Source organism: Heterodontus francisci, chromosome 7 (genome assembly GCF_036365525.1).
Source record: "Heterodontus francisci isolate sHetFra1 chromosome 7, sHetFra1.hap1, whole genome shotgun sequence".
Taxonomy (NCBI): Eukaryota; Metazoa; Chordata; class Chondrichthyes; order Heterodontiformes; family Heterodontidae; genus Heterodontus; species Heterodontus francisci.
In genome coordinates, this window is record NC_090377.1 from 52,473,527 (window position 1) to 53,050,242 (window position 576,716).

Consider the following 576,716-nt stretch of genomic DNA (forward strand, 5'->3'; position numbering starts at 1 on the left):
ATGTTCCTCGTGCTGTTGTCTCACTGGTGAATAAATCTCAAATCAGAAGACTTAAGATCTATTCATATTAGCAACTTGAGATGTATGCAAATTAATGGAAACATTGATTTAAACATAAGCAATCCTTAATTGTCCTGGCACTTGCATATTCAGCCCAAGAAACAAAAGCTTAGACATGTCTGCTGTAAGGCATGGCAGCAATGGTAGAAAATAACTCAAAATGCCGTTTATAAGAGAAAATCAAGAAAAAAGTATAGTGATTTCTGAATAATGATGTTGAAATCACACAGAATGCCCAGCCTAATCTAGTAACAAGGATTTTAAAAACTGGTGAAATGGGTCATATTGCAGAATTAGCCAGTGCACACGTGCCATGAAGTACAATGATTTAATGCTGTTCAAGATTAAGTCTTGGAAAGAAACATTTTTTTGCTGTACGAAAGCAAATCATATCTGAATAGGTTTTATGTGCTAAAGTCAAGTAAAAAAGGATTCAGAAATCACCTTTAAATCAGTGCCCATTTTTCACAGAACAAAGGACTAGCTTTGTCAATGGAATGTAGAGGCAAATTTACTGGCCATCAACACTTTGATTCTTCAGTGGCAAGGATGTTGCAATTTCTTGAGTTCGTATCATACCGAGAATGACATAGGACACAGGTTATAGGTGGCTTCCAGGACAGTTTACTCTGAGAACCATAAAATAAACACATAACTGGCAAGCAGACACACAAAGATCCTCTGGAGCAAGAACAGTGCTCCACTAAATACACACACTATTGCAATGTAGGGAACTGCTAACCACATGACATGACTCTTAAAGTAATATCCATATACACAACAACTTTCCCCTACCAAATCTAAAGTTATCTTGACAAGAAGTCTGGCTGTATAATGCATGTTTACTTTAAAAGCTTTAATTTTGTATCGGTTTCAAGTACAGGATGTATAGTTTTCAAATAACATTATATGGTGTTAACTAAAATATCTTTCTGCTTTATGACATAGGTTGCCTTGAAACCAATAATACCCAAAACCTAAAATAAAGCAGAAATAATTCTACCAATTTCCATCAACGGAGTTGAAGTGATACACATAATTATAAAACAAAACTTTATGCATTTCGCACTTAAGTTTACAAAGAAAGTCTATCAGGTTTCCTTCTCCTGTTAGATTTTCTCACCGTCTTAGGAGACCCAGTAACGGGTGAACCCTGTCTCATCTCTAACCTATCCTCTCCCTCTGGATTTCCTAACAACTCTTCCTTGACTGGCTCTTGAGTTGAATTGCTAGTATCAGCATCTAGACTCTTATGAAGAATGGAAGTGTATGTAGGAATAATCAGGCTATCAAACTTCTCACTATTGGTGGGTGTATCATTAATCTGAAACTTTCTGGTTCACTTGTTGGTATGAGCTCTGACATTTCTGACTTTTCAGACATCAAGGGATCTGAATTACAAAGAAAGAGTGGAAAAACTTGGGTTTTTAAGCCTAGAAAACTGCATGTGAGGCAATCTTATAAAGGCATATTGATCACACTATAGAAAATAGAAACCCAGAATATGATGGTAAACTGTGGGAATGTCAGTAGGAAAGACCAGTGCAAACAAGTAAACAGTGATTTTAAGACTGATATCAGAGAATTCTTTTTCAAAAAGTGATCAATATGTGGAATAAACTTCAAGATAAAGTAGTGGAAGCAAAACCCATGGAAGCATTTAAGGAACAATTAGCTGCTGTAATGGGGAAGTGACGTTAGGGTCTCTCTGGGTGGATAAAATGAGATGGACTGAATGGTTGATCATAATTCTGAAGGATGATCTAAATTGTCATTTAGTGAGGCATGGATTAATCCGGGAGAATCAGGATGGATTTGTTAAAGGAAGGTTGTGTCTGACTAATGTTACGACTCATGTCAAAGCCCCCAATCAAAATATACAATTCTGATTGTGGTGGCAGAAACACATCGTTGATTCAGTCCTGTCCCTCCACAGATCGCCTAATCATTTTAAACTTTCCAAATTAAAGAAAGACCCAGCCAAATTAGACCATCTATTAACCCCTGAATGAGGCTAACCAAACCAGGTGTCTTTAGATCAACAAATTAACTGTTTAATTAAAAAAAATAAATTCTTAAAACACTACTAAGATATAAACAACATTTACAATAGAAAAAAATGAGAGTCTTTGCATATTTATGCATCTGCTGAAGTGAAATCTTCCAATGTGGAACAGTCCAAGGTTGCTTGAAGTCTTCACAGCCATCCGATGGGGAAAAAGAAAAGGTTCTTCAACAGAAGAGCAGTCCGTAGTCTAATTTAGTGATTGAATTGATGCTATTCTTTTCCAGCAATGAATTTCAACAATTACAGTTCAGTAGTTAAAGGAATTTGGTTATTTTCTTTGAAGAAATTAATCTGGCTTGACATCAGAATTCTGAGAGTATAATAAATAAGGCTTAAATAAACCAAGAGAGAGCTCTCATTTCCTTCAGTACATGCGGGTCCAGCTGTATGTCTGGTTCTCTGAGAGTTAGAACTGTTTGTTTCCACTATAAACCAGATAAAAATTAAATTGTAACAATGTATCTCTGGTCCTGAATAGCTGTATCGCTTGCAATGAGAATGCACTCTTTGACTCACAGTCTCCGAATGGTTGTATCCTGGGGCAACGAGAATGCATTCTTTGACTCTGTTTTTAGAGCTTGCTGCCTCAAAGCAGTATTGCTCCATTTCTAGCCTGAAAGGCACACCACATTCTTCCTGAAAAAAAAACTACAGGATCATAACACCTCTGCCCCTGGTGGAATGAAAAGCCATTCCTGGAATGTGTTTCATTACAATAGGTAAAAAATACAAATTGAAAAAAATGCTAACTTTTTTTATTGCATTTTCAGGCATACACTTTTCTAAAATGTTAAGTCTACAGCAACAGGTTCCACCAGAACATTTCAGTTTAAATTTTCAAAAGGTTGTCCCAATTAACCCATTTCAAATTTCCAAGCATAGTCTTCTAGTTGTTTCATGTTTTCCTTCCACGTGTCCCTATTGTCCATCACCTTAGCCAGGTGAACTGCACAGCTAGGACCACTGACCACTACTGGATTCGTTATTCTCTGAAAAATTTCTCAAGTACCCCTTAACCTAAGTGGCATCACTTGACACTGGAAAACCCTGTCCAGTGTAACAGAAGCTGATTTTTTCTTACCCTAGGGTGTCAAAGGAATTTGACAGTATCCCTCCAACACATCTGTCTCTTTAAGACACATTGGGTTGCCCACTCTGTCCATACAGTCCTTTAAATAAGAATTTGGCGAGGAGTTGTCCTTCTCTACCACAGTCACTTTTCTAGAGTCTATGCAAGTTTGAGCCAACCCACCAGATTTAGACATCAAGACCATCTGCGAATTCCAGCTGTCCTGACTAGGTTCAACTAAGCTGCCCTTTAGCATACATTGTACCTCTGCTTCCACTTGGGCCAGTCTGTCTAGACCTTAGCAACAAGGATGTCATTTCAAGTAAAAGGTGTCGCGATGGGTACCTGCATGGGTCCTAGTTATGCCTGTCTTTTTGTGGGATATGTCGAGCATTCTTTGTTCCAGTCCTACTCAGGCCCCCTCCCCCAACTCTTTTTCCGGTACATTGATGACTGTATCGGTGCCGTTTCCTGCTCCCGCCCCGAACTCGAAAACTTTATCAACTTTGCTTCCAATTTCCACCCTTCTCTCACCTTTACATGGTCCATCTCTGACACTTCCCTTCCCTTCCTCGACTTCTCTGTCTCCATCTCTGGGGATAGGTTGTCTACTAATATCCATTATAAGCCCACCGACTCCCACAGCTACCTCGACTACACTTCTTCACACCCTACCTCCTGTAAGGACTCCATTCCATTCTCCCAGTTTCTCCGTCTCCGACGCATCTGCTCTGATGATGCTACCTTCCATGACGGTGCTTCTGATATGACCTCCTTTTTCCTCAACCGAGGATTTCCCCCCACTGTGGTTGATAGGGCCCTCAACCGTGTCCAACCCATTCCCCGCACCTCTACCCTCACCCCTTCCCCTCCCTCCCAGAACCGTGACAGGGTTCCCCTTGTCCTCACTTTTCACCCCACCAGCCTCCATATCCAAAGGATCATCCTCCGCCATTTCCGCCACCTCCAGCGTGATGCCACTACCAGTCACATCTTCCCCTCCCTTCCCCTGTCAGCATTCTGAAGGGATCGTTCCCTCCGTGACACCCTGGTCCACTCCTCCATTACCACCACTACCTCGTCCCCATCCCAGGGCACCTTCCCCTGCAATCGCAGGAGGTGTAATACCTGCCCATTTACCTCCTCTCTCCTCACTATCCCAGGCCCCAAACACTCCTTTCAGGTGAAGCAGCGATTTACTTGTACTTCTTTCAATGTAGTATACTGTATTCGCTGCTCACAGTGTGGTCTCCTCTACATTGGGGAGACCAAGCGCAGACTGGGTGACTGCTTTGCGGAACATCTCCGCTCAGTCCGCAAGCAGGACCCTGAGCTTCTGGTTGCTTGCCATTTCAACACTCCCCCCTGCTCTCATGCTCACATCTCTGTCCTGGGATTGCTGCACTGTTTCAGTGAACATCAACGTAAGCTCGTGGAACAGCATCTCATTTACCGATTAGGCACACTACAGCCTGCCGGACTGAACATTGAGTTCAATCATTTCAGAGCATGACAGCCCCCCATTTTACTTTCATTTTTAGTTATTTTTTCTTCCTTTTTTTTACATTCTTTTTTACATTTTTTACAATCCTTTTTTTTGCATTTATTTCATTTCATCTTAGTTTGTTCAGTTTGCTTACCCACTGTTTTTTTTCAGGTTTGCACTTGCTGCTGTTCAATATTCAGTGTATGTACACCTAATCTGTACTAATGCTTTGTCTTTCAACACACCATTAACATATTGTTTGCCTTTGCTCCGTGACCTTTTGGTCAGCTATGTGGCCTGGTCCAATCTAGACCTCCTTTGTTATTTCTTGCCCCACCCCCACCTCACTTGCTTATAACCTGTGACTTTTCTAATATTTGTCAGTTCCGAAGAAGGGTCACTGACCCGAAACGTTAACTCTGCTTCTCTTTCCACAGATGCTGCCAGACCTGCTGAGTGGTTCCAGCATTTCTTGTTTTTATGTCATTTTAAAGGAATGGCTCCCCCGATACCCACATCATGTGTGGCTAAGGTTGTACATCCTGGCTTATCCTTACAAATGTTTTGAAACGTTGTGAAAACCCTGGTTAGAACTTCACGCAGTTTTGCCTATTGTTTAATTTTCCTAGCCATCCTGTCTTCGCTAATCTGACAGATGGAGGTTCAATCTGAGAATTTCCTAAGCCTGCTTCCGCCTTATCCTCACTATCCTTTTCCTTCTCAACAGTCCTGATTACCTGACATACCTGTACTGGCTTGTCCTCCTCCCTGTGGTAATATTGTTTGAACATATTAATGTGACACAAACGGTCTTCTTCCAGCGATCAGGGGTGTCAATCAAGTCATTGACCTTACCCACTCTTTTGATCACTCTATATGGACCACTGAACCATGCTTTTAATGGTTCTCCCTGCAATGGTAACAACACTAATACTTCATCCCCTGGTTTTATGGTAGGTTGTGGTTTTCCCACTATTTGACAGATATGGCATGTCATACAAAATTATCTCACATCCGTTGTAAGACTTGGCCAGTAATAATGTTTGCTTATGTGTGATTTGGTCTACCGAATTCCCCTATGTCTGGCAAAAGGAATGTTGTGTGCTAACCTTAATAATCCTTGGTGATATTTAGGTGGTACCACTATCTGTTCAACAACTCTTCTTTAGGGGATGTGCGAGGCAAGTTCTTTACACAGAGGGTGGTGAGTGCCTGGAACTTGCTGCTGGGAGAGGTGGTGGAAGCAGGTACGATAGCGACGTTTAAGAGGCATCTTGACAAATACATGAATAGGATGGGAATAGAGGGATACTGTCCCCGGAAGTGCAGAAGGTTTTAGTTTAGACAGGCATCAAGATCGGCACAGGCTTGGAGGGCCGAATGGCCTGTTCCTGTGCTGTACTGTACTGTTCTTTGTTCTTTGTCCAGTCTTCGTCGGCAGGCCTATGAGGCGGTCTCCATTTCCTTCTGCTGTGGTGGGATTTGAACACATGTGCCCAGAGCAATACCCTGGGTTTCTAGTCCAGTGACAATACCATTATGCCACTGCCTCCCCCTTATTGGTTGGCTTATTCACAAGCTCAAAATCATCAGCAATCTCTGCTGCTTGTCTTGCTTTCAAAACTTTCAGGTTATCTATATAGGTTCTCACTACCGTAGGAATGGAGTTTTTAAACTCTTCTGAGAGAATCAATTCTTGAAGGTTCTCATCTGTAGTTTCTATCTTTAATGCCTGTATCAAATGGTCAAAAGTAATTTGCTTCACTCTCTCAAACTCTAAATATGTCTGCCCAGCCAATCTCTGTAAGTTCCTAAACTTCTGATGGTAAGCTTCAGGGACTAATTCACATGCAGCGAGAATAGCCTTTTTTGTCATCTCATAATCTGCAGAAGCCTCTTCAGGAAGCATGACATAAGCTTCATGAGCTCTGCCTACCAACCTGCCCTGCATAAGTAGTGTCCAGCTTTCTTTTGCCCATTTCATCTGTTTGGCTATTTTTTCAAAATATATGAAAAATGTCTCTATGCCCCTTTCCTTGAACTTAGAAAGAGCCTATATAAATTTAAACAACTTCTCACTGGGTCCTGAGCTAAATTCAGATTCTTCCTGACCTGAATTTTCCCTAGATTCAAGACTACCTTTTTGTCTTAGTTCTATCTCTTTTAACGTAAATTCCCTCTCTTCTCTTTCACTTTCTCTCTGAAATGCTCTATCTTTTTCCCTTTCCTCTTTTTCCATTTCAAGTTTTCTTAATTCTTTTACCTGTTGAAGCTCCAATATTTTCATTGCTAAGTGAATCCTAGCCAATTCCACTGCATTACTCTTGGACCTACTGCCTTCATGTCCCTCGTATTCCCTTTCTTGTTCTTCATATTCCCCTTCAGCAGCATCATCATCGTCTTCTTCTTCTACTAATTCCAGGTGTTCGGCTATTACGTCAATTATCTCTGCTTTTTTGGGACCTGACTTCAATTCCAACCCCAATTTTGCTGCCAATTCTTTTAATTTGTTCTTAGTTAAAGTCTGATAGAACCTTTCCAGAATCTATCAAATTTTGAAAAATTAACACCAACGCATCTACTACCTCATTAGCCACCTCTTTTAAGACCCTAGGACCCGGGGACTTGTCAGCTCGCAGCTCCATCAGTTTGCTCAGTACTGCTTCCTTGGTGATTGTAATTTCGCCAAGTTCCTCTCTTCCTTTCACCTCCTGATTTACCGCTATTACTAGAATGTTTTTTTGTATCCTCTATCGTGAAGACAGAAGCAAAATATTTGTTCATTTCATCTGCCATTTCCTTATTATCTACTATTAATTCCCCATTCTCACTCTCTAGAGGACCAATACTCACTTTACTTACTCTTTTCCTTTTTAGATACCTGTTGAAACTCTTGCTATCCGTTTTTACATTTCTAGCTAGCTTCCTCTCATATTCTAATTTCTTTCTCCTGATTAACCTTTTAGTCATTCTCTGCCATTCTTGATATCCTGACTAATCATCTGACCTGCCCCTGTCCCTCTACTCTTCTCAGTATCCTATCATTTATCGTCTATTCTCTTGCCTTGCTAGCCTTCCCCAAATGCATTACCTCTCACTTCTCCAGTTGGAACTCCATTTGCCACTGTTGCACCCACCAGACTTGTCCATTGATAGCTTCCTGCAGTCTACAGCTTTCTTCTTCATTATCAACCACATGGCCAATGTTTCTATCATCTGCAAACTTCTCAATCATATCCCTACATTCAGGTCCAAATCATTGATATATACTGCAAAAAGCAAGGAACCTAGTACTGTGCCCTGCAGTACCCGACTGGGAACAGCCTTCTAGTCACAAAAACACCGATTGACCATTACCATTTGCTTCCTAAGAACAGAAATTGCTGGAAATACACAGCAGGTCTGGCAGCATCTGTGGAGCGAGAAACAGCATTAATGTTTCAGATCTGCGACCTTTCATCAAAATGGGCAAAGGTTAGAAATGTAATAGGCTTTGAGCAAGTGAAAGGGGTTGGGGGGTGGTTAGGGGCAGAAGAACAAAAGGGAAGGTCTTTGATAGGCAGAGGAGATTCAATGACAAATATGTCATGGAACAAAAGGCAAAGGGAGTAGTAGTAGCTGTAGTAAAAGACAAAGCATTTGTCCAGAGAGAGTGTTAATGGCAGAATAATGATCTGTCTGAAAGCAAAACATGAAAAACAAGTGGCACATGGTAAAAAGCAATTAAACTGACAGTCATGCTTTGAAGTTGTTGAACTCAATGTTGAGTCCAGAAAGCTGTAGAGTACCTAATCAGAAGATGAAATGCTGTTCCCCGAGCTTGCGTTGAGCTTCACTGGAAAACTGCAGCAGGCTGAGGACAGAAATATGGGCATGAGAACAGGGTGATGAATTAAAATGGCAGGCAGCTGGAAGCTCAGGGTCATGCTTGCAGACTGAGTGGAGGTGTTCTGCAAAGCAGTCACCCAATCTAAGTTTGATCTCCCTCGTGTAGAGGAGACTGCATTGTGAGCAGCGAATACAGTATACTAAATTGAAAGAAATACAAGTAAATCGCTGCTTCACTTGGAAGGAGTGTTTGGGCCTTGGATGGTGAGGACAGAGGAGGTAAAAGGGCAGGTGTTACACCTCCTGCAATTGCATGGGAAGGTGCTGTGGGAAGGGGACGAGGTGTCGGGAGGTGATGGAGGAGTGGACCAGGGTGTTGCAAGTGAACAGTCGATTCGGAATGTTTGGTGGTGGCATCACGCTGGAGGTGGCAGAAATGGTGGAGGATGATCCTTTGGATATGGAGGCTGGTGTGGTGGAAAGTGAGGGCAAGGGGAACCCTGTCCTGGGTCTGGGAGGGAGGGGGAAGGTGTGAGGGCAGAAGTGGAGGAAATGGATCAGACATGGTTGAGGTTCCTGTCAACCACAGTGAGGGAGAATCCTTAGTTGAGGAAAAAGGAAGAAATATCAGAAGTGCTGTTGTGGAAGGTTGCATCATCATAACTGATGTGATGGAGATGGAGAAACTGGGAGAATGCAATGGAGTCCTTACAGGAGGCAGGGTGTGAGGAAGTATAGTCAAGGTGACTGTAGGAGTCGGTGGGCTTATAATGAATATTAGTCAACAGCCTATTCCAAGAAATGGAAACAGAAAAGTCAAGGGAAGGGAAGTGTTGGAGATGACCACATAAAAGTGAGAGAAGGGTGGAAATTGGAAGTGAAGTTGATGAAGTTTTCCATACCTATAGCCAGATAGGATTGGAAAAGGATGGCCAGAGCCTCTGCTATTTCTTCTTTTGTTTCCCTTAACAGGATTTATATCATCCGGGCCTGCATAGGGATTCATTCATTTTCAAAGATGTTAAACCCCTTAATATTTCCTCTCTCACTATGTTAATTTCACCTAATATTTTACACTCTTTCTCCTCCCCGATTGTAATGTCTGTATTGTCCCATTCTTTTGAGAAAACAGATGCAAAGTATTCATTAAGAACCATATCAACATCCTCCGCCTCCACACACAGGTTACCCTTATGATCCCCAATAAGCCCTACTCTTTCCTTCATTATCCTCTCGCTCTTCATGTATTTCAAAAAAATCTTTGGGTTTTCCTTGATTTTATTTGCCAATATTTCTTCATATCCTTTCTTTGCTTTCCTAATTTCCTTCTTAATTTCATCCCTGCACTTTTTATACATCTCGAGGTTTTCTGCAGTACTGAGCCCTCAGTATCTGTCATAAGCTTCCCTTTTTTCTTTATCCTCTCCTTTAAGGAAACATACTCTGAAGCCTCACTATCTCTTCCTTGAATACCTTCCACTGATCTGGCACTGACTTACCTTCAAGTAGCTGTTTCCAGTCCACTTTAGCTAAATCACATCTCAGCTTAGTGAAATTAGCTTTTCCTCAATCGAGAACTTTCATTCTTGGTCTATCTTTGTCCTTTTCCAAAACTACCTTAAATCTAACTGAATTATGATCACTTCCACCAAGGTGCTGCCCAACCACTACTGCTTCCACCTGCAGCTTCATTCCCCAAAACTAAGTCCAGAACAACCCTTCTGTTACGATCAAGTGAGGAGGGGTCGAAGGGCTTCCCTTTTTTTCCTCTTGTTTGACCACAACCGGTTTAATTCTTTCCTAAAGTGGATGTACTGGCCAATTCAGTAGGTGTTTGATTACTTACTTGCTATGATCATAACAGGAACTAATTGGACAGGTTTTCTTGAGTTAAGTAAGAAAGGGGTTAATTTTATTGTACCGAAACTGAACTAATGAAAATAATAACCTACGCACCAACTTTCGCTCTCACACACACACTAGAGGTTTACACACACAAAATAGGTTACGGAGTGAGGAAAGGTAAATTAGTTGAGTTAGAGACCATAGAAAAAAGGGGTATACAGTCTGTGGGGTTTGGTCATTCGGCTGGCTTCTAGCTGAATTCGGTGATCCTGAGGCTTTTAGTTTGAAGAGGTAGATGATTGGTTCGGTAGGTCTTTGGAGACAGTGATGCAGATGATTTCCTCCAATGGTATTACTGATTGTAGCTGGAGTATGCAAAGGTGGTCAATCAACAGGCAGAGTTTGAAGCTTGTAAGCTGAAATGGAGAGACCCCCCACTTGGATCTGCACGTGTCAGAGTCCAGAAGTTTCTCCTCTCTGCTGTAGAAACACAAGCTTAAAACCACAGATGGGGAGGGGCTTGTCACATGACAATCACCCAATAATTAAAACATGGTAGCAGTGTTTCTCTTCTTGCTACAAAGAACAAGTAGTTTTCCTAACCTTCCTGGGTCTTGGCTCTTTCTGGGGAATGAGCAGATAGTTCATCTCCCTCCTCACAGGCTTTGCAATGTAGGATACAGTGTTGCAAATTAGGTGGCCATCCTATGGTGCTAGCATAGTTCTCTTTTTTTTCATCTGTTCTTTTTAAAATGTTGTCAAAAAATATAAATTCAGATCTCCAGTCAGTTGATTAAAGAAAAATATCATTCAACAAAGCAAGTTGGCGTGCCACCTCTCTTCTAGGGCCTGTTGAGGTGCAATCCTTTTACAGATCCTTTTACAGATCCCCCCTCCCCCAGAAGCAGTCCCAAAGGCTTAGGAATGTAAAGTCCTCCCTCCTGCACCATCTCTCCAGCCACACATTCATCAGCTCTATCTTCCTACTTCTGTACCCCCAGCACATGGCACCTGTAGTAATCCAGAGATTACTACCTTTGAAGTCCTGCTTTTCAATCCATCCCAGCTCCCTAAACTTTGCCTTCAGGACCTCATCCCTCTTTCTGCCTATGTCATTGGTGCCACTATGAACCACGACCTCTGGCTGCTCATCTTCCCCCCTCAGAATGTCCTGCAACTGCTCAGTGACATCCTTCACCAGGGGCGCAACATACTATCCTGGCGTCACGTTTGCGGTCGCAGAAGTGCCTGTCTGTTTCCCTCAGTATTAAAATCCCTACCACTATTGCTCTTACGCTCTTCTTCCTCCCACCCTATGCAGCTGAGCTACCCATGGTGTCTTGGACTTGGCTCTGCCATCACTCTCACCAGTATTCAGAACTAAATACCAGTTGGAGAGCGAGATGCACTCATGGGATCTCAGCCCTGCCTGCCAGGTCCTCCTTGTCCTTCTGGTGGTCACCTGTTCCCTCTCTGCCTGCATATTTTTAAGCTGTGGGGTGACCACCATCCAGAAGTGTGCTATCCAGGAAGCTCTCAGTCTCGCAGATGCCCCTTAGCAACTCCAGCTGCTGCTCAAGCTCAGAAAGCCTGGAGCTCGAGCTGCTCTAGCTGGTGACACATCCTGCACATGTGGTTGTCCCGGCCATGAGAAGCATCCAGCATTTCCTACATGAAGGCTAAGGGGAGAATTAATTGAGTGTCATGACCGAGGTGGGAGGAGTGTACTGTTTAGTCTAGTCCCACTTTTTCACAGATCACAACATATATTTAAATTTACCCATTTACCGATACAATCATATACTCTATTTTCCCCCAGAATAAACACACCAACCAGGTTTCTTTAATAAACAAAATTATTAATTTATTATAAACCATGTCTTAACCAATAATGAAGTAAAACATACACAAATTGAAATATTAAAACCCCTTATTTACCTAGCCCTCACACACACATGCATACACACCAGTTAAACAGGAAAAAGTAAAATGAATTTTTGTTTTACAGTCATTACAAAGAAATAGAAGGAATAATTTTAAAAAACACAACCTGAAAAGAAGGTATGGAAAAATGTCCTTTGTTGTGGTTAGGCATCCCAAATGCATATTGACAGCTGTCAATGAGATCTTCCTAGAACAGTTCTTTCCAGGCGATGTTGATGATCAGTTTTGGGTTGCCTTTCCAAGAGATGCAGCTACAGCATCTCCAAATAGGTCTTGCAGCAGGAAGGCTGCAAGAAGGTTTCAGTTCCCACATACTTGAAATGCAAATGTTTCTTCAAGCATGAAGGGTTTCTTCAAATACAGGAGGAAATAGGAATCTGACACACTGGAAATACAGGATTTCTTCAAGAGAGATGAGCTGTCTTCTCTGGCAGACGAGAAGTACCTGGCTTTTTTAACAGTTCAAATTGAAACCAAACTTTCCAGAAGTCAAGTATCCTGATATCTATAAATCTTGGCTTGTCACTTCTTTGTAAATATCTCTCCAAGTCAAAAGCAACCCCTGCTGGGTTATCTGAAAACAGGTACTTCCAGTAACTGTTTACAGTTCAAACTCAGTCCAAACCTTCTGGTGACCTCCCTTAAAAAAACACCCAGCATCCATGGAATCCTTCTCCGTTTTAAAACACATATTCTCAAAATTTAACAAAAAATAGAAACACTCGTAACATAAGATGTATAATATTATGAGGGGACTAGATAGGAAGGACCTATTGACAGAGATGTCAATAACCAGGGCATAGATTTAAAATAATTTGTGGATGGATTAGAGGGAAGTTGAGGAAGTCTATTTTCACTGCTTGAAAAGGTGGTAGAAACAGAAACACTCATCAGATTTAAGAAACACTTGGATATGCACTTGAGGGGCTGTAACCTCCAGGGAAATTGACCAATAACTGGAAGGTGGGATGAGACTGAATAGCTCTTTTTCAGTCAGCAGGGAAACGATTGGTCAAATAACCTCCTTCTGTCTCTGATTATCATGACCATTTTTCTGTTTTGTGGTCCTTCAGCCAATTTTCTAGTCACGCTGTCATATTTCTTTGAATATTGTGTTTTAACTATCAGAAAACTTATTTTGGCACCTTAACAAAAGTCTTTTGAAATCTATATGGACTACAAGGGGATCTCTTTTATCAGTAAATCACATTATTGTCTTCAGCCCTCAGCCCCATGAGAGCTTCCTCCAACTGAATACCCCCACTCCACCAAACACCAAATGCTAACCAGACCCTGCGGAACTGTGCAACTTCATCCTCCCCTGTCCACAGACAATTAGCAGCCTGCCCACTGCCCCACTTCCTGTTTACAGAATTGGAAGCACATTCCTTTCGGTTACACTTTGACCTTTGTCGGAAGTTGACTCTTGATGGCTCTGCTCTGGGTTGAACTACCACAAATTTTTTGTGTTTGTAGAAATGTCGTACAAATCCCAAAGAGATTACTGCTAAAATAAGTAAAAATGATCGAAAATCCACGTTATTTCCTTCTGCTATCGAAAGCTGTACGTGCAGTTTTTTTTTACAAGTGTTATAGGGGTACGCTATGCTCCCCCCACAGCTTTCAGAGACTTGGTTCCTTCCACTTTTGGCGCCGCCGTTGAAATTTGAAAACAGGGAGCGAGCGCGCGGAGGAGCTTCACCGAGAGAGAGAGAGTGAGTGAGTGAGAAGTGAGAGAGAGAGAGAGAGACGGGGGAAGAGCAAGCGAGCGATTGCCTGGGCGGGTAAGCGGGGACCTGTGGTCCTGGATAAATTGGTGTGAGGGGCGTTCAGGAAGGGGAGGTTAGCAGTGCAGTCAGTACCGGTACCAGTGCTGATTGCTTCATTTCGTGTGCTGTCTGTTTAACTCACTGACTGTGTGACTGCTACAACATTTACTACATAGCCCAGGATCTTGCTTTGCAGGAATTGCAACCAGCGCCATGTCTGCCCGCCTGTATTGCAATGTCCACTGTTTCAACAAAAAAAAAACTTGTATTTGTATAGCGCCTTTCACAACCACAGGAAGTCCCAAAGCCCATTACAGCCAATAAAATACTTTTGAAGTGTAGTTGCTGTTGTAATGTAGGAAATGTGGCAGCCAATTTGCACACAGCAAGCTCCCACAAACAGCAATGTGATAATGACCAGATAATATGTTCTTGTGATGTTGATTGAGGAGTAAATATTGGCCGCAATGTTACTTGCCCTTCTGTATGTGTCAGAAACATGGACACTGTACGGCAGACATCTCAAAGCCCTGGAGAGATATCACTAGTGGTGCCTCTGCTAATTCAGTGGCAGGACAGGTGTTTCAATATCAGTGTCCTCTCTCAGGTCAACATCCCCAGTATCGAGACACTGGTCATGGCTAGTCAGTTATGTTGGGCGGGCCACATTGTCCACATGCCTGACACAAGCCTCCCAAAACAAGCTTTCTACTCCAAGCTGCATCACGGCAAGAGCCTACCAGGAGGGCAGAGGAAACACTACAAGGATGTTCTTAAAGGCTCCCTTAAAAAATGTGACATCTCTACTGATTTGTGGGAATCTCTTGCCCAAGACTGCCCAAAATGGAGAAGCATCCGCGAAAGGTGCCAGTCAGTTCGAACAACATCAACTAAGTGCAAACAGTGGAAGGAGTGTTCGGAATTTCGAGCATCCCATTCACTCGCCTCACCAAACACCACCTGTCCCACCTATGGCAGAGTGTGCGTATCCAGAATTGGACTATTCAGTCACCTAAGGACCCACAACCCTGGAGTGGAAGAAAGTCAACCTCGTTTCCGAGGGACTGCCTAAGAAGAAGAAATATTGGCCAGGTCACTCCTCTACTTTTCTTTGAAATAATGTCATGAGATCTTTTATGTCCACCTGAGAGAGCAGATAGGGCATTGTTTTAACATCTCATCCAAAAGATGCCACCTCCAACAGTATTGCATTTCCTCAGTCTTATTAGTCTTATTTTTTATGCTCAATTCCTTAAAAAGGAATTGAACCCAGAACCTTCTAACTCAAGTGAGAGTGCTACCAACTGAGCCATGACTGACTACCAAATACCACAACCAGGAGGATAGGTTTCAAGCCTCTGGCTTGGCACAGTGGTACTGTTGGAAACTGAGGGAACATAATCTACCATCTACAATCTGGAAAAGGAAAGTCTAGAAGAGAATATTCTGTTCAAAGTACTTATTTCAGTTTTGGCTGGGAGGGGGAGTGTTAGGAAGAAATATATATACTTGATACAAAATAAATCTTCCTTATCTCTTCCTCATTTCCATGTGCTCCTAATGACATGTGGGATCAGCTTCCATATGTATGTTGTTGACAGTTTTACATTTCCAGATCGCTGCTTGATTGCATCTGGTACTTTGGGTTGCCTGTTCAATATTTGGCGATTGATAACTCCTAACATTTCTCCAGTTCAACAATGGGGAGAATGGAGCAGTCATCTTTGGACCCCTACAGAGGATCTGCTCTCTTGTCAGAGATTCCACTCCCTAATTGTCTGAACTGGACTGTCCACAACCTTGGCTTCCTGTTCAATTTGCAACCTGAAATTTGAAATTGAGCAGGATTGCTCCTCCATGGCCCACAGAAGTAATCTGGGTTGCTGCTGCCCACTCCACTCTTGGAGATCCTGATCGCAACTTACCTTGCTGTCTAATTTCTGGCATTCAATCTGGTAAGCTGCTTCAAAATCTACCCTCACATCTTCAGATTCCTCCCTGACTCCCTTCGTTCTCCACTTCAAAGTTTTGCCTGCATTGGTCTGGCCATACAATGTATTGTGTTCAATTTCAATTTCTGTCATTGTGCCATTTAAAAAAAAAAGCATGCATTGGAAAGGGGTCAGAGCTCTGCAGTAAGACTGCTGTGCAAAATTAAATGGGTTGCATTATGAGGAAAGATTACTGAAGCTTAAGGGGGAAGGAAAGTACAGCCACACCCCAGGGCCTCTTCTGGATGCTTTCAAATCACCCCCAGGCTGATAAATCAGTGCACCTGGCAATACTACTTGGCTTATCACCTTTGTGCTTCTAAAATATCTGACTGTCAGAGAAATGTCATAGGAAGTTTGCTAATCTTTTTTTTTGAAGGAAGTACTTTGAACAGAACCTTTTTTAAGGAAACCTAGGCAATGGGGCATGGTATGATAAGGTATCTTGGTCAAGAGCAGAAACTCCAATGTTTTGCTTTAGGGAGTTGTAAATGGAACAATATAATTAAATAGAATCCAAATTGATTTGTGTGCATAACGTTGCAGGTATCTGAAGTGGTGGTTGTTATCGGTCTGTTTTCTATTTATGATCCTGTAATAACTCATCTTTTAAACTGCTTTGCTTTACATGTGATTAAAACAGCACATTATATCTGTTTTAAATTTCTTTAAAGCAGATTGTAACACCATGTAACACACCACGATGACAACCCTCTAAATTCTGCTTCAGAGTTTGTCATAAATAGTGGATGGTCCAAGCTTTTAGGAAGGCTATAGTGATTAATGATTAGTCATTTTCCACAGGAACTGTCTGTTACTAATTATTTTTAAAATTGCTAATTTCTTTCTGTAGATGTTTGACAAATCTCAGTTTCTATAGGAGACCCCTGCTGAAATGCCATTTGAAAAACACAAATGCATACAGATTGACATTACTGCCAAGAAAATTTTGTAATATGAGTTGATTCTGATATTATGAGGTTGAAATAAGGATTGTATTGATCCTGGAATAGTTATTTTTGGCCTGCCAAGTGAAAGGTGCACTCTAATCATCATGTGTCCACCAAACATATTGCAGTTCTGAAAGCTTTAAACATCACTGTTGGTCTAACCTGAGGTGAGTGAATGTGCTGGTGATCTGTCTTAATGGCAGTTCTTGGACTGCATTCCAGTTCCTGCGAAAATCACTTGTACAGGATCTACAAATGAGGACCACATAGAAGGAAGTTTTCTGATCACTGAAGCAGGAATGATTCCTCATCTTTTGGTTTGATCATGTACAGTAACCATCATCCAATCATTTCAAATATCTGATTGCCTTAAAGGTAGCTTTTGTCATTTTATACTGAAGAAAGAGGTCCAGCTGTTTGCTGTTGAATCTTTCATACACAGAGTCAGCAAAACTTGGCCATTTTGCAGGTAAGTCTTTTACATAAATGATGCAAAGCAACATATCCCAAAATTCAAGCTTTTTACTGGGCTAATTCACAAAATTACAATGTCTTGCATTACTCCACCTGGACACCTACAGAAAATTATTTCATGAAATGTATAATTTTAAAATAGTGTGTTTCACCTCTTCTCTTCAGTACCATTCATTGCCTTACCCCCAAACCTACAGAATAATCATCATATTCGACATGATTATGCTCCTTTTCTATCATGTTTGACCGAAACAAGTTATACTTTGTATGTTGATGGTTCTTCCCTCATTGAACCTTTTCCACCTTTGATGTATGTTTATCAGTCTTTAAAATGTTCACAGTTATGCATTGTATCCTGTGTACCAGCAGAACTGCTTTCACATTTCAAGATTAGGCCTTTAACTGATTTTTTTAAACCAAATTGATACCAGTGTTATTAATGACACAGTTTATTGTAATATGGCGAGAATGATCTGATAAAGCCTGTATATCTTAATGTATATGGACTCTACCAATTATTTAATTCCCTTTTGTTGTGGAAATGTGCTGTAGATCAATGGATTTCTTCAAAGAAGATGAACAAATTCAGCTGAATGAAAAGCTAAATGAAACCAGGATCAAATTTTCAAGTTTGTGGGAAAACTATAATCCAGGAGGATTTAAACAGAGATACAAAGAATCTTTAAAAATCACAGAAGGTAAAGTTTACAGATTGTAATTGTATCTACTATATATGAAAATTTAACTGAATTACAAATCTTTTAAAATTTAATAACTGAAATGAAGGCGAATAGAAAAGGACAATGTAGTATTTATGCTCCTTACAAATTAGATTTACCAGTTTTTAAAAGAATTTATGGACTCTGCTGTAAGAAAGGTAGAGAATTCCTGACTTCCCCTCAGTCTTTTTCTGATCTGTGTTCCTTAAATTATCAAAACTTACCCAATAATAGCGTTTCATAAACTTGATCTCGATTGAGGTTGAACAGGAGCTGATGTTTGGCTTGAGACTCTGGGTTGGGTGGGGGGCGGTGGGGTTGAGTCGGTGGTGAACGCATGGAGTTTATGCTGGGTGCCGAAATTGACACCTTTGAACTTTCCAATGCTTAGCTGGAGGAACTTATGGTTCATCTAAGATTGGATGTCAAGTAAGTAGTCTGGCAGCACTGGAGCAGTAGAGAGGTGATCGAGATGTCGAACTATAGGTTGTCGATGTACACGTGGAAACTGACCCTATGAGCTTGATTTTTCAAATTGGGGTCAGGAGCCTGACTCCCAGATAATTTTGGGGTCTCAACCGCACACCGCAATCATCTTGAAATGTATATGCCCTAATTGGGCTGACGGTGAGCTTGGCGCCCAATTGGTGGTGCTGAGCATAACCAGCAGGTGGGAGATACCTGCACAGCGCGAGTGACAAAGACAGATGGCAGTCATGATGGGGCCCACGGCTGCCTTGCAGAAGAGAGCAGGCAGCACCTCGGAGGACCAGCAACTTCACTGAGCACAAAAGTGGCCAAACGGTCAAATGGAAGGTAAAATGCAACAATCCCCAGCTCCTGAAATTTTTCAACATCAAAAAATAACCTTTACCTTCTTCCCACTTTAAAAAAAAAAATTATTTCATGGGACGTGAGCGTCGCCGGCAAGGCCAGCATATGTTGCCCATCCTTATTTGCCCTTGATGGTAAGCCACCACCATGAACTGCTGCAGTCCATGTGGTGTAGGTACACCCACAGTAGTATTTGCCTTTTCTGTAGCAGTTTGATACAACTGAGTGGTTTGCTAGGCCATTTCAGAGGACAGTTAAGAGTCAACCACATTGCTGTGGGTCTGAAGTCACATGTAGGCAGACCCGGTAAGGGCAGCAGATTTCCTTCCCTAAAGGACATGAGTGACCTGATGGGTTTTACGACAATCCAGTAGTTTCATGGTCAACACTACTGAGCCTAGCTTTTTATTCCAGATTTATTAATTAATTGAATTTAATTTCCACCACCTGCCATGGTGGGTTTTGAACTCATGTCTCTGGATAATTAGTTGGGGCCTCTGGATTATTAGTCCAGCAACTATGCCACCATTCCCAACTTTGAAAATTGCTGTCTCACCTTCCCTGGCCCAATTATAAGTTTCTCAAGGAGCTTAATGGGCTTTTAATTGGAGGCGAGCAGGTTCCCCATTCTCCCCACCCACCCCCTTCAAAAATGGCGTTTTTGCTTTCTTGAGGCGGCTGCCATCCAGGAACGCAATTTTCAAATCGCACCCGCAACCCTTCCTGACCTCACCGGCAATTAAAAATCTAGCCTATGTCTGTGGAAGATGCCACTGAGTTGCAGCATGATGATAAGGAAGAATTTGGGGCCAAGGATTGGGACTTCTAAGATGATGGTGAGGGAAGAGAAGTCACATTCAAAATTACCTTGTTTGTTTTTTGCTTCTATGTTTGGTGACTCATTACAAGATTTCTTTTTCCATTTTAAAGGAACTTGCTTCACAAAAATAAATATTGTTAGTTCAGGGCTTATCATTTTAGTAACCATCGTTAACCATTTTTGCAACTGGTCATTACACTCACAGAACAGTAATCAGTGTACCAAGCAACCATACAAAAGTGCCTTTTGAAAATGTTGATTATAGAACATTGTGCTAACAACAAAAAATAATGGCAAATTAAGAGCTACAATGGATTTCTGATGGCAGTTGTATTAAATATACACTGTATGTTTTGCTGGTTTTAAAACTTCTTGAGAAATATACTTTTTAGTTGTTCTTGTATCTAGAGTTAAACTCCATTGCCACATGCAAGCATACAAAAATTACGTTGTGGAATTCTGTCAAAAACTTAGATTGGATTTGATTTGCACTATTTAAGGGATATTGTTTGAATGTGTGTTACTGCCACTTTAGTACATTCAGTCATTTTCAAATGACTAATTTCTGAGAGTTAATTTTCTATCATCTTAGAGAGGTATCATAATTGTCAATTCTTTTACAGGCAGATGCTTAGAAATATATGAAGAGGAGAAACAGATGTGTGAAAAGGTCCAATTAATCAAAAAGGGTATTTGCTAATATACTACTTTACTGCAGTTCTGTACTTCAGCTGAAATAACTCGTCACTAATAGGAAATGTCATTTTTTTGCAGTTATTGCTGAGCAGAATGCATTCATAGAAAAAACACATTTAGATCTGCAGAGTGTGAACAAAAATATAGAAAATATTGAAAGACAAAAGCAGGAAGTGTTAGAAAAGATCAAGAAATTGAAGGAAGGACTTTTCAAAAAACAGGAATGTAAGTATCATGTTATTTGTACAAGGGGAAGAAAGGGTAACCTGCCCGCTTTTTAAGTCAAATAATGTTGGTTTGGATGCCAACTGGATAAATTGGTCCCAATTGCATATGCAACAGTATATATAAAATATGAAACTGTTGGTTATCAAAAATTTAGTGAGGTCTGACACTTTATTCTAATGAATCATAAATAATTGAAACTATTCTTTTACTCTTGGAAATTTCTGCTATTTTTTAGCCATGAAAATAATTAGTTCTTCCTCCATAAATAGTAATTTCTACACAAAAACAAGAAAACAAAGCAAAGCTGAAGGAATTAAATACATCTGCAGAAATGTTCAAGAAGCGAATGGGACTAGAAATTCGGAAGGTGCAGGGTAAGAACAAGGAATATCCTTTTATAGAAGAAGACTTGAACTTTGAGTTACAAAGCTGCCAGTCATTTATCCTTAAAATCCATGTACAGATATTTCAAAAGTAAAACATTTTAGCTCAGTGTTTTTGTACAAAAGCTGCGTACAAATACTTATCTTTAAACTTTTGTTTTGATCAACTATTTTCTACTTCACGCATTTAGCTTAGTCTAATTTAGTCTGCGCTAGTTTTCTAACTGTCATCTGACTTCTTAAAATAATTGACTTTGAATATTTCCAATTTAAAAAAATGAAATCATCTAAATTATCCAGGTGAAATTAACCTTGAAAACTAATAATACTGTTACTTGCATCAAGTTAAAATTCAATTGTACTTCGGAAAGCAAGTCACAAGGTAGCAATCCAAGAGCAATTTTTTTTTTGTTTATTAACTGTAACACATGAATCTTTGAACTGAATTTTGAATTATTCTTTGTGAAGATATGTTTATGGAATGCACTATTTGTATTTTCTTTTGGTGTAGAACTAATTTTAATGGTTCTTCTAAAGGGGAGCAACTGCAGTTTATCTTCAAATGCATCAGCCAAAAAAATCCCGAGCAGCCATTTACATTTCTGCTGAAATTCAATGAAGAAGGAAATTATGAAGGTATGGCTTTTTTGAAAACTGAGGTGTATAACTTTCCTCAGAGCATCAGAAAGCATGCAATGAGGGAAGATAATTTGAGCCCAACAAGACTGTTCCTTTCATAAACCATGTACAATCAACTTGTCATGGACTTTAATCCTACTTGTTTAATCTTCTGAGGAAAATTTCAGCATAAAGGCTTCCTGATCTCCATAAGTAACAAGCAATCCTCACATCTCCAGCATCCATTCCTGGCCTGTTGAACTCCAGACAATATTAACCTTGCCCTTTTGCCTCAGCAGTATTAAGAACCATTGTGTTATTGGGATATTTAATATTTTCAGTCCGTGCATTCACTATTAACAATACCATCACAGCTACATATCTACCTAGCACATGGCCCTCAGTAGCTTTTGCTAGAAATTTGTTCCTCATGTCCACCACTTTGAAGGTGTGAACGGGAGGAGATTACTTCCAACCTATAATCTCTAATAATCTGCTCACAATCTGTCAGTCTGCTTGCATCTATGACATCTATAGCTCATGGGTATTTCAAATAATTCAACTGAAGTTGATCAAAAGACATTTCTTGGAGCAATTGAATATATTAAGACTTCTAGCCTTACTATGAGTCATGTGATCACAGTTTGGCTGTTGACTTCATCAGTGAAACATGATCATACAGAAATAGTAGCATGTGGCAGGGGATAGATAACTGGGCCTTGTGAAGATCAGTTTAAAACTTGGCCTGTCAAGTAAATGCAACTTGAAAAATTGTGACTGTTTATTATAGAAATGAAACACAAGTCAAAAAGTTGGGAGATTTGACCTACAATTCACTTTCTCTGAACTAATTTCAATTTAAAATCCAAATATAGTATCAGGCAAAACCCCCACCTGCCAAGGCTGAGGCACACATGATTTCGCCACATGAACATTAAAACCTAAAATTGCAAGCCCCTGACTGGAAAGACATTTGCATAGTAACCGACAGTGTTGGAACAATGGGGACCCAGTCGTTGCGTCCCCAATACACAGAAGAAGTGCTCAGACCAGTTTTAGTCAGATGACTAATTGGCTATTGCAGAGGTTGGAACTGAGAGAGTTTAAATTGGAGATAACCGTGTTTGAAATGAAAAAGTCGTGTGCTCCCAGTTGGAACAGAACCTCCTCTCCCGTCGTGCCTGCCTCCATCTCTTTCCCAAGGAACTGAATCTTGTGAAAACACATGAACCTGGGCGGCACAGTGGCGCAGTGGTTAGCACCGCAGCCTCACAGCTCCAGCGACCCGGGTTCAATTCCGGGTACTGCCTGTGTGGAGTTTGCAAGTTCTCCCTGTGTCTGCGTGGGTTTCCTCCGGGTGCTCCGGTTTCCTCCCACAAGCCAAAGACTTGCAGGTTGGTAGGTAAATTGGCCATTAGCAATTGCCCCTAGTATAGGTAGGTGGTAGGGAAACATAGGGACGGGTGGGGATGTGGCAGGAATATGGAATTAGTGTAGGATTAGTATGGATGGGTGGTTGATGGTCGGCACAGACTCGGTGGGCCGAAGGGCCTGTTTCAGTGCTGTATCTCTAAACTAAACTAAACCTCAGAGAGAGAAAAGTCTCCCACTTGAACAAGGTTTAAGAAGAACACTGGGCTCTGACGAACAGCAAGACTACCTACAATCAAGTGAGCTTGAAGCACAGTAAACAAGAAGCTTTTGATATTGCCTCAAACTCCTCTCTCTTATATTTTCCTCTCCTCATTTCTGTCCCAATCTGCATGTGTGTATCGCATGTGCATGCTAGCGTGGATGTTAACCATATTAGAGTTTAAGTTTGAATAAAATTTCATCTTTCTTCTTTAAACCTCAGAAAACCTGTGTGAATTGGTTTCTTTGCCTTATAATTGGAAAGCGGTGAACAAGGATTCACAAAGGGGGGAGCTCAAAACACAGTGTGTTTAAAATTAAACCGTTACAATAAGACCAGGTGAAGATAGTAACAGACCCCTAGACACCTTTCGCACCTGGTCATAACAGAAATTTGGGTGCTAGCTTTTGGAATTTTACCCACAAACGAGTGAAATTGGAAGTGGGAAGCCAAGTTGTTCCCAATCAAAAAAAATAAAAGCAAGATTTTAATACAGGTTTTCTTGTGGTTATGTGTGATTGAATACTAACATGTCTGCAACTGAAGTGAGTAGCTCTCCAAGCCAGGGTGAAGTAACTTGGGATAAGTTCAAAGCACTGTGTATGGAGGAGTTGAGAAAAATGGCTGAGCAGTGTGGGATCACTGTCTGTGACAAGGCTAGGAAGTTTGAACTCCTAAGACGAGTGGCCGACCATTTTTCCATTGAATCTGAAGAAGCAGAAGCAGTGTTAGAAACAGACCCAGTCAGGGTACTGCTAGCAAAGATACAATTGGAACAAAAGAAACTTGAACTAGAAGACAGAGAGAGGCAGGAGAGGGAAAAAAAGAGAGCCTTCCAAAAGGAACGTGAAGAAACCGAAAGACAGGAGAAAGAAAGACAGAAAGAGAAAGAATATTCCAGAAAGAATCCGAAGAGAGAGAGCTGAAGCGGCTTGAGTTAACTAGGGGTGACAGAGCAACCCGAGTGAAAGCCTGGTCAATATGGAAGAGCACAATTCAGGGCTGGGTACGCGATTGCTAAAACTCGCTCAATTAATTCCAAAATTCAATGAGGAAGATGTGGAAGCGTTTTTCATGTCTTTTGAGAAACTGGCAAGGCAGCTAAAATGGCCATCTGAGACCTGGCCTCTCTTATTACAAAGCAAACTAACTGGAAAAACCCATGTGGTTTCTTCCTTGTTGCTAGATGAGAGTTCATCAAGTTATGAACTGACCAAAAATGCTATCCTCGGGGCATACGAATTAGTACCCGAAGCTTATCGCCAAAAGTTTAGAACCCTCAAAAAGCAAACTTAGCTGGAGTTTGAAAGAAGTAAGTAGCTAGCTTTTGACCAGTGGCTGAGGGCTTTAAAAATACAGCTCAGCTCTGAATCTCTCAGAGAAGTAATCCTGTTAGAGGAATTTAAAAACTCTTTCCCATTCTCAGTAAAGACCCATGTCGAGGAGCTGCAGGTTCAGGGAGCCCGGTAAGCGGCAGTTCTGGCTGATGAGTTTGCTTTAATTTATAAGACAGTTTCCTAGGGGAGAGCCTTTCCTGATCACTCCCACAAATTCGAAAAGGACAAAGGGTGGGAAGGTGATATCCGCCTAGGCAGTCCTGGAAAAGAAAGGAAAGCAGGAGACACAGGGGGCCCTCCTCCAGCCAAAAAGGAAGGTGCTGTGAGCAAGAGAGACCCAGAAATCTGTGTGCTTCCATTATAATAAGGCAGGGCATTTAAAAGCTGACTGCTGGAAACTAAAGGGGAAACCGGTAGGGTTAATCAGGGCACACCCGCTCAGTGACAACAGGGACCTGATGCAAAACACAGAACAAGCTGTGGCTTTAACTGCAGTAAGAGTGCAATCCAGGAAGCTTACTATGGCCAGTGCAGGAAAAGTTAATAGGATTCCTGAAGGTTATCAGGGTTTTGTATTTGAAGGGAAAGTAACCCCATAACCCTCGAGTGGGGCAAGCAAGCCCATAGTGATTCTCAGGGACACAGGGGCCACCTGATCCCTTTTACTGGGGAAAGGCCTGACTTTTCCGCCTGAGAGTGCAGTGAACACCAAAATGGCGGTGCACCTGGAGTGTGATCTAGTTTCGGGACCGGTGACTGTAGGGATTGTTCCTAGTTTGTCTGTGGATGGGGTTGACCTGCTCCTAGGTAATGATCTGGCAGGAGTGAAGGTGGCAACACCCCCCCACCCCCAGTAGCAAAAGAAAGACTACAGGAGGTCAGAGAGACAGGGCCGTGACAGGAGACGGTCTCCTGCAGTTTCCCAATATGTAGTGGATCAGGCCACAAACAAGCTTCCCAGAGCAGACTGCATTGGCACTGCAGGCAAATGACCATGAGGTCTGCCTGTCCGAGATTTTTTTTGGAAAGTTAGGAGACCCAAGGAATGAATTAAATGGGTTTTCCCTAGGTGAGGCTCAGTGATCCGACCCAGTATTGCTAGAGTTAGCACAGGCTGCTCAGTCGGAAAGTGAAGCAGAGGGAGTCCCTGACTGCTACTATTTAAAGAATGAGGTACTGATGAGGAAATCGATTCCTCCTCACAGACTTGAGGGCAAGGAGTGAACAGTAGTTCACCAGTTAGTGGTACCACAGAGGTACCAGGGACAAATATTAAAAAGGGCCTACGAGACCACAGTAGCTGCACATGCCAGTATACGAAAGACCAAAGCCCGCATAAGACAGCAGTTTTACTGGCCAAAACTCCACAAAGATATGGTGGAGTACTGCAGAAGTTGCCACATGTGCCAGGTTGAGGGAAAACTCCAACCTACAGTGAAACCTGCACCCCTACGTTCTGTACCGGTGTTAGGAGGACCCTCCAGCAGAGAGCTGGTGAATTGTAAGGGACCCCCGCTGAGAACAAAAGGGTACAGGCAGGCACACAGCTGGCAAAAGTTTAGAAAAAGGGGAAAAAGTGACCAAGGGCAGGATAAAGGAAGTCCGGGAAGAATCCTGGATGTAAACCCCTACTGTCTGGTCAACCAACCCTGAAAAATGTGAAAAGTTAGACCCCACAATCTCCTATGTAAATGCAGACTCTAGAAGTACCCCACCAGAGTTGCTGACAGCATTTACAGGAACCTGCAGAGACAAAGAGAGACCTCTGGGGGGAACAGAAACTGTGAGGGTGATGCCGCACCTAGCTGAAGTGCCACAGGAGATTGCAGCCAAATCTGCACAAATACCTACAGGTAGGAGTGTCCGAGAGAACAAAGGGGAGAATAACAAAGACTCTTCCCCCACAGTCAGAGGAAAAGGGAACCACCCATCCCCTGAAGTCAAAGGAAAAGGGAACCACCCATCTCCTGAAGTCAAAAGTCTTTGTGAAGCAGCTCTGGCAGAACAGACCATTTACGATCAGCTTTAAGATTGGTGTGAGTGGAAATGAATGAGAGAAATGTATGGTTTTTCTTTCTGTATCCTGTATTTCTCTCAAACTCTGAAATGAAATGCACCGTTTTTCTTCAAATCGCATATCATTCTGCTGGGTGTGGAGGTGTCAGGCGAACCCCCCCCCCCCCCCCCCCCCCGACTGGACATTTGCATAGTAACCGACAGTGTTGGAACAACGGGGATCCATCCGTTGCTTCCTTAATACACAGAAGAAGTGGTCAGACCAGTTTTAGCCAAATGACTAACAGGTTGTTGCAGAGGTTGGAATTGGGAGAGTTTTAAATTGGAGAAAAGAGTGTTTGAAACGAGAAAGCCGTGTGCTCCCGATTGGAACAGAACCTCCTCTCCAGTCCTGCCTGCCTCCATCTCGAATCTTGTGAAAACACGTGAACCTCAAAGAAAGAAAAGTCTTCTGCATGAACTAGGTTTAAGAAGAACACTGGGCTCTGATGAACAGCAAGACTACCTACAATCAAGTGAGATCGAAGCACAGTAAACAAGAAACTCTTCTGATATTGCCTCAAACTCCTCTCTACTATATTTTCCTCTCCTCTCTTCTGTCCTTATTTGTAGAACATAGAACAGTACAGCACAGTACAGGCCCTTCGGCCCACGATGTTGTGCCGAACCTTTAGCCTACTCTAAGATCAAACTAACTACCTACCCTTCATTCTACTATCATCCATGTACCTATCCAAGAGTCGCTTAAATGTCCCTAATGTATCTGCTTCTACTACCACCGCTGGCAGCGCATTCCACGCACCCACCACTCTCTGTGTAAAGAACCTACCTCTGACATCTCCCCGAAACCTTCCTCCGATCACCTTAAAATTATGCCCCCTGGTGATAGCATTTGCATGAGTATATCGCGTGTGTATGCTAGCGCAGTGTTTATCCGTAGGCATTAACCGTATTAGAGTTTAAGTTTTAATAAAATTTCATCATCTTTAAACCTCAGAAAACCTGTGTGAATTGGTTTCTTTGCTTTATATTTGGAAAGCGGTGAACAAGGGTTCACAAAGGGGGAGCTCAAAACAGTGTGTTTAAAATTAAACCCTGTTACAATAAGACCAGGTGAAGATAGTAACCGACCCCTAGTCACCTTTCACACCTAGTCGTAACAATAGGTTATAAAGTAAACTCGTTTTGAATTGCGTTAGGAATCCAGTATTCGTCCTAAATGTAAATCAAATGAAACCTGTGATTTTGCAGATCTGCAAAATTTTCCCACCATGTCAATTTAAAATAAAACATTTGGTCTCTGGATATATATCTATTGCCCAACCCGAATTGCCTTAAGGACATAGTGTGGACTGCAGCCATGTGTTGGCCACACTGGATAGGGGTTGCTACTTTGATTCTCTAAAGAACATTATGAACCAGTTGGGTTTTTACAACAATCCACTACTTCATGGTCATTTGTTTTTTATGGTGCTAGTCCACAGGTTTCTTGAACTAACTTTCACATCTTGCTATGATGGTATTTTGAACTCATGCCCTTTTGGCTCTGGTTCAATGATCCATAGAGAAAAGAGCTCCTACAAGGTTGTTTGTACAACAATATTATGGACTACATGTTATTTGTTGCAAATGTTTCAATTTCCATTAGCTAATATTCTGCTATTTTCCTTTGCCCTTTCAGTCACATCATGTGAACCACCACTGGAATGTATGCCGTTGTTACAGGAAAAACTCAAAGAAACCAACAATTTCTCTGCATTTCTTGCAAATGTCAGGAAAGCTTTTACAGCATTAGTATAACTCCAGGTTGCATTCCTAGCTTTTATATTTAGTTTAGAAAGTGTATTTTTCCTTGCTGTTTAATTTTTTTTTTATCTCTATGAACCCTATCTTGCTGTCTGATGGGTAATATAGTATTTTTCTAATTGTAGCCTTGTTTAAAAGAAAAAACAATCTCCCTTGTTTATATGTGTATCTCTTAGACTGTTGGCTGTATTATGTTGCTTGATAAATTAACGGACACAAGATGCCATCTGTCATAAGTTTACTGTCGTTATGATTAATAAACATTTTCATCAAACCTTTTATGTACAAAGTGTTTAATTTTTTGTTGTTGAAATAAACAGTTGTCATTAGAATATCAGTAAAATAATGGTAGCAATAGTCAGCCCCATGGCGTCATGCTTCACTAATTTTTGAGCTACTGCTTAGCATCCATTTATAGGATGGCCTTTGTGGAGCAGATTAGGATATTTCATTACATTAATGGTGCCACACAAATGCAAGTTGTTGAGTGTGTTGTGGATTGTGGTGTTGCATAAAGTTGCTTCCGAGTAAACAGTATTAATGGAGTAAATGTAACTCTTATTTTGTGTTGGAATTTGGATAAAATAACTGTCAAGAATAAATTGGCATCTTAACAGCTTTGCATGTGTTCAGAAAGATAAAAGAAAAGATGTGCTTTGGATATAAATCACTGCCAGTTAAAAGATTTCTACTAATCCTGCTGCTCTGTATTTAGAGTGTTCATGAATTCAGAGCAGGCATATGTAAGTAATGGGCCAGTATTTACAGTAAAAACAGGCTAACGTTGCTAACTGTTATTCACGTGCAATTCGGACAGCAACTTCAGGCGAGCACAGATGCACAGTTAAACCAGAAAATCTGGAAGCTGCTGTCCAAGATCCACTGCTCCCCAGCTGCTCAAAACAACACCTCGCTGTCTGACTCCCCATTCAAGTGTATTGAACAGTGTGACATTCCTGTACTTCCACCGTAAATACAAACTAAACTTGCCTCAGAAAGTTGGAGCATGTCTGTTTCAGTCTAAGTATCCTTTTTAATAGCATGGTACGTCTTAATTAGTGACAAACTACCTCCGACATTGAAAATAATTTTTTACAGTTGTGGCATCTAATTACTTAAGAATTTAATTGATTTTTGTTTTACTTTTTCTTTGTCTTTCTTTCAATTCAATCTTTTTTCCCTCTCTTTGCTTTCAGTACTTGATTTAACACTGAATTCACTATTCTAACTTACAGTTCCTGGTCCAGACTGCAGACCTCAATTCTTCAATCTGATTAAGATGACATAGTTGCCCTGTTTACACAGGTCCCAGATGTCCTGTAGAGGGTGCCGTTTCCCTCTTCTAGTTACAATAATTTGGAGTGCAAAGAAGTTATAGAAATTAAGTAGGCAAAGCCATTCACTGTCTACAGTAAATTCTGGCCCATTGATGTGTTTGCTTTTAGTACACATGCATAAATTGTCAGCACATTCATAAGATGAAAAGGTCTTTGTCCAAAATGTGAATCAATGTTTTGATTTTGAAACTTGGTGCAAATTCACATTACTGTATTGAAATATTACAATTCTTCAATGTCTAATCAGCATTTTGCCACACCACTTTGTCCTCTTCCAAAAATCAGTGACACTAAGGGTTTGTACTAGTTCATGCTTCTGTTGATCTTCTTCTCACTTGCGGTAATTCCTCTATGTAGGTAGCTGGGAAAATGCCCTTCTTTCCTCGCAAGCTGCCAAACCACCATCCAGTCACATCCTTCTTGTGAATAATAAGTATGTCACCTACAGAGGAAAAAGAAACAAAGTCAGAACTTGTATCTAAGAGTATAGTATTCTCTGGTTATTGATTATTCAGGTAGTAGTTGCTGCTGTCCAGTGCTCTTGCTTCCATTATTGCATCAAGTGTGATTGTTACGACCAGGTGAGAAAAGTGTCTAAGGGTCCCTCTCAGCCTTCACCTGGTCTTACTGTAACAGGGTTTAATTTTAAACAGTGTTTTTAGCTCCCCCTTGGTGATTCCGTGTTCACCGTTTTCCAATTAAAAAGCAAAGAGACTAGCACAAACAGGTTTTCTTAGGTTTAAAGAAGAAATATTGAAACTTATTAAACTTAAACTCTAATTCAGTCGATGCCTACGGATACATGATGCCCACGCTAGCATGCATATGCGATACACACATGCAAAAAGAGACAGAAAAGAGCAGAAGAAATAAAGTGGAAAAGTTTGAGGCAATATCTGAAGAGTTTTGTTACGGGTCTTCGAGTTCACTGTAGAGTCTTTGATTGTAGGTAAATCTTGCTTTTTGTTGGGGCCCAGTATTCTTCTTAAACCTTGTTCTCTGTAGGAAACTTTTGTTTCTTGGGATTCATGTGTTTTCAGTGGACTCAGAAGCTTGTGAGAAAGAGATGGGAGCAGGCAGACAGGAGAGGCTGTGACAAGCCAGCAAGGAGAGATATTCTCAGTCCAGGAGCTTTCTGCCCCAACTGTTTGTACAAATCCAAAAATTCAAGTTGCCCAGCAGGTCAGTCATGTGACTGGTTTGACCATGTTCATTTGTGTATTCGGCCATCTTAGCAGTCAACCTGGAATGTGAGCTCTCCCACCTTCAACGTCAGGTGATCAAAAGTCCATTGTGGGTTGAGTGTGTCAGGGAATGGCTGCTTTGTCCTTCCAAATACTGTCTGTTAATATGCAAATGTCTTTTCCAGCCACGGCTGATCTGTTTAACAAGTCCTTTCCTCACTCCAGTAACAGTTTAAAATCCATGTTCATGACAAAATTAATGTGCCTCATTCTTGGCAGGTGGGGGCTTCGCATGACAGTGATCAACTAACTCTGGAAATGCTGGGATCTTTCTCAATGCTACTATGGGTGGTACTTAACTATTGGAGGCTTCAAGAAATAATCATCTTGCTTAGAGATCCATAGATATTACAAAAACCTGTGAATCCCAGCCATATACCAGTGATGAGAGTCCTTACCTTGCTGCATGTTAAGTTCATCATCTCTGGCAGCCTGATAATCATAAAGAGCTTTACATGTTCCAATCTCTTGAATAGGATCGGTTACTGCAGAATGAAAAAAATATCTTCAATGTTTTTTGAAATACATTTATATGGCATACTGAATAAATATTTCTTTGGTCTACAAAACTACTTGTTTAAATGTTGTCATGTCTTGACCAGGTATCACACAATCAGTGGAAATTTTTGCGATCAAAAAGGTCTCAAATTTAGCATGGGGCTTATGAGAAAATCACAGGTAGTGCACCTGTGATTTTCTGTTAAGTTGTCTCTTTTCAAGGCCCTTTTGATGGTGTTGAGTCTCAGAAAATTCCACCCAGGATGAATCTTTGGGGGTGAAATTGGTCTTTATGAGCACTTTTGTGCTGCTGACAGTGAATTGGCAGCCTGTTTTCAATGGCACTCTAATTTCTTTTTCATTGACTGCAAATTTGCCATAAGTACATTTCATGCGACTGGTGAAGACCAGTTTCACCCCCTTCACCTCTACAAATGAGGCTGATGATAAACAGGAAAACAGCACACATCAGGGCTGTGATGATATCTTAAACTGCAAGCTACTTTGGAACATATTTCTGAGTGTGTGATTCTGCTGATTGTTGCTTTCCTTTTCTTTTACCCTGACAATGGAGTTACGGTAGGCAGGATCCTTTGACTGGACATGTGAATTGAAAAGCTGTGAAATTTACATTTATTTTACTGACCTATACAGAGGAATATCACAGTTACCACATCTAATGAATATGTTCATAAATGAGATGTTGAGGTAAGTGATGAAATTATAAATTACCTCCGGTTACTCTATACATGGAAACATTTTATTTATAACTCACTACCCGTTAACTTATTTCACTACAGCTGATAAAATTTTCTTAATGATGTCATAACATTTTCTTTTATAAGTAAGTTTAACTATTTTCAATCTGCTTCCAAATGTATTGAAATTGCTTTATAAAAATGCAGTACTCTTAGAACATGAGTAGATTTCTATCTGAACTCCAGTTTCCCCACACTTATCACCATATACCTTGATTCCCTTAGTATCTAAAGATCTATTGATCTCTGTTTTGAGTATGCTTAATGACTGAGCATCTATTGCTTTCTGAGGTAGAGCATTCCAAAGATTTATAACCTTTTGAGTGAGGAAATTTCTCCTCATCCTAGTCCTAAATTCTCCAGAGGAAACATCCTGTAGAATAAAACAATGTACAAAGGATTGACATATGGGAATTTGTGACTTCTTTCTTAAGTTCTCACCCATGAGTAGACCATATACCCCACTGGTCCTATTGTGTCTCCTCTATTTAATTACAATCTCAAGTGAGATGCTGTGCCTTCACTAGATGTCCTCTTTTAGGTCAATAAATAGGCTACCTTCAAAAATAATCTTCCTGTCCTGTTCTTTTGAATAAAGGGAAATGTTTTAGAAATTCTTTTGAGTTATCATGCTGTCGCATTGTTGATTTTGCACAGATTTAAGGTGATTGGTAGAAGGATTAGAGGGGACATGAGGAAAAACTTTTTCACCCAGAGAGTGGTGGGTGTCTGGAATTCACTGCCAGGAACAGTGGTGGAGGCAGAAGCCCTCAATTCTTTTAAAAGGTACCTGGGCATGCACCTGAAGTGTTGTAACCTGCAAGGCTATGGACGAGGTGCTGGAAGGTGGGATTAGATTGGGTGGCTAGTTTGTTCAGCCGGCATGGACACAATGGGCTGCCATAATTTTTCTATGGTTTCAAACACAAGGTATATTTGAACAACCATAAGCATATAGTAAAAGCTTCAGAAAGACATGAAAATACAAAACCAATGCCCTGTAACAAAAGCAAAAAAGGACTGTTGAGAACCAAAATTAATTTTAATAGATTTAATCTGCTTAAATTGTATTTCTCCCTGCTTCAGAATTTACTTCTTGTCCAAGGTTTCAGCAACAATCACTTTTCGGATAAAATCCATCGTAAACGTCTCAGAATCTAAATTATGTTGTTCACCTAAATTCCCATAGCCAGCTGAGCTTGCGTCTGCCTCTGATCGCTCCACTCTCACATCTGAATGATTTGAATTAGTTGTATGATTACTGTATATGGGTTCAGGTATCTGCTGGGGGCTGTTTCCATGGTGATCTCTTCTGCTATCTGTAGACACAGAGTTTGTCGAGCTTCTGTGTTGGTGCACATTTTTCATTTTCACAGGGCGTGATACCTGCACCAAACTGTGATGATGTTCCTGTCAAATTGAAAGTTAATTATATATGATTTAAAGTTATTCAAAATCAACTGAGTAGCTTTGTGTGTGAAATGTCACATGCTGTCAGTTATTACACAGTCAAATACTCTTTAGTGGGATTGCTTGTGGATAAAAGCCACCATTCCCTCAAATGCTTTGATTTGATAAAGAAATTATGATGCTTAAAGTTCCCTACTCAAAAGGTACTGTTTTATACTGCAAAGGTGGTCCCCATGACTGGTGTCTGAGCCAGAAGGAATCTTTGCAACTTCAGCAGATCTTGGACATCATTGTCAGGTAACTATAACTTCATGAAAGTAACTGTCTCCCCAGAAATGTAACAACGTTGTGTTGATAAGATTCTGACGTGTCCGTTACCATCCCATCTCTGCAGAAAGTTTTTAAATTATTCTGTTTCTCTTCATTAATAAGTTGCTATAAGCCCTTTTCTGTGATGCTTCAATATCTTTGTTGTATCACATTGAACAGCAATAAAAACATAAGAAATAGGAGCAGGAGTGGACCATATGACTCTTCGAACCTGCTCCACCATTCAGAATAATCGTGGCTGATCTTGGGCTTCAACTCTACTTTCCCACCTGCTCCCCATATCTGTTGATCCTCAGAGACCAAAAATCTACCTATCCCAGCCTTAAATATATTTAACGATGCTGCATCCACTACCCTCTGGGGTAGAGAATTCCAAAGATTCACAACCCTTTGTAGTAATTTCTCCTTATTTCAGTCCTAAAAGATAGTCCCCTTATCCTGAGACTGCTCCGTGTTTTAGATTCTCCAGCCAGCGGACACAACCTCTCAGTGTCTACCCTGTCAAGCCCCTTCAGAATCTTCTAAGTTTCAATGAGATCATCTCTCATTCTTCTAAACACCAGAGAATATAGACCCAATTTAGTCAGCCTCTCAACATGGGGCAACCCTGTCATTCCAGGGACCATCTAATGCATTTTCGCCGTACTGCCTCCAATGCAAATATATCCTTCCTTAAAAATTGAGACCAAAACTGCAACACAGTATTCCAGGTGTGATCTCACCAAAGCCCTGTATAATTCTAGCAAGACTTCTTCATTCTTGTACTCCAATCCCCTTGCAATAAAGGCCAATATGCCATTTGCCTTCCTAATTGCTTGCTGTACCTAAGTGCCAATTTTGTGTTCCTTCTACAAACACAAGTCTCTCTGAACATCAACATTTACAAGTTTCGCAGCTTTTAAAAAATATTCTGCTCTCCTTATGACCAAAGTGAATAACCTCACATTTCCCCACATCTGCCACCTTGTTGCCCACTCACTTAACCTGTCTATATCTCTTTGCAGCCTCTCTGTGTCCTCCTCACAGCTTGCATTGCACCTAGTTTAGATACATTACTCTCTCTCTTCATCTAAGACATTTATATAGATTGTAATTAGCTGAGGCCCCAGTACTGATCCTTGCTGCAATCCGCTATTTACAGCCTGCCAACTTGAAAATGCCCTATTTATACCTACTTTTTGCTTCTTGACGGTTAACCAATCCTCTGTCCATGCCAATATATTATCCCCAACTCCATGAGCCCTTATTTTGCCTATTAACCTTTTGTGTGGCACCTTATCAAATGCCTTTTAGAAATCCAGGTATACTGCATCTACAGGTTCCTTTATCTGCCCTACTAGCTGCATTCTCAAAAAACTCCAATAAATTTGTCAAACATATTTTCCTGTCGTAAAACCATGTTGACTTCGCCTGATCTATGATTTTCTAAGTGCATTGTTAAAACTTCTGTCACACGTACCAGAAGTGCGACGACGAAAAATTATGGACAAAAACTGAAGAGTTATGAAAAATGACTTTGTCTTTTAATAAATTGACCTTTCTTTTAAAAAGTAAACAATGTGCTCCAGAATGGCTGCTGAAGGAAAAGGACTTGGCCTTTGTATATTCAAACTGTCTGACAGGGACAAAAGACTTGCTGAGTGCTGCTCGAATGCGCAGAGTGTGAATAAGGGAGTTTGGCAAGTGAAGGCGTTTTAAGAGTTAATCTCTCTAGTCTAGTTTTTGTTTAAATTTAGCAATTAACTAAAATTACTGTTTAAGTTAGGAGGCAAGTTAAGTTTCTTACAGTTTTAAACAGGGATATACTTCAATAGAGTGGCGGCGGGAAGGAGAGTGGGACGAGTGAGCAGTGTAAAACAGTGGCAGTGGGAAGCGGAGAGAGAGAGAGCGCGAGCGAGACCAGCGAGCAGTGTAAAAGAGCTAGCTAGTCTAGGCCACCAGAGCGTTCTGAGGAGGAAAAAAAAAATCGAAGTGTGACGTCACAGTAGAACAGGTAGTTAATTGGTTGGTGAGTTTATTGTTTATCTTTCAAAGCTCAGGTAATTTTAATAATAAGGTTTTATTTACTAATACTAGTAAAGCATAACAGATTGGCTCTGGTGAATATTTCATATTAATTAATTAAATAAATAGTTACTTGAAATACAATCAGGATGGCAAGGCAGGTTGAGTTGCAGCTGCAGTATGTGGGAGCTGGTGGATGTCAGTGTGATCTAGAGCAAACATGTCTGCAGTAAGCATCTGCAGCTCGAAAAGCTTCAGCTCTGAGCCAGTGAGCTCGAGGCTGGGCTACAGACACTGCGATGCATCAGGGAGGGGGAAACATATTGTTCCAGGAGGTAGCCACACCCCAAAGGATAGGGTCTTCTGATTTGTTCAGTGGTCAGGGACAGGAGGATGTGACGGCAAGTAAAGGGGATTGAGAAGGCAGAAGTGGAGCAGGCTCAGCCCTTGCAGTTGTCCAACAGGTTTGAGGTTCTTTCAGCTTGTATGGATGGGAGCGAGGGCTGCAGGGTGGATGAGCAAACTGAACGTGGTAAAAGAAATCATTCAAGCAGAGGGAGTAAATAGGAATGTAGTGGTAGTAGGGGACAGTATAGTTAGGGGGATAGACACTGTTCCCTGCAGCTAAGAGCGAGAGCCAGAAGGCTGTGATATCTGCCCATGCCAAGGTTGGGGACTTCTGCTCTTGGCTGGACAGGAACTTGGAGTGGGAGGATCTAGTTGTGGTCCATGTGGGTACCAATGACATAGATAGGGCTAGGAAAGAGGTTCTGCATAGGGAGTATGAGGAGCTAGGGGCTAAATTAAAAAGCAAAACCTCTAAGGTAATAATCTCCAGGTGTTTACCTGACCCACGAGCAAACTGGCGTTGGGTAAGTGAGATTACGCAGTTAAACATGTGGTTCAAAGATTGGTATGGGAAAAATGGGTTTCGATTCATGGGGCATTGGCACCAGTACTGGGAAAATGGGGACTGTACTGTTGGGACAGTCCACACATGAACAGTCTGGGAGCAATGTTCTGGTGAGTCGTATAACTCTGGCAGTAGAGAGGGCTTTAAACCAAATAGTTGGGGCGAGGGATCAAGTGAGGGAAGATTTGATAATTTAAGGAGAGAGGCAAAGGCAAGAGAGCAAGATAGCAATAAGGATAATGATAATCAGGGTGTGACAGGAAAGGAAACAGAGCATTAAACAAGAAATTATTGGAGCTTGGAACAAAGGCAATGTAATAATTGTAGGGGATTTAATCTTCATATGAACTGGGACAATGAAATTGGTAGGAGTGGTCTAAAAGATGAGTTCGTAGAATGTTTTCGGGACAGTTACTTGGAGCAATACATTGTGGAGCCAACTAGGGATAAAGTTATCTTATATCTAGAATTGTGTATTGAAGCAGGGTTAATAAGTAATGTCATAGTAAAAGATCCACTGGGAAATCGTGATCATACCACCATTGAATTCCATGTTAAGTTTGAAAGTGACATGCTCCAATCACAAACAAGAATCTTAAACTTAAATAAAGCCAATTATGTAGGCATGAGGGGAGAACTGGCTAAGGTAAATTGGGTAAATAGACTAAAAGGAATGATGGTAAATGAACAGTGGGAAACCTGTAAAGAAACAATTCAAAATATTCAACAAAAATACATTCCTTTGAAAAACAAAAACTCAGCCAGATAGACCCATCCCTGGCTCACTCAGGAAGTTAAGGATAGTACTAGACTAAAAGAAAAGGCTTACAATGTTGCAAGAATAGCAAGTCTGAGGATTGGAAGTGTTTTAGAAACCAGCAAAGGGCCACCAAACAATTGATTAAAAAATGAATAAACAGAATGAGAGTAAACTAGCCAGTAACATAAAAACAGACTGTAAGAGCTTTTATAGGTATATCAAAAGGAAGAGTAACTAAAGTAAACGTTGGTCCCTTGGAAATTATCATGGGGAATGAGGAAATGGCAGAGGCATTGAACAAATATTTTGTGTCTGTCCTCACGGTAGAAGACATAAGTTCCATACTCGAAATAGACAGTAACCTAGGGGCTAAAAAGAGTGAGGAAATTAAGGAAATTCATATCAGCAGATAAAAAGTATTGGAGAAACTTAAGGGACTAAAATCTGACAAATCTCCAGGACCTAATGGCCTACATCCTAGGGTTCTAAAAGAGATAGCTGTAGACCTAGTGGATGCACTAGTTATGATTTTCCAAAATTCCTTAGGATTCATGAACAGTCCCATTAGATTGGACATTGGCAAATGTTACCCCGCTTTTCAAGAAAGGAGGGAGAGAGAAAACACAGAACTACAGACCAGTTAGTCTAACATCAGTTGTTGGAAAATGCTGGAATATACTATGAAGGAAGTCTTAACGATGCATTTAGAAAAGTACAGTATGATTAGAACAAGTCAATATAGTTTTACTAAAGGGAAATCCTATTTGACAAATTTATTAGAATGTTTTGAGGATGTAACTAGTAGGGTAGATAAAAGGGGAACCAGTAGATGTGGTATAGCTGGATTTCCAAAAGGTATTTGATAGGGTGCCACACAAAAGGTTAATTGGCAAGATAAGGGCTCATGGAGTTGGGGTAATATATTAGCATGGATAGATGATTGGTTAACAGACAGGAATCAATGGGTGGCATAAACAGGGCATTTTCAATTTGGCAGGCAGTAAATAGTGGTCTGCCACAAGGATCAGTGCTGGGGCCTCAGCTATTTACTATCTATATTTATGACTTAGATGAAGAGACAGAGAGTAATGTTTCTAAGTTTGCTGATGATACAAATGTAGGTGAAAAGATAAGCTGTGGGGAGGACAGAGAGGGACTGCAAAGAAATATAGACAGGTTAATGTTTTTTTATTCATTCATTCATTGGATGTGGACATCACTGGCTAGGCCTGCATTTATTGCCCATCTTTAATTGTCCTCGAGAAGGTGGTGGTGAGCTACCTTCTTGAACTGCTACAGTCCATGTGGGGTAGGTACACCAACAGTGCTGTTAGGAAGGGAGTTCCAGGATTTTGACCCAATGACAGTGAAGGAACAGCGATATAGTTGCAAGTCAGGATGATGGGTGGCTTGGAGGAGAACCTGCAGGTGGTGGTGTTCCCATGCATCTGCTGCCCTTGTCCTTCTAGGTGGTAGAGGTCGCAGGTTTGGAAGGTGCGATCGAAAGAGCCTCGGTGTGTTGCTGCAGTGCATCTTGTAGATGGTATACACTGCCACTGCAGGACAGTGGTGGAAGGAGTGAATACTGAAGGTGGTAGATGGACTCCTGTGTCCTGGATGGTGTCAAGCTTCTTGAGTGTTGTTGGTGCTGTACCCATCCAGGCAAGTGGAGAGTATTCCATCACACTCCTGACTTGTGCCTTGTAGATGGTGGACAGGTTTTGGGGAGACAGGAGATGAGTTAGTTGCCACAGAATTCCCAGCCTCTGACCTGCTCTTGTAGCCACAGCATTGATGTGGCTGGTCCATTTCAGTTTCTGGTCAATGGTGACCCCCAGGATGTTGATAGTGGGGGATTCAGCGATGGTAGTGCCATTGAATGTCAAGGGGAGATGGTTAAATTCTCTCTTTTTTCAGATGGTCATTGCCTGGCACTTCTGTGGAGCGAATGTTACTTGCCACTTATCAGCCCAAGCCTGGATGTTGTCCAGATCTGGCTGCATATGGACATGGGCAACAAGATGGCAAATGGAGTACAATGTAGGGAAGTGTGAAGTTATACATTTAAAGCAGAATATTTTTTTTTTTAAAAGGTGTGCAACTTGTATGTGTCGATGTTCAAAGAGACTTGGGTGTGCTTGTTCGAGGAACACAAAGTTAACATGAAGGTACAACAGCAATTAGGAAGGCAAATGGCATGTTGGCCTTTATTGCAAGTATTGCAGTACAGCTACAAGGAAGTATTGCTATAATTGTACAGGATTTTGGTGAGACCACAGCTGGAATGCTGTGTGAAGTTTTGTTCTCCACATTTAAGAAAGGATATACTTGCATTGGAGGCAGTGCAGCAAAGGTTCACTAGATTAGTCCCTAGGATGAGGGGGTTGTCCTATGATGAGAGACTAAGTAAATTGGGTCTATATTCTCTGGAGTTTAGAAGAATGAGAGGTGGGCTGGAATTTTTCCCTTGGCGGATGGGAGCCGTCCACGGACTGAAAAGTTGGTGACAAACCCGCCTCCACCTGGCCTGGAGCTCCGGACCGCATTTTGCGGTTCTCAGGCCTTTAATTGGTCTGAGGCGGGACTTCCACCTCATTGAGGCAGGAAGTTCTGCCTAATGGAGCTGCCGACCAATCAGAAGGCCGGCAGCTCTCTGTCCCAGCAGTGCCACTGAGAGCGGTCACTGTAGGGGACTGCAACCCAGCTGAAGATGGAAGGTGGCAGGGAGCCTGGAGAACAGGTATGTTTTTGGGGCCTTGCCGGGGGCAATCCGTCAGGTCTCGGTGAGGTAAGGTTGGTCGATTGGGGGGAGGGGGTTGCGTGTTGAGCGTTGGGGTTTCGGGGGTAGCTCTCCGGGCACAGGGTGCCTGATCAGGAGTGCCCCCTTCCAGGCCATGAGAAAGCCGCCTAGTTTTGTCAGGTGGCTTTTCTCGGGCCTGGGATGCCTGCCAGCCAATGGTAAAATCCCTGTGGCAGCAGGTGGAGGCCCTTAAGTGGCCGTTAACTGGCCATTTTAGAGCCTTGATTGGCCTGGGGCGGGCAAGCCGTTTTTCGCCGATCATTTAGGACTGAGATGAGGAGAAATCTTTGGAATTTTCTAGCCCAGAGGGTTGTAGATACTCCATCGTTGAATACATTTTAGACTGCGATAGACAGATTTTTGGTCTCTCAGGGAATCATGGGGTATGGCGAGCAGGTGGGAAAATGCAGTTGAATCCTAAGATCAGCCATGATCATTTTGAATGGCGGAGCAGGCTTGATGGGCCATATAGTCTACTCCTGCTCCTATTTCTTATGGTCTTGAAAATCTTCAAAGCTAAGAGGTGTCAATTGCAACCATCCTATACCCATTCTAAAATATACCACAGTTGAATGGGTTCTTCAGAAACAAAGAAGGTGTGAAGTGGAAACATCATAACTGGATTATTCTCATTCTGAACCCATCAAGAGACCCTTTCAAATTGAATGGGTTCTTCTGAAACAAAGATGATGTGAAGTAGCCACATCCTTGGCCATTGTGCGATCACCATGGAGGAGGAGACCAAAGCATCTGATACCAGGAGGCGAGATGTAATACACCTTTACCTTAAAAGGGAGCCTAGAGAGAGAGAGAGAGACCCAGAAACCAGCATCCAAGAGCTTGTTTTCCAACAAACCAGAAGGGACATGCCCTGCTGTAGAATTCTACACCTACATTTTATGCAGCAGTGAATTTGAAGTGATCTACTGTCTCCAACTGCACTTTCAATCGAAAGAGAAATCTACAAACACCTCAGGCCTGCAACCAACAAGAACTTGACTTTCAAGAGAATTCAACAGGCTTACCATGATTCCCCCCACCCCCCCCCCCCCACCCCACCCCACCCCAATTATAACCACTTACCCCTTTTATTTCCTCTCTATCTCTCTTTTCCTCTGTGTGTGCACGAATGCGTGAGTGGATGAGGATGCAACAATTTCGAGTTAAGGCGTATTGATCAACAAACAATTGATTTTCTGTTTTAAACCTACAAGAAAACCTGTCGCTGTCTATTTGACAAATAAAACACCAAGGGTTTAAACCGTAATAACAAAACATAGTTGCCGCAGGCAGGTGTGAGTTGAATAGTGGTAACTACTCAAATCTCACTATGTGGCCGTAACACTTCCTTAATAATAGATTCCAGCACTTTCCTGACGACTGACATCAGCTTACTGGCCTGTAGTTCCCTGTTTTCTTTCTCCTTCCTTTCTTAAACAGTGGTGTTATATTTGTTAACCTCAAGTCTGTTGGGACTGTTTCACAATCCAGGCAATTTTGGAAAATCATAGCCAGCACATCCACTATTTCTGCAGCTATCTCTTTCAGAACCCTAGGACGTAGGCCATCAGGTCCTGGAGATTTGTTGGATTTTAGTCCTTTAATTTTCTCCAATACTTTTTTTTGCTGATATTCCTAGTCAGAGGCTAGGAATTCTGCAGTGAGTAACTCACCTCCTGACTCCCCAAAGTGTGTCCACCATCTACAAGGCACAAGTCAGAAGCATGATGGAATACTCTCCACTTGCCTGGATGGGTGTAGCTCCAACAACACTCAAGAATCTGGATACCATCCAAGACAAAGCAGCCCGCTTGATTGTCACCCCATTCACAACATTCACTCCCTCCACCACCGATGCACAGTGGCAGCAATGTGTACCATATACAAGATGCACTGCAGCAATGCACCAAGTCTCCTTAGACAGCACCTTCCAAATCTGTGACCTCTACCACCCAGAAGGACAAGAGCAGCAGATGCATGGGACCACCACCACCTGCAAGTTCTCCTCCAAGCCACACACCATCCTGACTTGGAACTATATCGCCATTCCTTCACTGTTGCTGGGTCAAAATCCTGCAACTCCCTTCCTAACAGCAGTGTGGGTTTACCTACCCCACATGGACTGCAGCGGTTCAAGAAGGCAGCTCACCACCACCTTCTTGAGGGCAATTAGGGATGGGCAAATAATGCTGGCCTAGCCAGTGACTCCCACATTCCAAGAATGAACAATAAACAAAAACATTAATTATCTCACTCTCTGAAGCCCCTAGGTTCCCTCTATTTATGATATGCAATTTTTGACTTCTATTGTGAAGACAGACACAAAATATTTGTTCAATGTCCTCATTCCCCATAATAATTTCTCCTGTCTCTGCTTCTAAGGGACCAACGTTTACTTTGGCTACTCTTTCTTTTTATGTACCTGTAAAAGCTCTTACGATCTGTTTTAATATTCCTAGCTAGTTCGCTCTCGTATTCCATTTTCTTCCCTTTTTTATCAACTTTTTGGTGGCCCTTTGCTGGTTTCTAAAACGTTCCCAATCCTCAGACTTGCTACTATTCTTTGCAACATTATAACCCTCTTCTTTTAATTTAATACTATCCTTAACTTCCAGAGTAAGCCACAGATGGATCTTTCTTGCTCAGTTTTTTTTTTAATGAAATATATTTTTGTTAGCAGTTGGCAGGAAAAAAGACAGAAGCTCAAGGGGAGAGCCAACTGCGAAACAGCCCTGACAACCAATTTTATCTGCAGCAGCTGTGGAAGAGTCTGTCACTCTAGTATTGGCCTTTATAACCACTCCAGGCGCTGCTCCACAAACCACTGACCACCTGCAGGCGCTTACCCATTGTCTCCCGAGACAAGGAGGCCAAAGAAGAAGAAGGTATTTTTGTTGAACATTTTGAATAGTTTCTTTAAATGTTTCCTGATGTTTATTTACTGCCATATCTTTTAGTCTACTTACCCTTCTTGTTTGTGATTGGAGTATAATTGCTTTCAAACTAAACATGGCATTCAATTGTATTATGATCACTATTTCCCAGTGGATCTTTACTATGAGATTACCAACTAACCCTGCCTCAGTACACAATACTAGCTTTATCCCTAGTTGGTTCCACAGTGCATTGCTCAAGGAAACGGTCATGAAAACACTCCACAAATTCATTTTCTAGACCACCCTTGCCAATATGATTGGTCCGGTCTATATGAAGATTAAAGTCACCCACAATTATTACATTGCCTTTGTTACAAGCTCCAATAATTTCTTGCTTAATGCCCTGTCCAACAGTATATCTACTGTTAGGATGCCTTTAAACTACTCCCACCAGCACTTTGACTTTTGCTATTCCTAATCTTCACCCTTACTGATTCTACTTAATGGTCTTCTGAGCCAAGATCCTTTCTCACTCATGCCCTTCTGTCATCCTTAAGTATCAGGGCTCCCCTTCTGCTTTGCCATTTGGTCTGTCTTTTCAAAATATTGTGTACCTTGGAATATTTATTTTCCAACCTTGATCACCATGTAACCATGTCTCTGTAATGGTGATTAGATCTAAACCATTTATTTCTAATTGTGCCACTAGTTCATCGAACTTATTGCAGATGCTTCTTGCATTAAGATGAAGAACCTTTAATTTCATTTTTTTAAACTGCTATTGCCTGCATAGACCTTACTTGTTAATGCACAATTACTGTTAAACTCTGCCACTTCCTGTCTCACTCTGCTTGTCTTTACCTATATCACTAGCCTGTTCTATTGCCTCGACTTTTCTCTTTGGAGTTCTAAATCTCCTTTCACGTGATCCCTCCCCCCACCTTTTAAGTTTAAAGCCTTATCCACACCCTGGTTATACGATTTGCCAGGACACTGGTCCCAGCCCAGTTTAAGTGGAGCCCATCCCAACGGAACATCTCTTTCCTGCATACTGGTGCCACTGCCCCAAGAATCAAAACCCCTCCTTCCCTCACCACTCTTTGAGCCATGCGCTGAATTCTTTAATCTGCTTGACCTTATACCAATTCGCGAGTGGCTCAGTTAACAATTCAGAGATGATTACCTTTGATCTACTGCATTTTAATTTGGACCTTAACTCCTCAAACACTCTCAGTAGACCATCATTCCCAGTTCTCCCTATGTCTCTGGTTCCTACGTAGACCACGACAACTGGATCCTCCCCACTCCCACTTCAAGTTCATCTCCAGCCTCGAGGAGATGTCCTTGGCGCTAGCACCAGACGGGCAACGCAACCTTCGGAACTCCCTGTTATGGCTAAAGAGAACAGTATCTATCCACCTGACTGCACTGTCCCCTATCACTACCAGATTCCTTTGCGCTCCCCCCACTTGAATGGCATCCTGCACCACGGTGCCATGGTCAGTTTGCTCATCCACCCTACAGTCTTCTCATCTGTATAGATAGCAATTACCTCATATCTGTTGGTCAAAGTCAAGGACGGAGGCTCCTCCATCATTACATGCTGGATCCCCATACCTGTCTGACTCGCAGTCACATCCTCCTGTCCCTGACCACTGACCAACTCTAAAGTTCTACTTAACCTAATGGTTGTGACTGCCTCCTGGAACAAAGTGTCCAGGTAACTCTCCGCCTCCCTGATACTCTGCAATGTATGCAACTCAGACTCCAGCTCAGCAATAAACTCCCACATGTTGCAGTCACAGCCCATCACCATCCCTGCCATGTCTGTCTAAACTTATTTATTTAATTAGTCAATTTATTTTGCTATTACTTTAGCTGAGTAAATTCAAGTTAGAGTCCCTAGCATATATTAGCATATACCCTAACACTCACCAGCTACTGGAGGTTGAACAAAAAGGTATAAAAAGTGGCACATCCTTCCCTCTCTGCACTGAATTCCCACCTGCACAAAATACCCAATGTAGCACTCAGTCCTCGAAGCACTCCAGGCATGGCCCTATCAGTGTCTCTCAGATATTCATTATCGCCCTCTTGGATTTATACTGTATCCCTCTAACTATACACCCCAAGATCCAGTTAGCTTTCCTTACCACTGCTGCATACTGCTTTTGACCTGAGTGAGCTTCCACCAGTATTCCCAGATTCCTCTCCTGTGTTGTGCCCTATGGCCTAGAGCCATGAGTTTATATTTTCAGTGTTTTCTAGTCTCATTAAATGGCACATCACATTCACTGACCCACTTATCTAGATGTTACAAACATACCAGCCCCAACAACCCCACTGCCTTGTGGGCGTCTCGGGAGAGACCAAGGCTAAGGGAGTAAACCCTAACAGAAAATCCGGAGCGGAACCCCGTAGGCGGTCATGTGTCACCTTTGGCATGTTTCCGGCAGTTCCTGCAGCCATACTGGTGCCAAACGTCGTGTCCTGCACTCCTTTGGACCCCACCAGAAAGGCCGAGAGGGGGGTTTTGACGACTGGGCAACTCTCAACCTCCATAAATTTGCCCAGGCATGCGCCATGGAGAGGTCACTCCATAGTTGCCTCACAGCGACTAAAACAACACGGAAGGCAGCAGTTACGGGTTATAAGTCCAGATAAATTGGCATAGAAACTGGGCGCCACGGGTTGCCTTTGTCGGTGGGAGAGGTCATTGCACCTCACAGGCTCTGCAGCACCTGTGGAAGAGCCTGTCACTCCAGAATTGGCCTTTATAGCCACTCCAGGCGCTGCTTCACAAACCACTGACCACCTCCAGGCGCGTATCCATTGTCTCTCGAGATAAGGAGGCCCAAAAGAAAAAGAAAAGAACAAACATACAAAATTGACAGGCAGGAAAAGACCAGTTGGTCCATCAAGCCTGCGCCAGACCATGATGGCTGCACCATTATGGATAAAATGTCTTCCCACTGCATCCCCTGCCCTCCTTGTTCAATCCCTAAAGCCATATAATCTTCTGGGAGAGAAGAATAAAACAAAAAATACTTTTGTATCTGGTTTGCTGCTTCCCTATTGTTTGAAATCCCCATTCCCAATTTGATGGCATTTTCAAATCTCTCATCCATTTATATATGCTGTAAATAGCACAGGTCCCAGCACTATTTCATTATACAGTTAGTGTTTTTTTAGACTATTCCTGATAATTCATTTTTTGTGCTTAAAATGTAAGTAACAGCAAAATGGAAATTTAATGCCACAAGAAAATTCAGATCAAATAATTTGATTTAATTTGAATTGAGGAGTGAACTGTATTTGACCAGACCTTCAAAGAAAAGTGTTTGTAGGTTAGTCAATCGTACTGAATAACTAATTATTTTACAAAGTTAAATAAAGCCAAAATTCATCATTTTCAATCTATTTATCCAAAGAACCAAGACCAAGATATAATGTGACATTATAGGCTTGATAAGTCGAGAAATTAAGAGACAAGTACTCTGAATTTCCAAGTACAGTGCAGTAAGCTTAAACTTTGGATGTACCTTATCTTTCCATTTAGTGATGCTGTCACTCAGTGGATGGGAAGGTTTGGGATTTCCTTCTAGTTCTGCCATAGTTGATGAAAGTTTGTAGAAATTTACTTCCAGGAGAATTAGTTTCAGTGTTGCCTGGGAGTAAAAGTTAGATTATTACATTTCTTGAAATGGAACAACCATATACAACAATTATAGCATTTACATGATCTCATTTTCTGATCTCTAACTGATTTCTGATATTCATTTTAATTTAATTACATTCTTATGGAAAAAATGCTACATTCTAAATTCAGCATGCATTCCCATCGTAACTATTGTCAGTATAAACTGGTTTCTCTTCATATCAACCATGCAGTTAGAGTGTAGGTTATACGTTTTTTGGACTGAATGGTGGTATACAGTGCTGATCCCTGATGTTCAGTACTCAGACCACTTCTGTTTTTTATGTACATTAATGACGTGGACTTGGGGCTACAGGGCACAATTTTGAAATTTGCAGATGACACAAAACTTGTAAGTATAGTAAATAGTAAGGAATATAGTATTAGATTTCAAGAGGACATAAAGAAACTAGTGGAATGGGCAGACACATGGCAGGTGAAAGTCAGTGCAGAGAAGTATGAGGTGATACAATTCAGTATGAAGAATGAGGACTGACAATACAAGCTAAATGGTACAATTTTGAAAAGGGTGCAAGAACCTGGGGACGTTTGTGCACAAATCTTTGAAGGTGACAGGGCAGGTTATCAAAGCAGTTAATAAAGCATATGGGATCCTGGGCTTTATAAATAGAGGCATGGCGTACAAAAGTCAAGAAGTTATGCTAAACCTGTATAAAACACTAATTCGGCTTCAGCTGGAGTCTTGTACTTTAGAAAAGGAGGTGAAGGTTTTGGAGATAATCCAGAAAAGATTGACTAGAATGGTTCTAGGTATGAAAAATTACAGTTACATGGATAGATTGGAGAAGCTGGACTTGTTCTCCTTAGAGCAGAGAAGGCTAAGAGGAGATTTGATAGATATGTTCAAAATCCTGAAAGGTTTAGATAGAGTAAATAAAGAGAAAATGTTTAAAATATTTCCAATGGCACAGATTTAAGGTGACTGGCAAAAGAAGCAGAGATATGAGGAAAACGTTTTGCATGGTTAGGATTTGAAATGCAATGTCTGATAGGGATTCAGTAATAGCTTTCAAAAGAAAATTGTATAAATGCTTGAAGGAGAAAAAAGTGCAGTGATATGGGAAAAGAGTCAGGAAGTAGGACTAACTGGATTGCTCTTTGAAAGAGCCAGTGCAGACTCAATGGGCTGAATGACCTCCTTCTGTCCTGAATTATTTTGTGATGCTAAGAAAAGGGCTCAAAGTGACAGTGGAATGAAGCAGACCAAGCGTTCCTGGAGGAGGTTGTCTCACTCTGCTTGCCTTTGGAGTCAGTTTCGGCTTTGACATCTGATCAACACTCTGAATTTAGTGATTTGGGCTTCACATCAACATTAAGGTGTGGAGTGTGAATGGACTGTCAATTTCACAATTCTTAGGGAAATGTAATGTCACATTAGAAATGAGTAAACAGAATCCAAATTGGGGCATTTTGGACTTCTTTGCTAAAAACAGAATTTTCCCTGTATTTACTAGAAGGCCTATATTTGGTTCCTTTACATGTGAGTATCTTTTATCCATTAATTGCATGGTGTTATTCATTCTGTTAAGTCTTACAGTTCCTTAGACTATCATGTCTAAACACCAAAATGATAGTGAGATATATACCTCATCTCGCATTGATACAGTTTTTTCTTCAGTCTGTTGATCTGAAAATGATGGTCTTTTGAAACTTGTTCTAATCATCTTCTCTAACCCTGAAAAAGCATCCAGAATATTTATTCTTACTATAGTTTTAGAGCTAACATATTCATATTAAATCAAGTTCTGTCTTTTTAGAGAAAAGTTAAGGTACAACCCAACCTTCTTTGTCCTTCTTTACTTTGGTTATATCATCTTGAAGTCTTTGTAGTTTCATTGTCAGTGCAGTCTTCCTTCTTTCCCTATCCATTTCATTCTTACTATCTTCTTCCTGTTACAAGAGGAAAGATGTTACATTTATATCTCACCTTTCACCAACTCAGAACATCCCAAAGCAGCTTCCAGTCAATGATGTATAGTCACAATTGTAAGGTAAGAAACACAAAAGCGCTGCACTTAAATTTTGTATTTTCTGATCAAATATTCCTCCAGATTTCTGACAGAATCAGAGAATCGGATTTATTTTCTGATTGTAGATCATTCCTAAATCAAGAGTACAATATGAAAGTGGACACAGGCCCCCAATTAAATTATTAACTTTTCTTTCTGCTGTTAACTAACTTAGTGCATATTTCCAGCACTCTATAACATTCTAACTCCTGTCAACATCATTTTGACTCTTTGTTCACATGAAACTATGGGACAACTTGCAATCTTTTGATATTTTACTTTTGGTACTTTATTAAAATATACAAATGAAGAGTAAAGTATTTGGTAACTTTGACACAGTATTTAAATATCTACTTACATAATAATCTGTGAGCAGAAATTCTATTTTGTTTTCATCTGGTAAAATGGATGTGTTGTCCAGCAATGTCTGGATATCTTTCTCAATGTCAACACTTTGAACAGCTTCGTGAATTTGTCTTTGACGCTAAAGTCAACATAAAATGTAGTTCATTCCATCGCATAAATACAAGATTTTAAAATACTTATGCATTAGCGCTGCTTAACAACAGTCCTTCCTATAATTATAGCAAAGAAGTGTTGTACTGATTGTACCATTCTTACTTCTATGAGTGTGCTTCCAAAACAAGTGATGTGGTGGCTGTATTTATTTAAGATATCACATAGCAGCTTTATTTTCTCTTTTTCCAAATCACATATTACCTGTTAGAAAGCAAAAAATAACCATGAATAATCAATAATCTGGGACACTTTAAATGTAAATCCATCAGATATAGTCATAGAGTCTGAGGGCTTTTCCATACTATCCATCTGATGCAACAACTGAAGCAAATGCATGTTTAAATTGTGGAGCAAAGAAACAGTAACATAACAATTAGCTATACTAGAAGTTTCTAGTTATATATTGCCCGCTATGGTGAGGTTTAATCACAGCTAAGTATACCTTTTGGAGTTATTCATCCCCTTGATCTTAAATAAAAGAAAGCCTCCACTTTAACAAGGCATTTTTAAAAATGTCCTTGCACATTTAAGTCATCCAAACACCACTGTCTGACTTAGAAGACCTGGATATCTGACTTACATATTGATATTTGATTGTTTTTTTTTGCTGCGATCATATGGAAGAATATTTAGAACATACGCAGGTGACATGTTTACAGCCCTCTACTAAAGCCTCTCTATATCTGCTACAAGGAGATGTACAAGAGCATCACATGTTAACAGACATAAATAGGAAGATTTCACCCTCTAACTAGCTGCATCTATTTTCCAAATTCAATTTGCTGAAAAATAAAGAAACTCGCCTGCTTGTGATTAACACTATTATGTTTGTTGTTTCACTTCATTGTCACTGGGTCAAAATCCTGGAGCTCCCTACCTGACAGCATTGCAAGAATGTTTTCACCATAGAGCTGCAGTGGTTCATTAAGAAGGCTTACCACTACCTTCTCAAGGGCAACCAAGGATGGGCAATAAATGTTGGCATTGCCAGTGATGTCTATCTCCCGAGAATGAATTAAAAAAAAAAACTTCCAATTGCTCTATTTTATTTGTGCTGTGTCTGATACTTCTTACTCCACCTAAGCTGTATGTTACTCCTTTTTAGGATTATTTGGCTTTTCAATTAGCATTTTTAGAAGGTAGAAAAATAATTAATGCAAGTCAATAATAAGTCATAATTAGGAAATATTTTGCTAGTGAGTAGATATGCTTCTTGCTAAATTTAAGAGTGAAACTCCACTGAACAAAACAATGGTAAAATGACAGCAAAATACTGCGGATGCTGGAAATCTGAAACAAAAACAAGAAATGCTGGATTCACTCAGCAGGTCTGGCAGCATCTGTGGAAAGAGAAGCAGAGTTAACGTTTCGGGTCAGTGACCCTTCTTCGGAACTGACAAATATTAGAAAAGTCACAGATTATAAACAAGTGAGGTGGGGATTGGGCAAGAGATAACAAAGGAGAAGGTGCAGATTGGACCAGGCCACATAGGTGACCAAAAGGTCACGGAGCAAAGGCAAACAATATGTTAATGGTGTGTTGAAAGACAAAGCATTAGTACAGATTAGGTGTGAATATACTGAATATTGAACATCAGCAAGTGCAAACCTGAAGAAAAACAACCTGAAAAAAACAGTGGGTAAGCAAACTGAATAAACTAAGATGAAATGAAATAAATGCAAAAAAAGATTGTAAAAAATGGTAAAATGACATTTTTCTGTAATTAACTACCTGTTAGCAAAATTAGTTTCTCAAAAATTGTACACCTTAAAGTTAATCCAAAATTGCATTTTTGATAGCAGATTATTAATTAAGAAGAAAAAGTTTGTTAGAGGGAATTTTTGACCCATAATTGTGTAGAACTTTGCATCAGAAAGTTAGCAACATTGGTGCTGGATCAGAAAGAAATGAGCTTCCAATTAAAATTATAAGGAAATGAACAACTGAGCCATAATATTGTTTTTTTAAATTAACCCAAACAAGCTTCTTTTGGTTTCCAAAAATACTATGTATAAATCATGCAACCGTTTAAAATAGTTTCCTACAAACACCTGTTACTTGCCTGATAAGACTGCTCAAACACGGACTCCCACTTCAGTCGGATGTCCTCACCAGCCCTATTTAGTTCATAGTACTGTTGATCAGTTTTTGTCAGCATCTCTGTTGACTTTTTCAGTTTATTCAGCAACTACAGGATCAAACCATCAACGACAAACATTTGATAAAAACATAGCACAATGTATAAAAAAAAACTTCACAATAGTAATTCACATTAAAGCATATATTTGTATAAAGTCCGTAACATTGGGTGAGTGATTACAATACAAAGATAAAATAAATCAGGGTTCTGATGAAAGGTCACAGACCTGAAACACTGGGCAGAAGTTTACTGGGGGCGTTCAGGACAGCTCCCTGGCACACTCCTGCCACCCAGGAAGTTTCCCAGCGGCCGGGTGAGGTGGATCAGCTGCCCACTACAAAGAGGCAGGTAACTGATCTGCATATGTAAAGACCATTTTAAGGGCCATCTTACGCGACTACTGGCATTTTGCTGACGCTGGGGCTGCTCCCCGTCTTTTGGGAGGTTGCCAGCTTCATGGAGGCGGTCTCCCTGTGGCACCCTGTCTGAGCCTGAGACTCCAGGGCCCAAAGAGGGGGCTGTGGGCAGTGAAAGCTGCCACAGTGGCCCCATTGGGCCATCTGGAGGGGTTTCCCCTGCATCCTACGGAGCCTACTGCCCTCAGCCCCATGAACGTTGACTTTTAAAATCTGTCCGGTATTGCCCCCGCAGTCTCCTGTCTATCTCAGCAGCGCCCACCTGTCCTGATGGTAATGCTGAGGCCTCAGAGATGCCGACCCTTTGATTGGGCCAGCAGCATCAGGAGCCCGCTCACTGTCCTTAATTGGACAGCAAGCCTGGAGACGGCCAATTAGGAGGCCGCCTCTGGTAAAACTGCTGAGCCAGTCCCGCTGACGGCAAGTGTGGGCAGGGGACACCCCCCCCCACCCCCGGCCCCCTCCACCTCCATTTGGTCCCGAGGCGGGGTCCCGAAGCCCCTGGTAAAATCAAGCCCATTAACTTTATTTCTCTCTCCACAGATGCTGCCAGATCTGCTGAGTATTTCCAGTATTTTCTGCTTTTATAGCAGATTGCCAGCATCTGCAATATTTTGCTTTTGGATAAATTAAATACCTGCCTATAGGCTTAAAGGATTCAGCACTACAGAGCTGATTCCCTACAGTCAGTTCCTGATCTTAGCTTGTTGATCAGAATTAAAAGTGAGAAAAGTTGAGCTGCTTCTCCTGAAGGAAATTTTGGAAGGACAATTAGAGTAACCCACACCATTCTCATGGGACTGGTGGTAGAGAATTATTAGAAATTCATATACAAATGCTTAAAGCACTCATACTATATTCTTGCATGCACTACTTTTATGCATGCATTAAACTTTTAAAATAACTGGGTTAACACCTGCATAAAACTAGCACACACAAGTTCGCCAGTTGGAGTTTGTACTCTGTAAACTGTCACTGTCACAGGCCTGCGTGCAGGTTGGCTGCTTGCTGTCATATGGAAGGTGGAGATCTAACAGAAAAAAATGTAACAAATAGGGGAAGACAACAAGCAAAAAAAAATAAGTTGTGTCCTAATCTCTTCAACCCTAGCTTTATGAAACAATACAACTGAAAGAAGGGTAATGAAGTCCTGACTAACACTAAAGAATTTTAGGGAAATATGTAGATGTCAAGCTCAGTTTAGTATTAGGGATAGGAATAGGATAAGAATCAGCAATTTTAAAATAAAACAAAAATGAATGAACAGATTATGGTTCCTTTCAGTTATCAATATTATAAGCAGGATGTCTTTCACAAATTCTGCTCTCTATTGTGTGTCTTATTAAGAAAACAATGGGCTGACTTTTACCAGCCCCTCGACGCCATGGGTTGCGGCGCAGGGGCCGGTAAAATGCTGCGGAGTGAGGCCCATCTCGACCTGCGACGTTGAGAAGGGCGCGCCGCATATTACCGGCAGCAGGGGGACCTCAGTGCGGCCCCCCGCCGCCTGGCAGCGGGCCCTTCATCTCCATATGCAGATTGCCACTAAATAGATTCAGAATAACTTACCTGTCATCCCACACCAATTTTACGGCCTCCGTTCGGCCTTCTCGCGTCTTCAGAATTCCGCACGGAGTTCTGAGACGAGAACCTGGTGGGGTGAGAGGAGTAATAACAATTTCAGGGCGGGAGGAGTGGAAGAGTGGGGAAAACAAATTTAATTGGTTGTGCGAATGGTGGGAAAGGGTTAGAGGCCAAATATTAGAAGGTTGCGGGGGAAAGTTCGGGTATTTGAGAAATCAATTGATGATCATTTTAATGACCAGTGGGGGGGTTGGGGAAGGGCCTCCATTACCTACTTTCATTTGAGAAAGATCAATTATGTTTTGCCTTTAAACATTAAAATGAATTGTGAGGGCTTAAAGCCCTTTAAAAATGGCACGGGCATCTGCACGGTGGCACCGGATACTGTTGCTGGGGTCACAGAGGCCGCCCTTACACGTCATTGGGGGCCCCACTCCGCCCCCACTTTTTAAATGAGCCTCCGTGCGAAATATCATGGGTGCTCCTCGGCAGCCACTGAATGCAGGCACCCCGTCAAGTTCAAAGAGCGCCACCACGGAGCGGGCGCTTGTATAAAATTCAGCTTAATAATTCTGCACTAAAACTTTTTACTGAAATTACACTTGATGTTGTACCAATTATTCCAGAGCTAACATTTTGGAGAAAAACAGCCGTAAAAAGATGGTGAAAATTTCTAGACTCACATACTGTTTTTTGATTGGTGCTATTGTTAACAATAGATCACTGAGAATCTGATCTTGCTGGTTGATATTCCTCGTCTTAACTCGACAAGTTTAGTATATATATATCAATATTCCATTGGATGTACTATTAATACAAAGGAGGATTCAACTGAAAAATAAGTATTTCTGATAAAGAGTACGTTACATGTTTGTGTTCATAAATTGTTTAAGTATTATCATATTATCACAGTCTTATACCATGAGTAAGTGAGGGAGGGTGTTATATAAGTATTGTTTACTTGTTTAATCTCATGGGAATTTTAGGGACTATAGATGAAGTGGTGGATGATGTGACAAGACTACAAAGTCAGTCACCATCAACTGGAGTTGGAAAGTTATGAAGGAAAGTAAGACAGTATGGTTACCACCACCCTGCAAAAGAGCTTCATGGAAGAAAGACTGAAAATAGGAGGACAGACCCATCATAAATATAAGATGAAAGAACCTAAGAGAGTGACTATATGAGAGACTGCCTGTGGTGGCTGTGACCTGCAACAATATAAATCAGCGCCTGTGAAATCTGGACTAGCTTCAATAGCCATGGGTATAGCTTGGGGATTTTTCACATTTCCCAGGAGATTACATGGCTCTGGATGGGTAGGAAGTGTTTGTATTGTGATCCACTAGGGATCACAACTATATGGGGCAGGCTAGATGGACCAATGGAACTTTGCCCATCTGTTACTTCCATAGTTTTGTTAATTCCTGTACGTGACTCTGCAGTAAACTTTATTTTTTGTAGTAGCTCTGATGGATATTAAAGGTACCTTGAGTCCATTTTATTACACTTTAATGGTCTTACAAAATTTGACTGCATTACTCATGAATTATCTGGTCCACTCCATTTGTTGAATTCAACAGGACCCTGCCTTTAATGTGACACAAACCGCTATGGTCAATTTAGTAATGAGTAACCAAACTACTGAATAGAAATCAGCACATAGATAAGTAACATAAGGTCTTTAATGGCAGGATTGAGAAAATATACCTGCTTAATGATAATGGGTCTAACATATCATTGACCTATGACCAAATAACAAATTTAAGCAAATAGTTTCAATAAAATATTTCAATTTCGGTGCAGCTCACTTAAGATCATGCTACTGCTAAAGTTAGCTATTTCAAATATTCCAGTCTGAACAACCTTTCTTTTCTCTTTTTCAGATACTATTTGTTTGTTGTTATCCACAAAATGAAAGATTGCTTCATGGTCCTTGGTCGATCCCAGCAATTTTTTTTTACTCTGTAACCAAAAGTATTTCAACAAATTATAATTTGAATTAGAAAGTGTTAAATAGGCAAGTTTTTCCAATGTGATAACATTTGATGAGACAAGAAAACCACAGGAAAATACTTATATTTTCAATGCTTTTGAACCCAAAATCCAGCTAGATAAGAAATACAATTTGTATCTAAAACTATATTACTGATTTGTAAGCAAGCAACTTCAGTAGAATTATTTTTGCACTTTTACAAAATATCCTAAAAAGAGTAAAATTATTTTCAAGTATTGTGCTTTAACATAAACAGTATAGAGTACAATACTAAAAAAGCTAAATTCTACCTTAATTTGTTGACTCCAGTTCTCTACAACACGCTTTGATGACTTTTCAACTGCATTATCCATCTGATGAAGAAATGTAAGATTGGGCAGGAAAGGAAAGATTAATGTAAAAGGATCAACAGAAACAGATTATCTAAAATAAAGAAAAATGTTGCTGTTTTATAGAATGCACAATACATACTGACTTTCTCCTTTTAGTATGCTCATTAAGCATCCGACGGATTGGTTTAATGGCTTCTTGCTGAATGGCACTGGCTAATTTCCTGTTTTAAATAACAAAATGTTTACATTTGTCAGATACAATAATTATTACAACTAAATTTCCCTGAACATTTGAAAAATGTATCAATGCTACAAGATTGGTTTTACTGGATATCAATAAAAAATAGAAAAAAGTGACAAGTTACATTAATAGACTGTTCAAATAAAAAAACAACAGGATCAAAGGATGAAGACAGGATGAGAAGGGAAAGTTTACCTTGGTTACAATCATATAAGATGTCATTTGTGACTTTGATATGTGGCAGATGGAATTTGATATAGAGAAATGTAAAGTGATGCATTTTGGCAAAAGGGATATTGTGCGCAATATATAGAATGCTTTGCAAGAGGTAGACACTGAGCAGAAAGTAGAGGAATTTGTAGGAAACTAAAGGATGACAAAGAGAGGCAGAGGTTTTCAGGATGTTTTGAAGGCAGGAGAGAACACGCCCGAGTGCTTTCAAGAGATTTCTATAGGTGTAGGTAGGAGCAAAGGGATTTAAGTGTCCATTGCACAAATTATTAAAAGCTAGTGTACAAGCACAAAAAATAATCAAAAAAGTTAATTATATGTTTGCTTTTATCTCAAGGGAGTTGAAATACAACAGTGAGGAAGTGAATGTTGGTCAGATCGCACCTGAAATGCTGCATTGAGTTCTGGGCATCCAATCTCAGGAAGGGGGAACAGGGCAGATTCACCAGAGTAATACTGTAGCAGAAAATTAGGCCAGAATTTTGCCAAATCAGAGGTTATCCTGCTACTGGGATGAAAGCAGGTGGACAGATGGTGGGACCCTGGGTGAGCGATTACCAGCAGCGGCCAATTAAGAGGCCGCCGTCAGGTGCACCGTCCAATTGAGGATGGCAGCCTGCCTCTCTGAGCAGCTGGCCCAATCAGAGGGCCAACAGCTCAGCAGCGCCACTGATAGAGGCGACAGTTGCTGAGGCTGCAGGAAGAGAAGGGCACCTCCATATTGAGGTGCCCTTGAAGGCCAGACGAGTTTTAAAAATTTATTCTGCCAAGCAGGCAGGCTCCAGAAATTGGAGGAATGAACCCTCCAGCGGTGGCATCAGAGCCACGGTGGCGGTCATTGTCACCAGGGGGGTCCCTCTGTGGGCCATGGAGCAACCATAAAAGAAGGCCCCCCCTCCCCACCCCGCAACCCAGGAATCCCCTGGGAGGCCACCACAGTTTACCTGGCAGTCTCCCACATAGCGGGGGCCCGCCCAATGGCGATAAATGCTGGCAGGGGCAGGAAGTGGCCGTTAATTGGCCAATTCTTTTTATCCATTCTTGGGATGTGAGCAACACTGGCAAAGCCAGCACTTATTGCCCATCCCCAATTACCCTGGAACAGGTGGTGGTGAGTCACTTACATCCGAGTGGCTTGCTAGGCCATTTCAGAGGGCAGTTAAGAGTCAACCACACTGGTGTAGGTCTGATTAACAAGTAGGCCAGCCTGTCTCCAGAGGGCTGGTAAAACCTAGCCCTTGGTTTGTAGTCCTTGGAGCTCAGAAGGGTTGTCAAATGGAGGTGTTTAAAACAATAAAAAGATTCAATAGGATAAATACGGAGAAACAATTTCCTCTGTTGGATGAATCTAGAACAAGGGGAAACAATTTGAAAATTGAAGCCAGGCCAGTTAGGAGTGAAATCAAGAAGGAATTCTTACACAAAGCAAAGTGAAAATCTGAACTCTCTTCTCCAAAAGGCCGTGAATGCTGGATTGATTGGAATTTTCAAGACTGGGATTGATAAATATTTGTTAGGTAAAGCTATCAAGGATACGGAGCAAAGGTGGGTGAATAGAGCTGAGGTACAGATCAGCCTTTTTAAAAAAATTCTTTCATGGGATGTGAGTGTCACTGGCAAGCATTTATTGCCGATCCCTAACTGCCCTTGACAATTGAATGGCTTGCTAGGCCATTTCAGAGGGCAGTTAAGAGTCAGCCACGCTGCTGTGGGTCTGGAGTCAATGTAGGCCAGACCAGGTAAGGACAACAGATTTCCTTCCCTAAAAGGACATTAGTGAAACAGATTTTTTTTTTTTACAGCAATCAATGATAGTTTCATGGCACTATTACTGAGACTAGCTTTACATTCCAGATTTTAAAAAAAATTAATTGAACTTATTAATTAATGGAATTTAAGTTTTACCAGCTGCCAGGGTGGGATTTGAACCCATGTCCTCAGGGCATTGGCCTGGGGCCTCTGGATTACTAGTTTAGTGACAGTTACCACGACACCACATTGCCTCACCATATAACAGATTAGCAGAATAGGCTCAAGGGGATGAATGGCCTACTCCTGTTTCTATCATAGCTGCAATCAACCTCTGATAGTGGTGTTGTGGAGAAAATAACTTGTCTCAAGTCCATGGGATTAAAGTAAATAAAGTCTTATTCAAACACCAGTGTAAGGGAGAAGTGTCTGGTGAAACAACCAGAGGCTTCTCAATAAAACAGAGTCTGCAGTACAAATTTATAGAATACTATAACCATTATTCATTTGTCCACACTATCCCCCGCCGACACATTCCAAAGCTACCACTTGATCAATAAACTGAAGTGTATTGTCCCACTAACCATCCCCCCTTTTGTCTCCTCCCCATTCTTGAGGCTTGGTGTTTCAGTCTATAATATCCTGTGCCCCCTGCAATCATAGTCAAGGACACCATGTTTACACAGATGTAAAGCTATTAGACTTCTGAGTTAAAATAAAAACAAGAAATGCTGGAACCACTCAGCAGGTCTGGCAGCATCTGTGAAAAGAGAAGCAGAGTTAACGTTTCGGGTCAGTGACCCTTCTTCAGAACTGACAAATATTAGAAAAGTCACAGGTTATAAGCAAGTGAGGTGGGGGTGGGGCAAGAGATAACAAAGGAGGTGTAGATTGGACCAGGCCACATAGCTGACCAAAAGGTCATGAAGCAAAGGCAAACAATATGTTAATGGTGTGTTGAAAGACAAAGCATTAGTACAGAAAAGGTGTTAACGGACTGAATATTGAACAGCAGCAAGTGCAAATATGAAAAAAAAGCAGTGGGTAAGCAAACTGAACAAACTAAGATGAAATGAAATAATTGCAAAAAAAGGTTGTAAAAAATGTAAAAAAGAAAAAACAACTAAAAATGAAAGTAAAATGGGGGGGGGGCGGTCATGCTCTGAAATTATTGAACTCAATGTTCAGTCCGGCAGGCTGTAGTGTGCCTAATCGGTAGATGAGATGCTGTTCCTTGAGCTTGCGTTGATGTTCACTGGAACACTGCAGCGATCCCAGGACAGAGATGTGAGAATGAGAGCAGGGGGGAGTGTTGAAATGGCAAGCAACCGGAAGCTCAGGGTCCTGCTTGCGGACTGAGCGGAGATGTTCCGCAAAGCGGTCACCCAGTCTGCGCTTGGTCTCCCCAATGTAGAGGAGACCACACTGTGAGCAGCGAATACAGTTTACTACATTGAAAGAAGTACAAGTAAATCGCTGCTTCACCTGAAAGGAGTGTTTGGGGCCTGGGATAGTGAGGAGAGAGGAGGTAAATGGGCAGGTATTACACCTCCTGCGATTGCAGGGGAAGGTGCCATGGGACGGGGACGAGGTGGTGGGGGTAATAGAGGAGTGGACCAGGGTGTCGCGGAGGGAACGATCCCTTCAGAATGCTGACAGGGGAAGGGAGGGGAAGATGCGACTGGTAGTGGCATCACGCTGGAGGTGGCGGAAATGGCGGAGGATGATCCTTTGGAATGTAATCATTGCCATGCATCCCATCATGCCCTGGTTTTCCGCAACTACAGTGCTTCCATCTTCCTTCTAAGACTTTTAACGTATCCTAATGCTAATTAATATATTAATATTGTCCTGCTGGTCCCACTTCAGTGGAATAGGAGTGATATAGCATACAGTAATCTGGAGTTGGAGGAAAGGAGTACACTGCTAGTATGACTGAAGAAAATTTCCCCGGTAGGGTGGGGTTAGGCCATGGAGTCATACTATAGAGTTAGTGGTGTTGGCAGAGAGGTAGAGTAGGGTGGCATACATGTAGAAGCTGACTTCATGGTTGTCAATATTGTCATTAAGGGCTAGGTGATAAGAGGGGACCACCTTTGGAACCTTGGGCACATCACGAGTGAACATAAAGGACACGGGAAGAGAAGATATTTGAGGAGACAAAGTGGCTACATTGGAACCAGAATAGGAATGCCAATGCGGAGTGATACCATATAGCTGCATCACAGAAAAGACGCAGCAGAATGAAATGAAATGATTATCAGTTTCCACGGCAGCAAAGAGATTCAGTGTGAGGAATGGGGACATGAAACTGCAGTCTTAATCTCACAGAATATCATCAGTATCTTTGGTCAAACTGGTTGTACAGGTTAAACTGCAATCCCTTTTATAATGAAAACATGTTAGCTACAAAAGGTATCTTAGTACAGCAGGAGCGAGCTGATTCAGCATTACTCTGTAAAAGCTTGATAAAACAGTAAATATATTGCACAACTTGGCATCTCCACATTCTTAGCATTCATTTAAGCATTCTCAAATCCCCCAAAAAATCTCCATTCCCATGTTTCATGCTGTTGGCTTGAACCTGATTCTGTGTTGTTTACTTTGCTGAAGAGGACTGTGAGCCTGGTTTTGTTTTTAGTAAGGTAACTGCAATGAACATGTATAAAACGCAACGAAGAGACTGCAGGCAGTACAAAGACAGAGATCAATCACAGGATCATCCAGGCAGCAGTAAAGTGATGTGGATAGATTTATCAGTTTTGAGAAAAAGAATCCACTGGGCAAATCTATATTGTAACAAACAGCACAATAAGACAAAATGCTGTGGAGGGAAGATAAAGTATCCAATCAGATCTAACTGGAAATCAGTTGCTGAAAATGAGCCATTTCAACTGCACAGGGGAAAAAAAAAAAGAGTTGACAATGGCAGCCACACGATACTAATCTAAGCTCTCAATTGTTGTGCTCAAAATCGTCATCAGAGATTATGACATTAAAAAAAATTTCTAGACACAAAAAGCCACCCACCTACAACTGGTAATTGTCAAAGGGGTAGATGTTATAGCTAACAAGATTGCTAAATTTAGAAAAAATATCCAAAAACTGCAGGAATTATATCAATGATTCATGACAAATGACCAGTCAAAAAGTAGTTTACATAAAAGGATTTTTTAGGCAGATCAGAGGGAGCAGAAAATGGCATAGACCCTGATTTTAGCCCAGATCTGGCACCTTGTGGATCAAGGACTGTCTCATCACTCAAGTCTTCTGATTCTGGGAAGGTTTTCAGTAGTTTTTGAATTTTCTTCTATTACTCTCCAGTAAATGGAAACTAGAATTATGATCTCTAAATACTGGGTTGATATCCAGCAGGGTACTTATATCCAGATACAGTAGTACTCCCATCTGAGTCAAAAGGAATCAACTCCTAACAGCCCTGGAGCCCTGGCTCTGAATGTTGGATTGAAGTCTTCCGAGGATACATGTATCTGATCGGTTTGTGTGTCCCACCCCATCATAAAGCACAGTTGGGGCTCTTTAATCTTGGTTGTATAGCCCACTTAGGAGAAAATAACAACCATGAGGAAGGCAACAGGAAAGCTGTTCCTCTCTAGTAAGAGGCTCAAGAATCTTATGTTGAGTAATGACCTGCCCCAGTGCAGAATATAAAAAATGGACAGATCTCTAATACTTCGACTATTACAGTCTCAGCTATTAATATTATATAATACACAGTGGAATTAAATACAATAAAAATCCTTTGATGCTCAAGGTCAAATAATAGTGAAGTAGACTTGGTTCCAAACTTTTGCTGTGACATACTGGCTCTGATTCATCCCAGCCCATTCAAGGTCACCTTTATACCCACCCGTGCAAATCCGCTGTAAACGTCATTTCTTGAGAGACACAGTTCCACCCATCAAAAATGGAGCTGCAAAGACAAAAGTTTGTTGAATGATTAATAACATGAAGTCATCAATAATTATGTTGAGAATAAACTTTTTTTTTGAAAAAAAACCAAAAAATTTTGAATTGTCCAAAATACTCTGATAAAATATAGTTGAGGGATGAAAATAATTTTTAAAATATCACTTCACTGAGGTGCTGGAAAAGTATAGTTACTACAGACATTCCAATAATTGAAAATTGCAAGAATATGTGGAAGCAAAGATATAGGTTTCCAGGGAAACTGTAACACAATCAGTTCTTTATTTTTGTTGCCAATTTTCTCCCTTCACTGTCTCTTATAATGTCATTGACTCCCAGCTGAGATACAATTCCTTGAATGTCAGTTACCATCTGGCCATTATTCATGTTTGAACCCTGATAGTGAGTGCTAACAGGCGATTCAACCACACAACCACTGTCACTAGGCGATGGGACCTGACTTTGAATATGTAAATTAAGAAACTGATAACATTTAAATAAAATTGCCAGCGATCGATCCTGCTGCCCGGGATCTTCCAAACAGCAGCGGCCAGCAGTCACGCACCTTCACTTTCCCATCCGGGAAAAGTTGGCTCCACCGAGGTGGAGAAGGGGGAGTGTAGTACTTAGGTTTTTTCAGTGTAGTGGGTGGAGTAGGAGGTCAAATGTGCATTAATAGTGTAGGGGAGGGGGCGAAGGGGTGACCTCCGCCCTTTGAACAGTTTGGGGGAGGGGTTGGGGGGGGGGGTGGGGAGAAGGTCAAGTCTTGCATGTAAGTCTTTTGGTGAGGTGTGGGAGGGCGAGGACAACTATTATCTGTAAGTGTTATGGGGGAGGGGCGATTTTTTTATTACAGAGCTGGGGGTGGGGTACGGTTTTAAATATTAAAATTTAGCGACAGGTCTGGCTGTCTTTTAAAAGTGGCGCCTGCGCACAAACAGCTGATGCTGTTGCAGCGTCGTAGAGCCCGCCCCCACCATGTGATGGGGGGGGGGGCACAGTCTGACTGGTGTATTATCTGGCGTGCCATGCAGTAGATTGCGGCGGCATGGCGGCGCGCCGCCCGTACCTTTTCGCCCACCGCCAAGGATAAAGTTCAGCCCCATATGTTCAGCAAAGGCTTCTACATAGGTGATCAATAATAAACCTGGTTCTTTTCCTCTTCCTACTAAGAGGTGCTGTATGATTCAGCAACTGTAGATAACCTCAGACTTGTTTCTTGTAGAAATCTATTTAGAAATTTTTTATTCTTCATGTGTTGTGGAGGGCCACTGGCAAGACCAGTTTTTGTCATCCATTCCTAATAGCCCTCGAGAAGGTGGTGGTGAGCTGCCTTCTTAAGCCGCTACAATCTGATTAGTGTAGATACTCCCACATTGCTGTTAGGGAACAATTTCCAGGATTTTGGCCCAGTGATGATGAAGGAATGGTGATATAGTTCTGAGTCAGGATGGTGTGTGACTTGGAGGGGAACTTGCAGATGGCAGTGTTTCCATATGTCTCCTGCCCTTGTCCTTCTAGGTGGTAGAGCTCACGGGTTTGGAAGGTGCTGTTGAAGGAGCATTGGCAAGTTGCTGCAGTCCATCCTTGTATATGGCACACTCAGGGAGTGAATGTTTAAGGTGGTTAATGGGGTAGCAGTCCAACAGGCTGCTTTGTCCTGGATGATGTTGAGCGTCGTGAGTGTTATTTAAGCAGCACCCATCCAGGCAAGTGGCAATTATTCCATCATGCTCCAGACTTGTGCCTTATAAATGGTGGAAAGGCTTTGGGGAGTCAGGAGGTGAGTTACTTGATGCAGAATTCCCAGCCTCTGACCTTCTCTTGTAGCCACAGTATTTATGTGGCTGGGCCAGTTAAGTTTCTGGTAAATGCTGACCTCCAGGATGTTGATGGTGGGGCATTGAGTGATGGTAATGCTGTTGAATGTCAAGGGGTAGTGATTAGACTCTCTCTTGTTAGAGATGGTCATTGCCTGGCATTTGTGCGGCACAAATGTTACTTGCCACTTGACAACTCAAGCCTAAATGTTGTCCAGATCTTTTAGAATGCTTCATTATTTGCTGAGAAAATAATGGTACGTGAATGATGAATACAATTATTAAAGTGCAAATTGGCCAGTAACCTGTGACAAGGAAGAGATACCTTGTCCCAGATGCTTGTTGCCCTCACTGCCTTCTTATCAGCTTGCACTTCGAACAAAACATGTAGGTTTGAACAAGTCTAACTAATAACGATAAAAGAATGCTGCAGATGCAGTGGATATAGATTTTTAGAAGGCATTCATAAAAAGGTCAATTAGAAAAGGAAAATAGACATTTGTTATGAGGAAATGTAGACAGAAAGTTGGCTGATGGTTGGGAAACTTGCTTGAATTTTTTGAGAAGGTAACAAGGGGGTCAATGAAGGTAATGCATTTGATACCGTCTACATGGATCTTAGCAAGGCTTTAGACAAGGTTCCACAAGGCAGATTAGTTATAAAATATTACAAAGTGATTGCTGACAACGCTGCGGCCCGCTGATGTCACCAGAGTGTACCAAGCTGCGGATATGCGCAGTTACATCTTGCCAGGACTACATGGCGCATGTGCGGGATTACATCATTGCATATCCACACCTGGTCCATCTTCGCACATGCACGATAAAGCGTCATCGGGTATCCAGCTCCCCACTCGGCTGGAAGAAGCGGCTGAATGGAAGACTTTGAGGCTGGAGCTCAATCCCCATCACTCACTCCCGCCCCAATGGCCGCGCTCCCCCCTTGGCAACTCACTCCAGGCCTGGACACTTCCTCCTTTCAGCTGCTTGCTCCAGACCTCACTGCACCCTCCCATTCCCCTGGCCAATTTTCCTTGCTTTGCGCCACCCCGCTCTCCGACCGCTCGCTCCCTGCAGCCCCACCCACTAGCACTAGGCCACGCTGCTTTCCTCCTCTCGGCCACTCGCTCAAATGTCACCCTTTGCAGACCGCCTTGCTTCTTCGGGCGGCGCGTGGAGACTGATCATACAAGGGAGCGAGTGGCAGAGAGGAGGGAAGCGGCGCAGCCTATAACTCGTGGCTTGGGAGGCAGGGTACGGGGAGCGAGTGGCCGGAGAGTGGGGTGGTGCAAAGCGAGGAACAATCAGCCAGGGAAGTGGGAGGGAGCAGCAAGCAGCTGTGGGGGGGGCGGGGTGGAAGCGGACAGTAGGGAGGAGGGGGAGAAAGCGAGTTGCCGGGTGAGAGGGGGGGGGGGGGGGGTGGAGAGCAGCCAGTGGGGCAGGAGCTAGTAGCTGCATTCAGTTAAATGAGTCCGGATCAGTCATATAAATGATTCACAGTAACGAATTGGCAGCACATTTTATACTGTGCCCAATTTTCCTTTCCATCTATCAGGGTGCCAATTCATGATCTTCCAATGGAAACTCAATTAGAAAATTCATTTTGTATTGAACAGGATTACTGGAATATTAAATGGATCTGAGGATTACAGTTAGTATCCTGTAACCCCATAGTAGCATATTACTGGGCTTCCATCCAAATTAATGTAAGGTTAGTTTGTTAGAACGATCTAGCCATAAGCATTTCCTGCGATTAATTGCCATCTTTAATCCTGGCAGCTGCCTTGAAGTCGCAGACACTGATGTTCCAGTTGAAGAGCCTGCATTTGCGCATGTGTAAGTACTGCGCCACCTAGTGGTTGCATTGTCAGCAAACACAGCCAAAATATTAAGGGCACTGGGATCCAAAGGAAAATTACATGTGGAATCCAAAATTGGCTCAGTACCAGAAAGCAAAGGGTTGACAGTGTTTTTGTGACCAGAAGGCTGTTTCCACTGGGGTTCTGCAGGGCTCAGTATTGGGTTATTTGCTTTTCTTAGTATATCAATGATTTATATCTAAATGTAAGGGCATGCTTAAGAAGTTTGCAAATGATACAAATATTGGCCCCGTCATTGATAGTGAGGAAGAAAGCTGTAGGCAGCAGGAAGATATCAGTAGACTGGTCAGTTGGGCAGAAAAGTAGCAAATGGAATTCAGTCTGGAGAAGTGTGAGGTAATGCATTTGGGGAGAGCAAACATGTCAAGGGAATACACAATATTGGCAGAATAATGAGAAATGTACAAGCACAAACGGACCTTGGAGTACATGTCCACAGTAGTGGGCAGGTAGATAAGGTGTTTAAGGTGGTGTACGGGATACTTTCCTTTATTAGTCTACGCGTGAAATATAAAAACAGGGAGGTTATGCTAGAACTGTGTAAAACACTAGTTAGACCATAGTAGAGTACTACATACAATTCTGGTCACTGCATTACAGAAGAATGTGATCGCACTAGAGAGGATACAGAGGAGTAGAATGAGGATATTGCCAGGAATGGTGAATTTTCGCTATGAGGAATGATTAGATAGGTTGGGGCTATTTACTTTGGAAAAGAGGAGGCTGACAGGAGATCTAATTTAAAATTTTAAAATTATGAGGGGCCTAGTTGGAATGCATAGGAAGGACCTATATCCCTTAGCAAAGAGGTTAATAATCAGAGGGCATAGATTTTAAATTATTTGGCAGAAGGATTAGAAGGCAGTTCAGAAGAAAGTTCTTCACCTAGTGGGTCTTGGGGGTCTAGAATTCACTGCCTTAAAGGGTGGTAGAGGCAGAAATCCTTGTCGCACTTAACTAATACCCAGGTATTCACTTGTAGTGCCATAACCTACTGGAAAACAGACAAAGGGTTGACAGGTGGGATTACACTTGATGACGCTTTTTGGCCAGCACAGACATGATGGGCCAAATGGCCTCCTTCTGTACAGTAAGACTTCTATTTTTCTATGTTAATGGAAAAAGTTATGAACAAGATCTTCGGGCTTTGTACCAGCAACTCTTAAAAAAACACTATATTAATCAGATGAGTACCCTAGACACATCAATAATCACTACATTCAAATCAGCTGTTGCTTTTTATCCTTGTTATTTAAATACAGAAACTTGTATTTTGGATATGTTGCTTACTTTTTTATTATGTTGGTGGATGCTTTGGTAATTTTACTTGCCAGTCTGAGGAGTCCTTTGGCGTACCTCTTTTCTAGGTCAGATCTTAAAACAAACACAATAAACTGTCATGTGACTTACAGTAGATTAATGCAATTGTTAAAACTGCAGTGCCACACAATTACCATTTTTTTAAGAACAGTGCCTGCTTTTTGATGCACACTGTTTAAAACTGCAATACCACACAATTAATTTTTTTTTTGATACAGCAGCCTATACAATGAAAAGTTTTATACCTGTAGTGAACTGTTCAGTCTATCATAACTGTTCTGTCTGACAGGCACACCCATTAAAATTAAAATTTTCTCCCTAATTACATTACAGTAAAATAAAATCTTCCCAAGAAATATGCTCCACCACAAGAATCCAGAATTGTCATCAGTTATTGCATCCTGTATAATTGTATACTGGAGAGAATCCAGCTACAGGAAGTGGAGGAAGTATCTTGGGAAAGGGAGGAGCATCTGAATGGAGATAATGATCAGCAAAAGAATGAGGTTGGCTTAGAAGGTTATCCTGTTGCTGGTCCAAGAAATGCCAGACATGCTGTGATATGAGAAAAACAAATGAAGTCTCAGCAAATTCATAGAGACACCCAACTCCCCATATTTATCATCTTCACCATCTCTTTCGTCATTTCCACTAATACCTGTTCCAATCCCTAGTATCCCTATTAACGAGGAAGGAGCAAAAGCTGAAAATGCGATTTATTACTACATATTATACATATGTTACACATGATTGTGTAGCATATAATATTAACAACAAACTCTTGTACCTCTACATACTCAACCACTAATCTTGAAGCAAAATGTCTAGGTACCACCTGAACCTCCAAAAGCATGGCTTCGCCAGCTGCTGACTGTCATATTAGGCCACGTAGGACTGAGATGATTGTTATATCCAGCAGCCACTGCCCTGAGAAAGATCAATGCAAGGTTGCATCTTCAAATCAGATGCCAGAGCAATCTAGTCCTGTTGCTAAAAAACCTGCATGTTCAAACATCTGGGGGACCCAACACTGGACCTGCAGTTCTGCAAAAATGCTAGATTCTAACAGGCCAATAATGCCCAGTACATTTTCCAAGAGGCAACAGATCAGCTGGAAAAATCAAATGGTCTCAATCGAGGCAGAGAATCCTTTGTGGTTGCTCCTCATCAGCTGGGTGGGACTGCACTCGCCTAGTTCCATTCTTATCTATCTAATGGTAGACAGAGAATCTCTTCCCACTCCTGCACAATTACCTCTGGTGACTTCCCCAAGGATCTATCCTTGGCCCCCCTCCTATTTCTCATCTACTTGTTGCCCCTCAGTGACATCATCCAAAAACACAATGTCAGGTTCCACATGAGAACTGACGACACTCAGCTCTACCTCACCATCACCTCTCCTGAGCCCTCCACTGTCTCTAAATTACCAGACAGCTTGTCCAGCATTCAGTACTGGAGCAGCAGAAATTGCCTCCAATTATATATTGGGAAGACTGAAGCAATTGTCTTCGGTCCCGACAACAAACTCCGCTCCCTAACCAATGAGCCCATGCCTCTTCCTGGCAACTGTCTCAGGCTGAATAGGACTGTTCGCAACCTTGGTGTTAGGGTTTGACCCTGAGATGAGCTTCCAAACACATATCCGCACCATCACTAAGACTGCCTATTCCCACCTCCGCAACGTTGCCCAACTCTACCCCTGCCTCAGCTCATCTGCTTCTGAAACACTCCTCCGTGCCTTTCTTACTTCTGAATTGACTATTCTAACGCAGTCCTGGCCGACCACTCATGTTCTACCCTCCGTAAACTTGAGGCCATTCAAAACTCTGCTGCCCATGTCCCAACTTGCACCAAGTTCCATTCACCCATCACTCCTGCGCTCAATGACCTACACTGGGGACCAGTTAAGCAACGCCTCGATTTGAAATCTCTCATCCTTGTTTTCAAATCCCTCCATGGCCTTGCCTCTCCCTATCTCTATAATCTCCTCAAGCCTCACAGACCTCTAAGATACCTGCGCTTCTCTAATTCTGGCCTCTTGAACATTCCCAATTTTAATCGCTCCACCATTGATGGCCGTGCCTTCAGCTGCCTGGGCCCTAATCTCTGGAAATCCCTCCCTAAACCTCTCCGCCTCTCTATCTCTCTTTCTTATTTTAAGACACTCCTTAATACCTTGTTATTTGACCAAGCTTTTGGTCATCTGCCCTAACTCTCTTTATGTGGCTCAGTGTCATATCTTGTTTTACAATGTCCCTTGTGACATTTTATAACGTTAAAGAGGCTATATAAATACAAGTTGTTGTTTTAGTTCCATTGAAACTGGAACGGACATTACTCCCAAGGACTTGTTTACGGGGATGCCAATCTCTCCATGGACCTCTGAAGAGATAGAAACCCTCTCTGATGGTGGACTCCAGACTAGCCAGACAGCTGCAGCATATTCTGGGAGGCAGTCCCTTACGTCGTGATGAAACATAGGTATAATAGGCTTAATTAGGTAAAATTTAGATATAGTTAAGATATTATATCTTTTAGAATTAAAGATTGAATAAATGGTCAGTTTTCAAGACTCACTGAAATTCCCCTTCAAGAAGGTAGAGTTAGAAATTTCAAGATCTTTCAAGGTCCCTGTTACAATAGAATGTGAAACAAAAACAACTTTTAAGTTGGAAAATCCATTTCAGCGTTTCTGTTGCCAGGGAGTTGGAGGATAAACACACATTGAAACATCCTGTGTGACGTCAGTAAGAGGTAGCAATAAAATTAATTGATAATGTTGATAAAATGTAGACAGATCGACTCAAAAGGTTGTTTCAAGGTACCATAATAAAATAATGAAATGGAATAGTACTCACAGGAACAAGATGTCAAGTAAACACAATTATAAACATTTTGACCTGATAAATGCTCACAACTTCAAGAGCAGGGGAATTCCAGCAAAACATTAAGTGGAGATGTTAGTTAAAGATACTACCAAATATGGATCTCAAAAGCAGGAAAAACACAGAGAAAGGTAACACCTATATGCTAAAAGGTCAGATGATACCGTAGAAACAGCATAAACATGAAGGGTTTCTGAAGCAAAAATTAGAAGTGTTGAATTCCTCATCAATACTTCTCACCCTATGGCTTACTCAGGGAATTTAAGGTAAAAGTTTACTTTAACTTTTGATGGATATTCTAAGATATTTGCTGTAACATTAGCAGGGTTAAACTTTTGGATTCTATTTTAGAAATAAGATTATGTATTACATCTCTTAGTAATATTTGATATTGTGATATACTTATCCACTTAAAAGTGTATTGCATGTGGAATTCTTTAATACATATATAAAAGTTAATAAATTGTCTCATGTAGTATTCTGTATACAACTATAAGAACCCCCTCTCTGTGTCTCTAAGTGGACAGATACATATTGAAGAGAGTTTCTCAGACCCTTATAATATCTGGGATATTTATGACTTAGCCATAATTATTAAAAAATAGGCTATCCAATAGATGGTAATATTCTCTGTTAGTTTTCCTTCTTTGAGGGAAGACTAGTTCAATTCTTTGGACCCAAATAAGTGTCTATAAGAATTTGTCTGGTTTGAACTTAATTACTCATAGGGGATGTATGCCTGATTTGGTTTAATCCCTATCAGGGGTTAAAGTCATAAATCACTTCAACGTGCTTGTACAGGAGTGCGATCCTCTGTTTGCATCCTTTGTTTAAAAGCAAAGCCGATGTGATTTATGTTTATGTTCCAAAGCTCCCCAGGCAAGGCTGAACATATCTGGATCCTCAGATCAGAGATAACACTGTCCTCTTCATCCATCCTCCCTTCTCCTGGCCAATTGTGCATCACCCATTCTGATGTCTGTGAGTGCCTATTTCTGGACTGATGCTTGGGACCGATGGAATGAATGACTGATGGCGTGACAGCTAGAGCAAAATGATTCCTCTTCTTCCACCTTTTGCTACAACATGAATGCAGATGACTAAGTCTAACTTGTTTCGACCATGTGGGAATTGGCAGGGGACTGAGTAACTGCATGAATACTGCATGACTGTAGATGACTCATGACAGGAATAGGATTGATATTTAAAGTTTCAGTAATGAGCATGGGAATAAGGAGGAGTTAGTGATTATGCAATCACTTGCAGAGTGTTGATAGACAGACAATTGTGCATGTGAGAACAAGTGCTTTGCAACGCCCTTTACATGCAAATAGAAGACACATTGGACTAGCAGAACAACATACAAGGTTCAGTAAGGTAAGCATTTTATTTTGCCCATTCTGATCAAGTTATTAAATTTTATCCTGTATTGAATTGTTGATCAGGGGGTTGTGGAAGCAGCATTTATTACTTCATCCTCCCCCCTATACTGCACTCTCACTGTTGCATAAGATGGTCTCCTCCCCTGGGTGCCAAATAATTCTGCCAACCTTTCCTTCATCTGTTCCAATAGTACCTGCATTGCCATGTCTGAGAAGTTGGAAGCCCTGCTTCCTGCAGATCTTCAGGCAACCATGACTTTCAGCTCTGCTCGAATTGCTGACATTTTCCCTTGAAGCAGTTTTAAAACCAATAGGACCATGTTGGCATCCACCCTAATGGGCGAATAAAGTCGCTTACTGACTGGTCTCCAACAGGAGTCTGCTGACAATTAAGCAAATATTACGATCCTGGTAAATTTGTTAATGTTAGCAAAGTGGCGCAGGGATGGGTGGACATGCTACACTTCTGCCAGTGCAACAGAACAGAAGGAACTCTAAGCCTGGATTATCTTACTAGATAGAAAAGTCATTCCCAATCAATCCTGTAAGTTCCTTTCATTATTTTAAACACCTCAATCATCCCTTAACCTTCTCTTTTCCAGTCTTCATCCCTAGCACCTGTAACTGAACCAAATGAGGTCTGATTAGTGCTCTGCATAAATAGTGGAAGTAGTTTCTTGCTTAAATATTTGAAACCTTTTGTGATGATTCCAGAACCCCATTAGCCTGCTTGATTGCATTTTGCACTTCTGACTGAGCTAATTTATGTATCTCATTCTTCAAATCCCTATATTCATTTATTCAGCTAGTGTTTCCCCATTTATCCCTAGAACCATAGAATTGTTACAGGACAGAAAGAAGTCATTCAGCCCATTGTGGCTGTACCAGCTCTCTGGAAGAATAACTCAGCTAGTTCCTCTCCCCCGTCTTTTCCCCGTAGCCCTGAAAAGTTTTTCTCTTCAGGTAATTATCCAAATCCCTTTCGAAAGCCACAATTGTATCTGCCACCACCACACTCTCTGGCAATGCATTCCAGATCCTAACCACTCCTATCTGCTATTCTTACATTCAAAATGTACTACTTCACATTTCATTTTTTAAAATGCATCTGCCCATTATTTTGCCCAATTACTTAATCTGTTTTAGGTCCTAAGTTTTCTGCTCTCCCATTTACTATTCACTATACCATTCTAGCTTAGTGGATATACTCTCCTTTATTCATAAATCAGGTCACATGCTCCCCTGTGCAAAGGGGCTCATAGCAAAATTTTTTTAAAAATCCATCTCTCAGGCTGCTTCCCTGGCCGAAACAACCAGTGGGGCACCATTCTCAAAGCTGGTATGGCTCATTTTCAGCCATCATGCCAGTCTTAAGTGTTAGACTGCATCCCTTATGCAGCTGAGAATGGTATCTCTGCCTGCAGTCCCACCCGTTTGACATGCTTGACCAGCAAAGATCAGGACCCAGCTTGTCTGGCCTTTGTTTGAGCTGTCCCATCAGATTCCATAAGAAATTTGGCCCCCAGTTTCCTATCCATGCCACTACTCTACATGCTTCAATTTTAGTTAACAATGTTATGTACAGTCCCTTTTCAAATATCTTCTGAAAATTCACAGATGCAACATTCATCGATCCTCTTCTATTTCCACCTCAGTGATTCTGTCAGAGTTCTATTGGGTTAATTAAGCATGACCTAGCTTTCATAGTACAATAATAACACTCATTAATGAGCTGCGAAAAATAGCCAGATAAGTCTCATTTCAAGTCTTCTTGTTGCTAAGGCTCAGTCTCCCAAGCTGCTGCTAGCCTTCACATCCTAAGTTCACTACTGTAGATCCAAAGTGGTATGAAATAAAACTCTTGCAAGGGCCCAATTTCAACTCATTCAAAAGCCATTCACTTATACAGAGTTAAAATTGGGCCTTTGGTTTGCAGTGTGTAAATTTATTCCACAACCCCCAGCTCTGGAACATTATAATTTTGTCATTCCCCAGGGTGGAAATCAACAGGTTTTAAAGTCTGGTAGTAAGTTAAAGGGACAGTGTTAAGGTGTCTGGAACTTCAGAGTTGGGCTGTGTGTTCTAATACATGTCAACAGCATCATGGAAAATCTGCTACTGGCATTAAATAATCATATGCTAGCTTTTGTTCTTCGTAGTGTTACAACCAGGTGAGAAAGGTGTCTAGGGGTCCCTCTCAGCCGTCACCTGGTCTTACTGTAACATGGTTTTATTTTTAAACACTGTATTTTTAGCTCCCCCTTGGTGAATCCTTGTTCACCGCTTTTCAATGATAAGGCAAAGAAACCAGCACAAACAGGTTTTCTTAGGTTTAAAGAAGAAAATTTACTAAACTTGAACTTAAACTCTAATTTGGTAAACGCCTATGGATACACGACGCGCCCATGCTAGCATGCATATGCGATACACACATGCAAATAGAGACAGAAAAGAGAAGAAAAATAAAGTGGAAAAGTTTAAGGCAATATCTGAAACGTTTTTGTTACTGTTCTTCAAGCTCACTGTACAGTCCTTGATTGTAGGTAGATCTTGCTTTTCGTTGGGGCCCAGTATTCTTCTTAAACCTTGTTCGCTGTAGGAGACTTTTCCTCCTTGGGCTTCATGTGTCTTCAGTGGATTTAGAGGAATGTGAGAAAAAGATGGGAGCAGACAGGAGAGATCTTCTCAGTCCAGTCTTTCTGAGATCAAACTCCCTGTAGCTAGTTCAAAAAACCCTGGAACAACCAATTAGTCATGTGACTAGCTGGTCTGACCAGTCCTGGCCTCTGTGGATTGCATCACCCCAGCAGGCCCTGGAATGCGCTTCCCCACACCCTCACTGTCCAGTGATCAACATACATTGTGGGTTGAATGTATCAGGGAATGGTCCTTTGCCTACACAAGCACCATCTGTTCGTATGCAAATGTTTTTTCCAGCCACGGCTGATCTGTTCAACAAGTCATTACCTCACTCCAGCAACAGTTCAAAATCGATGTTCCTATGACAAAACCAATGTGCCTCATTCTTTGCAGGTGGGGACCTGCATGACAGTAGATTATCTGTTACGAAGGTGTTCAAGTTATTACATTGGCATCAATTTCAGGATTGTTCTTGACCTCTAAATGTTGTTTCTTGGTTTATGCAGATCACCAACCACTACCTCAGGGATGGAAAATGGAGGTCAGTGGTCTGGCAATTTGTGTGTTCCTGAAATTCACCTCTGATGAGAAAACCATTAAATAACTTGATAATAGATTATGCCTCGTAGAATGTTTTGCTGACAGGAAAAATATTTCAGCAATACAAAGAACAATATAAGGCAAGAACATTTTAGCAATAGACAAGCCTCTCATCAACAGAAAGAATGCTTCAGCAAAGAGGAACATTTCTCCTGATAGAAATATTTCAGTGATTGAAAGAACATGACAATGATAGGAAAATTGTTTCCTTGCAAAGAAAGCAAACAAAACCATTTCTGTGATAGAGAAACATTTCAGGGAAAGAACATTCTTGTCAGAGAAGTGTGTTTCATTGATACAGGAACTTTCTGACAATGGGCAAGTGTTTCAGCCACAGGAGAACATACAAATGACAGGAAGTGCAGCTCACTAACAGAAAGGTACTTCAGTGATAGGAAGAAATTAAGCACATTTTAATAATTTTTGTCTAGCCTTTAACCCTAATTTATAAAAAATCTAGGTGTAAAATCTGGTTCTGAAACAATTTTCCAACTTTATTTACATTAACTTCCTAGCTTTGACATTATGGTTTGAATTTGTTTGGTGTAAACACACCTATAAAATAATTCATTTGAATCAATGTTCAATTTAATAATGCTGTGAGACAGAACAAATGCTATTTCTAGTTAAATATATATTACATCACACTATATGTTTAAACAACATACTGCGAATATGCTATCATGCATTGAACAATATCATTAGAATGAACCAATATTAATGATGTAGCTACTGCTTAAAATTAATCAAGTTAATACTGGTAATTCTTTTATTATGCAATTATTACATTTTTTTTTCTCATCCACCTGAATATCTAAGTAATCCAGGTGGTGCTTCATTTTAATGTTTATTATTTATCCCATTGAAGAATAATAGGATTCACATACACAAGATCATATTTTACACAGCAGTAACATGGATCAGCATTGCCAGACATAAAACTCCCTTTTAATGTTCAGATATATGGCTAATCATTTGTGATTTCTGTACGGATAATCAAGTTAATGTTGTATTCATTGTACCTCTGCTGAAGGACAGCTATGAGTTCTTTGCAGTAATTGTCACCATTTTTGCCAAATTTCTTGATATGTTGATACATTCTATCATACTGAAAATAACCAGATGCCAGTTAATATTCACAGATATTCATTTTTTTAAACTAAAAATTGGAAAAGTATCATTTTATAAGTCAGGTCTAAGATTGTCAGAAAAGAAGAAAGGAAGCATATTAAACCAATTTACATCATTTATTTTTCACATTGAATTTACGGAGTACCTTCTTACTGTATTGTAATTTGGAATATAGGATTAGGAGTAGACCATTCAGTCCCTTGAGCCTGTTCCACCATTCAATTAGATTATAGCTGATCTGTATCTCAACTCTTTACCTGCTTTTGATCCATATTCCTTGATAACTTTACCTAATAAAAAATCAGTTGCTATCAGCCTTGAAGTTTTCAACTGACCCAGCATTCACAATCTCTTTGGGAACAGAATTCCACATTTCTACTGCCCTTTGTGTGAAAAGGTGCATCCTAATATCATTCCTGAATGGCCTAGCTCTAACTTTAAAATTGCGTCCCCTTGTTCTGAATGCCCCCCAGTTATTTATTTATTTTTTATTTAGAGATAATAGCTTCTTTGTATCTACTGCATCAAATCCTTTCATTTAAAGCACTTCAGTTAGATAAACTTTCAACTCTCTAAATTCGAAGGAGTACAAACCAATTTTACACAATCTATCTTCATAATTTAATCCTTCAAGTCTGGCATCATTGACATGAATCTGAGCTGAACCCTCTCCCAGGTCAATATATGCTTCTCATACCGAATGTAATATTGCACATGGGGAATGATCCAGACTCTTTACAACTGAAGCATCACTTCCTCCCCTTTATATTCCAATCCTCGAGATAAAAGTAAACATTCCAATTTGCCTTCTTGATTATTTTGCATACCTGTACACTAGCTTTTTATGATTTGTGTACCTACCCACTCAAATCCCTTTGCTCCTCCACAGTTTCTAGTCCTCTGCCATTAAAATATTTTTCCAATTTGTCTTTCTTGGATCCAAAATGGATTAACTCACACTTCCCCACTTTGAACTTCAGCTATCATAGTTAGCCTACTTAACTCCAGACCCACAGCAATGTGGTTGACTCTTACAAGGCCCTCTGAAATGGCCTAGCAAGCCACTCAGTTGTATCTAACTGCTACAAAGTCAATAAAAAAGGAATGAAACTGGACAGACCACCTGGCATCGACCTAGGCACCGGAAACGACAACGGCAAACCCAGCCCTGTCGACCCTGCAAAGTCCTCCTTACTAACATCTGGGGGCTTGTGCCAAAGTTGGGAGAGCTGTCCCACAGACTAGTCAAGCAACAGCCTGACATAGTCATACTCACGGAATCATACCTGACAGACAATGTCCCAGACACTGCCATCACCATCCCCGGGTATGTCCTGTCCCACCGGCAGGACAGACCCAGCAGAAGTGGCGGCACAGTGGTATACAGTAGGGAGGGAGTTGCTCTGGGAATCCTTAACATCGACTCTGGACCCCATGAAGTCTCATGGCATCAGGTCAAACATGGACAAGGAAACCTCCTGCTGATTACCACCTACCGCCCTCCCTCAGCTGATGAGTCAGTACTCCTCCATGTTGAACAGCACCTGGAGGAAGCACTGAGGGTGGCAAGGGCACAGAGTGTACTCTGGGTGGAGACTTCAATGTCCATCACCAAGAGCGGCTTGGTAGCACCAGTACTGACCGAGCTGGCCGAGTCCTAAAGGACATAGACTGGGTATGCGGAAGGTGGTGAGGGAACCAACAAGAGGGGAAAACATACTTGACCTCATCCTCACCAATCTGGCTGCCGCCGATGCACGAGTCCATGACAGTATTGGTAGGAGTGACCACTGCACAGTCCTTGTGGAGACAAAGTCCCGCCTTCACATTGAGGATACGCTCCTTTGTGTTGTGTGGCACTACCATTATGCGAAATGGAATAGATTTCGAACGGATCTAGCAATGCAAAACTGGGCATCCATGAGGCACTGTGGGCCATCAGCAGCAGATTTGTACTCAACCACAATCTGTAACCTCATGGCCGAGCATATCCCCCACTCTACCATTAACATCAAGCCAGGAGACCAACCCTGGTTCAATGAAGAGTGCAGGAGGGCATGCCAGGAGCAGCACCAGGCATACCTTAAAATGAGGTGTCAACCTGGTGAAGCTACAGCCCAGGACTACCTGCGTGCCAAACTGCATAAGCAGCATGCGATAGACAGAGCTAAGCGATCCCATAACCAACAGATCAGATCAAAGCTCTGCAGTCCTGCCACATCCAACCGTGAATGGAGGTGGACAATTAAACAACTAACTGGAGGAGGTGGCTCCACAAATAGCCCCATCCTCAATGATGGGGGAGCCCAGCAAATCAGTGCAAAAGATAAGGCTGAAGCATTTGCAACAATCTTCAGCCAGAAGTACCAAGTTGATGACCCATCTCGACCTCCTCCTGAAGTCCCCAGCATCACAGATGCCAGACTTCAGCCAATTCGATTCACTCTGTGTGATATCAAGAAACGTCTGAAGGCACTGGATACTGCAAAGGCTATGGGCCCTGACAATATTCCGGCAATAGTACAGAAGACCTGTGCTCCAGAACTTTCCGCGCCCCTAGCTGTTCCAGTACAGCTAAAACACTGGCATCTACTCTGCAATGTGGAAAATTGCCCAGGTATGTCCTGTACACAAAAAGCAGGACAAGTCCAACCCGGCAAATTACCGCCCCATCAGCCTACTCTCAATCATCTGTAAAGTGATGGAAGGTGTCATCAACAGTGCCATCAAGTGGCACTTGCCTCGCAATAACCTGCTCAGTGACGCTCAGTTTGTGTTCTGCCAGGGCCACTCAGCTCCTGAGTTCATTACAGCCTTGGTTCAAACATGGACAAAAGAGCTGAACTCAAGAGGTGAGGTGAGAGTGACTGCCTGAAACATCAAGGCAGCATTTGACTGAGCATGACATCAAGGAGCCCAAGCACAACTGAGGTCAATGGGAATCAGGGGGAAAAACACTCCGCTGGTTGGAGTCATACCTCGTGCAAAGGAAGATAATTGTGGTTGTTGGAGGTCAATTATCTGAGCTCCAGGACATTACAAGGAGTTCCTCAGGGTAGTGTCCTCGGTCCAACCATCTTCAGCTGCTTCATCAATGACCTTCCTTCAATCATAAGGTCAGAAGTGGGGATGTTCACTGATAATTGCACAATGTTCAGCACCATTTGTGACTCCTCAGATACTGAAGCAGTCCGTGTAGAATTGCAGCAAGACTTGGACAATATCCAGGCTTGGGCTGACAAGTGGCAAGTAACATTCGCGCCACACAAGTGCCAGGCAATGACCATCTCCAACAAGAGAGAATCTAACCATCTCCCCTTGACATTCAATGGCATTACCATCGCTGAATCCCCCACAATCAACATCCCAGGGGCTACCATTAACCAGAAGCTGAACTGGAGTAGCCATATAAATACTGTGGCTACAACAGCAGGTCAGAGGCTAGGAATCCTGAGGCGAGTAACTCACCTCCTGACTCCCCAAAGCCTGTCCACCATCTACAAGGCACAAGTCAGAAGTGTGATGGAATACTCTCCACTTGCCTGGATGGGTGCAGCTCCAACAACACTCAAGAAGCTCGACACCATCCAGGACAAAGCAGCGCGCTTGATTGGCACCCCATCTACAAACATTCACTCCCTCCACCACCGACACACAGTGGCAGCAGTGTGTACCATCTACAAGATGCACTGCAGCAATGCACCAAGGCTCCTTAGACAGCACCTTCCAACGACCTCTACCAACTAGAAGGACAAGGGCAGCAAATGCATGGGACTACCACCACCTGCAAGTTCCCCTCCAAGTCACACACCAGCCTGACTTGGAACTATATCGACATTCCTTCACTGTTGCTGGGTCAAAATCCTGGAACTCCCTTCCTAACAGCACTGTGGGTATACCTACCCCACATGGACTGCAGCAGTTCAAGAAGGCAGCGCACCACCACCTTCTCAAGGGCAATTAGGGATGGGCAATAAATGCTGGCCTGGCCAGTGATGCGCACATCCCATGAATGAATTTAAAAAACGAATCTGTCTATGCCCCTTTGTAACCTCCTGCTCCCATCTACACAACTTACAGCTCCTCTTAACTGTCATCTGCAAACCTGGATATACAATTCTCTATTCCTTTATACAAATCATTGATGTATATAATGAAATGCTGATGCCCTAGTACAGATCCCTGGGGAACAACAATAGAGGAATTTTAATTCCCCAAAAAAGCAATGGATTTGGGAAGGCTACCATGTTGAAAATCTGAATCCTGACCCCAATCCTCCTCCAACCCGCTCAATTCTGTTTTTTACGGAGGTGGGATGGGGGCAGACAACCAACTCTCTCCCAGGAGGCAGCTTGGCAACTTAAATATTATAATAAGGCTGGCAGCCTCATCTTGGTCCACATTTTCAAACTTAACTCTGGCCATTCGGATTTCCTGTGCCTTGGAAAACCTGACAGCTAAAGAAAGATGGGACTACTAGATGCAGGTACCAATGCCTTTTTACTTACTTGCTGGGTCAGGCATACCTGCCTGGCCAACCACCCACCCACTTACAACCCTTCTGATCGCTCCCTGGCTTCCCCTCCAAGGCTTTCGACTTTTCTCCAAGGCCTCCAATCTCCCCACCACCCCCTACCCCCAGCCTCCGATCCTTCCCTCCATCCCTTCTCTTCTCTCCCAGCTGCAGCCTGGTGCCAAAGGCCTCTTAATCTGGCTGGCTGAGGCTGGGAAAAGTTCATTCGGTCCTGCTATTCTTCCAAGTTTCCTGACCTCATTCCAGCTCCCCTGCTCCCCCCTTGCCTCTGAGCAAAATCCAGCCCTTCAATTGTCACATTCTGTCAAGATGAATGCATTCTCTTTTATCCCTACTCTCTTTTACCCCTCAACCAAATGTCATCTCGTGCCAAATTTACCTCCAATGCCATGCACTCTCATTTTAGCTAATATTCTCTTGTACTGAACCTTAACAAAATGCCTTCTGGAATTCCAGAGACAACACTCTTGACGCTCCCTTGTCCATCATGTTAGTCATTTCCTCAAAAAAAAAATAACCTCGATTAGACAGACATGCCCTCCTCTTCATAAATCAGCACTGACTCTCTCTTATCAACTTATACTTGCTCAAATGCGCAGTCACTCTGTCTCTGATAGATCCCAGTAACCTCCCCGCAATCGAGGTTGAACTGACAGGTCTGTAGTTGTTGGGTTTCTCCCCCGCTCCTAAGTAATGGGTTCGCTGAATAAATTTTCCAATTTAGCATCAGTTGGCTCTCAAGTTCATTTCATACAGGATCCTTATAGCTAATAGTGAATTCAAAGGATTGTACTAACTCACTTAATCTATTAATGTTTACATTAGACACGAAAGTTCGCATATTGTTTACCCAATTTTATTCTGAATGCAGGTAAAACTTACACAAAGAATCTCACACTAGCAATCGTACTGATATACCATTTGAACAAAAAAATCGTAAATATCAAAATTTTAAAGAAACAATGCGAAAGTAGAGTTACACAAAAATAAAGCTGTTGCCCTGATAAACTCTTTAACCATTTTCCTTCCCAAACTAAGTAAAAGTGTTTTTAACTTTCTATCTTCAAAAAGCTTGAACAAGGAGTAGTGAAAAGAAAGTTTTCTTACTGTGCACCCGCTCACTGGATCTCTCATGTTGCCTTTTTTCTGAGTTCACTCGTACCAGGAAAATGAGCTGCTGTCGAGTTTGCACTTGCACTTTGAGCAGTCATCTGACAATGAAGTTGCAGGCAAACACGTGCCCCTTGGGTCCTAATGCCCATGGGTCTACATTGGAAAGCGCTGCTGAAAATAAATGAACAGAATCTCTTTTGGTCTTCATTCACAGGAGTTGTGCAAAAAGTGGTTTAAAGCCGGGGGCTTATCTGAAGATGCCACAGTAAAAAGTAACTCTCTCATTGTTCCAACTGTTACTTTCATTTCTTTGACTGAAAGGAAAGAGAGGCGGATCAGCAACTTTTCCATTTTATATGATGTAATAGTGGCTGATTTTTGTAACTAATCCAGTCATCAGACAAGTTACTACAAATGATAACACAATCATTCATTGCTTTTTATATATTGAGGATAAGTTACGTTTAAAAAAATCCCAAAACAATGTGTGAAGATCTGGACCCAAGCCAGCCATTTGAAATGTTAATGAGGGAGTGACCTTGGACGATTAAAATGTAAAATAAGTGAAAGGTAAGTTTCACATGGCATTGTATCCCCCTCTGGTTTAAATTACTCATTGGAATGCAATAGTTTGTAAATGGGTGTAGTCCTCTGTTAAATGAAATACAAGAGCAACATTGAATATGAATGCAAATATGTGCTGTACTGAAATGCTGAAGGTTATTGTCATGCCTTTTTTCAGCAAGATATGGGTCAGGCCAAGTATGTAATCATGATTGCTAAATAAAGTAGCACAGTGCTAGTCCAGTAATCTAACTCGGGGTGGCAACTTTAAAAAAAAAAATTTAATATTGGTAATTGCCAAAAGGAATGGCAGTGTGTAAGCCCTCCCATCTCATTTTCCATTTATGCTGCAAGTTATCTTTCCAAATGTAAAAATCATGCTGAAAAAGGTCTGATGGAAGTTGGAATCAAAAGGGAGTGTTGTCATTTGAATCGACAGCGCTGTGGGAGCAGAGCACATTTGAATAAACTGTTGCTGGCAGTTATCATACTATCTTTAAATGGGAATTTTTCCTTATGCTTAAAACGCTATTCCTCTATTAAATTTAAATAGTTGTTCGTCGAACTCATCCATATTCTTTAGCACCTTTAATGTCCCCAAAAGCAATTCTGAGCAACTAATTCTTAGCTTGAACAAATTGCTAGTGTGGACTACCTTCAATTCCAACCTGTTTCAGATCAACAGTGTTCTACTGTCAGCTGAAAATAACCGTTTTGTACAGTGACATGAAACGTTGGATTTGACTGGCAGATTGCATATTTTTTTAGGAATACAGTGAAGAGTATAGAGAAGAGCAACAAGACATCCCAGTAGTTATGGGCTAATAGAAGAGAAATAGAAAAGCGGGAGTGTGAAACTAAATATCTTATCTAAATGAAATAAATTGAAGCAATACCACATGGCAATTACCAGGGTTGTGGAAGGACAGATTAATGTTGCATAATGCAGTCTTGTAGCAGAAGAATAAATGAAGAACTACATCACACAGCTGTAGTAGAATTCATCTACTGTACTCGGCATGCAATATCTATTAATAAGTTGAAGAAGAAATTTTGCACAATATCTGTACACTGTAATTGAGTAGTAAATAATGTTTTCACACTTTTCTAAGTTGTGTGATATATAAAGTTGTATGTTGTATGTTCCTCCTGCAGAATGTGGGAGGTAGGGGTCGCCAAGAGTGTCCCTGCTGACTGCATCTGCGGGAAGTGCACCCAACTCCAGCTCCTCGCAGACCGCGTTAGGGAACTGGAGCTGGAGCTGGATGAACTTCGGATCATTCGGGAGGCGGAGGGGATTATTGACAGGAGTTATAGGGAGGCAGTCACACCTCAGGTAAAAGAAGTAGGTAGATGGGTTACCGTCAGGGGAAGGAAAGGGAACCAGCAGGCAGTGCAGGGATCCCCTGTGGCCGTTTCCCTCAACAACAGGTATACCGTTTTGGATACTGTTGGGGGGGACGACTTACCAGGGGTAAGCAATGGGGTGCAGGTCTCTGGCACAGAGTCTGTCCCTGTTGCTCAGAAGGGAAAAGGGAAGAGGAGCAGAGCATTAGTCATTGGGGACTCCATAGTTAGGGGAACAGATAGGAGGTTCTGTGGGAACGAGAGAGACTCACGGTTGGTGTGTTGCCTCCCAGGTGCCAGGGTACGTGATGTCTCCGATCGTGTTTTTGGGATCCTTAAGGGGGAGGGGGAGCACCCCCAAGTCGTGGTCCACATAGGCACCAACGACATAGGTAGGAAGAGAGATGGGGATTTAAGGCAGAAATTCAGGGAGCTAGGGTGGAAGCTTAGAGCGAGAACAACCAGAGTTGTTATCTCTGGGTTGTTGCCTGTGCCACGTGCTAGCGAAGAGAGGAATAGGGAGAGAGAGGAGTTGAACACGTGGCTGCAGGGATGGTGTAGGAGGGAGGGTTTTGGTTTCCTGGATAATTGGGGCTCTTTCTGGGGTAGGTGGGACCTCTACAAACAGGATGGTCTTCACCTGAACCAGAGGGGTACCAATATCCTGGGGGGGAGATTTGTTAGTGCTCTTCGGGGGGGTTTAAACTAAATCAGCAGGGGAATGGGAACCTAAATTGCAGTGCCAGTGTACAGGCTGTTGAGAGTAGTGAGGTAGGGGATAAGGTTACAGGGACGCAAGAGGGCACTGGCAAGCAAGAACTTGGTTTAAAGTGTGTCTACTTCAACGCCAGGAGCATCCGAAATAAGGTGGGTGAGCTTGCAGCATGGGTTGGTACCTGGGATCCTGATGTTGTGGCCATTTCGGAGACATGGGTAGAGCAGGGGCAGGAATGGATGTTGCAGGTTCCGGGATTTAGATGTTTCAGAAAGAACAGAGAAGAGGGTAAAAGAGGGGGGTGTGTGGCATTGTTAATCAAGGAAAGTATTACAGCGGCAGAAAGGACGTTTGAGGACTCGTCTACTGAGGTAGTATGGGCCGAGGTTAGAAACAGGAGAGGAGAGGTCACCCTGTTGGGAGTTTTCTATAGACCTCCGAATAGTTCCAGAGATGTAGAGGAAAGGATAGCGAAGATGATTCTCGACAGGAGCGAGAGTAACAGGGTAGTGGTTATGGGGGACTTTAACTTTCCAAATATTGACTGGAAATACTATAGTTCGAGTACTTTAGATGGGTCTGTTTTTGTCCAGTGTGTGCAGGAGGGTTTTCTGACACAGTATGTGGACAGGCCAACCAGGGGCGATGCCACATTGGATTTGGTACTGGGTAATGAACCCGGCCAGGTGTTCGATTTAGATGTAGGTGAGCACTTTGGCGATAGTGATCACAATTCGGTTAGGTTTACCTTAGCGATGGGCAGGGACAGGTATATACCGCAGGGCAAGAATTATAGCTGGGGGAAAGGAAATTATGACGCGATTAGGCAAGATTTAGGATGTGTAGGATGGGGAAGGAAACTGCAGGGGATGGGCACAAACGAAATGTGGAGCTTATTCAAGGAGCAGCTAATGCGTGTCCTTGATAAGTATGTACCTGTCAGGCAGGGAGGAAGTTGTCGAGCAAGGGAGCCGTGGTTTACTCAAGAAGTTGAAGCGCTTGTCAAGAGGAAGAGGGCGGCTTATGTTAGGATGAGACGTGAAGGCTCAGTTAGGGCGCTTGAGAGTTACAAGCTAGCCAGGAAGGATCTAAAGGGAGGGCTAAGAAGAGCAAGGAGAGGACACGAGAAGTCATTGGCGGATAGGATCAAAGAAAACCCTAAGGCTTTCTATAGGTATATCAGGAATAAACGAATGATAAGAGTTAGAACAGGGCCAATCAAGGATAGTAGTGGGAAGTTGTGTGCGGAATCAGAGGAGATAGGGGAAGCGTTAAATGAATATTTTTCGTCAGTATTTACAGTAGAGAAAGAAAATGTTGCCGAGGAGATTACTGAGATACAGCCTACTAGGCTAGATGGGATTGAGATTCACAAGGAGGAGGTGTTAGCAATTTTGGAAAGAGTGAAAATAGATAAGTCCCCTGGGCCAGATGGGATTTATCCTAGGATTCTCTGGGAAGCCAGGGAGGAGATTGCAGAGCCGTTGTTGTTGATCTTCAAGTCGTCATTGTCGACAGGAGTAGTGCCGGAGGACTGGAGGATAGCAAATGTTGTCCCCTTGTTCAAGAAGGGGAGTAGAGACAGCCCTGGTAATTATAGACCTGTGAGCCTTACTTCGGTTGTGGGTAAAATGTTGGAAAAGGTTATAAGAGACAGGATTTATAATCATCTTGAAAAGAATAAGTTCATTTGCGATAGTCAGCACGGTTTTGTGAAAGGTAGGTCGTGCCTCACAAACCTTATTGAGTTTTTCGAGAAGGTGACCAAACAGGTGGATGAGGGTAAAGCCGTGGATGTGGTGTATATGGATTTCAGTAAGGCGTTTGATAAGGTTCCCCACGGTAGGCTATTGCAGAAAATACGCAAGTATGGGGTTGAAGGTGATTTAGAGCTTTGGATCAGAAATTGGCTAGCTGAAAGAAGACAGAGGGTGGTGGTTGATGGCAAATGTTCATCCTGGAGTTTAGTTACTAGTGGTGTACCGCAAGGTTCTGTTTTGGGGCCACTGCTGTTTGTCATTTTTATAAACGACCTGGATGAGGGTGTAGAAGGGTGGGTTAGTAAATTTGCGGATGACACGAAGGTCGGTGGAGTTGTGGATAGTGTCGAAGGGTGTTGTAGGGTACAGAGGGACATAGATAGGCTGCAGAGCTGGGCTGAGAGATGGCAAATGGAGTTTAATGCGGAGAAGTGTGAGGTGATTCACTTTGGAAGGAGTAACAGCAATGCAGAGTACTGGGCTAATGGGAAGATTCTTGGTAGTGTAGATGAGCAGAGAGATCTTGGTATCCAGGTACATAAATCCCTGAAAGTTGCTACCCAGGTTAATAGGGCTGTTAAGAAGGCATATGGTGTGTTAGCCTTTATTAGTAGGGGGATCGAGTTTCAGAGCCACGGGGTCATGATGCAGCTGTACAAAACTCTGGTGAGGCCGCACCTGGAGTATTGCGTGCAGTTCTGGTCACCGCATTATAGGAAGGATGTCGAAGCTTTGGAAAGGGTGCAGAGGAGATTTACTAGGATGTTGCCTGGTATGGAAGGAAGGTCTTACAAGGAAAGGCTGAGGGACTTGGGGTTGTTTTCGTTAGAGAGAAGGAGGAGGAGAGGTGACTTAATAGAGACATACAAGATAATCAGAGGGTTAGATAGGGTGGATAGTGAGAGTCTTTTTCCTCGGATGAGGATGGCAAACACGAGGGGACATAGCTTTAAGTTGAGGGGTGAAAGATATAGGACAGCTGTCAGAGGTAGTTTCTTTACGCAGAGAGTAGTAGGGGCGTGGAACGCCCTGCCTGCAACAGTAGTAGACTCGCCAACTTTAAGGGCATTTAAGTGGTCATTGGATAGACATATGGATGTAAATGGAATAGTGTAGGTCAGATGATCGGCGCAACATCGAGGGCCGAAGGGCCTGTACTGCGCTGTAATATTCTAATTCTAATTCTAATTCTAAAGTACTGGGATCTGTTAACTATACAGAAACCCATATGACTATCATCAGCCTGAATTTCAATAATTCACAACTGGCAATATTTAGTTTCTGATAGGAATGTTGAACTTGTTGAGGATATCTCATGTATAGTATGCTCTTACTCATATCTCTATGTCCACATTTGTAAAATACTTTATGTAAGTTTGAAATCTGACAATTGGCTTCTGATAAATCACTCAAAATCTTTTCTGATTTTTTTATTTGTGATTTTAATCTCAGCTGAAAATTCTGTCAAAAAGAAAAGTTTAAACAAGTCAACTTTTTTAAAGTACATATTTCAGAATCTTTCTTCTTTCTTTGGCCTCCTTATCTCAAGAGACAATGGGTAAGCGCCTGGAGGTGGTCAGTGGTGTGTGGAGCAGCGCCTGGAGTGGCTATAAAGGCCAGTTCTAGAGTGACAGGCTCTTCCACAGGTGCTGCAGAAAATTTGTTTGTCGGGGCTGTTACACAATTGGCTCTCCCTTGCGCTTCTGTCTTTTTTCCTGCCAACTGCTAAGTCTCTTCGACTCGCCACACTTTAGCCCTGCCTTTATGGCTGCCCGCCAGTTCTGGCGAACGCTGGCAACTGACTCCCACGACTTGTGATCAATGTCACAGGACTTCATGTCGCATTTGCAGACGTCTTTAAAGCGGAGACATGGACGTCCGGTGGGTCTGATACCAGTGGCGAGCTCGCTGTACAATGTGTCTTTGGGGATCCTGCCATCTTCCATGCGGCTCACATGGCCAAGCCATCTCAAGCGCCGCTGACTCAGTAGTGTGTATAAGCTGGGGATGTTGGCCGCCTCGAGGACTTCTGTGTTGGAGATACGGTCCTGCCACCTGATGCCAAGGATTCTCCGGAGGCAGCGAAGATGGAATGAATTGAGACGTCGCTCTTGGCTGACATACGTTATCCAGGCCTCGCTGCCATAGAGCAAGGTACTGAGGACACAGGCTTGATACACTCGGACCTTTGTGTTCTGTGTCAGTGCGCCATTTTCCCACACTCTCTTGGCCAGTCTGGACATAGCAGTGGAAGCCTTTCCCATGCGCTTGTTGATTTCTACATCTAGAGACAGGTTACTGGTGATGGTTGAGCCTAGGTAGGTGAACTCTTGAACCACTTCCAGAGCATGGTCGCCGATATTGATGGTTGGAGCATTTCTGACGTCCTGTCCCATGATGTTCGTTTTCTTGAGGCTGACGGTTAGGCCAAATTCGTTGCAGGCAGCCGCAAAGCTGTCGATGAGACTCTGCAGACGCTCTTCAGTGTGAGATAACATTATGACATTAATTAAGATAACATTAATAACATTATGAAATACATCAATTTATTAGTCTTTTGATGTTTACATTAATGTTTTTATTTGAGGGTGTTAGCTTCTTCCAAAAACTTAGGCTTTGATTTGACATTATTGTCCAGAGCTGTCATTCGTAAACTGAATTGGCATTATGCAATGCATCCAATTTCCCATGTTGCATTAATGCCAGTCAACTGTATTGGTGGAATGTTTTTCTTCAGTTGCTATCAATTTATGCTCAATAACTCGGCAGCCCATATTACACTGTGGCTGAGTTTCCATTTTGCACTTTCACCAGAGACCCATTTCACACTCACTCACTCAGAATGAAGACACTACTGAGATGGAGAGCATATCACTGGTGAACTAGAGTGCTGGTGAGCAGGATATAGCTAGAGCAAATGATGAACAAACACTTATCTCTCTCAGGAGGGCAGAGAAATTGTTGCTCTTAGCTGAGGAATCCAAGGATTAAGTTCTCAAAGGTCTCGTCTTTAAAAGATCCATGAAGCAGGAGCGTAGATCTGATATAGGCAATGGAAACAGTTTCATCTCTGGTGGGACAGAAAAGTTGAAGGAGTCCACAACTCATATCTATGATATAATGCAGGAATATGACATTACTGAGGAGGGCAATGGTGGCTATGGCAGTCCAGGAGATCAATGTAGGCTGGAGACACCAAGAAAAGTTTTATGCACAAAGGGTTGTTATTGTGATAAGAAGTAACCACAGTAGTGCATTCCACTGAAGGAACAAGATGGTAGTAAACATTTGGTGTGTTTGTGTTTATTTTTTAGGAAGGCTAGCACAGGCATAATGGACTTAATAGCTTCCATGTTTTAAAAATGTATTCTCAATTTCTAAAATGATATTTTAAGAAACTAGAGTTTCACAATCCAGATCACAACAAACTTTTACGTAAAGGGGAGATTTAGCTCTTGTAGAAATAAGTAAACTTCGGATAGCTTTCATAGGCATTGTGGGAAAAAGTGTTTGGCCACAAATATTATTACTTGTGCCTGACTTGTGTAGATGAGTTTAAAGAGCCGATGTGTACCCATCTGCTGTTCAGCTATATCTGGCACCCCATTTCCTTTAAAAAGTAACAAGCACTGAATATGTAAATATGAGAGATTTTCCTTAGCAGACAAGCATTATAATATTCATTTTTTCCTTATAATTGTACATTGAAAACATTTAACTCTACTGTATTTTTAATTTTGTTGCTCCATTCTTGGCAGTGTGAGTGTTATGTACTGCAAAATTATACACCATGGGCTTGCAGGAAACATCACAGTCAGGATATGTTACTGTTTATTATGTAATTGTCACATTTGGAAGACTGTGTTTTTGGATGTTCTCCAATAGAAAAAAAAGTTTTTTTTTTATAAATTTGTGGAAATCAACAATAATGTTGTTCCCTACTTGCTTTCTGTTTTCCTCTGGTCTGGGTTTTTCCACAGAATTGAATGGAAAATATGTAGTTGATAGCTAAGGACTCATTTCCTGAAATCTTCTGAGTTTAAGCCCTTTATGATTAGAACTCCAACTTGTATTTCCTGTTGACAGTTTGTATCGCATTCTCTAAAGCATTCAACAATCATTTTATTTTTATTCTGAAAATATTTTGTTTTCTTCCATTGAATTGAACTTTTGAGTCTAATCATAGTGAGCAAATTATCATCATTATATTCCTCCATCTCTCTGACTGTAATCTGCATATCTGTGCACACCCACAATATTGAAAATAAACTGTGAAGACTTCATTTTTCATACAAAACTGAATAACATCAGAATGTGCATTATTAGCAAAATGAATGCATCCAATTTCAAAGGAGATTGTGTTGAACAGAATTATGAACAACTTTCTTTGATGTTAAGTGACAAACAAAAATTCAAAAACAATGCCAGTTATTCCGGGCCTGGTATTTTAGTTTAGTTTAGAGATACAGCACTGAAACAGGCCCTTCGGCCCACCGAATCTGTGCCGACCATCAACCACCCATTTATACTAATCCTACACTAATTCTATATTCCTACCACATCCCCACCTATCCCTATATTTCCCTACCACCTCCCTATACTAGGGGCAATTTATAATATCTAATTAACCTATCAACCTGCAAGTCTTTGGCATGTGGGAGGAAACCGGAGCACCCGGAGGAAACGCACGCAGACACAGGGAGAACTTGCAAACTCCACACAGGCAGTACCCAGAATTGAACCCGAGTCGCTGGAGCTGTGAGGCTGCGGTGCTAACCACTGCGCCACTGTACCATATTAGTATAAAAAGCTATTGCGTTTGGATGAAATTGGTTTGCCTACCATTTCAATAGGGTCGTTGACTTCCTCCTTTGATTGAGGTGCCACTCCGAGGGAGAACAGACATACCCCACTGACCCTGGTCCACTCTGCTGGCCTTGAATATTAGAGGTTGGCTCCTTGATCTCTACTGGGGCATTGTGCCAAACTGGGGCACAGTTTTGCCAAGGACTTCTGCAGCTGCAAAAACAGGATTTGTTTCAGCTAGTGCAAGGCCGTGCTTTGTGAGTGCTTCTACTGCAAACAAAAAATGGGTATGAATAGAACATTGGACACCTGGCCCGAGCAGGTGTTCCTTGTGTCTACTGTCTAAAGGATGCAAATACTGGAAACTACGTTGGAGGTGTGCTCTCTGTTGCTAAATCCAGGGTCTGTTAAATGGAAGGCCAAGCAAGAGGAGGCAGTGGAATGCATAAATAAACAATATTCTGGCCCTGTCCACCCAGATGAGTTGAAACATTGTTGAAGTCATAGAGTCATTTGCAGCACAGAAGGAGACCATTCAGCCCATCAAGTCCATGCCAGCTCTCTACAGAGCTATTCAGTCAGTCCCACTTGCCCGCTTGATCCTCGTAACCCCGCAAATCTATTTCTTTCAAGCATCCATCCAATTTCCTTTTGAAGTCATTGATTGTCTCCATTTCCACCACCCCTGTGGGCAGCGCGTTCCAGGTCATTACCATCCACTGCATAAAAAGGTTCTTTCTCATATTCCCTCTAAATCAGGAAATCTTGCTTTATTAAAAAATAATGGCTTCATTAAAATTGTAGACAAAGTAATTTAATATCAACTCATTAAGGATCGGATTTTCCCAGGCAAGGAGAGGCAGGTTTGGATGCAAGCAGGGAGTTAAGCGCCCAAGAAGTGATGTCGAGTCGGGATCCCACCATCATCCTGCCCTCTTCTGGCTTTCACCCAGGCAGGGTTGAAAACACATGGGGAACTCCCTGCAGCTGTTGGGTAATTACAGTAATCATATAGCTCATTAAGCACTGTTTTAACCTTAATTCTGGGTTTAACAGACAGGACACTTGTTTCCCAACTTGTCAGCAACTCACCAAGGTCACCAAGGCGACTGCACAGAACTTCTTCAGTGAAACTGACAAGCTGTAAAGGCTTTGATCAGTGAAACTGAAGAGCTCCAGCCATGCTGTTCATAGCACTTCCTCTCAGATTGAGTGCTATCACTGCTTGACAGGTGATTGCCAACTTCTTGGAAGGCACTTCACCTGTCTAGCACTTCACTCACCTTCAGCTACACTTCCCTGCCGCCAGCGTTCAGCACGGCATGGGAGCAGCTTATGTTGCTCCACCTTGCACCCCTGCTGAGAGGCAAGTGCAGAAGCCACACCACCGCCAATAGCACCAGCAGCAGCAGGAGCAACATCAGTAGCAGCACTAGCTGCCTTCGCCTCAGATGCATGCCCCTCCACAGGACAGAGGCGTTGAACAACATGATCCTGCTACAAGGAGGCGCGACACCCAACACAGGATCAACAGGCAGAGGAATCAGCTCTTTCAGCATGTCAGAGCACCAGTGCGTTAAGAGGCTTAGGCTGTCATGGCAGGTCGCTGCTGACATCTGCAGCCTCCTGGAACGGCTGATAGTGTGTCTGTCACTGTAGGGCCACCCCCCCTCCCCCACACCACCCCCACCCCTGGGTCTCTGCCTCTTGCCAGGTAGTGTGCTCTCTTCTCCTGCAAGCAGAGAAAGCAGAGAGTTATGAGTGTTCGTAATGGCTTGTGTGGAGAGGAGAGAAGGCAATATTTATAGAGGGTGACTGTAAGCCACGGGCCTTCCCAGGTCTTCTCTCCATTCCTAGGGTTGCTGCAGTCTCAAAAGTCCACGTGCTAATGAGCCCTTCTAACCTATGCCGAGGTCCCTTTAATTAGGAATCCTTCTTTTAACAGATCCAGCGCTTCATCCTGCCCATCCTCTCTGATTGGTTGGAGAACCTGGAGGCGGGCTGCTAATGCTATGGCTCAGTGACAGAGCTTCGGCAAAGCCTACTCCAGCTGTCAACAGGTTTCCGACCCGCAAATGGTCCCACCATTCAGCCAGGATTAAGTTGGCAAAAATTCCACTCTAATTGTCTGTAAACTAATATCAAGTGCCATTCCTATGTCTAGTTATCAAGATCAGGTCATTGCCAATTGTTAATTCTGGTGAGACATACGAGTCCCACTCATTAGGGACAGGTTGGAAGGCCTGAAAGTTGATCTATTACACTATACGCTTGTGTTGCAGTTGGTCTCAATATGACTGGACATGTCCACATTGAAGAGTAACACTCCCAATTATGGATGACTACCGATTTTCTTTTTAAAAATTATTTTACCCTACATAAAGCATTATAATAATGAAGGAACTATAATGGACACAAATTAACTTATCAAACACGTGACAGATTTTCTCAGTCTAATAATGTGCTGTGCAGAAAGAATTGATGGTGCTACAAAGGCTAGTAGCCATGATAAATTAAGAATTATAAGCAAATATCTAGAGGATTTACAAAAATAGGATATTCTTTTGTAATCATCATGATATTTCACTGTCAATCACAAAAAATATTCATCATTTAAAGATTGGATCAGTGATGTTTTGTATTGGACAGGTATCATCAATCATCTTGCCAGAACAGAAAAAAAAATTGGCAACATCACCACTGCCTCTGTTAGTGGCACTATTGTGAGTTTAGTAGATTAGTCTGACCAGCTTGAATTTGAATACTTATTATTTATCTTTCCAATCTTTTTAAAATTCTTTACATTCTCCTTTACATTCTGTGCTGAGTGCCATGGGCCCTGTATGCACTTCAAGTGCATATCCAAATATTTGTTTAAATGTAATGAGGGTTTCTGCATTTACCACCCTTTCAGGCAGTGAGTTCCAGGCCCCAACCACCCTCTGGGTAAAAATATTTCTCAACTTTCCTCCAATTCTTTTACCAATTACTTTGAATCTAAGCACCCCACCCCCTCCAAGTTATTGACCTCTCTGCTAAGGGGAATAGGTCTTTCCTATTCACTCTGTGTAGGTCCCTCATAATTTTATACCTCTCAATTAAATTTCCCCTCAGCCTCCTCTGTTCCAAAGAAAACAACCCCAGCCTATCTAATTTTTCTTCATGGCTAAAATTCTTAATTCCCGGCAACAACCATGTAAATCTTCTCTTTACCCTAGAGTCATAGAGCCATAGAGTTATACAGCACAGAAACAGGCCCTTCGGCCCATCGTGTCTGTGCCGGACATCAAGCACCTATCTATTCTAATCCCATTTTCCAGCACTTGGCCCATAACCTTGTATGCTATGGCATTTCAGTGCTCATCTAAATACTTCCTAAACGTTGTGAGGGTTCCTGCCTCTACCACCCCTCTCTTCTGCAATCACATCCTTCCTGTAATGTGGTGACAAGAACTGCATGCAGTGCTCTGGCTGTGGAAAACTCATGTTTTATACAGTTCTAACATAACCTCCATAAAAGAAGTAATAGGTATACTAGAATGATTTCAAAGTTTGTAATCTCTGTTCAGAGTAAAGGCAATGGTGAAAAATCATTTAACCCCCTTTGCTTAATGATAATATCGAAACCCCTCCAAATGATTATTTTCTTTTATTTGTTCATGGGATGTGGGCATCACTGGCTAGGACAGCATTTATTGCCCATCCCTAATTGCCCTTGAGAAGGTCATGGTGAGCTGCCTTCTTGAACCACTGCAGTCCATGTGAGGTAGGTATACATACAGTGCTGTTAGGAAGGGAGTTCCAGGATTTTGACCCAGAGACATTAAGGAACAGTGATATCTTTCCAAGTCAGGATGGTGTGTGGCTTGGAGGGGAACTTGCAGGTGGTGGTGTTCCCATGCATCTGTTGCCCTTGTCCTTCTAGGTGGTAGAGGCCACGGGTTTGGAAGGTGCTGTCTAAGGAGCCTTGGTGAGTTGCTGCAGTGTATCTTGTACACACTGCTGCCACTGTGCATCGGTGGTGGTGGGAGTGAATGTTTGTGGATGGGGTGCCAATCAAGTGGCTGCTTTGTCCTGTTGAGCTTCTTGAGTGCTGTTGGAGCTGTACCCATCCAGGCAAGTGGAGAGTATTCCATCACACTCCTGACTTGTGCCTTGTAGATGGTGGACAGGCTTTGGGGAGTCAGGAGGTGAATTACTCACTGCAGGATTTCTAGCCTCTGACCTGCTCTTGTAGCCACAGTATTTATATGGCTACTCCAGTTCAGTTTCTGGTCAATGGTAACCCCCTAGGATGTTGATAGTAGGGGATTCAGTGATTGTAATGCCATTGAATGTCAAGGGGAGATGGTTAGATTCTTTCTTGTTGGAGATGGTCATTGTCTGGCACTTGTGTGGCACAAATGTTACTTGCCACATATCAGCCCAAGCCTGGATATTATCCAGGTCTTGCTGCATTTCTACATGGACTGCTTCAGAATCTGAGGAGTCACGAATGGCGCTGAACGTTGTGCAATCATCAGTGAACATCCCCACTTCTGACCTTATGATTGAAGGAAGGTCATTGATGATGCTGCTGAAGATGGTTGAGCCTAGGACCCTACCCTGAGGAGCTCCTGCAGTGATGTCCTGGAGCTGAGATGATTGACCTCCAACAACCACTACCCTCTTCCTTTATCTTACGTATGACTCCAAACAGCAGATGGTTTTCCCCCAGATTCCTATTGACTTCAGTGTTGCTAGGGCTCCTTGCTGCAACTCCAGCAGCGGCCCTCAGGTAGTTTCGGGGCAGGGGAGATGATCAGAAAGGGATGAAGCAATCAGGATGTTTGGAATGCGATTGGGAGGAGGGGAGGCAATCGGGAGAGCAGAGGAAGTGATCAGGATTTATATGGAGCCAGAAGAAGCATGTCTGGCTCCCCAGGTGTGGTTTTAAAAAAAAACTGACAATAACTCACCTCTCATTGACAGCTGTACAGCCACTGTAGAATCCTCAGCAGTGCAGACTGTAATATCCGGATTACTATACTCCTTGTACCGAATGAAGATAGTAGTCTGTGGGTTAAGGTGATTGGAGTTTATTTACAAAACATCTATCATCTATGGCTGCCACTACAATATTCCTCTCACGAGACTGTGTACAATCCATTAAATCACATCCTGTAATGATAGTGACAGTCTATTTACATATCTACCTCGCAACAACCTACATCACATTATACTACATCTGCCCCCCAAGTCTCTGACATCATTCATCAGGTTAAGTAACGCTGTGGCGTTTTCATGACTCTGCCACAATGCGTTCTCCTGTCAATTAAGATGTTTGGGTTTAGAGTCTCTTAGTTCTTCCTCTTCACTTTCTTGTATTTGAGTGGAACTATTCGATGACTCCAGTTCTCTATCTCGGTTGTTCTCTGGGTTATCTGCTGATTGTCATATCATTGGTTCATCAACTGTCTCTGATGATTAATTCTCTTTATTTCTTCTATTGGTTTCTTCTGTGGCACTGATACCAATGATCTTCTGTTTCTTCTTATCATCCCCTGGTTTGTCTGGACAATGTATTATCTTGAATATGGTGATTTCTCCATCACTTCTCCATATCTATTCTAGTCTTTAACCCAAACCGATTCTCCAGGTTGGACGTTTGACAGATTTCTGATTCTCATAATTCTCAGCTTAGATTGAATGTTCTCTACCCTCTCTCTCGCTCTCTCTCTCTTTCTCTTTTTCAAGTCTTCTGCACTAATTCGTGGCTTTAGCGTACTTGAGAGAATATGAGGTTGTGTCTTCAATCTTCTTCTCATTAATAATTCACATGGGGTTAACCCATTCTGAAGTGGGGTAGATCAATAGCTTAACAGTGCCAGTTTAAAATCTTCATTTTTCTTCAATAACACCTTCAGAGTTTGTACACCTCTCTCTGCTTCTCCATTGGTCTGAAGGTACCTCAGTGAACTGGTGACATGAACAAATTCATATGTTTCAGTAAACTCTTTGAAACTTTTGTTTGCAAATTGTGGCCCATTGTCAGATATCACAATATCTGGAATGCCGTGTGTAGCAAAAATTTCTCTTAAAGATTTGATCACAGCCTCTGAACTCTGTGTAGTAGCTTAACCTCAATCCATCTCGAGTAATAGTCGACGACAGTAAGGAACATCTTCCCTTTATGTTCAAAGAGATCCATTCCTAAATGCTCCCATGGTCTAGAGGGAAACAAAGATGACATAAGTGGCTCTCTTGTCTTTGTCTGGTAGTAGTACATGTTATGCATCTGGGTGTGGGGTGCTAACAAACCTATGGCCGCCCGCCGAGGTGCCTGATAGTCTCACAGTTTACATCCGCAGGCTGGATAAAAACCTTTGGAGAACTGGATTCTGGCCACAGGCCGTATGTTGGACAACCATGAGCTAAGCAGACAGTGGGAAGTTAGAAAATATAACCAACCTGTGGTTCAAGGGGACGGGGAGATTTCGATCTTGAGGACATTAAACTCAGTGGAGTTTGTGATAAAAAGGAACAGAATGGCATCAAAAAGCTCGAAAGGCCAGAAAGACTTCCATAGGCAGCAGCACTGAATTGTAGTAGGTGTGGCCAAGAGAGACATTGGCAATAAAATTGCCCAGCCAGGGAGGCGGAATGTTTCCTATGTAGAAGAAAGTTCACTTCCAGTCGATGTGTCAAAGCAAGAAGCAATTGCTGCAAACCAGCAAAGGGACAAATCATTTAAACAAGAAAATAAACGAAGTACAAGATGAGCAAATGATTGAAACTCCTTTCTTAGAAGAGATACGAGGAGAAAATGAAAATTGCTGGACAGAAGATATCTTGGTAGGAGAAAATACAACTAGCTTTAAGGTAGACATAGGAGCAATAGTTTCTGTTTTATTGGATAAAGGAACCATAGCTAAAGCAGGGAGATTTAGAACAACAAAGAAGAAGCTATATGGACCTGGAGACACAGAGCAGAAAGTTTTAGGAGAACTGAGAACAACTTTAAGATACAAGAATAAAGAGATTCCCGAAATGCTGTATATTATTAAGAATCAGAGTTGTTCATTACTCAGCAGGAAGGCATGTGTGAACCTACAATTGATATGTAGGATGGAAGAAATTAAGGGACAATAGAACCAACCAAGAAATTTTAGGGCTGAATTCCCAAAGCTATTAGAGGGGAAATTGAAATTGAAGACAGAATATCACATAAGTCTGAGAAAAGAGGCTGAGCATGTGTGTTTATTCACATTGAGAAAGGTCCCACACCCACTACTGGAAAGGTTAAAAAGAAATAGAAGCAATGGAGAACCAAGGAGTGATTTCAGTGAAACCTAAACCAACTAGATGGTGCTCTGGTATAGTTCTAGTAAAGAAACTGAGGCTGGAATTTTACCCTTGTTGGACAGGAGCCGTCCACCGACCGAAAAGTCGGTGATGATCCCGCCTCTGCCGGGCCTCGGGATCCAGTTCGGATTTTACGGTCCCCAGGCCTTTAATTAGTCTGAGGAGGGACTTCCACCTCATTGAAGCAGGAATTCCAATCAGCAGGCCAGCAACTCTTGGTCCCAGCAGCGCCACCAAGAGCGGTGACCACTGCTGTGACTGCAACCCAGCTTCACGAGCAAGAGTTAGGACGGCCCCGGGAAAAAGTAAGTTTTTGGGGCCTCGCTGGGGGTGATAGGTCGGGACCCAATGAGGCAAGGATGGTTGATTGTGGGGGTGGGGGGGGCGGTCTTGCCGGGCGTTGAGGGTGGTCGGGGCATTGGGGGCGGCCCTCTGTTTGGCACAGAGTGCCTGATCAGGAGGGCTGCCCCCTCCCACCCCAGGCCGTCAGAAAGCCACCTGCTTTTGTCAGGCGGCTTTTCTCAGGCCTGGGCCGCCTGACTGGCCAAGGGTAAAATCCCCGTGGTGGCGTCATCAATTGGCCATGTAAGGGCCTTGATTGGCCTGGGGCAAGCGGGCTGTTTCCCACCACCGCCGCCCCGCCTAAAATGGTGGCAGAGATGGGAGCAGGACCGGAAGGGCCAACCTGAGCCTCCCACTCCATTTTATGCCCCCCCCCCACCATCATTCCGCTCTTTTGGGGGCATTAAATTCTGGCCCAAGAAGCTTTGTAGACCTCTCTCAACTTAACAAAGTAGTCAAGAGATCCAACCTATGGCTTCAGTGGATGAAAATTTAGCAAAACTAGGAAAAAGCTCCATATTTACAAAATTAGAAGCAAACAGTGGATTCTGGCAGTTACCATTGGACGAAGAGTCTAAATTGTTGACAACATTTATGACACCATTTGGGAGATTCTGTTTCAAAGGTTACCATTTGATATAACATCGGCACTGGAGATCTTTCAGAGAACTATGTAATATCCGGGTTACTATACGTTTTGTACCAAATAAAGATAGTAGTCTGTGGGTTAAGGTAACAGGAGTTTATTTACAAAATGTCTATCATCTATGGCTACCACTACAATACTCCTCGCACGAGGCTCTGTATAATCCATGACATCGCATCCTGTAATGATACTTACAATCTATTTACATATCTACCTCGTAACAACCTACATTACATTATACTACACAGGCTTGACACATGCCCCATTTATTGCTGATGAATTTTAATAGGCCCTAATTTACATATTTCCAGGGCCTAACGCCTGTTTCAGATGTCTGCTCAGGGTGCCTTAAAAATGGGCCACACGAGTTTAACAGTGGGACCAATGCCTGAGCAGATTGGGTGCAGACAGTCTCATGACTAAATAGGTCTGCTTATCGTTCATTTTACGCTCAAAGAACAGGTGCAATACACACCAATTTCTATCCCTATAACTCCAGTGTGGTACCAAGCAGCGTATAAAGGGTGCTCAGGTGATCATTGGATTACTGTGGCAATTTTTAAACTACTTATTAAACTATTTACAACATGTAACTGCTTGCATTTTACACACTGGGAGAGAGGCACTCAGTATGTGCACAGTTTTCCATTGGGCGCAGTTTGGGCTTCACAGTATTAATGGGTACTGCCAAGCTGGAACTAATGCAGCATAAATGCATTATGATATACTTGTAAGCAATGATACCTCTAAATTTTCTTTGTTGTGCATGACCTATTTATTTCAATGCACAGTATCTATAAATATTTTGTATGGCTGCGTATGCACAGTACCTTACATGGAATAACTTGTGAGTGGCCTGCACAGTACTTTCCAGATTGTTGTGCATCTGTGTATGCATGCAGCTTAGAGGGATCATTGCTGGTAAGTGCCTGTTGTGTAATTGACTAAGGCACAAACATATTTGTATTGGTACCATCTCAGGACCAGTTTCATAACTTGCTGCATCTGAGTCCTGATGAAAGGTCACTGACCTGAAATGTTAACTCTGTTTCCCTCTCTGCAGCTGCTGCCAGACCTGCTGAGTATTTCCAGCAGTTCCTTTTTTTAATTTCATAACATGCTGTTTGTGTAAATGTGGTATTATTAATTACATAGACAGCTTGGAAAACTGATGTTTTCCCTTTTCCAAGAGCAGAACTAAATGGTAAAGTGTAGCATTACAACGCTAACTACTTTTTTTTCCAATTCCTAGAACATAGATTACTAGATATTTTAGTATCAGAACCCCTGAAGCTGTGTACCAAGTACAGAAAGGTTTATTTTCTGTGTTTGCATATTATTGACAATATGTCATTATTATACAGTGACGATCTGGGGCTTCTCAGTCAGCCTTTCTTAATGTACACTTTACCATAATTGTCTCAATATAATACACCCCCAAATGTAAGATGCATTCCAATTTTCATGAATGAAGAGTCAAACATGCCTGTTATGTATGCACTAACTCTAACATACGGCTGGATTTTACCAGGCCCTCGGTGTCGTGGGTCGTGGTGGGGAGGCCTGTAAAATGCATGAGGGAGTGGCCCGCCATGACCCACAACGCCGAGATGGCCCCATCGGATATTACCGGTGGCGGCGAGACCTCGGTGCAGCCCCCCCACCCCTGTCACCAAGCGGCGGGGCCTTCATTTAAATATTTAAATGAGAGCAATAAACATGCTAATTAACTTACCTGCTCCTGGCGGCCGTCCCATGCAGATTTTACAGCCGCCAGACGCAACTCGCATGCCTTTGGAACTCCGTAGGGAGTTCCAAGGCGAGACACTGGTGGGGAGGGGGAGAGGAGTCAAATTATCAGGGCGGGGTGGAGCGGGAAAAACCTTTCTCATTGGCTGTGGGGATAAAAGAACAAAGAACAAAGATAATTACAGCACAGGAACAGGCCCTTCGGCCCTCCAAGCCTGCGCCGATCCAGATCCTCTCTCTAAACATGTCGCCTATTTTCTAAGGTTCTGTATCTCTTTTCTTCCTGCCCATTCATGTATCTGTCTAGATACATCTTAAAAGACTCCATCGTGCCCGCATCTACCACCTCCGCTGGCAACGCGTTCCAGGCACCCACCACCCTCTGCGTAAAGAACTTTCCACGCATATCCCCCCTAAACTTTTCCCCTTTCACTTTGAACTCGTGTCCTCTAGTAATTGAATCCCCCACTCTGGGAAAAAGCCTCTTGCTATCCACCCTGTCTATACCTCTCATGATTTTGTACACCTCAATCAGGTCCCCCCTCAACCTCCGTCTTTCTAATGAAAATAATCCTAATCTACTCAACCTCTCTTCATAGCTAGCGCCCTCCATACCAGGATGATGGGAAAGGTTTCAGATCAAAGGGAATAAAGTTCGGGGGGCAAGGTTGCTACTGAGAACTAATTTTTTTTGGGGAGGGGTAGGCCAAAAAAGTAATTGTTTATGCATTGTGGGGGGGAGGAGTGGGGGTGGGAGAGGGGATTACAGTTGTGGACAAATCAATTGTCCTCTAAGGACTTGAAGCCCTTTAAAAATGGCACCGGCGCCTGTGCAGTGACGCCGGACACCGTTGCTGGGGACGCAGCAGCCATCCCCTCTACGTCATTGGGAGCGGCTGCTCCATCCCCTCCATTTAAATGAGTCCCTGCGTGTAATATCTAGGGGGTTCTGCGGTGGAACTTCAGTGTCAGAAGGCTGCCGAATCCTGCGGTGGCGCGCTGATAAAATTCAGCCCATAAAGTCTAACTGTAAGTAGCCATTATTGAACTTTATTTACAGCTCCCCAACAGAGAGGGCAGCAGAGAAGCAGTATACAAAATGCTCAGCCAGTTCAATACACTAGCTCAACCAGTTCAATACACTACACTACCTGCCCACTTAAAAAAAAACTTGTACATTAAATGTAAAATGGTACATGTACATAATTTCCCAGAATACAATAACAATACCTGAATTTAACAGATTGGGTTGCATGCTTGTTACTGTAATTACAACTAAAACATATATGACCAATATTTCCAAAGTAATTTACATGGAAAAAAATGGTTTTCCTTAACACCAGTATGTCTTTAACAAAAATATCATCATTTGACAAGAAGTAATGAAAAAAACAACTTATTTCTTCTTCCAGCCTACATAATTTCAATTAACCTATCTGGTTTCTTTCTCTTTCTGTCTGGGTATCTTCTTCCATTTCCATTAGCTTGATTCTGCTCTCTCAACATCTCAGACTGTGTCAACCCTGAACTTTGACTTTGACTACCAACTCCACTTTTTAAAGGTTGGGACTGTGAACTTTATTGATTAGTCTTAATCAAAGACCCTGACTCACTTTGCTCTGCCAGCGGATTCTGTGATACCGTCAAACTTTCAGTTTCTTTGTGACTTTTTCTCTGACTTTCACTTGGGACTGTTGGAATTTGGACTATAGGAGGTTTCTCCTGCTCTTCCTTTGTCAGATTTCCTCTTTCAAGCAAATGATCTATATGCCAATGACGGAGTCTCTCTCCAATCCTCACTAGATACAGCAACTCCAAATACATACTTGTCCTTATCACCTCGGTGGTTTTTTACAATGACCTTCTGACCAGCACTGAGTTTTTAATTTTCATGCCAAAGAAATCGACATGTACTTGTTCCTACAGTTTTCTTGTGTTTGACCATGGAATGAAAGGAATCTTGGTTGGATCATTTCTCATTCTGAGACACACTTCACAACTTTTCACCAACTCTTCAATCTCTCTATCTACCCTTGGATACCAAAAATAGCCTCTTGCTACTGCTTTCATACTATCCTTGTGTGTTCTTGATGACGATCGTCTAACAATCTCTCCCTAAACCTCGGCAGAATAATGACTCTTAAATCCCATAGGAGACAGCATTGATCTATACTCAGTTCATTTTTACATATGAAATACTCCTGCAATTTCTCATCATCAAGCTCTTTAGACCATAATTGAGTACTTCATTGAGAGACTTTGTTCCCTCCTATTACAACCAATGGCAAGTAATAGGATGCATCACTGTATTCCACCCTAACACTAACTTCACCTAACACTGGAATACTTGCGAGTTTCTTCAGAACTTTCTCTGGCAGACAGTGGCAAGTCATTTGTATATATAAAGTAATTCACCGGTAACTCAGTGTCCAAAAATGAATCAGTCTTCACGGAAATTCTTGAAAGAACGTCCGCATTTTCACGATCTGCTGACTTATGAAGTTTAATACTGATGGGCCATCAAAATCAACACCCATCTCTGAAACCAAGCTGCTGATAGAGATGGTACTCCCTTCCTTGAACCAAACACGATTGTAAGGGATAATAAAAATATAAAGTATTGGAAATACTCATCAGGTCTGGCAGCATCTGTGGAGAGAGACGCAGAGTTAATGTTGCAGGCCTGTGACCTTTGGGGTTTCAGGTCACAAACCTGAAACGTTAACTCTGCTTCTCTCTCCACAGATGCTGCCAGACCTGATGAGTATTTCCAGCACTTTTTGTTTTTATTTCAGATTTAAAGCATCTGCAATATTTTGCTTTTATTATATGATTGTAAGGGCTTGGTGGTCAGTTAACAAAGTGAACTTTCTACTGTACAGGTATTTATAGAACTTTGTAACACCATACATGATTTCCAATGCCTCTTTCTCAACTTGTGAGCAATTTTACTCTGACTTCATTAAAGTACGTGAAGCTTATGCTACAGGCTTCTCCACACTATTTTCCATTATGTGAGATAACATCTCACCTAACCCTGTGGTGAGGCATTGCACACAAAAAACAATTGTTTCTTGGGTCATAGTGGGTCAAAACAGCATCACTAGTCAATACTTTCTTCACTTCTTCAAATGCTTTCTGACACTCCACAGACTACATCCAATCTATTCCATCTTTGAGCAGTTGATACAATGGAGCGAATGTATTCGCTAAGTTGGGGATGAAATTAGAATAATACACAACAATTCCTATGAATGTTCTAAATTCTTCTTTGTTCTCTGCTCTCTCTGCTTTCAAAGTCCCCTCAACCTTCTCTCATGTTGGGTGGATACCTTCACCATCTATTTGGTGACTCAGGTATGTTACACTCAACACCATGAATCAATACTTGTGGTTTTTAGCTTTGATGCCATACTCTTGCTATCAATATAGGATTTCATTCAATCTTACAATGTGCTCTTTCTCTGTCTTATTGCTAAGTAAAATGTCATCCAAGATGCAACAGACTAATTTCATCCCACTTAGTACCTGATCCATGATGCTCTGGAACACTGCAGGAGCAGTAGACGCCCTAAATGGTAACCTTTTGTTCTGGTACAGCCCTTTGTGTGTATGAATGATAAGCAATTCTATGTTCTTGTCAGTTAATTCTAATTGAAAATATGCATTTGACAGATCTATCTTACTGAACACCTTCCCATTTGCTAAATTAGAAAACAAATTATCACTAGTAGGCAGTGGGTAAGTATCATTTTCAAGCACCTTATTTACCGTTTGCTTATAATCTCCACAAATCTAAATGGACCCGTCTGCTGTTTGAACTACCACAATGGGTGTAGGCCATTCCTTGCTCTTCACCTTTTTAATTGCCCCTGTTCATTCTAATCTATCCAGCTCTTTACATACTGCTTCTAACTGTGCATAAGGTACTGGCCTAGCTTTGCAAAATGTCAGCTGTATATTGTGCTTTATCTTGACTTCGGCCTTGTGTTGCCTAATTTTATCATTTGGTCCTCCTTGCTCAAAGACCACTTTGTGCACTCTTAGCACTTCCACCATGTCAGATGGATTCTTACTGATCCCTACTGTAAAAAACTCAGCCCAGTTTAACAGTACTTTCTTAAGTCAATTTCTTTTCTTCAGAGAGACTTTGTTCCCTCCTACTACTACCAATGGCAAATAATAGGATGCATCACCGTATTCCTCCCTAACACTAACTTCACCTAACACTGGAATACTGTTATTGGACTAACTAGTCTGTTTTGCACCAGTTTTTCATAAAGGATGAAACTTAGGGACTTCCTATACTTTCCTTCCAAGATAATAGACACTTCTGCAGCTGTATAAATGATGAAAGTAAGTTGTGAATCCCTGACTTTCATTATTACTGTGGGCGCCGGAATTATACCTTCAACTCGTTTTTTCTCATCTTCCATGTGCTGTTTTTCTTGCTGTCTGACTGAGTATAACGCTCGATCTTCCTGCTTGATATCATCAACATATATTTCCATATCTATCATGTGTACATTCATGGACTTCCAGGCTCCTGAACTAGCTTTAGATCTACCATGACCTCGACCTGGTGCATTGCTGCAACCTGGAGCTTTACCGTGACCTGGAGTATTACAGTTTCCTCTACTCTTGCATGCCTTCAGGAAATGACTGACTTTTCCACAGGCATTGCACTTTGATTGAAAATGACAGTTGATGGTTGGTGGCTACCATGGCAATGGTAGCATCTAAATTTCTGATTCCGAGTCTGTGAACTTGGCTGCTGTGGCCTGGTTCCCATTGACATCTGGTGGATCTTTCCTGCCGGCTCAGGAAAAGAACTTCCTTGCAATGTGCAACAATCTCTTCCTGCCATTTCCATGGCTGTAGCATCATCGCAGGCCTCCTTCCACATCTTATTGCCTTTACTCTAAAGCTTGGCCTGGATTTTATTGTTCTTTAGACCTCCGTGTCTCTAAGGTTGACTTCTACATTTGCAACATACCCATAGTGACGAGAGAGTTTCTTTAATTCAAGAATATAATCTACAATAGACTCACTTGGCAACTATTTCTTTTCATGGAATGCAACTCACAGTACAATTTCATTCATGAGTCCAGAATGTCATTAATTTCAGAATAGTCCAAAGTACTTGTGTCTCACGGGCAACATTGATTAAACACAAGCTCAAAAGCATTTGAAATAAAAGCAAAATACTGCAGATGCTGGAAATATGAAATAAAAACAGAAAGTGCTAGAAGTAAAAAGCAGGTCTGGCAGCATCTGTGGAGAGAAAAACAGAGTTAATATTCCAGGTCTGTGACCTTTCATCAGAACACATCTAACCTGAAATGTTAACTCTGTTTCTCTCTCCATAGATGCTGCCAGACCTGATCAGTATTTCCAGCATTTACTGTTTTTATCTCAAAAGCACCTGGACCCCTCATGGTGAGGAAAACATTCACTTTATCCTCAACCCCTATTTTATTAGCTTGCAGCCAAACGTGTAACCTTCGTTCATAATTACACCAGTCATCTTTGTTAGGTTTGAATTCACCCATTGTCCCAAAATATGTCGTAAGTGTCACATTTTTCAATAATTGACCGTTCTGACTCCACAGAGTTGTACTTGAACATGTGCTGACACATGAAGCAATCTTTCAAATCGCCTAAACTTCCTCAAAATCGACTTTGGAGGTTCCAAAAACAGTGTCACAATGATATTAAGACCATAATGTCTTGAATTAAATGTAAAACAAAATTCAATTCCATTTCGTCATCTTTCTGTTGTGTATTCATTGAGTAAATCTGACATGAGGTCTTAGTGTAAGCAGCCATTATTGAACTTAATTTACACCTCCCCAACAGAGGGCAGCAGAGAAGCAGTATACAAAACACTCTACGAGTTCAATATACTAGCTCAAACCAGTTCAATATACTACAATGCCTTATCGCCTTGTATAATACACACCTAGAATTTTGCAATACTGCAGTCAGAGACACCCTATATTGACAAAGGTAGTGGGCGGCACAGTGGTGCAGTGGTTAGTACCGCAGCCTCACAGCTCCAGGGACCCGGGTTCGATTCTGGGTACTGCCTGTGCGGAGTTTGCAAGTTTTCCCTGTGTCTGCGTAGGTTTTCGCCGGGTGTTCCAGTTTCCTCCCACATCCAAAAGACTTGCAGGTTGATAGGTAAATTGGCCGTTGTAAATTGCCCCTAGTGTAGGGAGGTGATAGGGAATATGGGATTACTGTAGGGTTAGTATAAATGGGTGGTTGTTGGTCGGCACAGACTCGGTGGGCCGAAGGGCCTGTTTCAGTGCTGTATCTCTAAATAAAAATAAAATAAAAATAAATAAAATAAAATAAAAACCCGATTAAGCTAAAGGGTCCATTACCACTCTAGTTTGCACTCTAGTTTGCTGAGCAGCCACCTCCCAATGTGCGATACTAAAAGTAGCCTGAATGAGCCAACAGCGTTTATTGATCAATTGAACGTAGCATGTGACACGCCTCTCGTCCAAGTATGCTTGGAATTGAAACCGATCAGTTTCTTTGCAGGAGCAGAGATCTTGTCATTATTCCTAGGAACATGACAGGTCAGTTGCCGCTGACTCCATCACTTGCATTTAAACAGCAGATGCGTCAAAAGTGGAACTAGTGGCTGCACTCTGGAGCACATGCGTTTACATGTCGAGCAAACAGAAGAAACTGGAAGAATTTAAAAGAAATACCATTGAAATACAACAATTCTAGTGAGTAGGCATTATCATTCACAATGCATCCATAAAAAATGTATTTGACCGGCTACAAAAAAAAATTGATTTGTTACCATGCATAGTACGCACCCTAACTTCTAGATTAATTTTTTGGGAAAAAATGCATATTATATTTGTAAAATTATGGCATTTAGTTTATTATTGCTAATAAATGTAACCTGCAGTAAGTTTGCTTTTGTAATAAGGTGATGGATAGTTTTATATTAACAAAATTGATATACATCTGGCACTTTGTGATATGCTCTGTACAAATCCCATTTATTCTATACTACTTCCTTTTGTTGCTGTTATTGGAAATTGTATTACATTCTGTAGTCTTAGGGGTGATTTTTGACCTCTCCTTCAGGTGCTAAAGCGCCTCCAAGATGGGGTATTGAGCTGAAACTCCAGTTTAGCCCGCGTTTAGTGGAAAGTAAAAGGAATTGAAGCTTTCACTGGAAACTGTGGCCCAAAGGCTCAGTAAGGGGCTGATTGCCGTTTGCCTCATTAGCGTTCATTAACGAGGCAGCATGATATTTTGGCGCATAGCGCTTGACCTAATGTGCCCTCCTAACAAAAACCAGCTGAATGGGAGAAAATGAGTCACTGCTAAAGATTTTGAATGCTACTTAAGGTATAGCACATTTTACTGTTCACTTGCTGTTGGAGGTTTGAAGAGATCAGTTGAAACACATTGGGAGACTTTCTGAGATACTTTCTCAAGATTTCACTAACAGTCTATCAACATTTAATCCAGAATGCTCTGAGGACTTCACATAGAAAGAATGAGTGCTGTGCTACTCTACCTTATCGGACACCTTACAGGAGTCACCAGGAGAAAAGCAGCTCTTGGTCATTGGTATCTTGCTGGAGTGCCCCCCTTGGCCTGCAGGAGAAATGGGAGGAGGACATGAGGCCAAGCTGAGCGCCACCAGCTTTTGCAGGACAGCTGGGCAGGTGGGCTTCTTCCTCTCTGTGAGTACAGGCCATCCCTTCTCTCTGGATCTCCTCCACCAGGACCTTCAGGGGCGCTTCCAAGAACCGATGCGTCCTTTCACTCAATCCCTGAACCATCCTGCTATGTGCTGCCACGTACCAGCCAGATCACTTCACACCTGTAGTGAAAGTAGGTGCATGGAATGAGCCCACATATGCTTCTTTATGAAAATTGCGTCGAATCACAGCTTGAGTGCTAAACTTGCTTGTGTCTGGTTTTAGCATCTGCAGATGCATTTGAATTTTGGCAATCAGCAATTAAGTTCAAAATTGCATGCTAAAACCAGACTTTCAAATCGGCATGTTTTATTAGCACAGCACCCATTCAGTGCCAGTGTTCATCTTTTCACCAAAACAGCCCCATTAATATGTCCTGGTAGTACAGAAATTGTTTTACTTGTTCCTCAGCGTCTATTGTACTCCATATGTTCGAGGAATCTCTTTTGGAACCACGTGTTCTGAATTTCCTAAAACCTATTCTTTATTTTCCGTTGAGTTTGTGAATGATGATTCAAAACAATAAAATGTAAGGCCAGTGCGCAAAAGGATAGATGCTGGCACTTAATATACATGAGCCAAGCAGCTTATTGATTTACAAAGGAAGTTTACTAGTAACCTTGTTTTTTTAATTCCCTCCAGGGAATTCCCTATTGGAAGCCAGTTAAGAGGTCAGGAAGGACAAGGTGCAGGGTGAGCGGAGATTGGTACAGGACAGAAGATTGTTATGCGTGCTTCCATTTTTTTGTTAATTTTTTTGAGTACTTGGGTTTTGAAACTGAAAAGGATTCCATGGATGCTGGATTTTGTGTTTTGGTTAAAAAGGAGGTAATTGGAAGGTCTTCAGGACTTGGTTTGAAAACAAACAATTACTGGAAGAATCAAGGAGTGCGAAAAACAAGCCCTTACTGGAAGTCACCTGCTTTCAGATAATTACCCAGGGGCTTTTTGACTTGGGGAAAGATGTTTACAAAGAAGAGACAGGTCAAGATTTATAGGGGTCAGGAGGCTTGACTCTTGTGACATTGTTTTTGGTTTCGCTTTGGGCAGTGCATTGGGGTGTGGACAGTGTTAAAAAGGCAGTTGGAGAAAACTTGCCAAGGGAAGAAAGCCCGACTTAGCTTGTTCCATCTCTTCAAAAAAGCCTGACAACTTTTGAATCTATTTAAGAAGCCCTGAGAAGCAAGTGTAAGAAACTGCCTGAAACCCCTGTTGCTGCATTTTTCCTGGAAAGCCTGCCCAAACTGATCTTCAACATCACTTGAAAAAGACTGTTATAGGAAGATCCCAGTGAAAGCTGTCCATGTGTATTTGGACACCAAACCAAAACAAAGGACATTTGACATCTTTCCATATCTTTTCTTTTTTCTTCAAGAATTAGCAAGTATTTGGCCAAAGTATTTTTTTTTGCTTTGTAATAGAGTTCAAAAGAGAAAATCTCTTTATTTTTTCGGTTAGCCGGTGTATGTGTATGCGCGCGTGTGTGTGAGAGGCTAAGGTAAAAGGGAGTTTTCGTACTTCACTCCCTGTGTTAATGCTTTGCTTCATTACTTGTTATGTCTTGTTTTATAAGAAACTGAAAAATTTTGTTGTTTATTGAAGAAACCTGGTTGGCGTATTTTATTCTGGGATAAAAATGGAGTCTATGATTGACCATATTGGTAACTGGGAAAAAATTTAAATATATGTTGTGATCTGTGGAGAAGTGTAACTAGAAAAACAGCACATTCCTCCCACCTTGGTCGTAACATATAATTGGGGGCATACGAACATACGCACATACGAATTAGGAGCAGGAGTAGGCCACTCGGCCCCGCGAGCCTGCTTCGCCATTCAGTAAGTTCATGGCTGAACTGATTACTCCACATTTCCACCTACCTCCTGTAACCTTTCACCCCTTGCTTATCAGAAATCTATCTACCTCTGTCTTAAAAATATTCAAAGACTCTGCTTCCACTGCCTTTTGAGGAAGAGAATTCCAAAGACTCATGACCCTTTCAGAGAAAATATTTCTCCTCATCTCTGTCTTAAATGGGTGACCCCTATTTTTAAACAGTGACCCCTAGTTCGAGATTCTCCTACAAGGGGAAACATCCTTTCCACATCCACCCTGTCAAGACCCCTCAGGTTCTTATATGTTTCAATCAAGTCACCTCTTACTCTTCTAAATTCCAGCGGATACAAGCCTAGCCTGTCCAATCTTTCCGCATAGGACAGCCCGTCCATTCCAGATATTAGTTTAGTAGACCTTCTTTGTACTGCCTCCAACGCATTTACATCCTTCCTTAAATAAGGAAACCTGTACTGTACACAGTACTCCAGATGTGGTCTCACCAATGCCCTGTATAGCTGAAGCATAACCTCCCTACCTCTGTATTCAACTCCCCTCACGATAAACGATAACATTCGATTAGCTTTCCTAATTACATGCTGAACCTGCATACTAATCTTTTGCGATTCATGCACTAAGACACCCAGATCCCTCTGCATCTCAGAGCTCCGCATTCTCTCACCATTTAGATAATATGCTTCTTTTTTATTCTTTCTGCCAAAGTGGACAATTTCACACTTTCCCACATTATACTCCATTTGCCACGTCTTTGCCCATTCACTTAACCTATCTATATCCCTTTGTAGCCTCCTTGTGTCCTCTTCACAACTTACTTTCTAACCTATCTTGGTGTCATCAGCAAATTTAGCAACCAGACCTTCGGTCCCTTTATCTAAGTTATTTATATAAATTGTAAAAAGTTGAGGTCCCAGTACAGAGCCCTGTGGCACACCACTCGTTACATCTTGCCAACCAAAAAATGACCCATTTATGCCTACTCTCTGTTTCCTGTTAGCTAGCCAATCTTCCATCCATGCCACTATGTTACCCCTACACCATGAGCTTTTATTTTCTGCAATAACCTTTGATGTGGTACCTTATCAAATGCCTTCTGGAAATCTAAGTACAATACATCCACCGGTTTCCCTTTATCCACAGCACATGTAACTCCCTCAAAGAACTCCAATAAATTGGTTAAACATGATTTCCCTTTCACAAAACCATGTTGACTCTGCCTGATTACCTTGAATTTTTCTAAATACCCTGCTCTAACATCTTTAATAATAGCTTCTAACATTTTCCCTAAGACTGATGTTAAGTTAACTGGCCTGTAGTTTCCTGCTTTCTGTCTCCTTCCTTTTTTGAATAATGGAGTCACATTCACTCTTTTTCAATCTAACGGAAACTTCCCTGAATCTAGGGAATTTTGGAAAATTAAAACTAGCGCATCAACTATCTCACTAGCCACTTCTTTTAACACCCTAGGATGCAGTCCATCAGGGCCTGGGGACCTGTCAGCCCGCAGCTCCAACAATTTGTTCAGTACGACTTCACTGGTGATTGTAATTTTCTTGAGTTCCTCCATTTCTTCCATTTCCTGACTTACAGCTAATACTGGGATGTTACTTGTAACTTCAATAGTGAAGACCGATACAAAATACTTGTTCAATTCATCTGCCATCTCCTTATTATCCATTATTAATTCCCCAGACTCACTTTCTATAGGACTAACGCTCACTTTGTTAACTCTTTTTTAAATATCTATTGGAACTCTTACTATCAGTCTTTATATTTTTAGCTAGCTTTCTCTCGTACTCTAATTTTACCTTACTTATCAATCTTTTAGCCATTCTTTGCTGTTTTTTATATTCTGTCCAATCTTCTGACCTGCCTCCATCTTTGTGCAATTATATGCTGTTTCTTTGAGTTTGATAATATCTTTAACTGTTTTAATCAACCACGGATGGCGGGTCCCACCCTTGGAATTTTTCTTTCTTGTATAAATGTATCTATTCTGTATATTCTGAAATATCCCTTTAAATGACTGCCATTGCATCTCGATTGACCTATCCCTTAACCTAATTTAAACAAGAAATGCTGGAACCACTCAGCAGGTCTGGCAGCATCTGTGAAAAGAGAAGCAGAGTTAACGTTTCGGGTCAGTGACCCAGTTCCGAAGTGTTCCGAAGAAGGGCCACTGACCTGAAACGTTAACTATGCTTCTCTTTTCACAGATGCTGCCAGACCTGCTGAGTGGTTCCAGCATTTCTTGTTTTTATTTCGGATTTCCAGCATCCGCAGTATTTTGCTTTTACCTTACCCTAATTTGCCAGTTCTCTTGAGATAGCTCTGCTCTCATGCCCTCATAATTGCCCTTATTTAAGTTCAAAATACGAGTCTTAGAGTCAGTCTTCTCTCCCTCAAACTGAATGTAAAATTCAATCATATTATGATTGCTGCTACCTAGGGGCTGCTTAACTATGAGGTCATTAATTAACACAATAATAAAAGCAAAATACTGCGGATGTTGGAAATCTGAAACAAAAACAAGAAATGCTGGAATCACTCAGCAGGTCTGGCAGCATCTGTGGAAAGAGAAGCAGAGTTAACGTTTTGGGTCAGTGACACTTCTTCGGAACATTAATTAATCCTATCTCGTTGCACAATGCCAGGTTTAGTATAGCCTGCTCTGTGGTTGGCTCCAGAATGTACTGTTATAAGAAGTTATCCTAAAAACTTTCTATGTACTCCTCACCTAGGCTACCTCTGCCCATCTGATTTTTCCAATGTATATGTGGTTAAAATCCCCCATAATTATCGCTGTACCTTTCTGGCTTTGCGACATAACCCAACGCCGATGACATACAATTGTAAGTGCAATAATAATAATTGAAAAGAGGAAAAAGAAAAAAAAACAGATTGCTTGTGCAGTAGATTAAATTTTACTCTACCGTAATGTCTTTATCAGTTGCTCCGACCTTTCTGGGGAAAGCGGTTGTATCCCTCAGTGATTTGAGAAACTTAACCAAGGTTAAACTAAAGGATTTGGCAGACCAGTTGGTGTTAGAGTTAAAATCAGGAGCTGAAAAAGCAGACATAACTGAAGTAATAGCACATCATTTGAAATTGGAAGAGGAAGAAGGCAAACAAGAGGATATTGCAGCTGAATTGTCTAAAATTCAGATACAGATGAAGCAGCTTGAGCAGGAACAGAAAATGGGAAATGAAAAAGATGTTATAGCAGGGCATTTAGAAAAAATAAAGGTAATCAGGCAGAGTCAACATGGTTTTGTGAAAGGGAAATCATGTTTAACCAATTTATTGGAGTTCTTTGAGGGAGTTACATGTGCTGTGGATAAAGGGGAACCAGTGGATGTATTGTACTTAGATTTCCAGAAGGCATTTGATAAGGTGCCACATCAAAGGTTATTGCAGAAAATAAAAGCTCACGGTGTAGGGGGTAACATAGTGGCATGAATAGAAGATTGGGTAGCTAACAGGAAACAGAAAGTAGGCATAAATGGGTCATTTTTTGGTTGGCAAGATGTAACGAGTGGTGTGCCACAGGGCTCTGTACTGGGACCTCAACTTTTTACAATTTATATAAATGACTTAGATGAAGGGACCGAAGGTCTGGTTGCTAAACTTGCTGATGACACCAAGATAGGTTGGAAAGTAAGTTGTGTAGAGGACACAAGGAGGCTACAAATGGATAGTTTAAGTGAGTGGGCAAAGACGTGGCAAATGGAGTATAATGTGGGAAAGTGTGAAATTGTCCACTTTGGCAGAAAGAATAAAAAAGAAGCATATTATTTAAATGGTGAGAGACTGCAGAGCTCTGAGATGCAGAGGGATCTGGGTGTTCGAATGCATGAATCGCAAAAGGTTAGTGTGCAGGTACAGCACGTAATTATGAAAGCGAATAAAATGTTATCGTTTATCGTGAGGGGAGTTGAATACAAAGGTAGGGAGGTTATGCTTCAGCTATACAGGGCATTGGTGAGACCACATCTGGAGTACTGTGTACAGTACTGGTCTCCTTATTTAAGGAAGGATGTAAATGTGTTGGAGGCGGTACAGAGAAGATTTACTAGACTAATACCTAGAATTGATGGGCTGTCTTATGAGGAAGGATTGGACAGGCTAGGCTTGTATCGCTGGAATTTAGAAGAGTAAGTGGTTACTTGATTGAAACATATAAGATCCTGAGGGATCTTGACAGAGTGGGTGTGGAAAGGATGTTTCCCCTTGTGGGAGAATCTCGAACTAGGGGTCACTGTTTAAAAATAAAGGGTCAGCCATATAAGACAGAGATGAGGAGAAATATTTTCTCTGAAAGGGTCATGAGTCTTTGGAATTCTCTTCCTCAAAAGACAGTGGAAGCAGAGTCTTTGAATATTTTTAAGGCAGAGGTAGAGAGATTCTTGATAAGCAAGGGAATGAAAGGTTGTCGGGGGTAGGTGGAATTGTGGAATCATCAGTTCAGCCATGAACTTATTGAATGATGAAGAAAGCTTGAGGGGTTGAGTGGCCTACTCCTGCTCCTAATTTGTATGTTCGTATGTATGTTCGTAACTTAAGCTTCAACTGGAAATAGCAAAAGCAATATAATTGGAAAAACTAAGGGCATTTGAATTTAAAAAAGATGGAATTAAGACAAAGGGGTGGTCTTGACTCCAGTGAAAATTTGTTGGGGAAAGATTTGACTCCAGCCCATAACCCAGTGGAAAGCTGTTTAAATTTGTGCAAGCCCTCCCTAAGTTTGAGAAAAGCGACGTGGAGGCATTTTTCATTTAGTTTAAAAAGTTAGCCAAATAGATGAAGTGGCTGAAGAAAGCTGGACACTGCTTATACAAACCAACAACCAATGTATCAGATCTAAGCTCTGCAGTCCTGCCACATCCAGTCGTGAATGATGGTGGACAATTAAACAGCTAACAGGAGGACGTGGCTCCATAAATATCCCCATCCTCAATGATGGGTGAGCCCTGCACATCAGTGCAAAAGATAAGGCTGAAGCATTTGCAACAATCTTCAGCCAGAAGTGCCGAGTGGATGATTCATCTCGGCCTCCTCTTGAAGGACCCAGCATCACAGACACCAGTCTTCAGCCAATTCGATTCACTCCACGTGATATCAAGAAACGACTGAAGGCACTGGATACTGCAAAGGCTATGGGCCTTGACAACACTCCGGCCATAGTACTGAAGACCTGTGCTCCAGAACTTGCCGCGCCCCAAGCCAAGTTGTTCCAGTACAGCTACAACACTGGCATCTACCTGGCAATGTGAAAAATTGCCCAGGTATGTCCTGTATACAAAAAGCAGGACAAATACAACCCGGCCAATTACCACCCCATCCATCTACTCTTGATCATCAGTAAAGTGATGGAAGGTGTCATCAACAGTGCTATCAAGCGGCACTTGCTTAGCAACAACCTGCTGAATGACGCTCAGATTGGGTTCTGCCAGGGTCACTCAGCCCTTGATATCATTACAGCCTTGGTTCAAACGTGGACAAAAAAGCTGAACTCAAGTGATGAGGTGAGAGTGATTGTCCTTCACATCAAGGCAGCATTTGACCAAGTGTGGCATCAAGGAGCCCTAGCAAAACTGGAGTCAATGGGAATCAGAAAACACTCCACTGGTTGGAGTCAAACCTAGCGCAAATGGTGGTGGTTGTTGGAGGTCAATCATTTCAGCTACAGGACATCACTGCAGGAGCTCCTCAGGGTAGTGTCCTAGGCCCAACCATCTTCAGCAGTTTCATCAATGACCTTCCTTCAATCATAAGGTCAGAAATGGGGATTTTCGCTGATGATTGCACAATGTTTCGCACCATTCGCAACTCCTCAGATACTGAAGTAGTCCGTGTAGAAATGCAGCAAGACCCGGACAATATCCAGGCTTGGGCTGATAAGTGGCAAGTAACATACATGCCACACAAGTGCCAGGCAATGACCATCTCCAACAAGAGAAAATCTGACCGTCTCCCCTTGACATTCAATAGCATTACGATTGCTGAATCTCCCACTCTCAACATCCTGAGGGTTATCATTGACCAGAAACTGAACTGGAGTAGCCACATAAATACTGTTACGATCAGGTGAGAAAGGGGTCTAGGGTTCACCTGGTCTTACCATAACAGAGTTTAATTTTAAACATACTATTTTTTTTATAGCTCCCCCTTAATGAATCCTTGTTCACTAACTCCCTTATTTAAGACAAATAAACTAGCCAAACAGGTTTTCTTAGGTTTCAAGAAAAAAGGTTGAACTTTATTAAACTTAAAATCTAATTCAGTTAATGCCTACGGATACGCAACGCGTCCATGCTAGCATGCATACGCGATACACACATGCAGATAGAGACAGAAAACAGCAGAAGAAATAAAGTGGAAAGGTTTGAGGCAATATCTGAAGATGATTTTGGTTACTGTTCTTCAAACTCGCTGTAAAGTCCTTGATTGTAGATAGGTCTTGCTTTTCATCGGGGCCCAGTATTCTTCTTAAATCTTGTTCTATGTAGGAGACTTTTCTCTCTTTAAGTTCATGTGTCCTCAGTGGGTCCAGAGGCTTGTGAGAAAGAGATGGCAGCAGACAGGAGAGTTCTTCTCACTCCAGGAGCAAACAGTCTTTCTTTTTTTCCAGTTCAAACTCTTTGTATAATTCAGAAAATACCCAGGTTGTCAAACAGGTTAGTCATGTGACGAGCTGGTCTGACCACATCTGTTTGTGGATTCTCTTGTCTAGGTTGACCCTGGAATGTCTCTTTTTACACACAATACCTGGTGCTCAAAGTCCATTGTGGGTTAAATTGGAGCAGGGACTAGCCCGTTTGTCCGTCCAAGCACTATCTATTCGTATGCAAAATTGTTTTTCCAGCCAAGTGTCTGGTGATTTTTTTAACAAGTCCTTTCTTCACTCCAGTAACAGTTAAAATCCATGTTCATATGACAAAATTAATATGCCTCATTCTTGGCATGTGGGGGCCTGCATGACACTGCCACACCCAGCAAAATGAAATACGATTTGAGAAAAGTGCATTTCATAATAAATTGTCAAAAGAGAAAATATAAGATACAGGAAAAAGCATGTGTGTCTCTCTCTCTCAGTCATTCACATTCATTTATAAATCCTAAGACTTATTACAGACTGTCTTTTCTTGGTAGCAGTGTTGCTTTAAACTGCCCTTTTTTGGTACCTCAACAAACATGTGGTTCTTTGGGGAGGTTTTCCTTCAGTTTGCCCATTTCCATGACTGCCTAGGGTCTTTATTCCTGTTGAGGCGGGGGTGTGGGGGGTGGGGTGCAGGGGGAGTTAGGTTTATTTAGCCCTAAGATGGAATTTTTTTCCTCAGGAAAGTCAGCAGTGGGTGGGTCTATCCTGAACTCTCTTTCAGTGCTTTACTGAGTCATGCAAAGGCTTTTGACCAAGTGGACTGGGAGCAGCGACTTGTAGGAAAGTCTACATCAGACCAGTGGGAGTCATCCAAAAAGGAATTAGTGAGAGTTCAGGGCCAACATGTTCCCATAAAGGTGAAGGGTAGGACAAACAAGTCCAGGGAACCCTGGATGTCAAGGGATATAGAGAATTGGATGTGGGAAAAAAGGAGGCTGTTGGCAGATTCAGAGGGCTGAAAACAGCAGAGGCACTAGAGCAGTATAGAAAGTGCAGGGGGGTAATTAAAGAAGTAATTAGGAGAGCGAAGAGGGGGCATGAAAAAACACTGGCAGGCAAGATAAAGGAAAATCCCAAGGTGTTTTATAAGTATATTAAGGACAAGAGGATAACCAGGGAAAGAGTGGAGCCCATTAAAGACCAAAGTGGCAATCTGTGTGCGGAGCCGGAGGACGTAGGTGAGGTTTTAAATGATTACTTTTCATCTGTGTTCACTATGGAGAAGGACGATGTTGGTGTAGAGATCGGGGGTGGGGGGGGGGGGGATTGTGACATACTTGAACATATTAGCATTGAACGGGAGGAGGTATTAGCTGTTTTAGTGGGCTTAAAAGTGGATAAATCCCCAGGCCCAGATGAGATGTGTCTCAGGCTGTTATGTGAGGCAAGGGAGGAGATTGCAGGGGCTCTGACACAAATTTTCAAATCTTTTCTTGCTACAGGAGAAGTGCCAGGGAATTGGAGGACAGCGAATATGGTACCATTATTTAAGAAGGGTAGCAGGGATAAACCAGGTAATTACAGGCCGGTGAGTCTAACATTAGTGGTTGGGAAACTATTGGAAAAAATTCTGAGGGACAGGTTAAATCTCCACTTGGAGAGGCAGGGGTTAATCAGGGATAGTCAGCATGGCTTTGTCGGCAGGAGATTGTGTCTGACTAACTTGATTGAGGTGGTGATGAAATGTGTAGATGAGGGTAAAGCAGTTGATGTAGTCTATATGGACTTCAGAAAGGCTTTTGATAAAGTCCTGCATGGGAGATTGGTTAAGAAGGTAAGAGCCCATGGGATCCAGGCAATTTGGCAAATTGGATCCAAAATTGGCTTAATGGCAGGAGGCAGAGGGTAATGGTCGAGGGTTGTTTTTGCGAGTGGAAGCTTGTGATCAGTGGTGTACCGCAGGGATCGGTGCTGGGACCCTTGCTGTTTGTGGTGTACATTAATGATTTAGATGTGAGTATAGGAGGTATGATCAGTAAGTTCGCAGATGACACGAAAATTGGTGGTGTCGTAAATAGTGAGGAGGATAGCCTTAGATTACAGCACAATATAGATGGGCAGGTAAGATGGGCGGAGCAGTGGCAAATGTAATTTAATCCTGAGAAGTGTGAGGTGATGCATTTTGGGAGGACCAACAAGGCAAGGGAATATACAATGGATGGTAGGACCCTAGCTAGTACAGAGGGTCAGAGGGACCTTGGTGTACTTGTCCATAGATCACTGAAGGCAGCAGCGCAGGTTGATAAGGTGGTTAGGAAGGCATATGGGATACTTGCCTTTATTAGCTGAGGCATAGAATATAAGAGCAGGGAGGTTATGATGGAGCTGTATAAAACGCTAGTTAGGCCACAGCTGGAGTACTGTGTACAGTTCTGGGGACCACACTATAGAAAGGATGTAATTGCACTGGAGAGGGTGCAGAGGAGATTCACCAGGATGTTGCCTGGGCTGGAGCATTTCAGCTATGAAGAGCGACTGAAAAGGCTAGGGTTGTTTTCCTCAGAGCAGAGAAGGCTGAGGGGAGATATGATTGAGGTATACAAAATTATGAGGGACATTGATAGGGTCGATAGGAAGAAACTTTTTCCCTTAGCGGAGGGGTCAATACCCGGGAGCATAGATTTAAGGTAAGGTGCAGGAAGTTTAGAGTGGATTTGAGGAAAATGTTTTTCACCCAGAGAGTGGTTGGAATATGGAATGCACTGCCTGAAGAGGTGGTCGAGGCAGGAACCCTCACAACATTTAAGAAGTATTTAGATGAGCACTTGAAACGCCATAGCATACAAGGCTACAGGCCAAGTGCTGGAAAATGGGATTAGAATAGTTAGATGCTTGATGGCCGGCACAGACACAATGGGCTGAAGGTCCTGTTTCTGTGCTGTATAACTCTGTGACTCTGACATACAGGCAGAAATTTTGGAACCTCCGGAGATTGTCTGGGCAGTCTTATATAGAATTTGCGAGGGTAAAGCAAATTAATTTTGATCATTGGATGCAGGCACTAAAGATAGAGGGCACATATGAGAATATTCGGGAACTAATTCTTCTGCAAGAATTTAAAAATTCACTCCCTGCATTAGTGAGAATCCATGTAGAGAAACAGTAAGTTCCAACAGCCAGCAGAAATCGCTGATGATTATGAGCTTGTTTATAAGCCGAACCCTTTGTCCATAACCCCCACAAACCCGAGAAGGACTTTTTGGGGTACACAAAGCCAATGCAGAGAAAGGATCCATGACCGAGAGTATGACAGTATGGGTGGTAGAGTTCAGGATGAGCCAAAGTTTACAGAAGGTGGAGAATGGGAGACCAGCCAGGAGAGCATTTCATTAAGTCCGGAGTTGATGAAAGAATTGGTAAGGGTTTCAGTGTGTTACATCAATGTGTTTTGGTGGGAATTATAATTTTCTTTCGTCTACTGACTGGAGATCTGAATTTATATTTTTTTTGAAGAAATTTAAAGAGAACATTTAAAACAGGATGATCAATGGCAGCTTAAGCTGATCAGCTAACTTGCTACATAGTATCCTACATTGGAGAGGACTGTGAAGAGGGAGACAAATGTCTGCTCATGCCCCAGCAAGAACCAAGACCCAGGAAGTTTAAAGGAACTACCCGTTCTTTTCAGCAAGCAGAGAAATACTGCTAACTGCTATGTTGGAACCACTGAGTAACTGTCATGTGACAAGCCCCCCCCCCCCCCCCCCCCCCCCATCTGTGGTTTTTAAGCTTTTTTTTCTCTGCAACAGAGGAGAAGCAACTGAACTCTGACATGTGCAGACCCTAAGTGGGTGTCCCTCTCTCTCTCCATTCCAGCTTGAAATCTTTCAAATCCTGCCTGTTGACTGACCACCTTTTGCATACTCCAGCTACAAGCAGAAACCCCATTGAAGGAAATCATCCGGATCAGTGTCTCCAAGAAAACAACCAAACCAGTCATCTACCTCTTCAAACTAAAAGCCCCAGGACTACCGAGTTCAGCTCGAAGCCAGACGAATCACCAAACCCCACTGACTGTATACCCTTTTTATGGGCTTTAACTCAACCAATCTACCTTTCCCCACTCTGTAACCTATTTGTGTGTGTGTAAACCTTTAGTGTATGTGTAAGAGTGAAAGTTAGTGTGTTGTTTATTAGTTATTAGTTCAGCTTAGGTACAATAAAGTTAACCTCTTTCTTTGTTAACTCAAGAAAACCTGTCCGATTGTTTCTGGTTATGATCATAGCAAGTAATTAATCAAACACTTACTGAATTGGCCAATACATTCACTTTAAGAAAGAATTAAACCTGTTGTGGTCAAAGGAGAGGGAAAGGAGGGAAGCCCTTCGACCCCTCCTCACTTGACTGTAATGTGGCAGAATGGTTGAGGCAGGGACAGAGGTGGGCATTGTTACACAACTGATTTTGGGAGTCCTAGTGCTAGAAACTATATGGGGTTGGAAGCTCAGCTTGGGTTGAATGCCAAGGCTGCTTTAGTCTGAGACAGCGACCAGGAAGGGGAATGGATTCAGTGACAAGGGTATAGAGTTTGTGGTGGAAGCCAAAAATAATGAGCTGGATTTTACCAGGCCCTCTCAGAATGTGCTGGAAGGTGGGGGTGGGAACCCTTAAAATGGTGAGGGAAGGTGGGGAAGGGGAGGATGAACTGCTCGGTCGCTTTCTGCTGCCATAGCATTCTGCAAGCGGCGGGGAGGTAGAGGACGGCTCTCCTGCCCAGAGGCCAATTGAGCCACTTAAGTGGCCAATTAAGGGCCTCTCCCATCAGCTGCTGGCTTTTTACCAGTGGCGAGGGGGGCCTTCCTCTGTATAGGGAGACCGCCTGGTGAACGCTGGCGACCACCCTGTGGGCTCAGGGGTGCCCTCCTAATCTGGCACTCTGTGTCCACAGAGGGCCCCCCAGTGGCAATGGCTGCCCCAAAGCAACACCCCACTCCCCCACCCTCACCAATCAACAACCCCCCCTACTACTTTTCTGGGGCCTGCCTGACTGGCCCGGTGACTTCCGACCCCACTTACTTTGCTGTGATGGCAAGGTCCATTAATGTGCCTGTTTGCTTCTGGTGGCGCTGCTGAGACTGAAGAGCTGCCGGCCCTCAGCTTCCCATGGTGGGCGTGGTGGAGAGGGGGGTGGGTGGTGTTGATTGGACAAAATAGGACTCTAACTGTTACTCATGTTCCAACTAGCAAAAGGACATTGTAGCAGGTCTGGCACTGCAGTCGATGAGAGTCAACAAGAATAATCAAGCATCATGTGAGAGCTGATCACTCTGCTTCCTTGATGTTGATTCCTTGGTTTAAAGGTCATAGGTATTGCTTAATGCTGGCTTTATGCTTGTTTAAATTGTTTTGATGTTGTGTACAATGTTAAATCATTAAAGGTAACTTTGATTAACATAGAGAGTAGTATGGCTTTCTTTGGCTGGCTACTGTTCAGGTCCACGAATCACTGGAATATCTGTACCCCAAAATGTAGGAATAGGAGTAGACAATTCAGCCCCTTGAGCCTATTCTGCCATTTACTCAGATCAGGCTGATCTGTGCCTCAGTTCTATTTAATCACCTGAGCTCCATAATCCTTGCTACCTTTACCTAATAAAAATTTATCAATCTCAGTTTTATTGGCTCCAGAGAAGTGAGAAGCATGTCCAATTCAGTCTACCTTTGACACCAGCGCCTTCGATGCTTCTCCTCCACTTTCAAAGAAAGGAATATTATCCATCCTAGAAAATGGCAGCCTGCTTTGCCCCTACATGGCTGTGCCAATAATCATTACCTGATTAGTGAGAATCAAATAAGTGCACCCTTTCCTTTATGATGCTAGTCTCCATGAGTAACAAAACACAATATAAGTGCATATTTTATTATAACAAAGTACAAACTGAACACGTAGTAGCCTACTCTGCCCTAACACTGCTTTCTCTGGATGGCTACACATACCTTTCTGTCTATTCCAGTGCTTTTCCTTGGGACAATCTGAGGGTCAGTATCAACAGAGGTGGCTGTTTTCACCCTAGCGAAGAAAAAAACTGACATTTTGCAGTGATCTTGCACAGAAAGAAGGTTTTTATTTATCAGTGTCACAAACTCAAAAGTGATTGGATTGTTCCACAGAAACATATTCAAAGCAATCTGGCTATATAGTTCAGCACTTTGCCTCAGGCATTCATTTTTTACTTTCAATGGGGACAAAATGGCCTCTGTATGTATCAGTAATTTTGAAAGGAAATAATTAGAAACACAAAAAAAGCACAGAACATATCACTACCGCTGGCTAAACCACAGTACTCGAGAGCTAGAAGTGGCCTACTGCATGTGACAGGTCACAAATTACAGCAGATTGAGCTGTGCACAACATAATTAATCTAAAATGGCTCTTACTCTTCCCAAAGAATAAGCAGGAGAGTAAAACACTGAGAGGTTTCCTTTTTCCACAAATCTCAAACATATAAAAATAAATAATGTAATATAGAAAGACAATACATATGAAAATACCATTCCCATTGAGTTGGATTACATATACACACATAGCATGCCTACATGTACATAATGTTTATTGTCATTCGTTCTCATACAGAAAATGGCAGTGCACTGTCAGAATGTTTGATATTTCTAACCTTCATCTGATACTGAGATAGATGATAAAAATGCATTCAATAACACATTTTGTGAAATACTTCCAGAATCAAATTTTCAGGTTGTCCACGCCTTACATACAATTAACAGGGTTGCAACAGTATATAGTACTTCCCATTTGAAAAGCTAATGTTCCTCTGAATAAACACCACCACTCAGGTAGCCATTTGTCCCATTGGTGGTGCTGTTATGTCCACTTTTTGCAACAGAAGGTGTTGAATCCTCTTCATCGGAGCTGGTTTCAATGTCACTTCTGTCATCCTTTGATACCTGACATTCAAATTGGGAAAATAAGTCAGCCCTTATGGCAAAGAGGCAATTTTTGTCACTGAAATAACCACAAAGGAGACATGCAAACCAAAAGCACATGATTACATTTAGAAAGCCCAAGTTATCATTGCAGCTGAGATGAATGGGTTGGATCGAAAGTTGTACATAATTGTTTAGCATGAAGATTTGACTTACAGAGAAAAGACATGAGTTAAGAGGCTATAATTTAATGGGAAAAGAAACATAAGAGCTTACAAGGCTGGCATCTCATAAACTCTCGTTTAGAAATTCAGTGTTTAATACAATCGTATCAGATTTCTCTCTCTGCTATTTTAACAGATCACAAGAAAATTATGAATGAGAAAGCCCATTCAGACCATTTTATTTCATCCATCTAGGGGCACCCTACAGTCCTCCCATTACAGTTTCCAATTGTTTCTTAAATGATTCTAGGATTTTCACTGTCACTATTCTATTTGTGAGTCCATTCCATGTACGATCATTGTGTGAAGAGTTTCTGAAATCTTTTGATCGTGACCCTTCTTCTATACTTTGAAATGTAACTTGTCTGTTTCTCACTTCACAGATGCTGAAAGACCTGCTGAACTTTTTTTTAAAGCATTTTCTATTTTTGTTTCTGATTTCCAGCATATGCAGTTTTTTTAATATGTCACCAGTATTTACTTTTACCTTAAGATGATCTTTTTGGCTGGATAAAGCAATGCAGATCTATATAACTGAAAAAATATGAAACTGTAATTCAGCTGCATGTAAAGCATTTTGATAGAATTGGCTGTATAAACTTACAAATTTTGTGATTTGACAGTGCATATTCATGATTATTCGTCATCAATAGAATCTCAAATGTAGTCTGGATCTCAAGTGACAAGTATATAAATGAGATAGAAAAATCATAGGTAAGAAATGATTTTAAATGATAGCAGGAGAAAGCCTAATCCTTTTGAATGGTATCCTTCTATCTGCAGGTATTAATCTATTTAATTACCTCTGTTAAATAACAAACTGAGGAATGTCATGTGGGTCCCTAAAATTTAATTCATTGATAATGCTACTCTCCCTTTGCAGGTTAAATATTTTAGTAAAAAGAAGACAAGGCCAAGAGACATAAGAGAGGGCAAATGCCTCACCTAACAACTCTTACAGGGTAACTTTAACCTAACCCACTTGGTTAGGACTTCGATTGAAGTCAATGGAAAGTAAAATCAAACTGGGTATAATATAGGTGCATCGATTTTCCACCAGGCAGGTTAGATTAAAATTACCCTTTTGTCTTTTCTCCACATCAGACATTGCTATTACTCCTGTCGTCTTGTCTAATTTAAAATTTATGCTTCAGGTTCTGAAAAAGCATTTATAAATATCTAAAGACCTCAGATCTAAATTAAAACAAAATAGGCTGTTCTTCAAATTTTATATGGAAAATAAAAAGAACAAAGTTCCAGCCAGATAATATTGGACCTGTATAACAGATCATTCATCATGTGATAATTTAATGTTTTGGGGGTGATCCTATAAACATTAATCCACCTTACAAGTATTGGCTGACCAATTCTGTATTTTAAGCATTTTCTATTTATTAAATATATTCTGAGATCTGCAGCATTCACTGTTTTCTTTTTATTTCTAATGTACCCAATTCATCACACTGTACCATGCTGAAATATTCTAGCAATTTGCACAAGCTTGCTAAATATATCCTGAGGCTCCCAATATCTTTCCTACAGTGGCACTGTTGGCAATTAAAGATCAATTAAAATCCAAACTGCAGCAAGCAGAGCTTTTAATTGTGACATTGCTGTCAGTGCAGGGTCATCTGTACCTTCATTCGGAAAACAACCCTGTGTCAACTACTTATTCTTGAAATTAATATATTTCGCATGCAAAGAATGAATCACATTTAAAATGAAATGTGGCATCTGTCGGGTCATTAAGAAAGATCACATCAAGAATTATGGAAAAGGAGTGAAAGCGTTATGCTAATGCTTAGGAAATACATTTGCAGAGTTTAACCAGTGAAACTTACATGCAAAGGATTCCACTTCCCAGCCTTTCAGGTTTGCACGAGAAAGAGATTGAATAGGCAGAATAAGAAAAAACACAGTACAAAGTGACATTCTACTATGTTCAATGTTAATGAACTACAGTAACAATACTGAGTACCAATGTACTATACGTTCCCTGTTGGGTGTACTGACCTCTCTTCAGCTCTGCTATATTATGGAAAGGAACAAAGTAACAGGAGTCACTATTCAATTAAATCATGGTTGATTTGTATCTTAATTGCATCGACCTACCTTAGTTCTGCAACCCTCAATACCCTCGAAAGGCTCTTGTGTAAACACCCCCTCCCTTTGCCCCACCATTAGCGGCTGTACTTTTACTCATGTAGGCCCCATACTTCCTAAACTCCTCTGCTGCAACACCTCCCTCTCTTCCCCCACCCCTCCTTAAAACCCAGCTCTCTGACCAAGATTATTTTGACTGATTGCACCTCTGTGAACTGCTTTATTTTTGTTTCTATGTTAAAGACACCAAACAAATGTAGTTGCTTTTCTCTTTGTTGTTGATGATCAGTTGGTCAGAACTGGAGCATTTTCCTAGTCTTTCTAATTTTAGTCAGCAAATAATATGTAGAATGAATACAAATACAAGTTGCTAACAACATAGTTTATTTGTGTGCTGCCAACAATTTTGGAAAGGTGAAGGAGTTACATGTTATAATTAGTGTCATTAAAACTTTAATTACTTGTCTGAGCAATCACTCTATTTTCTTTTGTTAGTCTATTGATGGCTTGATCTTTCTCTAACATTGCCAATACCTGAAATTAACAGCTGGGCTATCTCATTTACAGCATTTAGTACAGCTGTACAGTAAACTAGAGATAATATTTAAAAACACAAGCTAGACCCAGCTGTTAAAAAAAATCAATTATGATGCTGGAAAATCAGAATGGTAAATATTTGAGCAATAGGATTTTAGTTTAGCACTCTTCATAGCACATAGTTCCTTTCAAACAAAAAACATTACTGAAGCAAGAGGGGAGGTAAGAGGATTTGGATAAAAGAGAAACAGATTGCCTTTGGGAAAACATGACCCCCATGTTTATGGGAAGGAAGAGGGGGAATGTGTTTGGGGAGGGGGGGGAGGTGCATGAGGGAGGGGAAGCCTAGGAATTTTGGTACACTGCTGAATTTAACAGCATGACTTCAATATCATTATTTTATCAAGTTTCCTGCTCAGTTGCTGGCCAAATTGACAGACTGGCCAGCTGCAGGGTGGGAAGAATAATTGTAGAAAGTCACAGCTGGGAATGTTGGGGATGCTTAATGGCAATCGGAAAAGTTTGGAGCTTAGTAGGAGGGGCTTGGAGCACTGCAATAAGGAGGGAGGAAGGCAAAGATTGGGTGTTGATCAATCCTGGCAGCAGGGAGAGGCCATAATTGGCAGACAATTTGCTTGTGAGTCCAGAGGGGAGCATTTTTGCTCCTCCTGGCTCACAAGAATGCTATTAAGCAGCTGCTTAATCCATTGCCCCTGTCCGCATTTAGCTGCTGGGATTGCCAAGCCATGTTGCAGTTGCATATTTGAAGATCAGTTGCAATGTAGCTATTTGCAAGGGCTTCAATGCTTTCAGTATGAAGCAGATTTTGTTCTATTATACAGACGTAACTGTCTAAGTTAGTTTTCAGATGACTGGAAGTAACAGCGTTATAGAGGTGGCAATTTTATTGAATACTAGGGAAATTATATATTGCCACACATATTCCGGTCTCCTTAGCAGCTTTAAGAGATTTCCAGCATTTGCAGTACTTTGCTCTTGTGTTAAGAAGAACCTACCTTGCCTTTAGCAATAGCTCTGCAAGTGATCCTTATGATGAGATATGACCAGAAGCTATGCAATAGCTGAAGCAGCAACAAAAGCAAGTTGAAGATCCACCATGATGGATATGGACCAACAATCTCCCAGCTTTCAAACAAGGTAGTATTTAATATCCTAAAATAAAGCATAATTTGTCAGCAGAGAATGCATTTGTAAATCTATTTGCATATCCTGAAACAGAGTATAGCTATTTATATATTTATTTTATAAAAAAATCTAATACAGCATTGTCTTAAAGAACATATTATCAATAAGGTCAGCACTTTGCACAATACAGCTAAAATAAACCATTATGAAAGTTCTGATGACAGGTCACAGATCTGAAATGTTAACTCTGTTTCTCTCTCCACAGATGCTGCAAGAACTGCTGAGTATTCCTGGCACTTTCTGTTCTCATTTCAACCCATATATTTTCCATCACAAAGACCCGTCTACACCCACCTCTGTAACATTGGCCATATTCACCCCTAACTCAGCTCAATTGCTGCTGTCACTCTCATCCATGCCTTTGTCATCTCCAAACTCGCTTGATCAGCCTCCCATCAGCCTCCTATATCACCGTTCCTTCACGGTTGCTGGGTCAAAATCTTGGAACTACCTTCCTAACAGCACTGTGGGTGTACCTACACCCCAAAGACTACAGTGGTTCAAGAAGATAGCTCACCACCATCTTTGCAAGGCCTAGCCAGTGACGCCCACATCCCATGAATTAATAAAAAATCTTCTGTAAACTTCAGCTCATCCAAAACCTGGCTATCTATCCTGCTCCAGGTTCCAATCACCCATCACCCCATACTTTGCTGACCTATACAGCTTCCATTCTTGCAATGTCTCAATTTTACAATTCTCATTGTCACTTTTAAATCCCTTCGTAACCTCGCCACTACCCCCATCCCCCACTTTCTCTCTAACAACCCCCTTGAAATCTCTATTCCCCTTATTCTGGCCTCTTGTTCCTCCAACCACGTGTCTTACCATTGCAATCATGCTTTGAACTGCATAGGCCCCCATGGTTTGGAAGTCCCTCTCTAAACCTGGCCACCTGTTCACTACTCTCTCCTTTCAGACACTCCTTAAAATTCAACTCTTTGAGCAAACATTTAGTTGTGCCACTTAGTATTTCTTTCTTTGTCTCAGCATTCATTTATGTCTGCTTGTGCCACTGTGAAGCACCGTGGGACATTTTTCTATGTTAAATGTGCTCTATAAATGTACTTACTTCTGTATCCATTCCACAGAATTGTTGCAGCTGATTTTTTTTCTGTACATAAAACATAATTACATTCTTCCGTCTTCAAATGCAGATTTTTAAAAACAGATTTTAGTATTCAGTTCTTAAAATCTCTATAATGAATATATTGAACATTCTATTTATGTAATGGGCATTTCAGTAACTAATGTAGGATGCTTATTATAATTAATTCCAGTATATTATATAAGTCTGAATGGTTTCTTCAGCATCTAAAGAACAACAACAACAAATCGTATTTATGGAGTGTCTTTAACATAGTAAAACATCCCAACGTGTTTCACAGGAGCATTGTTAAACAAAATTTTACATCGAACCCTATAAGGAGATGATAGGCCTGATGACCAAAAGAGTCGGTGAACAGCAGAAAAGGAGTCAGTGAGCAGCGGGAAAAAGCGAGACCAGCAGCGAGGATAAAAGCAGCACAGAGGTAGCGAGAACTCAGTCAGTGAGCAGCGGGAAAAAGCAGGGAAAAATCAAAGAGTGACGTCACAATCAACAGAGAGAGCAGGGAAACAGAGAGCCGCTGGGGTGAGTATACAGGTAAGCTTTTAATTTAATTTAAATCAAGCATAGCATCAAACATCACAGGCAAGCAGGCAGGTGATTGGTTTGGGAAGAAGCTACCTGTTTGGTGAGTATCTGGTAAGTGACTAAAGTAAGTCAAGTAAGTAAAGTGGGTTATTAACTAAAGTAAAGAGAAAGGTAAAGTCTACAGTTGTTTTATATAGTAAGTAGTGTTTTTTAGGGAATCAAGATCCCTAAACAATCACTAATTTTTGAGTAATTTAAGGGAGTAAATTAAGGGTAAGTCATGGCAGGGCAGCTCGGCAGCATGGAGTGCTCCTCCTGTGCAATGTGGGAAGTCAGGGCCACATCCAGTATCCAGGGTGAACACGTGTGCAGTAAGTGTCTCCAGTTGCTGCTACTCGAAATCTGCGTTTCGGATCTGGAGCAGTGGCTGGGAACACTGTGGAGCATCCGCAAGGTGGGGATCATCGTGGATAGGGAGGTGGTCACACCACAGGTAAAGACTGCTCAGGTAGAAAGGGAATGGGTGACTGCCAGACAGAGCAGAAGAACTCGGCAGGTAGTGCAGGAGTCTCCTGGGTCCATCTCCCTCTCTAACAGATTTTCCACTTTGCATACTGTTGGGGGAGATAGCTTCTCAGGGGAATGCAGCAAAAGCCAAGTCTGTGGCATCACAGATGGCTCAGCTGCACTGGAGGGGTGGAAAAAAAGTGGGATAGTTTTAGTGATAGAATCCCCTATCATAAGGGGTACAGATAGGCATTTCTATGGCCGCAAATGTGACTCCAGGATGTCACGGAGTGGCTGCAGGACATTCTGAAGAAGGAGGGTGAACACTCAGAGATCGTGGTTCACATTGGTACCAACAACATAGGTAGAAAGAGTGATGAGGTCCTGCAACAAAAATTTAGGGAGCTAGGTAGTAGATTAAAAAGCAGGGCCTCAATGGTTGTAATCTCTGGATTACTCTTAGTGCCACATGCTAGTGAGTATAGGAATAGGAGGATAGAGCAGATGAATGCATGGCTGAAGAGATGGTGCAGGAGGGAGGGCTTTAGTTTTCTGGATCTGGTCTGATCTGGTCTGGTCTGTTTGTGGCAAAGGTGGGACCTGTACAAGTCGGACAAGTTGCACCTGAATCGGAACAGGGGGGGTTTCAACTAATTTGGCAAGGGGATGGGATACAGAGTAGAGGTACAATAGGGGGTGATGCACAGCCAAATATAGAAGCAAAACTAAGTCAGTCTGGAAGGCAGAGCAAATATAGACTAGTTAAGTCAAAGCGAATAATACAAGACTGGATTGCATCTATTTTAATGCAAGGAGTCTTACAAGTAAGGCAAATGAATTGAGGGCACTGATTAACATATGGGAATATGATATTATTGCTATCAAGAGACATGGTTGAGGGAAGGGCAGGACTGGCAGCTCAATATTCCAGGGTATAGAGTCTTCAGGTGTGACAGGGAAAGGTGTAAAAGAGGAGATGGCACTGTACTATTGATCAAGGAGTCCATTACTGCAGTAAGGAGGGATGATATCTTAGAAAGTTCCTCAAATGAGGCCATATGGGGCAATCACTTTGCTGGGAGTGTACTACAAGCCTCCAGTCAGGCAGAGATAGAGGAGCAGATATGAAGGCAAATCTCTGAGAGGTATAAAAATAATAGGGTAATAATAGTCGGGGATTTCAACTTCCCCAATATTGACTGGGATAGTCTTAGTGCAAAAGGCTTAAAGGGGCAGAATTCTTAAAGTGCATCCAGGAGAGCTTTTTGAGCCAGCACGTAGAACATCCTACAAGAGAAGGGACGGTACTGGGCCTAATCTTAGGGAATGAAGCCGGAAAAGTGGTAGAAGTAGCAGTGGAGGAGCATTTCGGGAATAGTGAGCATAACTCTTAGATTTAAGGTACTTATGGAAAAGGACAAAGATGGACCGGAAATAAAGGTACTGAATTGGAGGAGGGCTGATTTCAATATGATAAAACAGGATCTGGCCAAAGTGGACTGGGAGCAGCTTCTTGTAGGAAAGTCTACATGAGACCAGTGGGAGTCATTCAAAAAGGAAATAGTGAGAGTTCAGGGCCAACATGTTCCCATAAAGTTGAAGGATAGGACCAACAAGTCCAGGGATGTCAAGGGATACAGAAGATTGGATAAGGAAAAAAAAGAGGCTTATGGCAGATTCAGAGGGTTGAAAACAGCGGAGGCACTAGAGGAGTATAGAAAGTGCAGGGGGGTAATTAAAGAAATAATTAGGAGAGCGAAGAGGGGGCATGAGAAAACACTGGCGGGCAAGATAAAAGAAAATCCCAAGGCATTTTATAAGTATATTAAGGGCAAGAGGATAACCAGGGAAAGAGTAGGGCCCATTAGGGACCAAAGTGGCAATCTGTGTGCGGAGCTGGAGGACGTTGGTGAGGTTTTAAATGATTACTTTTCATCTGTGTTCACTATGGAGAAGGACGATGTAGGTGTCGATATCAGGGAGGTGGATTGTGATATACTTGAACACATTAGCATGGAAAGGGAGGAAGCATCAGCTGTTTTAGTGGGCTTAAAAGTGGATAAATCCCCAGGCCCAGATGAGATGCATCCCAGACTGTTATGTGAGACAAAGGAGGAGACTGCAGGGGCTCTGACACAAATTTTCAAATTCTCTCTGGCCACAGGAGAGATGCCAGAGGACTGGAGGACACTGAATGTGGCACAATTATTTAAGATAGGTAGCAGGGATAAACCAGGTAATTACAGGCCAGTGAGTCTAACATCAGTGGTTGGGAAACTATTGGAAAACATTCTGAGGGACAGGATTAATCTGCACGGAGAGGCAGGGATTAAGCAAGGATAGTCAGCATGGCTTTGACAGGGGAGATCATGTCTAACAAATTGATTGAATTTTTCGAGGAGCTGACTAGGTGTGTAGATGAGGGTAAGGCAGTTGATGTAGTCTACATGCACTTCAGTAAGGCTTTTGATAAGGTCCCGCATGGGAGATTGGTCAAGAAGGTAAGAGCCCATGGGATCCAGGGCAGTTTGGCAAATTGGATGCAAAATTGGCTTAGTGGCAGGAGGCAGAGGGTAATGGTCGAGGGTTGTTTTTGCGAGTGGAAGCCTGTGATCAGTGGTGTACCACAGGGGTTTGTGCTGGGATCCTTGCTGTTTGTAGTGTACATTAATGACTTAGATGTGAATATGAGGTATGATCAGTAAGTTCGCAGATGACACGAAAATTGGTGGTGTCGAAATAGTGAGGAGGATAGCCTTACATCATAGGACGATATTGATGGGCTGGTAAGATAGGCGGAGCAGTGGCAAATGGAATTTATTCCTGAGAAGTGTGAGGTGATGCATTTTGGGAGGACTAACAAGGCAAGGGAATATACAATGGATGGTAGGACATTAGGAAGTACAGAGGGTCAGAGGGACCTTGGTGTACTTGTCCATAGATCACTGAGGCAGCAGTACAGGTGGATAAGGTGGTTAGCAAGGCATATGGGATACTTGCCTTTATTAGCCGAGGCATAGTATATAAGAGTAGGGTGGTTATGATGGAGCTGTATAAAATGCTAGTTAGGCCACAGCTGGAGTACTGTGTACAGTTCTGGTCACCACACTACAGGAAGGATGTGATTGCACTGGAGAGGATACAGAGGAGATTCACCAGGATGTTGCTTGGGCTGCAGCATTTGAGCTATGAAGAGAGACTGAAAAGGCTAGGGTTGTTTTCCTTAGAGCAGAGAAGGCTGTGGGGGGACCTGATTGAGGTATACAATATTATGAGGGGGAATAGATAGGGTAGGTAGGAAGAAACATTTTCCCTTAACAGAGGTGTCAATAACCAGGGGGCATAGATTTAAGGTAAGGGGCAGGAGGATTTGAGGAAAAGAAATTTCCCCCAGAGGTGGTTGGCATCTGGAACACACTGCCTGAAGGGGTGGCAGCGGCAGGAACCCTCACAACATTTAAGTAGTATTTAGATGAGCACTTGAAACACCAAAGCACACAAGGCTATGGGTCAAGTGCTGGAAAATGGGATTAGAATAGATAGGTGCTTGATGGCCGGCATGGACATAATGGGCCGAAGGATCTGTTTCTGTGCTGTTTGACTTGATGACTCTATGCTTAATGAGGTAGGTTTGAAGGAGGTCTTAAAGGAGGAAAGAGAGAGAGAGTGGAGGAGAGATTTGGGGAGGGAATTCCAGAACAGAGGGCCTGGGGAGTGGAAGGCACAGCTACCAATGATGGAGTAAGTAAATTGGGTGGGCTCAAGAGGCCTGAATTGCAGGAGTGCAGATATCTCGGAGGGTTGTGGAGGAGATTACAGAGGTCGGGAGAGGCGAGGCCATGGAGGGATTTGAAAACAAGGATGAGAATTTTAACATTTAGACATTGCTTAACTGGGAGCTGATGTAGGTCAGCGAGCCCAGGGGTGATAGTTGATCCGAGTTAGGATACAGGAAGCAAAGTTTTGGATGACCTCACGTCTACAGAGGATAGAACGTGGGAGGCCAGCCAGAAGTGCATCAGAATAGTCAAGTCTAGAGGTAACAAAGACATTGTTGAGGGTTTCAGCAGCAGATGAGCTGAAGTGTGGCAGAGCTGGGGAGTGTTAAAGAGGTGGAAACAGGTGGCCATAAAGATGGGGCAGATTTATGGTTGGAAACTCATCTTGGAAGGAAATATGACAGCAAGGATGCAAACAGTTTGGTTCTGCCTCAGACAGTTGCCATGGAGAAGGATGAGTCGCAAGGTCAAGAGGCGGGCCATGAATATGGATTGGAGAATTCGAGGGTAAGATTAAGGGAGGATAGGAAGGCACCAAATTCAGAGGAGAGACAGCATGAGATGGAAATTGAAATCACAGAGGATGAGAAGTGGCCCTGTGCAGAGACTGAAGGAAGAAAGAAGTGATGATATCCCGTTGAGAAAATTTGTATGATACTTGGGTGGGTGGTATAAAATTAGGATTTTAAACAAGAGGCCAGAGAGGTGGAACAAGATGAGATGCTTAAAAGTGGAGAAGGTGCTTGAAGAGTAGGGGGACAGATCAAGGTATGTTTTTGTTATAAGAACCACACTGCCACCGCAACCATCTGGAGCAGGCAAGTGGTGGAAGGTATAGCCAGGCGGGAAGCTTCAGTTAGGGGAAGGTGGCATCACCCCTCAGTCAGGTTTTGGTCAAGACCATGATATCCATGCAATCATCTGCAATGAGCTCATGGATGGCAAGGGCCTTGTTCCCAAGTAAACGGACATTCTGGAGGGAGATGTAGAGGGGGGTTGTGATAGCTAATCTGCTGGCAGAGTCTACAGGCTCAGCACTGGGAAGACTGAGTTGAACTGGAAAGAGATTGGAAAGATTAGCCCCCAGTAGGCATGATGGGTGGGAAGGGTGGTGTGAGAGTGGGATCTGTCAGTTGGGATTTCTGCTCATAAGGAGGCAGCGACAAGTGTACATGGATCCTTCGAAGGATATGAGATAGGCATAGAGGAAAGCTGTTGGCTTATCCAAGAACGGCAGCAGGACAGTAGGAAGGTCAAGGAGTACTGAATGGTTGAGTAGAGATTCAGAGGAGCAGTGTACCCGAGGGGGGAGAAATGAAAGGAAGCATGACAACAAGAGAGAGGGGTCTGGGAAGGAGAAAGAGAAAATAATTAATTTGGGGTAGGAAAAAAGTGGAAGTAGAAATGATCAATGTGGGTCCAGAATGGCAGCCAAACCATGCATGGACACAGAGAAAATCAAGTTACTTAGTCCTGGTAACATAGCAATTATTAGGATACCTATGTCCTAGTAGTAAGCAGGGAATAGAGAGAGGACAATAGCAGGAAGTCCAGAGTTAAAGTCAGAGGTATCGTGGTGGGATAATGCTGGCATACATAGGATGGAGTTATCATGCAGCATCAATAAGCTGTTGTCCAAGCTCGGAGACAGGTGTGGCGGGTGAGTGAAGTCCAGAAGCTACATGAAGGGTAGAGTATCAGAAAATGCACAAATGGAGGTATCTGCGCTCCTCTAATTCTGGCCTCTTGAGCATCCCCAATTTTAATTGCTCCAACATTAGTGGCCACACCTTCAGTTGCATCAGCCCTAAGCTCTGGCACACCCTATTACACCTCTCCACCTTACTTTCCTCCTTTCCGACAGTCCTTAAAACCTACCTCTTTGCAACCTTTCGGTCATCTGACCTAATATCTCCTTATGTGGCTCAGTGTCATATTTTGTTTTATAATACTCCTCTGAAGAACCTTGGGACGTTTTATTCTGTTAAGGGTGCTATATAAATATAAGTTGTTGTTGTTTCTGTGGGAATGAAGATCCGGGAGGTATGCAGAAGGGGTTGCGGGGCAGAAAAAAAAGATTGCAAAGGTGAATGTCACCATAAGATCCAGAAGCGGCTTAGGAATGTGCTTCGGCCAAGGAAAGTGATTCTCTGGCCAGGGACCAAATTGTAGCTGAAGCTGAAAAACCAGTAGACTAGTCACAGGCTCAGCAGCAAACAGCAGCAGTGAGGAATGGGCTCTTAACTGATCAAAATTACTTTAAAATTTAAGCAACAGAGCAGCAGATTAGATACACAGCAGCTGAGTCTTACAGTGTATTCCAGTGTAGAAACATACTCTTGAGTTCCAGAGAAGTCCAGGAATTTGAAAGCCAAATTTGACAAAAAATCCAGTGCTCTGATCGAGGAATGCAGAGAGCAGACACAGTTGGGGGATCGGCAGTGGTGGTTTAAACAGGCAGTTAACTTGTAGTTAGGGCTGAAATACACCCACTATTAGAGCCAAAGGAAGCTGAACACCGGAAGAGAGGAGATTGGGTGAGAAAGGGCAATGGATGGTAGCGGATGGCCAAGGATAGAGGAGCTCTCTAGGGAGCTGACTACCCAGCAGCCATCTTGAAAGATGTCAAGGTATTGTTGACCAGGAGCTCCTTTGAGCTCTCCAAAAATAACAAAGTCACTGTCGCACTGGTTTCAGCTTCCCCTCCCCACTTCCCCTGAGAATGGAATTCCCCTGAACTATCTTCGTCCAGCTGGGCCACCCAATATTATGACAGTCTTGAGCCGGTGGGCTTCCCTTTTTCTACTGGGAATCTGCCGCCCCTATGTCAATGACATTCCGGCCTTCAAAATGGACCAGGCCTCCCACTGGCACTATTGGGCAGCCGGCCTACAGGCTCCGTGCAATAATTAAACACCTACCCCCTTATGCTTTCATGGACTTCCTGCAACATTTTCTATTATAAATTCCTATAAAAGCTTGCATTCATATAGTGCCTTTCATGGCCTCAGGACTTCCCAAAGCAACCAGTTAAGTACATTTGAAGCATAGTCACTGTTGTATTGTAGGAAACGCGGTAGCCAATTTGCACACAGCAAGCTCCCACAGCAGCAATAGGATAATGACCAGATAATCTGTTTTAGTGATGTTGATTGAAGGATAAATACTGGCCTGGGAAAAGCTTCTCTGCTATTGAAAATAGTGCTATAGGATTTTTCACGTCCACCTGAGAGTGTAGAAAGGGCCTCAGTTTAATGTCTCATCCAATAGACAGCACCTCTGACTGTGCAGCACTCCCTCAGTTTTGCACTGGAGGGTCATCCTAGATTTTTGTGTGCAAGTCCCTGGAGTGGGACTTTATTCCACAACCTTCTGTTTCAAAGGCAAGAGTGCCAGCAAATGAGCCACAGTTGACACTTACCCTAGATGTCCATATTCATTATAGATACTGCCACTACCGCCAGTTCGGTTGCCAACTTTGATTGAATGTATTCAATGAGGTTTTATCATATGACTTCCTGCCTCCAACTGTCCACCCCCCAGGCTCCTGTCACTGGTCACCTGACATGCCCATCCTCATGGTGCTCCCCCCCCCCCCTGTATTGAGTTCTTGTGCGTTGTCCGATGCAACATAAACGAGATGGGTGGAGTCCAGTTGGTTGAAGATCTCAAACAGGTTTATTTACAGCTAAGCTATTGTGTACAGTACAGAGCAAACTATTTACAGAACCTTACTCTGGGTGTTACAGTTGCAGAGTGGCTCTGCCTCTGAGTCATATGACTGCATCCTGGTACTTGGCTCCACAGCATACTAAGATCTTAAAGGGACATCACTCTTAAAGGCAATCATACAACACCCCCCAACCCACCACCTTTCCAGGCCAATTAGAAAGCAAAGAGACTCTTTGTTACCTTATTGTAGGATTCTTGACTATCATCTTCAATATTGTTACAACTAATAAAAAAAAGTGTTCAAAGGAAATGAAAAAAACAATTTTTTTAATGACCCTTTCTCAAATGTTACTCACAGTAGTGTCCTAGAGATTAATCTTCAATTCCTGGAGACTCCAGGGTCATCCTGGAGGGATAGCAACCCTAGTCAGGAGGATGTTATTGCATAGGCAGTTTCCATTATAAATGTGAACATGAGTATTTATAAAGGTAATATAAAATTAACCAGAGAATGTATGACTTTAAAATGGGGACTGAAATATTTGTCCAATTATCATCTAGTCTCTGACTGACCCCTCCTTCACCTGAAGACAACACTTGACTTTGACTCCCTACGTGCAACATCATGGATGTGTTTGTTTGTATAATTACTCAAAAAGAAGCAACAAATAATGAGTCTGCTTGGCTTTCTCTTTCAGTGAGATGTTTAGTTTTGTGGTAGTAAATAAGACATATGAGACAGGATTGTTTACCATAACAAAACAGGCTGATGGATAATCCCCTTCCCCAATAACCACCATCATAAAAATGGAATACCTTTGCCCATAGTTTATAGGTCTCTATGAGATACAAAGATTAAAAACAGATTCTCTTAGGAGAGGTGTCACCTTCAAGATGGTTTCCGCCAATGCACGCTGGGAAATTGGCTATTTTTCGCTGGTCTAGCTGAAGCATATCAGAAAGAAGCCAGTTAGCTGTTGATTGCTAATAGACATACCATTTGAGGGAAAAGCATCCGTGCAATTAATTGTCATCAGAGTCTATTCAGGACAATCTTAGCTTAGACTTCATCCACCCTTCCGATGGTCTTCGACAGGGCTTTGTATATATGTTAATATAGCTGACCATCCATTGTACTAGTAAATGTCCTCATTTCACAGAGTGGCTTCTCAATGGAAAAGACTGTAGATCAAAGAGTGCACAAAGTATAGGTTTTGGACATTCCTGTTATTCTGATTAGTCACAGTTTTGTCTTGGTTGAAATGGATTTATGGACGTGATACAAACTTGGTAAGTTTAAGTAATTCCAAATTATGACTACAATTGGTAAGAATTAGGATGCTACTGAAAAAATCTAGAAAGAAAGATGATTCAAAGGAACTAAACCAACTAATTAATTCTTTCATGAAGTGATGCAAAACTACTGTTAATTTGATTTTATTTGAAAACTACCTGTATTTTTGGCTAAGACATTCTACTTGTGGATAAGCCTGTTTGACAACTCAATCTGGGTATGGAAATGTCTGATGTGGCTGATATTAATGGACCCGGAAGTGATGTTGATGCACAATGGAAAGGTAGCATCTAAATCGGAAACAATAAAAGGGTCTATTTAACCAGGACAGCTTCCCAGATTATGGTATGCATTAGGGCACACTTTGGATCATGGAAAACAAGAGCACTTACCTAAAGGAGTTGACTTTTGTATTAGGTGCAAGAAAAGCATCTGGTAAGTGCTTGAATTGTAATTACATCTCCTTAATCAGTTTTTAGAGACAAAAGGGAATATTTAAAATATACATCCTATTTAATGTAATAGGCCGAGGATCGAGGCCCAATCACTTACCTTCCGGGAGCAGAGCAGGGGTGTTGGAGTTTGAAAAAAAAAAGTCAACAGTCAACAGGAAAGCTGCAAGGTGATTGGTTGGTGAGTAACTGCTGTTAGTGCCTGGAAATAGCTTTAAAAATCAGGGAAAGTTCTTTTTTTAAACCTACCGTATAAGTGATAAGATTAGTACTAATAAAGTGTGTTTTTTTAAATTATTGTAATTTATTAAGGACTTCAGATTGTAGTGGGTTGTGTTTGGAGTAGAACAAGGCCCCTAGCATGATTAGTATTTTATAATTAAAGGGAGTAACTAAGTAATCTAAAGTGAAGTCATGGCAGGAGAGCTTGCACCCGTGATATGCTCCTCCTGCGCTATGTGGGAAATCAGGGACACTTCCAGTGTCCCTGATGACCATGTTTGCATGAAGTTTATCCATCTGCAGCTACTGGCTACCTGCATTATGGAGCTGGAGCTGCGGGTGGATTCACTGTGGAGCATCCGTGATGCTGAGGGCATCGTGGATAGCACGTTTAGCAAGGTGGTCACACCGCAGGTAATGGCTGCACAGGCAGAAAAGGGATGGGTGACCACCAGGTGGAGTAGTAGGCGCAGGCAGGTAGTGCAGGAGTCCCCTGTGGCCACCTCCCTCTCAAACAGATATATCACTTTGAATACTGTTGGGGTGGATGGCCTCCCAGGGAAAAGCAGCAACAGCCGGGTTCGTGGCACCACGGATGGCTCTGCTGCACAGCAGGGGAGGAAAAAGACTGGGAAAGCCATAGTGATAGGAGATTCAATTACAAGGGGAACAGACAGGCACTTCTGTTGATGCAAACGAGACTCCAGGATGGTATGTTGCCTTCCTGGTGCTAGGGTCAAGGATGTCTCAGAGCGGATGCAGGACATTCTGAAGGGGGAGGGTGAACAATCAGTGGTCGTGGTACATGTCGGTACCAACGACATAGGTAGAAAAAGGGATGAGGTCCTGCAAGATGAATTTAAGGAGTTAGGAGCTAAATTAAAAAGCAGGACCTCAAAGGTAGTAATCTCAGGATTAGTTCCTGTGCCACGTGTTAGTGAGTATAGGAACAGGAGAACAGACCAGATGAATGCGTGGCTGGAGAAATGGTGCAGGAGGGAGGGATTTAGATTCCTGAGACATCGGGACCGGTTCTGCGGAAGTTGGGACCTGTACAAGTGGGACGGGTTTCACCCAGGCAGGACCGGAACTGATGTCCTGGCAGGGGCATTTTCTAGTGATGTTGGGGAGGATTTAAACTAGAATGGCAGGGGGATGGGAGACTGAGGAGGAGGAAACAAGGATAGAAACGAAAGACAGGAAACAAAAAGGCAAAAGTGGAAGGCACAGAACTCGAGGGCAAGAAACAAATAGGGCCATAGTGCGAAATAATGCTAAGATGACTAAGAATGTTAAAAAGACAAGCTTAAAAGCATTGTGTCTCAATGCGCGGAGTATTCGCAATAAGGTAGATGAATTAACCGCGTAAATAGATGTAAATGGATACGATATAGTTGCGATTATGGAGACATGCCTGCAGGGTGACCAAGGATATGAACTGAACATCCAAAATTTCAATATTTAGGAAGGACAGGCAAAAAGGGAAAGGATGTGGAGGAGCATTGTTAGTAAAAGAAGAAATCAATACAATAGTGAGGAAGGATATTAGCTCAGAGAATCCTGATGTGGAATCTGTATAGGTGGAGCTAAGAAACACCATGGGGCAGAAAATGTTGGTAGGGGTTGTATATTGACCCCCAAACAGCAATGGTGATGTAGAGGATGGCATTAATCAGGAAATTAGAGACATATGCAATAAGGGTGCAACTGTAATTATGGGTGACCTTAGTCTACATATAGATTGGGCAAACCAAATTAGCAATAATACTGTAGAGGAGGAATTCCTGGACTGCGTACATGATGGTTTTTTAGACTAATACGTTGAGGAACCAGCTGGAGAACAGGCATCCTAGACTGAGTATTGTGTAATGAGAAAGGATTAGTTAACAATCTTGTTCTGCGGGGTCCCTTGGGGAAGAGCGACCAGAACATGATAGAATTCTTCATTAAGATGGAGAGTGAGAGAGCTGATTCCGAGACTAGGGTCCTGAATCTAAATAAAGGAAACTATGAAGATATGAGGCTCAAGTTGGCTGTGATAGATTGGGGAACGTTACTTAAAGGGTTGACAGTGGATAGGCAATGGCTAGCATTTAAAGAGTGCATGGAAGAATTACAACAATCGTTCATTCCTGTCTGGTGCAAAAATAAAATAGGAAGGCTGGCTCAACCGTGGCTTACAAACGAAATTAGGGATAGTATTAGATCCAAGGAGGAGAAATATAAAATGGCCAGAACAAGCAGCAAACCTGGGGAATGGGAGCAGTTTAGAATTCAGCAAAGGAGGACAAAGGGATTGATTAAGGGGAAAATGGCATATGAGAGTAAGCTTGCAGAGAACATAAAAACTGACTGTAAAAGCTTCTATAGATATGTGAAGAGAAAAAGGTTAGTGAAGACAAATGTCTTACAGTCAGAAACGGGGGAATTTATAATGGGGAACAAAGAAATGGCAGACCAATTAAATGCATACTTTGGTTCTGTCTTCACAACGGAGGACACAAGTTACCTCCCAGAAATGTTGAGGAACATAGGGTCTAATGAGAAGGAGGAACTGTATGAAATCAGTAACAGTAGGGAAATGGTGTTAGGGAAATTGATGGGATTGAAGACCGATAAATCACCAGAGCCTGATAATCTACATCCCAGAGTAGTTAAGGAAGTGGCCCTAGAAATAGTAGATGCATTGCTGGTCATTTTTCAAAATTCTATAGAATCTGGAACAGTTCCAATGGATTGCAGGGTAGCTAATGTAACCCCACTATTTAAAAAAGGAGGTAGAGAGAAAACAGGGAATTATAGACCGGTTAGCCTGACATCAGTAGTGGGGAAATGTAGTAATAGCAGAGCACTTGGAAAACAATGACAGGATCGGACAAAGTCAATATGGATTTACAAAAGGGAAATCATACTTGACAAATCTACTGGAATTTTTTGAGGATGTAACTAGTAGAATAGCTAAGGGAGAACCAATGGATGTGGTGTATTTGGACTTTCAGAAAGCTTTCAATAAGGTCCCACATAAGAGATTAGTGTGCAAAATTAAAGCACATGGGATTGGGGGTAAGGCACTGACATGGATAGAGAACTGGTTTGCAGACAGGAAACAAAGAATAGGAATAAACGGGTCTTTTTCCGAGTGGCAGGCAGTGATTAGTGGGGTACCGCAGGGATCAGTGCTAGGACCCCAGCTATTCACAATATATATTAATATAGATGAGGGAATTAAATGTAATATATCCAAGTTTGCAGAAGACACAAAGCTGGGTGGAATGTGAGCTGTGAGGAGGATGCAGAGAAGCTCGAGTGTGATTTGGACAGGCTGAGTGAGTGGCCAAATACATGGCAGATGCAGTATAATGCGGATAAATTTGCCACTTTGGTGGCAAAAATAGAAAGACAGATTAATTATCTGAACGGCGATAGATTGGGAAAGGGGGAGGTGCAGCGAGATCTGGGCGTCTTTGTGTACCAGTCGCTGAAAGTAAACATGCAGCTGCAGCACACAGTTAAGAAGGCAAATGGTATGTTGGCCTTTATAGCAAGAGGATTCGAGTACAGGAGCAAGGATCTCTTGCTGCACTTATACAAGGCCTTGGTGGGACCACATCTGGAGTATTGTGTGAAGTTTTGGTCTCCTTATCTGAGGAAGGATGTTCTTGCTATGGAGGGAGTGCGGCGAAGGTTCACTAGACTGATTCCTGGGATGGCAGGACTGACGTATGAAGAGAGATTGGGTCGATTAGACTTGTATTCGCTAGAGTTTAGAAGAATGAGGGGAACTCATAGAAACCTACATAATTCTAACAGGACTGGACAGACTAGATGCAGGAAGGATGTTCTCAATGACGGGGAAGTCCAGGACCAGGGGTCACAGTCTAAGAATAAGGTGTCAGCCATTTAGGACTGAGATGAGGAGAGATTTCAGCACCCAGAGAATGGCGAACCTGTGGAATTCTCTACCACGGAAAGCAGTTGAGACCAAATCATTAAATATATTCAAGAAAGAGTTGATATAGTTCTTGGGGCTAATGGGATCAAAGGATACGGGGAGAAAGTGGGAACAAGTTACTGAATTTGGATGATCAGCCATGATCATATTGAATGGCAGAGGAGGCTCGAAGGGCCGAAGGGCCTACTCCTGCTCTTATTTTTCTATGTTTCTAATGAGTTGATGTTAAGAACACAAATTTCACGGCTATTTAACTATTTAAATTGGAGTCTGTGTACTTGTGCAACAGCATTGTTTGTAAAAAAAAACACCACTTCAACTGACTTTTGTACAATTTTTGAAATGTTACAGAAAGGGAAGATAGAAACTGCCATCCAAGTTATGGGATGTAATATCAGATCAACCTGTCCATTGCAAATGATGTTTAACAGCAATCAAATGTTTGGGCAGAAGTGAACCAGATAGAGTTCAATTGCTCAGACTAGTTACCAACATGATTGCCAAAACTAGGCATTTTACCTCCCTGCTCCCTATCTACACAACTTACACTTTCTAAAGATTCCCCATCGACCTAAAACTTGCTATTAGTCCTAGCATAACTAATACTACGTTAACTGGCACTGTTTTAACTGAAAAATAACACCTGGCCACAGCTATATTACTCCCATGCGGTGTACGAAAATTTCTTTGGTACTAGTCAGCCAGTGCGTCTGATTCACTGCACTGTAGCAAGTAGCTTGAATACAGAGTTTATCAGGTAGACTTGTAAACTGAACTATCTAAAGAATTTTAACCCTTGAACTGCCTGCTAATTAGGAAATTTCCCATCTCTGGTCCAGAATTTACTGTAGCCAGTGAATGAATGTCACTCGCTGCTTGTTCGACTTGCCCATGCCCACTTAATTTTCATGAGAATTTGCATGGCACATTGGTGCAAACAGGAGATAGAAATGGTGCGGTGTCCTCTACAGGGCATCTGTTTGTGAGAACAGGACAAACAAATGTGTATCTCCTTCATCAAACAGATTGAGAAGAGTCTGAAACAGGAAGTGACAGAACAGTAAATTGAATGTCAAATCAGGTACACAAAGCAAAATGAAGGCAGGGAAAGAAAAATTGGATTGAGAGAGAGGGAAAGAGAAAGAAAAAAGTTTTAAAAAATTGATTTCCAACAACAAATAGAAGCTGAAGCATTGAGACTCCACAGTTGCATTAGTTTATTTTCAGTGCCAGAGGGGCAGTTTGACAGTAATTGAGTCTTGTCACGCCATTAAATAGGGTACTTAGACTGAAGTGGATAAGCTCTAACTTTCTCTGGGGAGTTTAGTTTGGATCAACCAATGCAAGTATATGCATAAAAACAGAAAATGCAGGAAATACTCAGCAGGTCTGGCACCATCTGTGGAGCGAGAAGCAGAGTTATCTTTTCAGGTCTGTGACCTTTCATCAGAATTGGGAAAAGTTAGAAATGTAAAAGGTTTTGAGCAAGTGAGCGGGGGGAGGGGGCGTGGGGGGAGGGTAAGAAGAAGAACAAAAGAGTTCTGTAATAGAATGGAAGATAGGAGAGATTAAATGACAAAATGTTTCATGGTGCAAGGCCAAAGGGTGTGATAATGGGACAAGTGAAGAAACAAAAGACATGTTTAGAGGAGGTGTATATGGCGGGATTGCTGCCATCTGAACACAAAGTAAAGGAAATAAGAGAGAAACGAGAAAAACCAAACCAGCAAAGAAACAAAAAACAAAATGGGGGCAACTGTTATAAGTTAAAATGTTTAAACTTAATGTAGAGCCCAAAAGGCTTTAAAGTGCCCAGTTAAAAGATGAGGTGCTGCCCCTCGAGCTTGTATTGAGCTTCATTGGAACAATACATGCTGCAGGAGGCTGAGGACAGAGAGGTCAAAGTGGGAGCAGGGTGGAGAAGTAAACTGGCAGGTGACTGGAAGCTCGGGGTCATGTTTGTGGACTAAACGGAGGTGTTTTTGCAAAGCAGTCACCCAGTCTGCATTTGGTCTCCCCAATGTAGAGGAGACCACATTAAGAGCAGTGAATACAGTATACTAAATTGAAAGAAATACAAGTAAATCGCTGTTTCACTTGGAAGGAGTGTTTGGGCTTGGATGGTGAGCCTCTAATATCATAGTCCCTCAAACCCAAACAGCCTGCTATTATAAGATCCACAAACAGGACTGCCTTGATACCTATTGTTTCAGCCGGTTCCTGCTCAACTGAACTGATTTCTTCCTACCTCGATCCTATTTTCTCTCCCTTTGTCTAGTCTCTTCCCACCTAAATCTGGTGACTATTCCGATACCCTCACCGGTTTAACAGTTTCCTGGCCGTCCAATCCCTCTACATCTCCATCTCCCACAAGGATGGTCTGAGAGCTCTCTGCTTCATTCTTGAATGGAGGCCCAACCAGTCCCCATCCACCACTACCCTCCTCTGCCTGGCTGATCTTGTTCTCCTTCAACTCCACTCACTTCCTCCAGATAAAATGTTTTTCCCCACATGGGTCTGAGCTATGCCTGTCTTTTTGTGGGATATGTGGAACATTTGTTCTTCCAGTCCTACTTAGGTCCTCTCCCTCATGTCTTTTTCCGGTACATTGATGACTGTATCAGTGCCATGACCTGCTCTCGCCCTGAAATGAAAATGTAATTGACTTTGCTTCCAATTTCCACCCTTCTCTCACCTTCACATGGTCCATCTCTGACTCTTCCCTTACCTTCCTTGACTTCTCTGTTTCCATTTTGAGGATAGGTTATCAACCAATATTCACTATAAGCAAACTGACTTCCACAGCTACCTCAACTGCACTTCCTCACACCCCACTTCCTATAAGGATTCTATTCCATCTCATAGTTTCTCCGTCTCTGTCGCATCTGTTCAGATGATGCAACCTTCCATGCTAGCGCTTCCGATATGTTTTCCTTTTTCCTCAACTGAGGATTCCCCCTGCACTGTTGTTGACAGAGCCTTTGAATAGTTGGCAGAGTTGGTGTATCTTCTGGTTTATATGTGTAAAATATGGAACATGTTCACATCTTTCAGGGTTTATGAAGTTATGACATTGCAGTTAAAAAGGAATATAAGAAGTGTTTGCAACCAAGGCCTTGCTGGGAAAAAGAAGAATTCAGCATTCATGTACTACTGCTTTCACCCCTTCCCCACCCTCCCAGAACCACAATAGTGTTGCCCTTGTCCTCACATTCCACCCCACCAGTTTCTGCCACCTCCAGTGTGAGACCACCAACAAACACATACGAATATACGAATTAGGAGCAGGAGTAGGCCACTTGGCCCCTCAAGCATGCTCTGCCATTCAATAAGATCATGGCTGATCAGATTATAACCTCAACTCCACATTCATACAGGGTTGTAATCTCTGGATTACTCCCTGTGCCACGTGCCAGTGAGGCTAGAAATAGGAAGATAGTGGAGCTAAACACGTGGCTGAGCAGCTGGTGTAGAAGGGAGGGTTTCAGATATCTGGACCATTGGGCTCTCTTCAGGGACAGATGGGACCTGTACAAGAAGGACAGGTTGCATCTCAACTGGAGGGGCACTAATATCCTGGCTGCAAGGTTTGCTAGCGTCACTCGGGAGGGTTTAAACTAGTGTAGCAGGGGGGTGGGAACCAGAGCAGTAGGACAGCTAGTGAAATAAATGAGGAGGACATAGTAACTAAGGCCAGTAGGACTATGAGGAAGAGCAGGCAGGGAGATGTTGCTGGGCACAGCGGGACTGGTGGTCTGAAGTGCATTCGTTTCAATGCGAGAAGTATAACAGGTAAGGCAGATGAACTTAGAGCTTGGATTAGTAATTGGAAATATGATGTTGCTATTACAGAGATTTGGTTGAGGGAAGGGCAGGATTGGCAGCTAAATATTCTAGGCTTTAGAAGCTTCAGGCGGGATAGAGGGGAATGTAAAAGGGGTGGGGAAGTTGCATTACTGGTTAAGGAGAATATCACAGCTGGACTGCGGGAGGACACCTCAGAGGGGTCATGCAGCGAGGCAATATGGGGGGAGCTCAGGAATAGGAAGGGTGCAGTCACGATGTTGGGGGTTTACTACAGGCCTCCCAACAGCCAGCGGGAGGTAGAGGAGCAGATATGTAGACAGATTTTGGAAAGATGTAAAGGTAACAGGGTTGTGGTGGTGGGTGATTTTAACTTCCCCTATATTGACTGGGACTCACTCAGTGCTAGGGGCTTGGATGGGGCAGAATTTGTGAGGAGCATCCAGGAGGGCTTCTTGAAACAGTATGTAAGTTGAACAGTAAGGGAGCTTCCTAGGGAGCTTCCAGCCCAGGAGCCATCTTGTAGCAATGAGCAAGTTAGGGAGCCCTAACTAAAAGCTAACAGTTAGTTTAGTGTATGTTTCCTGGGCCCACTGCCCTCCCCCAGCCACACCTGCTCTTTGTTTTCTCAATGAAATTGATCCGGATGAAACTGTCGAGCACAGCTGTCGATACTTTAATCTCTGATCCTGCTGTCTTCACCGCCCAGAGTGTCTGCAGCCACGGCATGCGGTAAGTCCATTGAGATGAAGAAGGAGCAGCGGGACCCTAGAGAAGTCTTGAGAAAAGGTGCCCCGATCACCCAAAAAATCCACGAACGGCCCCCCGGCTGCAACTTCAAAGCGCCCGCGGGAGATGGCTCGGAGAGCTTCTGCAGCGCACTGTCGGCAATGCTGCATGCCTTTATTTAAACCACTGGGAAAAAAAACCCTTAGTGAATGTAATCACCTCTGTAAGTCTGCCAAAAGATGCTTCACCTCCTGAAGGACGCGGATGAGCTTTCCGGACGTCGATGGTGGGCACTAGGGACCTTATTACCTGCACCCGCTTTCTCCCCCCCCCCCCCTCCCCCCCTCCCCCTTTTCCCCCCCTTCCCCTTCCCTGCTCCACCCTCTCAGCTCACCCCCCAACAACCCCGTCCCAGCCCGCCCCCCCCTCGCACCATCTTCCCCCCACACCCCCTTCCCCTGCACCCCCCCCACCCCCTTACAGCCCCCTTCCCTGCTCCACCTCGCACCCCCCCTCCCTCCCCCTCGCATCCCCTCCTCCCACAGGCACCATCCTACACCCGTGTAGGGGCCCTAACAACCCCACTGCCTTGTGGGCGTCTCGGGAGAGACCAAGGCTAAGGGAGTAAACCCTAACAGATAATCCGGAGTGGAACCCCGTAGGCGGTCATGTGTCACCGGCATGTTTCCGGCAGTTCCTGCAGCCATACCGGTGCCAAACGTCGTGCTCTGCACTCCTTTGGACCCCACCAGAAAGGCCGAGAGGGGGACTTTGACGACTGGGCAACTCTCAACCTCCATAAACTTGTCCAGGCATGCGCCATGGAGAGGTCACTCCATAGTTGCCTCACAGCGACTGACACAACATGGAAGGCAGCAGTTACGGGTTATAAGTCCAGATAAATTGGCGTAGAAACTGGGCGCCACGGGTTGCCTTTGTCGGTGGGAGAGGTCATTGCACCTCACTGGACAGCTACCGCCCGCCTCAAACCGGGCAGCCCCCGGTCAATAAGGTTTTGTCCTGCCACAGTCTACCTGCTTCAATGGGTGCTTGGAGCTCAGGGTCATTGCCTGAAAGGTGGACTGATACACCGCACCAAACAACACGAAAAAAGGAAAGAAGGTACCAGCCCTTCGCTTTGCAAGCTGGAACATCAGAACTATGTGTCCTGGCCTGTCAGAAGACCTTACACAAATGAACGATTCTCGGAAGACCGCCATCATTAACAACGAGCTCAGTAGACTCAATGTAGAAATTGCAGCACTTCAGGAGACACGCCTCCCCGCGAGTGGATCTCTAGCAGAGCAAGACTACACCTTCTTCTGGCAGGGTCGGGATCCTGAAGAACCAAGACAGCATGGAGTGGGCTTCGCCATCAGAAACTCCTTGCTCAGCATGATAGAGCCTCCCTCAAATGGCTCTGAATGCAGACTGTCCATCCGACTGCTCACCACCTCTGGTCCAGTACACCTACTCAGCATCTATGCTCCAACACTCTGCTCCCCTCCTGAAGCTAAAGACCAGTTCTATGAGCAACTCCATAACATCATTAGCAGCATCCCCAACACCGAACACCTATTCCTGCTGGGGGACTTTAATGCCAGGGTTGGGGCCGACCATGACTCATGGCCCTCCTGCCTTGGGCGCTATGGCGTTGGAAGGATGAATGAGAACGGGCAGAGACTGCTTGAGTTGTGTACCTATCATAACCTCTGCATCACCAACTCGTTCTTTCACACTAAACCCTGTCACCAGGTTTCATGGAGGCACCCAAGATCGCGTCGTTGGCACCAGCTAGACCTCATTGTCACAAGGCGAGCCACCTTAAACAGTGTTCAAATCACACGCAGCTTCCACAGTGCAGACTGCGACACCGACCACTCCCTGGTGTGCAGCAAGGTTAGACTCAGACCAAAGAAGTTGCATCATTCCAAGCAGAAGGGCCACCCGCGCATCAACACAAGCAGAATTTCTCACCCACAGCTGTTACAAAAATTTCTAAATTCACTTTTAACAGCCCTTCAAAACACTCCCACGGGATGCTGAGACCAAGTGGGCCCACATCAGAGACGCCATCTATGAGTCAGCTTTGACCACCTACGGCAAAAGTGCGAAGAGAAATGCAGACTGGTTTCAATCTCATAATGAAGAGCTGGAACCTGTCATAGCCGCTAAGCGCATTGCACTGTTGAACTACAAGAAAGCCCCCAGCGCTTTAACATCCGCAGCACTTAAAGCAGCCAGAAGCACTGCACAAAGAACAGCCAGGTGCTGCGCAAACGACTACTGGCAACACCTATGCAGTCATATTCAGCTGGCCTCAGACACCGGAAACATCAGAGGAATGTATGATGGCATGAAGAGAGCTCTTGGGCCAACCATCAAGAAGATCGCCCCCCTCAAATCTAAATCAGGGGACATAATCACTGACCAACCCAAACAAATGGACCGCTGGGTTGAGCACTACCTAGAACTGTACTCCAGGGAGAATGCTGTCACTGAGACCGCCCTCAATGCAGCCCAGCCTCTACCAGTCATGGATGAGCTGGACATACAGCCAACCAAATCAGAACTCAGTGATGCCATTGATTCTCTAGCCAGTGGAAAAGCCCCTGGGAAGGACAGCATTACCCCTGAAATAATCAAGACTGCCAAGCCTGCTATACTCTCAGCACTACATGAACTGCTATGCCTGTGCTGGGACGAGGGAGCAGTACCCCAGGACATGCGCAATGCCAATATCATCACCCTCTATAAAAACAAAGGTGACCGAGGTGACTGCAACAACTACCGTGGAATCTCCCTGCTCAACATAGTGGGGAAAGTCTTTGCTCAAGTCGCTCTGAACAGGCTCCAGAAGCTGGCCGAGCGCGTCTACCCTGAGGCACAGTGTGGCTTTCGTGCAGAGAGATCGACCGTTGACATGCTGTTCTCCCTTCGTCAGATACAGGAGAAATGCCGTGAACAACAGATGCCCCTCTACATTGCTTTCATTGATCTCACCAAAGCCTTTGACCTCGTCAGCAGACGTGGTCTCTTCAGACTACTAGAAAAGATTGGATGCCCACCAAAGCTACTAAGTATCATCACCTCATTCCATGACAATATGAAAGGCACAATTCAACATGGTGGCTCCTCCTCAGAGCCCTTTCCTATCCTGAGTGGCGTGAAACAGGGCTGTGTTCTCGCACCCACACTTTTTGGGATTTTCTTCTCCCTGCTGCTTTCACATGCGTTCAAGTCCTCTGAAGAAGGAATTTTCCTCCACACAAGATCAGGGGGCAGGTTGTTCAACCTTGCCCGTCGAAGAGCGAAGTCCAAAGTACGGAAAGTCCTCATCAGGGAACTCCTCTTTGCTGACGATGCTGCTTTAACATCTCACACTGAAGAGTGCCTGCAGAGTCTCATCGACAGGTTTGCGGCTGCCTGAAATGAATTTGGCCTAATCATCAGCCTCAAGAAAGCAAACATCATGGGGCAGGATGTCAGAAATGCTCCATCCATCAATATTGGCGACCACGCTCTGGAAGTGGTTCAAGAGTTCACCTACCTAGGCTCAACTATCACCAGTAACCTGTCTCTAGATGCAGAAATCAACAAGCGCATGGGAAAGGCTTCCACTGCTATGTCCAGATTGGCCAAGAGAGTGTGGGAAAATGGCGCACTGACACGGAACACAAAAGTCCGAGTGTATCAAGCCTGTGTCCTCAGTACCTTTCTCTATGGCAGCGAGGCCTGGACAACGTATGTCAGCCAAGAGCGACGTCTCAATTCATTCCATCTTCGCTGCCTCCGGAGAATACTTGGCATCAGGTGGCAGGACCGTATCTCCAACACAGAAGTCCTCGAGGCGGCCAACATCCCCAGCTTGTACACACTACTGAGTCAGCGGAGCTTGAGATGGCTTGGCCATGTGAGCCGCATGGAAGATGGCAGGATCCCCAAAGACACATTGTACAGCGAGCTCGCCACTGGTATCAGACCCACCGGCCGTCCATGTCTCCGCTATAAAGACGTCTGCAAACGCGACATGAAATCCTGTGACATTGATCACAAGTCGTGGGAGTCAGTTGCCAGCGTTCGCCAGAGCTGGCGGGCAGCCATAAAGACGGGGCTAAAATGTGGCGAGTCGAAGAGACTTAGTAGTTGGCAGGAAAAAAGACAGAGGCGCAAGGGGAGAGCCAACTGTGCAACAGCCCCGACAAACAAATTTCTCTGCAGCACCTGTGGAAAAGCCTGTCACTCTAGAATTGGCCTTTATAGCCACTCCAGGCGCTGCTTCACAAACCACTGACCACCTCCAGGCGCGTATCCATTGTCTCTCGAGATAAGGAGGCCCAAAAGAAAGAATGTAGATAGTCCAACTAGGGATGGGGCCATTCTGGACCTGGTATTGGGGAATGAGCCCGGCCAGGTGGTCGAAGTTTCAGTGGGGGAGCATTTCGGGAGCAGTGACCATAATTCCATAAGTTTTAAGGTACTTGTGGATAAGGATAAGAGTAGTCCTCGGGCGAAGGTGCTAAATTGGGGGAAGGCTAATTATAACAATATTAGGCAGGAACTGAAGAATTTAGATTGGGGGCGGCTGTTTGAGGGTAAATCAACATCTGACATGTGGGAGTCTTTCAAACGTCAGCTGATTAGAATCCAGGACCAGCATGTTCCTGTGAGGAAGAAAGACAAGTTTGGCAAGTTTCGGGAAGCTTGGATAACACGGGATATTGTGAGCCTAGTCAAAAAGAAAAAGGAAGCATTTGGAAGGGCTGGAAGGCTCGGAACAGACGAAGCACTTGAGGAATATAAAGACAGTAGTAAGGAACTTAAGCAAGGAGTTAGGAGGGCTAAAAGTGGTCATGAAAAGTCATTGGCAAACAGGATTAAGGAAAATCCCAAGGCTTTTTATACATATATAAAGAGCAAGAGGGTAACCAGGGAAAGGGTTGGCCCACTCAAGGACAGAGATGGGAATCTATGTGTGGAGCCAGAGGAAATGGGCGAGGTGCTAAATGAGTACTTTGCATCAGTATTCATCAAAGAGAAGGACTTGGTGGATGATAAGCCTAGGGAAGGGAGTGCAGATAGTCTCAGTCATCTCATTATCAAAAAGGAGGTGTTGGGTGTCTTGCAAAGCATTAAGGTAGATAAGTCCCCAGGGCCTGATGGGATCTACCCTCGAATACTGAGGGAGGCAAGGGAAGAAATTGCTGGGGCCTTGACAGAAATTTTTGCATCCTCATTGGCTACAGGTGAGGTCCCAGAGGACTGGAGAATAGCCAATGTTGTTCCTTTGTTTAAGAAGGGTGGCAAGGATAATCCAGGAAATTATAGGCCGGTGAGCCTTACGTCAGTGGTAGGGAAACTATTAGAGAGGATTATTCGGGACAGGATTTACTCCCATTTGGAAACAAACGAACTTATTAGCGAGAGACAGCATGGTTTTGTGAAGGGGAGGTCGTGTCTTACTAATTTGATTGAGTTTTTTGAGGAAGTGACGAAGATGATTGATGAAGGAAGGGCAGTGGGTGTATTCTATTTGGACTTTAGTAAAGCCTTTGACAAGGTCCCGCATGGCAGACTGGTACAAAAGGTGAAGTCACACGGGATCAGAGGTGAGCTGGCAAGATGGATACAGAACTGGCTCGGTCACAGAAGACAGAGGGTAACAGTGGATGGGTGTTTTTCTGAATGGAGGGATGTGACTAGTGGTGGTTCGCAGGGATTAGTGCTGGGACCTTTGCTGTTTGTAGTATATATAAATGATTTGGAGGAAAATGTAGCTGGTTTGATTAGTAAGTTTGCGGACGACACAAAGGTTGGTGGAGTTGCGGATAGTGATGAGGATTGTCAGAGGATACAGCAGGATATAGATCGGTTGGAGACTTGGGCGGAGAAATGGCAGATGGAGTTTATTTTATTTTTATTTATTTTATTTAGAGATACAGCACTGAAACAGGCCCTTCGGCCCACCGGGTCTGTGCCGACCAACAACCACCCATTTATACTAACCCTACAGTAATCCCATATTCCCTATCACCTACCGATACTACGGGCAATTTACAACGGCCAATTTACCTATCACCTGCAAGTCTTTTGGATGTGGGAGGAAACCGGAGCACCCGGCGAAAACCCACGCAGACCACAGGAAGAACTTGCAAACTCCGCATAGGCAGTACTCAGAATCGAACCCGGGTCCCTGGAGCTGTGAGGCTGCGGTGCTAATCACTGCGCCGCCCAATTTTAATCCCCCGTTTAATCCGGACAAATGTGAGGCAATGCATTTTGGAAGGTGTAATGCAGGTGGGAGGTATACAGTAAATGGCAGACCCCTTAGGAGCATTGACAGGCAGAGAGATCTGGGTGTACAGGTCCACAGGTCACTGAAAGTGGCAATGCAGGTGGATAAGGTAGTCAAGAAGGCATACGGCATGCTTGCCTTCATTGGTCGGGGTATAGAGTATAAAAATTGGCAAGTCAAGTTGCAGCTGTACAGAACCTTAGTTAGGCCACACTTAGAATATTGCGTGCAATTCTGGTCGCCACACTACCAGAAGGACGTGGAGGCTTTGGAGAGGGTACAGAGGAGGTTTACCAGGATGTTGCCTGGTCTGGAGGGCATTAGCTATGAGGAGAGGTTGGAAAAACTCGGATTGTTTTCACTGGAACGACGGAGGTGGAGGGGCGACATGATAGAGGTTTACAAAGTTATGAGCGGCATGGACAGAGTGGATAGTCAGAAGCTTTTTCCCAGGGTGTAAGAGTCAGTTACTAGGGGACATAGGTTTAAGGTGCGAGGGGCAAAATTTAGATGGGATGTGCGAGGCAAGTGTTTTTACACAGAGGGTGGTGAGTGCCTGGAACTTGCTGCCAGGGGAGGTGGTGGAAGCAGATACGATAGCGACGTTTAAGAGACATCTTGACAATTACATGAATAGGAAGGGAATAGAGGGATATGGGCCCCGGAAGTGCAGAAGGTGTTAGTTTAGGCAGGCATCAAGATCGGCGCAGGCTTGGAGGGCCGAATGGCCTGTTCCTGTGCTGTACTGTTCTTTGTTCTTTGTTCTTATTCCTGCCTCCCCTCGATAACCTTTCACCCCCTTGCTTATCAAGAATCTATCTACCTCTGCCTTAATAATATTTAAAGACTTTTCTTCCACTGCCTTTTGAGGAAGAGAGTTTCAAAGACACATGACCCTCTGAGAGAAACAATTTCTCTTCATCTCTGTCTTAAATGGGCGACCCCTTATTTTTAAACAGTGACCGAGTTCGAGATTCTCCCACAAGGGGAAACAATCTTTCCACATCCACCCTGTCAAGACCCCTCAGGATCTTATATGTTTCAATCAAGTAACCTCTTACTCTTCTAAACTCCAGCAGATACAAGCCTAGCCTGTCCAACCATTCCTCATAAGACAGCCCACCCATTCCAGGTATTAGTCGAGTAAACCTTCTCTGTACTGCCTCCAACGCATTTGCATCCTTCCTTAAATAAGGAGACCAGTACTGTACCCAATAATCCAGATGTGGTCTCACCAATGCCCTGTATATCTGAAACATAACGTCCTTACTTTTGTATTCAATTCCCCTTGCAATAAACGATAACATTCTATTAGCGTTCCTAATTATTTGCTGAACCTGCATACTAACCTTTTGCAATTCAAGCACTGGGACACCCAGAGCCCCCTGCATCTCAGAGCTCTGCAATCTCTCACCATTTAAATAATATGCTTTTTTATTCTTCATGCCAAAATGGACAATTTCACTTTTTCCCACATCATACTCTATTTGCCAGGTCTTTGCCCACTCACTTAACCTATCTATATCCCTTTGTAGCCTCCTTATGTCCTCTTCACAACTTACTTTCCTACCTGTCTTTGTGTCATCAGCAAATTTAGCAACCATACCTTCAGTCCCTTCATCCAAGTCATTTATATAAATTGTAAGAAGTTGAGGCCCCAGCACAGATCCTTGTGGCACATCACCCGTTACATCTTGCCAACCAGAAAATGACCCATTTATGCCTACTCTCTGTTTTCTGTTAGCTAACCAATCTTCTATCCATGCCACTATGTTACCCCCTACACCATGAGCTTTTTTTTTAGAGATACAGCACTGAAACAGGCCCTTCGGCCCACCGAGTCTGTGCCGACCATCAACCACCCATTTATACTAATCCTACACATCCCCACCTGTCCCTATATTCCTTTACCACCTACCTATACTCGGGGCAATTTATAATGGCCAATTTACCTATCAACCTGCAAGTCTTTGGCTGTGGGAGGAAACCGGAGCACCCGGCGAAAACCCACGCAGACACAGGGAGAACTTGCAAACTCCACACAGGCAGTACCCTGAACTGAACCCGGGTCGCTGGAGCTGTGAGGCAGCGGTGCTAACCACTGCGCCACCCCTTTGATGTGGTGCCTTATCAAATGCCTTCTGGAAATCTAAGTGCAGTACATCTAACAATGCCCCTTTATCCACAGCATATGTTACTTCTTCAAAAAACTCCAATAAATTGCTTAAACATGATTTCCCTTTCACAAAACCATGTTGACTCTGCCTGATTACCTTGATGTTTTCTAAGTGCACTGCTTTAACATCTTTAGTAATTGCTTCTAACATTTTCCTTAAGACAGATGTTAAGCTAACTGGCCTGTAGTTTCCTGTTTTCTGTCTCCCTCCCCTTTGAATAAAGGAGTTATATTGGCTATTTTCCAATGTAATGGAACCTTCCCCGAATCTAGGGAATTTTGGAAATTAAAACCAACATTTTCCATTCAGCATTCTGAAGGGACCATTCCTTCCACAACATCCTGGTCCATTCCTCAGTCAGCCCCAATACGCTTCCCTTACCTACGGCATGTTTCTGTGCAAGTGCAGGAGATGCAACACCTGCCCTTTTACTTCCTCCCCTCTCAATGTCCAAGATCTGAAAATTCCTCCCAAGTGAAACAGCAATTTACTTGTACTTCTTTCAATTTAATATTCACTGCTCACGATGTGGTTGACTATTAACTGCCCTCTAAAATGGCCTGGAAAGCCAGTCAGTTATCAAGTGAAATTAGGGATGGGCAACAAATGCTGGCCTTGCCAGCAACACCCACATCCTATGAAAGAATAAAAGAAAATGTTGGGGAGACCAAATGCAGAATGGGTGACCGCATTACGGAACTCCTCCATTCTATCCGAAAGCGTGACCCAGAGCTTCCAATCACCTGTCATTTTAATTGTCCACCTTGCTCACATTCTGACCTTTATGTCTTTGTCCTGCTACAGTGTTCCATTGAAGCTCAATACAAGCTCGAGGAACAGCAACTCGTCTTTCTTCTGAGCACTTTACAGCCTTGTGGACTCAACATTGAGTTCCACAATTTTACATCATAATCTCTGCTCCATTTTGTTTCATGTTTCTTTGCTAGTTTGTTTACATTTTGTCTCTCTCTTATTTCCTTTACTTTGCATTCGGACTGTAGCTATCCTGCCATTAACTTCCTCTAGACACATCTTTTGTTTCTTTACTTGTCCCCTTTGACGTTGCACTATGAAACCTTTTGTCATTAAATCTCACCCACCCTCCACCCTTTCACAGACCTTCCCTTTTGTCCTTCTTCCCACCCTCCCCCCTTTTACTTGCTCAAAACCTATTACATTTCGAACTTTCCCAGTTCTGATGAAAGGTCACAGACCTTTCTGTCTCCACATATGCTGCCAGACCTGCTGGGTATTCCCAGCATTTTCTGTTTTTATTTCAGATTTCCAACATCCGCAGTATTTTGCTTTTGTAGAGGAACTTTATGCCGTTCAATGCATTTGAATGGGAAGCCAGACAGCGAGGTGCTTTTTAGGAAGCTAATGCAGAGCAGCGCATCTCAGAAAACTACTTACATATTTTTGCATCTAACCTCGCCTGTGGTTGCTGTGCGATTTACATAGATGAGGTCAGCCTCCCATCCAAATCTGGTGGGAAGTGTTATCTGGTCGGAAGGCGGGAGCGAGATTTCAAGCAACCTGAAGGAATGGCCCCCAGCACTCGGGCAACTATTTGGGATGGAAGATCAGGAGAGGGAGGGAAACCCAGGGCAAGGGAGATCCATGGTTTCTTTGTGGGCTCAGGTGTTCAATGAGTTTCACTGTCCTAGTCACAGAATGGATTTATGTGCAGTGTCTTGGTAAAGTAAAGCAGTGTTAAAAAGATCACTGAAATACTGAAGATTTCTGGTCTATAAGAATAAGTTAATGATGATTCAAACTACTATTTCTAAATATTTCTTTGTATGCCAGTGGAAATCCTGGTTAGTCTGTAAAATCATCTCTGCAATCTCCAGAAATTCAGCAATTAGTTCCGGATAATTAGTAACTTAAGTGTGAAGAACATAGTTGAGAAGAATGTCATTGTGCTGGAGGCAGACACCAGGTTCTCTGCAGTGCCTGGTTACAACAGGACTGAGAATGTCAGATTAGTTTAATAAATATTTCAATATGTAAAAATCATACTCTCCTCATTTAAAATGCATAACATCAGCAATAACTTTCCCTCACTTAAACTTGCATATAATGCAGTCCATGAAAACCTCAATAATTAAAGAAGTGGTACTCTTTTGAAAAATGAGGATATATTGTACATAGTCTAACCTCACCTACCCCTAGATCAGATGGAATGACAGGTGTAATAGTGAGCTTATTATGTTGTTTGTTGTATGCTGCATAGTGTAACAACTGAGAGAGGCATGAACCTGGTGGAGCGGCAGCAAGGATCCTCAGAAGAGAAAAAGATTGGTTATGAGACAGTCTCCTGAAGGTACCTCACCTATTGCCACTGCTCACTTGCCCCAGCATCTCTTAAATATAAATGTCTGCAACAACATCATTCACACTAAAGCACCTGTCTCTCACCAACAATAGTTCTGCCTAAATTCTGCTTATACTGATGTGTAAAGGTGCACTCTGAAGAGTTTGTGAAGTATTAATATGCAGCATGCAGTTCCAGATTAGAGAAGGCCTCGGGAATTTTGTGTTGAAGGGCATGAAGCAGGGGAGTGAGCTGGTGATCAGGGCTATGGCGTAAAATTCCTGCAGCAGTCCTTCAAGAATTAACCAACCTCATCCTGCAAATCAAAGACAGCTTTTTCGTGAATAATCTCTCCTGCATCTGACTAGAGTGGAATAGTTTGAGTAAGGAGCATGATACAATCGGATGCAAAGAACATAAAATAAAAAATAGGAACGGGAGTAGGCCATAAGGTGTCTCAGGCCTGTTCTGCGTGATCTTGTTCCAACTATTGTTATGATCACCTAGTTCATGGTTTGTATTAATATTTTACAGGTCACTTTTAGTTGTGGGGATTTAAGTTGGTAGCTGTAAGAATTTCAAAAGGTTGCAGACCACCCAAGATTTAAAGTTCAAAGAGCTCTCCATGAGTGCTTACAGAGACAGAGTTAGAGAGGTGAGAGCCGTAAAACAGAAGGCGAACTTGATCAGTTGGGAGTTGAAGCCAGAAAGTCTAGAGAATTGCTCTATCATTGTTGGCAATATCGATTATTCATGTGGGGATCAGAAACCAAAGAGATGTTTTGGGAGTTGGAGGTATTGGTTTAAATTGCTATCTGGGACGTCCCATATGTACCACTTGCTATGGAGATAGATGTTGCAAGGAGATGCCTTTGGTCAGGTGTTTTTTTTTCTCTGTGCTGACTGAGATAGTTGGCTTTTGGAAAGCAGTTGGCTTTGAAATCTGCCTGACTCAGGAGAAGAGGCCATCAGGAACTAGGGATGTTTTTGCTTTGAGTGAGGCCCAAGTTCAAGCTGGGCAGTCCACATTCGGAAGGTATTGGAAGAGAACTGGAGGATTGCCTAGCTAAAGCTAGAGGAAGAATCCCCATGAAATCCCCAAGGACTGCAACGGTTCAAGAAGGCAGCTCACCACCACGTTCTCAAGGGCAATTAGGAATGGGCAGTAAATGCTGGCCTAGCCAGTGATGCCTCATCCCATGAACAAATAAAAAAAAAAGTCATACCTTGGAAGACAGTTGAGAAATTAAGGAAAAGCGAAGTGAATTCCTAACAGCTATGGTACATTTTGGACTGATCCCAGGAGAAGTGAACCAAACCAGCAAGATCCTGTAAAGTATAGGGGAACTCTTGGGGTGGAAGTAACAGTCAAACAGGAGCCTTTTGTTGAGATTTAGAGTTTAAAGTATATGTTTTCATGTTCTGTTAAGATTTTAAGCTGAAAGTAAAAGAGCTTCCAAATTGTTGTGTTAAGTTAGTAGTGTTTTGCTTTGTTTAACTCTTCTACAGTTCTGTTTTTTGTTTAAATCGTGAAATCTTGTGATGTAATTCTTTCAGTAATAACTGGGAATTCAACTTTCTCCTTTTCAAAGGTAACACTTCCTTATGGGAAATTAACACTATGTACATCCATCTACTCAAAATGAGTCAATCAATTCTACGTACTTTCTTTTGAAAGATGTAACTTAAGTCTTTATATGAACATTACTGTCCAAACTTGCCACTTGTAGTTAGGAGGTTGTGGCTCTACTGATAAAATCTTGACAGCACTGTTTGCAGCAGAAGATAATACAGTCTAACCTACCAAGCACTCTTTGTTAGTTTATTACAACATGAAACTTTTTCTCTTTCCTTTTTATAAATACACTGCTTTATTGAAATATGTATCTTCTTTTGGGCCTCCTTATCTCGAGAGACAATGGATACGCGCCTGGAGGTGGTCAGTGGTTTGTGAAGCAGCGCCTGGAGTGGCTATAAAGGCCAATTCTGGAGTGACAGGCTCTTCCACAGGTGCTGCAGAGAAATTTGTTTGTTGGGGCTGTTGCACAGTTGGCTCTCCCCTTGCGCCTCTGTCTTTTTTCCTGCCAACTACTAAGTCTCTTCGACTCGCCACAATTTAGCCCTGTCTTTATGGCTGCCCGCCAGCTCTGGCGAATGCTGGCAACTGACTCCCACGACTTGTGATCAATGTCACACGATTTCATGTCACGTTTGCAGACGTCTTTATAACGGAGACATGGACGGCCAGTGGGTCTGATACCAGTGGCGAGCTCGCTGTACAATGTGTCTTTGGGGATCCTGCCATCTTCCATGCGGCTCACATGGCCAAGCCATCTCAAGCGCCGCTGACTCAGTAGTGTGTATAAGCTGGGGGTGTTGGCCGCTTCAAGGACTTCTGTGTTGGAGATATAGTCCTGCCACCTGATGCCAAGTATTCTCCGAAGGCAGCGAAGATGGAATGAATTGAGACGTCGCTCTTGGCTGGCATACGTTGTCCAGGCCTCGCTGCCGTAGAGCAAGGTACTGAGGACACAGGCCTGATACACTCGGACTTTTGTGTTCCGTGTCAGTGCGCCATTTTCCCACACTCTCTTGGCCAGTCTGGACATAGCAGTGGAAGCCTTACCCATGCGCTTGTTGATTTCTGCATCTAGAGACAGGTTACTGGTGATAGTTGAGCCTAGGTAGGTGAACTCTTGAACCACTTCCAGAGCGTGGTCGCCAATATTGATGGATGGAGCATTTCTGACATCCTGCCCCATGATGTTCGTTTTCTTGAGGCTGATGGTTAGGCCAAATTCATTGCAGGCAGACGCAAACCTGTCGATGAGACTCTGCAGGCATTCTTCAGTGTGAGATGTTAAAGCAGCATCGTCAGCAAAGAGGAGTTCTCTGATGAGGACTTTTCGTACTTTGGACTTCGCTCTTAGACGGGCAAGGTTGAACAACCTGCCCCCTGATCTTGTGTGGAGGAAAATTCCTTCTTCAGAGGATTTGAACGCATGTGAAAGCAGCAGGGAGAAGAAAATCCCAAAAAGTGTGGGTGCGAGAACACAGCCCTGTTTCACACCACTCAGGATAGGAAAGGGCTCTGATGAGGAGCCACCATGTTGAATTGTGCCTTTCATATTGTCATGGAATGAGGTGATGATACTTAGTAGCTTTGGTGGACATCCGATCTTTTCTAGTAGTCTGAAGAGACCACGTCTGCTGACGAGGTCAAAGGCTTTGGTGAGATCAATGAAAGCAATGTAGAGGGGCATCTGTTTTTCACGGCATTTCTCCTGTATCTGACGAAGGGAGAACAGCATGTCAATAGTCGATCTCTCTGCACGAAAGCCACACTGTGCCTCAGGGTAGACGCGCTCGGCCAGCTTCTGGAGCCTGTTCAGAGCGACTCGAGCAAAGACTTTCCCCACTATGCTGAAATATGTATCTAAGCAGAACTAATTGGCTGGAAGTACTTGAAAAGACTGGCTTGACTCTGCATGCAGTTGTAAGCTCTGGGTGTCACTGTGGAACAAATTTATGGTTTTTCTCTCAACTCCAATATTAACTGGATATTTTCCACCATAACTTTCTCCTTGGATAAGTTCAATTTGAAATTGGACTTAATGTTTATATTTAACTTTTTAACTTAATATGCATTAACAGCTAACCTTTTGAACTTTCTTGTTTTTCTTTCCCTCCTGTTGATTATCAGGAAGTTCAGTAGGGAATTCTAGTCTGCTTTTGCCCTACAGACTGTTCTGCCGACTGTTCTGGCTTCTGCTGGTCTGCCTCTCCTTTCCCTCTTGAAAATCTCTTGGGCCACCTATCAGTGACCTCTGGCCCATTTTATGTCTCTGCAGTTGCCTGTCTTGCCAGTCAGCCTTGTTACTCATGGGCTGGAATTTTTCCACAATGGCTAAAAGTCCAGCTGCTGGGGCTGAAAGTGGGAGGCAATCCCGGGTCCACAGGTGGGACCCGGGGAGGCATATTCTTGATGGTGGCCAATTAAGTGGCTGCTGCTGGGGCCGATGTCTGAACTTAAGATGGTGGCCCGCTCCCAAGAACTGCCAGCCCAATCAGAGAGCCAGCAGCTCAATAGCCTTAGCAGTGTTACTGTTAGCGATGGCCATTGCTGAGGCTGCAGCTGCAAGGAGAGAGTGCCTCAATGGCTGAGGTGCCCTCAAAGATGGTTAAGTGAGGTTGGGGCCAGTCAGGCTAACACTGGCGATCAGTGTGAGGAGGTGCAGTTGTGAGTCACAGGCAGCACCATTGCCATGGGAGTGGCCATAGCTGCCGGGAGGCCCCTCCTCGGGCATGGAGTGGCCAAAAAGGAGGGCCTCCTACCACCTGGAGCCCACCTAGTTTCACTGGGCAGTCTCCCCATGCAGCAGCAGGCCCCCCTCGCCCCCAACCCAGGCAAAATACCGCAGAAGCAGGAAGTGCACCTTAATTGGCCACTTAAGTGGCTCAATTGGGCTCCCAGTGGGCAGCCGATCGTTCACCTTTCCCGCTGCCGGTAAAAGGATGTGGCAGCAGGAAGACATCGGGCAACTCCACCCCCCCCCCCCCCCCCCAGTCCCCCGAAGCCTTCCCGTGCCATTTTACCAGCCTCCTGCCTCCCAGCCCATCGCCAAAGACCTGGTAAAATTCTAGCCATGGCCCTTGGCTGACTTTCTGTCTACCTCCCAACTATGATGCACTGCCTGTTACCCTGTAGTATACAGCCCATTGCCTCCTTACTTGACCTGAAAATTATATTTATTCTTGATTCCCCATGTCTAATGTCACAGAAGGTTCATGAGTAATGTTGTAATATTGCCAAATTAAAAATTCTGCAAGAAACCCCAAATAATCCTTGTTTATTATTGACCTTTGGTCAAAAAGGTAATTAATAATGGGAATTGACATTTACATCTTCTGTGGTAGAAGCCTGTGATTTGCACAAACTGTGTTGAGGAAAATCCTGCTTGTTCTATTCCAGAAAGCCATTTGGTAAAGGACAACACTGGAACTGGCATATCAGAACTTTATCTCAATCTCTACTCAGTCTAACATTTATTTACACCCCTGTTTCAGTAAGTGTCTCTTCATATATACTCAATTGGAACCCGAATTAATGCCCTCCACCTGCATATAATTAAACACAATTCACATACAATTAACATTGCGCTATTCTTACTAGATATTCTTGACCTACTGAAATTTTGATCATGTCTCTGCTCTGGCATCACCTTTCAGCACCTGCTTCCTCCTGTCCCCAGCAGTAACTTTATGTTGGGAACTATTCCCTTAGTCCTATCAGCTGGGGCACAGTTGGTAGCACTCTCACCTCTGACTTGGCCCGGCTGGTGCTCCAGCAGAGTACTGTGAGTGTGCTGCACTGTTGGAGATGCTATCTTTTGAATGAGATGTTAAATCAAGGCCCCGGCTGCCCTCTCAGGTGGACATAAAAGATTCCATGACACTATTTTGAAGAAGAGCAGGGGAGTTATCCCCAGCGACATGACCTTATCCCTTAAACAACATCACAAAAACAGGTTATCTGATCATTATCACATTGTTGCTCATGGGAGCTTGTTGTGCACAAATTGGCTGCCACATGTTTTCCAATCCAAGCCTTCTGAACTACTTGAAGATCATTATCCTCCAGGATGCTTACTTGGCCAGGATGATCCAAAGTGTTCCAATCCACCCTGCTTTTTCAAAAGCCCTCATCTTACAAATAGAAGACCATTATCTACAAAGAAATATTAATGGCCTCTAAATCGTTTAAATCTTTTCAACAGTGCATGCTTTAATCACGTAACTACTGCTGGCTATGTATAGAGTAACAGACTTGATTTGAGATTTGATAGCCTGAAGTCTGACTGTAGCATTGATTTTTCCATCACATCTTTGCTGTTACTAAACAAACTGTTCTTTAAACTGCCAGGACTTTTGTTCTGAATAGTGTTATATTTGAAGGGCTGTTTCAAAATTAGATTAATCTATGGAGCATCACAAATTCTTTCACATAAAAATTTGCAAGAACACAAATATCAATAATTTTGATTACATAATTTTAAGGATATGGATATATATATATGCAATTAATTTACAGTAAGAGTTTAAATTGTTGTACTCATGGCAATTCAAAAATCTGTTGATGCTAAATTTTAAATAAGCCATCATGTTTTGAATTTTAAATTCTAGTCTTTTGCAGGTGCTGGGTTTCAATAGGAACCATTTGCTCCTACAACTTTGCTCAATCAATGTGCTAAAAGCTAATAGTTTGAAACTAAAATCAAACTGAAAAGATGTTGTACCTTTTTAAATTCTTATTGTAAATGACTATAAAGTGTAATACATATGTATATGAAAATAAATGGCTGCCAGTAAGTTACACACAGAAAAATTAATTGAACATTTCTAAAAATGTCATAAATGTCAGCAGAGCCGAATGTTGAATTGCTGTTAGAAACTTTGACAGCTATTTCTTGTTCTTTATGCTGTTTGTCCTCCATTGCACATAACAATCCGTTTTATAGAAAGCTACAAACATTTCTGTTTTATACCAGCACACAATTAAAACGATCTGACTGAGCACACAAATTTTTATAACTTTATATAATAATCACTTTGTTTGATAACTTCATAAAGCCCATTAACCATTAGGAATCTCTGCCTGTCTTTAATTTTTTTTTATTTGTTAGCTGTTTTCTAATAATCTTATCATCTTGGTAGAAATTGGTATGCATTCCACCCATTTTTCAGGCATAAACAGGAGCAACATTTACCAATTTCTGGGCATGAGGTGCTTCACCCAATCTGTACCAGTGGTACAGCCATTACTATATTTGTCCTTACTGCCTGAAATTGGCGTTGTGTATTAAAATTGGGCCGAAGAAGGGTCCTGGATCATTTCAGGACCCATCTACAAAATTTGTGAAAAACTAGCCAAAATATGTGTTATGCGTGCTCTGACTAATATTTCCAGTTCTACAATGCCCTAGTCAACAGTCCTTAAAGGGGATGCCACTGAAGAAATGGCAGGGTAGGTTTTTTTTAAATGCCCCTCCCTTGTAACTGGGAGGAGCTGGAGTGAGATTAAGAATTGGTTCCTGCACTGCCTGAGGAGAGACTGAGCTAGGAAGAAGAGGAGGAAAGGCTTCAAAAAGGCAAATGGGATTATAGGTTTCATATTTAGGGGATCAATGTTGAATGTTGTTGTGGGATGACCTTAAGAGGACCAGTTTAAGAAGCTGTAAGTGAAGGTCATCAGAAGAAGTGATGTTGCATCACACATGACCAGGGAGTTGTGGGTGTAAACCGACAGAGTAAGATGTGTGCTCCTGCAATAGCTACATATGTATATATGTTCCAGTTAACGTATAATAAAACCCACACATTCTTTGGATATTACTTGTAGTCCTGTGAGTTTTACAACAGTTCACAAAACAAAGGAACAAGTAATATTACAATTGGAACATGTTAAAAATTGAAATGCCTCCATGATTGCATTTTATTAAATGTGCTGGTGTTAATTCTGACTTTACACAATAGTGTAAAACAGGCGACATCAATTCACTTAAATCAAGAGAGATGTATAATAGCTGGTTTTATAAAATGGGCAATATCAATACAATCACCCAAAGTCAAAATGATTCCCTCACTGCCTAATGTGCATAAATGATTGTTTGATGGATTCAAATGTTAATTTTCATATGTAAAGAGGGACAGAAGAAGGAATATGACATAGGTTCTGTGTTTTGCACACACACTGTTTATGTTGATTTCTACTTGTTTTACATTGGATTTTGTGTTCTGGTGTTTGCTAATGAGATTCCTGTGATTTGCAGTATCAATTTTGGTATAGTCAGTTATGGAATTGCAAGAAATTTCAGGCCTAAATTGGGACAATTTTAACTTGAAGTATACAATGTTGACTACCCATTGTTACGTTGTGAGGCTCAAACTGGTAAGTGCCAGACACCAAGGGGTGTACACTGCAGCTTATCTTTTGTATGATGGTGCGAAATGGGCTGGTTCCCACGCTGAACTAGCTGACCGTCTGAGTCTGGGGTGGGAAGGGGGGGTTGCAGTGGGGGGAGCGTGGAGGAAAGAAATCTCAGGGCTGGAAGCCTCACAATTGTTGACCAGAACTTTGGCTGACCACCTCAAGGCCTTGCCCAAGATGGCGGCAGCTGCTGAACCTGCATAAACGAGGTGGCAACCGGGGTCATCAAAGTGAATTAAAACTAACGTTAACATATTCATATATATTTCTAAATGATTTTAAAACTAATTTAGGAGTTCCTGATGTGAAGAGAAAAACTACAGTGTTCAAGACTATAACCGATTTCAAGGTAAATTAGTCATTTGTTTGACCAGCATTAAATCAAATATCATTGACGTCACTCACAAATAAAGAGGACATTGCTTTTCTAGTAAAAATGTGTGCAAAGAGACTGTCACACAGAATACAATGTACTTGAATAAAGCAGCTTTATGTTCCTAGGTTATTCAAAAGGTAAATTTTAATGCGGTACACTGGGCTCATTAATTGTAGCTGCCGTTTACTTGGACGCTTCAATGACCTGCACATTATCTAGAACAGATACTTTCTTGACAGCTACTTCACCACTATCTATTGTCAATCTACTCTCAGTAATAGGAGAGAACCAAAAAAAAATGAAAAGAAAATATCAGGAACCAAGAAAAACAGCAAATTGAAATGGGAGAAGAATGCCAACACCTTGTTTTCGATGAAGAAAAATCTTCTAAGATGTTTCATAGAGATGCAATCAGACAAAGATTGATGCCGAAACAAAGAAAAAGATATTGAGATTTGAAAAGAGAAATAAAGGTAAGAAAAGGGACAGCAGTAGGAGAGGGAGGAGTGAGAAGCTTGAATTGAAACATTTCCTGCATGTATACAAGTGAAAATATGCCAAGAACTATGCAAAAGAATGTTAATTGTTTTCAATTTGTATTCCTAAAGTAACAAAAAACAGTGAATGTTTACAGGACATGGGAGCACTGTTGATGACCTGTGTTCCCAGTAATATGAATGTTGCATCCACTTTCTATTTCCTTCTGAATTTATGAAGCAGGGCTGAAACTGATGCTAATTAGAAAGATGCAGTAAGGCAATTATGACATCTGAGTATTGCCCAGTCATCAGTGAGACCCTAACTCTAACAGTAGTCTCAATTAACATTTGATTCAGGCTTCTCTTTGGTGTCATATTTGCTAGTTTTGGACTGGGCCATTTGGGGGTAAGGGAGAATAACCTGGTCAAGAAAACGAACATGTCCTTTTTACAAGTGTTAAGCATTCCTGTTAGTTAGTCAACTCTAGTACAGCATTGAGGTAATAACATACATAGTTATTTTTGGATTTGTGGAGCATCCCCCAATGAGTGTGGAGGAAATCATTTGGAATAATAATATTTAAAGGAAGAACATGTCAGCTATTCAGAGGAAGAGCGATAGCAGGAAAATTGCAGTTTTCAAAATACAAATAGTATTTTAAAATGTTTAATAATCCTCAAAGGATTAGGAATGATTGAGATCAATTAATATTTTATTCCACTTTAGCCTCGGGGTTTCTGTTGAAGAAAATTGTCTAATTACATGTGCCCCTTTTCTTAGTAATTGCATTCTCAGTGTACTTCAAAAAGTGAGAACGGGAAAGTTGCTGTTAAATAAATTGAGATATCTGATTGATAGCTTACTCACCATATTGGGTAAAGGCCAAGCCTCGTACTAATGAAGAGCAAGCCGAACATTACAAACAGGAGGTCACATAGTCTTTGACACTTTGCATAGTTTGCCATTTTAGCCGCCTGTGAATTAAAAAACACTGTGTTTGGATTTTCAATGTCTGACTAGTATTAGCATGTCTTTCATATACTACTATTCAGATGAACTGTGATGTAGGTAGATCAAAAGTGACCCAACAATTCATTAATCTGTGTCTAGTCACAAATAATATTATGTACCGGGAACATTAAATGCGATGGAATAAAAGCCTTGAAGTGAGTACGTTTCTTACTTAATTAGAATATGACATATTGACCTGTGTTTAATTAGTTAAGTTCAGCAAATGGAAATAATGTGAATGAAATAAGCAGAAAAATCAAGAAGCTAGCTTGTACATAAACACTTTAAAAAGAGCAATAAATCATTGATGTGCTCGACAACTGACAGAACGATTAATCGATGACTAATTCCACTCTTTGCATAAAATAAATAACTGACAATGATCTTTAAAAATCTATCATCAAAGGAATCTCTTCTATGGACCCGATTTAAGGCAATTGTCTCAAAACAACAAATCTCATTTAAAAAGATAATCTTCCATATATAAATAAGCTATTAAAATAATTACCATCAATCATGTTGCCTTTGAGATTTAGCATGTCCATTTGTAATGAACTCAAGTGTTTGTAGCGCAAATAGCCTTTAAATGAAGTTACTGGAATTCTGATTTCCAACTGTGCGAAACAGCAGAGTTGAACCAGTTCCCCAACTATATTATTGCTTTTCTTTTTTTAAGAACCTTGTTTTCCTTAAACATAAATAGAATGAAGAAAATTGACCTGTTTAAGCTAATCACATTGCTTTAATTTTTAAAAAAATACTTTGATGAATTTTTATGCTCACCAGGCATTGGATGTCAGTGCTGGGAAATGGAACATTTTTTCCTCTTTTACAGCCAGTATATGTCAAGTCTTTCCAGGTTAGATGGGGCATGAGTCAGAAACAGAGTAAAATTCTCTCCCTAATTGCTTCAGTAATCTGCTTTACCCGGTATCAGAACTGTGCCTCTACTGAACTTTCCATTTCTAATATCCTTTCTATCCTGCCTGATTGAAACTGTTAACTAGTCAAACATTGTGCTGTTGGAGGCTTTATGCTGTGAAACTGTTCAAACTTAGTCTCCTTGTTTGATACCTGAAAGAGTACAAAGTAAACTATCATCTCATTAGTCTGGACTATAATTACAACCAAAACCCTGAGATAAACAGATAGCATTGTAACCTGCTTTTCTAGCACAGTTCTTTTAAGCTTAACTTTTTAAATATTCTGATAGTCTGAACTTCACTTTATCAAAAATATTCAATATGCCACATCATTTCCATTCATTGTAATTATTACGATCAGTTTCTAAAACATGCTCATAAATAACCTTTGATCATTTGGACCCTCGAACACTCATTTTTGGTGTAATTTGGTTACTTCTTAATATACCTTGTAGAATCTCTGCTTTCCCACCTCAACCTAGATGAGAAAATGCACCCTTCAAAAAAAAAAAGGCAGCAAGCAGCTGAGTTATATAGATCAGGAATGCTGTGGGTTTCAGTCCTGGTCTGTATTGACTTAATTGATTCCATCCAGGGTGGCAGCTGAAATGCTACAACTGACCTCCGCACAGCTGAATTACAGAGTAGTCAATTGGTCAGGGTTCCTGCTCCTGATCTTCCTGCTGTAAGTGCATGTGTGCATATGTTGGGATGTGGTCAGGATCAGGACATGGTCGGCAATCGTTGTTTTAAGTGATTGAACAAAGCAAGACTACTCAGGCGATGGCAAATTGTGCCCTTCCAAGAAGTCATGCTTTCAGGAGAAGAGGAAGGGAGAAAATTAGTCTGAAAGAAAACGTTAAACATCAAATTCTACTTACTTTCTATATTCAATATGAAAGTGTCTTATCAGTACAATTAACAAGATTAATTTAGCTGATTTCCTATGTTGGATAATTCACTGGCGTAAATGCCATGGACAGGTCAGATGGTAATCCACCAAGAGGGAGCTCACCAACAGCATAACTAGAGATTTGAAAGGCAGACAATAATGATGTAAAGAGCCTTAAGAGTAGAAACAAAGTAAACAAATTAAGGAGTGGAAATATAAAATGTTTGTGATTTCTCTCTTTTCTGTTTCATGTAGTGTTATTAGTGAGGATCCTGTGACAAAGAGGAAAAATCTTTTCTCTAAATTGATGTGTTATGCTACCCAATTTCACTGTTACAAGGAATCATTAAAGGTGATGAACACTTTCCTTACCTCTAACAGAAAATCAGATGCATCGTGAAGGCACATGACCAGTGTTCCTACACGCACCATATTGTTGACATATGAAAATGTTATAAGTGCTATTGTTGCAAGGTGATGCACAAACATAATGACAAAGTCCTAAAACAAGAAGAAACAGCTAGGTAACAGCTTAGTGCAAAATTCACAACAACTCTCCAACACATTACATGGTGTACAGTTTACAAACTTAGAATGAAACTACTATCTTAAGATCTGACTTTTGAACATTAGTTTTTGTCTGAGCATCTGACAGAAAATAAAGTTTAACACAAGTCGACAGTGATTATAAACTGTCCCACATGTCACACTTCTTTTCGCCCTCAAAAAATTAATTAAGTGAATTCTGAAACTTTTTTGACATGATGTCTTTTAATTAAAGATCAATTGCAACTTTAAGACACTATTTTAAACCATATTGTTTCTATTTGAGGTGCAATAATCAAAATATTTCATAACTTTTAAGACTAATATTCAATGATATGCCATCCCAGTTAAAGCTTGTTTAAGTTGCTGCAATGCTCGGTTGTCAATGGATAGTGGTGCTGTATCACTTTCCAGCAGATGAAATGGCAATACCTTCTTAAAGGGGAGCTATTGGAACAGTTATGGAGGAAAATGAGCAAGAAAAATTGCAATAATTTCCAAGAGGATTTGTCAGAAATAAGCAGTTGGTTTTGAGTCAGTCTGGTTCACAGCAGTGAGCTTGGATGTTTCAATTCTCAAGGTAGCTGACACAAAACAAGCTGCTCTGTTTAAGTCCTTATACTGTTGATAAGGAAACTCTTGTCATTTGGAAGGAAAGCTTCTAGAAGGTGTTACCTGGATGGTGGGTATAAGATCACACACGCACATATTTAAGACTTGATACCAAAGAGCCAAGCAGCTATTGCTGAAGCTTCGAAACTCCACCATTCCACGGGATGTGATGTCAGCTGTGATCAAGAGGATGATGGTAATACAATGATACATTTCATGGTGAGGTGTACTGAGCACTATTTTGCTCATGAATGGTCATTTAATGACTGACAATTGAATACTTTCCTTGGGAAGGGGATGGTAAGTGGACTCTTGCTAGGATTTAAATAGGTTTTTGTCTGCATTGTATTTTTAAATTGTATTCTTTACTGCTGGAAACAGCATGTGAGGGATTAAAAATCCCAGCTACAAAAAGTATTTCTGAAAGGGAAAACCATTGGCTCACAGGCTAGACTGCTGGATGCAGTAGGCTTCACAGGGTGTGAATAAATGAGGAAAACACAACAAGGAGTCTAAAGCTAATTAAATTGCCCTAAATTTCACATTGCATGACAATCAACAGGTGCCATACATATAATATTGGAAAGGGAAATGCAACTTTTGGTTTTAGTATATCTTCAAAGATATTGAAGGATATAACTGGGCTGATCTTATCGCAGTAAACAATCAGTCTCAATAGATGCTTGTTTTCTAGCCACCAGGAAAGTTGTGTGTTTAAATTTGTCCTGGCCAGTTCTAAACTGCAGCATATTTCACTCTGTTAAAAAATGAGTTTCTATATTAAAGTCATTGGCCGAAATTTTACCCTCGGTGGATGGGAGCTGTCCACCGACTGAAAAGTTGATGGCGATCCCGCCTCCGCCTGGCCTGGGGATCCAGACTGCATTTTGCGGTTCCCAAGCCCTTAATTGGTCTGAGACGGGACTTCCACCTCATTGAGGCAGGAAGTCCCGCCTAATGGAACTACCAGCCAATCAGAAACCCAGCTGAAGACAGAAGATGTCGGAGAGCATCGAGAACCGGTAGGTTTTTGGGGCCTCGCCTGGAGGCAATCAGTCGGGCCCTGGCGAAGCCAGGATGGTCGGCTGGGGGGACAAGGGGCATGTTGGGGTTGGTTGTGGCATTGGGGACGGCCCTCCGTTGGGCACAGGGCACCACATCAGGAGGGCCCCCGCCAGGCTGTCAGAAAGCAGCCTACTTTTATCAGGCGGCTTTTCTCGGGCCTGGGCTGCCCGCCAGCCAAGGGTAAAATCCCATGGCGGCGGGCGGAGGTCCCTGAGTGGCCGTTAACTGGCCACTTAAGGGCTTTGATTGGCCTGAGGCGGCCGGGCCATTTTTCGCCGCCGCTGCCCTGTGTAAAATGGCGGCGGAGGCGGGAACGAATCGGGAAGGGCTCCCCCGAGCCTCCTGCTCCATTTTATGTCCCCCCCCCCCCACCACACCCCCACCCCATCCTGCTCTTTGGGGGGGGGGGTGTAAAATTCTGACCATTGTATAATGAGAAAGTGAGCGGTGTCTTTATTACTGTGTGTATTGAGAATAGTGAACTGTAGGATTCACTGCTTTATAGTATATCCTGTATATTTACCTTCTTTCACTGAAATGAAACCATCTCCTGGTTTACAGCCCGGAGGTTCACAGCCTAATTCTCAGTCTTACTCAATGTATACTGAGTTCACCTTCCAAGGAGAAGAGAATCATGTGGAGGTCCATAATATGGTCTAGTAGTCTGTTTACTGAGTATGGATCCTTTGTTGTTTCGTGCTATCATTCCTCAAGATACCAGGCAAAAAAATAAACAGGTGCACTCTAAATTGTAGGAGACACGATGCCTGAGAAAGGGAGTGGTCCACAACATTGAACCTGAGATCATGGGCTGAATTTTGCCGGCCCCTCAATGCCACGGGTCGCGACTCAGGGGCCGGTAAAATATTGTGGGGAGAGGCCCACCTTAACCTGCGACGTGGAGAGGGGCCTGGCGCATATTACCAGCAGTGGTGGGACCTCGGTGCGGCCCCCACTCTGCCGAACGGCAGCGGCACCACAATCAACATATGGTAATGCTTACTTACCTATGCTGATTATGCAGCCCGCCACCTCTCCATCGACACTGCCGGATTTTTTGTTGAATGGGCGGGCGTCACATGCCATCCTGTTCACAATCTGAAAAGCTGGTGGGTCCTCACTCTGCATTACAGAAGGGAGGAGGGAGGGAATGATACACAGAGGTCTAACTCTGCATTCTGCAAGGGAGGGGGTCCGGGATTACTGGAGAGAAAGCTCTGCTGGCATGAAGGGAGGTACCGTATACCATCCCTCCGTTAACAGTGTACGCTCTATGTTTGTGAAGGGGCAATGGCATACTAGGCAACCTGTGTATAGAGAGGGTGCCAGAAAGGGCAGGAGCATTAAGGTTTTATGGATTGTGGGGGCAATTTATTTAGCTCGTAGGATCATGATGTGGTCATGCTGTGCCACTCTGAGTGTTGGCCAAGATGGGCAATGCCATGGCACGCCACATAGTTGATCCAGGAAAGCAGCTGATGTACCCGTCAATACGAATCCATGCCCTATTAGGAACTTTCGAATACATGAAGAGTTCAACTTTATTTATCACATGGAAATGGGTACGGCGCATCCTACATTGTGTGATCCTCTGGACGTGAGGATCCGTATGCGCCAGTGGCAATACCAACAGGCAGGTGTGAGCTACGTAGAGGCCCCCGGTCATGAGCAGCAGCTCCTCAGGGGAGCCCGCCATTACATTTGCCGTACATCTACAGGCCCCACATGACATGCCATCGGAGGTCAGAGCACCAGTGTCAGAGGAGATTAAGCATATAGAGAGGATGGTGACACGTCTCTGTGCCGTGCTCAAGGATGACCTGTAGCCCATGAGCTCCGGTGGACATCCCATGCCTTTGTTCCTCATAATGGCCGTGGTTCTCAAGCCTGACTCCTCTGCAGCCTCTTCTGAAGAGCCAACGGTGCAAAGGGATGTGACATTGGCGCTACATGCTGGCACACATCATTCGCACAGAGAAAAGGACACATATGTTGGTGAGGAACATTTAGTGAAAGACGTATTTACATTGCTGTGACACCCGTGCATTCTCATTTGTGTCAGTGTGTTCTCTGTAATAACTTTTATGGTCTATTTAAGTCTCACGTCCTGGAATGTGCAAATTTAAGATTATTCACCCAGGTGTTGCAAGCTTACAAGAAGGAATGTTGCACTTGAGTGGGAGAAGAGGATCGCAACTTCACAGGGCACTGGGACACAGCAGGGTAAGTATGTGGCACCAAAGTGGAAAGTGCTGGGGTAACTCAGCAGGTCAGTCAGCATTTGTGGAGAGAGAAGCAGAGTTAACCTTCAGGTCTGTGAACTTGGACAAGTAAACTCTGCTTCTCTCTCCACAGATGCTGCCTGACCTCCTGGATTTCTGCAGCACTTTCTGCTTTGCTGCCAGATTGACAGCAGCCCCACTCTTCAGTAGTCAGGTAAGTATTCTTTGACAGCTGTCAGGAAGCAAGTGCTGGGGCGCTTAAAATAGGGCCCCGGCACCTGCTGCACGACTGTCAAAGGATTCCTCAGTGTGCCGAATGTCCCACGTCTCTCCATGTAATATTGGGGAGGACGCTTGGAGTAGTGCTAATGAGCCCCCGCGCATAATATCGAGGGGGCTCTGCGGCGGCCGCTAAATGTGGGCACCACACTGAGTTGAAAGGGTGCTGCTGCACAGCGCGGCGCCTGAATATAATTCAGCCCAGTATCCATCATAAACGTGACAGGAAGATTGAAACAAAGTCAATTCTCTGCGATAGGCTTGGTATTTCCTCAATGCAGTTTGTGCCTTGTGCTTTTACTGAAAGGTGGTCTTGAGCTCCAAATAAGGCCACTTTCCTTTGATGTACCTCTTGCTGCAGGACCTTTTACCTCTGCATCCAACAAATGAGCAATATTTACCAAATGTCTCTACCGTACTCTAATGTGATCCATTTCCCTGCTTTTCTGTTCCACAACATCCCTTTAAAGGATAGCTGTGGCCCAATAAAAGCTGCTCCCCACACTGGATCTTCTACTCACCAGCTCTCTGGGAATTCTTTTCTTGTGACTGCAACATACTCAAATTAGCTCTCCTGGCTGGCCTTTCATCTTCCAGTCTCCATAAACTTGAGCTCGTTCAAAACATTACTATCCATATCCTAACTCGCACCAAGTCCCGTTCACATATCAGCCCTGTGCCCGCTGACCTGCACTGGCTACCACTCTAATGATCCCTCAATTTTAAAATTCTCACTCCAGTTTTCAAATCCTCCATGGCCTCGCCCCTTCCTAACTCTGTAACCTTTTCCAGCCATACAGCCCTCTGTGCTCCTCCAATTCTGGCCTCTTGCGCATGCCCAATTTTAATCGCTCCATCTTTGGCGGCCATGCTTTCAGATGCCTAGGCCCAAAGCTCTGCAACTCCCTCCCTAAATCTCACTACCTCTTGACTTTTCTTTCTTCTCCATTAAGACGCTCCGTAAAACCTACATCTTTGACTAAGCTTTTGGTCACCTGTTCTAATATCGCCTTATGAGGCTTGGTGTCAAATTTTGTTTGATAACATTCCTGTGAATTGCCTTGGGATATTTTACTATGCTAAAGGCAATATGCAAATGCAAGTTGTTGTTGTGTAAGGACTTCCAACGGAAAATGGGCCAGGCCTATCCTCTGTGTTAGAAAATTGCAGCTCATATGTCGCTATAGCATCAAAAATATTTACTCCGAGGGGCAGTGGCAAATTTCTTAGCAACTTGATTCACAGATTCTTAAACATGGTGGGTTTTCGTGCAAGTAGGATGTCCAGCTGACCAAAAAAGGTTCTTGCAGTGGCATTGGGCTGCATTTTATGGAGCTGACAAGGGTCCTAATGCCAGACTTAAAAGGTGAGGGGAACCCCACCTTGGCCCTTTGGAGACCACCCCCCTCCCCCCCGCCACCCAGGCTCTATTTAACGGCACTTGGGCAATTAACTGCCTGATGCCATGGTCCCCAACCCTTTAAGGACGGGGATCCCGCCCTCAGAGCTGCCAGCCAATCAGAGGGCCAGCAGCTCAGTAGTATGAGCAGTGCCAACAGGAGCAGTGGCCACAGTCGGTTCTGCAAGAGGTCCGGGACCACGATCATCACTGGAGCCCCAGACCCCAGGTAAGTGAAATGGGGCCGCCGGGGTCAGTTAGGCAGGCCCCAGTGGTTGGGGGAAGGGTGGTCACGGAGGGATGGCTTTTGCTGTCGGGGGCCCCCCTGTGGATTACAGACTGGCCACAGAGGAGGCCCCTCATGTCCCAAGCTCACAGGGAGGCCGCCTTGCTTTACTGGGCGTCCTCCCCATGTAGCGGAGGCCCCCCACAGCAGTGGTGGGAAGAGGCGCTTAAGTGGCTATTAATTGGCCACTTAAGGGCCTCATTTGGCCTCTGGTCAGGAAGGCTATCTTTGGCTTTTCCTGCCCCGGCAAAGTCGCATGGCAACAGTAAGGCGACGGGCTCTCCACCCGTTGCCTTCTGTCGCTATTTTGTGGACCCCCCGCCTCCCATCCCATCTCCCAGGGCCCCATAAAATTCCGGCCGATCATGTGCAATTGACACATTTTTCTGATGCAATGACAAATGATATGTGGGTAGTAGAATTGAGTCGAGATGGAGTGTTTATGCTTGGTGAGGTGGCCTCTCTAAAAGTACTTCATCACTTAAGTAACCTATTTACCAAATATTTGCAAGTGAATTGTAAAAATCACATGTTGAATAAGATATGCCCAACCAATTACATGGTAATGCTATGAATATATTTGGGATGGCATCTTGCCAAACAAATAACTGGAAGATGCAATTTGTTTGGCCAGATGCCAAAACACATCAAAAATAAATTCTTCAAGCTTTCCTGGACATGGCATTAGCTAAGTAGAGGATTCACTGTGCGCAAATAGTACATAAAAGGAGATCTTTTTCTGCAGCATCTTTCTCAAACTGCGGAAGAAGTTTTCATCTGTGCATTTGGTGTGGCAAATTCATAAGCTTGTTTAGAAAACATGTTTATATTTTCACTACACCTAGTTCATGAAGGAAATATTTCCCCCATGAAGATTTAGAAAAAAATATTGAGAATCTTCATCTTTCATAGAATGCAGTGAGCCATGTGACCCTGCAACATCAATAGATAAAGGTAACAATTTGCCTGAAATAAATTATAAATGGGAGTAAATCCGATATTATGCTAACATTACACATACTATTGAATAACATTTGTACCCAACGTGGCCCTTTGTATTCTCAGTCTGTTGCACAAGCCGTGCCATAAAGTTTAAGGGATAGAAATTGGTTCTTGTTGTACTTGTTTTCCAGGTAGGAAACAGAGGCAAGGAGGACCAACTTCAGGGCACAGTGTCTTGTACCTGATTTGCGTCTGCATTAGAGGCACTGCAATTTTGGTAAAGGCAGTTCTGTAGGTGTCCTGGGACATGGCCAAAAATAGACATTAGTGGCCTAAAAGTGACCTCCATTATGCTGGCAAGTGGCTTAGAGATGTACAGCAGGGGCTGAATTTTATCAGCCCTATAGGGACGGTCAGGGAGGCATGGAGGCCCATAAAATAGCGAGGGAAGACGGGTGGGCGTGGTAGTAGTATTCCTGTTGCCATTGAATTTCGTCAGGAGCGGGGAAGGCTGGGACTGGCCTTCCCACCCAGAGGCCAACTGAGGCCCTTAAGTAGCCAATTAATAACCACTTTTAAGGGCATCTTCCTGTAAAATAGCAGTGGCTGGTAGGAACCCCCCCACATGGGGAGACCGCCTAGTTTTTGTCAGGGATGGGGGCCCTCCTACTTGGGCAATCTGTGGCACATGGAGGGTCCCTGGTAGCAAAGGCTGTCCCTGCGCCAACAACCTCCCTGCCCTCAACAATCACCTCCCATCCCCTCGCTGGAGCCTGCCTGACCGGTCCCGGCGAGCCACCTCACTTACCTGCTGTCCAGGCCTCCAGTGCTGCTCCTGCCACTGCTTGTCAGGCACTGCTGAGACTGCCAAGCTGCCAGCCCTCCTATCGGCCAGAAGCTCTTGGAGGTGGGATCACCATTCTCAATAAACTCCAAAAGGTTTGTCAAACATGATTTCCCTTTCATAAATCCATGTTGGCTCCGCCCAATCCTACAATTATTTGCTAAGTGTCCAGTTATCACAGCCTTTATAATAGATTCTAGCATTTTCCCGATTACCGATGTCAGGCTAACTGGTCTGTAATTCGCTGTTTTCCCTCTTCCGCCTTTCTTAAATAGTGGGATTACATTTGCTACCTTCCGATCTTCAGGAACCATTCCAAAATCGATAGGACTTTGGAAGATGATCACCAATGCCTCCACTATCTCTACAGCCACCTCTTTCAACACTCTGGGATGTCGATCATTAGTTCCAGGGGATTTATCAACTTTCAGTCCCATTAATTTCTCCAGTACTACTTTTTCCTAATACTAATTTCTTTCAGTTCCTCATGCTCACTAGTCCCTTGGTTCTTTAGTATTTCTGGGAGGTTTTCTCGTATCTTCCTTTGTGAAGACAGACACAAAGTATTTGTTTAGTTTCTCTGCCATTTCCTTATTCTCCATTATAAATTCCCCTGTCTTTGTCTGTAATGGGCCCACATTTGTCTTTGCTAATCTTTTCCTTTTCACATACCTATAGCAGCTTCTTGGTTAGCTCAGTTGGCTAGAGTGTAATACAGAAAGATGCCAACGGCGCAGATTCAATCCCCGTACTGGCTGTGGTAGTTCGTGGAGGCCTGCTTCCTTGCCTTTCCCTGTGCTTGTGGAGTGGTGACCTTTGAGCTATACGTCACCAACTGTCTCTCTTTAATGTGGGGAGATGCCTATTGCCCTTTGGGACCATGGCTAAAGCAAAGATTTTACAGTCTGTTTTTATGTTTCTTGTTAGTTTACTTTCATATTCTATTTTCTCTTTCTTTATTAGTTTCTTGGTCCTTCTTTGCTGAATTTTAAAATGCTCCCAATCCTCAGGCTTACTACTTTTTTTTGATCTAATACAATCTTTAAATTCTCTTGTTAGCCATGGTTGGATCACTTTTCCTGCTAGGTTTTTGTGCCTCATAGGAATGTGAGTTTTTTGTAAACCACGTATTAATTCTTTAAATACTAGTCATTGCCTGTCTACCGTCATACTTTCTAATGTAGTTTCCCAATCTACCACAGCCAACTTGCCGTAGTTTCCTTTGTTTAGATTTAAGACCCTAGTTTCAGATTGAACTACTTTCAAACTTAAAAGTAAATTCTATCACATAATGGTAACTTTTTCCTAAAGGATCCTTTGCAACGAAATTATTAATTAGCCCTTTCTAATTGCACAATACCAGATCTAAAATAGCCCGTTCTCGAGTTGGTTCCTCAATACAATGTTCTAGAAAACCATCTTGTATACCGCATGTCCCGCATGGCAGACTGGTACAAAAGGTGAAGTCACACTGGATCAGAGGTGAACTGGCAAGATGGATACAGAACTGGCTCGGTCATAGAAGACAGAGGGTATCAGTGGATGGGTGTTTTTCTGAATGGAGGGATGTGACTAGTGGTGTTCCGCAGGGATCAGTGCTGGGACCTTTGCTGTTTGTAGTATATATAAATGATTTGGAGGAAAATGTAGCTGGTCTGATTAGTAAGTTTGCGGACGACACAAAGGTTGGTGGAGTTGCGGATAATGATGAGGATTGTCAGAGGATACAGCAGGATATAGATCGGTTGGAGATTTGGGCGGAGAAATGGCAGATGTGAGGTAATGCATTTTGGAAGGGCTAATGCAGGTGGGAGGTATACAGTAAATGGCAGAACCCTTAGGAGTATTGACAGGCAGAGAGATCTGGGCGTACAGGTCCACAGGTCACTGAAAGTGGCAACGCAGGTGGATAAGGTAGTCAAGAAGGCATACGGTATGCTTGCCTTCAGCGGTCGGGGCATAGAGTATAAAAATTGGCAAGTCATGTTGCAGCTGTACAGAACCTTAGTTAGGCCACACTTAGAATATTGCGTGCAATTCTGGTCGCCACACTACCAGAAGGACGTGGAGGCTTTGGAGAGGGTACAGAGGAGGTTTACCAGGATGTTGCCTGGTCTGGAGGGCATTAGCTATGAGGAGAGGTTGGAAAAACTCGGATTGTTTTCACTGGAACGACGGAGGTGGAGGGGCGACATGATAGAGGTTTACAAAGTTATGAGCGGCATGGACAGAGTGGATTGTCAGAAGCTTTTTCCCAGGGTGAAAGAGTCAGTTACTAGGGGACATAGGTTTAAGGTGCGAGGGGCAAAGTTCAGAGGGGATGTGCGAGGCAGGTTTTTTATACAGAGGGTGGTGAATGCCTGGAACATGCTGCCAGGGGAGGTGGTGGAAGCAGATACGATAGCGACGTTTAAGAGACATCTTGACAAATACATGAATAGGAAGGGAATAGAGGGATATGTTCCCCGGAAGTGCAGAAGGTGTTAGTTTAGGCAGGCATCAAGATCGGCGCAGGCTTGGAGGGCCGAATGGCCTGTTCCTGTGCTGTACTGTTCTTTGTTCTTTGTATATACTCCAGGAATTCGGCCTCCACAGCAGGAGTGCTATTTCGGTTTACCCAGTCTCTGTGTAGATTGAATTCCCCCATGATTACTGTATTACCCTTGTTACATGCACCTCTAATGTCTGGTTTATACCATGCCCGACATTACCACTACTGTTTGGTGGCCTATAAAAAACTCCTACCAATTTTTGCTGCCCCTTGCTGTTCCTTAGCTCTACCAAAACTGATTCTACATCTTGATCTTTCAATCTAAGATCCTCTCTCACTAATGTACTTAACTCATCCTTTATTAACAGCAGTACCCCACCTCCTTTTCCTTTCTGCCTATCCTTCCTAAATGTTGAATAACCTTGAATATTCAGTTCCCAGCCTTGGGCAACTTGTAGCCATGTCTCCGTAATGGCAATTAGATCATACCCATTTACTTCTATTTATGCTTTCAATTTATCTACCTTGTTGTGAATGCTGTGTGCAGTCAGATAGAGTGCCTTTAATTCTGTCTTTTTATTATTTTCACAACCTCTAGCCTTATCTGCTGGCGCACTCTTAAGTTTGTACATTCTGTCTCTTCCTGCCACATTCTGATCATATTACCCTTATTGCTACCTTGCTCTCTTCCTTCTCCTCTCTCTTTAAATTATCGCATCTTTTTTCACTTGATGCCTTGCCCCCACTATTTCATTTAAAGCCCTCTCTACTGCCCTCGTTATATGACTCACCAGAATACTGGTTCCAGCACAGTTCACGTGAAGACTGTCCCAACGGTACAGCTCCCATTTTTCCCAGTACTGGTGCCAGTGCCCCATGAATCGAAACCCATTTCTCCCACACCAATCTTTTGAGCCACGCATTTAACTTTCTAATCTTATTTACCCTACGCCAATTGGCTCATGGCTCAGGTAATAATCCACCTTTGAGGTCTGCTTTTAATTTAGCCCCTAGCAGCTCATACTCCCTATACAGGACCTCTTTCCTAGTTCTATTTATGTTGTTGATATTGATCTTGCCTTGGGACTACCTGTTCCAGCAAAGGGATCATTCCCCGCACCCAGTCTGTGCTGGCTAAAGGTGCTATCAAAGTTCTATCCCATGATTTCTTTTGTTTGGGCAGAAGAGGTAGCATGCATAAAGAAAACATCAGACATATTGGGGTGCATTTACAGTACAACTGCAGTGAAGATGTGACATGATTTTGCTTCATAGTGATGCCCCAATTACAGCATAAATATAGCACGCCCAGACTGATGTGCAGGGAGACTCTCTCTCGAGAGGATTAGCTTCCGAATCAGTTTGTATCTTAACACCTAATGGACATTACACAATTTTAGTGTTGGTGTGAAGCCAAAACTGTTTGCACAAAGGCTAAATTTGTAAAGTAAATTCCTTCTTAAAATAATGCATCTTAAAAACCAATTAAAAAACATTCACTTTTTCCCCTAAGAGCTCTTTATTTTAAGCAGTGCTCTTGAAATACTCTTTTTTTTTAAATAACACAAATTGTAGTTAATGACAATTTAGGTAATTGAGTTTATTTGGATCATCAAACTTCCTGTACTAACTAGCATTTTTCCTACTGTCACTTTAATGTTAGGCAACTGAAGCATTTGTACTCACTGCAGCAGTGAAGTAATTCCTGAGTGTATTGATATTTAAAAGGTAATTAAAAGTATTTTCCCTGCAATGCATCAAAATATCCCTTTAAATTAACTGTTAGAACTCCATTTGGAATGCGAAGGACTCTAGAGTACAAAAATTAAGTAAGAGAAGGGAACAGAGAGCAAGCAACATACTGTATTTGACTGGTGTGCAGTGATGAAAGTCTCCACAGTGAACAATTTATGGATGGTAGAACTGAAAGGAAAAAAACGCAAACACAATGTGCATACAGTGAGCAGGTACTGTACAAGGAGGTGTACCATGAAATGTGATAAAAATCAAGTACTGTGGGCCTCAGTCTGACTGTATAAACAATTGATCATATTACTTTTAAAGAAAGAACGCATTCCTAGTACATCTCAAAGGTGGCATGATACATAAATAATGGGTTTAGTCCAGAGATTTATTAGAGTGAGGCAGGAGATGGAGCAATGAGTCCTGCCAAGGAAGAACACACTGAGATCACAGAAACATCAGTTCATCTTTCTGACAGCTTTGAAAGTGTTGCTGCTTACATAAGGATCATGTGAGCCACTTTTAAAGGCAAAACATTTTTGGTATATTAAATAACCATACTTTTAACCTTTTATAAAATTATTAATTTAATTGTATTTTTGTCATTCCAATGTAATTTTAAGTTAGGAAATATAGTTCATGATTACATGTAATTTGCAATACGGGACCTCCTTGTTAAATTTAATACTTTGGGTTTCACTGATGGGAGTGAAACATATAAGCCAGTCAAAGAGCACATTACAGAGATTAGCATGTTATGGAGAGCATTCTTATTATGCTCTATTTAACTGAAAGTCAGGAACCGTGAGCTAGGTTTCATACTGCTTGCAGTTTTAATGCATGCTTGATGCTAATACTAAGTGCTGGCACTCAAGCACAAATTGCTATTGTATTTTAGTATCTGCAAATTGGGATTAGCATTTATTTTCATTGCAATGACAACCCATTGCAATGTAGTTTCAAAATTATGTGACCAGGCAACTAGAACAGAAACCATTCCACTTGTACTCTGACGGCATGTTTTGAAGTACGTGTTGGTGGTAGGGAACCTTGCACCCTGCCAACATGGAAAATTTAGGTTCACATCTTTTTAAGACAAATCAACTGCTACATAAAGACTGACTCCTGTCCTGTCAGAGAGAAGAATCCTGTCACAAAATATTATGTTTTAAATGCCATTTAAAACAAAGTCTAAGTTGTACTGCTTTCACAATCTCATCAAAAGGCTTTATTATAGAAATAATATCTTTAACCAGCTACTTATAGATAAATTCAGAACAGTGAAACCTACTGCTCCACAGTACACAACACTTGAATTTCTTTGCCCATCTAAGATAGGATAATAAAACAATCCACAGCACTGCAAAACATAAAATGGGTCTAGACAATAATATGCAGTTACCATTTTTTTAAATAAATATTTTCCCCTCCTTTTCACATTAGTCTTCTCTGTCAATGTTCTTTCTTCCTGCAGATGTTGGCCTAGATTTTCAATGTGGGGTCGTGAACCTGATGCCTGGAACATTTCCGGGTCCTGACCCTGTGTCGTGTCAGCATCAGCGATGCGATGAGATTTTTCAAACGCAAATTGGCCTGATGAGCAGAGCCTGGAGCTGCCTGGAGGCAGGAGTGAGAAACGGAGAGCCCTTTGAAAAGGCAAGGGGCAGCCTTGACAGGGCTCGCCATTCACTGAGAAGATGGTGCAGGTAGGCTCGAAGCGGGGTAGTCTTGGCATGGGCAGGCATCCATGAGTGGCCCCAAGGTTGTCAGATGCCTCTCTTGAGGTATTAACCAAAACAGTAGCTGAGAGGTGAGAGATATTGTTCCTGGCATACAGCAGGAGAAGTTCGCCCAGAGACACCAAAATGGCCTGGCTAGAGGTGGTGACAGAGGTCAGCAGCAGAAGAGTGACCAGAAAAGATTCAATGTCCTGATAAAGCCAGGCAAGGTGTGTGGCAAGCGACACCCAGCTGACAGGGTTCTAACTCTGTATACACCAGCATGCACACGAACCGAGCAGACTGAGTGCCTACAGTTCTCCCTAACATTGTCAGATCAAGTGGCCAGTTATGTCAGTGAGAAGTCAACCACCTTCACATATGGGGCACAATTGAGAAGTGGGCATCACTGAGAAGCCCAACAACTCTTGTCAATGACATGTTGTAATAGGTGAGGGGGGTCAGGCCACTCAGACATCATTGTCTCCTCATCCTGCAGAAGGGAGCTCACAACAGTTGCAAGATGCCTGGTACAGGTGGTGGTCTGCTGGACCTGCACAGTCTGACATTGATGGAGAAAGCAGCATTGGTCATTGCGAGAGTGCCATCATGGCAGGCCATGGGCCTTGATGAGATGGGAAGTGATGAAGAGCAGGGCCATTTGATTGCTCTGTCTGCAGGTGACCAGCATAGAGGCAACTCCTGTCCAATGGGTGCTCTGGCTCTTCGACTGCTGTCATCTATTGGGTTGGTTACGCTGAGGCACCTGCTGAGTAGCACGAGTTCTCATCATCAGCTTCTTGTGTTTCCCACAGGGCCAGTAGCGGAACGGGAGCGTAGTGTTCCAGCACAGTCATCACCGGCTTCCTCGGCAGGAAGAGATGTTCCAGACACTGCACCGTCACATGATCTCTCCACACCTTCCACTAGTGCTGAGACACTCACCTCGGTTGGGCCTCATCAAGATTAGAACGGGGAGCACTGGGTGAGCAGATCATGAGTGAGCAGCAAGAGGAAAGTGAGGCAGAGTCAGCTGTGGGCAGTCCCCTTCAGAGGACAGAGGGCAGACACAGCTATCCGCTGCTGGGCTAAGATGCTGGCCTCAGGTGTCACACACAAGGAGAGTTTCTTCTGCAGCGTCAGAGGCAGATGAGTTCCCAAATGTCGGAGGTCCCTGAGGTGTTGCGGAACCATGGGCAGATGTTGGAGGAGTCCATGCAGTGAATTTGCATAGTCATGATTCAGGGTTTTGAGTGCATGAACTCCTCCATTGAGATAGTGACCAACCTCTTGGAGGGCCATACGCAGCGTGACTCAGTGAATGTAGGAGCAGTGCGCTCATATGCACAGGAAGAGTGAGACTCTCTGTAGCATGGACTGCTCAGTGCCGCTGATGGCGCAGAGAAACTTGGTGTGGATGCCAGGTGCATCCCATCTGGTGACCTCATCCAGCATCCAAGGGCACCATGAAAGGTCTGAGGCAGCCAAGGAGGCTGATGGGGGTGCCACCCCTCAGGGGGAACTGGCATCATCCATCGTCTGCTTTGTCCTTCCAACTGAGGAACCATCCGTGCTGTAAGGTCTTGTGGCAGAGGCGGCTCCTGTAAGGACACAGGCGCAGCAGCCTGTGGAGGTGTCCCAACCGGCACCTCCATGACAAGGACAAGCCACGGCCATCACAGCCGCCTGTGGAGACAATGGAGCAGGCTGCCTCCACCTCATCCTCTGCCACCGGGGGAGCACCTCTTAGGAATGGGCGTGAGTGCAAGGCGTCACATTGTTAGTTGCACTTTTTGGGTCACCTGGGTGAAATTCTCTCCATTTGTTTGGTGATTTATTTCTCCTTTGTTAATAATAATTGTCTATGATCTCGAACAGTCTTGTGCTGTAGTCATGCTTCATGACAAAAGTGAAAAGTAGATTATGGGGAGTGGGGGGTTGTTAATTGTGGGAGCCTTGGGTACCTGAGTTTGGTGCGGCTCCATGGTCTGTGATGTGGGAGAATGTTGGTGGTGGAGACCCCATTGTCAAACATTTTGGATGGGAATGGAATTCCTAAGATGTGTGTGCTTGCTGGATAATCTCTCTCTGATAGAAATTGAGTTACAGAGTCATCTGTCATAAGGGCTGAGAGGCACTCAAGTGAAACATTGCTGAATCGGTGTTGCTTTGCAGCCAAGCCACCCTGCCGATCACTGTCAGGCCTGGGAGTGCCTCGGTGCTCTTTCTCCAATGCTTGGGCACCGGGCTCCTCTGCAACGCCCACTTCGTCCTCCTCTTCCTCTTTTACCTCTTCGTCCTCCTCCGAGGAAGAGTGGTGTTTCAGGTTCTCCTCTTAATCCAGCTCCAGGCCTCAAGCGACCACAATATGAGACACTCTGGTTGGCTCGTACTGGAGGGTACCACCTGAGTGGTCAAGGCACCAGAAGCACATCTTCAAGCTGTCAATGACCCGCTCGATGCAGGTTTGTGTTAGTTGATGGTTCTGGTTGTATCGCCTCTCCATCTGTATCTGAGTACCAGACATGTGTCAGGAGCCACCTCTTCCAGCAGCCATGCACGGAATCTGGACGTTGGGCTGAAGAGGTACGACACCTTGGACTACCAAAAGATGAAGGCAACATGACAGCTGCCCGGGAACCGAGCGCATACCCGCAAGATGTACCTCCTGTGGTCACAGACCAGCTGGACATTCACTGAGTGGAAGCCTTTTCTGGTCAGGAATCTGGCTGGCTGGTCTGTCAGTACCTTGATGACTATGTAGGTGCAATTGATGACCTCCTGCACCTGAAGGAATCCATGGATGGTGGCAAAGCCCAGTGCCCTCTGTGCCTGTGATGACCCATCTGTCTCAAAATGGATGTATTACTTCATCCTCCAGAATGGGACATTCAATACCTGATTGATGGTATGATAAACTGCCGGTTACAAAATGCCACCCAGGTCTGCTGCTGATCCTTGGAAGGAAACGAAAGCATAAAATTTCAGGGCGACGGTGACCTTGATAACTGCACGGACAGGCCTGTCATGGGGTTTGCGGACCTCAGGTCATTGTGGATCAGAGTGCAAATGTCTGAGATCAACTGCCTGGATCGGCGCAGTCTCCTATGGCACTGGAGCTCTGTCATTTGCAGGTAGCTACCTCTTGGGCAGTACAACTGAGGTTAGGGGTAATACCTTCTTCCCCTTGCAGCCCCTCTGGCCTCCTCCTGATCAGGAGGATGCATCTGCTGAAGCTCCTCCTTGCCAATCTGTCCAATGTCAGAGTAGCCTGCTCCCTTCTCAACTCCCTCAGTTCATTCACCAAGGCTTCCTCTGCCAGCCTCTACTGCCCAAGTGATGCCAGCAGCCTCATGTCCCTCTCAGGCATTCCACCATTCACTGTTCAAAAATGCAAGTCGCTCAGTACCTGCAATGTCAACTGTGTGCCACTGTTTGATCGCTGAGCCTTAATCGCTCCTTCTTAACTTTGTTGACCAATGCATTAATTAGCCTTCTTGGTGCTCTGTTGCATTGACGACAGCTGCATCCTGACGTGTACCACACAGTGCATGTTCCCCGTGCCTCCCTATTGAAAACTTGAAACTGCTCATCTGAGGCCTGTTAAGAGCTCATTAACAAGCTCAACAACCAGATAACTGGAGGCAAGCAGTCCCCTGTTCCCCCCACGCACCCCCCCCCCCCCCCCCGCCCACACAACCCTCTCTTTGAAACTTGTATCACATTCCGCAGGCAACGGGATCCAGTGCCCTTCACTGGGAAGGTGATTTTCAAATCACACCCACTCCCAACCCCAATGGGATTTGAAAATCCAGCCTGTTGATTCTTTGCTGCATTACAGATTCATGGGCACTGACACACTCAGCAGCATGTCTAAGTGGTCATTTTTCACATCTGAGTTTTGATATTGTTCAGCACAGGTGACGGTTATCGTCATCCAATATCAGAAGGAGGAATCCCAGCTAACTTTCACAGAATTACAGAATTGTTAGAGCACAGAAGGAGGCCATTCGGCCCATCATGTCTGCGCTCGCTCTCTGAAGGAGCAATTCACCTAGTGCCACTCCCCTGCCTTTCCGCTCACTAACCCAGGAGTGCTGAAGTCAATGGTTGCAACCCTACTGTCATCCTGGCTGAGATCACCACACACCCAAAATCAATCCTTAGACCTTCCTTATCTGTGTGGATCAGCTACTCATTGGAAAAATATGATGAGCCTTCAAGCAGCTCATAAAAAGAGTTTGTTCTGTTGCTGAAGGTGGAAAATCAAGCCCAATGTGCATTTTATCGCTGACTGCTGGAGGATGGGGCTTTCAAACTTATATGATTCCTGTTTTAGTGTTTGAAGTAAGCAGCTAATACAAAAACACAGAGTTTGCCATCATTAAACATGGGGATAAAAGAATATAAACATTAATGTAATTATTCTCTGGGATTTTTGTTCACAAAGACTCAAAAATGAAAACATAACTTTAATGTAATTATGTTCATCTACTTTGTAACTATAATTGTTATTGTTTTTTGAAGTGGTAAGAATAAATGAAATGTAAAACATGATTGAACATTAATAGGCCTACAGTACCCAGTATTAACATAACAGCAAGGAGGAAAGGTCTGAAGTAATTATGGTATGATACACTAGTGCATGCAAAAAATGATATTAAAACATAAGCAATGTTGAAGAGCAGACAAGCATGATTCAGTGTGACTTCACCAACCTGCAAGGTTGTGATAAACTTTTCAACAGTGGGAGGTAATGAAACATACACTGTGATGCTGATCCAAAAAAGCCCACATACGCGTTCATTATTTTAAATAGTTATTTCAGATTGAATGAACTTGGAATTTCAATCAGATTTATTTTGTTCTCTCATACCCTACCTACTGATCTCGATGTTCTTGGTATAATTATCTCCAAAATTACTCTTGGGTAGCTGATGGGGCATATATTATTCCAGATTCAATTTGATTTCCTGTTTAATCATATCATTAACAGAACTAACATATAGACATGAAGGCCTGGAAGAAATCATCATTGTCTTTTTACTTAGAGGTACAGCCAGAAATCTTCATCAAATGGTTAAAAAATCATATTTCATAATCTCACTTTACTTTCACTCCATTATACTTTTCATTGCAAACATAAAATCTAATGACCAGAATCAGTTTAAAGCATTTTATGGCTTTTATAAGTGTTCCAATTTCTGGAGATTTGCAGACTATTTATATGATAGAATTTCACACGGAGTTCAAAAGTGGTGTACTTAAGTCTGAAACTAGATTATTAAATTTAAATAAAACATAGGTATCAGGGGAGAATTGACTAAAGTAGATTGGGAAATTAGTTTAAAAGGTATGATGGTAGATAAGCAATAACAAACATTTAAAGAAATATTTCATAATCCTAAATGAATATACATTGCATCAAGAAATAGGGCTGGACTTTACCAGGCCTCCGATGTCAGGGGCTGTGCCGGGGGTTGGGGGGGGGCCTGGAAAATGCCTCCAGGCAAGGCCCGCCACAGACCTTGGCGCTGGAAAGGCCCAGCCTCATATTGCTTAGTGACGGGGCCGAGAGTTAATAATTTAAATGTATGAAAATGATTGAATTAAATACTTACCCACTCCCACCATCCGTTCCATTGGTGGTGGCAGCCGTCACTCCTCTGCCATCGGTTCTCCGTTCAGAGATCCGTTGCAGACACTGGTGGGAAGGGGGGAGTATAGAAATTATTTCAGTGGGGGACAGTGGGGAAAACAATTCCGATTGGTGAAGGGGATGGTAGAAAGGGGCTGAAGGTAAAAGTTACTGAACTTTAGGAGGAGAAGGTCAGGTACTCAAGATAACTATTTTTTATGGGGGGGGGGGTGGGGGTGGTGAGAGGGCAAGGAATGAAGTAAATGGAGATTGGGGGGTTGGGAGAGGGGATGGAAACAATTCTTTCATGGTTCAAATAAGTTTTAACATGCCTATTCCTTTAAATATTGAAATTCAATATTAGGACTGGAAGCCCATTAAGAATGGTGCCGGAGCCTACGCAGTAGCGGCGGACGCCGTTACCGGGGACAGATTGCCCGGCCCCTCCTATGCCATCGGGGGGGGTGGGGGGGGGAGCGATCCGCCTCAGCCATGTAAATGAGCCGCTGTGTATAATAGCATGACGGCTCCGCGGATTAAAGTCTGCGCGTGCGAGACACCATCTTTTCAGGAAATATAGGCCATATAAACTCCATGGGAAAAGTGATCCATCCGTGGCTAACTAAAGAGGTTAAGGATAGTACTCATTTAAAAGAAGAGGCTTATAATGTTGCCAAGAAGAATAATAAGCTTGAGGATTGGGCGAGTTTTAGAAATGTGCAAAGGATGACCAAAGATTTGATAAGAGGGTGAAAATTGAATATGAGTAAACTATCAAGAAATATAAACACAGACTGTAAGCTCTGGGACAACAGAAATTATGATGGAGAATGAAGAAATGGCAGAGATGTTCAAAAATTATTTTTATCGATCTTCACAGTAGAAGACACAAAAGCCTACCAGAAATAATGGGGAACTAAGGGTCGAATGAGAGTGGGGAACTTAAAATTCATACTAGTGAATGAAAAAAACTGGAGAAATTAATGGGACCAAAAGCCAACAAGTCCCTTGGATTCTAAAAGAGGTGACTGCAGAGATAGTGGATACATTAGTTGCGATCTTCCAAAATTCCTCAGATTCTGGAATGGTCCCAGTGGATTTCAAGAAAGAAGGAAGAGAGAATGTGGGGAACTACAGGCCAGTTAGCCTGACATCAATCATCAGGAAAATGCTGGAATCTATTATTAAGGATGTTGTTACGGGGCTCTTAGAAAATTTATATGATTAGGCACAGTCTGCATGGTTTTATGAAAGAGAAATCATGTTGGAAAAAGCTATTAGAGCTTTTTGAGGATGCAACTAGCAGAGTTGGATGTTTTCTGTTTGGATATTCAAAAGCCATTCGATAATGTGCCACACGAAAGGTTGTTACAAAAGTTAAGGGATCATGGGATTTAGAGTAATATATTAGCATGGAGAGGATTGGTTAAAGGAAGGAAAACAGAGAAGGAATAAACAGATCATTTTCAGGGTAGCAGGCTGTTACTAGTGGAGTGCTGAAATGGCCAGTGCTGGGGCCTCAAATTTTTACAATCTGTATTGTCATGCTAGGCCCCCACCTGCCAAGAATGAGGCACATTAATTTTGTCATGAACATTGGTTTTGAACTGTTACTGGAGTGAGGGGAGGACTTGTTGAACAGATCAGCCATGGCTGGAAAAGACATTTGCATATTAGCAGATGGTGTTTGGAAGGACAAAGCAGCCATTTCCTGACATTCAATCCACAATGGACTTTTGATCACCAGACATTGAAGGTGGGGGAGCTCGCATTCCAGGTTGACTGCTAAGATTGCTGAATACACAAACGGACATGGTCAAACCAGCTAGTCACATAACCAACCTGCTGGACAACCTGAATTTTTTTAATTTGTACTAACAGTTTGGGCAGAAAACTGTTTGCTCCTGGACTGAGAAGATCTCTCTCCTGTCTGCCCCCATCTCTTTCTCACAAGCCACTGAATCCACTGCAGTCACATGAACCCCAAGAGGGAAATGTCTCCTATAGCGAACAAAGTTTAAGAAGAATACTGGGCCCCAAGGAAAAGCAAGATCTACCTACAATCAAGGATTCTACAGTGAGCTCGAAGAACCATAACAACAACTCTTCAGATATTGCCTCAAACTTTTCCACTTTATTTCTTCTGCTGTGTTCTGTCTATCTGCATGTATGTATCGCGTATGCATGCTCGAGTGGGACGCGGTGCGTATCCGTAGCGTTAGCCGAATTAGAGGTTAAGTTTAAGTTCAATAAATTTCAACTTTTCTTCTTTAAACTTAAGAAAGCCAGTTTGTGCTGTTTTTTGTGCCTTATAATTGGAATACGGTGAACAAGGATTCACCGAGGGGAGCTAAAAACACAGTATGTTAAAAAATTAAACCCTGTTACAGTTAGACCAGGTGAAGGCTGAAAGGGAACCCTAGACCTCTTTCTCACCTGGTCGTAACAGTATTAATGATTTAGATGAAAGGACCGAGTGTAATATATCCATGTTTGCTGATGTTACAAAGATAGGTGGGAAAGGAAATGGTGAGGAGGACAGAAAGGGCTGAATTTTCGTCATGGAGGTGGGAAACAGGAGCCGTGTTTGTTTTCAGGCCAGAAACCTGCCTCCAGTAGAAAACTGATTAAAGTTAGGATTTTCACCTGGGTAAGCCCTTAATTGGTACGGAGATGGGTTTCCTGTCCAATTAGACCCAGTGAGGCCAGGAACAGAGGTAGGTCAGATGAAGTGTGCGGCTCATTTAGACTCCCCACCGCAGCCATCACTGAGGCTGCTGGTTGTCCTAAAGGATAAATCTGCTAATTGTGCCAAAGCCTTCCACAGCACCAGAGGGAAGCGAGATGTCACTGGAGAACTGGAGGTCTGGTACCTAGGGCAAGCGGCCCCTCGCTTCATCAATGCCAACCTGGATCTAATGCTGGAGGCTCTGGGGCAGAGGAAGGAGGTCTTCTTCTCAGAGGGTGGCAAGAGGGGGCCACCTCATCACGCACCCCTCTGTTCAATGTTATCACCCTCCGCCCACTCTTCCTCCTCTTCTCTCATCTCCTGCTCCTCCACCGATGTGCTCTCGCCTTCCAGGGCTTCACTGTCCTCAAGCTCTACACAACTCTGGAGGGCCATGTTATGGAGAGTGCAGCAGACCACTACAGTGACCTTGTCCTCACCAAGCTGCATGCCGTAGATGCATCTGTCCATGACAGTATCGGTAGAAGTGACTACTGCACAGTCCTTGTGGAGACAAAGTCCCGTCTTCACATTGAGGATCCCCACCATTGCGCTGTGTGGCAATACCACAATGCTAAATGGGATAGATTTCGAACAGATCTAGCAATGCAAACCTGGACATTCATGAGGTGCTGTGGGCCATCAGCAGCAGCAGCAGATTTGTACTCGACCACAATCTGTAACCTCATGGCCCGGCATATCCTCCACTCTACCATTACCATCAAGCCGGGTATCAACCCTGGTTCAATGAAGAGTGCAGGAGGGCATGCCAGGAGCAGCACCAGGAATATCTAAAAATGAGGTGTAAACATGGTGAAGCTACAATCCAGGACTACTTGCGTGCCAGATAGCATAAGGAACATGCGATAGACAGAGCTAAGCGATCCCATAAGCAACGGATCAGATCTAAGCTCTGCAGTCCTGCCACATCCAGTCATGAATGGTGGTGGACAATGAAACAACTAACTGGAGGAGGTGGCTCCATAAATATCCTCATCCTCAATGATGGGGGAGCCCAGCACATCAGTGCAAAAGATAAGGCTGAAGCATTTGCAACAATCTTCAGCCAAAAGTGCCGAGTGGATGATCCATCTCGGCCTCCTCCTGAAGTCCCCAGCATCACAGATGCCAGTCTTCAGTCAATTCGATTCACTCTGCGTAATATCAAGGAACGACTGAAGGCACAGAATCCTTCAAAGGCTTTGGGCCCTAACAATATTCCGGCAAAAGTACTGAAGACTTGTGTTCAAGAACTTACTGCGCCCCTAGCCAAGCTGTTCCAGTACAGCTACAACACTGGCATCTACCTGGCAAGGTGGAAAATTGCCCAGGTATGTCCTGTACACAAAAAGCTGGACAAATACAACCCATCCAATTCCCGCCACATCAGTCTACTCTCGATCATCAGTAAAGTGATGGAAGTTGTCATCAGCAGTGTTATCAAGCGGCACTTGGTTAGCAATAATCTGCTCAGTGACGCTCAGTTTGGTTTCTGCCAGGGCCACTCAGATCTTGACCTCATTATTGGTTCAAACATGGACAAAAGAGCTGAACTCCAGAGGTGAGGTGAGAGTGACTGCCCTTGACATCAGGGCAGCATTTGACCAAGTATGGCATCAAGGGGCCCTAGCAAAACTGGAGTCAATGGGAATCAAGGGGAAAACTCTCCACTGGTTGGAGTCATACCTAGCGCAAAGGAAGATGGTTGTGGTTGTTGGAGGTCAACCATCTCAGCTCCAGGACATCACTGCAGGAGTTCCTCAGGGTAGTGTTCTAGGCCCAACCATCTTCAGCTGCTTCATCAATGACCTTCCCTCAATCATAATGTCAGAAGTGGTGATGTTCGCTGTTGATTGCACAATGTTCAGCAACATTCGCGACTCCGCAGATACTGAAGCAACCTGTGTAGAAAGGCAGCAAGACCTGGACAATATCCAGGCTTGGGCTGATAATTGGCAAGTAACATTTGCCCCACACAAGTGCCAGGCAATGACCATCTCCAACAAGAGAGAATCTAACCATCTCTCCTTGACATTCAATGGCATTACCATCGCTGAATCCCACACTATCAACATCCTGGGGGTTACCAATGACCAGAAGCTGAACTGCAGTAGCCATATAAATACCATGGCTACAAGAGCAGGCCAGAGGCTAGGAATCCTGCGGCAAGTAACTCACCTCCTGACTCCCCACTTGCCTGGATGGGTGCAGCCCCAACAATATTCAAGAAGCTCGACACCATTCAGGACAAAGCAGCCCACTTGATTGGCACTCCATCCACAAACATCCACTCCCTTCAGCACAGACGCACAGTGGCAGCAGTGTGTAGCATCTACAAGATGCACTGCAGCAATGCACCAAGGCTCCTTAGACAGCACCTTCCAAACCCCTGACCTCTACCACCTGGAAGGCCAAGGGCAGCTGATACGTGGGACCACCACCATCTGCAAGTTCCCCTCCAAGCCACACACCATTATGACTTGGAACTATATTGCCGTACCTTCAGTGTCAAAATCCTGGAACTCCCTTCCTAACAGCACTTCCTACCCAACATAGACTGCAGCGGTTCAAGAAGGCAGCTCACGACCATTCTCACGGGCATTTAGGGATGGGCAATAAATGTTGGTCTAGACAGCAATGCCTACATCCCATGAATGAATTAAAAAAAACCCTTGCAGGACCCAACTGGTCCAGGCATTGGAATTACTTCCGCAGAAGCCCAATGGCCTGATCAATGTTGTTCTTCTGAGCAGGTGACCTTGGTTTGTATCGCCTCTGGGGCTCCTGTGAAGGTGTGAGTAGCCATGTCTTCAAGGGCTATCCCTTTCCCAGAGGATCCATCCATGCACTTTGGTGGTTAAAGTGAAGATCTGAGGCAACCTGGACTGGCAGAGGATGAAGGTGCCATGGCAGCTGCCAGGAAAGCATGTGCACAAAGATAGAAGATCTTTTTGTGGTCGTGGACCAGTTGGACGTTGAGAGAATGGAAGCCCTTCCTGCTATTGAATCTGAGTGAGCAGTCATGGGTGCATCGATGGCACATGGGTGAAATCGATGATGCCCTGCACCTAGGGGAATCCAGCGATAGCAGTGAAACTCACTGCCCACTGTCCCTATAAGGCCGCCACTGTCGTGAAATGAATGTACTGTCCAGCTCTGGCCAAGAGGGCATCAGTGACTTGCGAGATGCAGTGGTGTGCAGCCCCTTGCAAGATGCCACTCAGGTCCTCCGCTGATCCTTGGAAGGGGCCAGAAGTGAAGAATTTCAAGGCTACAGTGACTTTGACGGCTACTGGCAGGGCATGGCTACCAGTGCAGTGAGGTCTTCGGCGATGAGGGCAAAGATGTCTGTGACCATCTGCATGAATGTCGCAGTCTCCTGTGGCATTGGGTCTTGGTCATCTCCAGGTAGCTCCGTCTTCGGCGGTAGACCCTGTGGTGAGGGTATGGCCTCCATTACCTTCCTGCCCCTCATCACCACTGTGCCCAAAATCTGACGGTCGTGCCCCCATTTCCAGCTGCAGCCTTCCTTTTGGACATATGGCTGCCCAATTGTCCTTGGCAGTTTTGCCCCCTGCTCTTCTGCCCCCGTGATGTCAGCGAGTGACAACCCTGGTCAATGCCCTAGTGGTGAGTGCTGAGTGCTCACTCTCTCTGCCACCAGTGCAGTTCCAAGAGCACCTTCTTACCAAATGCCAAGTCACACTATGCCCCACTGACCCTCTTATGGGGCTGGGGTGATGCCCTGGGACAGCCATGACTGGCTCCCCATTCTGTACCCACCTCCCATTAGCAGATCTGCAGCAGACATCTCCTGAAACCCATGCTCTCCCTTCAAAATTCCACCCTCCCCCTCAAACAAGTTCTCAACGAGCTTTCTAATTACTTTAATTGACCTCAATGTGGGGGGGGGGGGGTGAGTGGGATCCCTGTTCTGCCTTTCCCCTGCCCTGGTAAACAGGAACGGCATCCTGAAACTGATATTCCAGCTGGCACAGGTATTTTCAGCATCCCCACCCCCCCACCCCACCTCCTTTCCCGAATTCGGGGGACGGAAACTTCAGCCCAAAAAGTCTGCAAAGGGTTATACAGGTTAAGTGAGTGGGCTAGAAGGTGGCAGATGGAGTATAATCTGGAGAAATGTCAGGTTACTCAACTTGGTGGCAAGAATAGTAAAACAGAATATTTTTTAAATGATGAGAAACTAGAATATATTGGTGTTCAGTTGGAGTTGTGCGTCCTTGTACATGAAACACAGGAAGCGAACCTGCAGGTACAGCAAGCAATGTGGAAGGCAAATGGGGGTTGGAGTACAAGAGCAAGGAAATCTTGCTGCAATTGTTCATGGCTTTGGTGAGACCACACCTGTATTGTGTACAGTTCTGGTCTCCATACCTCATGTAACGATATACTTGACTTAGAGGGGTGCAACAAAGGTTCACTAGATTGATTCCTGGGAGAAGAGGTTTGTCCTATGAGGCCAGATTGAGTAGAATGGGCCTATATTCTCTGGAGTTTAGAAGGGAGGTGATTTCATTGAAACGTATAAGACTTTGAGAGGGTTTGACAGGGTAGAGGCTGAGAGGATTTTCCCCCTGGCTGGAGAGTCTAAAACACAGGGGCACAGTTTCAGGATAAGGGGACTGAGATGAGGAGAAATTTCTTCACTTAGAGGGTTGTGAATCTTTGGAATTCTCTATCCCAGAGGGTTTTGGATGCTCAGTCATTGAATATATTCAAGGCGGAGATCGACAGATTTTTGGACTCTAAGGGAATCAAGGGATATGGGGATTGGGCGGGAAAGTGGAGTTGAGGTTGAAGATCAACCATAACCTTTTTGAATAGCAGAGCAGACTCGAGGGGCCATATGACCTACTCCTGCTCTTATTTCCTATGTTCACCTCACAATGTACCTCTCCTTCCAGTCAGGATGTAGTATGATTAGGCTCCACAAGTTCTCCATCACTTTATGATGAGGGCGCAGTTTAAAAGGTATCTGCATCCTACATTTCTTTCATTTTAATTGAACAGGATCTTCTTATGGGGTTCCCCCAGCAACAAGCCAGGACAATATCCAGTTTTTACCATTGGAGCATTGTAACACAAGAACTTCTTGTTCTGGTAATGGATTCCATGAAGGATGACATAATTACAGTCAACTTGTGCTCAATAGCTGTGATATAATCTATCTACTACATCATTAAACATTAATACTTGTCCTGTTTGAGGAAACATTCTCCAGAAAATTTCATTGTGCAGTTACAAATCATTGTAATTTTTCCAAAGTACCTCCTATGACTGAAAAGGCATGATGACAACAACTTACATTTAAATAGTAGGTTGACTGCAATAGATGTCCCAAACACTTGGCTGAATTAAAACCAGGCATTAAGCAGCAATGGGGGAGGTAACCAAAGTTATAGTTAAAGAGGTATGTTTGGAGCAGGCTTTTGTGGAAGTGACAGTAGTATTAAGGCAGAGGAGTTTAGGGACATCGTCCCAAAATGCTGAAGGTTCTGCGACCAAAGATGGAAAAGGAAGGATGCAAAAGAGGCCGAAGAGTGAAGGCTGGATGTTGTTGCATAGGGCTGGAAGAGGTCCTTCTATTGCACAAAATAACATTCTAGGGTGAGAGGAGTCATAGGTTAATACAACATTCAACAGCATGAAAATGTTAACTCACTTTACATAATATGTGATGCTGTTGAATTATGAGGGTGGGGGGTGCTGTTTTAGATTTATGCTAGAAGCAGGGAATTATTCAATAAATATATTGCCCACAGTGTAGTTTCATTTTTCACATCAGTAAATTTGCTGCTTCTCAAGCAAACGTAGCTGGAAAATTCTGCACCCCAGTCAATGTGTTTCTGACCAATAAAATGGGATGCGGATGCAGAATTTCACAACCTGTGCTCCTGTTGTGTGCAAGGAGCATTGATGTGAAATGTTTGCCAGAGAATTTACAGACAATATGATAAAGCTGACACATGATTAAAAACTTAGAACGTGTAAGCAGGAGAAAGGGATAGTTAATCCTACAATGTTATTTATTCAGATTATCACTTATCAGCATCTAGAGGTGTCATATAAATAGCTCGAGTGATCAATGGCTGGGAGTCGCAGGATATAATACTGCTGAATATAAAAAAGAATGACTGTGCAGTGCTGGACTGTGATTTTAAGTCACTCAATGAACAACATCTGTCTGTATAAAACATGTGCTCACTGCAGGCTGTTAACCAAGTTGAAGCACGTAGAACCAGTGAATTTCAATTTAGCTCTTCCTGTCATGTTTCAATCTTTCTCAAATGCTACTAACTTCCTGTTCTGATCTGAAGGACAGTGCTATTTGCACTCAACACATTGTTCTATACTTTATGATCAGTAATTGCTACAAAATCCTCCAACAATAGTGTTGCTTTCACAGTTTTCGAACACTTAAATTGTGCATAACCAATAAAACTGGTGAAATTTCCAGCTGTGAAAGGCACACTAATTTTATGAAACCTGCTTGACAGATCAGGCAATTGACATCCTGTTTGACAGCTTGATGTCCCACTCAATTCCCACACATTTTGTTGGATGTTGCTTTTAATAGTCTACTCCAGATTAAGCATCATCCTCTACCATTAATTATTCCATAAATGGATAATAATAAGTTTCAACTCACTGCTTACCAACAAATCTATTCATTTTCCCTTCTCCTCACAACACATGTTATGGCTTAACCCATGCTGGGAACCACAACCTGACTTCTACTGGCAATCGCAGGATGCATCACTATTCAGGTTGTGCTAGGGATTGGATCAGGCTGGAGATACTGTACCACTGAGAATCCAATTGAGCTGTAGCTGCCAGCAGGAGTCAGATCAGGTTGGTGCTGTAAGTTAAGTCCACTGCTGATTCTGTTAGTTCTCCTGTCAGGTATGACTGTGAGCACTGAATTTAGTTTTTGTATATATCCTACCCTGAGCAAAACTGCATGATTTGTTCCAAGTTGTTCTTTAACAAAGACCTGACAACATTTAACAAGCAAATCTTTTATTTTGTGGTAATGGAATTCCTATTTGTTTAATTACATCTACGCTGTTATATTTTATGCAATTGAGGAAATTATAGTCCTAATGGACTATATGCACACTATAATGCACACACACTTGAATAGATTTTTAAGTTATAATATGTAACGAATAAACAAAAGTATAGCTCCTATAATTGTTATTCATTGGAGTTTTCATAACGTCAGTGTAAATCACATTTTGTTCACATGAATTCTTGTGTGGTAAGAATTCTGTGCAAATTATTATTATGTTTCAACATAATTCGGTTTAAAGTAATGATGGAAAGAGACCAGAAAATATCAAATTCAAAAATGCTGAACAGGGGATGAGTTAATTTCAGTGATTTCAGAAGGGACCTAGCACAGGTAGCTTGGAAAAGGTGATACCAGGGTAAAGCAGTTACAGAACAATGGAGGACATTCAGGGAAAAGATAGAGCATTCGAAGCAAATGTGACCTGGGTGACAAAGGAAATAAAAAAGACAGAAAAAGAAGGCATATGACAAATGTCAGAGGCAAGTTTTAATTAATAACCAGGAAGGTTGTGGAAAGTACAGGAGGGAAATTAAGAAGTTCATATGGGAAGCATAGAGAGGTTACGAGAAAATAGCAGGCAACATTAAATTAAACTCAAACACTTTATAAACATATAGGGCTGAATTTTACTGCCCCCACCCCCCCCCACTGGGAGTTGTGGCAGGGGGGTCCGGAAAGTACTTCTGGGAGAGGCCGCCATGCTTCCCGACACCAGAAAGGCCCCGCTCCCATATTACCGGCAGCGGCAGGTCCTTAGAGCAGTTCCCCCAGCCGCTCGACGGCGGCACCCCAATATGTAAAACATTACTTATCTTGCCTGATTATGCACCTGCTGTCTGTCGCTCCACAGTTCAGCATTTTTTGCCGTCCCGTTCACGAATGAGAAAAGCTGACGGAACATCAGAAGTAGGAGTACTCGCTCACAGTGCAGGTAAGTCTGGATATACCAGGGTTTCAACTCTGCATAGTTGAAGGGATGTGGGTGGGGGGATGGTATTACTGGGGGCACAACTCTGCAGACATGAAGGGAGGTTCTGCGCATTCTCCCTCCATAAACGGTGGCCACTCTGCACCATTGTTTGTGTGAGTGAAGGAGCAATGGCACTACTGTCATCCTGTGTGTGGGGAGGGTACACACAGGTGTGTAAAGGTTATCTGGCTGGTGGAGCAATCGATGCAGCTGTTACAATCTGAATGTGGTCATGCTGTGCCACTCTTAGTGGGAGCTAAGACAGGCAATGCCATGCCACACCATATAGTTGACGCATGAAAGCACCTGAGGTACCAGTCAACATCAATGGCTGCCCTGTTAGGAACCTTCGAAGAAGTGAAAGAACTGAGTTTAACTGCAACTTGGAGATGGGGATGGTTCATCCTATATTATTTGATCCACTTCTAGTCAGGATCCATATGCGCCCCAGGCAAAACCAGCAGGAAGATGCAGCCCATGTAGAGGCCTCCGGTCATCAGCAACAGCTGCCCCAAGGAGAGCTCGCCACAACAGATCACCGCGCATCTACAGGTCCCACATGATATACTGCAGATGCCAGAGCGCCAGTGTCAGAGGTGACTGCGGATGTTGAGAGAAGCGGTGACACATCTCTGTGCCCTGCTCTATGATGACCTGCAGCCCATGGGCTTTGGTGGACATCCTATGCCTGTGGCCCTCAAAGTGATAGTGGCTCTTAACTTTTACTTCTCTGCATCATTTCAGGGGTCCACCAGAGACCTTTGTGGGGTCACTCAGCCAGCAGTGCACTGCTGCATCAGGGCGGTCACCGATGCCCTGTACCAGAGGGCAGGTGACTATATCCGCTTCACGACAGACCCTGAAAACCAAGCCCAGAGGGCTACTGGTTTCAGCTCCATCGCGGGATTCCCACAGGTGCATAGGATCATAGACTGCACCCATGTGGCCATCAAGGCTCCTGCCGGGCGACCAGCTGCATAAATAAACCATGAGGATTTCCTCTCAATGTACAGTTAGTAAGTGGTCATTGCAACCGCTTTATGCAAATCTGTACCCGCATTTGAGGCAGCTGCCATGACACCTTCATCTTGCGCCTGTCCCAGCTGATGCTGTTGCAGACTCAACTGGCTCAGATGGAGGAGTGGCTTCTTGGAGACAAGGGATACCCCTTGCAGACATGAGACACCCCACCACTGCTACAGAGGAGAGATACAACGCCAGCCACGGAGCTACAGGAGCCACAATTGAGCAGGCAATCGGCATGCTGAAAATGCGCTTCCGCATAAATCGGGCGGTGCACTGCAGTACGAACTGGAAAGGGTAGCTCATATCGTTGCTGTTTGCTGTGCTCTGCACAACTACGCACTCAATGAGGGGGTGGGGGTGGGGGGGGGGGGGGGGGGAGGCCTTGCAGGATGATGAGAGATGTGGGTAGGTCTCCTCCTCAAAAGATGAGGACGCTGAGGACTTGCAGCAGGAAAGGCACAAGGGAGGACAGAGAGCATCAGGCACCGCATGCCAAGGCAAGCAGCGAGCAAGAGATGCACGGCAACGCCTTATTGATCAAAGGTTCACCACGCCATAGGAGTCACCATGTGCTCTGCATGCCACATAGCACCCTCGTTCATCTATTGTGCAGCAGTCCACATCTGCAACATCTTTGCATCCACCATTACTGGCAGCAACAGACTGAGTCATTGTCCAAAATACTGCATTTGTGGAAACACATATAAGTAATACTGAAATGGCAATGATGTTATTCCACACATTGGCAGTCTGAAAGGCCAATGATGTAATGGGAGAAGACACGATGGGTACATGCTGGCACACTTCATTCACACAGTAAAAGCAACACACATTAGTGAAGAAGATTTCGAGATTGAACTTTTCACAGTGTTGTGTCACCCGTGCAGACCCATTTGTGTCACGGTGGTTTTTGGAAATGCTTGCAGGTGCTCCTTCGCGGTGCCACTTCTGTGCTGGCAGCCTGACTGGAGGGAGGCTGCTGATCAGATTACTCTTTGGCTGTGGATGACTTTGGTGGTCATTCTCTGTGCACACAAGGCCTGGAGGGCCCCAGCTGGCTGGGGGAGTGCCCGTTCATCCCCTTCTGGCATTGGATCCTTTGATGCCAGGTGGCCCCACGGCTACTTACCTTCTCTGCCACCTCCAGCCAGGCTGCCTTGGTCAGGCGGGAGGGCCTCTTCTTAACATTGCTGGGGAAAAGGACCTCCTACCTTGCCCGCACAGCCTGGAGGAGAGTGAGCAGGGAGGCATTGCTGAACTGTGGGCCACCCTGGAGCGCCCCTCTGCCATCCTCGGATTTTAGTCTGGTCCTTTATATGCAAAGGTTATTCCACAGTGTAACATCTCTAACTTCTGACTGCAAGGTTTGTTTTGCACATGTTTGAAAACTAATGCAGGACTAGTGAGGAAATCTGTGCTGTTGTCCTGGTTTTTCATCTATGACAGATCGACACAGATATACATGTTCACGTACACTTTGCTTCTGCAGCAGTTGAACATAATTATTGATGCAATATTTCTGGTTTGTGATGCAGCTAGAATATAAACATATTTTCCTGGTTCTTTAAGTAGTTTCAATTCAGTTACATGTCTTTTCATATAACAGTTAGCAATGAAATGATTACAGATTCCAAATGCATATTAGTCTACAGCTTTTCATATTCAGGAAAGTAAAAGCCCATAATATGTAGATATTCTTAAATGATGTTTTTATTTCTGATAGTGCATTTTCCTTTTATGATACAATTCAGTTCCACTTTCTGCTATGTGCAAAATTAAGGTTATTTACCCAGGTGCGGCACGCCTACAAGAAGGAATGTAACACTTGAGTGGAAGAAGAGGATCTCAACTCCGCAGGACACTGGGACAAAGCAAAGTAAGTATGTGGCAGCAAAGCAGAAAGTGCAGGGGAAACTCAGCAGGTCTGGCAGCAACTGTGGAGAGAGAAGCAGAGATAACTTTCAGGTCCAAGATCACAGACCTGAAAGTCATCTTTGTTTCTCGCTCCCTGATGCTGCTAGACCTGCTGAGTTTCTCCAACACTTTCTGCTTTGCTGCCAGATTGCCAGCATCCCCAGTCTTCTATAGCGAGGTAAGCATTTATTTGGCAGCTGTCAGGAAGCAGGAGTTGGGGCGCTTTAAATAGCACCTGCTCCTCAGCTCAGCCGACGTCCATCAGGGCGCCGGATGTCCTACTTCCTGCCATGTAATGTGGGGGATGGGGGGGGCAGAGCATTGCCGTGTTGCTAATGAGCCACCGCACTGAATATAGCAGCACCTCAGCTTCCAGCTATCTGCACGGGTGGACTGACATCTTCAAAGTGTACCACTGCGATCAGCGGAGTGTTCGTAAAATAAAGTGTAAGCGGTTTGCTAGGAAAAATGTTGGGTATATTACGGACCAAAAGGGAAATCTTCATGTAGAGGCACAGTACATGGCAATAGTATTAATTGAGTACTTTGCATCTGTTTTCACAAAGAAAGTGTATGATTTGAAGGTTACACTAAAAAGGGGAGGGAAATTATGGACAGAATAGTAATAGAGAAATGTACTTGCTGAAAGTTGGTAAGGCACCTGGTTCAGATGGAATACATCCTAGGTTGCTGAAAGAAGAAAAGGTAGTAACAGCAGAGACACTGGTCACAATCTTTCAATCCTCATTGGATGTAGGACCAATGCCAGAGGGCTGAAGGGTTGCTAATGTTATATCAGTAATCAAGAAAGGGAAAAGGGATAAACCATGAAACTACAGGCCAGTCAACCTAACATCAATTGGTGGAGAAGTTATTGGAAACCATTATCAAATACAAAATAAACCTCCATTTGGAAAGGCATGGATTAATCAAGGAGAATCAGCATGGATTTGTTAAAAGTAAATTTTGTTTGACTCACTTGATTGAATTATTTGATGAGGAAACAGAGAATGTTGATAAGTGTAGTGCAGTACATGTTGTATATATGGACTTTTGGAAGGCATTCAACAAATTGTCACATAGGAGGTTTATTAGGAAGATGGATGCCCATGGAATTAAAGGGAAAGTGGTGGTATGGATACAAAATTGGTTCAGTGACTGAAAGCAAAGGGTGGTGATGGATGGATATTTTTCCGGACTGGGAAGTGATTGCAGCAGTGTTCCTCAAGGGTCAGTTTTGGATCCATTTCTCTTCACTATTTTAATAATAACGCAAGTTCGGGTACAGGGAGCAACAGTGTAAAGTTTCCAGGGGCCAAGTGGACTGAGTGTCAGTGGGAAAGCACTTGGGTAAGAGTGATCATCGTATCATAAGGTTTAGATTATTAATGCAGAAAAGCAAGGAAAGAAATAAGGTAGAACATCTAGATTGGAAGAGGGCTAATTTCAATCTGATGAAAAGGGATATTGCCAGGGTAAAATGGACCAAAGTCTGACAGGAAAAACTGTAATAGATCAATGGGTTATCTTTAAGAAAGAGATGCTTCAGGTACAGGTTAGGTACATTTCGACAAGGGTGAAAGATAGGGGAGCCAAAAACAGGGCTCCTTGGATGATAAGGGAGGTAGAGATTATGATGAAACAAAAAAAAGAGGGTGCATGATGCATGTCAGGTGAGTTCTTCAAGTGAGAATCAAGCCACATGCAATACGTTGAGAGGGGAGGTGAAGAGGAAAATAAGATTGGCAAAGACAAAATATGGGAATAGGATGGCAACCAACATGAAAGGGAACCCAAAAGTCATCTAGCAGCATGTAAATAACACATGGGTTGTAAGAGGTGGCGTGGGGCCGACTGGGAAAAAGACTGGGGAAAAATATGCTTAGAGGTACAGGACAAGGTTAGAATACTTAATGAGTACTTTGTATCAATGTTTACTCAGGAAGAGGAATCTGACAAAATATTGGTAGAAGTGGAGAGAGTAGAAGCAATGGATAAGGTAAAATTTGAGAGGGGCAAGGTACTGGAAAGGCTGGCTATGCTTATGGTGGATAAGTCACCTGGTCCAGATGGCTTGCAACCTAAGTTACTAAAGAAAGTAGGGGTACAGAAAGCGGAAGGACTTGTCATTATCTTCCAATCCTCCCTAGATATGAAGGATGTGCTAGAGGATTTGAGAGTGGCAAATGTGACACCCTTATTCAAGAAAAGGTGTAAGGACAGTTCTAGCAGCTACAGGCCAGTTAGTTTAACATCGGTGCTGGGTAAGGTTTCAGAAACAATAATTAGGGAAAAAAGATCAACAGGCACTTGGAGAGGTTCGAGTTAATTAAGGAGAGCCAGCATGGATTTGTAAAAGGCAGATCATGCTTGACTAATCTAATTGAATGTTTTGATGTAGTAACAGGGAAGGTTGATGACGGGAATGCAGGGATGTTGTCTATATGGATTTTAAGAAAGCACTTGATAAAGTACCATATAAAAGACTGCTTAAGAAAATTGAAGCTCATGGAATAGGAGGGTCATTGTCCAATTGGATAAAAAATTAGCTTAAGAACAGAAAACAACGAGAGGTGGTAAATGGTTCTTATTCAGACTGGAGGATGGTAGACAGTGGTGTTCCCCAAAGGTCAGTGCGAGGACCACTGCTTTTTTTGCTATATATAAATGATTTGGATCTTGGAATACAGAGCAGAATTTCAAAAATTGCTGATTTGGAGGAGTGGCAAACAGTGGCAAATGTACATTTTGAAAAGTGTAGATGAGCAGAGAGACCTTGAGATCTTACTGCTTTAGTTTTTGGTGGAGCGACGAGACCATTTTCAGGTTGTGAACCTGAACATAAGAATAGCGGGTCTTCCAGTTGTTGTTTCTGGAAAGTGACCAATGAATAGCCCGCTGCCAGGCTTCCCAACCAATTAGGAAGGGCTGGCAGGATGACACAGCCATTTTGTCAGGGGAATGATTTCTGCTTAAAGCGACCACGGCATGCTGCAGAGAAGTTCACCAGCTGTTTTTTTTTAGTCTGCAGCCCCCATAGGACTGGAGAGGAGACCTGGAAAGGCTGCTCCCTGGGTCTCCCTCTCTTACTTGGAGGTCCAGCTGAGGAGCTGCAGCGAGGTGATCTATCCCAAGGATGGGAGGAACAGGAGAGCCTCTTCAACCAAGCAGAAGTGGATGGAAATGTTTGAGGAAATGAGAAGCGACAGTGTGTCGACTCCAACCTGGAGACAATATAGCAAGTGGATCTAGGACCTCAGGAGGGCATGACAGGTGAATGGCATGACGCTGTCAGGTGCTAAGCCCTGCACTCTGACTTGCCCAGCATTCTCCTACACAGCGGGCCTCAGGTTAACAGCTTGCAGCTCCACTCATTCCTGTCTCTCCACACACCTCCTCACATCCCCATTCTGAGCAGCCAACATTCACACTCACCTTCAGCCTATTGCCCACTCGCACTCCATGACTCGCAGTCACCTTCCACAAATGGTGTCCTTACCTCCTGTCTACACAAGCCATTACAACCACTCACACCTCCCTTGCACACAACATGGCGAAAGGCAGAGATGCATGGTTGGGAGACGTGGGGGGTGGGGTGGTGAGCCTCCAGTGATGGGTACCTTGTCAGCCACTGGCAAATGTGCGCCCACCTGGTCCACTGAATAGGTGGTCTAGCATCAAGAGGCTGCAGATGTCAGCTGCAACCTGCCATGAGAGCCTGAGTTGCCTGAGGCACTGGTGCTCGCACATGTCGGATAGCTGGTCCTCTGCCTGTAGATTCCCTGTTGGGGATCCTGCCTCATTCCATCTGCATCTCAGTGGCCATTCCCTCTTCCCTGTGGAGGGGCATATGGTTGAGAAGAAGGCAGCTGGTGCTGCTGCTGGTGCTGCTCCTGTTGTAGCTGGAGCATGTAGCAGTGGTAAGCCCCCTGTTGTAGACCCTCAGCAGAGATGCACAGTGGAGCTGCATAAGCTGCTCCAATGCCACTCTGAAGGCTAGCAGCAGGAAAGTGCAGCTAAAGGTGGGTGAGGTGCTGGTCAGGTGAAGTGCCTTCCATGCATCTGGCAATCACCTTTCACGCAGTGATAGCACTCTGACAGAAGGAGGCCTTTGCATAGGAGCCTTTCACCTAGCCATGTCTGCAGTTCATTAATGTAGCTGATCAAAGCCTTCACAGCTTTTAGTTGCACTGAGCAAGTCCCTCCCATTGTGCTCCCACCTTCTCCAACTTTCCAGGTTGGAGACATAGCACAGGTCTGATCTCCTGTTAGGAAAGAGGGAATCTAAGTGCAAAATCCCTCTTAATTGCCTGCTTAACAACTTTGATTGTCTTCGTACCCTAGCCGCAGGGGTTCCCGACTTCACTCCCCACCCGCCTTGGGAAAGACGGCAGGAAGTGGGAACATGAAGGGATAATGGCCCGACGGCATCTTTTGCTCATTTCCTGGCCCCCCTGTCTCCACCAGCCTGTGAAAATCCTTCCGTTGGAATCCATATGTACAAATCCTTAAAGGTGGTAATAACTTGGTTGAAAGAATATGAGTTACTTGGGTTCATAAAGAAAGGAATAGAACTTAACAGCAAAGAGATCATGCTAGAAATGTACAGGTTTGGCCTCAGCTGGAGTATTGTGGACAATTCTGGGCACCACACTTTAGGAAAGATGTGAAAGCCTTAGGTTCTACAAAGGAGGTTTACCAGGATGTCACCAGGGATGAGGGACTTCAGTTATGAGGAGAGGTTGAAAAAGTTAGAATTGTTCTCCTTGGAACTGAGAAGGTTACAAGGTGACCTGATGAGAGATTTTGATAGTGTAAATAGGGAAACAATATTCCCTCTGGCAAGTGAGTCAATAACTAGAATTCAAAGATTCAAAATCATTGGCAAAAGACGTAGAGAGCAGATGAGGAGAATCTTTTTCATTCCGTTGTTGGGGTCTGGAACGCTCTACCTGAAAAGGTGCTAGAAGCCAAATACATAAATAATTTAGAAGAAAGTTGGATAGCTACTTGAGGATGAGGAACATACAGGGTTATAAACAAAAAGCTGGGAATATGGAACACTGCACGACTGCTCTTTCAAAGAGTCAGCACAGCCATAACGGGACAAATGGCCTCCTTCTGAGCTGTAAGATTCAATGATTCATCTGTGATATGCTTACCTTTCGTTTGATATCATTAAACTGAGAGAACATTAAAGACCAGTAGAATGCCAGCTCCATGACGTAATAGTAATGTAGATCAGGGGTTAGAGCCTGTTGAAAAAAGAAAACCTGTTAATATAGAATACATAGTGCTGTATTAGGGTCAGCAATGCAATACAATAAATAGCTCTAAAAAGAGCTGACTGCAAAATTCTTGACTGGCAATCCCTCAGTTGGGTCATGGTCAGTCTTATGAGCACAGATCTTTAGCACTTCATAACAGTGACTATAATATTGTGTTTTGACATTATTATGGTGCATTCATATAGTTCAAGAAAATCAGTGAAATTGCTGTGTGATAACATACCTATGAACATATTTCCACTGACATTTCATGTATCCTGTTTTATCAAATAGGAGCAAACATAACAGATTTTTAAAGATGTTATTTATGATTCAGTTGATTTAAGCTATGCTAATACAAGATGTTCATTTGCTATATTGAAAAAAATCGATTTCCTGGAACATTCTGAGTGAAAGCATTTCCCAAGTTGGAGAAATGTATCATGAGAGAAAAATATCTACTAGAGCAGGGTGAATGGGAAAATGTTGGGAAAACTTTAGTAAAGGCAATAGAATGGAAACAAAATGTTATTGACTTTTTAACCTTAAAAGGAACATTTAGAAGGAGTACTTTTAATTCAGCGTTGCCCTGTTTTGAAGAGAAAAATAATATTCACCAATATCTGGTTCGACAATTTTTTGAAAAGATTCAGTTTGTTACCTGCAAAATGATTTAGAAGAATTTTAACACGGGTGAGCAAATATATTTGGGCTGTGGGTGGGGTGAAATCCAGGAAATATGCGGGTATGTTGGGAAACTGGCTCCAACCCCTCAACTTCTTCATTTCACCCCAGTGTGTTAGGCTGCCTGTACGTAACCCCCTTGGAAGAGGAGAGTTGTTAATTTCAATGTTAATCAGCCAATTAGAGTGATATCAACATGGGCGATATTAACTTTAGCTCCACGGGTTTCCCAAGCATTCTGGAACTCGCTAGTGAAAATAAGATGAGAAGACATCAGCAATTGAGGGGACTGAAGCCAAGGAAATACATCAGTAAGTATTCAGTACTCACTGATACATTCTTAGCTGCTTGCATGAAATGGTTTGTTCACAGTACTTGTATTGAGAAGTCACTTCACCCACTTTGAAGGTGGCATCTACGCCTTGGAGGTTCGGAGGTCTGATCTGCATTTTGCATCTGATCTATGGGTGGAACTGTGTTGTTTTGGACCTCAGATGAGGACCAAGTTGACCATCAGCAGCAGCAGAACCTACACTAGCAACAGCCTGCTGCTGAGGCCTGCAGTTCCACAGGAGAGAGGGGATGAACAGAGGGATGCAATTTGCAGGAGGCAATAACCAGCACACTTGAGAAGTGTGAGTCGCCTAACTATCTGCCTTACTAGTCCCACTGAAATTTGAGTATCTGAGCTGGTGTGTGGTCTGCATAAGTCCTGTGACGGTGCACCCTCAGAGTTGTGTGGCTTCCTCTGAGGAATCATTGATATCAACCATGATCTGGACCACCACCTGCAAGATGCGTGAAGGCCCTGGGAGAGATAAAAGATGTGAATGAGTACCATCAAGGTAAGAATACTTGAAGTTATCAATCTGCACATGATCATATTATACTTACTGTTGGCATAAAGCCAACATGACGGTGTTACATGTCATGCAGCTGTCTGATATTTAATTCGGTCACCAGGCAGCTGGGAGGCCCCTACACCCACTTCTCCAATGACCAGGCACACTGAGACTCCACTGATTTCCAGCACCTGCACTTCTGCATTTGTTAGCTGTGAGATAGCTGGAGGGCCACCTTTGGTTCTCTGCCTTTCTCTCATGTTCTGTGCTCCCTTCTGCAAGGAGGGAAAGGAGACCTATGAGTGAGAGTAATGGCATGTGTTCAGCCAATAGATGGAGAATATTTGTTGACTGTGAGGTATAGGCATAACATTGTGTAACAGTGAGGGTGAGGGTCAGTGGTGAATGGTCAGGTGGGGATGTGAGCAAGTGCATAGGGGTGTAGGGATGGGTGTACCTGCAACATAAGTTAGTGTGAGGAGTGATGTGCTTGAGAAGGCAGAGTGAGGGTGTTGGGGTGAATTGCACAGTAGGATGTAGGTGAATGTACCACTGTACTCACCTTTCCTGTACTGCTTAGGTCATTGATCCGCTTCCTGTATTATATCCACAGGAACTGCACCATGCTTCTGCTGCTAACCTCTTGTGCGACCTCCAACCATGCCCGCCTTGGTGTCCCCAGCTGGATTCTTCCTCCTGTTGCTAGGGAATCCTCTGGGTCCTTACAGCCCCAAGCAGGACATTCAGGGAGGCGTCACTGAAATGAGGCATAGCCTTTAACCTCTGGAATCCATTCTGGCACTTCCTTGTCTTTGGCTCCCAAACTCCAAATTCCTTCAAATTGTTTGTTTGGGGTGTCCCTTGAAATAGTGGAGTTGAAAATCACATCATGTGGGTCTTCATCTGGCCCACAGATGCTATTTGGTCAGGAAACTGGAAATTATATGGCAATGTAGTGACTGGTTTAAAAAGCCACAGACAGCTGCGCTGCATTGACTTCTGGGCTTCCCACACTTTACTGGACTCCCATTTCCATTGTGCAAACTTAAAATCCAGCTCCTCATGTCAGGTCTCCCCCCACACTATGCTCCCCCACCCCCTCCCCAGTCTATTCCATAATATAACCCCAAGTAACCCTGAGCAACAGCTCCAATGGAAACAATGGGAGCCCCAACTATGGATCAACCAGAGGGCCAACTTAGAAAAGTACTAATAATATATAACTGGGATGGAGAGTTAAATCTGAGGAAGCATCAGCTCAAGGAATATAAAATGAATTGGACAAAATATGTAGCGGGAGTCAAACAATGGCAGATGAAGTTTAATATGAACAGGTGTAAAGTATTGCACTAGGGCTGAAATAATGAGCAATATTAGTTCTCCATGAATGTGTTAAAATGCTAAAGATGAAGTTAAAAGAGAACTAGGGGCTTTGGTAGATTGAATGCTTGCATTTCTTCCAAATGCAAAGCAACAATCAACGAAGTCAACAGACTTCTGAACTAGGCAGCCAAAACAGTAGAGTACATAACCAAATGAAGTCATGTTCAAACTATACAGTGCTCTGGTCAGATTACATCTTGAGTACTGTGCCCAATTCCAGTTATAAATTTCAGTGCTGGTGACATTTCAGTGCACAGAAAACCATGAAGCTGATCCCTTAGTAACATATGGAAGTTATGCGGAAAAACTGGAGAAACTTAGGGATTTCATCTTAGTGGTATATAAGATAGTAACTGGTATGGAAAACTGTAAATCCAGAAAATCACTTAAAACTAAATTGCAGTAATAGAACAAGGAACTTAGGTTCAAACCACGATAAACTAATTTAGGACTGATTATCATAAACTTCTTCACACAAAAGGACCTAAATTTGAAAACGAGAGCAAAATGATCACTGCACTTCAATTGTGCACCTGTTATTGTGGGCTTGGGAACTGCGCTGAATTGGTCCCCGTGCCTGTTTAGCATGAAATAAGTGAGTTGCCATTGAGACTGGCAGCTCTTCACTCGCAGCTCGCCTAATAGGCGAGTGGGGTGGGAAATTGGATGTCACTAGTATGAGCTAAAGTGGAGGTGCGCTGTGGCTGCAATCATCTTCATCTCAACTCTAATGAAATGGCTGGCAGAAGAAATGCTGGAAGGGTCACCCCACCCCCCTCCAACCCCTTTCAGATGCAGCTTTGGAGGTGCTAGTAGAGGAGGAAGCTCATTTTACACCCAGTGCCAAGAAGGTAACCAGGCTAAATTACTGGCAAAGGATAGTGTCAGAAGCATTGCTCCAAGGAGCTGGATACAATGCAGAGAAAAGTTTAATAACCTCACAGCAGCTCCTAACTCACTATCTCTCATTACTCTCTGCTTAGTCCTGCATTACCTGTAACCTCGGCTCTTCTCTTCCCCACTTCTCACCACTCTCTTCTAATTACTGAAGCACACTTCACTACCTCTTTTTTGTTAGTGCTCCCCTTATCTGCAATTATCTTGTTATCCTGTGCAATTTATTAAACAGATATTAAAACAATAATTGACAGTTTGGGCATTGTAACAGTTTATTGTTGGGCACGCTCCAGACAAGCTTAAGCTATTGCCAGTAATGTATATTGGAAGTACAGCCTGAGATGTCTGGCCATTTTTTAATGACAAGTACTGTAGCTCCCTTTTGATATCAATTATTAACTTTTAACAGCAAGTGTTGCCATGGAAGTTTTATCAATGTTATTATTCATGTTTAAAAGAGTACATTGAAAGTAGCTTGTTCTTTGCATTTTGTTTTTGATTCTTCTAAATGAATCATACATTGCTAACTTATTTTCCCTATCACAGTTTTTACTTTGAGTATGTTGCACAGTATAAGACAGATACTAAGCAAAATGCAGTAAGAAAATAGTGCATACTACTTAACCAGATTAAGCGCTTACAAGTATCACAAGTCTGCTAAATGTGCACTTTAATATTTTAAACCAAATAAAGTACTGCCTCCAATCACTGTATGAGACAAAATTGTAGTCTGGTAAAATATTTAGCTTTCACATTCTGATATATGTCCTGACTAGGAAACACAGGCTTGGAATTTTTAACAACCCTTTTGTAAGAGGGGGTAATATCTTGTTGCACAGAATGTAATTACCTTAAATTTTACTTAAAAAACAATTCTGGCAGCTTCAAATTGTAACAGCTTGAGGAATCTGTTACACTGTCACAATGATGTGCAATAAAAAAATTACAAATGGTTCATGGATGTTATCACAAGTTTTCACTGAATTACCAAATTGAGCAGAATTTCTGATGGCAGCTCTTCTGTTGCACTTTCCAAATATTAGTGTGATATCAATAATTTGCCATGGAGCGTTAGCTATCAAATCACAATAAATAGTATATATTCTAGGCAAAATAAATGAAATAATTTACTGAAATAAACCTAGACTCTTGATCAGACTGCAAGGTAGTAATAAATGGAGTACAATGATCATTTTGCTCCTGTTTTTCAAATTAAAGCCCTTTTGTGTGAAGAAGAATTTTCTGATAATCAGTCCTAAATTAGTTTATAGTGGTTTGAACCTGGGGCCCTTGTTCTATCGCTGTAATTTAGTTTAAAGTACTTCACTGCTCCTTTCTCCCATGAGATGCATGGTAGATCGGTTTATTTTAACTCACACTGTAAACTGGGATTAGGGACTTAATTTTCAGGCCCCGCTGAGACTGGGAATGGAGAAAGATGGGACCCAAAGACTACAAGCCTGGCTGGCGTGCCAGTTTCCCGAACCCATTCCTGGTGCTGGACTTTTTGGGCAATGTGAGTTTGGGGCTCAGCAAGGCTCCCCGCCTCCACCGGGTGGGCAGGCAATTAGACTCAATAAGAGCCTTGTTAAGGGTAAGTAATGGAGGCCTACTAGGATTTTCCAGTCAGCCACCAGTTTCCCAACGTGAAGGAGGGCAGTTTAACTGTCTGGAGGCAGGCACCTAGTGCCCTCTCAGGTACTTACACCTTTCACTGCAACTGGGTGCTCCTCTGAAGCTTGAAGGCCTCTGATTGGCCCTCCAGCTTCAAGAGTCCGTCCACCGCCCTTATCTGGACAGGGAACCTGTCTCCATGCCAATTAATGGCGCCCTGGTCAAAATCCAATGAGTGACTATTCCCCCCCTACCACCCCAACCACCCATCCTGGGGGCAGGTTCAGGACCTGGAAACAGTCCCAGCTCCATTTTCCTGCCCCAAAGTGAAAATTCAGCCCTAGATAACATAAGTTTTATTTATCTTTACTACTCTGACCATATCGTAATTGATGAGAGATTATCACCAGTACAGTCAATAAAACAAAGATTTATAATATGCATATGAATATGATGGAGTGGAACAATGTTTTGACTTCGAAATAATGTGGGAGTGAAGTAAATGTTGCAAAAGGATAGCAGAAGCTGGTCATTTTATTAAGTCAGATGTGTTTTTCAAGTAGCATATGGGGCAGTCAGCATTTCACACAGTCTTTCACTGCCTGTCTTTGCAGTTCCCATTCCAGACATAACAGACTGGGGAAACGGGGAATCCCTTTCCAAGTCCCGAGCAATGCTTTAACTTGGTGTTGCGATGTGGCAAGGACAAGCTGATTTTTAATTTTTCCTCTTTCTCTGCAAGGAAGTCCTACATAAAGAAACTTCATTATCTCAAGAAATCAAGGGTGTGAACTGGAACAACACAATCACCAGGCATTGTAGGTCCAACAAGCTTCACCACTGTAATGCCCAAGAATTTTCTAGTTTTTAATCAATGGAAAGGTGAGTTAATCTAATCTCAGACAAGTCTACAAATGAGAAGAAACTACATCAAACTGCATCTTTTAGACAGGGGTGTCCAAGCTTTTCGAGCAGGAGGTTGAATCCACATGGCACACTGGTTGAATGGTTCACATATGATTAAAACATCTTGGACTCGACAGAGAACATTTACAAATTTATTGAACAAAAATTCACACACACCTTCATAAGGTTGTTATTACATACAAGATTTTGGCTTTATATTTGCAATAAAACATACTCACATTTCTCGGATAACCTTTTACTATACTGCACTATAGAGTAGAAATTCTTCCTCTTGGATGGCAAAGGAGGTGCAATTCTGGCACAGTTGTAATGGGGAGCGATGGGAGAGTTCATAATTTGGAGCAAAACCCAATTCTTCCCAGTTTCTACCACTCTAAAGTTATCCCAGAAATCCTGAGCCTGGATGCTTGTCCTGCTGCCAGTTTGGTTACCATGTTAGGGTTCCACAGGAACGCTGCCCAATTTGTCCCCATAGGCCCAATCAAAATCAATGCCTGCTAACAGCAGATACAGATTCTGTTGCATGCCTACTGAAGGCCCAGTGAGCTTAATTACCTTTAAAAAGTTGCATATTGATTCCTAGAAGGGAATAAAGAAATTTTTCTGGCTAACTTTCTTCAGCCTGATCCAGATCTTGGATGCCCCTGCTGGAATTGGCAGCCGAATTGCCTGTTCAGTCAACTGACTGCCCAAAATGGGCAGCACAGTGGCGCAGTGGTTAACACCGCAGCCTCACAGCTCCAGCGACCCGGGTTCAATTCTGGGTACTGCCTGTGTGGACTTTGCAAGTTCTCCCTGTGTCTGCGTGGGTTTTCGCCGGTTTTCACCACCAAAGACTTGCAGGTTGATAGGTAAATTGGCCATTATAAATTGCCCCTAGTATAGGTAGGTGGTCGGGGAATATAGGGACAGGTGGGGATGTGGTAGAAATATGGGATTAGTGCAGGATTAGTATAAATGGGTGGTTGATGGTCGGCACAGACTCGGTGGGCCGAAGGGCCTGTTTCAGTGCTGTATCTCTAAATAAAATAAAATAAAATAAAATAAAATAAATAAAAGGCAAATCAGACCCCACACAGAATGTGTAGGAATGTAGGTACAGACCCATACCTTCCAGTTCTGTAGTACAGGGTGTTGATAAACTAGTCCATTGTGCCAGTATTTCACGCCATGTTTTTTTTTTAAAGGACAGTAGCTGGATCTTTTAGCTGTGAGTAGCAAAAATGTTTTACTCATAAATGAAACACGTTTTTTAAAACTCCAAATAATTTCCTGAACCATTGTTATACACCATTATTGCTGCTCTTTTTATTTAATGGAATAAGTATGGCACTTAGCAGTAATATAATGTAAAACATTAGCTAAAACAGTGATGATGGGCAACACTTGTTCAAAGGCAGAATAACATCATACACAGCTGTGATTTTGAAAGTTGTTCCCATTGAAGTAGAACATGAAGTAAGACATTTTCTAATCTTTCACAAGCTACTTAGTCCTAATTTCAAAGCTGAGAGAGTCCCTTTTTATTATCTGCATTTCTTCCTCCTGGCAGCACCACTGCTCCTAGGACTTTACCAATGCTATTTTCAAAGGTGAATGATAGTGAAGCAAAGTAATTCAAGCCTGATTTTTTTCTCCCCTCCTCCCCTTGGGGAAATTACCTGGCTTCCACAGTGCGGCTGAAATTGGGGAATCAGCATGTGCAGTATTATGGACACAATTCTGCACCTGCCATTCCATGGTCTTTTTGATCCATCCTTCTGCCTGAGTCCTGACTTCACACATCTGACTGTTATTATAAATCTCTTATGTGGCACCTTAACAAAGGCCTTCTGGAAGACTCTGCATACCACGCCCACTGCATTGTCCCCGTTTACTCTTTCTGTTACATCTTCAAAACTTCCAATAAGATTGTTTAAACATGGCTTTCTTTTTTGAAATCCATGCTGATTAATTTTTATTATTTTCTGTCTGTAGATACCTGATCATTTAGGAACAATTCTAATATCTTTCCTACCACTGACATTCTGAAAACTACAGTTCCCTGGGTTAGTTCTACCTCCCTTTTTGATGATAGGAATTACATTTGCAATTCACCAGTCCTCTGACACTATTTCTTTTTCTATTTTTTTTATATGGATACTAGTGATTCTGCTATCTCCTCCCTAATTGCTCTGAGGATTCACAGGTGTAATCCAGCTGAACCCACAGGTCTTGTCCTCTTTATGATTGGCTACCTTGTCTAATATAGAGAGTAAAGATAATTATTGTAACATTCCTCGACTTTTACTGTTGTAATTTCCTCTTTTTTAACTTCATCAGTGAAAACTGAGGCAAAGTACCTGTGCACCCACCAACACTGCATATCAGGAATTCCCAGGTATGATCCCCCACAGACTCCCAATGCCGGGTCCAAGCAACTGAGTTTCCATGCTTGCAACATGATTCTGAGAACTGATTCTTTTTTGTCTGCCAGTATTAACAAGATGAGCTTCAGCTATCAAATTACAACAGCAACACAGTATGCACTAATAGGGTTTGCAGTGAGATTCTCCCATGTTAAACATCTATTGCTTCTTTTAAATAAAGCCGGTATAGCTAGCCAATATAGCAATGCCTAACAGAGGTGCATGTTGTATGTAAATCATTGCATTACCTGGTAGGGATAGCTGTACCAACAGTGCCTTGTTTCCCATAGCCAAGGAGCCTATACAAGAAACAGAACAAATATTAAGAAACAATAACAAAGCTGCATCAATCTTTGAACATTAATACATCAGTGTCTTTAAATGAAAGCAACAGGCACAAATCAATGGTAAGGGGGTGTGCATTCCTTTTTTCCTTTCTTGGTTTCTTTTTGCACCAGACCTTTCTCCTACTTCTTGTTCCACTGTGTTCTATTTGAGGAAGTTACTTTGATTCCCCACTTATACCTCCCATTAGGGTTTCCTGCCAATTATTAAGGTAGGAGATAATTAAATTTACTCTGTGTGAGTGGGCACACCCAAACTCCTTAGATAAGTAAACTGGTCTGCATCATTTACAGCATAATCAGTTTCATTTATTGAGCATTTCTACTTGTTTAAAGATGATCGAATAATATCCACTTAAGTTGTGTAAATCTAACTCTCTCAATCTTGGAGAGTCAGCAGGAAAGTTTGGGCTTGGAATGGGAGCAAAGGCACAAAAAAGTACTGAGAAGTAGTAGAAGTAGAAAGAACATTGAAAATCAGTGCTAGAGCAGGAAATGTGCAAAAGCTTAGAAAGGGAGTGGAAAGTTGAGAAATTTCAGCAGAGGGAGAGTCAATATTTTCTTGATGCATTTTCACATGAATCTAAAAGCATATGACTGGGAATAGGAAAAACCCCACTGCCATTTTCATATTTATCTGTTTTAGTCTCCTAAGTGCTATCTTTCAGTATCACATTTCATCCATCAGTTTGGTTGGAGAGATTTCTGTAAATGCTGTTTCACAATCAGGTAGTGAGACTGATATTTCAATGTTTTCTCCCTTTAAAATAGGGCGGCACAGTGGCGCAGTGGTTAGCACTGCAACCTCACAGTTCCAGTGACCCGGGTTCAATTCTGGGTACTGCCTGTGTGGAGTTTGCAAGTTCTCCCTGTGTCTGCGCGGGTTTTCTCCGGGTGCTCCGGTTTCCTCCCACAAGCCAAAAGACCTGCAGGTTGGTAGGTAAATTGGCCATTATAAATTGCCCCTAGTATAGGTAGGTGGTAGGGAAATATAGGGACAGGTGGGGATGTGGTAGGAATATGGGATTAGTGTAGGATTAGTATAAATGGGTGGTTGATGGTCGGCACAGACTCGGTGGGCCGAAGGGCCTGTTTCAGTGCTGTATCTCTAAACTAAACTAAAATAAAGGCTGCGTTTGCTGATAATGCAACCACTAGGTGGCACAGTACTTGCACAAACGCAAATGCAGCCTCATGCACTGAAACGTCACTGACTGCAATATTTTAGGAAGCTGCCAGTAGTAAAGATGGTGCTGCTCAATTTATCACAAAAACGAATGAAACTCAAATCCCCAGTGGCTGCGAACGCTGCCTCCATCCTACCCCCAACAGTACTCCGCTTCTGTTCGCCGCCTGTCTGCTCGCCATTTGCTCCTTGCCTTGCCAGTCGCCGCTTCTCCCCTACTCGCCTCACCACTTCCTCCCCTCTGCCCTGCTCCCCGCTCCCTCCGGCTTCTGCTCCCTGCTCCCTCCCGCTCGCAGTCTCCCTCCCTTCCCCCGTCTATCTTGTCACTCTCACTCTCTGCCACTTCCTCCGTGCGGGGAAGAGAGACGGTAATCATGGAAGACAGCGGGGAGCAGAGGCAGAGCAGAGGGGGTGGGGGGGGGAGAAGTGACGAGGCGGGGAGCGAGTGGCCGACATGTCGGTTGAAGCGGGGAGCAAGTGGCCAAGAGGGGAGAAGTGGCGAGGCGGAGAGCGCGTGGCCGACAGATCGGGGTGGGCGAGGGTGAAGTGGGGAAAAAATGACGAGGTGGGGAGCGAGCGGTGAGCAGACGTTGCAGTACGTGATGATGCTTTCATGCGCATGCTCAAATTAGTTCTGGCAACCCGATGGTGATGTAGGCTGCGCACGCGCAGCACCATACTGACAGCAAGAGTCCGTTCTGCGCTTGTGCAAAGCTGGGAGCGCTCTGATGACATGAGCGCCGGGCTGTGTTGTCAGGAGTCACTTTGAAAATAGAATGCTCCTCTGCTGTACTATACCCTACCTAGTGGCTCAGCCATGAACTGGCACATTATGTTCAACAAGCACTGAGATATTTAAATTCTAGTTGAGGCTGGGATTCAAACTCCAAGGCCTGTAGATTGGGATTTGAATGAACAATTACTGGAGTTACTGAGTCAACACAAAACACATATCACTATCTGTTTGTACAAGAAAGTTATTGAGGAAGATTTTGTTAGCAGTGCTCAGAGATAACCATGTGATATCCCTCAAAGTACTTTGCATTTTCAGAATCAATAAAACACTCTTTTCAGAAAAAAATACTTTTCTTAAATAAGGAGGGACTCTTACAGATTTTACTAAACAAAACAGCCTAGTGTCACAGATTGAGGGCTTTGCCTTGAAACCTGAAGCACTGTTAGTCAATCCCAGAAACAGTCTTAGCATTTTGTCTTTTGGGATTATGACCTGCTTGTCCACTATCTAATAATACAATAGCATAACAACAGTATCCCCTTATAATCTGAACCAGATACCCCTGTCTCTCACAAAAGTCAAATATTGCAGATGTTCGAAATTTGAAATAATGCTGGAAATACTCAGCAGGTCTGATAGCATATGTGGAGAGAGAAACAGAGTTAATGGCTGGAAATTTATGCTTGTTCGACGGGAGCTGTCCACCAACCGAAAAGTCGGTGGCAATCCCGCCTCTGCCGGGCCTGGGGATTCAGTGTGGATTTTGCGGTTCCCAAGCCCTTAATTGGTCTTAGGCGGGACTTCCACTTCACTGAGGCAGGTGGTCCTGCCGGCCAATCAGCGGGCCTGCAGCTCTTAGTCACAGAAGCGCCACCGGGAACAGTGGCCACTGGTGGGACTGCAGCCCAGCTTCAAGATCAAAATGACGAAGAGGAGGGAAAAGAGGTAGGTTTTTGGAGCCTCACCTTGGGTGATCGATCAGGCCCTGGTGAGACAAGGGGGGGGGGGGGGATCGATTGGGGGGGGTGGGCGTGTTGGGCGTTAGGGGTAGTTGGGGCATTGGGGGCGGCCCTCCATCAAGCACATGGTGCTCAATCAGGAGGCTCCCCACCCTCCCCCCGGCCATCAGAAGTCCGCCTACATTTTACAGGTGGCTTTTCTCAGGCCTGGGCTGCCCGTCTGCCAGCGGTAAAATCCCCGTGGTGGAGGGCGGAGGCCCTTAAGTGGCCATTAACTGTCCAGGGGCTTTTTCTCACGGTCGCCCCTTGTAAAATGGCAATGAAGGCAGCAGCGAGTCGGGAAGGGCCCCCCGAGCCTCCCACTCCAATTTACGCACCCCTCCCCCCACCTCGCCACCAGCCGACTCTTTTGTGGGGGGGGGGGGGGGGAGTGGGGGTGTAAAATTCTAGCCAATGTTTCAGGTCGATGACCTTTCATCAGAATTGAGAAAAGTTGGAGATGTAACAGGTTTTAAGCAAGTGAAAGGAGGAAATGTGGGAAAAAGAACAAAAGGGAAGATCTGTGATAGAGCAGAAGGCAGGAAAGATTAAACGACAAAAGAGCTCATGGTGCAAAGCCAAAGGGAGTGATAATGGGACAAGTAAAGAAACAAAAAATATGTCTAGAGGAGGTGTGAATAGCAGAATGATGAACAGCTGCAAAAAGAAGGAAAACAAGAGAGAAAAGCCAAAACTAACAACGAAAAAGGAAACACAATGGGGGCAGAGATTACAATCTAAAATTGTTGAACTCAGAAGGCTGTAAAATGCCTAAACGAAAGACGAGGTGCTGTTCATTGAACTTACGTTGAGCTTCATGGAACACTGCAGGAGGCTGGGAACAGAGAGGTCAGTGGAGAATCTGGAGAATTAAAATGACAGGCGACCAAAAGCTTGGGGTCACGCTTGCTGTCTGAACAGAGGCGTTCTGCAAAAGTGGTCACCCAATCTATGTGTGGTCTCCCCAGTGTGGAGCAGACTGCATTGTGAGTAGTGAATACAGTATACTAAATTGAAAGAAATACAAGTAAATTGCTGTCTCACCTGGAAGGGATGTTTGGGGCCTTGGATGGTGAGGAGAGAGAAGGTTAAAGGACGTGTTTTGCATCTCCTGCGTTTGCATGGAAAGGTGCAATGGGAAGGGGAGGGGCTGTTGGGGGTAATTGAGTAGATCGGGGTGTCGCAGAGGCAATGGTCCCTTTGGAATGCTGAAAGGGGAGGGAAGGGGAAGATGTGTTTAGTGGTAGCATCACGCTGAAGGTGGCAGAAATGGTGGAGGTTCCCCTTGTCCTCACCTTCCACCCCACAGTCTCCATATTCAATGGGTCACCTTCTGCCATTAGGCACTTTATAGCCTTCTGGACTCAACACTGAGTTCAACAATTTCAGATTGTAACCTCTACCCCCATTTTACTTCCTTTTCCTTTCACAGAATCACAGAATAATACAGTGCAGTTTTCCTTTGCTTGTTTGTCTCTCTTTTTTTGCAGCTGTCCATCATTCTGCCATTCACACCCCTCTAGACCTATCTTTTGCTTCTTCACTTGTCCCATTACCACTCGCTTTGGCCTTGCATCATTAACGTTTTTGGCATTTAATCTCTCCTGTCTTCTGCCCTATCATAGACGTTCCCTTTTGTTCTTTTTTCTACCCTCTCCTGTTTCACTTGCTTAATACGTACTACATTTCTAACTTTTCCCTGTTCTGATGAAAGGTCATCAACCTGAAACGTTAACTCTGTTCTTCAACAGATGCTGCCAGACCTGTTCAGTTTTTCCAGCATTTTCTGTTTTTAATTCATGCAGTGAGAAAACATTTGGTGAAACGAGGCAAGGAACGAATGATGAAGCTGCTCAGTATCATGATCACTTAGTTTATTTAGTACAACATGATACAAAATGATGAACATGCTATTCTATCAGTGGATCATTTTATTTGACTTGAACAAAATGGCTCCTAACTACTCTCTTGCATGACAAACTTCTGAGCCTGACAAAAGTTTGCTCTCTCAGTTTTCACTTTGAAAACCTAACTGACTATATCATTTTTTAAATAATTTTGGATATTGGGTAGGTTAGGCCATATTTTGGTGGCCTGAAACTGTCAGTAGTCGTCAGAAGTAAAGGCAAGTCAGGTTCCGAAACCCCTCACTACCACCTGTATTAGCTGATTAGGCAGCTGCTTTGCCTAATACATTACAGCCTGTTACCCACAGTATATTAGGACTGTAAAATCAGGAAAATTGGAACTGCAGTGCCACTGGCCCTCATGCTGACAAGTAAATGAGATCAGTAAGCACTTGGTGGGCAGATAATAGGAACACTCAGAAAGTGCACAGGGAACTCGGGGGAAGTGTTTTTATGACAGAGATTGTACATAAGCAGCTTCTGGCAATTATCCTGCCTGAAAAGATTTCCTGTGCCATTTATGCAATGCAAATATTCAAAAAATAGCAAGGAAAGACGCTTTTAGTACGAAAATTGCCAGAATTCCAAATCATGCTGTACCAATGTACTATGATATCTGTTAAGTTACATGATTAGAAAGACAAGTAAATAAATCCTGAATCCAGTTGCTATTAGTCATGAGCCAATAAAATTGCTCCTAATTTGGCACTACAATAATTGGTAATCTCCTTCAGCCTGCCACAGAATGATTGGTGTAGGAAATGGAAAGGCATCTTACTAGTATGGTTTGCATTGCGCTTCTGAGGTATCGCTTGAGACAGGTTGTTGGGCCACACGTGACAGTGCTTGATGCTGATACTGTAGTCAGAAATGAGGCAATGTTCCATTCCACAGCACTAGCATCTCTCAACTTAATCAGTTCAAAATTCACACACACAATTGGCCATTATAAATTGCCCCTAGTATAGGTAGGTGGTAGGGAAATATAAAGACAGGTGGGGATGCGGTAGGAATATGGGATTAGTGTAGGATTAGTATATATGGGTGGTTGATGGTCGGCACGGACTCAGTGGACCGAAGGGCCTGTTTCAGTGCTGTATCTCTAAACTAAACTAAACAAATTTTTGGATGTCGAATATCCACAGCCACCTTAACTTCAGTGAGAGCGTGGCAGCAAGTGAGCTAGGTTTTTTGTTTTAGCCTTCTTTTAAAGGGGCAGAGAGGACACTGGTGGCTGCTTTCTAGCGAGGAGAGTCAATTTCTCGATTGGTCTGGAACACTTTCACTGCAGTGTGCGGCATCTGTTGAGGGCAGGCACCCCAGGTGCACCTCAGGTAGCACAAATGCCCAGCCAGGACGTTTAAATGAAAATACTTCCTCTTGACCCCACAACGTTTTCAGATTCGATACCAGAGGTCTTGGGCAAGCACATATGAATTAGGAATAGGCCACTGAGCCCTTTGAGCCTGCTTTGCCATTCAATAAGTTCAATAATGGGCAGCATAGTGGCGCAGTGGTTAGCACCGCAGCCTCACAGCTCCAGCAACCCGGGTTCGGTTCTGGGTACAGCCTGTGCGGAGTTTGCAAGTTCTCCCTGTGACTGCATGGGTTTCCGCTGGGTGCTCCGGTTTCCTCCCACAGCCAAAGACTTGCAGGTTGATAGGTAAATTGGTCATTGTAAATTGCCCCTAGTGTAGGTTGGTGGTAGGAGAATGGTGGGGATGTGGTAGGGATTAATGTAGGATTAGCATATAAATGGGTGGTTTTTGGTTGGCACAGACTCAGTGGGCCAAAGGGCCTGTTTCAGTGCTGTATCTCTCTATGACTCTATGAGTTCATGGCTAAACTGATTACTCCACATTTCCACCTACCCCCGATAACCTTCCACCTCCTTGCTTATCAAGAATAAATGTCACCATCTGCCATGGTGGGATTTGAATTAATGAATCCAGAGCTTTGAGCTGGCCTCTGGATTGCTCATCCACTGACATTACCACCATGCCACTGCCTCCTGCACATTTACACCAGGCTGCAGATACTGCATATTTACAACCCCATATTTTTTCTCCAACAAGTGGATAATTCATGGCAGCTATCAAAAAGCTGAGCTTTTACTATGTTAGCATTTCTATTAAAGTAATGAATAATGTGGTGTACTTTCTATATAGTACGTGTATTTAACTAAAAGCACCACCTGCATGACACTTCCTTGAACTTCTAGGGGGCGATTATCCCCGGGTACTTTAGGGAACTAAACAGCCTCTGAGGCGGACAAGATGGGCAGGATTTTACCCTTTGGGTTGGGTCCCTGATGTTGGGGTCCAATGGGAATCACAACCCTGCACTGTGTGGAGACCAGTCACCCGGCAGTGATTTTCCCCGAATTGGCCAATTAGTGGCTAGAGGCAAGGCGCTTGGTCCAATTAAAGACAGGTGGGCTCTTGAAGCTGGAGGGCCAATAGGAGGCTCTCCAGCACTGAAGGAGCAGCAGCCTGCAGTTCAGGTAAATGAGAGAGGGTGCCTCCATTTTAAGGCACCGTCTCTCCAACGTTTTAAACTTTTAAATTTAAAAGTGGCTTCAGCAGCTGGGCCACCAGTGTGGAAGGGCCAAGCAGGTGGGGAGGGCCTCAAAGCTTGTCTGGATTGCAGATCCCCAGGTCTGCTGCTGGAACTCTGCCTCCAGGCAATTGGCCCAGTCCCCAATGCCTTGGGGGGGCCCATAGGCTGAAGGAAAATTCCAATCATTCTCTAACAATAGGCCTCGATCTGGAGGAGGAATGGGAAGAGGAGATGATGCCAGGTAGAGCAGTACCAGCTGCTGGAGGAGAGAGGAAGAGGAGGGTTCGGAGGACAATGAGGGCTCCAGATTCATTCTGTAGTCTAAGGGTCTGAAAGGGTTGATGTTGAGATAGTGTAAAGAATACCTCCTATCATAATGATGTAAGAGATCACATGTGAGAGAGACTTGAAGATAAATGCAGCATGGCTTTTTTAGAGGACACAGACTGGTGTGAAGCAATACATAGTTATAATATGTACAGCTTCACACCAGTCTGTGTCCTCTTAAAAAAAAGTTCTAATGTTCAAATTACTCCAGACTAAGGAATCTCTCTAATCTAGAATAACTAAGCATATTAAGGTGGCAGCGTACCAAACAAACATACAACATATTCTGACTCCAAAATCTGCCGATGAGAGACCAATCGTTACCACTAGCTACTGTGCCAGAGGGTCAAGTTCAGGAGCCAGAAGATGAGAGAAGGAGAAGGTTGAGGATGAGGAGGACAAGGGGAGGGGGGGGTGGACACCAGAGATTTCCAGGGTTGACACCAGGGAGAGATGATGACTGCCATCTAATTGAAGAGCACATTTGAGCCACATCCTCCACCAACAGACTTTGGAGCAATGTTGCCACTTTCCTTATCTTCCACAATTGAGGATCCATCAGGAAGTCTACCGTTTGCACTCAATCCTTTCAACACTTTCCCCATGAAGATCACAATAAAAGAGACCACCAACTCCACCACTACCCAATTACCATAGTCACTCTTTATCAAAACAAATGAAAACATGACACATCCAACAACACTTCCAAATCTTAAACTACTTACTCTGGTGCTTACCCTTATCCCAGAGGTGCTCTTCCCTACTCTGGTTCTTCTATGATGTGCATCTCCAGTGGCAGCAGCACGTGAGATGGATGGCTGCTGAGATTCTGAATAGAGCAGTTCAGATGGCATCATGTGATGCCCTCAAGAGCTGTGGGGTGTGATGGCCTTGCCTCAGGTTGCGCCATCTGAGCATGGGCTTCAGCAGTCTGAACTGTCTGGCTGACAGGCAACTTCAAATGCAATGGTGGAATGGCGAGAGAGGGAGCAGCAACTCTGCCATCTGGAGAGACCCTAACAGGTTCCTGCTGCGTGATTCTCACCTGACTACCTCAAGGCATCTCTTCAGCCAGCCCAGTGATCTGCTAGAGGACAGATCCCTGGGAATCAAATGCAAGCCCCTTTCAACCAAGGAAACCAGAGCCACCAGGGCAGGTGCCTAAACTTCCTTTGCAACACTTTGCTGTTCCATGGAAGCTGTAAGTAGTGCAGTGGAAGTTGTTTGGGCTTCCATTGCAGCACTTTGTTCCATGCAAGCTGCTAGGCATTCAATGCAAGCTGCAATGACAGCAGTGGAAGCTGTAACCTCAGTCATCAGATACTGCACGAATTCAGGCTCCACAGGTCGCTGGATGGAATTGACAAACCTCTCCACACTGGAGAATGTGTGTTTCAGGTTCTGCATCAAGCCATGGGCCAAGCTGGAGGCCGACTCCTCTGTTCCTGCTAGCCACAGCCTGTAAGCTTTCAGGTATGCTGTTTATTGCACCATGTATTTGGTTTATCAGACTCATCAGCTGTCTTCTCAAGCTTGGTCCTGTGACGGCCTCATCTGACTCCTCCACAGCAGAACTAGTATGTGACCTTGCACCCTGGCAAGGTGGCCCCGGTGGTGTCCCTTCCACCCAATGTGGCTGCTGCCCACTAGTGCCTGGTTGTGTGACTGTGAGGATCCCTCTTCTCCCCTAACCTCTGAGCTATGAGTGGTGCCGGTCTCTGGGCTGGTGCCTGTGACAGTGGTAGCAATTGATCAGTGCATTCTTCCTCTCTCCCCTACTCCTCTTCCTCTGGGGTTGGGAGGGTGGTGAGATGGCACTTCCAGTTTTTCGAGGCAGGGGGTGGGGGGGGGAGCGTTTGAGGAGGATCTTGCTCCTGGGAGTCTGCAATGATAATGCTGGAAGGATTAGGATGCAGCTACTATAGGAGGATGTGTATGATGGAGCTTGGGAGTGAGGATAGCATTGGGTGATTACAGATCAGGAATAGTTGTGAATCTTTAAGGAAGCCGGAGTATCAACAAACCTTGAGGTGAACTATCCCCTGCTCCGTCTGTGGCCAAGGCGTCTCCCACTCCCTCACGATCCCGGCCAGCACTGCCTCCTCAAGGGGAAAGATGCTGTTGTGCTTCCCCTCCCCCTATCAAATCCTGCTGGTGCCTTGTTATCTTGTCCTGGAAGAGATAGATGTGGTGATTGTGTATGAGTGTACTGGCAGGTATGTTTGTGTGTATGTGATGTCTCATATGTTTGAAGAGCTGTAAGATGTGTTTGAGGTGTGAGTAGTGCCTGTGAAAGATGCAATAATGTGGGTTGTGTGAGTGTCAGTATAATTAGTTGGTAGATGAAGTGTGTTGAGGTTGTAATGCTGGTGGTGGTGCAGTTCTTGTGCAGTGTGTTTGTCAGATGGGCTCTTCCCTTGACCACCTGTATCAAATGTGTGATCTCCTCCCACATCTGCTGGATTAGCTGCCTTTGTGGTCTCCTTACCTCCTGCAGGTACTGGACATCCCTCCTCCTCTGGACCTCCTTCACCAGGACCTCCAGTGCTGTGTCCAACCTGTGCACTCTGTCCATCGGTCCCTGAGACATCCTGAAATGCTCTGCTATCTCAGGCAGCATACTCCATAACTTCAGTGGAAATGGGTGCTTGAAGGCTATTACACTCGGAACATTGCTTTTAAACACTGCTTGAGTGCAAAAACATGCAGGTGTCCATTTTAGCACATCCGGGTACATTTAAATCATGGTAATCATCAATAAGCAACAAACCTGCAGGTTAAAACCAGAATTTCAAACAGTCTTGTCTTATTAGCACAGCACCCATTTGCATCTGTTTTCATCCTTTCCCCAAAATAATCCCTTAATATTTTATGAATATCTACCTAAGATAGCAAAAGGAATATCTTTATTAAGCATGTTCAACAAAACAGCTCAAAGATGCTCTGTCATTTTAAGAGAAAATATACTGGATAAAATATTTACCAAAACTGGAGGTCCTCCATGGGGCTGGTAAAGCCAAAATGCTTAGGGAAGTGAAATAATATAGAACAATACTGAACTCACACCATCTCTATGAACATATTTTATAATTTGGCAGATCTTGCACAAGTAGTTGATCATTTTTCACAGCTTTAGGATTACAAAAAGCAAAGTTTACTTAATTTTATAGTTTCAAAAATCTTGCAGTCTTCCCGACTGTTAATCTAAGCCCAGTCCTGCAATCTAAGTTATGTATCCTTATTTGTAAGAAGGTTATGATGTGAGTTAGATAATATGATCTCTGGATCATGGGAAACTTTTTTCACCAATTCGACTGTTTCTTATTAATGAGTTCATTTGTAATTGAAAATACTTTTAAAAGGAGCTGAGCAAATTGCTGCCCTTTAGAAAAGAGCTGCTGCTGTGATATTTATCGTGTGATATAATAGATCTAGAGTTAAAGACAATAGGTTACATAAAATATTGCAGCAATGTGCTTTAATAATAGACAATTTAATAATTGGTAAGTCAAAGAATAGAGACAAAGCAAGAGAGAAAGGTATTAACATGGGAAAAGATAAACAGACTGTGACAGGAAAGAACAGTGAGTACATATCTAAGACTACAAGGCTAGAAATTACAAAAATAATAAAAAGGACAAAACTAAAGGCTCTGTATCTAAATGCACATAGCATTCAAAACAAAACAGATTTACTGAGAGCGCAAATGGAAATAAACGAGTACGATCTGATAGCCATTACAGGGACATGGCTGCAGGATGACATTGATTGACACCTGAATATTGAAGGGTACAGGACATTTAGGAATGACTGGAAGCTAGGGAAAAGTGGAGAGGTAGCTCTGTTAATTACTGATGGTATTAACACAATAGAGAGGGATGATTTAAGTTCAGGAAACTAGGATGTGGAAACGTTTTGGGTCGAGATGAGAAATGATAAAGGCAAGAAGTCACTTGTGGGAGTGGTGTATCGGCCCCCTAACAGTAACCATATGGTAGGATGTGGTATAAAGGAAGAAATAATGGGTGGCTGTCAGAAAGGTACGGTGAAAATCATGGGGAATTTTAATCGACATATAGACTGGAAAAATCAGATGGGCAAGGGTAGACTAGATGAGGAGTTCATAGAATGTTTTCAGGATAGTCTCTTAGAACAGCAGGTTCTGGAGCCAACCAGAGAGCAGGCTATACTAGACCCGGTACTGTGCAGCGAGATAGATTCATTAATGACCTCATAGTGTAGGCGCCCCGAGGCAGCAGCGATCATAATATGACTGAATTTTACATTCATTTTGAGGGAGAGAAGAGTGGGTCTAAGACTAGTATTTTGAACTTAAATAAGGGCAATTATGAGGGCATGAAAGCAGAGCTAGCTAAAGTGAACTGGCAAAGTAGGTTAAGGGATAAGTCAATAGAGATACAGTGGCAGACATTTAAGGGGATATTTCAGAATAGACAGAATAATACATTCCAACGAGAAAGAAAAATTCCAACGGAAGGACCCACCAACCATGGTTAACTAAAAAAGTTAAAGGTAGTATCAAACTTAAAGAAAAAGCATATATTTGTGCAAAGAGGCAGGTCAGAAGATTGGACAGTATATAAAAAGTAGCAAAGAATGACTAAAAGATTAATAAGAAGGGAAAAATTAGGGAAAGCTAGCTAGAAATATAACATCAGATAGTAAGAGTTTCTATAGATATCTAAAAAGAAAAGTAACAATGTGAGCATTAGTCCTATAGAAAGTGAGTCTGGGGAATTAATAATGGAAAATAAGGACATGGCAGATGAATTGAACAGGTATTTTGCATTGGTCTTCATCATAGACAATACAAGTCTCTTTTGGGCCTCCTTATCTCGAGAGACAATGGATACGCGCCTGGAGGTGGTCAGTGGTTTGTGAAGCAGCGCCTGGAGTGGCTATAAAGGCCAATTCTGGAGTGACAGGCTCTTCCACAGGTGCTGCAGAGAAATTTGTTTGTTGGGGCTGTTGCACAGTTGGCTCTCCCCTTGCGCCTCTGTCTTTTTTCCTGCCAACTACTAAGTCTCTTCGACTCGCCACAATTTAGCCCTGTCTTTATGGCTGCCCGCCAGCTCTGGCGAATGCTGGCAACTGACTCCCACGACTTGTGATCAATGTCACACAATTTCATGTCGCGTTTGCAGACGTCTTTATAACGGAGACATGGACAGCCGGTGGGTCTGATACCAGTGGCGAGCTCGCTGTACAATGTGTCTTTGGGGATCCTGCCATCTTCCATGCGGCTCACATGGCCAAGCCATCTCAAGCGCCGCTGACTCAGTAGTGTGTATAAGCTGGGGGTGTTGGCCGCTTCAAGGACTTCTGTGTTGGAGATATAGTCCTGCCACCTGATACAAGTAACATCCCAGAAATAACTGTAAATCAAGATTTGGAAGGGAGGGAGGAACTCAAGAAAATTACAATCACCAAGGAAGTGGTACTGAGCAAATTGTTGGAGCTGTGGGCTGACAAGTCACTGGGTCCTGATGGACTTCATCCTAGGGTATTAAAATAAGTGATTAGTGAGATAGTTGACGTGTTGGTTTTGATTTTCCAAAATTCCCTAGATTCGGGGAAGGTTCCATTAGATTGGAAAATAGCCAATATAACTCCTTTATTCAAAAAAACAGGGAGACAGAAAGCAGGAAACTACAGGTCAGTTAGCTTAACATCTGTCATAGGGAAAATGTTCGAAGCTATTAAATGAAGTGATTTATTTTGGTAGGAAGAATATGGAGAGACAATATAGAATAAAGGGTACAATTCTAAAGGGGGTGCAGGAGCAGAGGGACCTAGGTGTATATGGGCATAAGTCATTGAAGGTGGCAGGACAGGTTGAGAAAGCAGTTAATAAAGAATACAGTATCCTGGGCTTTACTAATATGGGCATAGTGTATAAGAGCAAGGAAGTTATGTTGAACTTTGTATAAGACACTAGTTTGGCCTCAGCTGGAGTACTGCGTCCAGTTCTGGGCACCGCACTTTAGGAAAGATGTGAGGGCATTGGCAAGAGTACGGAAAAGATTCATGAGAATGATTCCAGGGATGAGGAATTTCAGTTATGAAGATAGATTGGAGAAGTTAGGACTGTTTTCCTTGGAGAAGAGAAGGCTGAGAGGTGATTTGATAGAGGATTCAATATCATGAGAGGTCTGAACAGAGTAGATAGAGAGAAACTGTTCCCATTCGTGAAAGAATTGGGAACGAGAGGGCATAGATTTAAAGTATTTGGTAAGAGAAGCAAAAGTGACATGAGGAAATTTTTTTCACGCAGCGAGTGAGGTCTGGAATGTGTTGCCTGAGAATGTGGTGGAGGCAGGTTCAGTTGAAGCATTCAAAAGGGAATTAGACAGTTATATGAAAAGGAAGAATGCGCAGGGTTATGGGGAGAAAGCAGGGGAATGGAACTGTGGGAATTGCTCTTTCGGAGAGCCGATGCAGACATGATGGGCCGAATGGCCACCTTCTGCACTGTGTGCCACAGGGATCAGTGCTGGGGCCTCAACTTTTTACAATTTATATCAATGACTTGGATGAAGGGACCAAAGGTATGGTTGCTAAATTTGCTGATGACACAAAGATAGATAGAAAAGTAAGTTGTGAAGACGACATAAGAAGACTACAAAGAGATATAGATAGGCTAAGTGAGTAGGCAAAGTTCTGGCAAATGGAGTATAATGTGGAAAAATGTGAAATTGTCAATTTTGGCTGGAGGAATGAAAAAGAAGCATATTATCTAAATGGTGAGAGACTGCAGAGCTCTGAGATGCAGTGGGATCTGGGTGTCCTAGTGCATGAATTGCAAAAGGTTAGTATGCAGGTACAGCAAGTAATTAGGAAAGCTAATAGAGTGATATCATTTATTATGAGAGGAATTGAATAGAAAAGAAGGGAAGTAATGCTGCAGTTATACAGGGCATTGGTGAGACCACATCTGGAGTACTGTGTACAGTATTGGTCTCCTTATTTAAGGAAGGATGTAAATGCTTTGGAAGAAGTTCAGGGAAGATTTACGAGACTAATACCTGGAATGTGTGAGTTGTCTTATGAGGAAAGATTGGACAGGCTAGGCTTGTATCTACTGGAATTTAGAAGAGTAAGAGGCAACTTGATTGAAACATAAGAAACTGAGTGGTCCTGACAGGGTAAATGTGTAAAGGATGTTTCCCCTTGTGGAAGAATCTAGAACTAGGGGTCACTGTTTAAAATAAGGGATCACCATTTAAGACAGAGATGAGGAGAATTTTTCTCTCTTAGCGGGTCGAGTCTTTGGAACTCTTCCTCAAAAGGCAGTGGAAGCAGAGTCCGAATATTTTTAAGGCAGAGGTAGATAGGTTCTTGATAAGCAAGGGGGTGAAAGGTTATTGGGGGTAGGTAGGAATGTGAAGTTAAGGTTACAATCAGATCAGCTATGATCTTGTTGAATGGCAGAGCAGGCTCGAGGGGCCGATTGGCCTACTCCTGCTCCTAATTTATATGTTCGTATGTATTTAGAACTATCTCAGGTCAAGTGGAAAATTGTTTTATCATTATGAAGAATACCTAAAAACCTAAAAATACATTCTTCCATCCAGACTTGATATCATCATAACATCTACTTTTCAGAGCAAATAAGCAAGCTGTTGACTCTCCAGCTTCATCAAAAGTACAGCCTGTTAGTCCCCATAGAAACCACAGCATCAGCAACAGCATCATGACATGTCTAACGCTATCTAACTTTAATTGAGACCCTGTGTCCTTGATGTGCTTATTAATTACAAATCAATTCTCATTAAAATTCAGGAGAAGGCTTTTAACTGATTCTCAGCTGAGATCCAATTAGATTTACAATAACATACTCCAAGTACCAGGTAAAATAAGAAACGCTGGACAATGAAGATTACTCCTTTCATCTATCATCAATAAAGTTTCCTTAGTTTTTGGCTTAATTTGGACAGCATTTGATTCATTGCTAACCAAATTACACTCAGTTACTACACAAGAGTCTTACAAAGAAAAATGTTTCTTTAAGTGTTCCAACTAAAAGGAAAACTGTATCCCTTTTTCATTCTTTGTTTTTAGAGGAATATTTTAACATCGCTACTTTTTAAAAAGTGTTACAAATTAAGATTAACTTCAACATCTTGCCTTCCTCTCCCCCTCCCCCTCCACCCCGCCTCTGTTTCTATATTCATACATGGCAAACTGGCTGGGACGAGTCACTGAGTCTGGCAGTGCACTGGAACTGAATTATCATATACAGCTGAAAGAGCAAGATTAATGAGTTGTAAAAACAAGGAATTCTAGAAGTACCCTGAAGAAGGGTCACTGACCTGAAATGTTAACTCTGTTTCTCTCTCCACAGATGCTGCCAGACCTGCTGAGTATTTCCAGCATTCCTTGTTTTTACTTCAGATTTCCAGCATCCGCAGTATTTTGCTTTTAGATTAATGAGTTGATCTAGGTAACTGATTATTCACTGATTCAGCTCCCTTGTCTGGCTCCTAGCGATGTGGCAACTCACAACTTAACTCTGTGATAGACTTGGCAATCTAACCCTTGAACTAGTCAGGTCTGCAGTACACCAGGGCATTGTTAATGATTAACAGGCAAACTTACTCGCTAATGGAACCTGGTGGGGTAGATCTGCCACTGTGGGCCAGGGTTCTTGACACTCATTTCTAGGTATTGCTGAAAGTCAATGCCCTAACAGGTATAGTGGTCCTCACCAGACCAGTAACTCTGGATAGCTGTGTAATGTAGGCAGGTTAAACTCCAGCATTATTTCTACGAGCTTGTGGGAGTCCCTAAGCTTTTGTTCCACAAAACAGTGGGCTGAATTTTATACAGAGGCTGCTGGTCCTGCTGGTGGCTGAGCATCAAATAGCTCGCTGCAGGATTCCTAGCCTCTGACCTGCTCTTGTAGCCACAGTATTTATCTGGCTACTCCAGTTCAGTTTCTGGTCAATGGTAACCCCCAGGATGTTGATAGAGTGGGATTCAGTGATCGTAATGCCATATCATGAGTCACCAAAAGCTAACATGCAGGTGCACAAGCCATTAGGAAGTCAAATGGTATGTTGGCCTTTATTGCAAGAGGATTTGAGTATAGCTGTAAAGAAGTCTTGCTGCAACTGTATAGAGCCTTGGTGAAACCGCACCTGGGGTATTATGTACAGTTTTGGTCCCCTTACCTAAGGAAGGATATACTTGCCATAGAGGGAATGCAACGAAGGTTCACCAGACTGATCCCTTGGATGGCGTGATTGTCCTATGTGGAGAGATTGAGGAGACTGGGCCTATATTCTCTAGAGTTTAGAAGAAGGAGAGGTGATCTCATTGAAACAGATAAAATTCTTACAGGGCTCAACAGGGTAGCTGCAGGAAGGATGTTTCCCCTTGCTGTGGGGTCTAGAACAAGGGGACAGTCTCAGAATGAGAGATAGGCGATTTAGGACTAAGATGAGGAGGAATTTCTTCATTTAGAAGGTGGTGGATCTTTGGAATTCTCTGGCCCAGAGGGCTGTGAAAGCTCAATGATTGAGTATATTCAAGACAGAGATCGATAGATTTCTAGATATTAAAGATATCAAGGGATATGGGGATAGTACGGGAAAATGGCATTGGGGTAGAAGATCAGCCATGATCTAGTTGAATGGTGGAGAAGGCTGGAAGGGCCGAATGGCCTACTCCTGCTCCTATTTCCTATGTTCCTGTGTTACTATACGCGAGACCCTCACTGGGCCATACTGAAGGACCCCCTCAGAGTGATCTCGGCACCTGAATCTCATCTTAAGTAGTCCAATGGCCTGCTTGATGGTTGCACTGGTGGACCCGTGGCAGGTATTATACCTCTCCTCTGCTGCAATGCGTGGGTTCCTCACAGGCATAAAAAGCCATGCCTTTAATGGGTAGCCCTTGTTCCCAAGAACCCATCCCTGAAGGCGTGCAGTGACCAAAACAGCTCTGTCAACTGGGACTGCCTTAGTATTTAGGCATTGTGGCTACTTCCTGGGAAATGTGCATGCACCTTAAGGATCCACGTTCCATGCTTACAGACCAGTTAGACATTGATGGATTGGAAGCCCTTTCTGTTAATGAAGGCCACTGGCTGGCCTATGAAAGTCTTCATGGTCACATACGTGCAGTCGCAGTCGATGACACCTTGCCCCGAGGAGAATCCAGCGATGGCCCTGAAGCCGATGGCCCTCTCCACCTGACTATCTGGGTTGGTTCAGTAGTGCACATAGTCGCTGGCCCTCTTGCACAGGGCATTGGTCACCTCCTTGATGCACCGATGGGCTGCAGCCTGTGAGATCTCTCACATGTTCCCAGTGAATTCCTGGAACGAGGTGGAGGCATAGAAGTTGAGAGCCACGGTGATCTTCAGAGCCAATAGCATTGGGTATCCACCAACCCCCCTGGCTCAGCTCATCCTAAAGCATAGTCCATAAATCAGTGACTGCCTCGCTAGAGAGCCTGAGTCTGCACTGACACTACCGCTTGAACATCTGGAGATAGTTCAGCTTGGTATGGTAGACTCTCTCCCGGGGTTAGGCCCTTCTTTGTGCAGGAGGTTATTGGCACACCCTTCTGTGCCCTTCTCTGGCATGCCCACCTGGAGGCTGGCCCTCTTGCTGCTCTGGCATTCATGCTGTGCCTCCGGCAAAGCTTGCACCTCCCTCCCTCTAAGCTGCTGCTCCTCCTCGGAGGGTGGGGGTTGGGATGGTACCACAAAGACTGGTTGCATTCGGCCCATTGAGGCGGGCTCTTTCCTAGTCCTGGCATTCTTTCTGCCCACCTCCCCTACATCCTTCCCTGTCTAGTCTTCTGGGAACAAGTGCTCTTGCTCCTCTGCGACCTTTGCTGCACACCCCCTGAGTCAATGCTGGCACCTTTACATGCCCCCTTTGTAGGTGCTGGCACTTTTACACCCCTTCTGCTATCATCTGGCAATGCCCTCCATTCACTGCCCTCGCTTACACGGACGTTGCCTCTCCGGATGGCTGGCTGGCTGAGGCAGCACTGAACTCTCGCCTCCTTGCCTCCTCCTTTAAGCAGGAGGGGCTCTGAAGCCCTGTGGTTTCTGTGTGGCATTGAAAAAATTATAAAAGCACCATAAAATTCAAATTAATTACTGTTTTAAAGTACCTTACTTTAAAGTACTGTCGCAATGTTGCGAGAAGTCTGCTCTCCATGATTCCTGTCTCTTGTTAAACTCAGATCCAATGTCAGATTTTTGGCCGAGCGTGTCAGGACTGCATTTTACGCCACTTCACCCGCTCCCCCTGCCTCAAACCCCACTCTCAATGGCCCAGTAAAATTCCAGTCTGTGTCTCAACTTGGAGCAGTGTGATGTTTCTCTATAAAGAGACAGTGCACACTCCATTTTGGGCAAACAGAAATAGTACAGGTGACTAGGTTTCTCAGGATCTGGAATACAGAGTCTTTTAACTTGGTGATGGGAATCTGCAAGTGACAGATACCCTGCTGACCAAAACTAAATGTGTGATGTTGGATGAGGACTGGATAGAATTCAGCTGTGGTTCACCATGGTGAATTGCCTATCCACAATCACCACTTATATTTACATATGAAAGATCACTTGTGTTATCTACATTCAACACTCATGGAAGCATACGGGAGTGTGATTAGCACCTTCAGAAAAGGTGACAAGAAAATTTGGAGGGAAGTTATTTTGAACTATTTTAACCTCTTTGATTTTTAATGTAGTACTGATGGTGAGGATGTGATTAGGCTCAGTTGTGGTGTACCCTCGATTAGATAACATGCTGACACAAAAGCAAGTTCCAGCCTAAATAATGGTAAATTGGGTGAAGTCGTGCAAGCTGACTTGCATCAGTGGAACCATACCCCGGCAATGAGTTAATGTCTTCAGGAAAGTGGGGGAAAAGAGAAGCTTCATGAAAAGAAATTGGTGAGAGAAAATTATTGCATAATCAGATTGTTAATTATCAAGGCCTCCAACATTATCGCTCCACAGAACGTCAGTTTCATATTAAAAGCAAGTATTTAACATTTTAAATTTGTGCCTTCCATGGTTTTAGGTTGTCAACTGGGAATCAAAGCAATTTCAATTAAATGAAAACATCAAATAAATCAGAAGCTGTCCTAATTGAGGCATTCAAACAAAAAGCTTCCATATTTGAAAATGAAAGGAAAGTCTGTGTGTCCTTTTTGCATTCTTCTTCTCTTCTTTGGCCTCCTTGTCTTGAGAGACAATGGGTAAGCACCTGGAGGTGGTCAGTGGTTTGTGGAGCAGCGCCTGGAGTGGCTATAAAGGCCAATTCGAGAGTGACAGACTCTTCCACAGGTGCTATAGATAAAATTGGTTGTCAGGGCTGTTACACAGTTGGCTCTCCCCGTGCGCTTCTGTCTTTTTTCCTGCCAACTGCTAAGTCTCTTCGACTCGCCACACTTTAGCCCCGCCTTTATGGCTGCCCGCCAGCTCTGGCGATCGCTGGCAACTGATTCCCACGACTTGTGATCAATGTCACAGGACTTCATGTCGCGTTTGCAGACGTCTTTAAAGCGGAGACATGGATGGCCGATAGGTCTGATACCAGTGACGAGCTCGCTGTACAATGTGTCCTTGGGGATCCAGCCATCTTCCATGAGGCTCACATTGCCAAGCCATCTCAAGCGCCGCTGGCTCAGTAGGGTGCATTTGCTGGGGATTTTGGCCGCCTCGAGGACTTCTGTGTTGGAGACACAGTCCTGCCACCTGAAGCCAAGGATTCTCCGGAGGCAGCGAAGATGGAATAAATTGAGATGTTGCTCTTGGCTGACATACATTGTCCAGGCCTCGCTGCCGTAGAGCAAGGTACTGAAGACACAGGCTTGATACACTCGGACTTTTGTGTTCCGTGTCAGTGCGCCATTTTCCCACGCTCTCTTGGTCAGTCTGGACATAGCAGTGGAAGCCTTTCCCATGCTCTTATTGATTTCTGCATTGAGAGACAGGTTATTGGTGATAGTTGAGCCTCTGTAGGTGAACTCTTGAACCACTTCCAGAGCGTGGTCGCCGATGGATGGAGCATTTCTGACGTCCTGTCCCATGATGTTCATTTTCTTGAGGCTGATGGTTAGGCCAAATTCATTGCAGGCTGCCGCAATCCTGTCGATGAGTCTCTGCAGACACTCTTCAGTGTGAGATGTTAATGCAGCATCATCAGCAAAGAGAAGTCCCCTGATGAGGACTTTCCGTACTTTGGTCTTCTGCATTAAACCTTGATTATAACTATCTTTTGTCAGTACAGCAGGGTAGTATTATTTTGTTTTAATTTAAAAAGCATCTTCAAATATCTGTGCAGATCATCAATTCAACTTTTAAATGAATCAATTGGAGCTTCTCACATACAGATACCACTCCCCACCCCACCTCACCAACTATACAGGACTTATAATTATGTATATTGCTATCAGTTATTTACGGATGCTCAACAAAAGATTTTAAAGTATTGTCCTTGTGCCATTCTCCTCTCTTGCCTTCACCTCAGTTTTTGAGGGATGCTAATGTTTGGTAAAGGTAAGACCCAGCAGGAGAAACAAATGAGAAAAAAAGATGAGACATGACAGAAAACAAATAAGACATTACAATAGCAAAATCTGTTCTTGACACATTTATCATTGGATTTAAAGAGGAAAAGGTACGGCTTATGAGTTTTTTTTCTATGAAAACATCAGTTTTAATTTAACCAGAGGTTTATCCTTTCAAACTTCTGTCTCAGGATTCAGCTAAAAATCCTAGGAGGATATAACAGCCATGTACCAAAACATGAGTCATATGTGCATATCCTACAATTTTTACAGCAAACAAGAACAAAAGCAAAACACGTAGCTTTCTATCTATCAGTAGTTAAAATACTAGCAAGTGGTGATAATTAATGTTAACATTCTTACAGCACAGAAACCTACCCTATCCTGACAGGGTTCACTGACAGCTGATCGATGCTTCCAGTACAATAGAATGGATGGTGACTCAGGAATTATTGTGTTTTGTAGCCTAGAATAATGAGACTTCCTAATGTTAAAGCTATCATGTGCCACACATATCACATTTTCACAGTTTTAAGTATGGAGTTGAAATGCCTGGTGACTAATACAGGTTATGCATGGAGATCTGATCCAAAGATATTTGCATTTCTGTGCGAAACTGCAAGGTTACAAATGCAGTGAGGTAGTAATTGGACCTTGTGGTGCCCGCTTTAAGGGTGTACAATGAATGCAACAAGGGACCTATGCCCAAATGACATATGAAAGACTGCTGACCCAATACTGGGCCAGACCATTGTACCTGGGGGCTGTAATATTACTTTTTTTTTATTTTAGAGATACAGCACTGAAACAGGCCCTTCAGCCCACTGAGTCTGTGCCAACCAACAACCACCCATTTATACTAATCCTACATTAATACCAGATTCCCTACCACATCCCCACCATTCTCCTACCACCAACCTACACTAGAGACAATTTACAATGACCAATTTACTTATCAACCTGCAAGTCTTTGGCTGTGGGAGGAAACCGAAGTACCCGGTGGAAACCCACGTGGTCACAGGGAAAACTTGCAAACTCCACACAGGCAGATACCCAGAACTGAATCTGGGTCACTGGAGCTGTGAGGCTGCGGTGCTAGCCACTGCGCCACAGTGCCGCCCAGACATTACTTGTTCCTTTGGTATGTGAAATGTGAACTATTGTAAGACTCACGGGACTACAAATAATATCCACAGAAAACATTTTTTTTATTTTAACTTAACTAGGCCAGCAGGAGCCACACCAATACACATCTCACTCTGTCAGGCTACACCCACAACTCTCTAGTCATATGTGACATGACATCACATCCTCCAGTGGCCTTCACTTACAGCTTCTTAAGATGGTCCTCTTAAGGTTGCCCCACAACATCCCCCTTTTTCCAAAGATAAAACATATGTACAATATCTAATGATGTTACGGTTCAGACTAACTATACATGATTAAAACAAAATGTTATTTATAAGTAAGTTTCTTCTTCTTTGGCCTCCTTATCTCGAGAGACAATGGGTAAGCGCCTGGAGGTGGTCAGTGGTGTGTGGAGCACACTTAAGTAAGTTTAACACTGTAAAACATAGAGAAAATTTGCTTATTAATCCCAACCTCTTCCAAGAGCTGAGCTCTTTTTGACGACTCCTCTGAGACTCTGGTGACTCAAAACTCTGGTTAGCATGTTCTTCTTCTGTGCTCATAGCCTCTGAACGTTCATTTTCAAACCTTGTCTTTGAGCATGTTCGCAATGTCAGAGTTGTCACGAAGTTTTTTTAAAATTCATTCAAGGGATGTGGGCTTCGCTGGCTAGGTCAGCATTTATTGCCCATCCCTAATTGCTCGAGAAGGTGGTGGTGAGCTGCCTTCTTGAACTGTTGCAGTCCATGTGGGGTAGGTACACCCACAGTGCTGTTAGGAAGGGAGTTCCAGGATTTTGACCCAGTGACAGTGAAGGAACGAGAATATAGTTCCAAGTCAGGATGGTGTGAGGCTTGGAGGGGAACTTGCAGGTGGTGGTGTTCCCAAGCATCTGCTGCCCTTGTCCTTCTAGGTGGTGGAGGCCGCGGGTTTGGAAGGTGCTGTCAAAGGAGCCTTGGTGCGTTGCTGCAGTTCATCTTGTCGATGGTACACACTGCTGCCACTGTGCGTCGGTGGTGAAGGGAGTGAATGTTTGTGGACGGTGTGTTAATCAAGCGGGTTGCTTTGTCCTGGATGGTGTTGAGCTTCTTCAGTTGTTGGAGTTGCACTCATCCAGGTAAGTGGAGAGTATTCCATCGTACTCCTGACTTGTGCCTTGTAGATGATGGACAGGCTTTGGGGAGTCAGGAGGTGAGTTACTCGCCGCAGAATTCCTAGCCTTTGACCTGCTCTTGTAGCCACGGTATTTTTACAGCTACTCCAATTCAGTTTCTGGTCAATGGTAATCCCCCAGGATGTTGATAGTGGGGGATTCAGCAATTGTAATGCAATTGAATGTCAAGGGGAGATGGTTAGATTCTCTCTTGTTGGAGATGGTCATTGCCTGGCACTTGTGTGGCGTGAATGTTACTTGCTACTTATCAGCCCAAGCCTAGATATTAACCAGGTCTTGCTGCATTTCTACACGGACTGCTTCAGTATCTGAGGAGTCGTGAATGGTGCTGAACATTGTGCAATCATCAGCGAACATCCCCACTTCTGACCTTATGATTGAAGGAAGGTCATTGATGATGCAGCTGAAGGAGGTTGGGCCTAGGACACTATTCTGAGGAACTCCTGAAGTGATGTCCTGGAACTCAGATGATTGACCTCCAACAACCACAACCTTTGCACTAGGTCCAACTCCAACCAGCGGAGAGTTTTCCCCCCGATTCCCATTGACTCCAGTTTTGCCAGGGCTCCTTGATGCCATACTGGGTCAAATGCTGCCTTGATGTCAAGGGCAGTAACTCTCACCTCACCTCTTGAGTTCAGCTCTTTTGTCCATGTTTGAACCAAGGCTGTAATGAGGTCAGGAGCTGAATGGCCCTGGCAGAAACCAAATTGAGCATCACTAAGCAGGTTATTGCTAAGCAAGTGCCACTTGATAGCACTGTCGATGATGATGACACCTTCCATCACTTTACTGATGATCGAGAGCAGACTGATGGAGCAGTCATTGGCTGGGTTGGATTTGCCCTACTTCCTGTCTCCAGGACAGAGCTCGCTAAGTTGACTCCGGTTATGTCTGAGAATCACACCATTGGGTGTCTGGACCTTGTACGATCTGGGCTGGCCACATATCTGCAGGATACCAAGTTCCCAATGCATGATTGAGGACTCTGACCTTCTATCCTACTCTCAATCGAGCCAATTATGGTCATGCTTGCATTCATCTTTCCTTGTTTAGAAAGAAGTAAATTCTTTACTGTGGAAAACATAGAGGGGTGATGACTGGGTAAGGTATTTCTTACCTGCCTTCCAAACATCAACTCTGCAGGTGACAGTGAGCCCATGTCTGCTGGAGTGGCTCAAAGGTGCAGCATTGCAACCTTGAGATCTTGTCTCGTCTGCCAACACTTTAAAATTAGGGATTTGGTGGTGCGCACTATATGTTCAGCTATGCCATTGGACTTTGGATAATGTGGCGCCGATGTCACGTGACTGACTCCCCACCCGGCACACATGTCTTGGTCTTCCTGCATATTGCAGCCCATTATCGGAGATTATTTTTTCCGGCACGCCAAATAGGCTGAACAGGACATTGACCATATCAGCAACCACTGCACTTAATATATCTCGCAGCTGCTTAATGATTGAAAACTTGGTAAAGTAATCTATAACAAGGAGGAAATCATCACCTTGAACATGAAATAAATCTGTGCTGATCTTCACCCATGGATGTGAAGGTGTTTCATGTGGAATTAGGGCAATTAAGGATGGGCAATAAATGCTGGCCTAGCCAGCAATGCTCACATCCCATGAGCGAATATAAAAAAAATCAAGGATTCCTTTGTTGATTTGGCTGATAACATTGACATACCTCGCAGGATTTCACTACTGTCTCAACATCACTGTTAATTCCTGGCCAGTAGACCGTCTCTCTAGCAAGACGTCTGGCATGTTTTATTCCTAAATGCCCTTGATGCAGTTGGGTTAGACTATCAAAATGCAGAGCTTCAGGTATCAGGACTTGGAACTTGTTTCCCCTTTGAAAATCAGTCCTTGTGATATACCGAGCTCATGTCGATACGGTCAGAAACAGGGTCGACATTCAGTTACTTGCTGTATGGTGTCAGGCCATCCTTCCACAATCACTTTCCACAACAACAATCGAGTACGATCACCTGTCATCTCATCTCTTAGTTGCTCACATTTGTGGGGTTAAAAACTCATGAGGTCGATCTTCAGGACATCTTCAATCTCAGTATCCAAACCATGGACATGCAAATCTAGTGAGACATCTGCATCTTTATTCGGGTTAGGCAACCTGTTCAGGGTACCCAATGTGAGAAGTTTGCCACCTGCTTTATATCGAATGCAACAATCGTTAACCCTGGACCTTCACCAAAAGTCTCTGTAACCATGGAGTAGCAGCCTCACAGTTCCAGGGACCCGGGTTCGATTCCGGGTACTGCCTGTGTGGATTTTGCAAGTTCTCCCTGTGTCTGCGTGGGTTTTCTCCGGGTGCTCCGGTTTCCTCCCACAAGCCAAAAGACTTGCAGGTTGATAGGTAAATTGGCCATTATAAATTGTCACTAGTATAGGTAGGTGGTAGGGAAATATAGGGACAGGTGGGGATGTTTGGTAAGAACATGGGATTAGTGTAGGATTAGTATAAATGGGTGGTTGATGGTCGACACAGACTCGGTGGGCCGAAGGGCCTGTTTCAGTGCTGTATCTCTAATCTAATCTAAGCACTTGTAGGCAGTTAGTACCAAATGGCTTGTGGTCAGTCTCCACGGTAAAATGTTTTCCAAACAAGTAGGTGTGCAACTTAGTGATACCATAAAACAGAGCTATGGTTTCACATTCAATGTTAGAGTAACAGGATTGGGTTTGTGACAAACTCTTCAACGCGAAGACGATTGGTTTCCCTTCCTGCATAATGCAGGTGCCTAATCCCTTCTGGGACATGTCAACTTCAAGCTTGGTCTCTTTTTGGTCGGGTAGTCATACTATCTTGACTTGACAGAGTTAGCTTCAAGGACTCAAACACCTGCTGATGGTCTTCCTGCCACAAGTAAGGGGTATCTTTAAGCAGCAGTTCTCCAAGTGATGCTGCTCGCTCAGTGAAATTGGGGATGTATGGGGCCAAAATGTTGAACAGCCCTAGACACTGTTGTAAGTCTTGCCAGTCCTGAGGAGTTGGCATGGCTCTGACATCTTCAATCTTATCTGAGTCTGGGGATATTCCTGTGGTGGAATCTATCGACCCAAAGAAGTCTGTCATGCTCACAGGAAGTGCAGCGATGAAAATACAATAAATAAACCGAAGAGTTATAAAAAATAGAACCACTTAAAAAGACTGGTATACTTGCCTTCAACAAGGTGGAGGACAAAGTCACATGGCACATACCTTCTCCTGTACTGAAATACACATCCCTGTCTGCTAGAATTAAAACTCATTAACCCCATTTGCATTGAAATTAAACAGCTCTTCACACTTGAATGTGAGCTATCCACAAAGTGAGCTAAAACAAGGCATTAGCAGACATTCCATCTCTAGCTACAATCGTTACAATAAAGTGTGAACATCCCTCATCTTATCAAAATGGGCTGAGATCAGAAGCCATTGTATAGCCCCTCAGGTACCAAAAGCCTAAAGTCACATGGATGAAACTAACACTTTATGAATTTACCTTTAAAGGTAACCTTTCGTAGAACAAAGGAAGTCATCAGTCTTCAAGTCATCAGAACACTAGAACATCAGTCAGAGATCTCCAGTCATAGAGAGAACATCGAAAGCTATCTTTAATTCCAGCACTAGGCTGAGAGAAAGAGAGATTACAATTCTAGCTAAGACAGTTGAACCCTGCGGAGACAAACTAGAAACCAAGTGCAGCAGAGAATTAAGAGAGTGCCTTTTGAACAATTGCACCACCTGTGAAAATTGAACTAAGAAATAACAGCACTGTCTTTGAACTGAAGTGTTGACTGTCAGGCAGCTTCAGCAACCCAGCAAGGGTAAGACAACCAGAAAACAGGCCTGCAACTTTAAAACTTATCTTCCAAGAGGATCCCACAGGTTTTTCCTGAAAACAGCAGATTTTTACACCTTAACCTCTTAACACTTCTTACCTTTACATTCTATCTTTTCTTGAGTGTGCATGAGAGTGTGAACATTTCAGGTGATTATTGTTCAATAAACATTTAATCTTCTGTTTTCAAACTCACAAGGAACCCTGCCACTCTGTTTATTCGGCCAACAAAACACAGAGGCTGAAACACTAATTTAAACTATCTGTGGACAGTTGGGAAGTGACCAGTGGAAACCAGCCACACCATTTCCCATCTGTCCATAAAAAGCTGGGGGTTCTGAGCCAGAATTTTAGAATATTAAGATTAAATGAGAGATTTGGAAACAGGACAAAAACTGACCTGCAAAACTCTGGAAAATTAAACAAACAGGTTTTCCTGTATTCTTCTTTTCTTCTCTATGGTGATAGAAATGGAAGACATGGCTGGATTTAATGCTAAGGTGTTTGTAGAGCAGGAAGACATATCCCATGACAAATTAAATCAATTAAGTATTGAAGATTTAAAGACCCTCGGGGCCCACGTAGGAGTCACTTTCAAGAAAAAGGCAAAGAAACCCGAAATAGTGAAGAGTCTAGCTAACTATTTTAATCTTGTCCCTAAACCAGACGAAGCAAACATGGAATCTGAGTCTGAGAAAATAGCCCCAGCTAAAATGCAGTTGAAAAGAGAGGAGATCAAGTTTCAAAAGGAAAGGGAGGCAGCAGCGAGAAAGTTTGAGTTAGAAAGGCTGCAAGCACAAGGTGAGAATGCCGCCAGCAATTCAAACAGTATCCCCAATTCGGAGCAAAACTTTGACATTATGAGACATTCAAGACTAGTGCCAAAATTTAATGAGGAGGAGATAGAGTCTGATTTCATTACCTTTGAGAAAATAGCTAATAGACTAAAGTGGCCAAAAGAACGTTGGACTATCCTCTTGCAAGGCGAATTGGTAGGTAGGGTTCACGAAGATTTTCTCTGTTGTCAGAAGAGAGTTCTTCTGACTACGAGCATGCCAAAATGGCAATTCCAAATGCATATGAGTTGGTACCTGAAGCCTAGCAACAGAAATTTAGAAATACTAGGAAAAGACCTGCCCAGACTTTTATTGAATTTGAAAGAATTAAACATACGAATTAGGAGCAGAAGTGGGCCATTCGGTCCCTCGAGCCTCCTCCGCCATTCTATAAGATTATGGCTGATCATGCACCAGCTCCTCCAGGGTTGGGATTTTATGTGGGCATCTCGAGGGCTAAATTCAGTCGTTACGGGTCCAAACAAATCCTGAGATTGCCATCTTTCTTCAGCACACACGTAATGGAGCTTCACCAACTAGAATGCTGGTGCACTTGACAGTTGACTCCATTGTGCTCCATCTCATCCAGCTCCACTTTAAGCTTCTCTTGAATGTGCAAGCTGCACTTCCTTGGCGCATTGATAGTAGGAACTGCATCCTCCGTCAGTGCAAGATGGCATCATCCCTAAAATCGCCGATAGCTTCAAACCTGTCTGGGTAAAGTAGTTTCAGGTCTCCAACTGACTCAATGCACTCCATGTTGCCGACTTCCATACCTTTTGGTGTGGTGTTGACTTCGTGTATTGTGATGATTCATAGATCTTGGCTTACTGGAAGTCCTGCAACAACTGATCCAGTTGTGTCTACAATATAAAACATTTGTGGTAGCCATTTGGAGATCCCATAGCTGCACTGCAAGGTTATCATTCCAATGCACTTGATTGGAGAACGATTGTCTGCAGTCAGCCTAGCCCTGGTGGGTTGTACCATAGAATACCATTTCTTTAAGTACATATTCTTCAGGATATGGATGGGCAGAATATTTGCACTTGCTCTGGTGTTGATGTTTACTCTGAGCTTTTGTGTGCCATTCTTCTGCGGACATATAATCCCGATCATGGCAAATGCCTCAGATTTCACAATAGCATTGACATGTTTATCCAAGTTAACTATGTGAAATGCTTGCTCGCTATTTGCACAAGTGCATTCTTCACCTGTGCCCTCCTGACAATCTATCTCTCTGCTGACCTGATATACCTGCTTGGGCTTTTGTTGTGCGTTGGCATAGCTTTTGTTGCATTTAACATTCTGTCTTGCAGAGCTTCTCTCTGCTTGTGATCTGCCACCATTCCTGTGTGTAGTATCGGAGCTCAGCCTTCTGCATTGCCTTGCCCAATGTCCTCACATGCCACATGTCCTAGTATATAGGACAACTTCTGCATTGCCGTCCCCAATGCTTGAAACTGTTGGTGCCCACCCATGATGGCTTCAGATTTCCCATCATTGAGTAGTGCATCTATGGCCTGCCCTTTCCTTTTTTCTAGCAGGTCTTTTTGAAAGACCTCTATCGGGGTAGACGTGATTACTAGCTCTATATAATCCATTCCAACAATTCAATATCTGCAAAGTCACATTCTTGAGCTTTCTCTTGGCACCTTGCAACAAACTGGTCAGTGGACTCATCTTGCCTTTGCTCAAGTTTAAGTACTCAGAAATTTACCTTCACCTTGCTTTGCTCCTCCAGGAATGTCCATATCTTGCTATAGTCCTTCTGATCCTCAGCTGACCATCCTGCTGTGTTGATCCATTACAGGCCCTCGTTGCCCAGTGTGATCTTGATTTTGATAACCTGTTCCTCTGGTTCGCTCACTTCTTGATCCAGGAAACTCAGTTTCATCTACTGGCGAAACACTTTAAATTCAGACACTGTGTCAGATGCCTTCCAGTTTATAACTGGATAGCTGAAAGTCATTTTCAGATGACCCTGCTGTTTCACAAATACGTGCTTTTTCATAAGTTTTCTGTTTTACAAGAACTGCTTTCTCTTTGCTTTTTTAGACAGGTTTGTTTTTGCAGGCCTGCCCCTTTTAAGAGTGTGAGGACAACAGCTGCTTTTTGTTTACATTGTTCGATTTTTTTAAAAACTGAGAGAGCAGTCTTCTTTGTTTACACAGGCTGTTTTTGTTTAAAAACTGAGAGCATTTTTTTTTTAAAGAGGGCTGCAGCTTGCAGTAATGTCAGCTGTCACAGCCAGCCTTTTACCTTGTGCTGGACCTCCAGTGACGTTGTCGAGCTCTTCCTGCTCTTTTCAGCTTAGGCCCCTCCCACAAATCAAAAAAATCAGGAAAGCTAAATCAATTATGGCTGTACTACTTCTTTTCAAATTTTTCCATCCATTGCCAGATTAGTTGAAAGTTCCAATCTCCTGGCAAATTGCCTACTGTACACACAGATTTTCAACATCTCCTAGCTCACTGCACTGTTGTGGGGTCTCCTGCCAACTGCTCTTCTGCTGGATCTTCAACCACTCCAGGTAGGCAATCGGCTGTTAATTGTTCTCTGTTAGGGCGTTCTTCAGGAAAAAAAAAATCAAACATTGCCACGATGTAATATTACTTGTTCCATTGGTATGTGAACTATTGTAAGACTCAGGTAACATCCAAAGAAAACATAGGTTTTTATTATAACAACTGGAACATATATACTGCAGGAGTCACACCAATACACATTTCACTCTGTCGGGCTATATCCACACATACATGGTCATGTGTGACACAAAATCACTTCCTCCAGTGACCTTCTTCACTTACAGTTTCTTAAGGTGGTCCTCTTAAGGTCATCCCACAACAGAGGCTGCATTAAACAGGCATCAGGCCCTTACATACGTAAACGAGGGGCCTAATAACTGTTTCAGGCCCCCCAGGAGAAATTGGGACATTGTAGATTAACCTTTAAAAAGAGAAAGTCGAATTCCCTGTTATTACTGAAAGAATTATGCCACAAGATTTCAGATTTTAAACAAAAACTTTACTGTACAAAATGCCTAGCAAGGTCCTAGCATGCTACCCAGTTGTCAAGGGCAATTAGGGATAGGCAATAAATGATGCTCTTGCCAGTGATGCCCACATCCCATGAAAAAAGTAAAAAAAATTAAATACCTCTCCAACTCCCAAAACATCTCTCTGATTTCTGATCTCCTCATGAATAATTCATATTGCTAACAATTACAGAACAAATTCTCCTAAACTTATTGGTTCTAACTGCCCAACTAAATGAAGCCACCTGTGGTGTAATAGCTCTCACCTCTCTAACTCTGTTTCTGTAAGCACTCAGGATGAGATTTTTGAACTTTAAGTCTTCTCTTTGTTCTGGGAAATTATATGAATAATTATAACCCCTGACAGAGGTAGCTGCAGACACACCACCTCCATCAACAAGTTGAGAGGGGTTCCCATTGTGTATTGACCTTACTAAATAAATATGGGCTACCCTTTGATTTGTAACCACCCTAGTTTTGTTTGCCAGCATTTCAAACCAGGTGTTTTCATTTGTCTTGTATTAAAAAATATTCAATTAGCAAATTAAAAGCTACCTCTAGGAAATTAATACAATGAACAAGGTGATCGTAACACACAGTAGAGGAGGCAATAGGCCTAATCTACTCAGGATTATTCAGTGTCTGCTGAGGCCTTAAGCAGTGGCTACTGACAAAAGGCAAAACAAAATAAAAATCTTGCTTTGGAGCTACGAGGAGAAAAAGAGCTCTCCAGACTCCAAAGTATCTTGATAGGGCCCCCAATTGCCACTTCACCTCCAACTTCCTTAGCTTCAAATCAAGGCAAGCAGCCCTACCTTTTACTTTTTTCAAATGGCGATCTGCCTGTGGAGGCACAGCAGGTGCCTTGGACCTCCCAGTTGGGTGCACATTACAATAGCATCAGCATTTTCACACCCAAAACTGGGTGCTGTCCAAATTCTACCTGTGTTTGTAAATAATATTAGTATGATTTGGCAATTATAGTCTCATTCATTAGCCAGTATACACTGGCATTGCAGAATGCAAAAGATTTGCACTAACATAATTCCATGACTAACAATAGCATTATTAATTTATGGACAATAGAAGTCTGGATAGCACATCAAAGACAAAATAGATAAAAAAGCATTTATCAATTCTAAGTGGAATGCTTACATTTAACCTAATTTCACAGGACACAGACCACATCAACAGTTTAATCTGGCTGAATTGGAACATGTGTTCTCAGGGAGTGCTGTTTCATTATCTGTGTTGTATTGACCCTTGGCTCCTGAGTGGTACATGTCTAGATTACTGCCTGTGGAAATAAAATGATGCTGAGGGATATAAACAAAGATCGATGTGTTATTACCTCCCAAGATTTTCAACTCTCACACAGACATTCAGTCCTGGAGCTTCAAAAACATAAATGCATTTTCTTTTAGTCTCAATGTTTCCTAGAATATTCAATACTTTCTATTGTTCTATTAACACATAGTTCAAGCAGCTTTTTTCTTAGTTTGTAACTAGCTTTATAACGTTGTATTTCAATATTTTTGCCACATGATGAGACATATAAGGCTGAATTTTCCTCCGGGGGCAGAAAATCGAGGTTGGGACTGTTTCTGGGTGCTGAATCTGCCCCCAACCCTGGGGGCAAAAGTAACTCACTATGATTTTCACAGGGACACCCCCTTAATTGGCATGGAGATGGGCTCGACATCTAAGCAGGCGGGCTCTCGAAGCTGGAGGGCAAATCAGAGGCCTTCCAGCTTGAACGGAGCAGCATGCTGCAATAGAAGTTAAGTAAGAAAAAGGGTGCATCAAGATGGAGATGCCCTCTCCCCAGCTTTTTTAAGACTTAAATCAAAGATGGCTTGTGCAGCCAGGCCACCATTGTGGGGGGAATCCTTCAACAGGATGGCCTGTGGCTGCTCTTGCACCCAAGCAAGGAGGGAGGGCCTCTAGGCCTGCCTGGAGCACTGGACCCCGGGCCTGCTACCAGGGTCCAGGCACCTAAACTGGCCCCATCTGCAGAGATGTTTGCCTTAATTGGACTCAAGTGGCTCTTGATGGGCCTGATCGGCTACCGTCAAGTGCAAGTGGGTAGCCCTGTTGCTCCGATTCCACCTCTGCAAAAATGGCTTGGAGGCAGGATGGGGCCAGGTAGCTGGCACATCTGCCACGGGACTATTTTTAGTTCCCTCCTGCCTCTGCTCCTGGTCCAGGTGGGGGTTGAAATCCAGCTCATAGGGTGCAATTTTAACCCCCAGGAGGGTTGGGGGGATGGTTAATATTTCACGTGGGAAACTTGACCCCAAAACAACAACAAATTACATCAATAAAGCACATTTAATGTAGTAAAACATTGCAAGGGGCGGCGCAGTGGTTAGCACCGCAGCCTCACAGCTCTAGTGACCTGGGTTCAGTTCTGGGTACTGCCTGTGTGGAGTTTGCAAGTTCTCCCTGTGCCTGCGTGGGTTTCCTCCGGGTGCTCCGGTTTCCTCCCACATGCCAAAGACTTGCTGGTTGATAGGTTAATTGGCCATTATAAATTGTCCCTAGTATAGGTAGGTGGTAGGGAAATATAGGGAAGGTGGGGATGTGATAGGAATATGGAATTAGTGTAGGATTAGTATAAATGGGTGGTTGATGGTCGGCACAGACTCGGTGGGCCGAAGGGCCTGTTTCAGTGCTGTATCTCTAAACTAAACATAAGAGCATTACCTAACAAAACTTGACACTGCGCCACAAAAAGAGATATTAGGGCAGGTGATCAAAAACTAAGTCAAGGAGGTAAGTTTTAAGGATTGTCTTAGGAGGAAAGTGAGGTAGAGAGGCAAAGAGACTTAGGGAAAGAATTCAAGAGCTTAAGAACTAGGCAGCTGAAGGCACAGCCATTAATGTTGGAGCACATGGGATGCACAAGAGGGCCGAATTGGAGAAACGCAGTGATCTGAGGGTTGTCGGGCTAGCGGAGGTTACAGAGCTAAGGAGGGATGAGGCCATGGAGGGATTTGAAAACAAGGATGAGAATTTTAAAACCAAGGCATCACTGGACCAGGAGCCAATGTAGGTCAGCGAGTACAGGGGTGGTGGATGAATGGGACTGGTGCGAGTTAGGATACAAGCAGGAAAGATTGGGATAAGCTTAAGTCTATATAGGGTGTAAAATGGGATGCTGGCCAGGAGAGCATTGATGAACTGATGAAAGATCACAGACCTAAAACATTAACTCTGCTTCTCTCTCCGCAGATGCTGCCAGACCTGCTGAGTATTTCCAACACTTTCTGTTGTTATTTCAGGTTTCCAGCATCTGCAGTATATTGCTTTTACTATGGAAATAGGTAGTTTTGGCAATTAAGCGGATATGTGGTCAGAAGGTCATTTTAGGGATAAATAGGACACCAAGGCTGCAAATGGTCTCATTCAGCATCAGACAGTGGCCAGGGAGGGAGATTAAGTTGGTGGACAGGGAACAGACTTTGTGTAGAAACTGAAGTCAATGGTTTCTGTCTTCCTAGTATTTAGTTGGAGGAAATTTCTGCTCATCCAGTACCAGATATCAGTCAAGCACCATGACAAATCAGAGACAATGGAGGGGTCGAGAGAGGTAGTGAGGGAGAGCTGGGTGTTATCAACGTACATGTGCAATCTGACGTTGTCCTTTAAGATGATGTCATTGAGAAGCAGAATGTAGTTGAGAAATGGGAGCAAATCAAGGATAGATCCTTGCAGGGACTCCAGAGGTAATGATGTGAGAATGGGAAGAAAAGCCATTACAAGTGATTTTCTGACTATGACTGGATAGATAAGAATGGAACCAGACGAGGGCAGTTCCATCCAGCTGAATTACAGAGGAGAGGCGTTGGAGGAGGCTGGTGTGGTCAACCATGTAAAAGGATGCAGACAGGGTGAAAAGGATGAGGAGGGATAGTTTACCAAGGTCACAGTGACATAGGATGTTATTTATTATTTGTGACTTTGATAAGAGCCATTTCGGTACTGTGGCAAGGGTGGAAACCTAATTGGACAGAATCAAATATAGATTTGTCAGAAAGATTAAACAGATTTGGGTAAGATGAGCTCGGAGAGGACATGAGTGGAGATAAGAGATAAACTAGAGAAAGAAGCAAGTTCAGGGCTCGGGAATGAGGGAACCTTAGGGGAATTTTGGCATGGTGGACTGGGGAAGGAAGGGAAATGGCAGAGGTAACTGATCAGATGATCTTAATCTTAGTGACAAAGAGGTCCATGAGCTCCTCACATTGTTGGAGGTGAAGGTGGAGGAGGCAAGGGAGAGGAGTTTTTTTGCTGGGGGTAATTTCTGCATTCCAGGATGATCCTGGAATACTGAACAGTTTTGGCAGAGGACAGTAGGATCCGATAGTGCTTTAGGTGGTCTAGCCAGATCTAGCAATGAATCACTAAACCAGCTGTCCACCAAAAATGTTCAAATTTGCATCCCTTGGACTTAATGGAGTGGAAATGAGGGCCATACCAGGGAGAACGACCAGGGTGAGAGACAATAATGTTTTTTTTGGAAATAAGAGCATCAAAGACATAGGTGAGCGTGTGATTGAACAGATTAGTGGCTGCAGACAGTTGGGAGTTTGAGAATGGCCCCTCCAATTTCCAGTATTAACTGAGAAAGGTTGGGGGTATGGGTGACAAACCTGCTGTCCAAAGGTGGGTATTTAGTTTAAATATTTTAATGAGGCTTGGTGCCTCAGATTTTCACTCTGTTTCAGGTTTAACTTATTTTTTTATTTATTTAGAGATACAGCACAGAAACAGGCCCTTCGGCCCACCGAGTCTGTGCTGACCATCAACCACCCATTTATACTAATCCTACATTAATCCAATATTCCCCACCACATCCCTACAATTCTCCTACCACCTACCTACACTAGGGGCAATTTACAATGGCCAATTCACCTATCAACCTGCAAGTCTTTGGCTGTGGGAGGAAACCAGAGCACCCGGCGGAAACCCATGCGGTCACAGGGAGAACTTGCAAACTCCACACAGGCAGTACCCAGAATCAAACCCAGGTCACTAGAGCTGTGAGGCTGCGGTGCTAGCTACTGCGCCATGTGCCGCCCATAAAATGCCTATGGACTGGGTTTTCCAGGCCTCGGGAAACATGACAGCTGAAGAAAAGCAAGAATTAATAGATTCAACAGGCCTTTCCAGCACTGCTTGTGGGCTAAGAGGAGCAGGAATGCTATCCCTGGCTCAAGCAAGCAAACCTGTTAACCGAACCACATTCACACTCACTCCACTCCTACAATCATACCCCCATGATTTTCCCCCACTTCCTCTCTCAAGATCAACCCCTGTGACTATGACCGGAGCCCCTCTATCCCTCCCCACCGGCCGTGATCCATCTGACCTCTGACCCATCCTCAACTGGTCCTTCAACCCACAATTTCTCCCTCCTTCTCCACTCCCTGACTGCAGCCTGGTGCCAAAGGCCTTCCAGCCCAACAGCCAGTCAACCTTTTAATTTGTTTCCCAGCTGTAGCTAGTCAGAGTCCAAAAATTTAGATCAGGTCCTGCTGTTAAATTCAGTAGGACCTCTGGGAAGCTCGTATTTCCTAATTTCCCACCTGCTACACTGTCTCACCCCCACAACATCCCAGTAAATAACGGGGATACATACTTTGAGTTTGCCTTTAGGTCAGTTTACAGTAGGCTCCTGTTGAAGGAGAATAGAACAGTCTTTCGAGGAAAACCAATATGATCTGCAATAGCCAAGTTAAATTAAATCACTGGAGGTTATCCATCAACAGAAAGTCTGAAGCTAGATGCTCAGTGATTACATTCACATTTGCCTCAGGTACTTCACCAGTACTCCTCTGAGCTTCGTGTGATCGAAAGGATTTTACATACTACAGCATGCCAGAGATACAGCAGCAAAGGAAAAATTGTTTTTACCAACACTCATTCACATGATTGGCAAATTTCATTTTTTTTATTCGTTTGGGGAATGTGGGCATTGCTGGCTAGGCCAGCATTTATTGCCCATCCCTAATTACCCTTGAGAAGGTGGTGGTGAGCTGCCTTCTTGAACTGTTGTAGTTATTGGAGTGCAGGTACACCAACAGTGCTGTTAGGAAGAGAGTTACAGGATCTTGACTGAGTAACAGTGAAGGAACGGCGATATAGTTCCAAGTCAGGATGGTGTGTGGCTTGGAGGGGAACTTACAGGTGGTGGTGTTCCCATGCATCTGCTGCCCTTGTCCTTCTAGGTGGTAGAGGTCATGGGTTTGGAAACTGCTGTCGAAGAAACCTTGGTGAGTCGCTGCAGTGCATCTTGTAGATGGTACATACTGCTGAAACTGTGCATCTGCAATGGAGGGAGTGAATGTTGAAGGTGGTGGATGGGATGCCAATCAAGTGAGCTGCTTTGTCCTGGATGGTGTCATGTTTCCTGAGTGTTGTTGGAGTTGCACCCATCCAGGCAGGTGGAAAGCATTCCATCACACTCCTGACTTGTGCCTTGTGGTGGACAAGCATTGGGGAGGCAGGTGGTGAGGTACTCACTGCAGAATTCCCAGCCTCTGACCTGCTCTTGTAGCCACAGCATTCATGTTGCTGGTCCAGTTCAGTTTCTGGTCAATGGTGGCCCCCAGGATGTTGATAATGGGGGATTCAGCGATCGTAATACCATTGAACTTCAAGGGGAGATGGTTAGATTCTCTCTTGCTTGAGATGGTCATTGCCTGGCACTTGTGTGGCGTGTATGTTACTTGCCACTTATCAGCCCAAACCTGGATGTTGTCCAGGTCTTGCTACATATGGACATTGGCTGCTTCAGTATCTGAGGAGCCGGGAACGGTGCCGAACATTGTACAATCATCAGCAAACATCCCCACTTCTGACCTTATGATGGAGGGAAGGTCATTGATAAAGCAGCTAAAAATGTTTGGGCCTAGGACACGACCCTAAGGAACTCCTGCAGTGATGTCCTGGGACTGAGATGATTGACCTCCAACGGCCACAATCATCTTACTTTGCGCTAGATATGACTCCAATCAACAGAGAGTTTTCCCCGATTCCCATTGACTCCAGTATTGCGAGGGCTCCTTGATGCCATACTCGTTCAAATACTGTCTTGATGTCAAGGGCCATCACTCTCACCTCATCTCTTGAGTTCAGCTTTTTAGTCCATGTTTGGACCAAGGTTGTAATGAGGTCAGGAGCTGAGTGGCCCTGGCGGAACCCAAATGAGCATCACTGAGCAGGTTATTGCCGAACAAGTGCCGCTTGATAGCACTGTTGACGACACCTTTCATCACTTTACTTATGATTGGGAGTAGACTGATAGGACGGTAATTGGCTGGATTGGATTTGTCCTGCTTTTTGTGCACAGGACATACCTGGGAAACTTTCCACATTGTCGGGTAGATGCCAGTGCTGTAGTTGTACTGGAGCAGCTTTGCTAAGGAGGTAGCTAGTTCTGGTGCACAAGTCTGCAGTACTATTGCTGGAATGTTGTCAGGACCCATAGCCTTTGCAGTATCCAGTGGCTTTTCTTGATATCATGTGGAGTGAATCAGATTGGCTGAAGCCTAGTATCAGTGATGCTGGGGACCTCAGGAGGAGGCCGAGATGGATCATCCACTCGGCATTTCTGGCTGAAGATGGATGCAAATGCTTCGGCCTTGTCTTTTGCACTGATGTGCTGGGCTCCCCCATCATAGAGAATGGGTATGTTTGTGGAGCATCCTCCTCCTGTCAGTTGTTTAATTGTCCACCACCATTCACAACTGGATGTGGCAGGACTGCAGAGCTTAGACCTGATCCAATGTTGTGGGATTACTTAGCCCTGTCTACTGCATGCTTCTTCTGCTGTTTGGCATGCAACTAGTCCTGTGTTGTAGCTTCGCCAGGCTGAGACCTCATTTTTAGGTATACCTAGTGCTACTCCTGGCATGCCCTCCTGCACTCCTCACTGAACCAAGGTTCGTCCACCAGCTTGACGGTAATGGTAGAGTGCGGTTATGCCGGGCCATGAGATTACAGATTGTGGTAGAATACAATTCTGCTGCCGTTGACCCACAACGCCTCATGGAAGCCCAGTTTTGAATTGCTAGATCTGTTCAAAATCTATCCCATTTAGCACGGTGGTAGTGCCCCACAACACGATGGTGGGTACCCTCAGTGTGAACACATCTCCACAAGGACTGTGTGGTGGTCACTCCACCAATATATCATGGACAGATGCATCTGCGACAGATAGATTGGTGAGGACAAGATCAAGTAGATTTATGCCTCTTGTTGGTTCCTTCACCACCTGTCGCAGACCCAATCTAGCAGCTATATCCTTTAGGGCTCAGTCAGTAGTGGTGCCACTGAGTCACTCTTGATGATGGACATTGAATCCCCACCCAGAGTATATTTTGTGCCCTTGCTACCTTTAGTGCTTCTTCCAATTGGTGTTCAACATGGAGAAGCACTGATTCATCAGCTGGGAGGGGGGGGGCGGGGGGGGGGGGGTGGTGGGGAGGGGTGGTGCAGGGGGCAGTAGGTGGTAATCAGCAGGAGGTTTCCTTGCATGTGTTTGATCTGATGCCATGAGACTTCATGGGGTCCAGAGTCAATGTTGAGGATTCCTACGGCAACTCCCTCCTGACTGAATGCCACTGTGCCACCACCTCTGGTGGGTCTGTCCTACCGGTGGTATAGGACATACCCAGGGATGGTGATCGTGGTGTCTGGGACATTGTCTGTAAGGTATGATTCTGTGAGTATGCCAAGTCAGGCCATTGCTTAACTCATCTGTGGACAACTCTCCCAATTTTGACACAAGCCCCCAGACGTTAGTACGGAGCACTTTGCAGGGTCAACAGGGCTGGGTTTGCCTTTGTCATTTCCGGTGCCTAGGTCGATGCCAGGTGGTCCGTCCAGTTTCATTCCTTCTCTTAGACTTTGTCATGGTTTGATGCAACTGATTGTCTTGCTAGGCCATTTCAGAGGGCAGTTAGGAGTCAACTACATTGTTGTGGGTCTGGAATCACATGTAGACCAGACCAGGTAAGGACAGAAGATTTCCTTGCCTGAAGGAAGAACATTAGTGAACCAGCTGGGTTTTTACAACAGTCAACAATGGTTTCATAATCACCACTAAACTAGCTTTTTTAAAATTCCAGATTTATTAATTGAATTCAAATTCCACCATCTGCCTGGGGCTCTGGGTTACTAGACTAGTGACACTACCACTATGCCACCGCCTCCCCCTCGATTGTATTACAATCTGTATAAAATATTTAAGGATTTTCTTTCATTCTTATGTGAATATAAATCATAATAGAATACAAAGCCTATGTTGTCCAGAAATGGATATTTATGCTGAAACATCTGAAGTGCCAAGTACAGCAGCACATACACCATATCCTCAAACATATCCCCTTAATAAAGCCTGATGGAGCCTGCAGGCACTTCTTTGCTTTATTAAGTCAGCTTGATCATTTATATTGTGGGTTGAGCAGCTATTTCTTATCTTATTGCTATCACTTTCACACAAGCAGCCATTAAGTGTGATAGGACTGGGATCTCAACAGCTGAACAAGCGTTGACATAATCAGCTTCCTCACGCAATTGCCTGACCTAAACAGCATTAAATCTGCCTGCTGCAACAAACTGATTTGAAGAATCTTCTCCCTGTCCCACCCATCCCTGGTTCAAGGATCTCTTCCAGCCAACTTAGTTCTGCAACACTGGCCCATTTCTAATCTCTACTCCCTCCACTCCATGATTAGCGGCTACTGCTTCAACCATTACACCCCTGCTCTCTGGAACTTCCCACTTCCTGGTTTCAAAGGTTTCCTTTCCTTGATCTAATTTTTGTCAGCTGCTTTGTAAGAAGTTTTGAGATTTTTATTTGTAAAGAAAGCCATAGAAATCCAAGTTGTAAATCCAAATGCAAAAGAGTCTCAGAATTCTAAAGAAGTTTTGGTCACACAAAAATACTTACAAAACTAATATTGCAGTTAATTTCACCTTTGTCTTTGAGGCATATCGATTTGAATTTTCATGGAATAATTAGAAGTACACAATTAAATGATATTTTAAATGTAAAGCACTTGTAAAAAGCTAGTGGACAAAGACAAAAGTCAGGGTAACTTCTGCTCAATGTAAAAGTGCACCTTCATTAAAAAAAGACTATTACCCCATCTCCCCTACGTTTCATCTAATTCAGTAGATATTCCACACTACTTCATTGATTGTATCTTGCTAAATTAAAAGACTAATATTGATTTCAGAGTTTTCTGATTCTAAATTAAATATTTTATTTCTAGGAACATATTAAGGTGGGAATGTGAAGAATCTACTCAGCACATCTCTGATGCTTTTTTGTTCAAGTAAATGCATACGACCCATTGAGGCTACTTTAATTTAACTGGTGCATTGGTGACAAGCTTGTAACATTATACATACCTTTTATGATATTTCCATCAATTTCTCATTTTTAACATCTGCATTTATTTATGATGAAGCAAAGAAAGACTTACTACTAATCTGTTTCTGTACTGTCATTACTGGTTTCTAACAGTTTCAATTAATTGGTGACTTTAATCCTGCCTAAAACTAAATGTTGTGATTGTGATGGAGTGGAAGGGTAAGATACCAAACTCTACTGAACAGAACAAAGACTGGCAGAAAACAGAGCCACCACAGAGATCACTTGAGCAGACCGAAACATAATCTCCAATTCTTTCTCAATTTCTTCTCTCCCCCACTAGACCTAGTGACCCATGGGCCCCAATGTTTGCAGGAAGTCAAGAAGCTATATTCGGACCAGGGTTGGGGGAGTCCTGGTTGAGAAACCTGGAAGTACGAGTTTCCCAGACATCCTGCAGGATTCAGTGGCATTGGATGTGGATGGCATGAAACAGATGGAGATGGTATGGGAGGGATGGAAGGAATGGGATGAGGATGGCATGAAAGGGATGAAAGGAATGGGATGGGGATGGCATGGGAGGGGTGGATGAGATGATGGAATTGGTTAACTGTGGCAAAATGGCAGGGACAATTATTTGATACAGTTGATTAGATTAGATTAGAGATACACCAAGTCTGTGCCGACCATCAACCACCCATTTATACTAATCCTACACTAATCCCATATTCCTACCAAACATCCCCACCTGTCCCTATATTTCCCTACCACCTACCTATACTAGTGACAATTTATAATGGTCAATTTACCTACCAACCTGCAAGTCTTTTGGCTTGTGGGAGGAAACCGGAGCACCCGGAGAAAACCCATGCACACACAGGGAGAACTTGCAAACTCCACACAGGCAGTACCCAGAATCGAACCCGGGTCCCTGGAGCTGTGAGGCTGCAGTGCTAACCACTGCGCCACTGTGCCGCCATTATTATTCGAAAACTGGTCGCTGTGCTAAAAATTAATATTCACTCGATACCAATGAAAAAGTTTTGGAAAAGCTGTCAAGCGAGTTAAAAGAATACTTCACTTTTGATTCTATAGATGAAGAAGATGTTAACAGTCTATAACCTTCAAAGGTTCTACACAGTCGCATTCAAATGGGCATGCCACCACACAAACTTAGACTCAAGGAAGGAGCAGTTATAATGTTGCAATGAAACTTGAATCCTAAACAAGGACTTTGTTATGGAACCAGATTGGTAGTTAAGAAGCTGTTTTCAATGATAGATGCTGGAATTATAACAGGCAGATTTCAGGGAAATAGAGTGTTTATTCCTCAAATAACATTGAGCCCATCAGAAATAAATCTGCCTTTTCAACTCAGGAGAAAACAGTTCCCAATTAGACTTTCATATTCTATGACTATAAACAAGTCACAAAGCCAGACTCTTGACGAAATTTGGATTTATATTCCTGGGCCTGTTTTTACACATGAGCAGATTTATGTAGCTTTTTTCAGTGTGAAATGTTTTGGGCTGAATTTTACGAAGATCAAGAAAGTCTTGCCACTGGGATTGAAAGTAGATCCTGAGCCTACATGGGCGGATGGCAGGACCACGGGGGGGTCGATTTTACTGGTGGTGAAATTAAGAGGCTGCCACCAGGACCGTCATCTAATTAAGGACCGTGACCTGCCTCTCAGAGCTGCTGGCCCAATCAGAGAACTTTGCAGCTTGGCAACACCAATGCTGAGGCTGTAGGGAGAAGACAAGGGCACCTCCATGTTGAGGCGTGCTTGAAGGGCGGTTAAAGACTTTCTTTAAAGTGCTGGGGCCAGGCAGCAGGTCCTGGCGATCAGACAGGTGAACCGTCCAGTGGCGGTGTCAGAACTGCAGTGGCGGCCAGTGCCGCCGAGGGGCCCCTCTGTGGGCCATGGAGTGGCCAGAAAGAAAGGCCCGACCCTGGGAAGACACCCTGATATACCTGGTGGTCTCCCCACGTGGCGGGGGCCTGTCCTAACGCCGGTAAAATGTCAGCGGGGCGTAAAGTGGCTGTTAATTGGCCACTTAACTGAATTAACTAGCCTGCAGTTGCCTCCCGTTGTCAGGTGGCTGCACTGCTGCCGTTCCTGCTTCTGGGAATAGCCCAGGGCAGCAGGAAGACGTCGGGTTGCCCATCCAACATCTTATGTTGCCATTTTATGAGCTCTCCTGCCTCTCAGCCTGTCTCCAGAGGGCTATTAAAATTCAGCCCTTTGATTATGTTAAAGTCTTTGGTGAAAGAATTACTGTATTATCTCTTTCTCGACGAATACAAACAAAACTGAAGAGCAGATATAAAGGTTTGAACGCAGAGCTTTAAGGGAGACTTGCTGTTGTGTCAGTCAACATGTGCTAACTATGCAGGAGAACTGAATCACATGATATTGCATCACTTCCTGTGATAGCATACAGATTAGCATAAACATATATTTAAATAATTATACTTAACATACTAACAAATACACTATCACAACAAGAATAACTAGAAATCCTGTATTAAAAGAAGTACTGTTACAATAAAGATACTAATTTGACTGCAAATGTTTTGCGGATCTCTGGTAGCATATATATAATACACTGCAATTGTGAGTTACTGAGTGTTTACTGAGTGATGATGGTTAGCAAGAGATGATTTGGATAAAATACAAATTCTGGAGATTTACCTCACTGTTAATTAAAGTGGAGAACAGTCCTTTTTGCAATGACAATACTGGTACTAAAATATTATAGATCACTTATAAAAGAAATGGTAAAAATAAAATACATTGTCTATATGCTTGTTCTTTTGTAACTTATAGTTTGCAAATACATAAACTTACATCCCACTGTCACTTCTGCTGTAATTGGTGCTTTGTTCTTTTCAGCAAAGCACGTGAGACAGCTTGACATACTGCTGCAAGGTAACAAATTGGTGCATACTTAGAAAATAACTTTGATTACTGTGTTGACAGCAATATCAAATAACTGTCTTCTTGTTCAGAACAAGTGCAAAGTTATTTTACCAAATAAAAATAGTTTTTTTTTAAGCTACAATACAAAAGAATAATTTCAGATAAACAATATTTTCACAAAAGATGAAGCCTGGAGATTCATCTCCAAGAATAAGCTCCAAATAAATTGTGGATTTAAATTAATCTGGATCATTATAACCTGGATTCATTCTAAAATAAAACTGTTGGCCCAAATTAGTGATGCTTAATCATTATAGAAGACATTGATATACAAACACAATGAGGTTGATTTTAACTCTCAGCAGGTTTCCAGAGGGAAACCATGGGAATTTGTTTCTAATGAGAACAGAAAGTGCTGGAAATACCCAGCAGGTCTGACAGCATCTGTGTCGAGAGAAACAGAATTAACATTTCAGGTCTGCGACCCTTCATCAGAAGTGTTCTGATGAAGTGTTCTGGTAGCCCTATTGGATGCATCTCCCAGGTGCAAGTCTCAAGGATGAAGGTCGCTGATTGAGTGAATGCAATATCCCGGGTCTACTACACCTGGCAGAAAATGAGGAAGATTCATTGGCATCAGAATAATGTCAAAGTAAGCATAAGAAACTTTGTATACACGCAAACTCTTCCTTTGTACAGGGCATGCACCAAATGTAAATGTTTATTGATTGCACCCTCAGAGAAATAAGCTGTAATGCATGAACAGAGCACGGTTTTGTTGGTTACAACATCCCTTTATTCAACATAAGCTGTATGATTCATTTGCACTGGAGAATAATAACATCTAACTCTTCATGGGTAATCTACAAAAGATTACTGACAGGAAAAACACCATGTAAACTAGTGCAAGACAGCTTAACACGGAGTGAGCTGGTCAAGACAGAAATGCTGTTTGGGCTCCTCAAAGATGTGATAATATTTTGATAAATGTGCTCTTGTCTACAGACCAAAGCTACTCACAGCCATTAGGAATGAATCAAGATAGGTGGTGTATTACTGTTGGTTATAAAGAGAATCTGAGCTTACTAGTTCTTATATTATTGGTGCAATTTCAGTGAGTTACTTCTGGCGCAATTCAAGTGCCTTCCACCACCGGTCTTCCTCTATGAATTCCTTCCCCACCCTTGGTTTCTCCTCTTCAGCAACTTGTAGTTGGCCTCCTGGTTCTCTGAATTCTCACACAACAGCTGCTGGCACAATATCACAAGTAAAAAGGTACACAACTGCAGGGGACCCAACCTTTACAAGGTACATACAATAATGTCATGTAATCTGATGTCACATGATCAATCCTCTCAGAATATTTCTAACCAGAGTTGGCATCCCTAGGTGATCTCATCCCATCTATTTGGCCCAGCAGTAGAGAGTTGCACAAGTGTGGTCTGATGAGGTGGCTTTTTTCAAGCTGTCCATATATCTTCTTTCTCCAGGCACTGCCAACACAGCAACAACAATAACTAATAAAATTCTGTTAATGTCATGAACATCTGAAGGTACTTCACAGATGGGCATAAGGAAAAGGGATGCTGAGCCAAAAAAGAAAGAGGTTAGGATGGGCAGCTGCAAGTTTTGTTGAGGAGCTGGATTTTGAGAAGGTTTTTGAAGGGGGAGAGGTAGAAGAGATTGGGAGGTATTCGAGAGAGAAGGACATCGGTGGCTGAAGGCTCTTTCACAAAAGTGGGGTGAAGGGAGATAGGATTCACCAAAGGCAGGAGCCTGAGAAATGTAGTGTCCGACATTACAGTCAAGTCTAAAGGTGCAGAGTGGGCAGATTACCTGACTGTGACCAGATTTGGGACAGAACCTGATTCAATCAGGATTCGTTCTGTACAGCTCCAGCAGTTCCTGGTGGTGGGTGGTGGGGGGTGGCATCAGCAGATCTTCTGCTCATCCCTTTGCCCCATGTCAAGGAGACATGTCTGGCATGCTATCCTGAGAATTCTCTCCAGTACGTCCTAATCCAATAACGGTGCTCTCGGCAGCTGGTGTCCCCGAGAAGGAATTGATTAGCTTAAATTTCTTACTTCAGCTTCGTTTTAGAGCTGGAGCTATCAGTAATTTTGAATCTTCCACTTTTGGTAGGGCTACAGGCTTGTCCTTGCAGAACAGCTTTTGGTCATTCCACTGCCAATAAGCATTAACGGTCCATCTTAACTATATAGCTGAATCTGATCTGGCATTTTGGGATAGGGATTATGGCTTTGAGCATGGGTGTACTTCTGGTTCACTCTGTGAGACTTCACTAAAAACAATGTCTTCAGCCTTCCCAATATTTAATTGGAGGAAATTTCTTCTTATCCAGCACTGAATAATGGTTAAGCAGTCTGAATGGAGGATTCGTGAGAGGTAGTGATGAGGTAGAGCTGGGTGCCGTCAGTGTACATGCGAAAACTAACACTGTGCTTTCAGATGATGTTGTCGAGGGGCAGCATGTAGAGAGAGATAGGAGCAGGCCAAGGATAGATCCTTGGGGGACACCAGAGGTAACAGTGCAGGAGCAAGAAGAGAAGCCATTGCAAGTGACACTCTGGATACGATTAGATAGATAAGAATGGAACCAGGTGACAGCAGTCCCAGGACAGCAGAAAGGCATTGGAGGAGGATGGTATGGTCAACCGTGTCAAAAGCTGCGGACAGGTTGAGAAGGACAAGGAGGGAATATCTACCTTTGTCACAGTCACATAGGAAGTAATTTGTGACTTTGATCAGAGCTGCTTCGGTACTGTGGCAGGGGCAGAAATCTGATTAGAGGGATTCAAACAAGATGTTCCAGGAAAGATGGGAAGGGATTTGGGTGGAAGAGGTGGATGTTTAGGCTAGTGCATGAAGCGCTGATTAAGCAGTCTGTTTTGACCTGAATGGTTTCAGTTTGACAGTAGAAAGTGCAAATTTGTCAGATAGAATGGATTGATCTAAACCTCAGTGACTGCTATCCTAAATGTATACAGAAATAGGCAGAAATATAGGCAGAAATGTTGACTGATTTCTCTGCACCTGTTTTTGCTCTGCAGTTCTTTCACAGAAAAGTAGCCAAAACTATCTCTTACACCTTCAGAAACAATATCCAATCTAGTTTATTAGACTGAGAGCAAAAATATAAATAAATACATAAAGTGTTCTTCAAAAAAAACGATGAAATAAAGAGAAAATGTTGCTAACCAATTGCCTATACGTTAGTCAAAAACAGTTGTTCTAAACTCATGAGGAAAATATGACAAAACATCATGATGGGACTCTGTTGGTTGCTACTGTTGCATAGTATTTCGGAATTCACAGTTAGTAGCAAGTGAAACTGTCATAAATTATATAATATGGTATCTGTGCTTTATTAGTGTAAAAATTCCAGTATGGTATTAAAGTGTACTTTGCTCCAGATTAATGTTACAAAGTATTTTATCCCAGTATGTGTATCCATTTCAACCTTCTTGTTCATGCTTCACACTGTTACCTTAGATGTCATAGAGCCTAGAGGAGATGAGAGGAGGAAGTGGCAATGAGGAGCAACATCACACGAGATAGGGTTCACCAAATGTTTTTGATTTACAGAAGTTACAAAGATAGATCTAAATGAAGGACACTGAGGGCATACAGTAAAAATGTTATAATGCTTTTTTAAAAAAAAAGAGTAGAAATGTAAGTATTCTCATCTAATCGCCAAAAATTGTTTGGTGATCTAACGATACTTTCTCCCTGGTTTATACTGTATGATCACATTTACCTTGGGAATGAAATATGCATATGTTGCAACAACAACAACTCGCACTGATATAGTTCTTTAAAAGTAGTTAATCATCCAATTGTTACGACCAGGTGAGAAAGAGGTCTAGGGTTCCCTTTCAGCCTTCACCTGGTCTAACTGTAACAGGGTTTAATTTTAAACACACTGTTTTTAGCTCCCCCTTGGTGAATCCTTGTTCACCGCTTTCCAATTATAAGGTAAAGAAACCAGCACAACAGGCTTTCTTAGGTTTAAAGAAGAAAAGTAGAAATTTATTAAACTTAAACTCTGATTCGGTTGACGCCAGATACATGACGCACCCACGCTAGCATACTTACGTGATACACACATGCAAGCAGACAGAACAGAGCAGAAGAAATAAAGTGGAAAAGCTTGAGGCAATATCTTAAGAGTTGTTGTTACGGTTCTTCGAGCTCACTGTACAGTCCTTGATTGTAGGTAGATCATGCTTTTCGTTGTGCCCCAGTATTCTTCCTAAACCTTGTTTGCTGTAGGAAATGTTTTGCTCTTGGGGTTCATGTGTCTTCAGTGAATTTAAATGCTTGCGAGAAAGAAATGGGAGCAGACAGGAGAGAGATCTTCTCAGTCCAGGAGCAAACAGCTTTCTGTCCAACCTCTTTGTACAAATTCAAAAAACTTAAGTTGCCAAGCAGATTAGTCATGTGACTATCTGGTTTGACCATGTCCGTTTGTGTATTTGACTATCTTACCAGTCAACCTGGAATGCGAGCTCCCCCACCTTCAACGTCTGGTGATCAAAAGTCCATTGTAGGTTGAATGTGTCAGGGAATGGCTGCTTTGTCCTTCTAAACACTGTCTGTTAATATGCAGATGACTTTTCCAGCCACGGCTGATCTGTTTAACAAGTCCTTTCTTCACTCCAGTAACAGTTTAAAATCAATGTTCATGACAAAATTAATGTGCCTCATTCTTGGCAGGTGGGGGCCTAGCATGACACAATGCACTTCACAGGAGCATAATCAGGCAAATATTAATTGTAGTTAAGCTACTGTAGTAAAATTTAATTCTTGGTATTTCTGTTCTATGTCAGTATCATTATGGATCTTGCTGGTAAAAGGGTGGCAATGAAGTTTTTCAGAGATGCTCAGGAAAGTGAATAAAATTATAACTAAAAATGAAGTAGAAATTTCAATTCATTTCATTGGAATGCAATGGAAAGTTACAAGGATGAAAATTAGAGAAAGAAATCATATATCCTAGAGACCAGTTATAACTATGAAAATAATTTGGATTTTTTTTTCAATGGATCCACATTGCCAAAATGTTTGCACAAAGCAAGGCTGTGCACATTATCTGTTTGTTTCCAGAGTTGCTGTTGAATGAAGTACAATCTGCTTGGAAGTCTCCTCTCTCTGATCTAATGGCTATTATGGTTCTCACTAAGATGAGTGTGCACACCTTTAATCCAGTTCCTGAAGAATGAATGGGTGCTAAAAGTTATAAGGTGGTGGTCCATCCAGACAGGGCTAAATTGTGGCGAGTCGAAGAGACTTAGTAGTTGGCAGGAAAAAAGACAGAGGCGCAAGGGGAGAGCCAACTGTGCAACAGCCCCAACAAACAAATTTCTCTGCAGCACCTGTGGAAGAGCCTGTCACTCCAGAATTGGCCTTTATAGCCACTCCAGGCGCTGCTTCACAAACCACTGACCACCTCCAGGCGCGTATCCATTGTCTCTCGAGATAAGGAGGCCCAAAAGAAAGATGAGTGTGCACACCTTTAATCCAGTTCCTGAAGAATGAATGGGTGCTAAAAGTTATAAGGTGGTGGTCCATTTATTTATTTATTTTTCTTTAGCGATACAGCACTGAAACAGGCCCTTCGGCCCACCAAGTCTGTGCTGCCCAAGAACCACCCATTTATACTAACCCTGCATTAATCCCATATTCCCTCCCACCTACCTACACTAGGGGCAATTTATAATGGCCAATTTACCTATCACCTGCAAGTCTTTGGCAGTGGGAGGAAACCAGAGCACCCAGTGAAAACCCGCACAGTCACAGGGAGAACTTGCAAACTCCACACAGGCAGTACCCAGAATTGAACCCGGGTCCCTGGAGCTGTGATGTTGCAGTGCTAGCCACTGTGCCGTCCCTCATTTCTCATCATTAACTTCAGTTCTTCATCTTGATAAACATAAAATTCACCACAGGACAAAGAACGATTTTGCCCTTGGTTAGTGTTCTCCTGCCTGTAATCTTCTGCACTGTTCCAAAGAAATAATAGGGAAGCACAGCAATTATGGTACCAGGTTAGACCAATTATAGTCATTACCATAAGGAATAAGTATGGAGGTGTAAATAAAATCTAACACAATAGTTGTAACACAAGGATTTCTAAGAACTCCAATAAAAGCTGCCTTATTAAATTTATAGTATGTCTTTTTGACACTATTGATGCTGGAACTGATAATAGAGTTATAGAGTCATTTATGGCACAGAAGGAGGCCAATCAGCCCATCAAGTCCATGCCAGTTCTCCATGGAGCTATCCAGTTGTCCCACTCCCCTGCTCGCTCTCTGTTGCCCTGCAAGTCTATTCCCTCAAGTAGCCATCCAACTTCCTCTTGATTGTCATTGATTGTCTCTGCTTCCACCACCCTTGTGGGCAGCAAGTTCCAGGACATTACCACTCACTGCGTAAAAAAGTTCTTCCTTATATTCCCCTCTCTTTCCCAAAACCTTCAATCTGTGTCCCCTAGTCCTTGTACCATTAGTTAATGGGAACAGGTTTTCTCTGTCTAACTTATCTAAGCCTATCATAATCTTGAAACTTCTATTAAATCTCCCTCCAATCTTCTTTGTTCTAAGGAGAACAAACCTGGCTTTTCCAACCTAACCTTGTAACTAAAATCCTCCATCCTTGGAACCATTCTGGTAAATCTCTCAAGGACTCTCATATCCTTCCTGAAGCGTGATGACCAGAACTGGATGCAATACTCCAGTTGGGACCAAATCAGAGCTTTATAAAGGGTCAGCATAACTTCCCTCCTTTTGTACTCTATGCCTCTACTTATGAAGCCCAGGATCCCACGCACTTTACTAACCACTCTCTCAATATGTCCTGCTACCTTCAAAGATCGATGCACATGCACCCCCAGGTCCCTCTGTTCCTGAACACTCTTTAGAACTGTGCCATTAAATATATATTGCCTCTCCCTATTCCTTCTGCCAAAATGCATCACCTTACACTTGTCAGTATTAAATTCCATCTGCCACCTGTCTACCTATTCTGTCAGCCTATCTATGTCTTGTTGCAGGCAGTTCATATCATCCTCACTGTTTGCTACACCTCCAAGTTTGCTGTCATTGGCAAATTTTGAGATTCTACTCTGCATTCCAAGATCCAAGTCATTTATATATAGCAAAAAATGCAGTCGTCCTAGAACTGACCCTTGGGGAACACTACTGTCAACCATCCTCCAGTCTGAAAAAACAACCATTTACTATGACTCACTGTTTTCCATCCTTAAGGCAATTTTTTATCCAATTGGATACTGACCCTCCTATTCCATGAGCCGCAGTTTTGTTAACTAGCCTTTTATGCTGTACCTTATCAAACACTTTCTTAAAATCCATATAAACAACATCCAGTACATTTCCTTCATCAAACATTTCTGCTACTTTATCAAAAATTTAATTAGATTAGTCAAGCATGATCTTCCTTTTACAAATCTGTGCTGGCTAGCTTTAATTAACTCAAATCTCTCCAAGTGTCTGTTGATTTTTTTCCCTGATGATTGTTTCTAAAATCCTATCCATCACTGATGTTAAACTGGCTTGTAATTGCTAGGACTATCCTCACACCCTTTCTTGAATAAGGGTGTCACATTTGCCAGTCTGCAATCCTCTGGTATTTCTCCCATATCCAGGGAGATTCAAGCAAAAACTGCCAACTCAAACTAAAATTCTGTAACTAAAAATGTATATTTAAAAAATTAACTTCAAATGCAGCGTAATTCATATTGTCGTCTCTCTCCTATCACCATTTGTCATGTTAATGCCCTAGACAATCAGCTCTACACTTACACCTCCCGCCCCCTCCTTCCATTCCCACATTCATAGTGTAGTGAGAGGCGCAGTCGATTCATTGGACTTCAATGACACACGCGGCAGACCCATTGAAAAATGAGGGTATATAAAAAAACTGATTATCTCAGTCATTGATCAAGTTAATCTAGAGGAAAACAGGATTGGATTGTGTACAGCTGTGCTTGGTTAAAATAAATACATAATAAGAAAGGGTAAGGGTAAATTTTATGAAAAAACGAGGCATACTGTGTGTTTTAATGTCCAGATATGATTTCCCTTTTTCTATTTCTCCCATTGTATGTGTATATATAGAGTAAGGAATAATTCCTTTCTTGCTATATAGAATGACCAAATTGGCCAGGGAGGAAAGTAGCAGAGTGGTTTATTATTGTATCCTAGTTGTTTCAGGCAGTTCTTGCCACATGTAATTTAAAGCAGTGTACTTCAATTTTAGTTTGCTCCATCTATATTTGCTACACACTCCAGACAATGACAGGCTGCATTCTTTCATTATACGAAGCATTGACATTTACTTTTTGTAAATTTGAGCTCAGTAGGGCACAACTTTACAGCTTCAGGTACATTTTTCAGAGTGATATAGTCATTTATTTGCTGACAGCAATCACATTTACGAACTCGTGAAGGATTTTCATTTAAGTTTTGACACAAAATTTTTTTTATTTATATAGCACATTTATCACAGTAAAAACATTCCAAAGCACTTACTAGGAACATTACTAGCTAAAATTTTGACACCAAGCCACGCAGAAATATTAGACAGGTGACCAAAGCCTGGTCAAAGAGATAGGTTTTAAGGAGCAACCTACAAAAGGAGGAAGAGGTAGAGAGGCAGGGAGGTTTAGGAAGGGAATTCCCAAGTTTAGACTACACAATGGTGTACTTCAACTGCCACGGATAAGACATATATAGGGGCCGATAATGTTGATAGTGGACTGCAGTGAATGATCTGCTGGTCTCCTGGAACTTTGTGTGTGATGTGATGGCACCATCTTGGGGATTGGGATTGGAATGTTGAACATTGGAAACTAGCAGTTAATGAAAGGTGTGCAGCTATTTTTAAAGCTGACTTTTGTTTAATACAGATTTTTTTCCACAGGTTGAGGCACAATATTCTCTTCAGCCTCCCAGCGGGGACCCCTGCCTCCTCCGGTTGGCAACATGGAATGCCACGGTGTATCTGGATGGCCAACGGGGGCGAGGAAGTGAAGAGTGTGCAACAGCAGCCCATACAGGAAACCCTTTCGCATAGGGTGGAATGGCACAGACGGGATTTCCAAGAGACAGCTCAGGTTGTGGGCCGAGGGTCCCGAGGGAGGTTTTGGGGCCTGGCACCAATGAGAAATTCCGTCTGAAAAAGGGGTCAGCTTGGATGGGAATGTTGCACATGCTTTAGCCGCCTCAACGCCTCGAGCGCAGTCAAGGCTGAGCACCGCTTTTTTGAGATGCTTGATGGCTTTGGCCACGAACTGGACGCTACCCAAGGACGCACATGGTGCCAGCTCTTCTGCTAACAACCAGTCCACTCCTCCACCAACTGCAGCATCCCTGACTCTGGTCACCTTGGCAGCCAGTACCACATTAATCTGTAATGATGGAGTTGCGGATTCCTGAGGATAGTCGCCACTCCTGATGGGGGAGAGCTTCGGTTGGAGGTGACCACGTTCCTGACCCTGATCAGTTCTTGGTAAAAGACATGCAGTTCCCGTAAGGAGGCATGGAGACCCACCAGGTTTATAAACAGGAGCTGTGTGTCGTAATTGAGACTGTGCAACTGGTGGAAGAAATACGTCACTAGCATACACCAGCTGGGAGGAGGCTCGGCCAAGGGGTATGTCTGCAGGGTCTGAAGGTGGAAAGTTGCTACTTGGGTGCGAAGGCACACCAGCGCCTGACCACTTTCCCTAAGCAGGAGACTCAGCACAGGGGCAGAGACCCAGCATGCCCTTTTCTCCCAGAAAAAGTCAACTAATTTCTTCTGTATTTTGGTAATAAACTTAAGAGGAGGGATCAAAGTGACCAACCACTACCACAGCATAGCAACCACCAGTTGGTTTATGACCAGTGCTTGACCCCTATTGGACAGCACTCGGAGCAGTCCTGTCCAGCTCTCTAGGGAAGTGCTAATGTTAGCCCCCAACTCCTGCCAGTTTTCCGGCCAGGCGTCCTCGGCAGGGCTAAGATAGACTTTCAGGCAGAGGAGCTCCTCTGGCAGGAAACCCAGTAGCCCTGACCCATGAAGAGTCCAGAACATTTTTTCCAATTGATCCTGGCAGAGGACACTATGGAGCACTTCTGCTGACACTCATACATCCTCCACATGTCGATGGGATCCGTGACCATGAGGAGTACAACACTGGCATAAGGTGAGAGAACAACCTCCACTCCTGGCCCAAGCAGAGTCAGTCCCGTCAACCTCCTCCGCAAGAGGCACAGGAAAGGATCCTCGCAGATGGCATATAACCGGTCAGACATGGGACACCCTGACGTACTCCTCTCCCAAAGCGAGGGAACACCATCAAGGACCTGTTAATCTTAATCAGACACTCCAGGCGGTGTACAGAAGTCAGATCCAGCTGAAAAAATGCATCTCAGGTCCGAATGCCACAGAATAAGTATTTGTGAGCCACCCTGTCGAACGCCTTCTCCTGATCCAAGGAAAGGAAGGCAACCAACAGGCCAGCCCTCTGGGAATAGTGGATCAGGTCCTGGACCAAGTGGATGTTGTCGTGGATTGTCTGGCAAGGGACTGTGTAGGCCTGGTCAGAGTTCATTATGTGGGTCAGCATGGTGCCAAGGCGAGCAGACATGGCCCTGGCAAAGATCTTGTAGTTTGTGCTGGGGAGGGAGACTGGGCGCCAGTTCTTAAGCAGGCAGAGATCACCCCTCTTGAGCAGCAGGATAATGACAGTTCTGCGCCAAGACAGGGGCAACTCTCCGGTTATCAGACTTTCCCCCAAGAACTGCATGTAGTCAGCCACCAGGTCGTCCCAGAACACCCTGTGGAACTCCATGGTCAGCCCATCCAGGTCCAGGGACTGGCTCCTCAAGAGCGGGTCGAGGGCAGCGGTCAGCTCCGACAGGCTACGTGGAATACTGAGCCGTTCGGCGCCCTCTGGGCTGGCCTTCAGCAGGGCCTCCCACAAAACTCTGCATGCATCCTTGCTGGCCGGATCCAGAGATAACAGCGGGCCATAAAAGGCCATGGTATGGTCACTGATGCCCTCTGCATCTGAGACCAGGGATCATCATTGGCCAGCGGCCCCAGGATCTGTTTACAGACACCCTACCTTTTTCCAGGGAGTAGATGAAGGGGCAGTCGCAGTCCAGGTCCCGGAGAAGCTGGATTCGTGACCCCACGAATGTGCCTTGGGACCAGACAGGCTGCAGGTCCCTCAGCGCTCTCTTCTCTTCATACACCTGCTACAGGACTGGATCTTCGACAGTCTGATTGACACGGTACTCCAGGTCGAGCACCTCCTGTTCCAACCACTTGACCCTGGCCTTCCACCTCCTGGTCGACCCCCTTGTGTACTCCTAACAGAAGATCCAGACGTGAGCTTCGTCCACATCCCATTATAGCCTCAAGGAGAGAAGCCTCCCGCATCCTTCTCCAGTTGGCCCAGAATCGATGGAATGAGTCCTGGAACTGCTCATCCTCCAGCAGAAGGTTGTTAAAATGCCAGTGTGTGGATCCCATCCGCGTGCGGAGTGGAGCAGGCTTTGCCCACTGTCTGAGCATGGCACCGGTCGCATAGAAGCCACCAGAACAAAGGAAATATACGCCCAAGAAATGTATAGGTGATCGATTCTAGACCCTCCTACTCCAGACTTTATAAAAGTGAAAACACTGGAATTAGGATGGAGATTTCACCAGACGTCTATCAAGCTGTAGGACCCAACCAGGTCCCTCAACGTCCCCATCACTGCCCAGCGGTGCAGGGTACCGGAGTGGTCCCTTGCCTCAAGGGTACAGTCGAAATCCCTCTTGAGGATGATGCACTTGCAGGTGTCAATGGCAACAAGGTCGGCACAGTGGCGCAGTGGTTAGCACCGCAGCCTCACAGCTCCAGGGACCCGGGTTCGATTCCGGGTACTGCCTGTGTGGAGTTTGCAAGTTCTCCCTGTGTCTGCGTGGGTTTTCTCCGGGTGCTCCGGTTTCCTCCCACAAGCCAAAAGACTTGCAGGTTGATAGGTAAATTGGCCATTATAAATTGTCACTAGTATAGGTAGGTGGTAGGGAAATATAGAGACAGGTGGGGATGTTTGGTAGGAATATGAATATGGGATTAGTGTAGGATTAGTATAAATGGGTGGTTGATGTTCGGCACAGACTCGGTGGGCCGAAGGGCCTGTTTCAGTGCTGTATCTCTAATCTAATCTAAAAAAAAAGGTGAGTGGACACTTCTTCAAACGAGCACGCTTGCTGCACGACAGCCTGGGGAGCGTACCAGTTCGCTCAGTGAAGCGACAAGTCCCCCAGCTGGACGGTGAGATGGAGCAAGTAGCCTGGCACAGGCTCCTTGACCCTCAAGATCTCCGGGTGAAAACGTGGGGCCAACAAGATAACCACCCTGCCGGAATTACAGGCAAGCTGGCTCATGTAGACCCCTCCTTGCCACTCCAGGAGCCATATAGCCTTATCTTCTGGAATGGTTTCCGACAGGAAGCACACTCTATATAGCAACTGCTCAAGCAGGGAGAGGTTGACCAAAATCTACAGCGTGTCTCTATGCTGCTGTTGATGTTCAGGCTGGCTATGGTTGTCTTCATGGCAAGAGTCTAGTGCAACCACCACCTACACCCTACTGTGGGGAAAGAACAGTCACTTGTAATCCTCACTCCCTCAGCAGCTCAGTGAAGAACATTTTGAGCCAGTGCAGCTGAAGTCAGCTCACGTCTTTGCTCATGCCCGCAGTCTATACACAGAGCAGAAGGACCTGATGAGCAGCGCCAGCTCCCAACCATTGGTTGAGGGCCAGCTGGACCCAAGCTATTAGCCAGGAATTCCCAGAGTTCTGCAAGTGGGATTAGAAGAGGCTCGGTAGCGGGCACAAGGGCAGCCACCGCCTCACTGGCAATGGTCTCCAAATGATGCCTGGTTCCATCCACAGAGCCTACGTCCTCTTTCAGATCACCACTGTTAGCGATCTACCTGCCATCGCACAGGGTGCTTCCACAGAGGGACATCCCTTCTCTGGGCTTCCGAGGAATGTGTCTCTTCCTTATTTTCAGGGAGGAATGGAGACCTCCATGTCTGTCATGACCTCCGGCTCCACACCCTCTCTCCCGCACCTGAGTCCGGCCATAGGATGTGGAAGTTCCACCAAAATAGGCACTGTCTCAGGCTCGGGTACAGTCGTAGATTCGCAAATGGGATCGCTTGCAGGAACGGGGGCACATGTGGGATTGCTCGTGCTATCTGGGGGGCTCGTCTTGAGGTGCTTGGTTTTTCACTGTGCCTTCCTTCCGTGTGGATGCCCACCTCCCCCGCCCGCCAACTGGCTCAAGGGTTCAGATACGAGAATGGAAGTGGGTGGAGGGACCAGTCTTGGCCGCTTGGGTTGTTTTCGCGGCCTGGGAATAGGGGTAGCGTTTTCATACAGGCACCTCCTTACAGGCACACCGTCTGACATCCAGCAGACGTGGTAGGCAGCCTCCGGTGCTGTTTGGAGAATGACGCCTCCATGTCCTCCTCCCCCAGCCCATTTCTCCACAGAGACTTGGCACTGGAAGGAGAAGATATGCCGGAGGCTGGCATCTCTGAAGCTGAGTGGGATCAGCGCTATCCCTGTACTCACCTCCCACAGCTCACCCGGGATAAAGAACAGGATACTTGAGCTGACGATTCACTGCATGGTGACAACATTTCGAGAGGTTTCACCACATTGCAGGGCAGCCTGGAGAAAGGGCCAGCTTCAGCAGTACCTGCTAACCGTGGTCCACTTTTGTGAGAACCAGGTAATTCAATCAACTCAATGTGGAGGCACTGGATGAAGTACTGCAGGTCTTGGGGTACCATCAGGAGAGGCCGGTCAGATCACCAAGTATACAGGACAGTGTCTCGGCAAAACTAAAAGATATTGTTTGAGTTACTCTCAGGGATTTATAGATCTTTCTGATTCCTTGAGGTACCAGTGGTCAGTGGTAACCAGAATTGTATTCCCAGTACCAGTGAAGTAGTTGCTATGCATATCTCAAAGACTGCTGCTCCTCCTGCCAACAGCACAAAAGAGTAATCCATCGTCCCTTCACAAACACCTTCATCTTTGCAGGACCAGGTTGCCAATGAGCCCATGACAAAGAGTCAGCTTGCCCCATGTCCATCCCAGGACTTGGGTACTTTGAGAGAAGGGTCACTTCTATGCCAAGAGGCTGATAATGTTTTGCAGCAGCTGCCCACATCTCAGATTCCAGGCCCTCAGGTAGTACAAAGAAGAAGCATTAGAATAGGACAAAGAAAAGCTTATATGGTCAGAAGGGGTGTGCACAGTGACAAAACCAAGCATTGTTTTTGTAAATGACTGCAATAATACTGGAAAACTTAATGTAAGGACTGTTGGACATTTGGTTCTATTGTATGACAATCCTCTGATGTTGAGTTTTAGGAAAAGGGTGAGATGGTTAACTATGAGGAGCAAAGAAATACTCAAACCATGAAGGAGTTAGTGAGAGGGGGCCGATCTTTGATGGGCTGATATTTTCAAATAATACTGCTCAATTCATCGAGAAGATGCGCCAAATGAGTTTGTCTCTTAGCTTTCTAATTACGTTTGGGTATGCAATGCCACTTGGGTCTAATTAATAGCTACCACAATTCTAGAGAATCCAGCAATTCTCTGTCATCCATCTGGAACCTCAATAAAATGTATAAACTTTGACGTTCTTGCAAACAAAGCATTGGTGACTTGCTTTCAAAAACAGTGCACACCAAATTGGTTGATCAGAAAAATTCTCCTGGGATGAGCCCATGGCATAAAAGTTAAAAGCTGTCAGAAAGTGTGTGTGTGTTGTGTAATTTAGTTTCAGATCTGGCTCAGCGGTCAACACAGCTGCTCCAAGATTCATGACTGACGTCCAGCCTCCCTAGACAGAGTTTTTCAGAAAGTCTCGGAAAGTGCACCTTAGTCTATTGGATGGGTGCTGCCCAGATTCTCTGACTCTGCTCTGCTGCTGCCTGATTAATCTGGCTCCCTCTACCACCTCTTCCTCCAGCATATATACATCAAGTGCATGACAAGAAATAACTTGCAGGGCTAAAGGAAAAGGATGGGGGAGTGGGGCTAGTTGAGTTGCTCTTGCAGAGAGCTGGCACAGACATGATGGGCTGAATAGCCTCCTTCTGTGCTGTAACTGTTCTATGATTCCGTGTAATATGGGATTCACAATGGGAAATCCATTTTGCAGCACTCGTATTCACATTCAGTCACTCTCTTGAAATGTAATGCTTTCCAAGGGTAATGCAGAATATAGGTGAAAGTTTCTTGAATGTAACAGTAGAAATATTATTCAAACACCTGCAGATATGGCCAAAAGCTTTCGCAAGCAATCTCAGTTTAACTAAACATTACTGCCGAATGAATAAGTTCTAGAAAACTGTGCCTTTTAAAAAGTTGCACATGTTCTGAAGGACGGATGGAAAGGCAGAAGTAAAATAATTCAGGATGGGTGACGTCAGCTCTCCATTATTCTACTATTTGCATCTGGTTGCCATTGGGAGTCTGTCTGCTTATTTAGCACATCCTGAAATCCCATGTAATTTGTAGCGGGCTGCTGCTGCAGTGGAACCCTGGTCTGGTGTACAATTGCTTAGTCAAAAATTCCAGGCTCTACAAAGGCACACATTTGGAAATTTCAAGGTTGGAGTGTTCAGATTCAGCTGCCACTTACTTTACAATAAATCTTTGGATAACTTAAAGCACAACATAAAAGAAGTAAAAACATAACATACCAAACAGTTAGTATTCCTGAAATAGAATATCCCAGTAAACATCACTTTAGCAAAAAAAAGATCTGTCACCAGTCAGCAGGAGATCATTAAAGAATACACAGATAATGACTGCTTGGAGTTCTAAGGATTAATTTCTCCGACCTTTTTGCCTGATTCCAGTCCTGGGAGTGTCCATGCTGACATTGGGTATAAAGTGTTGGGACACAGTCAGGGTAATGTCGAGGGAGCTCTGTATTGTACCTGCTCTGGAAGTGTTCGATGCTGACATTGGGTACAAAGTGGTGGTACACTGACATGACGATTGCCCCCCTCAAATCTAAATCAGGGGACATAATCACTGACCAACGCAAGCAAATGGACCGCTGGGTGGAACACGACCTAGAACTGTACTCCAGGAAAATGCTGTCACTGAGACCGCCCTCAATGCAGCCCAGCCTCTGCCAGTCATGGATGAGCTGGACGTACAGCCAACAAAATCGGAACTCAGTGATGCCATTGATTCTCTAGCCAGCGGAAAAGCCCCTGGGAAGGACAGCATTACCCCTGAAATAATCAAGAGTGCCAAGCCTGCTATACTTTCAGCACTGTACGAACTGCTTTGCCTGTGCTGGGACAAGGGAGCAGTACCACAGGACATGCGCGATGCCAATATCATCACCCTCTCTCAGAACAAGGGTGACCGTGGTGACTGCAACAACTACCGTGGAATCTCCCTGCTCAGCATAGTGGGGAAAGTCTTTGCTCGAGTCGCTTTAAACAGGCTCCAGAAGCTGGCTGAGCGTGTCCACCCTGAGGCACAGTGTGGCGTTCGAGCAGAGATATCCACCATTGACATGTTGTTCTCCCTTCAACAGCTACAGGAGAAATGCCATGAACAACAGATGCCCCTCTACGTTGCTTTCATTGATCTCACCAAAGCCATTGACCTTGTCAGCAGACGTGGTCTCTTCAGACTACTAGAAAAGATTGGCTGCCCACCAAAGCTACTAAGTATCATCATCTCATTCCATGACAATATGAAAGGCACAATTCAGCATAGCGGCGCCTCATCAGACCCCTTTCCTATCCTGAGTGGCGTGAAACAGGGCTGTATTCTCACACCTACACTGTTTGGGATCTTCTTCTCCCTGCTGCTCTCTCATGCGTTCAAGTCTTCAGAAGAAGGAATTTTCCTCCACACAAGATCAGGTGGTAGGTTGTTCAACCTTGCCCGTCTAAGAGCAAAGACCAAAGTACGGAAAGTCCTCATCGGGGAACTCCTCTTTGCTGACGATGCTGCTTTAACATCTCACACTGAAGAGTGTCTGCAGAGACCCATCGACAGGTTTGCGGCTGCCTGTACCGAATTTTGCCGAACCATCAGCCTCAAGAAAACGAACATCATGGGACAGGACGTCAGAAATGCCCCATCCATAAATATCGGCTACCACACACTGGAAGTTGTTCAAGAGTTTACCTACCTAAGCTCAACTATCACCAGTAACCTGTCTCTCGATGCAGAAATAAACAAGCGCATGGGAAAGGCTTCCACTGCTATGTCCAGACTGGCCAAGAGTGTTTGGGAAAATGGCGCACTGACACAGAACACAAAAGTCCAAGTGTATCAAGCCTGTGTCCTCAGTACCTTGCTCTACGGCAGCAAGGCCTGGACAACGTACGTCAGCCAAGATTCATCCCATCTTCGCTGCCTCCGGAGAATCCTTGGCATCAGGTGGCAGGACCGTATCTCCAACACTGAAGTCCTCGAGGTGGCCAACATCCCCAGCATATACACCCTACTAAGCCAGCGGCGCCTGAGATGGCTTGGCCATGTGAGCTGCATGGAAGATGGCAGGATCCCCAAGGACACATTGTACAGCAAGCTCGTCACTGGTATCAGACCCACCGGCCGTCCATGTTTCCGCTATAAAGACGTCTGCAAACGCGACATGTGACATTGATCACAAGTCGTGGGAGTCTGTTGCCAGCGATCGCCAGAGCTGGGGGGCAACCACAAACGCAGGGCTAAAGTGTGGCGAATCGAAGAGACTTAGCAGTTGGCAGGAAAAAAGACAGAAGCGCAAGGAGAGAGCCAACTGCGTAACAGCCCTGTCAAGCAATTTTATCTGCAGCACCTGTGGAAGAGTCTGCCACTCTAGAATTGGCCTTTACAGTCACTTCAGGCGCTGCTTCACAAACCACCGACCACCTCCAGGCGCTTACCCATTGCCTCTCGAGACAAGGAGGCCAAAGAAGAAGAAGAAGACACTGTCAGGGTAATGTCGAGGGAGCTCTGTATTCTACCTGCTCTGGAAGTGTTCGATGCTGACACTGGGTATAAAGTGGGGGGTAGCAACATAGAAACAGGATCAGGCCATTCTACCCTTTGGGCATGTTCAGTGAGATAATGGCTGGTCTGTATCCGAAGTCCAATCCCCTGCCTTGGCTAGAAAAGAAATCTATCAAGCCCACATTATAATTATTTATTGAGCTAGCATTTACTGCTTTTTGTGGGAGACTGTTCCACACTTCCAGATAAAGAAAAACTGTTCCTGTTGGCGGAAGGGTCGAGAACCAGAGGACATCAAGTTAAGGTGATTGGCAAAAGTAGCAATGGTGACATAAGGAAAAGCTATTTTACACAGTGAGTGGTTAGGATATGAAATGCACTGCCTAAGAATGTGGTGGAGGAAGATTGAATCGTGATTTTCAAAAGGGAATTGGATAATTATCTGAAGAGAAAACATTTGCAGGGCGACGGAGAAAGGGCACCGGAAGTTTGGGATTGTCCACTGCTTGGAGCAGCCCCGGTGCCATGTCCAGGCTGTAGTCCCTGGCGTAGCGGAGAGGCTTCCCGCACTGACACTACCATCAGCATCAGGGAGCCGGCACCGGACTACCTGCAGACAGCCAGTAGTCGTGCTACACCAACAGCAGTAGTCGCCAGGGCCCGCGGAGAGAACTACCCACCTCAGCCGGGACACAGCGCGGGGCTGCAGTCGGAGATTATCCCAGTGCTGTACACCCGGAGACATCGCAGAGGCGCTGGGCGGGTGTGTGTGCCCAAGGACTGGCTACAGGCCCGGGATCAGCGGAGCCCCGCGTTGGAGATTCCTGGAGTCAGTGACTCACATCGACATCAGCTTCGACAGCGGCTTCTTCCCTGAGGTAAAATCCAAAAGCGCGATTAAAGATCAGAGAGCAGCCATCTTTGGGAGGGGCTGCGAGGTCGCAGTGCTGCTGGTAAGTTCAAAGTGCGGGCTTTGGTGTATGTCGGGCTTCGGTGAGGAGAGTGAGCATTGACCAGGTAAGGCTTAGTTTTTTTTTTATTCCCAATTTCTGTCTTTCTTTCTTTCTTTTAAGCCAGAAGTAACATGAGGGGTGGAAATGGCAGTCAGTGGGGTAGTATGCTCCTCCTGTGAAATGTGGGAGATCAGGGAGAAGTCAAATGTCCCTGACGACTACGTTTGCAGGAAGTGTGTCCAGCTGCAGCTCCTTTCAGATTGCATGGATCGGTTGGAGCGGCAGTTGGACTCACTGAGGAGTATACGGGAGTCATAGATAGGAGTTTCAGGGAGGTGGTCACACTGCAGGTTCAGCCAGATAGATGGGTGACAACCAGGAGGAGCAGGCAGGTTGTGCAGGAGTTCCCTGTGGCTATTCTCCTCAATAACAAGTATGCTGTCTTAGATACTGTTGGGGCAGATGGCCTCTCAGGGGAAAGCAGCAGCAGCAGCTAGGTCAATGGAACCACGACTGGTTCTGTTGTACAGCAGGGAAGGGCAAAGTGTAGTTGAGCGGTAGTGACAGGCGACTCTACAGTCAGCGGCACAGATAGGTGTTTCTGTGGCTGCAAGCGAGAATCCAGGATGGTGTGTTGTCTCCCTGGTGCCAGGGTCAAGGATGTCTCTGAGCGGGCACAGGGTATTCTGAAAGGGGAGGGTGAGCAGCCAGAGGTCGTGGTCCATATTGGTACTAATGGCATAGGCAGGAAGAGAGATGAGGACCTGCGAAGTGAATATAGGGAGTTAGGCAGGAGGTTAAAACGCAGGACCTCTAGGGTTGTAATCTTAGGATTACTCCCTGTGCCGTGTGCTAGTCAGGGTAGGAATAGGAGGATAAGGCAAATGAATGCGTGGCTGAAGAGCTGGTGTAGGCGGGAGGGCTTCAGTTAACTTGGACCATTGGGATCTCTTCTGGTACAGAGATGACCTGTACAAGAGGGACAGGTTGCATCTGAACTGGAAAGGGACCAATATCCTTGCGGGGAAGTTTGCTAGTACTACTCGGGAGGGTTTAAACTAGTCTGGCGGGGGGTGGGACCCAAAGTAGTAGTCTCTCCGATGAGATAGTTGAGGCAAATGTAGAGGTTAAAGCAAGCAAGTCCAGTAGGCAGGCCGGGCAGGGGCAGGGGCAGGGCAGGGAGCGTGGAAGGTCTGGTAGGCTAAACTGCATTTACTTTAATGCAAGAAGCCTTACAGGTAAGGCAAATGAACTCAGAGCATGGATCGGTACCTGGGATTGTGATATTATAGCTATTACGGAAACATGGTTGAGGGATGGGCAGGACTGACAACTCAATGTTCTGGGGTACGGATGCCTCCGGCGTGACAGAAGTGGAAGTAAGAGAGGAGGGGGAGTTGCACTATTGATTAGGGAGGACATCACGGCAGTACTTAGAGGGGATATCCTGGCGGGAACGTCCAGCGAGGCCATATGGGTAGAACTTAGAAATAAGAAAGGGATGATCACTTTGATGGGATTATACTATAGGCCCCCCAATAGTCAGAGGGAATTGGAGGAGCATATATGGAGGGAAATCACAGATAGGTGCAGGAATTATAGGGTTGTAATAGTAGGTGATTTTAACTTCCCTAATATTGACTGGGACTGCCTTAATGCTAAGGGATCAGATGGGGAAGAATTTGTTAAGTGTGTCCAGGATAGTCTTCTGAAGCAGTATGTGGATGGCCCTACTACAGAAAGGGCTACACTCGACTTCCTCTTAGGAAATGAGGCTGGGCAGGTGGTTGATGTTTCAATGGGGGAGCACTTTGGGACCAGTGACCATAACTCTATTAGCTTCAAGATAGTTATGAAAAAAGATAGGACTGGTCCTCAAGTTGAAGTCCTAAATTGGGGGAAGGCTAATTTTGATGGCATCAGACAGGAACTCTCAAAAGTTGATTGGGAGAGGCTGTTTACAGGTAAAGGGACATCTGGCAAGTGGGAGGCCTTTAAAAGTGAGATAGTACGAGTTCAGGGCTGGCACATTCCTGTTAGATTGAAGGGCAAGGTTGGCAAGTTTAGGGAACCTTGGTTGACGAGAGATATTGAGGGTCTGGTCAGGACAAAGAAGGAGGCATATGTCAGGTATAGGCAGCTGGGATCAAGCGAGTCCCTCGAGGAGTATAAGGGATGTAGCAGTACACTTAAGAAGGAAATTAGGAGGGCAAAAAGAGGCCATGAGATTTCCCTGGCAGATAAGATAAAGGAGAATCCTAAAAGATTCTATAAGTATATTAAGAGTAAAAGGGTAGCTAGGGAGAGAGTAGGTCCCCTTAAGGATCAGTGTGGTAATCTATGTGTGGAGCCACGGGAAATGGGTGAGGTCTTAAATGAATACTTCTCATCTGTATTTACCGTGGATAAGGTCATGGAAGCTAGTGAGTTCAAGGGAAGGAACAGCAATATCCTGGAGCACATCAACATTACACAGTAGGAGGTATTGGAGGTTTTAAAGCGCATTAAGGTGGATAAATCCCCAGGGCCTGAGCAGGTGTATCCTAGGATGCAATGGGAAGCAAGGGAAGAGATTGCTGGGGCCCTGGCAGAGATTTTTGTATCATCGTTAGCCACGGGTGAGGTACCGGAAGACTGGAGGATAGCTAATGTTGTGTCTTTATTTAAGAAGGGCAGCAGGGATAAGCCAGGGAACTACAGGCCGGTGAGCCTTACATCCATGGTGGGAAAGTTATTGGAAGGGATCCTGAGAGACAGGATTTATATGCATTTGGAAAGGCAAGGTCTGATTAGGGATAGTCAGCATGGCTTTGTGCGTGGGAAATCATGTCTCACGAATTTGATTGAGTTTTTTGAGGAGGTGACCAAGAGGATTGACGAGGGCAGGGCGGTGGACGTTGTCGACATGGATTTTAGCAAGGCCTTTGACAAGATCCCGCATGGTAGCCTGGTCCGGAAGGTTCGAACACATGGGATCCAGGGTGAGCTAGCCAATTGGATACAAAATTGGCTAGGTGATAGGAGGCAGAGGGTGGTAGTGGTGGGTTGTTTTTCAGATTGGAGGCCGGTGACCAGTGGTGTGCTGCAGGGATCAGTGCTGGGCCCTCTGTTGTTTATCATATATATTAATGACTTGGATGAGAATTTAGGGGGCATGATTAGTAAGTTTGCAGATGACACCAAAATTGGTGGTATAGTGGACAGTGAAGAAGGTTGTCTAAGGTTACAACAGGATATAGATCAACTGGGAAAGTAGGCAAGGGATTGGCAAATGGAATTTAATGCTGACAAGTGCGAAGTGATGCATTTTGGGAAGTTAAACCAGGGCAGGACATATACAGTGAATGGCATGGCCCTGGGGAGTGTTGTTGAGCAGAGAGACCTTGGGGTGCAAGTACATTATTCCCTGAAAGTGGCAACACAGGTAGACAGGATGGTGAAGAAGGCGTATGGCATGCTTGCCTTCATCGGCCGAGGCATTGAGTACAAGAGTTGGGACGTCATGTTACAGTTATACATAAGGTTGGTTAGGCCGCACTTGGAGTACTGTGTGCAGTTCTGGGTCGCCGCACTACAGGAAAGATGTGATTAAGCTGGAGAGGGTGCGGAAAAGAATCACAAGGATGTTGCCTGGTTTGGAGGGCTTGAGTTATCAAGAGAGATTGGATAGGATGGGTCTGTTTTCCCTGGAGCGAAAGAGGCTGAGAGGGGACATGATAGAGGTATTTAAAATTATGAGAGGAATAGATAGTGTAGATAGCCAGAGTCTGTTTCCCATGGTAGGGGTGACTAAAACTAGAGGGCTTGGATTTAAGGTGAGAGGGAGGAGGTTTAAAGGGGATCAAAGGGGTAAATTTTTCACACAAAGAATAGTGGGTATCTGGAATGAGCTGCCTGAGGAGGAGGTGGAGGCAGGAACAGTAGCAACATTTAAGAGGCATCTGGACAGGTACTTGAATGAGCAAGGCACAGAGGGATATAGAATTAATGCGGGCAGGTGAGATGAGTATAGATAGGCATTTTGGTTGGCATGGACGCGGTGGGCCGAAGGGCCTGTTTCTGTGCTGTACGACTCTATGACTCTAATAGGACTAGCTGATTTGCTCTTGCAGAAAGCCTGCATGGACATGAGGGGCTGAATGGCCTCCTTCTGTGCAGTAACCACTCTAATGATTCTATAACTGAGCATTATGTAAGCACAAGCTGAGAACAGAATGGGAATGTGTCACTGCATTTCTGCCAATTAATGTTGCCTTGTGATTTCTGGGGCAATCTGTGGAGCCTGGCTTGCACCTACAGAAGATATGTGCCAGATGGAGCATTGTAAATGAGGTGAGAGACGGCATTCCCACCTATATTTCCATTTGAAAGATTTGATGGACGTTCCAGCAAATGTATAAATTCTCCTGGGATGAGCCCACGGCATAAAAGTTAAAAGCTATCACATAGTCTGTGTATGTTTCAGATCTGGCTCAGCTGTGAACAGAGCTGCTCCAAGCTTCATGATTGAAGTCTAGCCTCCCTAGACCAATTTGGTGTGCACTCTTCTCTGAAGCAAGTTTGCGAGAATATCATAGAAAACGCTAACGCTGTGGCTTCGAGTTGCCTCCGAATTTCCAGACCCTGCTGCTGGCATTGGGCAAGTGTATTAGAGGTGTGTTGTTCCTGCTTAGCTTCCAGGCAAAAGGGAACAAGGACAAATAGCCCAATAGAATCTTGTAATGTTACAGCACAGAGACCAGCCATTTGATATTCAGCCTGCGCCAGCATTTTTCTCTACATGAGTCAGATAGTCTAATCCTGCTCTCCTGCTTGCTTCCCATACCCTTAAATATCTCCGCTTCCTGAGACTTCAGCAAAGATTTCTGGCAAAGAATTCTACATTCTAATCACCGGCCACACTTCTTGTGACTATTTTAAATTTGCTTTCAAAATTGAATTCGTAACAATTTTTGAAGGAAGAAATAGCAATGATATACTCCATAATGTTTTGTGAATAAGCGCTAACAAATTTTAAGTCATTGACTGGAAATTTCAATTCAGCTTAATTTACTGTATTTCTAAAAGAATTGTAACCTTCGTGACGAATTCACTAATTTTTACTATATTATTGACATTCAATTACTGAGCATCATTGTCAGCAGTTTCTGGTTCTTCCAGTCAAAGCACTCTTCTTATTCATCGAGGCTAATTGGGTTTCCACGAGGCATATTTTATCTACTAAGACATAGGATAATTAATCCTATTAAGGACATATACTTCCTCTGTAAATTTCACATCTCACACAGACAGTTCCTTTTCTTAAAGAATAGAGATTAGCGACAAGCTCAGTTTGGATAACTAAGGATTGATTTTACGATTATGTGCTTTACCCACTGGAGCTGATATCAAGAAATCACAGGGAATTCCTCAATATGTGCTCCCAGTAGATAGGACTCTTCACTGGAAGCATGGCCTTTAAAAATTTGGTAGGGCCAATTTTACGTGTTCTCAAACTGAAACAGACACATCCGAAAACATAAAAAGTATGTTTGTTAAATCCTCCCAGATTGCCTCAATTTAATTATGACATTTTTTAAAATAGCCCAATCATCTCAACAGGCATTTAATCTGTGATGCTCACTTCAAAAGTGTTCTCTTGACTTATTTATCGCTTATTTAGATCATCCCCCAAGTCACTGCAAGGAGTCTCATACAGTGCCACTAATAGAAATAAATAAAAGTTCATTTATTTAAGAACTTCATGACCATTCAGATAGTTGCAAACAGACTGCTCCATGGCTGTGGGACAATATCAGCTTGGTCTCCTTAATAATCAACAAATTATACAACAGCTCTCCTCACTGAACTTAAAAATTAATCAACTATTCAGCCCAATATTGAATTGCACAAGGCATTTGTGACTTTGCACCGTATTACTACCCAGCTGAATTTTTCTTCTTCTTCTTTGGCCTCCTTGTCTCGAGAGACAATGGGTAAGCGCCTGGAGGTGGTCAGTGGTTTGTGAAGCAGTGCCTGGAGTGGCTATAAAGGCCAATTCTAGAGTGACAGACTCTTCCACAGGTGCTGCAGATAAAATTAGTTGTCGGGGCTGTTACACAGTTGGCTCTCCCTTTGCGCTTCTGTCTTTTTTCCTGCCAACTGCTAAGTCTCTTCGAATTGCCACACTTTAGCCCCACCTTAATGGCTGCCTGCCAGCTCTGGCGATCACTGGTAGCTGACTCCCACGACTAGTGATAAATGTCACAGGACTTCATGTCGCGTTTGCAGACATCTTTAAAGCGGAGACATGGACGACCGGTGGGTCTGATACCAGTGATGAGCTCGCTGTACAATGTGTCCTTGGGGATCCTGCCATCTTCCATGCGGCTCTCATGGCCAAGCCATCTCAAGCACCACTGGCTCAGTAGGGTGTATATGCTGGGGAGGTTGGCCGCCTCGAGGACTTCTGTGTTGGAGATACAGTCCTGCCACCTGATGCCAAGGATTCTCCGGAGGCAGCGAAGATGGAATGAATTGAGACGTCGCTCTTGGCTGACATACATTGTCCAGGCCTTGCTGCCATAGAGCAAGGTACTGAGGACACAGGCCTGATACACTCGGACTTTTGCGTTCCGTGTCAGTGCGCCATTTTCCCACACACTCTTGGGCAGTCTGGACATAGCAGTGGAAGCCTTTCCCATGCGCTTGTTGATTTCTGCATGGAGAGCCAGGTTACTGGTGATAGTTGAGCCTAGGTAGGTGAACTCTTGAACCACTTCCAGAACGTGGTCACCGATATTGATGGATGGAGCATTTCTGACGTCCTGTCCCATGATGTTCATTTTCTTGAGGCTGATGGTTAGGCCCAATTTGTTGCAGGCAGCCGCAATCCTGTCGATGGGTCTCTGCAGACACTCTTCAGTGTGAGATGTTAATGCAGCATCGTCAGCAAAGAGGAGTTCCCTGATGAGGACTTTCCATAATTTGGTCTTCGCTCTTAGATGGGCAAGGTTGAACAACCTGCCACCTGATCTTGTCTGGAGGAAAATTCCTTCTTCTGAAGACTTGAACTCATGTGAGAGCAGCAGGGAGAAGAAGATCCCAAACAGTGTAGGTGCGAGAACACAGCCCTGTTTCACACCACTCAGGATAGGAAAGGGGTCTGATGCAGCGCCGCTATGCTGAATTGTGCCTTTCATATTGTCATGGAATGAGGTGATGATACTTCTTAGCTTTGGTGGACATCCGATCTTTTCTAGTAGCCTAAACAGACCACGTCTGCTGACGAGGTCAAAGGCTTGGGTGAGATCAATTAAAGCAACGTAGAGGGGCATCTGTTGTTCATGGCATTTCTCCTGTAGCTTGCGAAGGGAGAACAACATGTCAATGGTGGATTTCTCTGCTCGAAAGCCACACTGTGCCTCAGGGTAGACACGCTCAGCCAGCTTCTGGAGCCTGTTTAAAGCGAATCGAACGAAGACTTTCCCCACTATGCTGAGCAGGGTGATTCCACGGTAGTGTTGCAGCCACCACGGTCACCCTTGTTCTTATCGAGGGTGATGATATTGGCATCATGCATGTCCTGTGGTATTGCTCCCTCATCCCAGCACAGGCAAAGCAGTTCGTAGAATGCTGAAAGTATAGCAGGCTTGGCACTCCTGATCATTTCAGGGGTAATGCCGTCCTTCCCAGGGGCTTTTCCGCTGGCTAGAGAACCGATGGCATCACTGAGTTCCGATTTTGTTGGCTGTACGTCAACAATCATAATAATATGAATACAATCATAAAAAGTACCCAATCTAAACGCCAGTGCAAATACAAAATGGCTCATCATATTTCACATACTTTGAATCATAATCATGAAAACTGAAAGTTACAAGTAGCCAATGAAACACCCAATTTTAACTGCATGATAACTTCACTGATTTTCCGATCTCACCTGTGCTTCGGTGGGAGAAGAGTGTTTCTTTGACTCGTAGTTTTCAGGACCATGACTTGTAATTTTAAAGTTACCTTTTCAAAATGCACACAACTGTCTCATAAGTTCAGGAAACATCTGCAAAATTGATCTTCCATACAGTTAGAATTACAGAAAGGACTTTTATGACACAAAGGATCTGATGTGGTTGGCATCCTTCCATCAATGAAAGATGTTGGACAAATAGCAAACAATCCATATAGGGAGGTTAATGGCTGTGAAGGCCAATCCTTGAGAGGTAGGTTCTGCCACAAAGGATCCAATATCATATAGATATTAAATAGAACACTGTAATTTACTTCTGTGAGACCATCGAGATGGCCCTATTTTTAGGGATTTAAATCACAGACTGTCAGACTATATCCTTTTCCTCTGCACTGTTCAGAGATGGAATATCTGCTGAATGTCTGATTAGCATATATGCCCAGTGTTAAAGTCTGTTAACATTATGAAGATCAGCAGCATTTTGGATGCAATGACAGTGAAGCATTCATCTTCAGGCTTGTTTTTCAGCATTATTCACATATTACAAATTCTCCATTCCTACATACATTTTAAACAGTAAGCAGATATCAGCATAAAGCAGTGTTCTCCATGTGATGCCTCCATCAACTTTATCATTAACATTTGTGAATGGAATAAAAAATATCCCAACATGTTTCAACACGTTGAAGCCTTACCTTCTTCAGGAACCGTACACCATAGGAAAATATGTAAAGGTAAAATGTAAACTTCCACCTGTAGAGAAAGAGAACATACAACAATCATAAGGAAGCAGTTACTCATTGCAATTTATATCAGAAACATACAAAAGCAGTAACAGTAACATTAGAAAAGACTGAACAACTTAAGACAAGGTCAAGGTTTGCTACACAATAAATGTGAAAAAGCTTCCTGTATTCAGATGGAAACAGGAATAAATTTTGTGCAAATACATGTCAGGTGTATTAAGCTTGGTTTTATTAGTTGTTGAGCAATGATGCACTGTGCACAGTAGAAGTTCTTGTAACTCTAGTGGTTGAGCATTGTTCTGAGTTCTAGTTGCAGCTACATTGAATTGACACTGGAATCTTTCTGCCCTTACTGTACAAGTTTTGTTACTCTGTGGTTTGACTCACAGATAAAGCAGCTCCAACCTTTCTAATACATACATATAAACATCAAAAATAAGAGGTATATTATCATCAGCTAATGCGATTACAGTCCTTTTCCTAGTCGTATAAATTTGTTCGGAAACATATCTCTGCCTGTCATCTAATACAATGGCATACAGCTTAATTTGGCAATGTGATGTTGGCAGCTGGCAGTGGGAAGATATAGGGAGCTAAATTCGACTTCATGCTGCCTGTTCATTTCAGTTATTTCAGCATCCAGCCAGCACTGTGGATTGATGGGACTCATCAGCAGAGGGCCAATATCATGAGTTGCACAGCTTAAATCTAGCCTGCATCTCTTAAAGGAAAGGTGCATTAAGGCTGGAGCAGGAAGTGACACTGACCTGGGAAACATTGAATAATAGCACAACATGGGAGAGAGCAGGCTCTAAGATTTTTGGACGCTGCACCGGAGGCCTTGGTGGACTAGGTGGAAAGGAGGAGAGATGTCTTGTATCCACAGGGGGCCAGATGGCCCTCCAGACACACATTCAGAAGGCACTGGAAGTAGATAGCCATGGAGGTCAATTCCAGGAGTCAAGCTCCGAGGATCTGGATGCAGTGCTGCAAGAAGTTCAATGACCTCACACAAGTGCTCAAGGTTAGTGACTGCATCTTCAAATGCCATATCTTACCATCTACACCAGTAGCCTCAGCCACTGCAAAATTCACCAGACCCCCGTTACACATGTACCAAAATCTCGATCAATCAGGACTCATACCTGACGTTCATATGTTCCACCTCAGCCTCACACACTTAACACTGCCACAAGCCTCACACCCACATCTCAAAAGTTGCACACACTGCCAGCTATTCAACCATGCCAGCCATATAACCCAAACAGATTGCAAGACACTCACTGGCACACTCCCTCTCTTTTGCAGGACAAGGTGGTGTATGACTGGAGACAGCAGGAGCTATCTGGAGGGGGACAGATGCACCTGCATGTTCCAACTTCCACGGAGGAGACAATTGTTGAGATGCCTTTTGCTGAGGCCATGACCAGCAGCGGGGCTGAAACCATTAAAAATAACACTATCCTCATACCTAATCCTCCTTCTCACATTCCACCTCACCCTCAACCCAAATTCCCTTCTGCAGATGGTGTAATAAGGCACCTCATACTTTTCCCCAACTTCCCATGCCATCACCTTGCCCTTCTGCCTTTCTCCTTCCAGATACCCAAGAAGCACAACCTGGTCAGAACATCAAGAAGACAGTGATGATGAAGACACATAGTCACTCAATTTTATACTTTCATCCACCAGCTCAGATGCTTATTATTAAGGATGTTATAGCAGGGCACTTAGAAAATCTCAATGTAATCAGGCAGAGTCAACATGGTTTTATGAAACAGAAATCATCTTTGTCTAATTTATTTTAGTTCTGAGGAAGTAACAAACAACATGGATAAAGGGGAACCTGTGGATGTGCTGTACTTAGATTTCCAGAAGGCATTTGACAAGGTGGCAAATCAAGTTACTCAGCAAAATAACAGCTCATGGTGTTGGGGGTAACATATTAGCATGGATAGAGGATTGGTTAGCTAACAGGAAACAGAGAATAGGCATAAATGGGTCATTTTTGCATTGGCAAGATGTGACGTGGGGAGTGCCACAGGGATCAGTGCTGGGACCTCAACTATTTACAATTTATATCAATGACTTGGATGAAGGGACTGAATGTATGGTTGCTAATTTTACTGATGACACAAAGATAGGTAGGAAAGTAAAATACCTTCTGGGAGAGCAGTGGAGAGGAGCAGACCTGCGAGAAGAACATGGAGCAGGGAGCCAATAAATACAGCCCGAGAATCACGGCCTACAGCACTCACCTTCTGGGAGAGCTGCAGAGAGGAGTCCAGGCACGCCGGAGTTTGAAAACAAAGTGAACAGTGAAATCTCATGAAAGCTGCAAGGTGATAGGTTGGTGAGTAACTGCTGTTAGGGAGTATCAGTAAATAGCTGGGTTAGTACATTACTGTTAGGGTGCGTGTGTAAATAGCTGGGTTATAGAGTCTCAACAACTGGCAGACTTTTTTTTTATTATTCATTTATGGGATGTGGGCATCGCTGGCCAGGCCAGCATTTATTGCCCATCCCTAATTGCCCTTGAAAAGGTGGTGGTGAACTTCCTTCTTGAACCGCTGCAGTCCATGTGGGGTAGGTACACCCACAGTGCTGTTTTTATTGACTTTGTAGCGGTTAGATACAACTGAGTGGCTTGCTAGGCCATTTCAGAGGGCATGTAAGAGTCAACCACATTGCTGTGGGTCTGTAGTCACATGTAGGCCAGACCAGGTAAGGACAGCAGATTTCCTTCCCTAAAGGACATTAGTGAACCAGATGGGTTTTTACAACAATCGACAATGGTTTCATGGCCATCATTAGACTAGCTTTTTTTTAAATTCCAAATTTATTAATTGAATTCAAATTCCACCTTCTGCTGTGGTGGGATTTGAACCCATGTCCCCAGAGCAATACCCTGGGAATCTGGGTTACTAGTCCAGTGACAATACCACTACGCCACTGCTTCCCCTAATAAAGAGTAAAAAATTAAGGATTGATAATAAAGAACAAGTGAATAGCTGGTGAGTTTTTTTTTGAGTAAGGTTTATTTTAACTAGTGAACTGCATTTTTTTAGTAGGATTTATCAGTCCTAGTAAGGTTTTATTAATAGTTCTAAGGTGTTGTAGTATTGGTTAGGTTTTTTTTTTAGCAGTGGCAAAGGGTTAACTAATAAATAAAGGAATGGCAGGGGTGGTTCAACCTTGAGAGTGCACCGCCTTTGCTATGAGGGTGCTCCATGATGCTTCCAGTATCCTGGAAAACCATTTGTGCAGGAAGTGTTGCCAATTGCAGCAGCTTGAGCTCCGGGTTTTGGAACTTGAGCAGCAGCTGGCGACACTGAGGTGCATTCATGAGGATGAGAGCTACGTGGACAGCACATTTATAGATGTGGTCACCCCACAGCTTAAGAGTATGCAGGGAGAGAGGGAATGGGTGACCACCAGGCAGTCAAAAAGAAAATTCAAAATGAATCAGGCAGGTAGTGCATGAGACCCCTGAGTGCATCTCACTCTCCAACAGGTATTCAGTTCTGAATACTGAAGAAAGTGATGCTTCCCCTGGGGAGTGCAGCCAGAGCCAAGTTCATAGCACCACGGGTGGCTCAGCTACACAGTGGGGTACAGGGAAGACTGCAAGAGCCATAGTGATAGGTGATTCAATAGTCAGGGGAACAGACAGGCATTTCTGTGGCTGCAGACGTGAATCCAGGATGGTGTGTTGACTTCCTGGTGCCAAGGTCAAGGATGTCACTGAGCAGCTGCAGAGCATCCTGAAGGGGGGAGGGTGAACAGCCAGCAGTCGTGGTCCACATCAGAACCAACGACATTGGTAGAAAGAGGGATGTGGTCCAGCAATCAGAATTTAGGGAGCTGGGTAAGAAATTCGCAAGCAGGACCTCAAAAATGGTCATCTCCGGATTACTCCCAGTGCCACGAGTATAGAAACAGAAGGATAAGACAGATGAATGCGTGGCTGGAAAGATGGTGCAGGAGGGAGAGCTTTAGATTCCTAGAACATTGGGACCGGCTCTGTGGGAGATGGGTCCTATGCAGGCCGGACAGGTTGCACCTGAACAGAGCCAGGAATTAGTTCATTGTGGGCCATTTTGCTAGTGCTGTTTAGTCTATAGTTTATAGAGATACAGCACTGAAACAGGCCCTTCGGCCCACCGAGTCTGTGCCGACCATCAACCACCCATTTATACTAATCCTACACTAATTTCATAGTCCTACCACATCCCCACCTGTCCCTATATTTCCCTCCCATCTACCTATACTAGGAACAATTTATAATGGCCAATTTACCTATCAACCTGCAAGTCTTTGGCATATGATGGGTAACTCTAACATTTTATCAAGGAATCACAAGGGCAGTTTTACCTTTATCTTGGGGAGGGTTTAAACTAGTTTGGCAGGGGGACAGGGAACTGAGGGTAGACTCTGTTGGGACAAAATCAGAAATCAAAATGGAAGGCAGAAAATTAATGGATGAGTCTGGAAGACAGAGGGAACAAAGGTTAGAAAATAAAAAAAAGGGTTTGGCAGTGCTCAAGGGTATCTATTTCAATGCAAGGAGTACAGCAAATAAAGCAGATAAGCTGAGGGCACAGATGGGCATGTGGCAGTATGATATCATAGCTATTACAGAAACATGGCTTAAGGTAGGAATGGCAGCTCAACGTTCCTGGGTTTTCAGATGTGACAGGGAGGGGGACAAAAAGGAGGGGGAGCGACAATTTTGGTCAAGGAAACTATTACAGCTGTGAGGAGGGATGATATGTTGGAAGGTTCATCAAATGAGGCCATATGGATTGAGCTAAGGAACAAAAAAGGGGCAATCACACTGCTGGGAGTGTACTATCCACCCCCAAACAGTCAGAGGGAGATAGAAGAGCAGAAATGTAGGCAAATCTCTGAGAAGTGCAAGAACAACAGGGTAATAATAGTAGCAGATTTTAACTACCCCAATATGAAAGGAATTGAGGGAGCGGTGAAAGGAATTGACGGAGCAGAATTCTTGAGGTGCATTCAGGAGAACCTTTTTGGCCAGTATGTAGCAAGTCCAGCAAGAGAGGGTGCAGCTTTAGACTTAGTTTTAGGAAATGAAGTTGGGCAGGAGGAGCGGTAGTGGGAGAGCATTTCGGTGGTAGTGATCATAATTCAGTCAGTTTTAACATAATTATGGAAAAGGACAGGGATAGAACAGAAGTTAGAGTTCTCAATTGGGGCAAGCCAATTTTACGAAACTGAGGAGTGATTTAGCAAAAGTGGACTGGAAACAGCTACTTGAAGGTAAAGCAGAGTCAGAGCAGTGGGAGGCATTCAAAGGGGAGATTCAACGGGTTCAGAATAAACATGTTCCCACAAAGAGAAAGGGTGAGATGGCCAAATCTAGAGCCCCATGGATATCAAGCAGCTTACTGGGTAAGATAAGGCAGAAAAGGAAAGCTTATGTCTGGCACCGAGAATACAATACTCCAGAAAGCCGACAGGAGTATAGAAAATGGAGGGGTGAAATCAAAAAGGAAATTAGGAAAGCAAAGAGAGGCTATGAAAGAATATTGGCAAGCAAAATAAAGATGTTTTATAAATACATTAAGAGTAAGAGTATAACATGGAGCACAACCCTGCTGTCTTTTCTCAGGAGGACAGCATTTGTCCTCCTACCCCTACCACTCAGCCAGCCCAGACTGCTGCCACCAAAGCTGAGATGGTGCAGTGCACAGCTGGGCCTTCTAGGAACACTGGCAAAGACACATGAAAGACAGGCACTAAGGGAACGCACATTATTGACTTTTGTATCCAATATGGCATGATTCCATTGATAAATTTGGTATGGAATGTTTATTTTGTGGTGGGTTTTATTTTTGCATTATGGTGAAGTGGATGCCGTGATGGTTAGTGACAGAGGGGAGATAAGGTGTGAGACTGTTGATGAATGGGAAAATGAGGTTGCAATTACTGGTATTGCAGTCGGATGAACTCTTCCTGGCAGCCTGGCCAGAAAGGAGCGGTCCAGCCTTCCTCCCTCTCATGCTCCTGCTCACCATTTAGCTGGTGGCAAGGGCTGTGCCCTCATGATGGTGAGATTGTGCAGATCACAGCAGACCACCATGAATCTTGACACCCAAGCTCTTGAGTACCGCAGGGCTCCTCCAGGGCCATCCAGGCAGTGGAAGCATTTTTTCAGCACGCCAATGGTCTGCTCTATCACATTTTGTGTGGCGGCATGCCTTTCATTATACACTTGCGCGTATGTGGGCTGCGCACTGGCGTCATCAGCCATGTGGTCAGTGTGCTGGCTCAAATATGGCTGGCACATGGACTGTTGCAGAATGAAAGTATCATAGCTGTTGCCAGGATACCGGGCAATGACCTGCATGATTCGCTGCTTACTGTCACACATCAGCTGGATATTGAGGGAGTGGAATTCCTTTCTGTTCTGATGTAGGGCAGAATTGACACCAGGTGACTGCAAAGCAATGTGTGTGCAGTCATTGGCACCTTGCACCAGGGTGAAGCCTGCAATTCTAGAGAAGCTGTGTGCTAACTGCACCTGCTTCTCTCTGGCAAGAGAGAATGAAATGTAGTTAGCTCTCATTCTGTACAGAGCATCAGTGGATGGGAAACTGAGATGTTACAAATATTTCCAGCTCCAGCCTGGAAGGAGCTAGACACAAAAAGGTTCATCGCCACAGTCACCTTCACAGCCAATGTGATCTTTGCCCTGCTCTGAGGTTGCAGTTGTAGCTGCAACATGTGACAGATTTCAGGAAAGACTTCTTGTTACGGAAGTGTAGATGTCACACACATTATTCCTCACTGAGGTTCAGGTAGGAGAGTTACTCCTTGAACACCCTAGGTGGATACGACCTGCCGCTGAGAGGCCTTCTCATCTTCCTCCTCCGTCCTCTTCCAGCAGCTTGTACTACTCTGCATGTTTTCTGTTCTTTTCTCCAAGTCATGATGTATTGCAAGGGAATGACTACTAGTGCATCTATGCCCGATTTGTGGAGCAGCCTTGAAGTCAGCAAAACTCCTTCAGCACCTGCCACACCACTACCTTTTGCAAATTTAAAGAACCACAGTGGCACTAAAAATTTGCAGCATTGTAGCAACAGCCAGAAGAAATCAATGCACAACAAACCTGTAAGTAGCTATTGATGCTTTTAAATAGTGCTGGTGGGCTCCTTTCCTGATGTGTAAAGTTTAATAGAGGGTGTTTAGCTGGAGCATTGAGCTTTAAAATGGCACTGCTGGCATCAAATCAGCATCGCCCACTGATTGACATCATGATCTGCCTGCTCTGCATACTTCTGGTGGACGTTCACTGCATCGCTAACACCTTCATCAATATGGTGTCTACTGCAATTCGCACCCAAAGTGTGTGCGCATGCCACGGATGATATTTTGGAGCCCTAAGGGCACTTGTAGCACCCAAAAGACTGACACGTATGATTCCAATTGCTCACCCATAGGGCAGTATTTTATGCTCTTGCCTATGGTGAGTTTGGAGGTGGGGAGGGCATTTAATCGGGTGAGGTGGTGGTAGGTGGGGACCTTCCCACCACACTGCCAGTTGAGGTTCTTAAGGGGCAATTAATACCCAATTAAGTTTCTCTTCCCACTGCCGCTGGTATTAACCCAGCGGCGGGCAGGCCTGCTGCTACGCGGGAAGCCCGACATGGGGAGAAGGTGGCGTCGGGGTATTATCACTGGACTAGTAACCCAGAGACCCAGGGTATTGATCTGGAGACATGGGTTCGAATCCCACCACAGTAGAAGGTGGAATTTGAATTTAATTAATAAATCTGGAACTAAAAGCTGGTCTAATGATGGCCATGAAACCATTGTCGATTGTTGTAAAAACCCATCTGGTTCACTAATGTCCTTTAGGGAAGGAAATTTGCTGTCCTTACCTGGTCTGGCCTACATGTGACTCCAGACCCACAGCAATGTGGTTAACTCATACGTGCCCTCTGAAATGGCCCAGCAAGCCACTCAGTTGTACCTAACCACTACGAAGTCAATGAAAAGAAACCGGACAGACCATCCGGCATCGACCTAGGCACCGGAAACGACAACGGCAAACCCAGCCCTGTCGACCCTGCAAAGTCATCCGTACTAACATCTGGGGGCTTGTGCCAAAGTTGGGAGAGCTGTCCCACAGACTAGTCAAGCAACAGCCTGACATAGTCATACTCACGGAATCATACCTTACAGACAAATGTCTCAGACACTGCAATCACTATCCCTGGGTATATCCTGTCCCAACGACAGGACAGACGCAGCAGAGGTGGCGGGACAGTAGTCTACAGTAGGGAGGGAGTTGGCCTGGGAGTTCTCAACATCGACTCCAGACCCCATGAAGTCTCATGGCATCAGGTCAAACATGGGCAAGGTAACCTTCTACTGAGTCAGTACTCCTCCATGTTGAACACCATTTGGAGGAAGTACTGAGGGTGGCAAGGGCAGAAAATGTACTCTGGGTGTGGGACTTCAATGTCCATCACCTAGAGTGGCTCGGTAGCAAGACTACTGACCGAGTTGGCCGAGTACTAAAGGACATAGCTGCTAGACTGGGTCTGCGGCAGGTGATGGGGGAACCAACACAAGGGAAAAACATACTTGACCTTGTCCTCACCAATCTGCCTGCCGCAGATGCTTCCGTCCATGACTGTATTGGTAGGAGTGACCACCGCACAGTCCTTGTGGAGACGAAGTCCCGCCTACACATTGAGGATGCCGTCCATCGTGTTGTGTGGCACTACCACCATGCTAAATGGGATAGATTTCTAACAGATCTAGCGATGCAAAACTGGGCATCCATGAGGCACTGTGGGCCATCAGCAGCAGCAGAATTGTAATCAACCACAATCTGTAACCTCATGGCCCGGCATATCCCCCACTCTGCCATTACCATCAAGCCAGGAGACCAACCCTGGTTCAATGAAGAGTGCAGGAGGGCATGCCTGGAGCAGCACCAGACACTGGCATCTACCTGGCAATGTGGAAAATTGCCCAGGTATGTCCTGTACACAAAAAGCAGGACAAGTTCAACCCGGCCAATTACCGCCCCATCAGTCTACTCTCAATCATCAGTAAAGTGACGGAAGGTGTCCTCAACAGTGCCATCAAGCAGCACTTGCTCAGCAATAACCTACTCAGTGATGCTCAGTTTGGGTTCTGCCAGGCCACTCAGCTCCTGACCTCATTATAGCCTTGGTTCAAACATGGACAAAAGAGCTGAAATCAAGAGGTGAGGTGAGAGTGACTGCCCTTGACATCAAGACAGCATTTGACTGAGTATGGCATCAAGGAGCCCTAGCAAAACTGAGGTCAATGGGAATCAGGGGGGAAAACTCTCTGCTGGTTGGAGTCATACCTAGTGCAAAGGAAGATGTCTGTGGTTGTTGAAGGTCAATCATCTGAGCTCCAGGACATCACTGCAGGAGTTCCTCAGGGTAGTGTCCTAGGCCCAACCAGCTTAAGCTGCTTCATCAATGACCTTCCTTCGATCATAAGGTCAGAAGTGGGGATGTACGCTGATGATTGCAAAATGTTCAGCACCATTTGCAACTTTTCAGATACTGAAGCTGCCCATGTCCATATGCAGCAAGACCTGGACAATATCCAGGCTTGGGCTGATAAGTGACAAGTAACACTGCGCCACACAAGTGCCAGGCAATGACCATCTCCAACAAGAGAGAATCTAACCATCTCCCCTTGACATTCAATGGCATTGCTTTTGCTGAATCCCCCACTATCAACATCCTCGGGGCTACCATTGACCAGAAACTGAACTGGAGTAGTCATATAAATTCCGTGGCTACAAGAACAGGTCAGAGGCTAGGAATCCTGTGGCGAGTAACTCACCTCCAGACTCCCCAAAGCCTGTCCACCATCTACAAGGCACAAGTCAGGAGTGTGATGGAATACTCTCCACTTGCCTGGATGGGTGCAGCTCCAACAACACTCAAGAAGCTCGACACCATCCAGAACAAAGCAGCCCGCTTGATTGGCACACCATCCACAAACATTCACTCACTCCACCACCGATGCACAGTGGCAACAGTGTGTATCATCTACAACATGCACTGCAGAAACGCATCAAGGCTTCTTCGACAGCACCTTCCAAACCCGCAACCTCTACCACCTAGAAGGACAAGAGAAGCAGATGCATGGGAACATCACCACCTGCAAGTTCCCATCCAAGTCACACAGCTTCCTGACTTGGAACTGTATCGCCGTTCCTTCACTGTCGCTGGGTCAAAATCCTGGAACTCCCTTCCTAACAGCAAATGGTTTGCAGTGGTTTAAGAAGGCAGCTCACCACCACTTTCTCAAGGGCATTTAGGGATGGTCAATTAATGATGGCATAGCCAATGACGCCCACATCCCATGAATGAATCAAAAAAAAAATTTTTGTGGAGAATGAAGTACTTAAGATTAATGTTGGGAGTTTATGGAGGAGGCAGTGATTTTGCTCTTTTGGGTGAAGTTCTGGTAGGATGGGACTTCTGGATGTTGCCCTGTATCTGCCTCAACCCTAATACTTTTTCCTCGGTCAGGGCTCACTACATTTGCAGTGAGCTCCTGGCGGGATTCCTGCCATTGAGAAAAGGCAATCCAGTTCAAAGGCAGAGTTTGCTGGTGGTGCTCCAGTGGGGATGCAACTGCAGAACCAGAAGAGACAGTGAGTGATCTTAAAGGAGCAGAAGGATTCTCAAGATTAGAAGGTGAGCTTAGTGATGTCACTGTCCTCTCCCCCCACCAAAAACAGTTACAGAGTGCCAGACACAGGACTGACTGGAGTTGGCAGAGAGACGTGCGTCAAGTTGAGGTGAGATGGAGCAGGGTGATCTGCAGGGGTTCAGCGCGGATAGGAAGAATTGGGGGACTGGTCTCAGGGCAGAGGAAGAGAGTGACAGCAGACTGGAAGTCTGAGGAGAGTTAGACAGAGATTTAGGAGTCAGCGATAGCATCTTGGAGGAGTGTAAGACTGGGGAGGCAAGGTTCGGACGTTGAGGACATAGATGCTTGCAGGTCAGGCAGGTTGACAGATTGGGATTGAGAAATTGGGGCCATGGGGCAGAGGAATGAAAGGGAGAATGGATATTGGGAAATGGGATGGATGTGGGACTCAGCATTTTCTGCAGAGCCAGGAGCTGTAGCAACATGGTGAGTGGGAGCATCACTGAGAAAGCAGCAGCCAGTAAAAGGGTGAATGAAACCTGGGGACTTTACTGGGATTAAATAGTGAAAGATTGTTTCCACTGTTGGGCAAATGGTGAACTTGGGGATGGAGACTAGTGACGCTCACTGGAACAACCAAGGGGGAAAGGAGGAGGAAAGTGTTTCAACTGAGGACTATGGGACCATGGGATGATTCACTATAAGTGGCTATTTAAAAAGAGAGTAGTACATGATCTAAAAGGGATTAGGATAAGTATTTGAAAAGAAGGAATATAAAATAATTTGGGGGGAATGGGGTTATAAGAGAGAGGGCCAGAACCAGAGCAGGCACTGGGGTCTGAATGACCTCCCCTTGTGCTGTAATTTTTAAGATTCTATGAAAACTTCCCTGTTTTGAGTGGTTTAGAAATGTTGGTGGTGAGCTGAGTTTAGGGTGATGTGTCCCAAACACTAAGCCTGCTGCCCTTCGTGTGATTCCTTGGTTTGGTTCCAGTCGGTCTTTGCCACACGGTTCTGACACGTGAAATCCAATAACAGATCGGCTTTAACTGAGATCCCAGTTCAAAGTTGTTACCATTATACAGAATGTGAGTCCAAACCAGAGTCCAAGGAGATCAGAAGAATGGATGGGGCCTGTTAGAAGTGCCATCTACTGGGGAGCCTGACAGCACCTTGCGCAATGCAGGGCAATTCTGGCTGTAGTTACAAAGTGAATATCAGCGGGTTATAGGATTAGTACTAGTTACATGTAGGATGTCGGGGCATTACACCTATTACTTCCTACCAGTTACATTGAGACAATCAGTGAGTTAGGTGGGAACTGTTAGTTGTGAGGGGAATCTGAGTGTTACCAGTATTGCTATTAGTTATCTATGCGATTTCAGTGAATTGCTGTTAGTTACTGGTGGAATCAAAGTGCCTCTCACCTCTGGTTTCCCCCCTGCAAACGCTCTCCACACCCCCCACTGCACACCTCCCCCCACCTGCTTTGGTTTCCCCTCTTCCCTGCCCTCGGTTTCCACTTTTACACGCCAATGGATTCTGCTCTTCTTCGCCTTTGGTTTTCTCTTTTCACCTACGTACATATGGCCTCCTGGCTCTTGTAACTTCACAATAATTGCTGGCTTGAAACCACGAGCAAAGATGCTCAACTATAGGGGGCCCAACATTCTAAGGTCCATACAATAATATTTACCAATCTCACGTGACCAGATGCCACATGTTCAAGCCTTCAACATTACCTCCAACCAGATTTGGCAATTCTATCTGCTGGGGATCTGGACCCCAACACCACTCTGCCATTTGCAAGCAGCAGGAGTGGATAGAGCAGCTAGCGCAGGGTAGGGGGAGGGAAATCCCAGTTAGGTAGATTTGTTTACAAAAGGTTAAATAAAGACTTTGCCATGAGTTGTTCAACCACGGTTGCTGCAGTATCCTTCAGGGTACGTGAAATCTGTAGTAGATTAGCACCCCAGTATAACTTCTCCAAGTATTTCAACATGCATAATAAGCAGTGGATTCAGTTCGAGACATCTGTTTATGTTTCAGTTATCGATGGTAGTATTAAGCAGTGGATTCAGCTTGAGACAGCTTTTCATGTTTCAGTTATCCATGGTCGTATCCTGTAACTATGCAACTTAACAGATAAAAAAGCTTTATATTCAAAGTAAAATGCTCTCCAAAGCAACCTGCTAAATAAATAGTGAGTTTGATAGCTAAGTATTATTTTCTCTTAGAAGATTACAATGAATTTTTGCAGTCCTTGAATACATGTTGTTGTCATCGTAGCTGTTTCTCTCTCCACAGATCCTGCCTAACCTGCTGAGAGCTTCCAGCATTTTCTGTTTTTATTTTAAGTTATTACAGCATTCCCTTTTCTGCGTAGGTTTGTTATGCCACCAGCTGAATTTATATTGCTGCCATTTGGGCCGAAGATTAATACATGACTAAAACTCCAAGGGAGTATGCCTACATTAAGCACAATCACAACTAGTTGTAACAGTTATCAAGCACATGTAAACGAGACATGTTTCACCCATATCCTCCATATCAAGACTTCTACCTGTATCTGTCTATTTACACCTGTGTTTGTATTATCTATATATAGTAGACGCTACCTGAACTAATGTCGGTGAAAGCCATGCAATAAGTGCTTTACAACTGGGAGATTTTATATTCATTTCAGTTAGGGGAGGCTATGAGCAATTTTTGACTAAAAGCTCTGTTTTAAAATTGACAATGCTGTGCAATTTTGTGTATTTAAAATCATTTAAACTCAATTACCCCTTACTTTGGTTCAGTTTTCTTGTCCTAAATTATCTTCAGTATCTGGATTTTCATACCTCTTGCACTACAATAATGCACTGTAATGTATAGATCAAAACGTGAAACTATTGGATTTCGAAACATATTTCCTAAGCAAGTTTAGTAATGATCTATAAAGAACAGTATGGACTATGATTCCGATATTAACGAAATGCTAACATGTAGAAAGCAGTTTTCATTTAACAACTTGCATTTCTATAGCACCTTCAACACAATAAAACATCCCAAGAGGCGTCACAGAAGTGTGATCAGACAAAATTTGACACTGAGCCACATAAACGGATATCAGAATAAGTGCCCAAAAGTCAAATAGATTTTAAGCAGTGACTTAAAGGAGAAGGGGTTGGGGGCGGGTTGGGGGTTGGTGGTGGTGGTGGGATTTAGGGATAGAATAATTGTACTTAGAGTTTTGACAGCTGACAGCTCAGCCACCAATGTTGGAGTGAAGGAAATCACGGATGCACAAGAGGCCAGAATTGGAGGTGTGCAGAGATCTTAGAGGATTGCAGGGCTGAAGTTTACAGAGGTAGGGAGGGGACGAAGCCATGGTGGGATTTGAACACAAGGATGAGAATTTTTAAATTGAGGTATTGCTGGATGGGAGCCAATGCAGATCTGCAAGTATAGGGGTGATGGGTAAGCAGGACTTGATGCAAGTTAGGAAACAGGCAGAAGAGTTTTGGAGGAGCTAAATTTTACGGAGAGGGGTAGCTGGGAGGCCGGCCAGGACAGCATTGGAATAGTCGAATTTGGAGGTAACAAAACCATGAATTTTGAATTAATTTTACATTTTTACTTAAAAATTGGTACTGTTCAGCAATTTGGCAGGAAACCAAATTTACCTTATTATGAATCTTCAATTTTTCTGTATGGTTTACAAACTTACAAAAACAAATGCAATCTCAGTAATATAATTAAAAAAGATTTTACTACTGGCAGGAGCACAAAAGATAGAGAACAAAACATGTGTGACTCTGAAGATGTGAGAAAACTTTTGATATAAGACATTATAAATTTTGAAGGACAACCTTTAACTTAACCAAGGAAGTAATATTTTCAATTATATAAAGCATTATCTCACAATGAAAAGTAGATTGAAGCTGATGCTAATCAGTAAGTCTCCCTTCGTCAACACAACAGGGGTTCTCATTCCTATCTATAATCATTTCTAACAAGTACAGCTTGCAATTAAATGTCAAGCTATTTAATTTTTTCAAAGGAGACAATTAAGACAAGTGTCATTTATTTCACAGCAGTATCTAATGTTTGTTTCTCCACTTACGACCTATTTTGTAATCAAATCACACTCTTACTAGGAACACAAGTCTAAGTATACCTGCAAGAAATATATCTGGTAATAGAATTGGGTACATGCAAGGTATTTTGAGATCCAAATATATTATGGAAGTAGAATAAGGTTCTATAGTTATTAGCAAAGCCTGATAGTACATATGACTATAGCATCCTTTATATATCGATGTATAATTGTGCTTGTAATTGAGGCTAATTGTAGCTACACCATCCCATCAATATAGATGAAATTAGATGACCCATTCGATTGATGTCAATAAACAGATCAGGTTGAATTTAGTAACATTCAAAATTGCATTTGAATCTTTTCTTTTGGGCCTCCTTATCTCGAGAGACAATGGATACGCGTCTGGAGGTGGTCAGTGGTTGAATCAACTACTATAATATTGATACCAGTGTGCCAGTGGAAACAAACTCAAAGATTAAAGAATAAACAAAGAATAAACTATTATGCCACCTTTAGCTTAACAGCAGTGAATATCCAGTGCTTGGCACTCAAACATTTATGGGAGAGCTACAATAAAGAGTGACAAATATTCTAGAACCAACTGGAGAGCCTACAAATGAAATTCTCCTTGGTAACATCAGAACAGTTAAAATTGCAATCGAACCAAGATGGTTAAGTTGGGCTGTAATGAAAGGGACAAGCTAGAATTATGCAAAAATACAAAGAGTCTTATAATGAAAAGAATAATCTAATTAAAAAGTAGAGGTACAAAAGGAAAGAAAATCAAATTGCAGAAAATATTTTAATTCACAATGAAATATATATGCAGTTCTTAAAATAAAATATTGGACTGCTCAAAAACTATGATGGGAAATTTAAATCAAAGGAGAGAAATGTAAGGTAAAAATACATGTTGACAAGTTGTACTGTATCAATCTTTATGGAGGATGAAGTTGAAGATTTTCTTATGTCAGGGATCAGCTTTCCACTCCTGCCAGAAGAGGAATTAGGCACTGTGGAAATAATGGCCGGAATTTTATGCCACCCCATCGAGCCGGATGGTAGCGGGGGGGGGGGGTGGGGGGCGAAGGGGGTGGCGTAAAATTGAGTGGGAGGCTCCGGGAGGCCTCCTGACCCACTCCCGCCTCCGCTCACTTTACGTGGGAGGCAGGGGGCGAGAAAGGGGCCACCCGCCCCAGGCCAATCAAGGCCCTTGAGTGGCCACTTAACGGCCACTTAAGGGCCTTCGCCCACATCCACAGGAATTTTACCCGTGGCAAGTGGGTGTCCACGAGACGTGAAACCTGGCGACCTCTCAGCGCACCGGAGGGGGCCCTGACAAACGGGCACAGTGTGGACAATTGAGGGCTGCCCCCACTTCCCCAACCACCCCCAGGACCAGAGATGCCCCCCCTCCCCCCCAAACAACCATCCTTGTCTCACCAGGGAGTGACCGATTAGACCGGCAAGGCAACCCTAACTTACCTGGACTCCTGGCTCAATGCCCTCTGCTGTCCTGCAGTCCCAGCAGTAGCCACCGCTCCTGGAGACCTCCTCCCTCAAGCGGGTGGAAGTCCCGCCTCAGAACAATTAAAGCCTGGGGACCTGTAAAATGCGGGTTGGATCCCCAGGCTGGGCAGAAGTGGGATCGCCACTGACTTTTAGATCGGTGGCCAGCTCCTGTCCACCCAAAGTAAAATCCAGCCCAAATGGTTTAAATGGTTTTAAAACAATGTAGCTTCAAAGGAAGTGGCAATAGCAATTCATGATAATTTAACTGACATTTTTATATGTCCTCTAGATTTGTCAGATATTCTTGCGTATTGGAAAGTGTCAAACTTAATTCTCTTATTTAAAAAAATGGCCTAAACCCTCAACCATTCGGAGTTCCGAGGCGAGACACTGGTGGGGAGGGGGGGAGGATTGAAATTATCAGGGCAGAAGCGGGGGGAGCAGGAATAACACATCTTATTGGCTGTGAAGATGGTGGGAAAGGGTTGAAGGGCAAATGTTAAGAGGTTGGGGGGGAAAGTGCAGGTTGAGAATAAAGTTCCTTTTGATGATAATGTCTGTAAACAAACATTGCGGGGGGAGGGTGGGAAAGGGCCGCCAGTATTTATTTAAGTTTTTAAACATAATGCTGCACAATATAACTTTGAATATTAGGAGAAATTTTAAGGGTTTGAAACCCTTGAAAAATGGCACCGGCGCTTGCTAATAAAATACAGCCCTGGGGCTCAGCCTCCTGGCTCTTTTCTGCACTGCCTCCACCACTCGAATGGTTGCAACTTTCAACTTTGGTGAGAACATGAAATGGATAACATCAGGCTAGATTAAGTCAATGGAAAGGAAAATTGGATGGGATGTGTAATGGGTGCCTGATCCACAAGCACTCATTGTACACCCCACCATCATTGAAGTTGCAACTTCCGGCAAATGTCTCCCTTGTTTCTTGTCACATCTTAAGTCTTATAGAACAATTTCACCTACATCATAAAAATTTATATAATAAATCAATGGAAGATAGATTTAAGAAAGAATAAGAAAAGCACAAATAAATAGAAGGCAGGAAATGAGGAAAGGTCGTATATTTTGTGGGGGCAAAAATGAGTATTGGTGTTGCAAAGTGACTTTGACAAGTAATTGTCAACCAGGATGAAATGATAATGCAACATGAGAGGAAGAAAAAACAAACAGAATAATGCAGAGGAAAATGCTCCTGGATCAGTTCTAGTCATAGAGTCATACAGAGATACAGCACTGAAACAGGCCCTTCGGCCCACCGAGTCTGTGCCGACCATCAACCACTCATTGTCTTTGAATTAGATTTACAAAAGGGTGTGACTTTTTCCTCCTGCGACACTCATAAACTTTGCAACAAGTGATGACCCATCATATACCACTGGCCTAGCAAAGACTCAGTGTTCATTAGAAACTGGCATTCAACAAGCTTTTTAAAATTCATATGGCTACATTACTTGATGAAATAAAAGGAACACCAATCAAGAACATGGTGTCAATGTACTACACTGCAAGTCATATAAAGATAAAATGCCAAACCATCCATACATTGACAGAAGGAATAGCATTTTAATAAAGAAGCTTACACTGGCACCAAAACTTTGTGTGTATAAAAGTATCTCCAGTATATTTTCAGCTCAATAATATTTACTGATTTAAATAGCTTACATGTGACAGTAATAGTTATTTTCCACTGGGTTGTAGTAATGACCTGCTTTAAAATAAAAAGGCAAATTTGAACCAGTGCTTTAAGAAATTACTGACATAGTGTTCCTAGTCTGAACCAATCTGAATTATTCATATTTCTAGCCACAGAGCAGAAACTTATGACTAAATTGATAAAAAAAGATATATTTTGTCATCTTCATTTTCGCAAAGTGCCATATTACCAGCATGGTGCAATTTTTTTTTGTGAAAGGAAATTCATAAGATTTATCAAATTAACTTTGTGGGTATAATTTTAACTGCCAAGGGGAGGCGGGTTTGGGGTTGGGTGCAGGCAGGGGTTAAAGCCATGAAAAGTGGAGTTGGGTTGGAAACCCGACATGATCCCATCCACTCTATGTTTAACCGGGGATGATTTGCAGGCGAGCAGGAAACCCCTATGCAGCGATTGGGTAAGTAATTTCAGCATGGGAAGAGGCAATTAATTGTGAATTTAACCCAGCATTCTGGCTTTAACAGCCAATGCATGAACTTCTCAAGCTGTGGGGAACTCGCCAGGGTCAATAAAGCTAGTGCACAGTGGGGACTCCTTGTTTAATGAAACTGACAGGCTGCAAAGCCTTTAAAGAGTAAAACTGCATAGCTGCTGGCCTGCCTATGTGAAACGCTTGTGCTTACAACACTTCTTCAGAGAGCCTGATTTCAAAGGCAATTTCCAACTTTTTGAAAGTAATTACACCTACCTTGGACTTTACTCATTTTGATCTACACTTCCCTGCTGTTAGCCTTCACTGCAACATGCAGGCGCTTATGCAGCTTATAGCATGGACCTCTGATGTGGAACACGAGGAACAGCAACAGCACTAATACCAACAGCAGCAAGACCCACATCAACAGCTGCAGGACCTGCAGTAACACCCACAGCAACTCCCTTCTCTGCAGCTGCATGCCCCTTCACAGGACAGAGGGGATAGACACAGAGTTCCAGCTCAAAGGAGGTGATATGTCCAGCACAGGGTATACAGGTAGAGTGTGACCTTCCTCAACATGACAGAGCAGCAGTACCTCAGGAGGTGCCGGCTCTCGCAGCAGGTTGTTGTTGACATCTGCAGCCTCCTGGAACAAGACCTCCTTACAAGAGGGCCAGATTGGCTGGCATTGCCAGTGGGCTTCAAGGTCACCACAACCCTGAATTTCTTTGCTTCTGACTCCTACCAGGGATCTGCTGGTGACATCTCCATAAGAACATAAAAAATAGGAGCAGGAGTAGACCATACGTCCCCTCGAGCCTGCTCCACCACTCAATACAATCATAGTTGATCTTCTGTAACAACTCCACTTTCCCGCCAGTTCCCCATATCCCTTGATTCCCTGAGTGGCCAAAAATCTGCCTCTCAGCCTTAAATATATACAACAATGGAATATCTGCAAACCTCTGGGTTTGATCATTCCAAAGATTCACAATCCTCTGAGTGAAGAAATTTCTCCTCTACTCAGTCCTAAATAAATTGACCCCTTATCCTGAAACTGTGCGTCCATGTTCTGGATTCCCCAGCCAGGGGAAACAACTTCTCAGTGTTTACCCTGACAAGCCCCTTCAGAACCTTGTATGCTTCAATGAGATCACCTCTCATTCTAAAATCCAGACAGTATAAGCCCAATTTACTCAGCTTCTCACCATAGCTCAACCCTCTCATTCCAGGAACCAATCTAGTGAATCCTTGCTGTACCATCGCCAAGGCAAGTGTATCCTTCCTTAGACATGGAGACCAAAACTGCACAATACTCCAGGTGTGAGCTCACCAAAGCCCTTTACAATTGTAGCAAGACTTGCTTATTCTTGTACTCCAATCCCCTTGAAATAACGACCAACATGCCATTTGCCTTCCTAATTGTTTGCTGTATCTGAATGCTAACTTACAGTGTTCCTTGCATGAGTATACCCAAGTCTCTCTGAAAATCAACATTTAGAATTTTCACGCCTTTTAAAAAATACTCTGATTTTCTATTCTTACTAGCAAAGTGAATAACCTCACACTTCCCCACATTATACGCCATCTACCACCTTGTTGCCCACTCACTTAACCTGTTTATATCTTTGCAGCCTCTTTGTGTCATGTCGGCACAGCTTATATTCCCACCTAGCTTCGTATCATTAGCAAACTTGAATACATTTCTCTTGGTCTCTTTAATGTTATTATTACTTGCTCCTCAATAATAAACAAACTAGCAATGAGAAATCTGACAATTCAAAACAAGTGCGGCTATTCTCTAGGGCAAGAAGTGCTATTTTTATTGAAAGAATTGCAGCTCTTATGTCAAGATTAGCAATAAATCATGACAAACAGAACCAATATGTGTTGTTTTAGTTAAAACTACTACCACGATCATACTATAAAATGAAGGATAATTATGGATCTAAACTGGAGACAGTGCAGCTTTGAGCAAGTGAAAAGTGTTGCAGAGGCTCAAAGAATTTTTCACAAAAAGTTACTGTACAAGGTTTTTGTAGCACAATACCATATTAATCAAACGGTGAGGTTCTGTGACAACCATTGTGACTGAAAGAATAAGAAAAAATTCTAACAGAAATATGTGACTTTTGTTTTCATCAATCACTCAATAAAAGCAACAACTGTCCTTTGTAAATATATAACTGTTTTATTAAGATAACCACATTAAATCACCAACAAATTTGCATATGGTTTAAATGGATCATCATGCATAATTGTGTCAATTAAACTGTCTTCACCTTATTGGAAGCTTTCAGTGAATGCTCAATCATCACACCCAACTGTCTTCAATATTTGCACACTTCCTGTAACGTAAAGTAACCTTACCCTGAAGCGACCAGGCCACTGATATCATATATATGTATGCAGGAGACACTAAGAACATGGCCTGGAGACAAAGCACACATAGCAGCATGGACAAGACCTGGACCTGAGTAACGTGTAGAGCTCATACAATGTGAATAGTTAAGGTAATAAGACAAAGAAGGCAAGCTCTTAGAGAGTGCTAATCATTAAACTTGCAAAGGTTATTCGATACTGGCAGAATGCTGGAAGCCAACAAAACAAGACAAGAACTGCTGGGCTTTGTTAACTGTTTGGAAGCTGAAGACAGAAGCCGCCTTATTGTAAGCACAATGGAGCCGCGCGACCTTTTATTAATTTGTATTTATGTACAATGTTTATTCTGTCTCTAACTACCAATATATATTAACAATGCCATGAAATTTGCCCCAGAGTCAAAACGTATCGCACACTCACACCTCCTTCCCACTCCATCAACTTCTATAAAATAGATTTGTTCCTCCTACTCTTAATTTTAGAGTCATAGAGTCATACAGAGATACAGCACCGAAACAGGCCCTTCGGCCCACCAAGTCTGCGCCGACCATCAACCACCCATTTATACTAATCCTACATTAATCCCATTTTCTCTCTCACCTCCCCACCTTCCCTCAATTCTCCTACCACCTACCTACACGAACGGCAATTTTTTTTTGTACAATGTCCAATTTACCAAATCTTGGAGCAGGAGATTAAGAGATAGAGCTATCTCAGCCTCCATCATGCACTGAAATCTGTACAAGTAACAGCTTGTTTTATTGTATTACTCATCAGCATACTTCCCCTAAGTGACATTATCTGCAGTTCAGCTTTCGGAACTAAGCTAATGTCACCCAGTTGTACCTCTCTACCATTCCTCTTGGCTTCACAACTAACTCTTCTGTAAGACTACTTTGTCAACATCACATCAAGTATAAGTCACAATTTTCTTTGTCTGAACACTGAAAAGATCAAAGCAACTGTTTCCAATCCCTATCATAAACAATGCCCCCTTGCCACAGGGTCCACCCTCTTCCTCACTCAATCGCTCTGGCTGAACCAAACTGTGTAAAACCTGGGAATCCTAATCAACACACAGTCAAGCTAACAAGCGCTCCAACCCTATCTCTCACCCAGATTACTTATTTCCACCTGTACAATAATGGCTGACTCCTCCCCTGCCTCAGCACCTCCACCACTGAAACCCTCATCCACACTTTTGTCACACCTTCATTTGCTGTTCTCACTGTCCTCCAGTCCTCTAATCTTCATAAACTCCACTGCCTCATTCTTGCACTAATTCCTGCTTGCCCAACACTCGGCCGGATCTGGAGATCGAAAATGGACAGTGTCCACAGGGCCACAATGTCCAGATCTCTAGATAAAGAGGGAAAACTGTTTCTCTCATCCTGATGGCCACCGTTGTGTGCAGCTGCATCATGCTCTGCGTATACTTTCGGTACGCAAACACCAAGGGCTGTATTTTATCACCATCAAAGGAGTCCTACTACCAGGACTGAAATCAGGAGCTGATACCACGCTGGTGGCTGGCAGGACCCTGGGTGGAATTTTGCCGGCGATGGCCAATAAACAGGCAGCCTCCAGGACCGCTGTCCAATCAGATGACCGGCAGCTTGGCAGCCTTAGTAGTGCCACCACTAGCCGTGATCACTGCTGATGCTGTAGGATGTGGAAGAGGGTACCTCCATGCTGAGGCACCCTTAAAGAGGAAGGATGTTTTTTTCAGCAAGCCGGGCCAGGCAGGCAGGTTCCAACAATGAGGGGTTGGGGGGCTGGCATATTCCAGAAGTAGCACCTTAGCCGCAGGGGTGGCCATTGCTGCCACAGGGCCCCTCCGTGGGTCATGGAATGGCCATTGAGGAGGACCGCCCCTCTGGGAACCACTGGGTTTACCTGGCGATCTGCCCACGCTGTGGCAGCCTCTTCCAATGCCGGTAAAATGCAGGCAGGAGCACAGGAGGTGGCCCTTAATTGGGTACTTAATTGCCTCAATTGGCCACCCGGTGGGCAGCCACACCACTGAGGGTCCTGCCACCGGTAATAGACCATGGCAGCAGGAAGACATTGAGCTCCCCTCCTGACGTCTTATCCAGCCATATTACCACCCCTCCTGCCTCCCAGCCTGTCTCGAAAGGACTGGTAAAATCCAGCCCAAGTGTCACTACATACTGAGGTTCTATCTGTCCTGACTGTTGTGAAGGATGGGTCTGGCCACGTTGTCGCAGAACACTCCATTCAATTGGACCATGCCATACCACCTGACCATCATGGAAAAGTTTGTGCAGAAAAACACCTTTGACCACAAGTCCATCAGACTGTGGTCTGCACGTAATGTCATCAAGGTCCGTTGGGAAAAGGTGATGGTGGATCCTGTCAGATATTTCCTGAGCAGACTGTCAAAGCCTTTTGGAAGAATGCCTCATCACTAGATCTTTCAAACAAGCACCAAGATGTAGCTTGGTTGGGGGTGAGAAAGGCCCTCACCATCATATCCTGCATGCATACCTGAATTTTACCTTGATGGCAAGGGTCCCGGTGACAGACTAGAAGGCAGAGGGCAACCCCGCCTTTGTCCTGTTTTGGACCCCCGGCCGAATTCCATGCCAGGCATTTAAATAACTGCTGTCGTCGGGGTCTCCATCACTGTAAGGACAGTGATCCCGCCTCCAAGAGCTGCCGACCAATCAGAGGGCCGGCAGCTCAGTAGTACAGGCAGCACCATCCAAGAGCAGTGGCCATTGCTGGTACTATAGGAGGCCTGGGATCACGACCAGGGCTGGAGCCCCAGACCTCAGGTAAGTGGGGCGGGCTTGTCAGAGCCAGTCCAGCAGGGCCCTCCAAGTTGGGGGAAGGAACAGTGGTCATTGAGGGCGGGGAGGTGTTGTTTGCAAAGGGGTGGCCTTTATCGCTGGGGTCCTCCATGAGCCACAGACTGGCCATGGAGGAGGGCCACTCCCCCCCTTAGCCCACAGGGAGGCTGCCTTGTTTTATTGGGCAACCTCCCCATGTGGCAGGGCTCCCACCAGCCACTGGTAAAATACCAGCGGCGATGGGAAGAGGTCCTTTAGTGGCCATTAATTGGCCCTTAAGGGCCTCAACTGTCCTCTGGACAGGAAGGCTGTCCGCAGTCTTCCATGCCCCGGACTAAAATTCGAAGATGTAGAGAAGTTGACGGGCACTCTACCCCTCCACCCACCCCCCCCACCTTCCCATGCAATTTTATGGCCCCCACCCCCCCGCCCCACCCTTGTTCCCATCCCTTGGGAGAGCATAAAATTCAGCCCAAAGTCTCAGTGCCACCGTAAGCTGCCCTTGAGGCAGCTGCAGTGGGGATGAGACCATTGCCCATCTCCTTCTGGAATATGTTTTTGGAAAGAGGCACAGTTTTTTTTGTCATGGTTCATCCCAAGCAGCTCTATAATGCAGAAATAAAAACAAGAAATGCTGGAAATACTCAGCAGGTCTGGCAGCATCTGTGGAAAGAGAATCAGAGTTAACGTTTCGGGTCAGTGACCCTTCTTCGGAACTGACAAATATTAGAAATGTCAAAGGTTATAAGCCAGTGAGGCGGGGGTGGGGCAAGAGATAACAAAGGAGAAGGTGTAGATTGGACAAGGCCACATAGCTCACCAAATGGTCATGGAGCAAAGGCAAACAATATGTTACTGGTGTGTTGAAAGACAAAGCATTAGTACAGATAGGGTGTTAATGGACTGAAGATTGAACAGCAGCAAGTACAAACATGAAAAAAAAAACAGTGGGTAAGCAAACTAAACAAACTAAGATAAATGAAATAAACATACAGGAAAAAATTGTAAAAAAAATGTAAAAAAGAAAAAATAACTAAAAATAAAAGTAAAATGGGGGGCCCGTCATGCTCTGTAGTGCAGGCTGTAGTGTGCGTAATCTGTAATGCAGAACTCTGTGCTCTATGGGCTATTCCCAGGGGTATACACTGAGACAAACATTAACTGCTGGTGGAAGGCCATCAACTCAGTGAAAGACACTCTGTACTTGGTCTGCCCAAAACGTGTTGCTCTTCCAGTGCAAGAAGCTGTCCACGACCGAGTGTTGCAGATTGGCACATTCCATGGTCCAGGACCACATGCTGAGGGATGCACTAAAGCTTAGGGAAGCTGCCGCAAAGGCTCATGTGGAAAGGCCACTATCTAGCACCCACCCAACATAGTACACCGAGGGGCTGGAGCCGGTGTAAAATTCTCAGGCCACATGCACCAGAGAATGTTTTAAATGAAATGTTAATGTGAATTATACATACAACATGTAACTGTAAATGTAGTGAGGTACCTCAGGCTGCTATGTGCTGTATTGAAAGAAATTAATATGTACTGCACGTTATACAATGTCACACTTGAACTGATCTGTAATTTACTTTTAAAAATGTTATGAATAAAGTATTTTTAAAAAATAAAATGACTCATCTTTGCTGGCCTTCTTTGCTCCCTGACTCCCGATGCATTAAATTCAAAATGTTCATCCAAAATCACTCAGTGGTTTTCCCCATCTTGTCTTTGCAACATTCTGCAGCCTTATGATCTCTTCAGTTCTCAGTCCTTGATTTTTAGTGCATCTCATACATAAGTTCTACCAGAGTACCTTCAACCACCTAGGCCCTATTATCTGAAACTCTGCCTTTTCACTTCTCTCTCGATCTTTACAAGTCTTCTCAAAATCCATCTTCTTGATCAGCTTTCAGTCACCCCTTTGAATCTCTGCCTCCATTGGCTTGACATTCATTCCCATATCTATTTCCAAATATGAAGTGCCTTGAGCTTTTCTTTTTACATTAAAGATGTAACATAGATGCATATTGTATTTTATTTTCATTTGAGTTATTATAAATGCAGAAGCTGTTTCAATATCTCTCATTTTCATATTTCTCAAAAATCTTAATATTTTAATATAAATTCTTAATTTTAGAAATTCGAGACATCTTAACACTGACACATTCCCAGCTTTAGTTCTTACTGGGTTATCCATCTTGCAACAGATTTTTTCTATAATTCCAGTGAGTCATGGAAACAGAAATTTACATCAGCATCATGATAAATTATTCGAGCATATTCTTTATGGAGCATTAACACAGGCAGTTCTGGGCACTGATTGCAGCAGGGCATTAGTCCCAGCCCACAAGAATAAATTATATAAATGAAACACTGCTTTTGAAAGGCTTTCAAAAATCCTCGCTGCCACAATGGAGTTAGTAATTGTCATGTGTATCTTGTATGGTTTTGCACACATTTATACATAGTGAGGCTGGAGGCTTTTCCCACCATTTCAACCAGAAATAAAATTAATCTCCTGAATATTCATTAAACATGGTCTATTGTTGTCTCTCTTCTCACTATTTCCCAGAATCTTATCAATGGAAATGTTTAAAATTTGCCCAATACTGGGGTGATATTTCTCTGGGATTTCAGCAGTCTCTGGCGGGATACCCTGCTCCTCATGACCTCCCTAAGAAATGTATGTGATTAATCTTAGAGGGCTTCCTTTTTTTCCATGCCAGGTTTTATTGAATGGGGCACCCACAGTATATGCAACACTCATTGGGCTGTTAAAATGCCATTGGACTCCGGTGGATGTCAGAGAAGCTCAGTTTGCATAAATTGAGTCAGTTAAGTTGGCAGCAGGTGCTGGTCTAGCAGGAACAAGGAGGTCGACCTTTGCACAGCTATTTTAACAGCATGCCTATCCTGTTCCTGTAGGGTGGTGTGGGCCAAAATTCCCCCGAAAGTGTTTGAACTGGAGGGACTAGTGGCAATTTGTCATTACAATGTCACAGAATTACAGAAACCTGCCTAGCTAATTGCAATGGAAATCACACAACTTACAATAGTGCAGAGCACTCAGGAAGTATAGAAAGATTGCCTTGCATGTAGAAACACAAAGAAAGCTATGGCAGTTGAGCCAACGTAGCAGGAAACGTGAGGGTAAAGATTGTCTGGCTAGATATCTTCAACAAAAAAGCCAGGACAACATTTAGAATTTTCCTGTGGGTCATCAGGCCAGAAAAAGAGTGACTTGTGAATGATGTCAGTATTAGAGAGTTGAACAAGAAACCAACTCAACATGAACTGGTTGAGCGGGAATGATTCTCAGCTTGTTATTGCAGCAAATGGCTGTCTTCTGCCTCACTGCATTGGGGACCCGGCAGTGTACAATTGCTTCCTGATTCATTGCATCGATGAGCTGATAAGAGTTGGCTGCTTTCACAACTTGGCTCTTTGGTAGAGACCTAGGCTGTTTTAAGGAATAGAAGACTCAGTGATAGTGATCACAGCATGAGAACTTCTATCGAACTTTAGAAACAGCACAGGCACAAAGCCAAACCCAAGTATACTGGAGAGAAAGGATGTTCTAGTAAGGTCAAGGACAGAATCTATTTAGTTAGAGCTAAGAAACAATAGAGATACCATTACACTATTGGGTGTATTCTACAGGCCACCATCTAGTGGGAAAGATATAAAGGAATATGTTTGCAAGGAAATTACAGAGAGGTGCAAGAACTATAGTTATAATGGGGGATTTTAATTAACCTAATACAGACTGTATTACAGCCCGTCTAAGAGCGAAGACCAAAGTACAGAAAGTCCTCATCAGGGAACTTCTCTTTGCTGACGATGCTGCATTAACATCTCACACTGAAGAGTGTCTGCAGAATCTCATCGACAGGTTTGTGGCTGCCTGCAACGAATTTGGCCTAACCATCAGCCTCAAGAAAACGAACATCATGGGACAGGACGTCAGAAATGCTCCATCCATCAATATCGGTGACCACGCTCTAGAAGTGGTTCAAGAGTTCACCTACCTAGGCTCAACTGTCACCAGTAACCTGTCTCTTGATGCAGAAATCAACAAGCGCATGGGAAAGGCTTCCACTGCTATGTCCAGACTGCCCAAGAGAGTGTGGGAAAATGGCGCACTGACGCGGAACACAAAAGTCCGAGTGTATCAAGCCTGTGTCCTCAGTACCTTGCTCTACGGCAGCGAGGCCTGGACAATGTATGTCAGCCAAGAGCGACGTCTCAATTCATTCCATCTTCGCTGCCTCCGGAGAATCCTTGGCATCAGGTGGCAGGACCATATCTCCAACACAGAAGTCCTCGAGGCGGCCAACATCCCCAGCTTATACACCCTACTGAGTCAGCGGCGCTTGAGATGGCTTGGCCATGTGAGCTGCATGGAAGATGGCAGGATCCCCAAGGACGCATTGTACAGCGAGCTCGTCACTGGTATCAGACCCACCGGCCGTCCATGTCTCCGCTTTAAAGACGTCTGCAAACGCGACATGAAGTCCTGTGACACTGATCACAAGTTGTGGGAGTCAGTTGCCAGCGATCGCCAGAGCTGGCGGGCAGCCATAAAGGCGGGGTTAAAGTGTGGCGAATCGAAGAGACTTAGCAGTTGGCAGGAAAAAAGACAGAAGCGCAAGGGGAGAGCCAACTGCGAAACAGCCCTGACAACCAATTTTATCTGCAGCACCTGTGGAAGAGTCTGTCACTCTAGTATTGGCCTTGATAGCCACTCCAGGCGCTGCTCCACAAACCACTGACCACCTCCAGGCGGTTATCCATTGTCTCCCGAGACAAGGAGGCTAAAGAAGAATACAGACTGGGATAGTAATAGTGGAAAAGGCAGAGAGGGGGAAGAGTTAATAAAGTGTGCTCTGGAGAATTTTCAAGATCAGTATGTTTCTGGCCTAATGAAGGAGGAGGTACTGCTGGATCTGGTCCTGGGGAATGAAGTGGATCAAGTGTCAGTCAGGGAATATTTAGGGGACAGTAATCATAGTATCATAAGGTTTAGGTTATTTATGGAAAAAGACAAGGAGCAAACCAAAAATAATTATGAGGGGAGGGCCAACCTCAATGGGGTGAGTACAGATCTGGCCAAGATAAACTGGAATCAAAGATAGGCTGGCAAAACAGTAACGGAACAATAGGCTGCCTTCAAAGAGGAGATAGTTCAGATCCAGTTGGCAAACAGATCCAGAGCTCCCTGGATGATGACAATGATAAAGAGTAAGATTAAGCAGAAAAAGGGTGCATTTGACAAATGTCAGGTGGATAATACAATTGAAAACCAGGCTGAATATAAGAAGTTCTGAGGGGAAGTGAATAAAGAAATAAGAGAAGTAGAAAGAGACTATGAGAAGACACTGGTAGCTTTCATAAATGGGAATCCAAAAGTCTTCTACAGGTATATAAATAGTAAAAAAGTGGTAAAAGGAGGAGTGGGGCCGATTAGGGACCAAAAAAGGAGTATATGCATGGAGGCAGAGGGCATGGATACTAAATGAGTACTTTGCATCTGTCTTTAAAAAGGAAGAAGATGTTACCCAAGTCATAGTGAAAGTGGTAGCTGAGACACTGAATGGGCTAAAAATTGATAAAAAGGAGGCATTAGATAGGCTTGCTGTGCTTAAAGTCGATAAGTCACCAGGGCTGGATGAGCTATATCCAAGGATACTGAGGGAAGTAAGTATGGAAATGGCAGAGACACTTGCCATAATCTTCCCCTCCTCCTTAGATACAGGTGGCAGAGGTCTGGAGAATTGCAAATGTTACACCCTTGTTCAAAAAAGGGTGTAAGGATAAGCCTAACAACCACAGGCCAGTCAGTTTAACCTCGGTGGTGGGAAAGCTTTTAGAAATGATAATTTGGGACAAAATTAATAGTCACTTGGACAAATATAGATCAATTAAGGAAAGCCAGCATGGATTGTTAAGGGCAAATTGTGTTTAACGAACATACTTGAGTTTTTTTTTGATGAGGTAACAGAAAGGGTTGATGAGGATCATGCAATTGCTGTGGTATACACGGACTTTCAAAAAGCATTTGATAAAGTGCCACATAAGAGGCTTGTCAGCAAAGTTAATGCCCATGGAATAAAAGGGACAATAGCAGCATGGATAAAAAGTTGGCTGAGTGACAGGAAACGGAGAGTAGTGGTGAACGGTTGTTTTTGGACTGGAGGCAGATATATAGTCGGGTTCCTCAAGGGTCGGTATTAGGACCACTGCTTTTCTGATATATTAATGACCTAGACTTTGGTGTACAGGGCACAATTTCAAAATGTTCAGATGTCACAAAACTTTGAAGTATTGTGGACTGTGAGAATAGTGATAAAGGGGACTTAGGCAAGCTGCTGGAATGGATAGACAAGTGGCAGATGAAATTTAATGCAGAGAAGAGTGAAGTGATTCATTTTGGAAGGAATAACAAGGAGAGGCAATATAAAATAAAGGGTACAATTCTAAAGGGGGTGGAAGAGCAGAGGGAGTGGGGATATATATGCACATATCAATAAACGTGCAGAGCAGGTTGAGAAAGTGGTTAATAAAGTATGTGGGATCTTGGACTTCATAAATAGTGGCATAAAGTACAAAAGCAAAGAGGTTATGATGAATCAATACAAAACACTAGTTCAGCCTCAACTACAGTATTGTGCCCAATTCTGGGTACCACAATTTCGGAAGGATGTGAAGGTATTGAAGAGGGTGCAGAAAAGATTCATGAGAATGGTTGCAGGGATGAGGAACTTCAGTTACGTGGATAGATTGGAGAAACTGGGGCTGTTCTCCTTGGAGAAGAAAAGATTAAGTGGAGATTTGATAGAGGCGTTCAAAATCATGAGGGGTCTGGACAGAACAGATAGGGAGAAATAGTTCCCATTGGCAGAAGGGTCGAGAACCAGAGGACACCAATTTAAGGTGGCTGGCAGAAGAAGCAATGGTGACATGAGTAAAATCTTTTTATGCAGTGTGTGGCTAGGATCTAGAATTCACTACCTGACACTCTGGTGGAGGCAGATTCAATCAAGGCCTTCAAAAAGAATTGGATACTTATCTGAAGCGAGAAGTTTTGCAGGGCTAAGGGGAAATGGCAGGGTTGTGGGACTAGGTCAGTTGTTCTTGCGGAGAGCCGACATGGACATGATGGGCTGAATGGTTTCCTTCTGTGCCGTAACCATTCTATGATTCTATACAACTTTAGGTATTTTTCTGGTAAAATGAATGTTTTACTTATTTGGTTACTGAATGGTGCTTTTTTTTTTGTTAAGTAAATTGTATATTGTGTGAATGTATTTAAGGAATTTTCGACTGAAATCAATGCATGAAACTAAAATGGTGTTGTCCTAGCCACACCTGTGGTTAGTCAGCAATTTCTACCAGACAACACTATTGTAAAAGAAGAGGGTGCGTTAATGTGCCTACAGACTAGCAGATTAACCATGTTTATTTTACTCTTGACAGTATTGTCACTAGAAGTATTTACTGGTGAGAAGATAGAAATGTTGAAGCAATTGTTGGTAATACTGGCAGATGAGCACCTCGTGCACTTGTATGCAATTCCTCTATCCATTATTTAAATTTAGGCAGTAGCACCTTAATTTTAAATAGGCTAATGCCTCCACTAAATTAGCAGGCAAATAATTTATGAGCATGTTAAGGTTTTGTCTGCTCCAACAGTTATTCTTCCCCTGCAGTATTAGCAGTGGTGTAACTATATTGGGATTGAGACATCAAAACCATTTGTAAATAGGATCTGCCCAGATCTCGATACAATGAAATATTTCTGCAGAGTACTTCACTAAATAGTTAGGGAAATCTATTGATCATCAACCAGCTGCTACTTCAAAACCTCAAAATGTTTTGTAAAGCTACTGATCTGCAAATATTAACCATCACAAAGTCAACCAAATCACTCAAAATTTGTCTCCAAGTCCTATCTGCAGCCATGTAGGTTTTCCACAGTCGAGTGTAGAGACCTATAAAGTCATGTCATAATAAACACATAAAAATTTGTTCTGAGAGAAACAACACTAAATTTACCCATTATATAGTACAAATGCTCCAAAGCTGAGTGGCTACACAGATCTGCCAGCTCTCTTTGCCTGGTGCTTGAGTTTTGCTTTGTTCCCATGATTTGTGTCATTTTTTTTCTTGATATGGAGACTCAATCAAGCAGCAAAACCCAAAAGGCACCATGCCACTTGAAACAAAAGATGGATAGATGCGAAAAGACCCAGTAGTAGGCACAGCGATCACGATGAGTGTTTATCCACACCCAATGGAAGTGATGCAGGCAGCACACAAACTTCATGCTGTCTGCTCATCTCCATGTTGTAGTGTGCAGCCCAGTGCTAAATGTGCTGCTGAGCGCCTGCTCAGATACTGAAGCAGTCTGTGTAGAAATGCAGCAAGACTTGACCAATATCCAGGCTTGGGCTGATAAGTGGCAAGTAACATTCATGCCACACAAGTGCCAGGCAATGACCATCTCCAACAAGAGAGAATCTAACTATCTCCCCTTGACATTCAATGGCATTGCCATTGCTGAATCCCCCACTATCAACATCCTAGGGGCTACCATTGATCAGAGACTGAACTGGAGTAGCCATATAAATACCGTGGCTACAAGAGCAGGTCAGAGGCTAGGAATCCTGCGGCGAGTAACTCACTTCCTGACTCCCCAAAGCCTGTCCACCATCTACAAGGCACAAGTCAGGAGTGTGATGGAATACTCTCCACTTGCCTAGATGGGTGCAGCTCCAACAACACTCAAGAAGCTCGACACCATCCAGGACAAAGCAGCCCGCTTGATTGGCACCCCATCTACAAACATTCACTCCCTCCACCACCGACGCACAGTGGCAGCAGTGTGTACCATCTACAAGATGCACTTCAGCAACACACCAAGGCTCCTTAGACAGCACCTTCCAAACCCGCGACCTCCACCAACTAGAAGGACAAGGGCAGCAAATGCATAGGAACAGCACCACCTGCAAGTTCCCCTCCAAGTCACACACCATCCTGACTTGGAACTATATCGCTGTTCCTTCATTGTCGCTGGGTCAAAATCCTGGAACTCCCTTCCTAACAGCACTGTGGGTGTACCTACCCCACATGAACTGCAGCAGTTCAAGAAGGCAGCTCACCACTGCCTTTTCAAGGACAATTAGGGATGGGCAATAAATGCTGGCCTGGCCAGCGACACCCACATCCCATGAATGAAAAGTAAAAAAAAAACAAAAAATAGCAGGGTGCCCAGGTTCATGGGAGGCTAGCACCAATTAAAGCCAGCCTGCACTTCTTAAGGAGGACATGGATTCTAGCTGTAGCAGGTGCTGGAAGTGGCTGGGAAAAACATTCTGAGCAGCAAGAAACAAGAGTAATGGGCAGCAGGCTAGAGAGAGGGCTCCAATGTTCTCAGATGCAGTGCTGGAGGTGGAAAGGAAGAGGGGCAAGAGGCCCTCCAGACATACACAGCAAAGATAGTAGCAACAGTTAGCTCTGAAGGTCAATGCCAGAAATGTGGCCCCAAGGACTTGGATACAGTGCCTAAGAAGTTCAATGACCTTACACGTGTGCTCAAAGCCAGTGAATGCATCTTCAAATGCCATCTCCTATCAACTGCACCACTAACCTCACACACTGCTCAATACACCAGACATCCACCAGCAATCTCAAGCCATCAGGACTCATACCTGACATTCATATGCTTCAAATTACCCTAACACAATTACTACTGCTGAAAGCCTCAACATACATCTTGCAGCTTCCATGTACTTCCAGCGATTCAGTTATGACAGGACCATCACCCAAATACACTGCAACACACTCACTGAAACTCTTCCCTCTCTCTTGCTGCAGGACAAGATGGCACATAACAGTAGGTGGCAGCAATTAACAGTGAGGGACAGGCATGGCTACAAGTATTCACCCCATTGAAGGAGATGGTGCTTGGCATTATTGGCGTGGCTGTCACTGAGGCTATGGCAACTGGCATCACTGAAGCTATCCAGGAAGAACATCTGTTCCTGCCATATGCACCTTCTCAAATTCCACTTCACTCTCATCCCATAAACTGGTATGAGGCACAAGCTGCAGATGGTGTAACCAGGCACCTCTTTCTTTCCTTCCATCACCTTAATCCTCCCCTTTATGCTTTCAGATAACCAAGAACTGTCGCCTGGCCAGCCAGTGTTGCCTGAGGATGAAGGCCCAAAGGAACAGCAGACCTCTGAAGAAGAAGCAGGCTGCAGCACGATATCGCAAGAAAAGAGAGTGACTGAAAGAGCAAGAACAGAAAATCAAGGATAGGCATGAGCAGATAAAAGAAGAGGAACAAAGAAACACAAAAGGAAATGCAATGTAAGTTTTTTTAAATCCTGGCACATTGAAGAAAACTCACAGTTGCCAGATCAGATACTGGCACTGCACTTATCTTAGAGGGTAATATAGAGTCATGACCTGCACATGGTGAGTCACCAGACACCAGTGGGCTGCAGCAAGGCCAGGGGTATGTGCCAACTCCCTGGAGGGAGATGTCGGAGATGTGTTCTGCTGCAGAGGATTCAGATGAGAACTTTGAAGGAAAAAGGCTGATGGGCATGCACACAGAGATGCTTTGTGCATTGGCAGGCCTGCCAGAGAGCCTGTTGCCACTGTCAAGCAGCATGGATGATTCCAGCTCTAACTTGGCATAGTTCTTTGCAGAGCGCTTGGTGTCCGTCCTTTACAGTGTGGAAGTGATGGCCAATTCCATGACAGCACTAGCAGACCCAGCTGTGATGCAGCATCTGATGGCTGATGTCTCAGCTTTCATTGTGACACAAACAGAACTGCCCAAGGTCTGAGTGCTGCAGTGGAAACTCAGACTGAGGTCATGAAATCTCTGCTTGTTATCATGCAAGATCAGACTGCTGCCAACATGGCTATGGATAGTATAGTATAAGGATGTAAAGAGTTAATACCGAAGACAGTGAGAGAGACCCCACTCACGGTATGAGCGATGATGTAACGGTCACATAAGACAGGCTTGAGAAGAAGAAGGAGCAGTACGTAGGATGCTAGCTGAGGTGGCTTACGGAGAGTGTATATAGTAACTCTAAATAATAAAGAGTTGTCAGTTAACATTTACCAGAGACAAGACTTTCTTTAGAACGCCCTACAAGGCTACTAATACAAACCCAACAACGCTCATAACAGTGCTCAAAGAGACTTGCTGGATCTCACAGCAGTCCAACAATCTATGCTTCAGTAGAATACTAGGATTGCTGAGGCATAACTCTGGGGGACTGGCAGTGGCTCCATTTTGCACAAACCTGGGGCCTTTCTGCGGATGACAGCATTCACGCTCCCACCAGCGCCATTCTGCCAGAGCCCTTGCTGTAGCCTCTCAGCTAACTCGCCCAGATTGCTGTCACCCATACTGAGGTTGTGCAGTCCAAAGTTGGGCTCCCAAGGTCCAAAACTGCTCGAAGGCATCTTGCAAGGCCATCTGCAGCCTTCCCCAGTGAAAGTCAAAAGCCTTTCACCAGCCATGCTGCAGCCACAGGATAGAACTGCGTAGGAGCACTAGGTGAGGCAAAGGCAGTCGCAAGACAAGCACTAAGGGAAAGCACAAGTGTGAATAGGTGAATATTGTACGGATGATTGGAAATGTTGTTGTTACAGTTGCATGGAATTGTTGTTTTGTGGTGTCTTTTGGCTGATCTGTCTCCGTCTCAAACTCCACACTCCCATCCACCCCGACAATCTTTTATTCCCTTGCTTAACAAGAATCTATCTATCTCTGCCTCAAAAATATTCAAATGACCCCGCCTCCACCACCTTCCAAGGCAGAGAATTTATTCTGGGATACCAGAGTCTGATAAGATGCTCACTGACAGCTCATCCGAAGCATGGATATGCCAGCTGCCTCCTTCCTCCCTTCTCCCTTCCTGATCATCAAGCCCTTGGTGACAAGGGCTGCAATCTCATGATGTGAAGGTTGTGAAGGACGCCGCAGACCACCACAAATCAGGAGACATTCTCCAGCAAGTACTGGAGAGCTGCCCCGAGCTCCTGAACTGGAGTTTCAGGATGTCAGTGGTCTGTTCCGCGATGTTCCTAATGGAAGAGTGACTCTTGTTGTAGAAGCACTGGCCACATGTGGCAGAGGAGAGTCCTTAGCCACGTACGTATCTGCTAGCACTTGTCACCGATTAGCCAGTGTCTGGTTTGATGTGGTGGCTCGAAGATAGCAGGAACTGTGGACTGGCACAGGATGAAAGCATCATGAATGCTGTCAGGATTGTGGGCATTCGTCAACATGATGTTCTGGGCCTGATCGCACACCAACTGCACGTTGGGCAACTGGGACACCTTGCAGTTTCTAAATATCTCTCCATTGAGATATGCCACCCGTGAATAAACAAGTGTGCAGTCGATGGCTCCCTACACCATGGGAAGCCTGCTATACTGACAATGTCACATGCCTGCCTGAGCTTCCGGTTGCTTGCCATTTCAACACTCCCCCCTGCTCTCATGCTCACATCTCTGTCCTGGGATTGCTGCAGTGTTCCAGTGAACATCAACGCAAGCTCGAGGAACAGCATCTCATCTACCGATTAGGCACACTACAGCCTGCCGGACTGAACATTGAGTTCAATAATTTCAGAGCATGACAGCACCCCATTTTACTTTCATTTTTAGTTATTTTTTCTTCCCTTTTTTTTTTTACATTCTTTTTTACATTTTTTACAATCTTTTTTTGCATTTATTTCATTTCATCTTAGTTTGTTCAGTTTGCTTACCCACTGTTTTTTTTCAGGTTTGCACTTGCTGCTGTTCAATATTCAGTGTATTTACACCTAATCGGTACTAATGCTTTGTCTTTCAACACACCATTAACATATTGTTTGCCTTTGCTCCGTGACCTTTTGGTCAGCTATGTGGCCTGGTCCAATCTGCACCTTCTCCTTTGTTATCTCTTGCCCCACCCCCACCTCACTTGCTTATAATCTGTGACTTTTCTAATATTTGTCAGTTCCGAAGAAGGGTCACTGACCCGAAACTTTAACTCTGCTTCTCTTTCCACAGATGCTGCCAGACCTGCTGAGTGATTCCAGCATTTCTTGTTTTTGTCACATGCCTGCTACTCCTGCTTCTCTCTGCTTAGAGAGAAAGCAATGAATTCCCCTCTCCTAGCATACAGAGCCTTTACAATATACCAGATGCAGCGATGGACTGAAAACTATGATATGTTGGCGATGGTGCCTGCTCCAGCAGGGAATGATCCACTCCACTGACATAGAAATTGAGGGCTATAGTCACCTTGACGACCACTAGCAACGCCGTCCTCAACCTGCTCTGCGGCTGCAGGTCCAGGTTGAGGAGCTGGCATAGTTCTCTGACCACCTCCTTGGTGACGCACGACCACTGAACTCACTGTTCCTGGCTGATGTTCAAGTACAGAAGAACATAAGAAATAGGAGCAGCAGTTGGCCATTTGGCCCCTTGAGCAGGCCAATAATATCATGGCTGATCTGATTATGGCCTTAATTGCACTTTCCTGCTTGTCCCCACCCACTCCATAACACTTTACTCCTTTGTAGATCAAAAATCTGCCTAACTCAGTTTTGACTATATTCACTGACCCAGCTTTGTGGGGTAGGGAATTCCAAAGATGAATGACCCTCTGAGAGAAGAAATTCCTCCTCATCTCTGTCATAAAGGGGAGACCCCTTATTTTGAAACTGTGCCCCCTAGTTTTAGGTTCCCTCATGAGGAGAAACACCCTTTCAGTATCTACCATGTCAAGCCCACTCAAACTTAGATGTTTCAATAAGATCACCTCTCATTCTTCTAAACTCTAACGAGTATACGCCAAATCTGCTTAACCTTTCCTCATAAGACAACACCCTCATCCCAGGAATCAGCCAAGTGAACCTTCTCTGACCTGCTTCCAATGCAAGTATATCCCCTACTTAATAGCGAGACCAAAACTGTATGCAGTATTCTAGGTGCAGTCTCACCAATGCCCTTTACAGTGGTTGCAAGACTTCCCAACTTTTATACTCCATTCCCCTTGCAATAAATGCAAACTTTTTATTTGCCTTCCTAATTACTTGCTGTACCTACATGCTAACTTTTTGTGATTCATATACAAGGACACTCAGGTCCCTCTGTACCACAGCATTCTGCAGTCTCTCTCCATTTAAATAATATTCTGCTTTTCTATTCTTCCTGCCAAAGTGGACAACCTCATATTTTCCCACATTATACTCCATCTGCCAAATTTTTGCCCACTCATTTAACCTATTTAGATTTCTCTGCTGATACTTTGTGTCATCTTCACAACTTGCTTTCCTATAATAAAAACAAGAAATGCTGGAAATACTCAGCAGGTCTGGCAGCATCTGTGGAGAGAGAAGTAGAGTTAACGTTTCAGATCAGTAACCCTTCATCAGAACTGACAAATATTAGAAATGTAAAAGGATTTAAGCAAGTAATGCGGGGGGTGGGGCAATAGATAACAAAAGAGGTGTTGATACGTCAAGGTCACAGAGAATAACTGACCAGAAGGTCATGGAATAAAGGCAAATGGTATGTCAATGATGTGGTGAAAGACAAAGCATTCGTACAGAGAGGGTGTCAATTGACTGTAAAATGAACAGCCCTGCCTCCAAGCACAAACATTTAAAAAAACAGTGGGTAGGCACAGTAGAAACAAACTAAACAAACTAAAATAAAACAAATAAAAAAGAAAAAAGAAAAAAATAATTAAAAATACCAAGTGGGGTTCGTCATGCTCTGAAATTATTGAAGTCAATGTTCAGTCCGGCAGGCTGTAATGTGCCTAACTGGTAAACGAGATGCTGTTCCTCGAGCTTGCTTTGATGTTCGCTGAAACACTGCAGCAATCCCAGGACAGAGATTTGAGCATGAGAGCAGGGGGGGTGGTGTTGAAATGGTGAGCAACCGGAAGCTCGGGGTCATGCTTACAGACTGAGCGGGGATGTTCCGCAAAGTGGTCACCCAATCTGCGTTTGATCTCCCCAAAGTTACTTTCCTATCTTTGTATCATCCACAAATTTGGCTACAATACACTCAGTCTCTTCATCCCCTTTATTAATATAGATCATAAATAGTTGAGGCTCCAGCACTGATCTCTGTGGCACTCCACTAGTTACAGTTTGCCAACCTGAAAATGCCCCATTTATCCTGACTCGCTGTTTCCTGTTAGTTAGCCAATCCTCTATCCATGCTAATTTATCACCCCCAATACCATGAGCTCTTATCTTGTGTAGTAACCTTTCATGTGGCACTTTATCAAAATACCTTTTGGAAATCCAAATATACTAAATCTACTGGTTCCCCTTTATCCACCCTGCTTGTTACATCCTCAAAGAACTCTATTAAATTTGTCAAACACGATTTCCCTTTCGTAAAACAATGCTGACTCTGCCTGATTGCGTTCTGATTTTCTAAATGTCCTGCTACGACTTACTTAATAATGGATTCTAGCATTTTCCCAATGACAGTTGTTAGGCTAACTAGCCTATAGTTTCCTGCTTTCCATCGCTCCCCCTTTCTTGAATGGAGGTGTTACATTTGTGGTTTTCCAATCTGCTGAGACCATTCCAGAATCTAGGGAATTTTGGAAAGTTACAACTAATGCATCCACTATCTCTGCAGCCACTTCTTTTAAGACCCTAGGATGCAGGCCATCAGGCCCAGGGGACTTGTCAGCCTTCAGTCGCATCAGTTTTCCTAGTACATTCTTTCTAGTGATAGTGATTGTTTTAAGTTCCTCCCACTTTTTTGCCTCCTGATTTTCTGCTATTCCTGTGATAATTTTTGTGTCTTCTATAATGAAGTCAGATACAAAATACTTGTTCAAAGTTTCTGCCATTTCCTTGTATCCCATTATTAATTGCCCATTCTCATCCTCTAAGGGACCAACACCTACTTACCTTAGCTACCCTCTTCCTTTTTATATATTTGTAGAAGCTTTTACTGACTGTTTTTATATTTCTTGCTAGTTTACTCTCATACTCTAATTTCTCCCTTTTTTCAGTCATCCTTTGCTGGTTTCTGCAAGTTCCCTAATCTTCTGGCCTACCTTTAACCTTTGCAGCATTGTACGCCTTTTCCTTCAATTTAATACCATCCTTAACGTCCTTAGCCACAGGTGGTGCATCCTTCTCATAGAGTCTTTCTTTCTCAATGGAATATATCCTTGTTGAGAATTATGAAATATCTCCTTAAATGTCTGCCACTGCTTCTCTACTGTCTTACTTACTTATTTTCCCAGTCCACTTTAGCCAACTCGGTCTTCATTCCCTTATAATTGTCTTTATTTAAGACACTAGTTTCAGACCCAAATTTCTCACCCTCAAACTGAATGTGAAATTCGATTATGTTATGATCATTCTTGCCTAGAGGATCCTTTACTATGAGGTCATTTATTAATCCTGTCTCATTACACATTACCAGGTCTAAAATAGCCTGCTGCCGGGTTGGTTCCAGAATGTATTGTTCTGAAAAACTGTCCTTAATACACTCTATGAACTCATCCTCCAGGCTATCTTTGCCAATTTGATTAGTCCATTCTATATGAAGATTAAAATCACCCACGATTATTGCTGTACCTTTCCTACAAGTCCCCATTATTTCTTGATTTATATTCTGTCCTAAGGTGTAGCCTAAGGGAGTTAGAGAGCCTATAAACTACTCCCAATCAGTGACTTTTTTCCTTTGTTATTTCTTATCACAACCCAAACTGATTCTACATCGTGATCTTCTGAGCCAAGATCATTTCTCACCAATGTACTGATTTCATCCTTTATTAGCAGAGCTATCACACCTCATTTTCCTTTATTCCTATCCTTCTGAAATATCAAATACCCTGAATATTCAATTCCCAGCCTTGGTCACCTTGCAACCGTATCTCTGTAATGGCTATCATATCATACTCATTTATTTCTATTTGTGCTAACAATTTATCCATCTTGTTACAAATGATGTGTGTATTCAGATAAAGAGCCTTTAATTATGTTGTCTTAACATTTTTTCCTACTCTGACCTTGTTTGCTGGTGCACTCTTATGTTTGTAGACTCTGTCCCTTCCTGTTGCACACTGGTCATCATTACCCGCATTGCAACCCTGCACTATTGCCTTGACTTTTCTCTGTAACCTTCTAAATTTCCCATCATTTGAACCCCTCACTATTTAATTTAAAGCCCTCTCTACAGCCCTAGTTACACTGGTCCCAGTGCAGTTCAGGTGAAGGCTGTCCCAATGGTACGGGTCCCTCTTTCCCCAGTACTGGTGCCAGTGCCCCATGAATTGAAACACATTTCTCCCACACCAATCTTTGAGCCATGCATTCAACTCTCTCATCTTACTGACCCCATGCCAATTTGCTCATGGCTCAAGCAGTAGTCCAGAGATTATTAGCTTTGAGGTTTTGTTTTTTAATTTAGCCCCTAGCTGCTCATGCCACCTCAGGAGAACTTCTTTCTTAGTCCTACCAATGTCATTGCTGCTTCTCCTTCGGTTGTGTCGGCACCACATACTAATATCTGTAATTTGCCAATAGGCGCAGGTCTCCAAGTCTATCTCAGCCGGAACGGGAATTGAACCCGCGCCATTGGCATTGTTCTGAACCACATGCTAGCCATCCAGCCAACTGAACTACCCACATGGACCACGACACTAGATCCTTCCCCTCCGACTCCAAGTTTTTCTGCCGCCCCCTTAACTCTGGCATCAGGCAGGCTATACAGACTTCACGTCTCTCACTCTCGGCTGCAGAGTACAGTATCCATCCCCCTAACTATACTATCCCTTACTACTACTCCCTCCCACTTGAATGGCCCCTGCACCATGGTGCTGTGGTCAGTTTGCTCATCCTCCCTGCAGTCCCTGCCCTCATCCACACAGACTGCAAGAACCTCAAACCTGTTGGGCAAGTGTAAGAGCTGAGACTCCTCTATCGCCACCTTCTGGATTCCCATACCTGCCCCACTCATAGTCACACCCTCCTGTCCCTGAGAATGAACCAAATATGAAGTACCTAGCCTTAGGGATGTGACTGCCTCCTGGAAAAAAAGTGTCCAGGTAATTTTCCCCCTCCCTGATGCATCGCAGTGTCTGAATCTCAGCCTCCAGTTCATTAACTCTGAGCCGAAGTTCCTCGAGCTGCAGACATTTACAGCTAATGTGGTTGTTGTGGATCACACTGGTGTCTACCAGCACCCACATGTTACAGCTGCAACACATCACCCGCCATGTCATCTCTATTGTGTTTTAATTAACTAATTATGTTTCAAGTTTAACTAGTTAAGCTACAAATTTAATACAATACTTATATCTCTCCCCAGTACCAGTTTAAATTACTACCCCAGTTTAGAAAGGAAAAAAAAACTTAAACTCACCAACCAATCACCCACCTACTCACCTATAAAGTAATTTGACAAATTCTGCAGCAGCCATTGAATGTCATCGCGAGCAGGTCCCTTACCATTTTCCCCTTACTTGGCTCCCATAGCAGCTGAATTTTGCAGCTCAGAACGCTTCACCTTTGCTCTGCGCATACTGCCATTTTCTACAGTTAACAGTAAGAGTGGGAATTTGGTGCAGTGAGGGAGGAGGTGCTGTTTTGGTCTTTTACAGAACAAGCAGTGACTCAAAACAGGGAGCCTGATTCAGTGAGAGCTGACAGCTGAAGCCCAGAGGCATTAGGGAATAGGGTGTACTAACAGGAAGTTATGTTACAGTTTGTAAATGGATATTTTTAATATCTTACAAAATCCTGCTGCAAACACTTTTAGAACTATATAACATGTTTTAAAGAGAGAATAAATACTAGGGTTTTTACAATTCATAGCATAATCTGCCATTCCCCTGTCCAATTCAGACGAAAAAAGCCAGAGATCCAACTGATCTATAGACGCTGGAACAGTTCCAATGGAGGGTAGCTAAGGTAACCCCACTATTTAAAAAAGGAGGTAGAGAGAAAACAGGGAATTACAGCTAGCCTGACATCAGTAGTGGGGAAAATGCTAGGGTCCATTATAAAAGATGTAAAAGCAGAGCACTTCAAAAACAATGACAGGATTGGACAAAGTCAACATGAATTTATGAAACGGAAATCATGCTTGAAAAATCTACTGGAATTTTTTGAGTATGTAACTAGTAGAATAGATAAGGGAGAACCAGTGGATGTGGTGTATTTGGACTTTCAGAAGGCTTTCGATAAGGTCCCACATAAGAGATTAGCATGCAAAACTAAAGCACATGGGATTGGGGGTAAGGTACTGACATGGATAGAGAACTGGTTGGCAGACAGGAAACAAAGAGTAGGAATAAACAAATCTTTTTCTGAGTGGCAGGCAGTGACTAGTGGGATACTGCAGTGATTAGTGCAAGGACCCCAACTATTCGCAATATATATTAATGATTTAGATGAGGGAATTAAATGTAATATATCCAGGTTTGCAGATGACACAAAGCTGGGTGGGAGTGTGAGCTGTGAGGAGGATGCAGAGAAACTCCAGTGTGATTTGGGCAGGTTGAGTGAGTGGGCAAATTCATGGCAGATGCAGTATAATGTGGATAAATGTGAGGTTATCCACTTTGGGGGCAAAAACAGAAAGGCAGATTATCTGAACGGCAACAGATTGGGAAAGGGGGAGATGCAGCGAGACCTGGGTGTCCTTGTGCACCAGTCGCTGAAAGTAAGCATGCAGGTGCAGCGGGCAGTTAAGAAGGCAAATGGTATGTTGGCCTTCCTAGCGAGAGGATTCGAGTACAGGAGCAAGGATGTCTTGCTGCAATTATACAAGGCCTTGGTGAGACCACATCTGGAGTATTGTGTGCAGTTTTGGTCTCCTTGTCTGAGGAAGGATGTTCTTGCTATGGAGGGAGCACAGCGAAGGTTCACCAGACTGATTTCTGGGATGGCAGGACTGACGCATGAAGAGAGATTGGGTCAATTAGGCTTGTATTCGCTAGAGTTTAGAAGAATGAGAGGAGATCTCATAGAAACCTACAAAATTCTAACAGGACTGGACAGACTGGACGCAGGAAGGATATTCCCAATGGCGGGGGAGTCCAGGACCAGCGGTCACAGTCTAAGGATAAGGGGTAAGCCATTTAGGACTAAGATGAGGAGAGATTTCTTCATCTAGAGAGTGGTGAACCTGTGGAATTCTCTACCACAGAAAGCAGTTGAGGCCAAATCATTAAATATATTCAAGAAAGAGTTAGACACAGTTCTTAGGGCTAATGGGATTAAGGGATATGGGGAGAAAGCGAAAACAGGTTACTGAGTTTGGATGATCAGCCATGATCGTATTGAATGGCGGAGTAGGCTCGAAGGGCCGAATGGCCTACTCCTGCTCTTATTTTTCTATGTTTCTAATCAATGATGTAACATGTTTCTAGAACTTGGGAGATATGCAGAGCAAAGAGGAAAAACAATGAGAGGGAGAAAGAAAAGAGAATAAGAGTCAAAGCCAAATGGAGCGGTACATAGACAACAATGAAGGAAAAACTGTGAGATGCACAGGGACAGATAGAGTGAAAGACATATAGGTGGAATTTTATGCCATCCCCCGCAGCCAGTTTGGAGGTGGGGAAAGCAAAAAAATCGTGTGGTGGTGGTGGTTCCTGCCACCATCCCACCTCTGCCTGTGAATGGCCTTCCCTCCCCACTGCCAATTGAGGCCCTTAACTGGGCAATTAACTTCCAATTGGCTATGCAGCTGGTGGCCCTGTTGCAGCACGAGAAACATGGCCCTCAAAACAGTACAGGCTGCTTCCTAGCTCTGAGGGGGGCGGGCGGGGGATTGCGGGGCGGTTAGGGTGATCCCTCATGAAAGGGCACTTACTGCCTGGGTGGCACAGTGGCGCAGTGATTAGCACCGCAGCCTCACAGCTCCAGCGACCCAGGTTTGGTTCTGGGTACAGCCTGTGTGGAGCTTGCAAATCTTCCCCGTGACCGTGTGGGTTTCCTACGGGTGCTCTGGTTTCCTCCCACATGCCAAAGACTAGTGGGTTGATAGGCAAATTGGCCATTGTAAAAATTGCCCATGGTGTAGGTAGGTGGTAGGAGAATTGACGGTGGGGATGTGAGAGGGAAAATGGGATTAATGTAAGACTAGTATAAATGGGTGGTTAATGGTTGGCATGGACTTGTTGGGCCGAAAGGCCTGTTTCAGTGCTGTATCTCTCTATGACTCTAATGAGGGACCTGGCATTGGGAAGGTTGGCCCACTGAGAGCCACCCTCCTGCCCTTCCCCCACCCTGCAAGACCCCTCCTGCCCTGAGCTACCTTGGCCTGGGTCCAGCAATGTTCCTCAGCCTTGGGTAGGTGCTCCTCCACAGCAGCCACTCCCTCTGCAGTAGCACTACAGAGGCTGGCAGCTCTCCAAGGGTGGGACCTCAGACGCTGTACTCCTTGATCCTGGTGAAGGCCCAATGCTGTCCACAAAAGTGTCTGATTGGTACTAGATTCATGGGCCTTCTGAAGAAGAAGCAACGCATGGATCTCAGCATCACTTTTTCTGGATGTTGAGACCCCCACCGCCAGAATAAAATTCTCCCCATTGAGTGAGAGTGAGAATTAGAAAATGTGAGACAATCAACCTCAATTACAGGGACATAGAGCTATATATTATAGACATATATTTGTTTTTTAATGATTTTTGTAAACAATACCATGGGAAATTAAATTAGTCAAGATATAGAACTGTAATTTAATTTGCCTGGAATATCCCAGCCTTTGCATATTGCTGCACTCGTCTATTCGCTCCTCTGTGCATATCGATGAATGTTGCGTGATCTTAAATGTATTGATGGAGTAGGTTTTCATTTGTTGGCTTCCATTGGGTGGGAAGCCAGCATAGTAAGCCTATCACTCACCCACATGAAAGCAGTTTGAGGCCTGACCAATCTTGACCACAGAGTTCAGCTGGTCCAACTTAGATAAAGGGCTGCGGGGGGGGGGGGAGGGGAAGTGATCTCTGCGGAGGGCCATAGAAGGTCTGGAATGGTGGGGGGGTCAACGTAGATGTTGGTTAAAATGGAAAGGTAAGAGCGGATCTTTTAATTGTGCTACCACTCTGTTCCCGCCTGGCAAAGGGGATGATAATCATCACTTATAACTCATCCTAGTATCTAAATTTTGTCAATAATGAGCATCTTTCATGTTCTCAGCAGGTTACAAAGCACTACACAACCAATGGATCACTTTTTGAAGTGCTGCCACAATGGTTATGTCAGAAAACAATAAATATTGCCTACACTGTTAATAATAGATAGGCAAATAAAAACAAATTAAACTCATGTTAAATGAAACATACTATGGGCTATGCTTTCCATTCATTTTAGTCAATAGTGAAAAAACTTAGACCTATAATTAACGATGAAACTTTCAAGGTTCCTAGTCATCTCAACCAGAGTTGCAGGGCAGGGTCCTAAGACACAATCATCATTGATATCAAAAGTTTACAGAAAATAGATCAGTCAGTAATTAAATGCAAATTTTTTTTACAAGGCAACCTATGCGACTGATAATGGAGTGAAACATTTGCAGTGTGTTTATAAGTAAAGAAAGGAGAATGAATGTATTTATATAGCACCTTTCATGTCCTCAGGATGCATCAAAGTGCTTTACAACCAATGAAGTGGGCAGATCATGATGTCAGTTGGTCTCTAACATTGATTTGGAGCCCGACCTGCAATCTTGGACCTCGTCGATCCAGTAATGTCCTCTCTTAAACACGTAGATTGAGGGACCACCTTCAGCAGCCCTATTAAATGGCATCGCTGTTTGACTTTCAAGTACTTTTGAAGTGTAAACAACTCACCAAGGGTCCTTCGACAGGACCTTCCAAACTTGCGACCGTGACCACTTAGAAGGACAAGGGCAGCAGACGCGTGGGAACACCACCGCCTGCAAGTTCCCCTCCAAGCCACACACCATCCTGACTTGGAACTATACTGTCGTTCGTTCACTGTCGCTGGGTTAAAATCCTGGAACTCCCTTCCTAACAGCACTGTGGGTGTACCTACACCCCAAGGATTGCAGCGGTTCAAGAAGGCAGCTCACCATCACCTTCACAAGGACAATTAAGGATGGGCAATAAATGCTGGCCTAGCCAGCGACACCCACATCCCATGAAAAAATAACGAAAAAAATTGTAATTTAGGCAACCCAGCAGTCAATTTGTGCAGACCGAGGTCCCAGGAATAGTAATAAAATAGTGACCAGATAATCTGTTTTGGTTACACTTAAGATAGAAATTTTAACTATAAAATAAACATTCAATCCTCACATAGGACTTTATAAAAATGATAGTCACTTCTATCAATTATTTTAATGGATTAGTTATCTGTTATGGTTGAAAAATAAATTAAAAACTTTTTAATTTTGTGCTTTGTGGTAGTCTATATAAGCACAAAAAAGATGTATGTCAGACTCCTAATAGACACTCATTCATAACTAACTATAGCTGATTGCACTTTTCAAAGCCACTTTTCAATTTACTAATTATTCATATGAATGTACTTTGGAAATGCTCTCAAGGTAAAGCTGCTTGGGAAAGTCAGCAGTTCATTTTAAGTCACTTAATTTATTGACTGAATAATTCATAATATTTGGGCAAAAGGGCTTTTACATCTTCCTCACTGGAGGATTGCTGGTTAAGCAATATTTTCAATAAATTAATGAAAAAAGATAAAAAGATGCATCCAATGTCCTTCTTAAAAATCCCAGAAGCCAGAACATGGTATACAAGTAAAACTGCTGAACAAATCTGCTTTACTATAATTAATTATGCAACTGCTCAAATATAAAGTCTGCATAAGTGTATTACATTGACTATTATAGGGCCTTCATCAAATGAAGATTTTATAATGTGCTTAAACAGCTAGATGGACCGCAGTAGGCATTGAAACCAAATTAATATCATAAAATATGCTGGTGCCATACTTGAATTGCAGCTCCCAAAAACTGTAATTTCTCCCTCACTGTATCCATAAGAAAAATATGGATTACTATGTCTTCTACCAGGGCAAAAAGGTACATCAATCTGAACTACGTTACACGCTGCTTTACATTCGAAGTGTCTCCTAACCTTCATGAAATCTCTCCCAACTGATACAGTGAGGTTGACAAGGTGATTCATTTCTCCAGGTCTCATGCAAAGATAGGTTAAATGGAGTTCTTATGTTGCTATGTTTCCACAACACAAGGTTGGCAAGATTTAGTTAAGAACAAATCAAGGGAAGAACTAAGGATCTGTCCAGATGTTTTTAGATCAAGACAAAGGGTAAAACTGGAACTTATCATAATTCTTTTCATTTAATTTTTGCATGTTGCTAGGATATAGTTTCACACAGTATACATACAGAATTCACAACATGCATAAGTAAATGCAGTGAAGATCATACACTGTTATACAGTTCTAGAGGATGAGGGACCCTTCATGACAGGGTGAGGACTATCCCTGGTCAGGGGTGCTGACAGATTGTGAGGAGGAAGATGATGTATCGCAATAAAGTTACAGCAGCATCAAGTATTTGTCAGCATTGTGCAATGAGAAGCTGTCTCATTATCTAGCCCTGAGGTTGGTCTGGTTTCAGGCGTGGGGATATGTGTGTGTTTGGTCCTCAGGAAGGGGGCTGAAATGTTCTGACATTCTATCTGCACTATGTGCTGCCTGCACATTACTTACTGTGGCTGGAAAATATCCACATGTGTTTGCTATAGTATCTGTTTGATCGTTCTGTAACAGTGGAACACACCTTCCTGCTGCTAGGAGAAAGATCTGTGCTACCTTGCAAGTGGTAGGGATTCCTTACTCTCCTGGTAGTAGGCCAAATATACATGGGCTTGGAGTCAATGTGTACCCACTAACCACGTACTGGGACTGTGCCAGTAACCTCACAATATCCCATGGTTACAGCTCCAGGGGGTGCGTTCTTTAATCTTGGAGATGCCCCACTCCAGTGCCTTGCCTCTCATAGGCATTGTGCAGATTTCTCCTGCACCAAGACTGCATGAATCAGGTGTGCGTTGTCTCCCAGGTGGCATCACACAACTGATGTAAGAGATCTGGTGTTATTGTAATCATCCTGTAAAAGTGGAAAAAGGGCTTTCAGGTTCTGAATGAAAGTAATTACTGTCAGGGTAGATGGTGAGGAATACTGTAAGTTCCCAAGTTAGTGCACTTTCTTAACCAGAGCGTAGTGTGAAGGGTTAACTATGTAACTCTTGTGTTTGCATTAGGCCCCGTCTGTGTAGTGGAGCCTGGTCTCCAATCATCTCGGCTATCCCTGCCATTGGGCAAAGACCTTGATTCGCTCGGACCATGTGGTAATCGGTGTACATCGGCCACCCCACGTTAAAAGAACCCACACACGCGCATCTTCCACCCCCACAAAATGAACTTTGGGACCTGGACTATCAAGACTCTTATGGACAACTCCAGCAGCGACAGACCTGAACGTCACACCACTATCATAGCCTGAGAACTCTGCCGCTACAATATTGATATCACTGCCCTGAGTGAGACAGAGTGGGCAGGAGGAGGCCAGCTCAAGGAACAAGGTGGTGGATATACCTTCTTCTGGAAAGGTAAACCAGAAGAAGAGCGCTGACTCCATTGGGCTGGCTTCACTATAAAAAATGAACAAGCCGACCGCCTCAGCGAGCCTCCTTGTAGATAAAACGATAGTCTCATGACCCTCCAGCTCACCCTAACCCAGAACAGCATGCCATAGTCATCAGCGTGCATGCCCCAATCCTAGAAGCAACAGATGTAATTCTTATTTAGAAGATAAAGAATGTGTTGGTGATCAGGGAAGAAAAGAGAATGTGGCTGGTGTGTTTACTTTATTGGTCATTGTTGATTCATTGAACATTGGGGCAATAATCTGTCAGTGAGAGCATTGGTAATCAGTGCCTGTGACACCTCCTTCCAGGAGGCTCTAGACTTTTTTTTTGCAGCTTTCTCCTGTGGAGACTCTTCGCTTAATCATCTTAAGCAGGTTTTGAAAGTCCGTTGTTTTGAACTATGTGCTTTTCTTTTGTAACACTTTGCAATGTGGGCGGCGCAGTGGTTAGCACCGCAGCCTCACAGCTCCAGGGACCCGGGTTCAATTCTGGGTACTGCCTGTGCAGAGTTTGCAAGTTCTCCCTGTTTCTGTGTGGGTTTTCGCCGGGTGCTCCGGTTTCCTCCCACAGCCAAAGACTTGCAGGTGATAGGTAAATTGGCTGTTGTAAATTGTCCCTAGTGTAGGTAGGTGATAGGGAATATGGGATTACTGTAGGGTTAATATAAATGGGTGGTTGTTGGTCGGCACAGACTCGGTGGGCCGAAGGGCCTGTTTCAGTGCTGTATCTCTAAATAAATAAATAAATGTCCTTATGTATCTTTTGCTATCAGCACACCTACCTAACAATCAACTTATTGAGCCAAGCACTTTCCTATGTACCTGCTGCTTACTTATGCTTATGCCTTATGCTGCAATCTGCATTCAAATTTGGCTTTTAAAGATTGCACTCTAATTGTCAAACACTGTTTGGACTCTCCTCCCACTTTACATGATAACCAACAAATACGGTAGGATTAGTTACAATGTCTACAGCACAGAAGGAGGCCATTTGGCCCAACTGGTCTATGCTGATGTTTATGCTCCAAATGAGCCTCCTCCCAATGCTACAGAGCACTGGCAATCTGAAGTCTCAACTCAACAGTGCAGATCTGTGATCTATGAAATTTAGTCTGAAGTAGTGTTCCAGATCTACCTTTTCTATATCATTTACAATCATATGTCTCTATAAAGTCACCTCAGCTGCCTCCTTTCAAGGCTTAAAGGTCAAACTTTTTCCAGTCTTTCCTCATTACTCAATGCTCTGAGAGTACTGATTAGTCTAGTGGCTCTTCTCTGAAATACCACGAGGGTTTTATTGGGTTGTATTTTGGTAATGGACTCGAGAACATGACACCCAGAGCTGACATGGCGCTATTTTTAAACGGAAATCAATTAATTGGCCTGGGTATGAGTCCGGCGCCTAACTGGAGGTGCCAGAAGCATTCTGAAGATGGGAACAGGTTGCTCAGGGCAATCTTGAAAGGCAAGCAGCAGCCATGACTGGGCTTACCGTTGCCTTCAGAAATTCTGTGGGCATGTGCATGCGTCCCTGGACAGCACCCCTTTTCTCTGGCACCTCCCTGGAGGTACTAATTGATGCAGTATCCAACAGGAGATTGCTTTTCTTCCCAGTCTCAGGAAGGAAATATCTGCACAGCTGGACCAAGAGGGCGTGGATGAAGATGACCACGGAGGTCAGCAGCCGGGGACCCAAATGAACGACTTGCGTCCAGTGCAGAAAAAGGTTCAATGACCTCTTGCGGTCTGGCAAGGTGAGTGACCAGTGGCACTCGCTGCATTGGGCACCAACTCTCTAAGCACCAGAATTCACAAGAGCTGACCTCACAGAATGGCCACAGTTCTCCCTCAGATTGTAGGTTAATGGTCACAACACTGAGACACAGCCACCCTCACATATGGGGCAACATTCAGATGGGGACATCACCGAGGGGAGCATCAGCCCACGTGTGTGTCGTGCTGGAAGAGATGAGGGAGGGCAGCCACTCATGAATCTATCTCCTCAACTCCTGCAGGAGAACAGAGTCCATAATACATTGGAGATGGGCAAAATGGGAGGAGGTGGAATGGCCCAGCTCCACATGCTGACAGCAGTGACGGAGGCGGCGCTGGAGATTGCCAGGGTGCCGTCGAGGCATCCGGTGGGAGATGGCGACACAGGAGGCCATGAGCAACAGCGTCACTGGATAGCTCTTTCTTGAGGTGACGGGCAGGGAGGAGACTCCGGCCCAATGTGAGCTATGGATCTTAGACTGCTGTCATCAGATGGGTTGGGATTGTGTAAGGGTACTGTTGAGTAGGACCAGTTCTCATCACCATTTTCTTGTGTCTCCCACAGGGCCAGTAGCAGAGCGGGACCAAAGTGGACCTGCCGTATCAGTACCAAAATCCTCGGCGCGGTGCGTAGTCCACGGAACTTGCACCGTCATATCATACCTCGACACTTTCCACCAGCACAGACACACTCACCTCAGTTGGGCCACAGATTAGCATAGAAAGAGCAGCACTGGGTGAACCTCACAGTACTCGTGAGCAGAAGGATGAGGAGGATGAGTCAGAGTCACCTGTGGGCAGTTGCCCTGGGAGGATGGAGGATACCAGGAAAGGGCTGAGACGGTCCTAGCGGCAGATGAAGGGGCCACCCCTCAGGGTGCACCACTAACAGCCCTTGCCCCCTCCAACTCAGGAACCATCTGTGTGCCAGGGCCCTGTGACAGTGGCAGCCCCTGCTGACTGTAGAAAAGTCCCCATGGGCACCTCCAAGATAAGGACGGAAGCCACAGGCATCTCAGCTGGTGGCAGAGAGCAGAACAGCTTACCACAGCAGGAGCACCCCATAGAAGGGTTAGGGAGAAGAAAGTACCATGGTGTTGAAATCACTTAATGGATCACCTGGGTGCTATTGTCTACATGTGTACGTACTGTCTTTTACCTCACAATATAACTTCTTTATTTCACCATTCTGACAGGTGTGCTGTCTCATCTCAAAAGGGGGACGTCACATTGTGGGGCGGGTGACGGGATGTGGGGTCCTGAGAATATTAAGTGCCCATGCCTTGTGATGTTGAACAATGGTGGATGGAGGAACACTCCATATGCATGTTCATTGCTGCCAATGGGACCTCGCAGTTTTGGGACATGGCAGAAAAATAGCTCGGCATGCTGGGAGGTGAGTTGTGGGGTCATCAGCCACAAGGGCTCGGGGGCGATCAGGTGAAGTGCTGCTAAATCAGCATGGCACCTTGCTGCCATGTCAGCCTGAGGTATGGGATGGCATGGCCAGGCATCCTCTGCTGCCTGAGAACTGGCCACCTCTGGAGCTATCCCTTCCTCCTCATCTTCCTACACTTCTTCCTCCTCTGAGGTTGAGTGGCCTCCAGCTCCTCCTCTTCATCCATCATCAGGCCTCTTTGCAGTGTCATGTTGTGCAGGGCGCAGCACACGACCATGACATGGAAGACTCCGACTGGCTCGTACAGGAGGGCACTACCTGATCAGTCAAGACAACGGAAGCACATCTTCAAGCGGCCACTGGTCTGTTCAATGCAGGCCCGTGTTAGGAGATGGCTCTGGTTGTAGGGCCTCTCCCCAGTGTCGGGGTCTTGAATGGGGGTCAGCGACCTCCTTAGGGGAGAACCCTGATCACCCAGCAGCCACCCATGGAGTCTGGATGTGGACCTGAAGAGGTGCAAAACCTGGAATTCTCACAAGATAAAGGTGTCATGACAGCTGCCCAGGAACTGCAAGATTCAGTTCCTGTGGTCACAGACCAGCTTTACAGGGTGATCTGTGGCTGCTACTGCCTCTAAGCCTGCCAGGAGCACTGGTCCCCAGTTGGTCAGCAGAAATTCTCCTTCCAAAACCATGCAGACTGCTATTTCCTACATTGAGATCATACAAGTAATCCACAAATTTACATCTGATAATCTATTCCATTAGTTTCGCCTGTATTGACAATTCAGATCACATCAGTTTCATCATCACTGTGCTTTCCAACATAGCAATCTCAGAGAAACAGTAATACTCCTTTGATTGTCATACTTTATCTCACAACAAAATCAAAACTATATTTGTAACATATGTTAATACTTCCAATATTTAAAGCAGAAGAATAACTAACAAAATAACTAACTTAATCACAGCAAATAAAACACTTTTATAATTGTGTCAGATTATAAACTCTCTTTAATTCTGTGTAAGTAAAACACAACAGACTAAATCCGTACATGCTCTCACAGAATTTGGTAAGGGTGCTGGGCTTTTCCTGGTTCCTACGCTGCCGAAACCAACGCTGAATTGTGCGGACATCCCAATCCAGTTGTTTGGAAAGTCCTTCCAGTCTCTTTTCATCCGGATGCTAAAAAAAAACAAATCAGCCAATTCAGAATTTCTTCTTCAACAACAACAACAACAACTTACAATAGAGCACCTTTAGCATAGAAGAACATCTCAAAGTGCTTCACAAAGGTGTCATCAAAAAATAGACCCTGAGGCAAAGAGGGAGATGTAAGAAGGTTAAGAGGTGAGTTTTAAACAAGGCCTTAAAGGAGGAGAAGGAAATGGAGAGGTTTATGGAATTCCAAAGTCCACTTTCTTCTCAGTCCCTTTTTCTTCAAATGAAAAATGAAATGGCAATATCTTTCATTTTCATAAGTTGTTCATTTCTAATTAGTTATTTAAATTACTCTAAATTTCATATGTTATTAAACAGGAAATCAGTACAACTTAAAATTATACTGCATCTTTTATGTAGAGGAGGAATGTTAAGGGTTCCCACAAAAACAACCAATTGTGTAAAAACAAAAACCCCAGCTGGAAGAATGTAATCTATAACTGGGAGTGTAAAAATGGATTTTCCAGCTGCAATATCAACTCTGCTGCTCTGAGATCAGTTGAAATGTGTGGAATTATGAAGATGATGACACAAACAATATATTCGATAGTTCATAGTTGTTTCCCACCCTTTTAAGATATGCTTTTCTTTTTGAATAGTCTGATTCATCATGGGCAGTGGTAACAATGGCCCAGATTTTCCTGCCAAAATAATGATGAGGCTAATACCACTCGCCATTATTTATGTAAAAATGCTACAGCAACTTTAGATGAGGGGCAAATGTGTGGTTAAACTCAAAAATCCAAAAGTTGCTGACCCAGTTGTGCCATTCTGCCATTAGCTACAAAAGAAAAGGCACCTCACTGTCTGCTTCACCACTGGAATGCACTGAATGGCATGAACTTGCTGTATTTGCACAGTTGACATGAACTAAACTTGCGACAAAAAGTTGGCAGCGTTTACTAGCACCATAAGTGGGCTGGCCAGAATTCTGATAGTTGTGTCATGGCCTCCAAGGGGATCAAACAGTTTGGCTGGAATGTGTAATTTGATCCTGCCTTCTGTAGAGTAATTCAAGGTTTCGGCATTGTGTAATTTGATCTAGTCATTGTCAATCAGGCTCCAGAACTCGGTGCTAACACTACTGCTTTCAAAGAACATACAAGGCTCATAAGCCTAAATTTGGAACACTCACAGCATTCATAGTACCAAGTTCAGTTAATGCACAGTGCTCACACTCCTGATTTCAGATAGGGAGGGGTGAGGGATGGAAGGATTTCAACATGAGAAGAACTTTAATATTTAGTCATTCCTGAACTGGGAGCAAATGTAGGTCAGTGAGCACAGGGACAATGGGTGAACAGGACTTGCTGTGAGTTAGGATATGTGCAGCAGAGTTTTAGATGATCTCAAGTTCATTGGGGGAGGAAGATGGGATGCTGACCAGGAGAACACTGAAATAGTCAAATCTTGCAAATAATACATAAATGAAATATCATGCATATTGGTAGGAACAGACTCTCAATTTTTAAGGAGAATACCTCCAGTTTCTCTGGTCTCTCCACATAACTGAGATCTTTCATTCTTGGTACCTTATTAGCAAATTTGCTCCACACCCTTTCAGAGGCCTTGACATCCCTCCTGAAGTGTGGTGCCCAGAATATGCCACAGTACCACAGCTGAGGTTTGGCATAACTTCCTTGTTTTTATATTCTATGCTTCTATTACTCAAACTAAGGATCCTGCAAATCTTTTAATCTTTACTTATCCTGCCACTTTCTGGTTGCCCTGTACCTGCTCCCTTCATAAATTGTGCCATTTGGATTATATTACCCCTCCTCATTCTTCCTACCAAAATGCATTAATTTTCATCTGCCATTTGTCTACCTATTTCACCAGACTGTCTATGCCCTCCTGAAGTCTGTTACTATCCTTCTCACTGCTTACCACATTTCCAAGTTCTGGGTTTTATCCAAATTTTAAAATCATACCCTGTGTACCAAAGTGCAGATCATTAATATCGATTAAAGTTCCCCCCGAATCTGCACTGAGGCCTCAGCTTTTCATAAATAAAAACAAGAAATGCTGGAAATACTCAGCAGGTCTGGCAGCATCTGTGGACAGAGAAGCAGAGTTAACGTTTCAGGTCAGTGACCCTTCTTCAGAACACTTCTTGAGTGTTGAGTGTTCTTCAGAGCTTCTTGAGTGTTGTTGGAGCTGCACCCATCCAGGCAAGTGGAGAGTATTCCATCACACTCCTGACTTGTGCCTTGTAGAAGGTGGACAGGCTTTGGGGAGTCAGGAGGTGAGTTACTCGCCGCAGGATTCCTAGCCTCTGACCTGCTCTTGTAGCCACAGTATTTATATGGCTACTCCAGTTCAGTTTCTGGTCAATGGTAGCCCCTAGGATGTTGATAGTGCGGGATTCAGCGATGATAATGCCATTGAATGTCAAGGCAAGATGGTTAGATTCTCTCTTGTTGGAGATGGTCATTGCCTGGCACTTGTGTGGAGCGAATGTTACTTGCCACTTATCAGCCCAAGCCTGGATATTATCCAGACCTTGCTGCATTTCTACACGGACTGCTTCAGTATGTGAGGAGTCGCGAATGGTGCTGAACATTGTGCAGTCATCAGCGAACAACCCCACTTCTGACCTTATGATTGAAGGAAGGTCATTGATGAAGCAGCTGAAGATGGTTGGACCTGGAACACTACCCTGAGGAACTCCTGCAGTGATGTCCTGGAGCTCAGATGATTGACCTCCAACAACCACAACCATCTTCCTTTGCGCTAGGTATGACTCCAACTAGCAGAGTGTTTTCCCCCTGATTCCCATTGACTCCAGTTTTGCTAGGGCTGCTTGATGCCATACTCGGTCAAATGCTGCCTTGATGTCAAGGGTTGTCACTCTCACCTCACCTCTTGAGTTCAGCTCTTTTGTCCATGTTTGAACGAAGGCTGTAATGAGGTCAGGAGCTGAGAGGCCCTGGCGGAACCCAAACTGAGCATCACCGAGCAGGTTATTGCTAAGCAAGTGCTGCTTGATGGCACTGTTGATGACACCTTCCATCACTTTACTGATGATTGAGAGTAGGCTGATGGGGCGGTAATTGGCCGGGTTGGACTTGTCCTGCTTTTTGTGTACAGGACATACTTGGGCAATTTTCCACATTGCCGGGTAGATGCCAGTGTCATAGTTATACTGGAACAGCTTGGCTAGGGGTGCGGCAAGTTCTGGAGCACAGGTCTTCAGTACTATTGCTGGAATATTGTCAGCACTCATAGCCTTTGCAGTATCCAGTGGCTTCAGTCGTTTCTTGATATCACGCGAAGTGAATCGAATTGGCTGAAGTCTGGCATCTGTAATGCTGGAGACTTCAGGAGCGGGCTGAGATGGATCATCAACTCGGCACTTCTGGCTGAAGATTGTTGCAAGTGCTTCTGCATTATCTTTCACACTGATGTGCTGGGCTCCCCCGTCATTGAGGATGGGAATATGTGTGGAGCCACCATCTCCAGTTAGTTGTGTAATTGGCCACCACCATTCACGACGTGGCAGGACTGCAGAGCTTAGATCTAATCCGTTGGTTATGGGATCGCTTAGCTCTGTCTACTGCATGCTGCTTATGCAGTTTGCCATGCAAGTAGTCCTCTGTTGCAGCTTCACCAGGTTGACACCTCATTTTGAGGTATGCCTGGTGCTGCTCCTGGCATGCCCTCCTGCACTCTTCATTGAACCAGGGTTGGTCTCCTGGCTTGATGGTAATGGCAGAGTGGGGGATATGCCGAGCCATGAGGTTACAGATTGTGGTTGAGTACATTTCTGCCTTATGGATGCACAGTTTTGCATCACTAGATCTGTTTGAAATCTATCCCATTTAGCACGGTGATAGTGCCATGTGAGCTGCATGTAAGATGGCAGGATCCCCAAGGACACATTGTACAGCGAGCTCGCCACTGGTATCAGACCCACCGGCCGTCCATGTCTCCGCTTTAAAGACGTCTGCAAACGCGACATGAAGTCCTGTGACATTGATCAACAGTCGTGGGAGTCTGTTGCCAGCGATCGACAGAGCTGGCGAGCAGCCATAAAGGCAAGGCTAAAGTGTGGCGAGTCAAAGCGACTTAGCAGTTGGCAGGAAAAAAGACAGAACCGCAAGGGGAGAGCCAACTGCGAAACAGCCCTGACAACCAATTTTATCTGCAGCACCTGTGGAAGAGTCTGTCACTCTAGTATTGGTCTTTATAGCCACTCCAAGCGCTGCTCCACAAGGACTGTGCGGTGGTCACTGCTACCAATACAGTCATGGACAGAAGCATCTGCGGCAGGCAGATTGGTCAGGACGAGGTTAAGTATGTTTTTCCCTCGTGTTGGTTCCCCCACCACCTGCCGCAGACCCAGTCTAGCAGATATGTCCTTTAGTACTCGGCCAGCTCGGTCAGTAGTGGTGCTACCGAGCCACTCTTGGTGATGGGCATTGAAGTCCCCCACCCAGAGTACATTTTGTGCCCTTGCCACCCTCAGTGCTTCCTCCAAGTGGTGTTCAACATGGAGGAGTACTGACTCATCAGCTGAGGGAGGGCGGTAGGTGGTAATCAGTAGGAGGTTACCTTGCCCATGTTTGACCTGATGCTATGAGACTTCATGGGGTCAGAGTTCAATGTTGAGGACTCCCAGGGCAACTCCCTCCCTACTGTCGACCACTGTGCCGCCACCTCTGCTGGGTCTGTCCTGCCGGTGGGACAGGACATACCCAGGGATAGTGATTGCAGTGTCTGGGACATTGTCTGTAAGGTATGATTCTTTGAGTATGACTCTGTCAGGCTGTTGCTTGACTAGTCTGTGGGACAGCTCTCCCAACTTTGGCACAAGCCCCCAGATGTTAGTAAGGAGGACTTTGCAGGGTCGACAAGGGCTGGGTTTGCCGTTGTCGTTTCCGTGCCTAAGTCGATGCTGGGTGGTCCATCCGGTTTCATTCCTTTTCATTGACTTCGTAACGGTTAGGTACAACTGAGTGGCTTGCTGGGCCATTTCAGAGGGCATGTAAGAGTTTAGTTTAGTTTAGTTTCGAGATACAGCATTGAAACAGGCCCTGCGGCCCACCGAGTCTGTGCCGACCATCAACCACCCATTTATACTAATCCTACACTAATTCCATATTCCTACCACATCCCACCTGTCCCTATATCTCCCTACCACCTACCTATACTAGGGGCAATTGCTAATGGCCAATTTACCTATCAACCTGCAAGTCTTTGGCATGTGGGAGGAAACCGGAGCACCCGGAGGAAACCCACGCAGACACAGGGAGAACTTGCAAACTCCACACAGGCAGTACCCAGAATTGAACCCAGGTCGCTGGAGCTGTGAGGCTGCGGTGCTAATCACTGCGCCACTGTGCCACCCTTGCTGTGAGTCTGGAGTCACATGTAGGCCAGACCAGGTAAGGACAGCAGATTTCCTTCCCTAAAGGGCATTAGTGAACTAGATGGGTTTTTACAACAGTTGACAATGGTTTTATGGCCATCATTATGTTTTCTGATTTATGCACTGGTTCTTACAGAAAAGAGATGAATTCTCCAATGGGAGGTTACAGAATGGGGAATGTTCCTATGCTGATCTCCTGCCTGGTTAATTCTCTAAGCCACACACCAGGGAGGACCCAGACACAATTGCCAGTCTGCACAAACAAATGTACAAAAAGAATAACATGCTCATCAAGCTCGCCTCATCCAGTAGACAGTATAGACACACATGCTGCCATTTCACCTCTTGGAACAGACCAAGAAAAGTGGGCAATTCAGGAAAACCTCTAGGCAATTCCTCCCCTACTCTCTGAGGTTTCAGTGCAGACACATCATAATCTAAACCACTAACTTCCCATAACTGGCAATATTCTCTCAGGAACTTGTCAAATCCCTTTTAAGGGACTCTGGTAACTACATACGCAACACATGTTACTTACATTTGCTCCAGAAAATGATGATTCTGTGTCAAGTCATACCACCTGGTATCTGTAGGCACAACCTCCAGACCTACCATCCCTTCCAGTTCAAGTAACCACAATGGATCCGATCCCTTCATTTTAAAAGATCAATCGTATCCCCTCTCAGCCTGTACTTCAGCAAAATAACCCCAAATATCACAGACTATCCTTATTACTAAGATGCAAGATGGCTCCTGGGCTATAAGCTCCCTGGGAAGCTCCCTTGCTGTTCAACTCTATCCATGGCCACTTGCTCCCATTCTTAGTGTTTTCTCCCCCAATCTACCCTCTTAAACTGCTTAAATTCCCCTGGCTCTTTAATCAGTTCATTTTAGCCCGAACTACAAGTTAACAGCTAGTTTATGTTAACTGGGCCCACTGCCCTCCCCCAGCCAAACCTGCTCTTTGTTTTCCTCATTGAGCACTCAATGGAATTGAACGTAATCCGGACGAAATTGCATAGTACAGCTGGTGATACTTTGATCTCCGATCCTGCTGTCTACACCGTCCAGAGTGCCCGCGGCCACGGCGTGCGGTAAGTCATTTGTAGAGAAGAAGGAGCAGCAGGACCCGAGGGCAATAAGACTACTACAGAGGGGAAGCCTTGCGAAAAAGGTACCCCGAACACGCAAAAAGCCACGAATGGCTCCTCGGCCACAACTTCAAAGCGCCCGCGGGAGATGGCTTGGAGAGCATCTGCAGCGCAATGTCGGCGAATTCCTGCTGGTACCGGCGTCCGAGGATGTCGCTCACCTCCCGGAGGATGCGGATGAGCTTTCCCCATGTCGATGGTGGGAACTGAGGAAATGGTCTATTACCTGCACCCTCTTTCCCCTCCCCCCCTTCCCCTTCCCAGCTTCACTCTCCCAGCTCACCCACTCCCCCCGCAACCCCCCCCACCCCCTCCCCCCTTGCAACCCGTTCCAAGCTCCCCCCTCGCACCATCTTCCCCCTACACCCCTTTCCCCTGCACCCCCCCCACCCCCTTACAGCCCCCTTCCCAGCTCCCCTTCGCACCCCCTTCCCCCAACGGCATCCTCCTACCCCTGTGTAGGGGCCCTAACAACCCCACTGCCTTGTGGGCGTCTCGGGAGAGACCAAGGGTAAGGGAGTAAACCCAATTGGCCATTATAAATTGTCACTAGTATAGGTAGGTGGTAGGGAAATATAGGGACAAATGGGGATGTTTGGTAGGAATAGGGGATTAGTGTAGGATTAGTATAAATGGGTGGCTGATGTTCGGCACAGACTCGGTGGGCCAAAGGGCCTGTTTCAGTGCTGTATCTCTAATCTAATCTAAATCTAATCTAATCTAACAGAAAATCCGGAGCGGAACCCCGTAGGCGGTCATGTATCACCTTTGGCATGTTTCCGGCAGTTCCTGCAGCCATACCAGTGCCAAACGTCGTGCTCTGCACTCCTTTGGACCCCACCAGAAAGGCCAAGAGGGGGGTATTGATGCTTGGGCAACTCTCAACCTCCATACATTCGCCCAGGCATGCGCCATGGACAGGTCACTCCATAGTCATCTCACAGCGACTGTAACAACACGGAAGGCAGCAGTTACGGGTTATAAGGCCAGCTCAATTGGCGTAGAGATTGGGCGCCACGGGTTGCCTTTGTCGGTGGGAGAGGTCATCGCACCTCACTGGACAGCTACCGCCCGCCTCAAACCGGGCAGCCCCCGGTCAATAAGGTTCTGTCCCGCCACAGTCCACCTGCTTCAACGGGTGCTTGGAGCTCAGGGCCATTGCCCGAAAAGTGGACTGCAACACCGCACCAAACAACATGAAAAAAGGAAAGAAGGTACCAGCCCTTCGTTTTGCCAGCTGGAACGTCAGAACTGTGTGTCCTGGCCTGTCGGAAGACCTTACACAAATCAACGATTCTCGGAAGACCGCCATCATTAACAACAACCTCAGTGGACTCAATGTAGACATTGCAGCACTTCAGGAGACACGCCTCCCTGCGAGTGGATCTCGAAGAGAGCAAGACTACACCTTCTTCTGGCAGGATAGGGATCCTGAAGAACCAAGACAGCATGGAGTGGACTTCGCCATCAGAAACTCTTTACTCAGCATGATAGAGCCTCCCTCAAATGGCTCGGAAAGCATACTGTCCATCCGACTGCTCACCGCCTCTGGCTCAGTACACCTACTCAGCATGTATGCTCCAACACTCTGCACCCCACCTGAAGCTAAAGACCAGTTCTACGAGGAACTCCATAATATCATTAGTAGCATCCCCAACACCGAACACCTGTTCCTGCTGGGGGACTTTAATGCCAAGGTTGGGGCCGACCATGACTCATGGCCCTCCTGCCTTCGGCGCTATGGCGTTGGAAGGATGAATGAGAACGGGCAGAGACTGCTCGAGTTGTGTACCTATCATAACCTCTGCATCACCAACTCGTTCTTTCACACTAAACCCTGTCATCAGGTTTCATGGAGGCACCCAAGATCGCGTCGTTGGCACCAGCTAGACCTCATCGTCACAAGGCGAGCCTCCTTAAACAGTGTTCAAATCACACGCAGCTTCCACAGTGCGGACTGCGACACCGACCACTCCCTGGTGTGCAGCAAGGTTAGAATCAAACCAAAGAAGCTGCATCACTCCAAGCAAAAGGGCCACCCACGCATCAACACGAGCAGAATTTCTCATCCACAGTTGTTACAAAAATTTCTAAATTCACTTGTAAAAGCCCTTCAAAACACTCCCACAGGGGATGCTGAGACCAAGTGGGTCCACATCAAAGACGCCATCTATGAGTCAGCTTTGACCACCTACGGCAAACGTGCGAAGAGGAATGCAGACTGGTTTCAATCTCATAATGAAGAGCTGGAACCTGTCATAGCCGCTAAGCGCATTGCACTGTTGAACTACAAGAAAGCCCCCAGCGAGTTAACATCCGTAGCACTTAAAGCAGCCAGAAGTACTGCACAAAGAACAGCCAGGCGCTGCGCAAATGACTACTGGCAACACCTATGCAGTCATATTCAACTGGCTTCAGACACCGGAAACATCAGAGGAATGTATGATTGCATTAAGAGAGCTTTTGGGCCAACCATCAAGAAGATCGCCCCCCTCAAATCTAAATCAGGGGACATAATCACTGACCAACGCAAGCAAATAGACCGCTGGGTTGAGCACTACCTGGAACTGTACTCCAGGGAGAATGTTGTCACTGAGACTGCCCTCAATGTGGCCCAGCCTCTACCAGTCATGGATGAGCTGGACGTACAGCCAAGAAAATCGGAACTCAGTGATGCCATTGATTCTCTAGCCAGCGGAAAAGCCCCTGGGAAGGACAGCATTACCCCTGAAATAATCAAGAGTGCCACGCCTGCTATACTTTCAGCATGACATGAACTGCTTTGCCTGTGCTGGGACGAGGGAGCAGTACCTCAGGGCATGCGCGATGCCAATATCATCACCCTCTATAAAAACAAAGGTGACCGCGGTGACTGCAACAACTACCGTGGAATCTCCCTGATCAGCATAGTGGGGAAAGTCTTTACTCGAGTCGCTCTAAACAGGCTCCAGAAGCTGGCCGAGCACGTCTACCCTGAAGCACAGTGTGGCTTTCATGCAGAGAGATGGACCATTGACATGCTGTTCTCCCTTCGTCAGATACAGGAGAAATACCATGAATAACAGATGCCCCTCTACATTGCTTTCATTGATCTCACCAAAGCCTTTGACCTCGTCAGCAGACGTGGTCTCTTCAGACTACTAGAAAAGATTGGATGTCCACCAAAGCTACTAAGTATCATCACCTCATTCCATGACAATATGAAAGGCACAATTCAGCATAGTGCTGCCTCATCAGATCCCTTTCCTATCCTGAGTGGCGTGAAACAGGGCTGTGTTCTCGCACCCACACTGTTTGGGATTTTCTTCTCCCTGCTGCTCTCACATGCGTTCAAGTCTTCAGAAGAAGGAATTTTCCTCCACACAAGATCAGGGGGCAGGTTGTTCAACCTTGCCCGTCTAAGAGCGAAGACCAAAGTACGGAAAGTCCTCATCAGGGAACTCCTCTTTGCTGACGATGCTGCTTTAACATCTCACACTGAAGAGTGTCTGCAGAGACTCATCATCAGGTTTGTGGCTGCCTGCAACGAATTTGGCCTAACCATCAGCCTCAAGAAAATGAACATCATGGGACAGGACGTCAGAAATGCTCCATCCATCAATATCGGCGACCACACTCTGGAAGTGGTTCAAGAGTTCACCTACAGAGGCTCAACTATCACCTGTAACCTGTCTCTAGATGCAGAAATCAACAAGCGGATGGGAAAGGCTTCCACTGCTATGTCCAGACTGGCCAAGAGAGTGTAGGAAAATGGCGCACTGACACGGAACACAAATGTCCGAGTGTATCAAGCCTGTGTCCTCAGTACCTTGCTCTATGGCAGCGAGGCCTGGACAACGTATGTCAGCCAATAGCGACGTCTCAATTCATTCCATCTTCGCTGCCTCCGTAGAATACTTGGCATCAGGTGGCAGGACCGTATCTCCAACACAGAAGTCCTCGAGGCGGCCAACATCCCAAGCATATACACACTACTGAGTCAGCGGCGCTTGAGATGGCTTGGCCATGTGAGCCGCATGGAAGATGGCAGGATCCCCAAAGACACATTGTACAGCGAGCTCGCCACTGGTATCGACCAACCGGCCGTCCATGTCTCCGCTTTAAAGACGTCTGCAAACACGACATGAAGTCCTGTGACATTGATCACAAGTCGTGGGAGTCTGTTGCCAGCGATCGCCAGAACTGGCGGGCAGCCATAAGGGCGGGGCTAAAGTGTGGCGAGTCAAAGAGACTTAGCAGTTGGCAGGAAAAAAGGCAGAAGCGCAAGGGGAGAGCCAACTGTGAAACAGCCCTGACCAACAAATTTTTCTGCAGCACCTGTGGAAGAGCCTGTCACTCGAGAATTGGCCTTTATAGCCACTCCAGGCGCTGCTCCACAAACCACTAACGACCTCCAGACGCTTACCCATTGTCTCTCGAGATAAGGAGAAGAAGAGCTCAAAATATTTGATATTGTCCTAGTATCGCCTCTGCATTCTCTTCAATCCCTAAATATTCTTTATCAAGTTCAGGGTCCAAAACTGGTTGCAATACTCCAAATGAAGATGTACCAGATGTACCAGAGGAGTATATGGTATTCTTCATTTGCCTTCAATACTGCAACAATAACCTGCATTTTTATAGTGCCTTAAATGCAGTAAGCAGTCCCAAGATGCTTAACAGGAGCATTATCAAACAAAATTTGACATCAATTGCATATGGGGATAATGGCCCAGACTTTCCTGTCAAAATAACCATCATGCTAATTGAGCTCAATGTTATTTATGCAAAAATGGTACTACAACCTCAGGTAAAATACAGATTCTGCTTCTGTTGGATCAGCAGTTGTAACAACTGCATTCCACCAACAGAGGCAGGTCTCCAAGTCTACCTCAGCCAGAACAGGAATTAAACATGTGCGGTTGGTGTTATTCTAAACTATACACTAGCCATCCAGCCAACTGAGCTCGCCAGCAACACTTTGTGGTAAAACTCAAAAATCCAAAAGTTTCTGTCTGAGTTGCGCTGCTCCACTGTTAGCTTCGCAAAAATGGCATCTCACTGTCTGCCTCTTGACTGACATGCATTGAATGGGATGAACTTGCAATACTTGTGCATTAGATATGAACCAAACTCACCACAGAAAGCCTAGACTTTTCCCTTTCAGTCTCAGTGCCCTCTTAACAACGAGATAACTGTTCATTACTGCCCATCAACCACTCTGGTACTGAAAATTAACAATTGCAAGTTTGGAATCTTACTCCATAACAACAACATGTATTTTTATAAAGCATTTAACGTTATAGGAGTGTTTGCAATAAAAGTTGACAATGAGCCACATATTAGGGCTGCTGACCAAAAGCTTGGTCAAAGTGGTGGGTTTTAAGGAATATCTTAAAGGAGGAAGGAGAGGTCGAGAGACAGAGAGGTTTAGGGAGGGAATTTCAGAGCTTAGGGTCTGAGCAATTGAAGGCATGGCCAAAAATGGTGGAGTGATTATCAGGGATACTCAAAAGTCCAGTATCTCAAAGGGTTGTGGGGCTGGAAGAGAATATATAGATGTGGAGGGATGAAGTAATGGAGGGGTCCGAAAACAAGGATGAGATTTTAAAATTGAGGTGTTGCTTAACCGGTCAGCGAGCACAAGAATGCTAGGTGATCGGCACTTGGTGCAAGTTAGGACATGGGCAGCAGAGCTTTGGTTTACGGAGGGTAGAACGTGGGCGGCAGGCCAGAAGTATGTTGGACTTTCAGGGGCTGGATTTTACCAGCCCTTTTAGCGATGTGTTGGGAAGCGGTAGGAGTCATGACATCACGAAGAAATGCATCAGGGGGGAAGCCTAACGTCTTTATGTTGCAACCGGATATTGCAAAGCATGGCTGGGCCGGCGGGGGGACCTCGCGCTGAAACACAACGGGAATGTAATTGAGCTTGTTTAGCAGGCAATTGACGGCTATTTTGCTAGGGATTTCTAAATTTACAAAGTGTGCATGAGAACAGCGGGGCTTCAGTGCCTCGCCAGGTATAAAGAGGTGGTATGTCAGCAGGAGGTCAGTGCTGGCTCCAGATGGCAGCCATTGTGAACAGTAGTGTGGCTTGGCAGGGAGGGTGGAACAGCGTGGCCAGTGGCAGTTGGGAGCAGGGGCAAACTTGTCAGCACAGCGGGGGCATACCACTTGAGTGCCATCTTGGAAGTGGCGCTTGTGTGAATACAGCCGGGATGGGTGGGGGTGGAAGCAAGTGGTGAGAGGTCCTGGAAACTGAGTGCAGCTGTCTGCCATGGGCCTCATTCACTCAGGCTTTCAGACCTCCAGTGAGAAGGAGCATCAGAGAGGGAGAGAGCTGCAGCCACAGCCAGTCCACCAGAAGTATTCTGAAGACAACCAAGAGCTTCAGCCTTGGATGGGGCATGGAGGAGGAGGACACAGAGGGGCATGCAACCAGCCTCTTGTGCACAGAAGAGGTTACCCACCAGAGAGAGTCCTCCGTCAGAGGTTCAGCTTCCTGCAAATGTTGGAGAGCAGTGTCCCTGGAGTCCGTGCCTCTCCAGGGAGTGGTCACAGAACTGTGCGCCATGATGGAGGACGAGCTGAGCCTTTTGGGAAGTTGCGGCCCTGAAGGTCACCGTGGCGCTCAACTTCTATTACTCAGGATCACTCCAGAGATCCTCTGGATATATATGTTGGATCTCCCAGTCATGGTTCATCACTGCACCAATGCCATCTTCAAGTGGGCCAGCATGCACTTTCATACAGACCCAGAAAGTCAAGTTGAGAGGGCTGTAGGATTCAGAGCCATCGCTGGGATCCCCAGGTGCAGGGTGTCATCGACTGCGCACATGTGACCATCAAGACTCCCTTCATCAACATGAAGGCCTTCCACTCACTCAATGTACAACTGGTTTGTGATCACCGCAAATGGTTTCTTCAGGTGTGTGCATGGTTCCCAGGATGCAGTCACGAGGCCAACACAGTAAGGCAGTCCCAGGTGCCAGACCTCTTTCAGGCCCCCTGCCGCCTTCAAGGATTGATACTGGGTGAGAAGTGCTACCCAGTGAAGATGTGGCTACTGACGCCTGTGTGGTACCCAATCACTAATGCAGAGGAGAGATGAACACCTGCCATGGGGACAACTCGAGCAACCATCGAGCAGGCCATAGGGCTTTTGAAGATGCAGTTCAGATGCCTGGACAGATCTGGTGGAGCCCTTCAATATACCCCAGTAAGGGTCTAACATATTGTGGTGATGTGCTGTGCTCTGCACAACCTGGCATTACAGAGGGGAGAAGCTTTGAACAATCAGGACATTTTGACGCACTAGTACTGGCACATTTCAAACGATCCTTACTGACAGATCCATACAATCCAATAAAGCTACAGCCTTCTGCAGCCCTGTTGCCATTTCCTTTATTGCCTTTACCATTTACCTGCACCCATTAAGACATTAGACAGTGGAATGGGGAAGGCTTCGACCTCACGCAGTGTGGTCCTTCCCATCACACCTTTTGTGGCAGCCAGGGTGCTGCTAAAGATCCAGCAGCCTGCAAGAAATTGAAGGATTCTTCTTGCCTTGCGACAGTCCACATTTATTGAAAAATAAAAAAGATTTACAAAAAGTAGAACCGTGAACCCCAAGTGCCAGGTGCTCTTCTTAAATCTCTCACGAGTGCTCTACGTGATGCTCCCCCTGCACTGTCAGCAACAGTGGAGGCATGCTGCTGACCAGGCTGCCCCGTGGCTTTCGATGACCTTAGCAGTCGTCCTCTGGCTGCCTGAGAACCCCAGCATATTGAGAGTCTCCTGCACCTGCAGGAGTCACCTCGTACAACATGGCTACATGAGGCACTGGTGTCACTGACATAGGGGCTAAGGAACCACTGTCCACGCCAGGGACACACTGAGAGGAGTCCCCAGATGCATCAGGCAGCCACCCCTCTACCCTTTCAGGCCACACTTGTCCCTCCCTGCTCACCTGAGGAGTCTGAGAACCTGGCAGTGAGTCCAGGTGCCTCGCACCCCTCTCGCCCAGCCGTTGCTCCACAGAGCTCACGGAGGTGACGATGGCAGCAGGTCCGCATGCATCTCCGGCATCAACTGACTGGAGATGGCTCTCCAAGAACAAAGAACAAAGAACAGTACAGCACAGGAACAGGCCATTCGGCCCTCCAAGCCTGCGCCGATCTTGATGCCTGCCTAAACTAAAACCTTCTGCACTTCCGGGGACCGTATCCCTCTATTCCCTTCCTATTCATGTATTTGTCAAGATGCCTCTTAAACGTCATTATCATACCTGCTTCCACCACCTCCCCCGGCAGCAAGTTCCAGGCACTCACCACCCTCTGTGTAAAGAACTTGCCTCGCACATCCCCTCTCACCTTAAACCTATGTCCCCTAGTAACTGACTCTTCCACCCTGGGAAAAAGCTTCTGACTATCCACTCTGTCCATGCCGCTCATAAATTTGTAAACCTCTATCATGTCGCGCCTCCACCTCCGTCGTTCCAGTGAAAACAATCCGAGTTTTTCCAACCTCTCCTCATAGCTAATGCCCTCCAGACCAGGCAACATCCTGGTAAACCTCTTCTGTACTCTCTCCAAAGCCTCCACGTCCTTCTGGTAGTGTGGCGACCAGAATTGCATGCAATATTCTAAGTGTGACCTAACTAAAGTTCTGTACAGCTGCAGCATGACTTGCCAATTTTTATACTCTGTGCCCCGACCGATGAAGGCAAGCATGCCGTATGCCTTCTTGACTACCTTATCCACCTGCGTTGCCACTTTCAATGACCTGTGGACCTGTACGCCCAGATCTCTCTGCCTGTCAATACTCCTAAGGGTTCTGCCATTTACTGTATACTTCCCACCTGCATTAGATCTTCCAAAATGCATTACCTCACATTTGTCCGGATTAAACTCCATCTGCCATTTCTCCGCCCAAGTCTCCAACCGATCTATATCCTGCTGTATCCTCTGACAATCCTCATCGCTATCTGCAACTCCACCAACCTTTGTGTCGTCCGCAAACTTACTAATCAGACCAGCTACATTTTCCTCCAAATCATTTATATATACTACAAAGAGCAAAGGTCCCAGCACTGATCCCTGCGGAACACCACTAGTCACATCCCACCATACAGAAAAGCACCCTTCCACTGCTACCCGCTGTCTTCTATGACAGAGCCAGTTCTGTATCCATCTTGCCAGCTCACCTCTGATCCCATGTGACTTCACCTTTTGTACCAGTCTGCCATGAGGGACCTTGTCGAAGGCTTTACTGAAGTCCATATAGATAACATCCAATGCCCTTCCTTCATCAATCATCTTTGTCACTTCCTCAAAAAACACAATCAAGAAGGTCACTGCTCTCTCCATGGTGGAAGCCAAGCATGCACATGATGTGGCGGCGTTCATAGCTGGCTGGACTTCTCCGTCATCCACGCTTGGGAGCGCATAGCCTCTTGGAGCTCCGCTAGCTGTTCTCCCACCTCAAGCTGCAGCTCCAGAGGCACGTCATCAGCCTGAGGCTCAGCACTGTCCTGACCTCCCACAATCTTCTGAGTGTGAGTGGTCTCGGCTGTCACAGCTTCCGTCAGCAGCTCAGGTGGGCCTATGGTGTGCTCACCAGGTTGTGATCCCAAATCTACGGACAAACGGATACCCACTGACATGAGATTAACTGCACTGATGAAGGATTGGGGAGAATGATGTGCGGTGAACCCTCTGAGGTCCCCTCCTTCTCCTCAGAGGTGGACAGCTGTCCCCCAGTCTCTGCAGCTGGCTGTTCTTGTCTTTGATCTGCATGAGAGAGGAGAGTGATTAGAGGGTAAAGCACATTCCATTGCGCCCTTCGCAGCACTCCTAGGGCTGAATTATGTTCAGTTCCTGACATCAGGCTCTGTGGTGGGCAGGGGGTGGGGGCCAGACGTCGCACAAGCAGCAGCACGCCATGGGGCCCGACACCAGGATCGCTGGGCCTGATCTTCCCGGCAGTGGCGAAGCTCCATGGCGGCCCCCCGCCTCTCGGTGATGGGACCCAACTTTAAATATCTAAACAAAGAACATGAATAAATTAACAGACCTTTCACTGCGGTTTTGCTCGCTGTCCATGATCTTGCATGTAATGAAAGATTTAGACTTTTCTTCGATGAGATTGTATGCCCATCCCATTGTTAACAGTGAATTTAAACTGTGCTTTAGTAAAAGGGTCTATTATTGTTGGTATTGGTGTTGTGTCGAAATTACCCATTAATCAGGTTGATTTTATATTAGGAAATTATATCGCGGGGGATGGTGGGCAAGAGTAGGGGAACTGTTCCTGTATGTAAAGACCCCTCATCTATTTGTAACCCTCTTGGGCTAGAGAGTAAACTAAGTAAAGACACAGATGTATCTACCCCATTAATGGACTTTGCAGAGACAGCAAACGTATCTAAGCATCAAAGTAAAAGCTCTCCTCAAGGACTGAAACTTCAGACTGACCCTAAAGGGTTCATGAGACCTGACACCAAATCAAAGGTGCCAGCCAATGCTGTTACAACACAAGGTACAGCAGCAGAAACTCAAGCAAATGGACAGGTTACAAAAAACCAGTTGAAACCCTGAAGTGACTGGAATGATGCTATTCGTGAGATGCAAGTGTTAGAACAGAAAGTGGAAGTCCAAAATGAAGAGGCTATCGACCGCACTTGCAGAGTTTTGAACAAGGCTCATTATGACTGGGATCAAGAAAAACTAGGGATTATAAACTGTTTAAAGACTAGACCAAACAGGAATATCAAATATTTCTTCTTGAACATAAAAGCCAATTAAACAATCTTCTTAAATTGGTTGAAGAAAATATTAACCAATAAAAGAGTTGTTGGCACAGAAAGAAGCAATTTTAAACATGCTATATCAAAAAGAGAACCCAAAATATATGAGTCTGGGGAATGGACTTAAACATAAAAATACATCTGCAGTTAAGCAGGAGGAAGACGGTTTAACTGTGGAATTAATTGGGACATACTTTTCAAACTTAAACAATGAAGAACCTGAAAATATGGAACAGGATACAGTTCAGAAGGTGAAATCTGAATGGACTGATTCAAAGACTGAGTTTGAAAATTCACACATGGATAACAATGAGGAATCTCCACAGACAGAGGAACAAAATTAATTACAATTCACATCTACTGGTATGCAAAAGCCAGAGGGACTGTAAGACTCATCATTTACCCAGGGACATGGTAAAAATTTGGATTTTCATATACAGGAGAAGACAACATTCAGAAAACATTGCAAGAAGAAACATTAACTCTGAATTGTATTATGGTTTTTGGTTACGGTTTTAGCAAAGGAATATTGTCAAGATGGACTATCTTGTGGACAATGGGGGAGACTGTTATGTATATAGCATGTGATAAAGTAGCTAGAGTCATAGAGTCATAGAATTATACAGCAAAGAAACAGGCCCTTTGGCCCATCGTGTCTGTGCCAGCCATCAAGTACCCAACTATTCTAATCCCATATTCCTGCACTTGTCCCGTAGCCTTGTATGCTGTGACGTTTCAAATGCTCATCTAAATACTTTTTAAATGTTGCAAGTGCAACACCACAGTGCAAGTGATGTGTTTTCAACAGCAGAATCACGTTCCTTTGAATATTCAAAGATGCATTTTAAAAGTCTATGCAAAATAAGATTACTGGCTACCAGTTTTTCCAGATAAAAGTCTGGAAAAATAGTAAAATTCCAGTTAAAATGGTTATTAATAGTTCACTTTTCACTCTAGCACACACCAAAATACACCATCTGCCTCTGTGGCAACATTTAACAAAACTTGTTGTCATGCCAGGCCCCCACCTGCCAAGAATGAGACACATCAATTTTGTCAGCAACATGGATTTTTAACTGTTGTTGGAGCGAGGAAATGACTTGTTAAACAGATCAGCCATGGCTGGAAAAGAACATTTACATACTAACAGACATCGAAGGTGAGGAAGCACATTCTAGGGCCTGCTAAGGAAGATACAATCCACAAGGGCCAGGATGGGTTAGACCAGCTGGTCACATGACTAACTGGCTGTTCCAGGGTTTTCTTTTGAACTGGCCACAGAGAGTTTGAACTGAGAAAGACTGTTTGCTCCTGGACTGAGAAGATCTCTCTCCTGTCTGCTCCTATCGCTTTCTCACAAGCCTGTGAATCCACTGAAGACACATGAACCCCAAGAAAGAAAATTCTCCTACAGCGAACAAGGTTTAAGAAGAATATCTGGCCCCAACGAAGAGCAAGATCTACCTACAATCAAGGACTCTACAGTCAGCCCGAAGATCTGTAACAAAAAACCCTCTTCAGAGATTGTCTCAAACTTTTCCACTTTATTTTTTTCTTCTGCTCTTTTCTGTCTCTATTTGCATGTGCATGCTAGCATGGGCGCATCTTATATCCATCGGTGTTAACGGTATTAGAGTTCAAGTTTAACAAATTTCAACTTTTCTTCTTTAAACCTAAGAAAGCCTGTTTGTCCTGGTTTCTTTGCCTTATGATTGGAAAGCGGTGAACAAGGATTCACCAAGGGGGAGCTAAAAACAGTGTGCTTAAAATTAAACCCTGTTACTGAGAGGGACCCCTAGACACCTTTCTCACCTGGTCGTAACAATGCGAATGACTAGTGTCAATGATGAATGTGAAGACAGTTTTGTACTATCGGTTTATGTCCCATGGGAAATGAAACTATCGCAGACAAATTTAGAATCTGAATAGATGTCAAAGAATAAAAGATCTACTGGGATTGATTTGGAATCTTGGTCTTGGATATGACTGCTTAGTGGTTTACACAATCTTTTTATTTATTTGTTCATGGGATGTGGGCATTGCTGGCTGGGCCAGCATTTATTGTCCATCCCTAATTGCCCTTGAGAAGGTGATGGTGAGCTGCCTTCTTGAACCGCTGTAGTCCACATGGGGTAGGTACACCCACAATGCTATTAGGAAGGGAGTTCCAGGATTTTGACCCAGTGACAGTGAAGGAACAGCTATATAGTTCCAAGTCAGGATGGTGTGTGGCATGAAGGGGAACTTGCAGGTGGTGGTGTTCCCATGCATCTGCTGCCCTTGTCCTTCTAGGTGGTAGAGGTTTGGAAGGTGCTGTTGAAGGAGTCTTGGTGTGTTGCTGCAGTGCGTCTTGTAGACGGTACACACTGCTGTCGCTGTGCGTCGGTGGTGGAGGGATTCCTAGTCTCTGATCCCTGAGGTCATTGAACTTCTTCCAGTACTCCTGTCAGGTCCTTGGAGCTGACCTCCGTAGCCACCTGCTCCCACTGCCTTCATAGGGTGTGCCTTGAGGGCCTTCATATCCTCATATGAAAACATGAGCTCTCTTCTCCTCTCGATCACTAAGGCCTCCAGTGCCACATCAGAGAATCTGGGAGCTCTCTCATTCGGCTTTGTTGCCCCATTATCAGTCATCTTCCTTCCAGTAAAGCCTTCCAGACAGTGTTCTAGCAGCTACTGTAATCTGAGTGCACCTCCCTTTTAAGTAGGGCAGGCTGCCTTTAAGAAGGGCTGTATGTTGTGTTAGGTACGCACAGCACTGGGCCCCCTACTGAGTGTGCCACCAATCAGCAGCAAGTTTGCATGCTGTCTGTCTCAACAGGACTGGGCACAGGGTTATCGTGCATTGCAATCCCCGCACCCAATGTAATCGAATTTTTCCCCTTAACACTTTTATTTTAAAGTGTTCAGTTCGACTAAAGTTGTGATTATCATGCCTTTGGTTAGCAGTAATGGTGGTTTCTTTGTTCACCTTTTTTGTTCCTGTTGAACATTTTGCTTTAAAAAAACTCTTTTCTGAAGCATTTTTGGGAGGCAAGGGACATTTGTTTTTACATAAAAACTTGGAAACTACATGAATATGAACTTCTGAGCATTTTATAAAATAACTTTTCCTTGTGGAAATTTTTGTTTATCATAAACTTATAAATCCAGCAAACTCACTAATAGTGGATACGTTGTTTTAAGTAGACGCAAAGACAGAAACTGACAACTTACAGGAAAACTGATGGCACAAAAGCGACTGCAGACAGGCCAGGAGAGAAGGTTGACAGGCCCCCATGCTGTAGATGATGGTCTGAACTAGGCTATGGGCACTTTAGGTCCCATTCTCCTGGCCCCTCCCACCACAAATCTGCACACCCTGACATACCAATATTTCCAGATCCTCACCATCACCGATTCTTCTGTGACTTCCACCCATCTCCCATCACCTGGACTCTTCTCTAACAAATCCAAATTGTATCTCAGTGTGCTCAGAACTTCCCTTTATAGTGTTTCCAAAACCACAGAACTCCTTACCCTAGTGCTCCTAAACCCTAGAACTTTTTTTATTTGTTTGTGGGATGTATCACTTTAAGTAGTGCTGAACCTTAAGATTCCATCCTATTATTCCAAACCCTGGGATATCCACACTGTTGATAAATCAGTGCTCCTGCTTGTGTACTTGGTATTCCGGTTCTTATAAAATCTCTGATCAATATGAGCAATGTTATGAAAGACATATTAGTGTACATATAAATGGTTTGTGCTTATCAACTGCTGTCATACTCAGACAGGACCTCCTTCTGCGTCATATCATTCTATAATAAAAGTACTAAAAAAAGAAGAAATCAAGTAGTCTCCAGCAGTTCTTAACCAAATTTAATAAGCTTTCCCCATGGCTAGCAGCTGGAAACTCATAAGCAACTATTAACCTACTGATGCAAGGTCAAAGAAATTTAATGCAGGCTTCGGGATACCAACATCGCGGCCCAATGCTCTGGGGACATGGGTTTGAATCCCACCGTGGCAGATGATGAAATTTGAATTCAATTAATAAAGAAAATCTGGAATTAAAATATCTAGTCTAATGGTGACCGTGAAACCATCGTCTATTGTTGTAAAAAAACCATCTGTTTCACTAATGTCCTTTAGGGAAGGAAGTCTGCCATCCATACTTGGTCTGGCCTACATGTGACTCCAAACCCACAGCAATGTAGTTATCCTCTGAAATGGCCTAGCAAGCCACTCAGTTGTACCAAACTGCTACAAAGTCTAAGAAAAGGAATGAAATTGGACTGATCACCTGGCATCCACCTAGGCACCGGAAACAACAATGGCAAACTCAGCCCTGTCGACCTTGCAAAGTCCTCCTTACTGACATCTGGGGCCCTGTGCCAAAATTGGGAGAGCTGTTCCACAGATTAGTCAAGCAACAGCCCGACGTAGTCATACTCACAGAATCATACCTTACAGACAATGTCCCAAACACCACCATCACCATCTCTGGGTATGTCCTGTCCTACCGGCAGGACAGACCCAACAGAGGTGGCGGCACAGTGGTATACAGTTGGGAGGGAGTTGCCCTGGGAGTCCTCAACATTGAATCTGGACCCCATGAAGTCTCATGGCATCAGGTCAAACATGGGCAAGGAAACCTTCTGCAGATTACCACCTACAGCCCCACTCCTCGGCTGATGAATCAGTGCTTCTCCCTGTTGAACACCAATTGAACAAAGAACAATACAGCACAGGAACAGGCCATTCGGCCCTCCAAGCCTGCGCCAATCTTGATGCCTACCTAAACTAAAACCTTCTGCACTTAAAGAACAAAGAATTGGAAGAAGCACTGAGGGTAGCAAGGGCACAGAATGTACTCTGGGTGGGGGACTTCAATGTCCATCACCAACATTGGCTCAGTAACACCACTACTGCCCGAACTGGCCAAGTCCTAAGGGATATATCTGCTAGACTGCAGCAGGTGGTGAAGGAACCAAGAGGAAAAAACCTACTTGACCTCGTCCTCACCAATCTACCTGTCACAGATGTATCGGTCCATGACAGTATTGGTAGGACTGACCACCGCGCAGTCCTTGTGGAGACAAAGTCCCATCTTAACATTGAGGATACCCACCAGCGTGTTGTATGGCACTACCACTGTATTAAATAGGATAGATTTCAAACAGATCCAGCAACTCAAACCTTGACATCCATGAGGCGCTGTAGGCCATCAGCAGCAACAGTATTGTATTTTACCACAATCTGTAACCTCATGGCCCGGCATAACCTCCATTCTACCATTACCATCAAGCCAGGGGTACTAAGCCTGGTTCAATGAAGGGTGCAGGAGGGCATGCCAGGAGCAACACCAGGCATACCTCAAAATGAGATGTCAACATGGCGAAGCTACAACCCCGGACTACTTGCTTGCCAAACAGCGGAAGCAGCATGCGATAGACATGGCTAAGCGATCCCACAATCAACAGATCAGATCTAAGCTCTGCAGTCCTGCCACATCCAGTCGTGAATGGTAGTGGACAATTAAACAACTGACAGGAGGAGGTGGCTCCACAAATATCCGCATATCATCAAGAAATGACTGGAGGCACTGGATACTGCAAAGGCTATGGGCCCTGACCACATTACGACAATAGTACTGAAGACCTGTGCTTCAGAACGTGACGTGCCCCTAGACAAGCTACAACACTGGCATCTACCTGGCAATGTGGAAAATTGCCCAGGTATGTCCTGCACACAAAATAAAAGGACAAATTCAACCTGGCCAATTACTGCCCCATCAGTCTACTCTCGATCATCACTAAAGTGATGGAAGGTGTCGCTGTCAGTGCTATCAAGCGGCACTTGCTTAGTAATAACCTGCTCAGTGATACTCAGTTTGGGTACCACCATGGCCACTCTGCGCCTGACCTCATTACAGCCCTGGTTCAAACAATGACAAAAGAGCTGAATTCAAGAGGTGAGGTGAGAGTGACTACCCTTGACATCAAGGCAGCATTTGACCGAGCATGGCATCAAGAAGCCTAGCAAAACTGGAGTCATTGGGAATCAGGGGAAAAACACTCCACTGATTGGAGTCATACCCAGCACAAAGGAAGATGGTGTGGTTGTTGGCGGTCAATCATCTCAGTTCCAGGACATCACTGCAGGAATTCCTAAGGGTAGTGTCCTAGGCCCAACCATTTTCAGCTGCTTCATCAATGACCTTCCTTGAATCATAAGGTCGGAAGTGGGGATGTTTGCTGATAATTGCACAATGTTCAGCACCATTCGCTACTCCTCAGATACTGAAGCAGTCAGTGTAGAAATGCAGCAAGACCTGGACAATATCCAGGCTTGGGCTGATAAATGGCAAGTAACATTCGCGCCACACAAGTGTTAGGGTCTGAAGTTCTGTTAATGTATGATATATACCTGGTAGTTCAAGATAATAGGGTGAACAGGTGTTGGATGTTAATTGTATTCAAGTGTGTATATATAAAGAGCCAGCCAGCACTGGCTGGTGGTGTTGCTTGGAGAGCAGAAGTAATCTTTGTGACAAGCAATAAACAATCTATACCAAAGCATCCTAGTCTCAGTGTCTTCTTCACAAACAGGCTTGGCGTTTTCTCTAACATTGGGAGCAGAAGATAGTTACCTGAAAGTGAAGACTGGAGACTAAGATTTGTATTTAGACAGGAGATTAGAATTGGAGTTTTATTTTTGACAAAGCTGTATTTGGAGTTTTTGTGATGAAAGATGACTGAAACCAAGTTTAAGGTGTCGGGATTAGATTTTCCACCGCTGTTTTGTGCAGCCGAACCTTATGATCAATGGAAGAATTAAGTTGATCTATGAATACGGATTATGTCTTTATCTAAAAGGAAGTAAGGAATGGTCCTTGCGCTTTCACTTCCCACCAGAAGCAAGATCAGGGACAAAGTGTTCTCGGAGCTCCAGGCTCATCATTTGGACGATGAGGAAGGTTTGGACAAACTCTTGAAAGATATGGATAAAATGTATATGAAAGATGACTTATTGAGTACCTATGAGGTGTAATCAGACTTTGATAAATTTCGAAAAATGGATGGTTCTTCCGTTGAAGAGTATATTATGGAGTTTAACCGACTATATCCAAGGTTGCAGCAATTCTGCTTCAAAATTCCTAGATCAGTATTGCCTTCAAATTGTTGGATTGTGCTAGGATATCGAACATGGATAGGCTCTTGGTATTAACTGGAGTTGGATTCAATAAAAAAGATACGCTGTTTGATCAGAAATCTGACACCCTAAAATCTTTTTTAGGAAAACATTTCTTTCTGGCCGCTTTCATGGCGCAGATGGGCTCTTTCACAGCATTTTGAGGCCATTCAAGTATGGGGCCCAAAAGTCAGTACGAAAGGAGAAACACACACAAAACGAATGAGGATAGAGACTCTTTTGGCAGCTATAACAGACGACAGGAATTGGGCAATTATGGCAGAAGGATGAACCCCAGGAATAACCAAGGGGTGGACAACAAGTGTTTCCGATGTGACTCAAAGTATCACTATAAGTTGCACTGTCCAATAAGAAATACAGGGTTTTTGAGATGACACATGACGTGGAAGGTTCGGAAGGCAAGGATGACGCTACAGATCGATCAGATGGAATTATACTGGTCACGAGAAGCTTCAGCTCGGTAATGGATGTCCTAGTTGCAGATTGGTTCAATTGTACGGTACTAGACAGTGGGTATACGTCCACAGTCTGTGGAGTGGACTGGTTAAGGTGTTACATGGATTCTTTAAGTAAGGAAGACCAAAGTAAGGTCAAAGAATACGACAGTTCCACCTGTTTCAGGTTTGGGGATGACAACACGTTGGAATCATTAGAAGGAGTGGTAATTTCATGTAAAATAGCAGGGGTAAACCATTTTATTAGTACAGATGCAGTATCCAGTGATGTACCTTTTCTGTTAAGTAAACCGTCTATGAAAAAGGCTCGGATGAAATTGGATATGGAACATGATAAGGCGATTGTCTTTGGGAAATCTGTAGCTTTGCGGTTTACACAGTCGGGACATTATTGTATTCCTTTAGCAAGACCTAACATCTCTAAACAGGATGTTAAAGAAGTGTTAATGGCATCCGGGAGTAGAGATTTAAAGGAGAAAAGGCAAATTATTTCAAAACTACATCGATAGTTTGGACATCCATCTAGTCATAGATTGAAGCGTCTGTTACAAGATGCAGGGGTAATAGATGATGACTACAATAAACTTATCAAAGACATCATGGAAAATTGTGATATCCGTAAAAAAAAAACAGGAGGATGCCATTGCGACCCATAGTGAGTCTCCCGTTAGCAAGGCACTTTAATGAAACTGTAGCAATGGACTTGAAAGTATGGGATAAAGAAAAAAACATTTTTATTCTACACTTTATAGACGTGGCGACTAGATTCAGTCTGTTGACGGTAATTTATAGTAAAGACAAAAAAGTAAACGTGGACAAGATAATGGAAAGGTGGATAGGAACAGGACTGGGAGTACCAGCTAGATTTCTAACTGACAATGGAGGAGAATTTGCCAATGATGAGTTCAGGAGTATGTGTGAATATATGAATATTGTGGCAATGCACACAGCAGCAGAAAGTCCTTTTTAGTAATGGGATTTGTGAGAGAAATCATGCTGTGATTGACTAAATGCTCCGAAAAATTTTAGCAGACCAGCCAAATGGTAAATTGACTACTGCTCTGGCATGGGCAGTGCATGTGAAAAACACACTTCAAATGGTTGGAGACCACAGCCCATATCAATTAGTTTCTGGCAGGAATCCAAAAATACCTTCGGTAGTGTGGGGTCATCTCCCGGCTTTAGAGGGGACTATAATTAGTTCAATTTTTGCGGAACATTTAAATGCCATGTTTACATGGAGAAGAGCATTTATTAAGGCAGAGGTTTCAGAAAAAATCAGGAGAGCTTTGAGGTATCGGATCAGGCCATCAGAAAAGAGTTTTGATACCGGGGGTATGCTATATTACAAAAGAGAAGGGCAGAAAGAATGGAGAGGCCCAGGAAAAATTATAGGTACTGATGACAAAACAGTGATTTTGTAACATGGCAACCAAACCATTAGAGTACATTCCTCGCAGCATATTGGCACTGATCATAAATTGACAAGATCTGAACAAATGATGGACGCTGATGATGCACTATGTACTTCACATGCACATATGTCGGACCTTTGCGAGCAATAGATTGTAGCAGATAATGGGCTGACTGAGAGTGGTTCAAGTGATAGTGAAGATCCAGATAAGGCCATTTATCCCAAAGGTCAACTAATGAAAGTTGGGACTAGAGTGACATATATGCCAGAAGGGAAGAGTGAATGGAGGGAAGCCATCATTATAGGAAGGGTAGGAAAGGCGACAGGGAAATACAAACATTGGCTGAATGTGCAAGACAAAGGACAAGATATCAGACCTATAGATTGGCAGAAGGAAGTGAAATCGTTGAAGGCCAGAAAATGGAGTATAAGTTCAGACAGTGGACCTGAAGATGATCATAGTCCAAGGAAAAGGTCATGAACTTGTGAAAGGAAGTCTGGTTGTAGGAGGGACAGGTCTAGTAGTAGTAGTCCAGAAAGGGATAGGAACTCTAGTAGGGGACGTGGTTTCACTAGAGCAAGGACCAGAGAGCAGGTGAGCGGTGCCACAAGAAGTAGGAGCCCTTACGATAGAGAAGCTCTAGTGGCTACTAACAAGTTAGATGGTAAATTGATAAAGGATGTCAAGCAAAAAGAGCTTGACAGTTGGAGAGCTTGGTGTATACACAGAGGTGCCAGAAAGAGGACAACCGGCATTTTCCCATAGATGGATCTGTACAGAGAAAGTATTTCCCGATGGTACATACAAAGTGAAGGCCTGATTTATTGGGATCCTATTAACATTCTCTAGGTAAGACTATTGATTTAGGGTTACCCCCAACTTAGTCTGCCTAAGAGGACAGTTAAAAGCACCTTAGCTGCTGAGATACTTGCACTGATAGAAGCGATAGATATGGGTATGTATTTATCGAGTATTTTAAAGGATCTCTTGTATAAGGGACAATTGGAGAAGAGTTTTCCTTTAGAATGCTATATTGATAACCATTCTCTCTGGGATAATGTCCATTCAACAAAAAGTGTCGCAGAAAAGAGGCCGAGGATTGACCTTGCTAATATAGAAGAAATTCTAGAAAGATGCAAAATTTCCAAAATAAAATGGGTTAATGCAAGTCATCAGTTGTCGGATTGTTTGACTACGAGAAGTGCTTGTTCGAAAAAATTGTTGGATGTCCTCGAAGGGGGCCGTCCTGTGTTATGATAAGTTAGGGAAATGTGGAGAATTTTTTTTAAACGATAAGATCGCTTTTTCCTTAAACTAGTTTTTTTTTTAAAGGGGGGAATATACAGCATATTAATGGCTGGTGCTGTTGTAAGTTGACAATAAATAATGTAAAGAAAAATGTGTCATTATTTGTTTTGTATTTCTTTTTTCTTTAAGTTAAATAGATATATAAGAAAAAGGGGGAATCTGTTTGGGTCTGAAGTTCTGTTAATGGATGATAAATACCTGGTAGTTCAAGATAATAGGGTGAACAGGTGTTGGGTGTTAATTAGTTAATTGTATTCAAGTGTGTGTATATATAAAGAGCCAGCCAGCACTGGCTGGTGGTGTTGTTTGGAGATCAGAAGTAAGCTCTGTGACAAGCAATAAACAATCTACACCAAAGCATCCTAGTCGAAGTGTCTTCTTCACAAACAGGCTTGGAGATTTCTCTAACAAGAAGTATCAGGCAATGACTATCTCAAACAAGAGAGAATTTAACCATCTCCCCTTGACATTCAATGGCATTATCATCGCTGAGACCCCAATATCAACATCCTGGGAGTTACCATTGACCAGAAACTGAATTAGAGTAACCATATAAATACTGTGGCTACAAGAGCAGGTCAGAGGCTAGGAATCCTGCAGGGAATAACTCACCTCCTGATTCCCCAAAGCCTATCCACCATCTACAAGGCACAAGTCAGGAGTGTGATGAAATACTTTCCACTTGCCTGGATGGGTGCAGCTCCAACAACACTCAAGAAGCTCGACATCATCCAGGACAAAGCAGCCCACTTGACTGGCTCCCCATCTACAAACATTCACTCCCTCCACCACCGACACACAGTGGCAGCAGTGTGTATCATCTACAAGATGCACTGCAGCACCTTCCAAATGCACAACCTCTAACACCTAGTAGGACAAGGGCAGCAGATGCATGGGAACATCACCACCTGCAAGTTCCACTCCAAGTCACACACCATCCTGACTTGGAAGTATATTGTCGTTCCTTCACTGTCCCTGGGTCAAAATGCTGGAACTCTCTTCCTAACAGCACTGTGGGTGTTTCTACTCCAGATGGACTGCAGCAGTTCAAGAAGTGGCTCACCAACACCTTCTCAAGGGTAATTAGGGATGGGCAATAAATGCTGGCATAGCCAATGATGACCACATCCCATGAATGAATAAAAAAAGTAACACCCACGCCACACAAGTGCCAGGCAATGACCATCTCAAACAAGAGAGAATCTAACCACCAATCTAACTTGGTGTTCAATGGCATTATCATTGCTGAATCACCCACTATTAACAGGCAGGGGGTTACCATTGATCAGAAACTGAACTGGACCAGCCACATAAATGCTGTGGCTACAAGAGCAGATCACAGGCTGGGAATTCTGCAGTGGGTAACTCACCTCCCGTCTCCCCAAAGCCTGTCCACCATTTACAAGGCACAAGTCAGGAGTGTGATGGAATACTCTCCACTTGCCTGGATGAGTGCCGCTCCAATAACACTCAAGAAGCTCAATACCATCCAGGGACAAAGCAGCCTGCTTGATTGGCACCCCATTCACTACTTTCAATATTCAAACCCTTCACCACCGACACACAGTGGTAGCAGTGTGGACCATCTACAAAATGCACTGTAGCAACTCACCAAGGGTCCTACGACAGCATCTTCCAAACCCGTGACCTCTACCACCTAGTAGGACAAGGGCAGCAGATGCAAGCTCCAAGCCACACACCATCCTGTCATGGAACTATATCGCTGCATTGTTGGCAAGGCCACCGTCTATTGTCCATCCCTAACTGCCCTTGAGAAGGTGGCAGCGAGCCGACTTCTTGAACCGCTGCAGTCCATGTGGTTTAGGTATACCTACAGTGCTGTTAGGGAGGGAGTTGCAGGTTTTTGACCAGTGACAGTGAAGCTACAGAGACATATTTCCAAGTCAGGCTAGGGTGTGACTTGGAGGGAAACTTGCAGGTAGTGCTGTTCCCATACATCTACTGCCCTTGTTCTTCCCGGTGCTATAGTTTGCAGGGTTGGAAGCTGTTTTTAAAGAAGCCTTGGCGGGTTTCTGCAGTGCATCTTGCAGGTAGTACACACTGTACCCACAGTGTGTTGGTGCTGGAGGGAGCGTAAGTTTAATGTGATGCAAGTGGTGCTTTTTGTCCTGAATGTTGTCGAGCTTCTTGAGTATTGTTGGAGCTGCACTCATCCAGGCAAGTGGAAAGTATTCCATCACACTTCCGACATGTGCCTTGTAGATAGTGGAAAGGCTTTGGGAAGTGAGGAAGTGAGTTACTCACCACAGAATTCCCAGTCTCCAACCTGCTCTTGTAGCTACATTTTTATATGGCTGATCCAGTTATGTTTCTGGTCAATGGTAACCCCCAGGATGTTGATGGTTGTGCTGTTGAATATCAGGGGGCAATGGTTAGGTTTTTTTTATTCTTTCACGGGATGTGGCGTCACTGGCAAAGCCAGCATTTGTTGCCCATCCCTGATTGCCCTTGACAAATGAGTGGCTTGCTAGGCCATTTCAGAGTCAACCACATTGCTGTGGATCTGGAGTCACATATAGGCTGGACCAAGGAAAGATGGCAGATTTCCTTCCCTAAAGGACATTACTGAACCAGATGAGTTTTTATGACAATCAATGATAATTTCATGGCACCATTACTGAGACGAGCCTTCAATTCCAGACTTTAATTAATTAATTAAATTTAAATTCCACCAGCTGCCCTCGTGGGATTTGAACCAGTGTCCCCAGGACATTAGCCTGGGCCTCTGGATTACTAGTTCAGTGACATTATCACTACGCCACAATCTCTCCTTGTTGGAGGTGGTCATTACCCGACACTTGTGTGGCACGAATGTATTTGCCACTTATCCGCCCAAGCCTGAATGTTGTCCAGGTCTTGCTACATATGGACACACACTGCTTCAGTATCTGAGGAGTTGTGAATGGAACTGAACACAGTGCAATCATCAGTGCACATCCCCACTTCTGACCTTATGATGGAGGGAAGGTCAGTGATGAAGCAGCTGAAGATAGTTGGGCCTAGGACACTACCCTGAGGAACTCCTGTAGTGATGTCCTGGGGCTGAGATGATTGGCCTCCAACAATCATAACCATCTTCTTTTGTGCTAAGTATGACTCCAGTCTATTGAGAGTTTTCCCCCAGATTCCCACTGACTTCCATTTTACTCGAGCCTCTTGATGTCACATGGTCAAATCTTCCCTTGATGGCAAGGGCAGTCACTCTCACCTCACCTCTTGAATTCAATTCGTTTGTGTATGCTTGGACCAAGGCTGTAATGAAGACTGGACCAAGAGGTCCTGATGGAACCCAAACTGACCATCAGTGAGCAGGTTGTTGCTGAGCAAATGCTGCTTGATAGCACTTTAGGTGACACCTTCCATCACTTAGCTGATGATTGAGCGTAGGCTGATTGGCTGGTAATTGGTGGATTGGATTTGCCCTGCTATATGCGGACAGGACAGACATGGACAATTTTTCATTTTGTCCCGCAGATGCCAGTGTTGACGCTGTACAGGAACAGCGTGGCTAGAAGTGCGGTTAGTTCTGCAGCACAAGTCTTCAGCACTAGTCAGGATGTTGTCAGGGCCCATTTCCTTTGTTGTATCCAGTGTGCTCAGCCATTTCTTGATATAACGTGGAGTAAATCGAATTGACTGAGGACAGGCTTCTGTGACTTTGGAGACCTCAGGAGGAGGTTGAGATGGATCACTCCCTCGGCACTTCTGGTTGAAGATGGTTGCAAATGCTTTGCCTCGTCTTTTGTATATAAAAACCGATGTTCCGTATCATTGAAGATGGGGATGCTCATGGAGCCTTCTCCTCCTGTTAGTTGTTTAATTCTCGACTACCATTCACAACTGGATGCAGCAAGACTGTAGATCTTTGATCTGATCCATTGGCTGTGTGATCACAAGGGTCTGTCTACAGCATACTGTTTCCTCTGTGTAGCATGCACGTAGTTCTTTATTGTTACTTCACCATGTTCCATACGAACATATGAACTAGGAGCAGGAGTAGACCACTCGGCCCCTCGAGCCTGCTCCGCCATTCAATAAGTTCATGGCTGAACTGATTTCTCCACATTACCATCTACCCCCGATAACCTTTCACCCCTTGCTTATCAAGAAATTATCTACCTCCGCCTTAAACATATTCAAAGACTCTGCTTCCACCGCCTTTTGAGGAAGAGAGTTCCAAAGACTCACGACCCTCTGACAGAAAAAAATACTCCTCATCTCGGTCTTAAATGGACGATCCCTTATTGGTTCCAGATTCTCCAACAAGTGGAAACATTCTTTCCACATCCATCCTGTCAAGATCCCTCAGGATCTTATATGTTTCAAACAAGTCGCCTCTTACTCTTCTAAATTCCAGCGGATGCAAGCCTAGCCTGTACAATCTTTCCTCATAATATAGCCCGCCCTTTCCAGGTATTAGTCTAGTAAACCTTCTTTGAACGAACTCCAACACATTTACATCCTTACTTAAATAAGGAGACCAATACTGTACACAATACTCCAGATGTGGTCTCACCAATGCCCTGTATAGCTGAAGCATAACCTCCCTACTTTTGTATTCAATTCCCCTTGCGATAAACAATAACGTTCTATTAGCTTTCCTAATTACGTGCTGTACCTGCATACTAACCTTTTGTGATTCATGCACTAGGACACCCAGAACCCTCTGCATCTCAGAGCTCCGCAATCTCTCACTATTTAGATAATATGCTTCTTTTTTATTCTTCCCGCCAAAAGGGACAACTTCGCATTTTCCCACATTATACTCTATCTGCCAGATTTTTGCCCACTCACTTAACCTATCTATATCCCTTTGTAGCCTCCTTCTGTCCTCTTCGCAACCTACTTTCCTACCATTCTTTGTGTCATCAGCAAATTTAGCAACCATATCTTTGGTCCCTTCACCTAAGTTATTTATATAAATTGTAAAATGTTGAGGCCCCAGCACAGATCCCTGTGGCACACCACTCATTTCATCTTGCCAACCAGAAAATGACCCATTTATGCCTACTGTCTGTTTCCTGTTAGCTAGCCAATCTTCTGTCCGTGCCAATATGTTACCCCCTACACCATGAGCTTTTATTTGTTGCAATAACCTTTGATGTCTTATCAAATGCCTTCTGGAAATCCAAGTACAATACATCCACTGGTTCCCCTTTACCCACAGCACATGTAACTCCCTCAAACAACTCCAATAAGTTGGTTAAACATGATTTCCCTTTCACAAAACCATGTTGACTCTGCCTGATTACCTTGATTTTTTCTAAGTGCCCTGCTATAACGTCTTTAATAATAGCTTCTAACATTTTTCCTAAGACAGATGTTAAGCTAACTGGCCTGTAGTTTCCTGCTTTCTGTCTCCCTCCCTTTTTGAATAAAAGAGTTACATTCTCTATTTTCCAGTCCATCGGAACCTTCCCTGAATCTAGGGAATTTTGGAAAATTAAAACTAACGCACCAACTATCTCACTAGCCACTTCTTTTAACACCCTAGGATGAAGTCCATCAGGACCCGGGAACTTGTCAGCCCGCAGCTCCAACAATTTATTCAGTACTACTCCACTGGTGATTGTAATTTTCTTGAGTCCCTCCCTCCCTTCCATTTCCTGACTTACGGCTAATTCTGGGATGTTACTTGTATCCTCAATGGTGAAGTTCAATGCAAATACCTGTTCAATTCATCTGCCATCTCCTTATTTTCCGTTATTAATTCCCCAATCTTATTTTCTATAGGACCAAAGTTCACTTTGTTAACTCTTTCTTTTTAAAATATCTATAGAAACTCTTACTAATATATTTCTAGCTGGCTTTCTCTCGTACTTTAAATTTACCTTCCTCATCAATCTTTACTGTTTTTATTATATTCTGTCCAATTTTCTGACCTGTCACCCATCTTTGCGTAATTATAGGCTTTTTCTTTAAGTTTGATACTATCTTTAACTGTTTTAGTTAACCACAGATGGCGGGTCCCACCCTTGGAATTTTTCTCTCATTGGAATGTATCTATTCTGTGTGTTCTGAAATATCCCCTCAAATGTCTGCCACTACATCGCTATTGACCTATCCCTTAACCTAATTTGCCAGTTCACTTTAGCTAACTCTGCTTTCATGCCCTCATAATTGCCCTTAGTTAAGTTTAAAATACTGATCTTGGACCCACTCTTCTCTCCCTCAAACTGAATGTAAAATTCAATCATATTTTGATCATTGCTACCTCGGAGTGCCTTAACTATGAGGTCATTAATTAATCCTAACTCGTTGCACAATACCAGGTCTAGTATAGCCTGGTTGGCTCCAGAACGTATTGTTCCAAGAAATTATCCCGAAAACATTCTATGTACTTCTCATCTAGGCTACCTCTGCCCATCTGATTTTTCCAGTCGACATGTAGGTTAAAATCCCCCATGATTATCAACGTACCTTTCTGACAGGCTGCCATTACCTCTTCCTTTATACCCCGTCCTACAGTGTGGTTAACATTCAGTGGCCTGTACACCACTCCCATAAGTGACTTCTTGCCTTTAATGATTTCTCATCTCTACCCAAACTGCTTCTACATCCTGGTTTCCTGAACTTAGGTCATCCCTCTCTATTGAGCCAATACCATAATTAATTAACAGAGCCACCCCTCCACCTTTTCCTAGCTTCCTGTCCTTCTCAAATTCCATGTACCCTTCAATATTCAGGTTCCAATCCATGTCATCCTGCAGCCATGTCTTTGTAATGGCTATCAGATCATACTTACTTATTTCTATTTGCGCTCTCAATTCATGTGTTTTGTTTCGAATGTTGCATGCATTCAGATACAGAGCCTTTAGTTTTGTCCTTTTATTATTTTTGTAACTTCTAACCTTATCTGTTGATTTACTCTTAGATTTGTACGCTCTGTTCCTTCCTGTCATAGTCTGCTCATCATTTCTCATATTAATACCTTCTTCTCTTGTCTCTACTCCTTGATTTACCATATCTTCCCAAATTTGATCCCTTGTTCCCCACTATTCAGTTTAAACCCTCTCCACTTCCCTAGTTATGCAGCTCACTATAACACCAGCCTCAGCCTGGTTCAGGTGTAGACCGTCCCAATGGTACAGACACCACTTTCCCCAGTACTGGTGCCAGTGCCCCACGAATCGGAACCCACTTCTACCACACCAGTCTTTGAGCCACGCATTAATTCCTCTAATCTCATTTCCCCTATGCCAATTTACACGTGGCTCAAGTAATAATCCTGAGATTATTATCTTTGAGGTTCTGTTGCTTAATTTGGTGCCTAGTTCCTCATACTAACTATGCAGAACGTCTAGCCTTCTCCTGCCTATGTCATTGGTACCTACATGGTTCACGACGACTGGATCCTCCCCCTCCCACTGTAAATTCCACTCCAACCGGGCAGGCAACACAGCCATCTGGACTCTCGCTCTTTGCTGCAGAGAACAGTGTCAATCCCCCTAATTATACTGTCCCCTACCACTACATTCCTTTTTTCTCCCTCCACTAGAATGGTTTCCTGTACCTTGGTGCCATGGTCAGGTTTCTCATCCACCCTGCAACCTTCACTTTCATCCAAACAAGCTGAAAGAATCTCAAACCTGTTGGACAATCGCAAAGGCTGAGGATCCTGCACTCCTGTCCTCTGGGTCCCTTTACCTGCCTTAGCTGCAGCCACACTCTCCCGTCCCCGACCACTGACCAAATCAGAAGACACCATCCTAAGGGGTGTGACTGCCTCCTGGTACAAGGTGTCCAGGTAATTTACCCCCTCCCTGATGTGCTGCAGTGTCTGCAGCTTGGACTTCAGTTCAATGACTCTGAGCTGAAGCTCTTCGAGCCACAAACACTTACTGCAGATGTGTTTGCCCTGAATCACACTGGCATCCAGGAGCTCCCACATGCAGCAGTGACACATCACCTGTCCTGCCATCCTTAATGTGTTTCAATTAACTAGTTAATTATTTTATTCAATTATTTATTTTATTTTCCTTTTTTATATATTTTATTAAGCTTACCACTAGTTCCTTTACTATTTTAAACATTAGGAGAAAAACAGACCTTAACCACTTACCAGATACTCTCCAAACAGCTAGCTTCTTCCCCAACCAATCACCTACCTGCTTGCCTGTGATGTCACACTTGATTTTCTTTGAAGGGCTCGTACCACTGAACTGGATAGGCTAGAGGGTAGGCTAGAGGGTAGGCTAGAGGGTAGGACCTCATTTTCAGATATGCCTAGTTCACCTCCTGGTAAACTCTTCTATACTCCTCACTGAACCAGGGTTAATTCCCTCGTATGATTGTAATGACAAAGTGAGGGAAATTCTGGGCCATGAAGTCACAGAATGTGGCTGAATACAATTCTGCTGCTGATAACCCTCAGTGCCTCATGGATGCCCAGTTGTGAGTTGCTAGATCTGTTCTGAACCTACCCCTTTTAGCATGGTAGTAGTGCCACTAAACAAGATGGAGGGTTTTCTCAGTGTGAAGACAGGACTTTGTCTTCACAAGGCACGTTCAATGGTCACCACAACCAAATGGGTTTCGACAACAATTCGGTTATTTCATGGTCCCCATAGTTTATACTAGCTTTTTATTCCAGATTTATTTTATTATTTAATTTAAATTCCCCTGCCTCCATAGCAGGATCTGAATTCATGTCTCTGGATCATTGTTTAGGCCTCTGGATTACTACCCCAGTAACATAATCACTATGTTACCCTACCCTAAATCCCACTACTTATTTACTTACTTGAACTTGGACTTAAAGGGATAAAAAGTTAAACCACAGCTCTATTTTTAGTAGCTAAAAAACATAACTGTGTTCCAACTACACGGGGTAGAATTTCTCCAGGGTTCCCCAATCTTCCACTGTAATTTCATTGCAAGGTCAGTAGAAACCCTGACAAAATGGCATGAATGGCTGTTTGCGCAGTTTCCTCGACTTTCTATTGATCTTTCACTGAAGTTATGCCAGGAGGTCAGGAGAACTCCTGCAGAAGTTTATGTGAGCAATGTCACAGTAAATAAACTAATTTCCCTAAAGCACACTTCAAGGGACCCTTCACATTGATATCTTGTGGTACACTATCATTGCTGAGTATTTGGAGCAGATCACAACATAGGAAATGGGTGACTTCTCATCATCCCATAACCAGTGAGGTTCCTTCAAGTTTTTGTTTGGCACGCACAACTCACTAGTTGCCTGCAAGTGTGGCTCAGGCCTAAAAATGTTTCAGACTTCCTGGTGGTTACAGTGGGCAGGGGGCAGTCGCACTCTGCTCACTGACCACTCGTCGAGCATCTAAACCGAAAATCGCTCCATGTATCTCTTGGCAGTTTTACCTGAAGGCCCAAGAAAATGGAAGATTACAACCAAGCGTGGCCATGAACCGAAATCTCTTTGGCTGCTGCTGATATTGCAAAGATGGTGCTGGCAGGGCTCCTTGTTTAACTGGATCAATCTCACAACTTCTCTAGTTAGAATGGCTTTCTTCTTTCTCTATCTATCCAGCTGAAGTTTGGACCCAATTTAAACTCACCATGGTAACCATTACTGTGGCTGCTGTTTGAGCGGTGAGAGTGCACAGTGAAGAAAGACAGAGAAGCTTGGGTGCATTTTTCATGGCAATGATGCCACAGGAAAGCTGGAAGCTGGATCCTGGGCAGGGTAGCCCCATATTTTTCAGACACCGACCTTGAGATCATACTGGAGGCTGTGAGGGAGGGGAAGGAGGTCCTTTTCCCAGAAAATAGCAGGAGGAGATCACCCACACAGATCAAACAGGACTGGGTAGAAATCACTGCCACTATGAGAGTGGCAGGAACGTCGTGAGAAGGAGCTGGATCCAGTACAGGAAAGGTTCAATAACTTCATACGCTCTGGCAAGTTGAGTCCTACCCCCAACCCTCAGGACAGGACAGAGTATTCAGCCTCCTGCAGACACACCAGCTGAGGTGTCTCAGGGCGTGCACTGCTCCTGAACATGGAAGGGGTGTGTAACCAGGGGACTTATTGACCCCGCAAAATGGCTCAGAGCCATAGTGCTGCTGAGGACCTGCCAGCCCTGATACATGCAGCTTTTAATGAACTGGAGCAGCTGCCATTAGCCACAGAGGACAGCAGTGCCTTATCTTGCTTCCCTTGGCCTTGCAGGAGAAACAGCCACATAATGCCAGAGAGATGGCCATAACAGGTGGAGGGACAGATCATCATGGCAATAGAAACAGTGAGGATAGCGTACCTGCAGGAGGTTGACCCTGGCAAAATGGACATTCATGGTGGAGAAAGTGATTACAGAGGACAAAGCGCTCACCAAGGGGGTGCATTGCACTCTACCCCTTCCGACAGCATACTGAGCACCAAGTTGCACTGTAGAGGCCTCTGCTCTCTAAGGCTAGCTCTCATGATCTCTTCTTGAGTCTCTCACAGGTGCAGACGCCCAATGCTCAAGACCTGTTCCCTCTCTATCAGCGGCCCGCAATGACCACCAAGGAACCGAAGAAGCAGCGTCACACCTTACCAGGGCAACGTCCATCAGCGCAGATACTCTCACCTTGGTGGATCTTCGCACGCGTTTAGATAGGATGCACTGGGTGAGGAGCATGGCACTAGTGCGTGGGAGGAGCTGCCAGAGGCAGAGGCAGCTGTGGGCACCCCTTGGAGGAGGGAGCTCAGCTGGGAATAGAAGCAAGGCCTCAGAATGCACAGGGAAGAAAGCTCTACCTAGACCAACAGCAGCAGACATGCCCCCACATGTTGAAGTTCCCTGAGGCAGTGAAGGGTCATGGGCAGTGAATGGAGGAGTATATCCAGCTTGTGCACCACCACAGCTCAGGGTTATGAGGACATGAGCTTCTCGATGGAGAGTGGCCAACTTCATGGAGAGCCATATGCAGCAGCACTTGGAGAGCATGCAGGAAATGCGCACTGACATCCATAGGATGCATGACGCACTGTGTAGCCTGGACCAGTCAGTGGCACTGTTGGCAGAGATGTTTGAAGTGGATGCCAGTTGCATCCCAGCTGGTGCTCCCCTTTAGCATCCAGAGCGCCCACCAAGGGCTGAGGATCTCACGGGGCACCTTTATCATCTTTGGCCTCCTTGGCTGCTCTGAAAGTGGGAGCATCTTTGCAGTAGGGCCCAGCGATGGAGGGTGCGTTGGCAATGATTCAGGTATCCTCACTGCACCTCCACGATGATGAATGCCACATGCATCTCAGCCACAGGCCGAGACAAGTGAGCAGACTGCCTTCACCTCCTCCGAGGCAACATTAGAAGCACCACGTAGAAGTGGCCGAGCACCGAGGCTACTGCATTGCATGGAGTACTAAATTGATCGGTGGAGGGTCTGCTTGCTGCAACTGTTTTCCTTTCTGAGTACTATGTAAATAACGACACCTGAAGGCATACATGTGAGACTCCTTTTATTGATGGCGGGACAAAAAATGAGGTATGAAGTGATGAAGGAGAGCAAGAGCTTGTCAATGGTGACGGCGAAGCTTCAGGCCAGATATATTTCCTTCATTGGTGGTAAGAGTTTAGATGCTCCAGACAGCAATGGACGTTTTGGCACAGACACCTCAGAGTGAGCTCCATACCTTGCCCTTCATCCTGGGTCAGAGAGACTAATCTTAATCGTTCCTAAATCAACTGATCGTCGACATTCAAGGCATTCCAACAAGACCTTCGTGCCCTGTGCAGTGTCCATCTACCGCCCTGTGTAGTTAGAGCACATGGATGTTCTGCATTTTCCCCCTCAAACTCCTCTTCCGCCTCCTCTCCCACGTCCTGCTCAATCCCTTCCTCCGATGAGCTGTCTCCTTCCAGGGTTTCACTGTCCTCAAAGTCCACATCTCTCTGGAGGGCCTTGTTATGCAGAGTGCAGCAGACCACCACAATGAGCAAGACCCTTGCAAGAGTTTATTGCAAGGTGCCACCTGACAGTGCAGGCACCGGAACTGCATTTTCTGAAGCCCAATGCCCTGCTCAATGGTTGTCCTAGCGAGCAGATGGCATTGGTTAGCTAGAAATATAAAGACAGATAGTAAGAGTTTCTAGAGATATATAAAAAAGAAAAAAAAGACTTAACAAAAAGAGTGTTGGTCCTATAGAAAGTCAGTCTGGGGAATTAATAATGGAAAAAAAATGGAGATGGCAAATGAATTGAACAGATATTTTGCATTGGTCTTCATTATTGAGGATACAAGTAACATCCCAGTATTAGTTTTGTCAAGAGATAGTACAGAGGGAGGAACTCAAGAAAATTACAATCACCAGGGAAGTGGCACTGAACAAATTATTGGAGCTGTGGGCTGACAAGTCCCCGGGTCCTGATGGACTTCATCCTAGAGTGTTAAATGAAGTGGCTAGTGAGATAGTTGGTGCGTTGTTTTAATTTTCCAAAATTCCCTAGATTCGGGGAAGGTTCCATTGGACTGAAACTAGCTAATATAACTCCTTTATTCAAAAAGGGAGGGAGACAGAAAGCAGGAAACTACAGGCCAGTTAGCTTAACCTCTGTCTTAGGGAAAATGTTAGAAGCTATTATTAAAGATGTTACAGCAGTGCATTTAGAAAAATTACAGGTAATCAGGCAGAGTCAACATGGTTTTGTGAAAGGGAAATCATAGAGTTATACACCACAGAAATGGGCCCGTCGGCCCATCGTGTCTGTGCCGGCCATCAAGCACCTAACTATTCTAATCCCATTTTCCAGCACTTGGCCCACAGCCTTGTATGCTATGGTGTTTCAAGTGCTCATCTAAATACTTCTTAAATGTTGTGAGGGTTCCTGCCTCAACCACCACTTCCGGCAGTGTGTTCCAAATTCAAACCACCCTTTGAGTGAAAGTTTTTTCCTCAAATCCCCTCTAAACCTCCTGCCCCTTACCTTAAATCTATGCTCCCTGGTTATTGAACCCTCTGCTAAGGGATAAAATTTCTTCCTATCTACCCCCTCATAATTTTCTTTACCTCAATCAGGTCCCCCCTCAGCCTTCTCTGCTCGAAGGAAAACAACCCTAGCCTTTTCAGTCTCTCTTCATAGCAGAAATGCTCCAGCCCAGGTAACATCCTGGTGAATCTCCTCTGCACCCTCTCCAGTGCAATCACATCCTTCCTATAGTGTGGTGCCCAGAATTGTACACAGTACTCCGGCAATGGCCTAACTAGCATTTTATAAAGCTCCATCATAACCTCCCTGCTCTTATATTCTATGCCTCAGCTAATAAAGACAAGTATCCCATATGCCTTCCTAACCACCTTATCTACCTATGCTACTGCCTTCAGTGATCTCTGGACAAGTACACCAAGGTCCCTCTGACCCTCTGTACTTCCTTGGGTCCTACCATCCATTGTATACTTCCCTTGCCTTGTTGGTCCTCCCAAAATGCATCACCTCACACTTCTCAGGATTAAATTCCATTTGCCACTGCTCCGCCCATCTTACCAGCCCATTTATATCGTTCTGTAATCTAAGGCTTTCCTCCTTACTATTTATGACACCACCAATTTTCGTGTCATCTGCGAACTTACTGATCATACCTCCTCTATTCATGTCTAAACCATTAATGTTCACGTCTAAATCATTAATGTTTAATCATGTTTAACTAATTTATTGGAGTTCTTTGAGGGAGTTACAGGTGCTGTGGGTAAAGGGGAACCGGTGGATGTATTGCACTTAGATTTCCAGAAGGCATTTGATAAGTTGCCACATCAAAGGTTATTGTTGAAAATAAAAGCTCATGGTGCAGGGGGTAACATATTGGCATGGATAGAAGATTGGATAGCTAACAGGAAACAGAGAGCAGGCAATAAATGGGTCATTTTCTGGTTGGCAAGATGTAATGAGTGGTGTGCCACAGAGATCTGTGCTGGAGCCTCAACATTTTACAATTTAGATAAATGACTTAAGCTGAAGGGACCGAAGGTTTGGTTGCTAAATTTGCTGATGACACAAAGATAGGTAGGAAAGTAACTTGTGAAGAGGACATAAAGGGGCTACAAAGGGATATAGATAGGTTAAGTGAGTGGGAAAAGACCTGGCAAATGGAAGTATAATGTGGGAAAGTGGGAAATTGTCCATTTTTGCAGGAAGAATAAAAAAGCATATTATCTAAATGGTGAGAGATGCAGAGCTCTGAAATGCAGAGGGATCTGGGTGTCCTAGTGCATGAATCGCAAAAGGTTAGTATGCAGGTAACAACATGTAACTAGGAAAGATAATAGAATGTTATTGTTTATCGCGAGGGAATTGAATACGAAAATAGGGAGGTTATGCTTCAGCTATACAGGGCATTGGTGAGACCACATCTGGAGTACTGTGTACAGTACTGGTCTCCTTATTTAAGGAAGGATGTAAATGCGTTGGAGGCAGTACAGAGATTATTTTTTAGACTAATACCTGGAATGGATGGGCTGTCTTACGAGGAAACATTGGACAGGCTAGGCTTGTATCCGCTGGAATTTAGACGAGTAAGAGGTGACTTGATTGAAACATACAAGATCCTGAGGGGTCTTGACAGGGTGGATGTGGAAAGGATGTTTCCCTTTGTGGGAGAATCTTGAAATAGGAGTCACTGTTGAAAAATAAGGGGTCGCCCAATTAAGATAGAGTTAAGGAGAATTTTTTTCTTTCAGAGGGTCATGAGACTTTGGAATTCTCTTCCTCAGAAGGCAATGGAAGCAGAGTCTTTGAATATTTTTAAAGCAGAGGTAGATAGATTCTTGATAAGCAAGGGGGTGGAAGGTTATCAGGGGTAGGTAGAAATGTGGAATAATCAGTTCAGCCATGAACTTATTGAATGGCGGAGCAGGCTCAAAGGGCCGAGTGACCTACTCCTGCTCCTAATTCATGTGTTCGTATGTTGTATTGCCACTGTGCCTCTGCCTGAGGGTCTCATAGAGGGGTGAGTAGCCATCTCTTCAAGGGATATCTATTGTGCCCTAGGATCTATCCACAGACCCGGTAGGGAGTTGGCCTGAAGATCTGTAGCAGCCTAGACTGCCGGAGGATGAAGGTTATGGCAGCTGCCAGGAAAGTGAGTGTGCACGTGGAGGAAGTCCTTGTTGTGGTCGCACAACGTCTGGCATGAACTGAATGTACTGTCCAGCCCTGATAAATAGGGCATCCATGACCTGTGAGTTGCAGTGGGGTGCAGCCATTTGCAAGATGCCACCAAAGTCTGCAGCTGATCTTTGGATGATGCCAGAGGCAAAGATGTTCAAGGCACAGTGACCCTGACAGCTACTGGCAGTGCATGCCGACCAGGGCTCCCAGGTGCGTGGTCTTCAGGCAGATGGTTACAGATCTCGTCGCCGAAGAGTCGAAGTCTCCTGCAGTACTGGTTCTTGGTCATCTCAAGGTAGCTCCATCTTTGGCGGTAGATCCTGTGCTGAAGGTATGACCTCCATGTCTTTCCTGCCCCTTGTTCCTCTCCACTGCCCTCCTGATGCCCGGGGCTCTGCCCTTCCTCTGGAGGATGCTGCTCCTCATCGCCATTGGGCCTAAAATATGAAAGCCGTGCCCCCACTGCCGGTTGCTGCCTTCCTTCTGGTCAGGTGGTCATCCAACTGCGCTCGCCAGCCTTGCCCTCTCCTCTTATGCTCCCACAATGCCTGGAGGTTGGCAACACACTGCACTTCCCAATCGCTTACTGCCACTCTCCCTGCCAACTGCGCAGCATCAATGACACAGCCAGACATCTCAAAGTGCTTTACAGCCAATGAAGTACTTTTGAAATGTAAACACTGCTGTAATGTATGAATGCAAAGTAGAAGGTGTTTTTATTGAAGATAATGGGGGAAGTGTAATGTGTATTAATAGAACCGAGCAGATGAATAGGCAGTTTGGAGCATGAAGTACATCTTGGTACTTCTACTCTCACTATTCCTATATGATGTATTACTGGAAACAGTAGCAGTGAAGGATTTCTGAGAGATCTGCTTTGATCTTGCTTGTGATTCAGCTGGTCGCTTATCTTGACATTTGGCAGACCCAGATGGTGTTGCCTGTGTGCCAGGAATAGAATGTCCTCTCCTGACTACAAGAACCTGCTGTTTTCAGTGATGACTCCTGTCACTTGTTCAGAGGCAGCTGCAGACAAGGGGCTGGTAACAATATGAGAGCTTCTGGTCTCATGCCCCTGCTGGAAGATGATCACTCGCAGTTACTACTCTGCTCGAGCACAGACTGTTTCACGGCAACAAGGTCTCTGAATGCTTTACTTATAGTCCTCTGAAATTTGTATCCCAGTCCTTTGAAGCCGGTAGTTATTGCACCATGAAGTGTGGACCTCAACATCAATGGCAGCATTTCTGAGATGCTCCAAATGCATTCACTGCCCAGGTGCCTGAAATCTTTTCTACTGATGTCACAGATGAATCACAATGATAGAGCACAGATTCCTTGCTTTATGATAATGTCCAAAGGGATGGTAGAATCTGCAACTGTGGAAACCTAATTTTCAGTGTAGTCTGCAAAAAGGCAAATGCTGGACCCATTCAGTCCTATGAAGTATGCATCATTTAATTGCTAGTCTCCTGAGGTCAGAATCACTAGGCAGTTCAACAGGGCTTGTGATGGTGCCAAACCTCGACTCAGCAGTCCAATACTCCTGCTTCTTCCATACCCATGAAAAGTGACTCACTCTGTAATTCCACCTCAACCTGTAAAAACCACCATTATACTTGTTTCTGGGCAAGCGTTTGCTTTAAATGGCATGATGCTCAGTGTCATGGTGATGCTTGAAGCTAAGAGGGTCAGCTTGCTGCTCTTGCAGTTTTGTAACAAGAAAAATGCATTAAAAAGTCAATGTTCATAGTTCGGCATGTTGTTGTCATATAGAAATTATATTGCACATTTTGCTGTACAACAGTCACTCTTTTATGCCTGTTGAAAAACATTTTCCCAAAGAAGGTGGGTCATCATAATTATACAAACCAGAGGGTATTCCAGTCCTCCAGCTTATGCATCACTCTCCTCATGAATATTTTTCCAGCTGATGACTTTCTTGTTAATGTCTTAAAAGGTGAAAGCTTTGGCATGATAAATCCCTCCACCCATCTGTGCTCCTATTGAAGGAAGCCTTTTTCTGTTAGGAGAATATAAATATATAAATCAGTAAGTGAAGTTTTTATCTCTGTATTTTAAGCAGCACCATAGTTTTATGTGAAGCTTAGCTGACCCCTTCTGTCAGAAAGGGCTGGATTTTGTGGAGGAGGCAGGGCTCCAGGTTCTGGGCCGAAATGGCAGGGGCACCCCACCTCAGCCTTTTTGCGCCCTCCTCCCCCCCCCCAACCCCCACCCCCCCACACCCAACCACCATACGGCGCGATCCTCCATTGTTCCAGAGGCGAGGTTTCAGGCGCCGGGATCCCGCCTTCAAGAGCTACCAGCCAATCACAAGACTGGCAACTCAACAGTATCAGCAATGCCACCAAGGAGCGGTGGCCATTGCTGGTACTGCAGAGGCCTTGGACCGAGGCCCAGCGCTGGAACCCCGGACCTCAGGTAAATGAGACGGGATCACCGGGGCCAGGACAGAAGGCCACGACAAGGGTGGAAGGAGGTGTGAGGGGGCTGGTCATAAAGCCCAGGTGGAGGGGGTTCCTGGGAAGTGCATCGTTTCCTGACCAAGGCCCTCTGTGGGCCACAGATTTCCCACGGAGAAGGGACCCCCCAACCACCCCCCCCCCCTTCCCCCACAAGGGAAAGCACCACATTTTATAAGGTGCCCTCCCTGCGTGGTGAAGATTAAATCCCAGCGGCGGGGGGGGGAAAGAGGTCCTTAAGTGGCCTCGGGGGACCCATAAAATCCAGCTCAAAGTGTACATGAACATTTGACAGCTAACCAAATACCAATACATTTTAAGAAATACAATGCTCAGTCCGCAAGCAGGACCCTGAGCTTCCGGTTGCTTGCCATTTCAACATTCCCCCCTACTCTCATGCTCACATCTCTGTCCTGGGATTGCTGCAGTGTTCCAGTGAACATCAACGCAAGCTCGAGGAACAGCATCACATCTACCGATTAGGCACACTACAGCCTGCCGGACTGAACATTGAGTTCAATAATTTCAGAGCATGACAGCCCCCCATTTTACTTTCATTTTTAGTTATTTTTTTCTTCCTTTTTTTTTACATTCTTTTTTACATTTTTTTTTTGCATTTAGTTCATTTCACCTTAGTTTGTTCAGTTTGCTTACCCACTGTTTTTTTCAGGTTTGCACTTGCTGCTGTTCAATATTCTGTGTATTAACACCTAATCTGTACTAATGCTTTGTCTTTCAGCACACCATTAACATATTGTTTACCTTTGCTCCGTGACGTTTTGGTCAGCTATGTGGCCTGGTCCAATCTAGACCTCCTTTGCTATCTCTTGCCCCACCCCCACCTCACTTGCTTATAACCTGTGACTTTTCTAATATTTGTCAGTTCCGATGAAGGGTCACTGACCCGAAACGTTAACTCTGCTTCTCTTTCCACAGATGCTGCCAGACCTGCTGAGTGGTTCCAGCATTTCTTGTTTTTATTGTAAGAAATACATTGTTTTTCAAATATCCTTTCAGTCCCATCTGCTAGATGACCTCCTATTGACAACCAGTCTGATGGTCTTCCAGACTGGGACATTGGCAGCCTTTTCCTCAACTCTGTGGACTGCATTTCGCAATGCTTTAAAGTGGTCCAAAAAGCTTGATCAGTAAACCTTGGTTTATGTCTTCTGCACTCTCTCTCCATAACTGGATATTGGCACAGTGTGCTGTTTACTTAGTTAAGCAACACTCTTGCTGTTGCCTTCTGACTGGCTACTCAATTGCGCATTACTTTTAGCACTCCCTAATGCATGTGAGCTTCCAGAAACGGCACAGTAAATCTTTGGATTCACATAACTCCATTAAAACAAATGGGAAAATCCTTTAACAGCAGCAGCAAATTCATCTCCTACGTGTTACATACATAAGCTGCTGCGTATTTGTGAAGTTTGCTATGACAGCTTAGAAAAGTGAAGAGTTCCTTTGGCTAGTTTCAGATATAATTACTTAAATAGCATCGATTGATTGTTCAAGAATGCCTGAAATTGCCATTGGTATTACAACAAGTTGCTCTGAAATGTCTTGTATTTTTCTTCTGAAATACATCTTTACAGTAATGTCATTCTAAAATAACATTTTCTAATTTCTATGAGATAAGACACAATATAGAACACTACACATATTAATATTTGTTGCATGTTGAGACAGAAAGAGAGAGAGAGAGAGAAAGGGAGCATCAGGTTTATCTTGCCTTTTACCTTTTCTTGGCTCATACAAATCAACCTTGACTGCAGCTGTGGAGAAGACCACACAGTTCAACCTATCACCAATTGAAGGAGGACAGCATGGAGGAAAAAACCGATAGTGAAATCAAAGAAAGATAAGGGTAATGTTTACATAAATGAAGTTTGAAAATTTGCTAAATTGTTCTTTATGCACACTTTCACTTCTTCTGAATAGTATATACTTGCCTTAGTGATTGCAGAGAAGACTTTTTCCAGAATAGCATTTGGCTGAGCTTTCTGTGGTCCATTTGCTTGAATTTTGAGGCCTAAAGCACACGGTTTGGCAATGAACCTGTGAAAATACAGATTATTAAATGACTCATTAATTCAGAAATAAAAACAGAAAATGCTGGGAATACTCAGCTGGTCTGGCAGGATCTGTGGAGAGAGAAACAGAGTTAACGTTTCAAATCAATGACCTTTCAACAGAAGCTGTTTTGATGAAAGGTCACAGACCTGAAACGTTAACTCTATTTCTTTCTCCACAGATGCCGCCAGACCAGCTGAGTATTTCCAGCATTTTATGCTTTGATTTCAGATTTCCAGCATTCGCAGTATTTTGCCTTTTCATTAATTCAGAATACGTGTTGATCTTCAGGTTTACAAATCACGTCTGCCTTAAGATAATGGGTTACAAAGAACAAATTCAACTGTCTTCTTAATAATCAAAAGAACCTTACATCTGTCCTTTAGTGAATTTTGCTGGGGTTCTGAAATATTCTTTATAGTACACGGCAATCACGGCACTGTTATTTTTCAGATAACTGACAATAAAATATATTTACTCAAATTTAATTCAGGTTCAGGTATCATGGACTGTTAGATCAAATCTTATTAATTATCATCAGGAAAATTACTGAGAAATATCAACATGCACTTTAAGGAAGAAATCACTTCATGAAAGATATTTAAAGAACATCACAGTCAAATAACTAGCTTCAAGTCTCTCTGGATGACATTCTCAGGGATGGGGTAAAATTCAACTCCAGCGGGTGCACAAAATAAGCGGTAACAGATTGAACAGCTGTTAACACCTTGCCCAATTTTCCATTCCATCAATGAGAAACTCTATTGCAAGCTAGTATTAGGGCAAATGAAGTCAGGACTGTGGGTCTGAAATGAATGCAGGAGCCTCATTTCAAGGCAGTCACCATGGGTAGCTAAAATAAAGTTGGCAATCAATTTAGTTATGTCAAGAACTCCCATGCAGACTTTGCACTACTAAACTGGTTATCATTGTTCCTGTTTTGAATATATAAAATGGATGCAACAATGTTAAATTTAGAATTTAATTAAAATTAGCAGTGCTCCCAAAGATATGGACGCTTGTAAAACTTATAATATGAATCCAAGCAATTGTCAAATTCTAATCAATCAGTTCAGTTTGCTTTAATAAGGCTGGTCGTCAATCACTACTACAATGATAGTGTAATTTCTCACCAATGTGTACTAATTCACATAGCTATAGTGATAGCACCACTATTGTGCAAAATTATCTGTGACTGACAACTAGCCTTCCAAGTGTTACGACCGAGGCGGGAGGAGTGCATCGTTTATTCTAGTTCCAGTTCTCCACAGATCACAACATATATTTAAATTTTACCACTTACCAACACAGTCAATCATATAAAGATAAAAGACACCAACCAGGTTTTGCCAATAAACAACAAAATGATATTTTATAATAAACTAAGTCTTAACCAGTAATGAAGTAAAGCATAAACACACAGATTGAAATATTAAAGTTCCCTGTTTACCTTAGCCCTATATATATATATATATACACACACACACACACACACACACACACACAGTTCCAAAGTTGACATACAGTCTGGCCTCTGCGTACATGCAAATAGGTCACTGGGATCTTTTAGAACAGTCTTTTCAGGCAGTATCGAGAATTCAATTAGCTGGCTTTTCTTCAAAGACAGGAGACAAGATGTGTTGACACAGTGGACTTCTCAGGGTCTTTTAGAGAGGTGCTGAAAAGTTGAGTTAGGTTGTGGACCTCTCTTCTTTCTTGGAAGTTCTCTCTCTTTTTATACAGTTCAACCCTACCTCAAAACAACTCTAAAGCGAAACTGACAACAGGAGGTCAACCTTTTGACCTCCATCAATCTTGACCTGCCACTTTTTTGTAAACAACTTCTCCAGGTGTCCTAAGTTCTCTGTTGTTTATTGAGCTGGAAGTCAGGTGGTTTCCCAGAAAGAGGGCGGCACAGTGGCGCAGTGGTTAGCACCGCAGCCTCACAGCTCCAGGGACCCGGGTTCAATTCTGGGTACTGCCTGTGTGGAGTTTGCAAGTTCTCCCTGTGACCGCGTGGGTTTTCGTCAGGTGCTCCGGTTTACTCCCACTGCCAAAAACTTGCAGGTGATAGGTAAATTGGCCATTGTAAATTGCCCCTAGTGTAGGTAGGTGATAGGGAATATGGGATTACTGTAGGGTTAGTATAAATGGGTGGTTCTTGGTCGGCACAGACTCAGTGGGCCGAAGGGCCTGTTTCAGTGCTGTATCTCTAAATAAATAAAATAAAAAAAGACTTATTGTTGTTGCTGGAAGTCAAGTGGCTTCCCAGAAAGGCTTGTTTTCCTCACAAGACCTATTAGTGCCCCTTTTAAAAAACATTTCCAGGGACTGTTTTTCAAAGTCAAGTGGCTTTCACATGACACCCTTTGAAAAGCCAGAAGTTTAATATTTCTTCAATCTTTCAAAATTGAATCCTCAAAAAATATATTTAACAAAACACAGACACTTTCGTAACACAAGAACAGTATAAATTAAGACTGATTGTCTTTATTCCATATCTTATTTGCACTAACAAATGGAAGTTAAAGTGAGGGAGAAAGAAATAGAGGATACATTGATTGGGTGAGATGAAGTAAATAGAGTGGGAGGAAGCTCCTGTGCAACATAAATACTGACATAGACAGGTTGGGTCAAATCACTTGTTTCAGTTGTGAATTCTATGTAACTGAAGTTCAGATATATCTCTTCACAATTTACAATGACTGATATAAATGCAGTGATTCTGTGCATTAATTTTGTCCTGGCATTTAATAAACACAAAGCCACCACATTGGTTGCTACGTTGTGTAAACCTATTTGGAGTCAATATTGTATATAGTCTCTCAGGGATTGCCATCAAATTAACCTTCCTAGCAGCTTTTATTTCTAATATATTTCTGATGCAACATCTTCCCAAAATTTCACAATGATGTACAAGAAAGAAATGCTTCTTAAGCATGTCTTAAAATTATTACAATAGAAATCTGTTTTAGTTAAATTCGCAGTTCCTTCTTTTTGTTTAGGGTACAGTACAATTTATTTTCAATCATATTGTGTATGAATGTTTCCATTGTATAAATATATTTTTCATTATAACTTCTATGTACAAACTACCTTCAAATTGTCTGCCTAGGCTCGTATTTATTTTGCTCAGTTCAATACAGGTTAATTTTTTATTTTGCTGAACAATGTATTTGCTTTTTCATTATTATTTGGGAAAACTACTTTTAGTTAAAATATTAAAAATTGCCATTGCAATGACAACAAGGAGTGGCACTATGCAGTAAGTTTTTATGTAGGACAATAAAGAAACTCTGCAGCATATTAAGTGACTCAGCCAAAGCTGAAGCTACAAATTTGAATTCTGAAATCAGGTTAAAACACCAGTCTTAGCTGAACACAACACATCTTGAAATATTAGAGCTGATAGACCTAGTGTTAGTTGTAATAATGTTCAGCCAAAAGGGACAACCTTGTAATTAGTGTGAAATTCTTAAAAATACGTTTTCCTTCTACAGAAACATCATTAAAGAGCAACTCGCAGATCCATAAATCCATAGTACCAAGTACTGGCTTAATTTTAGACATTTTGAGCAAAGCTAGAAATCAAGAAGAAGTAAACCAGAGACAGAGTGGGAGGGCATTTATACTGATTTTATAAACATCTGTAACAGCACAGGGAGAATGAATGGAGAATAAATTGTGACTAAAAGCAGCAACAAGGTCTGTGGGTGGAATAAGTAATGAAGGATATGAAAGTCAAATCCCTTTGTACTTCGCAACAAAACAAATACAGAAAATATGCTGTTGCATGATAACTGAAGCTTAAATATTATGATGAGGAAACAAACTTAAATGAGTTGAGATTTATTGCAGATAAAAGCTAGATATTAAACTGATATTTCACTTCAAAATTGCCTCTGCATTTGGAAAGACTCATATCCTAATTTCTATACATGGTGTCTAATCTGCATAACCCTAATACACTCTGCATGAACTCTACAAATTTAATCACCAGATTAAAAAAGGAAACAGGGGAGATAAACCCAAAACATTGAGATTAAGGACCAGTGCATTAAATAGTGTGTTGCAAAAGGAAGGTACCTTTGGTAGTCATGTGATTATAACTTGGCAGCAATTTCCCAATATTTTTAATATATGTATGTGTGTGTGTCTGCGCGCATGTTAAGACTGTTCAGCATATAAATGAGCCTGCAAACAGTTGAAAGAAAAAATTAAACACAAAGTTATGTGAAAGTATAACATATAAGAAAATATAAGAAAATTAGTAGGAATTAAAAGAACTCAGTTTAGAATATAATAACATTTTGTAAATGGTTGAGGTATACAATAACTTTTGATTGATCTATGCACAGGAATTGGGAGAAACTTTTTCCATCTTTATTTTGGTGACATTTTGTGCTGAATACACAGCACTTTCCCATCTCAGGCCGCCAGTGTCATCACCAAGCATTCATAACTTCCTGCTGCAATAACATGCATTAATGACGGCCTCAGAAAATACTCTCTAATGCATCAGTATGACTTTTTTACATTTCACTATCAGCCTGTAGACCTTCAAAGACTGCCAATCAGTGCCAAAATAAAGCCAGTTTTGTACTATATGCTTGCACCTATTGGACACAATGCATAATTTTATGCGGGACTGTTGCAGCCAGCAGGCAGAGAACACTTCCATCCCATTTTTCTGGGCTAGATTTGATCTGCTCCATGGATGAAAAAGCAGTGTGCTAACACTTTATGTCATCCAATCCTTCTGTAAAATGCCAGCAACCCTTGAAAATGGCTGTCAATGGCCCATTAATTACTTAAACTGGCTAAAATAAAAGCAAAATACTGCAGAAGCTGGAAATCTGAAATAAAAACAGAAAGTGCTGGAAATATACAGCAGGTCTGGCAGCATCTGTGGACAGAGAAACAGAGTTAACGTTTCAGCCCTATGACCTTTCATCAGTTCCCGCTGGAAAAAAATGACACGACAGCGGAACTGTGCCGGGGGCCCACCCAACGCAGTTCTCTGGCATTTCACTGGGCACCCCCCGCACCCCACCCGCCTCCTTGCCCACCACCAGGGGCCAGTAAAATCCCTGCCTCTATATTACTGTCCTTAAATGGAGTGTGTGTTTTGGCCACTAGCTGTATATAAAAAACCTACTTAAAAAGAAATATGAATTCATAAACTGTTGAGGTGATTGCCAGAATATTATGTAAAGCAGAGTTTCCCAAACATTTTCTGCTGAGCCTCCTTGGCTTATTTTTGCCCCATGCCCATTCTCTTCTTCTTAAAAAAAATAAGTGTGGGTGAAATTAGACTATACCAGTAACCAAAATTAGGCTATGTTGATGTTTTTTTGAAATGTAAAATTAAATTTGCTCAATTTTTTTAAAATTGAAAGGAAACTTTTGATGCACCTCCACTGGGTATTTGAGGCTGCATTACTGGCTATCCTCCTCGGCCAGCTTCTCCTTCTCACCACCACCCAACCCAGGCTGGGAATCTCTGCTTGAGGATAATGGCCTGCAATAACCTTATTTTTGACAATCTTTTTGAAATATATATTTTTTTAAACTTTAAAATATATTTGTTCTAATTTACATTTAAAATGTTTACCGCAATCAAAATCACTATTCCTGTATCTTTATTCTGGTATGGTATTTCAGCATGTGGACTTTGGGCAGGATTCTCTCCCTGTTAATGGGCGGATTCTCCTCTTAGCAACATACAAGACTTATGCCCAACCATGTGCTTTCACTGATAACTTGTTTAAGTTTCCTCCCAGGACTAGACAGAGTAGGTTATGAGCAAGAGCACTACTCCTCTGTTGGGGGAAAGGAAAATAGAAACCTGTTGCAGCTGGAATCATAAGTGGAAGAACGTCTGAAGGAGTTGCAGCATGAATCGCTCCCACAATTCTCAGTTATATTCATGAATGTTTTACTGGCTGAAGGATGGACTAGAAACAAACAACTCCTGAGGACTGAAGGCAGGAAGTTCTATAAGCTCATGTTTAGTTTAGTTTAGTTTAGAGATACAGCACTGAAACAGGCCCTTCGGCCCACCGAGTCTGTGCCGACCATCAACCACCCATTTATACTAATCCTACGCTAATTCCATATTCCTACCACATCCCCACCTGTCCCTATATTTCCCTACCACCTACCTATACTAGGGGCAATTGCTAATGGCCAATTTACCTATCAACCTGTGGTGTGGAAGGAGGTTGGTAAAGCAGTCAGTGTTATTTGATTGAAGCACTTTAACACAGTTTAATGGGGAGTCATTATAAACAACCAAAATGCTTAGTACTTTTTACAAAGTGTGCCTGACCAGGTAAAGCCATTCAAGTTCTTGCATCACAGCACTGCCACATATGGGATGGTTATGTGAATGCTGAATACCCTGGTCAACTTTTTCCATTGCCTCTGCATTGATCTCCCAAGGACACTGCACTATTCTGTACTCCTGGTTGCCTGGCCATTCAAACTGCTGCAGGCCTTTAATTCCTGCAACACAATATTAGCTCCCACCCCTCAAGAGCCAAATGGGAGATTCTATTCTACGGGAAGTTGACCCCAATCAGGTTAATATAACAAACTGAATGTGGTTATTTTTAGGTAATGCAATCTGAAGCACTAATCAAAAATATATTGAGAATTTTAAAACATACCTGCAGCTTGGACATCCCTAGTAAATCAATATATTAACAGTTTTTACAAGCATGCAGAACAGTTTAAAAAGCTTTGCTGTCCTGAACATTATTGATTCAACCACATTGATTTCAGCAAAGCAGCAGAGGGAGGTGCTCGAAGCCCAAGGCCAGGCACTGAATCATTGGGCCGAATCTTACCAGCCCCTTGGCAATAGGCTTGGAGGTGTGGGAACCAATAAAATGGTGGGGCACCTCATGGAGCAGATCCCTGATGTCTTCCCACTGCCGGACAATTTTCCTGGGGTGGTTGGGCAGCAGGATCTAGAATGCGCAGAACCATAGCAGGCAAGCAATTGAGGCTGTTAAGCAGCCAACTGAAAGCGATTTCACAATGCTTTTTAAATTTTCCCTGGGATGCATGGGTTCCACGGAGCATCAGTAGCTCACTTGCTAAAAGGAGCTGAGAGCTCAGTGGCAGGTGAGTGTTGGCTGGAAGTGGCAGCCATTGAGTACAGCTGCGTCGTCAACCAGGCAGGCTGACGGCCAGATAAGCGAAGGTTTCTACATCTGGAGGGACTGCAGGATGTGAGTCCACAGTCACGGCAGTTAGTGGAAGGGCGTTTCCCAGGTCCACTGTAGTGAATGAGAGACATTGCGCCATGAAAGCTCCAAATCTCAATGGGTGCACTGCACTCTGAGTTTGACTCCTCCAGTGAAGAGGAGAGTGGGAGAGACAGGTTCAGCCACATGGAGTGGGCTGCAGCGGCCAGAGCAGCACCAGCCACATGAAGCTGTGATAAGACGAGGAGAGCAAATAGAGGAAATAAGGCAGGCTAATGTTTGCAGAAGGCGCAACCGAGCTGAGAGGGTTTTCAAAGGCATAACTTCATGGAGATGACAGTTTCTTTGAAGACTGCATCTGTCCAGACAGGTGGTAGCGGACTGCGCAGTATGCTGGAAGAGGAGTTGAGGCCACTGGGATGCGGTGGCCACCAATTGCCTATGGCGGAAAAGGTGACTGTGGTGCTCATTCCAAAGATCATCTGGAGACACCTTTGGGATCTCCCAGTCAGCAGCCCATCGCTGCATCAAGCAGGTGATGGGTGCCATGTACCAGAGGGCAGGACAATACATCTGATATCGCACCAATCAGACCAATCAGACTGAGAGGGCGATAGGATTCGAGGATTTGGCTGGATTTCTTCAGGTGAGGGAATCAACTGCATGCATGTGGCCATCAGCCCCCCCTCAGAGCAGTCAGGTGCCTTCATGAACTGCTTCACTCGCTAAATGTTTAAAAAAAGTCTGCGACCACCGCAAAAAATATCCTGCCACGACTCATCCATCCTGAGACAGTCCCGGGTGCTTCAGCTGTTCAGGACACATGAACGTCTTTGTGGATAGATCCTGGGTTCCAAGGGGGATGCACTAAGATATGGCTGCTTACACCTCTGCAGAACCCCAATGCACAGCCAGAGGACACCTACAATCACTGGCATGTGACAACGAAGACCACCATTGAACAAGCCATTGGTATTCTGAAAATGAGGTTCAAATGCCTAGACAGATCTGGAGAAGCAATATGCCCCATCAAAGGTCTCATGCATCATGGTGGTATGCTGCACTCTGCACAATGTGGCACTCCAGAGGGGAATTGCATTAGAGATTGATGACTGCATTGAGCACCCTGCCTCTGAGGAGGAGGAGGAAGAATTGAAGGAGTTTCAATACCTTGCCTAACTTATCTAAGTCTGTCATAATCTTGTACATTTCTATTAAATCTCCCCTCAATCTCCTTTGTTCTAAGGAGAACAAGCCCAGCTTTTCCAACCTAACCTTGTAACTAAAATCCCCCATCCCTGGAACCATTCTGGTAAATCTCCTCTGCACCCTCTCAAGGACGCTCACATCCTTCCTAAAGCGTGGTGACCAGAATTGGATGCAATACCCCAGTTGGAGCCTAACCAGAGCTTTATAAAGGTTCAGCAAAACTTACCTCCTTTTGTACTCAATGTCTCTATTTATGAAGTCCAAGATCCCACATGCTTTATTAACCACTCTCTCAATATGCCCTGGCACCTTCAAACATCATTGCACATGTACCCCCAGGTCCCTCTGTTCCTGCACACTCTTTAAAACTGTGCCATTAAGTATATTTTACCTCTCCCTTTTCCTTCTGCCACCTCACACTTGTCAGTATTAAATTTCATCTGCCACCTGTCTGCCCATTCTGCTAGCCTATGTCCTGTTGTAGGCAGTTTATATCATCCTCACTGTTTACCACATCTCCAAGTTTGCGGGAGAGACAAGAGTGACGTTAGCGAGTTCCGCTTTCGACCAACTCTTGCTGCCTGTGCTTGATCTGAAGCTTCCTGTGTTCACCAGGGACCACAGAGGCACCATAGTTAGTACTCGTCAGAAGGTCTGATGCCTGCATCCATGGCGTTAACCAGTCTCTATGGGCTCCACACCCCACTTGCGCTTAGCGACAGACTGCCCTGCTGCAACTCATCCTATCTCCATCGTCTCCTCCATCACTTCAACAATGAAATGCACACCACCTCCCATTCATCTCCACTTCCTAGCATTGTGAATGCACTTCACACAACATACAAAGGGTCACTCTTGTCTCATTGCCCAGCTGTGCTTGGCTGCCTATGCCACTTTCCATGTTCATCATGCATTGGCCAACCAGCTTGCCTCACATCTCATGGGTGCCATTTAAGACACACAGGGTCATGAGCTTGCTATTATGAATTCCACTCACCAGGCCAGACCACGCCAGGTCATTGAATCTCTTCCAGCATTGCTCCCAAGGCTGCTGAATTCCTTAGCCACCTCCAGCCATGCCTTCTTCATGAGGCTTACTAACTTCCTCCTCCCTTCCACTAAGAACAGCCCCTCTCTCCATTCCCTCACCATCTGCAGGAGCACCTCCAAGGAGGCGTCACTAAACCGTGGATCCATCCTTTCTCTGACTCCAGCCATTCCTCCACAGAGTCTCTTTTTGTCCACCCCTTCCACTGCTCTCTATGGCCAGAATTTTGTCAGAGAGGCGAGGGCCACGATAACGTGCCCAAAAGCCAGCAGCAATCCCGCCTTGGCTGTTTGTGGGAGCTCTGGCCACATTTTCCATTTGGCCAGCAACTAATTCATTGCTGTCGGGGCTCCTGTCCCTTTCAAAAACAAGTGCCTGCCCCCAGGAGCTGCTGGCCAATCAGAGGGCCAGCAGTTCTTCAGTCTCAGCAGTGCCACTGGGATGCTGCTCTCGCTACCAGTGAGTGGGGTCAGCAGAGCCAGTCAGGTAGGCCCCATCCAGGGTGCACTTGGTGAGGGCGGGGCTGGGGGTTTGCCATGGGGGCAGCCACTGTCGCTGACAGGTCCCTCCTTGTGCTACAGAATGCTGCATTAGGAGGGCCTCCCCACCCCAGAGCCTGCAGGGTGGCTGCCAGGATTCACCAGGCAGGCTCCCCATGTGGCAAAGGTTTCAGCAGCCGCTGGTAAAATGCCAGTGGCAGCAGGAAGAGGCCCTTAATTGGCCACTTAAGTGGCTCAACTGACCCCTGGGTGGGTGGGCCATCCTCCACCTTCTTCGTCGACATGCATTCCACCCCCTGCCTTCCCTCACCATTTTACAGCCGCCCCCACACCCTCCCCACCCAGCCCATCTCTAGAGGGCTGCTAAAATCTAGCCCTAAATGTGTAGCCGGCATGAAGATTGCTAACTAACCTTTAAAAATGGCACCTTCCATTGACTTGCCGACACTACCTCCTACCCGGCACCCATTATTGCTGACTCCCTGCCTGCTGGACATTAACTGGGTACAGATGGGAAGATCGCCGAGGAAGTGCTGCCACCCACCCATAAGTCCACGTGACCAAATATGACCCCGGCATCAGGACTTCTGTTCGTTTGCCAAAATCCAGCCCATTGTGTCACAGTACAAAGTGTGGAAATAACAGGGCCAACTATCTAAATATAAGCATCTTAACTTTATTTCATGATAAATGTACTTCAAAGGTAAAAAAAAAAGTGAAGTGAAAAAATTATGGCCTTTACCTTGACAATTTCTTTAATTCTATGGGTACAATAGTCTAAAGTTATTTAGGAATGCTACAGTAAAATATTGTTGGAGAATAAAGCTACTGTAGGCACTTTTATTATGAATTAGTTGCACAAATTTTATTGCTTTTATGTCTGATGGATAAAAGGGAAAAAAGGAGAAACGCAATTGTACAAATTAAACATTAAGGAACTATCTGGCTTACATTTTTTTCTCCAGTTTTCTACTTTTTTTCCCTCCCTTCCTCTCCTTGCTGGAGTATAATTCCAAGGTTTTCAGGCACCCTCCAGTATTTTGTTAAGGTGGCCATTAGTTATAAAGAAATAAAAGAAAGAACCTGCATTTATATAGCAACTTTCACTTTATCAGATCATCCCAACATGCTTCACAACTAATGAACTAGTCTTAAAATGTGGTTAAAGTAAAAGCAAAATACTGCAGATGCTGGAAATCTGAAATAAAAACAAGAAATGCTGGAAATACTCAGCAGGTCTGGCAGCATCTGTGGAGAGAGAAGCACAGTTAACGTAGACCTTTGGGTCACTGACCTGAAACTTTAACTTTGCTTCTCTCTCCACCGATGCTGCCAGACGTGCTGAGTATTTCCAGCATCCCTTATCTTTATTATACTTAAAATGTGGTTTCTGTGTAATAAAAAGAAATACAGCAGCTAATTTGTGCACATCAAGGTTCCAACAAAAAGCAATTGCCAATTAAACTGTTTTAATGTTGATGGCTGTGGGTAAATGTTGGCCACAACACCAGGATAACTCCCCTGCTCTTTATTTTGTGCCTTTGGATATTTTACATAAACCTGAGGCAGACAGGACTTTGGTTCAATGCATCATCTAAAAGAGAGCACTTCAGACAATGCACCACTCCCTCAGTAGTGCACTGGAATGTCATCCGAGACTATATGCCCAAGTCCTGGAGTGGGATTTGAACCCATGACCTCCTAACTCATATTCGAGAATGCCAAGACTGAGCCAAGGCTGACTCCTAAATTATATGTGTGCCCAGATGCTGAGGCCATTTTAATGTGGGAGGTGGGGGAAGAGAGGGTGCAGGGGAACCACAATTAAAAGAAAAGACTTGAATTTACATAGCGCCTTTCACGACCACCCGACGTCTCATCACTTTACAGATAATTAAGTACTGTTTTATTTGAAGTGTAGTCACTGTTGTAATGCAGGAATCAGAGCAGCCAGTATGTGCACAGCAAACTCCCACAAACAACAATGTAATAATGACCAGATAATCTGTTTTTGTAATGTTGATTGAGGGACCTCACGTAATTTCCACATACCCATAATTCTAAGCGATGTCATTGGTAGCAAATGGGAACAAGAATCTTGACAATTTTTCCTCTCCACGTCCGAGGATCACCACAGCTAATAAAATGCACTTACAACTACTCCAAGTGAAACCAACTAATTCAGCAGGTACCAGGAATTAAATCTGGAATATTCTTGGTCTTTATAGTTTAACTGCTCACTTAATGTTAACCTGCTGACTCATTGGGGCTGCCCACTCACATTACATTCTTGATACATTTCATTCTGATTCCTAGCTGTTTCTATTTCTATCTGATAGAAGCAGCTCACAGGCTCCTACATAGAACATAGAACAGTACAGCACAGTACAGGCCCTTCGGCCCACGATGTTGTGCCGAACCTTTAACCTACTCTAAGATCAAACTAACTACCTACCCTTCATTCTACTATCATCCATGTACCTATCCAAGAGTCGCTTAAATGCCCCTAATGTATCTGCTTCTACTACCACCGCTGGCAGCACATTCCACGCACCCACCACTCTCTGTGTAAAGAACCTACCTCTGACATCTCCCCGAAACCTTCCTCCAATCACCTTAAAATTATGCCCCCTGGTGATAGCCCTTTCCGCCTGGGGAAAAAGTCTCTGGCTATCCATTCTATCTATGCCTCTCATCATCTTGTACCCCTCTATCAAGTCACCTCTCATCCTTCTTCGCTCCAATGAGAAAAGCCCTAGCTCCCTCAACCTTTCTTCATAGGACATGCCCTCCAGTCCAGGCAGCATCCTGGTAAATCTCCACTGCACCCTCTCTAAAGCTTCCACATCCTTCCTCTAATGAGGCAACCAGAACTGAACACAATATTCCAAGTGTGGTCGAACCAGGGCCTTATAGAGCTGCAGCATAACCTCGCGGCTCTTAAACTCAATCCCCCTGTTAATGAAAGCCAACACACCATACGCCTTCTTAACAACCCTATCAACTTGGGTGGCAACTTTGAGCGATCTATGGACATGGACCCCAAGATCCCTCTGTTCCTCCACACTACCAAGAATCCTGTCTTTAAGCCTGTATTCTGCATTCAAATTCGACCTTCCAAAATGAATCACTTCACACTTTTCCAGGTTGAACTCCATCTGCCACTTCTCAGCCCAGCTCTGCACCCTGTCAATGTCCCGTTGCAACCTACAACAGCCTTCCACACTATCCACAACTCCAGCAACCTTCGTGTCATCGGCAAACTTGCTAACCCAGCCTTCCACTTCCTCATCCAAGTCATTTATAAAAATCACAAAGAGCAGAGGTCCCAGAACAGATCCCTGCAGAACACCACTGGTCACCGAGCTCCTTGCTGAATACTTTCCATCTACTACCACACTGTGTCTTCTATGGGCCAGTCAATTTTGTATCCAGACAGCCAACTTCCCCTGTATCCCATGCCTCCTCACTTTCTGAATGAGCCTACCATGGGGAACCTTCTCAAACGCCTTGCTAAAATCCATATACACCACATCCACTGCTCTTCCTTCATCAATGTGTTTTGTCACATCTTCAAAGAATTCAATAAGGCTTGTGAGGCATGACCTGCCCCTCACAAAGCCATGCTGACTGTCTCTAATCAAACCATGCTTTTCCAAATAATCATAAATCCTGTCTCTCAGAATCCTCTCCAATAATTTGCCCACTACCGACGTAAGACTGACTGGTCTATAATTCCCAGGGTTATCCCTATTCCCTTTCTTGAACAAGGGAACAACATTTGCCACCTTCCAATCATCCGGTACTACTCCAGTGGACAGTGAGGACGCAAAGAATATCGCCAAAGGCGCAGCAATCTCTTCCCTCGCTTCCCGTAATATCCTTGGGTATATCCCGTCTGGCCCCGGGGACTTATCTGTCCTCATATCATTCAAAATTTCCAGCACATCCTCCCTCTTAACCTCAACCTGTTCGAGCATATCAGCCTGTTCCACGCTGTCCTCACAAACGACCAGGTCCCTCTCACTAGTGAATACTGAAGCAAAGTATTCATTTAGGACCTCCCCTACCTCCTCCGACTCCAGGCACAAGTTCCCTCCTCTATCCCTGATCGGCCCTACCCTCATTCTGGCCATCCTCTTGTTCCTCACATAAGTGTAGAACGCATTGGGATTTTCCTTAATCCTACCCGCCAAGACTTTTTCATGTCCCCTTCTAGCTCTCCTAAGTCCATTCTTCAGTTCCTTCCTGGCTACCTTGTAACCCTCTAGAGTCCTGTCTGATCCTTGCTTCCTCAACCTTAAGTAAGCTTCCTTCTTCCTCTTGACTAGCTGTTCCACATCTCTTGTCATCCAAGGTCCCTTCACCCTACCATCCCTTCCTTGCCTCATCGGGACAAACCTATCCAGCAGTCGCAGCAAGTGCTCCCTAAACAACCTCCACATTTCTGTCGTGCATTTCCCTGAGAACATCTGTTCCCAGTTTATGCTCCCCAGTTCCTGCCTAATAGCAATGTAATTCCCCCTCCCCCAATTAAATATTTTCCCATCCCGTCTGCTCCTGTCCCTCTCCATGACTATAGTAAAGGTCAGGGAGTTGTGATCACCATCACCGAAATGCTCTCCCACCGAGAGATCTGCCACCTGGCCTGGTTCGTTGCCAAGCACCAAGTCCAACATAGCCTCCCCTCTAGTCGGCCTATCTACATATTGAGTTAGGAAACCTTCCTGGACACACCTAACAAAAACTGCTCCATCCAAACTATTTGCGCTAAGGAGGTTCCAATCAATATTAGGGAAGTTGAAGACACCCATGACAACAACCCTGTTACTTCTGCATCTTTCCAAAATCTGCCTCCCAATCTGTTCTTCCGTGTCTCTGCTGCTATTGGGGGGTCTATAGAAAACTCCCAACAAAGTGACTGCTCCTTTCCCGTTTCTAACTTCCACCCATAATGACTCAGTAGACAAACCCTCCTCGACGACCTCCCTTTCTGCATCTGTGATACTATCCCGGATTAGCAATGCCACTCCCCCACCTCTTTTACCTCCCTCCCTATTCCTTTTGAAACATCTAAACCCCGGAACATCCAACATCCATTCCTGCCCCTGTGATATCCATGTCTCCGTAATGGCCACAACATCGTAGCTCCAAGTACTGATCCATGCTCTAAGTTCATCACCCTTATTTCTGACACTTCTTGCGTTAAAATAGACACACTTCAACCCATCATACTGCCTGCAACTTTGTCGTGTCAATTGTCTAACCTTCCTCACAGACTCTCTGCACTCGGTATCTGCCTGTTCAACAGCTACCCCATCCACTGATCCGTAGCTCCGGTTCCCATCCCCCTGCCAAACTAGTTTAAGGAAGGATTGGAAGGATGGGTGATTCAACTGTAGATTTTTGATTTGTAATTGGAGTTTATCAAATCTGATTTGTGGTTGAGACTCTCCAAAACGAAACTGAGGTTCCACAAAATTATTGTGCTGGCAAACTGACTCATCCTAATCATTCAGATCAGGGTGAATCATGGTGGTCTTTTATGTTCAAGCTTATTCAGTTGTATTGTACTGGTAATGTGTGATTAATGTCGCTTCCTTTCTTAAGCAATATGTTGTGTTAGCTGAGAAAATAAAACACTCTTGCAAATATACAGGGGGTAAAATTGATCCTTGCCAGTAATGTGAAAGGGGCTCATAACAAATAGGCAGCCCATTTTACGCTGCGTCTGGTTTTCAAATTGTAAATTGTGTCCTCTTTGGTATGTATCTGAACAATTTAAAAAAAACTGGCTCCCTGTGGAAGTACGAATGGCAGGTGTAAAGTCCAGACTATAACATTTCTTTCCTGTTATTACTTGTTGGGGTTTTATTTTATTCTACAACAATAAACCTTGTGTTGAAACAGTAAATTTAGTTAAACACATACTGATCATTCATAGAATTACACAGAATATACAGCTCAAAAACAGGCCATTCAGCCCCACCAGTCCATGCTGGTGTTTATGATCCATTTGAGCCCCTTTCCATCCTTCCTTATCTAACTTTATCAGCATAACCATCCATTGCTTCTCTCTTGTATGCTTATCTATCTTCCCCTTAAATGTGTCAACACTATCGACCAGAACTACTCCCCGAGTTCCACATTTTCATCATTTTCCAGGTAAAGAAGCTTCTTCTGAATTCCCTATTTGATTTCTTGGTGCCTATATTACATTGATGGCCTCTAGTTCTGTGCTTCCCCAAGTGGAAACATTGTGTGGAACCTTCTGGACTTAGTCCCTGCTGGAATAGCAGAAGCATTTTCGGCCCGGAACTTGATTTATTAATGAGCGGGTTTAAAGCCTTAGTTTGTTAACTCAGACATGGCATTAACATCTCTCCTCCTGGCTGGCCAACAATTAGGGACAGAGGGCAGGATGACATGTCCACTCTGTCAAAGGAAGGATTTCTAATTAAAGGGACCACAGTATGGGTTAGAATGGCTCACCAGCACTTGGATCTTTGAGGCTGCAATAACCTCAGGAATGGAAATGAGACCTGGGAAGGCTGCTCCCTGGTCTCTCACTCTTACCTGGAGGTCCTGCTGTGGGATCCGAGGGGCTGCAGTGAGGTGAGCTCTCCCAAGGATGGGAGGAAGAGGGCAACCACGCCAACCATGTAGGTGTGAATGGAAATGGCTGAGGAAGTCAGCAGCAGGAGTATGGTCCCTCCAACCTGGAGCCAGTGCACCAAGAGGATCCAGGACCTTCTGCTTATGGTCCTCATGGGTTCATGAGAGGGGGTTCAGGAAACTGTACATTCCAATTGAAAGGAAGCAAGGACATAACAGGAAATGGAATTAAGCCAGATAGGTTCATTTGCAGGATCAGAAGTGTATTGTGGGCAAATTTTCTGACAATACAAAGATACGTAGGAAAGCAAGTTGTGAGGACGACACAGAGTCTGCAAAGGGATATAGATATATTAAGTCAGTAGGCAAAAATTTGGCAGATAGAGTATAATGTGGAAAAATGTGAGGTTGTCCACTTTGATAGGATGAATAGAAAAGCAGAATATTACTTAAATGGAGACTGCAGAATGCTGTAGTACAGAGGGATCTGGGTGTCCTTATACATGAATCACAAAAAGTCAGCATGCAGGTACAGCAAGTAATTAGGAAGGCAAATGGAATGTTAGCCTTTATTGCAAGGGAGGAGGGGCAGGATGCAGGTGGAGTGTACAGGGCATTGGTGAGACCGCACCGAGAGTACTGTGTACAGTTTTGATTTTCCTTCTTAAGGAGGGATATGCTTGCATTGGAAGCAGTTCAGAGAAGATTCACTAGGCTGATTCCTAGGATGAGGGGTTTGTCTTATGAGGACAGGTTGAGCCGATACTCATTGGAGTTTAGAAGAATGAAGGTGATCTTAAACATATAAGATTCTGAGGAGGCTTGACAGGGTAGATGCTGAGAAGATGTTTCCCCTCATGGGAGAATCTGGAACTGGGGGCACAGTTTCAAAATAAAGGGTTTCTCCTTTAAAACAGAAATGAGGAGGAATATCTTCTCTCAGAGGGTCATTAGTGTTTGGAATTCTCTTCCCTAGTGGGGGCTGGGTTATTGAATATATTCAAGACCGAGTTAGGCAGACTTTTGATTGACAATAGGGTCAAGGATAATGGAGGGCAGGGAGAAAAATGAAGGTAAGACCACAGTCAGGTCAGCCATGATCTTATTGGATGGTGGAGCAGGCTTGAGGGGCCAAATGGCCTGCTCCTCTTTCTTATGATTTTATTATGATCCTAGAGGCAGACCCCTGGGCAACAGGGATGCAAAGGTCAGGAATGAGGGGCAGGAAGGCAAAGAAGGGTCTACCTTCAACAGAGGGTCTACCACCAAAGGAGAAGCTATCTGGACATGTTGGTGCATCAGTGCCAATCCAGGCAGATGGTTGCTGACCTGTGTTCCCTTGTTGAGGGTCATCCAAGGCTTCATAGGAACCATCGCCATGGCCATCCTGTGGCTGTATATGTCAGTGGCTTTACACATTTTTGCAACCGGTTCCTTCCAAGAAGCGGCAGCAGTCATTGATGGCATCTTGCAGCCAGCAGCACATCAGTGCATCACAGATGTAACGGATGCTCTGTTCGAGAGGTCAGGAGATTACATTGAATTCCAGCTGGATAGCGTCACTCAAGCTCAAAAGGCAGTGGAATTTGCCTCCATCATTGAATTCCCTCAGGTGCAGGGGATCATCAATTGCACCCATGTGGCCATCAAGGCACCAACTGACCAGCCAGGGAGATTCCTCAACAGGAAGGGATCCCAATCCCTAAACATCCAGCTGGTATGCGTACGCTATCCCGGAAGTTGCCATGATGCCTTCATCCTCCAGCAATCGCAGATGCCGCAGCTCTTCAAGGAGCCATCGGAAATGCATGGATGTCTGTTAACAGGCAAGACTTATCCCATGAGGAGATGGCTGATAACACCAGTGTGTAACACAGCCACAGAGGCTGAGAGACACTACAAACGATGCCACCTGAGCACAAGGGTCATCGCTGAGCAGGCCATGAAGATGAGATTCAGGTGCCTTGGCCATTAGGGTGGCACCCTCCAGTAAACTCCCTCAAGGGTCTCACGCATTGTGGTGGTCTGCTGCACTCTGCACAACATTAGCCCTCCAGAGAGGTGTGGGCCTTGTAGGGGTAGAAGTGCTGAAATAGCACAGCTCCTCAGAGGAGGAAGAGGAAGACAAGGGCAAGGAGGAGGCTCAAGGAGAACTGGAGAACGGTTCCCATGCATTGCAGGGATGTTGCTGTAGTAGGTTCAGGAGGCGCAGCACTCATCAGGATGGCAGGGACGCCAGGGACACTCTGATCCAGACACATTTCACTTGAGTGATACTCAGTCTGCAGCACATTAGGAGAGGAGAGGCTCCTTCACCTTCCAATGGCACAAACACTGCAAAGCTCCAGAGTCTCCACCTGATACACTCTTCCCCAACACATTCCTTTGCTTTGCTAACCCCTACTTTCCATTCTCCTGCCTTTTGCCATGATGAAATGGAAACAAGTCTGCCTTAGTGCAACAACATGCCCAGTGCTTTATCACAAAGCAATGAGATGTCATGTACAACAGAAACACCCAAGTGACCCACAAAGTGACATTACCAACGCAGTGGCCTGCACTCACAGCCACTCCTACGAGTTGCTCCCCCTGTGGCTGCGGATGAAGTGGAGGCAGATTGCTCGCTAGAGCCTGTCTGGGACTAAGATGCCCGTGGCCGACAGCCTCGTCATGGTGATGTCGAGGGGCACCTTCAAAGGCTGCTGCAAGTGAGACGCTACAGATGCTTCATTCCTTGGAGGGGCCATGGAGGCGATGATGATGACAGAGCCCTGTGAGTGGTGTCGCCCTCATCACCATCTGTCACAACTTCAGCCCTTTCACGCTGCCCTTGATCACTAGAGGCAACCACCAGCTGGGGTGTAGCTGGCAAACACTCCATGCTTCTTTGCTCCATTTGCACCACTGGTCAATCAGTGCTACTAACTGTGGCATGTGTTCTGTGCAAGTCAGTGCACTGTTCCTGCATCCACTCTGAGTGATGCCACATATGGCTCTCCATGAGATTGGCCACTCTCTCAATGGAAGAGCTCATGTGCTCAAAGAACTGAGACTATGTGAAGCACATGAGATGAAAGGACATCCATTCTTATCCCATGATTCAGCAGTACCTCAGGTAACTCTGATATGTGGGCACACATTTCACACTGGTTCTCCAGGTAGAGATGCCTCTTTTGTGACTCCCGAGGCTCTGCACCTCCACCCTGCTGAGCAGGGCTGTGCCAGTTCTCCATCCTCCGAGGGGGACTGCCCACAGCCGACTCTGCCTTCCCGTATCCTCCTGCTCTGAAGCAATGTGCGCTTCACTCTGTGCCACTGTCTCCAATACTGCGCAAGGACTCACCAAAGTGCGTGTATCTGCACTGGTGGAGAAAGATGTGATGGTGCAGGATCTGATGTTTCTTCCTCCTTTGAGTCCAAGGCATGTTGGCAGTGCGTCCACTCCTCCCTCTCTGCAACTGGCCCAGTGGGAGACATGAGAAGATGGTCATGAGAAATTGGCACAATCAACAGATGCTACTGCTGCTTGAAATAATGACAGCTTATGCATTGAGAGTTTGTTGCATGGGGAGGATTGCCATGCAACCCCTGAACCTGGAGGTGTTAAGATCTTTTCACCCCGTCTATGTTGAATCCCATTTCTCCATCTCCCACCTGGCTTGCCACTCTGGCCAGGTCAAGGGCCAGCTCCTCAAAATGTGTCAGTGACGTGAACTGGGGAATTCCACTCTACAGATGTGCCCTCTCGCTCATGGGTGGTGTTCTCCTGTTTGGCCTGCAAGGTGAAGAAAGATGTTGTTAGGACAATGCCTCTCTCCCTCACCACTTGCAGCTTTTCATTTACATAGGATGTTGCAGTCTTCACTGCAGCCTACTGTCCAATAGCGCTTGGGTTACGGACAATGCTTATGGGTCATCAATAATGCAGTGCACCCATCTCGCCCATGGTCAGGAGAACTTTACACGCCCTGAGGATTCCCCTCACATTTGCTTTCTAGTGACTGCTGACCAGGAAGCATGCCATCTGGGTCTAACTTTGGACACAACTTACCAGAGCTAAGCAGGTCATTGAAATGTTTCCGGCACTGGACCCAGTTCCTCCTCACCACTCCTCTGCTGCTGACCTCATGAGCCACCTCCAGTCATGCCTTCTTGGTCAGCTTAGCAGGCATTCTTGTGTTGCTGGCAGGGAACAGGATGCTTCTCTGTCCTGTCACTGCCTCCAGCAGCACCTCAAGTGAGTCAGAAAAACAAGGGGCTGCCCTGGCACTCGAGCCCTCTCTACCCATTGACCTTTGCTCATCTTTTCCAATCATGGAGATGACTGGCAAGTGTATAATGGCTGCCACTCACTCTTTAATTCAGGCCTGTTGCTCCCTGTGTCCCACCTCCTTCCCACATCTGCCACCGCTGATAGGATACCAGTCACAACTATAGGCCAATCAACTTTTCTCAATTAAAATTGCAATGTGTGCACATTGCCAATGCGGTGCAGGGCTGGGACCCGGGAATGAATGCAACGTCAGGGTCCCAACCCCGGAACTGAAATCCCGCCCGTTGAGAAAGCTGATCCTCTGCCTGTCGACCCTGTTTTGAGGGTTTCAGCTCCTTCCAGCTGGATCTCGGTGTCCATCCTCTCTGCCCTGTGGAGGGGCATGTGGCTGAGGAGAAGGCAGCTGGGCTGCTGGCGATGGTGTGGCTTCTGCTCTTGCCCCTTATCAGAGGTGCAAAGTGCAGCTGGATAACTTGCTCCTATGCTGTGGTGAAAACTGGAAGCAGGGAAGTGCAGCTAAGGATGAGTGAAGTGCTAGTCAGGTGAAGTGCCTTCCAACAAGTTGGTAATTACCTGTCAAGCAGCTGAAAGCATTCACTGAGAGAAGAGCTTTAAACAACAGCCTCTCAATGGCCTTGGCTGGAGCACTTCAGTACACCTGATCAAAGCCTTCCAGTTTAACAGTTTCACTGAAGAAGCTCTTCCCTCAGTGATTCCGGCAAGGTTGTTGACAGATTGGGAAACAGATTCCATAGCTGGAAAATCCAGAAATAATGGCTAATATACTTAATTGGTTATTTAATTACCTTAAAACTTACTTGATAGATTCAAGGGGGTTCCCACTTGCCTTTGATCCTGCAACGCAGAAGCCTGGAATAGGGGGAGATGATACCGGGATCCTGACCAGATGTCAATTTCATGCATGGATACCTGTCTTCCCTTGCCTAGAAAATTTTCCCATTATTTTTGTGTCTACTCTATCAAAATTTTTCATAATTTTAAAGAAGTCTGTTAGGTCACCAATCTTCCCTTCTTAGCCTTCTCTTTTCAAGAGAAAAGAAACCCAGCCTGTTCATCCTTTCCTGATGATATACACTCGCAGTTCTGGTATCATCCTCATGAATCTTTTTCTCACTCTCTCTAGTGGCTCTATATTCTTTTAATTCTTTTAATACTCTACACAGTACTCCAAGTATGGTTTAACCAAAGTTCAGTACAAGTTCAGTATAACGTCTGTACTTTTCAATTCTATCCCTCTAGAAATAAACCCTGGTGCCTGCTTTGTTTTTTTATGGTCTTATTAACTTGTGTATTTATACTCCTAGATCCCTTTGCTCCTCTACCTCATTTAGATTCTTATTTTCCAAGAAATATGTCACCTCCTTATTGTTCTTACCATCATGTGATACCTCACACTTTGCTATGTTGAAAGTTATTTGCCAGCTATATGCTCATTCTACAAATTTATTAACGTTTTCTTGTAATTTGTTGCAGTTCTCCTCAGTATTGACTGTGCCCCCCAGTTTGGTATTGCCCACAAATTTAGAAATTCAATAATTATGATCCAAAATTAGAATTCAAATATATCACTCCCTTTATGTTTTTAAGCCAGTTATAATACTGATCTTAACAACATTTTCTCTCATACATGTCCAAGATGCTCAATGTACCTAACCACATTCCAAATCTAATTGTTCAGCCATTGTCACTATGCTGTAAAACTGTAATACTGTATATGCAGTTAGGTCACAGATCATGCATGTTCTCATTTGAATGGCAGTGGAGCAGGCTTGAGGGGCTAAATAGCCTTGTTCTGTTCCTATTTTCCCATAAAAAAAGCATTGTTGAGACATTTCTGAAGATGTTTTCATAGAAACAGGTTGCTTTGTTAATTAAAGCAATATTTCGGGCCACATTGATTAGCCATTTGCTTTGTCATGCCCTAAAGCCCAATCAAGAGGGACGGCAGTGAAATTGCCCCTGGGTTTGTGCCAACGGCATTCTGAAAGGTAGAATAAGAGTAATATTCCATCTGATTTTCCCTTTTCTCTTTTACATGGATATGTCCATCCACCATTCCATTCCATCCCATCAATGACTCAGTGAAGATAAGGACATGAGAAAAATGAAACAGAGCTTCAGGTATTCAATGGCCTTTCATCAGAACTGGAAAAAGTTAGAGATGTCTCTAACACATCTAACTTTTTCCAGTTTTGATGAAAGGTCGTCAACCTGAAGATGCTAACTCTGTTTCTCGCCATAGATGCTGCCAGCTTTCCTGAGTATTTCTAGCATTTTCTCTTTATTTCAGATTTTCAGCATTCACAGTATTTTTATTTTCGATATGTGAAGAATCACTGATGCAGCCACTCATCATTACCGCCCCATCACTTTTAGTTATGTTACTGCAGATTCACTTTCAAAATGAAAAGATTAAATGAATGGAAAGAAAAAAAGCATAACAGAAAATTGATATATAGTTTGTTTTTAAATTTATCTGTCATAAAGAAGTCATATCCAGGCAAAGCATTATTTGGAAACTAATAAGCATTCAATTCTAAGAGTAATGCTTATTTTGGCGCAGTGGTTAGCACCGCAGCCTCACAGCTCCAGCGACCCGGGTTTGATACTGGGTACTGCCTGTGCGGAGTTTGCACGTTCTCCCTGTGTCTGCGTGGGTTTTCGCCGGGTGCTCTGGTTTCCTCCCACAGCCAAAGACTTGCAGGTTGATAGGTAAATTGGCCATTGTAAATTGCCCCTAGTGTAGGTAGGTGGGAGGAGAATTGACGGAAGGTGGGGATGTGGTAGGGAATATGGGATTAATGTAGGATTAGTATAAATGGGTGGTTGATGGTCGGCACTGACTCGGTGGGCTGAAGGGCCTGTTTCAGTGCTGTATCTCTCTATGACTCTAAACATTTTGAAATTGATCAATTTTTATAAAGGTATAATTTTACATTAGTTAGGAGCACTGTCATTAGTCATAGAGTCGTACAGCATAGAAACAGGCCCTTCGGCCCACCACGTCCATGCCGACCATAATGCCTATTTATATTAATCCCACCTGCCTGCATTAATTCCATATCCCTCTATGCCTTGCTCATTCAAGTACCTGTCCAGATGCCTCTTAAATGTTGCTACTGTTCCTGCCTCCACCTCCTCCTCAGGCAGCTCATTCCAGATACCCACTATTCTTTGTGTGAAAAATTTACCCCTTTGATCCCCTTTAAACCTCCTCCCTCTCACCTTAAATCTATGCCCTCTAGTTTTAGTCACCCCTACCATGGGAAACAGACTCTGGCTATCTACCCTATCTATGCCTCTCATAATTTTATATACCTCTATCATGTCCCCTCTCAGCCTCCTTTGCTCCAGGGAAACCAGACCCAGCCTATCCAATCTCTCTTTATAACTCAAGCCCTCCAAACCAGGCAACATCCTTGTGAATTTTTTCTGCACCCTCTCTCGCTTAATCACATCTTTCCTGTAGTGCGGTGACCAGGACTGCACACAGTACTCCAAATGCAGCCTAACCAACGTTATGTACAACTGTAACATGACGTCCCAACTCTTGTAATCAATGCCTCGGCCAGTGAAGGCAAGCATGCTGTACGCCTTCTTCACCACCCTGTCTACCTGTGTTGCCACTTTCAGGGAATTATGTACTTGCACCCCAAGGTCTCTCTGCTCAAGAACACTCCCCAGGGCCCTGCCATTCACTGTATATGTCCTGCCCTGGTTTAACTTCCCAAAATGCATCACTTCACACTTGTCTGCATTAAATTCCATTTGCCACTCCCTTGCCCACTTTCCCAGTTGATCTATATCCTGTTGTAACCTTAGACAAACTTCTTCACTGTCCACTATACCACCAATTTTGGTGTCATCTGCAAACTTACTAATCATGCCCCTTACATTCACATCCAAGTCATTAATATATATGACAAACAACAGAGGGCCCAGCACCGATCCCTTCGGCACACCACTGGTCACTGGCCTCCAATCTGAAAAACAGCCCTCCACTACCACCCTCTGCCTCCTATCACCAAGCCAATTTTGTATCCAATTTGCTAGCTCACCCTGGATCCCATGTGTTCGAACCTTCTGGACCAGGCTACCATGCGGGACCTTGTCAAAGGCCTTGCTAAAGTCCAGGTAGACAACATCCATCGCCCTGCCCTCGTCAATCCTCTTGGTCACCTCCTCGAAAAACTCAATCAAATTTGTCAGACATGATTTCTCATGCACAAAGCCATGCTGACTATCCCTAATCAGACCATGCCTTTCCAGATGCATATAAATCCTGTCTCTCAGAATCCCTTCCAATAACTTTCCCACCACGGATGTAAGGCTCACTGGCCTGTAGTTCCCTGGCTTATCCCTGCTGCCCTTCTTAAATAAAGGCACAACATTAGCTATCCTCCAGTCTTCCGGTAGCTCACCCGTGGTTAACGCTGATACAAAAGTCTCTGCCAGGGCCCCAGCAATCTCCTCCCTTGCTTCCCAGAGCATCCTAGGATACACCTGCTCAGGCCCTGGGGATTTATCCACCTTAATGCACTTCAAGATCTCGAACACCTCCTCCTTTGTAATGTTGATATGCTCCAGGATATCGGTGTTTCCTCCCTTGAACTCACTAGCTTCCATGACCTTCTCCACAGTAAATACAGACGAGAAATATTCATTTAAGACCTTGCCCATTTCCCGTGGCTCCACACATAGATTGCCACACTGATCCTTAAGGGGACCTACTCTCTCCCTAGCTACCCTTTTTTTCTTAACATACTTACAGAATTTTTTAGGATTCTCCTAAATTAATTAATTATTAAAATTAGTGTAATTATATTGACTGCAGTTGACTGAGGGGTTAGCTTTTATTCATCATCCATCATAATATCCAGTACAACTATTTAAATAAATAATTATTTACATCAAATATTGGCATGCTTACACTCCTGGTATGCTTACACACTCTGGCCAAGTTGTCTCATGAACAATGGAGAGTAATGACCACACACTGTGCTGGTACATTCTGAGCCATTTCCCCACCTCCACAATATAGGCACTATTCTAGCCTCTATTCTTTCTGTGCCTTTTTTTTATTTTCAAGCTACAACAACATAAAGAAGTGGTATAAAAAGCTTTGGCATTGCACCTTACCAAGGCAGCGTAATTTAAGTTGTTTGACTAAATTGTTCAAATGCACATTCAATTAACATATTCATAAATCCCCATACTGCCTAGAGCCCAGCGTCTGCTAAATTACACCATACCACACGAAAGGGAAATAGAACAACCATATCATCATTCAGTGATACTGTGAAATAGTACCTGTCACAGTACAAAGTGTAACTGGAGAAAAAAGATTCTTCTTTGTATTTTATATTTTTCTTGCTGTAAAGTATGCAGTTTTCATCTATGCATATCACATCATATGCATAGTTTCTTCATGGCTTAAGTCCTGTGTACATAGTAAGTTTATGTAACTTTTTTTGTTCCAAACTGATGAATTGCATAGAACAGGGCTCTACTATATTTTATAAATTATACCAAGTGGTTCAGGGTAAGCATAAATAAATGTCACATCCCTCTCTGGTCTATCTCCATTGTTCAAATCATAATTTGAAATGGGGTTAAGTTTGTGTATTACCAAAATAAAGGTTGATCAAACCTAAAGAATGGGCATTTTCCCACTTTTATGATGAATAATAGCATAAGGCCCTGCCAGATTAAATGTATTAAGGCCCGGACACGGAGCAAAATAACTTCTGCTCCGCCCCTAATGTGTCAAAAAAAAACTGCAAAAGTATTCCCAATTCATGCTAAATCATGGGTAAATTTGAGCTGTGTCTTTTCAAAGATATAACCTTCTATATTTAGCTGCACTCCTATCATAACTTCAGAATTAGCACTGCAGTACGTGCATGTGTGTTCTTAAAAGAAAGGAGCCAAACCAGATAAGGAAAAACTTAGAGGGGGAAATTAAATTGAAGCCAATAAGGAAGAAAATTGAACACAGTCTAAAACAGGCTACTAATTTGCTACCAATGGTTTTATACTACTGCCAAAAACCAATTTCACCCACACAGGATCAAAAAATACATGTATGGCGATAGAGCTGACTTAGACTGTAACAAACTGTCTTCATGCACTAAAAAGGATACATAATAAATGAATTCCATTAAAAATGTAACACTGCCTGCTGCCAGTGATCAGCAAGCTGTCAGCCAGGCTTTTGAAACCTGTTCAACTGTGTTTTGTTTCAGTCTTGTCTCAGTGGTGGCACTCTCATCTCAAAGTCAGAAGGTTGTGGGTTCAAGCCCCACTCCAGAGACTGGAGCATATAATCTGAGACACTCCAGTGCAGTACAGAAGGATTGCTCCACAGTTGGAGTTGCCATTCTTCAGATGAAATGTTAAACCAATGCCTGGTCTGTCTTATCAGGTGGATGCAAAAGATTCCACGACATTATTTAAAGAGTAGGGGAGTTTTCCTGATGTCTTGGCCTGCATTTATTCCACAACCCACATCGCTGAAACAGATTGACAGGTCTTTTATCGCAGTGGTACTATGGAGCTCGAACCTGCTGTCCTCTCTCAGGATGACAGCATTAGTTCTCCCACCCCTGTCACTCTGCCAGTGCCCTTGCTGTTGCCTGTTAGTCAGCCAGCCCATACTGCTGCTACCCTTGCCAAGGTGCAGTCCCCAGCCAGACCTTCAAGGTCAGAGCTACTTGAGATCATCCTCCAAGGCCATCTGTCGTCTCCCCCACTGAAGTTCAGCAGCCTTCTGCCAGCCATGCTGCAGTCACTAGGGTAGCCCTGCAGTGGAGCACTAGAGCAGGCAAAGGCACAAGGTTGATAGGCACTAAGGGAATGCAAAAGGATGATTAGTTGACTCTTGTATGCAATATGACATGATTTCATTTATAATTTTGCTTTGAATGTTTATTTTGTGGTGACTTTTATTTCTGTACTGTGGAAAAGTGAATGTTGTGATGGTCAGTGGCAGAGGGGAGACAAGGTGTGGGACTCTTGGTGAAAGAGGAATTGAGGTTGAGGTTACTTCATGGACAGTTCTTCATGGACAGCTCAGACAGAAAGGGGCTGTCCAGGTTGTCTCCTCCCTTCCTCATCTTCTTCCCCCCGGCACAGACTCAATGGGCTGAATGGTCGTCTGCACCGTAAATGACTGTGACTCCTCTTCTTCCTCCTCCTCAGTAGCTCAGTGTATAGCTGGTGGCAAGCTGTGCCCTCACCATGGTGAGGTTGTACAACATGAAGCAGACCACCATGAATCTTGACACCCACACTGCCGAGTAGCACAGGGATACCCCAGAATAGTCCAGGAAGCAGAAACAATGTTTCAGCATGCCAGTGGTCAGCATGACTTTCATTGTATGTGAGCTGCACAAGTGTGCATGGGTTGCGCAATGGTGTCATCAGCCATGTGGTCAACAGATAGCCCTCGTGACTCAATAGCTAACCTTTGGGTTTCTGTGATGGCTCAAATGTAACCGGCACAGCCAATTGCCATAGAAAGACAACTTCATGACTGCTGCCAGGTTACTGAGCATTGACCTACATGATACGCTGCTTTTGATCTCACTTCAGCTGGACAGTGAAGGAGATAGTACAGTTGATATGTGGCACCTGCAAAGTGATGTGCATGCAGTCAATGGCACCCTGCACCATGGGAAGCCTGCGATCCTGGTGAAGCTGCATGCTCGCTCCGCCTGCTACTCTCTGGCAAGAGAGGATGAAATGTAGTTAGATCTCTGAATAGAGAGCCTCAGTGACTTCCCTAATGCAAGCGTGGATGGCAAACTGCAAATACCCAGCTTGGATGGAGCCAGATGCATAAAAGTTCATCACCCTCACAGTCACTGGCATTGCCGTCCTTGCTGTGCTCTGGGGTTGCTGTTGTGGATGCAGCAGGTGGCCTTACTGAAGCACAGATGTCATAAACATTATTCCTTGCTGAGGTTCAGGTAGGAAAATTGTTCCCTGAACAACCATGGCGGATATGGCCCTCTGCTGAGACCCCTTCTTCCCCCTCCTACTCCTCCTTCTTCCAGCAGCTTTTTCTGTTCTGTGAAGCCTCGCTGATTCTCCCAGTCATGCTGCATTCCAAGACAAATGCCTACTAGTGCACCCATGTCTGGAAACAACTAGTTTGTGCAGAAGCGTTGAAGTCAGCAAAAAGTCCTTCAGCACCTACTGTAGATGCTTGAAACAACTATAGAAAGCATCAAAACACTTGTAGAATTGTAGCAAAAGCTTGAGGAAATCAACCAGCGACTAACCTGCAAGTAGTTGATGATCCTTTTAAATAGCACTGATGGGGTGTTCTTCTGTTGATTAATGCGTGTTCAACTGTGAAGGATTAAGAGAGGCCATCAGCTGGAGTATTGAGCTCCAAAATGGCACTGCTATAATCATGATTTGCCTACTTGGCATTCTTCTGCCAGACATTAGTTGTGTACCGCTCATGCCCTCACCAAGATGGCATCCTGCATGCAGGCTGAAGGTCATTTTGATCCCTGAATGGCACCCATAGCATCCAAACGCCCAGCACTAATGAGTCTGATTTCACAAGCTTTACTTTTTAGATCGCATTCTATTCTTATTCTATTTTGGTCTGGTATGGATAGCCTGAGAGATGTCTTTGAATTTAGTGAGAGGTGTACTTGTTTGAATAAATAGCCTATGTGATAACCTGATGAATTTGTTAGAAGCAAATCTGTCTTGTGCCCTTTGTTTCAGGATACCTTCAAAAAATTTAGAATTATTAATTTGTGGCCGATTTCATGCCAGTCGGCAGTCAAGCCAACAAGGAGAATACACTAAAACATTGACTTCACTACATATAAAGAATGATTATTTTACAAAGATCAATTTTATGTTGAGATAGCAGAAGAGATGTTTGATGTTTTGAGAATAGTAAATGTTGTGATTACTGTAAATGTATTACTTGCACCGGGTGCTGTACATTTAATGCTAAATAAATGTATCTGCTGGTTTACAGTCTGAACCTGGTATTTTCCACAAGCAGGTACCCTAACCCACTTTAGTACTTCCTCACAGAAATAAGGATGGAGTCAGGCTGCAAATGTACTTTCTGGCAGCCAATGAAGAAACAACATAGCAACAACAACATCAGCAATATACGCCCAAGTATTATCTGTCTGCATGTCCAATTGACCTGAGAACGTGACAAGAAAATGAATTAATCAGAGAAATCTAAATAACAAAGGAGAGGAAAGGTTTATTAATTTACCAAATTGTAAAATATATTTTCTACCTGGTAGTGTTTACTAGAATTTAAACCACACATGTAGTATTTATAGCAATGATTTGCATAAGAGTATCCTGTGGACAACAGTTGAAATATCGGGCTGAATTTTACTGGCATGCCGCACATCACGATGGCACGCTTTGAATTCGACGGCCTTCAGACACAGAAGCGCCGCCGCTGAGCCCCTGCGATATTTCATGTGGGGGCTCATTTAAATGGAGGGGGTGGGCACGCCCTCCCTGGCAACAGCATCCGGCGCCAACGCGCAGGGGCCGGTTCCATTTTTGAAGGGCTTCAGGCCCTTCAGATTCATTAAAATTTTTAAAGTGACAGAATGCTGAAAAATAAAGATCGACATTTACTCACATTTTCAATTCCCTCTCCCACACCCCCATTGAGTAATAAATATGTAAACTGCCCTCTCCCTCCAGAAAGGTCTTGAACATTCCCCCCCGAACTTCATTACCTATGACCCTCAAGCCCTTCCCACCATTCCCATAGCCGATAAGAAGTGTTTTTCCCACTCCCCACCCCCCCCCCACCCTGATAATTTTAGTCCTGCCTCCTCCCCACCAGTGTCTCGCCTCGGAACTCTGAACGGTGTTCCGAAGGCATGCGAGATGCGGCTGGCAGCCGTAAAATTGGTGTGGGACGGCCGCCGGGTCCAGGTAAGTTTATTTGCATTTCATTTTAATTAATTTTAATATTGTCATACAGGCCCCCACCTGCCAAGAATGAGGCACATGTATTTTGCCACATGGACATTAAATTTTACAATTGTTGCTGGGAAGAAAAGAAGGCCTATTACAAGGGGTTGCCAAACTCCTGGCTCGAAAGACATTTTTTTTTTCATACTAGCAGACAGTGTTGGAACAAAGGAACCAGTCCCTGCCCCAATACACAGAAGAGACCTGGTCATACCAGTCAGTCACATGACCACCTGCTGGCCAACTGGGGGAGTTTTAAATTGGAAAAAAAACAGAAGTTGAACTGAGAAAGCTGTTTACTCCTCGACGGGAAAAGACCTCTTGTGTCTGGCTTGCTCCCACCTCTCTCCTGTCTGCTCTCATCTCTCTCACCAGCTTCGTAAACCATTGACGACGTATGAACCCCAAGAGAGAGAAAAGTCTCCTACAGTGAACAAGGTTTAAGAAGAATACTGGGCCCCAGTGAAAAGCAAGAACGACCTACAAGCAAGGACTACAGCGAGCTCGAAACACAGTAGCAAAAACCCCTCTTCAGAGATTGTCTTAAACCCCTCTACTTATTTTTTCTTCTGCTCTTTTCAATCTCTATTTGCATGTCCATATCATGTATGCATACTAGCAGGGCACAGCGTGGATCTGTAGGCGTAACCGAATTAGAGTTTAAGTTTTAATAAATTTCACTTCTTCTTTAAACCTAAGAAAGCCTGTTTGTGCTCATTTCTTTGCCTTATAATTGGAAAGTGATGAACAAAGATTTACCAAGGGGGAGCTAAAACACTGTTTAAAACAAAACCCTGTTACAATAAGACCAGGTAAAGCCTGAGAAAGACCCCTAGACACTTTTCTCACCTGGTCATAACAAAATGTAAATTATGGCCCCGTCCACTGAGACCTCGCCACCGCCGGTAAAATGCAGCCTGGCCTGGTTTGCGTCGGGGTTCATGGTGGGCCACTCCCACAAGCATTTTACGGGCCTCTCCCCCCCCGCCCACCCCCACCTGTCACAACCCCAGACGTCGAGGGGCTGGTAAAAGTCAGCCTATGAGTCACCTTGATTGATTTATTCAGCCAAAAGTTAACAAAATTATTTCCTTAAACATAAGCAACATAGCACAGATACTAGAGATCAGAAGCAAATGCTGGAAACACTTAGCCAGTCAGGCAGCTTAAAAGCTGTCCATCTCTAACATGATCCATTTTTGATGAAAGGTTGCTGAATTGAAAAGTTGCCCCTGATTTTTTTTTTTTTTTTTTTACAGGGGGAACCCAGAAATCCAGGGGATGCTGAGGTTTTGCTGAATTTAACAGCAGGATCTCTTTCATTTTTTAATTCTGTTTTCTGTCCAGCAGCCAGCTACATTGACAGGCTGGTACTGCTGGACAGGAAAGCCAGGGGTTGAAGGCCACAGCTGGAAACCTTTGGAGACAGTGCCCAGTAATCAGAAAATATTGGGGGTTAGTAGTGGGCTTAAAGCCCAGCTACTGGGGAGAGGAGGGTTGGAGATTCAGAAGGCTGTTGGGGGGTGGTGGGGAGGGGGGGGGGGGTGGGGAGGGGGGGGGGAAGATGTGTTGGGTGGAGAGGCCGGGTGTCAGCAGATCAAGCGGGCTGCTTTGTTCTGGATGGTGTCGAGCTTCTTGAGTGTTGTTGGAGCTGCACCCATCCAGTCAAGTGGAGAGTATTCCATCGTACTCCTGACTTGTGCCTTGTAGATGGTGGACAGGCTTTGGGGAGTCCAGGAGGTGAGTTACTCGCCTCAGGATTCCTAGCCTCGGACCTGTTCTTGTAGCCACGGTATTTATATGGCTACTCCAGTTCAGTTTCTGGTCAATGGTAGCCCCTAGGATGTTGATAGTGGGGGATTCAGTGATGGTAATGCCGTTGAATGTCAAGAGGAGATGGTTAGATTCTCTCTTGTTGGAGATGGTCATTGCCTGGCACTCGTGTGGCGCGAATGTTACTTGCCACTTATCAGCCCAAGCCTGGATATTGTCCAGGTCTTGCTGTTGCGCTTTCCTAACTAGTACCATGTCCCAATCACCCATCACCCCTATACTTGCTGACCTACACTGGCAAAGTGTCCAGCAACACCCCAATTTTAAAATTCTCACCTTTTCAAATCTGTCCATGGCCTCATCCCTCCCTATCTCTGTAACCTCCTCCAGCCCTACAACCCTCGGAGATCTCTGCACTCCTCCAATCCTGGCCTCTTGTGCAACCCCAATTTTAATTGCTCTACCATTGGTGGTGGCCATGCCTTCAAGTGCCTGGGCCCGAAGATCTGAAATTCTCTCCACCCATCTCTCCTCTTTGAAGACACTCCTTAAAAGAGATCTATTTGACCAAGCTTTTGGTCACCTTTTCTAATACCTCCTTATGTAGCTTGGTGTTAAGTTGTGTTTGGTACTGCTCCTTCAGATGTTTTACCAAGTTAAAGGTGCTATATAAATGTAAGTTGTTGTGTAAAAACTGCAATTCTGCCTTTCAGTTGATAATTTGATGAACTTATGCATGTGAGAAGCTAACATTCCAGGACCTCGGGCACCGACTCTGCCAAAGTTTATGAAGTCAGAAGAAGGTCCCTTAATTTAAATAGTCCCACGCCTGAAGGAACACATCTCAGGCACCCACTTGCTAAGTGGGCTGTAAATCCCAGTGGAGTCAGGTGGTTTGAGGGAGGATGGTGCTGCCCTCACCATAGAACAGGGGAAAAAGTTCCTCCTCGACATTCTTTTTATGGGAACCAAAACATGCATCAGAAATATTTCTTTCTTTTGGGGATTCCAAAAACAACACAGGCCTGAACCCAGTGGTGAAAACCACCTCTGCCGCCAATGCTGTCCCTGGTGCAACCTATACTGGGGCCTTGACAACTCCTGATGGTCTGAATCACTGGTCATGTCTTCTGCTACACTGCTGGTGTGCAAACTCCAGGGGAAGCCTGGGACTAGCCTAATATATGGCCCTTCCACCAAACTCCTGCCAGAATTACAATGGAATTGCACCATAGTTATGTCATGTTTCTTTGATACTAAATTAATATGATTAAATAGGTTTGAAACTTCTGTGGTAATACTATTTGAGAAAGAAGTTATTTACTGATTATCTGGCTGCTTGAGTGGTATGAAGGTATAGATGAACACTACCTTTCTCCAGTTTAACAATTGTCAGGACCCAAAATTCTCTTATTCAGCTTCTGCCAAAGTTTTTGAACATTAGCCAGAGTCCATCTTCCCTCGAGCTGCTCACTCAGAATGAACATGAATTTGGTATTCTGCTTAATCCTTGGTTGAGCTTCAAGCTGACATTCCAACTAACATCAAGACTGCCTACATCCATCATCACAATATCACTGCACAATTACTGAAAGCCTCAACCCCACCTTCATCACCTATAGGCTTGACTAATTCAATAGTTGCTTTGCCAGCTTCCCAAGTTGCAACTACATAATCGACAACTCATTCAAAACTCCACCACCTGCATCTTATTCTGCACTATATCTCATCCTTCTCAGCTCATACACTTGCTGACCTCTACTGACTCCCCACATTGAATTTATATGACATCCTAGTCAACAACTCCTTATGTGGCCTCTCACTATCTGATCTCTGCAGCCTTTTGCTGACCTTCATATCAGCACATGCCCCTTCCTGTTTTGACTCTGGCCTCCTTTGCAATCCCAACCCCTACTCCATGTTCAGTCACAGAGCTTTCAGGCATCCTCGCCCCACATACTTAAACCTTCTCCCTAAATTCCTCTCCTTTGCTAACATTCTGTCTTCATTCAAAACCTACCTATTTGAACATATCTTTGGTCAGCTTCCTAACTCATTCCATCACCACTTGGTTTCCTTTTTTTTTAAACCCTGTAAATTACTTTGGGATGCTTTATATGAAAAGATGCTTATCGGGTTCACCTTTGCATAGCAGTTTAAACAATACTATTGAACAAATATGTTTGCACTACCCTGCAAAGTTTTTCTCTCAACACACATTTTATGCCTTAAAAACGGGCAAGTTGAGGTCCAATTTTTGCCCCTGAATTTTCCCAATTTATACATAACCCCTTCAAGTTACAGAAAAACTTGACCTACATTACATACTTAAAAAATTGTAGTTGGAGTCATTGCAAGCCACAAACTGTAATTGCTTTGTAACTCTAGTTCTTGCTTTGATTGTTGCAAAACTCTTACCTCTTCCCTCACAAGCTTCAGACTGCTTATGGATGATTAGCCATACACATCAGCTGATTATTCATTCTCTTTACCTCAGTGGCCAGTAGCAACAGAATCATTATAGAAACTCTGACCAAGCGACCCAAGGTATAACCCCAGATATTTTAGATAATGTACCTCTTGGCCTGAATATTAACAGGGGCAGGTTACGTAGGTGAGGGGGGAGGGTGGGGGAGGGGCAGATTTTCAGACAGAAGTCCAGAATTCCCAACATACTGTGGAGCTTTAACCCCACAGCGTACTTCTTTTGGATGTGACAGATTCCCCACGCAGAAGTCAGCCTGATCAGCAGGCTTGGCTTCCAGTCAGGCAGGGAAGGTTCCAGAGCAGGTGGGTCTGACCTACAATCTGATTGAGGAAGGATGGAGCTTGGGGGACTGGGGGGGTGGGGGGAAGCATCCTGTTCCTCCTGGCCCACAAGCAGTGCTGCAAAGTCATTTATCCTCCCCCAAAGATGTCCTTGCCTTGTTCAGTTGCTGTGTTTCCTGAGGCTTGGAACACCCAGCCAGCCACTGCTAAACCTGCAAAACAGGTTAAATCAGAAAGCCTACCAATGCCATTAAAATATTTTAAATTGCCATCTCACCTCTTGGGAGCAAGTTGACTGTCTGCCCCTTGTCCTGCCTCCATTGAACTCACACAAGGGCAGGTTGGAGGCTGTTTGAGGGCAGGTTTCAGATTTTTAAAAATTTTATCACCTGATCCGATCCCAACTCACCCATTTTTTGGTGTTAAAATTCATCCTTATGTTGCCTTCCAAATAGTAACTGTGCAAAGTGATTTATTAGAGAATTTTCAATGTAAACAAATGTAATAGAGTCCTATTAATCAATTGAAAATCTGAAACCCAGGCATATTTTAGTATGCAAATAACACGGACTAATATTTGGATATGATGACCAACTGAGAAATTGGTTGTTGAGAAGTTTGGAGCAGAGCCTGTAAACATAACTCTTGCACAACTCTACATGCCAACAGATCATGGATAAGATTCTGGTATTTTGACTTTTTATGCTAAGAGAAATATTATGGTATAAGCCAAGCAAATTGTACAAAATTAATTTGATTTGCTGCATCCTACATAACCTTGTTCTATCTGCCCATCATCATTTTGAATACCCAATAGCTGAGGACCAGCTTCGGTTCTGTGTTCTTTTAATGAGGAACCTTTTTCTGATCTTTACAGCTGGAGTCACAACGTTTAGCCAACTGGTGATGTCCTCATCAGCTTGGAGATTAATATGTGGATTGAGGGGTTCTATGCCTCAGCAGAATATTGTTGCCTTATCATTAATTCTTTCATGATGATGGAAAGCACAGTATCATTAAATAAACATTCCTGACCCACAGCTCTGATGTTTCCAATCAGGCCACCGAGGAAGTCAAGTGTTAATTTTCTATTTGTTCAGTTGCTAATCCGTAATAATTACAGCTACAATTGGATCAGTTCACGAACTTTGTTAACAGCTAGTGTAACTGAGCTGTTCAGAAGAAAATGCAGCATTTCCGCAAGTTCAACACCAATAACTTGTATTTGTATAGCATCTTTAATGTAGGAAAATATTCCAAGGTGCTTCACAGCTGCAAAATAAGACAAAAATGACACAGAGTTGAAGATGGAGACATTAGGATAGGTGACTAAATGTTTGATTAAGGAGCTAAATTTTAAGGAGGGTCTTAAAGGAGGGGAGGGATGGAGAGACAGAGATTTAGGGACAGAATATCAGAGTTTGGGGCCTGGATGGCTGAAGTCATGGCTGCCAGCGGTGGGGTGAAGGGATTGAGGGATGCACACGATTCCTGAGTTGGAACATAGAGCTTTTGGGGAGTTACAGGGCTGGAGGGATTTGAACCTTAGGTTAAGAATACAAGGATATCCAGAAGCACAAGTGCTTTATGCTAAAAGATGCTGAAGGCATGTAAGTTATATAGCATCAAAGCTAACAATATTATATTCATACAACTTTATTTTTATGAAACATGTAAATACCATGGAAATACATGTAAATTAATGCAAAAAAAGGTTCATTTAGAAACAGAGTTTTTCAACAACAGCAGCTACTGTAATGAGAATTTACTTTTCTTCTCATTATGTATGCATTCTGAAGGTCAATATACTTGTGGCATTTCCAAACCTGCTTTCATTTATTTGCTGTGAAAAATATGTTTCATTCCTCTTGAGGGGTATCTCAGAAGCATTGATCTTGACTTCACCAGGTGTCTGATACCTACCCTTAAAGGGTAAAGTGACAGCAAGAATCAAACTATATCTGTGTGTTCTCGGTTGACCAAGCATTTTTGGTAGTCAGCCTCCTTTTAATGTAATTTTTGCAAGGAATAGTAATGCACATGCTTAATGCTGTCATCCATGAAGTATGATTAAGAACTCATCTGTCACAGATTTCACTAGCAGTGTCTGAAGTGAAGGTTGGTATTGGAAAATTGTTGTGATAATCAGGACCCCGAATAATGAGCCTAATAAAGAGTTTCACAGAAGGCAATACAAAAACAATAACCACACTCAGTCCCTAGATACTTAGCTAAATTTCTACTCACTCTAAAGTGCAATTTGATGACTTTCATTTGCTTCCAGATGTTCAGAAAGCTACCCTAAACCTGGATAATTTTCCCAGTATTGTTTGGAACTTGTATCCTTTAAAGAGATTGCTGTGAGAAAGTTAAAATCACACCTTATACTGATCCACTAAGAAACAAAGGCCTATATTCTCTAAGTAACCAATTTGCAGACTAGCTGAAGAAAATGAGCAGGATAAGAATTCATATTAATACTCCTTAAATTCATTTGGCAGCAGTTTTCCTTAAGAACTCTTGGCTTGTAAACACAGCATCATTTTGTTTCTAAGGCCTTGATTTTAACTCCTCCTGCCTGGCAGAAACCAGAATGGGCAGGGGGAGGCAGGTGGGGAGGGAGTTAAAATGGAACAGGGAGTTTACCCATTCTGTTCCCACTAAAATCTGACCAATGACAATTTTAAATTACAGGTGAGAAGGACACCCATCCCAAGCCAGCAGATTCTTCATCAAATATGAAGATCAGGCTCCAATGATGTAATTGGGGCTTTATATAGAATTTAATCCCGAATGGAGGAGTGGTGGTGGTTTCCGTGTGACTTGCCTGACGGTCGGGGACCAGTGGCCTTCTATCAGGTTTGAGTTTGATCTTGAATTTGGAAATAAGGAACAGGAACTAAAATTTCACCAGACCTTGGCATGCAAGTTTGTCACTCATCCTGCCAACTCCCCCCAATGCATCAGCTTTGTCCCCTACTTAAAATCGAGGCCTGAGTTTCGACATTGTAATACTGGCTGTCTGCACCCTAACCCCGCACATGGGTATGACATTCGCAAATTTGTTTAGTGATTGTACACATTATTTAATTAGCCAAGGATATGTATCCCACAAATTCTAAACTGTGATTTTGATGGATATTCAGTGGTGTATAAATACCTAAAAGCTAAAAATGCAGGAAGTTATTCTGCTACTTCACAACAATCTATCCAAAATTGTACTGTATATCATCTAAGTATCACATTAACAAACACATTTCTTGGTTTACATTTTGAAGTTCGTATGTTACTAATAAAATTTAGATAAAGTTTTAAAGCAATCTAAATATGATACTGCTTATTATTTGTAGCAGGTAACTTAGAACAAAATAGAAGAGTTGTACCTATTGCCAGAGTCAGCGGGAACCAACAGAAGTGTTTCACTCTTTCTAGCGAGATTGCTGGAGTTACAGAACATCTTTGAAAGATTTTAATTGCCTTGTAAATGTTTTATCACTGTAAATAATGAGTACCAGTTAAGAGATTCCTCATGGGTATTTCACTGCATGCAATTACAATTGAGAATGAAGAACAGGATGGAGGAAAGGAGAAATAGGCTGGATTTGAGGACGCTGTGCCCTACAAGAACTGATTTCCCACTCCATCTCCCAACCCTGCCACACCTCAAAGAATTTACAGGCCACACTTTAGGCCTGATTTTAGTGAGCAGCTCTCCGTTAGAAAAGTGGGATTCAATATCGAGGCAATAGAGAAACTGTGAGCTATTGTATGAACACCAGCAACCTTGATCCTATGACTGTGAAAATGACAACCAAATTCAAACTTTATGCCAAAAGTCGATTGCAAGCAGCCACAATTGACTATTGCAATATCACCCAGGGTGCCATTTGGGCACACAGCCATCGGATAACTTTTAAGGACAGCTAAGGAATTAATTCCATGTTTTATAACAAGACAGCAGCTTGTTTGGAGCACTGGTTTTATTGTGTTGCAGCATTCTAGAAGTACAGAATTCAATAGACAGCACCTAAATACCATTTTAATCTCCTACCATGGATTCTCTAAACTTACTGCACAGAAAAGTGCACCAGTCATTTGTTGCATGATCAGATGCAAAGAATCCTTCACAGGAGTGCTGGATTTGTTGAAAGTTACCATGATACATTCATCCTCATCATTTCTGCCCTCCCTAAACTTTTCAAGCAAGGGAATCAAGTGAATGGAGTGGGTGACTAGTTGTACCTTTGCTGCCATGAATAATGATCCCGTGAAGATCTGTAAATAAAGCAGCTAGCAAGCACTACATTGAAGCTGATGCCATCAGGGAGATTACTGCAGTTTTAAAGGGATACTTTTGTTACCTTGATAGGGTGGGCTCTGCAATATTCTGCATAGTTGTAGCTTATTGTGCCCTACACAACATTGTAATTCAAAAAGATGTGACCATCGATATTCCTGGGGAGCTTTAGCTACTTTGGGGACCAGAGCAGCATGGAGGAAGGCATTAAGAGGGCTGCCGCTTGGGGCCCCATAAGTGACAGCTGCAAGGAGCATCAGAACTCACCACTTCAACAGTCTATCTTTTTTTTTAACCAATACTATTGTTCCTTCTACTAAATCTTCAAATGCATTACTAGTTCTTCAATCCAACAGCCATCCAGAAACATCGCATCACATCAAACTTCTTGGGTTTTACACGGCTATATTAATCATCTGATTGTACAGATGTAATTTTAACCCCCACCCCCCAAAAAAAAAGAGGTGGGTTTGGTTTGACGGGTTATAAAGCTAAAAATTTGAACCAGTGCCGAAAGCCACCTCAAATTCACCCACTTCCAGTTTTAACCTTAACTTTGGTGGAAAAATCATCTGGCCCCTAGTGACTTCTTAGTGGGGGGCTTTTACAGATTTCCATCAAGCTATGAAGCGGCCACATGATCCTTTTGTCTGCAATGATGAAAGGCTTCTGTGATATTCCTGCAAATGAAGTCTGTGGATTCCAAAGCCACAGCTGTCATTTGTCTCACATCCTCCAAAACTAATCTCAGTGTTTGCACAAAGATGTGATGTTTCTCCAATGACCTACTTTGCAGTTGAGTACCCATCAGAACTGGCCAGCACCTGCAATTCCACAGCCACGGGCAATCTTCTCCATAACCTCTTCTAGAAATATGCAACATCCTCACCAATTACTCACCTGGGTCGAAAACAAGGCAGTGGATTAATCTTCCAGATAGAGTCATAGAGAGATACAGCACTGAAACAGGCCCCTCAGCCCACTGAGTGTGCTGACCAACAACCACCCATTTATACTAATCCTACATTAATCCCATATTCCCTACCACATCCCTACACTAGGGTCAATTTACAATGGCCAATTTACCTATCAACCTGCAAATCGTTGGCTGTGGGAGGAAACCAGAGCACCCGGCGGAAACCCACGCAGTCACAGGGAGAACTTGCAAACTCCACACAGGCAGTACCCAGAACTGAACCCGGGTCGCTGGAGCTGTGAGGCTGCGGTGCTAACCACAGCACCACTGTGCCACCCATGCTCTGTTAGTCACTCAATCCATATCCTCACTGGCATTATCTGATCTCCCTTGGCTACAAGTATCTGAGCTCGTGTAGGGGAGGGAGAGAGAAAATGAGGCAGGAGATGAGAAAAAATGGGTTGTGACAAGAACATGTGGCAGGCCCTTGCTCCTGGGTCTTATATACAGCCTTGTCCTTAATATCATCTCCCTCATTACCATCAGAGTTCACGAGGAAAAAAAAAATCCTTCCTTCCTATTACTGTTCCTCCTCCTTCTGATCATGATTACTCCCTACCCTTTGTTGCTAATGACAAACCATCAGGCCATTGAGATTTTTCAAACACTGGTCTGTAGTTCAATGAGTGAGAGAGATGCCAATCAGTTTCATCATCAGATCCCTCTACATGGCACACAAGACCTTTTTTTGCAGTTTCCTACTATGGGAACCCACAATTTTTCTCCCCTTTGCTTTATTTCAGCTGGAGCATCTGATGGTCAGTCTCATTAAAATTGTGTGCTTTTCTTTACCACCTCTTTGCAATGCAATCTACCTCCTTTTTTGTGTGCATCTGCCAGATTGGTGATTTGAAGACATGTACTGCAGCAACTTGTCAAGGCTGCTTGAACAGCACCTTCTAAACTGACAACCTCTACCACCCAGAAGAAAAAGGGAGCAGGCGCAGGGAAACACCACCAAGTAACACATCAACCTAACTTGGAAACATTCTGACTTGAGTTGATGTAAGTAACATTCATGCTTCACAAGTGCCAGGCAATGATATTCTTCAACAAGAGAGAATCTAACCATCTCTCCTTGATATTTAATGGCATTATCATTGCTGAATCCTCCATCAAAATCGTGGGGATCACCACTGACCAGAAACTTAACTGGGCCAGCCACATAAACACTATGGCTACAAGAACAGATCAGAGGCTGGGAACTTTGTGGTGAGTAACCCACCTCCTGACTCCCCAAAGCCTGTCCACCATCTATAACGCACAGGTCAGAAGTGTGATGGAATGCTTAGCTGGATGAGTACAGCTCCAACAACACTCAAGAAGCTTGACACCATCCAGGAAAAAACAGCCCACTTGGCTGGCACCCCATCCACCATACTAAACATTCGTGCCCTCAACCACCAGCGCACAGTGGGAGCAATGTGTGCCATCTACAAGATGCAGTGCCGTAACTCACAAGGCTCGATCAACAGAACCTTCCAAAGCAGTGACCCTTACCACCTAGAAGGACAAGGGCAACAGGCACATGGGAACACCACCATCTGCAAGTTCCCCTCCAAGTCATGCACTGTCCTGACTTGGAATTATTTCACCATTCATTCACTGGCGCTGGATCAAAATCCTAGAACGCGTTCCTGAAGAGTACTGTGGGTGTACCAAAACCACAAGGACTGCAGCAGTTTAGGAAGGTAGTTCAACACCAACTTCTCTTAGGGATGGGCAATAAATGTTGGCCTTGCCAGAAATGCCCACATCTCATGAACGAATAAAAAGAAAATAAACAATGTATGGTGGTACCATTGCAGGATAACTATTTCTTACTTTTACTTGTTTAATCAACATGTTACTATATCTTGTTTGCACTGCTTCTGTTCTAACTATCGAAAGTAAAATTACATTTAAACATTTTTCTTTTTGCAGTTTCCTAAAATAGTGGCTAAGCTTCAGGCTTATCCAAAGTCAAGTTTTGCCTGGTCCTTGTCAAGTATGCTGTTGTCAACTATGATAAGTGTGAAATTGTTTAGATTTGTTTTGCTCTGATAAGTCTATCATAGTGACTGTAACTGCTCATGGCTATAATCAGAGATAACGTCCATCCATCCATCTCCTCCTCCAGAACTCTAAGTACTGATACTTAGAGATTAAGAAGGTCACTGTTGCTGAGCATGCCTGAGGAAGCAATTAAAGTACACAGAGCACAAACATTAATTAAAAGTCTGTTTTACTCACACATGGTTGCGAGTTCTATTTTCTTTATACTTAGACATTAAATGTCTGTAATTAATAAAATCTAACCCAAACCCAAGATTCATCATCATTTTGCATTGTGCTCTGTAGACTGCACATCTATACACTTTTACTTCAAAACCTTCATGGAACAATATCAGGAATTGGATAAGCACATACCAGCAAGGTTATATAATGCCCTTCCACCTAAATAGGGTTCGGAACATTGCCAGGATGAGAATGAATACACTATTCATAGCAGGCTGCCAAGAATTGGATGCCCATAAGCTGTCTGGTCACAGATAAATTTTATTTTCCAAACTTTAACTGCAAATTAAATTTTCTTTATTACAATGCTTCCAACCATAAATGGCAATGGCTGAATCAACCACCACTACTATGGCAGGATAGCTTTGGTCAGGTATGCAAAATCAGTGTTCATATATGCATAGGTATATGTTGCATCTTTGCATACATGGCAAGATTTTAACTCATTCAAAGCCCACCCACTTGCACAGAATTAACCTCTACATATTTTGTGTATCGGCACTGCATTTTTTTAAATTAAAAAAGATAGGTCAGCCTGAAACTGATACAGTTCAGGCATTCACTAATTGACCTCAAATTGCCCAAATTATGCAGTTTGAATTTTCAATTGAATTTAGACCCTCAAACATACTTTCAAGGTACAACCGCTCAAACATGTCTTTTATAACTGTGCTGTAGTCTATTTAGCTTATTCAACTGAGTAAATACAAATATTAAGAACAATGGTAAAATATGAATGGAGGCCTGAATTGTCATTCCAACACCTGGATCATTTCTAGATCCTGACCCTGCTGCCGCAATGCTAATTTTAAATAGAAAGGGCCTAATTGTCCAGGGGCCGAGAGTGGTGCCCAATTAGCAGCGTTGAGACCGGCATGCAGGCAGGACTTGGTAAAGGCAGGCCATTTGAAAAGGCGAATGGCAGCCACGGCAGGGCTTGCCCCTCACTGCAGAAATGGAGCAGCAGGTGACCGTCACAAAAAGCAAAAGAACAGACAGCCCCACGATTCTCAGACACCTCCCTCTAGGCATTAACGGAGGCTGTCAGCGACAGGAGAGACATTGTCTTCCCACCATCTGGGAGAAGGAACCCGCTGTAGGGGACAAAAGGCATGGATGGAGGTGGCGAGTGGGGTCAGTGGCAGTGAAGTGACCTGATGGACATAGGTCCAATGCCACGAGAGATTCAATGGCCTCTTATGGTCTGGAAAGGTAAGTGGCAAACTGCACCCAAGTCCCAGATGACCAGCTCTGTATGCAGCAGAATGCAGGCGGACTGGATTCACAGAATGTCCATAGGTCTCCCTAACATTGTCAGATCAAGTGGCCAGTTGTATCACTGAAATGGCAGCCACCCTCATCTATGCAACGACATTCAGAAGGGGGCACTGAGGAGCACGCCAGTTCATGTGAATGTCATGCTGGAATAGATGAAGGAGGGCATCGTACTCATGAATCTTTCTCTCCTCATCCTGCAGGAAAAGAGAGCACACAATGTCCACGCAATAGCTACAACAGGTGGTGGTGTGCCCGATCTGCACAGTCTCACGCCAATGGAGGGGTGGCACTGGATATTGCCAGGACGTCGACATGTCAGTTCATGGGTGATGGGGAGATGGGAGGCTGAGATCAGCAGGGTAATTTGATAGCTCTATCTTGGAGTGAAATGCATGGAGGAGACTCCTGCCCAATGCGCTCTTTGGCTCTTGGATCTTCTATGGGATTGCTTGTGCTGGGGGCATATGATGAGCAGGCCAAGTTCTCATAAAGACTTCCTTGTGTCTCCCACAGGGCCAGTAACTGAGGGGACAAATGTCGCTACCATAGCCAGCACCGTCACATCATGCCTCGGCACCTTCCAACAGCGCAGACACACTCACAACGTTCGGGCCACAAACTAGATTAGAATAGTGAGCACTGGGTGAACCTCACATCATGTACAAGCAGTAGGAGGAGCATGAGGCAGAATCAGCTGTGGGCAGTCCCCCTCAGAGGATGGAGGACAGACACAGTGATGCTCTGCTGTGTGAAGATGCTGTGCCTCGGGTGCCACTAACAAGGAGGGTCTTCCTCAGAGGCAGACAAGCTCCTGTTTGTCGGAGTTCCCCGAGGCCTTGAGGAGCCATGGGCAGGCAATTGAGGACTCCATGCAGCTCATGTGCTCCATTATGACTAAGGGTTTCGAGTGCATGAGCTCCTCCATTGAGAGATTGGACAACCTCTTGGAGAGCCATATGCAGCACCACTCTGAGTGGGTGCAGGAGCAGAACACTGATATGCACAGAAAGAGTAAAACTCTCTATAGCATTGACCATTCAATGTCACTCATGGCACTGAAATGCTTGGCGTGAATGCCAGCTGCGTCCCACTCAGTGGGCTCATCCAGCATCCAAGGAAAGGGCTGAGGCAGTCAAAGCAGCAGATGAAGGGAGCACCCTCAGGGGGCACCGGTGTCATCCTTTGGCCTCTTTCCCCCTCCGACTCAGGGACCATCTGTGCCGCAAGACCCTAAGACACAGGCTGCCCCTGCAACGACACAGGCATGCCAGATGAGGATGGAAGCCACGAGCATCTCGGCTGGAGGCAGAAACAAGAGTTAGCGGTCTCCACCTCTTCCTCGGCCACATGGGGAGAACCCTATGAAAAGCGGTAGGGAAAGGCGCCATGACATTAATTTCACTTAATGGGTCACGTGGGTGCTGTTTTCCACATTTATCTGCTGTTTTGTTTTCATTTCAATATCAATTGTAAATGCAATCAACCTGATATGCTTCATTTAAAAAGAAAAAGTGTAACAAACATAAACATAGGTCCTCTAGAGAGAGTGAGTCTGGGGACTTAATAATGGGCTATAAGGAAATGGCGAAAGCATTGAACAGATATTTTGTGTCTGGCTTCACTGTAGAAGACAGAAATAACATCCCAGAAATACTTGTAAATCAAGAGGTGAAAAGGAGGGAGGAACTTAAAATAATCACAATCAAGGTACTGAGAAAACTATTAGAACTAAAGGCTGACAATTCCCCAGAACCTGATGGACTTCATCCAAGGGTCTTAATAGAAGTGGCTGCAGAAATAGTAGATGCAATGGTTGAAAGGGCCCCTCAGATTGGAAAATAGCAAATGTAACTCCTCTATTCAAGAAAGGAGGGAGACGGAAAGCAAGAAACTACAGTCTAGTTAGCCTAACATCTGTCATAGGGAAAATGCTAGAATATATTAAGGAGATTACAGCAGGGCACTTAGAAAATCTTACTACAATCAAGCAGAATCAATGGGCTGGATTTTGTGTGGGCCCGGCGACGAGATCGGAGGCGGAGAGGCACAGAGTGTCGCGACGAATGGCAGGGGGGGGGGGTGGGGAGCGGCGGGGCGGAGAGCCTGTCGCCTCCACAACAGCAAGCAATCCCTACAGCGGCGGGATAGGCCAACGACAGCCTTCCTGCCCAGAAGCCAATTGAGGCCCTTAAGTGGCCTATTACAGCCATTTTAGGGCCTCTTCCCACCACTGCTGGGATCTTACCAATGGCGGGGGTGCCTCCACCACGCGGAGAGGATGCCTTTCAACCACCCCCACCAGACTGAACAACCGCCCACACCACCTCCCCTTGCTGGGGCCTTCCGGACTGGCCCCGGTGATGCCGCCTCACCTACCCCCAGTCCAGTTCTAAAGCTGGACCTGAGTCCAAGGCCTCTGCAGTACTGGCAGTGGCCGCCGCTTCCCTCTGATTGGCTGGCAGCTCTTGGAGGTAGGATCCCCGTCTTTAAAGGGACAGAGATTGCAGCTCTGGAAACTTTGATTTAAAAAGACCAGAGGAGCACTCCAGGAGGGGGCATGAAAAGGCAGAGGCAGAGCTCCCCCAGCCTTTTCGGCCCAGTGCCTGGAACCCCACCTCAAGCACAAAATCCAGCCTAATATGATTTTGTGAAAGGGAAATCATTTTTGACCAATTTATTGGAGTTGTTTGAGGAAGTAACAAGCAATGTGGATAAAGGCAAACCTGTAGACGTGGTGTACTTGGGATTTCCAAAAGGCATTTGATTAGGTGCCACAAAGGTTACTACACAAAATATGAGCTCATGGTGTCGGGGGAACATATTAGCATGGATACAGGATTGGTTAGTGAAAAGAAAGTAGAGAGGAAGGATAAATGGGTCATTTTCAGGTTGGCAAGCTATAACTAGTGGAGTGCCACAGGGATCAGTGCTGGGGCCTCAACTATTTACAATCTATATAAATGACTTGGATGAAGGGACCAAATGTATGGTTGCTGAATTTGCTGATGACACAAAGATAGGTAGGAGAGTAAGTTGTGAGGAGGACGTAAGGAGTCTGCAAAGGGATATAGATAGGTTAAGTGAGTGGGCAAAAATTTGTCAGGTGGAGTATAGTATGGGAAAATGTGAACTTGTCCACTTTGGGAGGAAGAATAGAAAAGCAACATATTATTTAAATGAAGAGAGATTGCAGTACAGAGGGATCTGGGTGTCCTGGTACATGAATCACAAACAATATGCAGGTACAGCAAGTGATTAAGAAGGCAAATTGAATAATTTTGTTTATTGCAAGGGGAATGGAATATAAAAATAGCTAAGTTTTGATACAGTTGTACAGAGTCTTGATGAGACCACATCTGGAGTACTGTGTACAGTTTTGGTCGCCTTACTTAAGAAAGGATATAATTGCATTAGAAGCAGTTCAGAGAAGGTTCACGCGACTGATTCCTGGGATGAAAGGGTTATCTTATAAGGAAAGGTTGGGTCTGTAACCATTGGAGTTTAGAAGAATGAGAAGTGATCTTATTGAAACAATAAAGATCTTGAGTGGACTTGACAGGGTGGATCTGAGAGGATGTTTTGCCTTGTGGGAGAGACCACAACCAAGGGACACAGTTTAAAAATAATGGGTCTCCATTTAAGACGGAGATGAGGAGACATTTTTTCTGAGAGTCATTAGTCTGTAGAATTCTCTTCGCCAAAAAGCAGTGGAGGCAGGGTCATTGAATATTTTTAGGGCTGAGTCAGATAGATTCTTGATTGACAAGGGAGTCAAAGGGTATAGTGGGTAGACAGGAAGGTAAAGTTGAGGACACAATCAGTACAGCCATCATCTTATCAAATGGCAGAGCAGGCTTGAGGAACCGAATAGCCTTCTCCAGCTCTTAACTCGTATGTATGTATGTATGTATGAATGAAAGAAAAAAGGGGAATGACATTTCGCTTTGCGGGGAGGGGCTGCTTGGGGGAGCCGGTGGGGTTCCTGGAATTGCTGTAATTCTCTGAGATGTTGCAGAATGTTGGCGGTGAAAACCTCATTCTTCATGGTCATGGTAGGCAACAGGACTCCTCACCGGTATGGGTCATTGCGGCATGATTCAGCAACTCAAAAACAGCAGATCAAGCAACTCAAAACTGGGCATCTATGAGGCGCTCTGGACCATCAGCAGCAGCAGAACTGTATTCAAATAAAATCTGTAACCCAGCAAATCCCACACTCTATCATTACCATCAAGCCAGGAGATCAACTCTGGTTCAATGAGGAGTGCAGGGGAGCACCAGGTATACCTAAAAATGAGGTGCCAACCTGGTGAAGCTACAATACAGGACTACATGCATGCTAAACAGTGAAAGCAGCATACTATAGACAGAACTAAGCAATTCCACAACCAACAGATCAGATGAAAACTCTGCAGTCCTGCCACATCCAGTTGAGAGTGGTGGTGGACAATTAAACAACTGACAGCAGCAAGCGGCTCCACAAACATCCCTATCCACAATAATGGGGGAGCCCAGCACATCAGTGCAAAAGACAAGGCTGAAGCATTTTCAACCATCATCAGCCAGAAGTGCAGACTGGGATCAGAGCACACAGGTCTGAGACCATCTGCCTGGGTAGGCACAGCCTCCTACTGCACTTGCGCTCTGTCATTTGCAGGTAGCTGACTCTTGGGCAGTGCACCCAATGTCTTGGGTAATGCTTTGTTTCCCATGCAGCATTCCGCACCCACCCCCCCCCCCCCCCCCCCCGCCCCTTGCTGTGCTCCTTGGCCTCTTCCTGTCCAGGAGCTTGCATCTGCTGGAGCTCATCCTGGCATCCAATGTCAGAGTAGCCTATTTCCATCTTAACTCCCTCAGCTGGTGCTCGATGCTCACTGGGCCTTCCCCTGCCAACTCCAGCTGCCCAAGTGGTGCCAGTGTCCTCACGCCTCTCTCCCAATTCCGACTACTCACAAATACAAGTCTTTCAGCTCCAGCAATGGCTACTCTGTAGCACTGTTTGAGCAGCTGAGCTTTATTCTGCACTTCTAAAACATGTTAATCAGACCTTCCAACAGCCATCATGCGCCTCCCCCACACCTTGCAGTGTGCACAACATCAGTAGCCTACCATGTTCCAGTCATGGCGTTTTCCCCATGCCCTTCTAATGAATATTGCAAACTGCTCCTGACAAACCTTTCAATTAGTTCTTCAATGAGCTCAACAGCTAGTTAATTGGAGGTTTCCTGTTCCCCCCCACTCCCGGTATCCTTTCAAAATGGCTTCATGTTCCGGAGGGCACAGGAACCCAGTGCCGCCCTCTGGGAACACAATTTTCAAACAGTGCCCACACCCACTCCAGCCCCCATTTGAAAATCCAGCCCGAGACGTGAAATTCAACTGCCCCAATTTTTGGGCAATGAGTCGCAATTTGCATTGTGCTCACACCCATTGGAAATGAAGAGGGGACTGACACAAACTTCACCGACCCACCTAATTTCTGATAGTAATGTAGGCATAAGCAGCTCCCACACAGCCCCAGACTCCATTTCTCTGTCGACGTCCTCTGCGCACTGAAAGGGACCGAATAGGATTGTGAAAAAAAAGCATGTGTTCCAGGCAGCCTACCATTTTTGAAGGCACAGTCCTTATAAAAGGGTAGATTGCACCTCTGTACTGGATAATCACACCTTGGCACTGAGGGAGAAGGAGGATGGTGCACCAGGGGAAGTAGAGGGCTCTCTGCTTTAGTGATGGAGGCCTGGATGCACTAGTCAGAGAACTGGAGGCCAGGAAGGAGGCCATGTTGCTGACAGGGTGGCAGGAAGTCCTCACAATTGAGCCTCCGCAGAGAATGGGAGCCATGGTGAGGGTGGTCCAGAGTATGGCTCTTATAACATGGCATCATCGACAGAAAAAGTTGAATGACCTCACTCAGGTGGTCAAGGTGAGTGAATGCATCTGCACATCACATCTCAGACCCACCACACCCCCACACACCTCTCACACTGCTCAATGCACCACAACCCCATGACTCACCCAGCAGCACTCCCTGGCACTCAGGACTCACCCCTAAAATCCTTATACTACATCTCACCCACACATACCTTCCAATCATGACAACTACACACACACACACACACACCTCTACAAACTTACAGCTATTCGGCTATGGAAGGGACATTACCCAAACACACTCATGAACTTTCTGCCCTCTCTCCTGCAGCAGAAGGTTGCCCACAACAGGAGGCAGACCCAAAGGACCAGCAGTGGACTACCATCATCCATCCCCTCAGTGCCCGTAGGATAATGGGCACTAATGGCACAGAGCCAGTGACACCACCACTGTTCATGCCATCCTGGATGATGGTAAGTTGCTGCCTATTGCACCGTCTCCGCTGACTCCTGATCCTGAAAGGTGCCATGAAATGGAAACTGCTGATGGAGGGACCACAGACCTCCTGCTTTCCTCCTCACCCACCCTCCCCACACCTCTACCTATCCTTTATGCTTTTGTGCTTTCAGATAATTAACTACCGCTGGCTATTCAGCCACTGCAGCCTCAGGCGGAAGGGTGAGATGAAGAGTGCACCTTTGAGGAAGAAGCACCATCACTTGACATTACACTCGCAGCCATGAGCTCAGATTCTGGCACTGCATGTACCTTCAAGGCTAGTTTAGAGTGAGGATCTACACGAGGTGAGTCACCAGATGAGAGTGGGCTGCAGCCAGGACAGACGGATAGGTCAACCCATGTACGAACTCGCCAGAGGGAAAGGTCACTGATTAGTTCTGCCGTGGGGGACTCAGGTAACCAGCACAAGCTTTGCACATCCACTCCAGCATTTACTGGAGGACCCATCCCAAGTGGTCCAGGCAACAGAAATGTTGCTTCGGCATGCCGATGGTCTGCTTCACCATATTCCTGGCAGGTCCACGGCTATCTTTATTTATCCACTGTCCTCGGGCAGTTGGGTGGCAGAGGGGAGTTATAAGCCATTAGTTATAAGTCATAAGCCAGGGAAGGTAGTCTTTGTCCCAAAGCAGCCACCCTCTGGTTCTCCGTGGAGATAGCTGGTACAGCAGACTGCCTCAGAATGAAGGCATTGTAGCAGCTGCCAAGATAGCAGGCAATCACAGACATGACATGTACTATGTGTGGTCGCACAACTGCACATTAATGGAGGGGTAGCCTATGCAGTTCCTATATCCCTCCCCATTGACACAGACAAAGCCACGTGCATGCAGTCAGTGGCTCCCTGCACCATTGGGAATCCCACTATCCTGGCAAAACCATGTGCTCTCTCCTTTTACTTCTCCCTGCAAAGGAAGTAAATAAGGTATTCAGCTCTCCTGGCATTCATTGCCGCACCGTCCTTGCCCTGGTGCAAGGCTGTAGGTCATGTTGAAGGAGGGGGCACTGTTCTGTGTCCAGCTCCTTATTGACCTGAGGCACCTCAGGCACTGCTCCTGGATTGGTGGAGACAAGAGAAATGTTCTTGAAAAACTTGTGGTGGGTAGAGCCTTCTGTACAGAGCCCTCCTCCTCCTCCTGCTTCCTCTTTGCAGAGCTTCCCCTCTCTGCAGCCTCTGTTCCTTTTGTTGGTCACATTGCAGACCCAGAGACACTGCAACCATAGTGCCTATACCTTGTGTAGAGTTGGTTCACCAGATCCTTTGGCCTCCCGAAATGAATATAACAGCTCACCACAAAACCTCCAAAAACATGTCACAGCACTTCCACTAAATTTGCAATTTGTAAAAGCAGAACTAAGTCAAAAGCACCTCACCTACAAGTTGGATGCCTGGCCCTTTAAATAACACGAGTGGATGGAGGGTGGATCCGTCGTGTTATTCAGCTGTGAGTGATTAGCACAGACATTCAGTAACATGCACAGACCAAGTTCTTGAAACGTGGATGAAATCAGACAGAATGGCTGATTGATGTCATGATTGGACTCTTTCTGATGCTTCTGGCACATACATGGCACACCTGCTCTCGCGCCCTTTCCAGCGTGGAGGCTATGCTGGAAGTAGCCAGAAGAGTGGCCCACGCCATTTTCACAGAGGTGCAACTGAGCCCAATTTCACGGCTCATGTTCTTTCCCAAAACACACTTGAAATATTTCCGAATTAAAATGAGTGTAATACAGTATCCTTTTTGAAGCCCTAAAATAAACTTGTTTTATAACATACTGTCTTCAATTCCTTTAATATATTCTAGTGTGACTTTTCTGATGCAGGCATTCACAGCTGTGGGTCAGTGCAGCGCAGAGTGGGCCAACCGCCTAACTGCTTCTCTAAAGTCAACTCCACTCTGGGTTCGACCCTCACATACTGCACAAAAAGCTATCACTAGAACAGCACGAGCAGGGTGATTAAATAACTGCAGCAGCACAGAAAATCCAAAGTATACAGCAGCCAATTAAAGGGAAGTGAACATTTAAAGGTAATTGGCCATTGAGAATTCAGTCAACAATCAATCTATCCACAATTAATGAAGCACTGCATGAACTAAACCCCAAACCTTCACAACCATTTTTCAGATGCAGTACTGAAGGAGATTTTTGCTATTTAGCTCTCCAAGGTACCCTCCCCAGACTGCCCAGCACAGCATGCCATTGAAGAGGTGGCAGCCACTGCACATGCCATTTGCTAGGCCCTCTATAGGACATGAGATTAAATACAGAAGTCAGCAGATATGAAAAAATAACCAAGGTATGACAATCCAACAGTTGCCTATTTCAAGTAGATGGCCCAAATATGCATGCCTCAAAATGCTGCCATTCAACTTGTTCTGTATTGACTGCTGCCCCATGCAAAGCATGCAGACAACCTTACTGCTCTTTGGTTGTTTATATGGTATGACTTCAACAGTGCACACATTCAGCTACAACTTAACAACTGGAATTCTTGTCATATTTACATACTATAAAGAGTCTCCAAAAATCTTTCCTACACAACCTATCAGGATTGTTCCATTCGATTACACCCATACACACCCAAATCAGCACCATGACTTACAGTATGTTTCCATGTAAGCATTACTTGAAGGGTATCCTAAAGTCAGCAACCGAATATATAGTTCTGTTCGTGATCTAGTCAGAAGTTGCAGTGCCCCTGAGGAAATCAGCACCTTATAGCAGAAGCATCACTTAAGTATCAGCATAAACACATCAAATCACAGGATTTAAGTAGTGAGCTTGAGATCTGCTCCCAATCAGATTACTGCATATACTAAGGGAGTGCTCAGCAGCTGGGGAATGGCTGCATCAGGCATGAATGAGGCTGTTGTTTCTTAAAATCTGTGCATGGTTAGATTACAGACTCACTATCCCTGAAATTCCATGGGGATTCTGTGCATTCTCTGCCATACCTCATCTCTGTCTTAAATGGGTGACCCCTTATTTTTTAAACAGTGACCCCTAGTTCTATATTCCCCACCACAGGGAAAAACCTTTCCACATACACCCTGTCAAGACCCCTCACGATCTTATATGTTTCAATCAAGTCACCTCTTATTCTTCTAAATTCCAGCGGATACAAGCTTAGCCTGTCCAATCTTTCCTCGTAAGACAGCCCACCCATTCCACGTATTAGTCTAGTAAACCTTCTCTGTGCTGCTTCCAATGCATTTACATGCTTCCTTAAATAAGGAGACCAGTACTGTACACAGTACTCCAGATGTGGTCTCATCAATGCCCTGTATAGCTGAAGCATAACCTCCCTACTTTTATATTCAATTTCCCTCGCAATAAACGTTAACATTCTATTAGCTTTCCTAATTACATGCTGTATTTGCATACTAACCTTTTGTGATTCATGCACTAGGAAACCCAGATCCCTCTGCATTTCAGAACTCTGCAACCTCTCACTATTTAGATAATATGCTTCTTTTTTATTCTTCCTGCCAAAGTGGACAATTTCCCACATTATACTCCATTTGCCAGGTCTTTGACCACTCACTTAACCTATCTATATCCCTTTGTAGCCTCCTTATGTCCTCTTCACAAGTTACTTTCCTACCTATCTTTGTTTTATCAGCAATTTAGCAACCATACCTTCGGTCCCTTCTTCTAAGTTATTTATATAAATTGCAAAAGTTGAGGCCCCAGCACAGGTACCTGTGGCGCACCTTGCCAACCAGAAAATGACATATTTATGCCTACTGTCTGTTTCCTGTTAGCTAGCCAATCTTCTATCCATGCCAATATGTTACCCCCTACACCATGAGCTTTTATTTTCTCAATAACCCTTGATGTGGCACCTTATCAAATGCCTTCTGGAAATCTAAGTACAATACATCCACCAGTTCTCCTTTATCCACAGCACATGTAACACCCTCAAAGAACTCCAATAAATTGGTTAAACATGATTTCCCTTTCACAAAACCATGTGCACTCTGCCTGATTACCTTGAATTTTTCTAAATGCCCTGCTATAACATCTTTAATAATAGCTTCTAACATTTTCCCTACGACAGATGTTAAGCTAAATGCCCTGTAGTTTCCTGCTTTCTGTCTCTCTCCCTTTTGAATAAAGGAGTTACATTCTCTATTTTCCAATCTAAAGGAATCTTCCCCGAATCTAGAGAATTTTGGAAAAATAAAACTAATGCATCAACTATCTCACGAGCCACTTCTTTTAACACCCTAGAATGAAGTCCATCAGGACCCGGGGTCTTGTCAGCCCTCAGCTCCAACAATTTGTTCAGTACCACTTCCCTGGTGATTGTAATTTTCTTGAGTTCCTCTCCCCCTTCCATTTCCTCAGTTACAGCTAATACTGGGATGTTACTTGTATCCTCAATAGTGAAGACCGATGCAAAATATCTGTCAATTCATCTGCCATCTCCTTATTATCCATTATTAATTCCCCAGACTCACTTTCTATAGGACCAACACTCACTTTGTTAACTCTTTTCTTTTTTAAATATCTATAGAACTCTTACTATCTGCCTTTATATTTCTAGCTAGCTTTCTGTCGTACTCTAATTTTACCTTCCTCGTCAATCTTTTAGTCATTCTTTGCTGTTTTTTTACATTCTGTCCAATCTTCTGACCTGCCTCCCATTTTTGCACAATTATAGGCTTTTTCTTTATGTTTGATACTATTTTTAACTGTTTTAGTGAACCACGGGTGGTGGGTCCTACCCTTGGAATGTTTCTTTCTCATTGAAATGTATCTATTCTGTGCATTCTGAAATATCCCCTTAAATGTCTGCCACTGCATCTCGATTACCCTATCCCTTAACCTAATTTGCCAGTTCACTTTAGCTAGCTCTGCTTTCATGTCCTCATAATTGCCTTTATTTAAGTTTAAAATGTTAGTCTTGGACCTATTCTTCTCTTCCTCAAACTGAACGTAAAATTCAATCATATTATGATCGCTTCTACCTAGGGGCGCCTTAACTATGAGGTTATTAATTAATCCTATCTCGTTGCACAACACCAGGTCTAGTATAGCCTACTACAAAACCAAAAAATACTGGAAATATTCAGCAGGTCTGGCAACATCTGTGGAAAGAGAAGCAGAGTTCACGTTTCAGATCAGTGACCTTTCATCATTCGGTTCTGATGAAAGATCACTGACCTGAAACATTAACTCTGCTTCTCTCTCCACAGATGCTGCCAGACCTGCTGAGTATTTCCAGCATTGTTTGGTTTTATTTCAGATTTCCAGCATCTGCAGTATTTTGCTTTTATTCTAGTATAGCCTGCTCTCTGGTTGGCTCCAGAACATACTGTTCCAAGAAATTATCCTGAAAACATTTTATGTACTCCTAGGCTACCTCTGCCCATCTGATTTTTCCAGTCTGTATGAAGGTTAAAATCCCCCATAATTATCACTGTGCCTTTCTGACAAGCTGCCACTATTTCGTCCTTTATACCCCATCCTACAGTGTGATTAATGTTAGGTGGCCTGTACACCACTCCCACAAGTGTCTTCTTGACTTTATGATTTCTCATCTCTACCCAAACTGCTTCTACAACCCGGTCTCCTGAACTTAGGTCATCCCTCTCTATTGCGCTAATACCATAATGAGCATGCAATATCTGTTTGTTATATTCAAGACTTAGGAGGACATTTATTGGCTGAATTTCTAGGCGCATGACTTGCAGTATTGCCAAAATTAGTTATACATAAAAATATGAAAGTGTACCATGAAGTTTACAAATTGTTTTATAAATTGAGTTTTCTGAAATTAATTGAATCAACCCAAGCAACAGATCTTAGCACCTGTAAATTATATCTTAATTATATAAAGTCAGATCAGGAACAACAAAATGATGTGGACAAAATAGATATGTGTGAGAGAACAATAATGGAGAACATTCAATGCAGGCAAGTCTAAAGTACTGTACATTGGAACAAAAAAGTAGGTGACATAAGTACTCCATGAATGATGTTGAAAAAGCTAAAAGTTGAAGTTGAAAGAGATCAAGAAAATGTACAAGATTCAAAGCTTAACATCTCCTGTAACTGTAGAACAGCAATCAATAAAATTAACAGGGTTTTGAGCTATATAGCCTAAACAGTAGGGTACAAGTCAGAATAATTCTTGCTTAAACAATGTAATGGGCTGGTCAGGCCATACCCTTGAGTATTGTGTCCAATTCTGGTCACCGAGGCACAGGAAATGACAGAACCTGCCTGCAATGCCACCCGCCCAAATGGTGTCATTGGTGAAGTTTAGTTTCCAGCTGCCTGCTTAGTGCCTGCAGCTCACCGGCTAAATGCAGATGAGGCCCTGTGGCACAAACTGTGTGCCAAGTTATCGCTTCACTGACTCACCACTCATTTTGTGCACAAGTATTACCACATAGAGTAATCAACACACGGAATGGACTTCTGGGTAGATTAGTTGAAAGCCTTGGAATTATTTAAAAAACAAATTAGTTGCTGTGATAGGTGAGGAACCATAGGGTCTTTCTGAAAAGATGAGCTGAGGTGCGCTAAATGGCCTTCCCCATCTGTTTTTATTTTGTGATCTATTGCTATTTATTTTTAGGGCATCCTCTATCAGTATTTTGGATTTTCCCCCAAGAGAATTTCCTGGTCAAGACAGAATTGACAAGTACATTTCATTCTGTTAGTTGTTAGCTGTAGCTCAGAGGTGCCAATTTCACTTGTAACTCCGAAGGTTGTAGATTCAAGTCCCACTCTGGAGACTTGAGCAAACATTTAGGCTGATACTCTAGTGCAGTACTGAGGGAGTGCTGCATTGCCAGAAGTACCTTTCAGATGAAATGTTAAACTAAGACTCTGTTTTCCCTTTCAGGTGGATGCTAAAGATCCCAAGGCACTTTTTCAAAGCTGAGCATGGTAGTTCTCCCTCAAGCCCAAGTCAATATTCATCTATCAACCAGCATTGCTAAAACAGAATATCTAGTCATAGTCACATTGCTGTTTATGGACCTTTGCCTGCCATGTTTCCTATGTTACAACAGTAACTACAGTTATAACAGTACTTCATTGGCTGTAAAGCACTTTGGGAGGTCACGAGAGGCACTATATAAATCCAAGTCTCTTTTTTCTTTTCTTTTTGGTTTCTATTTGAGAAACATAAAAACTGTAGTATCCTAGTTTTACAGGAAGACCAGACAGAATGCATTAATACTGTTCAGTATTGGAGTAATCTGGTATGAACAGAGAAAACAGTTGATCCAAGCTCTCAAATACATTATACAATATAATATTTATTACAAGCAACCAGTTTTGAAATCCAAATGCTTATATTTCCTTTGATTTATAACTAAAATTTGAGTCACAATTGGCCATCTAGTTTCTAAGAAACATTAAACTATTTTTAGTTGTTAATATACATTCCAGTCATTGCCATCATTAGTATTGCAATTGGATTAGATTTCTCTTCATTATTGGAGATCAAGATATGTACTTACGGGGAACAAAACTGGATAAAAGCACACTTGGCATCATTACTTTACCAATACACTTTCCACATAATAAGCTCCTGATTGTAAACAGGCCATTTGCAGAAACTGCTGGACAAGAGATGGAGAGAAGATCAGAAGGTCAACTTGAGCTGCTTTCATGCATCTTTCAGGAATTCAGAACTTATGGGAAAATGTAACTTACAAAAACTTTGTAAAAGGAGAGAACATAAATTTTTAAACTGTTTCCATCGTGACAAATTATTTGTCCTTGAAAAAATGTAGCTTTTGTTAATGACTAGATTCTACAAGGCCATTTTGTTTTACAATGCCGATGGAAGTAATTTTCTTCAAATAATGTCCCTCACATTTGCTATGACTACTCAAAACTTCCATATTAACAGACAATAGTATTGGTATTATCATGTAATTTTAACATTTTAGATTAATGGCAGTGGTACATTTTTGGGTTATCTTTATTCTTTTTACTCTAGATATTTCTGGCTTCTGTGTTTAAGACTGTTCTCATAGGTGAGCTCTAGCTCCCTATGTCTCAGAGTTTTAATTTGTCACATTTAGGTAAATTCAGTAATGTGCCCAAGGAACAAAAAGCATTATTAGTTTTACCCTGTGCTTTCATGTGAACCTCCTTGTCTTTGAGAGGTGGTAAAATTATGTCACACTGGACTTTTATTTGGACTTTAACTGCCAACTAAACATATCAAACATTGAAAGGACAAGTGAAGAGTAGTCATAACACAATGCAATACCACAGAAGTTTACCACATAGGAGGCAATTTGGCCCATCACATCTGCACTGGTAACAGCAATTCAAGACTAATCCAATTTCCCCATTCTCTCCCTGTAGTCTCATAACTTTGTGTATTTCAAATATTTATCCAATTTTTCCTTAAAAAATGCAATGGCCTTTGCTTCAACTGTTCCATGAGGTAAATTATTCCATGGCCCAACAATGTATCTACTTACACTTGTCCTTTAAATTACATATTTAAACCCCTAAGTCTCTCAGTTCAGCCATATAGAGTTATCCAGCACAGAAACAGGCCCTTCAGCCCATCATGTCTGTGCCGGCCATCAAGCACCTAACTATTCTAATCCCATTTTCCAGCACTTGGCCCATAGCCTTGTATGCTATGACGTTTCAAGTGCCAATCTAAATACTTCATAAATGTTGTGAGGGTTCCTGCCTCTACCACCCCTTCAGGCAATGCAATCCAGATTCCTACCACCCTCTGGGTGAAATTTTTTTTCCTCAAATCCCCTCTAAACCTCCTGCCCCTTACATTAAATCTATGCTCCCTGGTTATTGACCCCTCCGCTAAGGGAAAAGGTTTCTTCCTATCTAACCTATCAATGCCCCTCATAATTTTGTACGACTCAATCAGGTCCCCCCTCAGCCTTCTCTGCTCAAAGGAAAACAACCCTAGCCTTTTCAATCTCTCTTCATAGCTGAAATGCTCCAGCCCAGGCAACATCCTGGTGAATCTCCTCTGCACCCTCTCCAGTGCAATCACATCCTGCCTATAGTTTGGTGCCCAGAACTGTACACAGTACTCCAGCTGTGGCCTAACTAGCATTTTATACAGCTCCATCATAACCTCCCTGCTCTTATATTCTATACCTCAGCTAATAGAGGCAAGTATCCCATAAGCTTTCCTAACCATCTTATCTACCTGTGCTGCTGCCTTCAGTGATCTGTGGACAACACCAAGGTCCCTCTGACCTTCTGTACTTCCTAGGGTCCTACCATCCATTGTATATTCCCTTGCCTTGTTAGTCTTCCCAAAATGCATCACCTCACACTTCGCAGGATTAAATTCCATTTGCCACAGCTCCGCCCATCTTACCAGCCCATCTATATCCTCCTATAATCTAAGGCTTTCCTCCTCACTATTTACGACACCAATTTTTGTGTCATCTACGAACTTACTGAGCATACCTCCTATATTCACGTCTAAATCATTAATGTACACTACAAACAGCAAGTGTCCCAGCACCGATCCCTGTGGTACACCACTGGTCACAGGCTTTCACTAGCAAAAACAACCCTCGACCATTACCCTCTGTTTCCTGCCACTAAGCCAATATTGGATCCAATTTGCCAAATTACCCTGGATCCCATGGGCTCTTACCTTCTTAACCATTCTCCCATGTGGGACCTCATCAAAAGCCTTACTGAAGTCCGTGTAGACTACATCAAATGCATTACCCTCCTCTAGTCACATCTAGTCACCTCCTCGAAAAATTCAATCAAGTTAGTTAGACACGATCTTCCCCTGACAAAGCCGTACTGATTATCCCTGATTAATCCCTGCCTCTCCAAGTGCAGATTAATTCTGTCCCTCTATTATATGGTATACTGCCATTCCATGTTTTTCCTCCTAGAGTGCATTATCTCAAAATTCTCAAATTAAACTGTAACTTCCATCTATTTCTGCTCATTCCACTAACTTGTTTATGTTTTCATTAAGTATTTTACTATCCTCCTCACTGTTTGCTAAGGCCCTTCCTTTTTGGTGTCAACAAATTTCATGATTATGTTCCCTATACCCCCGTTCAAATCATCTACCCATGGAGAAAAGGGCCTGCACTGACCCCTGAAATACACCACACCCAATCCTTCTATCTGACAAGGATCTATTTATCCTAACTCAGCCCTGTCCAATAACATTGCTGACAAGCCACAGTTGTAGTTACGGCAACATCGCTTTACCCTAGCCATTAGCTTTGGTAGAAGGCCCCTTACGTACACTCGCACATTACAGATAAATATATATGTATTTGCATAACAAATATTCAGAAACTAAGCACTCATAGCCATTTAGTAGATTAAGTAGAATAGGCATATATTCCCTGCAGTGTAGAACAATGAGTGGTGATCTCATTGAAACATATAAAATTCTTAGAGGGCTCGACAAGGTAGACACTGAGTGGCTGTTTCCCCTGGCAGGAGTGTCTAGAACTAGGGGGTCATAGTCTCAGGATAAGGGATCGGCCATTTAGGACTGAGATGAGGAGAAATTTTTTCACTCAGATGGTTGTGAATCTTTGGAAGTCTGCTCCAGACGGCTGTGGATGCTCAGTCAATGAAGGCAGAGGATGCTAGATTTTTGGATATTAAGTGAATCAGGGAATATGTGATAGGACAGGATAACGAATTGTGTTAGAAAATCAGCCGTGATCTTACTGAATGGCAGAGAAAGCTTGAGGGGCTGTATGGCCTACTCCTGTTCCTATTTCTTATGTTATTATCTTATCAAAAACATTCACAAACTCTATATTCTTACCATTTTACCTACAAACATAAAAAAAGTTAAAGTGTGCATTTGTGCAAATATGACAATTGAGATCACATGCTCAAAGACAATGTATATGATTCATTTGTTATTTACCAATCAGAAATGCAATTAGCCACATCTGGATCCCCAATTAGCCACATGTGATTAGTGGTTAACGTATTGGACAACACTGCTCTAAGTCTTGGTTTCCTGTATATAAACTAATATTTTACGCATGCTAGTACACTTTTCTAACAAACCTCATGAGACACCTTATTGAAAACCTTCTAAAAATCCACATAAATCTACCACATTTCTTTATCTATTCAATCAGTCATTTCTTCAAAAAAAAAAAATCTATAAAATTTATCAAACACTATTTGCCTTTAACAATCCATGCTGGCTATCCTTGGTTTACCCTTTCATTTTTAACTGCTTATTAATTTTACTTTGAATTACATGTTCTAAGAGTATGTCCACAATTGACATTGGATGGCTTCGTCTATAGTTACCAGGTTTGTTCTGCTGTCCCTTCATGAAAGACATTTTTACAATGGCTATTAAGCTTAATATTGTTATTTAAATTCATTCATGGGATGTGAACATCGTTTGCAAAGCCAGTATTTATAACCCATCCCTAATTGCCCTTGAGAAGATCGTAGTGAGCCACCTTCTTGATCCACTGCCATCCGTGTGGTGTAGGTACACACACAGTGCTGCTAGGGAGGGTGTTCCAGGATTTTACTCAGCGAAAGTGAAGTAACGGAAATATATTTCCAAGTCAGGATGGTGACAGGGAAGGGAACTTGCAGGCAGTGGTGTTCCTATGTCCCTGCTGCCCTTGTACTGTAGGGTTAGTATAAATGGGTGGTTGTTGGTCGGCACAGACTCGGTGGGCCGAAGGGCCTGTTTCAGTGCTGTATCTCTAAATAAAATAAAATAGATGGTAGAGATCGTAGGTTTGGAAAGTGCTGTCAAAGGAGCCTTGGCAAGTTACTGCAGTGCATCTTGTAAATGGTACACACACCTGGTGGTGGAGGGAGTGAATGTTGAAGGTGGTGGATGGGGTGCCAATCAAGCAGGCTGCTTTGTCCTGGATGGTGTTGAGCTTCTTGAGTGTTGTTGGAGTTGCACTCATCCAGGCAACAGGAGCGTATTCCATCACACTTCTGACTTGTGCCTTGTAGATGGTGGACAGGCTTTGGGGAGTCAGGAGGTGAGTTACTTGCTACAGAATTCGCACCCTCTGACCTGCTCTTGTAGCCACAGTATTTATGTGGCTGGTCCAGTTATGTATTTCTGGTCAACGGTAAACCCCCCCAGGATGTTAGCGGTGGGAGATTCAGCAATGGTAATGCTGTCGAATGTCAAAGGGGGATGCTTAGATTCTCTCTGGTTTGAGATGATCATTGCCTGGCACCTGTACAGCAGAAATGTTACACGTGCACATGTTTCAGGTACTTGTGTGGTGGAAAATAATAAATAGGATACCATTTTTTTAATACTAAAAAAAGCAGGCTTGTAGTGGCCCAAATCCCAGGCACGCATGTGCCCAAAGGGCAAAGGTGAACTGCATCAAAAATTTCTGACAGAAATTACTTGACTGGGTTTCTGAGGAGCTTGATCCACAGCATAGTTGGTAATAGCTCAAAATACTGGCTGCAGGAAGAGCTCTTAAGGGTTGCTGATTATCATAAGAGGTTAGGTTATAGGGACAACAGAAAAGATGCCGAATTGTTCATAATGACACAACAGAGACATATGAACAACACAGTTCCCTTTGATACTGAATATATGAGGGTTCAGGTGTAGATAGTGTACCTAACTTGAGTTATATGCTACCCTTCACCACTAGAATGCTAGTTGCATGAAGAGAGCTCAGTGCCCAAGCTGAGGCACTCATCCAACTCCATCACACCTGGCTGCAAATAAGAGAGTTGTTTCCTGCTCACAGGAGCAAGGCAAAGGGGAGTGTTCTCCTCAGCTTAGTACACATTTCTTAGTTGATTAATCAAACATGGCACAACCCTCAGTTGGAAACTTAACAACTGTCTCTGAGGCACCATATTGAGCACTGTGCATGACCATTGCCCTTTTGCACAGTCTTTCATTGTGTCCAGATTGCAACACATACTTTGGATGGAGGTGATAGATGCAGAATTACAAATAAATGGTCAGACTTCCAGCCCAAGGCCATCCTTTGCTATTGAGGAGAGGGGGAATTCTGGGTGGGCTTAACAGCCATGGATCTGGGGTGATCTGGGTTTTGCTGAGAGCTCCACTTAGTGTTTCTCTCCCTTCACAGAATCTGAGTGATCGGGACTGACCCTTCCTGGAAAATGGCTACTGAAGTGGATGACAATGTTTCTGTGATCTACTGAACATAAATTGAATGTGAAATGTTTCCCTTCATCAAGGCATCGTGGAACCTTGACACCTATATGGGTTCCAGACATAACTTCTTACACTCAAGGAAGACCTCCCATCATGTGAAAACTGTGTGTCCTGTCCACCACAGTATCTTCCCCGCATGAAAAATAATGAATGTGTTGCCCACTGTTTATGGATGAGGCTCATGCTTAGAATCGAGCCTTACCCTGATGGAAAATTGGTCACAAGGTCATTATGATCTTACTTGTTGAAATTAGAAGCTAATGTTTTCCAGACAGACTTCCAGCAAAGCTGGGGAATCCAGAACAGGCAGCCAGAACAATCCAAAATTGATGCAATGACTAAGTTGATGAACAGTGAGCCACGCATCCACAAAGAAGAAATGCACCTTCTACGCAAACCCACACAAAATACACTCAAGGATCAACTACTTAGTCCTGCAGAATATGCACCTTCCCCGTGATCTCATGCTGACATGGGGCCCATTCCGATCTCCAACTGTGCACCAATTACCCTCCAGCTCATGCTCACTAGCTACCGCTCATCAACATCACTGGCAGATTTTTTTGTAATGTATACAAGACAGTAACGTCTAAGAAACTATTTTACTCTGTTTACTGCCCCAAATTGGGTTGCTATTTGGAGGACAATCAAAACCAAAATCTTCACTTGCAGAATTCTCAAACTATTTCAACATAGTAAAATAATGAATCAACACCAATATCTGTTTATTCACTTTGCATTATATGTTGCCACATTCCACAGTCCATTTGTAATTAAAAGTGTTCACATCTTGTTACCTTTACTATAGATACAAGTATAAATATTAGTTGCAATGGTTTCATAGGGATAAGGAAGAGTATTTTCCAAAAATAAAAATGGTTCAGGAGAAATAACAATTAACACATTAATATAAAAAAGATGCAGCTACGTGATTCAACTCTTAAGAAAATTTGCATTTTAGCATTTCTCTTAAAAACTTATCCCCATTAATAATCAGCAGGATCATGGTTTTACAGCAATTGAATAAATCAATTTCTGTTTTTAATACATGGGATTAGGGGAGTCTCTGACTTTTTTTGTGGTGGTTTTGAAATTGTCTTCTGCAATTATGTCATTTTATCTGTCAACTGCAACTCATTGACTTTGCTAATATTAAGCTTAAGAAAGCAATATCTCAGTGTGGGGATTATAAACTTAATATATGAGTACATCAAATCATAAATTACAAAATGGTAAAGAAAATCTCTATCATAGTTAATCCTTTGGTTCCAATAGTTTTGAATACATTTAATTTCAAAACATAAATGACTGACAGAAGTAACAACTGAACTGTACATGCTGGTACAAATCTGCAACCATATGAATGAACTTTTGGAAAATCTTCAATTTATCCATGCTCTTGAAAATATATCTCAATTAATAATTTGCAGGACCACTGTTTTGCAGTGACTGAATAAATCAAGTTCTATTTTTAAGAGATGAATTTTGGATATCTTACCAGCTTTTTGGTGATAGCATTTCAGGATCCTGCTTGCTAATAATTAGGCCAATTGCTTTTGATTATGGAATAAATTAAATTATATTTTTATTATATGGAAATCAATGTAAGGAAGTACTTCTGGTGCACTAAATGCCAGGCCCCTGCAGACAAAGACTGATGATTTATGAAAATAATATTCAAAAGACTGTAGAAGTAAATCCTTTGCTCCTTATATTAAAGACTGGCCATCCAACACTACCTATGGTTTATATATATATGCTGTGGTACCTAAACATTCCCATTAGACCATCTACATTTTAATAATGTTATTAAGCATTTCAGGAATTTACACAGCTCCAATCTTTTAAATCTCAAGCCTTCAATCAACTTGCATTTGTGTATGTGATTGATTAAAATAATCACAGATTCCCAGCCAGACTAACTTAATGAGCAATATTGCAGACAACTGCTTCAAAATGTATTGAACAAGGAAAGTCAACATCCATCTAGCTGACCTGACATGGAATTAATGTAATTTCCCTGATGTGGAGTTGATAGCATTTTCCATTTAGAACTTTAAATAATTCACATCATATTCAAACTAAAGTCCCAATTTTTCATCATTTGGAATGGGCAAGCACTAAAGGAAAAAAATGACTGCTAAGTGCAACTGGCCAAATATGTTAAGAATACAGTTGCCAAGGGTTTTAGTGTTACAACACACCGATACCATATGTAGATATGGTCTTTCAAAAGGCATTAGATAAATTACCATAGAGAGTTATGGAATAGTACAACACAGGAGGCATTTGGCCTATCAAGTCTGCACTGGCTCTTTCAAAAAGCAATCCAGTTACTTAATTGGAAAATTGAAGCACATAGGATTAAAGGGATGGTGGTAATTTGGATATGTAACTGGCCAAGGGATAAGAAGCAGAGAGAAGTGGTGAATTAATGTTTTTTAACTGGAGAGAATTATGCAGTCAGGCTCCCTTGGGATCAATATTTGGGCCATTCCTTTTTTTGTTATATTTAAATAAGCTGCACTTGGGTCAATTTGAAAGCTTACAGATAATACAAAGCTTGGAAATGTAGTAAACAAGGAGCAGGATAGTAGCAGACTTCAGCAGGTTTTAGACAAGTTAATTAAATGGGCAGACAGGTGGCAGAGGCAATTTAATGTAGGTAAGTGTAAGGTGATGTGAGGAACAACATGGAGAGACTATAATCTGTACTATTTAATAGTACTTTTTTGGGGGGGGGGGGAAATGCAAGAGCAGAGGGAGCTGGAAGTACATATTCACAGATCTTTGAAGGTAGCAAGGCATGTTGATAAGGCAGTTAAGGAAGCCTATGGGATACTTGACTCTAAACAGGGTGCTGAACACAAAAACAAGGAAGTAATTTTAAACCTTTACAATTCACTAATCAAGCCTCAGGTAGAGTATTGTGTACAATTCTGGGCACCATATCAAGGTCTTGAAGGTACAAAGGAGGTTTACTAAAATGGTACCAAGAATGAGGCAGTTGAATTATGTGAAGAGATTAGAGAAGTTGGGATTGTTATTCTTTAGAGAAGAGAAGGCTAAAGGGAGATGTAATAGGGATGTTCAAGGTCATAAGGAGTTTTGACAGAGCAAGTAGGGCGAAAGTGTTTCCTCTGGCAAGTGGGTCACTAACTAGTGGTCATAGATTTTGAAAAGTTGGCAAAAGAACTAGAGGGGAAATGAGGAAGAATTTCTTCAGTGTTAAGATCTGGAATGTACTACCTGGAAGGATGGTGGAGAGACTTTCAAAAGGCAATTGGACATGAACTGAAAAAGACTATTTTGCAGGGTTATGGGGAAAAGGCTGGGGTATGAGATTAAATTGGACAGCTCTTTGCAAAGAGTTGGCACAAGTACAATGGGCTGAATAGCCTCCTTCTGTGCTATGTGATTTATGATTCCAAGATCTGCTAATGTAAATTAAGCCTTTGTATTTTTTTTTATTTGGGCGGAGAGGGAGGTGAAGAGACATCCTCTAGTCATTAAGTGTTGGCAGTATCAGAAACATAGCAGGAAAATATCCTTTGACTGCTAGTTCCAGCAAAATTTTGAACATTTTTAGAATGCTTTCATGAGCAAATCTTCCTGCTGGGTTTATATAATTGTTAACACTTAAAAATCAAAAGAAACATTTCTCCTGATAACTTTTTTAAAAAACAGAACAAGTTGATGGTATGCTGATTACTTACACTGAAGTAAAACTTCATGGTGGAGATGAGCATTGCAGATAATGAGAAATACAGTGCACTGAACTAAAAGCATATAAATGTTACCATAGAATTAAAGCATCACGTGTAGTCAGTGTTTGTATTAACTTATTGGTTGTCTGCTATCCAAAATAAAAGCTGCATGCAGCAGCTTGAAATTTCGATCATAAGTTAGATGCTATACAATACAAACTAATATCTTATTCTGTATTTTCTGCATTTGCACAAAGTATGTTTAAAACACGTTTAGCAGGCTTAATGGGTTTAGCTGCCAAAACTCAACTGTAACTTTTTTATGGCCATCTTCAGTGTTCTACTTTACGAATCGTACCAATTGTCTACACCGAAGAAGGAACCATTCCCATCATTAAAAACCGAACGATGGACCGGAAGAGTTGATTTGAATGAGGGAGAAGTGATTTCTTGAAAAGATCCTCACTGCAGCAAGACTTTATTGAAACGCCTGTTACTTACTGCATATTGTTTTATTGGGCCAAATGGTCACTCGCGCTGCCAATGTTAAAGACATCTCTGTTTAGAGCTAAAAGACCATGACAGGTGGACGATATCCTGGATTGCAAACTTTCACCGTTTCTAATATAACAAAAACCTATTCTGTTCACGGCTGCCTGTACAAGCGATATATCTTCGACTTTCCCAATTGAGAACTAACGGCGCTTCTCTACATCCAAAGAACAAAGCTGAATCTAGCTTCCTAGCGTTATTTTTTTTCACGAGATACACAAGAAGCTTAAGACTATCATTTCGCCTTCCGCAAACCGAATACTTTGCGTACGTTACAGCCGCCTGGCTAAGTAAGGCAAAGTGTTGGTTTTCTCCTTTGCACTGAAAGTAAATCTTGGGCAGCCAGCTGCAAACTGCTTGGTTCCGAGAGTCGGCTGCTGGCTGGAAGGAGACGTGTTTATTGATCAATGAGATATCACCCAGTCGACATGGAGCAAGTTTGCTGAGCTTGCTTCGCCCCGTTCCCATCGCTCGCTATATGAAATAGCCATATTACAATCCACTGCAATTATTAAACCCCACTATCACAGATGACCGAAGGTGAAACAATACAATGATATGTAATATTATGAGACATTTATTTAAACGACGCCAGTTTAAATATTGCATTAGAAACCCAGGCCTATATTCTTAGATCCGAAGCAACTGAGACGAGACTGTATTCCCTACCTTTCGAAAATCAGTCGAACCATAAAAATGCAGAAAGCCAGAGGAAAGGCCAGGTAGAGGTCTTCCGCCTGCGGGAAAGTGGCTTCGTCCGTGTTTTTCAGATCTGCCCAGGTTACGTTGTGGGGCAGCCAAAACCTCTCGTTCCAGAACCAGGCTAGGATACCTGCCATGTTCAGTGCTTGGTGTGTGCGACTGGGGACGATTGAATGGCTTGTGGCTGCAGCTGCTGAGCTCTGCCTGGATCACTCCTTATTCCGTGTGTGTGTGTCTCTCTCTCTCCCTCTGCGTGATGCACTCGACCTGACTGAATCGCTCTTGCAGATGGACTACAGATTTCTCCTCTCCCTTTCTTTCTCTCGTCTCTCACACAGTGTCGTCTACCTCCAATGGGAAGTTTCACACACCATCTACTCTACACCAAGTGATTGGCTCCCACAACTGTCGCACACTATTCACCACAGCAAAAAGGAAAGTGGACCTACGGGTCAAAGTCAATGCATCATGTTACAGATGATTAAAGCAGATTGTTCTGAGTAACAAATATAATTAATAACAAAATGTGCCCTTTCAGTTCACAAACTCTGCAGGACCGACAGCGATGAAGATGGGAAAATATGCTAACAGCCCCGTAATGTTATATTTGTTCATGTCTAATAATTTTACCATGATAATTATAGTCTAATTTAGATGACTATAATAGGATGAATAATACAAGTAACAATAGCGTATGTTTAAAGCAAGCTCAATCCAATTAGAATCTTAGTTTTTCTTTTCTTTACGTTAATAAAATATGTCTTGTTTCCTGTTTATTATTCCTAGGAGAATAATTTTAGGAATATATATTACTTGTATTATTTTGGTCATTTTGGCTCATCCAATGCCTGACTATATTTTATCCAGTATTGTATTTTTAAAATATTTTTGACAATGCGGGATACATAAGATTATATTTAGATGGGTTGTTAATTTTATTTTATTTAGTGTAATGTAGATTAAGATTTAATCTATTTAATGCATATTCATGTCAATCAACTTGCTAGATATTCCCTTCATTACAGATGGGACTGCACTTCAAACCAGGTGTTTCCTTGGCTGTGAAGCTTTTCACAACTTCAGGACGTTCCTGTGTTTTATAACCAATGAAATACTTTTGAAGTGTAGACACTGTGGTATTGTAGGAAATGCAGCCAATTTATGCACAGCAAGACCCCACAAACAGTAATGGGATAATGGCTAGTTAATCTGTTTTAGTGATGTTCAGGGATGAATATTGGGCAGGCCATTAATGAGAACTCCCGTGTTCTTCTTCAAAATAGTACCATTGGTATTTTACATCTCGCTGAAAGGGCAGGTCAAGTCTCAGTTTAACATCTTATCCAAAGGAGAGCACGTCCAATAGAACAGCACTTCATTACTGAACAGCATTGGCAGCTTAAATGTGTTCAAGTCTGTGGAGTGGACCTTGAACTCAAAAACTTTTGACTCAGAGTTGAGATTGTAAGTAATTCATTAGCATTCAAATTTGACAATTACTGTTAACTGATCTAATAATATTGCTGTAAAGTTGGTGTAACCAATTGGACAGTTCAGTGAAAATCTGATTTTCTTGATCTTTGCTCGTTTTTTATCTCCCTGGTCCAATTTTGTGCAATAAATCCTCATGGGTTAAAGAAGCAGCTTGGAAGCAAATTCAGGTAAATGAGGGAAAAATTACATCAGGATACTGTAAAAGCAATTTTCACCAGTTACCCACCTATAAAACTGTGCAGCTAAGGTTTTTAGGCACTGAGCTGCATGGAGCCACAGAAGGAGGCCATTCAGCCCATTGTGTCTGTGCTGGCTGAAAAAACTAGCCACCCAATCCAATCCCATCTTCCAGTACCTGGTCCAAAGCCTTGCAGGTTACAGCACTTCAGGTGCATATCCAGGTACTTTTAAAATGAGTTGAGGTTTTCTGCCTCCACCACTGATCCAGGTAGGCACCCACCACCCTCTGGGTGAAAAAGTTCTTCCTCATGTCCCCTCTAATCCTTCTACCAATCACCTTAAATCTGTGCCCCCTGGTAATTGACCTCTCCGCAAGAGGAAACAGGTCCTTACTGCATAAGGCAGTATGTTTAAAAAACTCAGGAAAAAGCTTGGTAATGGCTTGAATTTTCTGATTCAGCAGCAATCCCACCAATTTGATGGTGAAATGGGCATTGTGCCCATCTGTCTCACAATACCTGGATTATTACTATTGTTGTTGTTATTAGAATTGTTACATATTGTGCCACTTCATCCCTATCAATCATGCAGCAGAGTTTGATATAGTTAACCACTTCATCCTTTTCATTGCCCTTTTCTCATTATTCAGTCACCAGAATCCCCATTGATCTGTCCTTAGCTCTCTTTATTTTGCTCATTTACATGCTGACCTTCAATGATATCATCTATAAGCATGGAGTTATTGACTATGTTTGGGTGCTACCTCTCCACCACTTCCCTCAATCACCTTTATGCTGTTAGAATGCTTGTCTGACATTAAGCAATGAATGAGTCAAAATTCCCTTCAACTGAACATCAAGACTCCCCTAATACATAGAATTTGAAATACTCATTCTCATCTTCAACTTCCTTCATTGCGCTCACTCCCCTATTTTCTGCTTCAAATGTATATTTCAGGATAGAAGAAAGCCATTTGACCCATTGTCACTCTTTGCCTAACAATCCCACTATAATCCTGTATCTTTCTCTGAAGCCTCCTCCAGCCTTATACCCTCTTCTGCGCCCTTCAATTCTTCATTCTGGCATTTTGTTAATCCCACCATCATTCTGTCTATCATTTAGCAGAGTCTTCAGCCACTTTGGCTGTATCATTTGGAGTTCCCTCTTTAAACCCTTCCACCTACTCACATTTCTGTTAATCTTTATGTATCTTCTCAAAGTCCATCTTTTGGTCATTTTCCCTCTTGGTGTTTATTCGTTTATCTATTTTATTTACTTTTTCCTCCTCTGTATTGCATCTTGGGAATTTTTTCTACAATAGACACTAAATAAATGCAAGTTGTTGTTAAACATTGTTTGCATGATTGACATTTAATGTGTGCCAGGAAAATATATTTTTGATGTGTCCTTTATAAGAAGGTATGCAAAATCTGCCTAACAAAAAGATAACTTTGATAATGAAGACCATCAGTTAAGCTGTATGTAGACATGATTATCTTGAATGCAGTAGAATTGGCACCAGCTGTGTTCACGGCAGGTCAATTTCATAAAAGGAGCCCTGAAACAGCTGCCAGGTCCCCTATTTGCCTTTGCAAATAATCTAATGCTTGTTTCAGGTTCAGGCACTGGACACATATTTCAGCTGTTGCAATATGGCAGGCAGTGCACTTCTCCTGTTTTAGTGCCTGACTGTGCCAATGAATTTCTAGGCCAGTGTACCTCAGTAATCATGCCTTTGAGAAACTTAACATCAGCCTGCAAAAGGGGCAGTAAACGAACATGACAGAAACAAGTAAGAGAGCCTCTTCTGTCTCTGAATACCTTAGTGTCATCCACATAAAATAAGATCTGAGGTTCCAATTGTAGTGGTTCCAGTCTGAATTTAATGAAGGAATGGAAAGGGTGGGAGAATTATGGAATCCCTGTGGTAAATAAGTCCAACTATATATTACCATAGGGTCCAAAATCCATTTGTAATGTGGTGGAAAGATAAAGATAAATAACATACAAAGGGGAGTATACCAGACAAAACATTAGCCATATGTTGAACAGGAAGACCTTAGCACTGTAGCTTTGGTAAATGACAAAGATAATCTATTAATTTCAGTACATGTTAACTGTTTCTCTCTCCACAGATACTGCCTGACCTGCTCATTGTTTCTAGCATTTTCTGTTTTTATTTTATGAGATACAGATCTGATTACATACATCAGTCCTTCTGCTCCATATTTTTTTTATATTGCTTACATTCATTACATAATTCCTTAACCAGTCTTCTTTTATTAAATAGCTACCTTCATTTTTTATTCAATACCCTCCTTAATTTCTCAATTTAATTAGTTTTCTCATCTAATTCTTCCTGTCCTGCCTTCACTGTATCAATCAACTTCTCTTGCTCATCTAGTTCCTTTTTGTTTTTGACACAGCTCACACTTCAAGCCATTTATTTCATTTCCCCTTTTATATCCTTCAGTTTTTGCTGTGACTAATTTCTTAGTTTCTTCTTTCAAAAAGCACTTTGCCCTAATTTGTTCATTTTCTGTCTTTCAGCCGTAAGTTAAGAGAATAGATTATTTGTGTCTTATGTTTATTATCCTAGGTTATCCCTGCATTTTTGTATTTACCTGGAAGCTTGTATTTCTTCAGCTTAATGAGGCTTTTATCCCATGTAGGGGACATAGGAGAGAATCGGATCAGACAAGTCATGATTATGTTTTGATTAGTCCGAACCTCAATATGAATTGGACTTTGCCTTTAGCTTTGTCCATGGTATTAATTCTGTCTATCCCCAATATTTATCAGATGTTGTAACATAGGTGTCTATTAACTTTAGCAAGGATCGCTTCCAGTAATTCTGCATCCTAAATACCTGGTTTGTATTATTATTCATTATGGAATTCCATTAAGTTTTATATCCTTAAATACCTGGTCTCTTTTTGCTTTTTAAATTCCTTTTTCATTTTTTTAAATTCTTGGATTGACTCCTCAGCTTTATTCAAGTTCTATTTCCAGAGTGGGCTGTTAATTTTTTTTTCTATCCTGTCCTCAGCAGTGAATATTCTCTGCTGTCTCCTACATCAGAAAAAATCCAATTGCAGTTTATTGGTGTTATGCACTAAACAAAGGTTTATCAAGTATATTTTGCAATTATAGTATGCAAAGTTTTGCTCTGTTTTTGATGCCATTGTAATTGACTAAAGCCTGGATCAGAGATAAGCCAGCCATTGCTGCAAATCACCAAGCTCCCTTGTGTTTACTGTTGATGTCAATGAGGAAGAAGATGTACTGATTAGTCCTCGCAAATGAACAGGGAATCAGTGACCTGCTTAATGCAGCTATGTACTGCTGACTGGGAGATGTTGTTGATGTCCCTCGTAGCAGACTGGAATGAGCTCGTGGCAAAGAAGTTAAAACTGTGGTGACATTGAGAGCCATTGGAAAAGCATGGTCCCTTGGTCCAGCAGGCAGCAGAGGTCTGCAACAGCCTTCTTGGAGGAGTACAACCTTTTGATGCACTACTCTTCAGTTAGATTCAAGGAACTGGTTCTTGGTCAGTACACCATGTGTACTGGGTATAGCCTCCCATGAGCATCCTTATCTGTTGTCTTTTAATAGGCCTAGCTGCTGCTGATCCTCTTACTAAACCATTCCACTATCCAACTGAAACTGACAATAATAGCACCCATGGTAAGTAGACAGAGCTTATTAAGGGTAAGTAAGACAAAAAATGTAAGAAAGAAGCAATCTGGAAGCTGGGAACTCTCCTGGCAATCCAATAGCACAATGACACTCAGCAGCATTCTCAATTCCCCTTGCTCTAAAGAACTTCGTTGAGCTGCATTGACCTGAAACAGGTGACTGAAGGTGCTTTGTGTTGATACTATCTCTTTACACAGAGAGAAAATAAAAAGCTCCCAATGCCAAACAATGAATGTTGACAGTATGTAGAGATTTACATATCTGAGAGTTACTGGATTCAACCCTTTAAATTCATCTTGGGTAGTAATTACCAGCTTTATTTCTAAGATAAAACATCTGAATTGTATGTTGTAACACGTTGCTTACTAGACCATAAACTGTGATACATTACACATGATGAACTAACCGGATGGCTTTTTTAAATTTATTCTTTCTTGGGATCTGAGCATTGCTGACAAGGCCAGGATTCATTGCACATCCCTAATTGCCCTTGAGAAGGTGGTGGTGAGCTGCCTTCTTGAACTGCAGCAGTCCATGTAGGTTAGGTACACCCACAGTGCTGTTAGGGAGGGAGTTCCAGGATTTTGACCCAGTGACGGTGAAGGAATAGCAATATAGTTCCAAGTCAGGATGTTGTGACTTGGAGGGGAATTTGCATGTGGTGGTGTTTCCATGTGTCTATTACCCTTGTCCTTCTAGGTGATAGATGTTGGAAGGTGCTGTTGAAGGAGCCTTGGTGAGTTACTGGTAAAAGCAGTGCAGGTAAAAGCACTGGATGGGCCTGAAAAGTATTAGATTCAGTCTCTGGTATGAGCTGAGATATTTGATTTCAGACAACATAGTAGGTATGTTACAATTAGCCTCAACACTCTTGAGCTTGGGAGTGGAAAAAGCACTATCCATTATCCCCTGCTGGAAGGTGTGTGTGCGTGTGTGATGTCACATGAGGATAGTGCAGCTGTAGAGGTATAGTTATGGACTTCTCAATCAAGTAGCTTGTTAATGCGTCGTCTACATTCACTCATGAAGAACTGTCATTTGCATGAGGTACAAAAGTACTGCTGGATTTGGTGGTGATGTACTCCAGTGCAAATCACTATCTTGAGAAGTGGACGGGAGAAAGGGGACAGAAAATTGGAAATATATACATAACCTGTGTGGCGTGATCATTATTTTCTGCAATTTCCTTTTGCTAATTGCTTATTTAATGAAGTTCCCAAATGCAGCATTGTGGAGAGGGCATGCTGATAGAGGTGTATGGAAACTTTAATCTGTTCTTATCAAGCTCGTAGCTAAAAAACATCATAATTTCCAGCACCTGGTAGTTATATTGCTAAGAAGTTTTAAAAAAAACAATTAATGCAATATATATTTTTATAAATGTGTTATTAAAAGAAGTGTAGTCATACAACATTTCCTAAATGCAATTTAGCTTATGGAAATATAATGATGTTCCATGGTATTTATATTGTTATATTTATGGATATATTAGGCAGTTAGCGACAGACAGCAACACCAGTCATTTATTATACTTGCACTTGCCCCTAGACTTTCTATGAGCTTTTGCACTAGAAGTTCCTGTCAGCCAACCAATCGCAGCACCCTCTACACAGCTTCTGGGTCTTGTTGGGAATAGGATAAACAATGCCTCAACCAATGAGATTGAAGAATCATTAATGAGCAGCACAACCAGGAAGTGTCAGTTAGAACAGTGAATTCAATGTCAAATTAAGTACAAAAAGTGAAATAAAGAGGAGAAAGAATAAAATAAATATTTTCATTTTTAATTTAAATCTCCAACAGTGATTCAAATATAAAGGAATGAGACTCCACATTTGCTAAAGTTAATTTTCAGTGCCAGAGTGGTTATTCGGCAGTAATTAAGACTTAGCACACCATTAAAAGTATACTTACACTGGAATGGACAAGTCCTAACTGCTTCTGGTGACTTTAATATAAATACAATAATGCCATGTTGTTAAATGTGTTTCGACAGTACTCAGATGGTGAGATACTGTTATCACACAGTTTCTGGAAGAACAAGACAGCTCGGACAGCAACCTCCTGATTTATGTGCGTATGCAGTGGCTGAAAGTAGCTGTCATGTTACATGTTAATAACATTGTTATGACCAGGTGAGAAAGAGGTCCAGGGTTCCCTTTCAGCCTTCACCTGGTCTTAATGTAACTGGGTTTAATTTTAAATACACCGTGTTTTTTTAGCTCCCCCTTGGTGAATCCTTGTTCACCACTTTCCAATTATAAGGCAAAGAAATAAGCACAAACAGGTTTTCTTAGATTTAAAGAAGAAAAATTGAAATTTATTAAACTTAAACTTAAGCTCTAATTTGTTTAATGCCTATGGATACACGCCGCGCCCCACACTAGCAGTGCATACGCGATACACACATGCAAATAGAGACAGAAAAGAGCAGAAGAAAAATAAAGTGGAAAGGTTTAATGCAATATCTGAAGAGTTGTTGCTATGATTCTTCAAGCTCACTGTAGAGTTCTTGATTGTAGGTAGATCTTGCTTTTCGTTGGGGCCCAGTATTCTTCTTAAACATTATTCACTGTTAAGAGGCTTTTCTCTCTTGGGGTTCATGTGTCTTCAGTGGATTCAGAGGCTTGTGAGAAAGAGATGGGAGCAGATAGGACAGAGATCTTCTCAGTCCAGGAGCAAACAGCTTTCTGCCCAAACTCTTTGTGCAAATTCAAAAAACTCAGATTGCCCAGCAGGTTATTCATGCGACTAGCTGGTTTGACCATGTCCATTTGTGTATTTGGCCATCTTAGCAGTCAACCTGAAATACGAGCTCCCCCACTTTCAATGTCTGGTGATCAAAAGTCCATTGTGGGTTGAATGTCAGGGAAAGGCTGCTTTGTCCTTCCAAACACCGTCAGTTAATATGCACATGTCTTTTCCAGCCGCGGCTGATCTGTTCAACAAGTCCTTCCCTCATTCCGGTAACAGTTTAAAATCAATGTTCATAACAAAATTAATGTGCCTCATTCTTGGCAGGTGGGGGCCTAGCATGACAACATGCTGATGGCCTCACCGTTATTTTAACCACAAAATCTGGTCCATTGTGTAACTTCTTCATGTTGATGCTCTGTTGCTGAAGATTTTCTGAATGTACATCATTACAGCAAAACACAAGTGAACATTTTATCGTATTTGTGTGAAGCTGGATTTTTATTTTCAACAGTATGCTGTTGAGTTTCCTCAGAGCATCCCCTGCTATATCATCATAACTTCAATGGAAATTTGGCGAAAACTCAGAAATTCCTGTCGAATTACTGTCGCCATATTAAGTCCATTCTGCAATTAATCCTTCCTTCCTTTTGAGTTTATTTGGTTTGCATTCTTTTCATCCACGAACTTGGATTATGGTATAGTTTGAACCAAGTTACAGAGATATATATAGTTACTCTTTAGTGCTGCTGTTTATTAGGTATCAAGAGTAATGCATTAGTGGGGCGTGGATAACTTTGCCAGTTTTCCTTTCCCTTCTGAAAGAATGCACTTATTATTGTTCTCTGTGTTGAAACTCATGCAATAAGGACAGGTGAGAATTTGAGATTGCAACCACGATACTGACAGTAATGCTTTACCCCAAAATCATTTATTCATCTGTCTAAATGCCTTTTTAGTGCGTGCTGCTAAAAGTAAATTTACAGTGAACATTATTGTGCACATGGTGAATTTTTACCTACGGTGTTAGCCCTGGCTCAGTTAGTAGCACTCACACTGCTGAGTCAAAAGGTTGTGCATTCAAGTCCCACTCCAGCACTTCAGCATAAAAGTCTAGGCTGAGGGAGTCCTACTTTGTTGGAAGTATCATCTTTTGGATGAGATGTTATCTGAGGCTTTGTCTGAGCTCTCAGGTGGATGTAAAAGATCCCGTGGCACTGTTTTGAAGAAGAGCAAGGGGAGTTATCCCCAGTGTTGTGGCCAATATTTAACCCTCAATCAATATCACTAAAGTAGATTATCTGGTCATTATTGCATTGCCGTCTATGGGAGCTTGCTGTGTGCAAATTGACTGCTGTGTTTCCTACATCACAACTTTACCTGCAAAATGCTTTGGGACATCCTGTGGTCATGAAAGGCACTATATAAATGCAAGTCTTTTTTTTTACAGGTATTAATGTTGACAATATGAAATGATGCCCTGCTTCAAGTACTTGTGGAGGTTAAAGCATTGCTAAAACAGATGGAAAATCCCTTTGGTAACTAATCACAATCTACCTTCAAAAAGACCCAACTTAAAGGTACATAGTATTTCAGAAAATTTAAATTATAAATTCTCTATTGTGTTTAAATTAAAATTAATGAGTGACATGCACAACTGACTCGACCACTACTGTACTTTGGTTCGCTTGGTCCTTCTAACAAATATTCAGCTGTCTAATGTCTGAAAATGAACCATTTTACAGTAATGCTTTATTGAGCCACAATTGTAATATTTATTGCAGTTTGAAAGCAACATTTTAACAATTGTGTAGTATTCTGTGATTGCAATAATTCTAAACACAGACTGCATTAATTTTGAACATAATAATAGAGATTCTATACAAAATACTTTTTCACACTTCTTACTATAATTAGATTTTTATATAATTCCCTAAATTTAATAGCTCGGTGAGACTTTACTGAATTTGCCAATGTGTACAGTTAGTGTTTCATTTAGCCTATTTGATAGAAGGCTATTATTGCACTCCAGTGTGAAACAAAGTATATTGCATATTATAATAACGTGCTATCTCTGGCTCCCACTACTACTGTAAATCTATCATCATCATTTATATGTAGACTTAAAACTCACTGTACAAAATTGAAATGGCAAGAGTAGTTTTTTATGCAGTAAAGCAGCTGGCAGTAATTTTGACAAGGTATTTAAGATTTTTGTCTGCGTGTGAAGTTCAGGACTGAGTATGCATGCAAAGTCCATTACTTGATGGAAGGATTATTATTTTTGGGCCACTCTGGTTTTCTAGCTAATCCCCTGCACTGAGGATTTTATTGATGGTTGTTAGTCTCATCTAGAGAAGTCGTAAATGGTTTGCCATTCTGAGGTTCTGATGTGTCCATCACATATCTAATAACACCACTAAAATGAATAAGACTTAAACTGAGTGTAAAATAACAATGATGCACAGACTTCTATGATAAGAAGGAGTTGTGGGGAAGTGAAAAATTTCACAATGGGGCAGTTCGATGTGCTTATCTGAGCTTGGGGATAAGACACAATGCAGCGCCCATTTTCAAGTACCAAATGGCCTCCTAAATCTGCATCATAGTGGGCAGGAGGCATACAATCATTACAAGCTGGAAGTGTGTCACCTGGAAACCATATTGGTAAAAGACAAAGAAATTTCCAGGCAGTGGCCCATTGCAAGATCATATTACCCTGAGGCAGCCAGCGTCTGCAGCACGCAGGAAAGCCAGGTTTACACACGCCACTGCTACCTGATTGCCAACACTATCCACCACTAAATGCCACTGCTATCACTCGCCCCACCCCTCCAGCCTCCTCCCCATCCCCCGCTACCCACCACCACATCAATCTCAGATGCTACCTTCCTCCTGGCCAGTGCTACCTCCTGATCCAATTGCCCCCCACTTTAATCATTTACCTGAGGGCCACTGCTGGCTTTGCAATGAGCTGCCCTTTACTATCTGCAGCTTGCCATCTCAATGGTAATGAGGCCTAATTCTCATTTTCCAGTGTTTCTTGGGCCTCAGCATTCAATGTTCTCTGCCCCCGAATTTCTAGGCTATGGTTTAGGCAAACAGGAAATTTTTCTAACCCATGTATATTTGAAATAAGAGTACATGATACTACACAGAGTAACAAAAGTGATACAGCATAGTGCAGATTTAAAACAACATGCCAATCTGAACTTGCCATTAACTGTAATAGTAAAATTGAATATTTAAGTGGAGATGCATAGAACATCAAAGATTTTAGTGCAACATTTTCAGCAAGTGTAAAGAGGATTTTACAATGGTATGTGAGATGAGCATGGCACTGATATCAATTCTAATGTGCTCCAATAGTGTAATAATTGTCTTGCTATATTTCATCTTGGAGCAGATTGTTAGGAATGTTCTTTCAGAAAAACTGGAGCAACACTTGCTTTTCATTGTAATTCACTAAGAATATCATAGGTGTACAATTTTGAAAGGGGAAGTTCTTAAGAATATGATTTTGTTAGTAGATGAAAAAATATCTGCCTGTTACAACAAGCCTGCAGCAATAATCATTAATGCTTTGCAATGAACCAACATACTATTTACCCAATGCATATATCATTGATTGTTAATGAATGTAGCACCAGACTGCATCATATTTAGAAGGAATAATAAAATGGTAGTTGAGAAAAGTCTGATATACTTAGGGCCTGTATGCATTGATAATGTCTATAATTGATCATTCCAAAGAAATTTATAGTGGGGAGGATAGCTTCTCAATATGAAAGGAGGCAACAAGAATAGAAATTTGGTGTTGAAAGAGTGAATCTCATGTCAACTACTTAGGGAACCTGACAAGAAGTTGAGAAAACACTTCATAAATTATTGAAGTACATAATTGTTCCTGAATATTACTGTAAAGTAGCAGCATGGGACATAAATGGACATAAAGGAAAGTAGTAGTAACAGATGTGTAAAAACTGCTGTAATGATACAGTCAAGGAAATAGAAAGAAAAGTGGTAGAAGTGAAAAACATGCAAATTACATATGCTGTTCCCAATAAGAACGAGATGGGAAGAGGACATTTTTAAGGGGAAAACACCATGTCTGAATTTCTATTTGTGTTGTGTTGTGAGGAACATCCCAAATGGCGAGAGGCTATTCATCCTCAATGCACGTGTTGGGGCAGACAGTGAGTCATGGCCAACGTGCCTCAGTTGGCATGGGGTGGGCAAGATCAATGATAACGGACAACGCCTTCTTGAGCTTTGTGCCCTGAATGAATTCTGCATCACCAACACCTTCTTCCAGGGCCGACATCGCCACAAGGTATCATGGCGTCACCCAAGTCATTGGCACCAACTAGACCAAGTCATCATGAGGAGGTGCGATCTGCCCAATTTTCTTCACACCCACACCTACCATATCACAGATGGCGACACAGACCACTTTCTTATCAGCAGCAGAGTGACGGTGCACCCCTGAAAGTTCCACAGCTCCAAACACAATTACCCACCATGCATAAACAATGATGCCAAATACCAGCACTTCGCACTGTTGCTAGAACGCTTGCTGCCCACCAAAGCCTTAACGGGAAGCACTGATGCTGGCATCGATGAAAGATGGAAGTCACTAAACTCAATCATCCATGAAGCAGTAGAGGCATCATTTGGTAAAGCGAAACCCACAACAAGGGCTGGTTTGAAACCTACTCAGCTGACATGATATTTGTCATTGATGCAAAAAACAAAGCCTACATGATGCACAACATAAACCTGACAGCTAAGAAACTGCATGACCTGAAAGTAGCCAAGAAGCCATGCAAAGGAAAGGGAGATACTGCATAAAAAAACACTTGAATAGTTTATGTCAAGAAATCCAAACTGCATGTGACAAAGGAAATCTACGAGCCGTGTATGAAGGGATCAAGAGGGCACTTGGCCCTGCCATCACCAAAGATGCTCCCCTGAAGTCGGCAAATGGTGAAGTACTCACCAACAGAAGTAAACTCCTGTTAGTCAGACATCTCCCAGTCTGCACTCGACGCTCTCCCACAACTTTCTGTCATGGATTAATTAGATGAAGAACAATCATTACTGGAGCTCGAGAAGGCCATAAACCACCTAGCAAACAGAAGAGCACTCAGCAAGGATGGAATCCCAGCCGAACTGCTCAAGCTCGGAAAGTCTCATCTATTGCCACACCTATATGACCTTTTCCATCTCTGCTGGAAAGTAGGCTCTGTTCTACAGGAGATACGTGATGCCAAAATCAGCACGCTATGCAAAAACAAAGGTGACAGAGGAGACTGCAACAACTACAGGGGCATCTCACTCCTTAGCATCACGTGAAAGGCCTTTGCTAAGGTCATACTTAAAAGACTCCATTTACTTGCAGACTGAGTGTACCCGGAAGCGCAGTGCGGTTTCCGTGCTGGAAGATCTACTGTGGATATGATCTTCTCCATATGCCAGCTAAAACAGAAGTGTAGGGAGCAGAAGTGTAGGGAACTCGCTAAGGCATTCAACACTGTCAGCAGAGCAGGGCTCTTTGAGATTTTGGGAAAAATTGTCTGTCCTCTGAAGCTCCTCAGTCTCATCCGTTTCTTCCATGACAACATGCACTGTACTGTTTGATGGCTCCACTTCCGACAGTTTCGGAGTGAAGAATGGAGTGAAACAAGGTTGTGTCCTAGCCCCACTCTGTTTGGATTTAGACGTGAATATAGGAGGTATGATCAGTAGGTTCGCACATGACATGAAAATTGGTGGTGTCGTAAATAGTGAGGAGGAAAGCCTTAGATTACAGGATGATATAGATGGACTGGTAAGATGGGCGGAGCTGTGGCAAATGGAATTTAATCCTGAGAAGTGTGAAGTGATGCATTTTGGGCAGACTAACAAGGCAAGAGAATATACAATGGATGGTAGGACCCTAGGAAGTACAGAAGGTCAGAGAGACCTTGGTGTACTTGTCCATAGATCACTGAAGGCAGTAGCACAGGTAGATAAGGTGGTCAGGAAGGCATATGGGATACTTGCCTTTATTAGCCGAGGCATAGAATGTAAGAGCAGGGAGGTTATGATGGAGCTATATAATATAAAATGCTAGTTAGGCCACAGCTGGAGTACTGTACAGTTCTGGGCACCACACCATAGGAAGGATGTGATTACACTGGAGAGGGTGCAGAGGAGATTCACCAGGATGTTGCCTGGGCTGGAACATTTCAGCTATGAAGAGTGACTGAAAAGGCTAGGGTTGTTTTCCTTAGAGCAGAGAAGGCTGAGGAGTGACGTGATTGAGGTACACAAAATTATGAGGGGCATTGATAAGTTAGATAGGAAAAAACTTTTTCCCTTAGCAGAGAGGTCAATAACCAGGGGACATAGATTTAAGGTAAGGGGCAGGAGGTTTAGAGTGGATTTGAGGGAAAAAAAATTCACTCAGAGGGTGGTTGGAATCTGGAACGCACTGCCTGAAGAGGTGGTAGAGGCAGGAACCCTCACAATATTTAAGAAGTATTTAGATGAGCACTTGAAACACCATAGCATACAAGGCTATGGGCCAAGTGCTGGAAAATGGGATTAGAATAGTTAGGTGCTTGATGGCCGGCACAGACACGATGGGCCAAAGGGCTCGATCTTCTTCTCCATGATCCTGACCTTCACCTTCCCTGCAGATATGGAAGGAATCTACTTGCACACTAGGTCAGATGGCAAGCTCTACAATCTATCAAGGCTGAAAACGAAGACACAAATAAATTGTGTCCTGATCAGAGAACTCCTCCATGTTGATTGCTGTGCTAGTTGCTTACACGGAAACTCAGCTACAAAGACTCATGTAAATAAAAGCAAAATACTGCAGATACTGGAAATCTGAAATAAAAACAAGAAATGCTGGAAATACTCAGCAGGTCGACAGTATCTGTGGAGAGAGAAGCAGCGTTAACATTCCAGGTCAGTGACCCTTCTTCAGAACTTCAGTTCAATTCCTCATTCCCCCTAATCCCTTGGATCTCTAATTCTGGGAGATTTCTTGTATCTTCCTCAGTGAAGACAGATACAAAGTAATCATTTAGCTTCTTTGCCATTTGTCTATTCCCCATTATAAATTCTCTTGACTCTGCCTGTAATGGACCCACATTTGTCTTCGCCAAATGTTTCCCTGTTACATATCTATAGAAGCTTTTATAGTCCATTTTTATATTTTTTGCTAGTTTACATTCATATTCTATTCTGCCTTTATCAGTTTCTTGATTCTCCTTTGCTGTATTCTAAAATTCTCCCAATCCTCAGGTTTACTACTATTCCTGGCAACTTTATGGGCCTTTTCTTTTAATCTTATACAATCCTTAACTTCCTTTGTTATCCATGGTTGACTGCCTTTACTTTTGGGGTTTTTGTGCCTTGAAGGAATGTATAGTTGCTGTAAAATATGTAATAGTTCTTTGAAGACTATCCATTGCCTATGTACTGTCATACCTTTTAATGTATTTTCCCAATCCACCTCAGCCAATTTGCCCCTTATATCTTCATAATTTCCTTTGTTCAAATTTAACACCCTGGCTTCAGATTGAACTATCTCACTATCAAACATAATGTAAAATTCTATCATATTATTGTCACTCATCCCTAAAGGTTCTTTTACAACAAGATTATTAATTAGCCCTTTCTCATTACATAATACTAGATCTAAAATAGCCTGTTCTCTTGTCGGTTCCTCAACATACTGCTCTAGAAAACCATCCCTAACACACTCCAGAAACTCGTCCTCCACAGCACTGGTGCACATGAGGTTTACCCAGTCCATATGCAGATTGAAGTCAACCAAGATTACTGTATTATCCATGCTACATGCTTCTCTAATCTCCTGATTAATGCCATGCCGCACAGTAACTCTACTGTTTGGTGGCCTGTAAACAACTCCTACCAACGTTTGCTGCCCCTTGCTGCTCCTTAGCTCCTCCCAAACAGATTCCACATTTTGTTCTTCCAATCTGAGATCCTCCCTTACTAATGTAGGGATCCATCCCCCAGTATCAGTGCAACACCATCTCCTTTTCCTTTTCCCCTCTCCTTCCTAAATGTGGAATATTGTTGAAATGTCAAAATGTTGAAGACGTTCCTTAATACCTAGCTCTTTGACCAACTTTTTGGTCACCTGTCCTAAGGGGACAGGGGCTTAATACAATTAATGTAAGTAAAACATCAGTAACAAGGAAATTAATGGAACTAAAGAGTGAGAAATCCCCAGGACTTGACAGTTTCCATCCCAGGTTGTTAAAGGAAGTAGGGGAGCACATTGTAGATGCCCTAACTATAGTCTTTCAGAGTTTCCTAGATTCAGGAGTGGTTCCTCTGGATTGGAAAGTTTTACATGTCACTCCACTTTTTAAGAAGGATGAAAGGTGGAACCAAGGAAATTACAGACCAGTTAGCCTGACATCTGTGGTGGGCAAGTTGCTGGAGTCTATAATCAAGGATAGGGTGACTGAACACCTAGAAAAATTTCAGTTAATCAGGGACAGCCAGCATGGATTCATGACGGGAAGGTCATGCTTGACAAATCTCTGAATTTTTTGAAGAGGTGACTAAAGTAGTGGACAAGGGAGTGTCTATGGATGTGATTTATATGGACATCCAGAAGGCATCTGATAAAGTCCCACATCAGAGACTGTTAACTAAAGTGGAAGCCCATGGAGTTGAGGGCAAATATTGACATGGTTAGAAAGTTGGTTGAGTGGTGGGCGACAGAGAGTGGGGATAATGGGTAAGTACTCCGATTGGCAGGATGTGACTAGTGGTGTCCCGCAGGGATCTGTGTTGGGGCCTCAATTATTCACATTATTCATTAACAACTTGGCTGATGGCACAGTAAGTCATATATCCAAATTTGCTGATGATACAAAGTTAGGTGACATTGTAGACAGTCTAGATGATAGCATAAAATTGCAAAGAGATAGTGACAGACTAGGTGAGTGGGCAAAACTGTGGCAGATGGATTTCAATGTGGGCAAGTGTGAGATTATCCATTTTGGACCAAAAAGGACAGAGCAGGGTACTTTCTAAATGGGAAGAGGTTAAGTACAGTGGATGTCCAAAGAGACTTGGGGGTTGAGATGCATAGATCTTTAAAATGCCACGAGCAAGTGCAGAAAATAATCAAAAAGGCTAATGGAATGCTAGCCTTTATATCTAGAGGATTGTAGTATAAAGACACAGAGGTTATGCTGCAGCTGTACAAAACCCTGGTTAGACTCCACTTGGAGTACTGTGAGCAGTTCTGGGCACCACACCTTAGGAAGGATATATTGGCCTTGGAGGGAGTGCAATGTAGGTTTACAAGAATGATACCTGGACTACAGGGGTTAAGTTACGAGGAGAGATTACACAAATTAGGCCTGTTTTCACTAGAATTTAGAATGTTAAGGGGTGATCTGATCGAAGTCTTCAAGATATTGACGGGAAAAGACAGGCTAGATAAAGATAAACTATTTCCACTGGTTGGCGATTCTAAAACTAGGGGGCATAGTCTAAAAATTAGGACCAGACAGTTCAGGAGAGATGTTAGAAAGCACTTCTTTACGCAAAGGGTGGTAAAGGTTTGGAACTCTCTTCCACAAACAGCAGTTGAAGCTGGAACAATTGTTAATTTTAAATCTGAGATAGATAGATTTTTGTTAAGCAAAGATATAAGGGATATGGGCCAAAGACAGGTATATGGAGTTAGGCCATGGATCAGCCATGATCTCATTGAATGGCGGGACAGGCTCGAGGGGCTGAATGGCTTACTCCTGTTCCTATCTTCCTATGCTACTATAATATCTCCTTATATGGCTCGGTGCCAATTTTTTTTTGATAATGCCTTGTGAAGCACCTGGAGATATTTTCTTTATTCGTTTCATGGGATGTGGGCATTGCTGGCCAGGCCAGCATTTATTGCCCATCCCATGTATTACTACATTAAAGCCACGATGCTGTAATGCGTCTTAGGACGTTTTAGTACATTAAAGATGCTGTATAAATCCAAGTTGTTGTTGTTACTATCCAATGTGAACTAATAGAAAAAGCAAAAAGTCACATGACTCCACAAAGACACCTTTGCTGGAGTTGCCTTGGGTATGGCCAACTGTCACTTGTGGTAGGCTGTGTGATGACATAACACTGCCATCTACAGGAGAACCATGCACCTGCAATTGTGCTATTCCAGGCAAGGTTAGTTTCTGGCAATAGTGGTCTGCATTGCAGTCTGCCATTGAGCACATGGCAACACCCCTGGCATCTGCAGTGGAAACTTCAATTGGGCAAGGCATAGACATTATAGGAGTGCATCTAATGACTGATCCTACTGCTGATATGAATGGAGTCATTGCCAACTTTAGGTGCTCTTGGACAATGATAATAAGCAGCCATGACGGAGGGAGTTCAAGACTTCGTAGATATCCACTGGTTTGTATTCATACAGATCAGTGCACATTCTGAGGAGATGTCTGCCTGAGGTAGCACAATAACAGGTGCTTGGTCTTTACATGTGGCAGTTACATGCCATTACCTTGCCCTGCATAGGTGACAGGCAGTAGTTCTAAAAACAATGGAGTGGCTTTTACCAGCCCCTCGATGCCGTGGATCGTGGTGGGGAGGCCCATACAATGTTTGCGAGAGCGGCCCACCACGACCCACGACGCCGAGAAGGCCCCACCGGTTATTAGCGGCACAGCGAGACCTCGTTGCGCCCCCCCCCCTCCCCCACCCCCCACCTCCCACCTACTGCTTGGCGGTGGGGCCTTCATTAAAATATTTAAATAAGGGTAATAAAAATGCTAATTAACTAACTTACCTGTTCCCGGCGGCCGTCCCACGCTGATTTTATGGCCGCCAGCTGCAACTCGCGTTCGTTCGGAAATCCATATGAAGTTCCAACGCGAGGCACTGGTGGGGAGGGGGGAGGAGTCAAATTATCAGGGTGGGGGAAGCGGGAGAAACCTTTCTCATTGACTGTGGGGATGGTGTGAAAGGATTTCAGGTCAAAGGGAATAAATTTCACCATCTGCCATGGTGGGATTTGAAACCATGTCCCCAGAGCAATAGCCTGTGTTCTGGATTACTTGTCCAGTGACATTACCACTACACTACTGCGTCAGTCAGCCCTAGTAAAATTGAAGTCAATGGAAATCAGTGGGAAAAATCTCCGCTGATTGGAGTCATACTGAGCACAAAGGAAGATGGTTGTGGATGTTGGAGGCCCATCATGGTTGCAGGAGTTCCTCAGTGTAGTGTCCTAGGCCCAACCACTTTCAGCTCCTTCATCAATCACCGTCCCTCCAACATAAGGTCAGAAATGGGGATGTTTGTTGATGATTCCATAGTGTTCAGTTTCATTTGCAACTCCTCAGATACTGAAGCAGTCCGTGCCCACATGCAGCAAGACCCGGACAGTATTCAGGCTTGGGCTGATAAGTGGCACCTAACATTTGTGCCATACAAGTGCCAAACAATGATCATCCCCAACAAGAGACAACCTAATCATCTTCCCTTGACATTCAATGGCATTATCATTTCTGAATCCCCCACCATTAACATCCTGAAGGTTACCGTTGACCAGAAACCTAACTGGACCAGCCATATAAATACTGTGGTTACAAGAGCAGGTCTGAGGCTGGGGATTTTGTGGCAAGTAGCTCATGTCATGATTCCCCCAAAGCCTGTCCACCATCTACAAGGCACAAGTCAGGAGTGTGATGGAATACTCTCCACCTACCTGAATGTGTGCAGCTCCAACAACACTCAGAAGCTTGACACCCATCCAGGACAAAGCAGCTCACTTGATTGACACCCCATTCACTACTTTCAACATTTAGTCCCTCCATCACTGGTGTACAGTTGCAGCAGTGCGTACCATCCACAACATGCACTGCAGCAACTCACCAAGGCTCCTTTGACAGCACCTTCCAAGCCCACAACCTCTACCATCTAGAAGAACAAGGGCAGTAGATACATAGGAACACCAACACCTGCAGGTTCCCCTCCAAGTCACTCACCATCCTGACTTAGAACTATATCAATGTTCCTTCACTGTCGCTCGGCCAAAATCCTGGAACTTTGTCCCTAGCAGCACTGTGGGTGTACCTACACCACATGGACTGCAGCAGTCCAAGGATGCGACTCATAGTGGTAATGTTAGTGGACTAGTAATCCAGAGCCCCAGACAAATGCACCAGAGAAATAAGTTCAAATCCCATTATGGCAGCTAATTAAATATATCTGGAATAAAATGCTAATCTCATTAATGATGATCATGAAACTACCGGATTGTCATCTCGTTCCCTAATGTCCTTCAGGGGAGGAAATCTGCTGTCCTTACATGCTACTCCAGACCCACAGCAATGTGGTTGACTCTTAACTGCCCTCTGAAATAGACTAGTAAGTCACTCAGCTGTAGGTGGCTCACTACCACATGCTCAAGGGCAATTAGGAATGGGCAATAAATGCTGACCTTGCCAATGATGCTCACATCCCAAACATAAATAAATAGATAAATAAAAATGGTTCAGTTTGTAGATCCCATTTCGTACTATGAAACTCATGAGTTAGTTGGGTCTGATGTTCGCTATCAGAATTAAGATTCTAACCTTTCTCCCATCTCCCCATCCCTTCCCACTGCTAGCGCTGAGGGTAATACAATGATTTCCTGGATTTAAGTCCTGCTGATTTTTCAGTTTTAACATGAAAGGGAAGATGAAGCTAACTAAAGATGGTCTTCAATTGCATATTGCAATTTTGTTTTCTAAATTAATATGTTCTCATGGTCTAGGGCATTAAGTGCACACCGGAATTCTGCCCCACTAGTGATGGAATTTCAAACAGATAGCTTGGGTGGGGCTTCAATAAAAACATTTTGCTTATTAGTATCCAAGACATGCTTGAATAAAGTCACCCCACTCCTTTCTATTTTTAGTGGCTGAAACCTTACTTTGAATATTGCTAGGATTATTAATATATTCTGGTTGGGCAGCTACCAAAATGATAGTACAATTGATTTAAGGTTTGGTTTTCCTAAGCGATGTGTCACGATTTCGAAAATTTTGCACATCAGAGAGAATGCAGTCAATTATTTTTATCAATTTAAAAATGTGTAACAGCAATTTTGTATTGTCAGCTGTCACTGAGTTGATGGCTGAGTCAGAAGCTTGTGGGTTCAATTCCCTCTCCAGGGCTTGAGCACAAAATCAAGGCTGACACTTTAGTGCAGCACTGATGAAATGTTGTCTTTTGGATGAGATGTTAGAACCATAGAAAAATTATGGCACAGAAGGAGGCCATTCAGCCCATCGTGTCTGCACCAGCTGAAAAATCTAGCCTCCCATCATGTTAAGCTGAGGCCCTGCATGCCCTTTTGGATGGCACTATTCTGAAAAAGAGCAAGGGAGGTGTCCTGGCTAATATTCATCTTTCAACCAACATCACAAAAATGGGGCTGGATTTTCAAAGCCCATTGGGGGACAGAATGGCTGTGAGCGTGATTTGAATATCACATTCTCAGAGGTCGGCACTGGGTCCTGCCACCTCCAGAAAGCAATGCTATTTTTAAAGTGCAGCCGGCAGGGAGAGAATGGGTTGGGCGCCTGCATCCAGTTAATTGCCTGTTCAGCTCATTAAAGAGCTCATTAACAGGCTTGTCAATTTCAGGGAACAATTTTTAAAGGCTGGGAATTGCAAAGATACCATGGGGGGAATACGACAGGGTTGTGAAGATGTGAACAGTGTGGAGGGCCATGAGGGCGATGGGAAGGGCTGATTAAAATAAAGCAGAGACAGCAAATAAAGCTGAGCTGCTGCACATGTCCCTCAGTCTGGATATTGCTGCAACTGGGAGAGTTAAATTTCTCAGCGGTGAGTGGCAGGAAAGTGGAGAGGAATGTGAAACTGCTGGCATCACTGTGGCAGCTGGGGATGGCAGGAGAAAGTGTGGTGAATTTACAAAGCCCAGCTGAGGGAGTTCATATGGGAACAGACCACTCTGACATTGGACAGAACAGCCAGGATGATCTGCGGCAAATGCAACCTCCTGGACAGCTGGAGGCCAGAGGAGAACAGCGGGGGGCTACAAGGGGAGGAAGGCGCTACCCAAGACATCGGTGCACAGCCCAAGAGTCAACTACTTGCAAAAGACAGAAAGTCAGTGCTGTAGGAGGCTGCGCCTATCCAGGCAGATGGTCCGGACTTGTGTGTTGTGTTTTCTTGCTTAACACAAACACAACACACCAATTGCATGACAAGATTGGTGAATCTAAAAGGTAGGTTCTTTTATTGAAGATGCTAACTTACATACAGCAATACTAGGAAGGTAGGATAACACGTCTTATCTCTGCAGCTGCTTCCAACAACTTCCTAGAGATCACATCCTGTCTGGTAGTGGACAGCGTTTTAGATACGCCCCTTAAAGTAATACAACAACAGTGTGCTCTGACCCACAATGGTCTGAGGCCTCACAGTCCCCATGGCAGTCCCCTACCTGCAGCCATCAAGGTCTCCAGTGCCCTTAACTTCTATGCAACAGGGTCGTTCCAGGGATCAGCTGTGGATCTAGGTGGCATCTTGCAGTTGACATCATATTAGGCCATCAGGCAGGTTACTGATGCTCTTTTCAGAAGGGCAGGGACTACACTCACTTTGACACAAATGGGTCTGTGCTGGCACAGAGGGCATTGGCTTCAGACTCCATCGCTGGATTCCCCCAGGTGAAGGGCATCATCGCTTGTGCCCATGTGACCATCAAGTCACCCAGCAACCGGCCAGTGAGATTCATCAACAGGAAGGACTTCCACTCCCTCAGTGTTCAAATAGTCTGCAGCCACAACAGAGGTTACAGTATGTATGTGCTCACTTTCCTGACAGATGCCATGACTCCTTCATCTTCCGACAGTCCAGGCTGCCTCAGTCCTTCACTCCATCCCCTGAAGTGCATGCCTGGCACCAGGAGACAAGGGAAATCCTTTGAAGAGATGGCTACTGATTGCTCTATGGGACAGAGACACAGAGGCGAAAAAACCAACACTCAGCAGGCCAACCATTGAGCAGGCCATCGAGTTTCTGAAGATGCGATCCCAGTGCCCGGATCGGTCGGCTGAAACCATCCGATGCCCTCTGTAAGGGTCTCGGTCATTGTGGTCAAGGCCCTCCAGAGAGGTGTGCACCTTGAGGACAATGAGGCCTTAGAAGAAGACAGCTCTTCATGGGAGGAGCAGGAGGTAAGCGAGGAGGAGGTAGAGGGGAATAACATTGAACAGAGAGATGACCCTGCTGCACTATGAGGTGGCCTCCTTCTGCCTCCCTCCTCTCCCTCATGGCCTCCAGCATTAGATCCAGGTGGGCAACAATGAAGCAACGGTCTGCCCTACCCCTACTGCCAGGCCTCCAGCACCCCTGTGATATCTCGCTTCCCTCTGGTGCAGTGGAAGGCATCTCTCCCACAGGATATCCAGCAGTCTCAGTGACACTGCCATAGAAGTCTACACGACCCCTCACTTGATCTGACCCCCCGCCATTTTCAATCCCACTGTCTCTAAGAAGACGGGAAACCCGTCTCCATACCAGTTAAAGCTCCCTACTTGAAAATTGCAATCTGAATCAGCTTCCCAAAGGAGGCAGGTTTCAGACCAAAAACCAGTCCAGGCTCTTGTTCCTGCCTCCACTTTGAAAATCCAGCTTAGATTAATTGGTTATTATCATATTTCTGTTTGTGGGAGCTTGCTGTGTGCAAATTGTCTGCCACATTTTCGACATTGCAACAGTGACTGCACCTCAAAAGTACTTCATTGGCTGTAAAGTGCTTTGGGATGGTCTGTGGTCATGAAAGTGCGATAGAAAAGCAAGTGTTTCTTTTTTCAATTATATTGTGAAAAATAAACTATCTTAATCCTGTTAATAGAAATGTGCTAAAGATTAATGCATTTAAAGATAAACTTATGTCAGCTCATTGGGGACTAAATTGCCCCTGAAGATGGATAGGGCATCACGATATATGATTAATCCACGCCTGTTGATTACAATGCAGGTTGCACAATAACTTCCTGCTCATTTCAATGATGATTGTATGCAGCCATTGCTAATGCAATGTTCAGTGGCTGCATGCATCATGAGTGGCTAGCATCACTTAAAGCTAGACTGCCCTGCTTAAAGCTAGTCTGCATCTCTTAAAGAGGAGATGTACTGGGTTGGAATAGGTGCTGGGAGTCATGATTGAAGAGAATCTGACCTGGGAAAGAGTGAGAAGTGTCACAACAGCAGAGCTGGGGGTGGGGACGGGGTCTCCAAGGTTTTCGAACATTGCATTGGATGTCTTGATGGAGGAGATAGAAAGGAGGAGAGATGTCCTATATCCACAGTGGAGGAAGGAGACCCTTCACACAGATACAGCTGAAGTTTTCGCTGACCCCGGTGATCTCGCTGCTGGGACTGGAAGCGGGAACCACTGCTGCCTTGGGTGCGATTGCGCTGGATAGCTGTATCATGAGGCAGCTGGCCAATTAACTACCGGCAGGTGGAGGAGGTGCCTTTAAGTGGCAGTGTGACGTCACGCCCCCTGGAAGTGCTTGTGCCATATTTAAAGAGCATTCAGCATTCTTTTAAATCGATCCGGCTATAAAGTAGCCTTAGTGGAAGACCTACCACAGAGGGCCTGTCAAAGAAGCAAGATCCCAGGTGGCCCCATGGTTTAGCAATGCTTCCTGCAGGTTCTCCTCCTGGCTGCTCAGGTAAGGCAAGAGGTCCTCCGACCAGAAGAGGATGGAAAGAGGAGACCTACCCACCAGACCAAGCCAGCCTGGACAGAGATTACATAGGGGCTCAGCAGCCTTGTGGTTGTCCCCAGAACCTGGCTGTAGTGCTGCAAGCATGTGAATGACCTCATGCGATCAGCTAAGGCTATTGCACCACACATTGGTTTCCTTAGGGCCTTATATGTTTCTATGTGTGAGGGTGAGCTTGCTAGAAAAGGAATGCCAACCCAGTCACTGGCAATGGGGCCAGGCAGCAGCATTGCCTGTTGTAGGCATGGCAGCATCTTGGTGAATGGCCCCGGCCTGTCAGAGCTGACTCCTGCACTGCCGTTTCTGAGCAGCCGCATGCAACGGGCATTCCAATGGCACAATCATGGACAGTCAGGCAGCCACCAGCATAGACATTGCGTGTGTCTTTGTTGAGTGAGTAACAATGCTCATGTATGTGCTTGAAGGAGTAGACAGCCCACAATGTGAAGAAAAGAGCAAAGACCCGAGGTGGCATCCTATTTCTCGCAATCCTGACCCCTGAGGGGGAGGCACTAGAATTTGGAGGACAACATGGGGGCTGCCCCATCGCTGATGGTGAGACAGGAATGGAAACATGAGAGAGTGAATGGTCACATGGATGGACACAAGAGAGCCTCTGGCGAACATGAGGCATAGTGCTCATGTGTTCACCATGAGTAGTCTGAAGGGAGTGATGGAATGCGCATTATCCTCTAATTAATCTTCTCTTTCACGCAGGTCAAAGGCTAGAGCAGACAGCTGCAGAGACGGGGGACAGCCATCTTCCTCTGAGGAGCAGGAGGGAGCCTCAGAGGCCTCATCGTCACATCGTTCCCCTGCACCTTCCACCAGTGCAGGTACTCTCACATTAGTGGATATCCGTTCACGAGGAGATTTGGGATTATAATCTGGTGAGCACAACACACACACGCCCGAGCATCTGACAGAGGCTGTGGGAGGCCAGGGCAATGCTGAGCCTCAGGCTGATCATACCTCTGGAGTTGTCAGCAAGGCGACAGATGCTGGAGCTACAGTGTGAGGTGAGGGAACATCTGGCGGAGCTTCCAGAAGCTATGTGCACCATGACGCAGATGGTGGAGGAGTCCATCCAGCCCTTGAGTACTGCCATGTCTTTGCCGTGCGCGCACTTGGCTTCCTCCATCGAGGATTCGTGACGGTCATGGAGAGCTGCAACCAGCAGACCACACAATGGATGCCAGAAATGCGCGCAGACCTGCATGCCATTGCCAACTTTATGAGCTGTGTGCAGCAATGGCTGGGCGGGGGCGGGGGCGGCTAGGTGCCAGAACTTTCACTCCTCTGGTAAACAGTGAGGTATAGGTGTGCGTTGAATAGACAGTTGAGCCTGATACATCTGGGGGCTCCTTTCAGTGTGCTCCTGGTACCTTCTGTCAGTGACACCAGCGCCTCACTTAGTTGCGACAACGGAGGAGGCTCCTGTACTCCAGGCCTCAGGCAGCTAGAGGACAGATGCCAAAGTCTTCCCAAGCCACAGGGCACCAAGGTCAGCGGCCTGCCTCCACTTCAGCTGACAGTGCAGGGGAAGCACCACGTAGAAGCACACGGAAGAGATTTAAGAAGAGCACCTAGCTGTACTCAGGGTTCACGGGTGAATTCTTTTTTGAAGCATTGAGTCCAGTAATTATTCTGATTGCTAATAAATGTGTGATGTGGCAAGGCATGAAGTTTTCTCGCATCTCTTGTGGGCTGCTGAGACTACAGGAGCCATCCTGGCTCTGTCAAAACGTGTGTGGTTGAGGCACTGTGCAATGTCTAACTGGGTGCAGTTAACGGCAAGGTCAATGAAGGAGGTGACAACATGGCTACAGAGTGTTGAAGCTTTACTGAATTGCATGGATCTCTCACTAAGGATCCTGTGAACTGTACCTATATTAATGTGTCCTGAGCCTCCTTTGTGCAGTTCTCATGATGCCTTGCCTACATCCCTAGGGTTTATCAGCATCCTGCATAGTCATCATCTTCCTCCATACTCTCATCAGCAGAGGAGGCATTGTGCTCCACGATTTCCTCAATGTTCAATTGCTCTCCCCTCTGTAGTGATAGGCTGTGGAGAGCTCAGCAGACCAGCACAATGTGCAAGACTTGTTGGGGTATATTGTAGGGCTCCACCAGATCTGACTAGGAATCTGAACCACATCTTCAAAAGCTCTATGGCCTGCTCGATGGTACCTCACTTTGTACTGTGGCAGGTGTTATACCTCTCTTCTTCAGCAGTGCTTGGGTTCCTCACAGGCATCAGTAGCCACATCTTCAATGGGTAGCCTTTGTCACCCATTATCCATCCTCAAAGGCATGTGGGAGGGTCTGAAAAGGTCTGGCACGTGGGACAGCCTTAGTATGTAGGCATCGTGGTAGCTTCCTGGTAACAGTGCACACGCCTGCAGGGAGCACTTGTGGTGGTCGCAGACCAGTTGCACATTGAGTGAGTGGAAGTGATGACAGCTGTTGCCAGGTCCATGACAGTCTTGATGGCCACATGTATGCAGTCGATCATACCCCGCAACTAGGGAAATCCAATGTTGGCTCCGAATCCTACGGCCCTTTCAGCCTGATACTCCAGATCAGTGTGAAAACACACATACTGGCTGGCTTTCCTATACATGGCATTGGTAACTATCTTGATGCAGTGATGAGCCGCAGCTGGGAGATCCCACTCATATCACCAGTGGAACCCTGGAATGATCCTGAGGCATAGAAATTCAGAGCCACATGCCTGATGGCACCACAGGCATTGTGTGCCCATCGCTCCTCATGGGGCTCAGCTTGTCCTCCATCATGGCACACAGCTCTGTGATGGCTTCCCTGGAGAGGCGGAGTCTTTGGCAACACTGCTGCTCTGACACCTGAAGGTAGCTGAGTCACGGATGATAGACCCTCTGTGGCAGGTAATCTTTTCTTCACGCAGGAGGCTGGTTGCCTGCCCCTCTGTGTCCTTCCCTTCCCTTCTGTCTATGAAGCTGGCGCTCCTGCTGCCCCTCTGGTTGCAGCTGCTGCACTGCCTGGGGCTTAGAAACATAGGAACATAGGAGCAGGAGTCAGCCATTCAGCCCATCGAGCCTGCTCCGCCATTCAGTTAGGTCATGGCTGATCTTCTACCTCAACATCACTTTCCTGCATTATCCCCAGATCTCTTGATGTCATTAGTAACCAGAAATCTACCAATTTCTGACTTGAACATGCTCGATGATTGAGCTTCTGCAGCCCTCTGGGGTAGAGAATTCCAACAATTCATCACTACAGTTCTCTCCCTCTCTGATGCTCATCTTCACTGAGGAACTGAAACTTGAATGAATGAGGCCCATGCAATGTGGATTCATTCAGTCTCCACCATCTTCGAGATGGCACACTGGCAGTATGTTCCTGCAGTGATGGCAACTTTTCCCCTTCTCTCAATTGACACTGCCAATTTTATTTTATTCATTCCTTGGATGTGGGCATCGCTGGCCAGGCCAACATTTATTGCCCATCCCTAATTGCCCTTGAGAAGGTGGTGGTGAGCTGCCTTCTTGTACCTTTGCAGTCCATGTCGGGTAGGTACACCTACAATGCTGTTAGGAAGGGAGTTCCAGGATTTTGAACCAGCGACAATGAAGGAACGGCGATATAGTTCCAAGTCAGGATGGTGTGTGGCTTGGAGGGGAACTTGCAGGTGGTGATGTTCCCATGTATCTGCTGCCCTTGTCCTTCTAGGTGATAGTCACGGGTTTGGAAGGCGCTGTCTAAGGAGCCTTGGTGTGTTGCTGCAGTGCATCTTGTACATGGTACACACTGCTGCCATTGTGCGTAGTGGTGGACGGAGTGAAAATTTGTGGATGAGGTGCTAATCAAGTGGGCTGCTCATGCTGTTCCACCCTTTCTGCTGAGCCACACTAGGCTTCACGTTGGTTTCTGTCTGGAGCCGAAACTGAGCTCCCGCTAGCTTACTGCCTCCTTATACCTGGTGAGACTCTTAAGCCCCATATTTCCTGTGAAATTCTAGAAAAATCAGAAAGCCCTGGTAAAATTGAAGTTAATTGCCTGTTTAAAAGGCTTAATTACCCTGTCCGCCACATGTCCGCTGCAAGTTCCTCCCGCCATCCTGGTCGTGACTCGAAATATCCAGTTGCAACATGAAAATGTTGGGCTTCCATCCCGATGCCTTCCATTCCAATATTCTGACCCCTCCCATTTTCTAGCCTGACCCCAATGGGCTGGGAAAACTCAGCCCCATGGTCAAAAGGCAGTGGAAGCAAATAGACATGAAGGTCAATGCCAGGAGTCAAGCCCCAAGGACCTGGATGTTATTTCGCAAGAAATTTAATAACATCACAACTGGTCCAGGTCAGTGAATGCATCATCAAATGCCATATCCTACCAACTGCATCACTAGCCTCAGCCACTACTCAAATGATCGTACCCCCATCACTCACCTAACAATAATCTATATCAATCAGGCCTCATACCTAACATTAGTTTGGAGCATTGAGCTCTAAAATGGCAGTGCAGCATCACACACTGACTCACACCATTAGCTGCCTGCTCTGCATACTCCTGCCCATGCGCTAATGCCTTCACCAATATAGTGTCCATGTGAATTGTCCCAAAGGTTTGCACATATGCCACTGTCTTAATTTGGTGCTGTAAAGATGCCTGTAGCGCCCAATAAATCAGAGCTAATAATCCCAATTTCTAGCCCACGACAGTTACACAGCCTAATAAGCAAATTGTTCTTTTTATTTATTTATTTTATTTATTTAGAGATACAGCACTGAAACAGGCCCTCCGGCCCACCGAGTCTTTGCCGACCAACAACCACCCATTTATACTAACCCTACAGTAATCCCATATTCACTACCACCTACCTACACTAGTGGGAATTTACAATGCAAGTCTTTGGCTGTGGGAGGAAACCGGAGCACCCGGCGAAAACCCACGCGGTCACAGGGAGAACTTGCAAACTCCGCACAGGCAGTACCCAGAATTGGGCCCGGGTCGCTGGAGCTGTGAGGCTGCAGTGCTAACCACTGCGCCACCCCTAAATTTAACAAAAATCTATAACCATAATGTACATATTTTTGGGGAGCTTTCTGCTGTTTTGAATGATGGGTGATAATGACAAAGATTATACTGGGCTTGATTATATATTTATACAGTAAGTTTTGATGCACTTGGTATGGCACTTGTTTCCAGGTGTCAGCCATGGCTCAATGGTAGCACTTTTGAGTTCGTTGTCCTACTCCAGGGATCTGAGCACAAAATCTAGGCTGACACTTAAGTGCAGTACTCCAAAATAGTGTTTTTTGAAGACATGAAATAATAGTGTTCTGTGGATACATAGATTAAAATTAATCAGAAAAGTAGGACTAGCAATACTAAAGGAAATCGAGCAATACTGAGTATAGTGGTGAGGTAGAAAGGGTGATTTATAAATCTGAGAGGAAGTACGAAACCAGCTAGTAGATAATAAAAAGCAGAAAAGAAGGGTTTTTATAACAAAAAGTACCACAATTTGCATTTCTAAAAGGCCTTTAATGTAAGAGAGATCCCAATGTTCTTCATAGGGGTGTAAGGATAAAACAGATGCTGTGAAGTAGATATGAGAAGGGGTGGCTTAACAAACAGGTATGTTTTAAAGACGGTCTTAATGGAAGAGTCATAGAGTTATACGTGACAGAAACAAGCCCTTCGGCCCATCGTGACTGTGCCAGCCATCAAGCACCTAACTATTTTAATCCCATTTTCCAGAACTTGGCCCACAGCCTTGTATGCTATGGCATTTGAGTGCTCATCTAAATACTTCTTAAATGTTGTGACGGTTCCTGCCTCTACCACCTCTTCAGGCAGTGCATTCCAGATTCCAACCACCCTCTGAGTGAAAAAACATTTCCTCAAATCGCCTCTTACCCTCCTGCCCCTTACCTTAAAGCTATGCCCCCTGGTTATTGAACCCTCTGCTAAGGGAAAAAGTTTCTTCCTATCTACCCTATCAATGCCCCTCATAATTTTGTATACCTCAATCATATCTCCCCTCAGCCTTCTCTGCTCTAAGGAAAACCACCCTAGCCTTTTCAGTCTCTCTTCATAGCTGAAATGCTCCAGCCCAGGCAACATCCTGGTGAATCTCCTCTGCACCGTCTCCAGTGCAATTACATCCTTCCTATAGTGTGGTGCCCAGAACTGTACACAGTACTCCAGATGTTGCCTAACTAGCGTTATATACAGCTCCATCATAACCTCCCTTCTCTTATATTCTATGCCTCGGCTGATAAAGGCAAGTATCCCATATGCCTTCCTAACCACCTTATCTACCTGTGCTACTGCCTTCAGTGATCTATGGACAAGTACACCAAGGTCCCTCTGACCGTCTGTACTTCCTGGGGTCCTACCATCCATTGTACATTCCCTTGCCTTGTTAGTCCTCCCAAAATGCATCACCGCACACTTCTCAGGATTAAATTCCATTTGCCACAGCTCCGCCCATCTTACCAGCTCATTTATATCGTCCTGTAATCTAAGGCTTTCCTCCTCACTATTTACGACACCATTAATTTTCGTGTCATCTGCGAATTTACTGATCATACCTGCTGTATTCACATCTAAATCATTAATGTACACTACAAACAGCAAGGGACCCAGCACCGATCCCTGTGGTACACCACTGGTCACAAGCTTCCACTCGCAAAAACAATCCTTGACTCTTATCCTCTGCCTGCTGCCACTAAGCCAATTTTGGATCCAATTTCCCAAATTGCCCTGGATCCCATGGGCAATTCTTAACCAATCTCCCATGCAGGATATCATCAAAAGCCTTACTGAAGTCCATGCAGACTACATCAACTGCTTTACCCTCATCTACACATCGAAAAATTCAATCAAATTGGTTAGACACGATCTCCCCCTGACAAAACCATGCTGACTATCCGTGATTAATACCTGCTTCTCCAAGTGGAGATTAATCCTGTCCCTCAGAATTTTTTCCAATAGTTTCCCAACCACTGATGTTAGACTCACCGGCCTGTAATTACCTGGTTTATCCCCGCTACCCTTCCTGAATAATGGCACCACATTTGCTGTCCTCCAGTCCTCTGGTACCTCTCCTGTGGCCAGAGAGGATTTGAAAATTTGTGTCAGAGCCCCTGCAATCTCCTCCCTTGCCTGACATAACAGCCTGGGATGCATCTCATCTGGGCCTGGGGTTTTATTCACTTTTAAGCCCGCTAAAACAGCTAATACTTCCTCCCTTTCAATGCTAATATGTTCAAGTATATCACAATCCCCTCCCCTGATCTCTACACCTACATCGTCCTTCTCCATAGTGAACACAGATGAAAAGGAATCATTTAAAACCTCACCAATGTCCTCCGGCTCCACACATAGATTGCCACTTTGGTCCCTAGTGGGCCCTACTCGTTCCCTGGTTATCCTCTTGCACTTAATATACATATAAAATGCCTTAGGGTTTTCCTTTATCATGCCCGCCAGTGTTTTTTCATATCCCCTCTTCGCTCTCCTAATTACTTTTTTAAGTACCCCCCTACATTTTCTATACTCCTCTTGTGCCTCCTCAGTTTTCAGCACTCCGAATCTGCCATAAGCCTCTTTTTTTTTTCCTGATCCAATCCTCTATATCCCTTGACATCCAGGGTTCCCTGGAATTGTTGGTCCCACCCTTCACCTTAATGGGTACATGTTGGCTCTGGACTCTCACTATCTCCTCTCTGAATGACTCCCTCTGGTCTGATGTAGATTTTCCTACAAATAGCTACTCCCAGTCCACTTTGGCCAGATCCTGTTTTATCATATTAAAATTGGCCTTCCCCCAATTCAGTCCCTTTATTTCCGGTCCATCTTTGTCCTTTTCCATAACTACCTTAAATCGTACAGAGTTATGGTCATTATCCCCGAAATGCTCCCCCATTGACACTTCTACCACTCTTCCCGCTTCATTCCCTAGGATTAGGTCCAGTACTGCCCCTTCTCCTGTAGGAATTTCTACGTACTGGCTCAAAGAGCTCTACTGTATGCATTTTAAGAATTCCGCCCCCTTTAAGCCTTTTGCACTAAGACTATCCCTGTTGATATTGGGGAAGTTGAAATCCCCTACTATTAATACCCTATTATTTTTACACCTCTCTGAGATTTGCCTACATATCTGCTCCTCTATCCCTCCCTGACTGTTTGGAGGTCTGTAGTACACTCCCAGCCAAGTGATTGCCCCCTTTTTGTTTTTAAGTTCTACCCATATGGCCTCATTTGAGGACCCTTCTAAGATATCATCCCTCCTTACTGCAGTAATTGACTCCTTGATCAACAGTGCAATGCCACCTCCTCTTTTACCCCCTCCCCTGCCATGCCTGAAGATTCTATACCCTGGAATATTGAGCTGCCAGTCCTGCCCCTCCCTCAACCATGTCTCTGTGATAGCAATAATATCATAATGCCATGTGCTAATCAACGCCCTCAATTCATCTGCCTTATTAGTAAGACTCCTTGCATTAAAATAGATGCAATCCAGCCTTGCATTTTTCACTTGTGCCTTAACAAGAGAATGAGGTATAAAGATGACGGGCAATAGCAAGGGAATTCTAGACTGTGGAAAGTAGCTGGCTGAAGGCATAGCTGCCAACATAAGAACATAAGAAATAAGAGTAGGAGTAGACCATATGGCCCCTCGGGCCTGCTCCGCCATTTAATATGATCATGGCTGATTTTCTGTCTCAACTCCAATTTCCCCCCTGCTCCCCATATCCCTTGATTCCCTGAGGGACCAAAAATTTGTCTTTCTCAGCCTTGAATATCCTCAATGATGAAGCATCCACAACCCTCTGAGGTAGAGAATTTCAAAGATTCAAAACTCTCAGTCCTAAATGATTGACTCCTTATCCTAAGACTGTGCCCCCATGTTCGAGGTTCCAAAACCAGGGGAAACAACCTCTCAGTGTCAACCAAGGGGCAACCCAAGAAGGGTAGCAAGGATAAACCAGGTAATTACAGGCCAATGAGTCTAACATCAGTGGTTGGGAAACTATTGGAAAAATTTCTGAGGGACAGGATTAATCTACACTTGGAGAGGCAGGGATTAATCAGGGATAGTCAGCATGGCTTTGTCAGGGGGAGATCGTGTCTAACTAATTGATTGAATTTTTCGAGGAGGTGACTAGATGTGTAGATGAGGGTAAACAGTTGATGTAATATACAGTAAGACTTTTGATAATATCCCGCATGGGAGATTGGTTAAGAAGGTAAGATCCCATGGGATCCAGGGCAATTTGGCAAATTGGATCCAAAATTGGCTTAATGGCAGGAGGCAGAGGGTGATGGTCGAGGGTTGTTTCTGTGAGTGGAAGCCTGTGACCAGTGGTGTACCACAGGGATCGGTGCTGGGACCCTTGCCGTTTGTCGTTTACATTAATGATTTAGACGTGAATGTAGGAGGCATGATCAGTAAGTTCACAGATGACACAAAAATTGGTGGTGTCGTAAATATTGAGGAGGAAAGCCTTAGATTACAGGACGATATAGATGGGCTGTTAAGATGGGCAGAGCAGTGGCAAATGGAATTTAATCCTGAGAAGTGTGAGGTGATGCATTTTGGGAGGACTAACAAGGCAAGGGAATATACAATGGATGGTAGGACCCTAGGAAGTACAGAAGGTCAGAGGGACCTTGGTGTGCTTGTCCATAGATCACTGAAGGCAGTAGCATAGGTAGATAAGGTGGTTAGGCAGGCATATGGGATACTTGCCTTTATTAGCTGAGGCATTGAATATAATAGCAGGGAGGTTATGGTGGAGCTGTATAAAATGATAGTTAGGCCACAGCTGGAGTACTGTGTACAGTTCTGGGCACCACACTATAGAAAGGATATGATTGCACTGGAGAGGGTGCAGAGGAGATTCACCAGGATGTTGCCTGGGCTGGAGCGTTTCAGCTATGAAGAGAGACTGAAAAGGCTAGGGTGTTTTTCCTTAGAGCAGAGAAGGCTGCGGGGGGGACGTGATTGAGGTATACAAAATTATGAGCGGCATTGATAGATTAGATAGGAAGAAACTTCTTCCCTTAGCAGAGGGTTCAATAACCAGGGGGGCATAGATTTAATGTAAGGGCCTGGAGGTTTCGAGAGGATTTGAGGAAAAGTTTTTTCACTCAGAGGGTGGTTGGAATCTGGAATGCACTGCCTGAAGAGGTGGTAGAGGCAGGAACCATCACAACATTTAAGAAGTATTTAGATGAGCACTTGAAATGCCATAGCATACAAGGCTACGGGCCAAGTGCAAGAAAATGGGATTAGAATAGTTAGGTGCAGGCCGGCACAGACACAATGGGCCGAAGGGCCTGTTTCTGTGCTGTATAACCTTGTGACTCTATAACCCTGTTAAGCCCCTTCAGAATCTTGTATGTTTCATTGAGATCACCTCTCATTCTTCTAAACTCCAGCCTCTCATCATTGGACAACCCTCTCATCCCAGGAACCAATCTAGTCAACCTTTGCTGTACCGTCTTCTTGGCAAATCTGTCCTTCTTTAGATATGGAGACCAAAACTATACACAATACTAAAGATGTGGTCTCACCAAAGCCCTGTACAATTGTAGCAAGACTTCCTTATTCTTGTAGTCCATCCCCTTGTAATAAAGGCCAACATACCATTTGCCATCCTAATTACTTGCTGTACCTGCATGCTAACTTTCTCTGTTCCTTGTACAAGTACACCCAAATCTCTCTGAACATCAATATTCAAAAATGTCATGCCTTTCAAAAATATTTTGCTTTTCCTTCTTACTACCAAAGTGAATAACCTCACAAATTTCCACCTTATACTCCATCTGCCACTTTGTTGCCCACACTTGCAGCCTTTGTTGTCTCCTCACAGCTTACATTCCACCTAGCTTTGCATCATCAGCAAACCTGGATACATTATTTTTGGTTTCTTCGTCTCAGTCATTAATAGAATTTGTAAATAGCTGAAGCCCCAGCACTGATCCTTGTGGTACTCAACCAGTCACAGCCTGCCAAGTTAAAAATACCCTGTTAATCCCTATTCTTTGCTTCCTGTCTTCTATCCATGCTAATATATTAACCCCTACTCCACGAGCCCTTACCTTGCGTCTTAACCTTTTGTGTGGGACCTTACCAAATGCCTTTTGGAAATCCAAGTGTACTACATTTACTGGCTCCACCTTATATACCCTACTAGTTACATCCCCAAAACACGCTAAGAAATTTGTCAAACATGATTTCCTTTTCGTAAAACCATGCTGATTTTGTCCGAGAATACTCTCATTTTCTAAGAGCATTGTTAAGACTTCCTTAGTAATAGATAACAGCATTTTCCTGAAGGCTGATGTCAGTCTAACTGGCCTGTAGTTTCCTGTTTTCTCTCTCCCTCCTTTCTCAAATTTGCTCAATTCCAATCTGCTTAGACCATTCTAGAATCTAAGGAACTTTGGAAAAGCAGAAACAGTGCATCCACTATCTCTGCAGTTACCTCTTTTAGAACCCTACGATATAGGCAATCAGGTCCTAGGGATTTGGTGGCTTTTAGTCCCTTAAGTTTCTCTAATACTTTTTCTCAGCTGAAATTAATTAGTTAAAGTTCCTAACTCTTATTAGCCCCTTGGCTACCTTCTATTTCTGGTATGTAATTTGCATCTTCTACTGTGAAGGCAGACAAAAAATATTTGTTCAACGTCTCTGCCATTTCCTCATTCCCCATGATAATTTCTCCTGTTTCTGTTTCCAGGTAACCAATGTTTACTTTAGCTAATCTCCTCCTTTTTGTATGCTTGTAAATGTTTTTACAATCTGTTTTTATATCCTGATGTTACGATCATCTGGTTCATGATTTATGTTAATTTTCTGGAGGTAATGTTTAATTTGGAAATTGATTTTTTTTAATGCAAGACAAATGAAAACACCTGGTTTGAGAAGCTGACAAGCAAACCTGGGGTGGTTACAAATCAAAGGGTAGCCCTCGTTTATTTGGTAAGGTCATAATGGGAAGTGTGGAGATGGTGTATCTGCAGCTGCCGTCATCAAGGGTTTAAATTATTCATATAATTTCCCAGAACAAAGAGAAGATTTAAAGTTGGAAGTAATTAGCTTAAATTGCTAAATGGGATATCCTACGTGTACCACAATGTTATGGAGATAGGTGCTGCTTGGGGAATGGGTCAGAGGTGCTTCTCGATCTGTGTGTTTGCTAACACAGTGGCCGAGATTTTATGTGGCCCCCTGAGCTGGGATCAGAGTTTGGGGGACACGGAGTATTGTAATGAGTGGCTGGGGGCGGGGAGTGCAGAGGGCCTGTCACTTCCCCATCACCAAGCGATCTTCCTGGGGGAGGCTGACAACAGCTTTCTCACCCAAAGGCCAATTGAGGCCCTTAAATGACCTATTAATAACCAAATAAGGGCCTCTTTCCACCCCTGCTGGGATCGTACCAGCAGCAGGGGGTGCCTCCGCCATGCAAGGAGGATGCCTTGTAACATGAGAATTTAATCCTGAGAAATGTGAGGTAATGCATTTTGGGAGGACTAACAAGGCAAGGGAATATACAGTGGATGGTAGGACCCTAGGAAGTACAGAGGGTCAGAGGGACCTTGGTGTACGTGTCCATAGATCACTGAAGGCAGCAGCACAGGTAGATAAGGTGGTTAGGAAGGCATATAGGATACTTGCCTTTATTAGCCAAGGCGTAGAATATAAGAGCAGGGAGGTTATGATGGAACTGTATAAAATGCTAGTTAGGCCACATTTGGAGTACTGTGTACAGTTCTGGGCACTACACTATTGGAAGGATGTGATTGCACTGGAGAGGGTGCAGAGGAGATTCACCAGGATGTTGCCTGGGCTGGAACGTTTCAGCTATGAAGAGAGACTGAAAAGACTAGGGTGGTTTTCCTTAGAGTAGAGAAGGCTGAGGGGGGACGTGTTTGAGGTATACAAAATTATGAGGGGTATTGATAGGTTAGGTAGGAAGAAACTTTTTCCCTTCGCAGAGAGGTCAATAACCAGGGGGAATAGATTTAAGGTAAGGGGCAGGAGGTTTAGAGGGAATTTGAGGAAATCTTTTTCACTCAGAGGGTGGATCCGGTCCTTAAAGGGAAGGGGATCCCGGCATAGGAAAATTGGAGGTTAAAAGACCAGAAGATTGCTTCTGGGGGGCTTGGGGGGTGGCACACAAATCCTGATGCAGGGTCCCCCCCACCTTTTCGGCCAGACGCTGGGAGCCCTGCTTCCAACACAAAATCCATCCCAATCAGTCAGTCAGTTGACTTTGGGACAAGCAGTTGGCTTTTGGAAAGCTGTTGCTTTAAATTAGGCAGTCAGTTGGCTTTGGAGATGCACAGTTGTTTGCCCTGTTCACACAGGTCCCAGATGCCCTGTAGAAGGTGTTGCATCTGAAATGACTTTCTAATCACAACATATAGGGCCCGATTTTAACCCATTCAAACCCACCCACTTGCATGGAGTTAAAATCAGACCCATAAAGTCTGTGGGCATGGTGTGTAATGAATTAATGAATAGCTGGTGCCATTTGTTCATTGATGTCTGCAAAATCCATCCCATTGAAAATTTTGAATAGTTCCATTATACTTGCTCTTTTATACAGCCATCACAACTTTCTGATGAAGATGCACCAATCTTCAATCCAAGCCAGATACATTGTTCTCTATTTTGTTCATAATTTGTCACTATTGTTTTATATTTTCAGCTTCCACCTGTGTTACTCTTTGGTTTGAAGTAGAAGTGTTTTTCACCATTGCTACCATCTTTTTTTGCCAATTGGGTTTGTACTTTCCTCTGCTTTTTCTCTAATGGATTATAAATTAGAATGACACACGTACTGTAATGTAGGTGTTCAGCTCTACCAGTATTATGCTACAGGGTGGACCAATGATAGAAAAATCTTGATTACGTATTGCTAGGGTACTATACATTGTGAGTGTTGAAATAGAGTGGATTTGAAATTGTAGAGATACATGAATGTAGAATGTGTTTGATAATTTTATTTTATTGTATCTTTACAGAGCTAATTAAAAATGATCTAAGAAAATAGAATGCTCAAAATATTCAATTATAATACAAGATAATCCTGAAACATTAAGACAGCATGCTTTAGCGTTAAACCATTTTCTTTACCGAAGCACGTTATTTGTATTGTGCTTCAATTTGAATTCCAATTTTAAAACAAATGTGTTCCACCACTATTTTATTTGAAGTGCAAGCTAGGAGGTTCCTTTATGTCTTAATTTTCTGTCTTTCCAGCAGGGGGAGGAAGGGATCTCTTGAAATAGTGCAAGTTTATTAATGATCTGTGAAACTTTAAAATAAATTAAGAGGATAGTACATTTTCTGAAAGTTTGGATTTGTTCATAGCAGGAATAGTACAACAATGGGCAATAATGAACAATGCACAATCTACAGTGACTACAAGAGAATATATAAATCAAACAATTAAATATTTTAGCGGTTTTCTGATACCACTGTCATCACACAATCTGTTGATCTTTAAAATATTGCATTTTCATCTTTAAAGTTATTTAATTTTACTCTATTAAATTTAAAATGTGTTGCAGAAATGCTGAAAATATTTAGGTGTATTTTCAAATGTGATAATGTAATTTTCATCACAGTAAAGAAAGAAAGACTTGCATTTATTTAGCACCTTTCAAGACCACAGAATGTCCCAAAGCACTTTACAGACAATTAATTACTTTTGAAGTGTAGTCACTGTTGTAATGTAGAAAAGACGGCAGCTAACTTGTGCATGGCAAACTCCCATAAGCAACAATGAAATAATGGCCAGATATTGTATTTTTATGATAATGATTGAAGGATAAGTATTGTACAGAACAGTGGGAACAATTCCCTTGCTCTTCTTCAAAATAGCGTCACAGGGTCTTTTACATCCACCTGAGAAGGTAGTCAGGGGCCTCGGTTTAATATCTCATCCGAAAGGAGTACGAATATCCGAAAGTAGCATGAGATTGAGCATATGTGATTTTGTATTAAATCAATTTAGGTTAAAACACTTACTCATGATCAGGTTGCATCCACCCTTGTCAGTTTACATATGGATAGGATTAAAGCAATACCATAGATCAATGGTGTGCAACATAGTGTTGTTCTTGAACATCTGTAACTTTATATTAATCTGATTTAAACATAGTAGACATATGTTAAACAAAAGCAAAATACTGTGGATGCTAGAAATCTGAAATTAAAACTGAAAATGCTAGAAACACTCAGCAGGTCTGGCAGCATCTATGGAGAGAGAAATTGAGTCAACGTTTCAGATCTGTGACCTTTCATCAGAACCGAGAAAAGTTAGAAATGTAATAGGTTTTGAGCAAATGAAAGGGAAGAATAACAAAAGGGAAAGTTTGTGATAGGATGGAAGTCAGGACAGATTAAATGGCAAAAGGATTCATGGTATAGAGCCAAAGGGAGTGGTAATGGGACAAGTAAAGAAACAAAAGATGTGCCTCAAGGAGGTATGAACAGCAAGATAGCAGCCCTCTGAATGCAAAGTAAAGGGATTAAGAAACAAGAGGAAAAAAAAACAAAGCCAGCAAAAAAAAGGTGAGGTTATGATCTAAAAATTTTGAACTCAGTGTTGAGTCCAGAAGGCTGTAAATTGCCCAGTCAAAAGATGAGGTGCTGTTCCTCAAGCTTGCACTGAGCTTCATTGGAACACTGCAGCAGGTAATGGACAGAAAGGTCAGATAGGAAACAAGATTGAGAATTGAAATGACAGGCAACAGGAAGCTCATGGTCATGCTTGTGGACTGAATGGAGGTGTTCCACAAAATAGTCACGCAGTCTGTTTGGTCTCCCCAGTTAGAGGAGACCATATCCAGAGCAGTGAATACAGTATTGTCACGATGCTGTGTTTTTTTTTCTCCTCGGGAAATATTGTGGTGCGTCTTTAAGGCTGTAAAAGATCAGTAATTCTTTAAGGCAGCATGGTCTGAAGACTGTAAGCTAAAGTGCATTCTGGTTTCGCGGCAACAGTCATACAGAGAGGGAGAACAGGGCTTCGATGTATCCATTTTGACTTTGAAACTTGTTAGCAGAGACACACGATTGACAGATTGATCCAGCACATGAAGGAAATAGGAGAACGCTCTCTAAGTCAATTTAGACCCTGGGTAGTTTCTCTCTCAAACTTCTAAACTGCTTCGAGCCAAATTAATTCCTTAAAGAAATAACAAATTATTGATCTACTGTATTCATCACAGGAAAAAAGAAGTAGTCATACAGCACTGAAACAGGCCCTTTGGCCCATCGAGTCTGTGCCGACCAACAACCACCCATTTATACTAACCCTACAGTAATCCCATATTCCCTACCACATTCCCACCATTCTCCTACCACCTACCTACACTAGGGGCAATTTACAGTGGCCAACTTACCTACCAACCTGCAAGTCTTTGGCTGTGGGAGGAAACCATAGTACCCAGTGGAAACCCATGAAGTCACAGGGAGAACTTGCAAACTCTGCTCAGGCAGTACCCAGAATCAAACCCGGGTCGTTGGAGCTGTGAGACTGCAGTGCTAACCAATGCACCACTGTGCCGCCCATATACTACAACTGCCAAACTGAACTGCTGAACCCCCATCTCTGGAAGGACTCTTTTCTCATCGGACCTTGGAAGACTGCAAGTAAACTTTGACTGTGTTGTATCAGAGGACCATTCGTCAGAAGTGTAATCTGCAAAGACTTTATTGTTTTTCTATTTTTTCGGGCAGCTAATTAAAAACCAAACTACTGTTAATTTGAGTATATGTATGCGAATGCAGGAATTAGAATTTTAACTAAGAAGTTATAAGGTCTTTAGATATCGATTTATCTTAGTAGTGTTTAAGATTTTAGGTTTTTTAATAAATAGTTAATTTGTTGATACCTAAAGATACCTGTTTTTTTCGCCTCATTCGGGGGTTACTAGATTGTTTAAATTCGCCTGCTGCTTTCTTCGATTTGGAAAGCTTAAAGATATATGATGCGACCTGTGGAGCAACGGGACTGAATTGACAGTGCGTTGCTCCCACCATGATCAGAATCATATATTTTGATTGGGGGCTTTGACCTGGGCAGTCGTAACGGTATAATAAATTGAAAGAAGTACAAGTAAATCGCTGTTGGGGGCCTTGGATGGTGAGAAGGGAAGAGGTAAAAGGTTCCTGGGATGAGGGGGTTGTCTTATGATGAGAAGCTGAGTAAATTGTGCCTATATTCTCTGGAGTTTAGAAGAATGAGAGACGATCTCATTGAAACATACAAGACTGTAAAGGGGCTGGATAGGGTAGATGCTGAGAGATTGTTTCCTCTGGTTGGGGAATATAATACACGGGGACACTGTCTCAGGATAAGGGCCGATCAGTTAGGCCTGAGGTGAGGAGAAATGACTTCACTCAAAGAGTTGTGAATCTTTGGAGTATTCTACCCCAGAGTTTGTGTATGCTCCATCATTGAATACATTTGAGGCTGGGAGAGACAGATTTTTTGGTCTCTCAGGCGAGCGAGTGGGAAAGTGCAGTTGAAGCTTAAGATCAGCTATAATCGTATTGAATGGCGGGGCAGGCCCGATGGGCCAAATAGTCTACTCCTGCTGCCATTTCTTGTGTTCTAGTGGCAGGTGTTGTATCTTCTGCACTTGCAGAAAGGTGCCATAGGAATGGGAGGGGGTGTTGGGGATGAATGAGGAGTGGATCAGGGTGTCACGGAGGGAACAGTCCCTTCAGAATGCTGAAAGGGGAGGGAAGGAATGATGTGTTTAGTGGTGGCATCACATTGGAGGTGACGGAAATGGTGGATGATGATCCGATGGATATGGAGGCTGGGAGGGTGTAAGGTGAGGACAAGTGCAACCTTATCATGGTCCTGGGTGGGAGGGGAAGGGGTGAGAACAGAAGTGCATGAGATGGAACGCACATGGTAGTGGGCCTTGTCAACCATGGTGGGGGGGGTGGGGGAGGGGGCATTCCTCAGTTGAGGAAAAAGGAAGAAATATCAGAAACGCTAGTATGGAAGGTTGCATCATCCCCGCAGATGTGATGAAGATGGAGAAACAGAAAGAATGGAATCGAGTCCCTACAGGAAGCAGGGTGTGAGGAGGTGTATTCAAGGTAGCTGTGGGAGTCAGTGGGCCTATAGTGAATATTAGTTGAAAGCCTATACCCAGAAATGGAGAGAGAGAAGTCAAGGAAGGGAAGGGAAGAGTTGCAGATGGAACATGTGAAGGTGAGAGAATGGTAGAAATTTGTAGCAAAGTCGGTGAAATTTTCCAGTTCAGGACATGAACAGCAAACAGCACCAATATAGTCATCAATGTACTGATAAAAGAGGTGATGGTGGGGGCCTGATTAAGACTGGAACAAGGTATATTCCACATATCCCACAAAAGGGAGGCATAGCGAGGACCCAAGCAGGTACCCTTGGCAACACCTTTTATTTGGAAGAAGTGAGTGGAGTTGAAGGAGAAGTTGTTCAATGTGAGACGATATGTTGAAATTACCTTGGAATAGAATTGACTTACTGTTTTATTTCTTTTCCCCATTAGTATTGCACTTCCTGATCCATCTGATGTGTAACGTTCAATATGTAGATTTAAATTTCAATAAAAAACAACTTAAAAGTATCTTCGTATTTTGACAAACATATTAAAATCTACATACAACATACATGGAAGGCTTCAGGCTTCTTCTGTTTAACTTTGCACTTGGAGCATATTTCAATTACGAAAAATTATCGTTGCTGCACTGAAAATGTAAGACAATATTCACTCTGGAATCTAATTTAAATTTTTTAGAGATCTATTTGATTAAAACTGTTTTATATTTTATGAGGATTGAATGAAAGTGTAGATAGACTAAGAGGCAGGAAATTATTTAGGATTAGTTTGGTCTTGAAATGACGAGACTTATTCTCATTCATTCAAATGATAAAGAAAATCTTTGACAAGTACATTTTATGTAAAATTATGGGTCTCTTTTGAGGTAGGAAATTTGAATTCTACTTTTCTACAGTAAACATATATTCTGACAACTTTCCCACCTGGACATTAAGGGATTACTTTGAATAGATAACATTTCCTCTGGACTTTCTTTATCCTTCATCGAAATAAGTAATAAAAGAAAACTTAATTCCAGAATTATGTATGCTGTAGCATTATTGCAGCCATTTCTACATGGTGTCGGTCAGATCCATTTGTCCTTTCTTATTCTGTATCTGAATACTTAAATTACTCATGCATGGTGCAAGGGACAATGATATACATATGCAAGCTTGTATCACTTATTCAATCTTTTTTTGTATATTTAGAGATACAGCACTGAAACAGGCCCTTCAGCCCACCGAGTCTGTGCCAACCAACAACCACCCATTTTATACTAATCCTACATTAACCCATATTCCTTACCACATCCCCACCATTCTCCTACCTACACTAGGGGCAATTTACAATGGCCAATTTACCTATGAACCTGCAAGTCTTTGGCTTGTGGGAGGAAACCAGAGCACCCAGCAGAAACCCATGCGGTCACAGGGAGAACTTGCAAACTCCACACAGGCAGTACCCAGAACTGAACCTCGGTCACTGGAGCTGTGAGGCTGCAGTGCTAACCACTGCGCCACTGTTCCTTTCAATTGGATTTAACCCGGGAGGTCCGAGAAGGAAGAAAATAAGCATGTGGAGGAGATCCTTTTAGATAACCTGGAGCAATAGCCAAAGAAACATATCCACCATTGTTAATTCCTGGTCTCCTACACATACTACTGGTATCTAAAGAGGCCCATTGTTTTGAGATCTTGAATGATACAACATATGGAAATAAGACAGGAGAGACCCTTCCAAGTTTCTTGTCTTAATTTCCTGACAGCACAGCTCATTGTCCCAGAGGTGACAGGGCTCTGAATAAGTTGGAGGTGGTGTAAAGTGGAGATGGAGAAGCCTAAGAATACAGCATTAGAGAAAACAAGCCTTAGGGTGAGGTGGTCATGATTAGTACATTTTTTGTGTGTGTGCGTGCGTGCGTGTGTGTATGTATATAGATGCTCTTGTTTCTTGAGTAAAACCTGGACGAAGACAGCCATAAAAACATAAGGTGTGCCCGAAACTTGCTGGTCTTCCAGCGCAAAGAGTTGTCCGCGACCGAGTGTTGCAGACTGGCACATTCCAAGGTCCAGGACTACGTGCTGAGGGACGCACTAAAGCTTGGGGCAGCCACTGCAAAGGCTCAATGGGGAAAGAACAATGTGTAAGGTCCTCCCACCAAAGTGAATTGAGGGGCTGGGCTCATGGGAAACCCCTCGGGCTGTATACACCAAATATGGGTTTGCTGCAAAATGTACCTGGCAGGTAAAATGGAATGGAAGAGTTGTGAGGCAACTCACTCCCGTATTGAAGAAAACTGATTTCCTTTGCACTTTTTGGAATGTCAACTTGGTACTGTTTTGAACTCTTTTGTAATGTATTTTTTTACAGATTTTTATGAATAAAGTATATTTTGGGGGAAAAAAGCCATAAAAACATAAGAAATAGGAGCAGGAGTTGGCCATACAGCCCATCAAGCCTGCTTCACCATTCAATAAAGTCATGGTTGATCTGGTCTTGGCCTCAATTCCACTTTCCTAAACATTCCTCATAATCCTTGATTTCCCCTATAGTTCAAAATTCCCTGTATCTCTGTTTTGAATATATTCAATGACCCAGCCTCCACAGCTCTCTGGGATAGAGAATTTCAATGATTCATGACCCTCTGAAAAGAAATTCCTCCTCATCTCTATCTTAAATGGGCAACCCCTTGTTCTGAAACTATGCACTCTAGGTCTCGATTTCCCCCATGAAGGAAAACATTCTTTCAGCATCTACCTTGCCAAGATCCCTCAGAATCTTATATGTTTCAATAAGATCACCTCTCATCCTTCTAAACTCTAATGAGTATAGGCCCAACATACTCAACCTTTCCCCATAAGGCAACCCCTTCATCCCAGGAATTAACCTAGTGAACCTCCTCTGAACTGCCTCCAATGCAAGTATATCCCTCCTTAAATAAGGAGACCAAAACTGTATGAACATAACAACATAAGAAATAGGAGCAGGAGTAGGCCATTCAGCCCCTCAAGCCTGCCCTGCCATTCAATAAGATCATGGCTGATCTGTCCCAGGCCTCAACTCCTCTTTCGGGCCTGCTCAGCCTAACCCTCGACTCCCTGAGATTTCAAAAATCTATCTACCTCCTCCTTAAATACATTTAGTGACCTAGCCTCCACAACTCTCTGAGGCAGAGAATTCCACCCTCTGAGAGAAGAAATTCCTTCGCATCTCAGTTTTAAATGTGTGCCCCCTTGTTCTGTAACTATGTCTCCTAGTTTGAGATTCCCCCACTAGTGGAAACAGCTTCTCAACATTTAGCCTGTCAATCCCCCTTAAAATCTTATGTGTTTCTATAAGATCACCTCTCATTCTTCTAAACTCCAATGAATAAAGGCCTAACCTGTTTAGATGTTCTTGATACGACAACCCCTTCATCCCAGGAATCAGCCTAGTGAATGAAGGTGTGGTCTCACCAATAACTTGTACAATTGTAGCAAGACTTCCCTACTTTTATGCTCCAACCCCCTTGCAATAAAGATCAACATTCCATTTGCCTTCCTAATTACTTGCTGCACCCGCATGCTAACTTTATGGTTCATGTACGAGGACACCCAGATCCCTCCGTACTGCAAAATTCTGTAGTCCCTCTCCATTTAAATAATATTTAAGCCATGATCCATGTAGAACTTGAAAAAGTATCAAGCAAGCTTTAGTAATCACAATTCGTTATTGTAGCTATTTACAACACATGGAAGTTCCCCGACTAACACCTGATTCACTTGACCCACCTCATTCCCCTGTAAATTGTGGCACGGAGTCAACTCCCCCTTAGCCCCTTTATTCCCTTCACCCACTTGATCCTGGCCATCACTTGGGACTAAGTCCTCTTAATTCAGGCTCAGGCTGGGTGTTTGGGATATCAGGGTTACAGGAGAGCCACCCTCTACCTAATCCACTGGCTATGGTTAATGGCTTAGTACAAAGAGGAGGAAACTCAGTCCTTTCTTTAACTATCAATTTACTTTATTCACGTTGTTGTACAATGTAAGAATAAGGCTTACACACTTGGTTAGACAAAAGCATGCAACTCAAACTGGGTTATACACTTAATAACAAAGCTAACTAGAATTGATAAGCACACCCACTAGGTTCCTCTGACCTTTCCCTGACCTAGTCACAGAAAACAAAGGATAATACCCGAAAAAGGGGAGAGCTGACGCTGGCCAGGCGTTCCGTTCTCTCGTTTACGTTGTCGCCGCATTGCTCACGCAGGGTCTTCCGCTTCCGTGATGGTTGTCTCCGGAGTTTCTCGCTGGCTCTCTGCCTGAGATTCTCTATACTTATTCTCTTTCTTATCTCTTCAAACTGTGCTGTTTCTTTCCAGTTGGTTTAGGCCTCCTCACCTCGTTCGTATCTTCTCCTTATTGGCCCAGGCCCAAAGACCCCGGTATCACACAGTGTCCAAATAAGGCTCTATTCCTGTGATCTCTCCCTTGTCTTGTCACATAAAGTAATTAGTTCAAACTGGTTTTTACCAGCACAGGCCAGTGTTTGAGCTCAGGTTACTATAGTTCATGAACTATCCAGCAGTTTGTAACAGATTCTGTACTTCTTGCAGCCCCTGGCCAACATCTCCCCCCTCTTTGTTTTGATACAAATGGTTCCTTGGGATCATTTGCTATCATGACTTGACACTCATGTCTCTCTCCTTGATACACTAGGTTGTCTGCCAACATAGTGGTAGTTTTTAACCCTTTTACGCTTATGTTTCTTCCTTGCAACAATAGTGTCCACCTAGCAATTCGGTTCTGACTTACTGACCCGTCTTTGATCCTACCGTCTAATAGTAACTGTACAGGGGTATGTTCTGTCAATATTGTAAGTGGGTTCAGTCCCACTATGTAAGTAAAATACTGTACTGCCCAAAAAACTGCTAACAAATATTTCTCGCACGTCGTATACCCCTGCTTTACCGGTGAAAGCATACGCGAGGCATACGCTACTGGTCTCAATTTCCCATGTGTCTCCTGTAACAGAACTGCCGAGAGGGTGGTGTCTGTGGTAGCTACTTCCAATGAAAATGGCTCAGTTGGATTTGGGGTTTTCAGAGCAGGCGCAGCAGCTAGTGCCTGCTTTAAATCTGAAATGGCCTGTGTGTTCAGTTTTCTACTCCCACGCCACATTCTTTTTCAATAGCTTCATTAATGGGGCCGCTTTTGTAGCGAATCCGTCAATGTGGTCCCTGCAATATCCCACCAAACCCAGGAAGGATCTCAACCCTTTTCCATCCCGCGGGACAGGGAGTCTGCCAACCGCTACTACCCTTCGTTGGTCAATTTCTCTCTCTCCCAGTGTCAAGATCATTCCCAAGTAAGTAACCTTCTGTTTCATAACCTGTGCTTTTTTAGGGTTTACTTTTAGTCCCAATTCGTGTAACAATTGTAGTAATTCACTTAGTAACTGATAATGTTCCTTTTCCGTTTCAGTTTGTAGAAGTAAGTTGTCTACATACTGCACCAGGCATTCAGGCTTTGAGAACCCTTTTAACCCTTCCCTTAGACGTTGGCGAGATATAGACGGGGAATTATGAAATCCCTGCGGCAGGGAGGTCCACGTATATTGTTGTCCTTGGAAGGTAAACGCAAATTTATATTGGCATTCTTTCTCCAGTGGAATAGACCAAAAACCGTTACTTATGTCTAAAACCGTGAACCACTGTAAGTCCTCATTTTGTTTAACTACTGTCTCTGGGCTAGTTGCTGCGGTGGGGGCCGTTAACGGGGTTACCTTATTTAATTCTCAGTAGTCTATCGTTAGTCACCAGCTACCGTCCAGTTTCCTCACCAGCCAAATAGGCGAGTTGTTAGTGGAGGCTACCGGTCTTAGTATCCCTTGTAGCAGCAAACTCTGTATCACCTTTCCTACCTCCTCTTCTGCCTGTTTCGGAAAACCATACTGCTTCTGTGGTTTGGGTTCTGGACCCTGCATACACACACTCCCGGTCATTTTCCCACAATCATGTTTATGTCGAGCAAATACTACTGAATTCCGTGTGATAATTTGTTGTACTTCAAGATCGCTACTCATTTCTTCTGGTCTTGTCCACATTTCCCCGAACGTGCATATCCTATCCTGGTATTCCCCCACCGGGACGGATGTGTGATCTATACTACCCATGCCCAAAGGCATTTGCCAAATCGCACAATTAACAGGGTCAAAACAGAGTCCTGCTTTAGCCATATAATCATACCCTAATATATGTTCTTGTTCTCTAGGTAACTTAATGAGAACCACTGAGTGCTCTATTGCTACGTCCCCCACGCTGACTTCCAACGGTATGCTCACATATCCCACTTGTGAATATCCTGTGAATCCGCTTAAACCAAGTTTACTTTGAATTTTCCAATCTACTTTACTAACATTGGTGGTGTTTACGGTGGTTCGGGATCCTCCAGTGTCCCAAAGGAACGTGACAGGGCGGCCTCCAACCCTACCATTCACTAGGGGTCTCCCTGTGTTATCCCACCGCGTGTCACACACCCATAATGGAGATGCCTGCAACCGTCATTGTGGTTCGGCGTACGACCCCGAAGACGGTGCTCTCTTTAGTATATCACATAGAGGATTTGACCTATTCGGTCCTTCCACGGGTAGGCTCTGGCGTTTGTTCTGGCCTCCTCCCCGACCTACATTTTCTCGTCTCGGGTTTGGGCATTCTCTTTTGAAATGTCCCTCCTGGCCACAGTTATAGCAGTGGGTCGGCCTGCCCGGAGTTCTCCCTGTTCCTGGGACGGTTCCTCTCCCAATGCTTCTACCCCTTCCTCCTGTCTGAAAGGCTGGGTGGGGTGCCCCCTGTGTCGTTCCCCTCCCTTCATTTCTCCAGGTTATTGTCTGATATTTGACAGGCATCGCCTTTCCCCCAGGGGCCTTGGAGAATTTTGTTATTTCCTTCACCCATGCTCTAACCATCCTCCTGAGTACCCAAGCCTTTGTGTGTGTGTCATCAGAGGGATCAAATTGATCTAGTGCCCTTCTTGACTCCTCTGTGCCATTCGACACCAGCGTTCTCAGCCATCGGTTTCTAATCTCTGGCGTTGGATTTGCTCTATCTAGGTTTGCGCCATATACCCCTTGAAACACCGCCCAGATGCGGGCCGCAAATGCGACAGGGTGCTCACCTTTTCTTTGATAGCATTTCGTTAGCGCCTCCACAGGGTCCCCTCTGTTAGCGCCATGACGTTTAATACTTGATCTTTTAAAGCCTCATTTGTGCCTCTACCGAGTTTTTGTTCCTCCAGTAGGGCGGAGTGTATGTGTGGGTGTAGGCACATTATAATTAATTTTCTTTCTTCAGCATCATCTAAGCCGTGTATTCCTCTCTGTTGACTGACAGCTTGGAACAGCTCCCTAGGATCATCCCCGGGTGCGCACGTCCCAATATCTTTCGTGATATCCCTCAATTGCTGTACCCTCATTGGAGTGGAATATGTCATACACGGGCCAGCTGCCACCTGGCCATCTGCCCCTATCGCTGCCCTAGTGGTCACAAGGGGGGCCATGGGGGCTGATGGCTCCTTTGGCTCTGGCTCATATGCTGGCGGAGGATCCTTGGGTAGAGAGTCTCCGTCATCATGGCCATATCTAGCCCCTTCATCTGCGAACTCATTCCAATCTATGTCCCCTTCACCGTTCTCTTCACTTCCTTCGGGTGCAAAAGCACAGATTATACCTTTCAGCGCGGCTAGCTGCTCTTGCAGTCTTGCTATGTATTTTTGACACTTTGTGTGATCACCTGAATTACTTCTCTTTTCCTGAGCTGCTCTCTGAATCACATTCATGGCAGGTTTTAAATCACTACATTGTTGTTTTTATCCTTCCACCTCAGCTTTAGCTGCTTGGGCTTCTCCCTCTCACCTACTTTTTCCCGTAACTAGTTTTTCGCACTGTAACTGATATTGGTTCATATGCATCAAATCCGCACTTCTCTGTCCCTGCAAATCAGTTACTTTTTCACTAAGGCGGGCTGCCTCCTCACGGAGTTTTTTATTCTCTTCCTCTAGCCTGTTCACCTCATTTTTAGCCTGCTGTTGGCATTCTATCCATTCCTCAAATAAACAGCCGATAGCTACTGACTTCTGTATTTTTTTAAATTTCCTAGCTGACATTTTTGCTTGTGCAATCTTTCAAAGGGCCTCTCCCACGGGTTTTCCCTTGTCGCTGGTGTGACCTGCATACTCCCCATATTGCGGCCACTTCCCTATTACGTATTTTTGGAGGAATCCCTTCCAACCAAAACAATCCAAGTCTCCAGGGCTTGGAGATTCCCTTTGATTCGTCATCTTATGTTAGTAGCTATGAATTAACCCCTAAGTTCCTGTTCTCTCTGTACTTTGCCAATTCGGTTCGGCTCGAATCTCCCGCTGATTCAATGGAGAGGTTTATCCTCGTGCCCACCCAGGGACGCCAATTATGTAAATCGTGGTGCGGAGTCAACTCCCGCTTGGCCCCTTTATTCCCTTCACCCACTTGATCCTGGCCATCACGTGGGACTAAGTCCTCTTAATTTAGGCTCCGGCTGGATGTTTGGGATATCGGGGTTACAGGAGAGCCACCCTCCACCTAATCCACCGGCTACAGTTAATGGCTTAGTACAAAGAGGAGGAAACTCAGTCCTTTCTTTAACTATCAATTTACTTTATTCATGGTGTTGTACAATGTAAGAATAAGTCTTATACACTTGGTAGACAAAAGCAAGCAACTCAAACTGGGTTATACACTTAATAACAAAGCTAACTAGAATTGATAAGCACACCCATTAGGTTCCTCTGAGCTTTCCCTGACCTAGTCACAGAAAACAAAGGATAATACCTGAAAAAGGGGAGAGCTGACGCTGGCCAGGCGTTCCGTTCTCTCTCTCTTTTACGTTGTCGCCGCGTTGCCCACGCAGGGTCTTCCACTTCCGCGATGGTTGGTCTCCGGAGTTTCTCGCTGGCTCTATGCCTGAGATTCTCCATACTTATTCTCTTTCTTATCTCTTCAAACTGTGCTGTTTCTTTCCAGTTGGTTTAGGCCTGCTCACCTCATTCGTATCTTCTCCATATTGGCCCAGGCCCAAAGACCTCGGTATCACACCGTGTCCAAATAAGGCTTTATTCCTGTGATCTCTCCCTTGTCTTGTCACATAAATTAATTAGTTCAAACTAGTTTTTACCAGCACAGGCCAGTGTCTGAGCTCAGCTTACTGCAGTTCATGAACTATCCAGCAGTTTGTAACAGATTCTGTACTTCTTGCAGCCCCTGGCCAACACCCCAGAACCAGATCCAGCAGTGCCTCCTTCCTCATTGGACCAGAAACAAACTGATCAAGAAAATTCTCCTGAACACACTTCAGAAACTCTTCCCCCTCTCTGTCCTTTACAAAATTACTATCCCTGTCTACATTAGGATAATTGAAGTCCTCTCTATAACAACTTTATAGTTTTTGCACCTCTCTGTAATTTCCCTGAAAATTTCTTCCTCTATGTCGTTCCCACTAGTTGGTGGCCTACGAAATACACTAACAGATGTAATGGTACCTCTATTGTTTCTTAATTCTGACAAAATAGATTCAGTCTTTGACTCCACTGGGACATCCTTTCTCTCCAGCACAGTAACTTTCTCCTTCATCATTACAGTTACCCCTCTTCCTTTATTTTGTTCCCTATCTTTCCTAAATGCCTTGTATCCAGGAATATCTAGTACCCAGTCCTGCCCTTTCTTGAGTTAGGTCTCCCTTATCAGCACAACATCATATTCTCATGTGCCTATCTGCACCTGTAACGCACCAACCTTATTTACCACACTTCGAGCGTTAACACACTTATGCTGTAAACTTTAGACCTTATTGCATTACCTCTTAGTCCGACACCACCTCGTACCTTACTATTTCTTACTCTAGTGCTATCTGCTTCTCCCGATCATTTGTGCATCTTGTTTATCCTTCAAAATCCTATACCCTGGTTCCCATTACCCACAAAGTTAGTTTAAACCCTCCCCAACAGCACTAGCAAATTGCCCTGCAAGGACATTGGTCCCGGCTCTGTTTAGGTGCAACCCATCTGACCTGTATAGACCCCATCTCCCCCAGAACCAGTCCCAATGACACTGGAATTAAAGCCCTCCCTCTTGCACTATCTCTCCAGCCACGCACTCATCTGCTCTATCCTCCTATTTCAATACTCACCAGCTCATGGCACCAGAAGTAATCCAGAAATTACTACCTTTGAGGTCCTGCTTATTAGTTTTCTTCCTAGCTCCCTAAAATCTGCTTGCAGAACCTCATCCCCGTTTCTACCTATATTGCTGGTACTAATATGGACCACAACCTCTGGCTTTTCACCCTCCCCCCTCAGAGTGCTCAGTAACGTCCTTGACCCTTGAGGCAACATAGCATCCTGGATTCACATCTGTGGCAGCAGAAATGCCTGTCTATTCCCCTAACTATAGAATCCTCTGTCCCTATTGCTTTCCCAATCTTTCTCCTGCCCCGCATCAACTGTTTCACCTGGTTTTTGGCCCCTACTGTTAAATCTTGCCCTTTTTAGAATCTTATTGCTCCACAGGTTGAAATAAGTATCAAAGGCTTTTAAAACCTCATCAAATATGGCTGGTGTCTCATTAATGCTTTGTCTTGCGATAACATTGTCTGCTATTGTGCCAATGGAATACAGCAATGTGTTAACTTGCTCTGCTTCAGACTGGAAGCAATTCTGTATCTCAAAAATATTTTTTGCCAGAGTGACCAATTTTGGTTTGCTTTGGTCCTTCCGTGTGTCCAGATCTCTACAGTATTGTGAATTTAAGATCCATAGCTCCTATTTGGTTTACTTTCACTTTTGAATATTTCCCTCCAGTATTGGAAGTTTCCCATGCTTTTCAGCCCCGCGCTGACTCCTGCTGTGGCCACCATTTCTCCCTGTGAAATCTCACCGCTAGATTTTAGATTTATTTCCTCCTTGTTTTACAAGCAGTTATGTAGCGTTCCTGCTATACTCCTTTAGCTCTCTTCTCTTCGAGTATCGAGTATTTGCAGCGTCGATTTTTTTGCTTACTCCGGTCGCCACATGTAATGGTGTAGACCTCATATCTGCCCTCACGAAGGACTTCTGATTTTCCCGGTTTTGCCGGCCTAGTGCTATTAGGAACAAATTTTTAACCTCTTTCTGCTCACCAGATCCCCGATTGTTGCTTGGTTCTCTGACTTGAAGCCGGCGATCACTGGATTGGATTTCTACAAGCCGATTCCCTGACTGTCCGTATCTCCTTTGTCCACGGAGAAGCTCTGGAGCTTTTTCACAGCCTCTTCTCAAGTTCTGCAGTTTTGACGCTTTTTCAGGTCAGCCCTATGCAAAGTATTTCTTCAAATTCTTCTTCTGGGTAAGAATCACTATTGTTCATGATTTCATTGCTAATCATGTTTTATGTTTGGTTGATATGTTACCACCTTAATATACTTAGTTAGTCTAGCTTAGAGAGATTCCTTAGACTTGAGTACTTAGAACATTAACCTTTATTACATTATAACTATGTACAGCTTCACACCAGTCTGTGTGACTCCTCTGAAGCCATGCTGCATCTCTCTTCAAGTCTCTCTCACATGTGATCTCTTAATCATCATGGTGAGAGCTATTCTTTACACTTTCCTAACACTTTCAGATGCTTATACTACAAGGCCAGTACTGTATTGAGGGTGTGCTACATGACGGTGTTGCTATCTTTAAGATAGTATAGTAAACTGAAACACTATTTGAAAAAGACTAGGGAGCTCTTCTAGCTCTCTGGTCAACATTTATCCATCAACCAATTCACCAAAAAACAGATTATGTGGTCATTTATGGTTTTGTGTTTGTGGGACATCGGAAAATAGGAACAGTGACTGATTGGTAGCCACGCTTGTCTACAAATCAACACTTGAGGAATGAATTCATTGACTGTGAACACTTTGGCATGTTCTGAGGCCTTTAAAGGCACTAAACAAATGCAAGTTCACTTTTTCTTTTACCTATAATATAATGTGGAAAAATGTAAGGTTATCCACTTTGGTAGGAGGAATAGATGTGCAGAGTATCTCTTAAATGCTAAGAGATTAGAAAGTGTAGATGTACAAAGGGACTTGGGTTTCCTCAGCAATAAGTCACTGAAAGCTAACATGCAGGTGCAGCAAGCAATTAAGAAGGCTAATGGTATATTAGCCTTTATCGCAAGATGTTTTGAATACTGGAGTAGTGAAGTCTTGCTTCAATTTTGTAGAACTTTGGTTAGACCGCACCTGGAGTAATGTGTGTAGTTTTGGTCTCCTTACCTTAGGAAAGATATTATTGTCATAGAGGGAGCACAATGAAGGTTCACCAGGCTTGTTCCTGGGATGGCGGGACTATCCTGTCAAGACAGATTGGGGAAACTGGGCCTGCATTCTCTAGAATTTCGAAGAATGAGAGGTGATCTCATTGAAACCTACAAAACACTTAAAGGGATAGACAGGGTAGATGGAGGTAAGATATTTCCTCTGGTTGGGGAGTCTAGAACCAGGGGACACAGTTTCTAAATAAGGGGGAAGCCGTTTAGGACAAAGATGAGGAGAAATGTCTTTACTCAGAATGTTCTGAATCTTTGGAATTCTCTACTCCATAGGGCTGTGGAAGCAGAGATTGACAGATTTCTAAATACAAATGACATAAGGGGACATGAGGATAGTGTGGGGAAAAAGGCATTGAAGTGGATGATCAGCCATGATGGTACTGAATGGCAGAGCAGGTTCAATGGGCTGAATGGCCTACTCCTGATCCTATGTTCCTATTGTGTTTGATGCAGTCAGACAAGGCCAATAGTTGAAAAAGCCACTTTCCTAGAATGATGTCGCTACAATTATGGCCTTAGCAAGATAGACCATCAACAGAGTATGTGAAAATCATTATATACGAACAATCTATTTTTTTAAATGACAAACCTGTGGCACAGACTGCATTCCTTCCTGTGATTTACCAGTAACTATGGATGTAAGTAGGCATAATTCTGCTTGATAATCTTTAGAATATTCACTTTTCCTGGCTTCTTTGAGTGTTAATGGATTTCTGCTTGTGTGACAAATACATGTGTATATTAATCATGTGATAAAAAATTCTTACATAGCTGGACATTTTTGTGTTTTTGCTGTGTTCTAATTCATCTGCATTTATTTCAGGGTTTCCTCAAGCCATAAAGTAAAAATGACTTTTTTCTGGCTAAGGGTATGCAGTTTATATTAATAAGTTGTACTGCCTTCAGGGCGTTTTTGCTTCAGAGATTCGGTTCGCAAGTACTCTGCTTTGAGGTGATTATTGGCACTGATACATGTTGCATGGCTCATATTGCCCTCTGCCCATATGAGATTATATAGATTAGTTTCAGGAAATTGACTGGAGTTAATTAAACATGGAATTATAAAATTATTTCTCTAAATGGTAATGGTGAACTGTGCAATATAATAAGATGTCATGTAAGCAAAGATGTCTGCAATGTATCAGTTTAGCTTTATTTCCAAATCTTCATTTGGAACATTAAATTTTTCTTGTTTTTGGCTTACGTTTCATTTCAAATTGATCAACAATATGAACTACATTCCTTTTGGAGTGCATATTTATTTTGAAATATTATGCTTCATCAGTGCTGTTGTACTTAAAATGGCTGAATAAAATTTGTAAGAGTATGTTGCAAATTAATTAATGCATTCTGATTGCATTAGAATTGTAAAACTGACTATGTTCATTATATGTTGCTCAATTAGATTTTAATTATAAGCATTATGTTTATCCTTAGGAACTGCAGAAAAGATTTGAGACATATGGGTTGGGTTTCAAATGCAATCATTTTAAAAGTTATGCACACTGATGTTTGCATTTGGCATGTGGTAAATAGCATTGAATGAGCAATGGTATCTCTGGACCTACATTCCCCTAAAGTGCAGAATTATATCCAGGTGACAGTTCCAGATAGATATGTTTTGACTTTTGGAAAGGAATTGAATAAATATGCAAATTGACATAATGCTGGTTTAATCCTTGATTAAGTTTAATTCAAATTCTGGTGGGTGGTTTTCCCTCCTATTAAAAGTGATCATTATGTGGAACCATTCTTTGCAGAAGGGTTGTTTCATTAGAGGAAGTCCTTTATATAAGCCTTGCTCCGTTTTATTTAGTACTTCATGAGAACATTGCAGGAATTTTTCTTGCGTCTACAATTGTATATTTTTCAAGCTTGAATGAAAGGCAATTGTATGTTGATTTAAACAGTTTCCAATTTTTCTACCATTTACATTTAATCTGTGAATTGTCTAAATGGATGGTTCCTTGTCAAATCCCCAGTGTAGGATGATGTGCGGTATGCGAGAGTTGCAAGAGTATAGGTTACCTACTGGAGCATAGGGCTGGAGAGGGTTGCAGTGAAAGCATGGCATGAGGCTGCAGAAGGATTAAAAGTTGATATGCTGCATAATGATGGAACACAGGGACTTACAGAATAAGATATAAACTGTAGATCTCTGGGCGAGTTGGAGTTTATGTAGGGTGGGAACTGGGAAGACCAGTTGAAGAAATTTGTGTTGAGGTATTGAAGGTATGGACAAGTGTTCTAGTGGGGGTGATTTTCAGGGTTGGAAATGCTCTTGGCTTGAACTTTCAAGTTTATTTGAGCACTCAGCTGGAGATGGAAATTAAATTAGATCCAAGTATTGATATTTTTGCCAGAAATTGAACAGGATGACTTTAGTCTTCCTAATGTTTGATATCAGCCAGGCAATCGAACAGCATGATTACAATCATGCAAAAAAGAACGGAGACAGGTAAAGTTGGGGCCCATATGCAAACTGAGCTCATATATTAGCAACCTTTGGTGTTGTGGGTTCAAATCCCACCATGGCAAGTTGTGAAATTTAATGATATAAATAAAGCTAATAATGTATGGGCTGACAACTGGGAATGTGTAATAAACATCACCTTGCCATTATCATCCACATTCTGAGGGCATTTAAAAAAAAAGATCAGCTTGGTAAAATACCAGTCTTAAAAATAGAGTGTTTTAAAAGACTGTACAGTGTTGACATTCCTCAATAAATACTGAAAAAAGTAATATATGAACGTAATTTTTTTGCTATATCTCTATGATGGCCTTTTTGTTTACCTTCTCCGATATGTCAATGGGTGTATATTTCTTGATCCTTTATGTACATGAACATAGGAGGAGGCACATTATATAACCCCTGGGGGTGGAGGGAGGGAAGGGGGGGTGGTGTGGTGCAGACAGGATGCCTTCCAGGCACCTCATGTTATAGCAGAGGTAAACGTGAGGAGAGAGGTTCGGAGAAAATGAATACTGTACAGGACTAAGTTTAATGATCCAGCAAGAGTTATCAAGGTAAGGATAACCTTCAAATGGCATCTTATAATAGCTGCACCATTCATAGCCTCATTAACTGCTGAATTAACAGCACTTCCCTCCCCGATCAGCCTGCAATCTGCTACAATCACTGTAGTACACTTCAATTAATATGCTTCACCTCATCCTTACATACTCAGCACTATTACAAACCACACTCACAACTCATATCTCACACATATGCTGGTAGGTATTCAAACATGACAGCTACGTTACCCAAACTTCTTGAAATTCCCTCTTTCTTTCAGCAGAAGGTGGCACATAATGCAAAAAAGTAGCAGATGGCTACAAGGGGAGGACCTGCATGTTTACAAACCCTTTTCCCATTGAGGAGCCAGTGCTGGCAATAATGGGAAGGAGCAGAGCAGAGTGGAGGAGTAGCCACTGGCAATGCTGGAGGGTACACCAAGCAAGATTTCTTGATACTAACTCCTCCTTCTCTTTTCTCACTTTTCCCATACCTCAGACATTCTCCATGACAAGCTGCAGCTGCTCTTAACATAACCTTATTTGGGATGAATTTTCCTGGTCAATTGGGGTCGGGCTGGGAGGCGGAGGTCTGGCAATATGGCAGGGAAAGGTATCTGGAGGGGAGCCTGATGTCTTCCCACCGCCCAGGTGTATAGCCAGTGGCGGGCACCTCAGCCACTGGGCAGCCAATTGAGACACTTAAGAGCCCAATTAAGGGCCACTTCCCTCCCCTGCGGGCATTTTGCCTTCAGCGGGAGGTCCTCCCCCCGCCATGAGGGGAGACTGCAAGATGGGTTCCGGGGTGGGGTGGGGTCCTCCTTGATGGGCACTCAATGGCCCTCAGAGGGACCACCGGTGGCAATGGCCACCCCCACAGCAATGGCGCTGCAAGTGCACCATGAGCACCTCCCCCACCTCTCCCCAATTGCCTGCTTGACCCGGCTTCACCAGAAAAACTCACCACTTTTCAAGGTTCCTTACCATTGAGGCACCTTCATCCTGGAGCTGTAGCCTCAGCATGGCCCCTGCTAGCAGTGCCGCTGCCAAGGATGCTGAGCTCCCAGCCCTCTGATTGGGCTGGCAGCTTTAGCGGGCAGGTTGCCATCCTCAATGGGATGGCAGCCCTGGCACAATGCTGCCCCAGGCTGCTGCCACCAGCCGGAGCATGCATTGTCTCCCACTTCTGGTCGCGGAGACTGGACTTCAACCTCCCCAAAGAAATTCAGCCCTACATCTCTGATGTCTCTCCCACCACAAGATAAACCTTGTTCCCCATTAATTTCAGCTTGCCAGAATGTGAATGTCCCTCAGCTAGTGAGGGATGAGGATCAGCCTCACTTGATCTCACCCTTGCAGCCACCTGGTCAGATACTGACACTATGGCCGGAATTTTACCCTTGGAGCCGTCCACCAACTGAAAAGTCACTGGTGAACCTGCCTCTGCCTGGTCTGGGGATCCGATCTGCATTTTGTGGTCCCCAAGCCTTTCATTGGTCTGAGGCAGGACTTCCACCTCAGTGAGACAGGATGTCCTGCTTAATGGAACTGCCCGCCAATTAGATGGCCAGCAGCTCTCTGTCCCAGCAGTGCCATTGGGAGTGGTGGCCACTGCTGGGATGCAACCCAGCTTCCACAAGAAGATGTTGGGGAGCCGTAGAACTAAGGTAGGGTTTTGGTGTCTCGCCGGGAGCGATCGATTGGACCCAGGAGAGGCAAGGGTGGTCAATTGGGGGGATGGGGGGGTGGGGGTGTGTTAGGTGCTGGGGGTGGTTGGGGTAGCAGGGGCGGCCCTCCATCGGTAACAGGGTGCCTGATCATGAAGGCCCCCCCTCAGGCTATCAGAGAACCGTCTGCTTTTGTCAGGCGGCTTATCTCGGGCTGGGGCCGCCCAACCGGCCGTGGGTAAAATCCCCGCGGTGGTGGGCGGAAGCTCTTAAGTGGCTGTTAAGTGGCCACTTAAGGGCCTTGATTGGCCAGGGGCAGGCGGGTCATTTTTTGCCGCCGCCGCCCTGCTTCGTGTGGCGGAGGCGAGAGCATGTCGGGAACAGCCCCCTGAACCTCACGTTCCAGTTCACACTCACCACCCCACACGCCACCTTCCCGCTCTTTGGGGAGGTGTAAAAGTACAGCCTATGTGGACCTTAGGAGCTAGGTTAGAGGAGGGATCTGCATGTGGTGACTCACTGGGCACAAGTGTGCAGGAGTCACAGTAGGGCGATGGGACATTATTGGTTTCAGCTCACTAGAGGCTGAGGTCACAAACCAGTTCTGCTGAAGAGAACTTAGATGTGGACTTCGATGGGCCAGCCATACACCAGGAAATGTTTGGTGCAATGGGCAGCCTGCCATAGGGCTAGTATATAATGTCAAGGAGCATGAAGGAGTCCACCTACAACTTGGCACATGGAGTTGTGCAGAGCACAGAGTCCATTCCTTTCAACAAATTTACACATTATGACTGGTCAGCTCCATCAGCAACACAATGGAGCCCATCATGATGGAGCATCTTATAATCAATCTAATAACTTCCATTGCAAAACAAAATGCTGCCATGGAAGCTCAGATGGCTGCCATCTTGGCTCTGGGGACCGCTGTTGAAAGGGGTTTCCAGGGCATCACAGCACTCCAGCAATCTATTCTCCAAAAGAACACTGGAAGAGATGAGGCTGTGCCCCAGGAGAGTGGCATTGGCTCCATGGAACTATTCTCTTATAGGATGAAGGCATGCCTGCTCCAACGTCTGTCACTTCACCAGTGCCCTTGCTGGTGCTCGTCAACCAGACAAACCAGACTGCTACAGCCCAGGCCAAGATGGTGCAGCCTGCAGGTCCAGAGCTGCTCAAAGTCGACCTCCAAGGCTATTTGCAGTGTTGCCAACAGAAGCTCAGTAATTGTCCAACTGCTAAGCTGCAGACACTGGAGAAAAACCTTGTTGGGGCACAAGGATAGGCAAAGGAGCATGAAAGGCAGACACTAAGGGAATGCACAATTTGTGCAATTATGAGATTACTTAATTGTGAGATTATTGATTTAGTTACGACCAGGTGAGGCAGGGGTCTATAGGGTTCCCCTCTCAGCCTTTGCTTGGTTTGGCTGTTACAGGGTTTAATTTTTAAAACACCATGTTTTTAGCTCCCTCTCAGTGAATCCTTGTTCACTGCTCTCTAATTGTAATGGCAAAGAAATCAACCAGACAGGTTTTATTAGATTTAAACAAGAAAGGTGTAAGTTTATTAACCTTAAAACTCTAATTCAGTTAAAACTACTAGAAAATACATGACACAACCACAATAACATGCATGCGTGATAAACACACACACAAATAGAGACAGAGGAGGAGAAAGAAGGAGAAAATTTTGAAGTAATAGTTGGAGTTCAGTTACTAGCTTTTCGGTTTGATGCACACTTTCAAACTTGTTTAGCTGCAGGAGTCTTCCCTCTTGAGGTCTGAGAGGCTTCAGTGGATCCCCCTAGAACTTCGTGAGAGAGAGAAAGAGAGACGCAAGGACCTTCCTTCTCAGTTGTCTTCAAATTGCAGTCTCCTTTTCAATTGTTCTGTGAGCAAAATTCAAAACTCCAAGTTGGCCAGCAGGTTAGTCATGTGACTAATCCCTTATTTGGAACAACTGCTCCTGCGGTTTGTGGAGTTAAAGATCTCAGTTGGGTGGGTGGGGGGTGGGGGCGGGGTGGTTGTGGTGCTGTCTCTTACACAGATATGGATCACTGTTGCCCAGACCAATCTCTGTTCATTGAATCAGTGAGCAGTTCCCATTGACTTTTTTTTCAACGGTCTTTTAGAATTCAAAATGAGCAGTCAGGTTTTCAGCCACTGTCCTTTTAAATCAAGCTATTTTTCCAATACAGTAACAGTTTAAAATTAATGTTCCATATGACAAAATTAATATCTCATTTTGGCAGGTGTGGCTTTCATGACAATTTGATTAAATTTGGTGTTAGTTTTTGGTGTTAGTCAAGTGAGAGAAAAACAATGGACTGAATTTTATGGGCCCCCCTGAGAAGGGTTCAGAGGTGGGTGGGGGTGGGGGAGGGGGGGTGCCCATAGAATTGCAACAGGAGATGCCCTTCCCATCCAGAGGCCAATTGAGGCCCTTAAGTGCCCATTGATGACCACTTGCTGTCACCACTGGGATATAACCAACGACCTCCCTGTGGGCTTGTGGAGGCGGTGGGGGGCCCTCCTTCATGGGCAATCTGTGGCCCACAGAGGGCCCCCACCAACAAAACCTGCAACTCCCTGAACCCCCCTCCCCTGCATTTAACTCCCTCCCCTCCCCCCACCCCTCACCAAAGCCTTCCTGACTGGCCCCGGTGACCCTGCCTCATTTACCTTGGATCTGGGCTCCAGTGCTGGGCCTGGGTCAAAGGCCTCTGGAGTACCATCAGTGGCCACTGCTCCCGGTGGCACTGCCGATACTACTGAGCTGTCGGCTAAGTGATTGGCCAGCAGCTCTTGGAGGTGGGATCCCTGTCTTTAAAGGGATGCGGATCCCAGCGTCGGGTTGTTAATTGGCCCAGCACCATAGCATGTCTCTGGGTGGTGTGTGGGGTGGTGGGTGGGTGTGGTGGTTCCAGCTGGCCGAGGAGGGACTCTCCCCCTGATTTCAGCCTGGTGCCAGGGGTTCTGCCGTGGGTACAAAATCCAGCCCAATAAATGTGAGTACAATAGAACAATATGGTGTTGATTGTAACAAGATAGGTAAGGAGTGTGGAACTTCTGGTGAATGGGAACTTGGAGTTGTTGTTAGAACCGCTCCTCAATTAGCTGATCTGTTAGAGCTTGGGCAGAAAAGGCTCTCTTGGTTGCTGCCTGTCTCCCTCCTCCAACTTGTTGGTGTGTGGTAAGGGCTGGTTCATCATGAAGGAAAAGAATAAGGGCATGCAGCAGGCAACCACAGGTGTGGATACCCAGTGTGATGCAGGGCTCCTTCTGAACAGTCCAGGCAGCAGAAGTGTTGTTTCAGGATGCTGAGTGTTTGCTCAACAGTGTTCCTTGTGGCAGCATGGCACTTATTTTAGGCCTACCATGCACCTGTGTGCAGGTCCCTAACTGAAGTCATGCGCCATGCCTGAAGGGAATAGCCCTTGTCACCCGATAGCTAGCCTTTAAATTGGAGGCCTTGTTGGAATAAATTGGCACAAAAGACTGATGCAGAATGAAAGAGTTTAGTTTAGTTTAGTTTAGAGATACAGCACTGAAACAGGCCCTTCGGCCCACCGAGTCTGTGCCGACCATCAACCACCCATTTATACTAATCCTACACTAATCCCATATTCCTACCACATTTCCACTTGTCCCTATATTTCCCTACCACCTACCTATACTAGGGTTGTGACAGCTATTGGGATGGCAGGCTGAGACCTGCATAGTATGCGATCTGTGGTCACAAACCATTGTACATTGAGGGAGTGGAATCCCTTTCTATCGATAAACGTTTAGGGCTTCTAATGGATGGCATGCGAAGCAATGCGTATGCAGTAAATGGAAGCTTGCACATAGGGAAGTTTGCCATATGGGCAAAATCTCATGCTTTCTTCTCGCGTTTCTCTCTGTCAATAGGGAAGGAGATGTACGTGTTTCTAAAAGAGTCGAGAGCCTTGGGTGACCTCCCTGATACACCAGTGTACTGCAAACTGGGGAATGTTGCTAATGTCATCTGTTGTAGCTTGAAAGGTGCCTATGACAGCTGTCTATGCTGTACTTTGAGGGCTGCAGTTGTGGCTGCAGCAGCTGAGATAGCTCAGTAACAAGCTCCTTGATAAAGCAAAAATGTTTCATACATTGAACCTCAGTGATTTGGAGATAGGAGAAGTGCTCCCTTAAGTGCTTCTTTTTATGCTTTTAAAACAAGAAAAATGATAAATATATGGCTCTATAAATTTAACATTGTTTTTTGATATCAATTACAACCTCAAATACTCAGTATGCCTAATGTGTGAAGATAGACTTGAAAAAGATTACCATTATTGTTTAGCAAGGTGAGAATATTTTATTTTAAATGAAGTATTGTGTCCCTGAGATGAGATTGATAGCTTTAAAGAAGCAGATGTGATTTGGGTATGTGCTTCAAATGCACGTGAGGGTCAGCATGCTAGTTTTTAAAAATTCTTTCACAAGATGTGGACATCATTGGCAAGGCTGATATTTATTGCCTATCTGTAATTGCCCTTGACAACTGAGTGACTTGCTAGGCCATTTCAGAGAGTAGTTAAGAGTCAACCATGTTGCTGTGGGTCTGGAGTCACACGTAGGCCAGACCAGGTAAGGACAGCAGATTTCCTTCCCTAAAGGACATTCGTGAACCAGATGGGTTTTTACAACAATTGATGATAGTTTCATGGCACCCATTATTGAGCTTTCAATTACAGTTTTGTTACTAATTGATCAAATTTAAATTCCACCAGCTGCCATGGTGGGATTTGTGCCTATGGCCCCAGGGATTACACATTCAGTGGCATTACCACGTCACCACCATCTCCCCAGTATTACAAAGAGCTAGGGAAAATATCCAATTTATAGAACACATGTTTAGTGAGTGCAAAGTAATTAATATTTTTCATAGATAATATGAAAAGGCAGCAAAAGATAAACTTTGTATTAATACTAAAAGACAAAAGGATTAGAATATTTATTAATATATCTCACAACCACCTCTTTGGACTACTCCACTATTGCGAAATTACCAGACTGCTTTTCTGACATCCAGCACTGGATGAGCAGAAATTTCCTCCAATTAAATATTGGGAAGGCTGCAGCCATTGTTTTCAGTCTTTGCTTGAAACTCCATTCCCCAGCTATGGACTCCAGCCCTCTTCCTGGCAACAGTCTGAGAATATACCATTTGACCCCGAGTTGAACTTCCAATCACATATTCGCACCATCTCTAAGACCATCTATTTCCACTTCTGTAACATCGCCCAACTTCATCCCTGTCTCAGCTCATCTGCTGCTGAAACCTTGGGCTAGAAATGGTGGCCCGCCTGTGCAGGCCGCACGCTAAAGAACCACCACAATCTCAAACTGCTCATTTAAATAGCTGGGGTGGGCCGCCCCCCAATCGTGTGGAGGGTGCGGGCTGTCTGTCCCCAGCAATGGCGTCATCTGCCTGTGCACAGGCACTGATGCGATTTTTAAAAGGCAGTCAGCCCTACCAGCTTAATTTAATATTTAAAGAAATATTCAATAAAATTACATAAACACATTTCTTTTCCCCTTTCACATCCCCTCAACAACAATTAAATTAACTATTTGCCCTTCCCCCCAAAACACTTACTTTACCATCTGACTCTCCCCCCCGCCCCCCACAAACTGCAGAAAGTTTAAAGTGCAACCCTTCTCACCATCCCCTACACCCATGACGTTAATTTGACCCCGTTTTCCACCCCCACCCTGATAAACTTACCTCCTCTCCTCTCCCCACCAGTGTTGCACCTCGTTTCCTCGGACAGTGATCCGAAGGTGCAGGAATGCCGGCCGCTGGGCCTAAGATCGCGGCGGGCCATCAATATTAAGGAAAAGTACATATAAATGTAATAATTTTATTCATTTGCATATGCTGATTGTGGTCCCGTCACGGAGTGGTGGAGGGAGACACCATAGTGCCCTGACTCCACCAGAAGGATCAGGCCGGGCCCTAATGGCCTCAAGGTCCATGGCGGGCCTCATCCGGGGCCATCTTCAGGCGCCTCCCCCCACCTCCCCCAGCACAGATCCCAACATCAAGGACTCCTTAAAATCCAGCCCCTCATTCATGCCCTCATTAATTCTAGACTTGACTATTCCAATACACTTCTGGCTGGTCTCCCACACTATATGCTCTATAAACATAAGGTCATCCAAATTTCTGCTGCCTGTGTCTAAACTCGCACCAAGTCCCTTTCACCTATCTGACTTAAATTGGCTCCCCGTCAAGCAACATTTTGATTTTAAAATTCTCATCCTTGTTTTCAAATCCCTGTATGGCCACAGCTTCTCCCTATTTCTGTAATCTCTTCCAGCCCCACAACCCCTCCTAGATATTCTCACTCCTCTAATTCTGGCCTCTTGAACATCCCCGATTTTAATCACTCCACCATAGGTGACTGCATCTTTAGTTGCATAGCCCTGTGCTCTGGAATACCTTCCCTAAACCGCTCCACCTCTTTACCTCGCTTTCCTCCTTTAAGACACTCCTTAAAACCAACCTATTTAACTAAGCTTTTGGTCATCTGATTTAATGACTGGAGTTTTATGCCCCCCAAAAGAGCAGGTGGGGGGTGGCTAAAGATGGAGTGGGAGGCTGGGGGTCCTTCCCAACCTGCCCCTGCCTCCATTGCCAATTTATGCAGGGCGGTGGTGGCAAGAAATGGCCTGCCTGCCTCAGGCCAGTTAAGGCCCTTCAGTGGCCAATTATCCACCCGCTGCCACAGGGATTTTACGTTTGGCTGGCAGGCAGCTGAGGCCTCAGAAACTAGATTGATAAAACTAGGTGGCCTTTTGGCGGGCTGGGGAGGCCGGGGGAGCCCTCCTGATCGGGCACCCTGTGCCCCACAGATGACTGGCCAGAAGCCCCAATCACCCCCAATGCACGACACGCCCCCACCACCTCCTAACCAACCCCCTTGCCTCGCTGGGGGCTGACCGATTGCCCCCTGTGAGACCCCCAAAACCTACCTCTTTTCTGGGGCCAGCAGCTCCATTAGGTGGAACTTCCTGCCTCAATGAGGCGGAAGTCCCGCCCAAGACCAATTAAGGGCCTGGGGACTGTAAAATGTGGTCTGGATTCCCAGGCCTGGCAGAATCACCACCGACTTTTTGTCCAGAGGATGGGTCCCCCCGCCTACCGTAAAATCCAGCCCAATATATCTTAAGTGGCTCATATTTTGTTTTGTTATGCTCCTGTGAAGCACTTAGGGATGTTTTATTATATTAAAGGCGCTATAAAAATATAATTTGTTGTTATGTCACCTAACAATATTAGGTCATCATCTGTTAAATAACTGAAAAGATTAAAAAGTGTACCGAAGTGTGTTAATCTAGGCCATATGACGTTTTCAATGCCTTGCTTCTAGGCAAATAGAGATGCCTTTTTATTTAGAATTAGAGTCTATTTATTTTTACTTTTCAGCTTCTAGCTATGGCGGCACTGAAATCCCTGATGAGGTCAAACTGATCAGATTTGCTCATCTGAGTGTCACCTTGTCACTTGACCCAAATTGAATGCAAGGACTGACTGGAAGATGGTTCATCCATCACAAACCTAACAAAGGCTGAGTAATTGATGTCTGTATTTTGGTTTTCCCTGCACACTATTTCTGGTAACTAAATTTCCTTTTAATTAAACATAATATTCATTCAAAAAACCCTTACTTGTAGAATAATTATGGATGCATAAGAATTCCTTAAATATTTTCGAAAATATGTTATTATGTGTGCTTAGAAATATGTTAATAGACTTGTAAAGAGAATATTTACTGGAAACGTGTCTTTGTCTTTAACTTAGCCACATGTCCATAGAGATTACAATAACATATGGAGCATGTCACAGTCCCAAAATGCATTTAAGGGCAAAAGGGAATAATACTGTTTTCAACCACAAAATGATTTAGTTCAGTCTAAGTCAACCAACATTTAGTTCTTTTTAAATTTAAATAAACATTTAGCTTTTAAATCCTATTCACTTTAACCGCATCAGTAGAGGGAATATGAATTACCATTGTGTCTGATTATACCCCAGTCTTGCTGCTACCATATTGCATTAAGGTTTGCATCCATGCTCACTTATCATACCATTTAACAATAATGTTCAGCACTCCATAGGTGGAATAATGATGTTTGGGATATTTACAGTTAAGCAGATTTTTAGCTTCTTGAGAATGCATCATTATTACAACTGTATCACAATCAACAGATATTTGAGCATTACGGGTAATGATTCTCTCAGGAATCATGCACTTCAATATTATTAATTCCTCTATTTAAGTTAGCGATCTGCTTATGATGCTATAAAATAGCCCTCTTTTGCATTTTTTTTTTAGAGATACAGCACTGAAACAGGCCCTTCGGCCCACCGAGTCTGTGCCGACCATCAACCACCCGTTTATACTAATCCTACACTAATCCCATATTCCTACCAAACATCCCCACCTGTCCCTATATTTCCCTACCACCTACCTATACTAGTGACAATTTATAATGGCCAATTTACCTATCAACCTGCAAGTCTTTTGGCTTGTGGGAGGAAACCGGAGCACCCGGAGAAAACCCACGCAGACACAGGGAGAACTTGCAAACTCCACACAGGCAGTACCCAGAATCGAACCCGGGTCCCTGGAGCTGTGAGGCTGCAGTGCTAACCACTGCGCCACTGTGCAAGATACAAATTTTGTTCGTTCAATCTTTAAACCTTCTATTGTCATAACCATGTTAATATTTTCCAACCATTTCCATTAAGCAAGCATCAGTTAACCATAAACGAGTAACAATCTGCCCAACAATTGCCACTTTGGATCCTAAGCAGGGAATTCCAGGAGTCCCTGAGGTCATCTGAATTCTAAATTGTTCTGCAGTGTATCAGGGAACCAGACTTGAAATCATCTTCAAGGATTGCCACTATATTTGTGAAATGGAAGGTATCCACACCATCCCCAGTTTATGCATTGCGATCTTTCAGTCTACTGTAGCAGATTTCTGCAACATTTCAGAGTCAACAATCCGCTGTTGCATCAGGCAGGTGCCTGATGCACCATTTATGGCATTCATTTAAAGAGCAGGATATAATTTCCTAAACACACAAAGCTGCAATGTAGCCAGTGGCATTAGATCCTGCATAACAAGGCAAGATACCCTGACAGTTGTCTTGATGCATTTATGATGAGGCAGTCATGTGTACCAGTTTTTTCTTCCAATCCTGAGTGGATTTCAGTGCACCATAAGTATTAATTCAATCATGGCTTTCAAAAGGGAATTCGATAAGCACCAGAAGGAAAGCTTTGCAAGGCCACGGGGAGAGAGGCAGGGAGTGTGACTGACTAAATTGATCTTGTAGAAAGCTGGCACAGACTCAACGGGCCAAATGGCGGCCTCCTGCACTGTAATCATTCTATGATTCTATGATTATTCATTTAAATGCAAGGCCATGAGACCTGTACCTCACAGATCCTCTACCAAGGTTCGGTGCCTCTGTGCCTTCCAATCAGAGATGTCATCATCTTTTTCCTCGATCACACCTTCTCCATGATGTATAACTCTATGTAATCCCTTTCCTATCAGTAGTCTGAAGCCTCTATGTCTTTCTTTCTGGGCTAGTGTTTGGAAGTAATTGGATGGAATAATGGTGTGAGAGATGACATGTCGGCAGGACAGCAGACAGGTTTGAATGACTCTACTTCTTCCACGTCATCAGGTACATTTGGATGTGTTTCATCTGGATGGAGAATAGATTAAAGTAAGTTAGTCTAAGGCCAATCAACAATGAGCTACATGGAAGTTTCACAGTGCGATATTATCACAATAGACTAAGTGAGGGTTCACGTTGTCTGCTGAAGCCTCAACAGACAGTAATTTATATACAAACTGTGCCACCTGCATATCAGTCTTTTCATCTCCAACTCCTTCTACCATCAGACATCCTATAATGCTGATTACCTTCTCCCCATTGGGGATCAACTTGCATATATTTGTCACTCCTTGCCCAGTGTATTTCTGCTCCTTCGCATTTGGAACCAATTTTTCCTGCAACATCGATGCAGCCTTGGTAACTTAACAGTTTCATTCTGCTGATTTGGGAATTTGGAAGGGGATCAAGTGACTGCTTTTAAATTGGACGACTCCTAGCAGTGGCACATGGAAGGCTGGCAGTGACTGTGGCAGGAATTGATCCCTTCACCTGTGTGCTAGAGTCCGACACTGATTGTTTTCAATAAAATGTCCAACTTAGCATAGGTGAAGCTAGATGCTTTACTTCCTGCAGGTCTCCTGTCTGCCATGACATTTAACATTCCCTGTTACATTGTTTCTGTTGCCAACTCCCCCTTCCAACTACTATTGGACATATGAGGGAGAAATCAGCTAACCCCCAAAAACAGGCTTGGGGTTCATGCTATGCGATTAGCACATGCCCATTCATTACATTGCAAGCAGCAGGTTAGATTTTTGCATGCACTCCCCCTGCTGTTAATTGGCTGCACGGATCAGCAGAGCACCCAATATCACAAGTGGCTAGCGCTACTTAAAGGCTCCCTGCATCTCTTAAAGAGGAGGTGCATTGTGGCTGTGATAAGTGGTGGGTATTTTTTCAAAAATCCATCTGGGCTGTGATACTTTGAGGAATGGCTAAATATGTGAGAGAGCGAGCACCAAGGTTTTCAGACAATATATTGGAGGTCTTGGTGGAAGAGGTGCAAAGTAGAAGATTCACCTTGTATAAGCTAGGGGTGTGGGTAGTAGGAGGTCCTCCAGAAATATACTCAGGAGGCAGTGGGAAGAAATTGTGGCAGAGGTCAATGCCAGGAGTGTTATTCCAAGAACATGGATATAGTGCAGGAAGGAGTTTAATGATCTGACACGAGTTGCCAAGGTGAGTGAGTTAATCTTCAATTGACATATCCTACCGACTGTACCATCAGCCTCATCCACTGTTCAATTCCCCCATCACTCACCTATTATCCAGGTCTCAATGCTGCAATTCATATGCTGTACCTCACACTACACACTTAGCACTGTTGCAAGCTTTGCACCTACAACTCAAAGCTCACACACATTGGCAGCCACATCACACAAACCTGCAGGATTTTCACTGACACACTTCTCTCTTTCTTTCAGGAGAAGGCAGTAGATAAAAGCAGGCAGCAATATCAAATTGATGGAGGACAAGCATGTCTGCATCTTTTAACCTGCATGGAAGAGACAGTGCTGGCCATTATGGAAAGAGGAATCACTGAGACCATGGCCACTGATGGAACAGGAGGGATCAATGATGAGGGTCTTTGCATACTTAATCCTTCTTCTCTCACCACATTTCTTCTTCATCCCGGAATCTCTTCTGACTCGCAAGCTGCAGGTGGTATTAGAATGCACTTCTTATTTCTCCTTTCTCCTCACCACAACCAAAGCCTTATCACTTTCAAATTTCAGATAACCACAAACTGGAACCTTCCCAGTCAGTGTAGGAAGACAAAGAAGGGAGTGAAGATAAAGTGACTTCATCACTAGATCTTACATAGTCGCAGACACCAGCTCAGAGACTGACATTTTATGTAATTTAGAGGCGAGCAAAGAGAAAAGATCTGCACATGGTAAGACACTGGGCAGAACTTGTAAGTCATAACATAAGGTGTAAATTAATGGGGATTCAAAAGATTGGTATTTGCTAACAGTACTTTGATTCAGAATGTAAGGTGTTTTTTCTAGTGAAAAGTCACTGACCTGAAATGTTACCTCTATTTCTGTCTCCACAGATGCCCAATCTTTGCTGAGTTTTCTATTTTTATTTTATCTTATAAGGTAATAGTTACCCACTACTTAACGCCGAAAAAAATTGTACTTTTTAAAAATTATGTATTCATGAGATGTGGGCATCACTGACTAGGCCAGCATTTATTGCCCATCCCTAATTGCCCTTTATTAGATATAACTGAATGGCTTGCTAGGCCATTTCAGAGTCAAGCACATTGCTGTGGGTCTGGAGTTACACATAGGTCAGACCAGGTAAGCAGATTTCCTTCCCTAAAGGACATTAGTGAACCAGATGGGTTTTTACAACAACAGTCATCATTAGACTCGCTTTTAATTCCAAATTTATTAATTGAATTTAAATTCCACCTTCTGCATGGTGGGATTTGAACCTATGTCCCCAGAACAATACCCTGGGTCTCTGGGTTACTAGTCTAGTGACAATACCACTACAGCACTTCACCACTGCCTCCTCCTATTCTCATGAAAACCAAAATACACCTTACAATCAATTAATAACTTTTTTGAATTGCATTCACTATTGCTAGAAAACGTGGCTGTTAAGATGCCACAAACATTATAATGAGTTAAATGACCAGATAATCTAGTTCTGTGATGTTAGTTGAGAAATGAGTATTTAGCAGGATATGGGGAGAAGTTTCTGTTCTTCCCCAAATAGTGATATAGTATATTTTATAACCACCTGAACAGGAAGATGGGGCCTCTGTTTAGTGTTTCATCTGGATGATTGGCATAATACAATACAATACACTGAAATGTTAGATTATATTACTGGAGAATTCTAATTTTTATTCATCAAAGACGCCAATCAGTTATACATTTGGTCGAACCAGATGATGAACATGAAATTCGGACAGTACCAGATACTACAAACCTCAATGAAGGCCGTCCAAGTCAAGAAACAAGAGTCCAGATAAAGCCAACAACATGATCAGGGAGAGTTGTGAAGCCTCCTGACAGATTGAATCTGTAATGTCAGGCACTTGGGGGGAGATGGGGGTAGTATGTAAAAATAAATACAAGTGAATGTATAAGTATATATCTGGATAAAGGCTTGGGGGAGGAGATGTAGTATAAGGGTCTGAAAGGGTTAATGTTGACGTAGTGTAAGAAATACCTCCCACCATGATGATCTAAGAGATCACATGTGAGAAATACTTGGAGGGAGAAGCAGCTTGGCTTCAGAGGAGTCACACAGACTTATGTAAGGATGTAAGTAGTTAGAATGTAATAAAAGAGTTAATGTTCAAAGTACTGAAGACTCAGTAATCTTTCTTAGCTAGACTAACCAAGTATACTAAAGAGGCAGCAGAGTAACCAATCATAGAACAAGCACCTTGGGAAGCTGCGACCTCTACCACCCAGAAGAATAAGGGCAGCAGATGCATGGGAACACCACCACCTGCAAGTTCCCCTCCAAGCCACACACCATTGTTACCAGCAAGTGAGAAAGGGGTCTAGGGGTTCCCTCTCAGCCTTTGTCTGGTTTGACCATAACAGGGTTTAATTTTTAAAAACATCATGTTTATAGCTCCCCCTCAGTGAATCCTTGTTCACTGCTCTCCAATTGTGAGACAAAGAAATCAACCAGACAGGTTTTCTTAGATTTAAACAAGAATGGTGTAAGCTTATTAACCTTAAAACTCTAATTTGGTTAAAACTACTACGAATATGCGATGCGACCCTGCCAGCATGCACATGCGATAAACACTCATGCAGATAGAGACAGAAAAGGAGAAAGAATAAAGGGGGAAAGTTTGAAGCAATAGCTGGAGTTCATTTGCTGTTTTGAGATCGATGGCGAATCTTTGATTGCAGTTAAATCTTGCCATTTCATTGGGGCTCAGTGCACGCTTTCAAACTTGTTTCAATGTAGGAGTCTTCTCTCTTGAGGTTTAAGTGGCTTCAGTGGATCTGGAAATTTGTGAGAGAGAGAGAGAGATAGGGAGAGAGATCTTCTTTCTCTTTTGTCTTCAAAGCAGTTTCTGTCTTCAAACTGTCCTGTGAGCACAATTCAAACCTTCAAGTTGGCTGGCAGGTTAGTCATGTGACTAAGTTTTTTTCAACAAACTCTCCCGTGTTTTTTGTGGATTCTACATTTAGCAGACACCATCAGTGGTGAGTTAGATGGAATGCTGGCTTGCTACACATCCAATATCTGGTGATCAAAATCCATTTAGATTAATTGGATCAGGGAGTAGTTCCATTGTCTCTCCAGGGAACTATCTCTTAGTGAGAAATGTTCCCAGCCACTGCTGTTATTTCTTTTAAACAAGTCCTCTTTTCAGTCCAGCAACAGTTTAAAATTAATGCTCCACATGACAAAATTAATATGCTTCATTCATGGCAGGTGAGGTCTTCATGACACCATCCTGACTTGGAACTATATCACCCAACTTTCACTGTCATTGGTGAAAATCCTGGAACTCCCTTCCTACCTGCGATGTGGGTGCACATACACCACATGGACTGCAGCAGTTCAAGAAGGCAGTTCAGGGAGATAGAGATAGACAGAGAGAGAGAAAGAGAGCACAGCAGGAGCAGAGCTTTAAAAAGCTCGACAAAAAGAGAGTCAGAGACTAGAGAGAGCAAAACAGAGAGAGAGAGAGCACAGCGGGAGTAGATCTTTAAAAAGCACGACAAAAAGAGAGTCAGAGACTAGAGAGAGCAAAACAGAGAGAGAGCACAGCGGGAGTAGATCTTTAAAAAGTGCGCCAAAAGGACAATTGGAGACCAAAGAGGGAGAGACAAAGAGAGAGCACGGTGAGAGCAGAGCATTAAAAAGTGGCCAAAAGGACAGTCAGAGACCAGAGGGAGAGAGGCAGAGAGAGAGAGAGAGCACAGAGGGAGCAGACGCATAAAAAGCATGCCAAAAGGACAGGCAGAGAGACCAGAGAGAGAGAGAGAGAGAGACAGAGAGAAAGAGAGTATGGCGGGAGCAGATCTTTAAAAAGCACACCAAAAGGACAGTCAGAGACCAGAGAGAGAGAGACGGAGAGAAAGAGAGTACGGCGGGAGCAGAGCTTTAAAAAGCACGCCAAAAGGACAGTCAGAGACCAGAGAGAGAGAGAGAGAGCATGGCGGGAGCAGAGCTTTAAAAAGCACGCCAAAAGGACAGTCAGAGACCAGAGAGAGAGAGAGAGAGCATGGCGGGAGCAGAGCTTTAAAAAGCACGCCAAAAGGACAGTCAGAGACCAGAGAGAGAGAGAGAGACAGAGAGAGAGGGAGAGAACGGTAAGAGCACAACTTTAAAAAACGTGCCAAAAGTACAGTCGGAGACCAGAGAGAGAGAGAGACAGAGAGAGAAAGAGAGAGCACGGCGAGAGCACAGCTTTAAAAAGCATGCCAGAAGGACAGTTGGAGACCAGAGAGAGAGAGAGAGACAGAGAGAGAGGGAGCACGGCATGAGCAAAGCAGGGGAAAAATCGAAAAGTGATATCAGAGTGACGTCACAGTCAACAGAAAGAGCAGAGGAACAGAAAGCCGCCAGCATGAGTATACGGGTAAGCTTTTAATTTACCTTAATCTTAATCAATCAAATATAAAATAAGACTTGATCGATTCAGTATTATATAAAGCAGAAACTAAAGCAGATTTTATAATTTATAATACAGTGAAAGAGAGAGACCAGCAGGAAGTGTATTCGCTCAAATTTGGACAACTTGCTACATAAGCTTTATTAGGTATTGTTAGCGTTTATCAGTATTTGTAAGGTTTACTAATAGTAAGGTTTATTAGAATTGGCAAGCTTTATTAGCATTGGTAAGGTCTATTACCAGTAGGAAGTTCTACATATCTGTGTAAACATGAAAAGTATAACTTTAGAACAAGTGAGTAGCTGGTGAGTATTTTGAAAAGTGAGTAGCTGGTGAGTATTTTGAACAAGTAAGTAGCTGGTGAGTATTTATTTTGACTAAGGTTTATTTTAACTAGTGAACTATTGATTTTTAGTAGGATTTATCAGTACTAGTAAGGTTTTATTAATAATTCTAAAATGTTGTAGCATTGGTAAGGTTTTTTTATAGCAGTAACAAAGGGTCAACTAATAAATAAAGGAAGGCAGGGATGCTTCAACCTCGAGAGTGCACTTCCTGTGCGATGTGAGAGCTCCAGAAAACTTGCTGTATCCTGGAGAACCATTTGTGCAGGAAGCATTGTCAATTGTGGCAGCTTAAGCTCCGGATTTTGGAACTTGAGCAGCAGCTGGCGACACTGCGGTGCATTCATGAGGATGAGAGCTACGTGGATAGCACGTTTATAGATATGGTCACCACACAGCTTAAGAGTAAGCAAGGAGAGAAGGAATGGGTGACCACCAGGTATTCAAAAGGAAACAGGCAGGTAGTGCAGGAGACCGCTGAGTGTATCTCACTCTCCAACAGGTATTCAGTTCTGAATACTGGGGAAAGTGATGCTTCACCTGGGGAGTGCAGCCAGAGCCAAGTCCATAGCACCACGGGTGGCTCAGCTGCACAGTGGGGTACAGGGAAGACTGGAAGAGCCATAGTGATGGGTGATTCAATAGTCAGGGGAACAGATAGGCATTTCTGTGGCCACAGATGTGAATCCACGATGATGTGTTGCCTCCCTGGTTCCAGGGGCAAGGATGTCACTGAGCTACTGCAGAGCATCCTGAAGGGGAAGGATGAACAGCCAGCAGTCATGGTCCACATCGGAGCCAACGACATAGGAAGAAAGAGGGATGTGGTCCTGCAGTCAGAATTCAGGGAGCTAGGTAAGAAAGTAGCAAGCAGGACCTCAAAAGTAGTAATCTCCGGATTACTCCCAGTGCCACACGCAAGTGAGTATAGAAATAGAAGGATAAGACAGATGAATGCATGGCTGGAAAGATGGTGCAGGTGGGAGGGCTTTAGATTCCTGGGACATTTGGACTGGCTCTGGGGAAGATGGGACCTGTACGGGCCAGACAGGTTGCACCTGAACAGAGCCGGGACTGACTTCCTTGCGGGACGTTTTGCTAGTGCTGTTGGAGAGGGTTTAAACTAGTTTGGCAGGGAGATGGGGACCTTAGGGTAGACTCAGTTGGGACAAAATCAGAAATGAAAATGGAAGGCAGGAAGTTAATGGATGAGTCTGGAAGACAGAGGAAACAAAGGTTAGAAAATAAAAAAAGAGTTTGGCAGTGCTCAAGAGTATCTATTTCAATGCAAGGAGTATAAGTAAATAAAGTAAATGAGCTGAGGGCACAAATTGACACATTGCAGTATGATATCATAGTTATTACAGAGACATGGCTTAAGGAGGGACAAGAATGGCAGTTCAACATTCCTGGTTACAGGGTTTTCAGACATGATAGGGAGGGGGATAAGAAAGGAAGGGGATAGGAAAGGAGGGGGAGTGCAATTTTGGTCAAGAAACTATTACAGCTGTGAGGAGGGATGATGTGTTGGAAGGTTCATCATATTAGGCCATATGGATTGAGCAAAGAAACAAAAAAAGGGCAATCACACTGCTGGGAGTGTACTATAGACCCTCAAACAGTCAAAGGGAGATAGAAGAGCAGATATGTAGGCAAATCTCTGAGAAGTGCAAGAACAATAGGACAGTAAGAGTAGGGGATTTTAACTACCCCAATATTAACTGGGATAGTTTTAGTGTGAAAGGAATTGAGGGAGCAGAATTCCTGAGCTGCATTCAGGAGTACTTTTTTGCCCAGTATGTAGCAAGTCCAACAAGAGAGGGCGCAGTTTTAGACTTAGTTTTAGGAAATGAAGATGGGCAGGTGGAAGGGGTGGCAGTGGGAGAGCATTTTGGTGGTAGTGATCAAAATTCAGTCAGTTTTAACATAATTATGGAAAAGGACAGGAGTTAGAGTTCTCAATTGCGGCAAGGCCAATTTTACTAAACTGAGGAGTGATTTAGCAAAAGTGGACTGGAAACAGCTACTTGAAGGTAAATCAGTGTCAGAACAGTGGGAGGTATTCAAAGGGGAGATTCAAGGGGTTCAGAGTAAACATGTTCCCACAAAGAAAAAGGATGAGACAGCCAAATCTAGAGCCCCCTTGGATGTCAAGGAGCCTACAGGGTAAGATAAGGAAGAAAAGGAAATCAAAAAGGAAATTAGGAAAGCAAAGAGAGGGCATGAAAGAATATTGGCAAGCAAAATCAAAGTGAACCCAAAGATGTTTTATCAATGCATTAAGAGTAAGATGATAACTAAGGAGTGGGTAGGGCCTATAAAAGACAACAAAGGTAACCTATGCTTAGGGGTGGAAGATGTTGGTATGGTTCTTAATGAATACTTTGCGTCTGTCTTCACAAAAGAGGGGGACGATGCAGATATTGTAGTTAAGGAGGAGGAGTGTGAAGTATTGGATGTAATAAACATAGGGAGAGAGGAAGTATTAATGGGATTAGCATCCTTGAAAGTTGATAAATCACCAGGGTCAGATGAAATGTACCCTAGGCTGTTAAAAGAAGTAAGAGAGGAAATAGCAGAAGGTCTGACCATCATTTTCCAATCCTCACTGGATACAGGTGTGGTGCTGGAGGATTGGAGAACTGCTAACGTTGTACCTCTGTTTAAAAAGGGAGCGAAGGATAGACTGAATAATTACGGGCCAGTCAGTCTGACCTCAGTAGTGGGCACATTATTGGAATCTATTCTGAGAGACAGAATAACCTGCCACTTAGAAAGGCACAGGTTAATCAAGGATAGTCAGCATGGATTTGTTAAGGGAAGATCTTGTTTGACCAACTTGATTGAATTTTTTGAAGCAGTAGCAAGGAAGATAGATGAGGGTAGTGCAGTTGATGTGGTCTACATGGATGTTAGCAAGGCTTTTGACAAGCTCCCACATGGCAGAGTGGTTAAAAATATAAAATCCCATAGGATCCAGGGAAATGCAGCAAGGTGGATACAAAATTGGCTCAGTGGCAGGAAACAAAGGGTAATTGTTGATAGGTGTTTTAGCGACTGGAGGGCTGCTTCCTGTGGCGTTCTGCAGGGCTCAGTACAGGATCCCTGGCTTTTTGTGGTGTATATTAACGATTTGGACATAAATGTAGGGGGCATGATCAAGATGTTTGCAGATGACACAAAGATTGACCGTGTGGTAGATAGCGAGGAGGATAGCTGTAGGCTGCAGGAAGATATTGATGGTCTGGTCAGATGGGCAGAAAAGTGGCAAATGAAATTCAACCTGGAGAAGTGTGAGGTGAAGCATTTGGGGAGGTCAAACAATGCAAAGGAATACATGATAAATGGGAAAATACTGAGAAGTGAGGGACCTTGGAGTGAATGTCCACAGATCCCTGAAGGTAGCAGGACAGGTCGATAAGGTGGTTAAAAAGGCATATGGAATCCTTTCCTTTATTAGCCAAGGTATAGAATATAACAATATGGAGGTTATGCTGGAACTGTATAACTCATTGGTTAGGCCACAACTTGAGTACTGTGTGCAGTTCTGGTCACCTCATCACAGAAAGGATGTAATTGTATTAGAGAGGGTAAAGAGGAGATTTACAAGGATGTTGTCAGGACTGGAAAAATGCAGCTATGAGGAAAGATTGGAAAGGCTGGGTTTGTTCTCCTTGGAACTTAGAAGGCTGAGCGGAGATTTGATTGAGTCACAGAGTCGTAGAGTTATACAGCACAGAAACAGGCCCTTTGGCCCATTGAGATATACAAAATGATTGGAAAATTGTGAGGGGCCTGGATAGAGTGGAGTTGAAGGGTCTATTCACCTTAGCAGAGAGGTCAGTGACGAGGGGGAATTCAAAATTTAAAATGATTGGTAGAAAAATTAGAGGGGAGATGAGGAAAATCTTTTTCACCCAGAGGGTGGTGGGGGTTTGGAACTCACTGCCTGAAAGGGTTGTTGAGGCAGAAACCCTCAACTCATTCAAAAGAAGTCTGGATATGCAGCTCAAGTGCTGTAATCTGCAGGGCTACGGACCAAATGCTGGAAGGTGGGATTAGAGTAGGTGGATTGTTTTTCAGCCAGCACAGACACGATGGGCCAAGTGGCTTCTTTCTGTGCCTTGAACTTTCTATTATATGATTCACCACCACTTTATCAAGGGCAATTAGGGATGGGCAATAAATGCTGGCCTTGCCAGTGACGCCCACATCACATGAGCCAATAAAAAAAAAGCTGACACTTAAATGCCTAGCTGTCTCACCTGATAAATCATGTTACATGGAAGCTACTGCTGCAAACAGAGTGAAACAGTTTATTTCTTTCAATCAGTTTAAAATCACATTTTTCTATAAAGAGTCATGAATTTAGTGCTGTTTTATACAGTAGTTTTAAAATACTTATATTAAAATTGAAATGTCCCCAAAATCTGGGAACACATGGGATGCTTTGTCAGAGGAGTCGTTGAAGCAGAATTCATTGGGCTTAAAAGTCACCGGCACCCATTTTTGGGTGCAGCGATCACGTTTCACAATTGTCTTGCACCCGTTCCTATTCAGGCAGGCAGCATGCAAACTTTGATCTGCTTTCTCATTTGAATGATTTCAGCATGCAGCACAGCATGACCCACGCTGCTGGCTGGCTGCAGGCACAATGGGGGGCCTAACAGCGTGCGAGGCTAGCATGTGTTGCAGCCTGTCTCCAGCTCTTAAAGGCAGGCTGTCCCTATTAAAGGAAAGCTGCACTGAATGGACGGATGCAGCTGCTGACTGTCACTGCTACAACTGGACAGAAACAAAGAAGCAGGGCAGAGGAGGGCTCTGCAGTTAACAGATACCCTGCTGGAGGCCGAAGTCGTAGAGGTGAACAGGAGAAGAGACATCATATTACTGCTGGTTGGCAGGGGGTTGGGGGGTGTTGGGGGCGGGGGTGGTGGGGGGTGATGCCAGGATGAACTGCAGGCAAACTTTCACAAGGGAATGAGAGCAGATGGCCAGGGAGGTTAAATCCCAGAGTCTGGGCTCGTGGACCTGGCTGCAATGCTGGAAGAAGTTCAATGACCTCAAACAGGTGGTCAAGAACAGTGAATGCATTTTCACAGGACATTTCATACTCACCACACCATCGATCTCTAACTCTTTCAGTGCACCACACATCCATCATTCACTCATCAGTGTCCTGAGCACTCAGGACTCACGCCTAACATTCAGAGACTCTACCTCATCCTCATACACAAAGCCTCATCCCCACTTCTCACTGCCTCCACAAACCTCCAACTATGCAGCTATGCAAGGCACATCACCCAAACACCGTGTAACACAGTCACTGACATCCTTTTGCAAAACAAGGTTGCATGTAATATAGGAAAGTCAAGCCGAAACGATAGTGGGAGTCAAAGATGCCTTCATCCTCTGAGCCCGACAAAAGAGATGGTGCCTGCATCATGGTGCTGGTTGTGACACAGCATATAGCATGCAGCATTGCAGACAGCATTCAGGATGATTATATGTTATTGCCTTATGCCCCTTCTCAGCTCCCACCTCACCCTCATCCTGTTATATCCTGCGCAAACTTTAAAGGGTACTCTGGAGTTGTAATCTGAATGTGGTGAGCCATTGGGCATGAGTGAGCTGCAGCCACGCCAGGGGGAAAGAATAGTTCATGTGCCAGCTCACCGGAGTGTGAATTGGAGACAAATTCTGTTACATAAGAACATAAGAAATAGGAGCAGGAGTAGGCCATTCAGCCCTTCAAGCCTATTCCACCATTCAATGAGATCATGGCTGATCTTCTACTTCAACACCATTTTCCTGCACTATCCCCGTAACCCTTGATGTTTTTAGTATGTAGGAATCTATCAATCTCAGTCTTGAACATACTCGACGACCACAGCCCTCTGGGGCAGAGAATTCCAAAGATTCACCACCCTCTGAGTGAAGAAATTCCTCCTCATCTCAGTTCTACATGGCCTGCCCCTTATTCTGAGAATGTGTCCCCTGGTTCCGGACTCCCCAGCCAGGGGAAACATCCTTCCTGCTTCAACCCTGCCGAGCCCTGTAAGAATTTTGTATGTTTGAATGAGATGACCTCTCACTCTTCTAAACTCCAGGGCTTAAACGCTCAGTCTATTCAATCCTTCCTCATCGGACAATCCCTCCATCCCAGGAATTAATTTTCTGAACCTTTGTTGCATGCCCTCTATGGCAAGAATATCTTTCCTTCGATAAGGAGACCAAAACTGCACACAAAACTCCAGGTGTGGTTTCACCAAGGCTCTGTATAACTGCAGTAAGACATCTTTACTCCTATACTCAAATCCTCTTGTAATGAAGGCCAACATACCATTTGCCTTCTTAATTGCTTGCTGTACCTGCATGTTAGCTTTCAGTGACTTATGAACAAGGATACCCAAGTCTCTTTGAAATTCAACACTTCCCAGCCTCTCACCATTCAAGAAATTCTCTGTATTTCGGTTTTTCCTACCAAAGTGGATAACCTCACATGTTACAGGGGACTCAGATGAGGACTTTGATGGGACGGCATACAGCAGAACACAGTTGAACCATGTGCATTGTGAACATAATCATGGTGTATTGGCAGGCCTGCCAGACTGCCTCCTGTCACTGTCAAGGAGCATGGAGGAGTCTGGGTACACTGTGGCAAAGGGCATCCCAGTACAGAAGTGTTGTCCAATGCTATGGCAGCACTTATGGACCCAGTCTGATGGCTGCTGTCTCAGATTCCACAGTAGCACAGGCAGAAGCCACCCAAAGTCTCAGTACTGCAGTGAAAGCTCAGATGGAGGTCATGAGATCCATGCTTGCTGCTCAGTCTGCTGCCATCATGGTTGCAGATCTCTGTGCTCAAAGGGGCATGCAGGCACTAGGCAGTACAACAATCTGTCCTCCAACAGATTACTAGGATGGCGGATGCATTGCCCAGTGGGAGTGGCATTGGCACCGTGCAGCATGAACCTACTGTCCTTTCTCAGGACGACAGCATTTGTACTCCCACTACTGCTACACTCCCAGTGCCCTTTCTGCTGGCTCTTGGCCAACTAGCCCAGATTACCGCTGTCCATGCTGAGGTGATGCAGGCCAAAGATGGAACTTCAAGGCCTAGAGTTGCTTGAGGGATTCCTGCAAAGTCATCTGCAGTCTTTCCCAGTGAAAGTCAGCAGCCTTCCAGGAGCCATGCGGCAGCCACTGGTTTGCACTGTGTAGAGGCAAAGACATCTGCAAGATAATTGGATATGTTGTTGGATAAAGATGTTAATGAAAAGGTTTTTGTTGGTGGCTTTTATACTCAGATGTTGACCAAAGGGTTGCTGTGATGGGGCATCTCAGATGAATGTTAGAGTGGGGAATGGTGGATCCATGGTGGTAAAGGAAAGTTATCCTATGTGAACTGGAGGCTGAGCAGGTGCTCTTGGACAGGTTGTTCTGTCCAAAGGATTCTAGGATGCATCCCCCTGCCTCCTCCACTTCTTTATCTTCCTCCTTCTCCTGCTCCTTGATGTGGTCCCTGGATTCCTGGTTGCAATGGCTGCGACTGCATGATGGTGATGTTGTGGAGCATACAGCAGAACACCACAAACCTGGACACCCACTCCAGCGTGTACTGGCGGGCTTCTGCAACTGGTCCAAGCACTGGATGCGTTGCTTGAGCATGCCAATGGTCTGCTCCATTGCTATCATGTTGTCCTTGCCTGGTTGGGTGACAGAGAGGAGTCATGAGCCATGTGTACATTGGATTGCCTTTGTCATCAAGCAGCCACCCTCTGGTATAAAAACAGAAAATGCTGGAAATACTTAGCAGGTCAGGCAGCATCTGTGGAGAGACAAACAGAGTTAACATTTCAGGTTAATGACCTTTCATCAGAACTGGGAAAAATTAGAAATGTGATAAGCTTTAAGCAGGAGAAATGGGGGAAGGTGGGAAAAAGAACAAAAGGAAGGTCTTTGATTGGGTGGAAGACAGGAGATATTACATCCGCAGATGGAACATAATGTGGAAAAATGTGAGGTTATCCATTTTGGTATGAGGAACAGATGTGCAGAGTATTTTTTAAATGGTAAGAAATTAGAAAGTGTAGGTGTACAAAGGGACCTGGGTGTCCTCTTCAGTAAGTCACTGAAAGCTAATATGCTGGTGCAGCAAGCAATTAGGAAGGCTAATGGTCTTTGAACCTTTATCGCAAGACAATTTGAGTGCAGGAGTAGTGAAGTCTTACTTCAAGTGTATAGAACCTTGGTTAGACTGCACCTGGAATACTGTGTGCAGTTTTGGTCTCCCTTACCTTAGGAAGGATATTATTGCCATAGAGGGAGTGCAACGAAGGTTGACCAGACTTGTTCCCGGGCTGGTGGACTATCCTATGCAGAGAGATTGGTGAAACTGGGCATGTATTCTCTAGAGTTTCGAAGAATGAGAGGTGATCTCATTGAAACCAACAAAATACTTAAAGGAATAGACAGGGTGGCTGCAGGTCAGATGTTTCCCCTGGCTGGGGAGTCTAGAACCAGGAGCCACAATTTCAAAATAAGGAAGAAGCCACTTAGGACAGAAATGAGGAGAAATTCCTTTACTCAGAGGGTTGTGGATCTTTGGAATTCTCTACCCCAGAGGGCTGTGCAAGTTCAGTCATTGAGTATGTTTAAAGTAGAGATTGATAGATTTCTAAATACCAATGACATAAAGGAATATGGGGATAGTGTGGGGAAAAGGCATTGAAGTGGATGATCAGCCGTGATTGTATTGAATGGCAGAGCAGGCTCGATAGGCTGAATGGCCTCCTCCTGATCCTATGTTCCTATGTCTTAGGTTCCTATAGTCAAAAGATCTGGCTGTGCAGGGCCAAAGGGAGTGGTAATGGGGCAAGAAAAGAAGCAAAGGAACAAAAAATGCGCCTAGAGCACGTGTAAATGGAAGAATGATGAACAGCTGCCATCTGAAAGCAAAAAGAAGAGATAAACAAGAGTAAAACCAAAACATGCAAAAAAAGGGGGAAAAAATGGGGACAGAGATTATGGTCTGAAATTCTTTAACTCAATGTTGCGTCCAGAAAGCTGTAAGGTGCCTAATCAAAAGATGAGGGGCTGTTCCTTGAGCTTCTTTGGAACATTACAGTCAGCTAAGGACAGAGAGATCAGTATGAGTGCAAGGTGGAGAATTAAAATGACAGGCAACTGGTAGCTTGGGGTCATGCTTGCAGACTGTATGGAGGTGTTTCACAAAGCAGACACTCAAGGTTTGTTTGGTCTCCCCAGTGTACAGCAGACCGTATTGTAAGCAGCGAATACAGTATACTAAATTGAAAGCAGTACAAGTAAATCTTTGCTTTACCTGGAAGGAATGTTTGGGGTTTTGGATGGCGAGAAGAGATTAGGTAAAAGGGCAGGTGATGCACTTCCTGTGCTTGCATGGAAAGATGCCAAGGGAAGAGGTGGGTGAGTTGGGGGTGATTAAGGAGTGGACCAGGGGGTCACAGAGGGAACAGTCCCTTTGAAATGCTGAAAGGAGAGGGGAGTGGAAAAAGCTTTTGGTGGTGGCATCACGCTAGAGGTGGCGGAAATGGTGGAGGATGATCCTCTGATTATGGAGGCTGGTGGGGTGGAAGGTGAGGACAAGGGGAACCCTATCATGGTTCTGGGAGGGAGGGGAAGGGTTGAGAGCATAAGTGTGTGAAATAGATTGGACGCAGTTGAGGACCTTGTGAACCACGGTGCAGGGGGAATTCTTGGATGAGGAAAAAGGAAGACATGTCAGAAGCACTAGCATGGAAGGTTGCACTATCAGAACAGATGCACTGGAGATTGAGAAACTGGCAGAATGGAATGAAGTCCTTACAGGAAGTAGGGTGTGAGGAAGTGTAGTCGAGGTAGCTGTGGGAGTCAGTGGGCTTATAGAGAATATTGGTTGATAGCCTATCCCCAGAAATGGAGACAGAGTCGTCGAGGAAGGGAAGGGAAGAGTCAGAGATGGACCATGTGAAGATGGGAGAAGGGTGTAAATTGGAAGCAAAGTTGATGAAGTTTTCCATTTCAGAGTGAGAGCAGGAAACAGCACTAATGCAGGCATCAAAGTACTGAAAAAGAGTTGAGGGGGGTGGGGGGTGGGTGCCTGAGTATAACTGGATCAAAGAATGTTCCACAGTTCCCACAAAAAGGCAGGCATAGCTAGACTCCATTCCATTCTTCCAGTTTTTCCATCTCTGTCGCATCTATTTTGATGATGCAACCTTTCATCCCAAGGCTTCTGATATATCGTTCTTTATTCTCAATCAAGGAGTCCCTTCACCCTGGTTCACAGGGCCCTCAACTGTCTCCGTTCCATTTCCCACATTTCTGCTCTCACCCCTTCCCCTCCCTCCCAGAATCATGATTGGGTTTCCCTTGTCCTCATCTTCCACCCTACCAGTCTCCGCATTCAACAAATCATCCTCTACCATTTCTGCCACCTCAACACATCTCCCCTTCCCCTTTCAGCATTCAGAAAAAAACATTCCCTCTGTGACATCCTGGTCCACTCTTCAATCAGCTCAACCCGCCCTCCCTTTCCCACAGCACCTTTACATGCAAGCGCAGGAGATGCAACACCTGCCCTTTTTCCTCCTCTCCCCTCACCATCGAAGGCTCCAAAGACTCCTTCCAGGTGAAACAGTGATTTACATGTTCTTCTTTCAATTTAGTATACTGTGTTTGTTGCTTACAATGTGGTATGCTCTATACTGGGGAGACCAAAGGCAGATTGGATGACTGATTTGTGGAACACTACCGTTCAGTCTGCAAGTATGACCCTGAGTTTTCCAGCACTTTTTGTCTTTATTTCAGATTTCCAGCATCCACAGTATTTTCCTCTTGTATTAACCACTCTCTGGTTCTCCGTGGAGATGGCGGGAATGGTAGATTGCCCCAGAATGAAGGCATTGTGGCTGTTGCCAGGTTAGCGGACTTTCGTTGACATGCACTGTACATTGTCATACATCTACTGCATGTTAATGGAATGGTAGCCCTTGCAATTCCTATACCCCTCCCTGTTGATATGATGGGAGTCCTGCAGAGCGCTGTGCGTGCAGTCGATGTCTCCCTGCACAATTGGGAATTATTTTTTTTATTCATTCATGGGATGTGGGCATCACTATCCAGGCCAGCATTTATTGCCCATCCCTAATTGCCCTTGAGAAGGTGGTGGTGAGCTGCCTTCTTGAACTGCTGCAGTCCATGTGAGGTAGAGACACCCACTGTGCTGTTAGAAAGTGAGTTCCAGGATTTTGACCCAGCGAAAGTGAAGGAACAGCAATATAGTTCCAAGTCAGGATGGTGTGTGACTTGGAGGGGAACTTGCAGGTGGTGGTGTTTCCATGCATTTGTTATTTATTTATTTAGAGATACAGCACTGAAACAGGCCCTTCGGCCCTCCGAGTCTGTGCCGACCATCAACCACCCATTTTTTCTAATCCTACACTAATCCCATATTCCTACCACATCCCCACCTTTCACTAACACCTACCGATACGAGGGGCAATTTATAATGGCCAATTTACCTATCAACTTGCAAGTCTTTGGCTGTGGGAGGAAACCGGAGCACCCAACGAAACCCCACCCGGTCACAGGGAGAACTTGCAAACTCCACACAGGCAGTACCCGGAATTGAACCGGGGTCGCTGGAGCTGTGAGGCTGCAGTGCTAACCACTGCGCCACTGTAGCCATTGTCCTTCTAGTTGGTAGAGGTCGCGAGTTTGGAAGGTGCTGTCTAAGGAGCCATGGTGCATTGCTGCAGTGCATCTTGTAGATGTGATATAATGCTGCCACTGTGCGTCGGTGGTGGAGGGAGTGAATGTTTGTGGATGGGGTGCCAATCAAGCGGGCTGCTTTGTCCTGGATAGTGTGAAGCTTCTTGAGTGTTGTTGGAGCTGCACTCATCCAGGCAAGTGAAGAGTATTCCATCACACTCCTGACTTGTGCTTAGTAGATGGTGGACAGGCTTTGGGGAGTCAGGAGGTGAGCTACTCGTCACAGGATTCCTAGCCTCTGAACTGCTCTTGTAGCCAAGGTATTTATATGGCTACTCCAGTTCAGTTTCTGGTCAATGGTAGCCCCAGGATGTTGATAGTGGGAGATTCAGCGATCGTGATGGCATTGAATGTCAAGGGGAGATGGTTAGATTCTCTCTTATTGGAGATGGTCATTGCCTGGCAACTGTGTGGTACGAATGTTACTTGCCACTTATCAGCCCAAGCCTGGATATTGTCCAGGTCTTGCTGCATTTCTACATGGACTGCTTCAGTATCTGAGGAGTCACGAATGGTGCTGAACATTGTGCAATCATCAGCGAACATCCCCACTTCTGACCTTATTATTGAAGGAAGGTCATTGATGAAGCAGCTGAAGATGGTTGGGCCTAGGACACTACCCTGAGGAACTGCAGCAGTGATTTCCTGGAGCTGAGATGATTGACCTCCAACAACCACAACCATCTTCCTTTGTGCTAGGTATGACTCCAACCAGCGGAGAGTTTTCCCCCTGATTCCCATTGATTTCAGTTTTGCTAGGGCTCCTTGATGCCATACTTGGTCAAATGCTGCCTTGATGTCAAGGGCAGTAACTCTCACCTCACCTCTTGAGTTCAGCTCTTTGGTTCATGTTTGAACCAAGGCTGTAATGAGGTCAGGAGCTGAGTGGCCGTGGCGGAACCCAAACTGAGTGTCACTGAGCAGGTTATTGCTAAGCAAATGCCGCTTGATAGCACTGTCAATGACACCTTCCATCACTTTGCTGATGATTGAGATTAGGCTGATGGGGCGGTAATTGCCCGGGTTGGACTTGTCCTGCTTTTTGTGTACAGGACATACCTGGGCAATTTTCCACATTGCCAGGTAGATGCCAGTGTTGTAGATGTACTGGAACAACTTGGCTAGGGGTGCAGCAAGTTCTGAAGCACAGGTCTTCAGTACTATTGCTAGAATATTGTCAGGGCCCATAGCCTTTGCAGTATCCAGTGCCTTCAGTCGTTTCTTGATATCTCGCAGAGTGAATCAAATTGGCTGAAGTCTGGCATCTGTGATGCTGGGGACTTTGGGAGGAGGCCGAGATGGATCATCAAATCGGCACTTCTGGCTGAAGATTGTTGCAAATGCTTCAGCCTTATCTTTTGCACTGATGTGCTGAGCTCCCCCATCATTGAGGATAGGGATATTTGTGGAGCCACCTCCTCCAGCTAGTTGTTTAATTATCCACCACCATTCACGGCTGGATGTGGCAGGACCGCAGAGCTTAGATTTGATCCGTTGGTTATGGGATCGCTAAGCTCTGTCAATCGCATGTTGTTTACGCAGTTTGGCACGTACGTAGTCCTGTGTTGTAGCTTCACCGGGTTGATACCTCATTTTGAGGTATGCCTAGTGCTGCTCCTGGCATGCCCTCCTGCACTCTTCATTGAACCAGGGTTGATCCCCCGGCTTGATTGTAATGGTAGAGTGGGGGATATGCCGGGCCATGAGGTTACAGACTGTGGTTGAGTACAATTCTGCTGCTGTTGATGGCCCACAGCACCTCATGGATGCCCAGTTTTGCATTGCTAGTTCTGTTCAAAATCTATCCCATTTAGCACAGTGGTAGTGTCACACAACACGATGGAGGGTATCCTCAATATGAAGGTGGGACCTCATCTCTACAAGGACTGTGCGGTGGTCACTCCTACCAATACTGTCATGGACAGATACATCTGTGACAGGCAAATTGGTGAGGACGAGGTCAGGTACGTTTTTCCCTCTTGTTGGTTCCCTCACCACCTGCCGCATACCCAGTCTAGCAGCTATGTCCTTTAGGCCTCGGCCAGCTTGGTCAGTAGTGGTACTACAGAGCCATTCTTGGTGATGAACATTGAAGACCCCATCCAGAGTACATTCTGCACCCTTACCACCCTCAGTGCCTCCTCAACATCGAGGAGTACTGACTCATCAGCTGAGGGAGGGCGGTAGGTGGTAATCAGCAGGAGGGTAATCAGCAGGAGGATAATCAGCAGGGAATCCCACTATCCTGGCAAAGTCACGCCCTCACACCCTGCTTCTTCCTGCTGAGTAAGAAAACAATGTATTTGCCTCTCCTGGCATACATCACCTCCATGCTCTCCTGGAAGCATCAATGGATAGCATGCTAGGAGATGTTGTACATATTGGCTGCTCCCACCTGGAGTGTTAGCACTCTTCCCAGCAAGAGGAGACATGCGGGCTGCACCTGAAGAGGCCGGAGACATGTCCCACACTATTTTCGGCCTTCAGGGCTTCTGTAATCCCAGCGTGAATGGTGCTATGGAGGCCAATTTCATGTCCACTATCTTTTAAAGGAGAAGTTGAAGGAGCCTTGGCAAGTTGCTACAGTGCATCTTGGATGGGGTACACACTGCAGCCATAGTCTGCTGATGGTGGAGGGAGTGAATGTTTAAGGTAGTGGATGGGGTGATGATCAAGCATGCTGCTTTGCCCTTGCAGGTGTTGAACTTCTTGAGTGTTTCTGGAGCTGCACTCATCCAGGCAAGTGGAGAGTATTCCATCGTATTCCTGACTTGTGACTCGTAGGTGGTGGAAAGGCTTTGGGGAGTCAGGATGGGAGGCACTTACCTCGGAATACCCAATTTTTGACCTGATCTTAAAGTCACAATATTTATGTGGATGGTCTAGTTAAGTTTCTGGTCAATGGTGATCCCTAAGCATGTTGATGGTTGGGGAATTTGATGATAGCGATACCATTGAACATCATGGGGAGATGGTTATATTCTCTTGTTGGAGATGCTCATTGCCTGGCACTTATGTTGTGCAAATGTTACTTGGCACTTAGCAGCCCAAGCCTGAATGTTGTCCATGTCTTGCTTCAGACTTTCAAGACTGACTCAATGCAACATAGGTACCTCTGATGTGCCATCTACCTGTACTTCGGTGAAGAGGCTGCATCTAAACAGGGATTTGATTTTAGTGTTGTGCCATTTTCTGCAGCCATGGAGCAACATCCAGACAGCACTTAATGTGGAAGTGGAAGGGTCCACTGTAGTCAACTGCCATGGCACCAGGTCCTTCCAAATACCAACAGGAACAGCAGTTAACTATGCATTGCTGCATCACTAGGTTAACAGATGTTCTCTTCTGTCACATCAGCATACATCAGGTTGCACAGTTGCACCCAGTACTAGTTGGAAAGGGAGAACCAATTTTATCAGTTTTGTTGCAATCCCAATTTTAAGCTGCCATTAAGTGCAATCATATTCAAGTTAATGGCAATATTCCATATTGCTCTTGCTGCACGCATCTTGAAGAAATCAATGGATCTCCAACTGTTTGAAGGACAAATTAGTATTTATCTTCTGGAAGACATGGGTTCGGGACAGAATCCAGAACATTAATAATATATTTTAACTAAAAGTGCTGCACAGCATTTTTTGACAAAAGACTAATTGCTTCTGTTATCCCATTATTATGAGCAAGAATTTATTTTACATTAATTTTATATTAAAAGTACTTTTAGCATAATGGGTTGGATTTTGGACCAAATGGGGGTCCCGAGCCCACACTTGCCAGGAGTGAGACTGGTGGAGCATTCTTCTCCTCCGCGCTTGCTGTCCAATTAAGGATGGTGGGCAAGGTCCCGATGCTGCTGGCCCAATCATCGTATCAGAAGGCCCTCTGGGAGAGGTCGGCGCTGCTGAGGCAGGTCAAGGACCATGTGGGCACCTCAACGTGGAGATGCCCTTGCTGGTCTGCACAGCTGCAAGCAAATAAATAGGATCGAGGCTTGTAGGTATATATTGATGAGTGGAAACCCCTCCACTGGATTAGTCTCGACCTCACTCATGGCCTTTTATGCACACAACTCATTCATTGCGGCATGGAGCTTCTGGTTCGGATGGCCCCCTCACCTGCCGTAGGAAGGCCACTTCCATTGAGCTGACAGCCTTTGCACATGTTTGGTTGGTGGGGTTGGGGGCGGGTCATCTCCTATGGTTGTAAAATGCCAGTAAGGCTGCAAAATTACCCCAACTGGGGTCTTAACTATGTTAATTGGCTGCCTGCCTCTGTGGAGTAGACAGCCGATCTGTTACCCAGGCTGCCCCAGGAAACTGCCCCAATGGCAGTAATACGTCATGGATCCATCCCACGTGGCTCCCCCGTATTTTCCTGCCCACCACCCACCAAACCTCCAACTTCTCCACAAGTGGGCGGGGAAATTTCAGCCCAAGGTATTACTGTGCCTTTCTCTTGTGTTTGGTAACTAGTGCACTGAATGTTTCATGTGTATTACTCCTGAGTTAAGCCCCATTGGAAATAATAGCTGTGGAGCATTTCAGTGTCGCAGATCACAAAATTTCTAGCTCTGAGCCAGAAACAGTCTGTTCTATTCTGGCTGTGGGGGTCTTCATGCTTTGGACATTTTTTCTATTATTTGCCCAGAGACAGATACTGCCAAAGGACTGGCAGATACTTGAAGTTCACTTTCCTGTACCTGTGCTACTCGATGTATGTTATTATTAAAAGTTAAATCTGAACAGTGACCAATCAATGTAAGCAGCAAGACTAGAATACATGAGATTGCTTAAACAGGGAATAGAAATCTCAACTCTATCCAACTTTCTTTATCATGTGCAATGAAGCAAATTGCTTGCTAATAAATTACATTGTTTAATCAGTGGCCCTGTGAGGTCAGAATGTAGGGTCATAACCATCAGTCAAGATGTCAGTCCATATCCATTCCTACTCACTGATCATGCTGAAAGCTCTGGGCCTGTGTCAAACCTCCAGTGAAGGAATGTGACAGAGTAAATTAATCCTCAGAGAATCCAACAGATAAAAGAGCCAAGGTGATGATGTTCCTTGCATTACAAATACCAGCGTGTTTACAACTCCTTTTGTAATAAGGATGTGATTTAATGAAGAGGCAGAGACACAGATTTTAAACTATTGAGCTACTGACCACCACCAAAGCTGATGGTAGCTGTGCTCCATTTCGAGGGCCGGACCTCATTAATATACATGCAGTGAGCTGCATGCCCCAAACAGAAACCGCAATAAAAATATTGGATGGCCCAGAGGCTGACATAGTCGGAAAAATATATATTCAAGGATGATGGGTTTCGATTGCAGAGGAGGGTGGTTGTATGTGGTAACCCGAGGTAGTAGCAGTCCAGGTTATATTTGTGGGGCCCAAGCATTCCTTCTGGACTCAAAAAAGTAAATTTAGCACTTATGTTTTTGGGTTTCTGCTGTCCCAACAATGGATGCACCCCCCCAGAAGAACACTAAAATTGCACTGGGATCCTATGTATGTTATAGGATCCCTATTTGCGTAGATTAATAAAACTCATGCCTGATCCAGGCAGGCTCCTCAATCACCCAGCAGAAAAGCTCAGGAAAACTGGTGGCTTAACAGCAACATGGTGATATGTCCAACAACTCCATTTTAACTCCATTATTGCCCTGTTTCCACCAAGCTGAGGTAGTTAAAAATCCTCCCCATCCCTGAAATGTAACTGTGTGCAATTAAAAACACCCTGATCCACAGTGAAAGCAGTAATATATAAATACGTCATTTATTCTTGCTCCTTGATTACAAGGCAACATATCTAACGGTTTAAAAAAGTCAGTAGACTTGACTGATGTACATTGCAGGCTAATACATGTCACATCAAAAGCAAAAGATTGAAAAAATACTAGTTGCACAGAAAATAAATGCAGCTGTCAACTTCACGGTATCTGACATTCCATAGTATCTTCTGACTCATTTTATAAAACTGCTTGCAAATTGGTATACAAACATATGAAGATTTGGCTTTTTGAAGTGTTCTTACCCATAGCATAGTATTTCATTTGATATACAAAGGAAGTTCCTAAACATTTAGCATAATTGCTTTGTTACTTGATTTGTATGGTACTTCCACACCATTTAGATGGAAAATCAGGCATTCATTTTTTATGTAATAAAACATTTGTTCAGAGTTGTGGGTCAGACATGAAACTATGAGCCTGGATATTACTGCAAGCAACCCCTTGATGTGCTGATATCAAATTTCTCTTGCCATTATCTTAATGGTAATATTTTTCTACTTTATCTTAAATGGGTTAAAATAGCAGAGAGAGGAGAATTTAATAAAAATATGTATTTGCCCAATAACATCACTCAGTAATTTCCAGGCTACAACTTCATAGGCATGTTTAGCTGATTGACTGTAGCTTGTCTATAGATTCTTCCTTAAGTTGAATTGGGACGCTCACACAACTGGGAAAAAGCAAAGATCTTAATCCCCTGTTATCATTCGGAAGGCATAAATCATAGTGGGGGGTTAAATGACAAATGAAATTCAATATAGAGATGTGTGGGATGGTTTATTCAGTAAGAAACAATATGGAGTGGAGCAACAAAGGGATCTGTAAGTACAGACACATAAATTGCTAGAAGTAGCAAGCCAAGTTGATAAGGCCATAAAGAATGCAAACAAAGTAACATGATTCAATTATAGAGATTAGAATACAAATGAAAGGATGTAATTTCAAATTTATGTAGAAGCTTAATTAGACCACATTTGGCGTATTGTGCACAGTTCTGGTCTCCATACTAGAAAAGATATTGAAGCACCATAGAAAGTGCAGGTAGGGTGTTGGTGATTCCAGACGATTCACCAATCAGGAACATTGTGCAGGCTAGGGCTCTCTTATCTGACAAATTGGTGACTAGGAGGAGACCTGATAGACATCTTTAAAATTATGAAGGGCTTCAAATATTGTGGACATGGTGAGACAGTTTCTACAAGTGGGTGAGTCTAAAACAAGAATGCATAAATATAACATAGTCACTAACAGATCAAAAAGAATTTAGGAGAAATTTATTTGCACACGAGAGTGGTGAGACTTTAGGGCTGTAATTTTACAGTGGGCGGACGGCAGCCGGACTCTGATGTAAATGTCGGTGAAAAACCCGCTTCCACCTAGCCTGGGGATCCGTCCCTTATTTTACAGATCCCCAGGCTTTAGCTATCACGAGGCGGGACTTCCACCCACTTGAGGGAAGAGGTCCCGCCTCAGTGAGCTGCCGGCCAATCGTCGGGCTGGCAGCTCTTAGTCTCAGCAGCGCCACTGGGAGCGGAGACAACTGCTGGGACTGCAGCCCAGCCGATGGCATGGACCCGAGAGAGTGGGTAAGTTCGGGCTGCCTCACCAGGGGGATCGGTCGTGCCCTGGTGATGCTAGGGTGGTTGTTTGGGGGGAGGGGGGTGTCCTGGATCCCGAGGGTGGGTTGGGATATGGGGGCGGCCCTCAATTGGGCACCCTGTGCCCGACTACCATGCCCCCCACCTAGGGCGCGGAAAGGCCAGCAGCTATCACTGGGCGGCCTTTCACATCCCCAGCACACCCGCTTGCCATGGGTAAAATACCTGTGGAGGCAGGTGAGGGCCCATAAGTGGCCGTTAAGTGGCCATTTAAGGGACTTGATTGGCCTCGGGCGGGCGGGCCGTTTCCCACACCCCGCCCCCACCGGCTGACCTCTGTAAACTTGTCCGGAGGCAGAATTGGGGCGGGTAGACCTCCTGGAGCCTGCCGCTCAATTTTCGCCACCCTCACGCCACCACCCAACCCGCTGGGGCGGCATAAAATTCCGGCCTAGAACTCACTGTCACATGGAGTAGTTGAAACATTCATGCATTTAAGGGGAGGCTTGATATATAGAGGGAGAAGAAAATAGAGGGATAAGGGGCAGATAGGAAGAGGTAATTAGAGTAGGAGGAGGCTCGTGTGGAGTAGAGTTTCTGTGCTGTAGATTCTAAGTAAGCTAACGGCTGCAAATAAACGCAGAGCACAGACGTCTTCTCAAGCTATGAAAAAGACGAGCAAATGGTGCATTCCTTTTCACTGATATACCCCACCTTTAATGCGCAGAGAAAAAGCTGGGAAATTAGATTAGAATAGATAGGTCTGATATTAAAGTAGCACCAAAACAGGTAAAATTTGGCCTTCTGTACTAAAAATTCTTTGATTCTGTGATTAAGATGTCCAGAATTGAAAACAGTATGCAGATTCAAATATTTCCTCCAAAATAAAGTCAAAAGGGGTAACTTCATTTCTATAGAATTATCATAATAAAATAGCACTCTAAAAATCCTCAAATTGGAAAGTTTTAAAAACTTTACTTCTGATTTACCACTTTACCATTATTAAGATTCTCTTTATGACAAAGTTGTTTTATTTATTTTGTTTGTATATTATTACTGCACTTTTAAATATTAATCTTAGATGGTCTCTTGTATATCTATTGATTTGCCCTCCATTCTTGAGCTGAGATCCCAAATTAGCTGTTAAATGAGATAATCTTTGTTTTTTCAGCAAGTTTAGTCACAGAAAATTGAAGTTTTGCCTCATCACATGATTTATGCATGTGTCCAACATATGGGCCTATAAATTGCAACGAGGTGCAATCTTGGCGCAGTGCTCACGCCTAAAGAAGCTGACAGCAGGATTATGGCAAATTGGTCGGTTCAACCTCTATAATATAGTACCAGTACCTATCATGGCTTCAGAGACAACTTGCCAGTTGTGGCCGGGTGAGGCTGGGGGCTGGGAGAGGGATGGTGTAAGGAGTGAAATCAGCCAGCTGGGTTGCAGGCTGAGGGCCAAAGATAAGTCTCGGGGGAGGCAAATGTGTGGCGGTGGTGTTGCGTGGACTATCAGCAATCCATGGTTTTAACATACAGCCAGGAGGAACACTCTTGCACCTCTTTGCCTTCACATTTAGGTAACTACAAAGCTTCAAACTTTGTCTTTTGGGTGATAGCCTCCAGTTGTCCCTTTAAGGACCTCTGGTTTGACTGCGCTGTGCCTGAGAAAACTGACCATAGCATGCTGTAGTCAGTCGCAAACCAAAGCTAGAACAGGATTGAGGTCCCTAAATTACATAAGCACCCTATAATAGGTCCTACAGTGCATGTTTCTTTACACAAAACATTTCTAGGCCAAGTTTTTTTTTGCACCGCAAGATTGACACTGCACATGCAACAAATGATCTAATCAGCCCCCATGAAGCAGTCACTGCAAAGACAAGTTATATAACCAAAAGCACTTAGGGTTACCTAGATACTCATCAACATTTCTTTTAAAGCAGTATTCCTTGTAGCATTATATATATCTGCAACTTTGTATGGAGAACAAAATCTACTTTCTCCTCTTGCTGTGGATTTGTCATTTTAAGTATCTTTTAGATCTGCAGTTTACATATGTTTATCCATTTCTTCTTACATTTTCCTTTTAGCATTAAGAAAAAAGCTGGATCATCCCACCCTCAATCATCGTTCGTCTAGTTAAAACGAGCCTTTCCTCAAAATGTAAGGAACACCACGATCCTTATTGATTTTTTCACCCTTTTTGAACATGTTATGACATAATTAGTCATAATGTACCACAAAAGATTAAATATTCATTCTATTTTGAAAATTCAGTCTCAATTAAAAAGAATGTAGTCACTTAAGCCTACGGACAGTGGAACTGGGTTTATAGCAATAAATTAATAAAAATTGTAGCCCAGATGTGGCATTAATAATAATAGTGAGACCGTCAGTGCTCACCGTTCTTATGGAGTAAATCAGACAGCAACTTCTGGAGTATCCACATGCGCAGTTAAATATGAAAATCTGGAATATTCAGTCCGAGCTACTCTGCTCCTCCAAAAGCTGCACAATAACAGAACCTCACTGTCAGCATTGAAATACGTGCAATGCCGTGAAATTGCGATACTTACCCATTAGCTACCCATTAAACACACCAGAAAAAATTAGAACTGGTGCATTCAGGAGTAAGTAACAGATTGATGTGATAATTACTGATAAACAACCTCTCTGGCCCTGAAAATTTAATTTCATAAATGTGGAGTCTCATTTCCTCAGAAGTTAAATAGTGTTGCAGATTAAAAAAAATATAATTAAATAAGTAAATGAATTAATTACTTCACCACACAACTGGATTTATACAAACCTAAATTTTAGGTACTGAACGCATCACTTGCAACCAAATCAACTTCATGCGATTTTAAAAAATGAACACAAAATAAAGAATTCAGTGGACATTTCAGTTTGTTTCTTTTTTTTAAAAAAAAGTGAAAAAAAAGATCTATTTTACATTTGAGAAAATATATGCAGATTACAGGCTTACTGTGTTCTATGAAGATACTACACCACTTTACAGCAATTGGCTTTTGTTTAGTTCTACATTTGTTCAACTACAATTTTTGCATTTGAATCTAATTTTGTTCACGTGGCAAAAGGATGCACTCAAACTCATTAGATCACAATTCAATCACATCTTACTCTGAACATTGAAAACTGATTTCCTGAAATGTTTACTGAATTATCATTTATTGAAACATTAAAATCTGTGCTCTCAGTTTTTCTTCAACAGACAGCTTGATAGAGCAGGTAAGAATGATATCATAATGGCAATATATTCAAGCTTTTTCTCTCGCTTTTGTATGTACATATGCATACAGTCTGTTATGTATTTCTATGTCGATTGATAAGCTTGATTTCATCTTTGAATCATTCAAACTATCCTCAATTTGACAAGCCAGCCCAAATAAGTGGCTGCAAATGTTTGAATCCTCATCTATAGCCATAAATAAATTGACAGCACAGTTTCAATGCTGGACAAAATTAAATGTTCTCAAAATTTATATACATATATACATACTTACAATATAACTATTAAAATTACCCTATTATCTGTTACCCAATCCACACTTACTTTCACACTACTCCCAATAATTAAATATACTACTAAAAATCAAATGCATTAAAATACAAACTTTTTATAATGATATATTTTCGCAGTAATGTATCCAGTACCTGCTGTAGGACAGGTAAGATAATGCATTCAAGGTAGCCAAATGCAGCCTTCTTAGAGAAAAATAGTAATACCCATATATAATGAATGAAATAAATATGGATATTATGTAGGCTAAGCAAGACACTCTGTACTGGATGGTTTGACCAGTGCCACTGTATTTGAGTTATGTAATTCTAAACCAAATTCGACCTCTTCTCTGGTCTGTGCATCACTTATTTGATCTAATTTATATGAAATACATTAACTACCAAAAGGTAAGTTTAAGTTGAAAATCTTGGAGATTGCACATTCCTCTTAAGCAAATAACACAATTATATAAGCAATAAATGTATAATAAATATTGCTTTTAGCAATAGCACTATCTGTTAATCCCTTGATACTTATATGTTAATACACAATCAGTTTTAAATGAACCAAAAACATTCACTTATATTTTACTTAACATATACAGTACAACAAACAAGCGTTTCAATTTGTTACTCTTTATGGTAGTAATTACAGTTATTAACTGTTAGGTTAAACTATTCAGTATTTATACCTGTGGCAGTGGGAGCTCTAATGAGCAGTTTAAGTTACTATCCTGCTGTAAAAAACATTTTCACTGCCTTTCATAGTGAATTGCTATAGTTTGCTGATTGGAGACTGAGTGGCAACTAGAAGCATTTGTAAATTGTTCATACATTATTTTAGTATATTTAGCATCGAAGATGTTTTTTGCTTGACATCTCATTCCAAATCCTCTGCATTTCTTCGGGAGATATTTGGTGTACTGTAATTAGTCTACGATACCTGCACAGACTGTATGAAACCTTCCAGTGATTGAAACCACTATTCTGAAAGGGATGAATGCCAAGTTTCCGCAGGCATAGTCCAACATAGACATCCTCAAGATGCAGCATTCTAGTATGGAGAGATGTTTTGTAAATAGCTTCAGCCACATCTGTAGAAAAGACATATCCTGTGCCCGAACAGAATGGTGGGTAATTGTTATCTGGGTATAAATCTCTGGGCATATACCACTTACTGCGAATGTCCCGTATAGGTCCCCCATTGATGACATATCCAGTAAAATACCTTCTCCGGGGCTTTGTGTTTGGCTTGAGTAATTTATAGATCAAATTGTCCATATTAACAAAAATATCACTGTCAGTTTTCATTACATACTTTGCTTTTGAACAAAAGTTGGCTATCCACTTCAGACCCATTAAAGTTTTCAGGGTAAGGTTATGGTAGGAATCCAGAAAGTCCTCCACAATGATGTCATGAAAGATTTGGCTCTCCTGTTCTACCATCTCATTCAAAACATTGTCTATGTTTTTCCCAAGCAAAAACAAAGTGACCAGTTGTATTCCTTTGAAGTTGTTTTCATCTCCCCATGTTTCCCGTATGGCCTGTCGTGCATCAAACTCTTTGTGTGTTGTGCTTACAAGAATCACTAAGAAAGGGCTAAATTGCTCACATTTGTTAGGCTCATTGATAAGGTAATTGAAATTATGTGGGTTCAGTGACCGAGTCCGAATGTTAGTAAAGCTGAAATTTTTTCTCTCAACTGTGATACGGGCAAATGAACTGTGCCCAACATAAGAGGATGAGGGACGAGTTGCACTCAAGTACCAAAGAGCACTTGCCCAGCAAACAACTGTTAAAATATATAAACATGAGACCTTTGAAGCCATTTTGATGTTCCTTTTATATTACATTACGTCACATATAAGCCAACATTGCTGCAGAATCAAACTATCAATTTTTGAGGCTATGGCATTGTGTACAAGCTCATGAAAATTCAACAATTCTGTTCAAGCAGAAATCCTTGCTGATTCTCTGCAAGGTCACTCTGTACATGGCTAATTGGTATAGTTTCGCAGATATCTGGAAAAAATATTTAAAAAAATTAATATACAGCATACCACATTTTACAATTGATTTCTGTTACTACTTAATATTAAGATGACACAGCCAGCTGGAAACTAATGGCACTACTGTTTAAGTTCAGTAACTTAGTTAATACTCCTGACTGAAATGTGCTGCTAGATTATTAAAATAATGTAACTAGACAGCATCAAACCAAGAAGTTTGAAGGTTGTATTGTGAAAATCAAACTAAGCTGTTGAATAATAACAACAAAGAAAGTCAAGTCTTCCCCGTACCTCAGGAGAGGTAGAAAGGGAAGAATGTGCCATCCACCAGGAAGTGCCATACTTTTACCTAGAAGTCAAGATAAAGGATATTTATTCTGTAACTTTACTTTTCTTATTCTTTCATGCAATGTGGGCATCACTGGAAAGGCCAGCATTTGTTGCCCATCCCTAATTGCCCTTGACACCTGAGTGGCTTGCTGGCCACTTCAGAGGGCAGTTAAGAGTCAACCACATTGCTGTGGCTCTGGAGTCAATGTAGGCCAGACCAGATAAGGATGGCAGATTTTCTTCCCTAAAAGACATTAGTGAACCAGATGGGTTTTTTATGACAATCGATGATAACTTCATTGCACCATTACTGAGACTAGCTTTTTTTAATTCCAGATTTTTATTAATTAAATTTAACATCCACCAGCTGCCGTGGTTGGATTTGAGCCTGTATCCCAAGGACATTTCCCCAGCTTCTGGATTACTAGTGACATTACCACTACGCCACCATCTCCTCCAAAAATTAAATTATACAGTAACATAAATCAGGGTCAGTGTGCTTTCTTGGACTAGTTTTGATCATCTAATAGGATCAGAGAGAAATTTCCACATTAGTGTCAATATATGACCTTTTTATTTCTTTTCTTGGCCTCTCCCAGGAGATTACAGTTCTGGATGGGCGAGGACAGTGTGTAATCTGATACATAAAGCATCATAATTGACTGGCTGAATTGACATTTCCTATCAGTCATTTTCATATGTTTGCATATTGATTCTTGTATATTATTTCCCCGTTAGCAGTATATCTTCACTATTCAGAAAATATTGTCTCCAACTCATCTTTACAATTCATGTTATATAATCTTAGTGGCCCTGGTGTAAATGGGGATTCCTATAGTTCTTAGACATTTGTGTAGAAGTATACAGCTACTTGCTAAATACCTTGACAGCGCCAGTGGGCATGTCTGCATTCTAAACAGTTTAATGAACTTTGGGCTTGTTGAAAAAGTGCACCAGAGTCCTTGAGCACTTTTAAAACTCACTTTGACCCTGCATTAGAGCCATAATCCATGTGGTGTCAAACTCAACCAGTGTGAAACTCTGTTCCCCAGTTAAATTCATATAGCTCTGGATCTCGATTCCAAAGTTATTCTGCACCTTCAACACTAAAGCTCCAGATTCTAGTATTATCCTACTTAACTGTTTCCTTAAATGTCAGACAATAGGGTAGATTTTAACTTAAAGCAGGTAACAGCAAATCAGCAGCCCATTTTAAATGTATCGATTTTCATTTCCATCAACTTCAAAAGAAATTAAAGAAAAATCAGGAGACGTATAACAGGCTGCCAATTCGTTATCACCCATTGTACACTATTACACAAAGTAAAAATCTACCCAAATATGTTCTAAAAGTGGTGTTACCCACTAATCATACAAGGGTAAAGTAAACTGTTCCAAAAAAGCAGATAAACAACTTGCAGTGAAACAGTGCTCTTCATGATCTCAGGACATCACCAAGTGGTTTCCAACCAACAGAGTACTTAGGAGCTATACCGACATGCAAACAGCAAGATGTAAGGGGAACATATTTGTATGCCATTATTTTATTCAGCTAGCTGCTTGTAATTTTTGTTGGATTTCAGCTTGTGTTTTAACTGTTATGTCAAAATTGCAAAATGTGCTTGTTACAGATGTAAACTGGGACTTGGTAATTTCATGTGCAGAGTTCGACAAAGGGTGGTAAAAACAAGGAGTGCGGTGGACATTGGGACGAAGGGAGAAGATTTTTGACCAAGACAGCATCGCTGGGCTTAGATTGTACTTTTTAAAAATAGAGACAGTGTAACTGAACAAGGACACAAACACACACACAGACAAGTCAGGGCATGCCATTAAGGTGATAGCCCTGGGCTATTACAACATCAGACACTGTCTACAACGACTCTCATGGCCTTTTGGAATATATGTGAATGATTTCCTTCTTGCCTTATCAAGATGCAGATATCATATCCATTGCTGGTATGCACCTAAACCATGCCCCCCACTCTGCGCAAAGCAGGAAATAACCACATGCAGGTGGTCTTGCATAGCCATGGTGGGATTGATAAGGCACTGAAACCCAATCGGATGACCCAATTCAAAATACTACCTAATGTCAAAAGAACAGGGTCAGAAAGGGATATATGGCCACAGCCCACAATATATTGTTGGAAGTGTGAACTGGTCAATTACTGAAGACGTGAAGAGAATTTGTTCGGTGGACTGACCGCCCAAGGACGAACTCTTGCATGTGGGGTTACCAACTACCAGCACAGTGAGTATATCTGTAGTTTGGGTAGAAGGTAAATAAAGTAGTTTGAGAGAAAAAATACTTTGTGTCCTTGTTATGTGCCATTGACATCAAGAGTAAGGCAAGACTCCATAATTTTTGGGGGAGGGTACCTGAGGTAAACTTGTGACCGGCTTACAAAGGTACCACAAATAGCAATGGGATAAATGTCAAGATATTATACCTTTGGTGGTGTTGGTTGGGGTTTAAATATTTGCCAGGACATTGGGAAAACTCCTCTGCTCTTCTTTGAATATTGCCGTAGGATCATTCACGTTTGCCTGAGCAGGCAGATGAAGTATTTGCATAACGTCCCATCTAAAAGGTGGCACTGCTGAAAGTGCAGCGTCCCCTCATTACTGCACTAAAATAATCAAATGCACTTAAGATTGTTCTTTTCCATTTTAGTCAATGGATACTCATCCTCTGTCTACATATTTAATTGTATATTATTTTATACTCATTCATTCACGATCCATTTGCCTTCCCTGAACACTTCCAGTTTGATTATCCAAATCTGTTTGAATGATGTTAATGGCTTTTAAACTGGTAAACTGACCGAACAGTTTGGTATCATTATTGAATTTGAGGTTTTTTTTTTCATATTATGTGAATAGTGTAATCTGTACAGAAGTCAGTTCTTTAAAGTCTTTTTCCATTTTTCATCATCGTCTATTTTTGATCAGCAATAGAATTTTCAATCTAGAGGTGATATATTGGTTGCCAGGAAGTTCCTGCTGTCGCAGATGTTACACCTTCTACAGTGTGAATGATGATACCTTTCGCAGTGACATTTTAATCTTTTAATAAACTATTAAATTTTGACATCATTGTGTAACCAATTCTTTAATTGCACATTTCTGTTTATAAACCTGGCACTAAAACAAACTAGCCATTTATCAGAATGAGATATCCTTCATGTGATGTTGATTTATTTTCATGTGTCCCTAATTCTATTTGGCAATGAATGTGTAACCTCTAAGTAAACAGAGACTATTTTATTGTTCTAAGTACTTGGTCTAGTGCAGGCCAGCCTAGCTTTTCTACTTTAGTATTTTTTCCTTGGCAATTTTATCAGCTGGCCTGCTCTGCTAAAGGCATTAACTACTTGTTGGCATATGGTTCCACTGACTGGTTGCTCTTCCGGTATCTTTCCCAAACGATGACGATTAACATTATGCCTTGATAACGGAGTGTCAGCAAGGTATTTGATCAAGGGGACAATATGCCAAAACTTGATTTTGTCCACACAAGTCCATTTCAACAGAGTCACTGAATAGCAACCAGGAATCCCGTCTAATTTCCCCCCGCTCTATCCCAGGTGCTGAGAAGGTCCAAATCAGCACATTGAGGATCAAACGTGGAACCATCCTGATCTGTATTGTTTATGTAGATCTGGACAATTTTGTTGAGGTATTGGCAGAGCAACAGTAAGTCTTTTAAATGATTTTCAATTCGTATTTTATATTAGCAACCTAAAATTTTAATGCTCATTATCAAGCTCCTTCTCAAGCTTCACTACACTATTATCTTGTTGAGAGAGTCAGCATTCAAACACATGAATGGCATGAACTTGCGATACTTACACTAAAACTGCCAAATAAAAGTACAGCCTGTCCATTCAAGTACAAGTGAACATTTAATTTTGCGATAAGACTTAGTTACTGCCAAACAACCTTGCTGGCACTGAAAATTTACTTTTCCAAGCATGGGGTCTCATTCCTTCAGATATTAATTATTGTTGGATATTTAAAAAATAATAATTTAAAGAAATTGTGTCACTTTTATCTCTCTCTATTCCCATTATTCATTCCCTCCCTTTATTTCAATTTCTCTGTATGATTTTACATTGAATTAAATATTCTAGCTTGAACTTCCTGGTTTAGACACCATGGGCTAAAAATTTGTCTGCGCCATTAATTGGGTGCGAGAGTCACAATTTGCGACTTTCCCCTGCTGGTTCCATTGGAGGTAGGCCACATGCAAACTTTGTGCTGTCTCCTCATTAGCATGATTTCTATGTGTAACCCAGCGTGACCTGCACTGCTGGCTGCACAATGAGGGCCCTAACAAGAGCGCGAGGCTAGCACTTGTTCCAGCTAGCCTCCAGTTCTTAAAAGTAGTTTGCCCCTCTTAAAGCGAAGCTGCACTGGAACAATCAAGTCTGAAAACAACTGAAGCAGAAACATTCATGGTGAAGGAAAATGGAGCACCAGCCGATCGAGAGGCTTCAAGTTTCACCGATGCCGCTCTGGAGGCACTAGTCATGGAGCTAGATAGAAGGAGAGGCACCATATTTCCTCGGGTGACAGGAGGCTCTCAAGCCATTTCCTTTGAAGGAATTGGGATCGTGTGGCCCGGAATCTGGCCCCGAGAACCTGGCAGCTGTACAGAAATAAGTTTAATGATCTCATAAGTATAGGCAAGATCAATGCATCTTCACACCACGTTATACCTACCAGACCACCAGCCTGTCATGCTGTCCAATGCACCGCACAACCTTCACTCACCCAGCAGCACTCAGGACTCATGCCCAATATTTGGATATTCTACCTCACCCACACATACCTTCTAATGATGCCGGCCACACATCCACCTCTCACTGCCTCTACAAGCCTCCAGCTATTCATCATTTCAGGCAGATCACCTGGCACAGTGCCACGCAATTACTGAAATTCTGCCCTCTCTTATTGAGGGGAAGGACTCCCATAACAAGAGGAAGCAACAGAGGACTAATGGGGGGATACCACGGCTACATTCACTCAACCCGACGAAGGAGATAGTGCTCCACATCATGGAGCCGGCAGCAATAAAGCGCATAGCATCTGGTGCCACCAACAGCATTGAGGAAGACAATCGGGTACAGCCTTAAGCACCTTCGCAACTCCATACTCACCCTCATCCTAAGAGTTACCATAAACTGAAAGCTGCAGTTATGTGACTATGGACCTCCTGCTTTCCTCCCACCCACTCCCTTACCTCAACTCTCCCCTTCTGCTTTTATGCTTTCAGATTCCCAAGATCTGCTGCCTGTCTCAACACAGCCAGGAGGAAGAGAGAGCAGGCCCACACCACTGATGAGGAAGCACCGTCACTTGATCTCACAATTGAAGCTACCAACTCAGATATTGGTACTGCACGTAGCTTAGAGGCTAACATAGAGTTGGGATCAGCATATTGTGAGCCACCGGCATGAGTGGGCTGTAGCTAGGCCAGGGGAAAGTGTGGCTCATGTGCTAGCTCCTGGAGGGTGGGGTCGCACACGTTCTGCTGTGGGGAACTCAGATGAGGACTTCAATGTGGCAGCATACAGGAGAAGGCTGATGATGATGCACGCCAAGAGGCTTGATACTTTGGCAGGCCTGCAATCACTGTCAAGGGTCATGGAGGAGTCCAGCTCCAAGAAGACAGAAGGCTTCGCCAATCCTTTGCACTGTGGAAGTGATGGCCAACTCCATGATTGCGCTAGCAGATCCAACCACGATGGAGTATCTGGTCTCAGCCTGCACTGCAGCACAGGCGAAGCCGCCCAATGTCTCAGCGCTGTGGTCATAAGCTCAGACTGAGGTCATAAGATCCATGCTTGGTGCCATTCCATCCCAGCTTGCTCCATGCAGGCTGAGACTGCTGCCATCATTGCTGTGGATCTCAGTACTTAAAGTGGCATGCAGGCTCTCATGGCACTCCAACAATCTGTCCTCAAACAGATTGCTAGGATTGCAGAGATGCAGCCCCTGGGGAGTAGCAGTGGCACCAGGATGGCCAAAGACGGTGGTTATGGCTGATTGACACAGAATAAATGCATCATGGCTGCTGCCAGGATAGCAGGCTTTCACCAAGATGAAGGTCTTTGCATGGTGGCACACCAACTGCAGATTTATCGAATGGAAGCCCTTGTAATTAATGTAGCTCTTTCTGTTGACATGGGGAGGCCTACAGAGCCAAATGATGCAGTTGATGCTGCCCGACACCATTGGGCATCCTGCTATCCTGGCAATATCATTTGCCCTTTCATCTTGCTTGTTCTGAGCAAGAAGACGATGAAGTCTCCTTGTCCTTCGTCACCTCCCACCTAAACGGCATACGATTAAATGTTGGGTTGGGGGTTCCAATGCGGGGCCTTGGTCTGAGGCCTCTGCAGTACCGGCAGTGACCACCGGTCCTGGTGGCACTGCTGATACTGTTGAGCTGCTGGCTCTCTGATTGGCCAGCAGCTGTTGGAGGCAGGATCCCCATCCCTATTAAGTGTTTAAGGAGGCAGGATCTCTGTCCCTTTAAACTTTGACCCCAAAGACCGGATAATTGCTCCGGGAGTCAAAAAAATGCAGAGGTGGGGTTCTCCCCCACTTGTCGCCCCAGCACCGGGAGCCCAGTCTCCTGCATAAAATTCAGCCCGTACAGTTGTATTCACACAGGTCCCACATCCCCTTTAAAGGGCACCATGCTGTGGGTAAGTGTATGTGAATGAATGACAAGCATCATTTGTTCACTGCCGACCTCAAAATCCAGGCCATTATGTTTCTGTTGCTTTATTGATTTATTTCAGGCTTAAAAAACAGATGCTTTTACTATTAACAAATGTCATTAGTTTAATTAATTTGAATGACAATATAATTATTTTGTCTGAACCTGTGTAACACAGTGACTCTTTGGGAAGATTGTTAACAAGCAAGGATTGGGGTTGGGTGCAGCAGGGGGTTAAATCAGCAAAAAAAATGCCAGTATATTGGAAGACTGACATGATCGGGTACAAGCAAGTGGGAAAACCCTGTGGAAATGGCGGGTCTGTTATTTGAATTTAAGTGACATGTAAATGAAAATTTAACCCAGCATTCTGGCTTTTAACAGCCTATGCATGGGTTTTGCTCGCTGTGTGAAACTCACCAGGATCAACACAAGGCAAGAGCAAGTAGGGATCATTGGCTCTGTGAAATTGATGGACTGGAAAAACCTTTATGTACTGAAACCACACAGCTGCTTCCTTGCGTAAGACTTGTTAAGGCTTTTGCTCACAGGACTTGTTCTGAAAATGTGCTTTCACTGATTTACAGGTGATTTCTAATGTTTTAGAAGTCACTTCTGCTATCTTGGACTTTACTCAGCTTGATCTGCGCAGCCCTGCTGTCAGCCTTCACTGCACCATGGTAGTAGTTTATGCAGGAACAAAAGGAGCGGCATCAACAGCAGCAGCTGCCTTCAACTTAGCCACGTGCCACTCCATAGGCCAGAGGGGATGGGCACAGAGTTCCAGCTCGAAGGAGGCAATACCCTTGCTCAGGGTATACAGGCAGAGGATAAGCTTTCTCAACATGATGGCCTCTTTCTATGCCATAAATGACTCCAAGACTGAACAACAATGCCTTAGGAAACTCAGGTTTTCACAGCAGGTTGTTGTCGACATCTACAGCCTCCTGGAGCAAGACCTCCTTCCCAGTGGACCAGGTGGGCACACATTGCCAGTGGCCATCAAGGTCACCACAGCCCCGGATTTTATTTGACTCCAGCTCCTTCCAGGAATCTGCTGGTGACATCTACAGAACCTCATGATCTACTGCATTCAAGTGCATCTCCCAGGTGTTTGATAACCATGTTTGCTACAGCCACCACTTACGTCCACTTTGAGACTGATGAGGCCTGCCAGAGGCACAGGGCTTTTCCATTTGCTGCAGTGGCTGGATCTCCACAGGTACCGGGAGTCAGAGACTGCACACGTGTGACAATCAAGGCACCCTCAGATCATCCAACAGTATTTGTCAATCAAAAGGGATCCACTCCATCAATGTTCGGCTGCTATATGACTACCAGAAGGTTTCCATGCATGTCTGTGCAAGATATCTTGGAAGTTGCCATGATGCACTAGCCACATCTCCCACAAGTTTTCACACCTCCAAACAGAAGCAGCAGATACTCCGTGAAGACAAAGGCTAACCTCTGAAGATGTGGCTGAAGACATCTGTGAGCAACCATACCACTGATGCGGAGGAATGATACAACCAGAGCCACATGAGCATTGGAGCACTCAATGAGCAAGCCATTGGATTGCTGAAGATGCAATTCCAGTGCTTGGACAGATCTGGGGGCATCCTTCAGTAAATTCCAGCATGAGTGTGCAGAATAGTACAGGTCTGCTGTGCCTTGCACAACAATGTACTGCAGAGAGGACTGGAGCTGCAGGAGGTGGAAGGCAGAGGAGGAGCAAGATAAGGAGGAGTCTGAAGTGTCCAGTGTGCCTGTAGCGCTCACTTAGTTGCCAGTGAAGCCCATGACAGACTCATCCAAGCAGGATTCAGATAATCTGTAACAAAAACAAGAAATGCTGGATTCACTCAGCAGGTCTGGCAGCATCTGTGGAAAGAGAAGCAGAGTCAACGTTTCGGGTCAGTGACCCTTCTTCGGAACCCCGAAGTATTTTGCTTTTATTCAGATAATCTGTGTGCGTTAAGCCAGACAGCACACCAATGCTGAATGCACTACATACCTCCCAGCATCCCCCACCACTCACAAAAACAAAACCTTCCCACATTCAATAATCCCTTCATCTCATTCACTCCCTTTGCTCGTCTCTACTCAGGCCATACCAATCTCAAGACTAATTTCTACCTCCGTAACATTTCCCAATTTCGTCCCTGTCTCAGCTCATCTGCTGCTGAAACCTTCATTCATGCATTCATTACTTAGACTTGACTATTCCAATGCACTCCTGGCTCATATCCCATATTTTACCCTCCATAAACTTGAGGTCATCCAAAATTCTGCTGCCCGTGTCTCAACTCACACCAAGTCCTGTTCCCCTATCATCGCTGAACTAGTGGCTCCCGGTCAAGCAACGTCTTGATATTAAAATTCTCATCCTTGTTTTCAAATCCCTCCATGGCCTCATCCCTCCCTATCTCTAATCTTCTCCAGTCCCACAATGCTCTAAGATATCAGAGCTCCTCAAATTCCAGCCTCTTGAGCATCCCTGATTTTTATCACTCCACCATGGGTGGCCGTGCCTTCAGTTGTCAAGGCCCTGAGCTCTGTGGTTCCTCCCTAAATCTCTCCAAATCACTTTCCTCCTTTAAGATATTCCTTAAAATCTACCAAGCTTTTGGTCATCTCACCTAATATCTCCTTATGTGGCTCTGTGTCAAATTTAGTTTCATTATGCTCCTGTGAAATGCCTTGGGACATTTTATTACATTAAAGATGCTATATAAATAAGTTGTTATTGTTGTAATGGCCATTTGCCAGTGGGAGGCTACAATGGAAATATCTGGACAAAGGAGACTTGAAATTAAAATTGAGATTCATTAACATTTTCAAATACATTAAGACAGTGATATTGTAATAAACATCCAAGTGAATCCCCTGAAAAGTCTTTGTCTTATGTTTCCTGTTACTTCTGCATGGTTCTCCCCTGTGGCTGCAGCAGAGCTGGAGACAGGCTGCTCATTCCCCTGCTCTGACAGCTGAGATACCTGTGGTGGATGTCCTCTGGTGTTTGGGGCCTGTGATTGCCCCGCCAAAGACTGCCCCACCTGCACAGGGGCACCAAGGGATGAGAAGTAAAAGCACCTTGTGGAGAGTCCCCACTTCCTTGTGCTCTTTCACCATCTTCCATCTCATGTCTCACCCGTAGTTTCTTGCTAGCCCAGAGCTGGAGAGCATCTTGTTGCACATCAGTGAGGTGCTGAACAGCCAAGACGAGGCTTTCCTCCATACTATTTAAAGTGGCAGATTGAGTGTGGAGGTTATTGGTGAGGGCAAGTATGCACTCGGTTGCCTGCAACATCCAATTCTCCATGCAGATGGCCACATTTTCCATGGACATCAGAGCAAAGGTCTGAAACATCATGGCACTCATGGGAGAGGCGGACTCCTTCAATTTCTCTCCAAGGGTGCGCAATACCTCTGGAAATGCGGACAGAATCTCTCACAATTCCCATTGCTGCTCCAGAATTGTCCTTTCTGTGGATCATGCCCAGACTCAGCATCTATGCCCACATGAGCAGAACTTGGGGTGTCCTGTAGCCTCTGACAGGAATTCTCTATTGCTGTCCCTGTCTCTAGCACCTACTCACTTGTGATGTGCACCTCACCATGTGATAATCTAGCTAAGTCCTTTGGTCCACTGAGGTGTGTGCCTATTTGTGCTGGGGGAGAGTGTGCATGAATCGTGTGATGGTACTTCCTCAGAGTGCACGATCAGCTCCTGCGTCATACTTGAAGGACCTGTGGGAGATGAAAGACATAAATTATAACTGACATGGGGAAAGGGTTCAAAGTCATCACTGTGCAGATGCTCATATTTCAATTAGTGGTGACAGCAATTCCTCATGATTGTTTCGTGTCATAGACTTTTACAGCACAGAAACAAGCCCTTCGTCCCAACGCGCCTGCGCCAACCATCAAGCACCCGTCCTAACTAATCCCATTTCCCCGCCCTTGGCCCGTAGCCTTGTATGTTATGGCGTTTCAAGTGTTCATCTAAATACTTCTTTAATGTTGAGTCTTCCTGCCTCTACCACCTCTTCAGGCAGTGTGTTCCAGATTCCAACCACACTCTGGGCGAAAAATTTCTCAACTTCCTTCTCAACCTCCTGCCCCTTACCTTAAATCTATGCCCCCTAGTTATTGACCGCTCCGCTAAAGGAAAAAGTTTCTTTCTATCTAACGTATCAATGCCTAATTTTGTATACTTCAATCAGGTCCCCCCCTCAGCCTTCTCCGCTCCAAGGAAAACAACCCCAGCCTATGCAGTCTGTCTTCATAACTGAAATGCTCCAGCCCAGGCAACATCCTGGTGAATCTCCTTTGCACCCTCTCCATTGCAATCACATCCTTCCTATAGTGTGGTGCCCAGAACTGTACACAGTACTCCAGCTGTGGTCATGAAACAATGTAATATCTAATTCTGTCACCAGGTATCTGGAAGATCCCCAACTCTCCATCGCCAAAGGCCAGTCTGCTGATCTCCATGACCTCCTCCTTTGCAACAGTCAAAGTGGATATTACTGGAGGGCCACCCCCAGCTCTCTGCCTTTTCCTGGTGTTCTGCACTCACTTCTGCAAGAAAAGAGAGAAAACAGCCATGAATGTGAGAAAAGGATTGTGTAGAGACAATATTTGTGAAGGAGGACTGTAAGGGATGGATGTAAGATGACAATGAGAGTGAGTCAGTGTTGGCTGTTCAGACGGGGATTTGAGGACGTCCCATGAGAGACAGAGGAACGAGGAGAGCAGCAAGGTGTGTTAGTCCGAAGAGTGCTCTGCAGAAAAATGCTGGGCAATTCAGTGAGATGTGTTGGCATCTGAATGTGGGATGCCAATCACCTTACCTGCCCTAATGAGGTAATTGAACCTCTTGCAGCACTGAATCTAGCTGCGAGACACCACACCCCTGCTGCTCACTTCTTCAGCTACTTCCAGCCACACCTGTTTGGTTTGTGAGCTGACCTCTTTGTTGCGCATCTATCCTTCTCATTGCTGTATAGTCAGTGAGAGACCTGCAATGGAGCTATTCCGACCCCTACCGGGGACCTTTTAAATGGAGACCCTTCCATTGATAGGTAAGGGTCCTCATCATACCCACACTCTGATTGGTCGGGAAACCTGGAAGTGGGATGCTAACGCTTTGGCCAAGTTCAACAGCCACTACAAAGCCTGCTCCACTAACAATTGGGTTCCCAGCCTGCTGCCAGCCAATCACACAACACCCCCAGCCTCACTACGAGGTCAATTACATAAGAATTCTGCTCTTTGTCTTTTCTGAGACTTTAGAATTCATATGTTTGAAATCTGCTATTATTGACAGCCACAGCTGGGTTTACTATAACCAAGACAGACAGAACAATATTCAACCTTCCATTATAATGAGTGGAATGTTTGCAAGCTGCAAAATAACACTACCTGCAATAACAAACAGTCAATATTCTACAAAATACTGACAAGCTCATTAGGTTGCTATAGAAATTGGCACTAGTCCTTTTATTTGTGTAGTGAAGCTGACATGATCAGAGCAATTACGTCTCACAGAATGATATAGCACACAGGAACCTCACTCCCCTGCTCTTTCCCGACAGCCCAGCAAATTTTTCACTTTCAAATATTTACCCAATTCCCTTTTATAAGTTACTATTAAATCTGCTTTCGCCACCCTTTCAAGCAGCACATTCCTAGTTAGAACAACTTGCTGCATTAAAAACAATGTTCCAGATGTCACCTCCGGTACTTATGCCAAATACAAAAACGATTTATATTTATATAACGCCTTTAATGTAATAAAACATCCCAAGGTGCTTCACAAGAGTTCTGTAAAACAAAAAAAGTGACACCATGCCATGTAAAGAAATATTCGGACAGATGACCCAAACAGGTCGGTTTTAAGGAGTGTCTTAAAGGAGGAAAGTGAGGTAGAAAGGCAGAGAAGTGTAGGGAGGGAATTCCAAAGCTTAGAGCCTAGGCAACTGAAGGCATAGCCTTCAGAGGTGGAGCAATTAAAATCAGGGATGCTCAAGATGTCAGAATTAGCTGAACACAGATATCATGGAAGGTTGTGGGTCTGGAGAACATTACAATGATAGTGGGTGAGGCCACAGAGGGATCTGAAAATAAGGATGAGAATTTTAAAATCAAGGCATTGCTTGACTGGGAGCCAATGTAGGTCAGTGAGCATAGGGGTAATGGGGCATGGGCCCATGAATTAGGACACGGGCAGCAAACTTTTGGATGTCAAGCTTATGATGTGTAGAATGTGGGAGACCAGCCAGGACTACAATGGAATGGTCAAGTCTAAGGTTAACAAAGGCATGAATGAGGGTTTCGGCAGCAGATAAGCCGAGACAGGGGCAAAGTTGGGCGAAGCCATGGAATTGGAAATAGTCGATCTTAATGATGGTGCGAATATATGGTCAGAAGCTCATCTCACTGTCAAATATGACACCAAGATTGAGAACAGTCTGGTTTACTCAGAGATGGAGTCAGTAGCTAGGGGAAGGAGTTTCCAGCTGGGACCGAAAACAATGGCTTTAGCATTCCCAATATTTAATTGGAGGAAATTTCTGCTCATCCAGTGCTGGATGTCAGACAAACAGTCTGATAATTTAGCAACAGTGGAGGAGTTGAGAAAGGTGGTGATGAGGTAGAGCTCGATGTTATCAGCTTACATGTGATAATTAACTTTGTGCTTTCAGATGATGCCACCGAGGGGCAGCAGGTAGTTGAGAAATGGGAGGAGGCCAAGGATAGATCCTTGGGTGACACCAGAGGTGCGGCAGCAGGAAGAGAAGCCATTGCAAGTGATTCACAGGCTATGATTAGATAGATAGGAATGGAACCAGGCAAGAGCACTTCCACCCAGCTGGATGACAGTGGAGAGGTGTTGGAGGAGGATGGTGCAGTCAACCACCTCAAAGGCTATAGATGGTTCTAGAAGGATGAGGAGGAATAGTTTACCTTTGTCACAGTCACAAAGGCTGTCATTTGTAACTTTGATAACAGCTGTTTCAGCACAGTGGTGGGGCAGAAACCTGATTGGAGGGATTCAAACATGCAGTTCATGTAAAGATGGGCACAGATTTGAGGCGCGATATGTTCAAGGTCTTTGGAAACGAAAGGGAGGTTGGAGATGGGGTGGCAGTTTGCAAGGATAGTGGTTGTTTTTTTGAGGAGAAGGATGATGGCAGATTTAAAGGATAGAGGACAGCACCTGAGGACAGAACCGTTAACAATATCAACTAACATGGGGACCATGAGGAGAAGTTGGGTGGTCAGCAGTTTAGTGGGACTAGCGATGAGGAAAAAGGAGGGTCTCATGGACAAGATGAGCTCTGAGAGAGCATAAGGGGAGATGCGAGAGAGCTAGAGAAAGATGTGAGTTCAGGGCTAGGGCGGGGGGAACTTTAGAGGAATTTTGCCCAGATGGGCTAATGGAAGGGAGGGGCGTGGCAGAAGCAGCTGATTGGATGGTCTCGATCTTAGTGAGAAAGAAGTCCATGAGCTCCTCACACTTATTGTTGGAGGTGAGGGTGGAGGGGACAGGGGAGAGAGGTATAAGAAGGTGGTTTGCAGTAGAGAAAAGCAGTTATCTTTACATTCCAGGATGATCCTGAAATAATGAGCAGAGGGAAGGACCCGATAGCACTTTAAGTAGTCCAGCCAAATCTGGGGATGGATGGCTAATGCAGTTGTCTGACATATTCTTTCAGGTCTGCATCCCTTGGACTTAAGGGAGCAGAGGTGAGGGCCATACCTGGCTAATGGCCAGGATAAGAGAGAATAATGGTTTTATTGAGGACAAGGGCATCAAAGGTGGAGGTGTGGGCACAGTTAAGCAAATCAGTAGCTACAGAAATGTTGCAGAGAATGGGGGATGAAAGGCTAGTTAGTCGGGATTCTGAAAGTGCAAGTGTAAATGAATTGGGGAATAGTTTTTTTCCCCAGAAGGAGGTAGGGCTTGGGCGTGGAAGCGGGTGTGGGCAGAGAGTGATACAAGGAAGTGATCAGAGATGGCCTTATCTGTGATTGATACAATAGGACTAGCAAGACCATGTGAGATGGCAAAGTCAAGGGGGTGGCCATGAATATGGGCTACTGAGTTTACAGGGAGAGAGGATGAGAGGGCAGTGAATTCAAAGGAGAGAGAACATGATGAATTGAGATGGAGGTTGAAGTCACTGAGGATGAGGTGTCAGTGCAGAGGCTGAGGGAGGAAAGCAGTGAAGATATCTTGGTAAGATTTATTTTTTAAATTGTACTTTGGAGGGTAGTAGAGAATGATGATTTTGAATGACAGGCGAGAGGGGTGGAACAAGGTGAGATGCTTAAAGGAGGAGAAAGTGCCAGAGGAGTAGGGGATCAGGCCTAGGTGTGATCTGGTGATAAGCATCACACCGCTAATGCAACGGTATTGACAGGGCAAACGGTGGAAGATATAGCCAGGAGCCAAGGCATCATGAAGGGGAAAATTGTAATCACCCCTCGATCGTTTCCATTAAGGTCATGA

At 43.7% G+C, this 576,716-nt stretch overlaps 4 protein-coding genes across 25 annotated transcripts in view; 1 reads left to right on the forward strand and 3 right to left on the reverse strand.

The window, feature by feature from the left end:
- Nucleotides 1-13,723: 13,723 nt before the first annotated feature.
- On the forward strand, nucleotides 13,724-28,848 carry spc25 (SPC25 component of NDC80 kinetochore complex). 7 transcript variants are annotated; one of them, XM_068035186.1, is made up of 8 exons: nucleotides 13,964-14,015; nucleotides 17,386-17,479; nucleotides 18,037-18,182; nucleotides 20,481-20,546; nucleotides 20,632-20,778; nucleotides 21,051-21,155; nucleotides 21,702-21,800; nucleotides 28,450-28,848. In XM_068035186.1, exons 3-8 carry the CDS (start codon nucleotides 18,041-18,043, stop codon nucleotides 28,566-28,568), a joined length of 678 nt encoding a protein of 225 aa, XP_067891287.1. In that variant the 5' UTR covers nucleotides 13,964-14,015; nucleotides 17,386-17,479; nucleotides 18,037-18,040; the 3' UTR covers nucleotides 28,569-28,848. The 7 variants fall into 7 exon arrangements, with proteins under 7 accessions (XP_067891288.1, XP_067891283.1, XP_067891289.1 ...); XM_068035185.1 differs by lacking the exon at nucleotides 13,964-14,015 and adding an exon at nucleotides 14,024-14,084; XM_068035187.1 differs by lacking the exons at nucleotides 13,964-14,015; nucleotides 17,386-17,479 and adding an exon at nucleotides 13,724-13,864.
- Nucleotides 28,796-81,789, reverse strand: nostrin (nitric oxide synthase trafficking). Its single transcript, XM_068035181.1, has 16 exons — nucleotides 81,670-81,789; nucleotides 75,920-76,005; nucleotides 67,361-67,444; nucleotides 62,312-62,374; nucleotides 56,359-56,440; nucleotides 56,178-56,240; nucleotides 55,758-55,856; nucleotides 51,814-51,939; nucleotides 49,853-49,951; nucleotides 49,590-49,715; nucleotides 49,004-49,112; nucleotides 48,809-48,897; nucleotides 47,047-47,172; nucleotides 33,587-33,821; nucleotides 31,554-31,640; nucleotides 28,796-30,353 (listed from the first exon to the last, which is right to left on the reverse strand). The coding sequence occupies exons 1-16, from the start codon at nucleotides 81,694-81,696 to the stop codon at nucleotides 30,220-30,222; spliced, it is 1,635 nt and encodes a 544-aa protein (XP_067891282.1). The 5' UTR covers nucleotides 81,697-81,789; the 3' UTR covers nucleotides 28,796-30,219.
- A 41,504-nt stretch (nucleotides 81,790-123,293) lies between these two features.
- On the reverse strand, nucleotides 123,294-461,053 carry cers6 (ceramide synthase 6). 3 transcript variants are annotated; one of them, XM_068034526.1, is made up of 12 exons: nucleotides 460,624-461,053; nucleotides 391,776-391,881; nucleotides 344,404-344,534; nucleotides 290,830-290,887; nucleotides 218,448-218,498; nucleotides 209,340-209,432; nucleotides 171,031-171,159; nucleotides 168,700-168,806; nucleotides 127,964-128,120; nucleotides 126,149-126,172; nucleotides 124,795-124,841; nucleotides 123,294-124,104 (listed from the first exon to the last, which is right to left on the reverse strand). In XM_068034526.1, the coding sequence occupies exons 1-12, from the start codon at nucleotides 460,791-460,793 to the stop codon at nucleotides 123,990-123,992; spliced, it is 1,188 nt and encodes a 395-aa protein (XP_067890627.1). In that variant the 5' UTR covers nucleotides 460,794-461,053; the 3' UTR covers nucleotides 123,294-123,989. The 3 variants fall into 3 exon arrangements, with proteins under 3 accessions (XP_067890627.1, XP_067890628.1, XP_067890629.1); XM_068034527.1 differs by lacking the exon at nucleotides 124,795-124,841; XM_068034528.1 differs by lacking the exons at nucleotides 124,795-124,841; nucleotides 126,149-126,172.
- A 92,933-nt stretch (nucleotides 461,054-553,986) lies between these two features.
- b3galt1b (UDP-Gal:betaGlcNAc beta 1,3-galactosyltransferase, polypeptide 1b) overlaps nucleotides 553,987-576,716 on the reverse strand; it is a 158,656-nt gene continuing 135,926 nt past the window's right edge. For 11 of the 14 annotated variants that reach the window (XM_068035202.1, XM_068035191.1, XM_068035199.1 and 8 more), the window contains 2 exons: nucleotides 572,635-572,779; nucleotides 553,987-561,145 (listed from right to left, as the gene is read on the reverse strand). In XM_068035202.1, the coding sequence (XP_067891303.1) occupies nucleotides 559,972-560,952 (981 nt within the window). In that variant the 5' untranslated portion in view covers nucleotides 560,953-561,145; nucleotides 572,635-572,779 and the 3' untranslated portion in view covers nucleotides 553,987-559,971. Of the gene's footprint in view, nucleotides 561,146-561,423; nucleotides 561,482-571,736; nucleotides 571,946-572,634; nucleotides 572,780-576,716 lie in introns of those variants that run through there. The other 3 variants (XM_068035196.1, XM_068035205.1, XM_068035198.1) reach the window with 3 other exon arrangements.

Bases quoted from the DNA above. Each gene is read 5' to 3' on its own strand.
- spc25 (XM_068035182.1), top strand. From the start codon at position 13,906: ATGCTCCCCCCACAGCTTTCAGAGACTTGGTTCCTTCCACTTTTGGCG. The intron at 14,016-18,036 runs GTGAGTGAGTGA...AATGTGCTGTAG, and splicing joins GCTTCACCGAGAGAGAGAGA to ATCAATGGATTTCTTCAAAG. The intron at 21,156-21,701 runs GTAAGAACAAGG...GTTCTTCTAAAG, and splicing joins AGAAATTCGGAAGGTGCAGG to GGGAGCAACTGCAGTTTATC.
- nostrin (XM_068035181.1), bottom strand. From the start codon at position 81,696: ATGAGAGATCCAGTGAGCGGGTGCACA. The intron at 62,375-67,360 runs GTAAGCAACATA...TTGTCTTTGCAG, and splicing joins TCCACCAACATAATAAAAAA to CTCCATTTTTGATGGGTGGA. The intron at 47,173-48,808 runs GTATATATCTCA...TTTTACTCCCAG, and splicing joins CTGTATCAATGCGAGATGAG to GCAACACTGAAACTAATTCT.
- cers6 (XM_068034526.1), bottom strand. From the start codon at position 460,793: ATGGCAGGTATCCTAGCCTGGTTCTGGAACGAGAGGTTTTGGCTGCCC. The intron at 391,882-460,623 runs GTAGGGAATACA...GTATTTTCACAG, and splicing joins GTTCGACTGATTTTCGAAAG to GTTCATTGCCAAACCGTGTG. The intron at 209,433-218,447 runs GTAATGCAATGA...TTTTTTCAACAG, and splicing joins GGTACAGCTATCCCTACCAG to GCTCTAACCCCTGATCTACA.